General features: G+C 47.3%; 8 protein-coding genes across 32 annotated transcripts; 6 read left to right on the forward strand and 2 right to left on the reverse strand.

Moving 5' to 3' along the window:
* The first annotated feature begins 8890 nt into the window (after window positions 1–8890).
* Window positions 8891–32364, forward strand: LOC311513845 (myosin light chain 4). Its single transcript, XM_084615977.1, has 7 exons — window positions 8891–9100; window positions 18370–18397; window positions 21825–21974; window positions 27407–27580; window positions 27994–28071; window positions 30350–30394; window positions 32085–32364. The coding sequence occupies exons 1-6, from the start codon at window positions 8978–8980 to the stop codon at window positions 30376–30378; spliced, it is 582 nt and encodes a 193-aa protein (XP_084472103.1). The 5' UTR covers window positions 8891–8977; the 3' UTR covers window positions 30379–30394; window positions 32085–32364.
* Window positions 32365–44479: 12115 nt separating this feature from the next.
* On the forward strand, window positions 44480–105572 carry CDC27 (cell division cycle 27). Of its 4 annotated transcripts, none has more exons than XM_084616033.1 (19): window positions 44480–44679; window positions 55604–55679; window positions 59695–59842; window positions 62849–62974; window positions 65985–66082; window positions 67757–67911; window positions 68020–68234; window positions 69406–69520; window positions 74638–74771; window positions 75804–75903; window positions 77702–77909; window positions 79238–79410; window positions 81384–81536; window positions 83120–83328; window positions 91628–91745; window positions 94105–94233; window positions 98086–98160; window positions 99934–100114; window positions 102514–105572. In XM_084616033.1, the coding sequence occupies exons 1-19, from the start codon at window positions 44653–44655 to the stop codon at window positions 102594–102596; spliced, it is 2523 nt and encodes an 840-aa protein (XP_084472159.1). In that variant the 5' UTR covers window positions 44480–44652; the 3' UTR covers window positions 102597–105572. The 4 variants fall into 4 exon arrangements, with proteins under 4 accessions (XP_084472159.1, XP_084472160.1, XP_084472161.1 ...); XM_084616034.1 differs by having other exon boundaries at window positions 79241–79410; XM_084616035.1 differs by having other exon boundaries at window positions 74656–74771; window positions 102514–105571.
* A 15222-nt stretch (window positions 105573–120794) lies between these two features.
* On the forward strand, window positions 120795–293094 carry KANSL1 (KAT8 regulatory NSL complex subunit 1). 3 transcript variants are annotated; one of them, XM_084616028.1, is made up of 16 exons: window positions 120795–121192; window positions 121885–122036; window positions 151899–153291; window positions 244913–245054; window positions 258693–258797; window positions 264745–264860; window positions 268170–268365; window positions 271263–271428; window positions 276061–276246; window positions 276669–276830; window positions 277124–277275; window positions 282929–283047; window positions 287585–287642; window positions 288306–288418; window positions 290252–290486; window positions 291526–293094. In XM_084616028.1, exons 3-16 carry the CDS (start codon window positions 151982–151984, stop codon window positions 291766–291768), a joined length of 3303 nt encoding a protein of 1100 aa, XP_084472154.1. In that variant the 5' UTR covers window positions 120795–121192; window positions 121885–122036; window positions 151899–151981; the 3' UTR covers window positions 291769–293094. The 3 variants fall into 3 exon arrangements, with proteins under 3 accessions (XP_084472154.1, XP_084472156.1, XP_084472155.1); XM_084616030.1 differs by lacking the exon at window positions 276669–276830 and having other exon boundaries at window positions 120800–121192; XM_084616029.1 differs by lacking the exons at window positions 120795–121192; window positions 121885–122036 and adding an exon at window positions 137457–137893.
* A 2678-nt stretch (window positions 293095–295772) lies between these two features.
* MAPT (microtubule associated protein tau) lies at window positions 295773–397724 on the reverse strand. 9 transcript variants are annotated; one of them, XM_084616037.1, is made up of 15 exons: window positions 397650–397724; window positions 345885–345974; window positions 341811–341897; window positions 337178–337264; window positions 333656–333721; window positions 330068–330157; window positions 326229–326284; window positions 323372–323569; window positions 321401–321530; window positions 320256–320309; window positions 318918–319183; window positions 314509–314601; window positions 309803–309884; window positions 309243–309355; window positions 295773–303587 (listed from the first exon to the last, which is right to left on the reverse strand). In XM_084616037.1, the coding sequence occupies exons 2-15, from the start codon at window positions 345955–345957 to the stop codon at window positions 303372–303374; spliced, it is 1611 nt and encodes a 536-aa protein (XP_084472163.1). In that variant the 5' UTR covers window positions 345958–345974; window positions 397650–397724; the 3' UTR covers window positions 295773–303371. The 9 variants fall into 9 exon arrangements, with proteins under 9 accessions (XP_084472163.1, XP_084472164.1, XP_084472165.1 ...); XM_084616038.1 differs by lacking the exon at window positions 333656–333721; XM_084616039.1 differs by lacking the exon at window positions 330068–330157.
* Window positions 397725–417594: 19870 nt separating this feature from the next.
* Window positions 417595–435132, forward strand: SLC25A39 (solute carrier family 25 member 39). 2 transcript variants are annotated; one of them, XM_084616052.1, is made up of 12 exons: window positions 417595–417801; window positions 423578–423686; window positions 424393–424452; window positions 426153–426197; window positions 428149–428258; window positions 429229–429296; window positions 430486–430610; window positions 431549–431722; window positions 432362–432471; window positions 433026–433107; window positions 433465–433545; window positions 433658–435132. In XM_084616052.1, the coding sequence occupies exons 2-12, from the start codon at window positions 423587–423589 to the stop codon at window positions 433774–433776; spliced, it is 1074 nt and encodes a 357-aa protein (XP_084472178.1). In that variant the 5' UTR covers window positions 417595–417801; window positions 423578–423586; the 3' UTR covers window positions 433777–435132. The 2 variants fall into 2 exon arrangements, with proteins under 2 accessions (XP_084472178.1, XP_084472179.1); XM_084616053.1 differs by lacking the exon at window positions 426153–426197.
* Window positions 435133–438028: 2896 nt separating this feature from the next.
* Window positions 438029–460870, reverse strand: RUNDC3A (RUN domain containing 3A). Of its 4 annotated transcripts, none has more exons than XM_084616047.1 (11): window positions 460702–460870; window positions 451834–451949; window positions 451303–451436; window positions 450808–450893; window positions 450041–450127; window positions 444958–445038; window positions 442831–442996; window positions 442141–442298; window positions 441668–441796; window positions 440093–440199; window positions 438029–439292 (listed from the first exon to the last, which is right to left on the reverse strand). In XM_084616047.1, exons 1-11 carry the CDS (start codon window positions 460806–460808, stop codon window positions 439150–439152), a joined length of 1314 nt encoding a protein of 437 aa, XP_084472173.1. In that variant the 5' UTR covers window positions 460809–460870; the 3' UTR covers window positions 438029–439149. The 4 variants fall into 4 exon arrangements, with proteins under 4 accessions (XP_084472173.1, XP_084472172.1, XP_084472174.1 ...); XM_084616046.1 differs by having other exon boundaries at window positions 450041–450130; XM_084616048.1 differs by lacking the exon at window positions 441668–441796 and having other exon boundaries at window positions 450041–450130.
* Window positions 460871–470920: 10050 nt separating this feature from the next.
* SLC4A1 (solute carrier family 4 member 1 (Diego blood group)) lies at window positions 470921–512511 on the forward strand. 3 transcript variants are annotated; one of them, XR_014709792.1, is made up of 21 exons: window positions 470921–471062; window positions 477100–477207; window positions 479013–479109; window positions 487271–487356; window positions 490834–491011; window positions 491866–492001; window positions 492628–492769; window positions 493244–493325; window positions 493828–494012; window positions 494993–495197; window positions 495842–496054; window positions 496225–496373; window positions 497935–498129; window positions 502246–502395; window positions 503838–503930; window positions 504846–505012; window positions 505736–505989; window positions 506530–506699; window positions 507616–507789; window positions 508094–509503; window positions 509910–512511. XR_014709792.1 is itself a non-coding variant. In XM_084616031.1 (20 exons), the coding sequence occupies exons 2-20, from the start codon at window positions 477175–477177 to the stop codon at window positions 508172–508174; spliced, it is 2790 nt and encodes a 929-aa protein (XP_084472157.1). In that variant the 5' UTR covers window positions 470921–471062; window positions 477100–477174; the 3' UTR covers window positions 508175–512511. The 3 variants fall into 3 exon arrangements, 2 of the variants coding, with proteins under 2 accessions (XP_084472157.1, XP_084472158.1); XM_084616031.1 differs by having other exon boundaries at window positions 508094–512511; XM_084616032.1 differs by having other exon boundaries at window positions 470929–471066; window positions 508094–512511.
* Window positions 512512–527445: 14934 nt separating this feature from the next.
* UBTF (upstream binding transcription factor) lies at window positions 527446–555779 on the forward strand. Of its 6 annotated transcripts, XM_084615864.1 has the most exons (22): window positions 527446–527743; window positions 527900–528295; window positions 533147–533289; window positions 539420–539595; window positions 540127–540210; window positions 541216–541371; window positions 542807–542871; window positions 543552–543672; window positions 544140–544250; window positions 544601–544731; window positions 545801–545942; window positions 546477–546518; window positions 548055–548168; window positions 548463–548618; window positions 549923–550078; window positions 550373–550483; window positions 550732–550820; window positions 551729–551918; window positions 552547–552594; window positions 553062–553130; window positions 553673–553816; window positions 554954–555779. In XM_084615864.1, exons 3-22 carry the CDS (start codon window positions 533232–533234, stop codon window positions 555065–555067), a joined length of 2277 nt encoding a protein of 758 aa, XP_084471990.1. In that variant the 5' UTR covers window positions 527446–527743; window positions 527900–528295; window positions 533147–533231; the 3' UTR covers window positions 555068–555779. The 6 variants fall into 6 exon arrangements, with proteins under 6 accessions (XP_084471990.1, XP_084471995.1, XP_084471994.1 ...); XM_084615869.1 differs by lacking the exon at window positions 548463–548618 and having other exon boundaries at window positions 527447–527743; XM_084615868.1 differs by lacking the exon at window positions 544140–544250 and having other exon boundaries at window positions 527447–527743.
* The last annotated feature ends 7860 nt before the right edge of the window (window positions 555780–563639 follow it).

Consider the following 563639-nt stretch of genomic DNA (forward strand, 5'->3'; position numbering starts at 1 on the left):
ACTAGGGGTGCCGGGGGGGCTGCCACACCCGCTCTCTTGAAGTGGTTTCCATCATATACAGGCTTTACAGTTTGGTTCAATGGCTCTCAGCCCCAGTCCCACTATAAAAATTGTCCCAACGCCCCTGGCTCCATTCCTCTCCTCGTGTCGTAACAAAGCTGATGCCCTTGAAATGCCTGAAAGTGGAGTCTCATCAAGCCAAGACCTTGCAGTTCAAGCATCCGTGTCAGTCACTTGCCGGCTCTCCCACTCCTGTCTTTCCCTCCCCCTTCTCCCCTTCCACCCCCTCACTCCAATCGGCTCTCTCCCAGGTGTCCATCTCCTTAGTACCCCAATCTCGCCTCCTCCTGACCCCTCCCAAGCCCGCTTTGGCCTGCTTATTTGGGATGGGAAGTTTGTGGGTCTGATTCTCCATTTCCCAGCCCCTTGTATGATCATTTATCCATGCATAAAGTGAGTGCAGGGTGCAAAGCACTGCCATTCTGAGCCGGTAGCACTTGAGGATGGCTTTGCCGTTTTGGAAGTGACCACCCAAGGTGCAGGGTGGGGTGGGGGAGAAATGAGCACCCTGGACTTTTGCAAAGGCTAGAAGGGAGGGAATCATCCTAAATGCCTTTTTACTTCTGCTCCCATGCTTCCTGCAGTGGCTGAAACTGCCTTTCACCCCCACGAGGCCCCATGCTGCCACCTGACCTTATCTCCCCTTGCATTGCCTTGCCCTGTCCTTTCCCAGGGGAGAAAGTGTATGCTGATCCCCATGCCACTGTAATCTCTCCACTTGAGTCATGTAACTTGGTGTTTAACCCCTTCCCTTCTGAGTCACCGAGCCCGTACCTCACTGACAGTTCCTTTCCACAAAAGGAATTAGCTATTCAAGTGGTCAAAGGGGTCCAGAACCAGAGCTTGTTTCCTTACTCCCCCACGGTCTCCTCCCCAAAAATGAAAAGAGATCAGAACCAGCCAACCCACAGACATTTCCCCACCCCCAGCCTGATCCTCATTCCCTGCATTGTAGCATTATTTACAATGCCAACCGGGTGTCAAACGCTACCCAATGCTGCCTCTATGCAGCAAAAAGCACGCCGGGAGGCAAGGCAGGAGACAAACAGGAGTTCTCCTGATGGGCCATAAGGATGAACTTGTGTCACAATAGAGAAACTTTAAATGTATCTAGGCTTAGGGTTATTTGGGTTTTTGAAGGATTATTTTGTTCATATTGAAACAAGGGCCGGGGTGAGAGAACAGTGTGGAAATCGCTTCGGCCCATTGGTGTCCAGTCTGTGAGCTTCTCCAAGAGAAATGTCTTGCAGAGCCTTTGAACCAAGCAGCATAGCTGGAGCTTTCTGTTTCCAAAGCGCAGCTGGGGAGCCCGGAGATGAGCGTGGCATTCTTGTGTGTGTAAGCCCTTTCTTTCTCCCAAGAAAGAAAGGTCAGGCTCGACAAAGCCCTGGCTGGGATGATTTAGTTGGGGATTGGTCCTGCTTTGAGCAGGGGGTTGGACTAGATGACCTCCTTAGGTCCCTTGCAACCCTGGTCTTCTATGATTCTACGATAAGGCTTAAAAGCCTCACCTAAGGCCTTAATGGAGCTGTGCTACAATTCAGTCTGGGAAGCCGAGCCAGAACATAGTTCCCTTTGGATGCTCTCCACCCAACCTACCTCTTCCCACACCACCCTGCTTGAAAGCTATTTGACTGTGTGTGTTGTTCTGTACCATCCCAGAAGAGAAACCACCCATGTGCCGCCTTCTGGGCCAGAAATGGTCACATTGCCCACCCCTGCCAGCACATCGACCTTTCTTAGGTCAGGTGTATGCGAGCAGTGCTTTGCTGGCCGTGACAGGGTGGGGAGCCTGGGGCCAAGACAACCCTGATTACAGAACGAACCCTATAGGCAATTTCCTATCAAGAGCAGAAGGTGGGTGCAGTCAGGGGGAAACGGCTCAGTAGCTGAGTCTGCTTCACCGAGAAGAGGGAGGGGGAAAAGAGAAGGAAAAAGAAGAGCACTAAGCTATCTAGTGTTGCTAAGGGGAAAGCTTAGGCAGATGTAGTGAGACGGCAGAGAGTGAGAGAGGCTCCTGCAGGGAAGACCCTGAGACCAGAAGAACTGCTCCAGCTCGGAAGGCCCAGGCGTAGCTCGCTGAGCCACAAAGGACTCTGACCAGAGGGGAGTTTGAAACTGAAGGCTGGTGGGCAGATGTTTGTGTTTAGCGTTGAACTTTAAGTTAATAAATCAGACCCCTCACGAGGGCTGTTGTGAATGGACTGGAAAAACCCTGTGTGGAGTTTATTTGGGGATCCACGAAGGGAAACTGAGGTGCGGACTGTGTGCCAGGCTGCCCTGAGGCCACCAGGAGGTGGCCATTTCTCTACACTCTGCCGATAGACACCTGGAGCAGACACCCAGCCTTAGGTACATATGTGTCCCCCCGCTTCGGAGCGCATACGCTCTTTACTGTAGGTATTCCAGGAGGGCAGGGCAGTGCTGTTAGCCCATTGTACGGCTGAGGTACACATGAGCTATACGATTTTCCAAGGTCACACAGGGAGTCTGTGGTAAAGCAGAGAATTGAACCTGGCTGTCCCAAGGCCCAGGCTAGTGCCCGGACCATGAGCCATATCTGACATGAGATTTGCCCCCTGAAAAAGCAGCGTCAAGGCCCCTGTGAAAGGCCCGTCTCGCTCCAGGGGGAGAAGGGCTGTGGGGGTCACCCACCCCCCGCCCCAAGGGCGAGAAAGGTTCTACCTAAATGTCAAAGCAGGTCCCTGCTAAAGGCTGCCTGCCCGCCCCTAGGGGACCACACACTAGCCTTTCTCCCCCTCCCCTCTTCTCCTTTACAGCATCCAACCCCCCACAGCGGGAGAGGGGAGCAAAGCACAAGAGACCCTGCGCATTCTGGCAGAGATCCCCGACGGGCCTGGGAGGGAAGGAACCCGATCCACCCAAGGTCCCAGCACCGAGAGGATGTGTGTGTGTGTGTATAAGGAGAGGGGTGGGTCTCAGTTTAGCCCTTTCCAAAACAAGCGAAGTTTCTCTCCGTGGCTGGGCAGCTCAGGCATTAGGCTGGGATATTTCTGACACATCTGCTCCTCTGAGGAGACTCATCAGATTACTTCAGCATGGCTGCTCAGACAATATCACACACTGACCAAAGGCGGGGAGGGGGAGGTTGCGATGGAACCTGACTGGCAGCTGGGGCTTCTGAGCTCATGAGGATTTTGGTTTGCAAACTACTCCATGTATTTGCATTATTTCATAGAATCATAGAAGATCAGGGTTGGAAGGGACCTCAGGAGGTCACCTAGTCCAACCCCCTGCTCAAAGCAGGACCAACCCCAACTAAATCATGCTTCATTTTGAGGCACTTCAGCCTCCAAACATACTTGTCCCGAGCAGCTCCTGTAGCAAGAAGCTGTATAAAGCAATGTTCCATGGCGGTGGTTCTCAAACTTCTTGTATTGGGGACCCCTTTCACACAGCAAGCCTCTGAGTGCGACCCCCCACCCCTTATAAATTAAAAACAAATTTCACACAATTTTAAAATGATATTTCTATGTTTGTTAATATCACTTTTCATAGCAGACTTAATAGCTAGCTGGGAGGCATGTAACCGCGGCCCCCACGTAATAACCTCGTGACCCCGAGCGGGGTCATGACCACCAGTTTGAGAACCCCTGTTACTAAAAGCGCTCCCTCTAGGGGTGGTTCTGCTTCTTCAGTTGTGTAACAAATGCTGCATCCTAAAGAAATGCTCTTTTGTGGGCCAAATTTCCCTGTTGCCAACACTTGTGACTTTATGACGAAGCTCGTGATATTGGGCGTTTCTCTTGAAGTCCCAGCTCCTGTGAGCTTATGAGACCCTCAGCCTTCATTGAGAAAATAAAGAAGTTTCTAGCTCTCCTGGTTGTGGAGAAAAGTTTGAAAATGTGACCAGAGTGTGAACTAAAGGCTCAGAGCCAGAAAGCACATTTAAATTTAAAAAATCCACATTTATCTGTTTGCTTAAAATCTCTTTATTTGTAAGTCAATCTCGTGATTTTTGGGGGCCTGCCTTGTAGTTTGGGGTTGGTGGTACTGAGATTTTTTTCAAAAGAGCTCAGGGCCAGGTTTTCACAAGCGCCCCACACCCAGTGATGAGTTGCCAAAATCTTAACGGGTTCCCTCCTCACCCAACGAGGGGGTCATTGCCCCCCCCCCCGGCACTCCTGCCTCATCCAACCCCCTGTGTTTCTTGACACCCACCCCCAGGACCCCTGCCCCATCCACCCCCCTCCCCTGTTCCCTGACTGCCCCCAGAACCGGGCAGGAGGGTCTCATGGGCTACCGTAGTGGGTGCCCACCCCACCCCTAAGAGCCAGAGGGACCTGCCGGGGGGCGAGGTGGGGAGTCCCGGAGGTGCTTACCTGGGGCAGCTCCCAGGAAGCATCCGGCAGGTCCCTCTGGCTCCTAGGGGTGGGGGAGTGTAGCTAGGGGGGGAGCAGGGGGAGCAGCCGCTCCCCCCACTGATCACATCAAAAGTGGCACTTTAGACGCCGACTCCCTGGGTGCTCCAGGGCTGGAACCCCCAGGGGGAAAATTTGGTGGGTGCAGAGCCCCCATCGGCAGCTCCGCATACCCAGCCCCAGCTCACCTCCGCTCCACCTCTGCCTCCTCCCCTGAACGCGCCGCCCCACCCTGCTTCTCCCACCCCCCACCCCCTCGGCTTCCCGCAAATCAGCTGTTCGGCGGGAAGCCGGGGAGGGCTGAGAAGCAGGCGGCAGCTTCCTGCTCAGGCCGAGGGGGGCGGAGGTGAGCTGGGGCGGGGAGCGGTTCCCCTGTGCGCCCCCCCCGGGTTACCTGCTGCAGCGCGGGCAGCCCTCTTTGCGCCCCCCTGCCCCAGCTCCCCTCCACCTCCCTGGGCCTGAGCGGGAAGCCTGGAGGGGCGGAGAAGCAGGGTGGGGCGGCGCATTCAGCAGGGGAGGCGGAGCGGAGGTGAGCTGGGGCCGGGGGTGGGGTGGGGAGCTGCCGGTGGGTGCTCTGCACCCACCAAATTTTCCCCTTGGGTGCTCCAGCCCCAGAGCACCCCTGGAGTCGGCCCCTAAGGCGCCACTTTTGCCAGTTAAATTTCGAAGCCCTTTCAGAACCAGTTCTCCCCCGTGGAACAACCAGTTCTAAAAGGGCTTCTAAATTTAACAACCGGTTCTAGCAAACCGGTGCGAACGGGCTCCAGCTCACCACTATTTAACACCATTATAAATGCTGGAGGCAAAGCGGGGTTTAGCATGGAGGCTGACAGTTTGTGATCCCCCCCATGTAATAACCTCCCAACCTCCTGAGGGGTCCCAGCCCCCAGTTTGAGAACCCCTGGTGTATTGTGTGTGCGTGGCACAGAGGCTACTGCAGCCCATGGCTGGAGAAGGGGGTCAGAGCCCATCCCCTTGACTCTGGGCAGGTTGGCCTGGTCTGTGTTGAGTGAGAGTGTGGAGAGCACAGCCGATCCCCATTCGTGGTGCTAGAGAATGCAAGTCCCTTGATTCAGGGCAGAGAATCATAGAGTCATAGAATATCAGGGTTGGAAGGGACCCCAGAAGGTCATCTAGTCCAACCCCCTGCTCAAAAGCAGGACCCATCCCCAATTAAATCATCCCAGCCAGGGCTTTGTCAAGCCTGACCTTAAAAACTTCTAAGGAAGAAGATTCCACCACCTCCCTAGGTAACGCATTCCAGTGTTTCACCACCCTCCTAGTGAAAATGTTTTTCCTAATATCCAACCTAAACCTCCCCCACTGCAACTTGAGACCATTACTCCTTGTCCTGTCCTCTTCCACCACTGAGAATAGTCTAGAACCATCCTCTCTGGAACCACCTCTCAGGTAGTTGAAAGCAGCTATCAACTCCTCCTCATTCTTCTCTTCTGCAGACTAAACAATCCCAGTTCCCTCAGCCTCTCCTCATAAGTCATGTGTTCCAGACCCCTAATCATTTTTGTTGCCCTTCGCTGGACTCTCTCCAATTTATCCACATCCTTCTTGTAGTGTGGGGCCCAAAACTGGACACAGTACTCCAGATGAGGCCTCACCAATGTCGAATAGAGGGGAACGATCATGTCCCTCGATTTGCTCGCTATGCCCCTACTTATACATCCCAAAATGCCATTGGCCTTCTTGGCAACAAGGGCACACTGCTGGCTCATATCCAGCTTCTCGTCCACTGTCACCCCTAGGTCCTTTTCCGCAGAACTGCTGCCTAGCCTAGGACCCTGCACTTATCCTTATTGAACCTCATCAGATTTCTTTTGGCCCAATCCTCCAATTTGTCTAGGGCCCTCTGTATCCTATCCCTGCCCTCCAGCGTATCTACCACTCCTCCCAGTTTAGTATCATCCGCAAATTTGCTGAGAGTGCAATCCACACCATCCTCCAGATCATTTATGAAGATATTGAACAAAACCGGCCCCAGGACCGACCCCTGGGGCACTGAACCAGAGGCAGCCTGGGCCCTGACACACTTCTGCTTAGGGTGAGGCCGCTCTCAAAAGTGTCCTCTCCTGGGTCCCATCGACAGCCTGGATTTGGCTGCAAACGGGAGACTTAGGCTGGAGGAAACTAATTGGAAGGAAGCTCACCTGGGAAGGAACAGGCAGGGCTTATATAAAGACAAGAAACCTGCAGCAGAGTGGGGTGCAGGGAAGTTGGCTGTGTTTGTTCCCTGGGAGAAGGGAGGTGTGTTTGGGGGCTACAGAGACAAGTAGTCCACGGTTACTCCCTGGGAGGAGGGAGTTGAGAGGCTGGCAAACCTGGAGGAGTGGGGAGGGCCAGGCAGTAAGAAAGAGGCTCAGGGAAAGGCAGCAAGGTGTAGAGAACAGACCTTGGCTGCTGTTTAAAGGTAGGGTTACCAGATAGCAACTGTGAAGATTTGGGACAGGGGGTGGGGAGTAATAGGCGCCTATATAAGAAAAAGTCCCAAAAAACGTGGGGACATCTGGTCACCCTATTTAAAGGGTCCCTGAGCCGGAACCCCAGATTCCCCCTATCTGCCACTGCGGGAGCGGCACCTGGGGCAGTGAATGGGAGGACAAGCCGGGACTCTGATACACGCTCCCGGAAGAGGAAAGTGACAGTGACCTGGCTGGAGGGCTGAGTCACAAAGAGGACACTGTGGTTCCTGGAGCGAGAGAGCGACCGAGTGTCCCTGCTGGAAGGCGCATTGGCCTGGAAGGGCTAATCCCCAGAATGGCCAGGAGGAGGCGCTGTCCTGTGGTGAGTAGAGCACCCCGGTCACAGAGACAATTACAGCCAAACACAGTTGTCACCAGTTTTGCATCCATGCCTGACGCAGACAGCACCAGCTTTGTAGGAGAGGGCTGATTTATAGCAGCATGGGGCCAGTCAGCACGAACACTGAAACCAAATCCAGGCCCACAGTCACCGCGTTGTGCTGACCACAACCAGGGCCGGAAAGAGGTGCCCAGCATGGTGGTGCCAGCCCTGAGAAGACAGGGCCTGAAAGACACTGGGCCACATTCTGCATTGACTTAAATCCAGTGAAACTCTATTGACTTTAACAGGGGAGGACGGGGGATGAGCCACATGGGATGCGGAAGGGATGTTAATGGTGCTGTGTGGTGCACTCTGGTCAGTGAGGGCAAGGGACTGTAAAGGAATCTAAACTGGTGCAACGTACATGCCAAGGGACAGGACTAGAGGGAGGATTTTCTCTTAACTACCTTCTCACACTGCCTCGTTAGCTTCCCTGCTGGGCCCCTTTCTTCCAGCCCTGTGCCAGATAACAGTACACCGACTTGGACTCATGGTCGTTAGATTCCCATCTGCCTGCGTAGCTGGTGGGTGTACTCCCACTCATGCATCGCTACTGACCAGGCCCTGTAACTGAGTGCCACCAGGAAAATCCAGTCATGGAACTCTTACACCCTGCCAGACCCTGCTCTATTCGTGGCTTGGGGACAATGCCTGATTACAGCACAGGTCAAGAGCGGCAACGTGGCATCGTAAATAAAGCACTGCACTAGATGTCATACATGGGTTCCATTCCTGGCTCTCCCACTGGCCTGCTGGGGAACCTTGGGCAAGTCACCTCCCAGCTCTGTGCCTCAGTTTCCCCTCCCACCTTTTGTCTGCCTTGTCTATTTGGCGTGTAAGCTGTCTGGGGAAGGGACTGTTCCACGCTATGAATGTACAGCGCCTGATCTCAGTCGGGCTCTCTAGGTGCTACTGTAATAAAACATAGAGGGTCAGGCCAGCACTCTGTTTAAAATTTTGCTTATTGTGGAAAATTTGACTTTGAGTACCCTGCAAAGCGACAGAAATGAGGATACCTTTCTCAGCAAGCCCAGATCCTTCTGCCCCAACCCCGCTCGGGCAAAACCCTCTTGGACCAGCAGACTCTAGAGGCAGAGGAAAAGGACAGGGAAAGGCTGCAGACAACTTTCAGGGCCAAGGGGATATTTAAAAGGCTCAACACCAGAGGACAGAACCGGAGGGGCAGGGATCAAATATTCCAGCGAGCGGCGGCGAGGTGGCAGCTAGCAAATCCTGGGCTTAAAAGGAATCTGCAGTATTTGCACTCACAGGCTTGCCTATAAAAAGACACTTTCCCCCTGGGGCAGGTTTATCAGCCGGCCTGTTACTATTTTCCTGCCATTTGTATTTTTGTTTTTTGATGATCTTTTAGGAGGCAGCCCTGATCCACCCCAGCCAAAGAACCCGGTGCCCCCTTCCAATGGGGGTGTGATGGCTGCTGGCTTCTCCGTGCTCCGGGAGCTGATGACAATGGGCAATTGTTGAGCAGGGCCCCTCTCTTTGGAGTTTCTTCCTTTTATAGTAAGTAGCAGTTGCTCCTGCAGCTGGCCTGCCCCTCTGGTGTGAGCACTGGGCTGGGTATATAAGGGGAAGGAGCAGACTTTGCCTTTTGTCCCTCAGTCTGTTGCCTGGTGGGGTGGGAAGACCCTTCTCAGCTCCTTTGCAAAGAACCCGGCACCATGGCCCCCAAGAAACCTGAACCAAAGAAAGAGGCAGCCAAGCCTGCTCCTGCCCCAGCAGCAGCCCCAGCACCGGCACCAGAACCAGCAAAGGAACCCACCTTCGATCCCAAGAGTGTAACTGTAAGTAAGGAAATTAGCCAGTCTCTTGCCCACCTCCTCTCAGGGACCTGCCAAGTGCTTGGCAATCCAGTGTGCCATGTGAATCATGTCAGCCGCGCTGCCTTCCCTTGTAGCCAGAACTATAGGGGGAAATGTTTGGAGTCCATGCTGGTGCAGGGAGTTGGGGATGGGAATCTCCTGCCACTCCCTAAACCGTCTTGCTGGAGAAGGGATGCACTTTATCCCTGGTTCTTAAGGTTGTTTCTGGGGAGCAAATGCCTTGTACCAATGGAATGGATTCCTCCCCTAAAATCTTCCCATGGGGATAGTATCCCCCCATTCAGCCCTGTAGGGGGGGAATTCCTAAATAACTAGTGGACAAATCCTGAGAGGTGCTTAACACCCGGAACTGCCATCAAAGTTAATGGGCTCCTTTTCTCTTGCTAGCCCCTGGAGCTCACTGTTCTGTTTTGTTGCTGAGTCTGGAGAGGAGGGAGGGAGCAAGCAGGTGTGGGGGGGAAACATTCCTTTCATTCCATCCCTGCTTTACTGCAGCAGTTCTCTTGTGAGTGTCTCTCCCCTCCACCCCAGGCAAACAGGTTGCTTCTTCTGCATCTTCTTATTGACAAGGAGAGGTATAGAAACATAACTGACCCAAAATTCAACCCTAGCCATTCTTTTGGAGTTTTAAAACAGCTTGGGATTTTTAGTCTTAAAACTCCATGTGATCTTCCCAAAGCACTTTGCAGATTACACACACACACAGAGTAAAGATGCAGCCGCCTCTGGGACAGAACATGGCAATCAGACGAGAACCTTGTACACAACAGGCTGGAGAGGCAACGTCAGGCAAGGATATACAGTCAAGCCCCCACTCTCATGCAGGATCTACTTTTTTATCATCTGATCCGAAGGACTCTCACACAACAGGACTCAATCTTGCTATGGAGTAGGGAGGAAGGTCTGAACTGACCCCGGAGGGATTTGAAATTGGGGCAGGAAGGAGTCTAGGAGTTTCAAATCAGTTGTGTTCCTGTCTGTGTGCACAGTGATGTCCTCTCTGTAGTTGCCCCTTTCCAGACTGTCAGAGCACTGGCTTTCCCACTAACTCCTATAAGGCACACACCTGCCATGACTTTCAGGGCGCTGAACTGCAGATAATGCCCAACCTCTGTGTGTTTCCCTTCAGCCACTAAGGGACTTCCCAGCGTCAGCCAGGGCAGGAAACACAGATCCCCTACTCTACTGCCTATTCTCCTAGCACCTACATTATTCCCATTGGCCATTCTCTCCCAGTCCTGCCAGAACCGGGAATTCACATGGGACCTGTACCAGGGTTTCCATCCCTGATTCCCAGACCAAAGGGGTTCTGGTGATTTATGATAAACAACTGCACTATTTGGAGGTGCTGCCCTTTAGAATTCCCAATGGGGCAACTGTTTTCAACTGCAGACACCTAGGGCTGGATCCTGGCCCAGTAGCTGGCTGCTTGAGAGAGGTCACATCGCTCAAAACATCTGGAAAGCCAGTGGATCCTGCTCCCTGAAGAGTCCCCGTGCCTGGGAATCCTCTAGCATTATATGGCCACTCTAGCAACTCCAACTCCCAGTCTCCAAAGTAAGGGGTAAAAGGGGTGTCCCCTGCTGCTAGAAGAGCTCTGTGGGGCAATGGGCAGCCTGACATAAATTAGATCAGCCCTGAAACTAATTTACAGCTGGATCTGAGCCAGTCCCAGGATCAGAGGAATGTGATGGTGCTCTAGATGAGACGTGAACTCATAACCTCAGCATTACTCCACCTAGCACGGCTTTATAGGGCCTGTGTGCTAACCAACTGCACCCCTGGAGTCCACTGTTGCAGATTTGCACTGAGTGTCACTGGAATGCAATGCAGGATCTGGGCTCTAAGCTCCACTTGCAAAATATGCTTGTGGCCAGGCTTATGAGCAAAATGTGCATTGGTATGTGCAAAACGGCTTGCCTGCATACACTGTTCCAATGTACAAGTACCTGTCTGCAAGGGCAAGGACCCCGTTTGCATGCACAAAAGTGCTTTGCACCTGCAGCTACATGTGCACGGGGTATCTATCCGCACACTCAGTTGCCCATGTTGCACACCGAGATGCCTAGTTTTGCACATGCAATGACCCGTTTGCTTTGGGAGTGCAGCAGATCTCTTTATTCCGTGTGCCTCCCTCTGACTGAAGATGAGCCACAAACTGTTGCATAATCGATAAGTTACCCTAATGTAAATGGGCGTAAGAATCTTAGGAGGAAGGGAGGAATGTGCCAAAAATGTTTGGAAAAATTATGGATTGCAGCCGGCCTGTCGCTTTTAAGACATTTTTAGAAAACGTTCAACTAGAATAAGTGCTTCTGGATTTTGTTTTTTAAGAAGCAGCAGGCAGGTTTTTCTGAGTAACAGCGATTAAGCCAGGGAGGCTTCCTCAGGCAGGGCAGAAAACCGGAGCTCACGTTCCTCTGTGAAACACTTTTCTGCCTCCCTGGATGAAAAGGGCTGTGGTCAGCATCTTGCACTCAGGGGGCCAGGCTGAATAAAAAGGCAAAGAATTTAAAATGGATCAAGTGAAGCCCTTTGCATAATTAACCTGTGGAACTCACTACCACAGGATATTTCTTGAGGCAAATAGCTTGGTCAGAGCCAAAACGCATTACATGAACATGACTTGTACCTCCAGTGGGCCCAATCCTGCTCCCATTGAAGTCAATTCCCATTGACTGCAATGGTGCTGGATCAGGCCCTGTGACATAAAACAGAAGAGGCTATAGGAGTTCTCAGTCCTTAAGCTTCAGGGCCATAAACTGATCAGAAAGAAATTTCCCCCCCCTGGGATACCACTGCATAGTTGGGTGCATTGTAGGCTTTTACACCTTCCTTTGAAACATCTGGTACTTGGACACTTCAGGAAAATGGAGCTCAGACTAGGTGGGTGTAGCAACTCCTGCTCCTTGCATCAAACTTCACCTGAAGGTACAGTTCAGTGTGAGCAAGAGGCTTCAGTGATCACAGGCCAGTGTGGAAAAGGCAGCCCGTGACCAGAGCGGGAGTTGTTTTGGGATTTTTCCCTCCTCTGTGTAGATGTACACGTTTTACTCTCAGGTGCAGTTCAAATTATTACGCCCTACACTTCCCTAGTAACCAGCGGGGTCAGGGGCTGATGTGGTGCACAGCCTTGATATGCTGAAGTGTTTGCAATGGGAAATCCTCACCCCGCTCTGTTTGGCCATAGTGGAATCAACCTCAAGCTAAATCTGGAACTACAAAGTTGTCATCTTCTCCTTCCGCTGAGGGTGGCTTTTTGGTCACTTGGAAAGATGTCCCCACAGAGAACTCTTGCAATCTGGCTCTCGGGTGCACAGGAACATATGAGCACTTTATACTGCAAATCTAACAAACAACGGCCCTGATTCAGGAAAGCCTCCCTAGTTAGCACTGCACTTACGCAGGTGCATTACCTCAACGCATGCTTAAATCCCATTGAAGTCAGTGGGACTTAGGCACATGAGTAAAGTTCAGGGTTTTCCTGAATCGGGGCTGAAACAGAGTGAGCCTGGATTGGTACTTGGGTGGGAGGCCTCTGAGCAACAGGAGGTGCTGCAGAGATGCTGGTGATCCAGGAGGTGGCGCTCTTCCCCCTTAGCCCAGAGTGAACCAATACCCCAGTACGGTGCTAGGGGGGACAATTTGGAGGAGGATGAGAGCCGGGTCCTGACACATGTGGCCTGTGATGAACCCATGGCACTTTTTGCAGAAGGACGAGTGTTCCATGCTCACATAAAGCAGGTTGCTGACTCCTGTGTTAGCAGCAAAATCCAGCTGCTCCCCACATCGCCCCTGCTATAAACCCCAGCCTCGTGCAGCACCTGAGTGTAATGCCCAAAGAAGAGGCTGCTCCTCAGAACCTGCCCCTGCTCAGCTCCCCCTTTGGGCAATTCCCCCAAGGGTTCCCAGCCAGCGCTGCGCCAGTGAGAAGAAGCGGAGTGCAGCAATAGAGCCCTGTGGAGGAGCTGTGATGCCCTGTGTCCTCTTTACGCTGGTGCAATGCAAAGCAGCCATAAAGTCCCGTAGCCCTCCTAGAACAGGGTTCCTCCCTGCTAGGCGGTGTGGCCTGAGCACGAGTGGGCATAGCCAGGACAGTCTATCCCAGATGTTCAACAGGGCTGTTGCAGTTGAGGTGATGTTTGGGGCACCCCTCCAGCATGCTGGACACAGCCCTGGTGCAGGAATGAACTGATGGATTCCCCCCTTCTCATGCAACTGGGGCGTGGCCAGTACACTTAATCCAGCTGCTGGCGTGCATCATTACAAGTGGATGGGCTGGCCTTCTGCCTCACGTAGAGTCCTCACTGGGGTGGCATTGGTAGGGTCCCCCAGAGCAGTGAGTGGGTCTTGGAATTACACCCCAATGAGATGCATAAGGCAGCTCCCCCCTTTCTGAACTATAGTTCCAGGCACTCTGCAAACTCAGGCAGATGTCAATGCAGTGGCTACATCCGAGCCACGGTTTCCAGCTTCCCTTTGCAACCATAAAAGCTGGAAACTATTTTTCCCCCTCAAATGAACGCTGAGATTCTGATGTAATTCCAGGAGTGGAGGGGTAGTGCCCAATGACTTAACCTGGTCCTCGCTAGAACATAGGCCGGCATTTGGATTTGGTGAGATGGCCATGGCTGCACAGCCTTGAGGGGGTTCTGTCCAGCTGTCCCGACAGCATGAAACAGATTTTCTGCTGCCAGCTGTCTCAGTCCTAAAGTATTTCGGCGCCTGCAGCGTCTCATCCTAAGTCAATTTCCTGGATGAGAACATCTTCTATTCAGTCTCCTCTCTCCGTTGTTCTCCGAGGGGAGGTCACTTTTTCCGTGGCTCTTCTGGATACAGTTACATTTCTAAGCCAGTGGTGTAGTCAGAGGGTTAATAATAGCATGCTCGGTATGGAGACAATTTAACCAGTTGACCCCCTGACTTTAGGACTGAGCCTTGAAATAACATCCTTTCTCCAAAGAGGGTCAGCACAGCCAGCCCCCCTGCTGCCTGCAAACTCCCAGGCCCCGCTGATCTCGCCCAGAATTTGCTACTGCCTCTGGGTCCTTGTTGACTGAATGAGGCTCATTACTGCGGCTCCACCTCTTCCAAAGGGACAAATGTTCTTGCTCATTGTGGTTAAATAAGTAGCCACCAGTTTCCAACTGGTGCCATCGCCTTGGGAACCTTTGGGTGGGGAGATGAGATGAGTACTCCAACCTGAGTAAAGGAGGTACTTTCCCTTAAACAGCACTCTGCTAACCTGTGGAACTCGTTGCCACATGATATTATTGAGGGCAGGAGTTCAGTAGGATTCAGAAAAGAAATAGGCATTGCTATGGCTCACAAGAGCATCCACAGTTACATCAGATTGTTTTGGGTTTTTTTAAAGCTTCCTGCTTCAGGGCATGAGCCGACCTCTGCCTGCCTGGATTTGGGAAGGAACTTCGCCTATGGGCAGATTATGCCATAACTGTCCAAGGTGGGTTCCTTATGTCTTCCTCTAAAGCAGTTGGTTCTGGCCATTGCTGGACTAGAGGGAGCAGGGGTCTGATCCAGTTTGGCAACCCTACATTCCTGCGCATCGATTCCCCCTTGGTGGCAGGGGTGGTGACTCACTGGCATTTCCAGGGTGATACCAGGCAAAGGTGCTGTCAACTGCTTGCCCGCCAAACATGCAGGTCGAAAAGGTTCTGCATGCCAGCCTCTTCCCACCATCCTCCAGCTTGGGGAAGGAGAGAGAGAATGGTGGGATGAGAGGTAAATGGAAAAGCGAGAAAACACTGAAGGTTAAAACTAGAGAAGGGGAGAAAAGGCAAACCAGGAAAGAGAAATTGGCACCTAGGCCTTAGTGATGGGAACTGGTTGTGCAGAATTGCAGGGCCAGTGCTGTCAGTCAGCCGACATGAAGGAACGCGTCATTAGCGCACTGCTGCTTCCTTGCACTAGTGCCTAGGCAATCCCTTGCACTAACTAGCATGTGTCATCCGCAGATCTCAGCACACTTCACAAAACTGGGTAAACCATCACGATCCCCCTTTTACAGACTGAGACATGGCGGCAGAGAGAGCGGAAATGCCCAAGGTTACACAGAGTCGTGAGAGACCAGGACATAGAATCCCGACTTCCCTCTCACTCAGCCCGGGACTCAGTCCACTAGACCTCAGATAATACTCATGAAAGGACAGCAAGCGTTTGTAAACCACCAGCTTCCCTGGGGAGGCAGCCCTAGGATACATGCTTTGGACTAGGGCTGGTCGGAAACTTTCCATGGAAACTTTTTTTTTTTTTTTATTGGGTGGAAAACTGGATTTTCAACCAAATGGATGGCTGGAATGGAATGGAGCGCCCTCGCTGGCTGACCATTGCTCATGGCTTTAGAAACCCAGCTGTTTGCCTGTTAAGGATGCCAGTGAAAATACTGAGTCCCACTGGGCGCCTCTAGTAAAGATTTAATTGAGATGGACTGAGCCTGCTGGGTTATGAAAATAAAATATTTATTAGAAAGAGCTTAACAGCTCAGCAGCGGGCTATGCCTGAACGCACCGCACTGCCTAGGTTCTTGGGACCCAAGCAGCGACATGTATTCAGTGGACGTGCCCTGGTAAATACTGTTGTACAGGATCAGCCGCTAGACAGGGGCCCTTCCCTTCCAAGGGACAGAGACTCTGCTATCTTGAGCTATGTCATGCTTTCTTTGAACCAATGCGAAGTGGGCGTTAAGTGAGATTGTGGCATTTTACGCCTGCTCTGCACTGGTCTCTGGGACGAGATGAGGTGCAGGGCAACAGCGAATCAGGCCTTAAAAGTTTTAAAGCTTTTTCACTCCCTTTTTGTACCCAAGTTGTGAGCTGGGGAAGGGGTAAAATCACTCCCCTGCAAAATAACCATTGCACATCTGAGCTGGGGGAAAACGCAGTCTGTAGAAAAACAGGAGGACTTGTGGCACCTTAGAGACTAACCAATTTATTTGAGCATAAACTTTCGTGAGCTACAGCTCTCTTCATCTGTGAAAGGTCAGGTCAGTGGCTTACAGCACACCAGCAAGCTAACATCCCCTTTATGAGTTCAATTCCGCAGGCCAAATTCAGCCATGGTGTAATCTGATACAATTCCCATTGAGGTCAGTGGGAGCTGCCCCAGTTTGTGCCAGGGCTGAGTTTGATCCTATACAGACTTCCAAATATTGTTTACATTATTGGGTCCAAATCCCTGGTGTGACTTTAGTGGGAGCTGCTGGACCTTAGCACCTCTGGAAATGAGACCCATAGGGCCAGAGTTTCAAAAGAGCTCAGCACCCAACATCCACCCACTCCGCTGAGCTGTTATGAAAATCACATTTCCTGCTGGTCACCCAGCAACTGAAGAAGTCAAAATATGTGGTCACTTCTGAACTCTGGCTGCAACTGCTTAAGCCTGGGCTGTGGGTATTATTATCCGCATTTTACAGATGGGGGAAGCAGACACACAGAGTGGGGAAGTGCCTTGCCCAAGGTCACCCAGCAAGTCAAGGTCAGAACCAGGAATAGCCCTCAGGAATTTTTAAAGCCTCCCCTTCGCCCATTACCCAACCTTGCTACTGTATTGTAATATACAAAAATCTCTTGGTCAAAAGAATTTGGCAGACAGTACACAGATTCTCTCTGGAGGTCTGCCCTGAGGGACAGGCACAGCATCCTGTTCCTGGATGTTCTGTCTTGTGGCTTTAGTATTGCCATTCCCAACCATTTAAAAATCCTGAGCCAGGCCCCCTCAGAAATAATTAGATTTACATAAAGATCATGAGATTTAAATAAAATAAAAAAGGAGAGTCTTTTTCTTTGTTTTCTGATTTGGGGACCTTAAGGCAACACTGAGGTCACATTTTCTGACTTTTCCCCACAATCACGATGGCTAGAAATGCACCCTTTCTTCATAAAAGCTGAGATTGTCCTATGGCCACGTGTTTCCAGGAGCTGGGGCTTTAAGGAAAACACCAGCTCCCACAAGACTTCTTATAAAATCACAAGCGTTGGCAGCACTGTAGCTACTGATCTTCATACATTTGTTTGAAAAATTCCTTGGCTTACATTTTCAAAAGGGACTGATGATTTTGAGTGGCCTCAATTTCAGGGGCCCAACTCGAGATGCTTTAAAGGGGCTTGATTTTTGGAGGACACGTGCTCTGCACTTTCTGAAAAAGCGGGCCCCTTTCAGGTGTCTCCAGTTGGGCACCCCAAAGATGAAAGCAGCCAAAGGCTCTTACTTGTCACTTTAGAAAATGTAGGTCTCTGACTCCCCACAATTGGCTGCTGTGGTTTCTCACAGAAGAAGCCTGACCCTCTGGTTTGCCAGTTCCTAGGTGCCAGCAGTGCCAGATTTAACGAACACTGGGGAGAGGAATTTGATTGTGTTTTGGACAGATGGTTTCAATGTAGTGAGATTTGTGCCCAGGCTAGGCCCCGTGGTCCCAGTAGCAGATTACACCTGGTTTACCCTGATAAACCAGGTACCTCACATGAGAATTACAGCAGGAGACGGTGTTTTACTTTCCCACATCCCTAAAGGAGCAGAAAAGGCCTCTGGGTTTATCTAGGACATAGCATGATTAAGCCCCACTCTAGCTAGGCAGCAGGTGTCAGTTTCCTGCATACCAGTGATCTCGCTCAGAGCTGAAGCTAGGCATAAGCAGAGTAAGCAATTACTTAGGGCCCTGAGCAACTCCAGGGGCCCCCCTGTTAATTATTAGTATGTGTTCGGGGGGCAAAATATTCCTGCTTTCAGCCCCCAATGGGGTAGCCCTGGCACTGATCTTGCTCTGCCCAGTGAAACATTTCCAGGACATTTTGAAAGAATAACAAGAAGCAGATCCGGCCACCTGCCAACCCTGACTCATACACCTGCATACAGGAGTAATTCAATGGTTTGATTAGATGGGACTATGATGTCCTGCCTCCCAACTCTCACCTGCTGCTATGCCGAAGAGCCCTCGACTTCTGGCCAGGATGGCGCCCCAAGCATGTTACAGGGTGCTTCTCAGGTCCTGTCACCAGGCAGGGAAATGGGGCTCAGAGGATGAGTTCTTCCTGCTGCTGGGGGGCGGGGGGAAGGACTGGTTTGTTTTGCCGAGTTACTGCTCTGCTCCACGGGGCGGGGTGTGTGGCTAGTGCCTGTGGCTGGCCCTGGCTGTGACATTCATGCAGCTGTATCCCAGCACAGAGGGCAGGAATTGGGCTCTAAAGGCTCTGCTCTGTTTTCTTTTCCTTTAGATTGACTTCAGTGCTGACCAGATTGAAGGTAAGTGCCTGGCATTTTTCAAACCAGCTGTTGCTGCCTTTGCCGCATTGCCACTGGTTGGGAGGATAGAGCCCAGTAAGCCTGACTCTTAGCCCTTTGAGTGGCCTCAATTTCAGGGGCCCAACTCAAGTGTCAACTCGCCACTGGACGACACTGCCTTGCAGATTGGAGACTAGAAGAGCAGCCTTGACTCCTAGTCCTTCTCATTAAGCCACTCCCCGACCCCAAAGCTAGAAATGGAACCCAGGAGTCCTGATTCCCAGCTCTCCATGCTGTAACCCAGTGGTCCCCAAACTTTTCACAGTCTCATCCCTATCTGTGCCCCTCTCTCCCCCCCGGGAGACAGCTCCAGGGATGGGGGTGCAGATGGGAGTAAGGGGGCCAAGGCTGGGGCCGCAGCTGGGGGAGGGTCTGGGGCTGGAACAGAGCCATGGCCAGAGGCCAAGGCTGGGGGCAAGACTAGGGCTGGGGCCGGGAACCAGGGCTGGAGCGGAGCTGGGGGCTGAGCAGGGCTGGGTGGTGAGCCCTCCTCACCCCCTGGGGGGGCTGGCCCAGGTGCCGACATGCCACCCCGAACATTCCTTCCACTCCCCAGGTTGGAGACCTCTGCTCTAATCACTAGATTACACTCCATCCAGGCATTGGTTCATGCCATTTTATAGTGGCCAGAAGGTGCATATCAAATCAGAAAGCAAAGTCATTGATTGAATGCACAAGCTGGTACCTCGCAGTAACCCGAACAACACACACGGCGCTACAGGTGGCGAGGCGCATGCCAACGCCTCCTACCAGAGGATGGGACGGGGCGAGCCCTATGGAGCACTTAGAAGAGAGGCTTGAGCAGAGCAAGGGGAGGTGGGCAGGGATGGAGACAGGAGCAGAGATATAAATAGAAGCAAGAGAGAAAGATGATTGGGAGCCAGGCCAGGGATTCAGTAAGGATGCCAACTCCTAAAGCAGCAGAAGGAATATATGGAACCCAGTTCCCTGCTCTGGTCTGTTGATGGGGGTGCCACCAAAAATGGAGGGGAAGCAAGTGGGTACTAGCAAGGGAAAAGCATTTTCGGTTCCTGCTGAAAGATGCAGCCTTGGCTTGAAATCAGGGATTCCCTCTGAACAAGCAGATCCCAGCCACATAGAGAGATGTCCCCATGGTGATAGGGGTGGGCTGTGGTTATTGTTACACTTCTGATGGGCTTTATTAACCCCTCTGGATACAGCCAAGATCTGGGTTCAAATTCAGGCTGGTGGAAATACTGTAAGAAGATCAGGTCTCAGGCTGAGCCCTACAAATGGTCCCTGTGATGCAAAAAAAAAAAAAAAAAAAAAAAGACAGTAAAAAAAGGTAAAAAAATAAGTAAGCAAGTACCAATACCACGGAGAGTGGGTTTCACCAACACTGAGATAGTGGAATGCACAGCCTTACAGTCTTCTAATGTGCTTCTGGTACCAACGCTCTCTTGTTCTCTTCTGGATGGAATCCAACCTGACCAGATGTTTGCCATTATTTTCCCTGTAGAGGCCCACAGAGAGGGTACAAACCACAATGAATCCAAGACACAATTTCTAAATTAATCATACACTCATCTTGGGGAGACAGGACTAGAACTCTTCTCCTTCTGTTCCCAATAGACAAGTGCTGGCGGCAGGAGCTAAAGGAGAACGCCCTTAGCTGACACTAGTAGCGGATCCCTTATATATTCTCTGTGGGCCCAGCCACTAAAGGGTGACATCACTCTCTCACTCATATGCACAAAGCCAGTGCAGCTCAAAACCACTGGCAGAGAATTAGCTATTGTGATGTCACACCCAGAGGCAGCAGCTCCAGGGTTGCCTCCCCCACACCACGTAGGAAAGGAAAGGTGGATGGTATCAAGAAACAGCATCAAGCTCACACGTGTGCAGGATTTGGATTGCCAGGGATTGACACACAGTTTGGCAGGGGCTTCTAGGCTGACAGAACCAAGCCATGGGCATTTATAGTCCAGATCCTAAGCAAGGCAAAGAACTGCAGTTGGTGTGAAGATGCCAAGTAATAAATCAAGCAAACCAAAAATCCTGCCTAAGGATTTTGACCAAACCAAGGACACCACGTCTTGGGCCTCTATGCCTCAGTCACCACTTGGAGACCCTGAGCATCTGATCCCACATGGCAGCAGAAACAGCGGCGATGCCTCCTTGAGAGCGTTATTGCTCGAAATCAAGAAGAAAACAGACAAGAACCGAGAGATCGTGACAGCCTTTGATGGTAAAATCGTGGCTCTCAATACTCGGATGGATGTGCTGGAAGGGCAAGTCACCAGCCTGGCCCAGGCAGCCGCTCAGACTGATTCCTCGGTCAAAAAGCAGAAGGTGAAAACTCAACAGTGCACCCAGGCCTTGGAACACTTGGCCCGAGAAACCAGCCACTTCGGCACCCGCGTGGAGCAACTGGAGAGCCAGGCCCAGGCCTGCACGCTGAGGGTTCTTGGGTTACCAGAGAAAGAGGAGGGGAGAGACTTGATAGCGTTCCTGGAGAAATGGCTGCCCAGCGTTCTGCGGCTAGATGCACCCGGGGACCCCATCGTCGTGAAGAGAGCCTACAGGGAAACAAACCGGAGGCAGAAGCCCGGGCCGGATGCGTGCAGGACTGTTATTGCTCACTTGGCGGACTTACGAGGCAGAGAGAGAATATTACAGCAGGCCAGGAGGCTGAAGAATATTATGTATAGGAGGAAGCAGATCCTGATCTTTCCAGATTTAGGCCCCATCCCCCAAGGTAAAAGGAGGTGCCAGGTTCTAGGCTGATGGGAGTTTGTTATAGAGAACCTGGAAAGGGCAGTCCTGTAGCCCACAATGCCCAGGGCTCAGCCATGGGCAGGATCTGTGAGGACGGGGAGAACGTGGCCCACCCTTCTTTGTATGTGAGGGACGTCAGGCAGCAGCATTCTGCAACCTGTGGGGACAAGGAGAGATGGTGAGGTCATAGAGAAGAGAGTTGTAGTAACCAAGGCGCGAGAAGATGCAGACCAGGAGGAGGGTTTCAGCAGGGGAGGAGTTGGAACCATGGAGTACATGGGGAAAGTTGCTAAAATGGTCTCAGGCAGAGAGGTGGGATGAGACGGGGAGTTCTGAGTGGAGGTTATGGGCCATGGAAGCCCCAGGGAAGGCTGAGTCAAGGAGGAAGATCGTGGAAATGCGGTTGTGCTTGAGGATGCTCTTCTTGCCCAAGGGGAGGAGCTTCTGCCTTGGAGGGGTTTCACTGGAGGAACTGGTTAAACTTTATCCCTGTTGAAAATCCCAAAAGGCAACACTCAAAACCCCACCCTCCCTATCCAGTAGTGCCAGCCTTCTGGACAGGACCAGTTTTAGGGCTCAGCCTCTCACCAGGAGGATGCGAGGGCATTATAGGAAGATGACCGCTGATTCTCTTCCTTCCTTTCTGCAGAGTTTAAGGAGGCCTTCATGCTGTTTGACAGGACCCCAACCGGGGAGATGAAGATCACCTACAATCAGTGTGGTGATGTCCTGAGGGCTCTTGGGCAGAACCCAACCAATGCTGAAGTCCTGAAGGTGCTGGGCAAGCCCAAACCAGAAGGTAAGAGAAACCGGGCCAAGGGGGAGAGACATTGCATTAATTTGTTAATAGCTGCAAGGTAGACTATGTAGGAGATAGACCTTCAGTTTTATTACCATCTTATGGCTGTGCAGTGTTCTATGGAAATGAACTGGCATATCTATATCTACCTACCTATCTGTGTACCTATTTATACCCATACACATCTGTGTATCTATCTATACCCATACACATCTCTTGCTCTTGATTTAGGCATTTATACCCATTCGCCACCATGCCAGAGCTGAGCGAATAATTCATAACTTAGTTATCTAACTTCACTTCTTCCATTACCAAAACATCCGGGAGCAAATTGTAATTTTTCTCTAAGTTATTCTTTATTGGACAACATTTTCTTGCAAATTTTGTTTACTCTGTGACTTGCCATTCATAATTCCAGCTGCAGTTGGTTGTGTAAATCATCTGGTACTGTTCAGTTCATTGATTGTACAAAAGTCACTTTTATCATTAGGTTTCCAGTGCAAACGCTCGTGCAGAGCAAATTTAAAATGAGCTTTATCTATGCGTTTATTCACATGAGCTTAAAATTCACTCTCTGTGAGTATTCTTATCATGATCACTATATTGTTGTAGCACGTATGAGACCTTGTCAAGGACCACAACCCTGTTGAGCATCCATGCCAGTGAAATCTGATTGCACAAATGTTTGCAGAAAGTAAACACAAAAGGGACTGAAACACAGCAGAAGGGTTGTATTGGTGAAATGTATTGGTCAACCTAGAGTGACCAGACAGCAAATGTGAAAAATCGGGACAGGAGGTGGGGGGTAATAGGAGCCTATATAAGAAAAAAGACCCAAAAAATCTGGACTGTTCCTATAAAATTGGGACATCCGGTCACCCTAAATCAACCTGAGTTTGCATATTCTGGCAAAAAATAAAAGGTTTCTCACAAAAATTTTTGCCCAGCTCTACCTTTATATGCAGTTCCTGCAGGCCGGAGGTGGAGGGCAGCAGGGTAGGGAAGCTTGTGCTGAATTGTTTTGTAGACAGATTGGAGACTTTGGTCACTCGGGCCTTCAGTCTAACACCTTTCACCAGCACACAGTTCACTCTATAGATGAAGTGACAAGGAGCAGGGAAGAAAAGAGGATCGGGGCAGGGGAGTGGGGCAGAGAGGAAGTGAGTTTCTATTCACAAGGCGTCTGTACCTCTGAGACAATTGTGTCTGCAACAGAAAGTCCCACCCGAGGTCCCAGTCCTGATCTCTGGCTCACTGTGGTGCGTGGACTCTGCCCATGTAATAATACACTTGAGTGTGTCTGAAGGCCCAGACTTAGGGTTGCCAATTTTGGTTGGACTTATTCCTTGGAGGTTCCATCACATGACATAATCTCTAATTAGAGATTAATCTTGAATTCCTGGAGATTCCAGGAGAATCCTGGAGGATTGGCTACCCTACCCAGACTGCTGAAGGCACCTTAGGGTGCAATTGATTCTGCCGCCCTAGGGCTGTCAAGAGAGCAACAGCGCTATGCTCCTAAACCCCTTGAGCAGGGTGTTCCCTTCCATTGCCATCTCCTCTTTAGGGCAGAATATACTTTGGGGCAGCAGGAGACGGAATGGAGATCCACGCAGCTTCCTACTTGGGACCCCCAGCAACCCATTCTGGAGACGAGACAGGCTGGCCAAGAGGGGCTTTCAGGCAGGTCCCAGGGAGCAGGGAACATGCCGGGCTTTGGCCTCACTGCTGGATTTGGGGGGATGGGTTATAGTCCTTCCTCCCATTTCTACCCTGTGGCATCAGGAGCATGGACAAGCAGGGACGATAGGCGAGGAAGGTCAGAGCCAGTCTCCCCCAGCTGCAAAATCTTTCATTGCTCATTTAGTTGCAGTTCACGAGTCACCAAGAGCTACTGGGTCAGTATGCGCCTGAGGCCCCTCATCTTACTCACCCAGGCTCCATGTCCCTCATGTTTTCAATGCTCTGCTTCTTGACCCTCCTCCCCACCCCCCCTTCCAGAGCCGGTGCTCACGGTCTCTGGGGCCAGAATAAAACTCTCCCATTCTGCAGCTGCTATCTCCCCACCGATGCCCTTAGGAGGGCTTTAGTCGACAGACCATCTCTGATCCCTCCTGGAGGCCTGAAGGGGAAATGTAGCCAGTAACATAATAGGAGAGTCATGGTGGAATTAGCCCCACGGAGAGAAGAACCAATGAGCTCTGGCAGTTTCATAATTTAAAGAAAATGACTCAGAGACTCTTCATGCCTGGATAATTCCTCCCCTCCCCCCATCAAATATCACCCTTGATCTGGCTCAGAGGACACTACCCTCATGGGGCGGCTCATCCTTGATTCCATTGTTCTTGGGCCAGATCCTCAGCAGGTGTAAATCGGTGTAGCTTCATTGACTTCAGGGAGCTATGTGGATTCACACCAGCTGGGGAGGTGGCTCCTTGATTTTACTTTTTGCTTAATAAGAACCTGCTGAATAGGAAACTGTCTGGGTGCCTGAGCAATACCCAAAAACCAATTTAACAAAGGAGTATCAAAATAATTCCCCCAACCCCTGTAGGCAGCCTTTCCCCCGAGGAGAAAGCCGGAGCAAAGTAATGAGCCGTGTATAATGCCCTGATGGCAAAAACAGGGATGCTGACAAACTGACAAGGGAAGTGAATTCCAGAGCTCTCTGCTGGGAACATTCTGCTGCCAGCACCTTAAATTCAAATCTCGGAGCTGTTAGCAAAGGCAGCCCAGCTGATCTCCACTATGACCAACCCTGAGCATTCATAAAACACGAGTCAGGCCCCCAAAATTCATGACATTTCTAATAAAAAATAGGGAGTGCTTTTTTATTTGCCTTCTATTTCTGAGCCCTTACGGTGCACGAGAGTCACCTTTTCAAGCTGCTCTCCATGACGACGAGGACTAGAAATATCCTTTTTTTTTTTCTTTTTTAATGAAAGCTGAGCTTCTCATGCAGTCTCCTGATTCCAGAAGCTGGGGCTTTGATGAAACCCCCACATAAAAATAGCGAGAGTTGGCAGCGCTCGATCGAAGACGCTGAGATGGGTGATTATATCCCAGACTTTCCTCTGTGCCTAGAAACGACTTTTTTTTTAAACCCGGCCATGATCAGAGAAGTAACTGCAAAAAACAGCCCCTTTGGACCTGGCAGACTGACTCACTGTGTTTCCTGAGTCAGTTCTCCAGGCTTGACTGACACAGACAAGCTGTCCTTTCTGTTAGCCCTGCAGAGCCAGAGCAGTGAGCTGGGGCCTGATTCTCCACTGCCTGGATTTAGCAGCGGTTTATACCATATTGCACGGTGTACATGACTCACATGGTGCAGGGCAAAGGGAAACCAGCTGCTGGGTTCTACTCAGCCTCACGAATCTAACCCAACTCCCTCCGAAGTCCCTGGACCCTGGGTTTTGGCAAATAAAAAAGCCTTTGTCAATGGGACTAAAGAGTTTAATCTAAAAGGCTCCAGTCTCTGCATGGAGGTGACCGTCCACCTCAGAGCGGGGTGAGGGAATATGCAGCATATTCTGTTCTTTCACACCTCCTCTTGGCTGGGAAGAGAGAGAGTTACACCAGTAGGGCAGGTTTCCCTCCTTCACTGAGCGCTGCGCAGCTCTCTCAGTGCTGTGAGGGAGGATGTGGGAGAAGGGATGGATTCATAAGGGGACGAGAATGAAGATGCAGGTGAAAGAAACCCCATCATCACCCTGCCTTGGTAACATGCAAAGGGAAGTCGGAGCTCAGAGCCCATGGCCGTAATAGCAGAGGCTATAGGGGATATGCATAGCAGATTCGGATAGATCATTGATGAAGGAATTTAGAATGGCTTCAATGTTGAATAGTTAGGACAGTTTAAATCTGACTTCCGTGCCACCATATCCCCTCATCCGTGCCACTATATCCCCTGACTTCTGTGCCACCATATCCCCTCGCACTTATCAGCCCTCACAAGCTAAGGAAGTGGGGAGGTGTGGTCAGTGCTTGAATGGAGAAACTCCAAGGACAACCCTGGGTGCCGAAGCGGTATCACCCATGTTCATCTGCTGGGTCAGTATGGAACCAACGGGGAACTCAAGGGTGGGCAAACTTTTTGGGCCGAGGGCCACATCTGGGTGGGGAAATTGTATGCAGGGCCAGGGCAGGGGTTGGGGTGCAGGAGGGAGTGTGCGGTGTGGGAGGGGGTGCGGTGTGCAGGAACAGGCTCAGGGCAAGGGATTGGTGCAGAGGAGGGGTACGGGGTGTATGAGAGGGCTCAGGGAAGGGGTTTGGTGCAGGAGGGGTGCAGGGTGCAACGGGGCTCAGGGCAGGGAGTTGGGGTGCAGGAGGGGTGTGGGGTGCAGCAGGGGGCTCAGGGCAGGGGATTGGGGTACAGGAGGGGTGCAGGGTGTGGTAAGGGGCTCAGGGAAGGGGGTTGGCGTGTACGGGGGTGCAGGGTGCAGCAGGGGTTCAGGGCAGGAAGTTGGAGTGCAGGAGGGGTGCCGGGTGCAGCAGGGGGCTCAGGGCAGGGAGTTGGTGTGCGAGGTTCAGGCAGGGGGCTTAGGGCAGGGAGTTGGGGTGCAGGGTGCAAAGGGGTTTGGGCTCCGGCCCGGCGCTGCTTACCTCAAGCTGCTCTGGGGTGGCAGTGGTGCGCACCGAGGCTAGGGCAGGCTCCCTGCCTGCCACCCCTGCCCCCATGCAGCGCCGCTCTGGGAAGCGGTCGGCACCACATCCCTGCGCAGCCCCTTTGTGGGGGAGCACAGGGCTCCGCACACTGCCCTTGCCGTGCCTCCAGGTACCTGCCCCGAAGCTCCCATTGCCCACGGTTCCCCGTTCATGGCCAATGGGAGCTGCGGGAGGCGGTGTCTGGAGGCAAGGGCAACGTATAGAGCCCTCTTCCCCCCCACCCGCCCCAGCCGCAGGGATGTGGTGCCGGCCGCTTCTGAGAGCAGCGCGGGGCCTGCAGTGCCACGGGGGGCAATCCCGCAGGCCAGATCCAAAGCCCTGACAGGCCAGATCCGGCCCACGGGCCGTAGTTTGCCCACCCCTGGGTTTGCGGGTGGTGGGCTTTTTTGAATAAGAGTTAAAGCCCAAGTCCTGCCCATCTGGGGCCATTAAATTGTGCATAGCAATTCCCACAAGAGAAGGTGGCAAGTCTGTTTTCCCAACCAAATTCTAATGTGTTTAATTACCAGTCTACTTCCATCAATTTGCTTCCATAGTTTCAGTTTGGACACCGGATTCTTCTCCACTTCCTTCCCACATATATGGTTAAAGAGCTGCCTGGTTCTACCTCAAAGGTGGCTGCCTTTGAGTGATGGGCAAAGTGATTGCTCTGTGTGTGTGTGTGTGTTTATTTGTATGTGTGTATATATATAGCTGGTAAAGTGCTTTGGTATAAAAGGTGCCACAGATTATTTACTTAATGCCACCTCCATTGTCTTCTCCATCAGAAATGAACACAAAGATGCTCGACTTCGAGACCTTCCTCCCAATGCTGCAGCACATCTCCCGCTCCAAGGACCAGGGAACCTTTGAGGACTTTGTGGAAGGCCTGCGTGTCTTTGACAAGGAGGGGAATGGCACAGTCATGGGTGCAGAACTGCGCCATGTGCTTGCCACGCTGGGTATGGGCTGGAGACAAAGCTAGACATGGTTGAACTGTAATGGTGAAGCTTGGGGTGGCAGGGTCTGTTCCAGGTGGCAGAGATCCAGGCTGTGCAGTTCGGGATGAAGTCCTGAGGGTGGGGCCTAGCTCAGGTATAATGCCCACTTATTCCTTTCTCCTCTTCTCCGGATTCCTCTAGTGGTTCCAAATACGTAGCCCCTTGGCTCATGTCTGCTCTGTTAATCAACCTTTGATACAGCAACTAGCCAAGAGACAAATCCTCTCCCAGATGTTAACCTGACATCTGGGAGGCTTTGGATGTCTCTCAGGGAGTAGCCACGGCACACATAATCCACAGCAGCATGAGCCCCAGGTGGGGGCAGTGCCAGAGTCCTCATCCTAACCAACCTGTCCTTCTGCTTCTACTCCTAGGCGAGAAGCTGAACGAAAGTGAAGTGGAGCAATTGATGACAGGACAGGAAGATGCCAACGGCTGCATCAACTATGAAGGTAGGCAGAGAAGATTCCTTTTGTGGTTACCCCAGCCATTTCAGTCTGCTCTGAGATGCTAAATGTATCTTCTGACCACACGGAAAGAGAAACTGGGGGACAGTGAGTGGGGAAAACCCATCTGACACCCATCCTACTCAACTAATTTGAAATCGGGAGAATGTACCAGAGATTTCCAACAAAATGTTCCCAGGATGCAATGTACCTAGTGGTCACATATGCAAAGGCAGGGGAGTGAGGGCAGTTCTAGCCCCCACTCTGACAGGGTTTGGTGTGGGACAGAGGTGAAGTACCTGTGTGTTCAATAGTTCACTGGTGCTGTGTCATATGACCTCAAAGTGCAGGGCAAGATCTCCCAGGCTTTCCAATCAAAATGCCCCAAGAGCAATTTCTGTAGCAGGGAAAGGGATGCTCCGCAGTGCTCCTCTAGACCGACCCCTTGTCTAGAACCTAGAAAAGGTTTGCCAGTAGAACTAGTACAGGCAAAACTGCAAACCTGCCTAGTGGAGACTAGGTTACACCAGCAAAACAGTGCTCTTTGCTGGTGTAGCTTCTACCAGTTCCCTGAATGGTTCCCCACACTCCTAACTGACGTAATTATATCAGGAAATGTTTCTAGTATCGGCCTGGATTCAAGGGCCCGCAGCTCCAGCCGTGATCGGACCATGCATCTGGCATTTCTGATGAGAACTAAATGGACCTGTTAAGGGATGCTGATGTTGCTGCCAAAGTGCAAGTCAAATCATTTCTCCCGTTTTTCAAATCCCTTTTCTGATCTCTGTGAAAATCCAAACCTGGAAGCTGGGATGAGATTTCAAGCTGCTGTCCAAACTCGGCTCACGATGGCCACTTCACCCTGGGTTAGAGCCTTGTGGACAGGGCTAGTGTGAGTGTGATACAGTTACTGTGGGCCCCTAAATCCCAAGGAGTCCCATACTTCTGGGGGAGCTGGAAAGCCTGGAAGCTTGTGGGAGATTTCTCAGTGTACATAATCCCAAGGAACCACATAGAACATAGGAACATGTTGCATCATGACTCTTAAACACAGATGGGTGCCCCTGCACCGGTACTCTAGCCTTTTGTTTCTGGTAGTCTTGACTTCAGCATGTGTGAAGTTAAACACGTTTGCAGGACTGGGGCCTAATCCTCTTTCCTTTCACGGATCACTTTAATGATGAACCTCTGTACTAGGCTCCGGTGCACCATTACAATGCCTGCCTTCCACCAACATGTGGGTACTCTAACCCACCGTTATAGGGTGGCTGGCCCTTTAAAGGGAGAAGGGTCTCAGCCCTTCCTGTGACACAACCTACTGTCCTCCACAGGTGGGGAAAATGAAGCAAGTCATGTAACTAGGGGGTCATGTGATCCAATCAGGCCTCTCTCTGGGGTAGATAAGGAGGAGGTCTGGGGAGAGAATCCAGGCAGGGAAGGTGTGGAACTGGGAATGAGTGGGCAATAGGGAGTTTGAAGGCTCCTGTAGGAGACCCTGAGACACCAGGGGGGAAAAGACTCTAGCTAGGTAGTGCTGGGAGTGGCAGGGAAGGTTCCAGGTGGCAAATACTGGGAGTGGCTTGATGAAAAGTGGGAAACGATATTTATATAGACCTTAAAATATATGAACTCTTGATTTGGACTTCGAGGACTTTATTCTGGAACTGTTTATGACACTAAACGAGCCCATGTAAAGCGGATAGAAGACAGCCTTTATTAAATTACTCAGGAACCTTGAGGAGAGGGAAACTGAGGCAAGGATGCTGCAGAGCCACCCTGTGCCACAAGGGGCCGCTCTGAAGGTGGCCACCTTGTTACACCCACCAGGGAGCTTGATTGTTCTACAGCAGCCCAAGTCCCTCAGAGGACTGACTTGCACTCCATTAAATGAAAGGTGATTGGTATTAAATGGTGCTGCTGATCTCTGAGAGTGGAATTTGCAAAAGACCTACAATCAGGGCAAGGTTTTCAAGAGTGTTCAGCATGTTGACTGCATGCCGGGTGCTGAAGTCTTTTGAGAATCTGGCTGTAAGTGGCACAGTGGGAACTCCTGAGAGCTGAGTGGTTTTGAGCAGCTCTCCTCAACTGTGGGTGTGGGAGGTGCCTAGCGCTTGGAAATTTCACCCCGAGCTCTATGGGAAATTTGTCCCCAGCTCTGGTTAACTGGTGGAGTTACCCAAAAGGGCTGGGAACTGCTGTGACGTGCTGTTTGCACCAGAGGGCAAGGGCTCGCATTCTGGTTTGGGTGGATTTTTTAATGCCTTTCTTCTTGTTTCCTGCTCAGCTTTTGTCAAGCACATCATGTCTGGTTGAAACAAGACTCTTCAGGGTGAGTTTGTCTTGATCTTTCCTTGTTTACCCTAAAATGTTTGAACTAACCTAGTCTGGTGACCTTGCAATGAAATACCATCGAGATACCAAAAAAAAAGAAAACCTCGACGTGCATACTGATGAGCTACATTCAGAATTGTGTTATTTTAAAAAAGATTTCTAGCAGCATGAGCCCTATGGCTGTCAATTTTGATGTGGAAAAGGCAGAAGTATTCAATAAATGTTTCTGTTCTGTATTTGGAAATAAGCAGGATGATGTGTTCATATTTTATAGTGATAATGAAATACTTTCTATTCCATCAGTAACTGGAGAAGGGGGAGTGTCTTTAAATCTGCAGGACATGATATCCAAAAGTATTAAAAGAATTGGCCAAACAGATCTCTGAACTCTTAATGTTGATTTTTAACATATCTTGAATTATTGGGGCAGTTCTAGAGGACTGGGAAAAAGCTAATGTTGTCCCAGTATTTAAAAGCAGTAAACAGGATAACCCAGGTAACTGTAGGCCAGTTAAGAGCTGATTTGATTATGGTCTCCAAATATGGATATAAGGTTGTTTCTAATAGTAGATAGCTCTTTAATCTAGCACTAAAAGGCAAACTGAAATCCAGTGGTTGGAAACTGAAGCTAGACAAATTCAGACTAGAAATAAGGCATAGATTTCTAACTGTGAAAGGTGATTAATAACTATAGGAACAAACACCTAGGGATGCGGTGAATTCTCCAGCACCTGAAATCTTGAAATCAAGACTGGATCTCTTTCCAAAAATATGTTCTCGCTTGAACAGACATTATGGGCTAGATACAGAGATTACTGGGTGAGGCTCTTTGGCCTGTTATGCAGGAGGCTGAATTAGATTATCATAGTGGTCCCTTTTAGCCTTAAAATCTATGACTGTAGGGACGCTGACATGTTAAAAGTAGTTTGTTTAAAAAAAAATTCCATACCTGTATTACCAAAAACCCCTTGTTAAAACTGAAAATATGCAAAATTCACCATTTATGTGGTTTATTTTGCATTTCACTCAGTTTGCGCAAGGAAAACAGACCAGTAAGAGTCACTTTCCAGAGTGGGATATTATCAACTTGAAATCTAGTCAGTTTAAAAAAAAAAAAAGAATTGAAAGTAATGTTAGAGGCTGCGGCTGCCCCTCAATCCCCCTATTGATTTTTGTGATTTCACTAGCTCAGTGTCTTGCGTTCTTAAATGTGTTTTCCCTGCTGCTTTGCGAAAGACCCCTACAAACAGAGGTCGCACAAAGTGCTGTCGAATACACAAAATAAACAAATTCTAAAGAGATAGAAATACTTCTTTCCGCTCCAGTCATTTCCAGTTTTAAAGGTTACTTGAAACAACAGAAGATCGATTAAAAAAAAAAAAAAAAAAAAAGCAAAACCTTGCCCACAGGAGTCTGATTCCTATGTAAACAATCTCCCCCGCAGTTTCAAATAATTTTCTCTTGCATTCTCATGCACTAGCTCAATGCTGCAATGTTTAGGTGGCAAACCCTGCAGGGGGACATTTAACTCCAAACACAACTAGGTTAATGGAATACAATTTGTCATGTCTTGAAAGCATTGCTATTAATATTTTGGCTCCATCTGAGTGTTGGTTCTATTATTTCACAGACATTATTATCATCATCCATTGTCATTACATTAAAATGCTCTGTGTTTTGCCTTCCAGGTTTTCTGAAATGTTTCCATCCAACTAAGCATTGCCAACAGCAAGAATTCTTGACCCATGTCCCTTCCTTCCTAAAATGTCCTGAGTCCACAGCTGTATCTTACATGAGCCACAACAAAGAGTCCTCATAGCCACAATGTACCAACCCTACACTATTGTGTGCAATCACCTCTGTATATAAAAGGACACGTCTGCCCTTCCATTTTTAATCTTAATTTATTCTTTTGATTTTTTTTCTCCCTGCATCATTTGACCCATTAAATTTCACCCACATCTTGAACGTCATCTGTTTGCTTTGGTCCTTTTAAAAGCGAGATCAAATGTCATCGTTGCTTACTGGGCACGCTCCCTAAAGGTAAACTCGGGGGTGAGGGAAAGGTGGGAGCGGGGGTCTGGTCAGCTTGCAAGATGTCAGCTGTTAGATGTCACCAGGAGGCAGGATGGGAAAGGTGTTTGTACAGGAAGGGAGCAGAGCCAGCTTTGGGGACCCCTGAAAACTACATGGGAAGGAGGAGGTGAGATCTGTAGGGCAAGTAGTGGAGACTGAGCTCCTCTCTCTCTCTCTCTCTCTGTCCCTTAAAAGGGGTGGGCCCCATGGCTGAACGTTGTCATGGGGGGGAACTTGCGCTGCTGCTGTGGATATAAGAGGTCAGCCTTTGGGGCTGTCAAGTCACCACCTTTCATCATGGCCAAAATTAAAAGAACGTTTATTGGGCCAACTCCTGCGCTCAGTTACAGTGGTGTAAATCAGTGTCACTCCACTGAAGGGGTTACTCTGGATTGACAACAGTGTGTGAGAACAAAATTTGGTTCATAGTGTTTGTTTCCAGCACACTCATGGTTCTTGGGACACTAGCTCTTGGTGACTCCCCATGATATTCTGTGAGGGAGTCCCATGGGTCTGTTCAGAGGTAACTTGAATGTCTATTTAACTCTGTGCTTCTGGAGATGCCATCTTGGGTGGTAGGAGGGATGTCCCATCTTGGAGCTAGGCGAGTGCAGGGTGAATGGAGGGGTCTTGTTTCGGAGTAGGGGGAACAGGAGAGGTATCCTGTGAGGAGGGAGTAGAAGGATCCCATCTGCAGCTCCTGCACAATTACTCCTGGAAACAGCTGCTCAAATGGGCTTAGACTCAGAAAATGTCTCTGAAATAGTGACATTGGAGCCCTGTCTTTACTAGGAAAACAGGCATGTTTTTAAATAGGGTAAGTTGTAGTTTTAGTTTGATTTATCTCACCAAGCTAACATGTTAAAACTAAATGTGATCTGCCCACACTAGGATTTGGAAATGTTAGTGACCATGTTTTAAAAACACACCTTTTCTCTTAGTGTAGACAGGGCCACAAGGTCAGTATCCCAGAGCCTTTCCAGACTGATTCATGCATAGTCATTCCAGATTGGATTGGCTCCATTTGCAAGTCAAAGGGCTATTCCACCACTAAATGCCACCTGGGACCTGAAGTTCCAAGCCATGGAGGCAGAGTTCTCCTCACAAGCCTAGAATTGTCCCTCCATAGCAGTGAAGTCTAGTGCAGTGGTTCTCAACCAGGGGCACGCGTACCCCTGGGGGTACGCAGAGGTCTTCTAACGGGTACATCAATTCATCTAGATATTTGTCTAGTTTTACAACAGGCTACATAAAAAGCACTAACAAAATCAGTACAAACTAGAATTTTATACAGACAAAACGAGAAAGTAAACAATATTCCAGTACTAGTGTGCTTTTACACTTTTGTTTTTTATGTCTGAATTTGTAAGCAAGTAGTTTTTAAGTGAGGTGAAACTTTGGGTACGCAAGACAAAGCAGACTCCTGAAAGGGGTACAGTAGTCTGGAAAGGTTGAGAACCACTGGTCTAGGGGTGTGGCAGTGTAAAAGGAAACCTTTCTATCATAGGAAAACAAACAGCATATTGCAAAATATGAAATACAACCGAAGAAATCAAATGTGTTGTATTATTGATCAATAACTGTCTCTGAGTAAGGTCTGACACAACACAAATGGATTGAATATGTTCATTTCAGTTTGGAATATTGAATTCATATACTGTATACAGATTGCATACATTTTTCAGATTTGGAAGGAAAGGGTTTCCGTATAAAAGAACATTTCCCAGCCCAAAGCAAGAAGGAAAATATTTTACAAAATACAAGGGGGAGGTGGGTGTTTGAAAGAAGCAATGACAAATATCCTTCAAACTAAAGAGCATCTAAAGCTAGTAAGTCAAGCCTGTCAGACTGAGAAGCCCTGAAAAAGGAAACTGGTGAAAAATGACTCACTGAAGACTAAATGAGAAAAACTAATGTTCTTTTTCTATAGCTTTGAAAGCTAAAAAAAATAACCTTATTTCAAGTTTTATTTTGCCGGGAACTGAATGCTGATGTTAGCACATGGCTATGGTATTCTAGCTCCAGGCCAACCGTGTCCCAGAAGTGGAGTGATGGATGTGTGATACATATCCATAGCTTGATGCTCCTTTTCCTTCTGCCTCTCCCTTGGATTGTGCCTTGACATTCACTGCAAGGACAGATGGGTCTAGGGGGAAAGAGGTGCAGTGCGTGCTTAGATTTGCTTTTTCTTTCTGTAGTCTCCAGAAGTTCTCCAGCAAATCCTCAAATGTTCTCTCACCCAGCCTTCACCTTTCATTCTCCCACATGCATTTGTGGGCAGGCTGGTTACAACGGTAGAAGCTGTTGGGAAAGAATCTCACTCATGCTCTGTTTAAAGCTAGATGTGGCTCCGCCTCTTGCTTGGGGTGGTACAAATAGGGACCCATCCACATAACTACTGTCAGCTCAGCTGGCAGGGGCCCACTGTAGGCAGGCTAGAGGCTTTCCCTTCCCCAAACCATCATGCCCCATATTCAGGCAGACTGGGGTTCATCCCAGAGAAGGAAGAACTCAGCTTTCACCCACCTGTGTAGAGGATTTGGAGTGAGGGCTGTGATCAGGCATACACACCCTATTTAAATCAAATTTAAATCAGGGCAAAACAGCACTGCAAAGTGAGACTATCATGAGAATGTCAATTGTCCAACTGTTTGTGCAGCTGCCCCCAGGCCCAGGTCCCTGTAACTCCATTCCACCACCTGTCCCCACGACTGCTGATGCTGAGGCTCCCAGAGGGTGGGTGGTCTTAAGGCCAGGAGCATTTATAGAAAGGATCTGTCAACATCAGCCGGCGCCCCTCATGCAGAATTGCACTTCGCAGCTGGAGGAGGCTATAAAAATCATCACTCGATCCTAGCGAGTCCCAGGACAATAGTTGATGCTGTGCCCTTTTATAGCTTGGTTGCTTTGCTCATGTCCTGGAAGCTCTGAGGAGAGGTAAAAATAGGTTTCCATTCTAAGGAGAGCCTGTGGCAGTATCTCTTTCTGTCTGAGATAAGAGAGCATTTCATACCAAAGATGGTTTGGATGTTGGGAGACTCAGAACCATCCCCTATGGAATGGAAGAGGCAGATGGATCTGGCTTTCGTTCTGAGGAGTCACTTGCACTTGGTGGGGGGATAAGACTGTTGAGATGAAGCTGGAGAAATTAACCCACATCCTGCTCCTTAAGACACCTCCCTTCTCTCACACTTAGCAGCAGAGGACAAAGGCTTCTTGGGTCTTCAGATGCTTCTCTGTATCACACAGTTTGAAGCAATGCCCAGTCATTCAGTGACCTGTGTGCAATGAATTGAAGAGTCTCATTCCACCTGCCAGTAGAAAGGTGTCCACCTTATAAACACCACTGTTATATTGGCCATCTTCTTGGCAGGTGCAGCAGAGAGCCCAAGAATTGAAGAGACCATACCATCCCAAAGTCTTTATATGCATACTGGCCAGGATTCTCAAAGCAAGCACCTATTGGTTTAGTCAAATGATTGCAAATTTGCAAAATCACATGTATGTAAATAAGTTTGCATAAATTGCTTCCAGCTGTAGAGAGAGACACAAAAGAAAGAGAGAGACAGAAAGATGAAGGGATGGAAAGTGGGGGAGAGGGAGAGAAGAGGGGGACAAAGGTAGGCCTCAGGATTTAATTCTCTTCCCCCTGCCTTCCCTTGCACTTCCCCCCACCAAGGCACCGCAGAGTAATTCCCCCCTATTACATGGCACAACCACGCACACTCCCCACAGGAATTTCAATAGGACTTGAAGGTCTCAGAACTTTGCAGGATGATTCCCCGGAGAGACAACTTTCGTGAAGTTTATTATGAGTCACATAATATTTGGTGTTTCTCTTAAAGTCCCAGCTTCCAGAATCAGATTAATCCCCGAGAAGCTCAGCTTTCTTTGAAAAGGTAAGTTTCTAGCCTTCATGGTTGCAAAGAAAAGCTTGGAAATAAGAACCCCTATATGCTTCAGCACTAGAAGACAAATAAAAATAACCTTAAAATTATTATTTTTAAAATCTCATTATTTCAAGCCAATGTCATGAGTTTGGGGTTGGCAATCCTGGGACCTTGTAAATGTAAAATCGTCATTTGATGTGGTCAGATTTACAGTGTGGGCTCCCTGGTAAATGAAATGTGTTCTGTTGTATTCATGTATTTAATATTTAATCAATAGTAGGGGTGTCAAGCAATTAAAAAAATTAATCGCAATTAATCGCATAATAAAAAAAGAAAAGGAGTACTTGTGACACCTTAGAGACTAACCAATTTATTTGAGCATGAGCTTTTGTGAGCTACAGCTCACTTCATCGGATGCATACCATGGAAACTGCAGCAGACATTATATACACACAGAGATCATGAAACAATACCTCCTCCCACCCCACTGTCCTGCTGGTAATAGCTTATCTAAAGTGATCATCAAGTTGGGCCATTTCCAGCACAAATCCAGGTTTTCTCACCCTCCACCCCCCCCCACACACAAACTCACTCTCCTGCTGGTAATAGCCCATCCAAAGTGACAACTCTCTTCACAATGTGCATGATAATCAAGGTGGGCCATTTCCTGCACAAATCCAGGTTCTCTCACCCCCTCACCCCTCTCCAAAAACCACATACACAAACTCACTATCCTGCTGGTAATAGCTCATCCAAAGTGACCACTCTCCCTACAATGTGCATGATAATCAAGGTGGGCCATTTCCAGCACAAATCAAGGTTTTCTCACCCCCCCACCCCCATACACACACAAACTCACTCTCCTGCTGGTAATAGCTCATCCAAAGTGACCACTCTCCCTACAATGTGCATGGTAATCAAGGTGGGCCATGTCCAGCACAAATCCAGGCTTTCTCACCCCCCCCTTTTTCCTGGGGACACACACACAAACTCACTCTCCTGCTGGCAATAGCTCATCCAAACTGACCACTCTCCAAGTTTAAATCCAAGTTTAACCAGAACGTCTGGGGGGGGGTAGGAAAAAACAAGGGGAAATAGGCTACCTTGCATAATGACTTAGCCACTCCCAGTCTCTATTTAAGCCTAAATTAATAGTATCCAATTTGCAAATGAATTCCAATACAGCACTTTCTCGCTGGAGTCTGGATTTGAAGTTTTTTTGTTTTAAGATAGCGACCTTCATGTCTGTGATTGCGTGACCAGAGAGATTGAAGTGTTCTCCGACTGGTTTATGAATGTTATAATTCTTGACATCTGATTTGTGTCCATTTATTCTTTTACGTAATGTGCTGGACATGGCCCACCTTGATTACCATGCACATTGTAGGGAGAGTGGTCACTTTGGATGAGCTATTACCAGCAGGAGAGTGAGTTTGTGTGTGTATGGGGGTGGGGGGGTGAGAAAACCTGGATTTGTGCAGGAAATGGCCCACCTTGATTATCATGCACATTGTGAAGAGAGTTGTCACTTTGGATGGGCTATTACCAGCAGGAGAGTGAGTTTGTGTGTGTGGGGGGGTGGAGGGTGAGAAAACCTGGATTTGTGCTGGAAATGGCCCAACTTGATGATCACTTTAGATAAGCTATTACCAGCAGGACAGTGGGGTGGGAGGAGGTATTGTTTCATGATCTCTGTGTGTATATAATGTCTGCTGCAGTTTCCACGGTATGCATCCGATGAAGTGAGCTGTAGCTCACGAAAGCTCATGCTCAAATAAATTGGTTAGTCTCTAAGGTGCCACAAGTACTCCTTTTCTTTTTGCGAATACAGACTAACACGGCTGTTACTCTGAAACATGATAAAAAAATTAATCTCAGTTAATCGTGCAATTAATCGTGCTGTTAACAATAGAATACCATTTACTTAAATATTTGTGGATGTTTTCTATATTTTCAAATATATTGCTTTCAATTACAACACAGAATACAAAGTGTACAGTGCTCATTTTATATTTCTTCTTATTACAAATATTTGCACTGTAAAAAAACAAAAGAAATAGTATTTTTCAATTCACCTAATACAAGTACTGTAGTGCAATCTCTTTATCATGAAAGTTGAACATACAAATTTAGAATTATGTACAAAAAATTGCATTAAAAATAAAACAATGTAAAACTTTAGAGCCTACAAGTCCACACAGTCCTACTTCTTGTTCAGCCAATTGCTCAGACAAACACTTTTGGTTACATTTGCAGGAGATAATGCTGCCCGGTTCTTGTTTACAATGTCACCTGAAAATGAGAATAGGCATTCGCATGGCACGGTTGTAGCGAGCATCGCAAGATATTTACATGCCAGATGCGCTAAAAATGTATATGTCCCTTCATGCTTCAACCACCATTCCAGAGGACACACGTCCATGCTGATGACGGGTTCTGCTCGATAATGATCCAAAGCAGTGCAGACCGAAGCATGTTCATTTTCATCATATAAGTCAAATGCCACCAGCTGAAGGTTGATTTTCTTTTTTGGTGTTTTGGGTTTTGTAGTTTCCGCATCGGAGTGTTGTTCTTTTAAGACTTCTGAAAGCATGCTCCACACCTCGTCCCCTCAGATTTTGGAAGGCACTTCAGATTCTTAAACCTTGGGCCGAGTGCTGTAGCTATCTTTAGAAATCTCACATTGGTACCTGCTTTGCATTTTGCCAAATCTACAGTGAACGTGTTCTTAAAACGAACAACATGTGCTGGGTCATCATACAAGATGGCTATAACATGAAATATGGCAGAATGCATGTAAAACAGAACAGGAGACATAGGAGTTCAGTCACAAATTTAATTAACGCATTATTTTTCTAACAAGCGTCATCAGCATGGAAGCATGTCCTCTGGAATGGTGGTCAAAGCATGAAGGGGCATACGAATGTTTAGCATATCTGGCGTGTAAATACCTTGCAATGCTGGCTACAAAAGTGCCATGCGAATGCCTGTTCTCACTTTCAGGTGACATTGTAAATAAGAAGCGGACAGTAAATGTAAAAAAACTAGTTTCTCTTAGCGATTGTCTGAACAAGAAATAGGACTGAGCAGATTTGTAGGCTCTAAAGTTTTACATCGTTTTGTTTTTGAGTGAAATTATGTAACAAAAAAAATCTACATTTGTAAGTTGTGCTTTCATGACAAAGAGATTGCACTATATACTTGTATGCAGTGAATTGAAAAATACTATGTATTTTGTTTATCATTTTTACAGTGCAAATATTTGTCATTAAAAATAATAAAGTGAGCACTGTACACTTTATATTCTGTGTTGTAATCGAAATCAATATATTTGAAAATGCAGACAAACATCCAGAAATACTTAGTAAATTTCAGTTGATATTCTATTATTTAACAGTGCTATTAAAACTGCAATTAATTGTGATTAATTTTTTTAATCGTGATTAATTTTTTGGAGTTAATTGTGTTCGTTAACTGCAATTAATCAACAGCCCTAAGCAATAGGGTAAGGGAAGAGGTAAAGCTAATTGAGTGCTTCCAGTTGCAACCTTAATAATATTCTTTTAATGCAGTTCTCTTTGTACGTAACAGAAAAAGAATACATCTCTGAAATGCAAACTAAAGAGACATTCCTGCCATGCAAGAACCTAAACTTCTTAGCAGTTCAGCACTCACAGCTTCTCTTCCCCTTCCCAAGCTTGTCTAGATGGGGAAGTTATTCCAGGTTAAGGTAGGTGTGAATCTATTCTGGTCCACACTGGAAATTATTCCAGAACAGCTATAGTAGAATAAAAAGAAAAGGATGACTTGTGGCACCTTAAAGAGACTAACCAATTTATTTGAGCATAAGCTTTCGTGAGCTACAGCTCACGTCATCGGATGCATTCAGTGGAAAATTCAGTGTATTTTCCACTGAATGTATCCGATGAAGTGAGCTTTTACACTGAATGCATCCGATGAAGTGAGCTGTAGCTCACGAAAGCTTATGCTCAAATAAATTGGTTAGTCCCTAAGGTGCCACAAGTACTCCTTTTCTTTTTGCGAATATAGACTAACACGGCTGCTACTCTGAAACCTATAGTAGGATAGTTATTCTGGCATAGCCATGCTTTTCAATTTCCCTGTGTAGACAAGTTTGCAGTAACTGCAGAAGCTCCTCACACTGCTGGGCTGTCCCTATGCTGCTGGAAGAGCGAGTTTTTCAGCTCTGGGGCCTGCCAGCTCGAGGGCAGGACTAGGGGGAATGAGATATTTTCAGACTCGAGAGGATTCAGTAATGGATCAGGTTCCAGTGGCCACCAGAGGCCGCTGCTGCTGCACAGAAAAGGGTCATGCCGCTACCAATATTCCTTAGAAAGCAAAAGAGTGGGGGCAGGAGTGGGGATGAAAACAAGGGGGTGGGAGAGAGAGATCGAGGAGAGGGAGAGCAGGGATAGGAGAGGAAGAGCAGGGGAGGAGGGAGAGAGGGGGAGGAGGAAAAAAAAGAAGGAGGGGGGAAGGGAGAGAGGGAAGGGGCAAAAAGAGGAGGTGAGGCGAGAAAGAAGGGGAAGTGGAGAGGAAAGGGGAATAAGAGGGGAAAGGGAAAGAAGAGAAGAAGGAGAGGAGGAGGAAAGGGAAGGAGAGGAGAAGGGAGGATGGAGAGAAGGGAGAGAGGGAAGGAGGAGGAGAGTGAAAGGGAAAGAGAGGAAGAGGAAGGGAAGGGGAAGCAGAGGAGGAAGGAGAGGGAGGAAGAGGAGGAGAAGGGGAGAGGGAATGGGAAGGAGAGGAGGAGAAGGGGAGAGGGAAGGGGAAGGGGAAAGAGAGGAGGAAGGAGAGAAGGGAGGAGGAAGAGGGGGGAGGGGAAGGACAAGAGAAGAGAGGATGAAGAAGGGGAGGAGAAGGATGAAGCAGAGGAGGAGGGGAAGGAGAGTAGGAAGGGATGAAGCAGAGGAGGAGGAGAGGGAAGGAGAGGAAGAAGAGGGGGAGGGAAAGGAGAGGAGAAGGAGGAGGAGGGGAGAGGGAATGGGAATAAGAGGAGAAAGGGAAAGAAGACAAGAAGGAGAGGAGGAGGAAAGGGAATGGAGGAGGAGGGAGGGGAGAGGGGAAGGAGAGGAGAAGGGAGGAGGAAGAGGGGGAGGGGAAGGTGAGGAGAAGGGAGGAGGAAGAGGAAGGGAAGGGGAAGCAGAGGAGGAGTAGAGGGAAGGAGAAGCAGAGGGGGAAGGAGAGGAGGAGGAGAGGGAAGGGGAAGGAGAAGCAGAGGAGGAGGAGAGGGAAGGAGAGGAGGAGAGTGAAAGGGAAAGAGAAGAAGGGGAAGGGAAGGGGAAGCAGAGGAGGAATAGGAGGGGGAAGGAGAAGCAGAGGAGGAGAGTGAAAGGGAAAGAGAGGAAGGGAAGGGGAAGCAGAGGAGGAAGAGGAAGGGAAGGAGAAGCAGAGGAAGCAGAGGAGGAGGAGAGGGAAGGAGAGGAGGAAGAAGAGGAGGAGAGTGAAAGGGAAAGAGAGGAAGGGAAGGGGAAGCAGAGGAGGAAGAGGAGGAGGAAGGGAAGGGGAAGCAGAGGAGGAAGAGGAAGGGAAGGAGAAGCAGAGGAGCAGGAGAGGGAAGGAGAGGAGGAAGAGGGGGAAGGAAAGGAGAGGAGGAGGAGGAGAAGGAGGGGAGAGGGAAGGGGAATAAGAGGAGAAAGGGAAAGAAGAGAAGAAAGAGAGGAGGAGGAAAGGGAATGGAGGAGGAGAACGAGAGGAGAAGGGAGGAGGAAGAGGTGGAGGGGAAGGAGAGGAGAAGGGAGGAAGAAGAGGAGGAGGAGGAAGAGGACGGGCAGGGGAAGCAGAGGAGGAGGAGAGGGAAGGAGAAGCAGGGGAGGAAGGAGAGGAGGAGAGTGAAAGGGAAAGAGAAGAAGAGGAAGGGAAGGGGAAGCAGAGAAGGAAGAGGAGGAGGAGAGGGAAGAAGAGGAAGAGAGTGAAAGGGAAAGAGAAGAAGAGGAAGGGAAGGGGAAGCAGAGGAGGAAGAGGAGAGGGAAGGGGAAGGGGAAGCAGAGGAGGAGAGTGAAAGGGGAAGCAGAGGAGAGGGAAGGGGAAGCAGAGGAGGAGAGTGAAAGGGAAAGAGAGGAAGGGAAGGGGAAGCAGAGGAGAGAGAGGAGGAGGAGAGGGAAGGGGAAGGGAAGGGGAAGCAGAGGAGGAAGAGGAGGGGGAAGGAGAAGCAGAGGAGGAGAGTGAAAGGGAAAGAGAAGAAGAGGAAGGGAAGGAGAAGCAGAGGAGGAAGCAAAGGAGCAGGAGAGGGAAGGAGAGGAGGAAGAAGAGTAGGAGAGTGAAAGGGAAAGAGAAGAAGAATCATAGAATCATAGAATATCAGGGTTGGAAGGGACCTCAGGAAGTCATCTAGTCCAACCCCCTACTCAAAGCAGGACCAATCCCCAATTAAATCATCCCAGCCAGGGCTTTGTCAAGCCTGACCTTAAAAACTCCTAAGGAAGGAGATTCCACGACCTCCCTAGGCAACGCATTCCAGTGTTTCACCACCCTCCTAGTGAAAAAGTTTTTCCTAATATCCAACCTAAACCTCCCCCACTGCAACTTGAGACCATTACTCCTCGTTCTGTCCTCTTCCACCACTGAGAATAGTCTAGAACCATCCTCTCTGGAACCACCTCTCAGGTAGTTGAAAGCAGCTATCAAATCCTCCTCATTCTTCTCTTCTGCAGACTAAACAATCCCAGTTCCCTCAGCCTCTCCTCATAACTCATGTGTTCCAGACCCCTAATCATTTTTGTTGCCCTTCGCTGGACTCTCTCCAATTTATCCACATCCTTCTTGTAGTGTGGGGCCCAAAACTGGACACGGTACTCCAGATGAGGCCTCACCAATGTCGAATAGAGGGGGACGATCACGTCCCTCGATCTGCTCGCTATGCCCCTACTTATACATCCCAAAATGCCATTGGCCTTCTTGGCAACAAGGGCACAGTGCTGACTCATATCCAGCTTCTCGTCCACTGTCACCCCTAGGTCCTTTTCCGCAGAACTGCTGCCTAGCCATTCGGTCCCTAGTCTGTAGCTGTGCATTGGGTTCTTCCGTCCTAAGTGCAGGACCCTGCACTTATCCTTATTGAACCTCATCAGATTTCTTTTGGCCCAATCCTCCAGTTTGTCTAGGTCCCTCTGTATCCTATCCCTGCCCTCCAGCGTATCTACCACTCCTCCCAGTTTAGTATCTGGAGGAGGAAGGGAAGGGGAAGCAGAGGAGGAGGAGAGGGAAGGAGAAGCAGGGGAGGAGAGGGAAAGGGAAAGAGAAGAAGAGGAAGGGAAGGAGAAGCAGAGGAGGAAGGAGAGGAGGAGAGTGAAAGGGAAAGAGAGGAAGGGAAGGGGAAGCAGAGGAGGAGGAGAGGGAAGGAGAAGCAGGGGAGGAAGGAGAGGAGGAGGAGAGGGAAGCAGAGGAGGAGAGTGAAAGGGAAAGAGAGGAAGGGAAGGGGAAGCAGAGGAGGAGGAGAGGGAAGGAGAAGCAGGGGAGGAGAGGGAAAGGGAAAGAGAAGAAGAGGAAGGGAAGGAGAAGCAGAGGAGGAAGGAGAGGAGGAGAGTGAAAGGGAAAGAGAGGAAGGGAAGGGGAAGCAGAGGAGGAGGAGAGGGAAGGAGAAGCAGGGGAGGAAGGAGAGGAGGAGGAGAGGGAAGCAGAGGAGGAGAGTGAAAGGGAAAGAGAGGAAGGGAAGGGGAAGCAGAGGAGGAGGAGAGGGAAGGAGAAGCAGGGGAGGAAGGAGAGGAGGAGGAGAGGGAAGCAGAGGAGGAGAGTGAAAAGGAAAGAGAGGAAGGGAAGGGGAAGCAGAGGAGAGGGAGGAGGAGGAGGAAAGGGAAGGGGAAGGGGAAGCAGAGGAGGAGGAGAGGGGAGATCAGGGAGAGGCAGACCAGTAGGGCTGGGCAGAGCCGTCGCTGCCCTCCGAGGCCCCGGCTGTCATCACAGCTCTGTCTGTGCGGCGGGCAGCGCTCGGGTCCCGCTCGGCTATCTCCGTCAGCTCGGGCCCCCAGGCGGCTGCTCGGGTGTTTCCGTATCCGCTCGGCGCTCGTCTCAGCTCGGCAGAGGCCCGCTCCGCCCTCGGGTATTTCCGTCCCCATTCGGACATTTCCGTCTGCCCTCGGGTGTTTCCGTCCCCGCTCGGAGGGACTCGGCGCCTGGCCGGCCTCCTTCCTTCCCTCCTTGGTGCCTGCCCCGGTAACGGTCGCTGTGAGTTTAAATGAGCAGGGGCCGGGCCGGGCCCGAGCCGCCGCCGCCACCGGGACACGGACTGAGGCGGAGCCTGGGCCCGCCCCGCTGCGGGCGCTGAGGGGACAGGATGACGGTGCTGCAGGAACCCGTCCAGGTACCGAGCCGCTGGCCGCCGCCGCAGCGAGGCCTCGGCCCGGCCTAGCGGGGCCCGGCCTCTCCCGAGCCGGACCCGGGCCGGGGGCTGAACCCCAGGGCCAGGCGGACCCCCTCCCTCCCCCCCCCCGAGGCTGGGCCGCGGCCGTCTCCGCTCAGAGCGGCCCGCGACCCCCGCCGGAGGTGGGGCCCCTCCTGGAAGGCAGGAGCCCGCCGCAGAGGTGGGGCCCTCGTCCCCCCTGGCCCGACCCCTCCTCTAGAGTGGGACCCTAACCCCCCCCACCCCGGGATGTGAGGCCACCCCTTCCCCTGAGATGGGCCCCTACTGCTCCAGGTAGACCCCCCCAGTGTCCTCACCCCGCTCAGAGACCCCCCCCCAGACACTCCCCACTTCCAGGGCAGGCACCCCTCAGATCTCCTAGAGGCACCCCCTTCTTCTCCCTTCCAGGGAGGACCCACCACTGCCATTTGCTGTTCTCCCTCCCAGGAGACTCACCTTCTCCCCTCGCAGCCCTATGATTAGTACCGTTTGTATTACCATAGCGGCTAGCCCTTGTCAGCCCTAGTGAGGAATCAGGACCCTCCCACTGTGCTAGGTGCTGTACATTCACAGGACAAAAAAAAAATCACTGCCCCATCAGGTCTACAATCTAAGCATAAGATGATAGACAACAGATGGATACAGACAGACGGGTCGGGGGGTGCACAAGGAAACAATGAGTTGATACTGGCCAGCATAATAGTGACGAGTCCACTTCCAAGAGGGACTCTCCCATCTCTACTGCTCCACCCTGACCCCTTATGAGACCCCTTGCTTCCTCCTTTCCTGTTTCAGCCACCCTCCACATCTGCTGTTTTACTATTTAAATGTGCTCAGCTCTATGGATATCACACATATTAAGGACATTTCTTGTCCCAAGGAACTTGCAGTCTAAAAGAGATGGGATGCCTCAGAGACTCAGAGGAGGGAATAACTTAGATTTAAAAAAAAAAAGAACTTTAACTCAGTTTTTCCAGTATATGTTCCCTTCTTATCTTAGTCTGTCTTTCCAGAAGTGATGCCCTGTCAGAAGTTATCCATCCTTCACTCTTTACCATATCTACCTTGCCTTAGCCATCCTTTTTATATTCCCTCCCACTTCAATCTTTCCCATGTTATCTCCTCCCTTTTCCCTTCCACCAGACCTCCAATCTTTCCCAGGTTTCTGTCTTTCTAAATAAATGGGGACATAGGGTTTAAGAAGTCTTGAATAGCTGCACATAGAACATGTTTTTCCTGGTAACTTATAAACCTCTTCCAACTCCCACACTGGAAAGATACTTAGCATACTGTACAGTTATTCATAATAACAATATTGAGCACAACAGAAGTATCAGTAATTTATTTTATTTCCTTTTCTCACAAAAAGATGTAGCTGTTTGTGAGAGACAACACCTACTCCATTGATTTGGTCTACACAAGGGGTAGCAATGGTGGTACTGTCCTTGTAGATAAAGAGTTGGTGTTCTTTACACCAAATTCTGTAGGTCTGCTCTAAACAGCTTTAGACAACGTGGTGCTAAAAACACTTCTAGCCACCTAGACCCCTTTTTCCAGTAATACTCCCCCACTGCTGCCAGCTCTGGAGCTGGACAGGTGGTAGCAACAGTTGGGAATTCTAGCAAAAACTGACGAGTGTAGGTTCCTGTGTGGAAAGGAAGCAAACACCCATTGACATAGTGGATGACAGCAAACAATATCTAACATTTTTACAAATGCGTGTAATCAGCATCTTTTCTGCTGTCCTAATTATGGCTAACCAGGTAGAAAATATTTGCTATCCTGACATTTCCATGACAGAGATGTGGAGAATTTTATCTGAGGTATATTTGGTTTGTAAAATGGGCAGATGCTTTTAATGTTATCTTCTCTAACTTGGAAGTGCTGTTAATGGCAGTCTGCTTTTGTTATCACACAAACCTACTTGGATTCTTGTACTTGATGAAGTACCAAATTTCTCCTTTTTTGCTATCTAAAGAGGCTGATACGTTAGTGCGACATCAATGCACAATCATTATGTCTGCACTTGTACATGTGGGACTCACGATTTGCCACTATCTCAGCCCTACTGGTGGCAGCAATGATGGAGATTGTATTGTAGGCACAGTTTAAGTATTGGATGACAAGGTGGTAAAAACATGAATTCTGATTAAGTTACAGCCTCCACCATTGCTACCATCAGCTGAGTTGCACTGGTGTGAATTGCGGATCCTAACTGCCATTTTCAATGCAGCCTTTGTTTAGGCTCCTAGTTACTCTGTCCTCCATTGGTGATCTCATAGAAGTCTACTTTGGTCATCTGTAGTCACAGTTCTTAAAAGTAAACCGCAATGGTGCAGTGATTCTGACAGTTGTAATAAATGCAGTAAAACCACAGGATTATGATGCATTCTGACACTAATGTAATAAGCCTATGACATTCAGACTCTTTTTTGCAGTACAGATTTAAATGAAGCTGTTGGATTATGTGTTTGTTGCTTGGCTGGACTCCTGGTACTTTTTCTCTCCCCAGTTATCCCATTCTTCTTGCATATGTTCTGAAAGAGTAGGCATCGCTTCTGACTCATCAATATTACAAGTGACTAGTGTGTGTGTAAAAACAGATTTTTTTCATGTATCTTTGTACAGCATATGCTGATGGTCATTCAAGAGATCTTTCATTCCCCCTAATCATCTATCCCCTCCCCACCTTGCAAAAGCAAATTATTTTTTGGAAAACTGTTACTTTTACAATCCTGACAGAGCTTTGTAGTGGTTTCATTTGTATATGTAGCATTTTAAAAGCATGTAAGATGACAAATGCCTGCCTGGAAGAGCTTCCAGTTTGAGGGCCTGATCTTGACACCCCTACTCGCAGTGAGTAAAGGTGGCAGAATCTTGTCCTAAATAGACAACATACCATTTTATACCTCTAAATGAAGACAGCTAAAACTTCCAAATTTCAAATATAAATTATGTATTCCATGTGTTATCATATAACACAGGTGCATTTTAATTTTCATCTCTAAACACCTTTAGTTTCAGCAATACAGCTCTTAACAGTTTTCTTGGATGCTTCAATTCCTTGTAGCACCGTAGAGACTAACAAATTTATTTGAGCATAAGCTTTCGTGAGCTACAGCTCGCTTCATCAGATGTTAGTCTCTAAGGTGCCACAAGTACTCCTTTTCTTTTTGCGGATACAGATTAACATGGCTGCTACTCTGAAACCTGTCAATTCCTTGTGTTTTCATCATATTGAATTGCTGATATTGACTGCCATGACCAGATCTAATGATGGACAATTTCCAAGGCCCTGTTCATATTATACTCCTGGGGGAAATTGTGCATCACTGCGCGTGCGCAAAATTCATGGCCCCTGCAGATTTGTTTACCCACAGAAAAACGACTTCTGACGGGGAAGCAAAGGGAAGCGGCAAGAGCGGTCAGGTGCCCACTCCCTGGCAGTGCAGACAGGTTGGTTTGGGCACCCAGAGCAGCCGGTAGAGACATAAATCACCACCTGGGTGGGGGAGGGAGGCTGGGTAGGGGTGTGTGTGTGTGTGTGTGTGAGAGAGACAGACACTCTGTCCCTCTCACTTGCTATTGCAGCACCCTGTGTGTGGGGGGCTTTGGGGTATTTCTGAAAAGGTAGGCTTGGGGCAGTCTCTGTTCCTTCAGGCAGAGGAGAATGTAGTAGCCTGCCTGCTTAGTGAGTTGTTTGCATTGTTCATAGAGAATTCCTCCATGAGTATAAAACAGGTGTAATAATTTTAAGGCTCCTTTACATTGCCAGAGTGGTGTAAAGGAGCCTTATTGTAAAGGACAGTATGGCCTTATAAGTGCTTATGGTGCTTTAGTGATTAGAACTTGTCTAAATTTTTGGACTGAAAAAATTTCCTATCAAAATGTCCTCCATGAACTGTTTTCTACTGACCTTATTGGAGATGGTCAATAGCCAGTATAAATTGTGGGTTTGAGTTCCCAGCCCTCCCTTGCTCTTCAATTGCCTATGATGTAACATATGGCTGCATATATTTGTTGACTAATACTTAGAAGTAAAGAGTCAATACTAGCTACATTACTATTAGATGGAGGGGGTTTGGTGATTTCCTCCAATCCTCCCCACTCCCATTCTCCATCCATTAAATTGTAGTTTAAATAAATTACCAAAATAATTGAAACTAACTGGATTATATTGCTTTATTTTGACCAAAAATGCAGAATTTTGCAGAATTTTAAAATATTGTGTGCAGAATTTTTAATATTTTGGTGCAGAATTTTTAATTTTTTAATTTTTTTAATTTTTTTCCCCCAAGAGTAATATTATGACTGATAACATGATAGAAATAACCATGTACAAAGAACGAGGAGTACTTGTGGCACCTTAGAGACTAACCAATTTATTTGGGCATAAGCTTTCGTGAGCTAAAACCCTCTTCATCAGGTTCATGGAGTGGAAAATACAGTAGGAAGATTTTATTTATATATATATATAATATATATATATATAAAATACACACACACACACACATACAGAGAACATGAAAAGATGGGGGTTGCCATAACAACTCTAATGAGACAAGTCAATTAAGGTGGGCTATTATCAAGAGGAGGAAAAAAAACTTATGTAGTGATAATCAGAATGGCCCATTTCAAACAGTTTACAAGAAGGTGTGAGTAACAGTAGGGGGGAAAAATTAGCATGGGGAAATAGTTTTTAGTTTGTGAAATGACCCATCCACTCCCAGTCTTTATTCAAGCCTAATTTGATGGTGTTCAGTTTGCAAATTAATTCCAATTCTGCAGTTTCTCGTTGGAGTCCGTTTCTGAAGTTTTTTTCTTGAAGAATTGCCACTTTAAGATCTGTAATCGAGTGTCCAGGGAGGTTGAAGAGTCTAAGATGCCACAAGTACTCCTCATTATTTTTGCTGATACAGGCTAACACGGCTACCGCTCTGAAACCTGTAACCATGTACAGTTATCGTTAGCAAAGGTTCCCTGACCGGTAAGGCTGTTTCCCTTCCCCCAAGAACCATTCTATGAAACCATGGTTTTCATTTCTTTTTAGGCTGATTTTCAGGCATGGGGTAGTCTATAATGGCCTTTCTTAAAAGGAAAAAAATCCTTGTTTATATTGGTCATGGAATCAGTAATGTGGACAGGCCCTTCTTGTTGACAAGAGTACAGTGCTTTTGACATAACCTTTAAGACAGGTGGGGAACCTACAGCCCGCAGGTCGGATCCAGCCCACTGCTTCATTTCATCCGACCTGTGGCAAGTGTCCACACTGTGAGCTGGAAGTCCCAAGCCTCGGCACCCCCCTGCAGGGTTGCAGCCGCAAGCGCCGGCTCACCCTGCTGTGGGGGGAATCTAGGGTTGCCAGGCCATTAAAAGTCCAGTTGGCTCCCGGAAGTGACTGGCATGTCCCTGCGGCCCCTGGGAGCAGGGGCAATCAGGGAAGCTCCGTGTGCTGCCCCAGCTCCCAGTGGCCAGGAACCGCAACCAATGGGAGCCTGCGGATGTGGGTAGCATGGTCCGTGCAGAGCCCCCTGGTCCCTTCGCCTAGATATTTGGTTTAGCTGTTGTGCAACATTCAGACTCTGAATAAGCTTTTCTGGGTGAAAAGGTGGGCTTGGCATGAGAAGGCTTCAAATACTTTCCCCTGGATGAAAAAGCATTTGTCTCCTCTTTGAAGAAGCTCTCTCAGTGCACAGCAGCTGATATAGTTTAGGAGTTCTTCTCTATGAGATTTATAACAACATTTTTGGGTGAGAAGAACGGGAACCAGCTCTTGGGCTCTGTCTACCCCAGGAGTTCTCAAACTCTGGGTCAGGACCCCAAAGTGGGTCACAACCCCGTTTTAATGGGGTCACCAGGGTTGGTGTTAGACTTGCTGGGGCCTGGGGCTGAAGCCAGAGCCCCACCTGAGGGCTTCAGCTGTGGGTGGTGGGGGCTCAGGTTTACAGAACCCCTTGGCCTTCAGCTTTGGACCCCCTACCTGAGGCAGTGGGGCTCAGGCTTTGGCTTTGGCCCTCCCACCCAGGGCAGCAGGGCTCGGACGGGCTCAGGCTTCAGTCCCACCTCTTAGGGTCATGTAGTAATTTGTGTTGTCAGAAAGGGGTCATGGTGCAATGAAGTTTGAGAATTCTTGGTCTACTGTGTGGGAAAGTGTTACAATAAACTATTGGCTGGAACACTTGGAACCTGCAACCCCTGTATCGTGCCCTGTGTCCATGCAGATCAGCTGTCTGAATCATTTAAATGTTGGTTGCAGCCACAGTGGTGAGATCTCTACCTCTGGTCTGGATGAACAGGTGCCACCTAAAAAGGCTTATCCCTATTGTAGATGAGAAACCGCAAACAGTTCAGCTGCACTAGTCCAGCCAGTTCTAAAGCCAATGGAGTAGCTTTTGTTGGGTAAATACCCCAAAGCACCTGCTTGCAGCAGTTTTGTGCCCTGTGGATTGGTGCTTTGTATCTCCCAGTAACCACTGATACAATCACAATTGTCAGGTGTGCTTCGGGGGAAGCACCAAAATGGTTCTGTCGAGGCACTGCTGCAGTTTGGGCATGCTGAATTGTTTCATTATTCTCGGTAACAACTGCCTTAAAGTGTTCAATGACCGTGTTACAGTTTCCTTGCTTTGTTTCTGCAAGGTGAACTATCACCACAACGATTGCTCACACTCGTTGGCAGTCTGAGGCCAAAGACCAGTTAAATTTGTTTTGTAAAACCTACTGTGTTACAGCATGGTGGTTCTTTTCCTCTCTCACGCTAATCCGTAGAGCAACATGTGAGTCACCAATCTGACTAAAAGAAAAGGAGGACTTGTGGCACCTTAGAGACTAACAAATTTATTTGAGCATAAGCTTTCGTGAGCTACAGCTCACTGTCATCCATTCATGGCTTCAGGCCATAAAACTTGCTTCTTTTTGATTACAGAATGACTGTCATTGTACAGTATGAGCTCCACTAACTCACTCTAAAGTCCTGCTGTTCCAATCCTGGGCCTCTAACCAGCAGCAGTGGTTGGCTGAACTGGTGTGTGGTATCAGTTTTATAATGGAGATGTAACATAACTGTAACACAACCAAAAATCACTTGCTTACTACCTATGCCAGACTTGGGCAAGGTTATAACTCTCAGATAAGAGCAGGTTGCCAGAAGTATGCTGACTTAACACTCTTCTATAATCACTTATGTAGCATCAAAGGTAAGCAAGGTCTAAATAGATATGACCTGTTGTCATTCAGATATAAGCATTTGATTGAATAAAGGAGGAGGCACAGCAGGTAACCAGAGGAAAATGGAACTCTGGTGCGGCTCTATCTTACGCAAGGGGCCATGTCTGCCCCGTGCACAGTCCAGAAGGTGCAGCGGTGACTTGAAGGTCTCTGGGTTGTGCCTTCTGTGCTGCACCTCCTGAAAGGTGCAAAACAAAATTTGAACTGGTTCAGGATAAAAGATGATCACGTCAGGCAAACTTTGTGACTAAACTTCTCTTGGATGTAGAGCAATACTATTGTGAATTGGGCTTTTAAACTGAAAAATAAATACTGTACTTGCAGTGTAGCAATCAAACCAAGACTCTCAATCAAACATGGCTTTCACAAGGATTTAAAAATTTTTGAGTTTTAAATGTATTGTAGGAGTCTACAGGTGAAAGATTAGCAATCTCATATAGAAATTTCCTGTATAATAATCTACGTAGTTATTCAAAACTCTACTGCATAGGTTGTAAATAGATTCCCTATGGTTAATAAAATAATAGTTGGTGCCTATTAGAGTTGTAGAGTTTAAAGGCAGACGGGACTACCAGATCATCTAGTCTGGCCATCTATATAGCACAGGTCACCAGCACCACCCAATACCCACATGCTAAACCCAACAACTGAAATTAGACCAAAGTATTACAGCCCAGAGGAGACTCTGTTTATGTGCCACAGGCAAAGAAGGTGCACACGTACCTGAGGCCCCTGCAATGGCAGGGAAATGATTATGTAAGAAATGTTACTTGCCAGGATTATCTAGACCTGCTCCCATACAGTACCGAGGAAGGCAAAAAACCCCACGTCAGATTGGCAGTGACCTTGGGGAGAAAATTACTTCCTGACCCCACACATGATAATCAGTTAGACCCTGAGCTTGTGAGCAAGAACCAGGCAGCGAAGCACCTGAGACAGAAGATGCTTTGTGACACCTTAGCCCTGGCCCTCCCCATCCAGTGTCAGTAATGTGTGACGTAGCTATGCCGACAAAACTCTTTAGTGTAGTCCTGGCTTTCCTGTTGAGAGGACAACTAGAGGAATCCACCGTCTCTGGCACAGTAAATACATCATTTAAGTAGTGGCAGCAACCTGTGTAACACTATTAATATCACATCTAGAATGCCCTTTGTGTGCACATAGGACACTTTGAAATTAGAAGGGAAATCAGTTTTCACTTGTGTAAAACAAAAAATGCTTAGAATTTATTTCCAGGCTGTTCTGGCTTCTACCTATTACTCCTCAGTCTCTCTCAACCAGGTTAGTGGAGGCATGCAGCACAGACAAAACTGACCCTGAAAGTGGCTCAAAACACAAAACTTCAAGAAAATGGCACAGATTTTCCTCCACTAAGTGTTCTAAAATTGCACTAATGTTTCTTACCAGGTTAAATAAAAGGAAAGCTAATATTTCACTTTTAAACAGGAAAAGTACTAATCACTTGAGGTATTCTGATCTCTGCTATTACTTACTTTAAAAAACAAAGAAACAAACAAAAAAACCCGAAGGACTATTGAAAATGATAAGGTCTAGGGATGATAACTGTGTGACTGTTCATCTATTGCTGAACAAACTACTCAGTCTGTGTTCAAATGAATAAGTGCAATCTTTGTGATATACAGCAATTCCCTAGACATCTCACTGCAGTTTGTGCATTCCTATATAAAATCTCAGTGCTCCAACCAATGGAAGTAAGACATTGTTTTTCACACACCAGCTAACAATGGATCATGTTCATCTTAGCTCACTGTTGAATGTGTGCAGCTGTACCTTCACAGAAAATGCCATTCTGCTATCGTGTGCAGCTGACAGTTAGCAATCATACAGTGTTTGATGTTGCCATTGGCATGATCTCTAAGCTGTCTCAGTGTAGTATGTGGTGAACTAATCAGCTGTTGGTAAAAACCCACAGAATTGCACTAGTTTGTTTATAACTTCATTAATATGTACTAGGTTCAGATTAACTTTCTTTGTTCAGTATTTATTAATTTAATATAAGAGCTTCAAACAGAAGAACACATTTAGATTGCTCAGGTTTCAGAGTAGCAGCCGTGTTAGTCTGTATCCGCAAAAAGAAAAGGAGGACTTGTGGCACCTTAGAGACTAACCAATTTATCTGAGCATAAGCTTTCGTGAGCTACAGCTCACTTCATCGGATGCATTCAGTGGAAAATACAGTGGGGAGATTTATATACACAGAGAACGTAAAACAATGGGTGTTACCATACACACTGTAAAGAGAGTGATCAGGTAAGGTGAGCTGTTACCAGCAGGAGAGCGGCGGGGTGGGGTGTGGGGGGGGACCTTTTGTAGTGATAATCAAGGTGGGCCATTTCCAGCAGTTGACAAGAACCTCTGAGGAACAGCAGCGGGGAGGGGGAATAAACATGGGGAAATAGTTTTACTTTGTGTAATGACCCATGCACTCCCAGTCTTTATTCAAGCCTAAGTTAATTGTATCCAGTTTGCAAATTAATTCCAATTCAGCAGTCTCTGGCTGGAGTCTGAAGAATTGCCACTTTTAGGTCTGTAATTGAGTGACCAGATAGATTGAAGTGTTCTCCAACTGGTTTTTGAATGTTATAATTCTTGACGTCTGATTTGTGTCCATTTATTCTTTTACGTAGAAACTGTCTGGTTTGGCCAATGTACATGGCAGAGGGCATTGCTGGCACATGATGGCATATATCACATTGGTAGATGTGCAGGTGAACGAGCCTCTGATAGTGTGGCTGATGTGATTAGGCCCTGTGATGGTGTCCCCTGAATAGATATGTGGACACAGTTGGCAACAGGCTTTGCTGCAAGGATAGGTTCCTGGTTTAGTGGTTCTGTTGTGTGGTGTGTGGTTGCTGGTGAGTATTTGCTTCAGGTTGGGGGGGCTGTCTGTAAGCAAGGACTGGCCTGTCTCCCAAGATCTGTGAGAGTGATGGGTCGTCCTTCAGGATAGGTTGTAGATCCTTGATGATGCGTTGGAGAGGTTTTAGTTGGGGGCTGAGGGTGATGGCTAGTGGCGTTCTGTTATTTTCTTTGTTGGGCCTGTCCTATAGTAGGTAACTTCTGGATTGCTCAGTGTCACTGTAGGGTCCTGAGTATGTTCTTATCCTTTGCTTTAGATATATAATTTTTGGTAGTAACTTCTTACAACAATACTCAATCATATATAGATCACAGTCCCACTTCCACTCATCTGTGGAAAAGACTCCACTTGAGTTTAGTGAGAACTGGATCTGGTTCATAGACAGTTGTACATTACAGCAACAGCCACTGGGGGGTGGGGAGAACATGACAGTTGTATCTCTAATATTAGAGAAATACTTGTGCCAAGTTAGAACATTAGGCCTCTTTACATAGTTTTAAAGTATAGCGAAGTCTGCACTATGGACCCACCCCTTTATATGTATGTATCTCTCTCTGGGAGTCATTTTAAAATTATTCTTAAGGTTTTTAATATTGTGTGGCCTTTCAAGATTGAACATTTACTAGGCGATTTAATTTTGCTGCGTCTTTGGCAATGGAAGCTGGTCCTTGGTATTTCCTGTGTTTAATGTGGATTTAAAAAAAAGTTTTTCCCTGTGAATTTAAAATCACATGTATCCATTTACACACATCAGAAAATGTATTTTTCTCTCTACAGGCTGCTATATGGCAAGCACTTAATCATTATGCTTATCGAGATGCAGTGTTTCTGGCAGAAAGACTATATGCAGAAGGTATGTGCCTCACTAATATTGAATTCATGGTTTAAGTTTGCTTAGGATGTTTAGGACTTCTGTTCTTTTTTACACTTGGATAATAAAAGTTTATTTCTTTCTACTCTAAAACTTCCCCTGCAATTGAAGAGAGACAGTCAAGATAAAAATCAAATGTTACTTGTAACAATATCAGGTATTACCTAAACTTACTATAAGAGTAGAGGAAAAACAATTTTTTTTTAATCATTTCAATTTGCTATATGCCCTGGACTACTCTGGGTTTCACTGTTCTCCCCTGTACTATATTAGTTTACTATGTTTGTGTGGGTCTTTCATATAGCGACAGGGTAGAAACTTTTTTTAAAATGTGACTTTAAAAAAATCTCTGTTTGGCGGGGTAGATATGGTTTTAATGTAACTGAATAGATTTCAGGTAGATGGTGCCCCTTCAGAATGGCTTATTTGACAAATACTTCTATAGTGACACCAACTTGAAACCTTTACTTCTTTTATTTAAAAAAAAAAAAAAAAAAAGAAGGTACCTTCACGACCTTTATTTGCCAAGCTTGCTTCTGGCTGCAACTTTGTATTTACATACCTTTTTTTTTTTTTTTTTTTTTTTTTTATTCTTGGATCACTATGCTATTTTTGTTTAGCCCAGATTCAGTTTCCAGTTGCAGCTCCTCACCTCTTGCTGGACATAGAGGCTTTCATAATCAATGTTGCTACACAAATTGGTCAGCAAAAAACAATGAGTGCTCTGGCTTATGCCCTTTCTCTGAGCTCAAACATATTGCTTTTGCCATGTGTTTAAACTTCTCTGAATCAAGGAGCTGCTGACCAAAAATTTTTCTGAGTCTTGGTCTCCAGCATAGCAGCACAATGCTTTCCTACAAACACATGTGTGGCCTGTATCTTGTTACATAGCAAACTATTAAATAACTGAATTTTGCTGACCGTGGTGTGTGTTTATTTTATTAGTTAATAATTTTTAAATTATTTGGATTTATACACAAAACTTTTTAAAAGTTGCTGAAAGGATTCCAAGGATCATCAGTTTGCCAAGATAGCAAGCCAGTTTAGCAAACTAAACTTACTGAGTTCCGTAAAAAATGGGACTTGTTTGGGCTTCATTTCTTTCCGGCTTCTACTTAAGCGTTCCTTTCCTTTGCTGAGAAATGTGCATATATGTTTACTTTAAATGCACAGCTTACATATATTGTTGAAAGGTCAAGTGAGTTAGGTGCTTTTGAAAACTTTACCTACAGCCTGTATCTCCTCTCTCTCTCTCCCCATTATTCATCTCCTCATATAGTTTATTCAATATACGGCTACATATATTACACACAAATACAATGTTAAAAGAACATTAAGGTTGCAAAGTCAAGAACTCAAAAGGCAGGAAATCCCAGAGTTAAGGTTGCCTGTATAACTTAATTTACTCCCTTGTGTGTATATATTATGAAGCAGTCCTTCGTTACATGACTGCATACTATTTTTTCCACATTATCGCAGCCTCATTCAGTGCATAGGATGTATCTGTCCTAGAATGAATCAGGGCTGTGTTGTGAAGGAGGCTGTTGTTTGTCGGACCACTGCTTCATTTGCTGCAGGATTTGGAAGGTCTGTAGTGAGGGAGGTAGGGGATTGCAAGAAGAGAAAGGATGGCCTCATGGTTAAGGTAGTTGAACGCTGCCCTGGAAAACTGGATTCTATCCCTGCTTCTGCCACAGAGTTCCTGAGAGATGCTGGGCAAGTCACTTAAATCAAACTTTTTATAGGTGATCATTAATTTTGTATTTCTTATTTTCTGGGTGCCCATCTTGATATTCTGGGGTCTGATTTGCAGGAGTCCTGAGCACTCCCAGCTGCAACTGAAGGTAGTAGGAGTTGTGATTTGAACGTATAAAATGCTATGTAATGCAAAGTACTCTGGAAAAATTGTGTCCTAGGCCATTCACATTGGATATACAACATTAATGGAAATATGGGACCTTAATTTCTCAGTGCCTCAGTTTTCCCACATAAATTATAGTACTCTGCAGTGGTGGAAGAAGGAGGATAAGAGTACCTGAGAATCAAGAGGACTTGTGGTATCACTTCATAAGTGTGCCTGACTTAGGCTATAATTCTTTAACCTCTGTTCTGAATTGAATCAATTTTAAATTAAAAAGCAAGGATCCATTGGGTATGAATACTGAGACTTGTAAAATGGAGTATGAGAAGCTTTGTTATAGGCAATAACCTGATCAGTAACTGTTTAAACCTGTGAAATTGAGCAGTGAAACTTCCTAAAGGTTTGAAATGGTGAATGTACTGAATTGGCTTGAAAGCAGGAATGGGAATGACGTTCTTGCTTTGTAACCTGAAAGACCTGTGCCTAAAATTCTACTTCCTAAAACTTGGCCGGAAAAAATATTAGCGCCTAAAATATGTAGGGCAAGGTGCATACCACACTTGTCTGTTCTAGTTTTATAAACTACTTGCTCAGCTTAAATGTGAAATTTAATTTTTGCTGCCTCCCCTCATGGTCCTGAAAAATGTTCTTTCTACTCCTCCTATTCTGATGTGCTGAGCAGACCATGATAGGTGTAAGAGATTATTCTAGGCAGAAGACAGATATTTAGAAGCCAAAATTGAGTGTAGCTTACAGCAGAACATAAAATGCAACAGACACACACTCATCTGGATTTCTGTTCCTTCCGTATAATGCAGTCAGACCTGGTGTGACTCTCCAATGCCATGCAGATAGCACTCAGCTGCACAATGAATCTCCTTATTTAACTTGGTCCATTCTTCTAAGGACAACTCAAATTTCCTGCTCCACTCTTTCATGCTTCTTTCTCCTCCATGACCTCCTATAAGCCCTTCTCCTTCCTCACTTCCTACCATTTCATACCTATTTTCTCTTAAACAAAATAATGACAAGAGGAGATGAATAAATCTTTGTTTTAATCTGTTGCCTAAATTTTCTTTAATATTAAGAACAAAGTTGCATATGCACATCAAATAAATGGCTGTCTGGCTGTTGCTGCTTTCCATACTTCATGGTAACTTTTGGTTCTTCATAGGATACAAAGTTTCCAGATTACTTTTGTCAGTCTGTCCTTTTGTTCAAGTGGTTTACAATGAGGCCAACATCAGCCTCATCATCAGCCAACTTTGGGGGAGGAAACGATTCCTTCTTGCTAAAGATTTTCTTTTAAAGTCCAAATTTTTTGAGTTGATAGCAAGTGAAGTCTTGACATCCTTGAAGTTCTCTCTGTTGTAAACGATCCTTCTAAAAACTGTCAGTCCTAATCCCCTTCTTTATTACAAATGTCTCTTTGGATCCTCTCTTTGTAGCCACAATTCTTGCAACGTGTAAATACTTTGTGACAGAAATGAAAATATAATTTAATTAAGGTCCTTTGAAACTGTACTAAAACAAATTTAAAAGTGGCTGTTGTGAGCTCAGTCTGACTTACTGAAGGATGGATGTGTAATCCTTAACCAAAGAATTGTACTAGACCCAAATAGTACTACAAAGTCACATTTTTCAAAAGCACCCAAGTCCCATTGAATTGCTCACCTTGTTTTAAGATGCATCTAGATATGGATGGCAAAGTATTACTAATAAGTACTTTTGTGATGGAGTTATCTTCCTGGTCCTTGACTTACTATGTTCAAGAAGCTGTTGCAATAATTCTGTTCCAGTAGAAATGACGGTTTCACTTTATTTCTGCAAGTACGTTCGTTAAGAAAGATAGTGAATCATTTGTTAGATGTGGGGGCCAAAATGGTTGGTGTTCATTCACTACAGTAGATAGGGGCAACCATGATTACTACAAGATCTTGGGATCCTGAAATCTCTTATGTTGTGGCTAGTAAAGGAAATACACTTGATTACTTTAATCTGTCCTTTTTTCCCCCCCTCACAGAAGGAATCACATTATTTGTGCATCCTGTTGCCAGCAGTCCTATGGAGCTCAACCACTTGTACTAAAATATTAAATGATCAAAGGATAACAACATTTTTGTTTTGTTTGTTTAGTACACTCAGAGGAAGCACTGTTTTTGCTGGCAACATGTTACTACCGCTCAGGAAAGGCATATAAAGCATACAGGCTCCTAAAGGGACATAGCTGTACCACCCCACAATGTAAATATCTGCTGGCAAAGTGTTGTGTCGACCTCAGCAAGTAAGTCATCAGTTTATATTGTATTGCAGTATTTTGGTAGTTTTTTAGGAAACTGTTACATAAACTGGTAATTCTTTCAGCTCTCAGGATTATCACAAGTGGAATTCATTTTGCTTTCAGATTTGGACCTAAAGAACAATAGCCCATATTGCAGAAACCTCTAAAAGGTATTGAGTTCTTTACAAAGGAGTTGTGAAGCTGTAAAAAGTCACTTATGAAGCCAGTTTGGGACTGTGCTCTTCAGTGCGTCCACCTCAGTTTGTTGTAGCTCGTTTCTTAAACTGCTGCTAAAGTGAATCTAGAATTTAAAAAAATCCCAACCCTTAAAACAGTAAATCTGTCACCGTTCACCAAGTTGGTGCAGATGGAAGAAGATAGAACCTTGAGTTCACCCAAGCCTTATGCACCACTTAAGTCTTCAAAATAGACATTAAGTGGTGTATTGGCCTTGAGCTGGCTCTCTACAGATGAATGTAGCCCATTTAGAGTTAATTTTTATAATAAGATGAGTCTAGAGACTGGTAAGGTACAGACTTTATTGGGGAGAAAGTAAATGCCTTCTATGTCCCCTTACCCATTCACATCTTGGCAGGCCTTTCAAACTACTGGGAGATCCAACATGTATGTGGGATACAACATATGACAAAGACCAAACGTGGGGGTGGCGGAGAAGAGATAATGTTCGTGTAGGGAACTTAAAATGCTGTGGGATTCCTTCCTTTTAGAGTAAGCAACTGTATAACCTCAGACTCACGACTTTGCATTTCTGATTAATTTTCAACAATAAAAATAAGAGGACACCAAATATGTGTGGAACACAGGGAACTTTGACTGACTGAAATAAGGGACCTCCCTCAAAATGAGGGGTAGTCAAAGTATGCTTCTAGTTGTTGATTCAGATCTGGTCCGGATCAATGATGATCCATATTTATCAGTTTGCTGTTCCAGTGGAATGAGTTTTATTGTTGCAATCAAGATCTTTCCTCTCCTCATCACAAAATCAGCATTGCAACTGGCACCCTGAATGGTAGTTTCAGCAGAGTGGCTACCAATCAAGTAGATTCTTGCTTATTGTCTATTCCCCTAGTTATCTTCTGCCTGCTCTGTGAGCAGTGTCTCTTAGACTGAAAGTTTCTTTTCATATTTGAATTGGATTCCTCTTAAGACTAAAAAGTCAACTGTAAAGGGGAATAAGAATCCCTACAATAATGTGAAGAAAGCTGCCATGTCCTGCTAATAGGGTAGCATAGCAATCTGGGTTCGGTAGCAGGCAGCGCTGTTTTTTGAAAAACAACTTGTTGGAGGCTGTGACAGAAAATTAGAGCATGTTACAAGGGTAGAATATTAACATAGATTTTAGAGGGAGCTGTCCTCTGGAAGGTATGCCTCTGTAGGAAACTGGACTTGTGCTTAAACTTCATGTTTTTAACTTTGTTTTTTTTATATGTCCTGTCATGTAATGTGACTCTTAAAATACTGACCAAGCAATATGGCTGTTTAAAAATTAGACCTTCATCCCTTCACAAAAGAAAGCCAGACTTAACAGATGCAGCTCGTACTAGATCCTGCAGACCAAAGGAAAGAGTGACTTCCAGAATTGAGGGCCCTCCGTAAAAATGCTCTGCCTTCTGTGCCCTCCCTGAGGTTGACCGTGGGGACTGGACAGACAGCAAGAGTATTTCAGCTGAACATAGTTACCACAATGGGTCCTAGGAAATACGGCGGTCTTGGACAGAACAAATCCTAGAGGCTGTTTTTATGGGTGCATAGAGAATTCTCTACTTCTGCTAAATAACAGGCTATAAAGCACAAGCTTATCTTCCATTGTAGTGCAATCAGTAGGCTGAACTTGATACATTTGTTTCCTGGGTTCTGTCATGCTGTATGTTTTTCGAGGGACGAAGCTCATCTCTTGGGATCCCACCCACATTGTGTAACCAAGCTGCATGAAAGATGTTTTGTGGAGGGACCTGGGGAAAACTCTTGCCCATCAGCAATGGGCAAGTAAGTATAGGGGGAGGGAAATCAATGATGATTGCATTTTTGTTTTTATTTAAGACTTTGACTTTGTTTGGTATAGTGCCACTTAAACACTTCTTGATGTGATACCTGCGGTAGTAAAGTGGAACATCTGATTGCCAAATGTTCTGTTGAAATAGAAATCAGTTTAATGCTCTTCTTGGAAGGGACCAATGTAAGCTGATTTGCTCTGTTTCTCCCCTGCCGGTCACAGCTGTATAAAGTTATATTCCGGTATAGCTTATTCCCATAAAGGAAGCAGAATAAGTATCTTAATAACGTAACTGCCTTTGCACTATGGTGATTGTATTACTTAAACTGTACTGATTTAGGTAAAGCAGTACAATCTTTGGTGTGCAGACCAGATCAAAGGGATACTGTCAAGTCTGACCAGCCCCCTCTCAACCTGACGTGCAAAAAAAAAAAAAAAGACGTCGTGTCCCTTCCTTCCAATAAAATATTAGAGTTGTAGTGATGTTAAAACCCCTGCTTTTAGACTGCACAAACCAATCCATGGTAGATTGTACTGTTACGTGTATGTGCAGTACGCTGTACCAGGCCTTTGACACCCACCCTCTCCCCTCGTGTCAGTTCTGTCCTTGTAAGTAAGCAAGACACCAAAATTCCAAGTCCACTGGACAGCCCCATGTTAAATCACAAGAATGGAGCTGCCAGAGACCATACAAGGTACATTGTAGCTGGGAGACCAAGCCAAATCCAGTTGTTTTCCTTGACACCCCTTTAAAGGTGCCTGACTTTCAGAGGGTAAGCGTTCTGCACTTAAACTGTTGATGTCTCTATAAGGCAGAGGGTGCAATACTCTACATTTTGAGACTTGTAAGGGAGGAGAGTGCCCAATTTGAAACTCATTAGTATTGACAACGTATCTTGTTTTTGTTTACAGCAGGATAGAAATATTGGACTACCACCAATGTTGTGAGCCTTATAACCGCTTAACGCCTCTTTTTATTTTGTTTTTTTAATAAGGCTGGCAGAAGGGGAGCAGATCTTATCTGGTGGAGTGTTAAATAAACAGAAAAGCCATGATGACGTTGTAACAGAGTTTGGTGACTCAGCATGCTTCACCCTCTCATTACTGGGACATGTATACTGGTAAGGTTTCCTTTTTTTTTGATGATGGTTATTGAGTAATGGATTTTGATTTGGCTGAGGCAGTTCTTAGCCATGAAAATATTTCCCACATGTAACAACTGCTCTCCGGTTAAATATCTCCAACAATCCTGCAATCTGATCCACTTGGGCAGATACCTGTCGAGCCCCTTTGTGACAGCAAGTGTAAGTGTTCGCTCAGATTGCAGGATCCAGGCCCAAGTGATGCTAATCTATGGAGGAAGTCTGATGCCTTCCTCCTGTGTCTTGCCAGTTGCGTGTAAATACACATTAGCATTTCCTGGAAGGTTTGTGGGTTTATTTTATTTTGTTTTGGATTTTTTGTGGGTGGTGAAATTGGCAATCCAGGAACTTGGTTCTAAGTTTTTTGGTGTTCATTCTCCCCAAAATATGTGTCCTATTTGTTGGAGAAATATTAGCCGCCTTTGGAGAGAGGTTTTGGGCAGCCACCTGTTGATCAATATATCACTACTGCCCACCCTCCACAAGTACTTCTGTATTGAATTGCTGTCTTCTCTGGAGGCTCTCTTCCAAATCTTTCATCCAATTAACTTTTTAATGATTTTTTTCAGGAGAACTATCCATATTAAATTTGATTATACAATAATGCTTCGCTCGCCTGTAGTGTGCTTCATCCATAGACACAAAGGAGGATTCCAAAAAATTTATTAAAATAAAAAAAAATAGTAAAAAGAAAAACAAAAAACCCAAACCTTTGTACTTAACAAGTCTTTACACAGTAGAAAGTCATTACAAATGTTAACTGGATACTTGTTTCACAGAGGGCCATAAAACTACTAGCTACCTCACAGGTGCATTGGGAGGGTTAGTATTTGTAAAATGTTTTGAGGGACTCTGATGAAAGGCATTAAAGAAGGGTAAAATATTCTAAATATAGTGTGATGGGTTGCCCTCCTTCAAGATGCCACCTGATGTACTGAGATACCAGTGAGCCCGCCTGGGCCCCCTTTAACCTGTCTTGCTGACCCAGGCTCTTAAGCCTCCTCTAGCACACACTCAAGCAGGGCCACACCCAGCTGCAGAAAGACACAGACACTGAGATTAGCTCTGGGAAGACTCAGTTTAAGGGACTTGCCTCAGCACTCAGGTGCCCACCTCCCTTAGAGTGCAGACCAAAAGATATATTGTCTTGCACTGTGTAGAAAAGTTTGTACAGCGCAAGCTCATAAAAGTTCGCCCTCTCCCTCAATGTGAAGAGAGAGATGCACAACTTCTTCTCCCCCCGCCCAGTTAGAAATTGCACAAACTAGGTTTAATAATAAACAAAACAAATTTATTAACTACAAAAGGCAGATTTTAAGTGATTATAAGGGATAGCAAACAAAACAAAGCAGATTACTAAGCAAATAAAACAAAACATGCAAACTAAGCTTGATTCACTAAAGAAATTGGGTACAAATAGTAATTTCTCACCTTAAATGTTGTTTCAGGCAGATTGCAAAGGTTCTTGAAAGCCAGCTGCACTGGCCTGCAGCTTGAAACTTCAGGTATTATTACTCACAGGCTAGACACCCTTCCAGCCTGGGCTCAACTCTTCTCCCCCCAGTTCAATTCTTCTTTCCAGTGTTTCCCAGTGTCTCTTCGGGTGGGGAGACAGAGGAGAACCACAATGATGTCACTCCCCTGCCTTGTGTAGCCTTTGTGTATGGTGGGAACCCTTTGTCTTCCAGTGGAAAAACACTGGCATTCCAAGGTGGGGTCCAGTGCCAGGTGACTCAGTCACGTGTGTCTGCAGGGTTGTAGCAGTCATTACTCCAGGCTGTTGGGAGCATCCACAGGAAGACTAAGCTCTTTCACAGTCCATTGTCTCTGCTGATGGGCCATCAGCCCTGTCTGACTTTTTCATTGTTGTACCTTAAGAGCTAGTTGTGGGTGTCGCCCAAAGTAGCATATTTGAAATACAGATATATGATCAATATTCCTGGCTTCAGATACAAAAATGATACATGCGTACACATTGGATAAACACATTCTGTAGATCACAATCTTTTCAATGATGCCTCACATGACCCCTCTTGCATAAAACATATCTTAGCTGTGCCATATTCATATCATAACCATATTTCTATGAAGACTGTGGGATGCAATGTCACGCATAGTGCAGATGTTTAAAAACAAAAATATCTCTGTAAAATGCATTAGGCATATTTTGAATGCTCTTTGTTTTGGGGGGTGCAAGATCCTCTGCTACAATAGACTGTTGATTGCCCTACATACCAAACATCTTATAATTTCTTAGCTTAATTATAGTTAATAGCATTGCTGCAGTGTGACTGAGCACGCTTAAATGTTAATTTCAGGCTTCGTTAGTATTGAACTTCTTCTCTTTTTGGTGTTTGCATTATTTGAAACTTAATATAACCTGGATTGTCAGCATGCTGCTTTCCCTAAGAGAACCAAAAAATCCAAATCCAAAACCCATATTCCTTTTAATATTCAAGCACAGCATCAATAGTTACCAAGAAAAGAAAGAAACCTCAAAATAAGTTACTTTTTATAGCCCCCCCCAAAATTAAGAATTCTTATCCAGCACAAAGTTACACTGAACTGGACACCAATATGCTGAATACAAATAATCATTGCGCAGCCTAAAATGGCTCAGAGGCTAGTAAACCGTCTATTTATTTCTGTTTACCAAGAAGTGGAGAACACTCATTACAGCAAGATGCCGGTCTTCTACATGAGATCAAGTTGTACTTTCATCAACTCTTAAAGCCTGTGATGGTTTTTGAGAGTTCATTACGAATTAAAATAACTAAACTGAAAACTTTCTCTAAATATTTCAGATGCAAAAATAATATTGAATTGCTTTTAAACTAACTGATTGTTTCTGTAATCTGCAAAATGAGAATATAGCGGTAGCTCTAAAGAGGTTCTTGTTTCCTTCTCCCCTCACTTCTTTTTGAAAGTTATACTTAACATAAATGCTGTTTTAACTTTCCTTCAACTATTTGTTTTAATTCTCTTACAGCAAGACAGACCGGCTTGCCAAAGGATCCGAATGTTACCAAAAGAGCCTTAGTTTAAATCCTTTCCTCTGGTCCCCTTTTGAATCGCTATGTGAAATAGGTAGGTCTGCAGAACTCTTTCAGTGTGAAGAGATGTGCTTTTAAACAAAAATTGCCCTCTAGAGTTGGTATTTTCTCATGCAAATAATTGACTGGAAAGCTTCTTAAAATTTCTTTGATAGTGCCACAGGAGCAATCCACATGTAAATATGTTGTAGGGCTGTTTAATTTTGGAGCTGCTCTTCTCTACCTGACTGTCTGGCTTTTGTGGGGAGGCGGGGGAAGGGAGGAGAGAGAGAGGCCTATACATGCCACGGGTTGACCTGCTGGCCGGGAAGCAAAGCGGACCAAATATATCGTCCCTTGAAGAGGAAAGATTGTGCTATGGTTCTACCTCTAATAGCCTCTTTCCTGTCATAAGAGCTCCGCAGAACTTAAAGGAGAAACTTGCCCACATCTAAGAGCATACACTTTTTTTTTTTAAACCATTCTTTTTAATTCAGATTATTCCAAGACACATTTTTGGGTTAATCTCCAGGTTTTGTTGTAAGAAGAAAAGGAGTACTTGTGGCACCTTAGAGACTAACCAATTTATTTGAGCATGAGCTTTCGTGAGCTACAGCTCACTTCATCGGATGCATACCGTGGAAACTGCAGCAGACTTTATATATACACAGAGAATATGAAACAATACCTCCTCCCACCCCACTGTCCTGCTGGTAATAGCTTATCTAAAGTGATCATCAGGTGGGCCATTTCCAGCACAAATCCAGGTTTTCTCACCCTCCACCCCCCCACACAAATTCACTCTCCTGCTGGTGATAGCCCATCCAAAGTGACAACTCTTTACACAATGTGCATGATAATAAAGTTGGGCCATTTCCTGCACAAATCCAGGTTCTCTCACCCCCCTCCCAAAAACCACACACATAAACTCACTATCCTGCTGGTAATAGCTCATCCAAAGTGACCATTCTCCCTACAATGTGCATAATTAAGGTGGGCCATTTCCAGCACAAATCCAAGTTTTCTCACATCCCCCCCCACCCCCATACACACACAAACTCACTCTTCTGCTGGTGATAGCTCATCCAGTTGTGGATCTCTGATCAACTCAGATTTTTATCTTCTAAGAGAATTTTGTAGGGACCAGCTGCTAGATGAGTCTCTCCGATTCTCTTTGAGATGAGTGAACAGTGACGTGTCAGTAAGCCTTCCTACATTCTTGTCTGGATCTTTAGGAATTTTGTGCATAGGATAAGAACGGCCAGACTGGGTCAGACCAGTGGTCAGTCTAGCCCAGTGTCCTGTCTTCCGACAGTGGCTATTGCCACATGAGTCAGACAGATTGAACAGAACAGAGCAATTATCAAGTGATCCATCCATCCATCCATCCCCTGTCCTCCAGTCCCAGCTTCTGGCAGTCAGAGACTTCTGGACACCCAGAGCATTTGGTTGTATCCCTGACCATCTTGGCTAATAATCATTGATGGTCCTATCTTCCATGAATTTATCTAATTCTCCAGTGGATTAAATGAAATGGATAGAGGTGTAGAGTTATGTCTGAAATCCAAAATAACTTGAGGTCCCTGGTGTAGTGCTTTAAAAACAAACACACAAAAACTTGCTCCACTTTTCTTAAGATACCTAGTGTCCCTTCTGTTTTGCTTTCACCCAAGCACCAAATATATTTGGTAATGAATAACATTGGTTAAATCTTTCTTCACTCTTACAGGTGAGAAGCCAGACCCTGACCAAACATTTAAATTAACGTCTTTGCAGAACTTCAGCAGTTGCCTGCCCAACACTTGCACAACATTGGTGTCTAATCACAACATATCCCACAGACAGCCTGAGACTGTCCTTATGGAAACTCCACAAGACACAATTGTAAGTTTCACCCAAACCTCTGACCTTCAAAACGGTTGCCCCAGTTTTGAATGAATGACTTAAGAAATACTTGCAAGTGAATGTTATAAAAAATGTCTTCCATTTCAGGAATTGAACAGACTCAACCTGGAATCCTCCAATTCAAAATATTCCTCCTTGAACACAGATTCCTCTATGTCTTACATTGACTCGGCTGTAATTTCACCAGATGCTGTCCCTCTTGGATCAGGAACTGCCATATTGTCTAAACAGGCTCAAAATAAACCAAAAACTGGTCGGAGTTTACTGGGAGGACCAGCTGCTCTGAGCCCATTGACACCAAGGTAAGACTAAGACTTGGAATTTAAAATCCTGCTTTGTGACCATTGCATTGCCACTGTTCCTTGTGTCTTTGGGCAGGAACCATGTCTTTCTCTATATATTGTATGGCACCAAGCATATTGACAGTACTCTGTAAATAATGCTGCTGGGGCAAAAGCCAAACCACTTACAAAAAGTAGCCATTCGTGTTTTAATAGTGGTAGTTTTTCATCCAAAAAAATCAAACTTTTAGAACAAACTTCAGTAACTAAGGGTATGTCTACAATACCCGCCGGATCGACAGGTAGTGATCGATCTATCAGGGATCAATTTATCGCATCTAGTGTAGACACAATAAATCAATCCCCGATCGCTCCGCCGTCAACTACAGTACTCCACTGGGGTGAGAGGTGGAAGTGGAGTCGATGGGGGAGCGGCGGCAGTCGACCCCACGCCGTGAGGGCCCCATGAGGTAAGTCGATCTAAGATACGTCGACTTCAGCTACGCTATTCTCATAGCTGAAGTTTTGTATCTTAGGTCGATCCCCACCCCTAGTGTAGACCAGGCCTAAATAAATAAGCCACCGGTATTTTGTTACTTTAGAAAAATATCGTTTTGATTGTGCGTGTTGCTTAGTACAACTTCTGCGATAGAAAAATCACAGATAAAAGGATTGAGAATTTTTTTCTACTTTGAAACCAACAGTTAATAGGAAAAGCTGCATTAGGGATTTGTAATGCCTTTTGATTTGGAGGACGGTACCCCCCTTATAGCTTCATATGTTCTGTCTCATGATCGTGACTGCCATTTTCTTCCTTTTAAAAAACATTATTAAATAGTATTGCAGCAAAGCCTGTTGGCGCCCGCCGAGATCGGAACCCTCTTGTGCTAGCTACTGTATATGCATAAGAGAACTTCCTTGTCCCCAAAAGCTTGCAGTTTAAATAGACAAGACAGAGAAAGGGTAGTAAAAAGGAAATAAGATTATCCCTAATTTATAGATGGTAATGGAGGCATAGAGAGACTTGCACAAAGGTTTACATAGGAAGTTAGAGGCACAGCTGGAAATGGAATGCAGATCTTCTGACTCCTTGTGCTGCAACAAGATCAAGCTTCCTCTGAAATGTTTTTAATATAATACTGCTTTTCAAGGATGCCCTGGTTCTGACATCTCCATTTCATTCTTTTCTCAGTTTTGGAATTTTGCCACTAGAAACCCCTAGCCCTGGAGATGGATCATATTTACAAAACTACACTAATTCATCTTCTGTAATTGATGTGCCATCTACAGGAGCACCTTCAAAGAAGGTATCTTGCATTCAAGAATGTGTTTGCTGTTCTGTCTGAGCTTAAATACAAAGGAATGTAAAATTAAACTCTAGTGCAAGCATATAACCATTGCAGATTAGCTCAGTTGCTCTGATAAGTTGGGTATTTTTTTCCCCTTGCAGACTCTTTTGCATTTGAAATTACACTTTCTCCCTCAGCCAACCAATTATAACATCCTTCTAATTCGTGGAAATGTTTTCAGTGACTTCAGTGAAAATGAAAAATGTCTATATAAAAATGGGTATATTAAATTTAAAAATTGCTTTTACTAAAATCACTTAAATTGTCAATATTTGAATTTGGTGTGTTACCAAATACCTTTATCAAGGTCTGACGTTTTTCTTTTTCTCAGTTACCAATTTGTGTCTTTCTGTTGATAACTAGAGCTGATCAGGAATTTTCCCACAAAACATTTTTGTCAGAAAATGCCAATTTATCTAAATCAAAACTCTTCACAGAAAAGGGTTGGTTTTGATTAACTTTTTCAGCTAACATAAAAATGGCCATACTGGGTCAGACCAGTGTCCGTCTAGCCCAGTATCCTTTCTCTGACAGTTGCCAGTGCCAGGTTCTTTAGAGGGAATGAACAGAACAGGACATTTATTGAGTGGTTTACTACCTGTTATCGTGTCCCAGCTTCTGGCAATCAGAGATTTAGGGACACCCAGAGCATGGGATTGCATCCCTTACCATCTTGGCTAAAAGCAATTGATGGCCCTATCCTCCATGAGCTTATCTAATTATTTTTTTTTACCCCGTTATAGTTTTGGCCTTCAACATCCCGTGGCAATGAGTTCCACAGTTGACTGTGCCTTGTTTAAAGTACTTCCTTATGTTTGTTTTTAAGCCTGCTGCCTATTAATTTCATTGGGTGACCCCTGATTCTTGTGTTATGTGAAGGGGTAAATAACATTTCCTTATTCACTTTCTCAACACCATTCATGATTTTATAGACCTCTGTTATATTCCCCCTTAGTTCTCTCTTTTTCTAGGATGAACAGTCCCAGTCTTTTTGATCTCTCCTCATATGGAAGCTGTTCCATACTACTAATCGTTTTGTGTTGCCCTCCTCTGTACCTTTTCTAATTCTAATCTATCTTTTTTGAGGCAAGCAGAATTTTGCGCGGTATCCAAGCTGCGGGCATACTGTGGGTTTATATAGAAAAGGTTTCAAAACAAATTCCGGTCTTCCAGTTCAAAATGACTTTTTTCTTCTTTTCTTCAAAATTTAAGCTAATTATAATACCAAATAAATAATGATAAACATCAAAATGAATCATTTTGACCCTAACTGTAATTTTTTTCAGATTTTTGGCTCATGAAAATTTTTGAGATTTTGACTTTCCCATCCTAAATTAGGATGCAAAATTTTTGCAGAATCAGAAAACTGTTTCCTGCCCAGATCTACTGATAATGCTTTTGTTTGGGGTTCCTGTCTTTCTAATGGAGGCGAACCGTCATTAGAACACTCTACAGTGGATTTGGATGAATTACTGGTGAATGTTGAGACCTTTTTGTAATAATACAAAAATATTGTTAATGCTACAAAAAGGAATTTTAATAAACAAGATATAATTGTGTTTGTTAATTAAACAAAACAGGAACACCGCTATCTGTTTTTAAAGCGAATTGAACATGGCCTTATATATTAACCAAATTGTAAAATATCAGCACTTTGCAGAGGACGGTTTGCGGTAACTATAGCTTGAGTGGCTATTTCGTATCAAGGTTAAAGCTATTATTTATTGGTGCAAATGAGGGCTGAGATCCTAAAAGCTTGTCCCACGTGATCTTAATTTTTTACTTTGAGCCTTTTAAAAAATGTCAGTGTTCCTTGTACCACGCTGTAAGGCTGCAGTAGGTAGTAAGGACAAGCATCTTGCTTTAGCTTTACACATCCACACAGCATGGTTGCAGGGTGCCTCATACTTCCTAGCCATCCCCATCCCTTTTGAGAACAAGAGCCTGCAAAGGGGACAGAGCTATAGTTCTGCTCTCTCACATAGGCAATCTAGCAGAGCTGGCCAGGGACAAGGGAGCAGTAATACGTGCCGTAAAATGGATCTTGTAATCACCTACAGCAAGAGAGGAGCATGGGAACAATTCTGACTCTGAGGTGATTGTAGCTTTGCGTTGTCCTATGTGCAGGGCTGAGCTTAAACGCTCAATCAAGTTCTCCATGTGTTCACTTGTATATTGTCTTTTATTATATTACTTTTTAGGGGTTGCTTTAAATAGAATTTTTTAAAAAATTCTAACAGGAAGCATGTGAATTGAAATTACCACACATAAGGAAGCATGAGAATGGCAGTTCTCAGCTTGGTTCATGAATCAGCCCAGAATACTTGCTGGTGGTCCACAGAGAGCTGGCTGGTAGCGTGGTGCTAACTATTGTTTCTATTTTAAACATTTTTCCCTGTAAGCATTTGCTTTAGTTGCCACAGAGATGTTATAGGAATCATGAATGGGAGGCAGGTTGTCCAAGATGATTCTCTAAGATATGGTCTACGATGTAGAAAGTTTAAGACCCCTTGCGTTAGAGACAATCTAATGACTTAACCCACTTGCTAAGGGCACCTTTTCTTTCTTGAGAATATAGAATTTGTATCTGCATCTGATCTGCAAACATGGTCTGCGGATATCTGCAGATTTGCAGGTCTCTAGACATATATTTTTAGTAAATTATACATATTTTATGGCATTCTTGGTGCAATTGTTAATAGCTGCTCTTTTCAAAGACATTTATAAAGGAATGTATTTTAAAGATGCTGAAAGGAGGTCTCAAAGAAGGTATCCAATTCCTCCAGGTAAAACTTGCTTTATCAGTCAGTGGTCTGGGCAAATTCAGTGTTGGTGCTTAGCTTGCTGTGTTTTATTTCCATTAGTCAGTCAAAATTTGAGAGTCCTTGAACTGGAAACCTGACCTACAAGTCCAACTACCAGCTAGATCATCTCCCACTAACTCAGCACTCACTCTGCTGAATCACTTGTTTATGGATTTGTCACTTTTAAATGGTGTAGCTACCAAGTCTCCCTCTAAGGCCTCCTGATGTCTCTTCACTTTGTTCAGAACACTGGACTCACACTTTCACCAATATGTACAAACACAGTTGCATTACCTTTTACCTGAAAAACCTCCACTGGCATTTCATCACTGCTAAATCACACTCTTCTTCAGTGTCCTCCATCGGTTATGCTCTGTTTTGCATTATGCTCTCCCCCAACTAACTCACTTGCTCATTCTGCCCTGAGTTTTACATTCCCATCTCCTCTCTGTTGGAGTGGGACCTTCTGCTGTGTGCTACCGCAGTTCTCTGGAAACCTGCTTGCCTCACTGATTCCCATCCTATGCATCTCAGAATCAATTTCTAGGCTTCTAACCAGCTTTCCACAACAGAATTGAAAGGCAACCATCATTGTATTTGAGTATACCTATGTATGTGTATTCTCCCAAATGCCATTTTCCACTTTGTTGTTGTTGCTGTGTTTAGAGGTTTATGAATGTAACATCTCTTTAAATACTTTTTTTCAATGCTTATTGGCTGTTCAGGTGTGGTTTTAAGTAAAGGGGTTAGTGCTGTAATTTTTAAATACAGGAGTTAAGATTTTTTTCTTTGTAGTAAATGATCTGGGTTCACTATATCTTTCTAGTGAAACAACCTTTATACATCTCAAGCCACGTGGTAGGTTAAAATATTAAGGAGATAAAGCCCTATTAGTTGACTAGTTTCCCCTTGCTTTTGCTATATAATATTTCATCAGTCCATTGGTGTATTTCATTAATCCGTGTGGACACACTGCTTTTGAGTTGCATTTAATATTGCTATTTAAACAAACCATTGATAAGCATAGTTCTAACAAACGGCTTAGCATTCTGGTGCATGTTCTATAAAATCTAAATATTGCTTACTAGTTTCATTTCTGCTCCTCAAATTACCCTTAACTATTTGTGAACTCAGTAGCTGTGACTGCGTGCCTTGTAGCAGGAGTTTCCTAAGGAACATGTAAATAAATAAATGAAACATTAGGATGGATCCAAGTACATCCTGCCTGAAGGGACAAGCACACTTGCTGGGTGCGCAGTGTGTCATCCAGTATTGAACTAGTTAAAGGGGAAGAGTAGGATAGATCCTTTATTAATAAAATCATCAGAAATTAATTTAGCCAACTGTCTCATCCCAGTTTCAGGCAGCAAACAACTTGGAAATATGTGATAATGTGGGAATTATTTTTCCATTTATAATGGCTTCAGTGGATCTGAAAGGCTTATTTTGGGTAGAATTACTGATGTTCCTCTTAAATATGCTTTTGTTTCCCATTTTAACTTTAAAAAAAAAAAGAGTAAATGCTCAGTCCCTTAGATCTAGAAAAAGTATGAACAAAGGCCACTCTGAATGCACAGTTATGCTAAGTTAATGAAACAAGTTTATCATATTGCAGGTACCAATTTCTGGTTAATCGAGGTGAACATCATAACTGCCCCAAATGCATATGCAGTAAATGTGCAAAATCTTATTGGCAAACAGTATGCTATGTGAATTGAAATACTAATTCTGTACTAAACATAGTGATAAACAAGCACTTAAGATTATTGGAAGCTGTTTGCGCAGTGCCTAACGCAATGAGGTTCCGATGCTGATTGGGGCCTTTGAATGCTACTAATAAAGTAATTACTGAAAGATGAAATTTCCCTTTCCCAGTTTGTTTACTTTGTGCGTTTGACAGCACTTCAAGCAGTCTGTCTTAATCCAGTGGGGGAGACTTTATAAATAAATAAAATACATATTTTCACTTTGCATGTCCTGGCCCGATTCCTGGGGCTTCTTCCTGCCAGCAGATGGAGACTGGACATCTTTTTGGTGATATCACCCCTGTATATAAAGGGCTTGCTGCCTTGCTGAGCTCAGTTGTCTCTCTCCAGCAGGTGGGAAGAGCAGTTTCTTTGCTGGCTGAATGTTGAATATTCACTCTTGTTTAATAAAAGAATTCTGCTGGTCCTTCCCCTCCCCTCACTGTAATTATTAAATAGATATAAATTAGTTGTTTTCTGCCATGATGTAGTCAGTGCATTTAGTGACATAATAACAAACCTGTAGAAATTTTGTGTTATGCAGTCTGTCACCAGAATAAGCCAAGCGGGAACAAAGTCTGTCTTCTCACAGAGTGGAAATAGCCGGGAAGTCACTCCAGTCCTTGTTGCACAAACACAGAGTTCTGGCCCACAGACAAGGTATTAAAAAATTACATAGCTCAGTAGCCTCTTTTACACCTGGTTTTGCTTCTTGTGTCCTTATGACATAAGCACAAAGTGAATCTGGCCTATGGTATGAAGCATAATTCGTGTTTGGATGAAGAAAGAGATAATGTGAAGTGGGTCTTATTTAAACAAAATCTTAGGATAGTAACCAGTATTTTTGCTAAACTAGTAGGTTTCTGCAATTGTTCAACTAGTTCCTGGTGGAATGGCCTAATTGCAATTCAGAATGAAGATCCTGACATGGCAATTCTCTCTACAAGGGGGATTTTTAATTGCATTTTGCACTGTACCTCAGAGCTCTCGTGGCAAGAGTACCTCACTTACACAGAGGCCAAACTATGCCTTATGCCATTTGAGAGAATGATTTCAACTTTCTAACTTAGGTGTAGATTTCTCAATATTTATTTCAGTAATAAATGTTGATAAACAACTTGTTTAAAATGCATCACTTTAACAGTTCAGAAAACTGCCCAATGTAAAATGTGTATTCTCTTCCTTGTGTGCATATGCTTAACTTGCATTTGCATTAAGCAGAATGTGCCCCAAAAGTTTATTCAGTCTTGACTCACATGAGCATGAAGTTAAGAAAACAAGCCCTTCATACCAAAATTATGTGGCAGAAGGGTCCCCAGACTGATGTATGGTAAGAGACAGCCAGCTAATTTATTCTTGGCTGCCAGTTTAGGTTTCCCCTTTCTTAGATCCAAAACTTTCAGCTCTCATTGCATCTGTAGGACTTACTTCTATCTAGGAGAGGATAGCTTGATTTTACTTAGCATAGAAACTTACTGGGTAAGGAAATACCACATAAACTGCTGCAGTGATCACAAACGGAGGGGAGGGAGTGATTAAAATCAAAATTTGGGTTATATAGCAGCACATAAATCTGCCCCAGGGAGATGGAGGCACCTTCACCCCAGTGTACAAGGCATCTGCTAATTTAATATATATTTTTTATTTATTTTTTTTTAAGCATTTTACTTCTAATAAGCTGTTTATTTATAGTACAACACCTCAGGTATTGAGCCCAACCATTGCTGCTCCACCTAATGCACTGCCTCGAAGAAGTTCTCGCCTATTTACTAGTGATAGCTCTACAACAAAGGTAACGTAGGATGTATACCCTAAATAATTTATCCATTTTCTTATCTTTCTGCTTATGATAACTAATAACCTGATTATTCAGCCACTCAATACAAAGCTCCCACTGAGTAATGTGTGGAGCAGCTGAAGAATTGGCCTTATAATGTGTAGACTTTGTGAAATACATTTGGCTGCACAACATGAACTTTATAGTACATGATTTGAATTTTTCAGTTAGCATGCATATCTGTGTGATGCTTTCAAAAGTCTTAACACCTAAGTGTTTGTATCAAGTGAACACTCATCCTGGAGTGTTGCTGGGCTCAAATTAGTGACTGACAAACTTTATAAGTCATCTACAGCAGTGGTTCTCAAAGCCGGTCCACCGCTTGTTCAGGGAAAGCCCCTGGTGAGCCGGGCTGGTTTGTTTACCTGCTGCGTCCGAAGGTTTGGCCGATCGCGGCTCCCACTGGCCGTGGTTCACCGCTCCAGGCCAATGGTGGCCGCAGAAAACGGCGCGGGCCGAGGGACGTGTTGGCTTCCCTTCCCACAGCCCCCATTGGTCTGGAGCTGCGAATCGCGGCCAGTGGGAGCCATGATCAGCCGAACCTTTGGACGCAGCAGGTAAAAACAAACCAGCCCGGCCCACCCCGCCAGGGGCTTTCCCTGAATAAGCAGCGGACCGGCTTTGAGAACCACCGCTCTACAGAACATATTTCAGGTGGGTTAAATTTCAGTCTGGGATTGCAAAAATTCAGTTATGATGCTGTGTGTTCCTCCTCAAAGTGAGAGAATTCACCAAAGTAATTACGCAGCTCAACAGCTTCTGCGGTGTGCGGTAATGCTTCTGCAGGAGCAAGAAACTAACCAGAAACCAGTGTTCCTAGCTGGTTTCATACTGCTCCCAGCACCTTTGGGAAAAGTGCTGTTGTGTGAGAACAATCTGGTAGCTTATCTGCAGGGAAAGAGGTAGAGGTTTAGATAGAGGTCCTACTAGTAGTTGATGATATAAAATCACCATAATAGTCAATGGTGCTGAGAGCTTTAGTTGGGAATTGAAATGTATAGGAAAAGTGAAGTGCCAAAATGTTAAGTGAATCAAAGGAAGTATCTTGTGACCTGTCAGTAGTATATCCTTGGGGATGACCTTTCCCTCTTCAGATAATCTCTGAGCCACTAGACTGGGAAGCCGAATCAGGGTGAGGAGACCTTGCAGTGAAACCAAGAAGAAAATAAAGCTAATGCTTTTCTTTTTCTTTTCTTTTCTTTATATTTCTTGCATCCTTATTTTTGCTGAACCTTTGCTTTCAATAGTAAGTTCCAGAGTGAGAGAGAATACTTGAATATCCCTTCTTCCCCTCCCCTGGCCTCCCATGCACAACCTTTGAGAAAATAGGGATGGCCTACTTTCCTGATTGATGAAAATGAAATTAGATCTCTGGATGAGAGGTGCAATATCATCAATACACTTGGTAAAGAGACTCTGTATAGTCCAGATACATATATTTGATAAATGACTTTGTTTGGAAGTCTTTTTGATCAAAGTCAGTTTACTGCTTTCGTTCAAGCTACTTTATAAAGATGCAGTGTAAAACCAAACCAATAACCTTATTGCAACATTATGGCTGAAGTTAATGTATATATTTCATGACTATGTTTAAGACCTTGTATCATTGTTAACTTGGTTATTTTGTGTATGTGTACATCTGTTAGACACCATTACTTTAGTAAAACAGAAAACAAGCATGTCTGTAGTCTTTGATTTGGAATCCATCTGCCTGTAGATAAACCGTGGTTTGAGACTTTCTTTTTCCATATAGGAGAACAGTAAAAAGTTGAAAATGAAGTTCCCACCTAAAATTCCAAATAGAAAGACAAAAAGTAAAACAAATAAGGGAGGAATAACTCAGACAAACATAAACGATAGTCTGGAAATCACCAAACTGGACTCGTCCATCATTTCAGAAGGGAAAATCTCCACTGTCGCACCACAGATCCAGGCTTTCACACTACAGAAAGCAGCAGCAGGTTTGTCTGAAAGCTCTCAGAATGTAATAGAGCCAAATGTTTTCCAATTGTATTTTAAGGTTTAATGGAAACTACTGGTCACTGTAAAGTGTGTTCATTCTCTTCATTGTAGTGCCTTTTAGCCTCTGAGTAACTAAAACTGCCATTTCATAAATATGTAACCATCAAATTTCATTTAAATTAAAAATATTAAATTATACTATTGATAACCAGTGGATAAGCTTAATTGCAAGCAATAGTCCAGAGAAATACAAAGTTACTGTAGTATCAACCTTTTAAAATCTTTTTTTTTTTTTTTTTTAAATCTCTTTAATTTTAACTATTATGAAGCAGATCTACAAGTACATTGTGGCTACTTTATGCCATTCAGGACCAGCACAAAGCAGCCGAGATGTATTGGCTAGTTTCCATCAGTTTCTCACCTCTACATTCCCCTGCCCACCCTGTCAAACAGATCTTGTGCAACAAGTAGCTTTTAAAAAAACAAACATTTAAATGGTCACTTTTGCTGTTCTTGTTTATGACTTCCTGGAAGAGGGTGGGCCCAGCAGGCTGGCTTCACAGAGGGTCACTGGCTTTTCTAAAGGGAGCTCTGCTTCAGTCACATTGAGACCAGGAGGTGACGGCCACTTTGAAAAAAAGCAGTTTTTCATGGAATTCTCTGATCAAAACTTTAAATTTCTCCATTTTCAACAGCATCTGGGTAACAGTTATGAAGAAAATGGCAAAATATGGCTATTAATCCCTTTAAAAATATTCTTCAAAATGTATTCAGTGCATGAGACTCAACAAGCTTTAATGATAAGGGAGACTTAGACACTCAAGTCCATGTTCTAAAAATCATTTAGTACAAAAAAATGATCAGATCTAGGGTGCCAAATTTCTTAAAGGACCCATTTTTAATTCTTAACTTTAAAACTAGTTAACTGATTTCCTTGTATATTATCAGAAAATTCATTTTGTGCTCAGAGTAAGTGCTGTAGTTTTAGGAAGGATATGCCATATTCTTCATACATAAAGCACAGATTCAACCACTTTAAGTGTAAAACTCAGCTCATCCTTAACTATGCAACCACTTTGTAGGTAGGTGTATCCTACCTTTGGCTTGAAAGGAGATGGCAGATGGTGTTACCTAGATTTCACTGCAGGAGCTGGTGCGCAAAACCAGGAGGAGTATATAATTCTGTGCTTGGAGTCCCTGCATGGTTCTCATAAGAACAGGGACTTTAGAAGGGTGTCTGCCATAATGCATAGTTTCAGAGAACAGCAGTTCCAGGCAAGTAATTCTTTAGTTCTTGTCTCTTTTATTTATTGTATTTTTCTCCTAGAAGGATTGATGAGCCTTCTTCGTGACATGGGGAAAGGTTATTTAGCCTTGTGTTCGTACAACTGTAAAGAAGCGATAAACATATTAAGCCATTTACCTTCTCACCACTACAATACTGGCTGGGTACTGTGCCAAATTGGGAGAGCTTACTTTGAGCTTGCAGAATATATGCAGGTAGGCATAGAGCGGATACATGCTTTTATTTTAAATTTTTGTTTTGTATAGCTTTGCACAGATTTTGCTGGCTTCCTGTAAAACCCGAGGAGAGTCTGCAGTTGGGATAGCATAGCTGTGTAAGCATCAGGTTTGAAATACCTACCCTCAAGCAGTTTCAGATTAATCTGGATCACTTCAGCCCTTCCTCTTTGAGGTGGTGAAATTGAGTTTTATGCTATTTATTGTGTTGTGGGTCGGTTTTATGAGATGTGACAAACCAGCATTCTTTCTAGTCAGCATAGACACTGAAGATCCTATGACACTTTTTTTTGGGGTTGCTCCAGTGTCTTTGGCCAAAATCTCCCCATCTCACCACAGTTGTGTCCCTGCCACTGGTTGACCGTTGCCCTCCAACCTGGAGGTGACAGTATTTCAGCTGTGCTGCATCTATAGTTTGTGAAGCCCAAAGGAGTCCTTCCCAATGAAAAGTGCACGTACATATATGTAAAATATGTACAATATAAGTTATTACCATAAGATTCTTTAAGTTATGATGGTAACTGACCTCTTGAAAGTTTGTTTTTCCAAACGTGTGGAAACGGCAAATCTGTTAGAATTCTATTGTGGATGGTCTCCATTCTCTGAAATTGCAGTTGTAATTTTTAAACAGCTACAATAAATCCTGTTGATTCCCTCATGTGATAGACGTTTACATGTAATAGGGATGTAACTTAGCACTTCAGTTAATTGAGTTCTTGTTTCAAAAGCCCAATATCCCTTTTCATTTCCAGTTTCCTAATCCTTACCTGTTAATGGATTTATAAGAGGTGAATGCAGTAGATTTATGAAGTTTAGTTTTTGTTTTATAAACTATGCACTATGTAAGATGTCGTTTTAAAGAAAAACAGGTTTCAGAGTAGCAGCCGTGTTAGTCTGTATTCGCAAAAGAAAAGGAGGACTTGTGGCACCTTAGACTAACAAATATATTTGTGCATAAGCTTTCGTGAGCTACAGCTCACTTCATCGGAGCTGTAGCTCACAAAAGCTTATGCACAAATAAATTTGTTAGTCTCTAAGGTGCTACAAGTACTCCTTTTCTTTTAAAGAAAAACAGTTGCTCCTGGACCTTGTTTGCATCCTGATCATGTCCACACACTTGGAATGTACAGACACTTTTAATATTTCATGAAAGACCGTGCCATGGATCCCAGCAGTTTCGTAAAGCTTTTTCTTTCCTAATTTTTGCCCTTGTTGCTGATCTGAGTACTATTATCTGAAATCTGTGAAAGGAACTTGAGTTGGCCATAGTAACATAAAATCAAGAATGAATTTTTGAGTAAAGAGGCTGTATTTCCTTTGAACACTTTTTATAGAAAAAAGTAGTCCCATATGGTACCTTACTTCCTAGTGAACCAGCCTCACTACTTCTGGCATGGACACGCTCTTATGCATTGTAGGGAACCTTTCTCGGGCTGTTCTCTTTCATTTACTTAGTAAACGAACACCTGCAACAGCAAGGTGGGTTGAGGCTGGAAAGGCCTTCAGCCATTAAGATGCTCCAGTATCCATATAAAGGCAGTCCTTGAAGTGTGCTGTGTTTGGATGGCTAGGTAATGTGGTTAAGACCATCCACCTATGCAATATAAATCTTTGATAATAGAAATTCATAATGTCTTGATCTCATTTTACCAATGTTACTCCTTTATCTTCTCTTCATGCACTAGGATGGAAAGAGTATCGTAATCTGAGTCAGACTGTTACAGGGGGCTATTACAGATTTCTGCTTGTCTCAAGTAAACATACTATGTTTCTCCTTTCATTGGGATAAGAAGCTAGAAATGCCACAAGATTTGAAGCTTTGCATGTTGGTTTTTGTGTTTATAGGTGGTGGTAGACTAAGCATCCCCATTGCTTTTATATATCTCTGGAACTTCCTACTATTCCTCTTAGTGCTCTTCTCGAGGATTTCATTCAAATTCTTTTGTTTTTAGGCTGAGAGGATATTCTCTGAAGTAAGAAGGATTGAAAACTACAGAGTTGAAGGCATGGAGATTTACTCTACAACGCTATGGCATCTTCAGAAGGATGTTGCACTTTCAGTCCTATCAAAAGATTTAACAGACATGGATAAAAATTCACCAGAGGTATAAGATAGTGTGGTGCTGTATGTTGCTGCCTACAGTTACTTTCTTATCAAGGTTAAAGATGATTAATGAGTCAGAACAAACTCAGTAAACTCTAGTTTAGTCTAATTCGGGTATATTTGTGTAACAGAACTGTCTCATATGAAGGCTACTGGATTACCTGGTGGATCGAGGATGGTGCCTGTAACCATTGTAAAAAAGGCATGTCCGCCTGCATGGGACAGGCTGAAATCCGTTAACCCATCAGTTATGACTTTCATTTGCATAGCGCCTTTCATCCAGAAAGATTCCCCTATCATTTATTCACCCTGATGCATGGGAGGGAGTGCTCTCTATTAGGTAGAAAAGAGGTATCCAGGATTGCAGGGATTTTGTTGCTTGCTCTGCTACTATTTTAATGTCTTTCTGTAACACCCTTTTTCCTGCAATAATATTTAATTAACTGACCACCTAAAATTTGCTGGGTATCCTCTAAACATGTAATGCATTACAGTCTTAAATTTGTCGATGAATCAAACAATAGGCTGTCAATAGAGGGGGCAGTTGTGACTGTATGGACACATGGTAGTGCAAGGCTGTTATGTGCAAAATGTCCTGCACATTTTAATGAGACCTGTAACCTATAAACATGCACACTTTATGTATTATTCATGTTCTTTTATTTGAATTTATAATTTTTTGTTCTTTACATTTATTAGAGTTCAGAAAAGGTAAGAACCTTTTCATGTGTTCTTTTAGTGTGTTAGAAGACTGGGGAGAAAGGTGGAAGGTTATGGAGGGTAGCAGGACAGGAGAGGTGCACAGGAGAGGCCTGGGAAGAAGAAAGGAGGAAAACAAGAACAGAAAACATGTTCGTTGCCAGCAAGCAATTCTTCAAGTGGAGAATAGTAAATGTCAAGTAAAATGTCCATTCACGGCAGCTAGAGGAGTCTGGAGATCAGAGAGAAATACAGCCTCCAATAACAGGAGGTGGTGACGTTGCTGCTGGGGAGTCTTAAGCTCTGATCCCTCAAGTCATGATGCAGGCTGCTGTATGGGATGGGGAGTGGGGGTTCCTACTGGAATTTGGTGTCCCTGGGTGGGGTTCCCATTGCTCTGCTGGAGAGAGTGAAGGGGTGCTGAATCTTGACTGTAGCTGCCTCCAGCCCGCTGCTGTTGCTAGTGCTAGAGCTGAATAGCTGACTGCTTATACGCTCCATATCATGTAATCCTTGTAGTATTTAACTGCTGCTGACTTGCTGTGTCTCCTTGGGCTCTTGACCTCTGTATCCCAGTTTTCACTATGTATAAAATGCATCCAATCCTCTCTACCTCCAAGGAATGAGACTTAACTAATATTCTTATAAAAGTGCTTTGAAATCCATGGATGAAAGCTATTATATACATGTATGCATAATGCTGTAGATAAACCATTATGGGTTTCATCCTAGCAGTGGCTGGCATGTCTCATTGCTGGGATGAAGCATGCCAATACTCTAAAAACACAGCTCAGTAGAAGAATACCAGTTGAAATCAATTATTTATCACCCTCATGTTGTAAAAAGGGGATTTGATAGTGACTTTGCAATGTTGCTTTTTACTAGGCATGGTGTGCTGCAGGAAACTGTTTCAGCTTGCAACGGGAGCATGACATTGCAATCAAGTTCTTCCAGAGAGCCATTCAAGTTGATCCAAACTATGCGTATGCCTACACTCTGCTGGGGCATGAATTTGTGTTAACAGAAGAACTAGACAAAGCATTAGCCTGTTTTCGAAATGCAATCCGAGTCAATCCTAGACATTATAATGCATGGTAAGTTTTCAGGATTTTTTTTATTAATGAAAGCACCAAGGGAAGAAGCGTATTTTATTGCTGACTGCCTTTACATGTTGCCAGTGTAGGCACTCTGTTATAACAACTTAGATAATTCTTTATTTCTGCCACTCATCGCATAAAAGAAAAGGAGGACTTGTGGCACCTTAGAGACTAACACCTTTATTTGAGCATAAGCTTTTGTGAGCTACAGCTAACTTCACCGGATGCATTCACGAAAGCCTATGCTCAAATAAATGTGTTCCTTTTCTTGTTGCGAATACAGACTAACACGGCTGCTACTCTGAAACCTGTCACATAAAAGAGTGACTCTATCTGTTACAAGGAGAGATCTGACAACAGGTATTGCCATCATTGTTGCTGGATAGTAATTAGTCTTTTTGTTTAAAAAAATGCATGTACTGCATTGCCTTGTGTTCTCATGGCGTCACATGTGATGCATTGTCCCACTTCCACTTGGTCAAACATTTTTGTTCCCTGGCACTGCTCCATTTCTTCACTGCTGCTGTATGCCAGCCAAGGCAGTGACTATAAATCCTCCTAGTAGCAGATGGGGGACAGGAAAAAACAAAGTTTTTGGTGAGACTACCCTTACAGAAGGAGGTCGCATGACCTACTTACCATATTCCCATTGATTTCTTGTTCCATGGAAGGAGAAGCAACTTTACTGGTTTGGTTTGGTTTGGTTGGCTGGTTGTTTTTTTTGTTGATCTCCTTCCCCTAATTCTTGCCTTTGTCAGGATTATCTGATTTTAAAGCAGAATACATTCTTAGTGAAGAGATTTTTGTTTTTTTGTCATTTTCCATCTCTCTCCTTCTCCTCTCCAGCTGCCTTGTATCCTGCATCATCCAGTTGTCAGTGTGGTTTGTTTTTTTTAAATCGCTGGAAGTCTGATCATAGCTAGCCCCCAATATAGGCAGAATTTTGTCACAAAAGTTTCATGTGTTTCCTGTCTGCAACTTTTTGTAGGAAAAGCATACTATCTGGGCTAGCATAGAGGATCTTGGAGAAGCCAAATTAACAGTCAATGAATTAGCAATTCTTTGAGTGCTTTTCTATATGTATTCCACTCTCGATATACATGCACCAGAGATTGGAATCTTTTGAATAGAGGTGTCCTTTGACCCATGCCTGAATCTGTCCCCTAAATGCCCTGGTACCTCCCCTTTTCGAAGACATAAAAGGGTGAAGGAGACCCAACCCTCCTCTCAATTCCTTCTGACTTCCCATGGCTGAGACAGAACTGCACACAGTGTCCTGTGCTCTTGTACACTTGCATAGTTAACTTCTAGAATAGTTTTGATAGTTCAGTGTATGTTAAGTTTCTTTACAGGTAGTGCTTTTAGATTTTTAGATTTTTTTTTTTTCTTCCCTATTGCCCAGTACTCAGTTTTCATGATAGAACAGAAATCGCCAATTTTTAAGCCTTGGACTTCGTGAGATGTCTGTCCCTTCCTGCTGCAGCAGTTCTTGCTCTCGGGCCTTCATCAGAGAGGGGTAGGGCTCTTTGAAAAAGTGTTAGAATAGGGCACCATCCAAGGGATCTCCTAAGAGAAAGGCATAGGTATTCAGTGCTGAATGAGGTTAAGGGTAGCACAAGGCCTGTGTTTGTCCCTCTGGGCACTCCAACAGACTCCAGCGGTACCAGCTACTAACCAACCCCTTGCAGTTGCCCACACTGGTACAACCTTCAGGTCTCCTGGCACCAACCGTGGTATTGCTGTTGGCTTTGTCGGTACCAATCTCATAGGCACAGCCCTGGCACTGAGGGTATTAAATTTAATGTCAGAGGTACCAACTCACTCTGCACTGAGCTTCATGGTACCAAGAGATTTGACAGTGTCCAAATGTCCTGAGTCTCTTCTGTTTTTCCTTAGCCATTAGAATGCTTACATTGGTATTGAGCTCTGCTAAACTCTCAGCACTGAGTGTGTATATATGGCACTGGCAAGAGATGTCTCTAAAGAAATTCTAAGGACTCCTGCTTGGTCTACTCCACCTCTAGAGAATGAGTATTTCTTCTCCCCATCAACCTTTAGACCAGAATAGGGAGGATTCTCCTAATTACTCTTCAGTCTACCATACCTCTGACAAGGCTTTTAGGGCACATGGACATCAATGTAGGCACAGGTTTAATGGGGGAGACATTCTTCTTGGGGACTCCCCAGGCTGCTTACACAGTTTTGCCCAGGGACCTCACTCCTAGCCTTACTGGGCTCTTTGGAGTCCTCAACACATTAGAAAGCTCACCTCCTCTACCTACTCCAGGGTGAGATCACATTCCCCTGTAGAGTCTACAAGAGTTCAACCCTGTCAGTGTCCTCAGGTCCCTCCTGCTCCATTACTGCAACTGCAGGCCTTTGAGGAGCAACATCACTCTGCCAACCTAACTCCAGCTGCCATTTCTTCACTCTCACCTGATACAGCTATAGGTCTAGCTGTGCCATCACATCCATATAAGACCTTTCAGGATCTCCTTAGAAGAACGGCTAGCTGAAACATTAGGTTATGATGGAGATCATACACAAAAAATCTTACAAATTATTAGACATCTTATGTACTTTTTTACAGGAGAGAGTAACATAACCAGTTAATGAAGATCTGTTAGAACTGGCACAGCTATGGTGACAGACAGCACACCTCCAACATCATAGAAAGTAGATAGGAGGTACCAAGTTCTCTTGTCAGGGTTCAAATATTGTTATAGGTGCCATACTCCTGAGTCACTTGTCACCCCCACCCAGGAACATATAATACAACAATCGGATGTGTTCCTTATTCTATGGTCTACTGGACTGATGTGTGCTTGCTCACCAATCCCTCTGACTTTGAGGGTGTTTAGAGAATTCAGCCAAGAAACTGCATCTGTGATACTAATGGCATCCGCTTGGCCCAGGCAGTTTCAGTACCCAGATGTGATGAAGCTCTCCCTGTATAGCCTCCATTAATATTGCCTCCAAGGCCAGCTTCACTGCACCTCACAGCTTGGAGGATGGCTAGTTAACCAACATGGAGTAAACTTCAGGTGCAAGCCAGTGGATACTGCTGGCCAAAAGATTCCACCCTTGAGTGCATAGTTATTGCTTCTCTCTTGGTAGCGCTGTATACACTTTAGCTTCAGATTAAATTTCCTTGTCTAATCAGTTTGAGTGCTTCAGCTACAGTTATTCATCTTCCAGCTGGGCAGGCTGAACTGGTGCCAAAACCCAATTGTGAATTAGTAGACGTTGTAGCTAGTTTGTGAATGAAGGGGTTACTCTCTGAGCTAACGTAGTCACTAGTGCCTGGGACATTAAAGGTATGACTGGCATAAACTGTCTATTGAAGTCCATGGAGTTGCTCCCACTTACACAAACAGTGAATCTGGCCTATTTTAGGGTATATCTACACTACGAAATTAGGTCAAATTTATAGAAGTTGGTTTTGTAGAAAGTGTTTTTATACAGTCGATTGTGAGTCCCCCCACACAAATGCTCTAAGTGCATGTAGTCGGCGGAGTGTGTCCACAGTATCGAGGCAGCCGTCGACTTCCAGAGCGTTGCACTGTGGGTAGCTATCCCACAGTTCCCGCAGTCTCCACCGCCCATTTGAATTCTGGGTAGAAATCCCAGTGCTTGATGGGGCTAAAACATTGTTGTGGGTGGTTCTGGATACATATCGTCAGGTCCCCCTTCCCTCCCTTCCTCCGTGAAAGCAAGGGGAGACAATAGTTTAGCACCTCCTTTCTTAAGTTACCTGTGCAGACGCCATACCACGGCAAGCATGGAGCCCGCTCAGCTCACCGTATGTCTCCTGGGTGCTGGCAGACATAGTACTGCATTGCTACACAGCAGCAGTTTATTGCCTTTTGGCAGCAGTCAGTGCAGTATGACTGGTAGCCGTAGTCGACATAGTCCTGGGTGCTCTTTTAACCAACCTCGATGAGGTAAGGGGCGCCTGGACAAACATGGGAGTGACTCAGCCAGGTCATTTTCCTTTTAAGTTTCGTCTCATGGCAATTGAGTCCTACCGGCAGTGCACTGTCTTTTAATCTGCAGCTAGCAGAAGACAATGGCCAGTAGTCATACTGCACCGTCTTCTGCCGAGCACCCAGGAGATGACAATGGCTAGCAGTCATACTGCACAGTCTGCTGCCAGCAAGATGTATAAAGATAGATGAAGTGGCTCAAAACAAGAAATAGACCAGATTTGTTTTGTATTCATTTTCTCCTCCCTCCCTCCCTCTGTGAAATCAACGGCCTGCTAAACCCAGTTTTGAGCTCTATCCTTGAGGAGGCCATTCAGTTTCTCACAAAGCCACCCCCTTTGTTGATTTTAATTCCCTGTAAGCCAACCCTGTAAGCCATGTCGTCAGTCGCCCCTCCCTCTGTCAGGGCAACGGCAGACAATCGTTCTGCGCCTTTTTTCTGTGCAGACGCCATACCACGGCAAGCATGGAGCCTGCTCAAATCACTTTGGCAATTTGGAGCACATTAAACACCACATGCATTATCCAGCAGTATATGCAGCACCAGAACCTGGCATAGCGAAACCAGGCGAGTAGGCGACGTCAGCACGGTGACGAGAGTGATGAGGACATGGACACAGACTTCTCTCAAAGCACGGACCCTGGCAATGTGGGCATCATGGTGCTAATGGGGCAGGCTCATGCGGTGGAACGCCGATTCTGGGCCTGGGAAACAAGCACAGACTGGTGAGACGGCATAGTGTCTGCAGTGGCTTCCCAGTGGCTGCAAAACTTTCGCATGCGTAAGGGCACTTTTATGGAACTTTGACTTGCTTTCCCCTGCCCTGAGGCGCAAGAATACCAAGATGAGAGCAGCCCTCACAGTTGAGAAGCGAGTGGCAATAGCCCTGTGGAAGCTTGTAACGCCAGACAGCTACCGGTCAGTCGGGAATCAATTTGCAGTGGGAAAATCTACTATGGGGGCTGCTGTGATACAAGTAGCCAACGCAATCAAAGATCTGCTGATATCAAGGGTAGTGACCCTGAGAAGTGTGCAGGTCATAGTGGATGGCTTTACTGCAATGGGATTCCCTAACTGTGGTGGGGCCATAGACGGAACCCATATCCTTATCTTTGCAGCGGAGCACCAAGCCGGCGAGTACATAAACCGCAAGGGGTACTTTTTCAATAGTGCTGCAAGCACTGGTGGATCACAAGGGACGTTTCACCAACATCAACGTGGGATGGCCGGGAAAGGTACATGATGCTTGCATCTTCAGGAACTCTAGTCTGTTTCAAAAGCTGCAGGAAGGGACTTTATTCCCAGACCAGAAAATACCTGTTGGGGATGTTGAAATGCTTATAGTTATCCTTGGGGACCCAGCCTACCCCTTAATGCCATGGCTCATGAAGCCATACACAGGCACCCTGGACAGAAGTCAGGAGCTGCTCAACTACAGGCTGAGCAAGTGCAGAATGGTTGTAGAATGTGCATTTGGACGTTTAAAAGCACGCTGACGCAGTTTACTGACTCGGTTAGACCTCAGTGAAACCAATATTCCCACTGTTATTGCTGCTTGCTGTGCGCTCCACAATATCTGTGAGAGTAAGGGGGAGACATTTATGGCAGGGTGGGAGGTTGAGGCAAATCGCCTGGCTGCTGGTTACGCACAGCCAGACACCAGGATGGTTAGAAGAGCCCAGGAGGGCGCGGTGCGCATCAGAGAAGCTTTGAAAACCAGTTTCATGACTGGCCAGGCTACAGTGTGAAAGTTCTGTTGGTTTCTCGTAGAGGAAACCCCCTGCTCCTTGGTTCACTCTACTTCCCTGTAAGCTAACCACCCTCTACTGCCTCTGCAAGCGGTGACTGAAGGGAGGAGGGAAGTCATTGCTCTTTATTAATTCATCATTCTTTATTAATTCATCACACAAATAGGGGGATAACTACCAAGGTAGCCCAGGAGGGGTGGTGGAGGAGAGAAGCACCAGGAGGGGTGGTGGAGGAGGGAAGGACAAGGCCACACAGCACTTTAAAAGTTTAAAACTTTAAAACTTACTGAATGCCAGCCTTCTGTTGCTTGGGCAGTCCTCTGGGGTGGAGTGGCTAGGTGGCTGGAGGCCCCCGCACCATGTTCTTGGGCGTCTGGGTGAGGAGGCTATGGAACTTGGGGAGGAGGGCGGTTGGTTACACAGGGGCTGTAGTGGGGGTCTGTGCTCCTGCTGCCTTTCCTGCAGCTCAACCATACGCTGGAGCATATTAGTTTGATCCTCCAGCAGCCTCAGCATTGAATCCTGCCTCCTGTCATCACGCTGCTGCCACCTTTCAGCTTCAGCCCTCTCTTCAGCCCGCCACCTCTCCTCCCGGTCTTTTTGTGCTTTCCTGCACTTTGACATTGTCTGCCTCCACGCATTCGTCTGTGCTCTATCAGTGTGGGAGGACAGCATGAGCTCAGAGAACATTTCATCACGAGTGCGTTTTTTTCGCCTTCTAATCTTCGCTAGCCTCTGGGAAGGAGAAGATCCTGTGATCCTTGAAACACATGCAGCTGGTGGAGGGAAAAAAAAAGTGACAGTGGTATTTAAAAAGACACATTTTATAGAACGATGGGTACGCTCTTTCACGGTAAACCTTGCTGTTAACATTACATACATAGCATGTGCTTTCATTCCAAGGTCGCATTTTGCCTCCCCCCACCACGTTGCTAACCCCTCCCCATGGCTAACAGTGGGGAACATTTCTGTTCAGCCACAGGCAAACCGCCCAGCAGGAATGGGCACCTCTGAATGTCCCCTTAAGAAAAGCACCCTATTTCAACTAGGTGACCATGAATGATATCTCACTCTCCTGAGGATAACACAGAGATAAAGAATGGATGTTGTGTGAACGCCAGCAAACATACACTGCAATGCTTTGTTGTACAATGATTCCCGAGTACATGCTACTGGCCTGGAGTGGTAAAGTGTCCTACCATGGTGGATGGAATAAGGCTGCCCTCCCCAGAAACCTTTTGCAAAGGCTTTGGGAGTATATCCAGGAGAGCCACGAATGCCAGGGCAAATTAATCATTAAACATGCTTGCTTTTAAACCATGTATAGTATTTTAAAAGGTACACTCACCAGAGGTCCCTTCTCCGCCTGGCGCGTCCGGGAGGCAGCCTTGGGTGGGTTCGGGGGGTACTGGCTCCAGGTCCAGGGTGAGAAACCGTTCCTGGCTGTTGGGAAAACTGGTTTCTCCACTTGCTTGCTCTGAGCTATCTACAACCTCATCATCATCATCATCCTCGTCCCCAAAACCTGCTTCCATGTTGCCTCCATCTCCATTGAAGGAGTCAAACAACACCGCTGGGGTAGTGGTGGCTGAACCCCCTAAAATGGCATGCAGTTCATCATAGAAGCGGCATGTTTTGGGCTCTGACCCGGAGCGGCCGTTCGCTTCTCTGGTTTTCTGGTAGGCTTGCCTCAGCTCCTTAAGTTTCACACGGCACTGCTTCAGGTCCCTGTTATGGCCTCTGTCCTTCAGGCCCTGGGAGAATTTGACAAAGTTTTTGGCTTTTCGAAAACTGGGACATAGTTCTGATAGCACGGATTCCTCTCCCCATGCAGCGATCAGATCCCGTACCTCCAGTTCAGTCCATGTTGGAGCTCTTTTGCGATTCTGGTACTCCATCATGGTCACTTCTGCTGATGAGCTTTGCATGGTCATCTGCAGTTTGCCATGCTGGCCAAACAGGAAATTGAAATTCAAAAGTTTGAAGGCCTTTTCCTGTCTACCTGGCCAGTGCATCTGAGTTGAGAGCGCTGTCCAAAGCGGTCACAATGGAGCACTCCGGGATAGCTCCCAGAGGCCAATACCATCTAATTGTGTCCACAGTACCCCAAATTCGACCCAGCAAGGCCGATTTCAGTGCTAATCCCCTTGTCGGTGGTCAAGTAAGGAAATCGATTTTAAGAGCCCTTTAAGTTGAAAAGAAGGGCTTCGTCGTGTGGACGGGTGCAGGGTTAAATCGATTTAACGCTGCTAAATTCGACGTCAACTCCTAGTGTAGACCAGGGCTTATTTAGCAGAAGATTTACATGACTCAGATGCCAAAATTTGAAACAATGTGTTGGATGCTGCTATGGTTACAGTGTACGTTTACCCAAACTGCTGTAGTGGAAAGGCTTATATGGCTATATCTGAATCCCAGGAACTTCATTGTTTGTTTCCATTGATCTAATCTGTCAAATTAATGTGACAAAGACCATTTTCTTCTGCCAGTCTACACTTAAAGTTTGATTTATCACAAACCAACCTTTATTATTATCTGACAAACTTGTTTTGTCCTTGCAGGTATGGGTTGGGAATGATTTATTACAAACAGGAGAAATTCAGCCTAGCAGAAATGCATTTCCAGAAAGCACTCGATATCAATCCTCAGAGCTCAGTCTTACTCTGTCACATTGGAGTAGTAAGTAGATTGCAGTTACTGGTAATTCTATCCTTTGTTCTGTTTAATCGGCTTTTTATTGTGTGTGCTCACAGTAGAAAAAGCATATTATGGACCAGAATTTTAGCAAAGGCCCTGCCCTTCTTCCACTTGTGTGTGTGAATGCAATTTTGCACACGTTTCTGTTTTTTTGCAGCTATAAACACCTGTATTTGTCCTGGAACAATGCTATCATCTGTGCGTCCATAAGTGTTTAAAATTTACACCCTCAAAACTGGATAGTTGGGCTCATGTAGGTGATAGCATTTGGGTTCACACTTGAGCAATTTTTGTACTTTCACAGTGTGGGCACATGCCCAAGTAGAGTAGGGATCTGAAAATCAGTCCTCATATGAGAAAGTTTTAAAGGAACTGAGTATTCACAGAGAAAAAACGTAACTAGCTCAGTGGTCCTCAAGTGGACCCTGGAACTGGCACTTGAGGCTCCCCCACTGTACCTTTAATGAAGTTCTATTTTGGGCCTTGGTGCATCCTTGGTCCCCACCTCCTAATCATCTATATATGTGATGACCCTTAATTCTAAGAGTAGGGATTTCTAAGCAGCTTGTGCCAACTACTAGCACAGTTAAATTGGAAGCAGTCAGCACAGCTGATACGGGTCACTTGCTGGAGGATTCTCTGCACCTTGAAGTCTTTAGACCACGATTTGAGGACTTAAATAGCTCAGACGTGGGTTAGGGGTTTGTTACAGGAGTGGGTGGGTGAGATTCTGTGGCCTGCGTTGTGCAGGAGATCAGACTAGACAATCATAATAAGGTCCCTTCTGACCTTAAAGTCTATGATTCTAAGATCTTACTGTCGTTAAACTGGTATAGAGGCCTGACAAGACTGAGCCATTGTTTTAGGTCTGTCCCTCTGCCTGTGAAGGATTTGTACAACTAGAGCAAATGCTCTGTTCTAATATAGAAAGCTGTTTTTTTATACATTTAATGATTGTTTGAGTGATGTGGGGCAGACCAGTATCATGGCGGTTGGTTATGTGGTCGTCATCTGACCCTTTTCTCACTTGCAGTATGGCAACAAAGTATATTATAGCCCTTGGTTAAGCTTTTCCTGCCCCCGATTCTGCTATGTTGATGGGTGTTCAATGACTTTATGTTCTAGGGCAGGGGCATTGAACTAGTTCGGTGGTGAGGGCCAACTTACCGTTCTGCTAGAGTGTGAGAGCTAGGAGTAAAAAGCTTAATAGTGAGAGGTGAATTGTGCAATCTTATCTGACTCCAGAATGAGCCTCTCTACAGTAACTCCTCACTTAACGTTGTTATGTTCCTGAAAAATGCGACTTTAAGCGAAATGATGTTAAGCGAATCCAATTTCCCCGTAAGAATTAATGTAAATAGGGGGAGGTTAGGTTCCAGGGAATTTTTTTTTTTTTTTTTTGCCAGACAAAAGACACTGTGTGCACGCGCACACATACATACACACACACACACACACACACACACACACAGTATAAGTTTTAAACAATTTAATACTGTACACAGCGATGATGATGATTGTAAAGTTTGGTTGAGGTGGTGGAGTCAGAGGGTGGGATATTTCCCAAGAAATGCCTTACTGCTAAATGATGAACTAGCAATTGGCTGAGCCCTCAAGGGTTAACTCATTGTTAATGTAGCCTCACTCTACAAGTCAGCAGGAATGGAGGGAGGGGAGACAGCATGGGAGACAGAGAGAGAGATGCACATTTCCCCTTTAAATACACTGACGCACTCTTAAGTACACTGCCTTGTTAATCAGCAAGCTGAGACCGCAGCAGCTGCTGCCAGGAAGCTCCCTGAGCCCTGTTGTGTGTCCCCCCTGCTCTATGGAGATGGGGTAAACGGGGTGCAGGGGGAGGGGGACACCCTGACATTAGCCCACCTCTCCTTTTCTCTTCCCCTCCCCTCCTCCAAAGCAAGCAGGAGGCTCTGGAGAGCAGCTCCAAGGCAGAGGGCAGGAGCAGCACATGGCAGTGGGGGGAAGGACAACTGTACAGATAGCCTGCTGGGCAGCTGCTGCACAGGGAACTTAGGGGAGCTGATAGGGAGGCTGCCAGTCCACCCTGGTTCCAAGCCCCCACCAGCTAGCTGCAACGGGATGCTCTTCCTGCAAGCAATGGACAAAGCAGGCAGCTGCCAAACGACTTTAAACAAGCACAGCAACGTAACAATGTTAACTGGGACGACTTTAAGTGAGGAGTTACTGTATTTGAATATTGCATTTTAAAGGCACTGGATTTTGTCAAATGTATTTTTTCATAGTCTGGCAGGTCAGATCCTGCCTTCCCCTCTTTCTTTGAAAAAGGAAATCTATTAACGTCATCTCTGTTCTGTTGTAGGTCCAGCATGCACTGAAAAAATCTGAAAAGGCTTTGGATACTCTAAACAAAGCCATTAACATTGATCCGAAGAACCCACTATGCAAATTTCATCGAGCCTCTGTATTATTTGCAAATGAAAAATATAAGGTAAGACATGGATGCTAGAAACTGAAGTCTCTCTATATTCCGTAGGGTCTGCAGCTGTCTGAATGATGATGAATTAAAAGTTAATCAAATCTTGATTCTTATTACTTCATAATGGAAGTTATGCTTGGCTCCAAGAATATATCTTTCATGCTGGCTATGGCTATTTGAAAGACCTGCCTCTTTTCCCAGTGTAATACTGCAGCAGTTGTAGTCATCCTGGCACTAATGCAAATAGCTCCTTTATTTGAAAGGAAGCCTTCTGGTATCAGGAGGGCTACTTGACTCCAGTTAACCAAATCTGTATTTGGTAACCACTTCAGCACTGTATAAAGGACTGACCTCCTAATAACAGGTGTTTTTTGAGGGATAATCTTTCTGTGGGGTGTGTTCAAATCCTGCAGGGGTTAGGGATGCTGCTTTCAATTTAGGGGTTGAGGTTGGTCTTTTGTAGGTGATCTCTGACTAATTTAGTTTCCCACACATGGTCTTAAAACACCTGTAGACTGATGGGCACAATAACTCTAAATGCGAAATTACAGTTGAACGCCCTCACAAGACCAAACTGTAGAACTGCTTGCATAGTTCTTCTGGAGAATATTACCTCCCCACTCTCTGCCCTGAGCATGAGTCCGAGCATCCAGACACTAATGTTCCCCAAGCTCTTAACCAGCAGAGTACCTGCTTATTGATCTTCTTGACTTGAACTGGAGAGAGAGTGTTGAATATCTTTGTTCCGGGAACCTAGCCAGAAGCACTCACAGCAGTAGACTAGGCAGTACAAAAAAAATAAAAATAATTCACGATGTAACTCATGCTCATGTAAAGAACTGTTGAGGATCAAAAAGTAGCATTGGTAGCATCAGGCCTGGTGATGTGAGCAGAGAATTTGGGACATCCCTTTATCTGGCAAAGGGACTAAAGTTGAGCCAGAGGCATCTCTACTGGGGGGAGCAGGCAGTGCAGTAGATATTTTTGTAATGGTTGGCTTAAAAATTGTCTGCCTCTTGAGGCCCAAGATGTGTAAAATCTGTTGATGATTTGAATTTGCAAATGATATGGAGAGAACCTTATTTACAACCTTTTCTGAAATTTAGTGGTATTGATGAGTTTGTACAAAGGGAGTTACGCAGGAAAAGTGCAATAAAACTGTCCCACAAGCAACCAAAGTAGTAAGCAAACTTATATTTCAAAGGCCTTGTTATCTCTCCAAGGAGAGAAAGCTAGACAGTCTGGGCCTGGTTTTCTACTGTCTTGCACTGTTATATAGGTACTTGCTACACCTGTGAGAATGGGTTTGGTGCTCTCCTTCCCATGCCGCTACTTAGGCCAGGTCTACACTAGCAAACTCACAGCAGCACAGCTGTACCGATGCAGCTGTGCTGCTGTAAGATCGTTTATGTAGCCACTCTATGCCGACGGGAGAGAGCTCTCCCATCGACATAATAAAACCACCTCCATGAGTGGCAGTAGTTATGTTGGCAGGAGAAGCCCTCCCACTGACATAGCACTGTCCACACCAGCACTTCTGTCGGTGTAGCTTATGTTGCTCATGAGGGTGTGTTTTTCACATCCCTGAGTGACATAAATTATACCAACAAAAGTGGTAGTGTAGACATGGCCTACGTCTAGCTGGTGGGTCCTTATGCCCCCTTCCTGTCTTGCTTAGCTGAGGAAACAGGACCACAGTCTGGTTCATAATGAGACCTTATTGTAATATGTACACAAGAGGAAATTACATTGATAGTGAGAACCTCCATTTTGAAGTTCCTAAATATAGGATAATTTAAAACACTCTCTAAAATTAAGGATTTTAACACAAAGTCCTGGTGTAAATTCTTAAATAAGATGAAGGGGAGAAATGCAACCAGAATTGGAGGAAGATGTCCCATGGGGATAAAATAGCAAATGTAGTCTGATGCAGAAAAGATAAAGAAGTGTTCCAAAAACACTTCTTTCCTATGGAAGTACATATACAATTGCTGACAGTGCCCAGCCTTGTTCAGCCTTAGATTTTACAAGAAGGAAATTTAGCTGCACAAGCAGCAACATGCATTTAAATAATCTCTGGATTTAAAAAGATCAGACCCTTAACTTCTTTAATGTTTAATGTTTTTAACCGAAATGCCATGACATTTAGCACATTGCACTGGTCTGAGCTCACCAACTGCACTTTCATGCGGTCGCAGTCTGACAGTAGCATCAGTTAACCCATATTCTTCAATAGAACACCAAGACTCTCCGCACTTATCCCAGTAGAGACCATATCAGTGATCTGCTATTCAGGTGTCAGGGATTTTGCACTTCCTTGAATTGCCTGATCTTTATTTATTTATTATCTTTTTATCTTTGCTGTCACTTTACCATTACAAGGTATCATTTGCCCAGTGTGTAGCAATTTTTAAAAGATTATGATATAAATCCCTTGACTTCAAAAAAAAAAAAATCATTGATTTAAATCAGACTGAGTGTTTGTAAAAGTTTCAGAGTAACAGCCGTGTTAGTCTGTATTCGCAAAAAGAAAAGGAGTACTTGTGGCACCTTAGAGACTAACCAATTTATTAGAGCATAAGCTTTCGTGAGCTACAGCTTGGTTCATATTCTCTGTGTATATATAAAGTCTGCTGCAGTTTCCACGATATGCATCTGAGGAAGTGAGCTGTAGCTCACGAAAGCTTATGCTCTAATAAATTGGTTAGTCTCTAAGGTGCCACAAGTACTCCTTTTCTTTTTGTAAAAGTTAGTTATACCTTGCAATGTTAAAATTTATAAGGAACTAAATTATAAATTCTACTTGATTTTAAATTCTACTGGTAGGGTGTCTTCTCAGTTTTTTGATTACATTTGAATTTTAATAAACAAAATACTGAGGGTTAAGGCATAATCCTGCAAACACTTAACTCAATATATAACTGTAAGCACATGAGTAGTCCCTTTGAAGTTAATAGATTATTCATGTGAGTAAAGTTAAATGTGTGCATAAGTGTTTGCAGAAGAGAAGCTAAAACTGTATTTTTATTTAAGCTTTTTTCTTGGTAACATGAAAACTTTGTCACTTCAAAACAAAGCTGCTTCAATGTTAACAGTGAAAAGTTACTGAACTTTGAATACATTAACAACGTTATTGTGAACTCTCATATATAAGCAGGTCATAATTTAAAAAGCGAGCCTAAAAGCCAATATTTAGACATCTAAGGGGGGAATTTCCATCAAGCACCCAAAGTGATGAGGAGCACAAATCTCATTGACTCCAAACTGTAAAACCTAATGGCAGAGAGTAGCCAGTCAAAGCATTTATCTTTCTTGATTTGTGGAAGCTCAGTATATTGGAGGCGGGTGTTGGTTGCAAATATAGTCTGGGCTATTTGCCTATTAATTTGGTGTTTGCATTTGTGTTCTCATGGTAAGGATGTAAATGAAGCCCTGGAGTTACCTTTTTTTCAGCACAGATTTAACATTTTAAGTGTGCAACTTCTTAGTTTAAAAATGGAAAATCTGAAATTTGTCTACCAAGTAGGAAACTAACTAAAGACACCCAAAACAATCTCTCCAGAGATTTAAAACCATATTAAATTGGAAGAAAAAAACATTATTTACATTTTAAAACATTACTCTTATTCAGCCTGCATTTGCTAGAATATTACATTTACATTTGATTGTGCAATGGTTATTCACAGAGGAAAGTAGCCATCTGAGGTTTCTATATGGTTTACAAGATGGATTCCAAAAAAGCCATGAACTAACTGTTTGTTTTTTAATTAACCTGTTTATTATGATGTAATAAAAGTGGAGTGATGCTCAAACTGGCTCAAACTTACTGGGAAAACCATTTAACATTTTTTCCCCCTCTTTTAGTCTGCTTTACAAGAACTTGAAGAACTGAAACAGATTGTTCCCAAAGAGTCTCTTGTTTACTTCTTAATAGGAAAGGTAAAAACTGAACATAGTTCTATGAAATATAGCTGTGATCATAAGTACCTGTGATTTTTGTTGTTGCAGAGAAACAAGCCTAGGTGCTAGTTTTCTATCTATCATGAAGCTGCTTCCATTTTGCACAGTGTTCTGAAAATTCCCACAGTGCCATGTATGCCTCACCACATATAAACTGGCAACTGCATTTGAGATTAGTTTTTGATCAAAATGGGTGCTCTCCTGGTAGAGCTCTATTTCTGAAAGAATTACTTCTGTTGTGGAAGCCTGAAGCCTGATTTCACCATGCCACTAGCATCCTTTATCCCCACCATAACTGCATCACTGAAGGACAGTGTGTTCTAAGGACTATGGAACAGGTTCATACAAAAATGCCTGTATGAAAACAGATACATGATTTTCTGTGCATACTTGCTGCACCTTCCCCCAAAAATGTGACTCAAAAGTACAAAGACTTTGGCCAATACAATAATGGTGCAGAAATGGTGTGATGGATAGAATCCTACCTCATCTGGGGATAGAACCCATGATGCTGTCATCTTAGACATGCATTTCTACAGACGTCTTGTAATCACATTCTGCTAGTCTGTTATATCAGAAATGCTGAACAAGAAACATCTGCAAAATAGTATAGGGTGTAAAACACCTACACAGGGCAGGCAGGACTTCTGTTTCATCTAAAGATCCCTACACAACAACTACATGGAACCAGGTTATTTTGGAAGAATGAAGAGCTGAATCAGCCTTATTGAGATTTGAACCTCTGGATATTGGGAGTCTAGGGGTTTTCAAATCTAATGCTTAAACCACTGAGCCACACAGTAACACTACTAACAAAATCCACCCCATGCAACTTCCCACCCAGTGCATTTGTGTTGCTCATTTTGGACCTTCTGCAGTGTTCCCTAACTGGGCCTCGGATGTTTGAGAGAAGTCCGTTTCCATCTCCTTTTTAGTACATTTCTAATTAAATGAAAACTCGTGTCGTCACATTTCACAGCGTATTAATATTCAGAATGTTGAACTGAGCTAAATGGCTGCAGCTTTCTTTTACACTTGCTGTTAGTTTTGTCCTGCAGAGATTTCCAGTTCCTGTGGTTCAGAGCTAGATCGTGCACTCCGTGCCATATGATCTAACTGCAGATAGACTAAAGCATGAAACCTTCCTTCTGAAAGGTGTAATGATGGCAATAGCATAAAGGGATTGCTACCTAAAGGCCTTGGGGCAAGGGGATTCACTTTTTTGTGTTCCTAGGACAAACCTGTTTTAAATTAAAAGAAAGTGATGCTTGTGAAAGATGACTGGCTGATAGCTCTGGTAACAGAAGTCGTCCCTTGATGAAGAATATACAGCATGGGCAGCAGCAAGGCCACCCACCAATGTGCCTCAGCCCTGTTCTGCAGACCCTTAAGAGGACCACTTCTGGTGTGAGAACTAGGAAGTGGACTGAGACAAATTCATTTCATGTAGAGCACCAAATAGCCATTAAATGACGGTGTCTTTTGGTCATTACCAATCTGGAATGGATTCTGTCCAGTCACCAAGAGGCATGACAGGCTCTGTATCAGAGGAGTTCTTTGAGACATTCAGTTCCTTCCCGGATGACTGCTTACAATGCATGCTAACGTCCCATTCATCCAGCAGTCTTTCACATTACAGTAGGAATTATGAATACCACTTAAAAATAACTATTGGCTACAAGCCACTGTTGGATAAAATGATATCGAGTAGCAACTTAATGGAAAATGTAGTGTTAATATTTTTATTTTTAGGTTTATAAAAAATTGGGTCAAACTCATCTGGCCCTTATGAATTTCTCGTGGGCAATGGATTTAGATCCTAAAGGAGCCAACAACCAGATCAAAGAGGCCATTGATAAACGTTACCTTCCAGATGATGAGGAACCGATAACTCAAGAAGAGCAGATCAGCGAATGTTATCCATATGAGTCAGGTTTGTATTTCCAGCTCAAAATCCAAATTAACTGGTTTCCTAGTAGAAAGATTTTTTGTTCCTCAGTAAAACAGAAGCCCAGACTATAACTGCTTACCTATTTGCCCAGCAAGTGGCGACTCCCAACAATTCTCTTACTGCTGATCTAGCTGGGTCTACTTGTAATAAACTCGTAGTGAAAGATTGTTAGATTTCTTCAGAGAGTTTAGGTATTTGATCCTAGTACAAGGACTAATCTTTGCAGGACCTAATAAACTATTGTTATATAATTTATATAAATACTGTTAATACTTTTTACAAGATAATTATACACCCTGCAATCTGAACCTTCCAGTAAAGGGGCATCTAATCCTTCAAGTATCTGAAGGGTGTAATGAGCAAGGAAATAATGAAATTGTTTGTTCAAGGACTCAGAGCAGCATAAGTGTAATGAGATAACTTAAGCAAAGGAAAACTTGGGTTCAATATCAAGGGAAAATACCCCTAACAGTGAGATCTGTTAGACCTTGGAATTCTCTCTCAAGGAAAGTTGTGGAAGCCCTGTTGTTTGAAACTTGGCAGAATAAAGCACTGAAAAAATACACCAGAGGGAATGGCCTAAATCTTTCTCATCTAATTTTTTATCCAGAAATATGATGGTCATAAATATTGATGAGCTTGACATGAACTAGAAAATGGATGGATAGACTGTTGCAAAAGAACCATTTTGTTTTCTTCATTAGGCAAAAATGTTACTACAGAACTTAAAATTGTTCTAGTCCATTGTAAAATTGTGCTGAAAACTTTATCAGATGTATTGCTGGTGTGTATCCCATTGATATCAGTGACACCTTCCAGTAAAACCATAGCATCTTGTTTTTTAACATGCTTTTTATTTCCTGAAATGGTAAATGTTTGTTAGTTCTTCTGTCCAAACTAGTCTAAACACTGTAGTATATAGTTCGTCTACGCCCAGCAGATGGAGACAGAGCACTTAATCTTTTGAGAGGTGACTGCAGTTTCTGGAAAAAAGCACCACAGAAATTTTGTACTAGGATCCTTTTTAAATTTTTGGTATTTTTAAAACAAAAAAAATAGAAGCTTGAATTCACCAGACATTACTTAGTCTTCCAAATGTAAACCAATGCAATCCTCCTGACTCTGCAGACAGACTGGAAAAAATACCTCAAAGGTCTAAATTGCCAAGTGACCATTTTAGCATGTGTTAAGCCAGTTGTAGATGAGGCAGTGTTGACCTTTTAAAACATGTTGGCTAACACATTCTAACACACCTTTAAGTCCCAGTCTTGGCAAGGTCCTTAAAGTAAGCTTTCAAAAAGAGACCATGTGTTACTTCTGGGTATTCTGAAGGACTACTATTTTCCTCGGCATCAAAAAATTTGGAAATTCAGATAAAGGTGAAGGTACTTTTTATAGTCTAAACTGTGCTATCTAAAATTTACCTTTAAGCAATACAGGTAGGCACAATCAACCTGCTTAGAAAGTGACCATCTCCTTGAGCTATTTATCTTGCTTTACTGCAAGTTTTAACAAGGACAGAACTTGCTGAGAGCTGCTTCTCACCAGATGAACGTTCATTTTGCTTTGCTGATCACCGTGAATATGGGGGGCGGGTTAGATGCATTTCCTTACCGTGCTTTGGACTGTGCCTGTGTACAAGCTGAATGAGGTCAGAGTAGGTATCTGCAAATAGACTGATTTACACTTTTTTAAATGTCTGTATAAACTGGCATTTCTGAATCTTTTACTAGCCTTCATTCTTTTGCTGTAAACTTCACTCTGTCACTTGCAGCATGGGGGGGTCAGAGTATGGCAGTAAAACCTGTTTCCATCCTGTTTTAATTTCACTACCTCTGAACACTTTACCACTGTAAATACTAAATAGTCCTTAAACATTACGGTTTTGGGATAACAAGATTGATCCAAGCTATCAATTTCTGTGGGGCAGGGCAGGTGACTGGTAGGTATATCAGTCTGGCCTTCTGTGTTCACTTTATAATGGGAGGAGATCTTACTCAGTCTCCCTCCTAGGTCACTGACAGGAGGTGGTTAAGGAGGCTTTAAAATAATGCAGGTGCTTGTTTTTGCAAGATGCACGTCATGTTGATTCCCTTCTCAGCTCTTTTATTTAGATCTCGTTAGGCGGGCATGGGTCACTGGAGGAGAGAGTGAAAAGAACTGGGTTTTGAAGAGCAGAGAGGTTGCATGGCATACGGGATTAGAAAAGACAATCCAGGGATGGGGGGCAGTGTGGGAAAAGGTTACTGTGGAGGGGGGAACCCTCTATATTTATAGGCTATGATAGAGCCTTGTTGCCACTGTTTTCTGTGGTGGACTTGCTTGTGTAAAATGTGCATGTCTTCTACCAAAGAGCCTAATCCCTTGTTTGTGTTTTAAAGTTGGCACAGATGAATCCCAAGAGAGCAGCATGACAGATGCAGATGACACGCAACTCCATGCAGTTGAAAGTGATGAATTTTAACCTCCAAAAGCCAGTATCTGAGCTTGGATGTGTGATTGGTACTGTTGTGTTCTCCCCTTCCTTCATGTACTGGGTCTTCACATCACTGAGCCAGCATTGTCATTATTCTCCCGACACCATGAGTGCACCACTCATCAGATTTTAAACATACACCGAATTAATGGCAGTGCGATGTTCAGCTGCTTCTGAGACTGACTAGTGGCTCTTACACCTTTATGAAATGACTCTTAGAGGAGGAAAACAATATTTTTTTTCCAACTCCTCCTTTGTTGGAAAGCTATCATGGAAGAAAGACTTGTGGTTTGCTATAAGTGAGCCGAGAGATGTGGGAATAGAACAAGAAACTGCTTCCTTAGTACTTTCTCCAGAAATGTGTCTTAGTTTGATTCTTTCTTGGTAAGCAGAGTGCTGAACTTCCATTTCCAAGTTCTTCAAAGACAGCGTTAAGTGCAGGATGGGACAGGTTAAAAACTTTTGCATATTATAGTGTAACTTAAATGCCAGGGAATGTAAATGAACTTAAAGCTACAGTGTCTCCAGTGAACAAAATACAATGCACATGCTCAGGATTCAGGGTGTGTGTCAAAATATAGACTATATCCGGGGTCCCTACTTAGTGTAAACTTGTTCTTAGCCAGAGGAGCACATTGCAGCATAGCCACTATTACAGAACGCTTTAATATTCTAGCCAAGAGTTAATTTATTCATCTAATTTCCAAAATGTCAATTATTGTCTACTTAGTACTTCAGCAAAACAAGTCATTAACGTGTTGACTCTTCTTCAGGTGCCCCTTGGATTCGGTTCTAATGTTCAGAGAATAAAAAGTTTATTATAAGAGCAAAATAAAGAGACATGTAGATAAAATTGTAATGTTGAAAGGATAAAAGTAATATAAGCCACAGTGACAACTTGTTTCTAAGTAGATAAAGAAGCCAGGAAGACAGTGTAAGCCTTAACCCAATCAGAACCTTACAGTAAGATGTATCAAATATTTGTCTAAGACAGTATCCTTTTAAAACTATTTTGTAAAGTGTTGTCTGAGCAGGATGCAAAAATGTGCAATTATCTTATTTTTTTTTAAGCCATTCTTTAAGATTCTTGGAGAAAATTCTCACTCTATATCTGTAGGAATTGAGCGCCCTGGAGGCTGTTTCTGTGAGAAGAAAGTGAGGCTATATTAAAGAATCCAAAATTATCTTTCTCTGTAGTGCTCTGCAACAAAGATTGGTGCCCTTTATGCAGTGACCGTAAAGAAAGTGTATGATATCATAACAGTTTTTTAAAGAGCAAATTATGCACAATAAATTGGGAATGATTCAAATTTCACAGCAACATATTTGTTGTGATCAGTCTTAAAATTTGTTCTGTTCCTTTCATTTTAATGTATATTGTTTTTAGAAGACCTTTAGTTACCATTAGTAGAACTTTAATTTTTTTTTAATATATATATTTTTTTTAGTGTCCTTGTCCTAGATTAGGTACAAACATGTCCTATCACGCCTACTGTTTGGTTGCGAGAAGCATTTTTTACCGTAAGGAAAAAAAATTCACAACAGCTGCACAAAAAATATCATTTTCCATTATTCTGAAGTGGGTAGACAAGCAGGGAAAATTAGGCTGAATTCCAGTCATAGTGAAAATCTCTAAACCATGGGAGGTGATATTGGATGAAGCTTTGTGCTTTTGTCAATACTGTAAATCTGTTTGTTTCTGAAAGTAGACTAAATCTCATTCTAAATCATGCAAGTATTTCAGCTGAGTAAAGAGTGCACTAGATGCAAGATTTCTTTGGTGCTAGAGAAGTATTTCAGATAGGCTCTTGCATGATAAACCATCCCTTAAAAGGAAAACACCAAGGTTGAAATTCCCCAATGGAATTGTACTATAGTAAAGTATCCTCACCTGCTGTTCACATGTAATATCCATTAAGTTACCTGTATCTGCATGGTTTCTTTCTTTTCCCTCCCAGTCTTAAAGCAGCTGCAGCACTCCAAGATTCGCACCTCCATAATAGGGTTTCCACAAGAGTGAGTTACAAAGAAACAACACATTGTAGAGTCTGGAGCTACAGTCTGTGTGAATATTGGCTAGACAGTATAATTGGCTACCTTTGGGTACTTGACGTTTACATTCTCTAAACAAAAAGCAGGAATCTCTCTCTTCCCAGGCCCCATCTGCTTGAGAGCTGGAAAATTCTGTTTTAGACCGACCTTAGGTTTTAGACCTTAGGTCTTGCTGACAAGGTTTTAGGCCCCAAATTTGGTTTAGTTTTATTCCTTGTCTGTTTTCAAAGAGCATGTGCTAATTTGGGGATTTTCCCAAAACAAACGCTGCTTGTTTATTTGGGGGCCAGAGATGGCAAATAGCCAATCCCCCCATATGGGAAAAAAATATCTTGAGTTTCCTTTATAGCAGTTTAATTTTTTTAACAATTTTGCTCTTTAAAAGTTGTAAACTGTTATATTGGAATTCATTTTTTAAATACCCGGCAAAGGGCTCTTATCTCAGATAAGATTTTAAAAGGATGCAAATTCTAAACTGAACATTAGTGCTCAAAATACTAAATTGTCCCTTGCTTTAGATGTACGTCATCACCTACATTTTATTTTTCTCAAGATTTGCAAGTTACATTTAAACCATGCTGCTATTTTACCTTCTTTAAAAAAACAAACACATGAGAACCAGTATTTTAATCAATCTACTTATCTGCTCTTTGAGGGGCGAGGGAGGTGAAATGTGAAGGCGCTCTGACACCCAAACTAGAGCAAATGTGTTGAATTAGGGGACTGTCATTTATTAATACAAAAATAAGAAAAAATGCAAAGCGTGGGTGTGGTGTGTACTATTTGCATTGAAACAATGTAATTTTTGTCTTTTTTCCTTTTTTGCTTTTCCTGACTTTTATTTCAGAAATTGTACAGTCTTAGAAAAAAGTCTTTTCTGTTAATATATTTGCAATTCATTAAAGGATGTGGAAATCCAAATAAACTACTTTTAAAAGCAGTTTTATAATCAGGTGCTTGATGTATGGATCCCTCCGCTCCTCCAGAAGTGGATGAGTTGTTCACTGAGGACCCAGTCCTATAAGCACACTCTCCTTATTGAGTTCAGTGGGATTTCTCACAAGTGAAGTTTTTTCAGGGTTGGGGCCTAACTGTGGCTGCTTTTGTGTGCTGCTGGTTGACCTACTAGGCTGGAATAAAGGAAACTTAGTTGTTTTTCTTCTTGATGGATTTGGCACTCTGTGACAGCCTCTTTAAGCACAAAACCAGTACGACACAGCCAGCAGCATTGTGAGTTCTGCACAAATGAATGCACGTTCCTCAGCTCTGTCCCAGAAGGATCAACTGGGGGATGTTGATCATCTTGTCCATTCAGTCCTTGACCTGTCTGAAGAGTTAGGTGGTGGTGGTGTCTTTGTGTTTTTGTTTGTTTGGCAGTGGAACTTCCATAAGGGTGAATGTACTTGTTTACTGAGATTTATACAATCTATACTTATCAGATCCATCGGGTAATGGACACTACCAAGTGCCTTCATGACAGGAGAGAAGATCAAGAGAGACCTTTGGCTCTTGACACACCAGGGTGTGCTGCTTACAGTGCTTGTATATTCTCTGGTGACTAGTTAAAGGGTAGCAATAGTGGGGTGAAGCCTTGACAATGGCTTCTTCTCCAGCCACAATATTAATGTAGCAATCATTTGGTGTGAGGAAAGAGGAGAAATATAGCTATATAGGAGAAAAGGTGGCCCAGACCAAAATACCAAATAATCCCCTGAAACCATCCATTCACTGATGCCGAGCTTTGAAACCGTGCGAAAGATCCACACGGAGAAGGGGGAAGTGACTACCCTAAGAGCTGTCAAATGCACAAAGTAAATCCTGAAATATTTCTCATCTTTCCATTTTGGTAACCTGAGGTGTGTTATAACAGAATGTGTAACACTTTCAGACAAGTCCTCTTTTTTTTTTTAATTGGTTGTGTTCCTTTAATTTGAGGCAACTTTAAATTATATAGGAGGTTTTATTTTACCTCCGTTCTGATGCAAAATACAGCCAGAAATGAAAAGCCTTCCTCTCCTTTGTTTTCCCACCTGATACGCTACACCTGTCTGTGGTTGACATGGAACAAATTCTGTACTCTGCTCCCACGGACACTATTACATATTGACTTTGGCACACGACTATGCAAACCTGTAAAAGTATTTGTTTGCAGACAAAATATGTTTAAATACTGCATTGTAGATACCAACCCTATAATACAAGCAAGGATTTTGTTTCCAAAGGAGTATTTGGATCTGAAGCAGACTACATATTGGGCAGCACTGGGAAAAAGTCCTAGATGAAATGAACACCAGTATTGAACTTTTTTAGCAAAAAAAGCAAGATTTTGCTTTCCATATTCACTTGTAATAACCTAAGAATTTGCATACTGGATCTAACCGGTATGTACACCAAAAGTGGCCAGTAACAAATGCTGCAAAGGAAGGTGCAAAAATATACCATTATGAACAATTATGTTCCTATCCGAGAAGTTTTGTTTCTAACCCCAGGTAGATAATGGCGGATATATTTGCCTAATTTTTTATGTCCTATCTAATGTAATAGGATGTTCTCTTTATCCATGTCAATGTCTAATCCTTTTTTAAAATCCCACTGAGCTCTTGGACTCTCTCCTCTGGCAGAGAATTCCACAGGTGCACTGATTTTTTTAATTTCAGTGTGATAGTATTTTTCCCCTTCTAATTTCCTTTAGTGTGATTTTAATTTGCAACTTTGTCAAATTTCAGAATTTAAAGGAACACTGGAAACACTTTTTCCTTACTTCTGTTGATAATGACTGTCTAGTAAAAGACTAACTTGAATAGGGTTTTTAGCTTACATAAATGGTTATCTTACTTGTATCTCATCTTGAACAACAAAACTAGAGTGATTAACTTCACTTCCTTTTTTTTCAAATATTTTGGTGTTTGCTGCCTGGAATAATATTTCAATGGTTTTCATGGATACCTACGAAACTTTAAAAATACTATTTATATTAAAATATCCTTTTCAGCAAAAACATAACAAACTTGGGAACCTAACATGCGTTGCTCACGACCTTTTTAAAAAAACAAAAATCCTTTATGAAACGCACAATATCAACCTTCCCCACTACTCTGTGGATTTTCTCTTCACATCAGCCACCGCTCAAATGTGGCTGAGGACTATTGTACCCTTTGTGTGCCTCAAACACAAATTCAGTAGAAAAGAATCAAGCCCCTTATTTTAACATAGCTTTACTGGAAAGGCAGTTGAGACATCTTAATTGGAGGATTTTATATTGAAACAAAGGAGCTTTATCTATCACTGCTGCTACCTTGGCTGTTGGCTCCATTTTCTGCTCGTTCTGTTAGCAAGTCTGAACTAAAATGGAGCTTAAAATTAGACATCATGGTATAAGAAAAATCAGCTGTAAAACAAAACTAACACTTTCCTTGGGACAAGGTGGGTGAGGTAATAGTCCAATAAAAGATAACTTCTGTTGATGTGTGAGAGAGAGAGAGAGACGCTTTTGAGTGGCACAGAGAGCTCTTGACTATCCTGGGACTGACCTGACTGCAGCTATACTGCATAAAATGTTTCTTTGTATACCAAGCGAAGTTCCCAGCTGATATTACTGACCACAGCCAGGCTCTATTCACTATCCCACTTACTAGGGTCTTGCCACAACGTCACTTCTGCCTTTCAGTAGCTGCATCCAGCTACTTCACAGAGACCTTGCATTTCTCTGCTCACTCTGCCAAACCATTCCTCGTGAGCCTTTAAAAGAAAGAGCCTATAAGTATTTTGGGGCAGGGACTATCTCTTTGTTCTGTGTATGTACATCACCCAGCACAGTAGGATCCTGGTCCATGGCTGGGGCTGTTAGGTACTACCCTACACCAATAACGATAGTTGCCATAGTTTACAGTCAGAGGTAAAGATGCTCCCCTGCTGGTAATAGCTCACCTTACCTGATTACTCTTGTTACAGTGTTTATGGTAACGCCCATTGTTTCATGTTCTCTGTGTATATAAATCTCCCCACTGTATTTTCCACTGCATGCATCCGATGAAGTGGGCTGTAGCTCACGAAAGCTTATGCTCAAATAAATTGGTTAGTCTCTAAGGTGCCACAAGTCCTCCTGTTCTATTTGTGAATACAGACTAACACGGCTGCTACTCTGAAACCACTACAGGTATGTAATGTAAGTCATGGGATTCGCTTCAAGACACAGCCATGCAATGAAAGGATTACAAAATAAAAACAGAAGGGGCTTGTTTTAGTGTTTGTATTGGTCTACGTTTCGAAGCCATGATCCTGTACCATATCTGCAATGAAAGTAGGATTGGACCCTCAGAATTATAACTGCACACACTTGTCCTCCCCCTGAATAAATAAATACCCTCCTTTAATTTCAGGTTTCAGAGTAGCAGCCGTGTTAGTCTGTATTCGCAAAAAGAAAAGGAGGACTTGTGGCACCTTAGAGACTAACCAATTTATTAGAGCATAAGCTTTCGTGAGCTACAGCTCACTTCCTCAGATGCATATCGTGGAAACTGCAGCAGGCTTTATTTAATTAATTAATTTAATTAATTTGTTTCTCTTGTCTCTAATCTCTCTATTTCTTTCCTAACATATACTTGAACCTCAAGGCTCATGCATGTGAATGCCTTCCGCCATCTCAATTTATCATTCCTGACTGTGCTATAGTAGGGAAAAGAAGTGTGTGGGGAGCTGTTCATTCTAGCCCTGGGTTACTTGCTGTGTAACCTTGGGCAAGTCACAATTTGTGTGCCTTAGTTTCCTCAGCTCTAACATGGGGGATGACAGCTATTTGCATGTTCCCTAAGGCTGATTATCAAGATTTTATTCATTGTGTGTAAAGTGAGTTAAGAGTTTCCACTGGAAACTTATGAAGAAAGTAAAAGATTCATAAAATTGGATTATTAAAACAGAATAATTAACATTCTAACTCTTCAACCAACCACAGAAATACTGTGCAATTTGGGACTTTGGTGTATGTGTTGTTTGATATCCATGAGATTACAAATATCATCAAATGACCAGTAATCTGTACAGCCTTTTACAAAGAGATTGTACCTGGTTCTACCTCTTGATTTCTTGCTCCTGAGCATAATTTCTGATACTGCATTGTTGTCTCATCTTCAGTAATTTTGCTGAAGTGAATCCACTCCAAGTGAGAGTTGCTTTAAGCCTTAAGGGATAATGTTACACAGGGTGTCTGAGTCTTTCCTCTGTGCTGTTCAAACTATTTGTTTGTATTATGGTAGCTCCTAGATGTTCTAAATTAGATTGAGACCCCTTTGTGATCAGTACTATGCAAACCGCTAGTGAGAGACCATCTCTCCCCTGAAGAGCTCACAGGCAAAGTAGACCAGACAAAGAGGGGGAGAGAAAACAGGCACAAGAGAGGTGAAGGGACTTGGCTGTGGTCATCCAGCAGGTCAGTGACAGGTCTGGGAATAGACCCCACGTCTCCTGGTCTGGTGCCCTGAACCAGGCTGCCTTACCAAAGCACTAGACAGGATGGGAAGTTGGAACTGGAATGTCAGGTGCCAGTTGAGACCAGATGATTCTGGAACGTCCCCTGGCAGTTAGGCTGGGTGGTGGGAGAGGGACTGAGGCTTGTGCGGCAGAACATGAGGAGAGAGTGAGGCAGAGAGGGAAGGCTAATGGAAGTGATGTGAAATGTGTCAGAAGAACTCCAGTTAAGGATGGGAGTATGAGATGAAGACAGGAACCAAATGAGCCAACGAAAAAGTGAGAGAGAAGAATTCACCCAGAAAGTTGCAAGCTCTGGGTCACTCTCTTACCTACCCCTCTCCATGATTTATTTGTATCACTCTAGCGCCTAGGAGCCTTACTCATGGATCAGCACCCCACTGTGGTAGGTGCTGTACAAACACAAAACAAAAAGACAGTCCCTGCCCGAAAGAGTTTACAATGTAAGTAGTTCTAAATATATCCTTCTTGTATATTTTCCTCCCCATTGAGTTAATTCTTGTCTGAGACAGTGCTGTTGAGAGGTGCGGTATGTGGCTTCTGCCAGGGCTGGCTTTGTGGGGGGTGATCAGGTGGTCACCCTGGCAGCCAGCTTCTGGGGGAGTGGGAGTGTGTGGGTGTCGCATTGCTTCGCCACTCTGAGCAGGAAAACACCTAGGGGGCCCGGGCTTTAGAGGGTAACAGTCATAGTCTATGTAACTGGGGGGTGAGAGTCAGTTTGTTGGCTGTGAATATCCAAATAGGTTACCTCAAGTCTCCTGTCATGTAGCTGGCAGGAACAGGTCCCTGTAGACACTTGGTGGATAATGAACAATATGCACAATGACAGGAGGCAGGTGGCTATGTTGGGGCTGTGCTTTCTAACCTGGGCAGGCAGCTGAGACCATCTTCCTTGTGAGTATACTGCAGTTCCTATACTTCAGGATCTGAGTGAGACCAGGGATACAAAGGTAAAACCACACCATTAGGTACAATGACAAGAAGGCTCCTACAGCCTCTGAGCATGCAGACCCCATGAATGTCTGCTGCACCAGCAGACTCTTACATTGGGAGGCCTTGTGATTACACATGACTAATCTTAAAGAGACAGGTTTCAGAGTAGCAGCCGTGTTAGTCTGTATCCGCAAAAAGAAGAGGACGACTTGTAGCACCTTGGAGACTAACCAATTTATTTGAGCATAAGCTTTCGTGAGCTACAGAAATACGGAATGCATCCAATGAAGTGAGCTGTTGTCACGGAGCGTGGGGGAGTCCAGGCCCTGCACCCCTCTTCCAGGGATTCACTGAGACTCTCAGCCAGCCAGTAAAACAGAAGGTTTATTGGACAGCAGGAACACAGTCCAAAACAGAGCTTGTGGGTACAAGCAGGACCCTTCAGTCAAGTCCTTCTAGGGGAGCAGGGAGCTTAGACCCCAGCCCTGGGGTTCCCTGTGTTCCTCCACCCAGCCCCAAACTGAAACTAAAACTCCCCCAACAGGTTCCCTTCTGCAGCCTGTCTTCACATTCCTGGGCAGAGGTGTTACCTCCCCCGCCCCCTCCTGGCTCAGGTGACAGGCTCTCAGGTCTCCCATCCCCAGGGCACATTCCCAGGTCAACACTCCCCCCTCCCTGCTGTGTCACATCGTCACAGCTGTAGCTCACGAAAGCTTATGCTCAGATAAATTGGTTAGTCTCTAAGTCGTCCTTTTCTCAAAGAGACAGTACACAATAGTACTGTGTACACTGCAGCACCTTCATTCTATTCCCATTGAGAACTGGCATCCCTTTGACAGTCCATAGCCCTTTAGGACTGGAGGGAGGGGGGAATGTCACTGGATTACAAAAATCATAATATATACTCAGTGATGGAGACAATCCAAGTAGAGATAACACTTGGTAAACTGCAGGAACTCTGGAGAATAATCTTCCTGACATCTGAGGCTACAGCTACACTGTCATAGGTGCCCAAAAATTGTATGGGGCTTCTCCAGCCTGCAGAGCTGGCTTCTTCACTTGAGCATGCATGTGTGTATCAAATAACGTAGAAAGGAAAGGTTTCAGAGTAACAGCCGGGTTAGTCTGTATTCGCAAAAAGAAAAGGAGGACTTGTGGCACCTTAGAGACTCACCAATTTATTTGAGCATGAGCTTTCGTGAGCTACAGCTCACTTCATCGAAAGTGATCACATCCGATGAAGTGAGCTGTAGCTCATGGAAGCTCATGCTTAAATAAATTGGTTAGTCTCTAAGGTGCCACAAGTCCTCCTTTTCTTTTTGTAGAAAGGAAAGCGATACAAATATAATAGCGGGATGGCAAAGTTTAGATGCTAGCTGTGAGAGTCCACAGTTATGTTCCATGAGGGAGAACGGGACGAGTTACATAGGGACTGAGAACCTGTTCCTTTCTCTGGCTCTCCAAGCAGCCAGGAGGCGTTGGAAGGGATGGAATGTTGGAGTCAGAAGATTCCGTGGCAGTTGGGACCAGCAGGTTCCGTGGCCGTTCGGAGCAGACGGGCGGAGAAGGTGCCGTGGCCATTGGGAGCAAATGGGTGGAGAAGGTTCTGTGGCCGTTGGGACCAGCAGGTTCCGTGGCCGTTGGGAGCAGACGGGCGGAGGAGGTGCCGTGGCCGTTGGGACCAGCAGGTTCTGTGGCCGTTGGGACCAGCAGGTTCCGTGGCCATTGGGAGCAGACGGGCGGAGAAGGTTCCATGGCCATTGGGAGCAGAAGGACTAAGATGGCTCCAACCCGTGCTGGCCAGGAACAGAAGGCCCAAGATGGTTCAAGCTTTCAGAATGTCCCACAGCTGCTGGTAAGCAGATGGGGGCAGTGACAGCAGCAGGATGCTCTCCTGCCCTTGCAAAGGAGGAGATAGAAGGTGAGCAGCCAGGGAGGCGAATGGGCCATTGGGTAAAGTCTGTGAGAAGAACCCTGTGGCAGACAAGAGCATGAGGCGAAGAGAGGGAAAGGGAGGGAGCAAGGAGAGAGACAGAGAAATGGACTGAGGATCGCCACCCCCCTGAAAGCTAAGGGGGCTCTGAGTTATCTCATTGCCCTGGCTGGGGGAGGGCTGAAGTGCTGCCTCAACTGTCTTTTTTTACATATAAAAATAACTCCATTTCCCCACCCCTATAAATTCTGTTTCTAGCTGCTGTGAACAGAAGTTGCACTCGCAGGGCCCAGATCCTGGCTGTTGTTGCTTTGCAAAGTTGGCAGAGCTGGGTGGCTGAGGATTCCCCTCGCCTGGGGCAATGCCTGTGTTAAAGAAAATGCCCGCTAAACTGAGGTGCGCATATTTGAAACAATGGGTCTGAAAATGAAACCTGTGAGTCGCTGGTCTGGGCTGGGCTCTGCAGATGGTCGGCCTGTTTTGTTCTGCCTCCAGCACGGCTTACATGGACAAAGCCTCCTCCTCTGCCTTGTGACCCTTCCTCTAAAGACGCTTTACCTCCGAAATGTGCTTTTAAAGGCTGTTTGAGGTTTTGCAGCCTCATTAATATTTTGAAGCCCACTCTCCCTATCAAAAAGATCATTCTTAAGGAGGCCACCTAGGAGTGTGCCTTTTCATCTTGTTCTCTTTTTTTTTTTTTTTAATTACCTCAGGAGATCCCTTTTAAGGGCTATTGGAGGCTCCAACTTGAATCTGATACCAAAGAGTTTGTGGGTTTAGAGGAGTTTGTGCTTTTTAATCCTTAATCTGCAAAAATACACCTTGGAAAATTCCTGTCAAAGCCTGACTTTTATTTATCTATTTATTTATGGTGGGTAGGGGGAGGCCCTCCAAAATCCATCAGGCATTGACAAGAATTTTGAGGTAATTTTTTTCAGAAAAGGAATTTAAAAGCATCAAGTCCCCAATATAAAATGAATAATGTTTTGGTACCAAATTCGATTCATACATTTTCTGTAGTATTTTTTAAACCAATAAGGATGAAAAGTACCCCAAATTATTCAGTAGCCAATAATTTTTTTTATTTTGGAGTCCATCACCGCCCAAAAAATTAACTGGGGATTTGAAGCTTTTTAATCCCTTTTCTGAAAAAAATGACCTCTGAAAATTCTTCTATATCCTGTTTGATGCTTCTTATTCAATTTGGCATCAAAAAGCTCGGGCCCAAGTGCCTGTTGTTACAACCCAGTACACAGGGCCATAAAGGCAGGGCATCCAGAGTAGAGGGAGTCCCTGGGTGGTATAATGGTACCTCTGGGCTTCGCCACTTGGTTTGCACTCAGGATAAGGAACTAGGAAATCAACAGCACCCAGTAAAAAGTCACCGCCAATGCCTCCAAGCCTCTTCCTGGAGCCTAGAAATCTGTGCCCACACCACTCCTAATGGACATTTTAGTCATTAACTGTGGTCACCTCAGACATTATTAACAATCCGAACGGTTTAGAGAATCTGCCTAGGAGGAATGGGCATGCTTAGTCCTGAGAAAAGAAGACTGAGGGGGACCAGATAACAGTTTGCAAATATGTTATGGGATGCTATAAAGAGAACGGTGATAAATTGTTCTCCATGTTTACTGAAGATAGGTCAAAAACAGATGGGCTTAATCAGGGCCATCCTTAGGATTTATGGGGCCCTATGCAGTATTATTAAACTGGTGCCCCTATGACCGACAGCTCGCATGTGTATTTTAGATAAGGGTGGTCTTTTGAAGGATTTATTTAAAAAATTATACGTCTGAAAATCCAAGCATTTAAGGCTAAAGATGAATACTCAGATTGTGCATCTAAAAATCTATGCAAGGATTTTTTAGAGATGTGATTTTATAATCTTCAGCAACACACTAATGAAATATTTTTAAAGTAGATTTTAAACTAAGGTCCTGTAGTAAATGTAACATGTAACTGTTAACATGTTCTGAGTAAATATTACAGTAATGCACAACTATTTTTGCCGGTAAGTTCAGAAACTGACAGTATATACCTGAGGGTTGGTAAATGCCTATTAAATGGCTTCATTACCATTGAATGGCTCTTTAACAGTTTCAATGGTGTGCTAATGTCTGGCAAGCTGGAAGGCTTTTTCACTTTTAAGTACTAGATCCCCTCTGGAGGAAGACTTACCAGGCTGCAGCAGTCAGCTGTGGTGGGAGCCTGCAGGAAAGGTGAGAACAAGGATAGGAAGAAGCGGGTGGGTGGACACTAAGACCCAGGTGTGCCCCAAATTTTCGGGTGCCCTACACAGCTGCATATGCTGCGTATGCCTAAAGACAGCGCTGGGCTTAATCTGCAGCCAGAGAGATTTAGGTAAAATATTAGGAAAAGCTTTCTAACTATAAGGGTAGTTAAGCTCTGGAATAGGAAACTATCCCAGGGAAGTTGTAGAGTCCCCATCATTGGAGGTTTTTAAGAACAGGTTGGACAAACACCTGCCAGAGATGGTCTAGGATCTACTTGGTCCTACCTCAGCACAGAGGGCTGGACTTTATTACTTCTCAAGGTCCCTTCAAGCCCTTCATTTCTATTATTCCATACTGATGCTAACTGCAACCAAGCTACTTCCTAGGGCTGCCTCAGCTTCCACAGCTGCTGAATGCATCCCGGGCACTGTCCTCTTCCTGCTCCTCAGTGGGAGCAGAGCAGACTCCCACAATCTGGCCTGGTCTGGCCCAATTCAGTGCTTCCTCCAGCCTCCCCAAGAAAACACCAGGAGTACAGTACCTCAGCACTACCAGCTGCAGGCCACTTCAGCCACTTCAGCCCTCACTCTCCGCTAGAAATGGGATTGGAGACTTTCAGAGTAGCCCTGATACAGATAGCAAGTGTAATGTCACTCTTGCTCCAGCCTCTGACTCCTTTCAAGCAGCCAGACATTTTGAGGTATGGTTCCCATTCTGTTCAGTTTCCTAATCCATCAATCAGGCAATAGGGTTTTCAGGATCCCTTGGGATGGATACTATTTTGTTTGGGAGAAAAGAACTTCCACTATGGTGCTGCCTAGGCTGTCTCATTTCCCAGCTGCCTTCTCTTTTGATGTTACAGACTGTTCTCATTTGGGGCTAGCTTTTATGGCCCAGACATCTTTACCCATGTTCACTAGCTCCTTACAAGGTTCAAAATCCCCTCCTCATACTTCTAATATCACAAAAGAGGGGAAGCCACAGAAATCCATGTAACACCAGGACAAAGGAAAAAGAAGGCTAAAGCCAGGTCAATTTTCCTCAAAAATATACACAGACAGGTGCCATACATAATGAGGAGTTCCACATTTCCCTTTCAGATTAAAATATTTCCTCAGATTAAAATTTCTCATGTTTTAAGACCCTGGTAGTCAAGAACAAAACTAGGAGAAAGTGTAGAAACTCTTTATTGAACTTACAGGAAGAAAGTAATAATAAAAACCAAAACAAAAGGGCAGGCTTAATTCATTATCATCCTGCTTCTCCTTCCATACCTTCTTCCTCTCAGAACAGGGTCAGGAGGATAATTGTATGGATTCTAGCCTTTAGTCTGTTTCTCCATGGGGCTTGCCTAGGTGGGTGAGATTCAGATCTTCTGCATTAAGGGCCTCAAGGATTTTGCCAAATCCATGCTAGCATGGATGGACACCTTGTCAGACGTCCTTTCCTACAGTACTAAAAATCAACACACTTGGAGCACTTCTTAAAAAATGTTGTTTCTTAACAAACATCTTCTTTTAGGCTGCTTTCATAGATGCAATCTGCTTCTTTGCTAGACTATAGTGTGCAATGTGATGTTCTGATGATATGTGACTCCCACCCTGGAAGGCTGATGACCAGGAAAAACAGCAATCACAGAGTTCCATGGGTGAATTCGATAGGTTGCAGGTGTCCATGCTATGGGTGAAATCCATCTCACTGAGGTCAGTGGGAGTTTTGCCATTGATTTAAGTGGGTCCAGGATTTCACCCTACACCTCAAATGGTCCAGGGATTTTGATCTCCTTAGAGAGGCAGAACAGCACCAATCTAACAGAATTCAGAGCAATCTGCAAAGCCCTGGTACTGTGGATTAAAATCAGCACTTCCTTATTATGACTCACAATAGAACAGTCCTGGCCTACCTCAACAAGGTGGGGGGCATCCGATCCTCATGTCTCCACAAGAAAACAACTTTTACTCACTGTGGCAAACAATAATCTCTACTCAAGGAAGAATCTCTACTCTGCACAGGATCCAATTCTACATACAAATCCATACAGCCTGAATTTAGTCACGCTTTTTAAAGATGATATCCAGAAGGTAAAAGCTACTTTGTTACATGATTGCTACACTTCTATAATAATCCATTAAGAAGTTTAATAACACAGCTTCTTTGACTAATTAAACAAACCCACTGTTCTTAAAACATATAAACACTTCTCAGATCTGTTACCATTCTAGCATCATTCTATCCTAGAATTCCTCCAGAATGGTTTATGGAGAGGACGGAACATAAATTCCCTGTAGTCCGGGTGTCTGCTTTACCAAGTAACCTACAAAATTAAAGACATATTTTAAAAAATTAGGATCCAATTCTAAGTAAGAACAGAACGGGAATTCCACATCAGTGATGTTTGATGCACAAGTATCCTTTCTCTAGTTTCCCTATTAAGTTTAGGAATATCATCCTGTACAGCATGATTGCCATCTTGGACTTTACACAAAAGAAAAATCTCAGGCTTTTTGCACATCAGTTGCATTTTGGTTTGTTCAGCTAGTCACTTTTCAAAGCCTCTGGCTATATTAGACTCTGTCAGACTCAGCTGGTGGGTGGCACTATCTTGATTTTTGGAGTTCCATCATTGCAAGGGGATCAGTGGATGCCCAAACCTTCTCTGTTGCTGTCCCAAGGACTTGGAACTTGTTTCCTGTGGAGCTTATGGCATAGCTCACCTTTCCTCAATTTTAAAGATTACAAACATTACTCTTCTAGATGTGATTGAGTGGATAGAGAATGGGGCTAGAAACCAGGAACTGAGCTCTAATACTGGCTCTAGCATTGACCGACCTTGGATAAATTACGTATCCTCTCTTTGCTTCAGTTTTCCCAAATGGGGATATTTATACCTATCTCACGGCAGGGTTGTGAGGCTTAACTACCTAATGCTTGAACAGTGCCTTGAAAATGTAGAGTAGCAAGTAATATTATTTAATCACTCTTAGGCCCTGGGTAGGATTCTCCCTACTGCAATGCATTTTATAATAATCTGGCCATTTATGTACAAAGAATATTAAACATAAACAGAACAAAAGATTGCACTGTGAAGTGACTAAAATAAATCGGATTACTTAACAATTTAGCATTTTTAGTCTTACATTTCAGAAAGGGTCTCATACTTAAAAATGGTTGGCCGCCTTTGTCTTCTGATCCTGGGAGGATGGGGGGGCGAGGGGTGGGGGAGCAACTGGAGATGTAAAGACCTCTTGAAAACTACAAGTTTATCAGCTGTATGCTACTTATGCCCCAGCTGAAAAATCTCTGGATAGAAAATGTGAGAGAGACACTTTACATGCACTAAAAAAAACAGCTTTTCCTATCCTGGGTCTCCTGGACATGGATTCTTGCCCTTTATCTGAAATGTTGTTATTGAATAAACTGCTGCAGCAGCAGTAACCACAGTTCCTCCATTGAGAATGAAGAAATTTACAGTATAACAGGAAAAACAACATAAAAGGCTTGCCTTTGCTAGGAAACAATATGTGTGTTCTAATATGTGTTAGCATCCTAGTGTTGATAAGGCAACTTGTAGTTTTAACAGGTCAGCAGATCAAGGTAATACCTAGGGAAGAGCCTATCAGGCTCATGAGTTAAAAGTGCAAGTTGCCTTGTCTGCACTAGGATTTTAACGTTAAAAACCAGGGGCAGATGGTGCCTCCAATTAAATGGGTGCACTATACTAAACTGCTGAGGAGGGACTGACCACCCGCAGCTACACCTTGTGCCCTGGCAGTGGAGGCTGTTTGAGGAAGGGAGGTCCGGGTGGTGGTGGTTGGGGGAGGGGGTTCCTGGAAAGCAAGCAAGCCCACCCCACACCCATCCTACAGCAGCAGCTCTTCTCTGGGCATTGCAACCTGGTGCATAGTGTCACATCACCACCCAGGTTTCGCTTACTCTTGGTTTGTGTGGATGTGGGGGATCATTGGAAAGTATTGTGTCAGGGCTTCCAATGTGTGACAGATATGGTAGTGGACAATCCTTGTGGGGCTTTTGCATTTAGCCTAATAACAATTGCCCTGGCTCAGCTAGTAGTTTCTTCAGGGGGACAGTCTTCGGGGGAATTGCTAATAGGTTATGTGCCAACAACAGGAAAAAACACTTTTGTTTTTCTTGTAAAACCAACAGGGACAGATGCCGAAAAATATTCAGGGACACATGGTCACCCTAACTGCAGGAATCCTCCTGCTTTTCCATCTCCCTCTTCTCTGTGTTCCCCAGCTCAGAGCTGTGCGCTATACCATTACAGGCGCTCCCCAGATTTTCCTTTCCCCTTCGGGCCCTGAAGTGGTGTGATGGCATATACTTGTGTTTATCAAACCCAATCTCAGCTCCAAAATATCAGAGGCATTTTGTCTTCAGAGATCTCTGACTCTGAGGCAAATGTGGTTCCTGTACCCTCAGAAGCCGACCATGCTGAGAACAACAGGATCCCCCCTTTCTTGCCCTCCTTCTGCATGACAGGGGCATTTACTCCCCCCTCCCCATTTCACACAGTATCTTTGTTCACAGGACTGTGGGGTGATGGTCAGCTGTGCAGTTTGCCCCTTATCTCATTCAAGCATGAGGGTGAGTGAGCTGGGGGAGGGGGGGGCCTGATCCAGGTGATGGGCCCTGCCTGGCTGCCCCATGCAGCCCTCCCCCTCCTTCCAACATCTCCGGGAAACACAAGCAGAGGCAGGGACAAGCCGAGACACCAGCATCAATCACGCCTGCCGCCCCTCCCTCTGCTTCTGACTGACACCCCCTCGTCCAACCACACCGGCACATGCCCTCCCCGCGGCCAATGAGAAGGGAGGAGGGCGGAAGATCCCCACTTCAAGGCTGGTTGAGCTGTGCAGGTAGGTGCTGGGATGTGGGAGCCGAAGCTGGAGCTGGTGCAATCGGGGAAGGGGGAAACAGGGAGCCGTGAAGCGATGGGCCGGGGGTCAGTGGCAGGGCCGGCAGCGAGGCTGCGGTGCAAGGCGGGGGGGGGGGGGGGGGGTCTGTGGCATTGCAAGTGCACGTTGCCCGGAGAGAGGGAGCGTGTGGCTGGCAGAGGGACCGATCACCCCCTCTGGTGCTGCCATAGACAACAGGCCAAGTAGTGCTGGGAGCCCCAGTCCCGCAACTTCGTGCGAGGAGCCCGTTGGGCTGGGGGGGCTGGGGGGGGAGGGCCAGAACTTTCTCTGATCGAGTCTGATTGCTGCCGCTCCGCAGAGAGGAGTGATCGCGGAGAGCTAATTCACCAGGCCGAGGCGGGGGGAGGGGGAAGGAGGAGGAGTGATGACTGCACAGCCAGAAAGTGAGTTTTGGGGGTGGGGGACACAGGGTGGGAGAGAGCCCTCACGTCGACGCTAGGCATTAGACGCCGGTGTCAGGGGCGAGAGCTGCGGCGGCTCCGTCCCGCACGAAACGAAGGGATATTTTGTTGCATTGGCAACAATGGTGCTGGCTAAACGAGCAGGCCAAATGCTGGGAGGCGCTAGAGCAGGGATGGGGTGTCGGGCGGGGGGCATCCCTAGGTGGGCCGGGAATGAGCTCTACCCTGGGCCAGCCGCCAGCGCAGGTCCCAGCGGGTCGCCACCTTGCAGGTCGGCTACACAGGAGGGGGCTGGGGGGGTTAGACAGGCTCTGGGGTAGCGTCGTGTTTGAAGAGGGTTTCAAGTGCCTGGCGCAAGGACGGTTTATAACTCCCGAGCTGCAGCGAGGTTGAACCGTGCATTTGAGTTTCCAGGCGGTTCATCCGTTGGGGCTTCTCATCGGGCGTTTAGGTTTTGTTTGTTTACTTGTGTTAAGGACACAAAATGACCACAGACGTGCAAAATCCCAGCGATCCCTAAGGAATTTACAGGAGCAAAAGAAGGCGAGAAGGAGGCTCTGGCATGAACATGGCAAAGCATCACAGCAGGAAACATGGCATAGAGGCTGTAAAGACTTTAGATAGTTTCTACCCCATTTCCTAAAATTGACTATTTTTAGAAAACCTCCCCCCCCATTTTTCCAATCCTCCATTTTACCCAAACATTTTTAAAAATGGCAAATTCCAGACTCTGGAGGTGGGTTTCTAGAACGATTTAAAACAAACAAACAAAACCACATCAGAAATAACCAAATGACTTTTTTTGTTGTAAACTATTCCCCTCCCTCACCGCAAAAGTCCTTATCCTGAAAAATAAATTAGGGTGGCAGACGTTACTAAATGTAATATGAAATTAAGTGATTAAGGTGTAAATTAACATGGAGGGAATTTCCTAAAATGGGATTTTCATAAGAGCCTAAGGGAGTTAGGTGCCTACATACCAATCCATTTTTACATTACTTTGATCTCTTTACCTGAATCATTAATCTATATAGTGTGCAGATTTTTGTTTGTGCTTTCCAACTGTTTTGTCCTCCAGAAGTTTACGGAGTTGTGTCCAGTTTTCCCAGAATAATTCTTTACACAGTTTGCTTTGTGTGTTTGCTCTGTATTCTGTCTTTCTGGGGTAAGGTGGTGGTGATAAATCTATTTCTCCCTAAATCCTGATTTTTTTTTTTCTTTTCTCTTTTTTCCCCTTAAGGCAAGTTGTTTGTGGGCTATATTTCTTTCCCCTAATTAATTTTTTTTTTTTTGTTACAGATACCAGATTTCCACTTCTTCAAATAAGAAAGATTTGCAGAACCACTAGAACTTGGTTGGATCTGGAAAGATTAAGAGTCCCTCACAACTCAAACCTGAGTCTTTTCTGAACTGTTCCAGACACTATGGATTCTATCAAGATGTCCTGCAAGGTAGGACCTGCCATCTCTTCATTTTTATATTGGTACATTGTCTTAAGAGTTCTGCTCAATACAGAAATGCCTGAACTGTGAAAAGCACCATGGTATCTGAAGTCTTTGTTTAGAATTCTGATGGTGCCGTTTATTCTCAGGAAAGGTTTAAAAACCAGGACCCCTCTGTCACTTCCATGAGACATATCTAACCAGAAAATGGAGATCCAGGAATATAGCTCAAACAAAAGTTCACTTTCCATATCTAGATTTGATCTCTTTTTGAGGAAGAAAATCATTTGTCTAAAATTGGAAAAATGCAATAACTTCTGGTGTTTTATTTTATTTTAGCTTCTTGTGAGTGTGTGTATGTATTTTTTTTTAAGTGTGAATTTAATCTTTGACAATTTTTTTATTAATAACTATAATTTTAGTTAAGTATTTCAGGATCACTGAGCATGGTACCAGAAATGCTATATCAGCTTTTGATACTATGAACTAAGGCCTTCTGACATAGCATATTTGGGAGGTCACTGTATGTTGTAAATTAGTAGTTGGTTAGTCCCTGCTGAAAATGTGGGACCTAAATATCCTTGCAATAACTTCCTTAATATTTTTAATAATTTTACAGAGTTAGTAGAAATTATTTTCCAGAGTGTAAATCAGCTCAGTCTGAAAACCTGATAAGCAGGACAGAAAATCTATCTGGAGATTTCCAAATGCATTAGAATTGACAGTGTCTCCATATTGTCAACGCCTCTCCGACCATATGAAGTTATAACCTGCTACTACGAAGTCTTTGGGGTTTTGTCTTTTGTAAACACTTGATAGGGCTTGATGAAGTGAACACTTTATACATAAGGCAGAATATTGCTGGGACATTCGAAACATTTTAGAAATAATAAAGACTGAAGGGGAATGGAGCACATCTGCTGAGTCCCATCTAGTTTATTCTAATGCAGCCTTCATTACTCCACTTAGTGAAGGATTGATCCTTAAGGTATTCTGTCTAATGCTTTGTTCATCCTAGTTTTAATTGACTCATTAAATTGAGCTTCCACTGCTTCAGTCTGACTGATTTCACTGTTAGGAAATGTTTCCTGATATTTGGCCTTTTTTCCCCCCTCTTTAGATTTATCCCACTGGTCCTAGGTTCCTAGTTGATTCTCCCGAAAATAATGTCTTTCCTTGTTGTGTACGCCCCTCAAAAGCTTGTATGTGGCTGTCACATTCTCTTTGCTGACACGAATCCTGGTATTGTTATACGTGCTTGTAATTCCCACAGGGTTTTGCATATGCCTGTCAGCATGATCTAATGTACTCAGCATTGACCCAGGAAATCTAAAATTCTAATCTTTAGTCTTCTGCTGAGTCACTGTTTGGCATGGATAAGTCACTTCACCTCTCTGTGCCTTGTTTTCTCCATCTGTAAAATGAGGATAATACTGATGTGCCTGAAAAGGGGGTTGTGAGGATTAGTTTATATTCGTACACCGCTTTGAAGAAGTAAAGCATTCTAGTAGTAGTAGTAGTGATTATTATAATGTCAGGATTACAGCTGTCTTTGGCCAAGCTGTATGCATTTAATAAAAATCAAAAAGGACAACAGTCATAAAAGGAGAAAGGGTCACAATCCTTCTCCATACTAGGCATTTTTCTTATTTGTCATGAAAGCCAACTTTCCTCCCCCCCCCCGCCCCCCCCCCGAAACTATACAGGGCAAATGAATGACCCTGCCTTCAGTGGGATTGCATAGGGTGGAATTTACAACATGTTACAGTAAAATGTCTAAATATCCATATGAATGGATATATTAGCTAAGTCTACACTAGTGATTGATCAGCAGCTGGTCAGCATAAAAGTATAGACCCTAACCTATGCTGTGTATGTATTTACAACATCAACAACATAAAACCCTAATACTATTTAATATACTTCTCTGCTACAAGTTTTGGAGGTTGCCGCTACATTTTAGCAGTGTGATTTTCCCCCCCAAAGGTGCTCTGTTCCTGTAACTTCTGTGGATGGGAGCTATAGGTGACCAGCACCTATGAAAAGCAGGCCTAGATGTGTTTGAAAAATATATTGGAAAAAGACTACCCAATTTTAAAATTGCCAATTATTAATTAATGGATTAACTAGGTAAGAGTTTGCCATAGGTATATAATGCACTTTGATGCCTATATACAGATATCCTGGGACACCTTATAAAATTAAATGTAGTCAGCCTCATGTCTTGAGTGTGATGTAATATGAGAAGATTCTGGTCAGTTTAATTGCTGATATTCAGGGCCCAGTAGGCCTCAGTGAAAGGGACAAACCATGTCGGTTTCATGCTGCAGCTTGGAAAAGTTGTTAGATAGCGCCAGAGTAAAGTAACCTGAGCTGTTCTTGGTGGCTGAGAGAGAACCAAAAAATGGAGGCTATGGAAAGGGTAGAGTAATGAAAGCAACCTCCCTTCACTAGAATCAGGAGGGTCTGGGGTAGGTGTAAGAAGGAGAGAATTAATTTCTTCTGCCTTCCAGTAGTCCGAAAGGTCTGGGTGAGAGGATGTGTTTGAAGCAAGCGGTTCACATCCTCTGGCTAGTAAGCATCTGATAATGAGAGAAATATAGCTCTTCAAGAAGGATAGAGGCACAGCATCTTGTTAGGACTTTCAGCACATTCCCAGCATTTTTTTTGGAGTGGGGCTGGGCTTCACCGAGGGGATATCCCTGCACTTTACTGGGGGTAGCGGTGTCCCTGCACCCACTCATCTTTTGTGCTGGTGCTGGCTAATAGTTCTAGTTTTCAGCTAGTTGGTGTCTGATAAAGCTTTCATGTCTTGTCATTATTGCTTTATTCCCTCAATAAATGATAGGTTTCCCTAAACTTGTATTGGGATATCACAGACTAATGCGAAATCATTGCATATAATGCAAATGTGAGTGCAGAAGATGAGGTCATCCTTAAGCACAGCCGCCAAGTTTAGTGTAGCTCCTTATATGAGATTTCTTATAGCTCATGCACGCACATGCCAGCAGGAGGGAGGTTTAGTCACACAGAACTTGAATGTCGTGTGTGTGTGTGTGTGTGAGAGTGTGAGAAACACAGGTTAATAGTGTTCTTCTAGGGCAGAAGACTAAGAAGTGGAAACTGATAAAAAACAGTGAAATTGGCCAGTCTAGTTTTATTGTCTAATCCGAGCGACCTGCAAAAAGTAAACCAAGAGCGTCAATTGTGAAAAGTAACAGACTTTTACAACTATTGTTGTTAATCTAAGAGGTTGCTAGTAAAACAGAGAAGACTTTTAACCTATGAATCTTTATTATCAACCACTGAAAGCTGTCAGTGTCTTGAAATTCCCAGATTTTCTGTTGCCTCAGAAGATGAGAAAAAGCAAAAGACCATATTTGTAGAAAGTCCAATCAATTAAAAAAAATGTTGCCGTGAGCCTGAGGCAGGGGCTGTGGTCTCCTTTTGGTCAGGATAAAGAAGTATTGGAAGACTTTCAGCTACTCTTTTTTTCCTTTAGGACTGGCTATTCCAGGTACTGTTTTTTAACAGATGAAATATACCCCCATTCCTGTTAACAACTAGCTAATGCTTCTAAACCTTTATACTGTTTTCTAGCACATGTGCAGCTCCACTGTTGCTACCAGGAGTGGAAGCACTTGTGTAGAATGGATGCAGATACGTTTACCACGGTATCACTTTACTCTGCAGAACAGGATTAGGGAACATCATGGTTAAAATGCCTGCCTGATGTCTACGCTTATACTTCCACCATTGTCAACATCAGTGGAGCTGCACTGGTTCTAAAGTAACAGCCGTGTTAGTCTGTATTCGCAAAAAGAAAAGGAGGACTTGTGGCACCTTAGAGACTAACCAATTTATTTGAGCATAAGCTTTCGTGAGCTACAGCTCACTTCATTGGTTAGTCTCTAAGGTGCCACGAGTTCTCCTTTTCTTTTTACTGGTCCTAAAGAAAGGATACAAAAGTTCCTAGTGTAGATCCACCCTTAAGAACTGAAAGCATCACTCCCATAACACTGCTAGCCTTCACCTTTCTGGTGTTCCAGGTGGCAATAGGTTTACATTTGGTGCAGAATCACATTTCCCTGCATGTGTTTTCCCCTTCATCACACAAAAGTGAAATAACTCCTCATAATTAGCAATTAAAGCAATAAAGTTACAGCTTGAGCTATGCCAGTTTTGCTAAGATGAAACATGTTAGTTTTATTTATAAATTTTATTTTATTCCTTTAAGACTTGTATCAATCTTGGGGACCAAGTATAGCCCTCAATATAAAATCAACCTGTTGACCAGCATCAGTTTAAGCTTTTTAAGAAACATTCCTGTAACTCATTCCATCATCATGCTGCTTAGGCAAATGCTTGAGTAAATTGATGGGGACTGAGTCTATACCAGTGGTTTTCAAACATTTTTTTCTGGTGATCCAGTTGAAGAAAATTGTTGTTTTGTGAAACAACGGAGCTGGGGCAGAGGGGTTTGGGAGGGACTCAGGTCTGGGGCAGAGGGTTGGGGTGTGGAGGGTGAGGGCTGCAGGGTGGGGCTGGGAATGAGGGGTTCAGGGTGTGGGAGGGGGCTGTGGCAGGGGATTGGGGTGTTGGAGGGCATTAGGGCTCTGGGCTGGGAGTGCAGGCTCTGGGATGGGGCTGGGAATGAGGGGTTTGGGGTATAGGAACGGGCTCTGGGTTGGGGGGAGGGGCTCAGGACTGGGGCAGGGGATTGTGGCGTGGGCTTACCTTGGGCAGTTCCTGGTCAGCGGCGCAGCGGGGGTGCTAAGGCAGGCTTCTTGCCTGTCCTGGGACTGCGCTGCGCCCCGGAAGCTGCCAGCAGCAGGTCTCGCTCCTAGGTGGAGGCATGCAAGCAGCTCCGCATGGTTCTCACCCACAGGCACCGTCATCCTGCGCAGCTCCCATTGGCCAGCCCGCTGGCAGGAAGCCAGTGGGAGTGCGGAGCTGGTGCTCGGGGCGGGGGCAGCAGGCAGAGCCCCGTGGCCCCCTCACCTAGGAGCCTGACCTGCTGCTGGCCGCTTCCGCATGCAGCTCAGTGTCAGAACTGGTAGGGACTAGTCTGCCTTAGCCGGGCAGCACCGCCAGTGTGACTTTTAACGGCCTGGTCGGCAGTGCTGACCAGAGCCACTGCGACCGAATGCCTTACATTCCGCAACCCAGTACTGGGCCGCAACCCGCAGTTTGATAACCACTGGTCTATATTGTCCTTCACCTTGTGTGCAGTCGCATCTGTGCAAAACTAATGTAAAATCCTACCATTTGATTTGGTAGCATTGTACAGCCATTTAGCATCAATGTATATTATGACACAAGGTGCAAGGCCAAGACAGTGGTGAACTGTGTCCATTAGCCTTACACTATGCCATAAAAGTCAACGCTGTGTGTTCCAGTTGGTCTGATAATTTCAGCATTGTCAATAGTTTGTGGAGTATGAATAGATAGTACTTCCTGTATCTACCTGTACCTTCCCCTGTAGGAAGATGTACTTATCCATATTCCACAGATGGGTGCAGTATTGGAAAGAGGCTTATGCAAAAACATGCAAAATTTCCCACTATCAGACAGACTTTTAGACAAGATAGACCATTGACCTGCTTACTATAATCAAGAACCCGTGTACTTCATGGCACAATGGGACCATATTCTGCGGATAGAATGCTTAAATTCGGTGGCAAAGTTAATTTATTCTATCATGGTGAAATATCCTTCATTATCATTTTCCCGCCCCCCCCCCCCTTAGAAAAAGACACATTACTATGGCTCATAGTTGATTATTTTCAATTTTAGGTACTTTATACCACAGAGTTTCTAGGGACGGAAGTTAAAATCATTCCCCTCATGTTTTGATAATAAAAAACAAAAGTTAAGTTCCCAAATTTTTTAAATTGTAGACTTTCCTTGAATATAGGAACAAGCAATGGATTTTTTTTTAATTATAAACTTGAGCATCAAATTAAGCAACTTAGTAACTAAAAGTGTTTGCTTTTTTTAACTAAAAGTATTACTTTTCAATTGGACTATGTAGCTTTTTGCATGAGGAATTTACTCTTCCTCCTTGACTCTATTAAGCAACTCAAAACTTATCCAATAATCTGAGCGGCCCAAGGAGAGCCTGTTGTAATGTTATAGAAAAATATTTGAAATCAATGATCTTGCCATTATGTGATGGATCTGTTTTAGCTCCAGTTTCTTTATTTATAGTTGTGGAACCAGACAAAAGTCTCACAGTTCTGTGTTTAGGGCTCAGAGAGTAGAGTGTGCCCTTTTATTTTGAACATGTCTTTTTGTTGTTGTTGTTGGAATATTTAATAAACCTGGAAGCCAGTATGCAAAAAATAAAGTTGGATTAGAAAGTGGAGTGTTTCCAGGGAGGTCTGTAATTCCGTTTTCTTCTGTGACCCCTGTTCTTACTAACTTCTGCTTGTTTCTCAAACTTCTAGTTTTCTTTGCAAGGTTAGGAGTCTCTCCATATACCTGAGTTTCCTATAGTAGCATAACTTGCATTGCAAAAGCACCTAGAGGCCCCAGGCAGAATTGGGGACTCTATTACTTTATGTACTGTACATGCATATAACAAGACTATCTTTGTCCCTATGAATTTACAATCTAAGTACAATGAGAATAGGTGAAGGCAACAATCTAATGTGGGGAACATAAGGTAATTGTCAATTATAATTAGTGTAATAAGCAGCAGTCAGCATACCAGTTGCCTAACCATTGTTGAGTGTTTTGTAAGCATCAGAGCAGGGGAGGGTTTTAAGAGATTCAAAGGAGGATAATATAGTGGCTCTGCAGATTTTTACAGGGAGCTCTTCCTGTACTTAAGGGAAGGCATTGGAGAAAACATGAAGATGTTTGAGCTAAAAGTGGACTCATGAGCTATGTAGGCTGGTATTGTTGGTTGAATGAGGGCAGGGGTCAACTGTCCAATAGCATATATGAGATGATGGGGAAGGTGAAGCTAAGCTGTGAAGTGCTTTAAAAGAAAAGACAAGTAGCTTGTGTGGTGGAGGGTGCAAAGGGGATCAAGGTCTGAATTCAAATGGTTTTTGCAGCAGCATTTTGGATGGATATAATGGAGAGGTGATGGTGTGGTAAAATATTTGTCAAGACCAAAGTTACAGTACTTTATGGGAGAAGAGGGCCTGAGCAAGTGTTTTAGCTGTGTGGACAGAGGAAAGATGGTGAGATGTGCAGCAAGAAGGGGCACGATTTAGACATGGGCTGTCTGGAGGCATGGAACTAGAAATCTTGATTCTCAGTTAGGTCTTTCAGTTTAGCAAAAAACTCTTCCAAGACAGAATGTAGAAAGGATTGGAAACCGTCATGGTTTTTCTCCTCATTGCTATGAGAAATTTTCCCTGTTTATTCAATGATTCTGTCTGTCAAGATGTCTTTCTGTTTCCGTGGTGCTTATGTCTGAACACATACTGCTACTGGAACCATTATCATTGGTAGGAGACTTCTGCCTTCTCTGCTTTTGTGCTGATCTAATTCCCAGATATTGTGTGTATGTGTGGTGGTTTTTTGTTTTTTTTAATATATAAAGTGGCCAGGGATGCTTCTGCCATTGTAAAATCCTATCTTGGTTCAGTACCCTGCCGTTCTAAAGGGCAGTTTTTTTTGGACCAGTGGGAAATAGATCCAGAGCTCAGTGCGAACACTGCTACTACCTAGGTCTTCATCATCTGACCCTATCCCACAAACAATTTTTTCATATTACCCTTAGGAAGCCAGTATAGCTCTTGCATAGTCCAGGTATGTGCCTGATCCAACACTGCTGAGGACACACCACCCTGATACCTGTTCTTTGTACTGGCTTCCCATTGTTTAAATACAGAGTACAGTTCAAGGACACTGGACTGCTTTTCAAGGTCATGCATGGATCTGGTCCTAGCTACCTGAGAGGCTGTCTCTTTCTCCATAACCTCTAATGATAGATATGTTCCACTGGAACAATGAAACTGTCAAACAAAAGGGGGGGACTTACGACCACAGGAGACAGTACCTTCACAGGAGCAGGACCAAGACTATGGAGCTCTCAGCCAGATAAGGTAAGTAAGATCACTGACTTTCCCACTTTGCTGACTCGGGGCCTTACCTTGGCCACTAGAAGAAGCAGTGGATCTTCAGTCCCTGCACTGGGGCTGGCAATTGGATCAGATAGCAAAATGTTGTCCTGAAAAAATTAGGAAAATATGTAATCTATGACTTCCATAACTAACAGCATTGATGGGCAGACCCAGGGTGGGACTCATTTAAAAAAGAAAATCACCAGCCTCTTGCCCTTGCTACCTGGAAGCAGTACATTCAGGCCTTGTCAAAACATGAAGGTTGTACTGCTTTACCGCAACCAGTGTGTTAGCAGAGTATTAGTACTGTCGTGTCGTTAAAGTGGTACAATCCCTTAGTGTGGGTGCAGTTAACCAGTATAAAAAGTGCTTATATTGGTATCATTTATTCCTGTACAGCAGGGGTGAGGAACCTCTGGCCCACAGGCTGGATCTGGCCGCTGCTTCTTTTAATCTGGCCCGTGGCAAGTCTCTACGCTGCAGGCTGGACGCCCCGAGCCTCGGCGCCCTCCCGCGGGGCTGGAGCTGTGAGTGCTGGCTCGCCACCATGTCCCTGCAGCCCCTAGGTGGAGGGATGATGAGGGAACTGCCTCCCTGACCCCGCACCCCCACATGCACCCCAACCCTCTGTCCCAGCCCTGAGCCCCCTTCCACACCCAATCTCCCACCCAGAGCCCACACCCTGAACCTCCTTCCGCACCCCTAGTCAGAGCCGCACCCCAGCCCTGAGCCCACTCCTGCACCTCAAGCCCCTCCCACACCCTGAACCCATTTCTGGCCCCACCCCAGAGCCTAGGGAAGCCCCAAGCCCCCCCGCAGGGCTGGAGCCGCGAGCACCAGCTCACGCTTCTGCAAGGGGAAGCTCCAAGCCTCTGCACCCCACTCCCCGTGGGGCTGTGTGTGGCCCCTGACTGATTTTTTTTTGATGTGGGTCAATGGCCCCTGCTAGAAAAAAGGTTCCTCACCCCTGCTGTACAGGAATAAGCTATAATGTTATAAGGAACCTTTTATACTGGTTATAAAATCACATAAATGTAGGGCTGGAAGGGACCTTGAGAAGTAATGGAGTCCAGCACTGTGTAAGGTCAGGTAAACCTAGACCAACCCATTACAGATGTTTGTCCTACTCATTTTTTAAAACCTCCAATGATGGGAATTCTATAACCTCCCTTGGAAGCCTATTCCAAGCTTAACTTATAGTTAAAAGTTTTTCCTAATATCTAAACTAAATCTCCATTGCTGGAGATTAAGCCTGTTACTACTTCATCTACCATCAATGGACCTGGAGAACAATTGATCCACTTTCCTCTAACAGCCCTTAACGTATTTGCAGACTGTTATCAGGTCCCATTTTAGTCGTCTTTTCTCAAGACTAAAAATTCCCCTTCCCCAGTATTTTGGGACTTCACCTGTCCTCCAGGAGTTGTCAAAGATAATTGCTAATGGTTCTGAGGTTGTTTTTTGCTCGTTCGTTAAGTACTGTAGGGTGACTTTCAGCAGGCCCTGCAGACTTGAATACATCTAACTTGTCTAAATATTCTTTAACCTGTTCTTTCCCTATTTTGGTTTACATTCCTTCCCCCTTGTTAGTATTAATTATGTCAAGCATCTGGTCATAATTATGTTAAGCATCTGGTCATTAATTATGTCAAGCACCCTTTAATCCTTTTAGTGAAGACTGAAGCAAAATAGACATGAAACACCTCCACTTTATGGATATCACCAGTTATTAGCTCTTCTTCCCAGCTAAGTAGAGGACCTATACTTTCCTTTGTCCTGCTCCTAATGTATTTGAAGAACTTCTTATTGCCTTTTGTGTCCCTTGCTAGTTATAACTCATATTGTGCCATAGCTTTTCTGATTTTTGTCCCTGAATGTTTGTGCTATTTTTTGTACTCTTCCTTAACAATATGTCCATGTTTCCACTTTTGCTATGATTCACTTTTGATTTTCAAGTCCTAAAGAGCCCCTGATGGAGCCGTATTGGCTTCTTACTATTATTCTTTGTATCTTTCCTTTGCATCGAGGTAGTTTGCAGTTGTGCCTTTAATATTATCTCCTTAGATTTTTCTTCCCATGGGACCTTACCGACCTGCTCCCTGATTGTATTAAAGTCTGCTTTTTTTGAAATCTATTATCCTTGTTCTGCTGTTCTCACTCCTTCCTTTCCTTAGAATCATGAAATATATCATTTCATGATCACTTTCACCCAAATTGCCTTCCATCTTCCAATTCCTCCCCATTGGTCACATTCAAGTCTCAAATGGCTGTCTCCCTGGTTCCTTTCTCCACTTCCTGGAACAAAAAGCTGTCCCCAGTCCATTCCAAGAACTTACTGGAAATTTTGTGTTTTGACATATTACTTTTCCAACAGATGTCTGGGTGGTTAAAGTCCCCCCCCCCCCATTACTACCCTGTTGTGTGTTTTTAGATATTTCTGTAGTTTGTTCTACAAATGCCTCATCCACCTCCTTTTCCTGATTTTAGTGGCCTTTAGTAGTCCCCTCCCATGACATCACCCCTATTTTTTTACTCCATTTCTCTTTACTCAGATTCTCAATTGATCTCCCTCTGACCTTCTTTTGGACCTCAGAACAAGTATATATATTCTTGATATATAATGCAACACCTCCTCCCTCTTACCCTGCCTTTTCTTCCTGAAGAGGCTGAGTGCCTCTATACCAATATTCCAGTCATGAGACACATCAAGCTTCTGTGATGCCAATTAAGTCATAATTTATCTTATGTACTAATACTTCCAGGTTTTCCTGTTTGTTCCTCATTCTCCTTGCATTTGTGTATAGACAGCTAAAGTGTTGAGTAGATTCTCCCACTGATTTCTCTCTCGTAATTTTCTGTGTCCTCAACAACTAACCCCATGTTAAGGTTCCTTTTTTTTTTTATACTGCATCTATGGTAGGGGTTACACTAGTATAACTATTTGATATTAAAAAAAAAAAATCACACCTATAACTGAAATAGTTTTACCAGTACAAAATCTGTGTGTAGACCAGGCCTCAGAAAAAGGGTGCTTCTGATTGCTCACCAGTGACCCATCTGCTCATTTAAGACTCCTCATTGATAATTAGCACTTGTACAGTGCTTTGAACATGTCGAGCACTATATAGTCATTCGCTCCCAAATGTCCTTGTGAGGTAGCTAAGTATAATCAACTTACAGATGGGGAAACTGAGATGCAGAGAGGTAAAGTAGGATAGTGCAGTGAATCAGTGGTAGAGTCCAGAGTATAACTTAAGAGTGTGATTCTACAGCTAATTCTGTATAATCTGCCGTCTCTTGACGGGTTCTGGAGTTCCACCTGCTACTCAGCTAATGGTATGGTAATTATGATACAGGGTTCACGGCAAATGTAAATATGCACGAGGGTCCCGATCCTCTGATTACTTAATGTTGAAAGTTAAGCATGTGAGAAGTCCCATTGAAGTCAGGGGCTGTAGATCCACATTAAAGTTAAGCATGTATATAAATGTTTTCAGTATCAGGGTTTAGTTGCATACTAGCAGGGTACCTTATCTGTGCAGTGCAAGAGGCTGCTGTAGTGACGCATATGGTAGTGGATTTTGCAGTATAGGTATACAACACATAGGACCTGGCTCTCATTTTGCATTAAGGCCCCTCTATACTGCTCTAGCAGCGTGTATTTCATTTGCAGCAGGAGCAGAAGAGGGTTTCCCCACAGAAGACCAAATAATCTAGGAGGGTAATTGAGAATGGGACCCCTAAGAGTCTGATCCTTCTAGATTAGCTCATCATAAAAGTGTGAAAGATGTAAATACAGGAGTTGGCCCTTAGAATCCTTATCTGGAACAGATTCATTCTGAAAGTTCTAAGCAGAGTTAAACTTAGCCTCTGACTCACCCCCCCTTCCATGTCTCTTATGTGAACCCTAGTCTCACTTTTTAAATACTGAAAGAAGTACTCCACAAAGGGTAGATACCTGCTTCTCACTTAACTCCGCTGATAGCCTTCGCTTCAAAGGTTGATCCCACCCCTCGCTTCAGATGCTGATATATGCCACTTCTTGGCCTGAAGCACAATATGGGACCCAACAAAGAATAGTGGCAGGATGCTTCAGGCTCATGGATGGAATGGGGGCTCCAGCGACAGCAGAGATGGGTTGAAATTGGCTCATCCCAAGAATCACGGTCCTGTTTCCTAGCAACCTGAGGCTTTTTACACAGCCAACCCCTTCCCCTCTCCAGCAGTTCATCTGAAACAGAGGAAACTAGCCATTCTTTAAAAGTTACCTATTCTTCCCCCATTCCTGCTTCCCCCCAAAAAGAGATTATTGTATTTTATGTTTTTATTATTGTAGTGTTTAAGAAATGAAAAGAACACCAGATAGTGATTTCAGGAATATCAAGTCTTTGTTTTTCCTGTTTCTGCTGGAGATCTCTTGGCAATTCAAAGACCCGAGGAGCTTTTCCTTTCCTTAATTGAAAGGTCGAGGTACTGAATCTTTAAAAGAACTTAATTCCGACTGTTTGGCATGCATTTAAACTAAATAAGTGGTATCAAAACCAAACAAGCTCAGCTCCTCCTACCCCTCCCTCCTCCCCCAAGTTTTAAACAGTGACTAAAAATAATTTCCTCTGACACTCGGCTTTCATTTCCTTAATAATTGTGATAGTACAACTAGCTTATCAGTTGTCTACCTATTTTTTCCTGGAAGACACTATAGGGACAAGACCTGAATATCATGTAAAAACAAGCAGGGATTTAAAAATAAAAAAGGCTTTCCTTGGACATAACCTGTAAAAGGATGGGGATGGGAGGGAAAATCCATTTCCCCCCCCCTTGGATCATATTTAAGGAGTTAAACACAAAGGCCTCATTCCTTCAATCAGAGCCACATGGGCCCTTGCACCTACGTGGAGCCTCAATGAAGTCATTGGGACTCCATGCGGGCAGAAGTGTGCACCTGTGTGGATCTGATTAAAGTAATAAGGCCCAAAGGATTAGCCAGTTTCTGAACCTAATATTTTATTAAAATATCAGACGTGGTAGATGCTGTACAAAAATATAGGAAGCCAGAGTCTCTGCCCTGAAGCATATAGACTTTTTATAAAGACAGAGCAGACAAAAGGTGTGTGTGGGGGAGGAAACAACGCATAAAGAAAATATTCTGGGTGATAAATATGGTATTTAAGAAACATGTCATTTAAACTATATAACACTCTCCCCAGCTGACCCTCTAGTGAGGTTGTTTTTAAAATAAACTTCTTTAATATTTACTAATTTTAGCTTTTGTTCCCTTTTCTATTTTTTAACCATGCCTTTTGAAAATGTTGTTTTCCTGTTTTTGTTAACTATTGCCTTTCTTCTAAGTTTAATATTATGCCCTTTTCTATTTTTTTAAATGTATCACCCTCACCCCCACTAATATATACACACACACACACTGATGTGACAAAGTGATATTGTACAAATTCTGTTCTATAGAAATCTCCCTCCCTTCCCTTAAATAGGAAACTGTTTAAATAAGCTTTGAATAATATCTCACCAAAAAAAATAAATCTCTAATATGCCTTTCAGGACTGCTGCACTTATTTTTGCAGAACGAAGTAAGAAGGGTTTTATTGCAGTAGCTGCATTTTTGCCTGCTGTGCAATTTTTAAGGTAGTTGTATAGTGTTGTTTCCTATTGTATGTGTTTACTTTCAATCAAGATAAAAACTGATCATTTAGTAGCTATATTTTGATGTGATTAAGGTTCAACTGATGTGTATTTGAATTAGCATCTGTACAGCACACCAGCCTTTGCTTGAAATTGCTTAGCTCACTTTTATACCAACAGAAAACACAGTATTGAACTAAGACACCTCAGCAACATTTATAAGATGCACTATTTTTGAGCTTCTGTATTACTATAGGAAACAATTGTTACACACTGCAGGTCTTCTGTGGTGGCTTTTTTTTTTAATGACTTCTGTTCTACAATGCTTAATGATTTAGTCACAGGGCACATGTTGCCATGTCCGAATATTTTGATAAGGTTATGTCATTACATGCTGATGCACCAGCATAGCAGCATGATGTTGTGATACCTGGAGTTCATCCCTGCAGAGACAGGTGGTCATATTAGTAGATTCGTTTAGGGTGTTTTAAAACATTAAGACAGGTTTCAGAGTAGCAGCCGTGTTAGTCTGTATCCGCAAAAAGAAAAGGAGAACTTGGGGCACCTTAGAGACTAATAAATTTATTTGAGCATAAGCTTTGGTGAGCTACAGCTCACTTTGCTCATGAAAGCTTATGCTCTAATAAATTTGTTAGTCTCTAAGGTGCCCCAAGTCCTCCTTTTCTTAAAACATTAAGGCTGTGACCCCGAACTTAGCTGAAAACTGCAAGTTCAATTTCTTGTTCCAAGCAGTATCTCAACACTGTATGTACAGTAGTACCACATTGGCCTTGCCATAGTCCTCCTTTGGAGGAAGAATTTCTTTTGGGCTGGATTAAGAGTCTTTAAAAATCTCACTCTTGTTGGTGCATATTTTTGGTGAATGCTTGACTGAGTCGTTAGAGTCCCTGGTGCCAAGAGTGCATGCTGTGTGTCTCTGGGACTGTGTGTGTGTACCTACAGGGTGGGCTACCCTGGGACTGTTCTAGCTGAGCTTGCAAAGAACGGATGCCTTAAGAGAGCATGGGGTTACGAGAGGACTACACTTCCCAGCACGCTCTGCGTCACCTGCAGACCCGCCCCTGCTTAGGGCTGCTGTTCTGAACAGGGCGGGCATGCGGCGCATGCGGAGTAAAATAACAAAACCCTGTTGGAGGCCCGCCCTCTGGCGGCCAGCGGGTGCGCTACAGGGGAGCAGCTGCTGGCGCTGCGGCGTCAGTGGCGCCTGACTGCACCAGCAGGACAATAGGCAGCTGGGCTCTGCGGGCCCAGGGCCAGGCCGGGCCCGGGCCGTACAGGGCCTGGCTCCCCGGGCCGGGGCCGGCGAGAGGGGCCACCCAGGGCCCGGGCCCAGTACTGTGATCCGCAAACACTCCCCGGGTTCGTTCCTCGGTGCACGGGCCGGGGAGCCGCCTGAGCCCCGCCAGTACCGCCCCACGGGCCGGAGCCGCTGCTCCCCGCCCGGCCTGGCTGATGCGTGGCCGGCGCCGCAGTGCTGCGCGCGGCGGCCGCCGGCCGCTTCGCTCGGGAGCGCGCTGCCCGCGCCCTCCGGCCGGCGGCTCTGCGGGGCCCCCTGGCTGCGGGCGGGCGGGCGGGCGCAGTGCGCTGGGCGGCCGGCGGGGGCGCTGCGCCTCCCCTCCCTTCCCCCGCCCGGTGCATTCTCCGATTAAAGGGAGGGGGAGGGCAGAGAAGGAGCCTGGCCGCCATTTTCCGAGCAGCGCCGCCGCCGCTCTCACCCGGAGCGGGGGGGAAGCACCGCCGCGCTCGCTCCGCCGCCGCCCCGCGGGCGGAGAGCGACGCCGAGCGCCCGGCCCAGCGCCCGCGGACCGGCGGGGACCCGCAGCCGGCGGCTCTAGGGCGCTCCCCGAGCCGGGGGTGGGGGGGCAGCTTCTCCCCCCGCCCCAGCCCGGGCTGCAGCCGCCGCCGCTCTGCACCCGGGAAGGGAGAAAGAGAAGAGCCCCGTCCCCCGCCGCCGGGGAAGACCGAGCGGGCCCGAGCCGGGGGGGGAGCCGGGGCTGGCGCCGGGGCTGGCGGTGCCTGTGCCGGCTGCGGCTCCGCTTCTCCCCTCGGTCGGCGCTTGTTTGCAAACTGCGCCCATTTTGTGCGGGGCTGAATCCGCCCGGACTGTGCTCTCGGCTCCATCACGTGGTAGGTGCCGCTGCCGCCCCGCTCCCTCGCCCCTCCGCCCGCTGCCCTTCTCCCTCCCTCCCGCGCTCCCTCCCTCCCTCCCGCTGCCCCTTTGTTACTGCAACTACCGCCGGCCCCGCGGAGCCAGGCAACTTTAAATGGCTCCTGCTCCCTCTGCGCGGCTCCCGCCGCGTGCATGGGCGGGGAGGGGGAGAAAGGGGGGCTCGCTTCCACCTTCACCGTCTGCGACCGCGGCTGCCTCGGTGCCCGGCGCCGCCGCCTCCGAACGTGTCTGATGTGGGTTTCTGCCAGCCCCGGCCTCAGCCCGAACTTCTCTGCCCGGCTGCTGGCGGCCCGCCCGCCCGGCGCCAGGCACGGCCGGGCCCGGGGCTCCTGGGAGCGTGTGTCGGGTAAAGCGCTCGGGGTCACGGTGGCGGAGCATGTGGGGGAGAGCAGGGGCCTGACTTTGTTTTCGCTGCGGGGCTTGGTGCCTTCCTGGGGGAAGCGGCTGTATTTTGGTCTGCTCGGGCTGAGCCCCGCCTGTTAAATCTCCCCCTGTAGGTAGCTCTCCTTGTGCTAATGTCTCTGTGTGTTTCGACTCCCTCCCCGAGTGCGTGTGGCCAGCAAAGTACTGCGGATCCATTGCGTGGAGGTGGTGGGGGCGCTGGGGAGGAGGTTGGGTTGATGGCGCCACTTTAAATTGAAATCTTGCGCCAGGGCTGGAGCTTTTTGTGGCTTGTTTATAAACTTGAACGATCGCGTATGGAAGGTTTCTAGGCCGGTTTTTGGAATGCGGCGGACCCAAAAGTTCCAGTGTCGAGTCCTGCATTGCCGCCCCCAGTGCCATTCACACTCCCCGCCCGTGTGTGTTGCCATCTCGGTCACGTGGCTGGCAGTCATTGTGGTGTGTTGCTGCTTGTATGGTATGTAATGCTCGATCCTAGCCTTAGTCTGCAGTCTGTTTTCTCAAAAACAAAGAAGCCAATCCAAAGCTATCCCTTTTGGAAGAGACCAAAGGGTGATATGGGTGTTTACTTTAAAATTCCGGTTTTGGTTTTGTTTTGTTTCCCCCTTTTGATCTTAAACAGAAGAAAGTTGCATAATCTTCACCTTGCATAATTTTGCGTGAGGAGCTTGCCCCTTCACAATAACATTTAGGGCTAAGTGCAACGTTAAGTATGAAAAGTAGTAGTGGGGCATGTGTGTAAATGTCTGTCACCTTCTCATGGTTTTAAATGCAGTAATTGATTTATTTGTAAAAGCTTTGTGTACAGGCCTTCCCTTCTGCCCATTTGGGATCTGCAGCAGTCTATGTTCTGACATGGGTTTGATCAGCCAAACCAGTTGAAAGTTTGGTGTGTGTGTGGTTATTTTAATTTTGGATTGGTGAAAATTTTTTTTCCCCTCTAAGTAGTAGCATATAAGTGTGTTCACATTTTTAAAGACTATTCTGTTCTTGCATGTCTGTTATGATAAGAGGGTTAGAGCATTTCTGGTGCTCGGTTACAAAGAATTTGACTACCGTTAGATTTGCTTAGGATCTTTTTAAAGGCACATCTTTGTATCTTCCGTAACAAATTTTCCCATTCATGTTTGTACAAAAAATTAGGAAATTTTTTTTTTTTTTTTTTGTAGAGCACAGTCTCTCCTGCTAATAAAGTTTGTTGTTTTAAAATTTGGCCTGTATGTTTATATAGGATCCTATAAACGCCACCAGTCTGAGTGGCAAACAGAATTGTAATTTTCCGTAAAACTGACCATGGTACGTGAGGAATTGCTGTGTGTTAGTTTGGATTTTTTTGTTTGACCACTTTATTTTGAACAGTTCGGGCCATTTTCTTGCTAGCAGTTACATCATGTCATGTGATGTGTGCTATGATGTGTATTTCTAAAAATAAGACAAGGTAAAAAGCCCATCCTCAGGGAAGTTAAAATGTGTTGTGAAATTGGGAAAGTACTTTAGTCATAACACTCTTTGACTAGTAATAAACTATTTTTTTTTTCTGGAGAATCCAGTTGATGTACTAGTATAAATTAAACACACCCACTTACCCTTTAATTTCTTGAATTCAGATTATGAAGGGAATCTGATTTTTTTCTCTTCTGAATAACTACCTTTTTAAAAGTTTTTAAAATACAACCCACCATTGTTTTCAGAAGGGAATGTATAATGCCAGTTACCCTTTGTGTATATTCTCCCCTTAAGCTCTCCCATACAGCATGGGAAAGGTATTATGGGTAGTGAGATGCCTTTTAGATTTTTAACCACAAATTTCATAACTTAAATATGAAATGATGTTGACCTCTTTGACTTAGAATAGTTGCCTGACTTGATTGTGGGACTTCTTAAGGTAAACTACTGGCAAAGCCTAATTTGGGAGAAGGGGCTGGGGGAATTTTTTTCCTTAACTGTACCATCTCAGTGGGATCACTGTACATCCATATTAGGCCCTGTCTACGCTGCAAACTAAGTCCATATTGTGGACTTAATCACAACGCGGTTAAAGGTGACCTGGAAAAGGGGGAAGGATGGCAGTCTTATGTACTCTCATGCTTCTTTTATTATGTATAAAGAATGCCAAAAAGGTGAGAGCTTTGTTATTGTTGTGGTTTCTGTAATGCTTTTTCAACACTAAATGCAAGCGAAGTCCACCCTGGAAGATTACGGTGACTGGAGAATATCACAAAAGTTGAGTAAAAGCTGAACAATTTTTGTGAAGGAGAAGTGACTTTAATCACCGTTTTAAAACTGGTTTTCTTAACACACATAATTCCAACACCCAATGAACACTTTGTTCAAAGCATGTCTCTGGAGTTTCAACACCTTATTCTTTTAGTTAAGAGAACTGACAAAACATATGCTTTGTGTCCCCAAGTAGTTCACCAGCGAAGCCCGGGAGGATCAGGCTTGATGTTTTAATAAGGTAAATAAGGAATAAAAATATATTTAGGCATTTTTCATGCATGCATCCTAAAGGCAGGTGGATAATGGAAGTCACATCAATTTTGCAGGGATTATGCCTTGCACTCTTTTCTCTTTTATTAGAAAGTTTTCAGAAGAGATTTAGAACTAACTTCTATTGAAGGTGTGCAAATTAAGTGTTTTCTTATCCTGTATTTCAGTGCTGTCTTATCTTCCACGCTTCTTTTTTTTTTTTTTTTTTTTTTTTTAAAAATCAAACCCCGTGTGGCTAAGCGATTGGGACAGTCTGTTGCATCAGCTGGACCTTAGATGACAAACTATCGTTAATTTAACTTTTTTTCTGGATATCAGGTAATGTGCTGGCTCGAACAAATAATACGTAAGAGTTTCTGTGTATGGTTCTTTATGTTCAGAGTGTTTGTAGTCTCTCTCTCAACACTTGGATGATCAGAATGGCAGGTGATCTGTGAAGTACAATTTCCTTTGTTGTGTTTTATAAATAACATTTCCCCAGTCATAAAGTCTTCAAATGCTCTCTGTGTATCTGGAATGCATGTCCAAAAACTTTTATTAGAGTTCTTCTCCTCCCCGAAAAGAAAATCCTCTCCAGACTCCTGTACTATTTTTCGGCTGTATGGTTAAGGATGTAATTTTGAACTGCTTTGTTATACAAAGGCTTCCTGTCTCTTCTCAGTTGGACAAAGAGTTGCCACACAACAGGGTCCTGGTGATGCAGTTGCTTAGTGTCTTATGCCATGAGTATATTCTCTTCAAGGTACATTCAAACTGAGACTTTAGGGTGGGGGACAGTGCAAGTAGCTTAGTGCAAAACTGTTCAGACTCCAAGAAGAGATGGAAAATATAACTTCTTGTACCTTGCTTCTCGGCAAGCTATAATTTAAGTTAAAGAATGAAAGCAGAAAATAAAATAGAAGTTCTGATGGTCAAGGAGATCTAAGTCTAAAGAGTGGAGCTTGGGCACTGCTCTGTGTGAATCCAGGATGAAAACATCTTTCTTTTTTACATGAACAAGAAAAAGCACAGATTGGAAAAAGAATAGCTGAAACAAATCTAGAGAGAGGAAAGGGTACTTTTACAGGTCTGTTCAGACCTGTTTGACCATATCTTTGTCAGCTCCTCAGTTTAGACTTGTTGCTGCAGAATTACTTTTCTCTCTCCACCAGCTCTGTGAAGTGTTGAGGGTGGTGAAAAGTGTTTTGTTTAAAATAGCTTTATTGAAATCAGTTTCTTTACTGAAAGCTGATCCAGACTTTAGTCAAGCTAGTAGCATGAAGTCTGTTATGAACACTATGCTAAGTTGTACCAAACTTCATTGAGTTCCCTTCATGATTTTTATGCCCTCTTATTGAGCCCTGCAGTGACATAATGAAGCAATGAATATGAATGGAAAAGTTCTGTTCAACTGTCTTTTTATTTCTCTGCCTTAGGAATGAAAAGTGACAAACCAGTTACCACATGGTAACTCTGGCTTAAGTTCCTTTTATTAGAAGAAAGTGCTCAGCATCCTAGCCCTGGAATTTACTTCATGGTGGTGTTGGATGCTGTGATGATGACCCCCTGAATTGCTCTCTTTGGTGTGAGATCCTGAGCAGTTATTAAAGCTGAGACCTATTGTCTGGCAGCAGTTTGCTAAATTAAAGCTTTTGGCTCATGGTTAGGATAATGGGTGTACTGGATTATTGATTCATTATAGAATAAGACACTTAAATGATCAAAGAGAGGTTGTATAGTTCAGTGGATTGAGCATGGGGCTAGGAGCCTGTGTGTTCTAGTCTCTCTGCCACTAATTTTCCATGTGACCTAAGGTAAGTGCCTTAAACTGTTTCCTCACTGGTAAAATGATGAAAATATGGAACCCCCTCCCAGGGGTGTCAAGGTTTAGTTAGTTAATGTTTGTATAGTGCTTTGAAATGTAAAGTGTTCTATGACAGTGACACATTTTGGCAAAATATTGAAAGTTAATGTTAACATTGTGTGTGACCCTAGCACTTCCTCAAAAGAGCATGAATTAAAGGGGGTGTTTCTTTAGCTGCAGCAATAGAATGTGTACAACAAATCTGAATATATTTTAAACATTAATAGACTTTTTGTTCCTTGTTTCAGAGTAGCAACCATGTTAGTCTGTATTCGCAAAAAGAAAAGGAGTACTTGTGGCACCTTAGAGACTAACACCTAGTTACCTTATCTAAGTCCTGAGTTCAAGACTGTATTTCTTTGGCAGGTTGCACAGGATGTACCTAAAATACAGGAAAGCTCTGTGCATTGTGGGTTTGTGGTGGAGTCTTCTATGGTAGGGGGAATGCCAGTCTTTCCAGTCTTGTAAATATAAGAAGAGCTGAGTTTTCAGATATTTTGTTTATACTTAAAGCATTTTTTATGAACATTCCGTTTGCTTACATTTCACATTTTGCTTTTCCATTTGACATTTGAATGCATCTTTGCTCTGAAGAGTGATTCCCTCATCCCTTTTGTTTAAAAAGGATAATGTTGGGGATTCCATATCCGAGACTTCATATTAAACTAGGTCATTTTGCAAGTAAAAGTTAATTCTTGTACATAGCTGCCAGACTGCAAACTTCCTCTGGGAAGTGGTAGTCAAGCTTGCTTTTTCCTTTTTGTACGTCTTTTTGTCTGTGTAATTAACTTTGTGTAGACCAAATTATGGCATCAGTGACTCCTGTGCAAGCCCTGTTGAGTACAGAGGGGGTTAGACCGATATAACAGATGATGCCATTTGAAGACCGGAGCGGTCATAGGTGCCATTAAGAACATAATCTGTTTTTTAATATCAGTATTACTAGTTATGCTTGAATAGGAAAGAGGCTAGGTTGACTTTCAGATTCAAGAGTTCATTTGCAGGCTTGATTCCTTTTATGTGTAAACTGAGTGTACACTGTCTTGAATCATTGAGGCTCCACAATCCAATTATTAGTCACTCTTTAATATTAAATTCTTTCATGGAAGGTTATAAAACACTCAATCTCAACAGTCATTCGAAGACACTGGTCCTTTAAATGTGGATAAGGGATGTTGTATGCATATTAAGTGTCTTGGTTCATGCATAGATATCTACGTCCTTTAATATCTTGACTGTCATAAATCTTTGGGAGATCTGAGACTTTTAAAACTGTATCATTTTATTATAGGCAAACTGCTTGCCATGCTGTGTGTGATGGTACAACTAGTCCATCATCCTATGTTTTGTCACATTGTTTTCTTAATTAAAGCTTTTTGAGAGTTATACTTGTAGGAAAAAGGCTTCTAAATTGGTAATCATCTTCTTTTCCAATTAAAGAATGTTGAAAGATGACAAGATATTCTTTCCTTCTTTTTAGAAAAGAACCCTCCCCCCAGAGAAAAAAAGGGGGGGGGAAGTATATCTAGAGTTCAGGACTGAGGGCTTCTTTTAGGAAAGAAGTCCTAGCATACACGTTTTTTAAAGGCCTACTTCTAGGCCAGGGTGGCCAACTTGAGCCTGAGAAGGAGCCAGAATTTACTAGTGTACATTTCCAAAGAGCCACAGTAATATGTCAGCAGCACTCCCAGAGCCTCCCACCCGCTGATCAGTGCCTCCCCCTTCCTCCCCATCAGCTATTTCGTGGCATGCAGGAGGCTGGGGGGGAAGACGTGAGGGCATGGCAGGCTCAGGGGAGGGGTGGGAAGGGGAGGAGTGGAGACCAGGCCTGTGGCAGAGCCAGGTATTGAGCAGTGAGCACCCCACCCCCCATACATTGGAAAGTTGGCACCTGTAGCTCTAGCCCCGGAGTTGGTGCCTAGACAAGGAGCCGCATGCGGCTCCACAGCCACAGGTCGGCCACCCCTGTTCTAGACCTTTGAGTTTGAGGCTTAGGTTGTATGCTCGCAGTCACTGGTTTGAATAGCTCTTCTATTCGCATATTTTACAAAATATTACAGTCTTTAATCACATAGTGCAATCAACCTTATGTGTGCCTATAATCTAACCTATGTGTTTTTTTTCCTGGCTACATTTAATATCACTTCTCAAAATGGGTTTTTTTTTCCCCCTTTCAGAATTACTTTCTTCAGTATTAATATTTAAACATTGCCATAAATATGGACTGCTGTAGACAAATAGGACTGGTTCCTGCTCTGAGAAGCCTACAGTTAGCTTGTGCATAACATGGGCCCCCAAGAAGTTGTGAGGTACGGGGGGAAGCAAGAGAGTTTATGTAGCTAATGAATGTGAGGTTATTTGATTATAATGTATGTGTTGTGCTCCTGTGCATGTAAACTTCTTAGTCAACAGATATTGCTAGGCTTAAGCTTTTGTTTGGGCATACTGGGAAATCTTGGCTTTCCAACACTGACTCCCATTCCCAAGTAAAGTAAGTGGATTTTGAAGGGTAGAGGAAGATTTCCTGGTGAAGAAGTTAAGGAGTAATATGGGAAAAAATGGAGGCACCTTGTGGAAGGAGGCATCAGACTGAGCCTGAAGGCTAGTGGCGTTTGCATGTGGTTGGACAGAAGATGAGGCCAGGCAGGAAGAGGTGCAAGTGAAGACCCTGAGTTTAAAATTTTGATACAGGAGCTGCAAATCCATCTGAGGGCTTCTAGTGTGATGATGGATATGGCAGGGAAGGAAGATGACTTTGGCAGCAGAGTACTGAATACACGAGAGAGGGATTGTAAAGTAAAAATCAAGTAAACCAAGTAGGAAGAGGTCGCAGTAGTCTAGATACCAGGTTACCAAGGTGTGGATCAGGGTCTTGATGAATTGAAAGGTGCAGATTTTAGAAATGTATAGAGGAAGGACTTGAGGCTTGTCTACACTTAAAACACACTTTTTAGTGAAGACACCTACCTATGCCAACGGGAGGGGTTCTGTTGGTATAGATCAGTGATTCTCAAACTTTGGTATTGGTGATCCCTTTCACACAGCAAGTCTGAGTGCAATCGCCCCCCCCCCCCTAAATTTAAAACACCTTTTTTTTTGGTTAAATATTTAACACTATGTATTATAAATGCTGGAGGGTGAAGCATGGTTTGGTAGTGGAGGCTGACAGCTTGCGACGACCCCCCCCCCCCATGTAATAACCTCGTGACCCCTGAGGGGTAATGACCCCCAGTTTGAGAACTCCTGGCATAGATGCTCCTCCATCATCCTAGCACTGTCTACCTGGGGGGTTAGGTCAGTTTAACTTTATCACTTTGGGTGTGGATTTGTCACATCCCTAAGTGATGTAGTTACACCAATTTAATGTCCTGGTGTAGACCAGGCCTTAGTGGGATCCTGGATATATGGGAGGGGGGAGAGCAAAGGGAGGAGTCAAAGACTTTACCAAGGTTATGAGTCTTGGTAGAAAATACCACTCACGTCTACATGATGAAGGGTGGGGAGAGAGGAATTTGTTTCAGCTATGTAGGATTTGAGGCTGGGGTGGATCATATAGGAAGAGTTGTTTGTAAGATAGTTGCAGGATTGGAGAGAGGTGGTGATTCAAGTCATTAGAGAAGATCAGTAACCAAAAAAACCCAACTTCATTAACAGAGTTAAAGTTGCCCCGTGGTATCTTATGCCCTTCCAGAACATTGAGCTCCGCTGAGCACAAACCTCTGAAAACCAGGAAACAAAGGACATAATTTGAAGGGGGAACAAAAATGGGGTGGGGGAGGTATATGGAAGTTTGGGGAAGCAGAGCTTGAAGTCCCCCTATATTCCCCATTTTACAGCTGTGGCTCCCTCCTTTGCTCCTCCACTCTCCTGCACTGCTCTAATCTCCTCTTCTTCCCCCCAAGTTCTGCTGCTTTGAGAGAAAAGGTGAGGCTGGAGACCCTTTGCCACTGCTGGTAGCAGCATGGATAAGGTGGGGTATTCTGGGTTCCTTTTCCTTGTTTGGGGAGCAGTGGAGACATGGGGCAAAACTTACGAAAAGAGCCTCTGCAGAATGCAGGCAGAGAGCAAGGTATGTACGCAAGGACAGATTATCTCTCTGAAAATTGCCAAAGGGTAAGGCTCAGATTCACAGAGTTTGAGTGCAACTCAGGTTCAGTGACCCCAGCATATTGCTTTGAGCCTCCCAATTTCTGTGACAACAGATACCCACTGGGGCCTCAACAGTAGTCTTGCTGCATGTGCACATATTGCTCTTTTAGTCCAAGTTGTGCCAACCTGGAGTTACAAACTTTTTCAATATTGCTTCCCCAAAAGGTCAGTGGCTGCAGTGCACTAACTTAGAAAAACGTCAAGGGGGATAGCAGTTTGGGGAGGATTAGAGCCATACATTGGAGCCCAGGTGTATGCAAAACCTCCCCGTGTCTTGTGAACAGCTGACTTTTTAGGGGAACTCAGGAACCCCTGCTCGAACCTGGACTACTTACTTATGCCACACCACCATGAGTCACAGCAAACTTCAAGATATTGAGTCACCATGTGAATTTTAGAGTACTTGGTGTAGAATCGTAGGACTGGAAGGGACTTTGAAAGGTCATCTAGTCCAGTCCCCTGCACTCATGGCAGGACTAAGTATTATCTAGACCATTCCTGATGGGTGTTTGTCTAACCTGCTCTTAAAAATCTCTAATGATGGAGATTCTATGACCTCCCTAGGCAGTTTATTCCAGTGCTTAACCACCCTGATGGGAAGTTTTTCCTAACGTCCAACCTAAACCTCCCTTGCTGCAATTTAAGCCCATTGCTTCTTGTCCTATCCTCAGAAGTTAAGGAGAACAATTTCCCCCCCTCCTCCTTGTAACAATGTTTTACGTACTTGAAAACTTTTATCATGTCCTCCCCCTCAGTCTTCTCTTCTCCAGACTAAACAAACCCAGTTTTTTCAATCTTCCCTCGTAGGTCATGTTTTCTAGACCTTTAATCATTTTTTTTTGTTGTTCTCTGGACTGACTCCAATTTGTTCACATTGTTCCTGAAATGTGGCACCCAGAACTGGACACAATACTCCAGTTGAGGCCTAATCAGCACGGAGTAGAGAGGAATAATTACTTCTCATGTCTTGCTTACAACACTCCTGCTAATACATAATAGTCCACTTTTAAACTGAAAGTGACGTTCAACCTTAACTATAGCAGAGCTGCTGCTATAATGTCCAGGGAGAAAGTGTGGAGGGAATACTTGAGAGCTCTGAGATAATACATACTGCTGCTCTGTGTTGGGAGAAGTAGTTCACTAACTCGGTTGTATCTTAACAATTACTGCTTTGATATATTGCAAAATCTAAGCCGTATATTCTGCTGACAACAAAGTGGATGAAGATTGTTTTTAAAAATGAATTTGTTCCTTAATGGTTCTTTCAGTTGTCTATATAATACTAGTAATGTGACTCGGTGGCAGAGAAACCGTGATATCTGCAACCTGGACTACTAAGAATTGTACCCTCTGCAGGCCAAAAAATTGGCCTTCTGAAGGAGACAAGAAGATTGCAATGTATAAAGGTCTTGGTTGTTTTTTTTTGTTTTTGTTTTGTTTTTTAAAATGTGGCTAATTTGGGCCATATCTAGTCTTCCCTGGAATACACGGGAGGGCTTGAGAACTATTAGGATTTGACATTGCAAATACTGCAAGAGTATAACTTGAACATTTTGAGGAGAGGGACTTCGAGTCACTGTGTGTGTTTTTTTTTTTTTGGGCACAGGAGGAGGGAGTGTGAACATCTGAGAAAGTTAGGGGCAAAGATCTCTGTATGTAAGTGCTTTCACCCCTTTAGTTGAGGACTGAAAGCACTCACCTCTGTTTTCTCATGAGCCAGCAAGAACAAGGAAGAAGAGGTTTGATATTCCAGAACTCAGAGGTAGGAGCTCCGCCCCTCTCAAGGCAGAACTACCCTTTTTTTCCCTTGAAGGTCATCTTTAAGGAGAGAAATGTTGCCTGAAATTTTTGTTTCAGAGATATCACGAATAACTCCTATTAGCTATTGCTTTTGCTCGTTGGAAATTTTGCAAAAGAATAATTGGATTAAAATAAAACTTTTGCAGATTACCTTTAAGAGAAATTGGAGGCCTCTTAAATCAGTGGAACAAAAAATGGAAAGAGTATTTAATGAACAAGGAGAATTTGGAAACATTTTGTAAATTTTAAAGTTCCATCCCTCTTCTTTCCATTCCTCCTGTAAAGCTAAAGTAAACCTAGGGCTTATCTAAACAGATATGCATTGGTTTAATTTGTGATTTCTCTCTCCACCCCCCCCCATTGGATTTAGTTAAATGTGTGAACACTCATATTTCTGTGTTAACTAGGTTTATTTTGGTTTCAATTAAATTGATTAGGAACAGGTTTAAAATGTACAAAGTCAGATTACTCTTAATACAAAGTAAGCATCCATGCAGGCATTTACCTTTATTGAACTTAAACTAGTGCAAGTTTGTGTGTACACAGAGCCTTGGATTCCCAGGTTAGGACCCAGTCGTCTTCTCTCCCCCCCCCCCCCCCCTATAAACTAAACATCAGAGGTAACATCTTTCAGAGATCTTTATCTCTGAAAGATGTTATAGGTTGATACCAAGATCAGGCTTTCAGATGCTACAGTAATGGGCCCAATTAGATTAGTGTACCTAATTTTGTACCTAATTTTTAGGGAAACTGAAAAGCAGAAGTGTGAGTGAATGCTTTTGACAGCAGTGCTTATGAATAAACAGCTGATCTAAAATATTCAAGTCTCATCAGTGAAAGCCTTGGTAGGGAATTTAATAGAAAGAAGCCTTCTGTAATGAAGCTGCTTTTTCTATCCATAGCCATCCTTACTACAAGTGGAGTATTTGCTACAACTGGAATTGTAATCTCTACATTGAATGCATTGAAAGCATTTGGCCCTGTATGTAGGGAGTGAAATTATGTTTATTGAAATCTGTTTTTCAGCATGGTTTAGTATGGGTTTAAGAACACAGCTAGGCATTGCCAACACATACTGTATTGCACATTTATAAAAAAAGGTGAAGTAGGCTCCGTTCATACTAGGTAAGCAAACTACACAGGAAACAAATACTAAGCCCTGTATACACAAATCCTAAAGGACTTTTTTATTCTAGGTGGATAGAGCAGTGGACTGGAACTCAGGAAGCCTGGATTCTGGTCCCAGCTCTGCCACTGGTCAGTTGTGTGTCCTTGGGCAACTTCCCAGCAGTTTGTATAATGTAAACACTGCAGCATACTTCTTCTATATAGCAGAACTAGAAAGCAAATCAGAAACAGGCTATTAACAAAACTAATTTTAGCTCTAAATGAGTAAATCTAAAAAAGCATAAATGGGGGCAGAGGGAAAGCAAATGCCAAAAAACTTTAATATTAATCTAAAATGAAATCAGTAACAGGTACAGACATGGGGATTTTAAAATACTTTTAACATCATTATTCCTTGTTCATTATGGGTGGCTTCCATTGTAATTATAGCATTAATTATTTAATGTAAACTGATGTACAACTGAGGGATTGGTTTATCAGATACAAATATTTTGATTTAGGATTGCTCTGAACATTTCACTTTTGCTCTTAATGTTAATAAGTATAAAATACAATAGAAAAGCAGTGACATGTTTATCTGCAACATAAAAACAAATGGAAGGTAAAAGTTGATCTTTTATTGCTCTTTCAAGTTGTTAGAATAGTCTTGCACTTTCAAAAATGTGTAATAGTCCTGACAAATCTTAATGATTAAGTAAATGGCTAGTTGATCTGAAACTTGTCTCAGTCTTAGGAAAAACTGCAAGATCATTAACAAAAGAGTGACTGACATTTTACTTAACTCATTTTCTATTGTGAGTTGAATGTTTCAGTGATAGTGATTTTTATTGTTAAGTGGGGAAATACTCTATCAAGGTGGGTAGAGATGAAACTGTCATACACCAAGAATTTAGGAAAGGGAGAGACCAAGTAAACAACTGGTTTCAGTATGCATCCTGTAGTAGCGGGGGAAAACGTTGGACAGCCTAAACTATTGTTAGTATTTCGTTTAAATCTTTGAGTTTGGAACACAGCTAGTTCCCAAGTGGATGAAACCTGAAAGGATCTAACTTTACAAGGTTTCCAAGAAAGCCACTGGCGTTGTTTTGCTAGATAGGAATGTGTGTCTTTTTTTTTTTTTCTTCTTTTTTCTAACCACTGGGAGTCAGTGTGGGTGGAGACTTATTCCACCCAAAGCCATGTTCACCTTTGCTAGCCAACTTAAGCAGCAATTTACCACTGATGCAGCCTCATCAGTAGAAGTCATGGTGGAAGCTGTAGTGTAGACATAGCACAAACAACCTGTTGGGGGTTTGTGATACTGATGTATGGTGAGAGGGGTATATAAGGCAGCTAAGTTGTTTGGGGTGAGAGGAGGATGTTTCAGTACTCTTTGGGTGTGATTTTCTCCATGCAGACCTCTTAGGAATTTAGAAGTAGTACGGCCTTGTGGTTAAGGCACTGGACTGGGACGTGGGGAGATGTGGATTCAATTCTCAGCTCTGCCACAGACTACCTGTGTGAACTTGGGGGCAAGCTACTTAACCTTTGTGCCTTAGTTAAAGTGTAAAATTGAGATACTAGTCTGTTTACACTGGAAACTCTTTGGGCCCGGATTATCTGTGTGCGTGTGTGTGTAATGCCTAGCGTTGTGGGGAATCTCTAGGTGCTAGGATGATGACTTGGAATTTCTGAAGTATACTGACCACTACTGGAATTATTTTTAAAAAGTGCTCAATGTTGGCCTGATTTTGCTCTCACTGAAATCAATAGTTGTATTATTGATTTGAATAGGAACAAAGTTAGGCAAACATGGAGAGCTGCTGAATGCTCAAAGGGAAAGAGATGAAAGTTCTAGAAAACAAAAGCATGGCCTTGTAACTTCTCCTGAAGTCTGGTCTTGTCTCATTTTTGCAGATGTGGAAACTGAGGCACTGGACGAAAGTGACTTGCCAAAAAGTTCTTATTGCAAATTGGTGTTTCAGAACCAGCACTGGGACGTTGGTTTTTCTGACCGCTAGTTTTGTGTTCAGTCCACTAGTTCATGCTTGCTTCTGTTATATTGCAGTATTACAGACCGTGGGCCTAGGCCTGTGTCTCAGATGACTTATCAGCATTTTTGTTTGTTTATTTTTATTTATCTGATTTAGTGACTTTGCTTTCTTTTTTAGGCTGTCCTCAGGCGAGGCAGTAAGAGGCAGTGGAGCTGGCCTCGGCACTGGGAGAGGCTGGATTTCCCGTCTCTCTGTGCTGAATGGCTGCGATGGCGCCCGCTCTCACTGACGCAGCAGCTGAAGCTCACCACATCCGGTTCAAACTGGCTCCCCCGTCCTCCACCTTGTCACCTGGCAGTGCCGAGAACAACGGCAACGCCAACAACATTCTTCTCACTGCCAACGGCACCAAAAGGAAAGCCATTGCTGCAGAGGATCCCAGTGTAGATTTCCGTAATAACCCTACCAAGGAGGAGCTGGGCAAGCTGCAGCCACTGGTGGCCTCTTATCTCTGCTCGGATGTAACATCTGTTTCTTCAAAAGACCCTTTGAAGTTGCAAGGAGTCTTCAACAAGCAGACAGTTCTTAAACCTCATTCTCTCTTATCTCAGTCCTTCTTGAAAACAAACGATCTGTTGGGGAGACAACCAGTGTTGGAGTTTTCTTTGGAAAATCTAAAAAACATGAGTACTAGTGGTCAGCCACCTCTTCCACAAGCACCTGTGAATGGCTTGGCCAAGAAATTGGCTAAAAGTACCAATTCAGACCATGAAAACTCCAGTTCACTTAATGGTGGGAAGCGTGCTCCCCTCTCAGCCACCATCCAGGGTGTTGATTCTAACACTGCAGGGGGTTCTGAATCAGGGGACTTGAAGACGGGTTTGACCAATTGCACTCTTCCACACAGAAGCCTTGATGCTGAGCACACAACTCCATTTAGCAATAATAGCACTGCAAACAAATTGTCCCTTAATTCTGCAGAGCAGCAGCGGGTGATTGAAGAAGGCAGTGGGGAGAATAGATTGTCGTCTGGTGTAGATGCACATTCTGATTTTGGGAGCGGAAAGACAGAGGAGCAGAAGTCTCCTCTGTCGGCTGGTCTCTTCAGTGCCATGGACTCTGATTTGAGGACAAAGGCACTGCTGCGGCGGCAGGCAGACATTGAGAACCGTGCTCGCAGGCTGCAGAAACGCCTGCAGGTGGTGCAGGCCAAGCAGGTAGAGAGACACATCCAGCAACAGCTGGGAGGCTTCTTGGAGGAGACTCTGAGCAAACTGCCAAACTTGGACTCTCTGAGGCATCGGAGCCAGCTGATGCTCACCCGCAAGGCAGAAGCGGCCTTGAGGAAAGCTGCAAGTGAAACATGTACGTCAGAAGGACTAAGCAGCTTCCTGAAGAGTGACTCTATTTCAGAGGAACTGGAGAGGTTTACAGCCAGTGGGATGGCCAATTTGAGATCCAGTGAGCAAGCATTTGATTCGGATGTGACTGACAGCAGCTCAGGAGGGGAATCTGACATTGAGGAGGAGGAACTGACCAAAGCAGAACCAGAACAGCATCATGTACCACTGTGAGTAATGCTGAAACTTTGCCTAATTCTTTTGGGTCGAGGAGGGGTAAGACGGAAGGGGATAGAAAGGTGCACCATCTGTATTTTGAAGGATCGTCTTTGATTAAGACCATTTCATAGAAGGAAGAGGCAGTATTAGTGTGCGTGAAGTTTGGCTTGCTTGAACTGCATAATCCTGTCTTAATTATTACAGGGATTGTAGCTTATAATTTCTATAATGTGCAACTCTATGTACAGTATTACATGACATATGACAGTGGTTCTCAACCAGGGGTACACGTACCAGTGGAAGTATGCAGAGATCTTGCAGGGGGTACATCAGCTCATCTAAATATTAGCCTAATTTTACAAAAGGCTACATGAAAAGCACTAGCAAAGTCAGTATCAACTAAAACTTCATACAGACAATGATTGATTTATGTTGCTCTATATATTATATCAGTGTTTCTCAACCTGGGGGTTATGATTTATTTTACAAGTATATGGTAAAAATGAGACAGTAAGCAATTTTTCAGTAAAAGTGACACTTCTTTGTATTTTTATGCCTGATTTTGTAAGCAAGTTGTTAAGTAAAGTGAAACTTGCAGTATGCAAGACAAATCAGCATTCTGAAAGGGGTACAGTAGTCTGGGAAGGTTGAGAACTACTGACATTTGGGATCTACTTGAAGGGCCCTTCATGAAGTTAGGGAACTATGACTAGTTAGGGCATCTAGATACTTCAAATCCAGTACTGCAGTTGGTGTGTAACTTTTTTGTCTAAAATTGCTCTTGGGTTGGATCTGCCCCTTCAAACTGAAGTGTTCTATTGTAGCAATGGAGATCTCGCTGTTCACGTTCTTAGCCAGGATGATGTATTTATGTATCTGACATAGTGTATTCAGGTTCTGCAGAATCTGGGTTTTGGTTTTTTGGCTTTCCTTTTTTTAAAGGAAAGCATTTAGCCCGAAAATATATGAAAAGTATAAACTGATGCATTGTTGTAGACAGCCTGAAACAATAGCTCTTGAGAGCTCTGAACTCCACCTGTTCAATGTTAATCTCATTGGCTGTCAACATGTTGTAAGGCTGTATAGTTAATGTGGACATTAACTGTAGTCATTGCTGGCAATTTAAGCAGATGGGAGGGATTGGGAACTGTTGAAGGAAAAAATGGGGTGGGACAGGGAAGGAGTACAGAAGGAAGAGACAGTGGGGGCAAAGTAGTGGTTTTCCTAAAGGTTAACATTTTCCCATTCAAGTGATTTGCTGATTGTAACAATAAGGTACTAACCAGATAAAGGCTATATTGACGGGTTTCAGAGTAGTAGCCGTCTTAGTCTGTGTCTGCAAAAAGAAAAGGAGGACTTGTGGCACCTTAGAGACTAACACATTTATTTGAGCATAAGCTTTCGTGAGCTACAGCTCACTTCATCATTTGTTAGTCTCTAAGATAACACAAGTACTCCTTTTCTTTTTCCCAAAGGCTATATTGTAACCTGGTCTCTGCATACTTTCTGCTGACATCTATAAGAACGGCCATACTGGGTCAGAGCAAAGGTCCATCTAGCCCAGTGTCCTGTCTTCTGACAGTGGCCAATGCCAGGTGCCCCAGAAGGAATGAACAGACCAGGTAATCATCAAGTGATCCATCCCCTGTTGCCCATTCCCAGCTTCTGGCAAAACCAAGGCTAGGGACACCATCCCTGCCCATCCTGGCTAATAGCCATTGATGGACCTATCCTCCATGAATTTATCTAGTTCTTTTTTGAACCCTGCTATAGTCTTGGCCTTCACAACATCCTCTGGCAAAGAGTTCCACAGATTGACTGTGTGTAGCGTGAAGCAATACTTCCTTTTGTTTTGTTTTAAACCTGCTGCCTATTATTTTTCACTTGGTGACCTTTGGCTCTTGTGTTATCATAGAATATCAGGGTTGGAAGGGACCCCAGAAGGTCATCTAGTCCAACCCCCTGCTCGAAGCAGGACCAATTCCCAGTTAAATCATCCCAGCCAGGGCTTTGTCAAGCCTGACCTTAAAAACCTCTAAGGAAGGAGATTCTGCCACCTCCGTAGGTAACGCATTCCAGTGTTTCACCACCCTCTTAGTGAAAATTTTTTTCCTAATATCCAATCTAAACCTTCCCCACTGCAACTTGAGACCATTACTCCTCGTTCTGTCATCTGCTACCATTGAGAACAGTCTAGAGCCATCCTCTTTGGAACCCCCTTTCAGGTAGTTGAAAGCAGCTATCAAATCCCCCCTCATTCTTCTCTTCTGCAGGCTAAACAATCCCAGCTCCCTCAGCCTCTCCTCATAACTCATGTGTTCCAGACCCCTAATCATTTTTGTTGCCCTTCGCTGGACTCTCTCCAATTTATCCACATCCTTCTTGAAGTGTGGGGCCCAAAACTGGACACAGTACTCCAGATGAGGCCTCACCAATGTTGAATAGAGGGGAACGATCACGTCCCTTGATCTGCTCGCTATGCCCCTAATGAGATATATGAGAGAGAGTTATATGAGAGCGTAAATAACACTTTATTTTTTTTTCTCCACACCAGTTATGGTTTTATAGACTTCTATCATATCCCCCCCTTAGTTGTCTCTTTGCCAAGCTGAAAAGTCCCAGTCTTATTAATATCTCCTCCTACAGAAGCCATTCCAGACCCCTAATAATTTTTGTTGCCCTTTTCTGAATCTCTTTTCCAAGTCCAATATATCTTTTTTGAGATGGGGCAACCACATCTTCATGGAGTATTCAAGATGTGGGTGTACCATAGATTTATATAGAGGCAGTATGATATTTTCTGTTTTGCTATCTATCCCTTTCTTAAAGATTCCCAACGTTCTCCTTGCTTTTTTGACTGCGGCTGCACATTGAGTGGATGTTTGTTTTTTTTTGTGTGTTTTTCCCCAGAGAACTATCCAGAATGATTCCAAGATCTTTCTTGAGTGGTAACAGCTGATTTAGACCCCATCATTTTATATGTATAGGTGGGATTGTTTCCAGTATGCATTACTTCGCATTTATCAACATTTAATTTCAGCTGCCATTTTGTTGCCCAGTCTCACCCAGTTTTGAGAGAGCTTTTTGTAGCTCTTCGTGGTCTGCTTGGGACTTAACTATCTTGAGTAGTTTTGTATCATCTGCAAATTTTACCTCCTCACTGTTTACCCCCTTTTCCAGATCATTTATGAATATGTTGGTTAGGACTAGTCCCAGTACAGACCCGTGGAGGACCCCACTATTTCTACCTCTCTCCATTCTAAAAACTGACCATTTATTCCTACCCTTTGTTTCCTAACTTTTAACCAGTTACCAGTCCACGAGAGGACCTTCCCTCTTCTCCCGTGACAGCTTACTTTGCTTAACCTTTGGTGAGGCACCTAGTCAAAGGCTTTCTGAAAATTAAAGTATGTTATATCTACTGGATCCCCCTTGTCCGCATGCTTGTTGATTCCCCTCAGAGAATTCTAGTAGATTGGTGAGGCATGATTTCCTTTTACAGAAACCATGTTAACTCTTCCCCAACAAATTACGTTCATCTATGTGTCTGACTATTTTTTTCTTTACTATAGTTTCAACCAGTTTGCCTGGTACTGAAGTCAGACTTACTGGCCTGTAATTGCCAATTTTTATAAAGAAGCGATCCTGGCATCACATTAGCTATCCTCCAGTCATTTGGTACACAAGATACAGTTAGTAGTTCTGCAGTTTCACACTTGAATTTCTGCAGAACTTTTGGGTGAATACCATCTGGTCCTGATATCTTATTACTGTTTAGTTTATCAGTTTGTTCCGAAACCTCCTCTAATGACACCTCAATCTGGGACAGTTCCTCAGATTTGTCATGTAAAAAGAATGGTTCAGGTTTGGGAATTTCCCTCACGTCCTCAGCTGTGAAGACCAATGCAAAGAATGAATTTAGTTTCTCCGCAATGGCCTTATCGTCCTTTGAGTGCTCCTTTAACATCTCGATAGTTCAGTGGCCCGCAGGCTTCCTGTTTCTGATGTACTTTAAACGTTTTTGTTTTTTGAGTTTTTGGCTAGCTGGTCTTCAGATTCATTTTTGGCCTTCCTAATTATATTTTTACACTTCATTTGGCAGAGTTTATGCTTCTTTCTCTTTTCCTCACTAGGATTTAACTTCTACTTTTTAAAGGATGCCTCTTTTCCTCTTGCTGCTGCTTCTTTTTTTTTTTCTACTTACTCTATTACTATTGGTTTCAGAGTAGCAGCCGTGTTGGTCTGTATCCGCAAAAAGAAAAGGAGTACTTGTGGCACCTTAGAGACTAATACATTTATTTGAGCATAAGCTTTCGTGAGATACAGCTGTCCTTGTGCCACAAGTCCTCCTTTTCTTTCTATTATTATTATTATTATTATTTTTTATTTGAGTTGAACCTCTATTATGGTATCTTTTTAAAAAGTTTCCATGCAGCTTGCAGGGATTTCAGTTTTAGCACTGTACCTCATTTTTGTGTAGTCCCCCTTCTGAAATTAAATGCTACAGTGTTGGACTGCTGTAGTGTTTTTCCCACCACAGGGGTGTTAATAGTGATCATAATATAGTTAAAATTTACCAAGCATTCTAGCTATATTCACCTTTTGGACTAGATCCTGTGCTGCATTTAGAACTAAATCAAGAATTGCCTCTGGTGGGTTCCAGGACTAGCTGCTCCGAGAAGCCGTCATTTAAGGTGTTAAGAAACTTTCTCTCTTCATCCCGTCCTGAGGTGACAGGAACCCAGCCAATATGGGGATAGCTGGAAACTCCCTAGTATTATTATTGAGTCTTTTATTTTTATAGCCTCTGTAATCTCTGTGAGCATTTCACGGTTGCTAAAGCCCTCCTGGTCAGGTGGTCGCTAATCTATCGCCTACTGCTATATTCTTATTGTTCGAGCATGGAATTACTGTCCATTGAAATTCTGTGGTACAGTTTGGTTCACTTAAGATTTTTACTTCATTTGATTTTACGCTTTCTTTCACATATAGTGCCACTCACCCACCAGCACGACCTGTTCCGTTGTCCTGATATATTTTGTACCCTGGTACTACTGTGGCCCATTGATTATCTTCATTCCACCAAGTTTATGTGATGCCTATTATATCAATATCCTCATTTAAGAAGAGGCACTCTAGTTCACCCATCTTATTATTTAGATTTCTGGCATTGGTATATAAGCACTTTAAAAACTTGTCACTTTTTAGCTGTCTGCCATTATATGATGTAATTGGATGGGATGCTTTCTTTCATTTGGCTGTTTCTCATCAGATCTTATCATTATTTTATCATCTTCCATTCTTTCCTCTTTACTAGGACATAGAGAATCTCCATCAGTAGATCCTCCCCTAAGGGATGCCTCTGTCCGTACCATGTGCTCCTCTGCACCTGTCGGCTTTCCCTAGCCCTTAGTTTAAAAACTGCCACATATTTTCATTCTGTTTTTGCAAAGTTTTTAGTTTCTTCCTACCTATTCTGTTTTGGTTCTGGCCTCATATATCATCACTATGTGGAAATGTTTGCAGTTACTTTACTAGGAACTTCCCTGAAGCTTATCTATCCCTTTTCTGTAGTGGGGGGGAATCCTGCACAGATGGTGATTTTGCTGGAGAATTGCTGACCTTATAATACTGCTTCTGACAATATTCTCAAATAGGATTCTCACTTGCCTATTCTCTACCCTTCAGAGTTTGAGGGGGTTTGTTCTGGGTTTGCTTTCAGGGTGCTTGCGTAGCCATTCCTGATCTGGAATAATGGACTCCTCTATCTTTTTTTTTTTTAAATGAAAATAGTGTAAATGTAGTGAAATGTTTAGCAAAACTCTTGCTTCCTTCTCTTGAAAGGAACTGGTGGAATGTTTGGGGTCATTGAGGTACTAGTGACTGACTGCATATCAGTAGGGCACAGCTCTTGAGCCTTGTTTGTGTTGGAGACTCGAGTCCTAGGTGTGAGAATCCTGCAGGAAGGTAAGTGAATTTTTTTTTCTTTTCAGTCTCTGCAGAAACTGGGATGTCTAAAAGAACTCTTAAAATATTCTTCAAAAGAAGCTTATTATAATTATACAAGCAAGCAGAGCTTTGCACAGATCCTTGAATAAAGATTGTTTGGTGCAAACATACTGAAATGTCCCCTTTTTGTCTTGTACAAATTACCAGTCTGTAATTACTGCTTAACTTTTCCTAAGGGTTCTAGTTTTCAAGGTGAGAATTGGTTTCTTGATTGCCATTTTCATAAATATGTTGCTTACTAGAAGAAGTTAAGGTTATGGCTCATCTCCTATGCATATCTGGATTTTCTTTAAGCTATGCAAGTCTTCATTTGTCCTGTCAAAAGCTGTAAATATGGAGTGGGAGACCCAGTGCAGAGTTGCTTTTAATTTAAACTCTGAAGTTGTGCTGCTTTTCTGCTCTGCTGAAGCCCACCTGTCTGAACCAGTGGGCTGCAATTTCTCTTGCTTCCAGAGTTCAAAATAAAATTAGTCATTCAGAGATTTTGGGGAGTCACTGTCCAGTCTGTGCAGCTTCTAAAGGAGGATCTCTAACAAGCACTACTATCTACCAAGGCTGTGCACAGCCTGGAATCCCGTGCTCTGGCATTGTGAGGATCTCTTAAGCCATGTCTACACTACAAACTCTGGTTGATTCAAGTTATGTCCACCTATTACTGCTGAATTTTCTGCATTGCTCAGTCACATGCATACTTGGCTGCTTGCATTGGTGCTGCATGTAATTACCAGCAGTGCTTATTGATGCAAAGTACAGTGTACTGAAGGTAGGTATCCCAGTGTGCCATATGCTGCTGTCCAGTACCATGCCTTTTGGGAAACTTTCATTATGTGTTTTGGGATAGAAATTAGTGCCCAGGAATTGCCGGGAGTTAAGGAATCAGGTTCCCAGTATGCAACGTTCTTCATTCCATACAGCCATCCATTTTCCATAATTTTTGCACCTTTTTTTAGGAATTCCCAAAAACAAGCGCAGCACTTTTCAGTGTCTGCTATCCCTGATGGAAGCATGGAGTCTGCAGAACTCTGTGCTGTTCTCATGAGCTTTGCAAATACAGGAGGTGATATTCTCCTTGTGCCTGTAACAATGGGGGACATGATTTCTTCAAGGACAGTTTGAAGGACCCGGTGAAGAAGATTTCAAGGTTGTTGTTGGTCACTGAGCAGCTGCAGACCGTGCAGCACTGCTTCTGGGTCTGAGAAATGAGCACTGACTGTAATGCAGGTCTGGGGCAATGAGTAGTGGCTGCCGAACTTTGGATCCTGGATCTGTGTGCTGAGCTTACTCCAGTCCTCCGTGCAGAGACACCAGAATGAGACCTGCATTGACTGTGATCACCACTTACTTCTCCACTATCTGGAAGCTTGCAGTGCTGGATTGTTATCTGTCGGTTGGAAATCATTTTGGAGGCAGAAAATCCACAGTAGGGGATGTTGTCATGCAAGCATGTAGGGCCATTAATAGAATCCTAGAAGATTAGAGTTGGAAGAGACCTCAGGAGGTCATCTAGTCCAACCCCCTACTCAAAGCCGGACCAGCCACGGCTTTGTCAGGCTGGGCCTTAGAGGTTTTTAAGGATGGAGATTCCACCACCTCCCTAAGTAATCCATTTCAGTGCTTCACTACCTTCCTAGTGAAAGAGTGTTTCCTAATATCCAACCTAGACCTCCCCTGCTGCAACTTGAGACCATTGCTTCTTGGTCTGTCATCTGCCACCACTCAGAACAGCTGAGCTCTATCCTCTTTGGAACCCCCCTTCAGGTAATTGAAGGCCGCTATCAAATCCCCCCTTGCTCTTCTCTTCTGCAGACTAAATAACCCCAGTTCCTGCAGCCTCTCCTCATAAGTCATGTGCCCCAGCCCCCTAATAATTTTCGTTGCCCTCCGCTGGACTCTCTCCAATTTGTCCACATCCCTTCTGTAGTGGGGGGACCAAAACTTGACGCAATACTCCAGGTGTGGCCTCACCAATGCCGAGTAGAGGGGAATAATCACTTCTCTCAATCTGCTGGCAATGCTCTTACTAATACAGCCCAGTATGCCTTTGGCATTCTTGGCAACTAGGGCACACTGCTGACTCCTATCCAGTGGACGAGAAGCTGTAATCCCCAGGTCCTTTTCTGCAGAACTACTGCTTAGGCAGTCGATCCCCAGCCTGAAGCAGTGCATGGGATTCTTCCTTCCTAAGTACAGGACTCTGCACTTATCTGATGAGGTTCAACAAAGACTTCTTTTGGCCCAGTCCGCCAATTTGTCTAGGTCACTCTGGACCATTTCCCTACCCTCCAGCGTATCTACCTCTCCGCCCCCCCCCAGCTTCGTGTCATCTGCGAACTAATTAATCCGATCATCCAGATCATTGATAAAGATGTTGAACAAAACCGGGCCCAGGACTGACCCTTGGGGCACTCTGCTTGATACCGGTTGCCAACTAGACATCGAGCCGTTGATCACTACCCATTGAGCCCAACAATCTAGGCAGCTTTCTATCCACCGTATAGTCCATTCATCCAGTCCACACTTCTTTAACTTGCTGGCAAGAATACTGTGGGAGACTGTGTCAAAAGCTTTGCTAAAGTCAAGCTATATTACATCCACTGAGCCAGTTATCTCATCATAGAAGGCAAGCAGGTTGGTCAGGCATGACTTGCCCTTGGTGAATCCATGTTGACTGTTCCTGATCACCTTCTCCTTCAGGTGCTTCAAAATGGACCCCTTGAGGACCTGCTCCATGATTTTGCCGGGGACTTGAAGTGAGACTGATGGGTCTGTAGTTCCCTGGGTTCTCTTTCTTCCCTTTCTAAAATATGGGCACTATATTTGCCTTTTTCTAATAGCCATGAATTTTTAAAGATAATGGCCAGTGGCTCTGCAATCACATCAGCCAACTCCCTCAGCATGATTGGATGCATTAGATCTGTACCTCCTGGACTTGTGCACGTCCAGCTTTTGTAAATAGTCCTTAACCTGTTCTTTCACCACTGAGGGCTGTTCACTTCCTCCCCGTACTGTGTTGCCTAGTGCAACAGTCTGGAAGCTGACCTCGTCTGTGAAGACCGAGGCAAAAAAAGGCATTGAGTACTTCAGCTTTTTCCACATCATCTGTCACTAAATTGCCTCCCCCATTCAGTAAGGGTCCCACACTTGCCCTGACCACCACCTTGTTGCTAACATACCTGTAGAAACACTTCTTGTTTCCCTTCACATCCCTTGCTAGCTGCAACTCCAATTGTGCCTTGGCCTTCCTGATTACACCCCTGCATGCTCTAGCAATATTTTTATACTCCTACCTAGTCATCTGTCCAAATTTTCCACTTCTTGCAAGCTTCCTTTTTGAGTTTAAGCTCACTGGAGATTTCACTGTTAGCAAATATGGCAGGCGACCAGCTTGGCGTATTCTTTCTGCACTTTGGGATGGTTTGTTCATCCGCCCTCAGTAAGGCTTCTTTAAAATACAGCCAGCTCTCCTGGACTCCTTGTCCCTCATATTAGCTCCCCAGGGGATCATGCCCATCAGTTCCCTAAGGGAGTCTGAGTCTGATTTTCTGAAGTCCCAGGGTCCTTATTTTGCTTTTCTCCTTTCTTCCTTTTGTGAGGATCCTGAACTCAACCATCTCATGGTCACTGCTGCCTAGGTTGCCACCCACTTCTACTTCCCTTACCAGTTCTTCCCTGTTTGTGAGCAGCAGGTCAAGAGGTGCATGGCCCCAAGTTGATTTGATCCAGCACTTGTACCAGGAAGTTGTCCCCAACACAATCTTTGAACCCTTGGTTTGGTTAGAGCTATTTGTGATGTTAGCACCTGAGCTAAAGTATCAATATCTGGGTTGGGGGCTAGATCCAGCTTTTTGGAGAATTGGAGGGTCCTTCAAGCTGCATAATAACTACATTGTGTTTAAAAAAAAAAAAAAATTGTAGACTGCATGGTTGCAAACCTAGCATTTGACCTAGTTGTAATTGATTCAGTGGCATCTGCTGCATCTTGTAGGGAGCATGAAACAACTCCAGTGAACTCTCTTCTCCCCTCCCCCCACCACTCTCCCAGTTCATCATTGGAATTTTTAAAGCCTAATGACACAACTATTTCATTCCTGATCACTTTAACAAATATGATTGGGAAGAGGGTGGGAGTGACTGACCTGTTTGGACCAACTTGGAAACGAATGAAATAGCTGTAAACTGAATATGCTGTTGCATAGTGACCTGTAATGCTGCAGAATAAAGAACTTAGTATGTCTTCAAAGAACCTTGCAAATATTTACCCATCTCCTAGGAGCAGTGTAAAGATTAATATCAGCCACGTGTTATCAAGACTGAGGTAAGAAAGGTGGAGTTCAGAATGAGGCTCAGAACACGAGTTCCTGTTTCAAATCCTGTGCTCAGACCACTAGTCTGCTTTCCTCTGCTGCAGAGCGGCCAGCATGAATCTTGTCTTTAAACCACGATTTGAGGACTTCAATAGCTCAGACATAGGTGAGAGGTTTTTCGCAAGAGTGACTGGGTGAGATTCTGTGGCCTGCGTTGTGTAGGAGGTCGGACTTGATGATCATAATGGTCCCTTCTGACCTTAGTATCTATGAATGGGATTTGAGTTGCTGCAGGAGTGTGATGAGAGATTCAAGATATTTAAAAGAAATAAAGAACTGCTATATCTGCCCTTTGTTCAGCCTGATTGCATAGTGACCCCCTTCTGATAACAAAAATTACTACACAACCCCAGGAGGGGTCTGAGCTGAGCCCCATTGCCCCGGGGTGGGGGTGGTGTATGTGTGAGAGAGCTGAAGTCCAAGGGCTTTTGTTCTGGGCCGGGGGGGCGTGGGCTTCAGACTTGCTGGGGCCCAGGGCCAACACCAGCCTTAGCGACCCCATTAAAATGGGGCCATGACCCACTTTGGGGTCCCAACCCATAGTTAGAGAATGCCTGATTTAAAGTCCATGAAAGTGAGCCTACTTTATCACTGAACAATGAATGATATGATTAAAGTGTGTGTGTGTGTGTGTGTGTGTACATTATAGGCTGTATTCTACCCTTTTTCAGTATACAAAAGTCACTCTAATATCCGTGGAAGTCTGATTTGTGTGGTGTATATAGTCATGACTGTATACCCTAACACAGATTCTAATTAAGTATGATGTTGGCTCTCTCAATAGAGTGAGTTTGACACATGAGTTAAATTCCATTTATCTGGGAGCCATGTGCAGCTTTGTTTTGGGTGCGGGGGTAGCTTGCAAGAAGGTGAGCACTGGAGATGTAATGTTGGGTAACACTGCTGCTTATTGCTGGGCATGGAACTAGGTTAGTGGAGCAGGTAGCTATAAAAATGCCACAATGGTAGGTCACCCACCTCTGGTGAGAGGAGAGGTTAATGGTAGAATCAGGACTCTCCTATTGCATGGAAGCACTTTGTCTCTTTTTCTCCTGCTAAAAACCTTTTCCTGCTAGTACTGTTGGCAGGAGGTGAAAACTGGCAGTTTATGGGCTTAATGTTTAAAATATATAGCTTGTATTTGCTGTTTCTCTAAAAATGCAGAGGTATATTCTAGAGATTCCATTTCCATACTAAAATACTTTGGCTTTTGCCACACTCTAATATTTGGTTTCAGAGTAGCAGCCGTGTTAGGCTGTCTTCGCAAAAAGAAAAGGAGGACTTGTGGCACCTTAGAGACGAACCAATTTCTTTGAGCATGAGCTTTGGTGAGCTACAGCTCCCTTCATCGGACGCATTCCGTGGAAAATATTTGCCTCTTTCCTTTGTTCTCCCTTTCTGCAGCAGATGTTTTGGCTGTACTAGCTCAGCTGCAGTACTGCACTCCACTTCCAGCTGGGGGAAAATGTTTTTCTTGCTAAACTGGCACTCCCCCAGCAGATTTCTCCACAAAGTATGTTTTGGGCCCACTCTGAGTATGGTGAGTCTGATTTCAAAAGCTTGGCAGGCAGTACCGCTTTCCTGGGCCATCTTTGGCTAAAATGCCATAGCAGTGCAGAATGGGGCTTCTTAAAACAAAACCAAAAAGACCCCCACATGTTACTTAGGTCTCACTTGCTACATCTTTGAATGAAATGGAGAAATTTTTTTGTAAGTGAAAGCGTGTACATTCAAACCAGCATTTTGGCTCGGATGTAGAAGCAGAAACTGGCACTGTATTTGAGTTTATACTGAGGTTGATTTAAGTGGCTGTAGAGTTGTTCACTTTTTCAGCATTACATTGACATCACTTCTGATGATGGTAAATTTGAGAAGAAATAAATGGGCTTTTTCTTCCAGCTGTATGTAAACTGGAAAGGCCAGCTACTCCTGATATACTGGTCATTCTTTAATGAGATTCTGCAAAAACAGCAGACTGTCTGTTTTTTCCTCTAACCTTTCTCATCATAGAGAATATTAGTTTCAGAACGTTGCCTAAGTATTTAATAACTGGTAAATAGTTTGTGCTATGGTCACCCTATGGTGGTGGTGGTTGCTGTACAAAAGCCTACTATAGATAATCAGGTGTATTTTTGTCAAAATTAGCAGATACCCCAAGCAGAGCCTCCGAAGAACTGAACATAATGGAATCCCAGCCTCTGTTATGGGATTAGTGATGTGGGTGGGGACAGCAGTGTATGGTGGTCTATTAATGGGGTGGGGTAAGAATGCAGTTTGTTTTGAATAGGTGGAAAGGAGAAGGACAGATGCCCCAACTCTATTTCCTATGTCACCAAGGTAGTTTTGTCACCAACATTCTGTCACAAGCAGACCATGTAAGAGTTGGAATTGGGCATCTGAGGCTTTTTCCAGGTGATAGCTCTGAAAGTAGGTTAGTGGAATTACTGTGGTAGTATGTAGTCTGTTTTTGCAATTAGCTACTTGCGATTAAGCAGGGAGAGAATCATGATAGCGGTTTCTCTTGGCTCTTCTGCTGGTCACAGAGCAACGTTTTGTGGCTGAAGCATTTGGCCAGATGGCTCTTCAGTCTGTGGTGCTCAAATATAACAGGGAGAACTCAGTATTAGTATGACACTTGTTAGGAGACTCCCTTGTAATGGAGTAGTTCATGGGGAGGTCCCCACTATCCGATTCCTTCTCTTCTGCTTAAGTAGATGAATTTATGCAGCTTCACCTTGTGAATATATCCGATGGAAATGACATGAGAACAAAATTCCTACTCTGAACCGTTTATTTTCCCACCACTAAACTTCAGAATGTTCATATATGTAACTGGAACTCTTAAGAGACATGTCACTTGGTGCTATGTGCAAAAGTGTCCTTTCTCACACAGTTTTTGTCATTCCGTTTATGTAGTAGTTGGAGACTTTGCTCTAGGTAACTGTTGGAGTTGTGAGTCTCAAATGCAGTGGATTATTCTGTGCCGGATTCAGTGTGTGGATGGAATCTGTCTAGTTGACATAGAGTTGGTTAGCACTTATATTTATACAGAACATACATTTAAATTGCCAGTTAACAGTCAATTCAACTTCTTCAAATGTCTCTGATGTCTTCAAATGGTCAGAAGTACAACACTTGAATTTTGAGGCTAGCCTGGATATGACTTTAAAAAAGTGTCCCAAAGCTGGACAGAGACTCAGCATGAATTGGATATAGAAACTTAAAAAGAAATCTGACTTGTATTTGTTTCTTCATACACTTCTTTATGGGTGTAATATGCTGATTTTGACATAATACACTCACATACAGTGGTGGGCTTTGTTTTTTTTTATATATTCTTAAGACATCTGACCACCAAATTCTTAGGTCTTTCTGCTCTTGATTTTTTTTCTTTGTCTTGCACTTGTGACATTTCAGTAGTTTGCATAGCAACAGATAAGGATGTAAGTAACAAGTTACAGTTTAAATATTTCATTTGTATAAAGGAGAGCTTTTCAGAAATATAAATTGAAGGAAATGTGAATTGGAGGTACGTGTAAAAATTAAGAAACTAGATGGATGAAAGTGGCAAGCTTTTTAGTGCTATAGATTCACCTCTTCACTTTGCATTTCAAATCTCCTCCAAATGTTTAATTTCACTGCCTAAGGGAGCCTAATGGCAAAGTTTTATAGAGGAGCCAATATCTGTATATTTTTAATCTTCTGCAATTGGTTTCACAGGTTGGTTTTTGTACTGTGGACCTTTGCTGCTTCTTGCATTCAGTCTCTAGTATTGGGTGAAAACCATTAAAATCTTACCAATGTGATCAAGGTGCACTTTTCAGTGTAGCCCATTCACACTTCAAATTTAATTATTTAGTGCACTTTTTCTGACCAAACCCCATAACAGATACGCAGCCTGTGCAGTTTTTGTTAATCATGTCTAACCAAGAATCCCGTTTGGGTTTAAAAATGGACAGTTCTATTCTAAACGACTTGTACTGGAGCAGCAGCCCCTACAGCATTCAAAGCCATCTAGGTTTAGTGAGCGCTCTGGTGGTTGTGACGTAATGACCGATATTGAGCTTTGCTGCCACAGTGCTGGCAATACTACATTGCACTATCAAATCAAATCCTGATCTGGGTAAGAGCTCAGATTTTTGTCTAGAAGCTTTTTGTCCTACAAATGTCACAAAGATAGTTTCCTACAGAAATGGGAATTGGAGAGCAGTATGTGGATGCACATAATTGTAAAATGACTTTATTAACTGCATCAGTTTGGCTGACTAACTTTTGAGCTGTGGGATTGAGATTGGAATTGTTATAATTGGGCAAAGCCAATGGCCCATTTGGTTCAGTATCTTGGCTGACAGTAGTGACTACCCAAATAATTTGGGGGAGGGGAGGTGGGAGTACAAGAAACCCTATACTAGACAGCTTTTGGAATTAATGGCCTATAGCAGTTTCTTCCCAACCTCCTCCTTTAGAGGTTGGCTGATGCTGTGAAGCATGAGTTTGAATCCTCACATAAGTGTGGCTTGTTTGACTATCCATTTAAACATTTAATTCCCTGAACTCTGCTGAGCTCTTGGCCTCACTGGTAACTTGTGACAAAAATGTCACTACAAGTGAGTTCCCTAGTTAATTATGCTTTGTGACCCAGTTCTCCACATGGATGTGGTGGCCACAAAGAGCTGGTTACGGCTTCTTGATCCCTAGTTTCCTGGTCCTGCTAAAGCGCATTGGGGGTGTACTGTAGCTTAATTGTGGAGGATGAGGTGTAGTGATGCTCTTCTCCACTATTTTCCCTCCTCATGCTTGTGATTCTGCATAAGCTAGCATAGGAGGTGACTGTGCTGCTTTTGCCAATTTTACTTTGGTGGCAGTTCCTTCTGTGCAGGGATAATCTCTCTGCCTGGTTCAAGTTCATTTTACATTCTGTGGCACAAGGAAAATTTAACATCCAGTGTTCTAAATTTGGTGTCATTCAATGAATGTCCTCTTGGTTCCTCTGTTATGATTGAGAGTAAAAAGGAGCACCCAGTTATTCTCTCCATTTTTTTTTTTTATTCCGTCTGCACTGTCAGTCTGCTCTTCCACATGTGGTGGTCGGTGGTTTTTTAATACCATTGCTGAGGGCAGGCTGCTGGACTTGGTTCCTCCTGGGTCTGGTGGTTTAATTATTTTTCAATTTTTAAAAATTATTTCTACACTACATGATACTGGCTCTAACTGGTGTGGCTACTTTGGAGAAGGAGCACTGAAGAGACACTGGGTCTTCTGTAGGTTTTGTAATCATATATGTGAAGCTAGAGCTGTGGCATAACACAGCATTTTGTGATATTGGTTCTTTTTCGCATCACCGATGAATGACAGAAAATAGTTCACATGCTATTGGGATTAGAACGGACACAATAGAAAATAACTTAAACTACAGTGAAATTAGATAAACTTTCAATGCACTGGTTTCAGAGTAACAGCCGTGTTAGTCTGTATTCGCAAAAAGAAAAGGAGTACTTGTGGCACCTTAGAGACTAACCAATTTATTTGAGCATGAGCTTTCGTGAGCTACAGCTCACTTCATCGGATGCATACCGTGGAAACTGCAGCAGACTTTATATATACACAGAGAATATGAAACAATACCTCCTCCCACCCCACTGTCCTGCTGGTAATAGCTTATCTAAAGTGATCATCAGGTGGGCCATTTCCAGCAGAAATCCAGGTTTTCTCACCCCCCCCCCCCCCCACAAATTCACTCTCCTGCTGGTGATAGCCCATCCAAAGTGACAACTCTTTACACAATGTGCATGATAATCAAGTCTGGCTATTTCCTGCACAAATCCAGGTTTTCTCACATCCCCCCCCACCCCCATACACACACAAACTTACTCTCCTGCTGGTAATAGCTAATCCAAACTGACCACTCTCCAAGTTTAAATCCAAGTTAAACCAGAACATCTGGGGGGGGGGGGTAGGAAAAAACAAGAGGAAACAGGCTACCTTGCATAATGACTTAGCCACTCCCAGTCTCTGTTTAAGCCTAAATTAATAGTATCCAATTTGCAAATGAATTCCAATTCAGCAGTTTCTCGCTGGAGTCTGGATTTGAAGTTTTTTTGTTTTAAGATAGCAACCTTCATGTCTGTGATTGCGTGACCAGAGAGATTGAAGTGTTCTCCGACTGGTTTATGAATGTTATAATTCTTGACATCTGATTTGTGTCCATTTATTCTTTTACGTAGAGACTGTCCAGTTTGACCAATGTACATGGCAGAGGGGCATTGCTGGCACATGATGGCATATATCACATTGGTGGATGTGCAGGTGAACGAGCCTCTGATAGTGTGGCTGATGTTATTAGGCCCTGTGATGGTGTCCCCTGAATAGATATGTGGGCACAATTGGCAACGGGCTTTGTTGCAAGGATAAGTTCCTGGGTTAGTGGTTCTGTTGTGTGGTATGGGGTTGTTGGTGAGTATTTGCTTCAGGTTGCGGGGCTGTCTGTAGGCAAGGACTGGCCTGTCTCCCAAGATTTGTGAGAGTGTTGGGTCATCCTTTAGGATAGGTTGTAGATCCTTAATAATGCGTTGGAGGGGTTTTAGTTGGGGGCTGAAGGTGACGGCTAGTGGCGTTCTGTTATTTTCTTTGTTAGGCCTGTCCTGTAGTAGGTAACTTCTGGGAACTCTTCTGGCTCTCTGTCTGTTTCTTTACTTCTGCAGGTGGGTATTGTAGTTGTAAGAAAGCTTGACAGAGATCTTGTAGGTGTTTGTCTCTGTCTGAGGGGTTGGAGCAAATGCGGTTGTATCGCAGAGCTTGGCTGTAGACGATGGATACTCTGCGATACAACCGCAGTGGGGTGGGAGGAGGTATTGTTTCATATTCTCTGTGTATATATAAAGTCTGCTGCAGTTTCCACGGTATGCATCCGATGAAGTGAGCTGTAGCTCACGAAAGCTCATGCTCAAATAAATTGGTTAGTCTCTAAGGTGCCACAAGTACTCCTTTTATTTTTTTCAATGCACTGGTCATCTTTCCGATTTCAAGACTGATTAAACTGAAGGGTATTTGAATATAATCTGTATCCGTATTAAATATTAAAAACAAGTGAAGACCTGATGGCCCTAGACAACTCTCTATTTGTGCACTTCACTTATGATTTCGCAGAAGTTTATTGTTCCTGTGCTGGTCAAAACCTGTAGCATTCTAAATACAGCAACTCAACTGGGTTGAGTTCTGTCCAGCCACTTAAAGAAAATGCTATAGGATGACAACTCATTGTGCCTAAAGAAGGTTTTCCATACCCAGCCCTTTTTGTTCTTTGCAGCTGGAAATAGTCAGTGACCCCAAAACTAGTTAACTCTTAGATTATTTATTTAAACTATATTTAATGATATTTTTACCTGTGTGGTTTGAGATCCTGAGATGGAACTTTACAACACTTTTATGTCCTCTTTATACTTCTGGTGTATTAGGTTTTAAAAGTTGTCTTATTAATTGGCTTATTTTATAGGATCATTTTAAAAACTTTTCCTGGATGCAGTTTGAATCCCCTTCCCCCAGTGGCCTGTTCCATTATCAGCTGTCTGAATTTTTATTAACCTGAAATAGCATCTCTCTCTAGCTGTGGTTATGTATCTGTGCACACTCTCCTCCCCCCCCCCCCCCACTTCCCCCCTTCTCTTTTTTTGTTTGGGCAGTTGGTTTGTCAGACACCCTTAGTGTCTCATAAATCTGTGTGTTGGCTGGCTTGCTGTGTTCATGTCTGGGGCTCTGTGGTATAAGATGTCATAGTTATTCATATAATTTTTTCTTCTGGGTACATGTGCATGTGGGTAATGAATCCATTTTCACAATGGTATCCTTAGTAAATAAGGAGTTTACATAACCTGGCCTAGTTGTCATGATACAATCTTATTGTTTCTCTGGTATAAGCAAAACATGCATATTATCAAACACAAACAAACTTGTGAAACCAAATGGGTTTTTGGTCTGTTTTAGGGGTAACTTGCAGTGTGCTTAGCTTCTGTTTCAGAAGTATTTTGTAGTTTTTGGATTAAAATACTTTGATCTATATTTGAATTTGCCTGTAGTTAGTTTCCATTGTGCCTGTCAGCCCTGCTTGGCTTCTCTCTTTTGCCAAATAAGACGATGTACTCTCTTTGTGCCTGAGTAAGTGAATCCTAAGTCATCTATGATAAATAAAATCAGATTTGCTTGTGCCTTTTATGATGTTTACATTGAGGTTTAGTGGGAAAACTGCCCTTTCAGCTAAATGGTGATCTGCTCTGTCTGTCCATGCGTGATTTTTAATGGATTCAGAAACTAATCACGCTTTGCCATGTACTGTTTGCCTTCTCCATACCACCCCCCCCACCTCACTTCTCATTTCCTCCCCTTTCTGTTTTTGGAGGAGGTGGGGGAGGTCATATTTTAATAAACTTAGTAACTATTCCTTCTTTAAGTGATTGCTTATGTCTGTTCCACAGTAGGTGTGCGTGCTCGCCACGTGCACTGGTGCCGGAAGTTTTTCCCTGAGCAGTACCCGTAGGGGGGAGCCCCCCCCCCCACGTGAACCCTGGAGTGGCGCCTGCCTGGTGCGGTATGAGGAGGCCTGCGCTCCCCCCACCCTCGGTTCCTTCTTGCCGCCGGTGAAGGTGCGTCGGAACTGCTCTGCTCCAGCTTTGCTGCAGCGTCTCCCCTGAACTCTGTCTGTTCAGTAGTACCTGAAGTCAGTTAGCTAATTCAGTTAGTTTAGTTAGTCATGGGGCGCGGGCTGGGGCATGCCCCGCACCCCGGGCTTTAAATTGTGCTGCTCTTGTAGGCGCTCTATGCCAAGGAGCGACCCGCATGCGGATTGTCCGTGCTGCTTGGGAGAAACCCATATCAGCAAAAGGTGCAAGATCTGCAAGTCTTTCAAGCCCCGGACTAAAAAAGAAAGGGACGTTAGGCTCCAGGCCATCCTGATGGAGGCGGAACTGGACCGGACCCTGGCACGCCTCTCCGAACCGCTACCCAGCACCGCAGTGTCAGTACGTGGAGACCCTCCGGTACCATTGTCCAGTTGGCACCATGCCCCATGGACGGGGCATGCCAAGAGGACCAAAAGACTCCCTCTTCGCAATGGCACTGAGGGAAGTCTGGGACAGAGGCTAGGCCCATGTCGGGTAGTCCTGGATCTCCATTGGGCCCTAGGCCTCCCACTCACGTTGAGCGGAGTAGCCCGGCCCCTTCAGAGCAGGCCTCTCCAGATGTCTGGATGCCATCTATGCCTGAAGACCTCCCAGGTAGCCAGGGATGTCATGTCCATGCTGGTGCCCGGAGCTCCGCCGATTTTGGCCTTGCGCTCCAGAGGCAAGCCGCCTCTGGGATCACTGCAGTTGACACCGGCCCGGTACTGGTCTCAGTCGAGGGAACATTCCCCTCACTGCCCAGTGACCGTTCAGGGCTCAGTCCATGTGGATCGCCCTCGACGCCGGCCAGACAGTCCGGATGGGTGCTGTCCGACCAGGACTCCTGGCATCGCTTGTCTTCGCAAAGCGAATATCCATGGGACCGTGGTGGACGTCGCCAACAGTCCTTGTCTCGCAGGAGGTATCGCAGTCAGTTGCAGCACAATCTTCGCCGCCGTTCCTGCTTGGACTCTCGTTCCAAGTCTCTGCCAAGGCACCGTAGCTCCAGGCGTCGATTCCCGGTGTCTCGCCAGCGCTGGTCCACCCATCAAGGCCATTCACGGAGCAGCTGCTACAGTCGGTTCCGCTCCTCTGCGTTGAGATTGCGGTCCCGTGGCCGATGTAGATCCCAGCACCGCCAATACTCCCAGTCCAGAGGCAGTAGCGGATCATGCACCAGCCTGGTCTCCCTTCATAGCTGCCTGTTTATAGGCCAGGCTAGCCAGCCTGAACAGCCAGCCCTGCCAGTGCCTTAGCAAGCACAATGGCACCAAGTGTCGTGGCTGGCCCAGTGGTACCAGTGGGCACCGTGGCCTCCGGCACAGCCCCCGATGGGGGCTTGCTTCCGAGGCCCCAGCCACTGAGCACCATCGGAGTCCATCTTTAGACCACCAGAAAAAAGGTCGGTGGGACCTGTGTCCTCGGTACCATGCCCGGAGTCTGACCAGGTGATGGATCCTCCGGTGCCGGACGACACCCAAAGCATCACACCGGCCTCGCCCCGTCCGGAGGAGCTGATTTGCGGCCCTGCCCCCCCTACGTCCCGCAGGAGGACTGCCAGGCCCACCAAGACCCCCCTAAAAAGGGTGGCAGTGAGCCTCCACCTCCAGGCTGAGGAGATGGAAGAGCCCTCAGACTCCTTGTTCAATGTGCTGTCCCCTTCAGCACCGGGCAGGGTGGCCTTTCTTGCCACCACTTCATGGAGCAGCAAGAATGTCAAACGCCCTGTGGCAAACACCAGCCTCATTGGCTCCCATCTCTAAAAAGGCGGAGCGCAAGTACTTTGTACCCACGAAGGGACATGAGTATCTGTATACCCACCCGGTGCCCAATTCCTTGGTGGTCGAGTCGTTCAACCACAGGGAGTGGCAGGGGCATCCAACCCTGACCCCCCAAGAACGAAGACTCTCGGAGGCTGGATACTTTCGGGAGAAAAGTTTTAGTCGTCAAGCTTTCAGCTACGAGTAGCAAACCATCAGGTTCTCCCGGGTCGCTACGAGTTTAACCTCTGGGAATCTCTCCCCAAGTTTGAGGATTCCTTCCGGGAGCGCGATAAGCAGGAGTTTAAGGTGCTCATGGAGGAAGGGGCAACGGCCGCAAGGGCATCCCTGCGGTCAGTGTCAGATGCAGCGGACATGGCCTCATGGTGCATGGCCTCAGCGGTGTCCATGAGAGATGGGCGACATGGCTTCTGCTCTCTGGGCTCTCCAGTGAAGCGCAGTCGTCAATGTAGGATCTCCCTTTTGACGGGAAGGCTCTGTTTGCTGAGGAAAGAGACACAAGGCTGCATGGCATGAAAGACTCCCACACGACCCTCCAGACCTTGGGCCTCTGTCTCTCCTCCAGCAAAACCCAAGTTTGAGCCACAGCAGGCTCCTGCCCTTGCTGCCCTCCCGAAGTATGAGTCCGCCCACAAAAAGCAGCGGGACTATAGAAAGCGCCTGCAGCGGCAATCCTGGTCTGCCCCCCAGCCTGGATCATCTAAGGTCAAGCAGGCGGGCAAAAGGTTTTTTGACGGGATGCTCGGGGGTACCCTGCCAGTTCTCAGCAGGGACCTACCCCCAATAAATCTCCCTTTCTTCATTCAGTTGTGTGATTTACTCCTGGAACGGTCGCAGCTCACCTTGGACCGATGGGTCCTCAGCACCCTTCAGTTTACCTCCTCCACCCCCGTCCTTCCTGGGGGACCCCTCTCACTAGGCTCTGCTCAAGCAGGAGGTGGGGCGGCTCCTGGACCTACATGAATAGAAGCTCAGACTAAATGTATACCCCAAAACAAAAAAAGAGAAGGTGAGTGAGATCTTTTATTGGACCAACTTCTGTTGGTGAAAGACAAGCTTTTGAGCCACGCAGAGCTCTTCTTCACGTCTGGGAAAGGTACTCCCCGTGTCATAGCTTTTATTGGACCAACTTCTGTCTGGGTACTATCTCCCCCACCTTGTCTCTCTCTCATATCTTGGGACCATCATGGCTACAATTACACTGTAGCCAAAACAAAAAAGATAGGCGGAGGACCAAAAAGAGTGTTGATTTAGCCATGGTGACAGAGTAATGGAGGCTGTTAAAGGCAAAAAGGCATTATTTAAAATTTGGAAGTCTAATCCTGATGAGGAAAATAAGGAGGAGCATGTATTTGGCCTGCCGCTTTATATTTTTACACTTTTCTTGCTACAGTTTATCAGTAAGTACATTAGAAGCAGGAAACCTGCCAAATAAGCCTGCGGCCATTAGATGACCAAGGTGTTAAAGGAACACTGAAGGAAGGACAAGGCCATGGCAGAGAAGCAAAGGATTCATTTAACATCAGTCTGCTCTGCAGAGGATGTGGGAGAGGGAGCCACATCAAAGCCGTTATTTTGGGGCGACAAACGTGAAGTACTGTCCCAAATTGCTTCAATAGAAGAGGTCTTAGAACAAACTGATAAACTAAACAGTAACAAGTCAGTAGGACCAGATGGTCTTCAGTCAAGAGTTGTGAAGGAACTCATATATGAAATAGGTTACATTCTTCAATTAGTACTTCTTCTAGCACTGAAATCCTCTTTGCCAGATGACTGGAAGTTAGCTAATGTAACCCTAATTTTTAAAAAGGGATCCAGAGAAGATTCCAGCCTGTAATTGCCAGTAAACTTTAATATACTGGGCAAATTGAAGGTGCGTCGGTAAAGAGCAGAATTAGCTCACTTTGGTGCTCTTTACTATGGTAAAGAGCAGAATTAGCAGACTCCCAAACAGGATGTTGGGGAAAGAGCCAACTCTGCTTTTTGTAAAAGGAATTCTGCCTCGCTAATCTACAAGAATTCTTTGAGGCACTCAAGCATGTGGGTAAGAGCGTTCCAGCTAATATATTATACTTGGGTTTTCAGAGAGCCTTTGTCAAGGTCCCTCACCAAAGGTTCTTAAGGAAACTAAGTAGCCATGGGATAAGAGGGAAGGTCCTCTCATGTATCAGTAATTGGTTAAAAGATGGCAAACAAAGGGAAGGAATAAATGGCCAGTTTTCACCATGGAGAGAGGTGAATAGTTGGGATGTCTCATGGATCTGTACTGGGACCAGAGCTGTTCAACATTTTTATTAATGATCTGGAAAAGGGGGTGAACAATGAAGTGGCAAAGTTTGCAGCAGATATTAAAATTACTCAAGATAATTAAGCCCAAAGTAGACTGCAAGGAGTTAATGGGATCTTACAAAACTAGGTGACTGCGCAATAAAATGGCAGATTAATTTCAGTATTGATAAGTGCAAAGTAATGCATGTTGGAAGAAATAATCCCATCTATACGTACAATGATGGGTTCTGAGATAGCTGTTATCACCCAGTTATCAAGAGATCTTGGAGTCACTGTGAAAAGTTTTCAAATGTCTGCTCAATGCGCAGCAGCAGTCAAAAAGGCTAACGTACTGTTAGTCTTTTTTAGGAAAGAGAAAATATTACAATGCTACTATATAAATCCATGGTGAGCCGATAGCTGGAGTACTATGTCCACTTCTGGTTGCCCCACCTCACAAAGGATATAGTGGAACTGGAAAAGGTTCAGAGAAGGTTAACAGCTGATCAAAGGTGTGGAATGACTTCCATATGAGAGATTAGGGCTGCTCATCTTAAAAAGACCACTAAAGAGGGATATGATGCAGATCTGTAAAAGCATGAGTGGTGTGGAAAAAGTGAATAGAGAAATATTATTTACTCTTTCACACAATGAAATTAATAGGCAGCAGGCTTAATACAAACAAGAGGAAGTACTTCTTCACACAATTTACAATTAACCTGTGGAACTCATTGCCTTAGAATGTTGTGATAGCAAAAAGTATAACTGGGTTAAAAAAAACAAACAAACTGGATAAGTTCATAGGTCCATCAGTGGCTACTAGCCAAGATGGTCGGGGGACAGCCCCATTCTTGGGACAACCCTAAACCTCTGATTACCAGAAACTGGGAGTAGAAGATGGTGTGGATCACTCTAGAATTGCCCTGTTCTGCATACTACTCCTGAAGCTCTGATATGGATGCTGTTGGAGACAAGATACAAGGCAAGATGGATCCTGGTCTGACCATCAGGTCAGTTAAGTTCTTGTGAAGGGTCAGACTTCCCTGTTTTGGGTCTTGAAATCACTTTCTACTAGGGTTTCAGCTTCTTTGGCTGAAACTAGGCAGGACTGAATGCAAGAACTACTCTGTATAGTCTTTCTTACAGGTTAAGAGAAGGAGGGCAAAATGTGTAGGGATGTATAATGGGCTCTTTGAAGTTGCTTCTCTGTCTGTATTGCTTATGTGATGTATTCAAATCAGCTTCCCAAAAGAACAGAAATAGGAATTCTTATCTGTTCACAGGACTTCTGGATCTCAATATGTCTTCGAGTATCTCATTCATTTCCACAAATCTATTTCACCAGTTTTAATCATGATTTAAATCCGCAATCAGGAAACCTAAGTTTAAATAATTCACCTTAATCTCATTTTGCATTTGTACTTGTTAGTTATTTTCCTAAAGAAAGGTTGGTTGTCATTTGTTGACAACCATTAAAACATGGATTGGCCTATCTATATCTATAGCCTTTACACTAAATCTGGTGCTTTATTTGCTAGTCAGCAGGACACAATTGTATCTTAACTCACTCATTCTTAATTTTTATATTTTTGTTAGAAAATGGTGAATGCTGCATTTCTGTCCTAGATTAATTTTTTTTACTTGTGATTTGTCAAGCTCTATTTGGATAGTAATTCAGATTCAATTAAGTGCACAAAACCAGCATTTTACATTTTTTAATTAAATAAAACTACCTTTATGCTGATACATAAACTTTTTTCCTTTACCAAAATATTGCATTTAGAACTAACTGAATTATTAAACAAGGGAAGCATTATCTGTAGTTAGTGAATTGAGCTGATTGTTTCTTGTCACCATTCCTTCAAGGTTTTAGAAGTAGTAGATCTCATCCTATCACACCTGTTTTTTTTATTCTGAGATTGAAAGAGGGAAAACAAGCTTTCCTGCTCTTTCAATTCCCATTGATTACTTAACATTGAATAAACTATTCAACTCATTCAGTCCAGTGACTAAACTGAAATGAAGAAAATATTCTCTTTATCTGCAGAAGAGGCTACTGATATCAAGAGCTGGTTTAGCACTTCAAAAAACCTTGGTTCCTCAGATGCTTAGGGTGACTTCCACCAATTAAGTAGTTTGGCTTTCTTTAAAGCTTGGCAGCAAACATGCACTTCTTAATATTATTCTTTAAATTATTTTAATAGATGGTAGTAAGTTTAGGCTGTAACAGATTGACACTCAAATTTATTTACAAATAGGTTTGTTTTAAAAAACAAACAAACCCCTTTTGTAAAAAAAAATCTGTTTTAGTGTTGGCTACATTAGGTTAGATACATTCTAGAAAACCAAAGCAGGAGTTGGAGTTACAGTTCATTGTTTGTTTTTTTTGCACGTATAGCTTATAGTTATTTTCCTATAGAGATATTGGGTGGAGAAGAAAGCATTTGACAGTTGAGTCTAATACTGGATGGTGCTAGCATTCAGTGGCAGTGAGAGGAACTACAGCTTCTCCACAGTGAAACAATGCACTGTGATATGCAGCAGTGCAATAAGTAGGTAAGGATCTTTTTCTCTTCTGCTTTTGGTGCATTGAGCTTGGGCCGGTCATAAGAACAGGAAAGAACATCAGATGCCTGTTGTCCTCAGTGAAATCCTCATCAGTGATTAGTGCTGACAAACAAGGAGTGGACCAGTCCTTGTTCTACCCTTGTTTTGCTTTACAGTATGCCTAGAGCTATGAAATGTAAGAATACATATAGCAACTTCACTTAGACTTAGATTTTTCTCTTGTTTTAGTGTGGTGTTTTTTTTTTTTTTTTGGGATGTTCGCTTAACGCTGACCAGCTGACGTGTGACTTCTGTTATTTTTGTATCATTTGCAACAGATTTTAAGTTGAGAAAGAAAATTCTGCACCCTGCCCAGCTTCTCATTATAATCTAGCTTTTGAATGTGCCACTTTCTCTATTTCAGTTAGTTATTGGGCAGATTTTTAACCATTTCAGTGGAAAAATAGCAGCCTTGGAGGCAACGGGGGGGCAGCGCCTGCATCTTGGTTATAGTTGTTACCGACTGTGCCAGGATGCACTAAGTGAAAAAAGTTATGGAATTTAGAAAAGCCTGAGAATCCTACAGCTTTATGGAGTTGAAAATGGATGAATATCTTTGATAGCCCTGTAGTTGATTGTTAAAAATTGATCTGGGAAGACATGGATCCTACATGCTAATAAGAGGTTTTTTTTTATTTTTGACCTCTGGATGCTGCTTGAACACACACACTTCTTAGAAGATGCTGTTTTTTAAATAAAGAAATCTGTTTCAGTCACTGATGCTATAATAGATGTAGGACCCTACCAAATTCACAGTCCATTTTGGTCAATTTCAGTCATAGGATTTTAAAAATAGTAAATTTCATGATTTCAGCTATTTAAATTTGAAATTTCACGGTGTTGTAATTGTAGGGTCCTGACCCAAAAAGGAGTTTTGTGGGGGGGGGGGAGGGGGGGGTTGTGGTACTGTACCCTTACTTCTGCACTGCTGTTGACGGCGGTACTGGGCACTTGAAGAGCAGTGGCTGCTGGCTAGGAGCCCAGCTCTGGAGGCAGAGCTGCTGCTGGTGAGGCACCACCTTCAGAACTGGGCACCCAGCCAACGGCTACTGTTGTCTAGTCACCCAGCTCTGAAGGCAGTGCAGAAGTGTAAAGGTGGCAATACCCCGTAAAATAATCTTGCGACCCCCTGCAGCTCCCTTTTGGGTCAGGACCCCCAATTTGAGAAATGCTGGTCTCCCCCATGAAATCTGTATAGTATAGGATGTAAACACACACGAGACCTGATTTCATTTTGGGGGGGGAAGATCAGATATCTTGGTCTGCACTATGTTTTTCATGGCGGTGAATTTGATAAGTCGCAAAGTCTATGGAATTTATTTTCAAAGTTAAAGCTTTAAGAGATCTGAATAAACTTGCTGCATTTGTAAGAAAATATGAAAATCAATTCTTGAATAAAGAACTATTTTCCTTTGCATGTATCTGTTGTTTGGACAACCCAGATACGTGTATCTGGTTAATGATATGCTCGGTTAGTTGCTGGAATGGATAGTATATAGAAATGCATGTTAAGAATGTTAATATTGAATGCAAGTGCACAGTGAATAATGCCTGGATTTCCTGACATGCAGAAATATTCTAGAGCAATCTGATCATCCTATACCAAGATGCCCAGGATTCTTAATTAAAACAGCTAATGCGTGAACATGTTTAGAAATAGAAATTCAGCAACACTAATACTTAAAACTTTGAGGTGTAGTATTAATGATAGGAGCTAGAATGACCGCTCTGGCAATTGATAACTTCCATTTATTCCAAAGGCAATGCTGCTATTCCCACGCCGTGTCTTCTCCTTCAACTCTGAGCTGTACTGACTGCTGTTTGTTGTACTCTGTCCTCGGTCTCTTTAAAGCTATCAATAGGGAACGAGTTACAGCTAGTTGGGTGTGTTGTTTTTTTTTTTTTTCCCTGAGGTGGACATCTGTCTGCTGGGAACTGGACTGAGATTAATTTCGTTTAGGCAATCAAACAGCATTCTAGGCACCATCTTTTCATCCATGCCCCTTTTGAGCTTTTTTTCTCTTTATTTTTTCAGTCTAGGTTCTTCTCTTTGGTCTGTTCTTCTCTCTGTATTTTGCCTAATGATACTGATATCAGAACTCAAACTTTATAGTCTGTTTAAATTGGCTGCTGAATGGAAGAGTACTTGGTGTCGTCACTAGCCTTTAAAAGGGCACTGTGGTGATTAAGGGCATTAGATCAGTGAACGTTACTTCAGTAGCAGGTGAATTACTTTAACTAACAATTAGTTTCCTAAAACACCTAGATGAACATGGTGTGATGGGAACAAGCCAGCAGAGTTCTTGTAAAGGAAAGTAGATTGGAAACAAGGTTAGAATTCTTGGAGTAGGGAGTCCAAGTAGAAGATAAAGGAGAACTGGCTTATTATAAATCAAAGGCTTTTTGAACGTTCAAATGAAGTCCCTCACAGGAGGCTCTTAAGGAAAGGATATAGTCCACAGGATGAGACAAAACAAAGGTGTAAGTGATTAGTTTATCAAAATGATAGGAGGCTAATAAATAAAAGGATATTTAGTATGATCAGTGTTGTTTAAAGGGGCACTTTAGAATCACACCTGTTTGAATTTTTACCTACTGTTATCACAAGTAACAATATAACTGAAAGAGAGTAACTTTTCCCCTCTTTCTGTTCCCTTTTGCCTCTTGATAGAGAAGAGCCGTGAAACTATTTAAAAAACAAAACCAAGAATTGTAATTGTAGAACCATGCATTCGTGGGGGGGAATTAAGATGCTACATTTTTTAAACTTAAACTTTTCCAGGTTGCCAAGATTTCAGGTTATCTTTTTGTAGTATTTCAGAATGATCTAGGAAAGGTCCTGAAAGTGTCAGTTTGTAGATGACACAGTTACTGAGGGTAGAGACTGAGTAACTTCAGCAGGACCTAACAAAGTTAAGAGACTGGTCTAAGTGACGTCTGATGACCTTCAGTAATGTAAAGTAATACATGTTGGTATGAACGATTTGAACTACACACTTGTGCACCTTGATTTAAATTTTACTATATCCAGTCAGTAGAGCCCAGATTATCCAACCAGTTCTTGGAATGTATTTGAGACAATTTTCTATTTCAGAAGGTGGAGAAAGCTACTAGGGGAGAGGCTGTTCTAGATTTGATTTTGACAAATAGGCAGAAACTGATTGAGAATTTGAAAATGGAAGGTAGCTTGGGTGAAAGTGATAATGAAATAAGAGTTCATGATTTTAAGGAATGGTAGGAGGGAAAATGGCACAATAAAGATAATGGACTTCAAGAAGGCAAACTTGGAGTTGGTAGGTAAGATCCATGGGAAGCAAATCTAAGGGGAAAAACAATTAGAGTTGTCTGCTTTTCAAAGACATTATTTAGGGCACAAGAGCAACTTATCCCATTGCCTAGGAAAGATAGGAAGTGTGGCAAGAGATGATGCTGGTTTAATCAGGAGATCTTTAAAGATGTGAAACTCAAAAAAGAATCCTACAAAAAGTGGAAACTAGGTTAAATTACAAAGGATGAATATAAAGCAGTGGTCACCAACTGGTAGATTGCGATTGACTGGACCATCATGGAGCCTCTGACAGTTGATCTCAGACACTGAGATTGAGACTGACTGTCAGAGGCTCCACAATTGGCCAGTTGATCACAATCTAGGGGTGCCAACCCTCGTGCAGCCGGACGCTAACAGTCAGGCAGTGCACTGGAGCTAAGGCAGGCTCCCTACTTGCTCTGGCCCCGTGCCGCTCCCAGAAGTGGCTGGCATGTTCAGCAGCGGCTCCTGGGGGGAGGCAGGGGGTCTCCATGTGCTGCCCTCGCCTGCAGGCATCACCCCTGCACTTTCCATTGGTGAGGAACGGGGAACCGTGGGGCTGGTGCTTGTGGATGGGCGCAGCGCATGGAGCCACCTGCCCCTCGCTCCCCAGGAGCTGCTGCCGGACATGTCGGCTGGTTGCCGACATGGGCCAGGGCAGGCAGGGAACCTGCCTTAGCCCCGCTGTGCTGCTGCTGCTTGGAAGCTGCCTGAGATAAGCGCTGCCTGGTCCGGGGCTGAACCCCAAACTCCTCCCCCATCCCATAATCCCCTCCTGCACCCTCAGCCCTGAGCCCTCCTGCACCAGACTCCCTCCCAGAGCCTGCACTCTGTCCTGCAACCCAAACTCCTTCCAAGAGCCCGTGCCCCCGCCTGCACCCTGAACCCCCTCCTGCACCCCATCCTCTGCCCCAGGCTCAGCTTGGAGCCCCCCACTCAGACACACTCCAAACCCCCCAGCCCATGGCAGCACCACCTCCTGCACCCCAACCACCTCTCCCAGCCCTGTGAAAGTGAGGGAGGGTGGGGGAGAGCAAGCAACTGAGGGAGGGGGATGGAGTGAGTGGGGGCGGGGCTTCAGAACAGGCAGGGTGTGGCTTCTGGGAAGGGGCTGGGGATGGGACAAGGATGTTTGGGTTTGTGTAATTACTGTTTCTGCGTTTTCTGTGAGGTAGATCCTGGGTTGCACTTAAATTCAGAAAGTGATCTTGTGCTTAAAATGGTTGGAGACTATTGATATAAATAAATACAAGCATGTCGAGACAAAATTAGAAAGGCCAAGGCACAAAATGAGATTAAACTAGCTAGAGAAATAAAGGGTAACAAGAAAATACTCTAGAAATACATTAGAAGCATGAGGAAGACCAAGGACAGGGTAGGCCCATTACTCAGTGGTGTGGGGGACAGAAAATGTGGAAATAGCAGAAGTGCTAAATGACTTCGTTTGAATTCAGCAATAATTTTGTTAGCAATTGGATGTCTAACATAGCGAATGCCAGTGAAAATGAGGTGTAGGATTTGAGGCTCAGAGAAAGAACAAGTTAAAAATTACTTAAACAAATTAGATGTTATGAGTGCCTGATGAAATACATCCTAGAATTCTCAAGGAGCTGCTTGAGGAGATATCTGAGCCATTTGTGATTGTCTTTGAACAAAGTCATAGAAGATGGGTGAGATTCCAGAGGACTGGAGAATACCACTAATTTGCCCATTATAAAAAGGGGAATAAGGACAACCTGGGAATTAGACTAGTCAGCTTAACGTCAGTACCTGGAAAGATAATGGAGCAAATAATCCATCAGATTGCAAACACTTAGAAGATAATAAGGTGAAAAGTAAGGTTAAGATTTTGTCAGTTATTTATTTTAGTAAAGGTCCGTGAACAGGTCCCAGGAATAAACAAAAATTCATGGAAGCCCGCAGTGTGTCTTGGGGGGAGGGAGGAGGGGAAAGGACCAAGTGGCTGCAAGTTGGAGCCCTGTCATTGCTGTTAGCAGGGGCTGAAGGCAAAGAAGTCATGGAGGACTGTTAAGTCTCAAAATCTGTGATGAAACTGTATCCTTAGTGATAAGTGACACGATGTCAAGAACAAATGGTGTCAAACCAACCTAATGGCTTTCTTTGACAGAGTAAAAAGCCTTGTGGGTGGAGGGAAGCAGTAGAAGTGGTATATCTTTACTTTAGTAAGGCTTTTGGTACTGTCTTGCAAGACCTTCTCATAAACAATTTAGGGAAATACAACCTAGATGGAGCTATTATAAGTTGGGTGCATAACTGGTTGGAAAACTGTTCCCAGAATTATCAGTGATTCACAGTTAAGCTGGAAGGGCATATTGAGTGGGGTCTGTCAGGCATCAGTTCTGGGTCCAGTTCTATTCAATGTCTTCATAAATGATTTAGATAATGACATAGAGTACACTTTTACGAAGTTTGAGGAAGATACAGAGCTTGGGAGGGGTTTGCAAATGCTTTGGAGAGGATAGGGTTAAAATTCAAAATGATCTGGACAAACTGGAAAAATGGTTTGACGTAAATAGGATGAAATGCAGTAAGGACAAATCCAAAGTACTTCACTTTGGAAGAAACAATCAATTGCACGCATACAAAATGAGAAATGACTACCTAGGAAGGAGTACTGTGGTAAGGGATCTGGGGGTTATACTGGATCATGAGCTAAATGTGAGCCAACAGTGTAAAACAGTTGTCCCCTTCGCCCCCACCCTCTCCAAAGTGCAAACATTCTGGGATGTATTCGGAGGAGTGTTAGTAAGACAGGAGAAGTAAAGAGAAGACCGGGGGGGAGAGGGGGATAACTGTTTTCAAGTACTGTACATAAAAGGTTGTTACAAGGAGGCAGGAGGAAAAATTATTCTCATTAACCTCCGAGGATTGCACAAGAGGCAATGGACTTAAATTGCAGCAATGGAGGTTTAGGTTGGACATTAAGAGAAACTTTCTAACTGTCAGGGAGGTTAAGCACTGGAATAAATTGCCTAGGGAGGTTGTGGAATCTCTATCACTAGAGATTAAGAGCAGGTTAGACAAATCTATCAGGGATGGTCTAGATAATACTTTAATTTTGCCATGAGTGCAGTCGACTGGACTAGATGACTTCTTGAGGTCCCTTCCAGTCCTAGACTTCTATGATTAACCATGTATAAGCAACACAATGGAGACTTCAAGCAGATGTTTACACTGGTGTGCAGCTGTTCTTAAAAAAGCAAGCTATCTTACACTGCTTTTTTTGCAGGGCTGTCAGTGGAGGATGTTTGGTGTCAGTCTGGAGTAATAGTCCTGATCTCGCTCACCTCATGAGTAAACATTTTGTCTGGATAATTAGAACAGACTGGATTTTTCAAAGTGGGGACGTGAACCCTCCTGCTTCAGTACACGAGAGAGCCACTTTCTGACATGCGTTAAGAAGAAACCATCCCCCTAGCGACAGGTTATTCCATAGGGTTTCTGGCACCTTCATTTGAATCTAGTATTGGACCGTCACCTCAATCTTGACAGTCTACTAGTCTGATCAGTTGCGGCTCTTTTTGTGTTCTGGGCCTGTATGCTGTAGTCATCCTTAATGTGTAGGCCTGTACCTTTTCAGTGACTGCCTATCACCCTGTGTTCATGCCCACCATTTGTAAATGAGTGGGTTGGGATCGGGGTGCTACCCTGTCGCAAGATTCACCTAAGAGAAGGCAAGATTTAGGGAAAGAACTTGCTCAGTCCAGGGCCCTCAGTTTTTCCGAGAGGAGCCTCAGAAGAGACTTTTGCTGTTTTGTCATTTATATCTTTCTGTAAATCAAGCTTTATTTCAGCAGCTTTATTTTTGGGTAAGGTTGGGAAGCCTTGTTCTTTCCTATTTTTTGTGTCTGCGGGAGTTTGCCGACAGCGAACAGTGGTTTGCCTGAATTCGTACATTAGAACCAAAGGATCTGAAGAGCCATGTGGCTGTCTATTTGGACTGGTTGATCTTTGTTTCTGATTTTAATATCTTTGTATCCATTTTATTGTGCAATGCTTATATCTTTCAGCCGTATAAATATATTTTTAAATATTCCATGCTCTTGGTATTTCTGTATGTTGCAGGGAACACTTTGACAGTATCAGCATCAGTCTGAACCAGTTATTTGGGTATCTGTCACAATGCCTTTTAGGCCCAAGCTCACTAATGTGTATGGCAATCAATCACCTTATTCATTGCATAACAAGGCTATCAGACTTTGGATTGCAGCTGCCTTGAGTTTCACAGTCTTTGAATTTTCAGCAGTCCCTCTGGAAGTATGGATACAGAATATTTTTGGATTTTTTTTTTTCATGACCTAAAACAAAGCCTGATGTATAAAGTCAGCACTGTAGAATTTACTTTCCATCCATCTGCTGTGTTTATTAAGTCTTGCAAATAAATCATTGACAACTGTCAGGATTTTATTGTGAATCTTGTGGTGATAGGGCTTTAAGGACAATACCAAGCTTCTGCAGTCATGTGAATGTGAGAGAATCTCAACTTTCATTTAAATAAAAGTATATTTCTAGCCCTTATTTTTGCAGAGGAGCATAAAAATGTGACCCTACTGTACCCTCACAGCTCAGAAACCAGAAGGCAAATTAAACCCAAAATGTAGTATTTTTGAAAATCTTTTTTTTCTTTTTAAGCCAATATCATGCCTTTTGGGTGGGGGGGCTCTGACTTATGATTTATGAATATATAGGGTAGGCAGTGTCCTAAATATATCCCAAACATATTTTTGGAAAAGTGTCTTCCCTCACCCTCCCAATCCTGACACTTATTTTAAAATGGGACCCTCATTTGCCAACAGTGCATGTTGTGCTTATTTTGTACTGTTCAGTAGCCCCCAGGTCATTTTGGTCCTCTTGGACTTCCCTCCAGTTAGTTTCCTGCCTCCATGGGGACCTGTTAAATGGTGAATAACAGCAGAGGCAGAGCAGCCTCCATTCACCTTAACATTTTCTCCGTTACCAGCTCTCCCCTCTTTCTCCCTCCCTTCACTGTTGGAGAAATCTTTCAGAATTCTCACCCTTTTGCTAAACGTCAATTTGTTAGATGCAAAGGATCCATGTTAAAGAAATAGATTAGTCTTTAAAAGAATAAAGCTATGTAAAATGACACATCACTTTAATTAAAACGGCGTATAATTCACAACATAACGGACTGATAAGGTTGCTTTCTTTCGACAGACTCTCATGTCTTCACGGTCTATTGCTGAGAATAGAAGCTAGAAGGTTTTTTTGAAATGGCATGAAAACTAGTTCCATTTTGTTACCAGAAGTTTCTTCTTGTGATGTGCTCTCTTTACTCAGTCAAGTAATTCTCTAGTTTAAGGTCCAAAAGCTTGGTCTAAGGTTCCCTAAATTAATCTGATAGATTGGAATAAATATTTGTCAAAGATGAACCCAAGCAGTAACACACACAGTAGGATACTACCCTCTTGGAAGGGCTAGCAGGTAAACGGAATATTTTGATTGGTAGCACGGAAAGGGGGAAATTTTATTTGAGTTTATTTTTGACTGCTGAAAATAGAAATATAACTTTTTTTTTTTTTTTTTAAAAAGAGAATGTCAGCTGTTTAAATTTCTCATTTCCTCTGGGGTCTCTGTTTCCACCATTCAGTCCTCGAGGTTGTACAATTCTTTTCCTAAATTTCCTTATAATATGTCTGATATGTGTTTGTTTTCTCTGATCAGAGTCTAGGAGGACTGTTTAGTTTGTGCTATATTTGTTGAGACTGTCTGGAAGGATAGCAATTGTTCAGGCACTTTGTGTAATGTTGATACCCGTCCACTAGGAACGGACATGAGAGAATTGATTAATTTCAGAGGTTACTCGCATAGCCAGCCTTTGGTGTCTATGACCTGGAAAACAGTGATTGCTAGGGTAGTAAGAGACAAGCTTCCATTTTCCATTTCTATAGTCAGGGTGGATTGAGGAAAAGAAATTAAACGTTACCCTACCATCATGCACACACTGTAGATTAAATGAGTTAGTCTGGGGTGCATTCCAAACAGTCCTCTTGCTGATCGGAACTTGTTATGCTCTGTAGGGAGAGCAAAGACAAAACTCTTGCAGGCCTGCCCAGAGAGCCTGAAGTCAGTTGTGGCCATGAAACAGCCACTTCTGGCCAGGTCATTTGATTGCCATTCTGGACTGGATTTGAACTATTATTCTAGAGTGAAAAAAGCTTTGTAGGCTATTTAACAATCCTGTAAACCATCTATCTAGTCTTTTTCTCTTCCCCTCGCACTTTTCTCCGCCTCAACCCCCCATGTTTTATCATTTAGGGAATCCTCATTACTATTCCATTAGTAAAAGCAGAAGGGAGAGGAGTTGCTCAACAATGTCAGCTCAGCCATATCTGCTGGACACAACTCCGCATTGTCCTTGACAAGGAAAGATTCTTGCTGTAATTCACCTTGCCAGCTGGAAAGAGGAATTTTTAAAAGTGAGTTACTTTTGAGAGTGCTTGAGTTGTTTGAAACCTCTAAAACAGTTCAGTTGTCTCCGAGGAGAATCTGCTTCTGTTTAAGGGGCAGGGAACACTTGTTCTTGAATTGCTATGGCATCTTACTTTTCCATTTTGTGGAATTTCATTCCATGTGAAACCCAGAAATGTGGTTCAAATACCCATTATTTTGTTCGGATGTCAGTCTGGCTCCCCAGATGCGGAAGTTGTCTTGCTGTTGAATCTGTAAGCAATTACACAAGACTAATATAAATGCAGAATATTCTTTTTTCCTCCTTTTCATACAAGTTCTGAAAGCAGTATTCAAACAATGAACACAACCTCCCAACAGGTTACTTTGCAAGGTAGATAAGTATTTATTAAACAGATATATGTAAACAGAGCCACAGAGAGGTGATGAGACTTCCTGAACGTTAGTACAGCATTACAGTACAGCCAGTGTTAAAGCCAGAAATAGAACCCAACCCAGGAGTCCTGAGTCCCAAAGCCGCCCACTGTTATAGCTAATGGATGACTTTGTCTAGAAGTGACCTAAAATGGTAGCCTCATTTCTGATCGTTTTTATTTTCTCTGTTGAAAATATGTAATCCTTTGTTTTTTCCAATCTTTCTTTAATCACTTGTTTATAAATAAGGGGCATTCAGAGTCTTCATAAACTTACAGTCTTGGAAAGGTTGATAGCTAGCCTGACATTATAGCTGGTGTATGCATCAAGTAACTATTTAAAAAAATAAAGCACCATACTTATTGCTCATATTACTTAGTAGCGGCCCAGCAATATGTCTTTGCAATAGATGCTTCATCAGTCTCTCTAGGCGGTAGAAATAGTTTAACTAGTTGCCAGTGAGAGAGAACTTTGAAGAATCCCAGTATGCAATTAGAATTGTGGTTTTGTTTTTGGCAATAATAAAGGAAAGTCATGGGGTACTGGGCAAAAGCAGTGGCATGTGTTTTGTGAAAGGCAGAAGTCATGGGCATTGTTTTGCACCTGAAATTACCTTTTATTTTTCTATTGCACATGAAAGTGTGTGATGTGGGTAAGTGGTTTTGAACAAACAAATGATTAAACAAGATTAACTTTTTGTAAATCCACTGCAACCGTATCCCCCCTAAAGAAACAAACCAAACATAACAGCAACAACTTTAGGGGCATTTAGGGAGCATAGCTCTGATGCAGTATGGTAATTCCTGAGGTCAGTATACTGTAGCTATCAGTAGCCAGTACCGTATGCTTCAGAGGATGGTATAAAAACCCTGCATGTGGGATAATTTTCCCTCCACTTAGGTTTCATCCAATCTAATAGAGATTGGTTTAAGCCCTGAAGCAAGAGGTTTAATACCCTTTCTAAAACATGGCTATCGCTCTGGATGTTCATGTAACCTATGTAGATGTCCAATCCCTTCTTGAGTATTGCTGAATTCTTGGCCTCTGTGGCAGTGAGCTCCACAGTGTGCACTGTGTGGAAAAAGTACTTAAACTTTCACTGAGTTCATTATTTGTACTTATTTTTGGGTGGTCACCGAGTACCTGTTAGTTTCCTTTACAATCCAGGATTTAAATCTGCAATTTTCAAAAGCTGAAGTGAAGTTTGTTCAACTGTTAACTTTCTAATCTGCTGTGTGAAGACACAAGCCCTTATGAACATTCCTTAAAACTTGTGGAACCCGAAATTCCTGCCCACTGTGATAGAAATCCAGCATTTTATATACCTAAATGTATATGTTGCTAATTTTATTCTTCATTAAGACAGCCCAGTGGCAGATTTATTTCTTGTCTTTTGTATTGTAAACGCTCACTGCTTCCAGAGTGAACAGTCAGAGGCTTCCAGACTTTCTTTAAATTAGTTTTTCACCTTTCAGATCTGGGATGGTCAGGTTGCATGCCAGTCATCCCATGTGACAGGTAGCTACATCAAATTACAAAATTCTGGCTTCTCCAGGCTGCATCCTCCACTTTGAACTGCAGACAGGGAAGCAATAGCATAACACGTTCTCATGTCTGTCACAGTCACCTTGCAAATCTAGACTGGAAAGAAAAAATAGGCATGAGGTTTAGGGGAGAGAGTTAGGAGATGTTGCCACTGTGTTTTTGTAAGACAGTCAAAACCAGGAATGTCTAAAACACTTACATGTTGCTGCTCCTTCCCCAGTCGCACCTGAACCAGGGTCTTCTGTAGTGCAGAACCTTGCTAAAGAGAGATTAGGAAGACACGGAAGAACAAGACGTACAGTTTAATTTAAAAAAAAAAAAATTCACTGGTGAAGAGTTTGCAACTCCAGAGCTTGAAGTATAGGTGGGAGACTTTCACCTCCTAAAGTGCTCTCAACCTTCTTCCAGAAGTCATATGTCTGGTGTCCGATCTTGCATGAAGTTAAGTATTAAGTAGTATTCTGCAGCTGCACTAGTCTTACAAAAAGAAAAGGAGGACTTGTGGCACCTTAGAGACTAACCAATTTATTAGAGCATAAGCTTTCGTGAGCTACAGCTCACTTCCTCAGATGCATATCGTGGAAACTGCAGCAGGCTTTATATATACACAGAGAATATGAAACAATACCTATTCCCACCCCACTGTCCTGCTGGTAATAGCTTATCTATTAAGCTATTACCAGCAGGACAGTGGGGTGGGAATAGGTATTGTTTCATATTCTCTGTGTATATATAAAGCCTGCTGCAGTTTCCACGATATGCATCTGAGGAAGTGAGCTGTAGCTCACGAAAGCTTATGCTCTAATAAATTGGTTAGTCTCTAAGGTGCCACAAATCCTCCTTTTCTTTTTGCGAATACAGACTAACACGGCTGCTACTCTGAAACTAGTCTTACAAGCAGTCTGTCTCCCTCATCCTGATTCTTGGGGCTCAGCATTTGCCAAAAGCTGCTGATGACTGGCACTCTTCAATCTACAGGCGCTAGAGACAGTTGTGGAAGAGCTCTCAAAGAATGTTTCTTGGAGGGGCTCCATTCTCTTAGTTAACTTTGGGCTCAAAAGATTTTGAGGAAGGAATAATTTCATTGGTATAACCAATTTTAATTTCACAGTTTCAGACTTGAGGACACCTGAAGGTAGAATCTGCTAGGACTGTGTTATTGTCAGTTGGCTTTTTCATTCCTTTACTCTCTGGATATCTCTTTGAGCATGTAGCCCCAAATATCAGAAGTCCTGCTGGCTTGTTTTTTGGGACAGTTCTATGCAGTATGCTCTTAAATTTAGCCTCTGCTCCATGAGTATATTTGTTTCAAACTTGTTACTGCTGTGGCAATCCTTATGGAAAAGGCATGGTAGTGTAGTCCTACTTGGACACATGGCTTCCCCTATTTTTAAAAAGCAGAATTTCTGAGCCAGCACCAGCAGCAAACAAATTAGGGTTTCCTTAACAAACCTTCACGTGAAATTGGGGTTGTGAGTGATCTCTTCTAAAACATGTTGAGCCCACACAGTTACAATCTTACTTAGGAGTTCAGTTCCAGGACTGTTCATGTCTAGACTTTGTGGGATAACTTCCCAAAACCTATTCCAGTTCTGAGTCCATAACATGTTGTAGTTTGTAGAAGCTCTGGAAGGCAAAGTGAGCATGTGATGTCAAAATTCTTTGACCTCTTTTTGAAAGACAGGTTAGAGTACAACTCTTTAGTCCTGGATTGGTGGATAAAAGCGAAGGGAACACTTTGGTGTCTACCTTCATATATAAAAGTCATTGTATAGAATGGTCCATCTTGTTTGGAGTCGGCAACTGTTTAGAGCAAAATGGAACATTGCACACAGGGATCTGTAGTCTCTATAGCTGGGAGGAGGTTCTTAGGGGTGTTCCATACTAAAGATAAAGATGTATGTTGACTTTCTCTTAAAATTGAGGTTCATTTGGCACTTAAACTAACAAGTAAGCTGTCTCTTGAAGTGTATGCCAGCATGGTCTCTCTGCTGGTCAGGAGCAATGCTGCTTCATTAATCTTGGCTGGCTTTCCTTCTTCCAGTACCAGAGTGTTGCTTTGAGAGAGCATAGCCTCCTCCCTTATTGGTCCAAAGCTGGGTATTTTTGAATGTGTAGCTCAACTCAGTAATTGTTGAAATACTTCCCTTTGGTTCCAGAATATTGGTGTTCTCTAGCAAATGACAGGTTTCAGAGTAACAGCCGTGTTAGTCTGTATTCGCAAAAAGAAAAGGAGGACTTGTGGCACCTTGGAAACTAACCAATTTATTTAAGCATAAGCTTTCGTGAGCTACAGCTCACTTCACTTCTTGTTCTAAGCCTACTTCCCTCCTTTGAGCCTCTGTTTTATTGGTAAGTGTCATCCTCCAGAAACTGACTTCTCAGAGAAACAGATCTGTTGCAGAAAGATTTTATGAAGGCTAACCATTTCTATTTTAAAACAAAACCAAAAGCTGACTACAGTCTTAGCTGTTCTCAGCCATGAATGCCTTCTTTGCCACATACCTGTTCTCTAATTTGTGTAGAGAAGTTTTAATGGGCTTTTTTATTTATATAATGGCTGGAAGACTGAAGCTAGGATCTTTTTAATGCAGAGAGATACTTGCTTATCAGAATCAAAGGATTAGTACCACAATTGCGTAAATATTCTCTTTTGGAGATGTAGTCAGCTGAGGCAGATGGACTTTGTCGCAGCCACAAGTTATGGCAGGAGTGAGAAGAGGAAAAACTGAAACGCCTATTTATGTTGGATATTGCTGTTGGCTCATGAGACCTCTTCAGTGGTGCTTGTCAGCTAAATGAATGAATGGGGTTGAAATTGGTAATGGAAAGCTCTCACGTAATATCTTAGCCGGGCTTTGTGTATGGGAGATCCTGGTGGAAAGGTGGAAATAGCAGTGCAGTAGAGTGTGGTGTGTGGTGGGTTTTTTTATTTTTGTTGGTGGGAAGCCCTTCATTCAGGGGGTCTTGGAAATTGAAATCTGTGATAAAGTTGGAAGACAGCTTGGGTATATTGCTATCCTTCATAGTACTTGGGTATGCATATTAGAGCATGCTCTCTCTGTAATTGGGGGGCTTCCAGCTCTGACTCTTTCTTGTCACCTTTCAGACACCAGTCCTTTTGCAAACGCCATGCCTCTAAAGAAGACTTGGACTGAGTATATCCTTCTTCTTACCCCGCCAAGCTCTTGCTTTTCACACTTCATCCCACTTTACTTCTCCCCCTCTAAAGAAGGTGAAGCAGCTTTAGACTAAAAAAATCAACTCCAATTTAGGGAGGTGGTTTGACCTAGTCTTTCTTTCTGGGCTCCCTTTTGCCCCAAAGTAAGCAGGTCACTCATGACTCTCCTCATCTGACTACTTGTGGAGGTGCTCTGAAGCAGGATGCTTGTATGACAAGCAGTGGTACACCCTCTTCTACAAGGATATGAAGGCCCCACCTCCTTCACTGCAAACCTTCATGATGACAAAATTATCAGAAACCATAATTTTTTTGTTCAAAAAAATGCAAGAAAATAAAACAATACTGGTTCTTTTCTTCATCTTCACTCTGTCTAAATTCCTTATTTTATTAGGGTATAGTCACAATATTTTTGCATATTTACCCAGTGCTTGTCGCTCAGTTTTTAAGCTGTTGTTCCCATGTATCGGTCACTTCCTTTTTGACACTGATGGAGTTGTCTGTTTCTTGCAGAATAGCACCCTTGGATGTGCCTACAGAGGACCTTTTGAACAGGAGGCATTTCTCAGAACATTTTATTTTAAATAAAATCCTTTTTTTTTTTGGGGGGTGGGGGGAAACAAACCTTGTCTGATCAAGAGTTCACTTCTTTCCCCTGGGGTCTTGAGGCTCTTTTGGAATCAGATTACATGAGAACAGCAAAGTAGGGTTTTTAAATAGCAACTAGCCAGTGCCACCCCTGGTACTGTGTTCAGTACTCTGACATGGTCCATCATCAAAGAGTGGAACTTAGTAAAAGCAGACATGTCTTTCAGAATATCTGGTGTTCTGTAGAGTTTGACTGCCACCAGTGCAGCAGTTTGTGCTGGGTCAGGACAACTTCTTTCAAAGCAATTCTTGCCTATGCCCATGACACTTACTTAAAACTCTTGTCAAGCCTCTGGACAGCTTGTTTTATTCTTTGCAGAAAAAGTATGTAAAAACACACAGTGCCAGACATAAAGTTGCTTGAATAGAGGAACTGATGCACGTGGCTTGAACTTGTAGTTTAGGAAGAGACTCTCTTGTGAATTATGAAGCACTTGTGACCAGTCTTGAGGTTCTGTCCACTTCCTGTTTGTTCTCTCTCTCCTTCCCCCACCTCTCATTGAGCCACACATCACAATGCATAAAGCTTTCAAGCTGTGACACCCCCAGTGAAATTGGTGTTAATAGTAACAGTATCTCAGCAACTTCTGCTTCTATGGTTTATGCTCTGTGTGGTGGGCCCAAACAACTTATTGCTTATTTTTGTCATAGTATATTTAAAGTGTTTTACTCCTCCTTTTGTCATTAAGTTGAAAGATCAGTTTATTGGTCATTATTTTTGTCGATAGGACAGATGCTGCAATATTAACTTGAACCTCTCTCCTCCTGGGCCAAACGTGAGCTTGGGATTTGTGGGTGTTAGAATTTGAGATTGGAAATTGCCATAAGGACATGCACATATTGCCGTTTTCCAGTGCTAAATCTAACCCTGCTGAAAGGCTTAAATAAAAAAAAAAAATTGGGCATTACACACAAGCCGTTTCTTGCCTTTTTGACCGACAGAGGTCTAATGTAATTCTCTGCCTCTTCTTGAGATAAGAGGGTGTGGTCTTTTAAATGCAGGTGCAAACATGTGCTTCACCCTTTGTTCACATGGCTTTCCAGCAGAGGTGAACTAATTCAGAAGAACTTCTTCAGATGCTATTTGGAGGTAGATACTCATTCCCAAAGAATTGCAGTGATCCATTGATGAATGAAACACTTGTCACCTGAAAAGTTATTTTAAAAAAACAACCCATCATTATGCAGTATTTGTGACTGTCTAAGTTATTAGGCCTAGCTTAAGTGTGAGAAGGAAAACCTGTCTATAGTGTTGCTACAGAGACTTTCTTTTAACATACTTTCAAGTACTGTGGGATGCAGGGTTTTCTCTCCTTTCACACTTTCTCAGGCCCTAATCTCCTGTCCTTGTGCTTCCTGGAAATTTTATTTAAAATCAGAATTGTCTACACCTCTACCCTGATATAGTGCGGTCCTCGGGAGCCAAAAAATCTTACCGCGTTATAGGTGAAACCGTGTTATATCGAATTTGCTTTGGCCTCGAGCATTTCTGTTAATAGTCACTTCCCACCCCCTGGGACTCCCACACCCTATCCAACGCCCCCGTCCCCTGACCGCCCTCCCAAGACCCTGTGCCCTGGCCCAGCACCCTTAACATGTCACTCAGAGCAGTGTGTCATTTGCCCTGTGGAGAGCGCAGCCCTGCCCCGCGGAGTGCTGCTTTACCGCTTTATATCCAAATTCATGTTATATTGGGTCGCATTATATCGGGGTAGAGGTGTATCTCTGACCCTTGTAACCTCCTTTTGAAATAGTTATTGCTTGCTTACATTTCATACCGTGGTCCAGCAGTTAGTCCATGAAATGAGCCGGGAGAAGGAATGGGTAACTGAGTACAGACCTGTGAAAAGACTTTTTAAGACAGTGGAACAATAGGTGGTCACATGGCAAAAGATGGAAAATGGATATCCTGCACATTGGAATGGAGACGTTATTGACTAACCATTCACATCCCTCTCGGTAAGAAAAGTTAAATAGTTACCATGACAGTGGAAAGGAGGATCCGAGAGGCCTCAGATAAGGGGTTGGAAGAGATACTTCAGACCTCACTTCACTTACCAGCAGCATTGGGACTATGCACCATTTCATTTAAACTTTTTTCCCAAGTCACATAAAATAACCACATGAAGGCTCCCATTAAATCTGGGCAGAGGAGTGGTGAAGAAGGATGATGAATTTTCAGAGGCAGAAGCCAAAGAATTGCTGTCTGTCAAGGACCTTATACATTTGTAGATTTGTCACCTTATGTGGTGTGGATCACTTACCCTCTGTTTAAAGAAATTTATCTTTCTTGAAGAGAACTGACTTTCAGAGGAAGAACAAAATTCATTTAAATTTAGTCAATGGAATTGTTACATTGGAAGTAATGCCTGTATGAATGTTACAAGAGTATGGTGAAAGCAATGCTGGATTGACCCTTGTTGAGGAAATGTCAATGTGCTTTATTCCGTCTCAAAGAACATAGAACTGTTAAATGTCTGTCTGGTTTTGTGCAGTGAACTATTGTTAGTATAACTTCAGCACTCCAGATAATGTTAGCTAAGCTTGGGCTTGTTTGTGTTCAGCGTCCACTCAAATTCCAGTGCCCTGGCTATAATATGGAACAGATATCCGTTATAGGTGCAGAACTACCAAATACATGTCATTTGCTCTGGGAGGAGAGAGAATTTGGAGAGAGAATTTGCGGATAGGTCATTAAAGGTGAAAAGTTAGTGTAGTAGTAACCTACTGTGACTTAACTTTTGGTTGGTTCCTTTCCTTAAAACCCAAAGAAGGGAGGGGGGGAGTAGCAGTAAGTGTTTTTTTAAATGAGCAAATATTTTAAAATCAAAATTAAACAAACCCTCCAGTCTACTTAATCAGGCTTCTGTCTTTCAAATTATTGTTACACTTGAGTCTGCTTCCAGCAGAAGAAAGAGGATACCAATTTGTTTTGACTGGTTTGTTTAGAAACTTCAGAAGCAAGGGGATGCATTTAATGGTGAATGGAAAATTACCCCATGTAAAGTTTCTGGCCTTCGGACATGTTATCTTGTGGGTTGATTTGACAGATCTTGCTATATCCAAATGTTTTTCTACTCATTCATCTTAAATTGTTTAAAAACTTCTCCCTATTTTTATATAGTTGAAAATATCCCCACAACCACCTCTTCAAAACAATGAAGACTTGCAGTTTGGGGATTCTGAAGTCACATAAACCAGAACATTTAGAGAAGAGACAGTTACTGCCCATTGTGCAGTAGTGGTCAAGAAAAAGGTGGTGGTCATGAGAACATGCTTAGGGAGCATAGGGAATGAGATTTTTTCAAATCCTCAGTGATGTGGTGTGTTCAGTTCTAGTCCCCCCTCAAAAAAGATATAGGAGGAATAGAAAGCTTACCTTGGATATTGTCCATATAAGTGGGTAATCCTTTTTTAATCCTGCTAAATTCTTCTCAACATTCTTGTGGCAGAGAGTTCCAAAAACTAATGGTGCATTCTGTGAAAAAGTATTTGCTTTTATCAATTTGAAATGGCTGCATTTCAATTTCATTGGCTGGCCCCTTGCTCTTGTAGTATGAGAGAGGCTGAACAAGATATCCCAATCTTCCTTTTCTTTGCTGTTTGTTATTTTGCATGCCTTTTATCACCTCCCTTTCTTTATCTCTGAAGCAGAAAAGTGCCAATCTTTTAACTTGTTGTAAAAAATTTTCAGTGCTCCTAATTATTTTAAATTTGGAAAAGAGAGCACCCCCTTCATTTTTGTGGCATAAACCCGCTTCTAAGTAGTGGGGGCTGGGGTAGTTGGGAAAAGGTTTTTGCCTTGCGGGGCAAGCTCTTGTAATTGTCTGTTGCAGAATTTCTTCTGGCCTCTCTTTTGAGATGGGATACTGGGCTACTTGAATACTTGGTCCGATGCAGTGTGATGTTTCCTGGGTTCTTTCTTTGTCCATCCAACCCTGTTGTGCCTGGATACTGCAGTGCATTTGATCATCTCATTATTTGTAGACCTCTGCAATTCCTAGTCAAGTTGAGGGTTTGTGTTTAGTTTTATTCTCTACTCTCCAGACCATCAATCTTTTAGCCTTGCTGCCATTACTCCATATATGCCCACATATAGGCTTTAATAGAAGCTGGAGAGCCCCCAGGAATTGAGCCTTGGAAGCTCCTGTCCTCCAGGAACTCTAGTTTTTCCTACTAGGTACAGTCTACCTCGAAAGACTTCTTTAGAGGTGGAATATAATCTGTGATTGTAGTACACAGAAAAATGAAATCAAACTGTTCTATAGAAGGTTTCAGAGTAGCAGCCATGTTAGTCTGTATTCGCAAAAAGAAAAGGAGGACTTGTGGCACCTTAGAGACTAACCAATTTATTTGAGCATAAGCTTTCGTGAGCTACAGCTCACTTCATCGGATGCATTCAGTGGAAAATACAGTGGGGAGATTTATATACACCTATGTTCTATAGAATTTAGTCGGACAGTATGTCCATTCTGTTGTGTAGACAATTGTTTTTAGGGCTGGATTTGTTCTGGATTAACACATTCTGCAAATCTGAAGACCCGTTTTTTGATTTTGTGAAAGTGTTCGAAATCTGGTTATCCATCAGCCAAGAACAATTTGGCCAGTTTGTCAGAATTTATTAATATACTTTACGGGAATAACTACATTTTTCTCAGTTGCGCTCTAGAAGCCTCTTGCACTGAAAGCCACACTGAAGCTGATTTTGTCTTGCATGCAAAAGTTTTAAGTACCCACTTCCCCCTGAAGGTTCAGTTTTTGGTCTCCAGTATTGTGCTGTTTTGAGCACTTTTCCATTTTAGTCACCTTGATTTTGGGATTGCTTTTTAGAGTCCATCTATCTGAACTTGTATATTGAGTGTGCACAAACATTTTACCTGAGACAAGTTATGACTGTCTTCATGTCAATACACAGATTCAGAATGATCTGCTTGGAAAGGATCCAGTCATTTTTAATTTGTGCTACAGTGTGTAATTTTAAGACATCTACAACAGACCTAAGTTTAGTCTCCTTAGACCTGATGATGATGCTTAGCACATGTAGAGCTTTCATCTTGAAACAATTCTTCAAACATTAACTAACTTAGTGTTAAGCTTTAAACTTTAATTTGGTTAAAGTTTACTTAAGTTTGGAAGCAAGCTGCTAACTGTACATATCAGCATAGACTCTAGATGAATATTTGGATGTATTGGCTAGAAACAGAAGGAGGGACCAGTAGAAGGCACTAGAAAATACTTAGGCAGTGTGGGAAACTTCAGTCTCTAAATCTTGAATTTATGTACTAATTGCAGAAAAACCAGTAGCCAGGTAAAATTTCTGTAGTTTTTCTCCTCAGGCTTCAACTGAGCCAACGATATGGAAATGTAAAAGATTCTCACCAGTTAGAAATTAACATGCTTCTAACCAATGTGGTCTTTCTAGTAAAGTAGATGGGAGAGCAATGGGATTTCTTTCCTTTGCCCTCAAGTACCATGATGGTTTATTTTTTCTGGCATATTTGTCTTTTAATCTTTGAGAGTGTTTTGGGGATGGTGTGGGAGAGGGCTGAGACTTTTTGGTGACAATGATTGTCCTATTTTGTGCTGGATTATTTTTTCACTAGTCCTTAATCCATCTTTTGGGTTTTGGGATTAAAACTGTGAAAAAACTGGAAGTACATATCCATTTGTTTTTCAGCTTTTCTGCCTCTGTCAGGATCTATGTAGACTGCCTCCAATATGGTAGTATCTGGAGTGGCTGATCTCTCTGTGGAAGGGGTGATGATTTGTCCTTGAGTATTAAGTGTTGGAGAAGTGAATGCATGTAACTCAGTTATGGGCTTTTTCAGTTTTCTCCTGTTCTCTTCCTTTTTCCTTCCTTCCTTTCCTCCTTCCTTCTTTTAGTGGGCTGTTGTCATGTCCCTTATTCCTCCACTGAGCAGGACTGGCAATCCTGTTTGTTTGGGTTTTTTTTTTTTTTTTTGGTCAATTCCAGCAGGCTACCTCTGAATAAACCTTCTTGTATGGAATTGAAATAGGAGTTACAGGGCTGTTGTAATTGTTCCTCTTCTACTCATACTCCTGAGGAAAAAAATTGAGCATATTCTTAGCTGTATGAGTGTGAACATTGCTGCCCTCCTGTATCACCTCTCCATCGTTGCATTTGCACTTCCAATACCTATAAGACATTTGAGTTCATGAGTTTCACCCATGGATTGGAGCTGGGGTGTTGAGTCACTTTTCACTGCTGTATTAGTGTGGATCATCTGGTTTTCAGTGAGACTTTTAAAAAAGATTTAGTGCTGATGAAGTGTTGGCTTGAGTGCTCTGGAGATATTTTTTTTTTCTTTATCGGCCAAAGAGATACAGCACTGGTATCAACACTTGCTGCAGTTTTCCCCACTCTGCCCTCTTGCCTGACAATCTCTGTTAAACCCTGACTGGCAGAGACCACTTCTAGAGGGGTGAAGGCATTCATTCTTTGGTTCTTCTGTGGAGACTTCCAAGCAGACTCATGAGTGTTGTTTTCATTGTTCTCTTTTGTGATGTGTGCTTGTCTAGCAAAGTAAGGCCCCAGGTGTGCTCAAATCTAACCTTATCTTGACTAGAATCTAAGTATGCCAATAAACATTGACTGGCGAGGTTAGGGATATCGGTGTTCTAGCATGGGGGGCTGTAATGTGGACAAGACAACAAATCCAAGCAGCTCAGGTATGTTTAGAGATGCTGTAATACCATGCTCATCAGCATGCTACAGATATCCAGGCCAGCGGCTACTAAACTTTACTGGTTTACCACCTTTATTAAAAATAAATTAAATAAATAAATTATGAAGTACCCAATTTGGGAACCTCTTATCTAGGCAGATAGTTGGAGAACACACATCCCAAGCTGTGCCAGACAATCATGCACTGGTACTGTTAGACTTTGTAATACCATCCCCAATTGAGAACAAATTGTTTCAAACTGGGCGCCAAACAGGTGTCAAGTGGCAACTCTGGTCGCTACTGATGTGGACTGGATTCTATCAGAAACTTGGAGATGAAAAATCTTGTTTCATTGTCAGACTGAGCCATCCACCTCTCTCAATTTTTTTAAAATTAAACTAAGTACCTAGCTAGACAGTAGGATCTAGAGCAGGGTAGTCAATTATTTTGTTGGCAAAATTTCTTGGTCAAGGTCCAGACTCCAGAGAAGAAGAAAATGAAAAGATAAGTAAAACAAAAAAATTTCTGGTTCTGGTCAAATGTGTCTGGCGATTTGACCCGCAGTCTGCCTATTGACTACCCCTGATCTAGAGAATAGCGCTTAACAAATGCACGTACCAGGGGCAAGTAGGAAACTCTTTTAGTAATGGAGGGGTTTACCAATCTATTTCTGCAGAGTGTAAGTTTTCTTAAAACAAAAAACTTCTAACATTTGAGGTGACCTTCATCTGATTTGACTTTAGAACTGCCTTCTTGGGTTAGCAGCCAGCCTGAAAGAGGAGATTGAATCGCTTTCATTTGTCTTAATATTTTTAGCCTGTTTATCTTTTAATTCTGAAAATAATTATAGGTTTGGGAAGTCCAGCAACTTTTGATCTTCCCCCCAACCCCAGTTGTCCCTTAGACTCTGCTCATTGAAAGTAGAGGTAGTGAGTATGATACATCTTGTGGCTAATGTAGATTGGATTTGTTGTGAGTTGATACCATAGCTGCTTGATAGGGAGAATTTTAGGGATGCAAAATGTAGCTCTCTAGACCAGAATTTGGCCAGGACACCTAGTCTTGCACCCCTTAATAAAAGCTAGGCCATTATTTTGCAGGGGATCTTAGAGCACAGGTTCTTAACCTTTCTGCATTTGTGACCTTCAGACTGGAAGGTTGGGAGGAATAGAGGACAGAGGAGAAAGGGTGCCTGCAGGGAGCTAACATTCTGTTGTGAGTAGAGCACACATTATTGTGTGTGTATGTATGGAGTTCAGAAACAGAGATGCATATGTGGTTGGCTGGTTTGTTTTCTGGATTGGAAAGTGCTAATATTAATGTAAATCCACCCTATACTTAAAATTTGATACGGGGCTAGAAATGTTGGGGGGCAGGTTGAGAAAGGAATAGTGCTTAGGGGAGCTCTGGAAAGGGGGAAGAGTTTGGGGACTCTAAAGTATGAGCTGGAAAACTAATTAAAGGGCATATAGAGAAAGGTGGGAGGGGAAGATACAGGGTACTAGGAGCAAAAGGAAGTAAGAGAGAACCTCCATGGGAGCACTGATAGGGAGGCCTGACTAAAGAATGCAGCGGAAACAAAAAAAGGAAGAGGAAGAAAAAAGTAAGGGGGAATATGAGAACAGGATAAAATTGGTACAGACAGAGCAGGGTGCACTACAAAGTAAAGAAAATAGAGCACAAGGGCAACATGGAGAGACACCATCATGTGGAAAGAGCTGGCAATAAGACAGGAATAAGAAATTGTTGGACAGAAGACACAGTTGTAGGGCTGACCAACTCTATTTATTCTGGGTTTTAGATTAATAGATTATAAAGCCAGAAGGGACTGATGTGGTGGTCTGGTCTGACCACCTGCATAAAGCAGGCCATAGAACTTTTCTGAATTAATTCCTGTTTGAACTAGAGGGTCTCTTGCAGAAAATATAAATATATATATACACAGTTTTGATTTAAAAAACTGCCAGTGATGGAGGAATACACTACAACCTCCTGGGTTCCAATGGTTGATTACCTTCACTGTTTTTTAAAAACAAACAAAACAAAAAAAAAAACCCACACACCTTATTTCTATTCTGAATTTGTCTAGTTTCAGCTTCCAGGTATGGATCATGTTTGTCCCGCTACCAAATTTCTGTTCCCAATGTAGGTACTTACTGACTTATCAAGTCACCCCTTAACGTTCTCTTTGATCAGTTAAACATTTGGTCTTGTGAGAACCTCATATACTCCATGTTTTTCAGTTCTTTAATTATTCTTGTGCCTCTTCTCTGAACCCTCCCCAGCTTTTCAACCTCCTTCCTGAATTGTGAACACTATAACTGGACACCGTATTCCAGCAGTGGCAAATACAGAGATAACATAATATCTCTACTCCTACTCTAGATTGCTGTTTATGTATCCAATGATCGCAGTAGTCTTTTTGGTCACTGTTCCACAGTGGGAGCTTATGTGGAACTGATTATCCACTGTGACCCCTAAGTTTTTCAGAGTCACTGTTTCCCAAGGTAGTGTAACCCCCACCCCCATAAATATGGTGCATGTTCTTTGTTCCTAGATGTCTGGCTTCACATTTGGCTATATTAAAGTGCATATTGTTTGCTTTCATCCAGTTTGCCAAGCAGTCCAGATTGCTCTGTCAGTGACATAGACTCTTCAGTATTTAACACTTCCCTGATCTTTGTGTTATCAGTAATTATTTTGTTTTCTTCCAGGTGACTGATTAAAAATGTTAAATAGCATAGGGCAAAGAGCCAATCTCTGTGGGACCCCATTAGAAACACCTACTCAGTGTTTTCCCATTTACAGTTACTTTGAGACCAATCAGCTGGTAATTTTAAAATCCATTTAATTTATACTGTGTTGACTTTGTATTCTAGTTTGAGTCAAAATGTTGTGTAGTACCAGTCCAATGCCTTATAGAAGTCCTAAGTATATTACAGCAACACTATTTTCTTTATCAGCCAATCTTGTAATCTCATCTAAAAATTGTAATTGTATTTTGTATGTAGTTTATTAGTGTTGCTAGGTACTTTAAAGGCATGTAAGAAGAAAGCTAGCAATCAAAATGTTTTTTGAGGAAGGATGCAACACAAAAGCAAAGTGATCATGCAGTTAAATTAGGCATATCATAATTCCCAAGCTATTGTTATGTTACCTTGAACTAAAGTAAGAGTAGGGGAATGTGGCTTTTGGTGGAAATGCTAGCAGGAAAATAAGTGAATTTGAAAGAGAGGAGTGGAAGTTGTATGGCATAATGATGGGGAGACTCTTCCAGACATAGGGGAAGCATCATGGAAAAGTGCAGAGACTAAAGTAGGGCTGTCAGGCTCCCTGACCCACTTGATCTGTTCATGTGGCCTGGATGTTGTAGTCAGATTCTTTAGAACCTGTTTTCACTTTATTAAAAACAAAAATCTAGTTCTCATGGTTACAAAAAGAATCACCTCAATATGAGTAAGTCTAAATTGTTGCACTGTTGCCTTCCTCAGGCTGCAGGCAGTCTGAAACAATGACCAGAGAGGAAATGTTTGGTGCTAAAGCCTAATGATGACACTAAGGTCAATGCAACTGTTTTGTTGTTGTTGATCGTTTTGGGGGATGCAGTAGGGAAAGGGGTGGGAGCAAAGCAAACAGCAGTGGGGGATGGGAATTATCCATTTCTACAAAGAAGGAAATGGAGGTGCGTTAAACTAAGAATTGAAGGGCAGAAATAATGATCCAAAAGGTGGCGGCTGTACTTTTACATCCGAGTGCCAGGTATATGGGCCACTCTGGTACAGGGGAAAAAAATTGTTTGCTTCATACATAAAGGCCATCTCCTACCCTTGATCTTTGTGCAAACTTCCTGTATTCATCAGTGGGAGTTCCACTGTGGGTTGAGGGTAGTATGTCCTAAATTTATATCCTGCAGACCATAATTAAATGTGCAGTATCTCCCTCTCCATAGAATTCTTTTAACACTTCTGAACTGAAGATTTTTTGAAGCAAGCAGTGTAATGGATGCTGAGCTGTGGGAATATTTTAATTCAAAATAAATTGACAAATGAGGATAGGAAAGGAAGGTGAAGATCCATTTTATCAGAGGGTGGGGGGGGGTCCTCCCTAATGATGATAAAGCTGAATGAGGGATTCCATGTCAGAATTCTTTGGACATGTCTTCCTAGATGTTGTTTCCCTCTTCCTCTTGCTGCTCCTTTTTTAATGTCTGTTTTTCATTTGCTTGCACATTTCAGTGACCTATTTATTAAATCCGTTTGCACAACCCCTTTTTATATAATCATTGCAGAAAAGTGTCTGAACTCTGAACAGACTCCACTTCCTCTTTTCCTTTCATTCTGCTTGTCAGAGCCATCAGCTGTGGAGCCAGAATCATTTGGGGCTTTCATGCTCTGTGACATTCTAAATTCAAGGAGTGTCAGTTTAAACCTTGGGCTTTGCCCTGCATATGAATCAGCATTTTCTAGGAGGGGGTGGAGAGGGGATGTGATGTCAGTCTGTCTGGAGGTTGGGCTTTGTATGTTCCTGTTTTGGGGGAAGGGATTACTTGTAGTAGCAGTGCTTGTGGGTCTTAGCTTTCACAAAGGCATTTTATTTTTGAAGCTTTGGACAGTGATTTCATTGTCCCAGAAATGTGTGGTGTGAGGGAGAGTTTGAGGTTCTGTCACCAGTCCAGGTTCAGAGTCCACACCTGTTAGCGGAAGCCAATCACCTCAGTCTTTCAACAGGTCTACTGGCTCTGTCTTTTCACACTTGGATCCAGAATTTCAGCTAGCTGCAGCAGCAGTGGTCCCTCCCAAAGGTCCACCAGCAGGGGTTGGACCCTTCCCCCCCCCCCCCCCCCCCCCGCACTTGGAGACACAAATGCTGGAGGAGGAGGCAGCTAGTGAGTTTCCCCACTTTCCTGGGGATGTAGGGTTGAGCTCCAGCCCTGGAGTGGTGGGCAGCAGGCTCTGGCCATGGGGCTTCAACTCCCAGTTGCGGGGCTCACACTCCATTGCCCCTGGCCCTCGTTGCCTGGCATGCATTCCCCTGCTTCCCTGCTACCGACCTCCCCATCCAAGGCTTAATTTGTCCCTGGGCTTGCCAAGACTGAGTAAGTCTGCTGCTTTACAAAGTGATATTTATATGTTTTGTTAATGTCACTTTTCACAGCAGCAGACTTTTAAAAAAGCAACCAAAAAAAGGAAAAGCAACAACAAAAAAAGACAAGAACCTGCAGAGCACCTTATTCACGTTTCTATTCCGTTTTAGGTCCTGTAAAGAAGAGAGACAACTGTATATTATTTTTATTATTGAGTCTGCAAAAAGATTCAATAAATTACAGTGATTAAAAAAGTATTTGTTTTTCCTAAAGTCAATTAAATATTTTAGGAAAAACGGTCAGCGCGGCATTTCGAGACCACCAAAAATTTTGTTGTAAGAACCCCTGCCCTATGGTCTGCAGCAGCAGACTAGCCAGTAAGACCAAGGACGTTCCCAATATTCATTCTTATTTATAAATTTTCTAACTGCAGCTTTGAGGAACCTGATGTAGCTATAAAGGAGATGTAATGAGAGATCATGGTTTTGGGTTGACCTTGGTAGAAGAAGTGAAGTTGAATCATATACAAGGAGCTCTTCTACATTACTGCTCCAGAAGACTTCTTAGCATGATGCAGTTTGAGTAGGAAGAGAGGAATTTGGTTAGTCAAGACATGCTTGCATTTCTCACAGTTTTAATGTGGGAATTTATACATATATAATTTTAGTTTTAAAAACTAGAATAATTAAGGCCCAATTGTACCATGCTGCAGAACCAACGCAGTAAGATTTAGGACTGGCTCTGAAACGTTAAATTTTTCAGTTCTGCTTAGTCACTTTTTCTCTCTCACCCCTTTCTAGCTGCTTCACCACAATTACACCTTGGTTACACTGTGTTTAAGAATGGGTGAGAATTCAGTCCTGTTTCAAGCTTCCGACCTTGCAGTGGGGAACAGGGCTTTTTAGTTCAAGTTGGATTTGAGTTTTGGGCCATTTTTCTTAGTGTGTGTGTATTCTGTCAACCTGGATATTTAATACAGCTTCCCATAATTAAAGTGTTTCAATGCAGCTGGTTCTGAAAGGATTGCAGGCTTTAGGAAGCTTATCTGAGTTCCTACACCGGGGCTGTCTCCATAAGGAGATCTAGGGAATTTTGTAGTTTCCTTTTTTATGACTGCTGGTTGTTCAATCTCTGAAGCACAAGCAGGCAAGGTTGCTGTCTGAAATTAGAGATGTTGTGTTTGTAGGGAGGGAGGGTTTGTTTGTTTTTTTGGGGGGAGGGGGAGATGGAATTGTTGGATCGAGGCCATCGTAGCTCAGATCATAAATTTTCCTGTAACACATCAGACATGCTAACAAATATATATGCAAGCTTACTAAGGGGGAGGGCTAGTTATAGATTTTTCTTACGACATGGAAGGAAGAAATGGATCACAAGGGGACAATGAAGAGCACTGAACAAAGTGTCCTTCCCTTGTTTTGCAGACTAATGAAGGCTGGAGTGTCTCTGGAAGAACCTGAGCAGGGGGCGGGGTGGGGATTATAAAGCAACTGGGACCATATAGCCAATCACAATGTAAGAATGCCTGAACACTCCTAGCCCTTTAAATTTTGGAGAGGGCGCCTCTTGTTGCTGAGCTAATAAAAGCTCAAATAATAGCTTTTGCTTACCAATTACTACTAGCTGTGGACTGTTCAACTTTGCTAGATGAGAAAAGAGTGATAGGAGTAACAAGATGAAATAAAATTAATTTTCTGGACCTTATTTCAGTTCCTGTTAATATTTTATGCTTCATAAGAAGTGTAATTACCTGAAGCTTTGACCTTTGTGGTTTGAGAGTGCAGCCTTATGAGCAGTTCTGACATGATGTGAAAACCCTCTCTGCTGTGTGTTTTCAGTCCCATAGCCTGACGTCAGCTCTAGTGGTGAGGATACCCTCCAACTCGGAGGGAGCCTTTCAGTAACGTACAATACTTAGATTAATAGTAATGATGGAAATACTTTGGATCTAAATTCATGAACATTTAAGCAGCCCTTAGAGTGCTAGATGAAAGATAGTAGAGAACAGTTACCTCTGCAAAGTAAGTAATTGTTACTATCCCCTTATTACTGATGAGGAACCTAAGATTCAGAGGTGAAGTGACATGTTCAGGATCATGCAATGAGCAGTGTCAGAACAGAGCATTAGAATTCTCTTCTCATCTTGTGCCACCTTAACCACAGAGCCATCCTGGAATTGGTTTGGATTCATTTTCTTAATGCTTCAAAGGACTGTAGAATTCTAGTTTTAATTAAGCTTTTGGGATGTCCATCTTTAACATCATACTCATTAGCTGGAGCTTTTCCCTTTTGAAAAGCAAAAGTGAAAGATTTTACCTTTTTTTTAAAAAAAAAAAATGTTAAACTGTGTGTGTAAGTCTCGGGAGTATATTAGGATCCCCCACCAAAGAGGACGAGGAGATGGTATATACCAGTGCTGTATAGCACCTGGTCATCTTGATGTTTTTATGTCACGTGAGAATAACACGATATGGCTGCCAGCTTGTTCACCCCTGTAGCCTGCATGGCTTGGGTTTTAAGAAAGGTTTCCTGTGTCGGCCGGGCTGCCAAAGGCTTATTTCTCGCAAAGTATAGTAGTTACGGGTGCTCCAAATTTCACCCCATCTCAATGATTTTTACTATTCTGTAAGAAAAAGATGTTATAGAAGTGCAGAATATTACTACTGTTTTTAATCTTTTAGGTTTAATCTTAATAATACTACTGTTTTTAATCTTTTAGGTTTACCTATTTGGCTCTCCCATAGAGAAGCTTCTGGCCATCAACATGTTAAGACTTGAAATTAGATTAAGTTTTCTTCTCCATCAGTTCTGGAGCAGTCTTCCAACGGGAGCAGTAGGGGCAAAAATCCTAACTGACTTCAAGACTGACCTTGTTAAATTTATTGAGAGGATGGTATGATAGGCCACGTGCTGCTGTAAGCAGTCTTGTCTGCAACAGCTATTAGCAAATACCACCGGTGGCCAGAGTGTGACATTAGATGGGGTGTGGGGAGCATTCTGAGTTATTACAGAGAATTGAGGGGTTGCCAAGACAATCCTTCAGTTTATGGCAAGTTTTAAGTGCAGAAACTCCCAGCTGGATGTGATACAGATGCCTTGATATATGCTGCCTTCACTTAATGTTCTTATACCTTAAATTGAATATTTTCCTGTTAATTTTTAGATCTTCTGTTGAGAGGGATTGATAGGTCTCTAGTGTTAGGCATACTTTTGGGTAGGGGAGACTGAGACTTTGTGCTACAGACTGGGTGAGGGAGACCCCATATAGAGAATCTGCTTTGAACAGCAAGAGCTGTGGAGAGACTCTAGCATCAAATGTCTTGAAATGTGCGATGGGATACAGAAGAGGCTGATGCTCGATCAATGGAGAAATAAAGGTTGAAAACTAACCTGTAGGCAGTCCATTGAGTAGTGGTGTGTGTGTGTGTATGTATTTTTAAACTGGATTCTGAAGTGGACAAAGCCACAAGTGATTATTCTGGTGAGGTGATTATTCTGGTGAGGTTATGTATGCTCCAGGTTCACACTAACTTGAATTTCTTGAAGTACATTTTTTTGGAGGGTGCTGCACATGCTTTGTTCCCAACATCTCTTCAAATGGCCACGCTTTTGCTCGGTTGCCGGCAGGCCTGTTTTTGGCTTGAGAGTAAAGAATGATCACTATTGATGAATTTCAACCAGATTGGGGGAGATGTAACCATTGTCTTGTACTTCTATATAGAATTTGGTGCAGAGGTGGCCCTGATTCTCAACTCTATATATGGGCAAATGGAAAGGTGGAGTGAAATTACGTATACATATCTTATTGTGATTGCTAATTGAACTCCCCGTTGCTGCATTTTGAGATTTTTGTTGTGTTTGTGTAATCTACAGACTGGATCTGAATTAATTTTTACTAATTGTGGTTTTAGATTTACTTCTAGATCAGCACTCAGGCTACATTTTACACTATAAAACAGGACTAAATGGAACCTGACACTTAAACTCAAACCAGTGTCTTGAAATTCTCATAGGAGGTGCCCTTTCTGCATTGGAGGTTGAGAAACTTACTCGTGTGTGTGGAAAATTAGAGGGGAAAGAGGTAGCCGCTGTGAGTCAGTAGAATAATGCAAAAATTGTTGATGCTGCAAACCTGGGATCAAAGGCTGCAAGTGAAATTAGTTTGGTCTGATTAATTCCCCGTGGACCATTTGTTCCCTTTCTGAAAATGTCTACCCAATCTAATGTCACTGGGGGCCTCTGCTGGAGTGGACCTTGTGGGTGAGGGGGTGTCTCAGTAAGAATTGAGGCGCATTAGCAGAGCTGAGTGAAAGATTAACTATCCAACTTAGTGTGTAGTCTAGCCAAGTGCGAAGTGTCCCCTAAGATTTTGGGAAAACTATCAAGTATAGTTTTAAAATAAATTCATTAAACAAAATTGCATTTTTTAGTGCATTATAGGAACCTGTTCTAAACGGAAGCTAAGTGTGAAAGAGACTTGTAAGAGCAGACTATTCAGAAGAGCTGGTTGAAATGTTCTTTTGGAAATTTGAAATTTCCAAATACTTTATATAAACATTAAGCAGAGCTGATTTAAAAAAAAAACACTGCTAAAATGTTCAGAGTGTAGAAGATGTAAAGTACTATAAATATATTTGTTCAAAGTATCGCTGTTCAGAACTTACAGTATCACACAAGTAAGTATCTCTGTGCTTTACAAGAATTCAAGTTTTAACCTTCATAATATCTATTATGAGGTTGAGGCTTGCTAGGCATTTTGCTGTTAAAATCTAAATCTTTATTTAAAGTTTTTGATGTTTCTTTATGGCTGTAGCTTTGGCTGAAGAAACCTTTCTGTCCTGAATCTGCAGCCAAACTGAAATGGAAAACTCAGATGTGTGAACTGCCACACTCATGTTTCTTGGTTGGTGTTATCTTTGAAGCCTACTTTACAGCCACCTAAATGCCAACATGTTATCCACATCACTGCAGGACTTCCTTACAACATACACCTGAATGGTACAGTGTTGTGGCTGCATGTATTTGGCATGCAGGGACTCTTCCATTTATTGGTATTGATGCTGCATTTGAAATTGCTGCCAGAACACATGCAGCAGCATAGGCAGGTAGCCAACAAACTGCCACTGCTGGGACATGACTTGGCAGACACTGTATGGGTGGGGACACAGGATAGGTGACAAGTTCCCAATATTTAGGCTCTGATGGTAGTTGGCAAAGCATTGCCCCACTCGGCAGATAGCAGTTTGCAATGTAGACAGTTTGCGTTTAGCTAGTGATGTTATCACACAGTGGAATAGCTTTTAGCCCTGAAGAAGCGAGGGAGCTCTGAAGATTTCTTCAAACTGGGCCGTATCCCCCTCTCCCAAAGCATGGACATTCTCTATGGATTTGAATTACCCCATACTCTACTTACTTGGCTGAAGAGAGTATCTTTAAGTTCAGACATTTAAGTCTCTGTCAGCTCACAGTGAATAGCTATGATCTCCTTTGAACCAAAATACTTGGGGGTTCCTTCTTGCTTGTTTTACAGTGTATTTAGTGCTATTGAAAGATGTCCGGAGACTGATGTTCTCTGCCCAAAGGGTAGATATAGTACAGGCAATGGCAGAGCAAGATTTCTCTCCTCAGCCATGCCCAGACACACACTATCCCCTCTCACGATCAGTGTGTCTTATTCTTGTACCAAAGTGCAGCTTTGCTTGTGGTGGTGTGGGAAACAATTCAGTCTGATTCAGTTCTTTACCTCTGCTGAGCCTTACCTTCAAGAAGGCTGGTTTGTAATGGTGACCTCTGTTCCATTTTATTTCCATTAATGTTCACTCTGGCAGACACCCATACCCCATTTCTCACCTGAAATGTTTGCCTTTTCTTTTAGGATATGTGTACACTGCAGCAGGGAGTTTGCCTCCCAGCCCAGGTAGAAGAGTAGCTGTGTGGACACTGGCTCAGGCTAGCCACTCAGGCGTAGACCCAGGGGATCAGGGTGACTTGGGTGTATTTGGGTGACTCGTCCATGCAGCAGTATCCATGCTTCCATTCTTATTTAACATGCTAACACAAGCTCAGCCTTGCACTGAATGGGAAGCAAGGTCCCAGCTGCAGTGTAGACATACCATAAAGGCTGGATCATGTACATCTTACACTCATTGGTGAACACCTACTCGAATGAGCAGTCCCATTAAGGAAAACACTCAGTGGGAGCAAGGGGTGCAGTTTGAACCTAACATTCCAGTCACTTGGAGGGGCACTCTCATAGATTAATAAATTCCAAGGCCAGAAGGGACCTTTGTGATCCTCTTGTCTGACTTCCTGCATAACACTGGCTATAGAACTCCTGCAAAGTAATTCCTAAAGTGTGTCTTTTAGAACATCATCCAGTTTTGATTTAAAAATAGTAAGTGATGGAGAATCCACCATGACCCTTGGTAAATTGTTACAGTAGTTTTTTTACCTCTACTGTTAAAAATGTACATCTTATTTCTAGACTGAATTTGTTGAGCTTCAACTTCCGGTCATTGGAGCACATGAAACGTTTCTCTGCTAGATTGAAGAACCCATTAGGAAATATTTGTTCCCCGTGTAGATACTTAAATTTTAGTCAAGTCACTCCATAACCTTCTTTTTAAAAAGCTTACATAGATTGAGCTCTTTGGCTGGAAAACATGCCTTATAGTGATAGACTGCTTTACTCATTCTCATGGATCTTCTATGAACCCTGTTCAGTGTATCAACATCCTTCTTTAATTGTGGGCACCAGAACTAGACATAGTATTTCAGCAACAGTAGCTGCTGCATCAGTATCAAATATACAGGGTAAAATAACCTCTCTACTTCTACTTGAGATTCCACTGTTTATGCATCCAAGGATTGCATTCGCCCTCTAGGCCACAGCCTCACCTTGTGGGCTCGTGAAACTGATTATCCAGGAGTTTTGAATCTTTTTCAGAGTTGCTGCTTCCCAGAATTGGGTTCCCCATCATGTAAGTATGATCTACATTCTTTGTTCTTAGATGTATACATTTATATTTAGCCATATTAGAAAGCATATTGGTTACTTGCACCCACCAGGATGGCTGAGCAAGAGCACTGTGTGCAGCTTTTAATCTAGGGCTAGATTTTAATCTAGAACTTTCAAAAGTGGGTACCTAAAGTTAGATGCCCTAAATTAATATATAAGCATCTAAAGAAGTGGTTTGGTTTTAAGAAACTTTGATGACCCAGAAGCTCCCATTGACTTCAGTGACTTTTCTTAATCATAGAAATTTAGAAATGGGAAAAGACCTGTTAGTACCTAGTGTTCATTCTCCCCATCCTACTCTTGGATAAAAATGCATTATAGGGAGTCAGTGGAGATAGATAAATAATACACCTCTACCCCGATATAATGTGGTCCTCAGGAGGCAAAAAACTCACTGTTACAGGTGAGACCACATTATATCGATCTTGCTTTGGCCCCCCTGTTCCTTGTTCCCTGACAGACCCCTGTCCACACACCCCCGCCCCCTGACAGGCACTCACCAGCAGTGGCAGGAAGCGGAGCAAAGTGACCCCAGCCCACTCCACTCTGCCACCTCCCAGCCACGGTGCTACGCTTCCCACCGCCGGTGAGTGCAGGGAGGTTGGGGAAAGGATGCTCCGTGTACTCCCCTTTGGCGGGAAGTGGAGCGCTGCGGCTGGGAGCTGGCGGAGTGGAGTGGGCTGGGGCCAGGCTGCTCCGCTTCCTGCCTCCAGTGGGTGTGGGGAGGTCAGGGAAAGGACGCCCTCTGCACTCACCGGTGGCAGGAAGTGGAATGACGTGGCCCCACCCTGCTCCACTTTCCTTGCCCCGGCCCCAGCCTTGTCGCTTGGGGGTGGGGGGTTGGGGAAAGGTTCTGCACTCACCGGTGGCGGGAAGCGGAGTGCCACGGCTGGAGCTGGCGGAGTGGAGTGGGCTGGGGCTGGGCTGCTCCACTGCTGGTAAGTGTGTGGGGGGGTCCCTCCCCAGAGCAACACGGCTGGGGCGAGGAAAGCAGAGCAGGCTGCTCCTGGCCCCCCGCGAGTCTCCCAGGCTACTCTGGGACTGCAGGGCTTTTCCCCACCCACACACAGCTCCTGTCTCCCAGACCCTGGGGGGAGCCACTGAGACCCTCTGCCCCTTATCCAAACCCTGGCCCGGCACCCTTAACATGCTGCTCAGAGCAGTGTGTCGGAGCTTTACTGCGTTGTATGCGAACCTGCGTTATATCGGGTCGTGTTATATCGGGGTAGAGGTGTATACAGGGTTGGCAAATAGACACACCTCAAATCTGCCCCATGTTTCCCACATCAAAGGGGAGATGCATATGAAAAACAAGGTTCAGTAGTTAAAAAAACAGGCACATATCATTGGTAGAAATGGTGTCTTTTTCTGAAGATTGTGCAACCTAGTTGTGAGGGTTACTCCTTTCTTGGACAGTGATGGCATCACAGTGTCTGTCTTTCGATCTTGTATGTTTGAGTCCCACATTCTAACTAACAGACTTGCACTTCAAAAGTTATGCCTCTATTTGTTGGAAAACTCTTTTTACTAGGTTTAGTGCTCTTAGCTCTCCCTCACCCTCCTTTCTACTGACACATTCATGTTTGTAGATTTTTGGTCCTGTGCTCCTCCTATACTGGGCATTGGCATATTATGCCAGTCCACCATGTCTGTTCCAGGACAGCAAACTCTGACGAAAATTCATCTCTGGTTTTGTGTCCCAGGTTACCAGCCTGGCAAATATTCCAGTTACCCTAATGTAGCTTCTCCGATCCAGTTCTCGTAATTGATCTAGTGCCAGGAAGCCTTTCTGCTTCCCTCACTATGGAGTGTAATTGCTAATTTCATAATTTGTCTTCTGATCTTCTGTTTCTAACATCATTTGTCCCCAATTAGGTGACAGAAACAGGCTCCCTCCACTAGCACCTCCTAAATGTTCTGTTTCTTTCTGCCATGTGTTCTTTTTTATTTTTTTTCCCCCAGCCTCAGGCAAAACTGAATACAGCACTATTCACACAGAAGCTTCTGTTTTTTTTATGTAATCCCATCCCCATCTCCTCCCATCTCCTCCCTCCTCCTCCTGCCCTTACCACCATTCTCTCTGGACTTCTTTACACTGCTGCATTGACTAGCAGGTTTAGTAAGAATGCTGTTACACCTTTCTGTCATGACTTACACCCCATTTTCTGGAGAGTCAGAAGCATTTACTATATTTGCAATGTGTTAGCTTTAACAATGCTTTGGGCTGGGAAATGAAAGCTTCTTTGGAACAGTGCCAGAAAAGCATGCCTCCCCCTTTTCCTAGACTAAATGACCTTCACTGTTAACATGATGTAGTTTTAGCCTTTGTCTAGGGCTTTTTAGAGGAAGGAGGCGATCAGAGGCTGCTGGGTGACTTACAGCGGTGGCGTGGGATTTCTTTTGTGTGTTTGTACAGTATCTTAAACTCTCATTCTTCCTACAGTTCTGGGTACAAAGGTGGGTGGAGTGAAAAGGACCCTCATGGGACTGAGATGCATGTCAAAAGTTAAACAATTATATAATACACAGGTTAAGAAAAGAGTCTGTACATCTGGGTATAGTTCTTAGGAAAGCCCTTCCTGTGTCTCTTTATCCTAAAGAATCTGGTGCTCCCATTGTTTTGAACAAAGTTTACAGGTAGAGGGAGAAGGAATATAATCTTAAAGCCAGACTCTGACACCAAGCTGAGATGGAAAGCTCTTGCTAACTGTTAAAGGGAACCTTTGCAAAATAATAGCCTTCACTAACCCTAATCTTTAATAACATAACCCATCCTTTCCTCCACCGCCACCATCATATCCCTTTGCGAGGCAGATTTCTTGCTGCTTCTTCCATGTTAACTTGTGCGGTAATTTTTGTTTTTCTTGGGCTTTGTACTAGACAGATTAGTATTGGAATATTTCATTGAGCCTTACTGAAAATGACCTCCCTGTGCTTCAAGCTAAAACTCTGTTCTCATTTTTGCTTCAGTGTTGAAGTGACACAAGAAGATCGAAGGCATTTTCATGGCAGATCAGGGCAGTTTCATGACTGAGTGGGCATAAGATGTAAGCCCGCACATGTGTGCGGCTTTCTACCTCCCTCTCCTTCTCCAGTGAAACACCCTTGAACATGTGTACTTGGTACTAAACAATTTGAATGTTCATCTCTTCCCTTGGGGGCAGAAGGTTTGGAGGCATTGGTGCCATTGAAGAATTCACATCAGCAACCATGTGTTTACAAAAAGGAAAGGAGGACTTGTGGCACCTTAGAGACTAACCAATTTATTTGAGCAGTTAACATGTCGTCATAAAATTGGTCTATAAATCCCCCACCCCAACCATGTACTTCCATAGGGTTGCAACTTGAAGTAATTAATACTTCTCATTCATCAGAAAATCCTTCCAGGTTTCTGCCTGCACTTTCACGGTGTTTTTCTAGTAGCTCATTTTCTCCTCCTAGGCTTCTAAATTGGAGTGCTTTAACCAGAAAGCTGCATATAGTAAGGAGCAGCAAGCAGGGACAGTAGCACCTTTTAGACTTGCTCTGTAGTTCAAAGGCTTTCCATAAACTCCTTCTCACAGAATCTAAACACATTCATGACACTGACAATTCAGAGTTGCCTTTGTGGATTTACATTTAAATGCCATATTCCTGAATATTCAAATACTTGGTTGAAACGTCTTCGGCTTCCCTCCAGAGTCTGTAGTTAATATATTTTTGGGTGGGAGAAAGAGGCGGCGAGGTCAGTTCAGTATTTCAGAATGAAACTCTCACAGTCCTGCAGGAAACCTGCTGTAGTGCATCTATTTTATTTTAAGACTGATAATACCCTGTTTGTAAATACCCGCAGAGTTCACAGTTTTTGAACTCTGACCTCTATCTTATGTGTGCTTAATGAAAAATGAGGAGGAAGCTGGGATGTTCGTCCTCTTTAGCATTTGTTCCTTAAAAAGATGGTGGAGTTTTAAAATTTTCTTGCCTGGTACAGTGGAGTGACTGATCGTATTTATCACTTAAGTAACTTAGTTACTTTAAAATATTTTTAATGTAAAAAAGAAAGACATTCCTCCGGTTATCACCACTGTAGCATTAAGCAATTCCTCTCACCCTCTTAAAAGGTGCCTTAGTGCCGGATTAAAACCTCTGCTTTCTGGATCCTTCTTGCTCTAGCTGTTTTGGACAGGTCAGGGGTGTAGAGCTGTACTGTTTTTCTATTGTGACAAGTTTCAACAGCTGCTGCTTTTCTGGGGAAAGTCTTTATATTAGTGATCGCAAATCCTAATGGCAGACTTGGCCATATTTAATTCTGTCTTTCTTTCATGGGATTATCTGCACATTGGGACCTAGTACTTCCAGTGGAAAGGGGAAGGAGATGGGGGAAAAATACAGTAAAAGCTTTGGTATTTGACATGGGGGGGGGGGCATAAGTTTAAAAAAAAAAATCCGGCTCAGTAAGAGGGAGGGAGTTTGGGTGTGGGAAAGGGGCTCAGGGCTGGGGCATAGGAGGGGGTGTGGGGTGCTGGCTCTGGGCAGTGCTCACCTCGGGTGGCTCCTTGTGAGCAGCGACATGTCCCTGCTGCTCCTGGGTGGAGGCAGTCCGCAGAGCCGCCTAGGAGCAGCTATCCGCCTGACAGCGATCACTGAAGACTGCTTGACCCCCTTATTGGGGAAACTGGGCAAAAAGGGCCAGGGAAACTGAATCTTCCTTCAGGGTTGAGGCACATTAGTTTTGTTTGCATCAATATTCTGTAGTGTAGTCATGCACATGTATGAAGGTTATTGTTGAACTTGCTCAGGACAAATTAAGGGCTGCATAGGGGAAGCTGGTTCTGTACCTATTACAGGGGTAGACAGAGGGCTTCAGCATCCTGGGAGCTCAGTTTTGTATCTTCTGCCATCCGCAAACTAACTTCTGTTTTAAAAGATATAGTCCAGGGAAGTACCATTCCACAGCAGCACCACATTAATACCCTTGTGTGTTTTAATGGTGTTCTGAGCTGCCATCCTGGCACTGGCAATATTTAACATGGTGTCTTTATCAAGGAATATTGATTTATTGTGGAGTATTAAAATGTGCATGCCTCAGCAGAAGGGCCTCACAAATTCTTATGCTCCAGGAATGCTGCTGCTCAGGAATGTGAATAAATTCACCCCTTTAACAATAGCCCTGATTTGCATATTCTCCATTCACTGATCTCCAGGGACCGTCAGTGAAGTTCTACAGTATCAAAGTGGGAGCACATGCACCAAACAGTTTTGTTTGCACAAATACAAAAGACTCTGCTATTGAACAAGGATAACAACTTTTCACAACTGTTTACTTTGTGCTGCAGTTGTCTCTTTTCTCTGGTGTGCAGTTATTGGTAATTTAAAGGATTTATTTATCTTCTTCTTGCATCTCCTCTCCCTGTCCTATTTGTTGCTTCAACTACATGGCTGTAGGAAAGTCAGGTTTATAGCAGTCTCTATACAGTCTCAAATTCTTTCCAGGCTGTCAAGTGTGAGGGGGTGACTTTATTGCTGGCGCCTGGAGGAGACTAAGGCAGCTAGGGAGCTGCTTGCTGACATATGTACCTCCTTGAAACTCTTGGGTTGGTTAGTCAATCAGTTATTAGCCATGGATGTCAAAAACTACTTAATCTGTCAGTGGTTAAGTGTGTCAAAGCAGCTTTTGTTTCTAGTGAGCTTCTGAGTGGGGAAACTGGTCTTGTACAAGCGTGTTTGAGGTTTGGCCTGTCTCCTTGCCAAAAATCTTTGCACATGCACACATACACATTTGGTGTGTAATGCCAGTTGGTAGCAACCAGGCACAGAGATGTGCATGCTGTCTTGCAGCTTGTAAAGCACTTTGGGGTTCTTCAGAATGAATTGCACTAGAGTTAAGACTATCCTAGCTGGTGCTGGTTGCAGTTGCTATGCAGGTAGTTAATTAAGGTTGCAAAAACAATTTCCAGTATAATTCCCATATTCATACACCCAAGCGCATTATTTGCTATTTTTGACAATACCAAAAAAAGAATGTGTGTTTCACTGTGATGTTTGAAACTTGGACTGGGCACACTGCTACCAAGGACTACCAGCTTTGCTTGAGCTGGGGTAGAAATAGAAAAAGTGTGATAGATTAAAGACTGTTTGTGCTCAATGGATTTTTCTAAGACTTCTAGCATTTCAGTGAAGTTCTACTATCTTCTACTCACTATTTTTCCTACCTAGCATCAGCAGAGACATAGGTTGTTACTTTGTGGCTGCTGCAAGTAGTTTGCCTGAGAGAGGCTGTAAAATTCTCATTGAGAGAGACTCAGCAAAATCCTCCATTTTAAAATCCTGCGTTAATGTCAGGACAAGGAAAAAATTAGGGACAAAAAAATGTTCCATAATTTTAGTCTTTGAAAAAATATTTTTGAAAATGTCACGGTAAGCTTTCATTAAAATTTTTTTTTCCATTGCAAATATATGGGCGTGACAATGTTAATGGACATGCTACTGCCTTGTTTAGACCAATCCTGAAGAAATCTGTCCCCAGCGAAACTATAATAGTAACAAAGACCTGAATCTTGCAAGCTCCTGTGCACAGGAGGATCTTGCTTTTCAGTGGAATGCTGTTTTCAGTGGGGTTCTGCAGAGGTCTGCCCTTGTGTGTTTGTAGGTTCGTGGTTGAAGAGGTGAAGCTGATGATCCCATCCTTCAGTGAGATGAGAATTCCAGAGCTTAATTGAGATCATTGAAATGTTGGCATTGAGTACAGGACACTTGAAATTTTTTAAGGTTTTGTTTCATGTTCATGTATTGTAAAGAACTGCAGTTACATTCACAAGGTCAGGAAATGCATGTCTTAAGGCTTCCACAGCAGTATTAATTTAATTAATTTCACACACATAGTGTATTCCATTTCCATTCCTGGATTTGATCTGTAGTATCATGCAGCATATTACTGTTTATGTTGTAATGTTTTGGTCAGTAAAACACACATGCTTGGAGTTTGGTGCCTGAAATCACATGGGGTACAAACCCAAACCTGGCAACCAGTGTGAGGAACCTGAGATAAGGTCTAAAGCTGCCAACAGGTAGCAAGAGAGAGAGGAGAGCAGTCAACATAAGCTCAGGATATGCTGCCAGACAAATGCTCTGGATCTGGTGGTTGTTGCATTCCTTCTGACCAATTTATTGTCAAGTGAATGTGGATGAGTCATGACCCAACAAAGGGGTGAACGAACCAGTGTAGTAAGACTATAAAGATTGTTAGATTGGAACCAGTTATAGTGTAACAGGCATGCTGCAGTACCAAGAATTGTTACAAATCAGACCCCCGGTGAAGTTTACTTCTCACCTGACCTGATGCAAGGGCAGGATTTTTACGGCCAAGGGTCTCCTGAACAGCTTGAAAATGTCAATAACCCTGACTGCCAGTAATATGGCAGTAGAGCAGAATTAGAGCTGAGTGAGGCTAGGTTGTAAGCATATGGGGTCGGGTCTAGAGCTGTGTTTGTGCGCATGTGTTCAGATACAGAGAAATCAAGTTGAGGCAGAATACAAATACTTACAGAAGACAAGGACCCAAAATGTGTGTAAGTGAATGAAGAGAAAAGGTCAGTAGAAATGCAGCAAATGAAGGAGGCAAAGATAAGTCAGCAGTACAAATGATCAAACCCTCTCCAACCCATATTCACATTGTATATTAATGTCCTGCTTAAAGTGTGGTATGTAAATGGGAAAAACTAGTTTTGTCCAGTAGCTTGGGCATATGGCTAGAAGCCTGTTGCTCCATATGTTTGTGTTCGTGTTCTCTCTCTTTCCCTCCCCCTTTGTCACCATAGAGTCTCCCATTAATGGAGGAAACTGAGCTGTGGCAGACACTGAAGAGGGTATATACATACTTATGGGCTAATTGTACCAAAGATCTACACTGATGTATTGATTTGGTTCTGATTTGGCCCATGTTGGGCTCTTGCTCTTTCTCTATCTGAAGAATGAGGAGTATGCTGTCACCAAGTTTTCCACCAGACCAATTCAGACAGGACGTCATGTTCTGAGAAGGGAGAGGACAGTGTCTAACAGTTGTTGGAAGAAATTGCTATGCCATGGCATGGCCCAAACAGCTCAGTCTGAGAGCTGGTGCTGCAGAGTTGATTCTGTGCCCTGATAGGCAGGGTAGGCACACAGCAGGAGGGGAGACGGGACCTGCCTAATTGCCTACATTAGGAAGTTAATTTGGATTAAAGTAGGGTGTAAATTTTTAAAGCAGAATAGCCATTTCTGATGCTCCTATCCTAGAATAGGAGTGCCTTAATCCTTTTTGGAAGTGGATTAAGCTAGTTTAAAATAAGCAGTCTGACTTCCTCTGGATGACTTTATTTTGGAATAAATTAGGAATAGTTAATCAGGAATAACTCCCAATATAGATAGGTTTCAGAGTAGCAGTAGTTAGTCTGTATTCGCAAAAAGGTGCCACAAGTACTCCTTTTCTTTTTCCCAATATAGACAGGCTTTGATCATTTCCACACTGCTCTCCCTCTGCCACCTTGTTGCTTGTATCCTGTTTTCAGACTGTGCCCTATTTGTATGTGTGAATGGGAGATGTGTGTTTGTTACAGAAGTCATTCTGTGGCTTTGCTGTAGATGGAGGAAGAAACTTATACATTCCTCATATACAAAAAGGTAGGGAGTTAGCCAGAGCCTTCCCTGTAAGACTGTATTTGGGATCCAGAATTTGAACGTTGCAGTTAGGCACAAGAGTTGAGTCATGCCCAAATAGTGTCTGCTTTCATTGGGTAGCTTCTGGACATGCTATAATCATTTGTACATGTTCCCTCCCAGCTTTCCCTGCCTGTAGACACAGGAGTGGCTTGACAAGAAGTAAGTTACTTATGAACAAGTTAAGGAACAGTGTGGTGGTAAACCACCTGCAAATGCTCTGACCTTCCTTAGTTGCCACAATGGTGTATTGAAAAGAGAGGAGGGGCTTTGTGGTAGGCCTGAGTTAGGCCTGCTCTACACTTAGAAATTAGATCGACCTAACTGTGTTGTCAGGTCTTTGGAAAAAAGTTTGCTGTAGCTAGATCAACCTAACCCCCTGTAGACATGGCTAGGTCGAGAGAAGCATTCTTCCGTTGCCCTAGCTACTGCCTCTTGGAGAGGTGAATTAACTGCATAAATGGAAAAAACTCCTTCTATCACTGCTGCTGCAGTGTAAACATACCCTAAGACTGTAAGACTTGTAAGCTCCTGTGAGCAGGGAGTGTCTTCGGTTTGTGTGATGATGAATACTGGCAGTGTGCTCAAAAATAAGTATATTAATCATGGTTCTTTGCATTTTGAATACAGGCAGTTCTCCCACTTCCTAGCTTTCATGAAAGCTGATCTCTCTGTTAATCTACAGATGCCCCTTTTTTCCCCCCTACATGCAATCGCCATAGAAAACTGATGCAAGTAAAGACGAGCAGTAGAATGACTCAGCATCCTCTCAGACACAGAGGAATGAGTTGTACAGCTGCCTACCCTTGAGTGGCATTTTTTGTTTTTGAATCTTGCAGTATTTAAGGTTGAAGGTTTGTTAAATTATGGAACATGAGTTTGAAATGTTATTGCTTTAGTACAGGAGCTAATGTATGTTATGTTGTAGTCTTGAAGAGAAGAGTGGCAGTTAGCGTGCTTTATTCTTGGACTTTACCCGTTGGCTACCTTTTATGTAGCACCTGCAGATCTTAAGCCTGTTTTAGATTGTATATGTAAGAATTGCTTGCCCACCAATTAAACATCACCTCTAGGGTAAAGCATGACTGCTGTTCTATTGATATACAGCATGACTGCTAGCAAAGGACAGGAAGTGAAAAAGGGTCCCATATTCAGTTGTAACTTCAGGAAACCTGAGGGTGGGTGGTATTTCCCTATATGTATGTATGTATTAAAACTGTGTGGAAGTCAACAACAAGGTTGGCTTGTTCTGTGCTCACTTGCTGAGGATTTTAGGGTTTGGTAGAGGTTTAAAGGCAGAACCTTCCTCCTCTAACTTAGTATATGTTTAAAAACTGAAAATGTTTTTTTCTGCCCATAACAGTCTAGTGTGATTTGTTTTGGTTCTTCTTCTGAGGGTACCTTATCAAATGGGCTTTACAAAAGTGGTAATTTTTACCTAGATAAACCCAGTGTCCAGATGTGGAGATACGAGGATTGCACACACTAAAAATTCCCGTGATAAATTCAAGGTCTGAGCCTCCCCGCATTTCTATCCTACTGTTCTGTCCTTCCCCATGATCCAATAGAGTTCGTGGACACTAGTTTTCAATATATTTTGGCACACAACTAATAAGATAGCAAAAAAAAAAATTGTTCTGTGACCCACCAAAATCCTATGTAGTTGTAATTGCAAAGGATTGTGAGATTTAAATCACAGAACGATGGACTTTGAGTCATATTATTGGTTGCAGATTCAAAAAGATGATGTATATGGATATGTGTACGGAGTTCAGGAGTCCTCCCTTTCCTTTGCTGCCTTTGCACTGCTATCACTTTTGAGGATTGGGAAGAGTTGCTCCAAGGAGCTATGGAGTTCTTGAAGCCCCACTTACCCGTCCTTGGAGCCAGCTCCTGTGGGAATGAGGAGCAAGTAGCTGCCCTACGATTCGGTAGTAAGGCATAGAGCAAGGGCAAGGGCATTGGCTGCAGCAGCAAAAGGATAGGGGCAGGAAGCAAGCTGTTCCAAGTAGGTCTTAGAGACCCAGGGATTTTGTTGCTCTCAGCTGGGGTGGCATGACTCATCCCACAGGTGATCCGGTGTGAATTCAGTGGTATGGATTACCAAATTTATTGGCTTGCACCAGCTTACCCCTTAACCCTGAATGTATGTAGTCATTGGTGCAAGTGCATTGTTGACTGGAGATCACTTCCTTTCTAGTTCAAGTGTCTCTGGATTTTTTTTTATTCTACTCTGCTTTATTTGCTGCAGGCCAGGTGGATGCAACCTGCCAGAATTCCCTAACTGGGAGTTAAATGTCTCTGTGGTGGCTGACCTGGCCTAGGTCAAACCTCCTCTTTAACACAAAGGAGGTTTTAGGAGACGACAGGTGGCCAGAGTGCAGTGGTCCAATTTGATCTGAGAAGAAGCTCCTCTCCAAGACTGACTATTGCATGCTGGAGCCAGTAGTTCCTGTTGGAGGGTTTCTCGCTATTAAAAATGAGGATGTTCGTGAATGGCTTCATTTTAATGCCAGTTACGCATGGCTTTTGGGGTCTTGGCAGGCTGCCAGTGCTGCCTGCCATTGGGTAAAGTTTGGGTGCCCTTTCTTAGCAGTGCTAACCAGCTGAAATGCATTAGGCTCTGTGTGCATTAACTTCCTTTCAGCACTGGGCTATTCAGTGGGGAACAGTGGAAATAGCTCTTAACTTTCAGCCTGAAGACTTCTTTTGCAATGTATGAACTGAGCTTCAGGTTTGAACTAAATTTAAGTTTTCAGAAAAACATCCTTTGTTGGTGCAGATCAATATTGAGCACAGACTATGAATAGAAGAGTTCTTCAGAGCCTGATGTTTCCATCCAGAGGGGGTGTGCGGTGGGTGTTCAGCTGAACAAATTGTTCGTTTCTGCCTGTGAAGGAGCTGATCTCATTAGCAAATCATAATATCTGAGTACTTGTGGGGTCTTCTCCCTAGAGTTGTTATGCCAGCTTGTTTCTCAACGCTCACTCTTTCCACCTATGGGACTCAGTTTTGAGCTGATGCTTCAAAACCCACTGAAAGAGAGGGTAAAAGGCTCAATGGACTATTTGTGTTAGAGAGTAGGTAGAAGAGGCAGCCTTTAGGAATACGGAAGGACAGGAGCAAGCTGGAAAATATCAGTTGAGCTGGATTCAGATCCTTTTCTCTATATTATCGCATCTAAAGGTCATTAGAAGTCTTTAAAAACTAACATTTGCACAGTGCTTTGAGGCTGTAAAGGGACATGGAGAAGTGATTATATTTCAGACACTTGAACAGAGCTCTTTCTGTGGTGTCTGAGAGTGAACTATAACTGGCTTTAGAAGAAACAGCCACCCTACCCATAAATCAGTGGACCCCTCTAATAATCCAGTTAATCTCCTAGGCGCTAAAGCCCTGAAAAAGCATAATGCATGCTTCTGTTCCGAGTAACCTGCTGTAGGTAGTGTTACTACAGAATATATTCCTGGAAGTACTGAAGTTTTCTAAAATCTTTACCTCTGACCCAGGAAAATCTTTACCTCTGTCCCTCCTTGTCCTCTTGAATTCAGCAGCCTCATTAACAGGAGTGCTTCTTGATGGGGCACAGACTACACTTCAAGGGGACACAGTAACCATGCCACTTTACTCATGCTTTCTCAGTGTATTGTGCAAAATTTTTCTTTCCTTTCTGGAGATCCTGGGCAGAAATGAAACAAACCCAGTAACTTAAGTAAACTAATTCCATCTTGGCCCATTCCAGACTTCTGTCTGCTACCTTCTTTCTAACTGGTGGCAAGGCATGGATCCAGCTTGGACCAGTGACTTGTATCAAACGTTGGCACTAATGTGACTCTCATTTTTGCAAGAGGAGGGTGAAACAGAACTTGAGAAAGTAGTGGTGGACATGTTGGCAGTGGCTTGGTGCCATGAGAAAACAGTGGCATGCTTGCTTAGGGAGAATGTGCAAGCTTCATGTGAAGCTGGAGGAATGGAGACAGCTGATGCAATTTTTAATGGTTGATGACTCTCCTTATGCTAACTGGTTCTGGAACAGGACTAAAAATGGAGTAGTAGGACTCTGTTGTTATCCAGGCAATTGTTGCTTTGGTTCTTCCATGGGTAGTGAAGGAGGGCAATGTCTCTGAAATATTTGCAGGCTTTTTTGCATGAGCTTCCTGACTTTGGTAGGGTCATCCATGGCACACGTACCAGGCATCTGGCAGAAAAACCTCTATGCCATGGAAATCTTTTAGTTGTCTGGTAGCTGAGCATCCTAATGATTTGACAGGGACTAGTGATCTCTTGTGTGTGAGGGAGAGGTGGAGCATGGGGAGTTTGCTTTGTCTAGAAACCTTCTTGACTTGACTGTTTGGCATTTCTGTTGAATTAAAAATTCTTCTGCATCGTTTTATGCAAGGGTGGTCCAAAATTCAAACCTACAGAAACGGGATGCTAAGGTAGCGTTTCCATGCAGCAACACAGAATCACCACAGATATATCTTTACAAACCCCCATCCTGCAACCAAACTCTGGAGCTTTAAAACAGAGACATTTTAGTAGAATTCTGCACTTGATACTTACACGAGGTCTTTTTTTACAAATTTACCTGCCTTGATCACTCTGTCATGCTAGTACCAGTGTCTGAAATGCAGATATCTATGCATGTTGCAACTGTGCTTGTGGTACCCTTACGCATACCTTGCAAATGCAAGAATAGTCTTGTAGTAATCTGCTTTTTATGCATGCGATACTGTTTGCAGCAATAAATCACTGCTTGTATGATTGAAATCCCGTCCGGTTGGAATCCACCTTGAACTGAACATCATGTCTGGGAGGAGGTGGGGGTGTGGAAGGGGTGTCGGGAAAATGGAGAAACTTCTTTCTGCCCTCTACTGAAGCTAAAACTGCCATTACAGCAGAACCACCAGCCCCCTCAATTTCATAATATCCCTCATAACCTCAGTAGACATTGGGTATTAGCAGGTTGACTTATGCCCCCTGTATAATGTGTAATATCCATAACAAACACATTACAATTCTCTGTGAATCTTAGCAGGCTGAGGTGCTGGTTCAGGTGCTTCTGTCTCATCTGTGGGAGGACTCCAGGTGGAGGTCAGGTTGGCTGGATGCAGAAGCATTGTACTCAGTTCCTCTTGCTCCAGATCTGTATCTTCTGGCTGTGTGCGCTCCCCACAGTCCATTTTACCCACAACCCTGCCCAGAGCCCTTGAACTGTCTAGTATGAAATCTGGGTTTGTGCTTGGAACGCTGCTAATCTCTCTCTCTCTAGTACAGACACATGCTCAGGGAATCACCATACTGGAAGTAATGGTCCTTGGCCTTGAGCATATATTGTATTTATCTTCTCCCAGCAGAAAAGCCCCACTTGTCCGATTCCTTGCTTGACCGTCTTATTTTAAAGCTTGGCATTTGGGATCTTGATGATGAAGTTGTGGCCCCTGCAAGCTTCTAAACAGAGATCCAGCAATATGATAGCGTCAGCCTCTAGTAAGCTGGCAGCACACTGAGACTCGATCTTTTTGGGTGCCATTATCAAACTCCAAACTCTGTACTGGAGGTTGTGTGACTGCAGTTGCTGGTACTGGAAGTTGCTTGCGAACGTGGGGAATGAATATCAAGCAGACCAGGCCATGTAGTGGTAGGTGACTGACTTCTGATTAGGAAGCATGGAATAGTTAGATGACAAGAAAAGACCCCTGGATGTTGGGCCTAGGAGAATGCTGGGAAAACAATGGAGGATCATCAGTTATGTTTTGGCACTAACTTTCATCCACACTACATAGAGGTTGTGCTAGCAGCTGACGAGGTAAGCTCATTCTGGGTGTGCCCTGTACCTCTGGTCATATTACTGCACTCCTCCCTCTCTCCATATAAATGGATACAGGGACAGGTGTTAAGTTAAAAGGAATGCTTGACTTTAGCTCATATTAACTTTCTAGTAAAGACAAGTGCATTGTGGATTCTCTTTTCTTCATTGCAGCATAGCATCTTCTCTTCTTGATTGGTGTGAGAGAGCGGGTACACATACAGGCTGCTTGCCACGTGTTCATATATCTGCATGTAGCAGGCTTCTCTTTGGTGTATGCCTTTTATTCCGCTGACGACATGCCCCAGACCCCTCTCTCTTTTTGAAGTGCGTGGACTACTACCTGTAATAGCTGATGCAGAGTCTTACTCAAGTGTGCCAGAGTCAGACAGAAAGTTCAGGCTTAGGCTTCTTCTAGAGCCTAAATGTTCCTTCTCACTTACTAACATCACTGTTTTACATTTTTCTCAAGCATTGTAGCTCACTGCCAGGATGTGAATTGTAAGTTTGACTCCAAGAATTGTGAAATTAACTTCTCTAGTTTTCAGGACAATGTTTTTAAAAAATAACAGCTGGGGAGTCTGTCCTGTTTTGCAGCTGCACAATATATGCCTGTAGGGGGGCTAAGGGTAGGTCCTGAGGCCTCCAGGTTCAGCAAAAATTTGTTTTGACAAGAATCTGATAGGGAGGTTACTTCCTTAGAAGCTCATTGACACAGGCTCAGGGAGGCATGTGCGCCATACTCGCACTCAGTGGAAAGCCATAGGATGGCTGCTGTTTAGTGAAGCTTTGGTTTTTGACCTTGTGGATTTGCCCCAGTCTTGTTGAGGGAGCAATGGTACAAGGTTGTAATTAAAAAATGGTGTGTGTTCCTGTGATCTAAGTTTACCAGTCTAGTCCAGACTCTTCACACACAAGAATGCTTATGCCTGTTCAATGTAAGCAACTGTCTACAGTTCACAGTCTGAGAAATATGAGTCTCTGGCTCCTCGGGCCAAACTTAGTCTTCCTTACAATCTCTATATTGGACTTTTAAATTTCAAAACCCTTTGGAATATGAAGTGAGAGTTCCAAGCTTAAGATATATGAAAGAATAACATGATGGTTCCCAAAGGACTCTCTCTGCACCAGTCAATGGTCTGGGGAGGCCAGGGTGATTCCATTCTTTATATGCTTAGGAAAGAAAAGATGGGAATTCTTCCCCTCCCTCTATTCTAGTGTCAGAAGAAACCAAATGGATGTATCTTTCTGAATATATTTCTAGTCAAGCTCTCCAGTATTGTTTGGTGTAATTGTGCAGGGAAGAGGAAGCCATTCTGGTAATGGAGCTCTGGTTTCCTTCACAGCTGCATGTATAAACTCTTATTTTTGTGGGAAGAGGGAGGTGGTGCACAGTCAGAAATGGAGGGATCCTTTTGAGACTCCAGGGAATCTCTTCCTTACTAGTACTTCACGTATCAAATTTCTTTGTCCTGTCTTGGAAATTGGAGAACAGTTCTGTTTATCCATGAAGTCTCTTTGAAATTTTTTAGGGTAAAACTGGGTTTTTGACTTCATACATCTCTGCCTTGGGTAATCTGAGCTAAGTATGTGTTAAGGTTCTGTTCTCTTGTTCCTTCTCTCCACTTGAACAAATTCTTTAGAGGAGCCTGGAGGGGCTTTCAATAGATAATTTTCTCACCAGGTAAGTTTAGGGGGTACTCTGTGCACATATCCTAAATGAAGCATGGACAAGGTATCGTGAGGGACCCGTAACACATGCTTGTGATTGGGGTGTCTTGATATGAGACAAAGTTGTGCTTTGGGTGGTGTAGGCTGTTTCGGTTGCTTGTCCAAAAGAGGGTTTTGCCCTGGGCTGGATTCTGTCATTGTTACTCCAAAATATCACAGAAGTAAAAGCTGCTCTGTGAGGAACAGTTTTAATAAAGTGAAAATGCCATTGTTTGGAGAGGGAAGGAATGAATTTGCTTTGAAGAATCTGCTTCCAGTGTGTTGTCACACAGGTAATGCTTGATTTTCACATAAGAAATATGGGTAATATTTAACTATTAACTAGTCTTAAAATATCACTTTTCTCCTCCCTCCCCAATGGTTTATTATTCATGAAAGACTAACACCATTTATACAAGCCAGACGTAGCACAAGTTGCTGTTATGTAATTCCCTGCTCCTCCTATCCTCTGAGAGTGCCCCTGAATCCTGATCAGAAACGGCCGCTGTGTTCCAACCCTCGTGACTAAGGGGCCAAAAGTGATGAATGTAGCAAGAAAAGCATCTAGCAAGGTGTATCTTTAAAATAAGAAAACCCACCCCTGCCCCAAAACTAAGCTTGCACTTTCTTCCAGCTCCTGTGTGTGTAAATTATACCATAAGAGACTCCTTTTATACTTATTGATTAGTGGGTCTTATTGGCTCTAGGGAAATCTTGCTTGCCCCATCTTACATATCCCCTCTGAGTGTGGCCCTTAGCATATAAATGGTTACTATCTGCTTCTTGCTTGGACTGTATGTAGCCTTCAGCTTCTCATCTAAGGAAAGCACATGGTACATAATAAGTTAGCTGGCTCTTCCCTCCCTTCCCCCAATAACATTACCTATTGGTGGTTCTCTCATTTTTCCCACATGTGTGCGGAATGAATTTTCTTATGTGCACCAATATGGAGGTGATGTGTGAGACATTACCTCCATATTCATGTACATAACAAAATTCATACGGCGGGGGTGGGGCTGAGGGCTTTGGAGTGTGGGAGGGGTCTCAGGGCTGGGGCAGAGGGTTGGGGTGAGGGACGGGGTGGGGGAGTTGGGGTACAGGCTGCCCCGGGGCTATGGTGGGGAGAGGTGCCAGTTCTCTCTCCTCATAGCAGCACCTAGGCTGGGGGTCAGAGGTGCCTCTCCCTGCTGCGGCAGGGCTGGGCTGCGGCTGCCGGGGAGAGGTGTCTCTCCCTACCAGAGCCTGAGTGGTGCTTCATAGGCTGCTGCGCAGCTTAGAAGGAACTATTTTTAGTCAAAGGGATCCCAGCTGGCTCTTTGAGATCAGAACATGAGTGACTTCCAAACGTTATTTCTAGGCTCTTCTCTGTGCTTCCAAATCAAATGGATTTGATTGGCTATACCATTTTTGGCGTGATGAATTCTGAAGGGGGCACCACAGCCACTGCTGCTCCTAAAGATACTTCTATTGGAAGTAACAATATACCAGCAATTTTTAAAAAAGCAAAAGAAAAATGAAATGCAGAGCGTGTACAGTAGTTTGAGTGGAAACATGCCAAGATGCAGTGCTCCAGGTTTTCAGGGGCATGAAGTGATCTTCGCTTCAGACCTGAAGATCTTTAGCATTGCGCACACGGTTCAGTGGCTTACCTGATAGGTTTATAGACTTTCTAGAGGCTGCAGCATTTACAGCTCTGCTCCTTAGTCAGTTTCATAAAAGAATAGCTAAATTTTTTCTTTGTCCAGTGGCTTATATTTAAAGCTAATGGTATAACTCAGAAAACAAAGCCTCACTTTCATCTGGGTTTAAAAGCTCTGAAGAATTGGAGCTGGTTGGTGCATGAGGGAGACCTCCGCAAAAAAACAAAACCAGACAAACCTATGCATGTGTCTTCTCTGCCCTGGTCCCTGCAATGGTTTATAGACTCCAGGCAGAATGCTAGAGGCCTAATCTTGTTCTGAGCCCTCTGACCTCTACTGAGAGTAGAGTTTTCTTTTAGTTTAATCAGTTAACCATACAGCTCTCAAATACTGAGGTTTCTGGATAATTTTCTTCTTGGAATTAATTTCTTGCAGAAGATAATTTTTCATTTGTTTACTAACTTGGGTTATTGTCCTATATTTTGGTCTCCACTGTTTCCATTCTGAACTTCCTGTTTTATATGGCCCACATCATCCTTTGCAGTTGGTCCTAATTTTTGCTAGAGTACTGTTTCGTTCTGCATTAGCTGTTTTAGCACATTTGTAGTTTGAGGCTTGTTCTTGCTGGTTTTACATACAAGGCTTCATTATTTAGAGATTTATAATGAAGACGTGACTGTGGCAAGTTGAACTTAAATCCTACAGCAGGCTGTGTAGCACTGGTTGATGCAGAGAACTGGAAGTTTGTGGGGTGGCCTTTAACTTTAGTTCATATTTTCAAAGTTGACTTCTGTGAAATTGTGTGTGGGTGCTCAGCACCTCTGAAAACCAGGATGCTTACCCAAGTGCCGAAGTTTTCAATATTTAGAATGGAATGAAACAGTTTGTATATCTCTGCTGTTTCATGTTGCCTTCAAATTCAGGAAAACATGAATGAACTCTTAGGTAAAAAAAAGTGTTTTTTTAAATTTAAATGTTTTTCTGAAATAGATGTAGAGCAAATCAGCTTAATATGAATTTAGTAAAACCAGTGCAAAAATCCTGTGTGGGTGCTCTTAATTTGATTTAAGCTGGGTTTGATAAGGAATTAAGATAAAGCACTAGATGAACTGAGGCCATGTGTACATCCAGTTGTACCCCCCTCAGTAAAGCGGTAAAACACTCCTAGTGTAGATTCAGTTATACTGGAATAACTATTTTTATAGAAGAAGGGGAAGAAGCTCTACTGGTGTATCTGTGCCTACTCTAGGGTGACTTGTACTATGGCTATAACTACTGATTTTAAGGAGAGATCACATCCCTAAACAAAATTGTTATGCCACACACAAACTGCATAGCCGCAGCCTGAATTTGTTTTCAAAACAATGCCATCTGTTAAACGAACACAACTTGCACTTTATTCATCTTTGAGTGGTGTCCCTTTTGGTGCTCCGCTGTAGGTGTGTCTGCATCCCTGCATTTCTAATCGGGGATCTTTGGTAGCAGTGTCCTTTCGGCCCATGCATGCGCTCTCCCTCATGTTGTGCCTCAAGTCAAATTAGCGCTGAATGGGGGAACCACCCCTCCGTTCCTTCTCAACCCTTAGAATTTTCTCTTAGCTCCTCTTAGTACCTTTATTCGTTTTTCTTCCTAGTGTTACAGGGTTTCCATTTAGTTTCTTTCCCTGTCCAAAAAAAAATTTTTTTTTTTTTAATTTTATCCCTCTCTCAGCCCCCCTTCCTTGATTGCCCCTAGTCAGGGGCATGCCCACTGTCTGCTCTGAAGCACTTTCGGTGCGCAAACAGCTAGTAAGCCTAAGGACCCTATGGGCACAGGCTCCAAAATAGTGGCACTGCCTGTGAAAGGCAAGAGCACAGACCATACCATCTCTGCGTAGGTGACATAAGCGCAGAAGCCCCCTGTACCAACAACTTCTAAATAACCCTGGTCAGAGCATCCATCTCGAGCAAGATTGCAGTTTCCTCAATACCGACAAGTCAACATCCACAAGCCCTGATGGTACCAATTACCAATGCACTGCAGGAGTTTTTGATGTATTCATGAAGTGGGGTGTCTACAAACCAACATCCAAAAATCAACCTTAACTCCAGTACAGTGCTTGGAGTTTATAGGGACTGGTCTTGACTCACTACAAGCGAGAGCACTCCTCCCGCAACACAGATTTCACAGCCTGACCACTCTGTCAGTTCAGCCCAGCCACAGTCATTGACCAGACATTGCCTCCAGCTTCTTGGGCACATGGCGGCAGGCACGTTTATAATATCTCATGCCAGACTACACATAAGATGCTTACAGGCATGGCTCAGATCTGTCTACAGACCAAATAAAGACAGATTAGACCAGTGGTTCTCAAACTTTTTTGTACTGGTGACCCTTTTCAAATAGCAAGCCTCTGAGTGCGACCCCCCCCCATAAATTAAAAACACTTTTTTATATATTTAACACCATTATAAATGCTGGATGCAAAGCGGGGCTTGGGGTGGTGGCTAACAGCTCACGACCCCCCCCCCCCCCCGGTGTAATAACCTCACTACCCCCTGAGGGGTCCTGGATTAGACAAACCTCTATTGATGCCTTTCAGGGTCATACAGTCCCTGGAGTGGTGGAAAGATCCAACGAATGTCTGTAGAGAGGTCTCGTTCACGCAACCCCCCCCTTCCCCCTCCCGCCCCTGGCAGACATTGCTTCTAACTACAGACACATCCCTAATAGTCTGGGAGCACATCTGAACAACCTCAAGACTCAGGGCAAGTGATCTCTCCTGGAGGCGAGACTCCACATCAACCTCCTCCAACTCCGAGCGGTCAGGAATGCTTGTGCTCACTTTCTCCCACTGAATAGGGACATGCACCTGAAAATCGTGACAGACAACATAGCATGCATATACTACATAAATCACCAAGGGAGTGCCAAGTCATCCTCACTGTGCATGGAAGTGCTAAAGCTATGGAATTGGTGCATTCACCACAATGTTTTGATATCAGTGGCTTATCTACCCAGGAGTACAGAATATTGCAGCAGACAGTCTCAGTCGCAGTTCACACAGCCACACGTGGGAAATTAACTCAGTAGTACTCCATAACGTATTCTATCAATGGGAGACCCCAATGATAGACTTGTTCACTACTTACCTGAATAGGAAATGCCCACTACATTGTTCCAGAGCTGGAGTGGGAAAACACTAATTAGATTACACTCTCTCCTTCTCCCACGGGACAGGGGCCTCCTATGCACCTTTCCACCATTTCCTCTGCTGCTGAAGGTCCTGATAAAAATAAAAAGGAAAAAGTAAATATTATACTGATCGATCCCATCAGGCCGAGACAAAGGTGGTTACTGCAAAAGTGGGCCAGGTTTGGTGCAATTCCAAACAAGTCATCCTAGCTCCCTCCCTGTAGTGTTTGCACTATGTACTAGTCTCAAGAGGACAGGGCTATCCCTCAGTTCGCTCACAATGGGCCTTGTGGCCATAACTGCTTTCCATCAACAGATAGAGGGATACTAGTTTTTTGCCCACTCAACTACAAAGAGCTTCCTCAAGGGCATAGTGATCCTCTTTTTCCCAACCCTAACGTGGGACCTAAATCTAGTTTTTGAAGAGCTTAACTAAACCACCCTTTGAACTTATGGCCACTTGTTTGCTTACATACCTGTTGATGAAGACCGCATTCCTAGTGGCTATTGCCTCGGTAAGGAGAATAGGGGAGATTGTGGCACCAATGGCACACTCCCCTTCACACTATTCTTGAAAGATAAGGTCACTCTTAGGCCACAAAGTTCATCCACAAGGTGTCTTCATCTTTTCACGTAAACCCACTCAGTCATCTCCCCACCTTTTACCCAAAGCCTCACCGTGACACTAGGGAGGCTATACTACATACACTAGACATTAAGAGGTCCTTGGCGTTTTATTTGGACAGGATGAAGGCCTTTAGGAAATCTCCTAAGCTCTTTCTATCCATTGTGGAAAGGTCTAAAGGCGCAGCAGTATTGGCCCAGAGACACTCCACATGGGTCTCAGACTGTATTAACCATTATCATCATGCTTGCAATGTGTTACCTCCATCCGGAATCTGAACACATTCCACGAGATCAGTTTCCACCCCATCACCTTCCTCAAGAAAGTTCCTATCTTGAAAATATGCGCGGCAGTGATGTAGGCATCTGCTCGTACCTTCGTAGAACACTGCGCCATTACTGGAGACTCTCCTTCTAACACTATCTTTGGCTCTACAGTGTTGTCATCCATAACACACTCGACTCTGAAGCCCCAGCCTCCCACTGGGGATACAGCTCAGGGGTCGCCTGTGGTGGAGCACTCATGGGGCACTACTCGAAGAGGAAGTTACCTTGTGCAGTAACGATAGTTCTTCGCGATGTCTCTGTATGGGTGCTCCACAATCTACCCTCTACAGTGGAGCTCTCAATGGAGGCTTTATGGTAGAGAAGGAACTGAGGGTGGTTTGCCTGAGCAGCACTAATTCGCCTCGAGGCACAACGTGAGAGGAAGAGCCCATGATCAGGCTGAACAGACACTGCTACTGCAAGGAGATCTAAGGCTGCTAATTCTGCACACATGCACACTGTTTACAATGAGTACCATAGACTTAAGTTTCTAGGACTGTGACCTTGTCAGTCGAGCTGAGTGTACTGCCAGCTGTGTGCATGCACAGGTGCATGAGGATGCCAGGTAGCTACGTTTCTTGGCCCACTCCTGTCCTGTATTCTGGACTCTTGGTGTTGTGCAACCACGCTTGCTCTGTCTGGTGCTTGTTAAAGGGAAAAGCACATCCTGGAAAGAATCTCTATCCAGATAAGTGTTGTCACTCTGCTTTTAAGGGAACAGGCCCCAAATCTGTACCTACATTTTTAAAATGTTTCAAAACTTCTTCTGGAGTCATAGAATCAAGGTTTCTTTCAAAGCTAACTCTGCAAAACAGTGAGACCCAGCTCCTGTTTCAACTAGGGTGCCTGGTTTTTTGCAGTCACATGACACACATTGCTGTCTCTTGGGTCTGCCCGCTCTCTCTGTTCTAGTGAACAAGGGCGGATTGACGTACACAGGAATCCTGATCTTAGAGGACCTCATCAGTCTTGACAGAGTTCCATGTGTTCCAATTCCTCTGCATCATTTATCATCTCCACCTTCTGCTCTTTTTTAAAATTTAAGCTTAATGGAAAGCTATTGAACAGTCTTGTAAACTGACTTCCTGCTTTGATACTAAAATATGTTCCTGTAGAATGCGATTGCCATTCAATTCTGTATTTAAATGTTTGATATTACACTTGTAGAAGCAGTAATACATGCAGTCTTACAATTAAATGTACAAAACACACGCATACATGAGCATAATAGATGATTAGCAGTTTGCTGTGTTTCAGAGTAGCAGCCATGTTAGTCTGTGTCTGCAGAAAGAAAGGGAGTACTTGTGGCACTTTAGAGACTAACAAATTTATTTGCTGTGGAGGAAGCTGGAATTGCCCACCACAGTGGTCCTTATTGCCTCTGCTCTTCCTAGTGTGCACTGTCTGGTCCACCTTGGCTTTGGTAGAGTTGCTTCTGTAAACACTTCAGAAAGAGATCAGGTAGCCCATCTGTAGTGACACTGATCCTGCCCAGCCATCTGGCTGTCTCGTTTATTGTGGTGTTCTGCTTAATCTGAAACTGCATCAGCAGCTAAAGTAGACAGGACACTTAAAATAATTAGGAGTATTACTTCCTCATATTTAGGAAGCGAGGAAGTTTGATTTAAAAAAAAAAAAAACCTAGCCTTTTTGGAGAACTTTGTCACACTGACTCCACATAACGTTTCCCCTCCCCCTCACAATATTAACTTCCTCAGCTACTCCATAAATTGTGTTGTACAAAGTTTGCTCTTTAGTGCCAGTCAGAGAAATGGAATTGACCATTGAGGAAGACCAGAGAAACTGGGACTTGAAGTTACATAGGTTACTGTTTTTCAAAAAGTTGTTGTACACTAGGAAAGTTACCAGTGTCGGCGACAGGTGTAGTTGAACCAGTGCTGATAAAAGTTTTGCTGTAAATAGCAAGAGGACCAGACTGTTTTCAGTGCCATTTTAGAAAGTGTGATTGAGCCTTCACCTGTGGTGCAAGGTGTCTGGGTGAGATGGCTGTGTGATGTGTACTTTGTGTTCAGCACAGGGATGTGAAAACCTCTTTGTTTTTCCTCTTGATGGAGCAGTGAGATGGAACATGGGTCAGGTTATTTAACTTCTATGTCACAGAAGTATTTACACAAATATAACTTATTTGAAATCCCTTTTTAATACTAGAAACTTTAGGCTCTAGTGAATGAGAACTTTTTCTAAAAGCAGAAAAACAACATAAAGATTCCTAAGCATATTAAGATTAATCATAAATCTAAAAGCTTTCTAGAAACCTCATGGGGAAGGGAATAGATAGTGTCAATAGTGGAGAGAAGTTATGGGGTGTAATCCACTTTTGGATGTTGAGGGCAACGGATTGAACTGTGAAGAAGGCTTGCCTTACTAGCATCTAGAAACTTCTGGAAGGTGGACAGAGCAGAATATTGTGTCCCTACGTGCTGAAGGTGCTATCCAAGAATGCAGAGAGAGGTATGACAAGGAGGTCTTTGCCATTTGCTCAAACAAAAATACAAAAAATTACCCCAGCCCACAGCATCCCAAACTTCTGATGTGTAAATATACAGCAAGCCATTTAAACCTAGATGGGAAAGAAGTAACATACATACTTTAGGACTTACCTTGTGGAAAATTAAAATACTCTGCAATGACCATTGCCCTTATGTATAATTGATTGGAAAACTTTGATTGGCCAGTCTTTTCTCAAGTACACCAGACCGTCGCTAGAACGTGGGATTTGTGATCCATGCGTGGTACCGCGTTAACGCGGGGACCACGTTAACGCGGGGACCACATTAAAATTAATTCCAATTAAAGTAATTAAATTCGGGATCCATGACCGCATTATATGCGAATTCACGCTATATAAACGCACGCTCTAGCGAGGGTCCGGTGTACTTGGAAGATAGTGGACCAGATTCTCTGCCCGCATTAACTTCCCCTTTGCTCCACTTCAGTAGTACAAAGGAAATTTAATGCTGCCATTAGGAGGTAGATAGGAAATCCCTTATTGTAAAGGAGTTCCCTGGTGGCTTACAGCTATGTTACCCTACCAGCCTCTCCTACTGGGGCAAGATAGAGCATAACAGAGCTTGAGAGCAGAGCCAGTGCTCATTGTGATCTTATGGTGCTGGGATGGCAGAATAGTCTCTAGGGGACTGTTCCAGCCAGTGTAGTCAGAATAGTCCTATGACTGCTCTGATGTACGTCATAGACTCGTTAGACCTTTGGCCAGCCTTATCATTGGGCCACCTTTGCATCCTTCTCTGACTCCAGGGCTATGGGGTGTGTGTGTTTTGAGTGCAGCTGAGGATCAAGTTCTTTCTGTTTGTGTTGGATCTAGCTACCATTAGTGTCGAATTTGCACAGAGTATGAGGCCAACTTTGACCAAACATAGCATGCATTTTACACAATGAGGGACACCAGGGAGAATGACTAAATTTACAAAAGCAATTTAATGTGGTTTCCAAGGAACGTGACAGATTACAAGCCGCTGACACTGTTAGTCTGTGGAAATCTGTCTTGATTTTCTTTAACGAAGAAGAGCTGGAACCACATAAAGACACAATCAAAAAAATGATTTGGAGAAACTATGTAGTTCTTTGATGGCTTACCAGCTTAATTTTGTTCCAAGTCAATCGTGGGTCAAGCTCAGAACAAGAAGACAGTAGGAGGCTGAACTGTGGCTGCTGGAAGGTTATCCTAAATTTCTCTTTCTGTTCTAGTATTTAAAATTGGAGGTTCAGGTCTCCTCACACAAACCTCTGCAGGAGGTGGTCATAGCTTGTTATAGCAAAATAGTGTAAAACTGCAGAAGTAAAATCATAGAAAACACAGGACATTTGAATTCAGAATTTTATCAGTTTCTCAAGACCAGCACTGCTGCCCAACAGGTTCAACATTAGATCTGTATTTTCATGATATGTTTCATTGGTTTATTTGAAACTTGTAATAGGCTTGGTGCTGAAAAGGTAAGTATGTTGGTAGCTTGCAGTCAATTGTGATCTGTTCATTCTTGACAGAATGTGCCTTTTATATTTGAATAACTACTACACTTGCATAGTATATATATCTTCTTCTATTTCACAATCTTTTTGGGGTTTTCACTTTTTTTTTTTTTTTTGCAGAGGGTTTTTCATGAGGTTTAGCATAGGTTGGGATAGGCAAAAAGCTCATCTGTGCTGCAGCTCTCCCCTCCCACCTTACCCATCAGCATCATAGCTCAAATCTGAACTGTTATTTGTGAACATTTGGAAAATTATCTGGACAGCAGTCTAGTCTCCAACCATAGAGGGGTGGATAGGAAGGGGTCCTGAATCCATAACCTTGCTCGAGGTGAGTAAAGGGAAAGAGAAATATGGATATGTCTATCCAACTCCCCCTCGTCAAAAAGCTGGCTTTTATAATTTTTCTCATCGTTTGACTGTTACTCTGTGTAGGGGAAACACTGTAATAAGAGGAAAGAAGTGCCTTGCAATTGTGCTACAATTGGGAGGTCCACATGTGGCAAGGACTGTGCTATGGAACATGCAGAGACTACTTGTCTCTGTCACCATTTCTGCTGCATTTACTTTAATGTTCTTGCCGTGGAGAGGTGGATTTGGTGTTTACCCACCAGAATCAATGTGCTTATGTATTACTGTGGTTTCTGTTGTGCAAGGTTTGGCATATTGGGTATTAAAGCATAGCTTTCCTTCCTTGATTCTTTATTTTCTTCAAGTGATGGTCCCTGTTATATTCCTCAGGGTATGCATGCGCACCATGCACCCAGAGTCTGAGAACTTGAAAAGTTGTCTGTTGGTATGCGCATGTACCGTGACTCACCTCATACATCTGTCCGGAGCGATAAGGGTCTGGGCAGACCGACTGAGTCTCCTGTTCCGTCTCATTGGTGCATGGTTCAGATCAGAACTTTGTCCTCATCTCTGATGCACTTTTGAAAGTAAGGATAGTTGTACATAGTTTACCAGTTTTATAGTAGTTTTATTGTAGCTTTTATTAGTCACACTTTTTAATACTTAGTTTAGATAGACTTTGGAGGTTTTTGACCACACGCACGAATACTCTGGGCTTCAAGCTCTGTGACTTCTGCCTGCCTGCCTTTTTGGTCAGCAACCACCACCAGTGCTGCCTCTACTGGGGGAAGCTCACATCGTGTCCAGGTGCACCCAAGAAAGTTGGGCTCTTTGCCTCCAGAAGCACCTCCATGGAGCTCGCCATGAGATCCCACTCAGACCCAGGCTGAGGGAATACTTGCCCTTACCCAGTACGTTGGTCTGACTCAGCAAGGAGCATGCCTACTGCTACCATGTACAAATCCAGTGCCAGTGGTACCACCTCTGTGGACCCCAGGGAAGTAAGGAAGCACACCCATAAGCATGGAACTGAGTCTTTCTCCAAATCAAAAAAGGTGGATGCTCCTTCCTTGAGTTCGAGCCATGGGGATGGAGCACATGCTAAGTTCCACCAACCTCCAACCCCCCCCCCCCCCCCAAAAAAAAAAGAAGACCTGTAAGCAATAGAATCCTGCGGTTTCAAGCTCCAATAAATCGATGCTGCCATTACCGGCACCCCACAAGACGTGGGATCTTCCTGTTCTGGGAAATATCACAGCGCCGTCACTGATACCTGGAAAAGAGTATGTGCCTCCTACACTGGGGAGATTGGGGAAAAGAGAGCATGCCCCCTACACCGGGGAGATCTGGAACAGTGGCTGTTCCTCAGAATGTGTTTGCCTTGCTGGACCCGGAGTTACTCCCTCCGGCAGGTCCCTTGACTTCTAGAGAGATCATCTCTCCACCATGGGATATGCCTTTTGGTACGGGACCCCTTGCTCTCCCCACAGATACTCTGCACTCTTCTACAGGCTCCAATGGGGCAGCCACTGGAACCAGAGTCCATCTTCTCTCCCGATGAATTGGAACTGTCTAGGTCGTACCATTTCTCTGCTCTTTCATGGAGACAGTCCCATCCATGGCAGCATCTACCACCTCAACCACTACTTGGAGCCATTGGTACCCCTATGGTATGCCTCCCCCCCCCCCCCCCACAATCTCCCTTGGACCTGGCCTGTTGGCCATAGTGGGGACCCTGGTCACCCCACACCCCCCTTCCCCAGAACCTACATGGTCTGTGAGGGAACCTTCGCCTATATTCCCTCTTCCAGGATCCTTCTGGCAGGCATTCGGCTCTGCAGGGCATTCATCTCTGGAAGAAGCGGTGACTACAGCATCCCCTTGCCCATTGGATGATTTTAGACAATTTCAGAAATTATTGTGCAGAGTCGCAGAGGAACTCTAAATTCCCCTGGAAAAAAATTCAAGACCCTCAACACAAGCTGCTAGATATCCTCCACACCTCAGAACCAGTGAGAATTGTGTTATGTGCATGACTACCTTTAAAGGAACTGAAAAGTGCTACTACATCCCTGCCAAAGGTTCCAAATTCCTTTTTTCTCACTGTCCCCCAAATTCTCTAGAAGTCCAGGCTGCAACTGAACGGGGAAAGAGGGCAAGTGTCTGGAACTTTTGGGATGCAAGGTATTTCTACGTCTAGCCTACAACTCACAAGCATTACTAGCCAAAAATGATTTTCTGAATTACAGTAAATTCGAGGAACTTACTGATAGCCTGCCACAACTTGAATGAGCTCGTTTTGAGGCACTTATTGAGAAAAGGAAGCTGGTGGCCAGAATGCCCCTCCAGTTGGCAGTGGATGCAGCAGATACCTCCTCCAGGGCGATGGCTAAAGCCATAGTCGTGTGTAGGGAGTCTTGGCTCCATTCTTTGGCTTTCCTAGGGGGGTACAGAATGCTATTGATGACATCCCTTTTGACAAATCCTGTCTTTTAACCTGAAGACTGATGAATTGCTGCATACGCTCAAGGATTCCCGGGACAATATTCACTCTCTGGGTACCTACACTCCTGCCCCAAAGCAAAAATTCCACCACCAACCACCCACTCACTCAGTGGTATAGGTCTTCTCAAGTTAATTGACACCTTACAAACCTCTTAGGAAACATCAAAAAACACAGATGTCTCACCTCCCAGGGTCCCACTTGCAGGCTGTGACATCACAGCTGCAATCTCCAGCAGTGAGATATTTCTGATGTGAGCCTGAGAGCCACCATCTACTATGCCTACCACCTTGTGATCCCCCCGACTCTCTTCAGAGATTGTTTAGCTCTCTGTTCCTGAGGTTGGAGTGCAATAACAACGGTCAGGTGAATGTTGAATGTCATCCACCATGGCTGTATGATCCAGTTTATCACACTACTTCCTCCAAGACCCCTGTCCCTCTTCAGGGAGCACATTCATGACCACATTCTCACCTAAGAGGTGAACTCCTTGTTAGAATGGGGAGTGATAGAACGCATTCTCCGCAGAATATCAGGGATCAGGGTTCTATCCACTTCCTGATATCTAGGAAGAAAGGCAGGTAGAAACCAGTCCTCAGTCTCCTGCATTTCAGTTGCTTCATCCACAAGTTCAAGATTGATATGGTCATGCTGGCAGCAATAATCCCATCCTTGGAGAAAGGCATGCAGTTTACTGCTCTAGATATGAAGGACGTTTACTTTTACATCAATATCCATCCGGCCAACAGACGTTTCCTGAGCACCCACCATTTCCAGTGCAGAGTGCTCCCCTTCGGGATAGTCACTGCTCCCCATAGTCTTCACCAAAGTTAATTCCATCACAGTGGCCTATTTCAGACTTTATGGTGTCCTTGTGTTTCTGTATATTGACCGTTGGTTCCTAGCCGTGAGGTCCAGGCAAGAAGCCCACAAGTCAACCTCCATGCTACTCAATCTTCTTTCTTCCTTTGGAGTCAGCGTCAACCTCGAAAAATCGATCCTAGACCCTATGTACTCTCTGGATTTCATAGGGGCTACCATAAGTTTGGTCATAGCACGAGCTTACTTAACCTGCGAACAGTTCTGGAGATTAATGGCGACATAACTCGCTTCATGAACAATTCCCTCTGTACTAGCCAGGACTTGCCTGTCCCTCCTCGGCCACATGGCTTTGTGTACCTACGGGACCCCCTTCGCATGACTCCAACTTTGTTGCTTCCAGATGTGGCTCCAGTCTGTTTACTTACCATACTGTCATTCCAAGGCTTCCATGCTGATGATCCCCATCAAGATGCTATTATCTCTTCAATGGTGGACAGACCCACATCGCGTTTGTGTGAGAGTTCCCTTTCTTTCCTCTTCCCAGACAAGATAATTATCACTGACGCATCCTTGGGGAGCTCACCTCCATGACCATGTGGCTCAAGGAGCAAGGACTCCTGGAGAATCCAGTATGCACTTAAACATCCTGGAGCAGTGAGACCAGCATGCCAAGCCTTCCTTCCCTTCATCTGTTCCCATCATGTCAGACACCCCACCGCTGTTTTTATATCAACACAGGGAGGGACAAGATCATCCATGCTATGCGCAGAGGCAGTCAATATCTGGAATTGGTGCGTCAACCACCGGATCCTCTTGTCCGCAGCCAATCTTCCAGGGACGCAGAATGTACTCACGGACTTACTCAGCAGACATTTTGCGATGGATCACTGGTGGGAACGTCACAATTTGGTAGTACGCAACAACTTCACTAAGTTGGGGGACTCTGGTCAGAGTCCTGTTTGCTTCACAGGTAAACAGCAAATAGGGACCATCTCTGGGAGGAGGAGGCTACTTATCTCGAAGAACCTCCTGTTCTTAGGTGTGTGGTCCCTATCTGGTTCCACTTCCCTCTGCTACAGATCTGCCAGATTCGCAGTGGAGAAGGAACTGGAGACGTGGTCAGTCTGCCCTACCCTTTATTGCCTCTGATGGAAGCACAAGGCAAGCCAGAGCGCATGTGTGGACCAATGGATACTACTTCAGAAATTCTCAAACTCCAGGCACATAGTGCGCATGCATAGCCCCTCCGTGGAATACAAATAGGGAACACACAAATCAAAGAACCTTCAGTTACAGGTAAGTAGCTTCCTCTTCTGTCTTGTGTATATAGTGGTGACAGAGTAATAGTTTTGTTTTGTGAATTAATTAATTAATTATAAAATACTGTGGTGGATTACACAGTCTAGTAGAAAGAAGTGCATGCCCTTCCAGTACTGTATTATGTTCATTTCAGGGATAGTGGAGTTAGGGAAAGGGCAAACGGGTTTGGTGTGCTTTGACTCGCTGTATGGCACCTCTAAATCAGCTTGTGTTGGATGTAACCAAAAGGTGTTGCCATCTAATTGTTCTGTGGTTTAAGTGAAATACGATTAGCTTCACTTCAGTATGTAACGGTTAGATATCCATATCATGCTTGAAGGTTTGAATGAGTGGTGTGGAATTATAAGAACACAGAGCATCACCTCTAATCTGGATTTTTTTTTGTACTCGTTAAAGTACGAAACTTAACAGTATAGTCCCCTTTTTTCCTTACAGGTCAGGAAGCCCTGAAGCATATTTTAGAAACATCAGACATGAACAATGTAATCTATCATAGTAGGAGGTCTCTGCAATTCTGCAGTAGATTAACATTGTGTTTGAGAGAAGGGTATTCATGCCATTTTAGTATTAAGCTTTTGATGCGTCTGCTCTGAGTCACCCAACAAAGCTTTGTCAATGTGTGTTTGGAGTTGTGTTCAAAAGTATTTGTTTCCCTCTTTCAGGAGGAGACGGTCAGAATGGAGATGGGCAGCAGACAGAGCAGCTATAGTCAGTCGCTGGAACTGGCTCCAAGCTCACGTCTCAGACCTGGAATACCGAATCCGACAACAAACAGATATTTACAAGCAGATTCGTGCTAATAAGGTAAAGAATGGAGGGATTTGGGGATGCTTGTGTTTTTGTCAATGGCTGTTTGCTTTCAGAGAGAGCGGGGTGTGCATGCATATTACGTATTGTTCTGGATGTTGAGGCTTAATATGTCTGCTGCCACTAGGCATATTGCACAAATGTGGTTAGTTCTAAAATTAATTTGAACATGTGTCAGGAACAATTCTTTCATCTGGGGGTGACAAAGAGCATAAAGATGGCTGCATCATTAAAGCCAGTGATTATAACGGTTTAACAGGGCTGGTGCTGAGAGTTGTTACCTTCCCAGCCAGTGTGTGAAAGCTGTTATAGTGAGTTCTTGTGGGAGTAGTTGAGGGTGAGTGTAAAGACCAGCAGAGCAAGAGAAGTCTGGGGAAGAAGAAACTGATCTGTACTTAATGCCCAAAAGGATGTGACTTTTTTAGACTCTTATCGGATGACACAAACTTTTAAAGTACCATAGCATCAATATATGGGGCTTTGGAAATTGGGGAAGATTCCACCGGGGGAAGCCAGCAGAAATGTGTAGCATTTCAAGGGGTTGAAGAGGCAAAAAAGAAGAGAGAGATTCTTACATAATTGTTGAAAGAGGAGATAACAGGGAAGAAGAGACTCTAATAAGAAAATACTACAATTGGGATATTTCAGGTCTAAGTGCAGCTGCTTTTATTTGGAAACAGACTGACATAAGTTTGCTTCCTGTGGGTTATAGTGTCATACTTGACTTTTATACAAAACTTCCACTGTGCTTTTACATAGGCTCTAGTGGTCTGTGTGAAATGTAACTTTAGAGGCAAACTAGGAGCCATGTTCATGGAAAATTTAAACTTGAAAGCAGGAAGTAAATGGGAGAGATGGAGGATTTGTCATCCCATTCCAGACATCTGCCCTAGAGAAGAGCAGGCTGTGTGTTTTGCATGATCGGAGTGGAGCTAATATTCTTTACACTGTGCAGACCAGCATAAGTGTCTGTGGCAGTGCAGCTTTTCCTATTTTCCTTGAGATAGCATTTCCATAGGGCTTCCACTTCCTCAATTTCATCTCCCCCCCCCCCCCAAAAAAAATTGGGAGCTAATTTTAGTACTCCTGGAAAATAAATGAGACTCTAGGTTCGGACTTCAAGTGCTGAGTGAATTTTCCACCTTCCAGTTCTGCCCAAAACCTATGCAGTTCTGTCCAGTAGTCCGGTCCAGGGCCTCTTGTCAGTTCTACTATTACTTCTGATCTGTAGCATTTCCTCTTCTTCCAACCCAAAACCCACATCCACCTCTGCTGGTGCACCTCAGACCCTAATGTACGATGTACCCATAGATATTCCAGCCCTGGGCTTTTCCTGAATGTTGATCAGTAGTTCCAAGTGAGTTGAAGTCTCTTTTTTTTCCCTGTGTGTGTGGACATTCATACCCATTCACATGCAAACCCAGGTCTCTAGATTGGGAAACCCCAGTATGAGCGTCAGTGTGTTACTTGCTGCGTTGGAGTTATTCTTTCAGTCATCATAATGTGGGTTGCTGCTTGTGTGGGCATCCATTTATACATTTGACAAACAGCAGGTTAAATGGAGGCAGCCAGTCAGGCCTGGTGGTCTGATGATGACTTGTTCTGTTCAGGCCCTAGGTTCTCTGTGCATCAAGGGCAAGGGTTACTGGAGTGGCAACATACTTTGCCCCTGGCCAAGGGAGCCACCTAATGTTATTACTAGTTAGAGTGCCATTTAGTGGGTCTGACACAAACTACATCCATCTCTTATCCTTCTGGTTGCAATCACATGGTGTTCCAAGGACTAGCGGGTGAGGGGGACATATATATGGGAGGTGCATTTAAACAGCTGCTATAATTGTGTAGACTAGAATCAAGTGCCTTTCCTGCTCCAAGTATTGCAGTGTTTAACAGAAGTGAGCTGTAGCTCACGAAAGCTTATGCTCAAATAAATTTAGTGCAGAGACTCTAGATGTGGTAACCATTCTGTACTAAGTGACAGCTTACCCACAGCCTGGCATGTCTAGGGTGATGTAAATCAAAAGGATTTGTCACCAATTTTAATCATGATTTTTAGATCAACAAGCAGGAAATCTTCCTCATCGATTTTAATCGTATTATGCTAAGCATAAGTATTTAGTTATTTTCCAAAAGAAGATTTGATTCTGATTGGTTGGTAACCATTCAGACAGGTTAATTTGCAGCTAAATATAGCGTTCACACTAAATGTGGTATTTCTTTTGTGCTAACCAGGATGGGGGGAGAGAAATGGCGGTGGAGTGGAAGGATATGTATTTACAAATATTTATTAGCAATTCTAGAACTTAACTTTTATTTAGATTCTTAATTTTTACATTTTTTATGTTAGACGGTTACATTTCTTATTGTGTCAAACTGTATTTGGATGGATATTCAAATTCAATTAAATATGCAAAAGCAGCATTTTAGAATGTTTTATTAAGTAAAGCACACTCAAATGTTCAGGATACACAAGGAAAAAAGTTGATCTGAAAGTTTGTCAAAAGATGTTTTACATATAAAATTGATTCCTTAAACAAGGGGTTGTATATCTGTGGTTAGTGAATTGAACTGGTTCTTGTTTTCTCTCATCTCTCTTATTCAGAGATTGGAAGGGGAAAATAAGCTTTCCTTCCTTTTCAGCTTTGTGGTTAGTTTATTCAAAGTTAAGAAGTCACTGGACCGAACTAGTTGAATAAACTGAAACGAAGAACATGTTCTCTCTCTACCTGCAGAAGAGGCTACTGCTGTCAAAAACTAGTTTAGTACTTCAGTATGCTATGGTTCCAAGTGCTTAGCCAGTGACTTCCATCAATTCAGTGATTTGAGTTTCTTAAAATCTTGGCAGCAAACGTACTGCTTTATATTATTTTAAATTATTTTACTAGATTATAGTAAGCGTAGGCCTTAACATAGGTTGTCATAACGTCAAATGTAATTTTAAATAGTTGTGTTAAAAATTAAACCTATAATTTATAAAAATACAAACTATATTTAATTTTAATCAAAAAGTATTTAAAAATGGATTTATTTTTAAATGCATTTTTATCTATACTTGCCAGAACTTGTCCCGTCCCTGTCATCCCCCATTCTTCTCCCCTCTCCTCTCACTTGCAGGAGCTACTGGGATGGAAATTTTGATTAGTCATACAGTGCTACTTGGAAGTTGATAAAGAGGAGAGCTGGGGAAGACCCTTCAGGCAGGGCCCAGAGTCAGCTCTGTGGCAGAAATGCCAACACTTCCCCCTTCTCAATAGCTGGCAGTAGCAAGGAGGCTGGGTTTTCTTGTTAGGACATTTGCTCCTGGACTATGTCAGTATGCCCCTGCCCTGTGTCTTTAAAAAAAAAAAAAAAAAATTTGCCTCTAGGTGGTAGGGGTTTAGTTCTCTAGCATATGTTTGGTAAATTTTTCAAGCCCATGGAATTAGGGAAAAGTGCTTAGTAAGAGTGTGCTTAGTAAGAGTATGCCTCTAAATGATCTCATTCAAATGTCAAATGAGGAAAATGAGTAGTAATCATATCAAAATGCTCTACAAAGTAGGGTAATTATCATTTCCATTTTATGCATGGGGAAACTGAGGCACAGAGATGCAGTGACTCTTCCCCCTAAAGGGACACAATGAATCAGCGTAGAGCTGGCAGTAGATCTCCTGACCCTGTGTCCTGTTCCCTTTATCATGCTGATTTGGGACTGTGAAAGATACTGAGCCTTTCACCGCTAGGACAGTGGCTCTAATTTAAATCTGAACTGAATTGTGAAGTTGTCACAATTACTTCTGTTCATTCTGTGCAACTTTGCGGTTTCAGTCCGTTTTCCAGTGGATGAACATGTGTCATGTCACAGACCATCACAACTGGGAACCTTGATGGCAGTCCCAGCAAAGATGCATCGGAAGCTAAACTCCCTTCTCAACCATGGAGATGAACTCTCCAGGTCACAGCTATAATATATCGGTGGGTGGGAGGAGGAGGTAGCTTCTGCATGCACTGCTACTTTCTATACTCATACTCCTGAGGGAATTCTGTGTCGTCCTCCCCCCCACACACACCCCCAAAAATTCCGTGGGGTGGTCTGGATGCGGGGGTGTGTGTGGGTGCAAGATACTTCCAGATGCAGGGAGTGTGAGACTCATCAGGAGGGGTGGGCATTCAGCTCAGTGGGGCGGCGGGGGTGCAGATGCATAGGAGTTGGGTGGATGGGGAGCAGCTCCCCATAGTGACCATTCCCTACATGTCTGAGGAGTGATGGGGGCAAAAAGCAGGGAGGGGGGAGGTTGCGGGGCTTCCTGCAGACAGGGGAGGCTTCTGGGGGTGGGTCTGACCTGGTCCTGGCCGCTTCTTCAGAGAGAGAGCAAGGCCTGTCCCACCCAGCCAAGAGTAGTAGCTGAGCCCAGGGCAGGGTAGAAGCCACCAGCCAGGGTGTCCCCAGCCCCCTCCCCTTCCCCCGGTGATTTACTTCTCCGCCGGCTGCTCCGGGGACCCAAAATGACACACCCGTGCTGCTGGGGAGGGCACATCACCATCTTGCAGCTTAGTCTTGCTTCCGCCTCAGTCATTTTTCTGCAGGGAAGTAAAGAAATCTGCGGGGGACATGAATTCTGCATGTGTGCAGTGGTACAGAATTCCCCCAGGAATAACTTGTTCTCTGGGTAAATGGAGGATGTGAAATGAGAAGGAAATGGGATGTGCCTATGAAGTAATTTACTGAAGAGGTGCTCTGTCGTCAGGTCCTCTTCTCTCTCCTCTTGTACTAAGTGCTGCAGGTGCAGTAATTCAGTAGGATCCCTGGTGAGCCAACATTGAGCAATTTGTCAGTTTTTGTTCTAGAGGCTCCCAGTGCTTAGGACTAGCACAGACTGTGCCTGGTCTCTTGTCCACAGAGAACATGAGTTGGAGCTACTTACGCTTGTGATACAGGAAACTTTTCATTAGGAATAGCTGCAATCTCTGTATCAGAGAGAGATTTTCTGGCCAGCAGTGGCTAATATACCCTCTTGAATTTGACCAATTTTAGTATCTTTTTCTGCTCTAAAGGGAAGGAAACCATAGCCCAGGCCCTGTTGAATACCATCCACCTGTTGGCATGTTAATAGTCTGTTCTGCAGAAACTTAAGTTTTGCCCATGACTCAAACTTGGCTTATTTCAAAAATGGCGATTTCTAATGTTTTTGTAACACCCCTGTTGTGTGTTCAGAACCACAATACGTATTGTTTTTAACGAGAATGATTGGTTAGAGCATGGGACTAGGGCACCAGATTGAGTACTCACTGTCTCATCAGTGACTTGCTGTGTGATCTTGAGCAAGTAACTTCAGCTCCAGTCTCACCCTAGTGCAAAAGCCCTAGCCTCTGTGCTTTGTTCTGGGGAGCTACTCAGGGCTTGGAGAAGGAATATCTTTCCAGGATGCTCCCAGATTTCTGTAGCCACCACTCTTGTGTCTGTTGTCTCCAGTAATATTCAGAGAGCTCCCACAGACAAAACTGTGGAAAAAAAAGCAACCCAATGAGTTTTTGGATTTTATTGGGTTTCCCTGTCTTTTTTTTTTTTTTTTCCCTTCCCCCCCTCACCTCCCTTAGCTGTCTGTCTTTTGGAAGTATTTACATGAAAATGTCATGTATGGAGGTTTTTAGAGCCTGGTGTTTCTAGTATAAGCTTGAACCTGTGAATGAAAAACTTAATTCTTCTGAAAGTCCAAAGGAAACACTGATTCTTGTCCCTTTTGAGGGAATGGGTGCTTGTCTACACTAGGCTTTTGGTCCTGATGTACATCAGTAGTGCAAATCCCTAGTGTAGATATGCTGTATTGGTGGAAATCCTTTTAAAACACTGCTTGAGTATGTAGGAATTTGCTGCATAGCGCTATCTCCATATTTAAAACAGCCCAAATCTTTATGGAACTGTCTCTAGAAATCTAGATGGATCTAGTGCAGTGGTTCTCAGCCCAGTCAGCATACAGCTGCAACCCATATGACTTCCTTAGGCCCATACGGGGGTGGGTGGGGGTGTGTGTGTGTGTTGTTTATAATATAGTGTGTGGATTGCGACCCACAATGGTAAATAGCTTGAGAACTGCTGATCTACTGGATGCAGTCCTAAGTGATTAAAGCGAAGAGCATGGCTAGTGGGTGGAATCAACTATCATTGGCTGTTACCCACTCCCCCCTGTAAGTTAAATTTCTGCAAGATGGGCAGCTAATCTAATATGGTTCTATATATAAAGCTGGCTAGCTTATCTCTTCGACTTAAAGAATGTTGAGCTCTTAAGATTTTCTTTTCAGTGAAAAGAAAAGGAGTACTTGTGGCACCTTAGAGACTAACCAATTTATTAGAGCATAAGCTTTCGTGAGCTACAGTGAGAAATCATCTCCCAGTATTGTGTCCAAGTTGAAGATTCCATCTGAGAATGCAAACTGTGACTAAATCTTTTGTCATTTGTTCACACAACAAAAGAACTTCTTAGGTGAAACCATCCTAAATTTGTGTGGGTGTAAAAGGTACCAGTCAAAATAATACAATTCAGTCAAAAATTCTGCAACTGCCATCAGGCTCTACATAGCTGATTGCAGGGGTGTGGGGGGAAGAGGAGAACATAGCAAGCATTTTACACGCTGAGAGACTTCAGAAAAAGAGAGCCCAAGATTACAAAAACAATTGAAGACTATTTCAGATGGACTTGATAGATTACAAGCAGCTCACACTATCGTCATGGTATCTGGGGATCTGGAACCACACAAGGACAAAATTGAACAATGGTTCCGAGCAGCAGTAGAATCTTTTGGTTACTTAGCCAACATAATTTGATTCCATATTGATCATAAGTTGAGCCTAGAACAAGAATGAGGCTTAAAATATGGTTGCTGCAGAAGGAGTCCTGAATTCCTTTTTTTACTCTTGCATTTAAAATTGTACTTCCAGATTTCTATTCCAAATCTAAATTTTTAAAGAAAACTGCAGAATTTTGTTGTCTCAAAATAGGGCAGAATTGTGAAGTAAATAGTGGAAGACGGAGCAGTTAAATTCAGAATATCAATTTTTACAAGATTTGTAGTGCTGTCAAGCCAGCCCAGCATCAGTCTGGTCTGTTTTCACCATATTTGGATGGTTGAATTGAAACTTCGTAGTAAGCTGTATGCTGGGGGCAAAAAAAAACAACATTAAGTCTATATGTATTTATGGGGAAGTTTAAAGGCTTGTAGGCCTAGCTAGTAGCAAACTTGTGTTAACCAAGTTGAGATTTTCTCCAGACACTTCACTTAAAGGCACACTGGTTTAGATAAAACAAAAAACAAGTTTATTAACTACAAAAGAGAGATTTTAAGTGATTACATAAGTGATAGTAAACAGATCAAAGCAGATTACCTAGTAAATAAACAAAACCACAAACTAAGCCTAAAACACTAGAAAGATCGGATATGAATTAGCAGTTCCTCACCCTGGCTGATGGTACAAGCAGTCCACCAGGTTTCCATACACAGGCTAGAAATCGCTTTAGCCCAGGACCAGCACTTCCCTCAGTTCAGTCTTTGTTGTTCCTCAGGTGTTTTCAGTAGTTCTCTGTGTGGGCAGTGAGGCCCCTCAGTGATGTCACACCCTGCCTTATATAGCTTTACCATATACCGGGAACCCTTTGTTCCAGCCCAGTTTGTGGAAAAATACAGGTAGCCAAAATGGAGTTCAGTATCATGTGGTCTGGGCACATGGCTTTGCTGAGTCATAGCAGCCATTACAGGCTGGCTGAATTGTTTACAGGAAGGCTGTTGATTAATCACAGTTAACTCTCACAATCAACTCAAATTAATTGCGATTAATCACACTGTTAAACAATAGAATACCAAGTGAAATTTATTAAATATTTTTGGATGTTTTCCTACATTTTCAAATACACTGATTTCTATTACAACACAGAATATTAAGTGTACAGTGCTCACTTTATATTTTTATTTTTGATTACTAATATTTGCACTGTAGAAATGATAAAATAGTATTTTTCAATTCACCTCATACAAGTACTGTAGTGCAGTCTCTTTATCACAAAAGTGTAATTTACAATTGTAGATTTTTTTTGTTACATAATTGCACTCAAAAACAAAACAATGTAAAACTTCTAAAGCCTACAAGTCCACTTAGTCCTACTTCTCATTCAGCCAATCACTAAGACAGACAAATTTGTTCACAGTTATGGGAGATACTGCTGCCTGCTTCTTATTTACAATGTCACCTGAAAGTGAGAACAGGCTTTCGCATGGCACTTTTGTAGCTAGCATTGCAAGGTATTTACGTGCCAGATATGCTAAACATTTGTATGCCCCTTCATACTTTGGCCACCGTTCCAGAGGACAGGCTTCCATGCTGATGATGCTCATTTTTTAAAAAAAAAAAAGTGTTAATTAAATTTGTGACTGAACTCCTTGGGGGAGAATTGTGTGTCTCCTCTTCTCTTTTACCCGCATTCTGCCTTATATTTCATGTTATAGCCGTCTCGGATGATGACCCAGCACATGTTCATTTTAAGAACACTTTTTCACAGCAGATTTGACAAAACACACAGGAAGTACCAATGTGAGATTTCTAAAAATAGCTACAGCACTCAACCCAAGGTTTAAGAATCTGAAGTGCTGTCCAAAATCTGAGAGTGACAAGGTGTGGAGCATGCTTTCAGAAGTCTTAAAAGAGCAATATTCAGATGCGGAAACTATAGAAAAAGAAAATTAACCATCTGCTGGTGGCATCTGACTCAGGTGATGAAAATGAACATGTGTCGGTCCACTCTGCTTTGGATCGTTATTGAGCAGAACCTGTCATCAGCATGGATGCATGTCCTCTGGAATTGTGGTTGAAGCATGAAGGGACATAAGAATCTTTAGCGCATCTGGCATGTAAATATCTTACAACGTTGGCTACAACTGTGCCAGGCTAAAGCCTGTTCTCACTTTCAGGTGACTTTCAGGTGTAAACAAGAAGTGGGCAGCATTATCACCTGTAAATTGTAACCAAACTTTTGTCTGAGCAATTGGCTGAACAAGAGGTAGGACTGTGTGGACTTGTAGGCTCTAAAATTTTACATTGTTTTATTTTTGAATGCAGTTACTTTTTTGTACATAATTCTATGTTTCTAAGTTCAACTTTCATGATGAAGAGATTGCACTACAGTTCTTGTATTAGGTGAATTGAAAAATACAATTTCTTTTGTTTTTTACACTGCAAATATTTGTAATCAAAAATAAATATTAAGTGAGATGTACACTTTGCATTCTGTGTTGTAATTGAAATCAATATATTTGAAAATGTAGAAAATATCCAAAATATTTAAAAATGGTATCCTATCGTTTAATAGTGTGATTAATTGCACAATTAATTTTTTTTAATCGCTTGACAGCCCTAGTTTACAGTCAGGAGTTCTCAAACTTCATTGCACTGCGACCCCCTTCTAACAACAAAAATTACTACACGACCCCAAGATGGGAGACTGAACCCTGAGCCCAAGGGCTTCAGCCCCAGGCAGTGGGCTTTGGTCTGGGCAGTGGGGCTTGGTCTTCAACTCGGCTTTAGCCCTGAGCCCCAGAAAGTCTGTCAGTCCTGGTGACCCCATTAAAATGGGGTCACAACCTGTGTTCCTTGTAAGCTGTGTGCTTGGGTGGCCATCCAGGAGCGAGTCAAGTGCCACGCAGTGAAGAATATGGGCTGCAGTGTCACATCTTCATTTTGGACATATTGTGTCTGCGTATTATGTTTGGGGGTGTGTGTGTGTGAATGTGCTTAGAAGTAAACTGCATAATGTGTGTGTCTTAATTTCCTAAAGCCTTCTTGGGCATCCCTCCCACTGCTAGGTTTTCCCAGTTGGAGAAAGTGATAACGCTACCCGTGAACATAACTGTTGGCACACAGGCAAATTCTTTTTCAGAAATATTTGCCCCTCCTTGCAACAGTAGTGTACTGGCTCTACTGATAACAGAGTACTCTGCTGGGGTGTGGGGGGGGGGACAGTGAATTTTCTCTCTCTCAAGTTTTCTTATTGTAAGAGATCTCACATGGGGGTAGTAAGGCATAATTTAAGTTTTTTAAGATCTCTGCATGAAAGTATCTGCTTTTACGGGCTTGACTCAAGTGTAAAGAGGTTGAGTAAAACTGCCTCTTGGAAAGCAGGTAGGGGCTGGAGTAATTTTTACCTCTGCGCTCTGTGTTCAAATGGTTTCTCAGTTCAGACACATGGGTTTATTATACTATGTCTATTCTTAGTCTAGTTACTTGGTGCTCATGGTGGTACTGTAACCCCCCACCCCACACACACAGTTATGTGGCCCATTTGGAGTTGCTAATCTGGAAGAAACCTAGGGATTTTGTTATGAATGATGGTTGGAAGGGCGTCATTCTGAAACAGTTATTGGGAGGAGCTTGTTGCTAGAAAAAGTGATTGCCGCAGTTTCCACATCCGCATCTCCTATTAAAGCTTGGCCTAGCTCAGTGGATCAGATTTATATTAGGGTGTGAAGATGGTGACTTCAGTCTCCGTGTGAGGAGCTCAGTCTAAGACTGTGGCTCTTCTGATACAACTCTGCATTCTAGTGCCCCTTTCCCACCCAATATCATCTTGTCCGAGGCTGGCTGATAACTGCAGGCGTAGGAGCACCATGCTTCTGGGAGGTGTCATGTTCTCAGATTGGGTGTACGGATGGGTGCCAGTTAATCCCATAGTTATTAATAAAACCTGCACAGGGAAGAAGTAATCCAACTAACTAGTAAATGTGATGGGGAGCCATCAAATTTCTTGTTTGTAAAGTGCCTGGCATGTTTCTGGGTGCTATTAAAAAAAAAAAAAGTAATTCTAAGTCCCTGTTAGAGCTCACGTGGTTCCCTCTACTTTTCCTGCTTTAAAGAGGAGTTGAACTGTAATGTCAATTAATGATCTAATCCTTACCTATTATTACAAAGAAGAGTAAATCATTGAGGTTTGAAAAAGTAAAATAAAATACCCAACCATCTAAAGGAAGGGTGCCCTTCTGATAGTGTGATAAATTAGATAGGTTTGTGATGAAAGAAATCTAGCCAGTTCCCACAGCCCAATTCAGGATATAGTGCCTGAGAGTGAATGTAAGGTCGGAGTTGGCAATAAATATCCTGTATGGAAGCATAAAAAAACAGGATATACTTTAAAAGTGTTAAATGAAGGTTTTTAAAACATCAAATTTTATTTTAAAATAGTAGGCTTTCTCTCCCCTACATTCCACATGATGAGCTGCATTCTTAAAGCTCTTTTGTATAATAAGATAGAGAAGCTCAGTCTGATGATAACAGTACAATGGCAGGTTCAACTGAGAGGCTATTCAGGTATTGAGAATGAAATGATTGATATTAAAAAAAAAAATTTCAAATCGGTTACTATTAATAAATATCCAAGGTGCTAAAGCACTGCAGTTTTCCTGGAATGCACAGAACAGTTTTGCTCATCCTCCTGTGGTGGTCTTCAGGATGAACTGAAGATTAGTAAAGCCCTTCATAACTCTGACTTTCCCTGACTCCTCACTTTTGCTTTCCCTGAGCAAAACAAAGGGCACACAAATCCATGAGTGCTAGGAGAAGAAAAAGACTTCCTTTGGATTTCCAACACACCATTCACCATTGCCAGTTTTCCTCTACCTGACCTACCTCCCTGCTGCTGGTTCCCAACCTTGGGTGGGTTTGGAACGGGTTACAGAAGGTGATGGGTCACTCTGGGTAGATCAGCGTTTAGGGAGGCTGGAAGAAGCACAGCAGTATTTAATGATTTCTAGAATTCCAGAAGCCAGCATCTCCCCATCCCTTCTCAGCTCAGCACCCTCCTGTGACTCCCAGAAAACCATAGAAATTAATAAATTAACATCCACCCTGGACATTGGATAGTTTTTCTTAGAGGTAATAAGGAAGGAGGGAGATGGAAGAATGGAGCAGACAGAACTGCTAGTGAGAAACCATCTACCCCTATTACTTAAACATACTTATCTCGTTACATGTTTTTTACATACATTAATTACTGGATTATGGGTGGCCACCATGATTTTCTGGAAACTCAGTGGACTGCTGTTCTAGATCTGATTCCCGCAAGCCATGATATTAGCCTCCCAGAAAGGCTCAAATATAGGATCAGTGCCACCAATACAGCTAAGATGCAGTTGTTGCTAGGGCTTGTGGAGGGGTCTGAGAGGATCCAAGTGTTGGCACAGGATCCAGGAGTGCAGGGAGGGAGGAATGATGGCAGTGAAGTTTGGGCCTGAGTTTTGATGTGGAAAAGTGCAGCCAGTATAAGTGTGTGGTTAAAAAAATAAATAAATAACATAGCAATAATAAGGGACCATACTCTTGGCCACACAGTTATTCTTTGGACTTAGGTTCGGGAAAAACAAAAATGCCCCCTACTGGCCTTGACTTGTCCCTGGAAAACGAGCTCAGATTGCTTGTGTGGCAACACGTAGTGCAGCCTCTGGGGCCTTCAAGTGGCTGATCTGTGTCCAATGTTTTCATTCCAAGTAGCTCTGCCTGCATCCTAAGGAAGGACCAGTCACCTCCATGACCAAAGATGACCATTGTCCGAGTTTGCCTTTACCTCAGTATATTTATGCTTTTAAGGCTCTCCACGAGCTCCCACCATCGTCCCCAGCTTTATCATCCTTCTGTTCATTATTACTGCCCCTTCACTACTGTTATCCTTTTGTTTCCAGTTTCTTTTTCTTGTTGTCACCTTTAAGTTATGTTTACCTGGGGTATGTGTGGCACATATAGGAGCCAGTGTCCTTGTACCTCACCTCACTTCCCCCTCTTGTTTCCCAGTTAGATCTTACCAAAAGGTCATTCTCCCCCCCCCCCCCCCCTCGGTGAATGTTAAATAGGTCATCCTTGTCAACTCCTAATGCACGTATAGCCATGATGAATGATTAGCATCTGCTAAGCATAGAGGTAGAATAGTTCTGGCCTTTGATTAAACCCCAAGTGTTACGGGGTAAAAGGGGGAAAAAAACAGGAGAGAATAGATATCATTAGAACCCTGATAAAACAACCCTCTCCACCCTGCCATGCCCTACTGGATTTGTAGTGCTGCTGATTATTTAAATATCCGTGTGTTTCTTTCCTGCATTGATCTCTGAGAATGCAGCATCCATGGTGAAAATCTGCTCTGAGCTTCTAGTTGGTTGTGGGGTTTTTAGCCAGGGTTTCTTGCCTTTGCATTGGCACAGTTGTGACTTTGCCCTCCCCTTTGTCTTGCTGTGATGGAGGTTCCACTTTGTTTTCTCTATTACAAGAAACAATTCCCTTTTCACTCCGTTGAAATGTTCTTTTTGTATTTGCTCACATACAGCTAGCTGACTCCTCCTCTCTGATGCACTGCATATATGAGGGGGCAGCATTTCAGCAGCCTTGCCTGAGAAGGAGCTAACTGTATGCTATGGATGGGTCAAAGCCATGGGATCTGCACCAGTTTAGCTTAGATGACATGAAAATCTAGGCAGCAGGGATTCTGTTTGGCATCCTGTTTGAATGATGCTGTGGACACGCAAGCCTGGTGTGGTGCTTTAGGTTTTTGGAGTGTGAAGAAGGGGAAGAGACATGAGACCGAAGAAATCCATCCACCATGCTACAGTAATTCTTATATTTTTTCTTTCCTCTAGGGGCTGATAGTCCTTGGTGAAGCGTTGTCCCCAGATACTGCAGTAGATGATGCATCCCATCCCCTTAGTGCTGAAGTTAAGCTGGAGCCTGGGACTGAAAGACTGGTACGTGCCAAAGATCGAGAGAAACACAACTAGATACTACAGATACATGTCTGCAAATAATGGTAGTGCATGTTGTTTTGGGGGTGTGTCCTGGAAGACACATCCTTAGACCATGGTGTCTGGAAGCTCTTTAAGGCATGGTGCACAGTTTGGTTAGCTCCCACTTCATAGGCCTCCTGAAATGAGACCTCTTAGTGGGGCTTTACTGGAGAATTGATGCCTGTGAGGAGGGTTTTTTCAGGGGGTCTGGGTTTAACAGATATGGTGACTTGGACATGTTTTTTGAACAGGGTTCCCCTGAGAGACCCTTGTAATAAGTGTTAACATTTATATAGTGATTTATAAGTGAAAAGCCCTCTAAAGACATGAAATTTATTCTCTCAGACCTTCTTCCATCTAGCAAAAATGTCTTGATTGCACACCCAGAGATGGAGGGGCACAAAACTAGTGAATGCTTCTGGACAAAGTAGCTATTAATCTGTGCTTCAGTTTCACTACCCACAAAATGGGAATAAATGTTACTATGAGATCTATGGATGGGAACAATATGAAGAGCTTAATATTTATTATTTAATACAGAAATGTAGGCCATAGAGACTGTGGGTTTCATCATGCAGTGTAAGTTGGTCTAGCTTGATCCTCTAGTCATTTATGGAAATACCTACACATTAAAGATGAGGTTTTGCAAACTGCTTTACAGTACTGTGAGCTACACTTGGACTGACCTCCTCTAGCTCCTCATACTGGTGGTTACCCTAGAGCACCTGCTGATAGGAGCTGGTAAGTTTAAAACTGGAGCAAAATTTAGGGGCACCCAAGGAATACATGAATTTTGCCACTTGTTCCAGTTGGTGAGAGTTTCTATCTATGTGGCTCCAAAATAGTTGTTAATTTATTTTAACTTATAAATTCACAGAAGAGATTAATATTTCTGCCTGCATGAGGCAGTGGGTTTTAAGCAACCATAGTTTAGCGAGCTCCTTCTGGGGGTGAATATTAAATAAAACCAATGTTTTCTTGTTGCCACAGTTTTGGAATATGGCTCCCAAAACAGACAACTTCCAATTATTTTGGAATATTTTTGAAAGCTTCTAGTGTTAATAAATAGGTGAAATAAGAAAAATCCAGCTTGAGAATTTATTAGTTTGATTAAAGTTATTTCCTTTATATATTTCAGCATATTATGTTGACAGTTTGCGTTTTAATGGCTACAAAGATTTATCATTTTGATTCTGTCTCTGCTGTCATTTAAATAATTGTTTGACATGGGGGCATAATTTCCCACAAAGTGAAATTTTAAATTGCTAAAAATCTAAAAACTTAAATAAACATTGATGTCATCTGTTAAAAATATTCCTTAAAAAATCTAATATTGCAAAGCCTACGGATAATGGACAACAATACTAAATTACCAATACCAATCCTTAATGTTCCGGGTACCAAATTACTGACCGTCTGATCTATGAAGCACACATGGTGCTACAGGTAACTTGTACTAGATTTTCACCTCTTGAGACTGAGATTCAAATACATTTGTTTGGGGTCTCTTGTTAGTCCTTGAATGACAGTTCACCTCATCATAAAACTTAACTACATAATTTGCTACAGTTAACAGGAGTTGCGAAGGACCAGAATAGCAGGGTATTGAGGTACGCTAGCAGAGCAGTGTAAGGATATGGGACTTGAATAACTGAAGGTACTTTAGATCATACAGTGGCTGGCTCTGACCAGTGATTATTTACCGCCTTTCGTGACTGCCAAGTAATAGGTGGGGAACAACAGACATACAATAGAATAGAATTCTGTGATCCCTTCCGAGCAGGCAAGTCCATGCAGTGATGAGTTTCCTGTTACTTCAGAGAATCAGTCAATGCCAGATTGAAGACTAAGATAAATAGTAAAGTTTAACAGTGGTAGGAAGACTTCATTTTGTTCTAGGTTGTCTGTTTAAATCAGGAATTATTGCTGAGAATACGCCAATGCCAGTTTGGCTTTCCAAAAGGAAAAAGAAAACTTAGGTGCCCGTGCTGACCCTATTGAGGAGCTCTCCATAAACATCCGCAAGCTGACAAGGCCATCTCATTATCGTCCTTCAGATCCTTTCTTAAAACTCACCTCTGCTGTGAGGCCTCTTCAGTCCGGTGGTGTGCTGGTACCATTGAAACAGACGGGTTGTAAAATCCTCTCACTTTTACCTTGTTTCGCTGTTTCTCAGTTTTGTGTCCACTTGTCTCTTCTTTTGCTTGGAATGTAAGCTCTTCAGGATGGTGATCAATTTGTGTTTGTCTGTACAGTGTTAGCACAATGGAACCCTGGTCCTTGGTTGGACCTCTGTGTGCTGCAGCACGAAAAATAGCTGCTAAGAAATAATGAAGCATGTTCTGAGATTGCTGTTTGCATAAAACAGGCGTGTGGTCACTGTTGGAGCCTACACCTCAAAGTCTGCTGTCCTGGAGGGCTCTTACCTGGCAGTAAAAATACTCACCCTTATCACTTCCGTGTAGGGGCCCCATTTGAAGTTGTCTTATCACCCCCACTCTGCTCTTTTGTGCAACTCTCTACCAGCCTCCTACCTGTTGTTTAGTTCTGACTGCCTGGCTGTTGGAGATAATGCTGAGGGCGTCAGCCACAGGAAATGTGGCCTTTAGGCACCAAGCAGTTATGCTCCCCCTGCAGGATTATTCGTGTGCTTAACTACACTTGTTCACAGAGAGGGTGGGGTGGTGAGTCAGGAAGAGGCTTGGCTTGCACAGAACTAGAGAACAAGTCTAGAGCACGTTCCTGTGGCGCTGGAACTCCTATCAGAAGAGCAACGTTATCTGGTGCCCCTCCTCAGGCTCCTCTTTCACGGTACACTGTAGCTGTTCTGTTCAGGCCAGGTCCCAGAGATCTGCATTACGATCTCTGCACCCTGAGGGCTGCATGGAATACCATCCTCTTTGGCTACATCTGTTTCCTTGCTTCAGAGCAAGCTGCAGGAGGAGGAGATGGTGTATAAAAGTGGGCGGGAGAGTGGATCCATCACCAATCATTCCGAAGTGTCTGGGTCTCTTCTTTCATTCAAAGTCGTCCTCTCTGGCCAATGTGTGGGGCCCCAGGATGTTCCGGCTGGTGTTGACCAATGGAAAGAGTGTGGTGTGTGATCACGTGTCCTCTGGCACTGAGCAGGATGTGTGGAATGTTGCCTGATAATCCCTAGGAGGAATTCATTATACTCGCAGTGGAGGGGGAGGCTTATACGCAAGACCTAGAAATTCCTTCTGTTAGCTTCCACTTCAGGATTGGAAATGTGCTGTCTGAAAATATGAATGATGTGAAATCCTGAATCAGTGACAGTTAAGCCCCTAATGGATCTGCAGGATAGTGTTAGGATCTAAAGACAATTGTAGGGAGGAAATGGTTCTGCCCCATGTCTCTCCTGCCCTTCTAGCTAGTTCAGACACTTGGGAGTATGTCTACACTGCATCTGGAAGTAAGCCTCCCAGCCTGGGTCCACAGACTTGTTTTAGCGGGGCTTGGGCACTAAAAGTAGCTGTGTAGACATCGCTTGGACATGGGCGCTCAGGCTCTCAAGCCTGAGGGAGTGAGGAATGGGCTTTGGTGCCTGAGCTGCAATATCTGCACCCGATGAAGTGAGCTGTGGCCCACGAAAGCTTATGCTCAAATACATTGGTTAGTCTCTAAGGTGCCACAGGTCCTCCTGTTCTTTGGGCAAATATCTACACAGCTACTTTTAGTGCATTAGTTGCAACCCCACTAACAGGAGTCTGTCTACCTGGGCTGGGAGGCTCACTCTCAGATGCAGTGTAGACAGGCTCTTAATGTGATCCCTCCTTGCCAGCAAAGGAGATGGTACATTAAGACTTCGGTGATGCATTTGCTGCAGTGAAGGGCTTTGTCCCCAGCAGAGGGGAAGCATCAGAACCTTGGTCGGCTGAGAGGAGTGATCTAAACAAAGAGATTAGAGTAGGTCTGCGATCTACAAGGATATATAGGAATGAGATGTTTTGTAGCCTCTGCAGCACCCTGTGAAGCCCCAGTGGCTTGCAAACTCCCAGTGCTGAATGCAAAGAGGTGGCCTTTGCAGGGGTTACAGGATGGCTGACTCTTGGAGTGGTGCCAGCACTGGCAAGTGTCCATGGTTCCAGACTTTCACACCCAAAGAGGGCCATTACTAGTGGTGGTAGAGCAGCAAGAGATTAAAAAACAGACTAGGAAAGGATACAAACCAGTTGCATGGTGTTAGAAGACAGCCAGCACCCTTAGATACCCACAGCTGCAGTGAATGTCCATCATCCGTAGCCCTAACAGAGCTATTCCACCACCCCCACCCCCGCAAGTACACAAATATGTGATTAATGCAGCCTTAAGGACTGACTGCTAGAGAATTGTTCCTGCTTTTTAGGCACTTCTCCTCCTCCTCCTCCTGGGTTCCCAGCTGCTCCAGGGTTTCCAGTCCACTTTTTTTCTGAGCTGTAATCAGGACAACTTGATTAGCTCTGCTTCCTCCCAATCTAGGCCCCTTGGAACAACACTGCCTCTGTGCCTAGAGTGCAGAGCAGGCTGCTGTTGCTACCTCCACTCCACTCCCTTTATGTGCCATACATGGAGAGAACCCATAGCATAGTCTGAATTACCTTTATCCTGGCCTAAGCAAATCAACAAAGAACAAAAATAGTCTCCATTCAAGGGCTCAGTGTGTGAGACTTTATGCCAGGCTAGCAGCAGGTCTGAGTGAAATGGCAGCCTGTTGCTGTGCTCTCAGAGAGAGCCAGAAATGTCAAGGTGCAGCACACCGAAAATAAAATACGTTGGTAACAACTCTTTTTCCTCCCCTTGCTTAGTATAAAGGAGCAATTCTGGCTCATGGAACATTCCCTCCTGGACCCCCCCCCCCCAACTCCCCACCTTCTCACCCGCCCCCATATGTTCAGTTCATCCCTTCCCTTACTGGGAATGAATGGACAAGTTGCACAGAAGTTCAGAGAGAGAGAGAGAGAGAGAGAGCTGCTGTGAGTTTCCAGGGGAATTTCAGTGGAGATTCTGCCTCAGAGTTCATGGGCTTACAAAAACAGACTTTAGGACATTCAAGATGAGGGGCCAGATGAGCATGGGGAAAATGGGTCATCCCCTCCCAAGAGGAATTCCTTCTGATACCTTCAGATGGATTCCTCAGCCCTATTACTAGGGATCTTCAGGGTATCATGGGCTGATGGCTTTTTATCCTGTTTGGACTGCACTTAGAAAAATGGTGTGTGCGAACACGTTTAAAATGATAGTACACACACGGCATTTGTAATAGCTGTAGTGGGACAACCTTCCAGCATGTGCAAAACCCAACTGCCTTATGTACACTAAGATTTTAAAGTGTTTAAAAACATGTTTAGGGCTAGATTTACAAAGGGGTTTAGGAGCCTCACAATGCAGATACATTTTGTATGTTTGGTACTTTTTTCCTTAATGTAGAAGGGACCTCACAGTGATTCTGGCAGCTCACATGATCTAAAGCCTCTGAACTTCAAAGGTTTGCAGATCACTGGAGTGTGAGGGTAGTTTGCACAAGTGGTTATTGCACTACAGTGAGGCATAATGTTAAAATCTTCCTAATAGGACCTTATTTCTTGCTTTGCTTCACTCCTGGCCACTAAGGCAGTCTTTGCATGCCTATAGCTGTCTGAGAAGACCAGAAATCCTTTCGGCTTTGCACACTGGGAACTGCAGATGAGCAACTCTGGCGGAGGAGGAAAACCTTGCAAAATCCTCCTCCTCCTCAGGCTCAATTCTGTGTTGTGGAATGTGCTGGTTTGTGAAGCCTCCTGGAATTGAAGTTCTGTGTGGAAGCCCATTGTTGTGGTCTCTGCTGGTGGTGCAGAGGTAGGGATGAGGGAAATTTACATGGCTACGTGGGAAACCTTTATCCATTGTGTCCTTTCTTTTCCCTCTGTAGGGTGCTTCCATTTCCCAGCCAGTAGTGAATCTTGGTACATCTGCTGGAAATACTCCAGAATCCCTTCCCTCCAAACCCTGTGGAGCGCTGAGACCTGTCAATGGAGTTATTAACACGTAAGATGCTTGCATGGGCTGCCTGGGGAGGGTTTATGCCTCCGGTGAGGTTGGCGGTATCCTATTATGAACTAGGCCTGGCCCACTCTAAAGTTTGTGACTGAGTTAAACCTTTTTTAGACATGGTTATAGCCTCTCATGGTTCTGATATTGCTTAAGTCCCACACCTAATCTAATTACAGATGCACTCAGAAACAATGCGTTAGACTAACTACCTAGATTAGAGGTAGGCAAACTACAGCCCACGGGCTACATCCGGCCCTCAGGACCGTCCTGCCTGGCCCCTGAGCTCCTGGCCTAGGAGGCTTGCCCTCGGCCCCTCCCCCGCTATTCCCCGTCCTCCATAGTGATGCCACCGCGCAGGCAGCAGGGCTGCGAGCTCCTGCCACTCTGAGTGGCATGGTAAGGGGGCGGTGGCACACAGGGCGGGGGGGTTGGATGGGGATCTTGGGGGGCAGTCGGGGCGGTTAGGGACAGGGGGGGTCCCAGGAGGGGGCAGTCAGGGGACAAGGAGAAGGGGAGGTTGAATGGGTTGGAGGTTCTGAGGGGGACAGTCGGGGGGTGGGAAGTGGGAGGGGGCAGATGAGGGTGGAGGCCAGGCTGTTTGGGGAGGCACAGCCTTCCCTACCCAGCCCTCCATACAGTTTCACACCCCGCTGTGGTCCTTGGGCCAAAAAGTTTGCCCACCCCTGACCTAGATGGAATTGGTCCGTAGTGTAGTTAGGCATAACACTATTCTCAGAAAAATAATCTTTCCCTCCCTTGATCTATACAACAAGTATGATGTAAAACACAATCCTGGCAAAACTGTTTAACAGGTTTTTTTGAATACCATTGCGACTTATGTGGTTTGAGCAATCGCATACCAAGGTCTTAATTAAACTTCAAATACATCCTACATTAGAGCTGCAGTACTCACAAGTGCTTGCAGTTGTTCATAGGTGTTTCCAGCACTATTGCCTTTGTTCTTATATCGGTACTCTGTGGATAGAAGGAGCTTAGTGCAATTGATTATCCTTGTACAGTAACAAAATGCCTTGATATGCCTGCAGTTAGCTCGGTCATCAAAGCTCTACATTTGAGAGCAGTGTATTTCACTTATAAAACTTAAGCATTATATTCTAATGAGGAGAAAACTGTTCTGGCCAGTGGATGGGGTGTTGTGTTGGAATGAAGATAAGTGCACACAGTGTACTGCAGGGGTGCTATGTGTGAACATGGTATTCTGTATGCCTCTAAAACAGGAAGGCTAATGTCAACATTGCACCATTTCAGTCACGCTGGTGAAGATTGCAGTGGTACAATTCTGTAATGGAGACCAGATTTGGGATTCATGTCTAGATTCTCAGCATCAGTTCCAATGAATTTGTTTCTCAACCTGGTGCCCAGTGGCATTTAGGCCCATTACAGATAATCTGCCAGTATTTCAAGAGATTCAGGACTAGAATTTCAGGGGATCCTGCATGCCAGGATTGAGGAACACATTGCTACAGCAGTAGGGTTGGATAGAAAAGGACTTTTTGAGGATTGAAATATCATGGTGGAATTGTGTGTAATTCTCACCATTGATTTTAGTTAGTACTCTTTGCTCTGCACTTTCCTAACACTTTTTTTTTTTTTTCAGTTTGGAAGGTGATAGGAAGAAAAGAAAAGGGAACAATGTCAAACAATTAAAATATAGGGCTGTCGATTAATCACAGTTTACTCACGCAATTAACTCAAAAGAATTAACTGTGATTAATCGCAGTTTTGAAATTTTATTAAATATTTTGGATGTTTTTCTACATTTTCATATATATTCTGTGTTGTAATTGAAATCAAAGAGTATATTATTTTTGATGACAAATATTTACACTGTAAAAATGATAAACAAAAAAGTGTTATTCAGTTCACCTTACAAATGTAGATTTTTGCTTGTTACATAACTGCACTCAAAAACTAAACAATGTAAAACTTCAGAGCCTGGAAGTCCACTCAGTCCTCCTACTTGTTCAGCCCTCTTCTTATTTACAAAGTGAGAACAGGCATTTGCATGGCACTTTTGTAGCCAGCATTGCAAGGTATTGACGTGCCAGATATGCTAGACATTTGTATGCCTGTTCATGCTTCAGCCACCATTCCAGAAGACAGGTTTCCATGCTGATGACGTTCATTAAAAAAAGTATGCGTTAATTAAACGTGTGACTGAACTCCTTGGGGGAGAATTCTATGTCCCCTGCTATGTTTTACCTGCATTCTGCCATATATTTCATGTTATAGTAGTCTCAGATGATGACCCAGCACGTTCTTCATTTTGAGAGCACTTTCACTGCAAATTTCACAAAACGCAAAGAAGGTACCAATGTGAGATTTCTAAAGATAGCTACAGCACTCGACCCAAGCTTTAAGAATCTGAAGTGCCTTCCAAAATCTGAGAGGGAGGAGGTGTGGAGCATGCTTTCAGAAGTCTTAAAAGAGCAACACTCCAGTGCGGAAATTACAGAACCCAAACCACCAAAAAAGAAAATCAACCTTCTGCTGGTGGCATCTGATTCGGATAATGAAAATGAACATGCATCCGTTCGCACTGCTTTGGATTGTTACCGAGCAGAACCCGTCATCAGCATGGATGCATGTCCCCCGGAATGGTGGTTGAAGTATGAAGAGACACATGAATCTTTAGCACATCTGGCATGTAAATATCTTGTGGCACCCACTACAACAGTGCCAGGCTAAAGCCAGTTCTCACTTTCAGGTGACATTGTAAACAAGAAATGAGCAGCATTATCTCCGGTAAAAAATTGTAACCAAACTCGTTTGTCTGAGCGATTGGCTGAACAAAAAGTAGGACTGAGTGGACTTGCAGGCTCTAAAATTTTACATTGTTTGTTTTTATTTTGTTTTTTTATACATAATTCTACATTTGTACATTCAACTTCCACGATAGAGATTGCACTACAGTACTTGTATTAGGTGAATTGAAATATACTATTTATTTTTTGTGTTTTTACGGTGCAAATACTTGTAATCAAAAATAAATATAAAGTGAGCACTGTACACTTTGTATTCTGTGTTGTAATTGAAATCAATATATTTGAAAATGTAGAAAACATCTGAAAACATTTAAATAAATGGTATTCTATTATTATTTAAAAGTGTGATTAATTTTTTTAATTGCTTGAGAGCACTCTTAAAATACTTCAGTTTTGCCACTTGAAGTGGAGGTCAGAATTGTAGGACTCGTTAGGATCTTTGAGTGGCATCTATTCACTGCACAGTTCAAATGAATAAAAATGTGTAATATTCTAAATCTCTTCCGCTCTTGGACAGTCTTCAGTCTGGCTTGGCAGAACATGCTCAGGGAGATGGCACAGATGTTGAAGAGCTGTTGCATAAAAAGCAGCGACTGAACATGGTCTCTTCTCCTTCTGATGGAACCTGTGTAGCAGCTCGCACCCGCCCAGTACTAAGCTGCAAGAAGCGACGGCTCGTTCGACCTAGCAACATCATACCCCTCTCCAAAAAGGTCAGTGTGTACTGGTGTTGTCTTGCTCATCTTTATTTGATGTGTGTGTGACCCGAGAGAGAACTGAAGTCTTGACGCAGTAGTTAGTGGTGTACTTCCACCGCTGTGAAAGCAAAGGTGAAATAGTCCCTTATCCCCCGATGTATGAGTATTTGCTGCTTTTATGGGGGTTGATCTAAGACATTTAAAAAAACAAAATATTTTAACAGAAGACATTGAGGCTGTAGGCTGTTGTAGATGCTATAGGGAAACCACGTAACCTTTCCGTTAATTTATTGTGATGATTGCAACTCTTGTGTCAGGGAAGAGGAGATAATAACTACTTGGGCAGGAATCTTATCATGAGCACCTTTTATTAAACGTTAGCTGAAACTTTAAAAAGCCAGAGGCAGATACCCAACATGGAAAATTTCAATCCAAACTATTAGAAGTTTGGTAAAATTATAAGCAATTTAAAATGTAATGAGTCAGGCAATCTTAACTATAAGCATTGTTACCTGCTTTCTTAAAAGTTGTGCCATGTGTCCAACACTCTGTCTTCCATATATATAATATTTCACATGGGCTGCTGGGCTGACTGTTGACTACTGTTACCTTCAGCCCTGAAACATATGAATGTCTTATATTCCTGTATTGTTTCTTTTTTCATACTCTCTTCCATATGGTCTTGCCTTCCCTCGCCCTGTTCCTCCTCCAGTGTTCCTGTTTCTACTGCTGACCACAGCAGTGAAAGGAGCTGTTGCTCCCTGATGAGCTGATGTGGGGAAAGCAAGGCTTCAGTCTCTTTTGTAGCTGACCCAAACTCTGGAGAGAGCTATGTCTAGCCCTCCCCTGGAGGGAAGATGGCTAAGATGTAGGACTGGAGAAGAATGGGAAGTGAAGTCCATTTCTGTATGGAGAGGATATCATAGCTAACTTTTTTTAAATGATGTAATCTTCTGGGTAAGCAAAATGGAAAGGCATCTTGTAAAGCAGTATCACCATCTACGTGTTCCTGTGGTCATAGCAAACCATTCCGACTGGAGTATAAAGGGTTGTATTAACAGTGAAGGTATGGGAATCTCTCTCTGGGGGTTCAGTCTTGCCAGAAGTTTAGTTGGACTCTGTGCTGCTCTCCTGATTAAAGACAGGACAAACCATTCTCACTGCTGCTAAGTAAAAAGGATTTCAAGCCAAACTGCATTGTCATACGGTTACAAGTCTAGTGAGCTACAGGGAAGCGGAAGTCTCAGGGTGCTAGAATTTAGAGAACTAGCTCATTTAGGTGCTATTTCCATGAGCAAAAAGGGCATGTTTCAGTTGTTAGCGTAATCAGATTAGCTTAACACAAGTGTAAATGGAGATTAGTCATCCAGTTGTGAGTATTTCTAGAGGGTTCTGCAAAGATCTGTTCTTGGCCCCGTGCTATTCAATACCTTTATCAATGGTTTGGAAGAAAATAATAAAATCATTGCTGGTAAAACTTGCAGATGGCTGAAATTGAAGTGGTAAATGCTGATAGGGACACATGAGGTATACAGAGTAATCTGGTTCACTTGGGGAGGTGGGTTCATTTTAATGACATGTTTTAATACAGCCATATGCAAGGACACACCTTTCAGAACAAAGAATGTAGGTCATGCTTACAGGATGGGAGACTGTGACCTGATATGCAGTGACATTGAAAGGAACTTAAGGGTCATGGTGGGTAACCAGTTGAACGGGAGCTGCTAGTGCAGTGCTGTAGCGAAGAGTGTTAGTTCGCCCCTTGAACACATGTATGTGTTGAATATCAAGTAGAAGTGAGCAAGGGGTGTTACATCTGGGTACAGCATTAGTGAGATCGCTGTATGAGTACTGTTTGGTGCTGGGGTCCATATTTGAAAAGTAATGCTGAAAAATTGGAAAGGGTTTAGGAATGAGCTACAAGAATGATTCAAAGTTGGGAAAACATGCTTTTATAGTAAGAGATTTAAAAAACGGAATCTCTTTAGCCTATTGAAGAGAAGGTTCAGAGATGACTTGATCACTGCCCATAGGTATCTGTGGGAAGGAGATTTCTGATTAGTATATGTGGCTCCTTAATCTAGCAGAAAAAAGCATAACAAGGTCATGATTGTCTAGCTTCAGCTTCCGATCTGAGATCAGAAACAAAGTGCATATTCTTAAGAGGGGTTAACCAACAATTGGAACAATACCTAGGGAGATGGTGGATTCTCCATTACTTGAACTCTGAGTCAAGACAGCATATCTTTCTAAAATGTCTGATGTAACTCACAGAAGTTAAAGGCTTGATTTAGACCTTTCAGGGTGAGAGGTTCTGTGGCCTGTGTCATGCAGGAGGTCAAACTAGGTGATCATAGTGGTTCCTTCTGGCATTATAATCTGTACATCTGTGAATTGAAATGCCCAGCTTAATTGAGCTAACATGATTGAAAACATCCCTTATTGAAAACATCCCTTTTCTTTGTCAAGACTTACCTGTAAGTGTCAACTTGGCACAGCCATTTCTCATGCTGGCCTTGTCTAGGCTAAAAAGAGAGGTGTTTTTCCCCCTATAGAGTTAGCTGAATTGAGCTATCTTAAGTTGACTGAAAACCTCCTTAAACTGTCTAGTGATGTCAAATATGTTTAGCCAATTTTAGCTGATTGAGCTATTGCTAAAAGTGTTAAACTGTATTTTATATTGGTGTTCAGTAGGATTTTTGGTTGTTAAAGCTTGATTTAGGGTTGGGGGATGTGCCTTTTTTCCTAGTCTAGGCAAGGCCAGTGGCTCTTATTTGATGTAAAAAGGATGTAGCCTCCAGGATTTTTCAGCAAATTGCCTAAGAGTTGCATATGGAATGAGTGGGTGTAGACAGATCAGCCTCTTTGAGTTAAGTATTGAATTTCTTTTTCTTTTTCCCCTTGGGGTCTAGGTTCATCGTAACAGCATGGTGCGATGTAGCTGTGATGTGAACCCGTTGTGTGCCATCTGTGGCACTCGAAGCTCCATATCTCCGGAAATCCAGTATGAAGCCCCTTTGCTGGAGCGCCTCTCCCAGCTGGACTCATGTATTCACCCTGTTCTATCATTCCCAGATGGTAAGCACAGCCACTTAATGAAACGCACAGTGAAGTTGAGAGGTATAGGGAGAGAAATACCAAAGGATGTAAAACGAATAATACTTTGGGTAACTTTGGTGCTACCATAATCCAGCCACTTGTGAACGTGCCCACTCTGCTCTGCTGCAGAACTTTAGATATTCATCACTTTCCATAGGAAGTGGGAATGTGCTAGGTATGTCCACGTGCTTGGAACGAAGTATGTGCAGCTGTTAGTGGCTTATGGGGGATGGCACTCCCCAGAGTGGAAAGGTGAAAGGAAAGCAGTATACCTTGAATCCACACTGTGGTGAGCATGCACGTGTATACTCAGTCCTTGTGAGAACATTGCCCTGAAGCCTGGCTTTGTGAGAATAGAGAGCAAAGCAAGTAAAGTTTTGATAATTGGGAGCCTTGCGTCAGAGTTTGAGGGTTATACTGACAATATTTTATAAACCAGTTGGAGGATGTAGTTGAGTTCGACCATTTATATCAAAAGAAGAGACTGTCTTAGTTAGAAGAAGAGTCTCTTCTGTCTATGCCAGCAGCAAATCATCTGTGATACGATTTGAATTTGAGGTTAGTGTACAGCTGGGTAATAAGAGCTTGCGACCGAAGCCTTTTTATGTATTTATGGGTGTTGAGAGAAGAGTAACTTAAGTTTCATGCTTCAGGGTGTAAACATGAAGGAATTTCTTTCCTCCATCTACTCTATTGCACAGTAGGCCAGATACTTCAGAAGAAGGTGAAAAAACTATTATGCATCAGTCATCTGCCGCAGGTAGACACCAACAGTCTGATGCAGTACAGTAAATCCCGTATTTATAGGGTTGACCTAAACCAGTTAACATTTTTAAACATAACTTGTCCTGTCTAAACTAGGTGCAAAGTCTTGTTTAAAACTATGTTTACTAACACATTTAAAACATGAGCATTTGTCTTAATTTAGATTGCTCTCAGTGCTCAGATACATGTGACCTCCTTTGATTATCCCAGAGGCTGGCTTTTTAATCCTCTCAAAACCTGAAAGAAGGTGGGCTGCTGGGGGCAGAGAAATCTGGCTAAATATTCTTTGTGTCTGCATCACAGTTTCCCAGCTGAGAAAGAGGTTTCAAGGTCACAGAATTAAGACGAGTGCCATCAACCAGGGTAGTTGTTTGTTTGTTCTCTCTCTCTCTGTCAAATTTTCACTGTGTTCACCATCAAAAATATGATATAGCCCTCCTGAATTGGCTGTATAGATATGGTACATTTGTATACATGAGAGAACTTTTTGTCAACATCTTGACTTGAACTGGCTGTCTCTTTCAAGCTCTCATTTTGAGTCCAACTCCCTTTGGCATCTTTAACATCTTGGCACCTGGAGCTGGGCTTCTCTGGCATAGTGTGCTGAGGCCTGCACTGCCAGGTACCTCCGGAGGAGGATCGCGTTACACTTTTGGTAAGCAGGCATATATGTGGTGGGTTTTAACCCATTGAAGTGCTGCTTCATAGGTGCTTTGTCCTTTCAGTTTCTCTGGTTCGTTGGATTTCAGTCTGGGGATTTTCAGATGATGTAATAACCTTGGTAACAAGGATGTTAACTTGGGTTTAAAAATGCACAGTGTGATCGCCATCTGCTGGTCCCCAAGAGACCTGCAGCACTGAGTTCAGTGAAAGAGAAAATGCGTAGAATAGAGTTGCAATACGATTGCAGTGCAGCCAGTGTGAAGCCCTGTTAAATCAAATACTCGCTGTAGGAGCAGACCAATTTTTAAAAATTGAAGTAAATTTCCAAGCCTTGGAATAAATTGTGGAATCATCTGGAGGAGAGAGAGACAAGTGAAGAGAGTACATGTTGTGTCCATGAAGGCAAATCCGTTTAGTAAATCCACAATACAGCTTCTTGGCTACCTGTTTAAGACTACTTTTATTCCTTGTGGTTTTGCATGGGGCATGCCTGTGCTAACACATTTATGCCCCGGTGTCAGTTATGGCAGGACAGCTGCCATCACGTCATCATTTCCCTGGCTTCTTAGCAAATAGGCTAAACCAGAAGCCTTAACTGTCAGGTTATTTGAACACCACTCTAGCAGCTTTTCCCTGGAACCCAAGCTCCTGCTATTAATAGCAAACTCCAGCCCACACCCTGCTGCCAGTTGGCTCTGTCCTGCTGTCCAGCCAACCCATGCATCGTGTGTTTGCCCCCGCCCTCGGGTCAGATTGGCAGCCTCTGCTTGGGCTACCATGCCAACTCATTGGGGATGATGGGAATCCTAATGGGGGTTCAAGCAGAGGCCTCCAAGATTCAGGCCCTGCATGAAATCTCCTCTCTCCCAATTAGACACTGAAATAATTAATCTATGGAATATAGAGATTTCAAATAGCTGGTCAATCCTGTGGGGGCTAGGAAGGGGGCTCAGCTCTGATCTTAGCTGCTTCATCAAAGGCATTATGAAAATGCTGTGTCCCCTTGAGATCTGAGGAAGGGATGTTGGCCCTTCCTGCTCTCCTGTCAGTATTGCAGTGGCGCCTCTCTGGGCCTCAGTATTTGAACAGTCACTTGTGGTGATGGGGTTAGTCCCTGAGGCAATGAGGTACCTAGCAGTTGTTGTTTCCCTTTCGGTTGAAGCAAGGTGCAGGTGTTCTGCCACTGATACAGGAAGATCCCAGGTGGATGGGACACCGACAGTGTGTGTCAGGGAGTACCTAGTGGCCTGGGATGTACGCTTCTTTCCTCGCGGATAACACCGAGTTGCTGCCTCCTAGACATCTCTCTTTTGTTCAGGCTGAGGCTTTTCCTGCTGCGCTGTGAGAGATGAAAGAAACCCTGATAACTGGTGTCCCAGAGGCACAAAACAGACATGTCATGCAGGATGTTCTGCAACCATGTGTCATAGTTTTTGGCAACCAAATCAAAGTTTGAGGCCGTAAGCAACCATTGATAAGGGGGAAGTTGGGTCACCTGGGATCCCAAAGCCAGAGCCTGGTGGTGACTTTCTGCTAGCTGGGGAGGGGCAGCTGTGATCTCCTAATAAGCCTAACTTATCTGTGCAAGTAAAATGCTGTATAACTTCATCAGTGTTTCCCTCAGTGGTGGCTTCTGTTAATTCAGGCAGTGTCTCCTGAGACGCTACGGTGGTGACTTCCATGGGAGGAGAAGGTTGTGAGAAGAGCAGCTTGGAGTATGTGTTGGGTTGGGCCAATGGACTTATGCCAGGACTGTGTGTGTGCATAGTTGTGAGGCAGGTGTTTTATGTTGAGACTGCATGTGTATAGGCATGGATGCATGGGTGTGTGTGTGTCCACATCCAGGGGTGGAGCGGAAGGAATATGCTGGAAATGGGGTGAGAGTACCTGCACGTTTGTGTCCCCATGGGCTTATGGAACCACAATAGATGGATAAGTAATTATTGCCTCCATTCAGAGATGGGGAAGGGGCTAATATCGGTGGTTTACCAGAATATAATCTGGATGAGAGACACACCTGTGCCACAAGCCACGTAAGAAATTGCTGCTTGTCATTGGGGCAGCATTTAGGGATGGATACCATGTGTTGATGGCTTATGCCCACCTTTTGCCAGACTGATGTGCCTGGGCTATGTCCTGCTGGATCCTCACAGCTGCTCTGGGCTTCTTGGGTTGCAGCAGCGGCCTGCAGTACCTTCCCTCAATTAGGACTGACCAGGAGCAGGTGACTTTTCCTCAAATGCAGAGGTCATGGTGGTCATCCAGGACTTTGCACCTCCAACATAGATGAGTGCAAAGAGTTTTGCTTTGCGCGGTCCTTGAAATCCAGCTGCTGCACAGTGTAGCACCTGCTGCCTGAATTAGGCAGCTGCTCCACGCAACTCATGCCTATGCTGAAGGCGTTGCTGTGTATAGTGTCTTGGCAGATGAGCTATCCCATTGTAAAGCTCTCCCTGGAGAACAGCATCGGGGTACTTTTAACCTCAGAGCCCATCTCTTTAGAAGGTGTTCTCTCTGGTAACTTACAACCGTGATAGACCATCTGGATAGCACATAACACGGATCCATTTTATTTAGCATTTAGCCAGTTGACTTGTTTTGGGTCTGCTTTTTTTCCTGTGTTCAACTGTTAGGGTTAGGAGAGCCATGGTAGCCCTCATTGTTGGTGGCTTATAGAATTAAAGCGGCTGGCTACTCTGGTGACAATCAATAAACTAAATGACTTTCCCAAGTGGGTTCCTTTTTAGGCCTTTGTCCTTGAAAAGGATGCGTCCCTTCTTATGTCTTGACCCTGAACTGAGGATGTAAGTCACATCTTCCCCTTCCTGCCCTTCCCAGTGTACATTTTGGTCTGCTGCTGCTGCTGTGTTGCAACTTCTTGGCTGGAAGAGGGCAATGGGCAGGTGAGAGTGAATGCGGAAAGGCACTGGACCCCTGTCCCGGTGGGATAGGCAGGTGCCTGGTCCTCTCCTTGTCTTGGACAGAAGAATGTGCTTCACTCTCAAAGAGATTGAGACTGAAGACACTGGCTCCAAAAATCACAACCTCCCCTTGAGCATGAGGATGGAGTCAACAGCCTGGAATCATAATTCAGAATAGATGTATTGTGGTCTCTCCTGGGTAGTAGCACACTGCATTTTGAATTCTAGCATGACTTGGTTGTTGCGTTGTACCTATCTGCAGATGTGCCGACGAGCCTGCACTTCCAGAATATGCTGAAATCCCAGTGGCAGAGCAAGCCCTATGAGAAAATCAAACCTCCCAAAAAGCTCTCACTCAAGCATAGAGCCTCCATGTCTGCCAGTAGCCTGTCTGACCCTGCTCGCAAGGACCGCCACAAACTGGTCAACTCCTTCTTCACTGCAGCCAGTAAGTATCCACTTTTTTCCTCAAACTAGTACAGGAGTGTCTGTAAACTCCCAACTAATCCTGCTAATGTCCTAAATGAGTGCAGTGAAGAAGAAATGTGTGTATGATCGCTCTCTTCAGGGCGCGCTGTAGACTGGGCTTGTGGCGATAATATTGCAAAACCTAAAATGGAGCTGAGGTGTGTGCAGGTGTGAACCAAATTGGGTCAGAGTGTCATAGGTGCTGTTCCCTGCGCAGGTCAGTGTTTTCCTGGCATAGGCAGTAATAAAGGGATTCGCTGCTTTACCTGCATCTGCCCCAGTCCCTGCTGGTGCTGGAGCCCTGACCCATCCGGATCTCCAGTGTTGGCTGTATCTCCTGTGCTAACAGAAAGAGAGGGGAAAGCCGACATTTCACAGCTCTTTTTCTGTTCCCCTCCTCAGAGTGCTCACATCACAAAATCCAACCAAACAAGGCACACAGGCAGCCCTTAGACGATCTAATGGCTGTGCCCAAGGCCAAGAGAGTGCCAGAGCGCTCACTTATCCTGCCTCCTGCACATGACAAAAAGCAGTTGTGGGACTACTCACCTGAGAGAAGCGAAGGTAGGCTCCCACAGCCAGGTCTCACGGGGGGAGCTTGGGCTTTGCTGCATTCCCATCCTCTTTCCCCTTGGTGAAGGGGAGTGTGCTGCTTCTGGGAATAAAGGAGCTGCTGTCACTACTGCAGCTATCCCCCGTGTGCTCTAACAGCTTATTCCCCCAGGGCCTGTAAAGCTGGCAGCTGCAGTCGGAGGAAGCTTCTACTTCATGCACAGTGGTCCTCGATGGTTACTTTTAAGCATGTGGTGTAACCTTTTTTCCTAATGTCATTGTCCATTTGTCGTCTTCTCCTGTAGTGTTAAAGCATCACGCAGATGTCGGAGGCCCAAGTTACCTATCAGCAACTGCGGCCTCTATGCCCCACAGCCCCATAGTGCGGCAGCTGTCCACATCTTCTGACAGTTCTGCTCCTGCCAGCACAAGTTCACAGGGCGCCTCCAGCATGTCTGTAAGTATCTGATCAGGGCATGGTCATGCATCTGGAGGGGTTGCTGAGCTGCTATCCTGCTCTGGAGATTGCTTGGCTCTCAGCAATCCAGGTTTCCCTCTACTCTGGATAGAAACAACGGTTCAAGTATTAGTGTCTGAATTTACTCAGTGGTTTCCCAGTGCTGGGGCTGAGAGTCAGCCATAGATTAATAGTATTGCTGACCACTAGTGAATTCTGGGATTCTAAAAGCAAACTGTAATCTTAATAAGATTCTCAGATTGACCCGGGTTGGTTGACCCTTCTCCACTGGTGGAGTAATTAGATTTTTTCAATATTCTCAATGCTACCTTCTGCCAAATAATTTTAATTGTCTTCCATAGGTTGAGCTTCAGCTTTAGTGCAAGTCCCAGTCTTTGCCAATCTTTGAGAGAGCCTAGGGAGGGCCATGATTAAATCTGATGGGAAGGAGGCACATAGTTGGGTGTCAGTATGCTGATGCCAGCAAAATACTTCCACTTATGATCCTCTTTCATCGGTAGATCTCAAACTGATTTACAAAGGTGGGCCACCATTATTTCCATTTTTTACAGGTAGGGAGACTTAAGTGGAGAGATGAAGAGACTTGAACTGCTTCACACAGTGAATCACTAGCAGAGTCAGGAATCATGGGTTTCATAGAATCATAGAATATCAGGGTTGGAAGGGACCTCAGGAGATCATCTAGTCCAACCCCTGCTCAAAGCAGGACCAATCCCCAATTAAATCATCCCAGCCAGGGCTTTGTCAAGCCTGACCTTAAAAACTTCTAAGGAAGGAGATTCTACCACCTCCCTAGGTAACGCATTCCAGTATTTCACCACCCTCCTAGTGAAAAAGTTTTTCCTAATATCCAACCTAAACCTCCCCCACTGCAACTTGAGACCATTACTCCTTGTCCTGTCCTCTTCTACCACTGAGAATAGTCTAGAACCATCCTCTCTGGAACCACCTCTCAGGTAGTTGAAAGCAGCTATCAAATCCCCCCTCATTCTTCTCTTCTGCAGACTAAACAATCCCAGTTCCCTCAGCCTCTCCTCATAAGTCATTTGTTCCAGACCCTAATCATTTTTGTTGCCCTTCGCTGGACTCTCTCCAATTTATCCACATCCTTCTTGTAGTGTGGGGCCCAACACTGGACACAGTACTCCAGATGAGGCCTCACCAATGTCGAATAGAGGGGGACGATCACGTCCCTCGATCTGCTCGCTGTGCCCCTACTTATACATCCCAAAATGCCATTGGCCTTCTTGGCAACAAGGGCACACTGCTGACTCATATCCAGCTTCTCGTCCACTGTCACCCCTAGGTCCTTTTCCGCAGAACTGCTGCCTAGCCATTCGGTCCCTAGTCTGTAGCTGTGCATTGGGTTCTTCTGTCCTAAGTGCAGGACCCTACACTTATCCTTATTGAACCTCATCAGATTTCTTTTGGCCCAATCCTCCAATTTGTCTAGGTCCCTCTGTATCCTATCCCTGCCCTTCAGCGTATCTACCACTCCTCCCAGTTTAGTATCATCCGCAAATTTGCTGAGAGTGCAATCCACACCATCCTCCAGATCATTTATGAAGACATTGAACAAAACCGGCCCCAGGACCGACCCCTGGGGCACTCCACTTGACACCAGCTGCCAACTAGACATGGAGCCATTGATCACTACCTGTTGAGCCCGACAATCTAGCCAATTTTCTACCCACCTTATAGTGCATTCATCCAGCCCATACTTCTTTAACTTGCTGACAAGAATACTGTGGGAGACAGTGTCAAAAGCTTTGCTAAAGTCAAGAAACAATATATCCACTGCTTTCCCTTCATCCACAGAACCAATAATCTCATCATAGAAGGCGATTAGATTAGTCAGGCATGACCTTCCTTTGGTGAATCCATGCTGACTGTTCCTGATCACTTTCCTCTCATGTAAGTGCTTCAGGATTGATTCTTTGAGGACCTGCTCCATGATTTTTCCGGGGACTGAGGTGAGGCTGACTGGCCTGTAGTTCCCAGGATCCTCCTTCTTCCCTTTTTTAAAGATTGGCACTACATTAGCCTTTTTCCAGTCATCCGGGACTTCCCCCGTTCGCCACGAGTTTTCAAAGATAATGGCCCATGGCTCTGCAATCACAGCCGCCAATTCCTTTAGCACTCTCGGATGCAACTCGTCCGGCCCCATGGACTTGTGCACGTCCAGCTTTTCTAAATAGTCCCTAACCACCTCTTTCTCCACAGAGGGCTGGCCATCTATTCTCCATGTTGTGATGCCCAGTGCAGCAGTCTGGGAGCTGACCTTGTTAGTGAAGACAGAGGCAAAAAAAGCATTTCCTCTTTCCTTGTGCCCAGTCAGATAGACCACAACAGCCCCTGTAGCCCATATCTCCTTGTGATCTTCAGTTTTGCAAAAATATTGAAGAGGAAGCAGGATATGGTCCTTTGGGGATTTCACATCAGAGAGGAACCTTCACCCAGCACTAACTGCTGGAATAGCTTGACTGGAAAGATTAGAACCATGTGATTCCAGCCATTCCCAGATCCTGACATCCTATTGACCTCATGATGAACAGTATTGAATTCTGCTGAACTGTTAAGCAACATCAGCAAGGACAGCTGGCCTCTGTCCATTTCTGTAATTAGCATCTTTGGTGCCATGATCCAATCTGAAGCATGACTGGAAATGGGCCACGGAACTTGAGAATGAGGTGTTGGAATTGGCCTTTCCTTCACTGCTTCAGTTTATTGTGCCCAGACAGGGAATGTTCTAGAACAGATGATAGTTAGCAAAACATTTAGCATCTATGGTTATCCTTATAATCAGAGACCTGAACAGAGTTTGTTTGACCCAGCTTGTATGATTGGTGCCAGCAGCTTGCCTCTCCAAGTGAGGCAGTAAAAATCCCCTCTAAATAAAGGTTCCAAGCATTTGTCACAAACTTGCACTAGCTAGGACATGTAGAGGTCTCAGATTGAATGGACCGCTTGTAGCACTGCTGGGACAGAACTAGTTGCTATGGGTTTATAAAGCATCCTACCAGCCAGAATAGTGTGGGTGGTTAGAATGTTGTAGATGCTTTGGAGTTGGAGAAGAGAGATTTTTTTTTTAATTTTTTTTTTTTTTTTTACAACTGTGTCCTAGTGGCGTAGAAACTCCTTGCGTTACCTGTGATTGGATTCCTTGCTCACCTCAGCCATTGACATTGCCAGTCTCTTCTCTCCATTTGTCACAGATTGTTGATTAAAGCCAAGTTGACCTGTGGGGAGTTTGTAGAGAAGGCATGCTTTGGGAATTACTATGAGGAGGATACCTGTCTACTAGGAAGTGGACAAAGGCCCAGCCATTTATTTCACTGTGAACTAACTCAAGTCTTTCTCATTGATAGTCAAAGTGGAATAGTAAGTTTTATGATACCTCCTGCAATAAAAAGGTATTCTACAAATAAATTCCAGGGCAAGGAATCCATAGACAATCAAGCAGTCTGTCTGAAGCATTATGTTCAATTTAGCTGCCTTTCCCTTTTGCACATCAAACCATTGCCATCTGCCCTTGGGTTTACCCCCTGCCATCTCTGGCAGCTGGGATAAAGTCACGGCCAAAGAAACATCTATGCCTCCAAAAATAATTTAGGGGTGTGCTAGAAGCAGGGAGCACCCATTAACTTCTGTGATACGATTCTGTGAAGGCTACTTATTTTTCACTGAGGCCATCCCTTGCCCTCGTCAGATCCTGGGCTGCACTTGAGGAATGGGAAAGCTTTTTGAGGGGTAGCTTGCCTAATCTGAACGTTCCTAATGCTGGCTGCTGCTGGCTTTTGGTCTCTTTTAGAGTTGCACTTAATTCTTTATTTGTTCCCTGGGACTATGTCAGTGCTTGATGAGCTGACATGTCTGAAAATTCTGGGCGTTTTCTTTTAATTGTACCATGAACTAAACTAACAAAGTGTGGGAAAGACCTGCAAGTTTCAGAACAAGTGGTGAATTTATGTCCGTTTAGACCGCTGATCCTCCCCCCAGTCCTTAGAATTACTAGGAATCTTACAAATAATCCTTAGACTTGCTAGGAATCTTGTCCTCAAAAGCTGTAGGGTTCAGATGTACTACTTAGAGTCTGCCTGTTAGTTCGAGTATATTCTGAATGTTTCCATCAGAAATAGAAATCTCTCCACTTTGTCTACAAATATCCAAAGTGTAAAACTTTTTACCTTTTAAACTTAAAATTCCAAAGGGGCAGGAGAGATCCAGGGGATAAATGTGACTTTTAGTCCGGTCAGTTAACCTAAATTTGCATATGCTCTCTGATTGGTCAGCATTGCTTCACACCTCAGTACTGATCTCTGAGGAGGTAAACAATAGAAACCTCCAGATGTTTGTCACATGACTGTTTTAAACAAATCGGGAGACAATTTTTTCATGTAGGTAGCAGTACTGTTGAGCTGCCCTCTATGATTCTGTGAGGCTCATTAATCCCTAATGCTTGTGCTTTTGCAGCACATTTTATCTAAGCACCTCAAAACATATTACCCAACTTTTCTTATTTTCTTGTGTTGTTTATGCAGTGTAATTACAGTTGCCTGCATGACTTAATTTTCACAGTAAAAGCCACATGTTCCATGCAATGGGGAATGGAGGAGACAGATAAAAGGGTAAATTGCAAATCCTCTTTGTAAAGGGGATATGAAGTTGAGTTGAACAGTTTGAGAATCAAGTGTTTTACCTGTTTGTGAAAGACCTGCTCAGTGGTATAGCAAGTACCTGAATGTTGGGAGAGATTTTCATAGGCACAAAGGGCATTAAGCACCCAGCTGCCATTGACTTTCAGTGGGAGTTGGGCACTTAACTGTTGTTTGTGCCTTAGTCACCTCCTCTTAAAACCAGGATGGATACGGGTTTAAATAGCACTAGAATTTCTTGAAGCACATGTTGAAAAGTGTAGTAAAGAGCTATAGTTCAAAAATCATTTTGTAAAAAGAGTAAATTTTCCCCTTCAAAATACATGAACTCAATGATGAGTGGAATTCTCTCTGCAGGGAAGGTGCAATCTTAAAGGAACAGTAACATAGATGGGAGCTGTGGCTTTTCCCATTTAGAATTTCCGTTCTGGCTCCTCTTGTTAAATGCAGGAGCATTGTCTGTCTTTTTAATATTAATAATAAAAAAAACCTGCTGGTGAAAGGTGTTGGAATTGACAGCTCTGCTGAATGAACCCCCTTTATTCGTAGGCCAGGCCTCCTGCTAACTGCTCTCCTCCCTGATTGGGAGGGGGCACTAAAGCAGATAGGTATCCGCATTGTACAAACCTTCTCCACATTTTAGCCCTTGCTGAGCTTCTTGTCAGCACACTCTGCAGAAAGGTTGAATGGACCAAGGAGACTCAATTCCCCTCTAACACCAAAGGCAGCCTTTGGTGAGGCATTCTGGGGAAGTATTGACACTTAAATTTCTGCAGTGTGCATTGTTCTTGGTCCATGGACATGCCCCAGCATTGCTCCAAGGCCATCAATCTGGCATCCCTCGCTAGTGCACGATTCACGTTAGAAACTTTTCAGTTATGAGACTGATCGATGCTCCTTAGAGAAGCAGTCCCACCAGGTTGAAACCTGAGGTTCCCCCCTCGCTTTCCTCACTGTTTTTTGTCTTTGTTTTGCAGCAGCCGAGGAGGAGGAGAGGCGAAAGCTCCTTTGATATTAATAACATTGTCATCCCAATGTCTGTTGCTGCAACAACTCGTGTGGAGAAACTACAATACAAAGAAATCCTCACACCGAGGTATGGCTTCGGTCTGTCCCCAGCCTCCATGTATAGTGCTGCCCGTTCCCGTTTCCTCTGTCGAAAGTGTAGCATAGTCAGAAACGGAATACTCCTGAAACTTTGCCCCCACTGGAGCTCTCCGTATGGCTGCTAGTGCTGTTCAGGACAATGATTTTCCACCTGCTCAAGTCAGTTCCATTCTAGGTGGTGAGAGCACGCCCACATGCGCGATAAGAGATTTTTGCCTTAGCGGTATCCGTAGGGTCGGCTGCGCCGCCCCCTTGAGTGCCACGCTCATGCGCTGGTATATTAGGCGCCCCGGCCCTATGCCCTCTTGGTTCCTTTTTACCGCCCCGGTTGGTCAGAAAGTTAGCGGTTCTTTACAGCCTATTGTTTACTCTCTTTGTATATCATTTGTAGATACTTAGTTAGCCATAAGTTAAGTGTTAGGTTAGTTTGGTAGTTAGTCCCTGCTCTGGACATGCTTCAAACCATGCTCCTCATGCAACAGGCGGATGCCTATTAGTGACCCCCATGACAGCTGTTTTCAGTGCGTGGGGGAATCCCATAGAAAAGACAAGTGTGGGATCTGTAAGAACTTTCGCCCAGAGATCCATTTGAGGGCTCTCCTCATGGAGACTGCACTTCGTCCTGTGTTGGAGCCCTTCCGCCCAGACCCCACTCCTAGCACCTCAACATGAGTGCAGAGCTCACCACCGGCACTGGGCTCCACCGCCTGGCACCATTCCCCTCACTGGTGCCTAAGAAGCAGCAAAAGAAGAGGGGCTCCCTGGCACCAGAGAGGAAGGGGGCTTGGAGCAAAGGACTATGTCAGGCCACATGCCCACCCCACGGGGTGATCAGGGGGACCGCTGTGATCAGACCCCCTAGCCCAGCCAGGGATCTGCCTCCAGCTCCCAGGGCCCTTGTTGCCCAAGGCAGCCCCGGCAGCCAAAGAACAAGTAGCAACCCTGCAGATGCCATGCCAGGCACCAGACGCAGCTAAGACCTCAATGTCCAAGGGCAAGCCGGTCATGGGACCACCCGATAGGGCAGTGGAGCAACCTTGGTCCCTGGACTGCAGGCGTAGATTCCCATCACCACGGCCTAGGACCCAGCACCACAACCTCTGTCTTCGGTCAGAAGGCCCAGGTCGCTGATGATGTACTCTCCCCCTATGAGGCATGGGACACTGGAGTCAAGGCATCAGTCCCTGTACCCTCGTTACTGGCAAGCCTCCCACCAGACATCACCACGGCGCAGGTCACCATTGCCTAAACGATCTCCCAGGCGTCAATCCCCACTGGTGCAGGATCACGCCCAGTCACGGCACCTGTCTCCACCTCTCCAGTACCGCTCGTCAGGCACGCACTGATCCTCGCCCTCTTCTTACCGGTTGCCAACAAGGGTCAGTTGGCAGACTCGGGCATCCATGGCTGCGCTCTGGTCACCAGAGGGGCAGTAATCCAAGTTGGAGCAGGAGTTCAGCCCCTCTCAAGGAAGGGTGAATCAACACCAACCCACAAGGCCAGCACGGTGTCCACAGCAGCGGCATGGCAGCGGGTTAGTGGCTTGCTCAGTTGCTATACTGGAACCCATGGGGCGTGCCTGTCATGCCGGTCCTGTGCTCCCACCATGCCTCCCTGACCACTTCGGAAAAACCGCCGCAAGCACCAGAGTCGGAACACGGTGCCGAGTCCAACCCGAGGGCAGCACGGCAGGCTCTGACACTGAAGGAGCTGACCCCAGAGAGGGAAGGGGAAGCTGCCCCTCCCTCTGCCATGCAGTTGTCGTTTCCAAACGAAGTGGTGGCGGGCCCCTCCCAAATGGGCAGACTCCCCCCCCCCCCCCCAACAACTTCAAAGAGCACCAGGCCCTCCTTAAGAGTGGCTGCCAATTTAAACTTGAAGATTGAAGTGTTGGCGGAGGAGTCCGAAACGGTGGTCCAGGTCCTGATGGACAGTACAGCGGCAATGTTATATATCAGCAAGCAAGGCGGAGCCAGATCGTCTGCCCTTTGCCAGAAGCCCTCAGGCTCTGGGACTTTGTGTACATCATGACATCCATCTTGTAGCTGCACACCTCCCTGGGGCCAAGAGCGCTTTGGCAGATTGCCTCAGCAGGACCTTCTTGTCTCACCACAAGTGGTCCCTCCATCCGGAGGTGGTCAGTGTCATCTTCCAGAGATGAGACTACCCGGGTGGACCCATTCGCATCCAGACAGAACAGGAAATGCCACATTTTCTGCTCCATTTAGGGGATTGACAGAGGCTCCCTGTTGGACACTTCTGCTCCTGTGGTTGGGGGCTCCGTCGTATGCCTTCCCCACAGTGCCGTTGATCCACAGAGTCCTGATGAAGGTCAAGCAGGGCAGGGCAAAGGTGATCCTCACAGTGCCAACTTGGCCATGCCAGCTCTGGTTCAGCTGCTGGCCGTCTCGGTGGCTGTTCCGTTACAGCTACCGCTGTGGCCAGACCTGCTCTCCCAAAGCCAGGCTTCTGTAGCCGAGTCTGGCGGCGCTGCACCTGACGGCTTGGCTGCCGCATTGTTAAATGCGCAAGAGCAGGAGTGCTCGGCCAGCGTCCAGCAGGTCCTGTTGGGCAGCAGAAAGCCCCACACCAGAGCAACCTACCTGGCCGCATGGAAGTGGTTCACATATGGGACCTTGGATAAAAGGCATTCGGCCGGAGTGAACCTTGCTGCAGTTGATCCTGGACTGCCTTCTGCGTCTCCAGCTCCAAGGCCTGTCCCTTTCATCTGTTAAGGTCCACTTGGCCACTATCTCGGCCTTCCATCCGCTGCTCGAGGGCAGGTTGGTTTTCCCCTAGGACATGACTGCCAGGTTCCTCAAGGGCCTCGAGCACCTCTACCCACATGTCAGAGACCCCGTCCCCCTGTGGGATCTGAATCTTCTGTTGTCACAGCTCACTGGACACCCCCCACCCCCGAGCATTTAGCTTCCTGCTCTCTACTTCTCCTTTCCTGGAAGGCTGTGTTCATGGTTGCAATTCAGCAGCAATTGGAATTTAATTTGCAAACTGGACACCATTAAGTTAGGCTTGAATAAAGACTGAGAGTGGATGTGTCATTACACAAAGTAAAACTATTTCCCCATGTTTGTTCCCCCCCCCCCCCGTTCCTCACACATTCTTGTCAACTGCTGGAAATGGCCCATCTTGATTATCACTACAAAAGGTTTTTTTTTCTCTCCCGCTGGTAATAGCTCACCTTAACTGATCACTTTTGTTATAGTGTGCATGGTAATACCCATTGTTTCTTGTTCTCTGTGTATATAAAATGGTCCTGTATTTTCCACTGCATGCAGCCGATGAAGTGAGCTGTAGCCCACAAAAGCTTATGCTCAAATAAATTTATTAGCATCTAAGGTGCCACAAGTACTCCTGTTCTTTTTTCTGATTTTAAAAGGATGCTGTCTCGTCATTACCCAATATTACGTTTTGTAAAATAAAACTTTTATGGAACACACAACCAATAGAAACGTTATCAAATTCTAAAAATTCCAGTGTAAACCATTTTTAAACAAGTGAAGTGTTCCCTTGCAGTATTTGTAACCTAAACACTGCAGCACTGTGCAATAGTGTGTGACAACTGAAGTGATTCGAAACAAAAGTGAAATTGAGACTGTTTAAAAATCCATGCTGAGTGAAGTGCAGAAAGTGAACAAACAGCAAAAATGGTGATCAGTAAATTAGTTTAGAATGTGTTATGTCAGCACCGCAGGAGAGATCATTTGGCTTTTTAAAAATATTATATCAGTGTGTCAGAGACAGTCTGTTTTCACCCCTGGCGTTCCCTCGTCTTCCCAGTGCTGGCTCGGTGTGGGGAAGCTCTGCAGAATCTAAACTACAATGCTTCCTCCTCCTGCTGCAGGCTCTGCCAGCTGCAGCACAGTAAGAGCTGACCAGCACTTACTGGGGAGTAAGTTGGGCTGGGGAGATGGAATGGTTTGGTCCAGGGGAGCATTTAATGGAGAGGAACAGCAGCGGGGGGCATGTCTTAAGAGAAGGGCTAGAAAAAGCCACCTTATTTTATTTTATTCCCCTCCCCCCCACCCACCCCCCAAAAACCCACAGGGAGGGCAGAGTTGGAAGGACAAAACCTGGAAGGAGAGTTGGAAGGACAACATCTGGGAGGAGCAAAGTTGGGGGAGGGGATCCTGTCTCCTTCATTGCTTTACCCATGGTTGTACCTCTGCTGCCTACTGAGCATGTTCAGAAACCGGTTGTCACTTGCATGGAATGACGTTCAGTCATCACGGAGCAGTGTAGTACCGGACGTGGAAAATTTCACATGCATTTGAAACTGTAGGGGGAGCTTAGGTTACAGACTATAACTGCTTGAATTGGAATTTGTCACTAATAGTAGTAGGTTTTTATCCTTTCTGTAGGCCACCACTCACTAAGGGGACAAAATTTAACACATGTACGAGGTGTGTTTACCACTCCTCTCCTCTCTGGTCCCCCCAAGACTACATGGATGTGTTGCATGCTTTGCTACGGCAGTGGTTGATCTTGATTTCAATGGTGTATTGCAGCTGGCGTGAAGTGGATATCAGTGCTCTGAAAGTGAACCCTGATGAAGACAATGAGGAGGTAATGATGATCGCTTTATATCTGTAACTAATTTGGGAGCTTTCTTTCAAGTAGGATGTGCTGCACAAGAGAGAGTGAAGTGCCTGGAAAGCAGATGCTGAAGGATCAAGAAGAACCTCAGAAGAGAGGTGTGGGGTCTCCTTTTTGTGTTTATGGAGGATGGCATCTTGGTTAGGCAGTAAGAGACCAGTAGGAAGTGTTTGATCAGTTCATCCTCCTTTTCAGCAAAATGTGGGGAAGGAAGAGGCTGCTGAGGTAGAAGAAGCTAGTTTATTTCACTGCGTGTGTATCAGTTGCAGCCAGGAGTCTGGCTTCTTTCATGAGGTACCTCAGGGTAGCAGGCTCTTAGCCTTTTAGGGAGACTTGAGGTCTTGTCTACACAGAAAAGCTTTACCACTTTCATTGGTATAATTCTATCAATATTAGTTAAACCAATATAGCTATACCAGTATGAGCCCCTGTGTGGACACTCTTATTTCTGGAATTCTGTTTAGCTCATGTCCCTTCCTAAGCAAAATAAGCTAAACTGAAAAAAAATATCCTCTTACAGTCCTCCAGGTAGATCAGTTTAAATTCACACCTTGGCTTATGCCAGTATAACTTGGCTGTGTAGGCAAGCCCCTAGTGTAAAAGATTTCACACTAACGTGACATCCCTTTCCAGATTGAGGACCTGTCTGATTCAGCCTTTGCTGCTCTTCATGCCAAGTGTGAAGAGATGGAGCGGGCAAGGTGGCTCTGGAGCACCAGTCTGCCCCCTCAGCGGCGAGGCAGCAGGTAAGCCTAGCAGCATGTTCTCTGCAGCTGTTGTGTCCCAGCACTCCGATGCCATTGTAACATATGTTAAGTGCGTGCCAACTACTGCTCCTCAGTTCTGCCATATGAGCCTTGTGTGGGAAGGCTGTCCTTCACTCCAGCTCCTCTTGCAGTTGTGCCATCTTTCTACAGAGAGGGGCGTGCGTATCTGGGAGTAGGGTGCGAAAGACTGATCTACAGAGGTTCATATCCTGAAAGGCAGTAGTATTGGAGAATCTGAGATGGCCCTTTGTACAGTAGGGTTAGTGTTGTTGGACTTGTGGGAAGGAATGGTGTTTCTGTAGAGAAACACAGACCATGGAACTGATAAGCTATCAGTTGGGGCAGACCATTTGTGGTGATGATGGTGAGTAAAATTATGCCTTCAACTTTGGGGCTGAGCTTTCCCAATGAGATGTCCTCATACAAATTGTCTGTCCCCATCTGATGTCAGAAATGCATGAGGAAATCATGTGGAACTTTGCAGAAACCATGGTAGTTAGATCCTGTTATGTTATGATCATCTAGATGGTTAATAATTCTATTTTAACCATCATTTCAACCTATTTACCAGATACAAAAATAAGGCTTACTGGTCTGTAATTCTCCAGACATAACCCAGTACCTTTTAAAAGGTACTGGGTATAACATTCATTCCCCAGCTAAGCCACTTCCTTCTTAAGTAACTTCAGAACACTTAAGTGTACCCTCTGGATTTGATAACTAATTCTGTCTAGTTTATCAGTTTGTTCCAGTACCTCTTTTTCTGATACCTCCAACTAACTCTGAGTACCGCATCTGTACTACCAGAAGAGTAAGTCTGGGGTAGATAATATCCCAGCATTCTCTGTTGTGAAGAGTGATGCAGATAAATTGTCTAGCTTCTTTGTAATGTTGTTCTCATCCTTAATTGTTCGAGCAGACCTCCTATTGATGATCTCATGGTCTTCCTGGCTCTGATATACTTGAAGAATTTCTTGGCTGTTTTTGTTTGGCTTTTTAGTCTTCAAATTCTCTCTTAGCTCTTCTGATTTTCTTCCTGCTATAGCTTATGCTCCTTTTTTACTAGGGTTGGATTTCAATATTCTGAAGGACGTGTTTACCTCAGACAGCCCTTTTGAAGCTTGCCATTGAGCCAAACACTGGTTTACTTGCTTCCTGATTCCCTTTTTGTTTAGATGTACGCATGCCTTTAATGAAGGGTTTTAAATCCCTCAATTTTGACTTTTAAGTCTTTGACAAGCTTCCTTATTTTTATGTTCCCTTTCCAAAGTTTAGGTTTTGGCTCCTATCCTCCCCCAAAGAATGTCAAGCTTAATTATATTTTGATCACTATTTAGCTGTTTGAACAAATGTCTTTGTTACTTAGTGTACAGATGTTATCAGGAGAATACTTGGGAAAACTTACCTAAGTGTCTGACTCTGTGGGGTGGCTTATCATTACTACTATAATTGTACAGCACTCAGAAGTGTAGCAGACATGTGTGCCACAGAAACAGCCCCTCCCCCCAAAAAACCCACAGTTGTCCCAAAGAGATTATTCGGAGTTTGACATGATGCAGCGAAACAATGATCGTTGGATGGAGGGGTCAGGTTGCAGTACTAAGTCCAAACAGTGACTCCTCATTGGCACGTGCACATCTTGATGATTGCCTTGCAAGTAGTGACATAGATCATGTGGTAACAGTGTTATAGGGGGTGAGCTGGCAATGAATGAGGTTTTTGCAGAATGACAGCGGACTTTCAGACTGCAGTAGTGAAACGTAAAATGGGAACTCAAAAAAATACGTTTTTTTCCCTTTTTTTTAATTCCAGGTCTTACAGATCAGCAGACGGTCGGACAACCCCTCAGCTGGGGAACCCCTCCACTCCCCAGCCACCATCACCCGATGTGGGCAACTGCCACTCCCATTCTGAATTCTCACCACGCAGTCCCGTCAGCCCTGAACTGCACTCTGCCCCTCTCACACCTGTTTCCCGTGACTCCATGCGGCTCTTGTCCAGTGAGGACACCCGTTGTTCCACACCCGAGGCTGGCCTTGACGAACAGGTGGGTGACTGTTTTGACTTCTTGTCCCCTCTGGCTGGTGGAAGGGTCCAGATGCATACACGTTACTGAGAAGCTGTGTTATTTTTGAGGCTAAATGTGAAATTCAAATTTTTGGTTTGTTTTTCACTGTGGAATTTATTTACTGTGGTGAATTGCTGAGAATCTGTGTATGGGAAATTCAGTTTGCTGAACTGAATGGAAAAATCCATTCTCATTCAGCTTTGGCAGGCAAGATCTGACCTCTCTGGCAGTTTTTCCTTTAGGCATTCATCCTCCATGTGCGTACCCTAAGAACCCTGTCATGTTACAGTAGTAACATGGGAACAAATCAACACAATGCTAGACTTTACACGACAAAATGAACCCTAATGAGGCTTTCTGCAGGAAGTACATTCATCTTATTGATCTTTGATGGGTGTTTTAGTTTTTCTAACACCTACGTTGTGATTCTTCACTCTTTAAAACTCTCCAGCAAGCTGAACGGCCAGGAGAAGGGAATTCTTGTTGGGAGGTCTGAATTGAGACCTTCCTTGGTCCATGTGACCCATTTAATGTGTAAGGGGGGCTAATATCCAATGATACTTCCCATTTGCATCAATAAAAGGTCACTTTTTTTTTTTTTTTCATGGTGTGTGTGGGAATTAATCTAGTTGTGATCCTGGCTGGCTGTGGGTTGCTTGACCCTGCTAGAAAAACAGGCGTACAGGTGCTTCACTGGTCACAGGGGGCCTCTGAGAGCTGGGTGCTGGCTCTGCTGGGGTCTCTCTGCCCCAGCATGAGGGGGGGGAGTTGACTTTGCCCTGGTCCCTTGAGGAACCTCCCCGTGCTAATGGCTGAACCTGCACAATATGTGAAGCATCTTTAAACAGAGCATTGGCTAGGGCTGCCATATGTCAAGGATGAATGGGAAACAGGAAGATGACTCGGGGGGGGGGGGGGGAGGGAATCCTAAACCACATAGAGTTTACCCAGACAGAGCCTCTGAGCATGTGTCTGTATGCGCTCCCTGTGAACAGCTCCGCTTCTCGTTCCCCTTCAGGCTGTGCAGCCCTGGGAGCGACGCTACTTCCCGCTCTCCTACAACCCCAAGACAGAGTGCGAGGACCAATCTGATCCCCAGGACCGGTTGTCGCGCTGCACCCGTCGCACATCAGGCAGCAAGTCATCCCGGGAGATGGACGGCGCCCTCCCCTTGCCCGCCCTCCCCAGCCCCAAGAGCCGGCACCCAGCAGTGGCCTCCTCAGCAGCAGCGACAGCAGTTCAGCGGCCAGCACACAGATAGAGACGGACAGGAAGGAATGAACAAAACCAACACACAGAACTAACTCTTGGCATTAAAGCTTCCGAAATCTGCGTTTGATATTCAAACATCCTGCCGGGAATTTTCACAGTTTTTAGTGAATTTAAGGAGTTTAGAAACTGTTTTTTTTTTGTTTGTTTTGGGTTTTTTTGTTTTTTTTTTTTTTTCCATGTTTCCTTGTCACACAATAAGAGCACCCCAGCTTCCTCCCAGCAGAGTGAAGCCTCGGGAGGAGAGCAGCCTGCCAGACACCCTTCCGCCCCTCCCCCTTAGGTGTATGATTCTAGAGCACAGGATTTAGCTGACTAGCAGACTTCGGGGATTTTTTTCTCAAGCGAAAGGGTATTTTTCTCTTACACTCTGTTGCCTGCTGCCTCCTCCCTGAAAAGTTTTAGTGGAGTGAAATTAGTGGTGAAAAGTGATGTCTTTGGAATGCAACCTCCCGCACTAGCTGTCTCTCCCCATGTGCAGAGCTGAGATCTGCAGTCCCTGCACACGCACTCCCTGTCATTTTGTTCCCTAGGTTGTAGTTCGAAGTATTCTCTCCATGATTCCCCCAGGCTACATTGCCCTTCATTTCTTCCTTTCTCCACTCCTGCTTTTAGAGCAGCTGTTCGCTTCATGGAGGACAAGCCTTCCTGTCACTTGGGGAAAGGAGGTCCCCTCATTAGCTGCTTAATGCACAGCTCCCTGTGGGAGAGTGGGATTTGGGAAGCAGTCTTGTTCAGTTCACACCCTGTGGTTTTTATACTGGGTGGGGGGCAGAGAAGTGGGAGTCCAGCCCAGCATGTTCTGGTGCTTCAGCAGGAGCAGAGTTTATCCAGCACCCTTCAGGACTCCTCCTGCTGAGATCTGACTTGCTGCTGGCACCAGTACACGCTTTGATACAGGAAATGTGATTCTGTCACCAACACTTTAATTTGCCTTTGTGGTTTTTTACCCACCACAATTAGAAAATTTCAGGCGAGGTTAGCAGCTGGCCATCAGAATGTCACTTCTGTTGTTACTGTTACTGCTTAGAGAGCATGATGAGCTGCAGATGCCAGGAGTGTTCAGCTGGCAGGAGTAGGACTCAGCAATTCACCATGTGAAGTCTGTAGGCTGCAGTGCATAGGCCGCTAATGTTTGTTTCGCTTAAATTGGTTTGATCTATTTAAAAAAAAAAAAAAAAAAGTCCTAAGAAAAAGCAAGTGTTGTGTGCTGCTCGAAGTCCAGCTCAGTAGAGCCTTGGCTGCTTGCTTAGGAAAAGATCAGGACTTGTTTTTCACCACTGCTTAACTCCACTTCCACATAAATTTTGAAAACAAATGTTTAGTCAGTTTCATTTTTGAGGACTTTTTGGTCTGATGATCATAAAGTTTGACAGGTATTTTACTTTAAAATGGCACCACCGCTGGCCCCTCCTCCTCTAGAGACTCCTGGATCCCACACACCGTTCCCATCTGTAATGTTTTCTGACCCTGACGGTGTGGCTGTTGGTCCCTGTCCTGTTGTTAGCATTGTGCCTGTCTTATGTATAATCACATCACCAAAAAAGGAAAAAAAAGACAAAGGACATAATTTTTTTTTCCATTTTGTAATCGTAAAGAAATAGTAGCTAAACTGCTTAATGGTTGGGGTTTTTTCACAATTTTCAACATTATCTAGTGTTCTTTGGTTCTGTTCTAGTTTAAAGGATTTGTCATCGTTTCTTTAAAAAAAAAAAAACAAAAAAAAACCAATGCTACCATATCCCTTTGCATAAGTGCTTTTCTATTTATAAGGTTGAAAATTCTGAATAACCCTTTTAGCATTATAAAAAAACCACAAAAAAACCACCTTGTATTTTGTAAATATTTTTCTTTTCCTGCTTTGAGCTGTGTAATGTCCTTGTTCTATAGAAACGCTTTTCTTCTGAGAAGCTGATCTTTGTTAATGTCCTGATTCTGTTTGCAAAGCACAAATGTGCTTATAAAAAAAAAAAAGAAAAGATTAAAAAAAATTTAAAAAATGGAGTGTGCGATGCCAAGCCCCTTTTGTGACCTGCCCGGTGGCGTGGGCTCAGCAGCATGACAACCAGGAATAGAATTTAGGGTTCCTGACCCCAGGGCCCTTGCTCTAGCTGTCTTGCTGATGCTCTGAAGTTCTCTGTTTACTTACAGAAGTGGGTGAGCAAGTCCCACCTTCCCTTTCTGCACTGGAGGGTGCCCAGGTGCCTTCACTGCACAGTAACATTGCTGCCTTTCACCTCTACCCCACAGAAATAACTAAAGGCAGCTACTCTAGCAGCTCGGGTTTCATAGTGATGGTGTCACTCTCCTCTCCAATCCTGCACCAGAGGCAGGGACATCCAGCTTGGTTGGAGGCCCTTATTTCTAAGGTAAAATAACATGCAGCAAATGCAAGTGGGGGGTGGGGAGGGATCGCAGCTGTTATGGTAAAGGAGCAATCAGCATAGGGCATGGTTTGCTTCTGCAGTTCACCTTTTAAACATTTGTTTCCAAGTGTTTCTCACTTTTGGATCAACCCTGTCACACCCCATATCTGTGTCCTTTGTGGAAGAACTTTCCCTCAGGAGGGCCCCATTTATTGGCAGTGGAGAGCTCCAGCAGCTGCAGAAAGCCATGGCAGATTAGGTCACATTGCTGTTACAATGTTCTCTCCAGCCATGTCCAGAAGCTGTTTGAGCCCCATGCGTTCCTCTTTCTCTCCCCAGTAAAACCTCCTTGGCTGCTTCGTTCTTCCCTGTGCTCTCCAGCAGGTGTGTTCAAGCTAAGCCTTACCTGACTGAGGTATACATGGCATGATCTGTCCATCCTTATGACTAAAACCCAGGCGTTTGAGGCCAAACCTTGACTGGGCTGGAGAGGGCGTGAGCAGCAGACAAGAGGGGAGCATTCTGCGATGCCTATGAGTGACTAGAGCCTCAAGTCCTATGTAGCCACAGACCCTTTCAAAAAAGGAACATTACCCTGGTGATGGTGCTCCTGGGGTAGGAGGAGGATGGGTTTTATTTTAAGAAGCCCTGCACAATTCTTGGGGGGGCTCCCACAGCAAGAGCCAATGATGAGGGGGAGGGTTGCTGGGCACCTCCACTTACCCATGGGGGAGAGGGGGGAGATGAGGTTAGAGGACACCTTGACCCCCAGTCAGCCCTTCATGGGGCTGGGGTGGTTCCCCAGGCCCTGGTTCTTGTATGCCCCCATCTTGCCCCACAAGATGTCCTTGGTATGCCTCCTGTAGATCTGGAGCCTGAATCAGCGAGTTTCTACAGTAGGCACTTGCCAAAAGTTGACACCACTCAAGGACTCTCACAGGCCCAAGCTGACCTCTGGGAGTTGAAGAATTCCGGCTGGCACCTAGCCAAGAATCCAACCCCAGGTTTCTCTCTGAGGAAGGCTAAAAAAACCCCAAAACCCCAACCACCTGTGGGCAGTCCCATGGCGTGGGGGGGGGGGAGGGGGAGGGGATTCCTTCCAAACCCCAAAGCTGTGACTAGCACAGCCCACAGCCGCCTAGCTAAGGGAAGGTGGCAAAGTGTCTGTGAGCCCAGGACTCCAAATCCCATGAGACCTCAAGCCTGCGGTGGCTGGAAATCTCACAGGCCCTGGCCTGTTGTTTTTTGCTCTCTCCCATCCTAAAACCTTTCCTGTGCTCAGAGCCCTGAAAGGTTAAATGAAGTCTTGTTCTTAAGAGACTGAACATACACCATTGGCAAGTGCTTGTTTTTCACCTAGGCAGCACTGGATTAACATGGCCTACAGTTTAAGGCTTATCTTCGGGTAGGTGCAGGTGAACGATACTTGCTGCAGTGCCAATTATAGGGGGTGGTGGAAGATTTCGCACAGTACGTTCTGCGTGGCCCTGTTTGGAGGGAATGTTTGATTCCACTGCAGCTCTGCCCACAGGGTATGTAATAGCTGTCCAGAGGACCAGCAGTGTTCCCACAGGGGTGAACAGGCCCACCCTTTCCGTCCCCTCCCACAAGCAGGGGCACCAAGGCAGCATTTTGTTGTAGTAATGACTTTATTTCCAAATTCACGTTTACAGCAACGATCCGTGTAAACCAGTTGTTAAAACACACACTACACTAGGGACAGTCACAAACAGGAAGCTAAGCTAGGATGATCATACAGAGATTAAGCCCTCCTACCCCATCCCCCCCGCAAAATTCAAAAGGGAATCACAGGATTGCAAATACCAGAATGGTCCTTTTGCCACTTCAAATGCCTGCAGGGAGCATTTTTTGGAGTTCATAGAATACTAGGGTTGGAAGGGACCTCAGGAGGTCATCTAGACCAACCCCCTGCTCAAAGCAGGACCAATCCCCAATTTTTGCCCCAGATCCCTAAATGGCCTCCTCAAGGATTGAACTCACAACCCTGGGTTTAGCAGGCCAATGCTCAAACCACTGAGCTATCCCTTCCCCCAATTCAGAAATACGGTTCTATAGTACCAGTTTTAACCCTTTTCAGACCAAGATGGGTGTTGTAGCAAAGGAACAGAACATCAATGTACCATCCTTTAGCAGTAAATCTCAGGCCTTGGCTTAAGGCCCAGGTAGGTGATGTCTATAAAATGACCGTGTTCTATGGGCTGGGAGGTCAGGCTTGGGCTCTTGGAGAATAGAGGGTTAGGGTGGGAACTGGGCCTAGCTACTTTGCTAGAAGATAAGTGTCTGGGTGCTGCAATGAAGGGCTGGGACCCATCTGGAGAGGGTAAAGCATAGCAGGGGGCTGGAAAGGGCAGGGAGAGAAGCTCTAGACACAGCAATGACTGCAGCTTCGAGGACTGACTGTGGGAAGTTGGAACAGCGGGGAAGGGGGTTGAGGCCGCAGATCTCTGTAAGCTTCCAACAACTGACATTCAGGCCAGGGTTCTAAGGGTTAATAAAACTAAAACCCCCCATTCCTGAACTCCAGCTATCTACATTATAAAATAACTGGGTGCTGACTCTGCCAAAGCCAAGCACCTCTGCCCAGGCCAGGCTGCAACCGTGTTGGGAAGTGGCAGAGGCCTGCAGCAAGCCCTGACTTAGCCAACTTCCACTGCGTACAGTGTGGCCTAAGGAGAGTTTTAGATTAACAGCACTGCAGGTGCCCAGGCTGAAGCAGAAGAGGGTTAAAATGGGTGAACTGATTTGTTCACTGGGTCTCCCAGTTGCTCATTTACATAGGACAGAAATATCCTAGGGTTCCTATCATCCCACAAAGATCATCACAGACTTGACAGGCTCTGACAATCATAGAGTCCGTTGAAGGGGTACTATTGACAGTGAATGCAGGCTGGCGTGTGACCCTTGCCATCCTCAGTGAGCATTCAGCTGGCATTAGAGCCACAGCATTGGTTGCCTACCGAGTGCACATAGCGAATGGGGAGATCCCAGTGGAAATAAGTGCTGGCCAACAGGCTGACTTGCTTGCCCTCAACACCCCAGCTAGCATCTCCCTTTCCCCTTTCCAAGCTGAGCCAGTCCTTCAGGCAACCTCCCCAGACTCCTCTTGGTTCCTGAAGGACTGATCAGAATGAGCAACAGAGACCGCTGGCTGTACTGGCAGCCTAGAGAAATCATCCCATTGCTCAGGGCTAGAAACTCCAGGCTCGAATCTATGCCACCCACCACACCAGCTGAACTGATTCACAGCTCATAGAACATCGGGGCCGGAAGGGACCTCGGGAGGCATCTAGTCCCACCCCTGCTCAGAGCAGGACCAAGCCCCAGTTTTTGCCCCAGATCCCTAAATGGCCCCCTCAAGGATTGAACTCACAACCCTGGGTTTAGCAGGCCAATGCTCAAACCACTGAGCGATCCCTCCCCCCTTAAACATCTAAAACTGAAATTTAGCTCAGTCAATGTAATTATAAGAAGGAAAACACTGTGGCAACATCCTTTACCCAGCCAGCTGGAATGCAGTTTACCCATCCTGGTACCTGCCACTGAGCTGCTTTAGGAGTAGCTCATTTCCTCAGGGGGTTAGGCCATACACCAGAGCCAACAGCTGCACCAGGGCTCAGACTCCTGCTTGCTCAGTTGTTTTGGTACTCCATATCCTGCCCTTACCTCTGGTGAGATTGATGCTAGTAGAGGGCAGGATGATCTCTGTTTGATACTAAACTCAGGGCTGCCTCTGCTCATCATACAGGAGATAAGGTTGCAACAAACCAGGCAAACAAGCACCGCCACTGGACGACGAGCTAGGAAGCAATAGCCCTGTGCCTCTAAAACAGAGCAGCCTATTGCAAACGTGGCCCCCGAGCAAAGCCAGACTTGCTGGCACCCTGCCATTCCTGCTGGGCTGACTCGCACTGGCAAAGGGCTGCTGGACACAGGTCTACACAGTAAAACAGCAGGCCCGTGAAAGGGTCGGGCTGTTTGAAGTCCTGCCACCGAGCACGGCGGGGGCCCAAGCCAGGTACCTTGCTGGGTACGCCCAGCCTGTGGCAGTGGGGGAACGGGGCAGGGGTATCCCCTGCCGGTTTCCCAAACACTGACATCTCCTCCTCAGAAGGCCCCACCCTTGGGGAAGGAAAGCTAGCTCAGAAGCAGATCGAAGCCTCTTCGGTGTGGCAAAAGGTGCCAGGCGGAACTGCATGTGCAGCAGGGCAAGGGATGGCAAGCATCAGCCAAGGCCAGTGACCTCCTTCTTGGTCCGAATAGGTTGCCATAGCAACTAAAGCAGCAAGAGAGGGATAGTTTCTTGTTTTAACCTTAATTTGCACTCAGGGTTGCGTAAACGAGCGGCTAAAACAAAGGGCTCAAATGGTGCAAACCCGAAGCAACTCTGGATTTCCGGGCTCCCCTGGAGCTCAGCTCTTTTTATTTTGAAGGGCAGCTTTCCTTTAAGGCTCTTCCCCGCAGCTCGGCCACATGCAACGGTGGCGGCAGGGCCTGGAGTAGCTCACCTACTTTCCCATGATTTACACTTGAAAGCCCCCCCGAAGCCACCCAACTTCCGGGAGTTTTCTTTTCCCCTTACAATTCCGAAATCAGCCTCTCTCCAGGGAAGACGCTGCCCCCAGACTAACGCGCTAGTTCCTGGTAGCCATTTAATCCTGCACTCACCTTCAGGCAGCCCCATCCTGCCAGCTGTGCGTGTGGCCCTCTCACCCCACAGCCCCCAAGCCCGGTGCCTGGACATGGTACAGCAACTCCTCCCTTAAAGGCATCCTGCTTAACCCGATCGATGGGGGAGCGTGCTCATTTACAGTTGAGCAGCCTGGTGGGGGCCTGCAACCGGGGTGGACCCTCAGCTCCCCACTTCCCTGTGCAGCAGCCCTGGGCTATCACTTGCCAGCAGTTCAGCTCTCCCTCCCCCAACGCCCCTGTGCTGCACCTGCCCTTTGCCTGGGACCTGCTCTCCAGAGCCTCCTGCTTGCTGGGGGCGGGAGGGGCTAATGGCAGGGTGTCCCCCTGCTCCGGCAACCCCCTCACCCCATCTCCGTAGAGTAGAGGAGACACAACAGGGCTCAGGACAGAGGGAGCTTCCTGGCAGCAGCAGCTGCCCTCTCAGCTTGCTGATTAACTTAACAAGGCAGTGTACTTAAGAGTGGGTCAGTTACTTAAAGGGGCAATGCGCATCTCTCACACACACAGGGTGTGTCTCTCCCCTCCCTCCATTCCTGCTGCCTTGTAGAGCATGAGGCTCCATTAACGAGTTAACCCTTGAGGGCTCAGCCAATTGCTAGTTCATCATTTAGCAGTAAGGCATTCCCTGGGAAACATCCCACCACCTCAACCAAGCTTCACACTCATCATCATAAATTGTTTAAAACTTACACAGTCTTTTGTCCCCCTATTTACATTAGTTCTTATGGGAAAACTGGATTCGCTTAACATCATTTTGCTTTAAGTTGCATTTTTCAGGAACATAACTACAAGGTTAAGTGAGGAGTTACTGTATCACAGACACCCCACCCCCACGTCTAGCAGCAAGTGTCTCACTCCCTGGCCTCTGACCTCCCGAATAGCTGCACTCACACCAGGGGGGGCATGAGGGGTCTGGTAAGCTCACAAAGACCCCAGAGAAGCTGAGGTTGTTAATGGTGGAGCCACAGGATGTGACTAACACACCACTTCCAAACATTAAAGTGTCTTCTGCCTTACGCAGCCAATGGGCTGCCCTGGGGAGTCAGCTTTAATGGTCTTTGATCACAGTCCCCATAGTCACTGGCACAGAAGTGAGCCTTGCCCCCAGCCTCAAGCTGGACATTACACAGGGTGGGAATTAGCAGCTGGAGCTTCAGAAGACAGAACAGAGCTGCCCTCTGCTTCTCCCACCAGCGGGTCACTGGGTAACGGAGGAAAGGGTGCTCCTGTGAAATCAAAGGCTTTACTGGTTTGAGCCCTGGGCTCCCGAAATTCTAATCCCAGCTCAATGACTGACGCTTTGGGCAAATCACTCCTCCGGCCTGCCTCCTTTTTCTCATCTGCAAAGGAGGGCAGTACACAGGTGTCAGGGACTGGAAGTGCTTACGAGAGAGATCACTGTGAGGCTGAGCAACAAAATACCAAGTGCTCAGTGGGTGTAACAGGAGGGGATCCGCTTTGCTCCTTTTTGAAGTTTGAAGTCCATTAAAATGCTGCTGGGATCTATAGCACTCAAGGGTTCAAATGTGATCCAGAGAAAAGTGATCACCAGGCCTGCAGAACTCCCATCGCCACGACAGCACTTGGCTTTGGGAAAGCTTTTCCTGGGCAGTGGCTATGAAGCCAAGGCAGCCTCATCACCTGGGGGCATCTAATGAAGACTGGAAAAAGTCTCAGAGGACATGTACAGCCTAGTCCTGCACAGGATGAAGGGTTCGGCTCAGTGACCCAATTATCTAGCAGGACAATTTCACCAGCTAAGCAGTGCAATCACCTTCTGCGATGAACTTCCAGAGTCTTCTCTGTCCTTTGCAGGCCAAATTCCCAGAAAACATACACAGCTCATAGGGCCAGAACCCTCCAGCTTCTGGAAATACATTTCCCATCATGAGCTGCTACCAGGTTAGTGCTGACTGCATTTGTCTCTGGACTTAGCCAGATTTGCTCTCACTCTTTTCTGATTAAACGAACAGCAGCGAGAGTCGCTTTGGCTGAATTCTAGCTCAGTACTGAGCGCACGGGGCAGTTCAAAACCTACCTACTGAATTTTACAACACATGCTTTTTACAGAACAATCATCACCCTGGTGATTTCCAAGCATATACAGACAAATCCCACTATACAACACTAGGGTATGCCAAAGAAAAAATCCTAGACTCATCTACTCAACAGCTCCAGCATAAATGCACCACTCCGACAAAACTAGGGCGGGAGGGATACACATCGAGAGCATCCCTTTGCTAAATGAAATGATAATCCCTAGTGTCATCATTACCACCGCATGGAGCCAGCTTTTGGAGCTTAAAAGAGGCAGGGGCCACCTGGGGGTGTAAGGGAGGGATTTATGGGCAGGCAGTTGGATTTAAGAAGAGGGAAGCCCAATTTCTATCTTCAGGCACATCTTATCTCCTGGACATAAAGATTTCCTTCCAAAATTGCGAGATGAAATAATGATGCTCTTTCCATCTGTCTGCTGCTTTGTCACCCTCTATCCACTGCTCTGACCACAGAAACGTGCCTTCACTCTAGTAATTGTTATGCTAACAAGATGGAGAATTCAAATCCCGCAGCTCTTAGCTGTCCCAGATGTGTCTAACTCAAGAGACTCCCTTTTCTACTGGAAGACAGCACAGAACATGAAAGTCCTCTATTAATTCAGCTCAGGGCAAGAGAACTTTCACTCTGCAACGGCCTCACGGCTAGGGCAGCTTCTCAGAAACTGACACACAAGTTGAGAAATCTGTGCGGCCAGCCTCACAGAATTCAAGCCCACATCAATCAGTCAGACAGACACAGACAAGCATGGCTGTAGCCTCGTACCATGGGAGGAACAGAAAGCCTACAGGTATGCAGGGAGGGAAACAAATTCCAGCCATCCCCCCGTCCTCACAATATTCCTTAGGAATTCAGATGGGTCAGCATAGCCCCAGCACTCTGCTCTTTCTTGCAACAGGTCCCCCAACCCACTCACCCAGTGTTTACAGCATGTTGTTGCCTTGCAGAGGGACCGTGCTCTGGGGTTACCTGCACTCCAGACCACACAGTACACAGGACACACGCTGGCAGGAGTGGGAGCGGGACAGGAGGAAGAGGGCGGTGAACTGGATAGATGCCCAAGGCCATAAAATTGAGCAGGGTAAGAACCCTCAGCCCAGGAGAAGAGTAGTGGTGGGAGCAGGCCTTGCCCCTAGAGGCCCGGGTTGAAGGCTGAAATCCTTTTGTAAGAGGAACAGCCTGGGAGAAGAGTCACCAGTTGTTGTCATTAATATGAGTTAAAAGGAGGAGCCCTAAAACCACACGTTAGTGAAACCAGAGAGCAGGCGAGATCCTTGCCTAGACAAAGGAACCAGCTCTGAGAACAGCGAGTTTGCCGTGGCTACTAGACCTACACCCTTCAGGGCGTGGCATTCGCACCACGTGTAGGGAAGCTGTGGGCTCCCAGGACCTGAAAGTCAGTTTTGCTGGGTGTAAGGAATAAGGCTGGTGCCCTTTAATTAGAGGAGAGACAGTCGGAGCCTGGGTCCCAGCCTGTGACCAGGAATCCAAGTAGCTTCGGGGCCAAATTCCAGGGGAGAAAAAAGGGTGTTTCTGTCACATCCCTCCCCAAGAAGTCCCTGGGGAAGGTGGGTGGCCTCCCATACTGTCTCTGGGTTTCTACATAGTATTAACTAGTCTGAGATTTTCATCAGAGAGGCAAGTGGGTGAGGTAACAGCTTTTACTAGACCAGCTTCTGGCAGTGGGAGAGACACATTTTCCAGCTATACCGAGCTCTTCCTCAGGTCCGGGAAAGGCGCTCGCAGTTACTCAGCTGTAACACCAAGTAGCTTTCCCAGACCGGAGAGAAGAGTTCTGTGTAGCTCGAAAGCTTGTCTCTTTCACCAACCAGAGCTGGTCCAGTAAAAGCTTTTACCTCACCCATCTTGGTCTCTCTCATATCCTGGGACCAACACTGCTACAACACTGCAAACATGAGATTTCCATTGTCATGACTCCATTTCCATGGTGAGGGCTGTGCCTCATGCTCCCCAGCAGGGGGCGGTTGCCCCCAGGAAATTGCTGGGACAATGAAACATGTTTTAAGCAAACCAGTGGCCTGGGGGTGGGTGGGGGTGCTGGAAAGCAACCAGGGATGTTGTTAGAGGTGGGGAGGTGCCGGGCTCACTGTATCTTGGGGGGCTGGGGATCAGTCTGGCTGAAATGGCGCTGGGGGAAACAGCCTTGTACCTTGAAGTTAAGTTAAATTTAAGCAGCACCACCCTCTCCAGAAACCAAACTCCCTTTGTGTGGGTGTGATCACGTTCCTCTATACTGGGCTAAGATCGCCTGGGGAAGGCGAGGGTTTATATCTAATGCTGTTACTGATTTTGAAGTCCTGGAGCCAGAGCTGAATGGGCAGTGAAAGTAGGTTAAATCATTACCCATTTGGGGGGCAGGGGGAGGGGGCAGTAGTTGTAAAAGGAACAGAGGAAGAAGGCCAGATTGATTTCTCTTCTCTTCTCTCCGCCCGCAGCCAGGCGATCACAAGCCCTGCTTGGCCAGGGAAGCAGACACTTCGTCAGCTAGCGTGGCCAGCTGGGGGGAGTCCACCATGTTGATACTGCCGGTGGAGGAGACGTTGCTAAGGCGACGGGGGGAGGCATCTCCGGAGACGGTGGGTGACTTGTAGACTATTTCGGCTCCGTGGTCAGTCTTGGCTTTGGCATTCTCGCGGAAGGTCAGCTTGTGAGACTCGATCTGCACAAAGAAGAGGCACAGGGTGAGCCCCGACATGGGGGGGGAGCGGTTCAGTCAAGCCCACGTGAGAGGCTCTGGCTGGCTTTTAAAAACGGTGAACGGGGAGTTAGTGCTCCGTCCCCACGGGCCATCCCAGGGGGTGCAGCGGGTGACTGGAGGACCGCGCAAACCTTCTGTTCCATTTTCAGCCCTGTGACAAGGAGCAGGGTGAAGCCTGGAGGAACCACTTGCCAGTAACAGACCAAGGCCCTCAGGCAGATGGGCCGCTAGAGGCAAAGGGAGGTGCCTGCAGGAAAACCAGGGCAGAACCTGGGCCTCAGTGCGCATGCTATGGCCTCACTTCAATGGAGCAGTGACTTTCTCAAACCCTGGTCTAGCAGGGCAAGGAGCAGAGTCCCCTATGCCCAATGCTGAGGAGGGAGACAAGAGACAACTGATCGGCAGTACAAGGGCTAATGCTTTTGGCTTTTCATCACTGCAGACCTGCTCTCATTCACTGCGTTCAGCTGACAGCAAAGTGAGCTGGGGTGGGGAGGGGGCCCACCTGACCCCAACTGCCCCTTTGGGAGCTTTGTCTGGGGGCTAGCAGCAGGGGCTGCTGCAGGTTAAGGCAAATAGGCAAAACTCAAAGGGGGAGGAAGGACCAGAACATCACGGGGTGCTGCCCGTCAGCCCTATGGCACATTGGCTGCAGTTTGGCGGGTGGACCCGGGGCAGGGATAGCTCAGTGATTTGAGTATTGGCCTGCTAAACCCAGGGTTGTGAGTTCAAATCCTTGAGGAGGCCATTTAGGGATCTGGGTCACCCTCTAACTACTTTGAGCAGGGGGTTGGACTAGATGACCTCCTGAGGTCCCTTCCAACCCTGATCTTCTAGGGATCTAGGACTAGCAGGGGGCCGCGACACAGTGGCAGAGGTGTGCAGGGGAGGCTGTAAAAAGAACCTCCCCCGCAGTGTTCAGTTACTTTCACTGGTTATTACATTACCATCACCATCCCTCACACACGATCCAGCTGAGCATGCCGATACTGAGCCTTTACAGGGCTCCTGCACCACGCCCAAGGCTTGCGCAATAGCCAAACCCCCCTCTCTTGTGGATGCATAAGCTCTAAGGTGGAAGCTGATGAGTGGCTACTTACTGGCATCACCATCTGGCTGCAAGTCTGGGAGCGGGCTCTCCTCGGGGATGGGGGGCTCAGCGAGCAATGACTGAGGCCCTGCACTTTGGGGGACACCATTTTGTGCACCGCGCTCATCATCCTTGCCCTTCTCTCTCTATAGGTGGAGAAATCAGTGGGGCGCAAAAGGGCGTCAGCAACAAAATTAACTGAATTAAAACCTACATCAAAGAAATGGGAAGAGGGGGGCGAGGAAAGGAACAGGTCTGCAAAATGCATCGAAGGAGAGGGGGAAATTTCACTGAGCCCATAGAGAGAGAAAGAGGACGACAGGGCCAGGAGGTTTGGAGCTAGGTAGGAAAAGGAAATCCCATTTGCTATGAGAAAGGAGATGCCCAGAGACACGATCCAAAGCAGATTCATAGGGAGAAATGCAATCGGAGCCACAGCTGTAACAGCAGCACTGAGGCCTGGTCTGCGCTGCAAAGTTTTGCCACACCTGAACGTAGCTGTCAAGAATCAGCATCCCGAACCCATCCTGTGGCCCTAAAACATCCTGCAGTCTCTAAGGGGAGGTCTACTCTGCTACCAGAGAAGTGATTGCTCGCACACCAGGCTAGCTTGATTCTAGCTAGCTCAGCTAAAGGTAACAGTGAAGATGGGCCCACAAGCTGAGGACGTACCCAGGAGTCGAGCTCGCATTTGGGTATTCCTCCCCGTGCTGCAATCATATTGTGTACCATCCAGTGTAGAGACACCCACGCTCACCAAACAAATGTAGACTATTTGGGGGAGCATGTCAGCTGTCTGGATATGTTTCACCCCGTAACTTCAGCAAGTCACTCCTGTGGGGAGGACTTCAGGGACGGAAGCAGCTGCATTGTCCAAATACCCATTTTCCCACCTCTGTTGGCCAAGTACATATTAAAACACAGTTGACGTTCCCACCCTCTCCTAGCCTAACAGCCCCTAAGGCGAGAAACCGTCACATGAAGCAGTGGGCTCCCAAACTGCTCCAGCCAAGGCCCATACCAGCAGTTGGCCAGGGCCATGCCCAATTTGTCTAAAATGGAACCAACTGCAGCTGTCCCTTGAATGGAGATACAGCCTAAAAAGCTACAGGTCCTGCTCAATCCTAGCCCAAGCAGCTCCTCCCTGGATTAAGAGGGCATATTGGGATTTGGCAGACAGCAGCTCTGTGTTAAAGGGCGAGAATGGCCCCTGGCCATGAGAGGGACTCTCTAGGCTACACCGGGCCTGTACAGCACGTTACCCTCTTTGGTCTTTTGGGGGTGCATCTAACTCTTCAAACAAAGAAAAATTCCTGCAGCATTGAGTCTCCGAGCTCAGCTCAAACTAACTCAGGCTTGTGCTACGGGGCTAAAAACAGCAGTGTCGACATTCCCACTCGGGCTGGAGCCCGGGCTCTGGAACCCAGCAAGGGGGAAGGGTCTCAGAGCCCGGACTCCAGCCCGAGCGGGAATATCTCCATTGCGATTTTGAGCCCTGCAGTGTGAGCCCAAGTCAGCTGACCCGAGCTCGGAGACTCACTGCCGTGGCTTGTTTTTTGCAGTGTAGATGTACCCAAAGTTATATTTATGCATCCAGAAGGTGTGAATTTCAGTATCATGATCACATGACTGAATGAGACCTGTGGCTAAATTACAATACCGCGATACACAACGACATGGGATTAGAGAAGCTGTGTTATTGTGTTGTTAATCTGCAGCTTCTGAATATCACATGTCCAAGTAAAGCCCCACTCCAAAGGGCAAAAGCTTCTAACTATGGCTCAGTGACTGTACCAGGAGATAAAAAGAAATGAAAAGATGCTCAAGCTGAACAAGGAAGAGAGCAGCACAGGACAGCTCAATGTGTAATGGCAGTGAGAGAAGGATAAGGAAGCCAAGTAATTCCTCAGTCAGAGAAGCTAGTGCTTGCTGGAAGAGGCTGGCAGCTAGAAAGCTTTTCAAGACATTTACAAAATGCATCCAAAAACCAAGTGCTGGAACACAGAGCTGAACAGAACCTTTCCATCTCGTTAAGTTTTTGATAAAAAAGTTGAACAATCAGCAAGGCAACAATAACCTTCACTCCTACTGCAGAGAAATTGAATACTTTGCCCCACTGTCCCCAAATTTGATTAATGAATCCACGTATCACCCCCCCACCCCAGCATCCTTGCATGATTCCTGCCTAATTCATCCACCCAGTGGTGCTGTATTCAGTGTCTCATTTCAGACGCTGGTACCATTCACTTTGCTGTGAGAATGTTTCAAGCACTATCATCCAAGTCTTGTGTTTAAAAATAGGACTTTAATTTTTACGTAATAAACAAACAGCAAATTATGAAGTATCTTCAATGTATATTTGTTTTAATGAACAATTTACTGCAGGGCTAAATAAAAAATGCCATTTGTTATTATTGGCTATTCATGAGGTTTGATCATTATTCGACTGATTAAATCTCACTGCTTGATATGCAGCCACATGGGAGTGTGCGCACACCAACTCATCACCCCTCGTGGGGACCCGGTTAATGCACAGCGGGGCATTCAGCACTAAGAAAATCAACACAGACAGTCCAAGCAACTTCTCAATTCATGTCTAAACCATGAAGATACCGGCTATACAAATACCATATTTGCAGTAGTCACGCAATGTGCTAACAGCAAAAGTATTTTTTTACACTTCACACGTTTTACAGAGTTTGTTGGCCGATTCAGCAGAGCACTATGCACATGCTTAACTTTAAGCAGGAGTCGTCGTCTCAATACCTTTGACAGAACTAGTGCGTGCTTAAAGAGAAGACTGTACATAAGCACACTGCCTAGTCAAGGGTTTAACTGTTCAAATCACATCAACATCCCCCAAACGAATGACTAAGCCCACCCCAAGTGTTAAATATTTATTCTTACCAGAGTTCCCTGGTTTTAGTTTAGTTTAGTTTTAAATATTTAGTTTTAAATTATTAAATATGCACGTGCGCACACCACACCCCCCCACACCTCCCCGACTTTCAGATGTCAAATACTGCGGCAGACTTACAACCCAGCTGTTCAGCCTGTGCTGGGAGACTGAAGTTTGAGGCCAGAAGAGAATATCTTCTCTCTGAAATGTCAACCAACTTGCTCTTTTCTAATTAAAGTCAAGTCTTTAATAGAGTGCTTTCCTGAAATGCCAGCTTCAAAATCCAACAGTCTGCTTCATACTTTGCAGCTGAGGCTGAAAATACCAAGTAAGATGCAAACCCAACTAACTATAAGCTGTAACATCTTACAATAGGAAAGCCCAGGGTGTATGCCCATTTGATTACACTGACATTTAGGGAACAACAGAAAAACTAGGAAATCAAATAAAAAGAAATCACTTGGTCATATTGTTTTGTTCTGACAAACACCCGTCAGGGATGGTCTAGAATGATAATACTTAGTCCTGCCATGAGTGCAGGGGACCGGACTAGATGATCGCTCGAGGTCCCTTCCAGTCCTACGATTCTATATTCATGTAATATATAATTAAAATAACTTGTTCATATTAAAATGCCTATTGGCTAAAGAACTGTAAATACACACACAACCCACTCCACCCCACCCTGGTAGGAAAGGCCTCTAACAGCTCAAAATGGCCCAAATACTTAGATGTGTATTAGTCTACAAACATGGACCGAGCACAGAGTGTGCGTGTAATCACAGACACCAATAGTATGGGTAGGCATGGGATTTTTAAAAACACACAGGAGAATAACGTCTATTGAGAGGAAATCTCAGCCACACAAGTTGGGCCGAGTCGGACTGTAGCTTGCAAGTTAACACTCACACTTGCATTAAAGCCACACACCTCTCATGGTTTTCTCCCGATCGCCCCCAAAAGCAAGTGATTGGTCAATTTCTGCTAGGCTGTGAACATCTCGCTGGGGCCCTGGTATTTAGCTGCACAGCGCTAGAGTGATCAGCTGTGTCCCACTTTCCTCTGCAAGGCTGCGTTGCCCTGAGCGCGGCAGGCAGCTCTGCCGACACGCGCCGTTGCCAGGTCACCGGCATGAAAGCAAACCCGTTACTCAGCAGCACGAATGAGTCAGACGGACGGATCAGGCCCCGACACAGAGCAGCATTTAAGCACATGCTTCAGCCCTGCTGACTTTCAAGTTACGCCTGTGCTCGTAACTTGTATCGGAGCCTGAAACTTCCCAGGGGTGACAATTTACACCTTGGACAAGCTGCCTCCAAGCGGATAGCAGCACAGGGTCGCTCAGATGTGACTGATTTCAGCTGCACTGCAGCCCTCTCCCCCCCAGATCTGTAGTGGCTTCTAGAACGGGGAAGGCTGGATAATCAGGGGAGCTGTGGCAGAGAACACACCCGGCATTCAGAGAAGAGGACGCTTGTATGAAACAGGAATTGGATAAACCCGGTTGTAGCTGCTGTGTCCAGACATTGATCTGTGCTTGCCCCCATACTCTCTCCGACACGTACACAGAGCGCATGCCCACCTGAGAGAGGGCAGCAGGGACACTCGGTACAGTACAGCTTTTTACCTTTTTATTCCCTCCTCCAGGGACATGGCTGATGTTATCTAACGACCCAATTTTCGATTGCACCTTCTCTTTGAAGTCCAGTTTCTCCGATTTCACCTCCACCTGGCCACCACCTGGAAGAGAAAGCAAAGTGGGGCTAAGTGCTGCCAGAGAATGAAACCCAGGTTTCTGGAGTCAAGCATCTATTGTGCACGCTGTCTAACAGCTGTCACATCTGGGCACCAAGATATGCTGATGGATGGGGAATGATCAGAATAACGATTGTTAGCGGTGCCCCTTAAGTGTTCCGAGCCCCACCAGCCATTCTAAGTCTCTCTTCCTCAGCTAGGGTGACCAGAAGTCCTGATTTTATAGGGACAGTCCAGATATTTGGGGCTTTGTCTTAGGGCACCTATTGCCCACATCCCGTATCAATTTTTCACACTTGCTGTCTGGTCCCTGTATTGTCAGCCCAGCCCCACCTCTCTGCTCTTTATCGCTCTCACTTGGCACGGTATGTCTAAAATGTAGGTTACAAAGAAAGCACTGGAAATCTCAGGCACTACGAAGTCAGACAATACCTGGTTTATGATGAATGTTGCCCAAGGAACCACATTTGGATGTCACATGGCTCAGGTCTACAGGCTTGTAAACAATTTGCACCTGTTCATATCAAAAAGAAAAAGGGAAAGGTCACCCCATTTTTAGCATCACAAAGGATAAAGATGGCACTGAATACACTGGGACCTGATTTGGATTTGAGACAAAATGTAGTTAACCCCCGAAAGATTAATACACTAGCAATTACAGAAGAACTTGCCACCAGAAACTGTGAAATCATTAAAGCGTATGTGTCACGGCCAATCTAAAAATCAACATGTCAGCATGCACAAGGTTATCATCTGTTCTCCAAGGGGGGGGGAAGCAAAGGCAGTTTAAAGTGCTTAAGTGAGAGAAAAAAGTGGAATGTTTAATTAAGTTTCATATTCAGATCATCCAAAAAAAGATATACTAAAGAGAAATGTAAAAAAAATAAATACCTTTTCTGAAGTAAAACTTAAAGTTTATGTCCACAAAAACTGAAAGAACAGAAATGATCAATGTGTGTAGAATAAGTGACTGAAACATGTGTTTCTGAAAAATGTTGTAATGGAATTACACGAGTCGCAAAGCGATAATACACAAAACCACATTATACAGTATTACTTACAATGCATTTAAATTTTTTAGCATGTCTGAATGTGTACATCTCATCATTTCATTTAAATGGTGCCATTTAAACCAGCAAGTTCAAAGATTTCTCATCACATGACACTGATCGCCTGGAATTTTTTTTGTGGGTAACAGCCTTTGGAAACATTTAAACTGGTTAAACAAGACAGAAGTTTTGCAACACACACAACAGGGACAGTTAAAGTAAATCTGGGTTCATAGTTGTAAGAAAGAACATACTGAACAATCTGATGACGGATCATATTCTAGAAAGACCTGGGAGACCCAGGCATGCCAGGGATACATACATATGAACAAACAACACACACACACCCTAGTGACATCATGAGCAGAAAACAGAAGGGAAAACGTCCCCATATCCCTCAGAGTTACTTCAAAAGCCAAATATCTGACGGTAATACCATAGTGATAACAAGCCTTCCTTTATTTTAATGCGGTTCTTGCATGTAGATACCAGAGCGCACATTCTACATGCAAGGGAGAGTAAAACTGGAGAAAGAGAATCCTAGGGTTTGGCGTCACAGAGGAGAGAGCTGGGAATGGAGAAAGACACAGGAAAATGGCTCTTGTAATCGACACAAGAGGTCAGAAAAGGATGACTCAAAGAACCTCAGCAGCTGCTCTCTGTATCCGCAACTCCCTCACACATCCCAAGAAGTCTTCAGCACCTTTCATTTAAATTAAGTAGGCACCAATAAAAGAATACAAGCTTGAATCAAGCATAGCTGAGCTCTCGAGCCTACAGCGCCTTCCATCTTCAAAGCCATTTACAAATAATAAATAGAAATTCTCTGCCCTTCTCCCAACCCTTTTACAGACATCAATCACCTAACCCTCACAATCCTCCTGGAGGCAGAGAAAAGGCAACCCTATTTCAAAGAGGAGGATACAGAGGCACAAAGCAAGCTGCCAGAGGGGATCCATGCCAGAGCCCAGATTAGACCTCAGGAATTCCTGAGTCCCACTGCAATGCTCAGACCATCCCTCACCTAATGCACCTCTCTGGGGGAGAAGAAAAAGAAGATCACACTGGATTACCAGATGAGACCCTAGAGTGGCTGTGCCCAACGCTTACAAAAAGATGAACATTGCTATACCAACAGCTTATTTCCCATTAACTAACGGAGTTCTGAGTGGCAAGAAAGATGAATTCACTTGCCCATATTAGAGTGAATCAGTGTCAAGAGCACAGACTGCTGCCCTCTCACAAAGTACACACAGCAGCACCATGGGCCCTATGCGGAGAAAGCACAACCCCCATCCCTTTTTCTCCAAAGTTGGCAGGAAATTTGCTTCAAGGAAGCCGACGACTTCTGATGAGCCAGTTCTTCCGGTCGCTAAATAAACGTGTAACATTAATATCTGACATTGTGGTTGCACTGTCTGCTTATTTTCAAACACTGAAAGGACAGGCCCTTCTGCCAGCCCAGCCCCTGGGGGAGGGAGGGGAACCACAGAGAGGAGAAAACAAAAGGAAGTCAAATGGTGTGAAAAGGTCTGAGGCTGCTGATAAGTATAAGTAGGGTCCTACCAAATTCACAGCCATGAAAAACATGTCACGAACTGTGAAATCTGGTCTCCCCCCGTGAAATCTAGTTATTTGTGTGCTTTTAACCCTGTACTATACAGATTTCATAATATTTACAGACAATAGTGCCCAAAGCATGGCTCACAGAGCCATATAACTCATCACACAGGCAGCCTGACTCCAACTGCTGTGTGGGGACACAGCTGATCACCTACAGATTTAACGGCTAGTGAACTCGCTCAACACGCAGTTTTTGTTCCTCTTTCCTGTACGAGTACAGGTAAAATTTTTGGGCTGGGCGTGTATTTGCAAACTGTATATACAGTGGAGTGGCATCTTACGCGGGGGTTAGGTTCTAAAGTCAGAGTGTAAGGCGGAAATCGCGAGTAGTCAAAAAGAGAGAGAGAGGGAAGAACAAAAGACAACCAAAAAAGGGAGAAAGACAACATCAACGTCGTTCTGTGCAAACCAGAGTGCCGCAGGGTGGCGAGGAGCATTGTCTACGATCAGCAACACTTTAAAGTCAAGTCCTTTCTCTTGGAGGTACTGTTTGACCTCCGGAATGAAACACTTGTGGAAACAATCCAGAAAGAAAGCTGCTGTCACTGAAGCCTTTTTATTTGATTGCCAGAACACAGGCAGGAGACTTTTGTTCTTGCCTTTTAGGGCACGGGGATTTGCAGCCCTGCAGAGCAAGCCCGGCTTTATTGAATGCCCAGCCGCATTGCCACAAAACAACACAGTCACACGGACTTTAGCTGCTTTGGAGCCAGGGCCTGTCTTTCTGATTTCGAAGTGTAAGTGCAGTTAGGCGTTTTTTTCCAGAAGAGCCCAGTCTCGTCAGCATTAAAAACTGGTTCCGGAAGATAGCCCTTTGCTTCTAGGATTTTCTTTAATTGTTCAGGGTAGGCTTTTGCTGCCTCTTCATTGGCGGATGCAGCTTCACCAGTAGTCTGCACGTTTTTGAGGTTGAAGTGGTTCCTAAAACTGTTAAGCCAACCTTGGGTGGCTTTGAATTCCTTCTCATCAGAAGGCTGTCCCTCTTCGGCGGGAGGTTTGAACAGCGCGTAGAGGCTAAGAGCCTTTCCTCGCAATGTGGTGCCATCGACAGGCACACGTTTATGGTTCATGTCTTCCAGCCATAAGTTTAATGCCTTTTCAGTCTTCACTAAAAAGACTTATCACGCACCTGGCTCGTCACCTTAGCAGTTATTGGAGCACTTGATGCCACAGCTTGACGAATTTCTCTCTCTCGAATCTTGATAGCACGGATGCTTGATTCGTTGCGGCCATATTTACATGCCGCACTGGAGACATACCATCTCTCAGTAAGTCCAACACAGCCAGTTTTTCCTCCAGCGTTGGAACAGATCGCTGTTTCTTCGGTTGAGCACCAGATGAAGAAGTTGGCTGGCATTTAGGGGCCATGTTGTACAAAAAAATATGTATCTTTAAACACTAAAAACCACACTCAGTGTGGCGAGATGCTCACCCAATCAGCGGGCAGCGATCGATCCAGCAGGGGGTCAATTGATCGCTTCTAGTCTAGACGTGATAAATCGACCCCCGAGTGCTCTCCCGTCAACTCCTGTACAGTACTCCACCGCCGTGAATTATTGTTATGGTTCCTCATTTTTTGCAGAGCGCGTATAGTTGAATTCGCATAAGTTAAATGCGCGTACGATGCGAATCCACTGTAACTCTTCGTGGGCCCCTACCAAGCTGCAGTGTCACTATATGGGGTTTAAGCTAACAGTTTAAATTGGAGAATCCCCACGTCCATCTCAGCAAGTCCAGCAATACTCTGATCAGTCCTCTCAGGCCACTGCCTAAAGCACGCTGGAGACACTGTCATTAACAAAAAGAAAAGGAGGACTTGTGGCACCTTAGAGACTTGCTGGTCTCTAAGGTGCCACAAGTCGTCCTTTTCTTTTTGCGGATACAGACTAACACGGCTGCTACTCTGAAACCTGTCACTAACAAATAGATGCATGATCTTTAAAAGGACCATGGCACCCATATATCATCCTCTGCCTGAGTTTGAACGTAGCTCTCAGGCAGTGACTGGGTCTTTCACATTTTATATGGTGTTGCAATTGTAGATGGCACTTTACAGAACTAGGGGACCTCAGTTTGCCTGCACTTCCTAAACTACCCGTCCATAGCAAAGACGGGCACACAGAGAGCATTAGTATCTGCCTCTTACACTCAGTGATTCCATTCTGCAGACAATAAGGCACTTATGCTTCCAGATAGCTAGAAACCTCTGGATTAACAGGAGATTTTCTTATGGAACACTGTTTCTTCTTGAAGGATTTCCAATTAAATCTGTTCATGCGATGCATGTACCAGACTCGGCGGAGTTTATCTAACCAGGCCTTCCATGTTAATGGGTTAATTTATTGGGCATCACCAATAGCTATCCGAACGCGCGGTCGCTGAAGATAGCATTGGAGGTTTAGTGTACAAAATCACGCCACTATTAATAAGTTCTCTTATCGTGCATGAAAGTGTGAAAGTACTCACACTGCCTCCTCCAGGGCTGTGTTTGATATTATCCTTTGAGCCACACTTGGATTGAACGTTGCTAAGATCCAGCTTCTTATTCATTATCTGCACCTTCGACAGCCAGAAAAGAGCATGAGTAACACCACCATCATCCAGAGATCAACTCTGTGTTAAACAATGCAAACGGCAGAGCACCACCCAGTATAGAGAGCAGTGCCAAGGGGCTGGTTCGATGCTGCTTTGTCTGCTCAAGGTACTGGATCTACAGAGGCCAGCAGAGGTGAGCAGCGCTTGGTTAGAGCTCAGATACAATTGCTTGTCTCCAGCATAGGTAGCCCCAGTTTACAAGCTAGAAAAACATGCAAAAACCCCAGCTGTCCACGTTTCCTCCAGCACATTCAGAGGGAAACACGCCAAGCAATGAGGGGGTCGGAAAGTGCTCTGGAATTCCAAGTGAGGAAAATGAAACCTCTGCTGGCTCTGCATAAATTCCCCAGCTCTAATCTGGTGGGGTGAGAGGAGAGATGGGCCTGAAGCAACCCCCGGGCCGCCCCGCTCCAAACCCTGCCAGATTGGGGTAGATGGAGCATAGTAGACTCGCTTTCCCTCAGAGCCGCGTGACTGAGACCGGAAGGGGCAGACGCAGCCAGCTAAGAGCACAAACCAGAAATATGGAACACGGTCAGACCCCACACATGGGTTCAGAGGGATTCAAACATCTGAGACGGAAAGAGCTATAAAGGAATGGAGACCAAAGTCTTTGCACTTTATAAAGTCTTAAATTCTAGACAGAATGGCCAGAATAGCTCCGTTACAAACGAGGCTAAAGGATTTGCCTCTTTGACTCTCTATTTCAGATCTACAGCTATACACTGTTTCTAAATACACACATACACAAACTATAAATCTACAGGTGACTTACATGTGGTTATGCTCAGAGGGCCTGGCCTGCCACTAGCTGAGGCCTATCTACAGACAGACAGATTTCATGCCAGTATAACCATTTTAATTTGGAATGTGAGTTCTTACAGCTACGGTTATACTAGTGCAGCCCCCAATGTAGACACAGTTCTACTGGGATAAAGGCACCTTATACCACCACGGTTTATTCCCCTCCCCATAAGACCGTCAAACTAGGTGATCTAATGGTATTTTCTGGCTTTGAAATCTAGGAATCGAAAAGCACCTTTATACCAGTGTAACTGCATCCACACTAGAGGAGGAGTTCTGCTTTAACCATGCCAGTACGACTTTGCGTGCAGACAAGCCCAAAGTTTACTTTATGAGAAAGCTATTGTTTAGCAACGTAACCATGCGAAGAGCAGAAGAAATCCCCACTTCACTAACTCCACTACCTGGGCAAGAGTTACAAATCAACACAAATGCAGGTGGACTGCGTTATCTGTTCCTTGGTCACACGGCAGATGCACACTTCAGCAAAGCTTCTGGCCTACTGTAGCCAGTTATTGCTGCTACCATTAAGGCTGTGTCCCAGAGCTCCTTTCTCCATTTCATTTTTAAAGGGCTGATGATGGGTATGTAGAAAGTGGGGGCTGATGAAGTCTCCTATGGGAATTTTTTTTTAGCCTTAGTATGATTAGTCATTCTGGAAACAAATCAGTTTGGATGGGTTTTTAAAACAACAGCATGTCATTAAGTGCACATGCACAGACAGTCCAACGAACACACAACACGTCAGACACAGCCAATTCAATTAGGTGTTGCTGTCTCTCCCTTTACATTCATTTCTCCTTAACCTTCTGCTGTCTACCTTTTCTCCAAGTGCACTGGGCTGTTATCCATTAACATTCCATTGAAATCAAGGGATGAAGGAAAATACCTGGAACATTTAGCAGTCATTCAATACCTTTTCCACTTCTGACTCCCAGCCCTGGGCTCCATCCACTAGATTACACTGCCTTTCAAAAGCTCAAACTTCTTCAATTTGTTCCTAACACTGTAGCTACGTTTATCCTACTAAGGAGATCATAAAAGCCAAGTATACTTAATAGCAGTAAGATCCCAAAAGGACCACCACTCATTTCCCCCATACATAGCAGAAACTATCTTGAAGTTCAGCTGTTCTTATTCTTACTGTAAAAAAAGGAAACAGAAGTTTACTCATTAGGATGAGGGTGGAGGGTTAGATAACTGACTTCAAAGAGGAAATGGCTTATTAAAACAAGCATAGAGTTTAATCAATTTACTATAAATTGACTTTTCACTTTTGAAACCACTGGACTATTGCAATTTTGAAGTCCGCCAGTTCCAGTTTATTGCGTGTCCTAATGCAGATGGTTGGAAAGCAGCTTGTACAATTGGAAGAACGGGGAAATGCCTACAGAATGGCGCTTCAGCTCTGCTCTGAGTACTCTGCATGAACAGTTGGTATCAATGGTATTGTCAAGGAGGACTGCAATTCTAGCTGGCATGACAAACCAGCACTGACTCCAAAAGCCACTTAATACATTGTAATAAAAAAGTAGAACTTAACTATTTAATTGATAATCACCAGCTACAACAAAGAATGCTTCCTTTAAAAAAATACTACCTAAAATACTGCCAAAAGCCACTCAGGTGACATACCAATGTCATATCTAAATGCTGATGTCACACATTTACCCAGTCACTCAGCAAATCTCCTATACAGTCACACAAAATGGTTCCCAAGCAGCTGCTGAGGACAGTACGCGAAGTACATAGTGCTCCATCCTTCAGAGAAATGCAAACTCTTGCCATTGGACCTACCATCGGTTAGACACAGAGCAAGTCTGGTTTTGGCCAGCAGCGCCCTCCAGTGTGCATTCACCCCTCGGAAGTGGGGAAAAGGGATTCTTACTACCCTACGTTGATGAGATGTACAGTGGTGTCTAGTCCCTCAATCATCTGCCCAGGATGGGTCAGGACCCCAATCCAACAGCCTGAGAGCAATGCGAAGAAATCTAAGTAGACGGAAGGTAGGCGGCCTGGAATTCTAGTGAAACCAAGACCCCTCAGAAGATGACAAACTCCTTTGCTGACTGGTTCCTAAAGATGATTCTATCTCCAGGTCAACGATTGTTTTTTGTTTTCAAAAGGTTATTTAAAAGAACCGTTTTTAGTTTGACTGGCAGCTCAGTCTTAATATAGCCCTTCCCCCAACACACCTACACAACACCCATCATTGTGGGGTTCCCCTTCTAAACTGGAGACAGTTCGGTCTATAAGAGGGGCCATGCAGCCGGGAAGGCTCATCATCTTTGTTTTAATTACTTGTATTTCCATCAACTCCTTAGCTCGGACATTTATCTTCACACCCCCTCCCACTGCTCCCCTTCAGTGTTCCATCGTCAGTCGGTTTACCCCTCCAGACACAAGTCTAAGCTCCGCCCTCTGATGCACACCCTGCCACCACTGAGGTTGGTGGAAGCAAGGTGCAAAGGCTGAAGGCAGAATTTGGCCATGGCGTTGGAGGCTCGTGTGTCACGCGGGAGGCTGGCATGATGGTGGAAGGGGATACTGAGAATACAGTCTGGAGAGATCTCAAGGGAACCTCTAGCTCGGGGTGGCCAACCTGTGACTTCGGAGCCACGTGCGGCTCTCCAGAAGTTAATACGCGGCTCCCTGTCTAGGCACCGACTCGGGGGCTGGAGCTACAGGGGCCAACTTTCCCATGTGCCCGGGGGTGCTCACCGCTCACCGCCTGGCTCTGCCCCAGGCCCTGCCCCCACTGCAGCCCTTCCCGCCCCCTCCCCTGAGGCTGCCGTGCCCTCACTCCTTTCCCCCGCGAGCCTTCTGCACACCACAAAACAGCTGATCGGGATGTGTTTTAAAATCAGCTATTGCCCATTACTCGATAGCATCTTAGCTTCCCCTGGTCCCTAAAAGAAAGTACAGCAGAGCCTTCAGACAAGATAGTAGGAAACTATTTTCATGCACACTACTGGAGGGAAAGTCACGTAAGACTTGATTCCGAGCTTGTGAGCAGGTCCCCTTCCCAGATCAGATGATAACGTGGGTGCTCCAGGGACAAATTGCTTAAATCGATATATTGAGTGCAAAAAGTGTCTAAAGGTACAGCTACCCAGCCCGCAGGAGGGAGCCTCCAAGCCTGGCTACTAGGGCTCACGCTAGTGCTCTAAGGTGCGTAGACAGCGCTTTGAGGCTGCAGCTTGGACCGGAGCCCAGGCTCTGCAGCCCACGCCCCTCCCTTGACTCATTAAGCCAGACAAGCAATTTCAGCATAACCACCCAATTCCCTTTATGAGATTCTAAACCAGATACTGGCTGGAACTTAGGCAAGCTACTGTCATCCACAGCTGCTGCTTCAACGTGAGAGGCTGCAAGCTGCTCTTCTATTATAAATCGAGAGAGAGCTCTCCACTGTAAGCCAAAACTCCATGCAATATCTGCCCGATATCCACTTGGAAAGCAGATTTAGGATTTACCTTTCCACCTCCTGGCTGGTGCTTCAGGTTTTCAGTGGAACCAATCTTGGACCTGACATTTTTCAGATCAGGCATGGGGGCAGTAGAAGTCTGCAGGCGGCTCTTGGCAGAAGCAGGGGATTTCGGTGGTGTGCGAACCACTGCCACCTTCTTGGGCTCCCGGTTCGGGGGAGTTGGCAGGGAGGGCGTGCGGGAACGGCTGCCGGGGGTCCCGGGTGAGCCAGGGCTGCTGTAACCACTTCTGTCTCCAGACTTCGCTGGTTCACCTGCAATTCGCAGACACACATTTAACTGCAGGGTGGAAGCACGAATTGATCAATCGGCTCCAAGAATGCCCACCTGCTATTCGACATGCGGAATGCCCACGGAGTCAACATTCACAAGTTGCTCCAATTGGTACTGACCATCCCCCTACTGTGGATGGGAAGTATCTAGATTGGGGGGGCAGCGCTAGCTAGAAAAAAACACCAGTGAATCGAGGCAAGGGAGTAACGATTCTGTAGAGGAGAGTCCTGGAGCAGGGGACAGGCACAGCGCAGGGGATCAGACAGGTTGGGAAAGAAGATAAATAAAACTGCATTTGTATCTAAGGATTTCAGGGCACTTTACAAACATTTAGTTACTAATAATGCCTTCCTCTTATGTACACCTTTCCATCAGCAGATCTCAAAGCATTTTACAAAGGAGGTTGACAGCACTGTCCCCATTTTACAGATGGGGAAACTGAGGCACAGAGCGGGGAGCAGCTTGCCTAAGGCCACCCAGCATGAACAGCAGAGGCAGGAATTATAGAATGGTTGTTTGGAGCTTTACGTGCGAGCTGACCCACACTCAAAACCCAACCAGCGTTCTTAGGCAATATTCACGATGGTTCTACCAATATCTATATGGAATGAAACCCAGGTAACCTGACTCCTAATTTGCCTCTTGAACTAATCAGGACACAGACTCTCTTTCTCTCAATCTCACTCACTCAGGAACAGTGTGGAAGTAGGGGGGAGAACAAAACTTTTTGTTGACTTGCTCCATGCAACAGGAGTGGAACAGTGCTGGTACCTGCATTTCTTCAATTTCAATTGAACAGTGAATAAGAGCACGTTCCCAACCCACAACATTACGCTCGTTTTCTGAACACAGATCATGAAAAACTAGCTTCTCACAGGGCTGTGAAATTAACCTCTCAGTGCCTGACAAGTTACAAACAAAAACATTCAGATGCAAATATTTTTAATTAAAAAATATGGAAAAAGAAAACGCTGATATTGCAAAATATTTTTTAAAACAGCTCGAATGGTTTCCAAAATCGAACAGGGGGGGGGGAAAGCCTTACATTTTTACCTTTCTCAGATTTTGCTGCTGTGGTAGGCGGCTTTCTCTGCTCCTTCCTGCCAGCTGAAAGAAAGTTAAAGAAACTTAAGTAAAATCAATTATGCTTCAAACTTTAACAAAGGTTTTATCCATGCCTGGATAAACAGAAGAAATATTCAGCAGGACACACCACTTTTCAGGTAATTTGTGACCTCTGGAGCAGAATGCCCAGAAAGCATCAAGAGCACTGGCTTAATCACCCATATGGTTAGGAGAATGTATCCTGAATAAAAATGACGTACAAAGATGCCTCTATCCCCAAATACAGCCCCTGTGGAGGAACGAATGACTGGCCTTTTGAAAGCTCTATCAATCAATAAAAAAGAAAAACTAGATGGTAGTAAAAAAAAACGGAGCAGCTTAAATCTTCCAAATCCGAGCAGAGAGCATCCAATGAATTATACGCCCAGAGGGACTAACCAGAGGATAAAGGAGGTGCAGTTGTCATCCTAAACCAAGACGATTATATGAAGAAAGCAGACAGACCAGTATCCGACCAGGCTTATTACACAAAAACTATTCACAGCTCAGTTCCATTCACAGCTCAACACACACAAACCGGTGGTAGATGTTATACAGATCACTGCTACCACACCCACGCTCCTTAATCTGTCCAACCCTAGTGAATGAACCCTAGGGGCTAGTCTACAGGATTACCCGAAGCACAGGAAGACCCACCCTACCTAACTGTACCCGTATAAAAGGAACCTCTTCTCACTGAACGGGACACCACACTGTTCAAGAGCTAGATGAAATACAAGATTTATTCGTCCCCACTTTGCTACTGCTCAATGTCCCAGAAAGCACAGTATGTTACATCTAACACTCATCTTTCTGCATCTCACAGCTCCCCATGTGTCTGGGCTCCTGACATGGCAGAGTAGCTCAGGAAGGAGAATATTTCTCCTGCAGTAGGGGAACGGGGGCTGAGTACAGACAGGCTGCTTCGTGACACACTACGCACAAAAATAGATGTGCACACCAAGTCTGACCCTGTCAGTGATTTTAGGGAGGGGCAATCCCAGAGTTTTCTGGGAAGAGAAGATTCCTGCCTCCCTGGAAACGTGCTGAACGCCCACTGGGGATTTCTGCATGCAGCACACACTCCATCCTACCAGCATTGGGAGGCGTCTTGGGGGTCGTGGGCGTTTTTGCCGGGATCCGGGTAGCGTTGGCTGGGCTTTTTTGAGTCTGTGCTGCAGACCTGGGAGCAGCCATCTTCATTCCGCTTTTCATCTCTGGACCCTGATGGCGGAATCGGGACAAAACGTTTACCATGTGGTTTGCAGACCCACGAGAAAAAAAAAACCAACCAACCGCCCAGTGAAGGGACATTCTCAAGATTTTTACTCTCTCTTCACTCAGATAGCAGAGAGCCTGCAAAGAGCTCCTCGGCTCCTGCCCCCACCATCCCAGGACTCTGCCGCAAGGTGAGGAGGGTAGGATGAGCAACTTCCAGGATGACCTCCACATGTACAGCCATTTTAGTTGTAAATGAGTCACCGCCCCTTAGCATGCTGCCCCATGATGATGTGCCGGCTGCACCAGCCCCAGTGACTGGAAGCCCTGAGGTAGCACCTACACTGAAAGGGAAGCACATGGCTGCCATGCCACCTTCCCATGCAAGTTGTTCAGTTCAGTTATGCAGTGCCATGAAATGCTTTGCTACCCTTCCCAATTAGCAGGTCTGGGCGAAAAGTAAGTCCATGTCCTTCATCTGTTCCTCAAACTCTTGCCTCACCAGTAACAAAAGCTTCCTTTCCCCATTTCTGATCAACTGTCATTTATGTTCATTCAACAGCCCTTTTAGGGGGCTAAAAGGTTTATGAAAAATTAACCCTGCTGGCCAATTCAGACATAAAGGCTTGCTCAGGCTGGTCACTGGTGTTTAAAAATTCAAAAGCAGAATAAAATCTCCTCCTTCCCCATTTCCTTTATTGTTGATTAACCCCTTTCATCCTGCAAGGCAGCTTCCTACATTGGGTTCAAAACCATCTACTCCCTGTCTGAGCAGGACTGGGCATGAAAACTTCCACTGAAAGTGTGAAAAAGAAAGGTGAAGTGCTATTGGTCAGAGTTCAACAATTTCAAACCACTGCTCTTGCTTTTAATGAAGAAAGCTGGAGTATGTTATTGTTTGTTTCTCTCTCTATCAGGGAGAGAGTGCGCTGAGCATTATTTCCAACTGTGAATGTGACATTTTCATTTTTAAAAAATGTACACCAGCCCTGAAGCAATGCATGCCTGCATGCTGGAGATCAGAACTGGTCAGCTCCAAATTCTTTAGCACTGAAGCTCATCCTATTATTCAAGACATACCATTTCTATTCTCCCCCTTCCTTCAGGTTCTAACAAGTTATATGAATGGAAACTCTTAAGAGTCATTTTTTTATATATACACAGAATGATCCAGAGCCCTGTTAGAGGGCTGTGTATTGTGTGTTCTGCATAATTTTGTAGCATGGAAGATCTGACTCCAATATATATGAGATATATCCAAGACTATGTCAACGCACCCATAAATGCTAACACAACGTTGTTGCAATGTGAAAGAATTCAATGCCTAATTGAAATACAAGACAAAACCCTTCTGCACAAGGAGGAGAGGTTTTAAAAAACAGCATTAAAATGAATGCAAACCAAGGGAGCCTCCGAGCAGATGAGAAAGATGTGACTGCTCTGAATACCACCGAATTATAAAATTTCCACAAGAGCTACTCTTAAAGCCACTCCCTAACCAAGGACAGTAAAGGATTTCATGGTAACATCGCTACTTAGTTTGGGTTTTTTTAATAAACACTGTAAACACCAGGTGCTCCAGCCACCCCATAAATGAGCAGAATGGTTGACTGGCCATTCCTGACTGAAGCTATTCACAGTCTTGGTTGGGAGAATTTTCAGTCCAATTTACCTCCTCCGTTAAGTAACTTGAAGTAGGCAGGAGACATTACACACACACAGAACATACTGCAGCGTGGAGAGACAGGCTGATATAACTCAGCACGGGCAGGAATTAATCAGTCAGGAATGGGCAACTAATAGTGTTTTAAAGGTAACTTTGGTTTCTTTTTCACCGATTTCCTTACCTTTGGCTTGGTTTCTTTTGTTCCTGTACTGGCAGGTCGGGATGTGATAGAAGAGACTCGTTTAGGAGTGGAAGCTGGTACTGAGGACTCAGCAGGACTGGAGGGGTTTTTCAAAGGGGTTGTACTAACAGAGGAGGGTCGTTGGGGGGTAATGGAGGATCTACCTTTCAGGGGTTTGGCAGAGGAAGGTGTGGATGTCTTCACACAAGTAAACAAAATAAAAATAAAATTAAAAACAGATCAGCATGCGAACAAACAAACTGAAAAGGGATGATGGTTAAAGTCAAATATGAATGGCTAGGAGTTAGAGGTGCAATACACCAAGGCACAAGAGACAGACTTGCGCCTGCGATCAGGAGTTCTCCATCACACGACGACGTCTGGCTTGTCAGACTGAAGTCTCACTTAAAGCTTATTAGTCACCCTGTCACATTTTTTGATACATTTGAAAAAAATAAGCTGATTTGGCAGAAGCTAGTAGATCTATGACCAGAATTTCCAAAAGGGCCCAGTGCCCACAACAGGGTCAGATTTTCTAACGCGCTCAACACCCAGCAGGTCCCACTGAGAACAAGTCGTCCTGGGAACCTGGCTCCCTAGTTCTTAAGATTCAGAGAACACAGAAGAGTTTGGAGCAGGCAGCAGACTGTTCCCTGTTCCTTGATCTGAAGACACGACCTACTCTGGGGAGTTTGTTCCAATGCTTAATCACCCCCAACTGTTAAAAATTTATTCCCTATTTCCAATTTAGTTTGCCTGGCTTCAGCTTCCAGCCATTCGTTCTTGTTGTGCCTTTCTTTGCTAGATTGAAGAGTGCTTTAGTAGCCTGTATTTTCTCCCCATGGTGGTACTTGTATGCTGTAACCAAGCCATCGCTCAATCTCCTTTGTGATAAGCTCAAACAAGGTATCAGATTGAGCTCTTTAAGTCTCTCCCTGTAAGGCATTTCCCCCAGTCCTCAAATAATTTGTCCTCAAATAAATAAATGCTTTGCATCTTCTCCAATTTTCCAACATCCCTTTTTTAAAATATGGACACCAAATAGAGTAATATTCTAGTCTCATCGTCTGCATCATGATGGCAAATCTCAAAGGGACGTCGGTCTCACCACTACAGTATAACTGGCAAAATCATCTCCCTGCTCCTCCTCATCTCTCCCCCATTTAGCCATCCAAGGATCACATTTGCGGTTTTTTTTTGCTACTGCATCGTACTGAGCACTGGCGTTGAGTTCATTGTCCACTATGACTTCTAAAATCCTTTTCAAACGGTATGTCTACACTGCGAAGTTGTCGACAAAACTTTTGTCTTTCACAGGTACTTTAAAAAGCCCCCCCGCACGAAAGACAAAAGTTTTGCCAACGCAAGTGGCAGCCTGAACGCGGTTTTGTTGGCAGGAGTGCTCTCTTGCCGACAAAAGCTAAGGCCGCTCGTGGGGCTGCAAGTATTTTGTTGGCAAAAGTGCCGACCAGGTACCGACAAAGAGCATTTACACACGCTGACATTTACCAACAAGGCTGTGTCGCTAAAAGCTGCGTTGTGTAGACAAGCCCTAAGCCATGGTTTCCAGGATACAGTCCTCAATTTGGTAGACACTGCCCGCATTCCTTGCTCCTAGATGTATAACTTTGTACTTGGCTGTATTAAAACACTTTTTGTTTAAATAGGCCCAGCTTCCCAAGCGATCAGATCACACTGTATGACTGCCGTGTCATCATGACTTACCAATTCTGCCAATCTCTGACCTACCAATTTTATTCCACAGTGATGTTATATTTACTTACAGATCATTTGATGAACATGCCGAATAGCATCAGGCCTAGTACCAATCCCTGGGGAAAGAGCACCTCCGTTTGATGATGATTCCCCGCTGATCACTACTTTTTGAGATCTGCCAGTTTCGCTAGTAATCTGTTTAAACTGTGCTTTATTGATATTCTAGAGTGCTAATTTTTTAATCAGAATGTCATGTGGTATTAAGTCAAATACCTTACAAATGTCTAAGTATATTACATCTGTGCAATTACCTTTATCAGCCAAATTTGTTATCTCCTCGAAGAGTGAAGTCAGGTTTGTTTGACAAGACCTACTTTCCATAAAACCACATTGAATGGCATTAGCTATATTCCTATCCTTTAATTCTTCATTAATTTAATCCTGGATCAGCTTCTCCATTATTTAGTCTGGGACTGGTGTCAGGCTAACTGGCCTCCTACCCAGGTCATCTATTTTGCACTTTCTGAATACCGGCACATTAGCACTCTTCCAGTCTTATGGAATTTCCCAGTATTAAACTGCGTGTATAATTCAGAACACAACACTCTGTTGGATATGGACAATTTTTTAACTGTTGCTAAGACCAAATTCCCAGCCTTGCTCTTTCTTTGTTCCCAAAACGGGCAGTTATGTAAGTTCAGAACTGCTGGCTCGCCAACCGAAGCCCCAAATCTGCAACTGTATTTCACAAAGGCTTACCCTCGCAGCTGCATGGATCTGATTCCAGGACTGGGACCCAATTATTTAGAGTAATAGTTTTTGGAAAGTTACACACTTTGGACTCCTGCCATGCACCTTGGGGTTTCCTTTGAATTAGTAAAAAACCCAACAGGTTAATTTTTTTAAAAAGTCACAATTTTGTTATGAGTCGATTCTTCCAAGGTTCATGATTTAAAATGGCTGCACGTTCCAAAGAGGAGGAGGGGGAAAAACAAACACACACTAAAAGAAAAGAAAACTGGTAATTAATGGCAAGGTTTCTTAACGAATGTGTGATTTAGGTCAAAAGCAGCTGGGTCTAGATGGAGTCAAGCACACACACAGAAGGCTTACATCATATTTCATACATTTGTCATCTTACCTTAGGCTTTTTCTCTTCAGTATCAGTTCCATCTTTGTCTTTACTGTCAATACGAGCTGATAAAATGCAAATAAAAGACAGTTATGTTCCTCTTCTTGGGGATACTAAATAAATACCAAATAGCTTATAATGCCTGCATTATCATAACATGCATTAACGTTCTCTTTTCTTCTCATTTCAGTTAAGTCTATTAAAAGACAGCCCTTATCAAATTACTTCCTCTTTTTAAAGCGTGTTCTTGCTGTGTTACAGATTAGCCTTAATATAGGAGATGATGCGTTAGAGATGCATGGGAGCATCAAAAACATGCCGCAAGTTTTATACCAGACCATCCTTGAAAAGAAGATTGACATACTGTTCTGGTGGTGACTTTCTGAACAGCTCCATTCTCAGGCCTAAGCCTGTCCCTTTGCTCTTAAAAACAAATGCAGATAAGGTTTTAAGCATCACGTCTGAAGGCTAAAACTCATGAATACCTCACACCTACGGAGGATAAGTGCTGAAGACCTTAAGTCACAGAACTGCTGCTTCTTGTTTTTCGAAATCACTTTTCAATGTATTACTTCAAAAAGCAATTTTACTGAAATCCATTTGTATTCTTCATCTCTCTCAAGGTACTACTTTCTGTCTTACTGGCAGATATTACTCCTTAGGATTCCGTTTCAGAACCTGTAATATCCCTTGAGGCTTTATCAGCCAAATGAAAGCCATTTAAATTAGATTCATAATGAACACGCAGGGTTTCTTGGGCCATTACACTATTATTTTCCCCCATTAACCTACAAACTACAAGACATTGCAGTATTGCAAATAAAGAGATTAGATATATAGAAAGAGTAACGTGTGAACTACACTCTAGGATGCTAACTACTAAACCCACTTTTTTCCATCAGCAGCTAAATTTCTTCTTAATTTAAAAGGGAAAACAGCTCTTATATCTTCTCTAAACTTTGGGAATTTATTCTGACTGGTTATGAAATGTACAAGGTCATTTATAAACAGCTCCAGCAGTCGCCTTGAACCTCCCCCACTATCCACTTCCATAACTTGCCTCATGCCTTTCCCTTTCCTAAAACAGCAAAGGTGCCTTGTGCAATGAAGGCTGTGCTGTGCGTTAGAGATAAGAACTCCAGGTATTTCTGGCTGAAAAGGGAAATACCCAGCCCCTTTTCTGTTCCTGCTACTAAATCAGAAGCTGGCGACCTTAAGCATACTGAAAAGGAGGACTTGGGGCACCTTAGAGACTAGCAAATTTATTTGAGCATAAGCTTTCGTGAGCTACAGCTCACTTCATCGGATGCATTCTGTATTTCTGTAGCTCACGAAAGCTTATGCTCAAATAAATTGGTTAGTCTCTCAGGTGCCACAAGTCCTCCTTGTCTTTTTGCAAATACAGACTAACACGGCTGCTACTCTGAAACCTGTCTTTAAGCATATTGTAACCCGAACTCTCTGAAAACGCAGTCAACGTCCTTTCAAAGAGAGGAAGGACGTGTGCTTCCACCCATTAAACTATTGGCACTAGTGATGGCAACCTCTGCTAATGTCATGAGGTGTGAATGAAGCTTTTCTGATTGCATATTAAGTTTAACAGCATTAACAGCAGCTGCTGATCCCCATGGTACAGTCGGTAGGGTGGGAGCCTCCATCCTCCATTTCCTGCCTCGTGTGAGGGAGAGACTGTAGGCTGAATATTCACGCTGACTGGGCTCGTTGTGCCAAGACAGTGTGTAGGCATCAAAAGTGGCACGGGACCTGTACAGACAAGCAAACCTGTGTACCAATGGCAAATGATTCCTGCAGAAGAGTGTCAGAACTCTATGGAGGTCTACGGCTGGCATGGCCCCAAAGAATTCACCTGGTGTTTTAACACCTGTGCACTAAAACATGGATGCTAAGGAGGCTTGTAAATTAGCGAACTGATTTTCATACAGATCCCATTCTGATTGCTTATTAAAACCATTAAGTGAAAAACCCGCATTTCACCATTGGACAGACAGGTGTCCTTAGGATTGCGGGTCTTAGTGAGAGGAGAATATAGACAAAATGTGCCTGGCGTACTAGCAAAGGCATTTGTGCCGGAACAGGATGACTTTAGGCCCCTACTCAGGCCAGTTAAGCTAACACCGTTGCACGAACTTGAACATCTAAAGTTAAAGCTACCTGACCACAGTGCTATCAGATGAGCAGTTAAATGACTCAAGGTTTCTCAGCGAACATTCTTAGGTATCTAACAGCCAGGCTTCCCCTCACATAGGTCTCTCTTATAATACATAAAAATTCAGCCATCTCTTTGGAATTGTCTGGGGTGCACACCGTACTGGGCTTGGAAACTGAGGACAAAGTTTAGCCCACTGTGCTCCTCCTCCCTCGCCTTTAGAAAAGCCGACACGAAAGACTGGCTCTCGGGGAACACACAAAGCAATACGAGTGGGAGACCCTGCACGCTTTATTAGCGACAGCTCTGAAACCATAGCCTGCTCTGTGCTAACGCTACTTCAGTAATGACCAGAAAAAGTTTCAGTCAAACGCCTCTTCTCTTTTATAAATATTTAGAGTGATGGATGAAATTGAAGAGTCTACATAGCAGCTTTGATAAATCCAAGGACACTGAAATGAAAAGGGAGAAAAGCACAACTGGGAGCATGTCAGCGTCCATGCAAGGGAACGAGCAACTGAAGCGTGAGTGTGATGCGAATGAATCAAAGGCCAGGAGTAAACTAAGAGTGAAAAGCAGCATCAGCACTCTCGATTTGTTCAGAGGGAACATCCATGGACAACTGTCAAGCAGCAAGATTCAAGGGGTGCCAGTTCTGGTTTTAGAAGCCTTGCCCCGAGCAAGTCACTGGAGAAACAAGCGTGGGGCAGGAAAATGACACACACACCTTTTAAATGAGGAACCCGACTGACTTTTTTCTCTGACATACGAGTTGCAGGTTTCTTTTTGGGTGCCTCTTGTGTTTCCATGGCCTGCACCATTCCCCCCGTCTCCTGTTGCAAGGAAACACTTCTATCTGCCACGTCCTTTTTTAACCTATCGGGAAACTTGGTTGCGTCGAGTGGAGAACCTGAGATTTCTCCCTCCCTAATTACATTAGCTTCAACTTCCACTTGGTACATAGTTTCAGAGGGCTCCATCTTGGCGACATCATCAGACCCTTTCCCTGACAACCACTGTCGTCTCTCATCTAGGATCTGTCCCGCTTTATGAGCTTTGCTTTCAGTAACAGGAGTCTCTCTAGACATTTCTGCCAGATTATCTTTGGGTCTGTCTTCTGCTGGAAAGGCATACACCTCCACAGCTTCAAGCATTGTAGAGTCCTGCTGTCCTAATGAGGAAGGTGAATCCTGCTGAATAGTTTCATCAATGTCACGGTCTTCATCTTTTTCATGCCCAGCGGCCTCTTCTTTCAATTTACCTTTGCTGTATAAAGGAGATGGCCCGTCTTTAATAAGGGAGTTGTCAACTGGCTCATACCCCGCATCCTCAACCCCCGGGGGCCACTTTTCAAACTGAGCAGCAAGTTTCTCACGACAGAACATTTCAGCTCTTGGAGCACTCTGAGAGGATTTGGAAACTGCTGATGCGGCAAATTCTTCCGTGCACACACTGTGACCTGCTTCATCTGCCAACGCCTTACCCACTCCAACGTCCTCTTTTCCACCACGGTCCCATGGGTCAGTTCTGGAGACAGCCTCCTGGCTTTCTTCAAAGGCTCTGAAGCCTTCATACATGCCTGGGGGGACTGGTATCGTGGCCTCAGCTCTGGCAGGCATTGCTGCTACCTGTTCTCCAGTCTGCATTTCACACAGAGGGACGAGAGTCTCCGAAATCTCACCTGCTTGTTTTTCTGGCTGAATCTCACTTGCCACAGGCTCCTGAACTCCAGGTTCCACACTCTCCCACAGCCTTGGGGAGCTCAGCTCCTCTGGGGGGCGAAGAGGGAGGGTAGGATGTCAAGCGTGGCAAAGAGTTAGCACAGGTATTTCAATAAAAAGTCATTCTTGCAACACAAAAGAGACTTAAAAGACTTTTTATAACCATTCTACACCGATAAAAGCAATCGAGTCCTACACTGCCACTTGCAGTGGAAAATTCAATTCTGCAGTTTCTCTTTGCTTTAAAGGAATCTTGTCCCTGTAGATAGGCTTAAAATCAGAGCTACTCCACTTTGATTTGATGATACACATTGAATCATCCATCATCTCTGCCTGCTTGCTCCATTGCTGGGAAGAGGTAGAGTACCAAAACAAACACAGGATTTGCCATACCAGATCTATCCAATTTATCCTGTCTCCCATACTGAAAGTCTCAGAGGAAGGAGCCTCCCTCCTGCACCCCAGTAATATGCTGGTGTGTGATCAGTTATGCTCTGTGTACATGGTGGATGGATTCCATCCCAGCCTCCGTCCACAGAGGTGGTCCAAAGTATGCCATGAAGGCTAACATTTGATGATCGTTCTCTTCGCTGGAATAACTGCACAATTTTATAGGCCACAACTTCCAGCCTCTATTTAGTTACAGTGTTGGACAATTCATTAGCTCTTGTGCCAGTGAATGCCACGGGTTGACCACGTGTCAAATGAAGCGTTGCTTTCATTTGTTCTAAATAAATCTGCCAATAATTGTGTTGTGTAACCACAACACAGTGTGGGCCAGAATGAAAAGGGATAGATATACTCCCCAATCTAAGATTACATACAAAACTTAAAACCCCTCCAACTGTCCAAACTAAATAAGGCTAGTTTTAGCGGACACATCTCAGCCACCCAGAATTCTAACCATCTTCACTTCTCTAGACCATTTCTTCTTCTGCTACATCTTTACCACAAACTTGACAGAGCAGTACAAGTATTCTAATTCTTTTTTATTTCAGTAGCCTGTCTACGCCATCACAGCACAGGGTGTAGGGGGAGAGGATGGATCACACAACAGGAACACCTGCCTGCAACTGCAAACCTCTGATTTTGTATGTTCCGCCCACTCTGCAGAGTAATTAGTACCATAACATTGCACACCCGTTCTGGAGCAGCTGACAGTATAACCGTTACAAAACAGAACTCTCAGTCACAGATGCAAAGATTTTAAGGCCAGAAGGGAACATTTATGATCATCTACCCCGAGTCTGACCACCTGCACAACACAGGCCAGAGAATTTCACGCATCAAGCCCATACATTCTGGTTGAGGTAGAGCATCTCTTTTAGAAAGACATCTGATCGGGAGGAAAAGACCTTGGAGTGATGGAAAACCCACCATACCCTGAGGTAAATTGTTCCAGTGGTTAATTAAAAGTGCGTGACTTATTTCTATTCTGAATTTGTCTAGCTTCAGCCTTCCAGCCACTAGCTCTTTTCATGACTTTGCCTGCTAAATCAAAAAGCCTAGGTTAGGGAAACTTTTGTACTAAAATCAAAAGCATCCTTTCAATAAAAAACAAATTCTAAAGAGAAATTTTAAAAAAATGGGATAAGTAAAAATCACAACCAAATTAGCCTTTTATCAACACAGTTCTAAGAGAACTCAATGCTTAAGTGAAATCATTGCAGAGTCCTCAAATTCATGATCCAAGACAGACCAAAATTGGATACCAATTGGCAGCTGGCTCTAAAACTTGTGTCAGGCCATGGCGAGTGCCTTTGATAACCAAAGGGCATTCCACACATGCTAGTATGCTAACCAGCAGCGCTCATGCACTCAGAGTCGCACTGCAGGTGAACGGAACATACCGAAAGGACAACAAAAGTAGAGACGTGCCCACTACATTAGTTAGCGACATTTCCAAAATGCCTTTGTTGTTCTAACGACAGCGTGCAACACGTGATCAAAGGAGTTTGTAACATTTAAAATGTTCCGGTTAAAAAACTGAAGATTTAAAAGGCTGCCCCTCCCACAGAAACTTGAGACTCACTTCACTACTCTTCCCTCTTCATGCTGAAGAGCCAGTTTTCAAAGTCCGCAGCAAAACAAAACCAAGGTCACTAATTATGATTTATACCTGGCCACAGGCGTGCAGCACTCACCACAATTATATCTGACCCAGAGGAAAATGGATCATAAAATGGAAGTGCCCCTTTTAAAGCATCATTCCCCATTTTTAGAAAAGTAACAATTTACTGCGCCGAAACCTGGTACTCAGTACAGGGGGGGGAAAAGTTTAAACATCTGGTGAGAAGAGAGAAGTGGCCAGAGCTGGACAGAATGGGCAGATATGCAACGCTTCCATCACATCTCTGCTAATGACCTCAAGCTACACCTACAGAACCCTCTGCTATTCTAAGCCTTGTCCACTTGCACATAAGAACTGCCAATCACAAAGACTTGCATGATGATCCTGTGATACAATTATGGGCAAACTTCTGCTAGGGAGTAGGATAAGAATAACCAAACTCTCATTTACATGGAAGCTGAAGATGTGAACTCTGTCCTGAGTTGAAGAGATACAGAAAAAAAAACATGTACTTTTTAAACATCACTAACTTTGAAAGTACTTCTCTCAGCCAGACAAGTTGTGTGCAATTTTGACAGTAGCAGCAGGCAGGCAGCAGGAAGGATATACACCAAACAGATGAAGAAATTCATTTCATGTATATGCCACCAAGAAAAATATCTTGCAAAATGGAATTTACTCAGCTTGAAAAACCAAGCATCATGTAAATGGCACAAGATGGAGAGTGTGAGCATGAAAACCATCTTCAGCATATTCAGCTTTCTGCACTCGCCATTTCATTAGACTGGGGAGGAATCTTCAAAAACATTCTGAGCACTAGCCTCACTCTGGATGCTTTTGAAAATCCCACCCTGAAGTTTTCAGTTATGTCTGAAGTCAGCATAGTCAAAATCACCCTTTCCAGCCTGACTCCTGTGAGCTAGCAGCTCCCCCTATTAAAGGAGTAATTTTTCAACTCGGTTAAGCAGATGCCCAGTTATGCGGTACGTACACACACAGCACAGTAGCTAGTTTTGTTGTGTTCTGTGTAAAGGAGGCTGGAGGAGACTACTCTGAATCGGTCAAAGTACATAATGAGACTAGCTTGAGGATAATGAGCATCTCCCGTTGGCTGACCCATATTGTCCTCTCTGTGTGTATTTTGCAAGTTGATTCCTCCTTCTATATCTTGGAGGATACTCAACCGTCCACTATTCCAGACAGAGGACAAGGACTCAGGTTGTGACCTTCCAGGGAAGAAGGGCAATGGATGAAAAGTGGTGGTGTCCCCCTAAAATGAAAAAGTAGGGGGGATACTTAAAGCACCTTGACCATTCCTGGCTAGAGAGAGGCAGCGGCAGGGAGAACTAGATAGTTGGGTGTATAGCAAAGAAGGGAAGCCTTGCAGAAGAAAAATCCCAAACAACTGGCAACTGCTCTCTCTGTTTTGGGTCCCAATTGGATTTTACTATTTCCCAGCAGCAAATATTCCACTGACCTTGAGCACCATCTCCTGCAGCTTGATCCTCAAGGTTAGGAGTAGCTCCCACACCTGCTTCCTCAGCTGATTCACAGTTAAATAAAGGGGGGGGGAAAATTACAAAAGTTAAATTTAAATGTCTGCCATGAGAAACAAATTTGCTTCCTTACTGATCCTGTCCACCAGTGTGAATGCATTACAAACAGTACCATAATGTACCTGAAGGCAGCTACCTTTTAACTGCAGCTGAGGGACTGCCCTACTACATCAGAGGTATCTTGGATGACACAGACCGGTACCAGATACTTCAGAGACAAGTGCAGGAAACTGCTGTGGGCAATTATGGAATGGCCTTACCAAGGTTAGCATGAGAATTTATATCCCTTTTTCAGTCCCAAGGGTGGATGTTATCATCCACAAAAATATCTAATTCTTTATTATTGTCAATGGGCTAACTATAACGAAGCTCAGACTAATTCTAACACTAACCCAATGCTCATCCCAAATCTAAAAGCTGAGAGCAATGGGGTAAACGGGCAGACACTGTTAAGTGTCCTCTCACTACCCCAGGCAATAGAAAGAAACAGAGAGGTGGTTGGGGACCCTTGAGGGAGGCAGGGTACAGCATCAGAAATGCTCTGAAGTAAACTGGATGAAATTCAGTAAGTACAAATGCAAAGTACTCCACTTAGGAAGGAACAATCAGATGCACATACACAAAATGGGAAATGAATGTCTAGGAAGGAGTATTGCAGAAAGGGCTCTGGGGTCACAGTGGATCACAAGCTAAGTATGAGTCAACAGCGTAACACTGTTGCAAAAAAAGCAAACATTCTGGGATGTATTAGGAAGAATGTTGTAAGCAAGACACGAGAAGTAATTTTTCTACTCTACTCCGCACTGATTAGGCCTCAACTGGAGCACTGCGTCCAGTTCTGAGCACCACATTTCAGGAAAGATGTGAACAAACTGGAAAAAGTCCAGAGAAGAGCAACAAAAACTATTAAAGTTCTAGAAAACATGACCTATGAGGGAAGATTGAAAAAATTGGGCTTGTTTAGCCTGGAGAAGAAGACAGGGGACAGGATAACCGTTTTCAAGTACATAAAACGTTGTTACAAGGAGGAGGGAGGAAAAACTGATCTCCTTCTTCTCTGAGGATAGGACAAGAAGCAATGGGCTTAAATTGCAGTAAGCCGCAGTTTAGGTTGGACATTAGGAAAAGTTTCCTGTCAGGGTGGTCAAGCACTGGAATAAATTGCCTAGGGAGGTTGTGGAATCTCCATCATTGGAGATTTTTAAGAGCAGGTTAGACAAACACCTGTCAGGAATGGTGTAGATAATACTTAGTCCTGCCATGAGTGCATGGGACTGGACTAGATGACCTCTCAAGGTCCCTTCTAGTCCTGTGATTCTATCATGCAGGGCACATCCGTGGCCCCAAAGGACACGGCTGACCAAAAGAATCCAATCTCTCATTCATGGAGTGTATGAGCACCTAGAGTGGGATCCATGTGGACAAATACTAAAAAAACAACATCTTGTCTACCTTTTGCCCGGCTGCTGCATGCTGCGCAGAGGTTTATGATGCCCAGAATGATGCCTAGGTCTGTTTCCTGAAGAGCTACCGTTAGCTTAGAACCCAGCAACATCAATGGACAGTTTGAACTATGCTTTCGGATGTGCACTGCCTTGCATTTATCAGTGCTGAATTCCATTTGTCATTCCATGATGCCCAGTCACTAAACTTGACTAGCTCAGTCTTCTTTCAGTCTTGACTGACCTACTTAATTTTGCCCCTTTTAAAATTTTGCCTGCTCACTACTCACCCCTTTCCCCGATGGTTAATATATTACACAATCGGTCCTAACGTACAACTGGGGCACACCACCACCCCCGTTAAGCTTCTACAATGTTGAAAACTAACCACTTATTGCTTTTTCTTTTTTTGGCCTCTTCACCAATTTCGGACGCATGACAGTACTTTAACCTCATATCCCATGTCAAGCCTGCAGACAGGACCTTAGACAAAGGCATTTCGATAGTCCAAGTAAACCAGGGGTTCTCAAACTGGGGGTTGCAAGTTGTCAGCCTCCACCCCAAACCCTGCTTTGCATCCAGCATTTATAATGGTATTAACTATATTAAAAAATGTTTTTAATTTATAAGGGGGGGGTGGTCGCACTCAGAGGCTTGCTATGTGAAAGGAGTCACCAGTACAAAAGTTTGAGAACCACTGAAGTAAACTATATCCATCTATTATTTTGTCGACATCCAGAGAATTCTAGTAGACTAGAGTGGCATGCTTTTCTGCTACAGCAGCCATGCTGGGTTGCTTCTCTCCTGTGTTTTTTATAAATTTTATTTCTATTTTTAATCACCTTTCAAACCAGTTTACCTGGTACCAAAGTAAAGCTCACTAGTCTGCAATTCCCAGGATCAAACCTAGTGCCTTCAGGGGCTACTCTCAGGTATAGTCACCGATTAAATGAGAAACTGCATCCTTTTGTTACCAGCTCAGCCACTTCATCCATTAGTTCCCTCAGAACTCATGGGTGTGCCACCCAAAAGAGGATGATGCTGTTGAGCCAGCAGAGGAGAAAAGATCCTGCTGCTCTGCAGGATGGGAACAAGAGACAGACCTGATCAGTTCAGATTTTCCAGTAGGAGAAGATAAAGCAGCAAACCTGCGTGTGCTTACTGGAACCTACCCAAGCCTATAAGATGTTTGTACTTTTACTACTAAGCTGTAACTCCAGTGCCCGTTCCTGCTCTATAAGCATCCAGAAAGACTGTCCAGCCATCAGGGATGGCATGGTATTTAACAGTTTTTTTACCAGGTAAAACCCTGGTTTTTAGTGCCCTGTGAAAAACTAGTTAGTCTCAGTTTAAAGCATTTTCTATTTTAAAAACACTTTCATCAATGCACACCACATTATGCTGAGTTTTAGTTACATATTCAAATTGTGATCACATACAGTGGTAGATGGGAGATGAATTTAGGGCTGTACAAATAAAAAGAAAAACTGCACTGGTCGTAATATCAATATATGTCATCATAAATACTGAACATCAGAATGTCTATACATTTTGGTTGGCTATTTTCTCAACGGAGTTATACATGTTAGGACTCATTTCAGTTTTCAATGTTGTATAAACAAACGTCTAAAACATTTGATTACATGAGAGTGATAATAATGCAGAGTTGTAGGCTTGAAGCATTAAGTAATCAGAACCATGCAGTTGCCACCTACCAGTCCAGGTCCATTTGACCAGGCAGCATTCTGTAGCAGAAGACCAACTTTGAAACAGTGGATAGATTATTCAGTTTGGAACAGCTGTATCCAGTATTTGAAAAGATTTGTTCTACGCTTGCTGAACTTGCTGGACACCGATGCAATCGTTTTCCCAGTTTCCTGGTTTAAACCGGTATTTACCAGTCCCCGGCCCTAACCTAGTTTTTCCCGGGAAATTGCCAACCCTGCCAGTCACACTTCGAAACTCCTTCCTCGTTCACCAGAAGGCGTGCAGAGGCCTCACCTGTGGTTCCCTCGGGTATCTCCTCGTGCTGCCGAGCTGCAATCCGATCCTCATGTGCTCTCTCCTCCACTAACGGGGCCGTGGCATCTGAAAAACAAAGCAGCTTTCACACAGCCGGACTGAAACAAAACCCCTTCAGATGTCAGTGCTTTAAAAATAAAAAAGCACTGAAGGATGCATCACAGAAGGGAAACCATCCTCCGTGCTCACCAGGTTTCCTTCCTATTGGCTGAGCAGAACGGAAGTCGATACTTGTCATGGGAAACAAAAGGGCATGCACACACTGTACATCACCTCCTTTGTCACACAAGCTGCATGCCTCCATGTATTACTTACCCATCCAAAAAACAAAACAGTCTGCCTATCAGCACTGTCTTTTTCAAATATGCTCAGAGCAGGATGGCGAGAATGCCTGGTTGGCACATTCAGCAATGCTGCCTGCAGAAGTGATGCTCAGAGCTCAGCTGGTGACAACAGCCCACAGTCAGGATGTTTATTATAACATACGTGCATCTTTCATTAACCACCTCAGCTGCACGGTGCCCACTAACTCATCCCTGCTGGGACTTTCCTCACACGGCAAACCTCTGGCGACTCTTTCTCCCCAACCAAATGAGGTTTGCCTCCTTATGACAACACTGTCCTGATGCACAGGACAGCAATATCCAGTCCCGGACCAGCTCGAATTTTACGGGCCAGTCTCTTGAACCACGTAGGCTGGGAATGAGAGTTTTATCGCAATGGAGTGCTGGCAGTTCTCCTTTCCAATGGAGTACAGCTCTGGCAGGTCACTAGACATCAGCATTTAAAAGTACAACAGCCCAGTTCAGAATAAAGCTGCTGTTAGTTAAAGCTTAGAAACTAAAGAAAATTAGTATTTTCCTCTCCTTCCAAGGCTTGTGACAGATGCATGCATGGTAGCCAGGCATTACAAGCAGAGGAACAGAAATACCACCAACTACAAATATTAGTACATCTCTAGAACATTTCTAGATTAGGTTCTCTGTAAAAAATGTGGCAACATCATACACTCAGGAGTCACACTATCCACCCGACTCGGGCATCCTGCCACAGCAGCCTATTAGGCTTTATTTCACATGTATCTATTTTATTTTACATTTCACCATTGGCGGTCATTCTGACAGACACCAAATTGTATTGCCTGGAATGTGTACAAAGGAGCAAACACACCAGTGAACTGCAGCTACTTCTGGGATGGAGGGCACCACATAGGAGGATAAGGGGAATATTCTGGCCAAGTACTTTAGTGCAAACTCTTGCCCTTCACGAGTATGCATGATGGGATTGCTAATGTCCAGGTTAAACAACAGGGGCGCCATTTACGGGGACAGGGGAGGGCTCTAACGCCCCTCCCGCCCCGAGTTTCCTAGGGGAGGTCTACTCACCCTAGCCCCAGACAGAGCTCTTAACTGCAGCAGCCCGAGTGTGATATGTGATGAGTTCGGAAGCTGGGAGCAGCACAGCCTTTCAGGCAGGGAGCTTGTTTATAAACAGAGGCAGGGTGATTAAGGTAACAAAAGGCGTGTCATTAAAGTAAATTAGGGATCATTAGATGATCCTGAAAGTACTGCCACGCACTTCAGCTAAAAGATCTCGGAAACAAAGGGTTAGAATAAAAGGTGAGAATGGAGAAAGGTAAAGCGTGGGGTCCCTCAAGGGTCTGTACTGAGGCCAGTGCTGTTCAACATATTCATAAATGATCTGGAAAAAGGGGTACAGAGTGGGGTGGCAAAATTTACAGATGATACAAAATTACTCAAGATAGTTCAGTCAAAAGAAAAGGATGACTTGTGGCACCTTAGAAACTAACAAATTTATTAGAGCATAAACTTTCGTAAGCTACATCTCACTTCATCGGTATGCATCCGATGAAGTGAGCTGTAGCTCCCGAAAGCTTATGCTCAAATAAATTTATTAGTCCCTAAGGTGCCACAAGTCCTCCTTTTCTTTTTATGGATACAGACTAACACGGCTGCTACTCTGAAATTTGTCATTAAGTCAAAAGCAGACTGTGAAGAGTTACAAAGGGACCTCACAAAACTGGATAACACAGTGGCAGATGAAGTGAGCTGTAGCTCACGAAAGCTTATGCTCAAATAAATTGGTTAGTCTCTAAGGTGCCACAAGTCCTCCTTTTCTTTTTACAATGGCAGAAGAAATTCAATGCTGATAAATGCAAAGTAACGCACTTGGCAAAATATCCTCCCAACTATACGTACAAAATGATGGGATCTAAATTAGCTGAACCCATCAAGAAAGATCGTGGAGTCATTGTGGCTAGTTCTCTGAAAACATCTGCTCCATGTGCAGTGGCAATTAAAAAAGCTAACAGAATATTGGGAATCATTAGGAAAGGGATAGAAAATAAGAGAAAAATATCATATTGCCTCTATACAAATCCACGGTACGCCAACATATTGAATAGTTTGTGCAGATGTGGTCACCCCATCTCAGAAAAGATATATTGGATTTGGAAAAGGTACAGAGAAGGGGAACAGAAATGATTAGGGGTATGGAACACCTTCTGTATAAGGAGAGATTAAAAAGACAGACTTTTCAGCTTGGAAAAGAGACTAAGGGGGGATATGATAGAGGTCTATAAAATCAGGAATGGTGCGTAAAAATTGAATAAGGAAATGTTATTTACTCTCTCTCTCATAATACAAGAACTCGAGGTCACTGAATGAAATTAACAGGCAGCAGATTTAAAACAAAAAAAATTATTTCTTCAGTCACCATATGGAACTTTTTGCCAGGGAATGTCGTGAAGGCCAAAACTATAACAGGGTTCCAATAAGAACTAGGTAAATTCATGGCGGATAGGTCCAGCAATGGCTATTAGCCAGGGTGGGCAGGGATCCAACACCATGTTCTGCATGTCCCTTGCCTCTCTTTGTCAGAAGCTGGGAGTGGGCAACAGGGCAACTTGATGATTCCCTGGTCTGTTCATTCCTTCTGAAGCACCTGGCATTGGCCACTGTCGGAAGACAGGACACTGGGCTAGATGGACCTTTGGTCTGACCCAGTGTGGCCATTCTGATATTCTTATATAGAACCCAGGTGTAAATGCTCCCCGCTGTAACCCACTAGACCCTGCTCTCCTCCCAGAGCTGGGATAGAACCCAGAAGTCCTGACGGAGTCTCTCTCTCTCCACAGAGTTAGTAATAAAGTAAGAATACACATTACCATTTTAAACCTAACCAGTGTCCCTTAAGTAACTTGCCACAAAATGTCAGAACATGTTATTAGAGCTGAATAGGTCTATTTATTTCATTTTCTTTCTTTCATAAAGGAATTAGGTACAGGGCTCCTGTCAGCTAATTGTTAACTTATCTGCCAAAAAACTAGAGTTTTCAAGTGCCTACGTAGGCACAGAAATCACGGTTAAAGTTGCTCCCCCCATACAAAAATCTGAAATGGCACTCTCTGCAGTCAAGGTCTAGTAAAAAAATAAGTAGTAATAATCTCTATAAACTGCAGGGAACTTACGTAATGAATAATACTTTGCACTTTTGTATAGCACCTCCCATCCAAGGACCTCAAAGATCTATGCCCACCTTTTAAAGTATATTATCCCATTTTACAGATAGGAAACTAAGGCAGAGGTAGGTTAAGTAATTTGCTAAAGTCACTGGTAGAGTCAGGATTAGAAGCCAGGTCCCATGCTAATAACTCGACCAAGCAGCCTCCCATAAATAGAATTTCAAGTTGAAAGATCTCTGCAGACTTCTCCACCACCATTGATACTGCAATCTTTAAATGTCTGTAGGATACTAAAGACTGTGGGCCAAATTTTTAAACGTATTTTGGCACCAAACTCCCACTAGGAGTAGTGGAGACACATCTTGCAACCAAAAGTTCTAATATGAACACCCCCGAAATAACCCAGGTTTTGTTAGCCTGAGAGGTGATTTGGACTGAATGCCTAGACACCCAGCTGATGTGTGACAGCTTGGAATACTGCTTGGTTTCTTGTCCGATTCTTGACATTTCTGTGTAAATATCTATTGGAAACGGAGAACACTCATTGGTTTGATGTAAATCTAACTCTTCCTGGCAGGCTACAGGGTTGTTTATCAGGGAAAGGCAACCAGGAGGCTCAGACATTTTTCCTAATGATTTTTTTGGAGTCTGCATGTCTCCTTTAGAATCTGTGTTGCCTTGTGAGCGGTTTAATAATGGCTTCTGAAGGCTGGCTAGTGCCCATTAACATTAATGGGGAGTTACAGACACAAGTCGGTGGAGGAAATTACCCTTTCAGGATGGGCTACACTCAGCAGTCATCAATAGGCACACTGGTATGAGAGTGCAATCCTTGAAGGAGGAAATGGAACTGGAATTGATCCTCCAGGGGTGTCTGTGTGGGCAATTCTCCTTCGTGAATACCAAACTAAGAAAGAGCATTTATCTGGCAGCTCTAAGCATTGTTTAGAGATGCACCAGACCGTTTTTTGAAGGGCGTTCCTGAAGAGGCGTGGCAGCACAGAGACACAAGACAGCCACGCCTCTTCAGGAACGCCCTTCAAAAAACGGTCTGGTGCATCTCTAAACAATGCTTAGAAACAGCACCAGCCATTATGGTTTAAAAGCAGTATGACAAAGAGCTCCCACCTTCCATAGTTGGAGTGCTCTTAGCATCAGAGGTCTCGGAAATGGGTTCATCTGATCCATCATCAACCGGTATCTGCAGGGGATAGCCTGGAAAAAACATACATTGAGCACTCAGAACAGGTCCTTGGTTACGTCTAGCGGGCTCTTACGTTAACCTCACCCATCCTTATCTGAAAAGCTGGATGGCTGTAGCTGGCAATTACAATAAGATGTTCACAAAGTGTTAAAGCACCAGTTACGGATTCAGTGATAGCACCAAAAAAAGCCAAAAGCAAAATCTGCTGAGCAACCAATCCAATGCAGAGCACATCTAGAAACAGCAAAGCACAGTAAGAAAAAAAGTACAATCAGTAAATAAATAAAATAAAATAAAATAAAAACAAAAACTTTCCTTGGAGACCACAAATGTCGGATTACATCAATCTGAGTGAGTCACTGTAAAGTTCACTTTGATGTTTCTAGTGCAGTATAGGCTCTCTCTTAGAGCAGACTGTTGAATTGATAGTTTATTTTCTTCTGTTATTCATGTTTTTTAAACCAATGCAAAAAGGGAAAGCACTTGCATGGAACTCCTCAGTGCTCCACATGGATTATTATGTTGGGCCTTGGTTCCAAGAAGTCAGCTATCAGACTGTTAGAGCAAAAAGTACAAGGATGCTCTTTGCAAGGAATTCCAGCAAAATAAAATAACGAGAACTGGAGAAATTGATTTACGAAGAATGATTCAAGCTAACACAAGCAAAGTCTCTTGGACTCTTTGGTGCATGAGAATTTAAACTATGGCACTGACAGAAGGTTGCTGATTTGACTGGATAAGAGGGACAACCTTGAGGGGCCTGGAAGGGAGAACAGTCCTTGGAACATGCCAAAGGCTCTGTCCATAACAGAGGGAACCCATTTGCCTGATGCAAACTGCACCGGAGGCAGATACAAGACAGAAATATGTTGCTCCACTTTAATGGAGTACTATCAGTCCTTATGACTACACAGGTTTCTGAGCTGGATTGTTAAATATGTGGGGAAAGACATCTTGAAAATGTAGACCTAAAACACAGGGTGAGAGGAGCTCTTTTGTAGAAAACTTTCCCACTTCTCCACATTCCCAGCTTTTCCCTCAGTTGTCCTGGCTCGCTACCCAAGAGAAGGAAGCTGTCTGCTGGCAGAACCTTTGGGGAGCATTGTGCGGCGCTATGTTATCATCATCAATTGAGCTGACTCGTGAATACAGAATGCACATGCATGCTGCTGCATCATTACAACTGCAGTCACTAGGAAAGCAACAAACACTTCCAGGGGAATTAGGGAGAATCTGTGTATTAGAGACATGACGGGGGGCAGGGAAAAGGAGACACAGGCCAGGCAGTAGGTTGGAGGGGGTAGGACAAGGGAAAGAGATGAGCCCATCTACTTCAAGGATCAGGCAGTAGGGGAGAAGCAGGAGGGTTGGGGTGGGCAAAGCGAAGGAACAGAGACAGCAAATTAGGCTGTGAGAAAAGAAGAAAAACCCACTGGTTGTTATTGGGTATGTGCATGCCTAGAGGGCAGGGGAAATCCTCTCTGGATCTGATTTTTGGTGAGGTCAGACATCCACTGTATCTGACACGTTCTGTAGTCCATCCTTCCCTTGGTGAACGTTCATAAAAACACACAGGGAGGCACAAGTGGCTAGAGCAGAGAGGCGGAAGCCTGACAGTCGAGGGCTATTCCTAGGTCGAGATGGGAGAGTAGGGATTAGTGGTTAGAGCAGGGGGGCTGGTATTCAGGATTGAGGATTCTCCTCCTATCATGACACACCGTGTGACCTCCGAGGTGTGTGCCTGCCATTTATCCTCCCTGTACGTCAGTCTCCCCACATATGAAAGAGAATACTCATTTCACAGTAGGGGGTGAGGATTCATCACCTAATGTCTGTAAAGCCCTCCGAGATACACTGATAAAGGACGCCATACACACGCATGCTACTAACATCAGAAATACGTGCCAATTTCCAACACATGAACAGAGGCCCCTGGGAACAGCACCCTACAACATCCAGACCAGCCACTAGCACTTGCTTAGGTGACGTCCCAGAACCCTGGACTTCAACGCAAGCCAAGTGCTTTATTTGTAAAATACGTCTCTCGGCTTTGCAATGTTTTCCTCTTAACATCCTCCTCCCCAGAGAGATGAAGTAGAGCATTCAGGGAATGCCCCGCTCACTACGCAATGGGGAAACTGCTCTTCACAAGACGACAACAAGAGTTACTAGTTTAAACGGCTCTGATAAAAGCTCTATCTGATCCCTTGCACACACATGGGGATTATGCCCTTTAGCCCAATGAAAGCCACTGTAAAATGGTTCTCTCGCCACAGCAGCTCAAATCAAAAGGGCAGAAAGTCATAAGTTCCACTCTCTAAATGAGGGGCCAGCTTCAGCCTAGAGACTGGAGGGGCAGGAGAGTGCAGTTTTGTCAATGAGGCGCATTAAAATATCCAAAGCTTCTACCAGGGCCAGTCTTGCCCCGAAAGGGGACCCCAGTCACTCGCTCACACACACACACACACACGAGAAACAGAGGCTCGGTGTGACCAGGCCTTCCCTTCCCACCCCAACCTCCACCTTCTCACATGTTTACATGCCAGCAGAAGCCCCCTCCCTCTTCCCCTCTGGTAAGCAGAGTAGTTTCTTTGGAGAGCGGAGGGAATAGAGGCAGAGACAGAACAAGTCTAAAACCTTCCTCCCCTTCTGTAAGGGCAAAAGTGGGGCCTGGCATCTCAGGCACCCCCTTTACTAGGCCCCAGTGACCATTCAATTATAATGGCAACGATCACCACCAAGCTGCGGTTGGTGTGGGGTCTCTTGAAGGTAAAGGTGGGGCCCACTTGATGATGGGCCATGGGTTGAGGACATCATCTGGGAAGGAAAGCCAGTGAACTCATTTCACACCTGCAGAATGGGTCAGAGTTCACTTTCAGGGGCAAGGAGATTCTTGTTTTTAAACTTAAACCAGCTCGTCCACCTCTATCTGCAACAGACCAACCCAAATGCTCAGAGTGCACCGTCGGCATTCCTGCCAGCTCACTTAGAATGATCAACGTTCCATTCCTCATTGTCCCCCACCGCCCCAAATGCCACTGTCCCAATATCTAAGTTATTATCCAGAGATTCTTGAACCCTTCCAGCAACCAACAGATGAAAAGATGGCTGCCATAATGCATAAACGGGGTAGATGCGGGTTTGAGAGATTTGCCCTAGTGACTTTTTAATTTTCTGAATCCTGTAAAGGGGGAAAGGTTTTATAACCATGTTCAGAGGCGGTAAAAGGAAGCCAGTGACATACAGGAGGTAGCTCATCTACACATCCATGGACATGAGTCTTAAGTATGAACAAAAAGAACTAGTACACTAGGGAGGATTTGAGGTGATACATGGAGGGATGGGAAATCTCAGTCCTGTATCTCAGTCTATTAAAGAAACCATTAATCTACCTTTAAAAAACTAAATCAATCACCCGGTCCCTTCTATAGCGGATGTGGGAAAAGCCTGTTTCACCTCCTTTTAATTCCTAAGCAGCTTTTATCTTTTTCTATGCGCAGCTAGATTCTACAGCCTTTACAGATTTCACACGCTCTGCAGACTCAAGTGTTTTTTCTTCTATTAAAACTTACCTCTGAATGGGAAAGAGAACTCAAGGCAAATGGGGATGATGATGATCAAGTCTGGCCTCTGGCGTAACAGGTGATAGGATCTCACGCAGTGATTCCGTCACCAACCCCAAACTTCGGTTTTAGCTATAAAGTATCTGAATGTATCTTATGTTTATCTCCCAGAAGACAAAGAAGCTCATTTACTGCACGATGATGTCTCGGCACCTAAGTAATTCACAAAACAGTCCCCTTTTCCTAGACTTTGGACTAACCTTTCATTGAACCACATACATTCCCAGGCGTAAACACTATGGGCAACCTCACCCCAGTCTCCTTGTACTGAGCTCTCCCACTTGTGTCATCCTCATTCTCCTGGAGAGGAAATAGCTACCTGTGGGGGAAGGTCCTCCCTTTCTCCCATGACTACCCCCATCTGGTAAGGCTCACCTGACGGGATCTGCTTAGCTTGGCTCATCGAATGGTCTTCCATCATATTGAAATCCTGACGTGGCTCAGCCATCCTGTTGCAAAAGTTATCTAAAGAGGAAAAAATTTAACATTATTACACAAAACCTCATGCAATGCACCTTCCCCTGCACTCAAATTACTGTACTATCTCCTATTGCTCTATGGTGCTCATCAGTCTAATTCCAGGAACACAATCTTTTCTTTTTTGGGGAGGGAAGGAAATCAGATGGCCATTATTAACTAGGTGCCTTTTAAGCTATGGCAACAAGCTATTTAATTCTTTCAAGGGAGACTTGAAAAAGCACACTATCATGATCATAGACAGGTTACAGCTCAAGGTATGTGCTGAAGAAAGTGGTCCCCCTGACCGATTGATATAAATTATGTCTGATAAAGATTTGACTACTAGACCCTCCTTCCAATGCAGATCCCTATCGAGCTCTTCTAAACCTACTATCAGAAGCAAATTTTGTCCATAGCCTTTACCTTTACCAGAACAGCAAGAAAAAAAGCAAAAAGCATTAAGATGGTGCCTAGATTCTGAAATGGCCGACATCAACTGGGGAATGCTCTTTAAAAAAAATCCCACAGTTGTATCAAGTTATAGGCACAGAGATCAAAGCAACTGCAATCCCAATGGAGAGCAATAACTGCATTCGTGGAAAGCAGCTGAAAAGGAAAAGATTTTGTGAAAACACTCAATAGACAAGTATATGATTTTTGTGACCAATGTTTAGAGCTAATCATTCTTGCACAAGATGTAGGAGACAAAATACCAAGCCTGTGTCATCAACTTCATGCAGAGGACACAGGCAACTTCATACCCAATGCACCACTGAAGTTACAAAAGCAATTTAATAACTTCCAAGGGAAAGGACCCATCATGGCGCATTATTTGGTCTAGCAGTTTGCACAAGTCTATGTCTGGTACACTGGGACTCTGTGGTGTAACACAGACTAATTCTGCAGCAAACTGCTTGATGGATTGGAAGTCTGTGGCAGAACTGAGCTCAAATGACTTAGCCGCAAGATCATTCTGGCTCTTCTTCCAGTCTCCGGCCTCTGATATTACACACCTTCTAATTTCTACAGTGAATGAGACAAGAGGACTACAGACCACCGCCTCATTCGATACACAACCCGGATTCATTCACGGAGCACAGTTCACCCTGTATGCCGAAGGAGGCAGGGATTCTGTGGAAAAACAGTATGTATGTATATAAATTAAAGACTGTATCATAATGCATACACAGAAGGGGGCCACATCAAAGTTTTACAGGCATGCTTGATTCTGGCATTTCCTAACTTTTGAGTGCTTGAATTTGCAGCCTTAATGTTATTTCCTAGGGTTTTGTTTGTTTTTTAAAGAAAGGAAAACACATTCTACTATGTGTAACTGAGGAAACAGCGACCTTTGCAGACAGTTCAGAGACACAGTTCACAAATGGAAAGGAGTACTTGTGGCACCTTAGAGACTAACCAATTTATTTGAGCATGAGCTTTCATGAGCTACAGCTCACTTCATCGGATGCATACCGTGGAAACTGCAGCAGACTTTATATATACACAGAGAATATGAAACAATACCTCCTCCCACCCCACTGTCCTGCTGGTAATAGCTTATCTAAAGTGATCATCAGGTTGGGCCATTTCCAGCACAAATCCAGGTTTTCTCACCCTCCACCCCCCCACACAAATTCACTCTCCTGCTTAGATCTACAAAAAGAACAGGAGGACTTGTGGCATCTTAGAGACTAACAAATTTATTTGAGCATAAGCTTTCGTGAGCTACAGCTCACTTCATCGGATGCATTGAGTGGAAAATACAGTGGGGAGATTTATATACACAGAGAACATGCAACAATGGGTATTACCATACACACTGTAATGAGAATGGTCAGGTAAGGTAAGCTATTACCAGCAGGAGAGCGGGGGTATACATTGTCCCCAAATGTGAAGTAGTTATGGCTGAGGACAAAGTCACAAAGTTCAGCCACTCAGAAACAACTCTGACATCATAATCAAAAAGGCTGACAAAGGAGGTGCTGTCGTCATCATGAATAGGTCAGAATATGAACAAGAGGCTGCTCGGCAGCTCTCCAACACCACTTTCTACAAGCCATTACCCTCTGATCCCACTGAGGGTTACCAAAAGAAACTACAGCATTTGCTCAAGAAACTCCCTGAAAAAGCATAAGAACAAATCCGCACAGACACACCCCTGGAACTCTGACCAGGGGTATTCTATCTGCTACCCAAGATCCATAAACCTGGAAATCCTGGGCGCCCCATCATCTCAGGCATTGGCACCCTGACAGCAGGACTGCCTGGCTATGTAGACTCCCTCCTCAGGCCCTACGCTACCAGCACTCCCAGCTATCTTCAAGACACCATTGACTTCCTGAGGAAACTACAATCCATCGGTGATCTTCCTGATAACACCATCCTGGTCACTATGGATGTAGAAGCCCTCTACACCAAGATTCCACACAAAGATGGATTACAAGCCGTCAAGAACACTATCCCCGATAATGCCACAGCTAACCTGAAGTTGTTTCTGAGTGGCTGAACTTTGACTTTGTCCTCACCCATAACAATTTCACATTTGGGGACAATGTATACCTTCAAATCAGCGGCACTGCTATGGGTACCCGTATGGCCCCACAATATGCTAACATTTTCATGGCTGACTTAGAACAACGCTTCCTCAGCTCTCGTCCCCTAACGCCCCTACTCTACTTCCGCTACACTGATGACATCTTCATCATCTGGACCCATGGAAAAGAAGCCCTTGAGGAATTCCACCATGATTTCAACAATTTCCATCCCACCATCAACCTCAGCCTGGTCCAGTCCACACAAGAGATCCACTTCCTGGACATTACAGTGCTAATAAACGATGGTCACATAAACACCACCCTATACCGGAAACCTACTGACCGCTATTCCTACCTACATGCCTCCAGCTTTCACCCTGACCACACCACACGATCCATCGTCTACAGCCAAGCTCTGCGATACAACCGCATTTGCTCCAACCCCTCAGACAGAGACAAACACCTACAGGATCTCTGTCAAGCATTCTTACAACTATAATACCCACCTGCTGAAGTGAAGAAACAGACTGACAGAGCCAGAAGGTGCCAACGCATTATTAAGGATCTACAACCTATCCTGAAGGATGACCCAACACTCTCATAAATCTTGGGAGACAGGCCAGTCCTTGCCTACAGACAGCCCCCCAACCTGAAGCAAATACTCACCAGCAACCACATACCACACAACAGAACCACTAACCCAGGAACCTATCCTTGCAACAAAGCCCGTTGTATTTATTCAGGGGACACCATCACAGGGCCTAATAACATCAGCCACACTATCAGAGGCTCGTTCACTTGCACATCTACCAATGTGATATATGCCATCATATGCCAGCAATGCCCTCTGCCATGTACATTGGCCAAACTGGACAGTCTCTACGTAAAAGAACAAATGGACACAAATTAGACGACAAGAATTATAACATTCAAAAACCAGTCGGAGAACACTTCAATCTCTTTGGTCACTCGATTACAGACCTAAAAGTGGCAATTCTTCAACAAAAAAACTTCAGAAACAGACTCCAGTGAGAGACTGCTGAACTGGAATTAATTTGCAAACTGGATACAGTTAACTTAGGCTTGAATAAAGACTGGGAGTGGATGGGTCATTACACAAAGTAAAACTATTTCCCCATGTTTATTGCTCCCCCCCCGCACCCGCTGTTCCTCAGATATTCTTGTCAACTGCTGAAATGGCCCACCTTGATTATCACTACAAAAGCCCTGCCCCCGCTGGTAATAGCTCACCTTACCTGATCACTCTCATCACAGTGTGTACGATAACACCCATTGTTTCATGTTCTCTGTGTACATAAATCTCCCCACTGTATTTTCCACTGAATGCATCCGATGAAGTGAGCTGTAGCTCACAAAAGCTTATGCTCAAATAAATTTGTTAGTCTCTAAGGTGCCACAAGTACTCCTTTTCTTTTTGCAGATACAGACTAACACGGCTGCTATTCTGAAACCTGTCCTTAGATATAGAGCATTATAGAATGCACAGTAGTTCTTTTTCATTTGATTTTCACACATTTTGCATAGTTAATAAAAAGCTTCCTTGACCCTCCTGTATTTTTGCTGTTTGACGTAATTTGAAGAATTCTGGCCTATGGCACAAATTAAAAAATAAAATAACCTCTCTACAAGTCCTGAACTCTTCTCAGAGCTGGATGACCTGAATCGGTGCTGAAGTGTCTGCCAACAATCAAAAAAGGAAGGGGTGCTTTACCTGGCTTACTACCAAGTTATTTCTGCGCCAGTGATCTGAACAATACATTTGCCAATTAAGCTAATTTGTGTCCCTAAATGACCCAGAAAAGGGAAGACTCAGTAGAGCAAATCCAGGTGTGAAAGAATTAAAATGATTTTAACACACAAAAAGAGCAGAAAAGCTTTTTCCACCCAGACACAACATTGTTGCAAGGACCACTGTCTTCACGAATGTGTGCTGCACAGGATAAATGGCCTGCCATTCTGTGAGTAATCAGCTGGAACAAGGTACAAGTGATTTAAAAAAAAAAAAAAAAGATTTAAGGTGGTAACAAAGCACTTGTATGAATGTAGGTTAGACTGGAATCTTTCTGCTCTGCGTTTGCTGAGCACCTAAGCGCCATGAAGCCCCAGTCTATGGCTCCCAAATGCTCCCACAATACAAATAAATATTAACAACAAACATTCCTAGTTGTGTAGCTGTTTTGTAGGTAGGAATGGTCTACTGGTCTTTGCATAGGATTGGGAAGCAGGAATTCCCAAGTATTTGTTGTGGGCCTTCCTGTGAGAAGAAAGGAAATCTTCAGGCAAAGTAAAATCTTCTTTTTCTTCTCAAGAAAAGTCCAGATTCCTTACAGTCCCAGATTGCTCCCTCTCCAAAGTACTTAGGGGTAAGGAAGCAGGAGGGAAACTAAGCGTACCTCCTCAAGAAGCAGTTTGTGAGATACTACAGCCATGAATAAGGTGCAAAGGAAAACAAGTATCCCGTTTAATTTATGGTATACGGGTGCTGACATAATTTTCCAGTTCTGCTAAGCAGAGACCATGAGTCTGCTAACAACTCTCCACTAAAAGTGATGTTGATGTCATGATAGCTCAGAGGTGGGCAAACTATGGCCCGCGGGACCCTCCTGCCCAGCCCCTGAGCTCCTGGCCCGGGAGGCTGGTCCCCAGCCCCTCCCCCGCAGCCTCAGCTCACTGCGCTGCCAGCACAATGCTCCGGGTGTGGGGCGGTGAGCTCCTGGGGCAGCTGCAGAGCCTGGCCGGATCCGGTGCTCCGTGCCGCACGGTGTGTGGCTGGCTCCAGCCAGGCGGCAGGGCTGCCTGACCTTGTACAAAGTCAGTATAAAGTGCAAGCTGGTCTCCATATTGGAAGAGAAGGTTCAAGGTCTGGAGAAACAAGTATTGACCCTGCGTTGCAAAAGAGAAACTGAACATTTCCTGGACAGTCGTCAGGATATGCTTCTACGGACACAATGTTCTGAAGATTCAGAGCAGGTCACGCAGCGGGGACAGGAGGACGGTGAAGAAATTTGGCAGCATGTGACCTCCAGAAGAAGAAAGGGGAGCGTCCATGTACCAGTAGCGCAGATACAGGTAAGCAACCGCTTTCATGTTCTCTCCACAGGCACTAACGAGGAGAGTGGACCAGATGATACATCTGAGGGAAGGGAGCAGAAGGAGACTGTGCTGATTGGAAGGCATGAGATGCACTTTCCTAGGGTTGGCGGTTCCACGACCACCGATCCCAAGAGAAGGAGGCGGGGCGTGGTGGTCGGGGACTCTCTCCTCAGGGGGAATGAGTCATCTATCTGCCGCCCCGACCGGGAAAACCGAGAAGTCTGCTGCTTGCCAGGAGCTAGGATTCACGATGTGACAGAGAGACTGCCGAGACTCATCAAGCCCTTGAATCGCTACCCCTTCCTGCTTATCCATGTGGGCACCGATGATACTGCCAAGAATGACCTTGGGCGGATCACTGTGGACTACGTGGCTCTGGGAAGAAGGATAAAGGAGTTTGAGGCGCAAGTGGTGTTCTCTTCCATCCTCCCCGTGGAAGGAAAAGGCCGGGGTAGGGACCGTCGAATCGTGGAAGTCAACAAATGGCTTCGCAGGTGGTGTCAGAGAGAAGGCTTTGGATTCTTTGACCATGGGATGGTGTTCCAAGAAGGAGGAGTGCTAGGCAGAGACGGGCTCCACCTAACAAAGAGAGGGAAGAGCATCTTCGCAAGCAGGCTGGCTAACCTAGTGAGGAGGGCTTTAAACTAGGTTCACTGGGGGAAGGAGACCAAAGCCCTGAGGTAAGTGGGGAAGTGGGATACTGGGAGGAAGCACGAGCAGGAGAGCGTGAAAGGGGAGGGCTCCTGCCTCATACTAAGAAAGCAGGACGAACAGCAAGTTATCTGAAGTGCCTATACACAAATGCAAGAAGCCTGGGAAACAAGCAGGGAGAACTGGAAGTCCTGGCACAGTCAAGGAATTATGATGTGACTGGAATAACAGAGACTTGGTGGGATAACTCAGATGACTGGAGTACTGTCATGGATGGATATAAACTGTTCAGGAAGGACAGGCAAGGCAGAAAAGGTGGGGGAGTTGCATTGTATGTAAGAGCAGTATGACTGCTCAGAGCTCTGGTTTGAAACTGCAGAAAAACCTGAGTGTCTCTGGATTAAGTTTAGAAGTGTGAGCAACAAGGGTGATGTCGTGATGGGAGTCTGCTATAGACCACCGGACCAGGGGGATGAGGTGGGCAAGGCTTTCTTCTGGGGGGAGGGATAGCTCAGTGGTTTGAGCATTGGCCTGCTAAGCCCAGGGTTGTGAGTTCAATCCTTGAGGGGATCATTTAGGGACCTGGGGCAAAAATTAGGAATTGGTCCTGCTTTGAGCAGGGGGTTGGACTAGATGACCTCCAGAGGTCCCTTCCAACCCTGATATTCTATGATTCTAACTAACGGAAGTTACTAGATCGCAGGCCCTGGTTCTTATGGGAGACTTCAATCAGCCTGATATCTGCTGGGAGAGCAATACAGCGGTGCACAGACAATCCAGGAAGTTTTTGGGAAGTGTAGGGGACAATTTCCTGGTACTAGTGCTGGAGGAACCAACTCGAGGCAGAGCTCTTCTTGACCTGCTGCTCACAAACTGGGAAGAATTAGTAGGGGAAGCAAAAGTGGATGGGAACCTGGGAGGCAGTGACCATGAGATGGTCGAGTTCAGGATCCTGACACAGGGAAGAAAGGAGAGCAGCAGAATACGGACCCTGGACTTCAGAAAAGCAGACTTTGACAACCTCAAGGAACTGATCGGAAGGATCCCCTGGGAGAATAACATGTAGGGGAAAAGAGTCTAGGAGAGCTGGCTGCATTGTAAAGAATCCTTATTGAGGTTACAGGGACAAACCATCCCGATGTGTAGAAAGAATAGCAAATATGGCAGGCGACCAGCTTGGCTCAACAGTGAAATCCTTGCTGATCTTGAACACAAAAAAGAAGCTTACAAGAAGTGGAAGATTGGACAAATGACCAGGGAAGAATATAAAAATATTGCTCGGGGATGCAGGAGTGAAATCAGGAAGGCCAAATCACACCTGGAGTTGCAGCTTGCAAGAGATGTTAAGAGTAACAAGAAGGGTTTCTTCAGGTATGTTAGCAAAGAAGAAAGTCAAGGAAAGTGTGGGCCCCTTACTGAACGAGGGAGGCAACCTAGTGACAGAGGATGTGGAAAAAGCTAATGTACTCAATGCTTTTTTGGCCTCTGTCTTCACAAATAAGGTCAGCTCCCAGACTACTGCACTGGGCAGCACAGCATGGGGAGGAGGTGACCAGCCCTCTGTGAAGAAAGAAGTGGTTCGGGACTATTTAGAAAAGCTGGACGAGCACAAGTCCATGGGGCCGGATGCGCTGCATCCGAGAGTGCTAAAGGAGTTGGCGGATGTGATTGCATAGCCATTGGCCATTACCTTTGAAAACTCATGGCGATCCGGGGAAGTCCCGGACAACTGGAAAAAGGCTAATTTAGTGCCCATCTTTAAAAAAGGGAAGGAGGAGGATCCTGGGAACTATAAGCCAGTCAGCCTCACCTCAGTCCCTGGAAAAATCATGGAGCAGGTATTCAAGGAATCAATTCTGAAGCGCTTGGAGGAGAGGAAAGTGATCAGGAACAGTCAGCATGGATTCACCAAGGGCAAGTCATGCCTGACTAATCCAATTGTGTTCTATGACAAGATAACTGGCTCTGTGGATGAGGGGAAAGCAGTGGACGTGTTATTCCTTGACTTTAGCAAAGCTTTGGACACAGTCTCCCACAGTATGCTTGCCAGTAAGTTAAAGAAGTATGGGCTGGATGAATGGACTATAAGGTGGCTAGAAAGCTAGCTAGATTGTCGGGCTCAACGGGTAGTGATCAATGGCTCCAAGTCTAGTTGCCAGCCGGTATCAAGCTGAGTGCCCTAAGAGTCGGGCCTCGGGATGGTTTTGTTCAATATCTTCATTAATGATCTGGAGGATGGTGTGGATTGCACCCTCAGCAAGTTTGCAGATGACACTAAACTGGGAGGAGAGGTAGATATGCTGGAGGGTAGGGATAGGATACAGAGGGACCTAGACAAATTAGAGGATTGGGCCAAAAGAAATTTGATGAGGTTCAACAAGGACAAGTGCAGAGGTCCTGCACTTAGAACGGAAGAATCCCATGCACCACTGCAGACTAGGGACCAAATGGCTAGGCAGCAGTTCTGCAGAAAAGGACCTAGGGGTTACAGTGGACGAGAAGCTGGATATGAGTCAACAGTGTGCCCTTGTTGCCAAGAAGGCCAATGGCATTTTGGGAAGCATAAGTAGGGGCATTGCCAGCAGATTGAGGGATGTGATCGTTCCCCTCTATTCGACATTGGTGAGGCCTCATCTGGAGTTCTGTGTGCAGTTTTGGGCCCCATACTACAAGAAGGATGTGGAAAAATTGGAAAGAGTCCAGCAGAGGGAAACAAAAATTATTAGGGGTCTGGAACACATGAGTTATGAGGAGAGGCTGAGGGAACTGGGATTGTTTAGTCTGCGGAAGAGAAAAACAAGGGGGGATTTGATAGCTGCTTTCAACTACCTGAAAGGGGGTTCCAAAGAGGATGGATCTAGACTGTTCTCAGTGGTACCAGATGACAGAACAAGGAGTAATGGTCTCAAGTTGCAGTGGGGGAAGTTTAGGTTGAATATTAGGAAAAACTTTTTCACTAGGAGGGTGGTGAAACACTGGAATGCGTTACTTAGGGAGGTGGTGGAATCTCCTTCCCTAGAAGTTTTTAAGGTCAGGCTTGACAAAGCCCTGGCTGGGATGATTTAATTGGGGATGGGTCCTGCTTTTGAGCAGGGGGTTGGACTAGATGACCTCCTGAGGTCCCTTCCAACCCTGATATTCTATGATTCTCTGACCGGTGCTCTGTGCCACACAGCACATGGCTGGCTCCGGTGCTCCAGACAGTGTGGTAAGGGGGCAGGGAGCGGGGGGGTTGGATAGAGGACAGGGGAGTTCGGGGGGGGGGCTGTCAGAGGGCAGGGAACGGGGCGGGGGGGGCAGTCAGGGAGAAGGGGTGGTTGGATGGGGCAGGAGTCCTGGGGAGAAGTCAGGAAGGAGGGGGGGGTTGGATGGGGTGGCGGGGGGGCCGGTGGATGGGGCAAGGGTCCTGGGGGGAAGTCAGGAAGGAGCGGGGGTTGAATGGGGTGGCGGGGGGGCCGGTGGATGGGGCAGGGGTCATCAGGAACAGGGGGTGCCGTCAGGGGACAAGAAGCAGGGGGCGGGGGCTGGGCCACGCTACGGCTAACTGTCCCTCCATACAATTTCCAAAACCTGATGCGGCCCTCAGGCCAAAAAGTTTGCCCACCCCTGTGATAGCTGCTCTAATTACAGCCAAGGGTAGTGATTAATAACCAGCTACTATTATAATCCCAGGTTTACCACAACTGGATGGGCGGGAGCTGAAAGCAGCAATGCTGCTCAGATTACCGCAGTAAGGAAGTGAGCTCACATGGTTTTGTTGGCTGGCAATAAATTAACTGGAACTGAGTGAGGGATCTCAACTCTCCCAACTTTTCTTTCCTCCTAGGAAGATGTCTATGCAATTTAATTTCTGCTTTAAACAACTACAAAATCATCTTACTGAACTGCATGGAAAACCTTCAAGAGCTTGCCCTGCAAAAACTCACAAAGTGATAAGCCACAAGAATTGGTGTTTGAAGTGGACAGAAACGTCAGAATTCGTTCTCTGTCCTTGATTTTAAAAGCATTAATGGAGTTTTGCCCACCTAAAGTGAACAAAAACAGTTCTAATTATCTGGCCATACGGCCAGCCTCTTCCTGGAGCTCCGGGAATCATATTGATTAGATCCTGCCCACAGTGGGCTGCATTTTGATGCTTTTTATAGGACTGGCAAGCATGTAAGCGATAAAATGTAACTACTAAGCTGCCATGCAGTTCACAAAACCAAACTGGAGTTTGCCATAGGTGAAAATGAGGTTTGCAATTCAATACTTGAATTGGGTATTTTTTATTTATTTATTTTTAAATTGTGCCAATTTTCTGGTGTGGACGATGCCAGATGGAAGCTTCTGTCCAAACAGGCCCAACAAAGATATGGCAGGCACCTTCCTACATGCTGTCCTGCTATCGTGCCCCCTGGAAGGAGCACCTCTACAGGGTGAGGACAGAGCTCTGCCTGACTTCCAGGCCTTGGTCTCTATGTCAACTAGAGGATCAATTGATAGCAACCATGACAGACATTTCTGATGAGGAAACATGTCTACAAGCATTTGACCTGAGACCCATCAATTCATTTCACTGAACAGCCACAGGTGTTATCACCTTTCCATCATTTCGTAACTGTTGACCCAGAAGTGAAAAGCTCATGAATTAGCTGTACTGTATCTAAACACTAACTGTACATTTCTTTTTAATTCTCCTTTTGTTCTCCCTAGCTAACCTTAGTGACATTTCCCCCAGACTGTCCCTCTTCCCCAAACGCTGAGTGAGGTCTTCACAGCATCCAGGCAAGAGTCTCTCAAAGTTTGCCTTTATGGGAACACTCAGCAAAATTAATCCAAATTAACTAATGGTGTTAATTCAAAGGGGCTCAATTAAACTGCATTAAACCCCATGTGAACACTCATTCAAAATTAGTGGCCTCAGCTCAGCCTTCCAAAGGGAATTAAGTTAAACTGAATTAATGTCATTTTAATTCTGAATGAGCATGTCTTCACAGGGATACACAAAGCTAATCTGCTTTGAATTCACACCTTTTGGTCTGGTGTGCACTTTAAATTTATGCCAGCTCAGCTATGCCGACAGAAGGCTGCTTGAGTTCATGGAGTTAAATTTGTTCAGGGAGTTTGTGTTCCCACACCAGCAGAAAAATTCCTTCTGTCAGCATACGGCATGTCTACACCAACATAGGCTCTGTAGTGTAGATGTAGCCTTAGTTTGTTTGGATTAATTTTCCTGAGTGTCCCTGTATAAACAAGCCTTTGGGATTTCCAGATTAGGGTGCCTACAGGATGGTAAAGCTTCATGGCTGGGGTCAGACAGACAGGAGTGAGGGCTAGTATACTTTTTCTGTGGAAAGTATTGCTATGAGTGAAGATCTTCTACCCATAATACAGCATTTAATATCAAAGATGCAAAGGCAAAACAACAATTGCAAGCTAGGAATCAGTATCAGCAGAGAAAGTCTATAGATGTCATCCATGGGTGGCCAATAGAGCATTTGCTCTGCAGAGAGATGACTGATCACGTAGTGCTGGCTCCTCCACCTGGCTTCCAGCAGCTTCTACAGGTGTCCAGGCTCCCCATTACTTAAAAGAGCCTGGGAGTCTATCAAAGACGCTAGAAAGAAGGAGAAGCATCCAGCCTAACTGCCTGCTAGGTAAGGAGGAAAGGGATGTATGCAGTCCCAAATGGGAGAGGAAGTGTTCATAAGCAGTCGCCTCAAATGACAAGGTTCACACCATGGAACAGCTTGAGAACTTCTGAGTTCGGGGGGCTGAAAAGAGTGTTACAAAAATTTAAAGACGAACAGATTTTCCTTTGTTGTCCATTTCAGGGAGAAGAGAAGAGATACTTTTCAGAGTAGCAGCCGTGTTAGTCTGTATTCGCAAAAAGAAAAGGAGTACTTGTGGCACCTTAGAGACTAACAAATTTATTTGAGCATACAGCTCACTTCACTGGATGCTGTCTTTTTGGTTGTGGAGAAAGCAGAGTTACTTTTATTATTAGGAGTTTTATCTTAAAGCTCCAGCTGCTGGAATCATGTGATTACTTGTGAATCTTAGGGTTTTATTTAAAAAAAAAGCCTCTAGACCTAATGGATGCAGAGAAAAACTTAATTTGAACTCCTTGGCTCCAACACCAGAAAGCAAGAAAAAGAGCCCCAAATCATTTTTTAAAACCTTGTAATTTTAGGGGTCTGGCTCATGATTTTTTAAATTCTGGGGGAGTGACAATACTGAGAGTAGAACTGGCCTCCCACCTAGTGAGAAGGAAGGAGCATCTCCCACATAGTCAAGCAGGGAGAAGAATACTGGGCATGGTCATGAAGACTGGAGGAAAAGTGTGACCTTCCCTCTGTTTCCAACATCCAGATGGTAGGGAATGAAAGGACAGCCTAGTCCCATTGTCCACAGGCCAACAAAAAGTGGGGGGGAGGGGAGGAAGTGCTCCAGAGCAAATGTGGCTGTTATGTTTAGTGGGTTTAGCCCTGTTCCCACTGGACAGGTGTTCTGGTCACAAAAGCCAGCCTGCCCTGCAGAGAACTGTTCAGTGGAAACAAAGTACAGGGAAACCTGCACTTCCACAAGGCCCTAGGATACTGCACCTATTCTATGCATAACAGGGGAAATCAACCCCCAGGACTTTCAATCTGGAACTTCATCAGCACTGTGATCTAACAGAGAAAAATAAATCCACATGGCCACCACACGGAACAACAGAGAAACATGGCAATTCGGTGAACAAACAGGGAAGAGCCCCTACTATGGATGATTTTTAAGTGCTGAAGTTCTCCCAGCAAAATTTAAAATATGAAGGTCAGACTAGTACAATTATATACATGAGGATGGAAAGCAATAACCTGCAGTATAGGTATATTTTACACACCTCTGCTGGATTATTTCACCCACCCCTCTCACTATTGTGTTTGTTCTACTTAATTAACTATAAGCACTGCGGACTCTGGCGTGCGTGCGTACACACACACACACACAGAGTCACTCACACACTTCTGATGCCTACAAATTTCTGCAACGTAACCATGATCTTCCATTCCTTCAGTTCAAAACAAGAATCAAACACACCAAACTCATCTGTGTTCAAGATGCATCTCATTCTAACCGGGAAATTCCAGCATCGTTCTCAAATTTAGTAACCGTCCCAATGACTAAATGGAATTTACTGGGGAAAAAATTACTTGACTCTGCAAACGACCCATTTCAGTACTGATTCCTTATGCAAACGTGGTGCTGAAGTCACTCACGTATCACAAGCCATGCAGATTTTGACAGAGAATAGCATAAAAATAAGGCCTCCCAATACCATCTCCGTCTCAGCTAACGTAATCATAAATAAAAGTTGTAGAGAGTCAAGTTTCTTTAAAAGTAAGTGAAAGCAGCCCTACCTTGACCCAAAGGCTTCTGCAATGAATAATCAGGGTAGTGATGTCTCTGAGTGTTTAAACTTTGGCAGCACCCTCTATGCAACAGATAAGACCCTGAAGAGCATGCTTATCTGTTTCCAGCAGATCCACTCCTGCCAAGCAGACACTTTATCTAAACAAACAGCCTATCCCATCCTTGACAGCACTTCAGGGTTCTTCAGAACTTTGCATACTTCACAATTAGGATCCTCTCAGGGGAAGAGGCATCTGGCGGGTTATAGCTAATGTGGAAAACAGTGCAGGTGCTGCGGTGCCAAGGGTTTATTGCTCTGAGTTAGGGATGGCTGGGCATTACCCACAAGGGCTGAAGCATTATTTGGAGTGATTTGCACAAGTGCCAATAAATTCTCTACTGCACCCCACCCCGCCATGTATTCCGTATATGCCACTTTTACAAACTGTTATTTTTGAAATGTGAGGGAGAGGTTTTTGTTCAGTTTTTTGGTTTGTTTTTTTTTTAAAAACACATCTGATTATTTTCAGTATTTCTCTGCTGATAAAAGCTGGTTCTTTGAGTGGCAGGAATACAAACTTCTGAGGGAGAAGTGAGTTATAACATTTTAGAAACTTCTAGAAGTCACGTTAAATAGCTTAGCCATTCACATCATGGCGCTAAGACCTGGTACATAAACAACTTCCCAGCCAAGAGCCTTCGGATACTCCCCCCCTTCCCAACAATAAAAAGAGGTTTACAAGAGAACCAGACTTGAAATCTGTCACTGGCCTAAGACAGGTGACTGCCCCACTCTGCCCATCAGACCAGAGTGATTTTGGAAGGGACAGAAACAAACCTTCCTCTGTTTGCTTTGTTTAAATGGCAGCCGTTTGTAGCAACCGAAGCATGATCTATGTAAAGGCAACGAAGATGAATCAGCAGTCAAAGTGTAGGGGAGTGCTGAGAGATGCTTACTAAAAGGATTCTGCAGACATTGCCGAGGGAGTGATGACGTTCTCGTCCACTGCGCTATGGGTTAAATTCAGTCCTGTTGTAACTAGGAGCAACTCTTTTCAAAGTGTTTGAATAGCATCCCTATGGCTGGACCTGGCCCAGTCTCACCAAACAATTCACTGAAGACTTGTCACATACAAAGCGCTAGCATCACTGAGTGCTGAAAGCCAAAGTAACAGGAGCAGCAACAACATATATTTATACAGTGCCCTTCACCCCAGAAAAGCCCAAACCATGATGTCCATTCTGCACACAGGGATGAAATGTCCACCACTGAAAGGCCTCTTGACTGCAGCAATTCTTTAATAGCACCCAGCATCACTGATGTTCCGGACAGGAAGCGAAGGCTACCACAGCCAATTCAAGCTGCAGAGGAAATTTAAGGAGGCAGAACACAATTAGCCAAGGTGGAATTTGGCTAGGATTCTAAGATCAACATCCCCGCTCTTGGGAAAAGTGGCAGGAAATCATGGCTAGAAGTCACCAGGTACTTGATTTTGTGTGTCATCGGACAGATGGCACCATATCTTCATGCTGGGGCATTCTTTTGAGTGCCATCTATAGAATAAGCACTACTAATATTTCCAGTACACTTTGGGGTCTTCTATCCAACTATGAACCTGGCCTGACCTTCCTTAATTTGCGAGATCTCATGGGATTACAGTTCAAGATGCCATGTCTGCAAACCAAAAGGGACTGCAGAGTTTCTGTTGTGTTTTATGTCATTAACTTATCATCAAGATAACTAGGGGAAATTACAAAAGAAAATTAATGCACCGTGGAGAACCCAATAGGTAGTGATAGTTTAGTTGTCTGTCAGAATGTTCTCAACATCGTGGAAAAATTTCTCTACTAACAAGTCTCAGAGGGGGAAGATGGCCCAGTGGGTAGGGCACGAGCCTGGGACTGGAGAGAGGTGGGTTCAATTCCCTGCTCTGCTACAGACTGCCTGTGTGACCTTGGGCACATCACTTAGCCTCTCTGTGCCTCAGTTTCCCCATCTGTGTAATAGGAACAACAGCACTGCCCAGGCTCAAAGGGGTGCAGTGAGGATAAATACGTTAAAGATTATGAGACACTCATTCACAACCACCAGCTCTAATCGTTTTGCTGAAACTTGTCCAAAAAATTACCCTTCGGCACAGATCCAGCCTGGAATATGTCAGCCCAATAGGCTATATTTTCGGAATGTTATGAGTAACTGAAAAGAGAGAGTTATAATGGAAACACTTCAGCATTTGGGAAGTTATAGCTGTAAAAATGGCAATAAACTGCAAATGATGGAATCAAGCTTTTGGAAAAATAACTGGTGTGATTACAAAACTAAACACCAAATGAGTCCACAACAACTGTCAGGTCCAGTGTATCACGCTGGGCATGAGCCCAACTGCGGGTCTTGTGTCAGATCGTGCAAATCATAAAACGGACTCCATAGCCCTGAACTCACTCATGAGCTGTAAACCCACATTTCTGTGTTACGTAGAGACAAAGCATCAGCACAGGTAGGACTGGGCTATAATGTTTTATCCTAAGGCTGCACTAAATTATGTTTCTCTTAACTCAATGAGAACTAATGTGTGTTTAATACCAGAGCAAGCTACGGGAAGTGAAAGCACGTTCTTTTATCACCACACACCCAGTTATCCACTTCTGGAAAATGCAGGTTTATTAACAACTGGTACACTCTGTTGGCAAGATCATCCTGCGCGGGACAAAATGGCCTGTCATCTTCTCTATCAGTAATGACTGACTCTATGAATAGGAAAATAGGGGTTACAACAAACACCGAGACTTCACTACTGCAGCACTGATTGATGCCACTATAGCAATCCTCTCTCTCTTCCTTCTCCCTGCAATCAACCCTAACCCTTGAGAAGCATTACCAAGTAAGAACAGTCATAATCCAACATATGGGAATGTTTATCTCCATGGGTGTCAGGCTGGGGGAATTACTGCAAGGAGTTGGATTTTTTTAAAAACTTAAAATCTTCTTGTTCACGATCATCCTAGTTTTCACCTGACAGGCAATTTGGCCCCTACTCATCTATGATTATATTTTACCTACCACAGAGTACCACAATAGTCTCAACTGAGCAATCATTTTAAACGCAGACACATGGTAATAATATGCAAATATGGCATTAAAAAGCCATGCATGAAAACCCGATTTCAGAATGCTGTGCCGACAGCAGTGCTAAGTGACGGCCCCAGAGACTAACATCAGTTCTTTCCACGTACAGTACAGGCACAGACTGGGAAGCGGCAGGTCAAGTTTTCCCGCCCTGCTCAGGACCTCAGTCGCGTGACTAGATAAAAACAGAACACTCCACCGCACCTAGTTTTCCCCTGGGGAGGGGATGAGAGAACAAATGTGACAGATGTTAGTTATGTTGCTTAATGCACTACTGGAAGGCAATCAGATACTACGGTGATGAGTGCAGGATATAAACCTATATAGCATTAATAAATTCATAGATTCCAAAGCCAGAAGGGACCACTGTGATCATCAAGTCTGACCTCTATAACACAGGCCACAGAACTTCCCCAAAGTAATTCCTAGAGCAGAGCTTTTAGAACATCTAATCTTGATTTTAAAAATGGCCAGTGATGTAGAATCCACTACCTGCCTTGGTAAGTTGTTCCAATGGGTAATTACTCTCACTATTAAAAAATTATGCCTTATTTCCAGTCTGAGTTTGTCTAGTTTCAACTTCCAACCATTGGATCATATTATACCTTTCTCTGCTAGACTGAAGAGACCATCATTAAATATTTGTTCCACATGTCAGTACTCACACACTGTAATCAAATCATTCCTTAACTTTGAGTTCCCTGAGTCTATCGCTATGAGGCATTTTTCTAATCCTTTAATCATTCTCATGGCTTTTTCCCTGAACCCTCTCCCATTTATCAACATCCCTCTTGAACTGTGCACAACAGAACTAAACGCAATATTCCAGCAGCAGTCGCACCAGTGCCAAATACAGAAGACAAATAACCTCTCTACTTCTACTCGAGATGCCCTTGTTTACGGAGCCCACGTTCAGACGATTATCCACGACCCGCACATCTTTTTCAGAGTCACGGCTTCCCAGGATAAAGTCTCCCATAACGTAAATATGGCCTATATTCTCTGTTCCTAGATGTGTACATTTACAGTAGACATATTAAAACGCATATTGCTTGCTTGCACCCATCTTACCAAGAGGTCCAGAACGCTCTGAATCAGTGACCTGCCCTCTTCATTATTTACCATTCCCCCAATTTGTGTGTCATCTCCAAACTTTACACCAGTGATGATTTTATGTTTTCTTCTAGGTCATTAATGAATACCGTAGGACCAAGAATTGATCCCTGCAGGACCCCACTAGGAACACACCCACTTGATGATGATTCCCCATTTACAATAAGGGAACAAGGAGTTCAGTCTCCATGGTCCATTTAACCCTCCACCTCTGTATTCTGAGTCTGCCCACAAACGATGTGGACAGTTGTCCACTAGTCATTGGATGGAAACCACCAGTTAAAATTTTCACAAGCCTAAGATTTTAAGTTAAAACTAAAACAAAGACAACGAAATATAGACTTTTCTCTGCTACGTTCACTCCGGAGAGAAGGAAATTATTTGTAATAAAGGCTATCACAATTAGACTGCAGAAGACAGGTGAATTAGTAACCACATATGTTTCAAGAGTCCATTGAGACAGGTAATAATTGCCATATCAAATTTAATCAACCAGATTCACTATACATGTATGTGTTATTGCCATACTCACATCCATGAGCCTCAGACACAGAAACTACAATATCCTTTTTCTGGACAATACATCATGTCCATTTGGTAAGATATAATGAACTACATGAAAGATTGGTTTCCCATTTCAAACTTAATTTGGACCATTGATCTACAGGAGATTAATGATCCCTACATTATAACAACATTAAAGCCACCTCTAATCTCTGACAAAATATATTTCACTCCCAACAGGCTGAATAAAAACTTGACCCTTGGTGCTGCACAATGTAGGCTAACGTTTAGTAATAATGTTATACTCCCATTGATGATTTTTTAAACGTCTTTTGCCAATGCCAATATTTGATGTGAGCTGGCATTGTGGTTATTCACCTGGATGCCTTTACTGAGGCAGTGTTACTTGCATAGCGTTAAATCATGCATAAGTCATGGCCAGTTGTAAGAAGTCACAGAATCGTCACTGTGCTCTGGAGCGCAGCCTCCTTGATTCAGCAAGGCGGGCCGACTTTTCTTTGCTGCACTTTACAGAAGTGAACTGAGAAGGCAGCCTACAGAAGTGGGCTGGACAACGAATCAGCCGACCTTTCTTTACTAGGCTACCACAACCCGGAGTGCGCGTCTCAACAAGCTAGCCAATGGTGAAGAAAAAAAAACAAAAAAAAAACAAGAAAACCTACACACCCACACCCCTCAGACCCTGACCTTTTAGGGCAGATGGTGAAAAATTTTAGAAGCCAGGGGTTGCATCACCAAAATCATAGATGGGACAAAAAGCCAAGGAAGGAGCTCCAAACTCCACTGCAGTGAAGAACTCAGCAGTTCAGTACATGCCCACCCACTTCCACTTGAACAGATTATCTACAGGATCCTGACTCAGCACTCAGTTTGAATTTTTAAAACTCAAGGCAGAAAAACCTTTTTCTTCTGATGAATTCCCCTAGAACTGGGATACAGAAACTTATCCTCAGAGGTTTACACGCCAGGGTAATTTTTCTTGGGTAACTAGGCCAATTACTGAACAATGGAAACAACCAAAAAGTATCATCTGTCTATGGTAAAATCTATCAGGGGACCACAACAACGCTGGCCTCGACCACTGTTACCTGCTCTGTGGTACAGTGCTAAATTAACAGCAGGAAAATTAAAGCTTTTTCTTGCCTTCACTGTACATTAAAATGCAGTCGGTGATATTTTATTTTTGGGGGGGAGAGGGGTGGAATGAAGGAGTTTATTTTACTCCAGAATTTTTCCTTTGGAAATGTTTTTTCCCCACACCCACGAGTGACAAAAATTTTGCCAACATAAGTGTTAGTGTAGATATGGCCATAGTAGCCACAGGCATGAATGTGGCTGTGCAGGGGAAGAGCACTTACCCTGTCCTCAGGAGAGAGCACAGACTTCATTATGAGCGTTCAAACCCACCCTTTCATTTGTAACCCACTAATCACCACCCGTTTTATTAATTCAAATACAACGAAGCATAAACCTGTGCCTAAGATTGGCTGTTTCTAGGGTTCCCCTCCAGGATCTTATCTATCCCAGCTCCTTCTGACCAAAAGAGAAGCTCTCATCAGCCCCTTTCCATCCCAAATTGATATATTTGGAGCCACCACCCAGCATAACTCAGCAGTTGTAGTGTTGAATCTGAACACCGTCACCGGGCTTTCATACCCGAGCCTGGGCAACTCAGCTAAAGAGCTCTATGCTCCCATAAAGGGTCTGAGAGTCTGACACCTTGTTTCAGTGTTTGAAAGTCCACTCCCCAAAGGCCCCTCTGGGTATGGGAAAGGAAGGATCACTCTCTGTCTCCTCAAGCCCATAGCCTCCAGACTAGAGAGACAGGGTGCGTCTCTCCCCTATTCTGCCCTGTGTCCAGGCTCAGATTCACAGGTCTGAGCCCCAACTCAACCAAAGAAGCTACTTGGAGATTATTAATGCTCTGTTTTTAATCAGTGAATGCTACATGTGTCCTATTTTGTTATGCAAAAGGGAAAATTAAACCAGCATGGGCTGGACAGGAGTAGTTTCAGAAAACCAATCAAACAGAAATAGGATTTCCGAGGGAATAGGTTCTATCTGAATTATTAAATTAAACTGAAATGGTAGTGTCATGAATTAAAGTCAGCTTGAAAAGCTGTTCATAATTCACAAGCAACTTCCTTTTCATCTCCTTTGTATACTTTTCAGAAAAGTGTTTCCGAGGAACTGTCAAATAAGTGAATATGAATGACTGCCTAATTAATTGTAGGCACTGTCTAAAATGCAGTGAGCAGATATCTTGATCCTCCTTGTCATCTATCTTGTCAAGGGACTAGAACAGCTATGAAGATTCAGAGAAAGATCAATTCATTTCAAAGGAGTAGGTAGAGATGTTGAAAAGGGAAATGAAAACCCATAGTGCTTTAAAGAGATATTGTCATGGTGGTGTTCTTTATTTTTTTAAATAATTTTCCTCATTATTGTTTAATAACCCCTCAGAAGTTTGAAACTTAGTTTTCCTTGGCAATGAACTTCAAAACTTTCATGGATGAATGCACACAGGTTTGGTCACTGAGGAGAGCTGTACGCGTTGCAATACCCACAGTTTAGTTTTGCTGGCTTGCGAGAGCTGGGTTGCACTAACCAGCTTTAGTGCCACACTGCTTGTGTAGTGTGCACCTATTTCTTATCTTAGGGTCACCCATGAGCAAGACAGTTGGGACTTCCCAAAGCAGTTGCCCATTTTAACGCTGGGGGGATGAGGCAAGGATGGACCCATCATTCAATTACTGCATATCGCACTCTTCTGCCAAGGGCACGACCACAAGCCTAGAACACATTTCACAGCAGCGTGGGCAGAAATTCAGAGGTAGCCTTGCAAACCACTAAAGAGATTTCCCTTCTTTCTGCACCTGCTAAACAGATATAGCAAGCTTTAAAAAAAACAATCTCCTGCTGCAACATAAGCCCTTCTGATCAGCTCCCCTACGAGTGTTGGCCACATCGGAAACTTTAGGTCTTTGGCACCCAGGAGGTGAGAGGCCACTCCAGGTAGGGGTGTGGGGTGAAAAGAGGCACAAAGGGTAACATTTTCAAAAGCACCTAAGTGACTTGAGTCAACAGGACTCGGTGCCTAAGTGATATAGGTGCTTTTGAAAATTTTACCCATAGCTAAGAGTGGAAGGAAGAGAGAGAAGGAATGAAGTGGAAGGAGGAAGAGAGTAGAGATCTAGATGGCAATGAAGTGCAAAGTAGTCAGTGTTTTCGAGAATTATCTAAATAGAATTTGTCATTTCCAGTCAGCTTAGACCTGGTTCAGCAGCTGCCTCCAAGCAGGATGGCGATTATTTCAGGACCAGATGTGCTCAGTCGCGACTGCCAATCCATGGGTCAAGACAGCAAACGTAGGCGGACTCAGAAGACATCAAACTGACTGCAAAACTGGAAAATGTAACATTACACCCCTGAAAGTTCTTCCCTCTCCACATAAGAGAAGACCACAGATATGGCGCTCTCTAGATAATGAGAAATTGTTGTAAATTACTTAAGGCAAATAGTTCAGATACTTTGCACTAGGACAATAATAATAATACCACCACCTAGGTCTTATATGGCACTTTATCAGTAGATCCCCATCATCCTAGATTAAATGATTAGGGGTCTGGAACACATGACTTATGAGGAGAGGCTGAGGGAGCTGGGATTGTTTAGCCTGCAGAAGAGAAGAATGAGGGGGGATTTGATAGCTGCTTTCAACTACCTGAAAGGGGGTTCCAAAGAGGATGGCTCTAGACTGTTCTCAATGGTAGCAGATGACAGAACAAGGAGTAATGGTCTCAAGTTGCAGTGGGGGAGGTTTAGATTGGATATTAGGAAAAACTTTTTCACTAAGAGGGTGGTGAAACACTGGAATGCGTTACCTAGGGAGGTGGTAGAATCTCCTTCGTTAGAGGTTTTTAAGGTCAGGCTTGACAAAACCCTGGCTGGGATGATTTAACTGGGAATTGGTCCTGCTTCGAGCAGGGGGTTGGACTAGATGACCTTCTGGGGTCCCTTCCAACCCTGATATTCTATGATTCTATGATCCTCATTTTACAGGTTGGGAAACTGAGGCACAGGGCAGTGAAGTCATTCAGCAAGCCAGGGGCAGAGCCAGAAAAAGAACCCAGGTCTCCTGAGTTCCAATCCAGTGCTCCATCCACTAGACCATGCTTCCTTAACAGGGTGAGCAATTAAATATGCTGTTATTTCAGGTCTTTGTAATGTTACTAAATTAGTTAATTAAATATCTACCAATGCCCAGTTACAAACCTGAACCATAATTTACCGTCCATTCTTCTCCTATGGATTGAACATTGATCTGGTGGTATTCAGTAAACATATACACTGATGATCAAGTAACAGCTTTGCGTATTTCTTCACAGAAGGCATATGATCACTCAGCCTACAAAATGCACTTAGCAAGTATGTGTTTAACAGGGATAATGTGATTCAGCTTTGTATCTTGCAGGTTTCTGAAATACACTGTCTAGAAATGGATAATTTTGATCCTCTTCCCTGTACCGATACTATCGGAAGACAAAGAACTAACATAAGGAGGAGGATCCTCTAAAGGCTGTGGTGCATCTGATGTGTATCTGAAATGCTCTGTGCATATCTAGCACACGCCAAATTTTCCTCTTTGGATATTTGGGATTTGCAAATAATGATATGTGAACGGTGGAATTGATATGGAGCATGAAAGCCGGGTCTATCCTCAGGACAACACTGCTGGAGTGAAACGCTGGGGTTTGACTGAAAGCGCTCTGTGTTCTGACACCCTTCTTGCCAACGTGACGACTGTAAGGAACAACACTTTAAATCTTTGTAAAAAGTCTCCCTATTCTTTCCGTCTATTAAAGGGAGGTTTGTGTTAGTGCAGTCAGAAGTGAATTTCTGGGTGCAGGCCCTGTAGACCTGTCACACTCAGATTCCTCAAGACTAAGCTACTCAAATGGGGTTTCAAAACTACTTTCAGTTTTGACTAGTACTCATGACGCCTGTTATAGCAAAGGCATATAATTCCCAGGGAACTCACTTTGAGGCCATTTTGGAAGAAGTCTAGTACCAATGGGATCTTTGGTGATACACAGCGTTCCGGGTACCAGTGCTTGAATTGCAGCCAGAGAATGGAGTAGGATTTATTTGCAGATATTTTCCTTGAGGCCAAAAGACTGGAGAGATTAATAAATGTTACTTGACTTGAGCATTTATGTTCAAGAACCATGCAGCTAAGCTCAGTGTGTTTGGCTCTGAATACAGGATGAGCCCTTGAGAAAAGGAGTATTTTCTGACTAGAAGAGTTAGTGATGTGGCTGTCACCAAGTCTACAAGTTCTAAAAAGCCAAAGGGACCTTTGTGCTCCATCACAGGTCTGACCTAAATTTTGCAATAAGGGGCTGGAGTGCAACAGACAAATTCTGAGGGAGTTTCACATACATTTTTGAAAAAGAGAGGCTTTTATTGAATTAAATATGAAAATGAGTAAACAGCTCAGCCTTCCTTAATCTCCTTCAGAATTGTGTAGTATCTTGCCTCTACTACAAGACTGAGAGTATGAGATGTGCCAGGTAATTGTAAAGTACTGGGCCGTGCATCAGCAGAGCCAGAATTAATGGGCGTCAGGTTCTGGGAAGGAGGAATTCCATGCAAAGATTTGTATTCTACAGCGTAAAAAGCATCTGAAAGGTCACGGAGTCCAGCATGGTCTACAAAATAAAACGGTTTATTAACAAAGGCAAAAGCTGGAGATAGAAAGAATGGTCTGCTCGCTGTATTTAAGCTAAAAGAACGGATTAGGGATCTTCCAGCTTTCCGGTAATGTAAAAAAAAAAAAATTTGCTACAGCAACAAATCGAGATAATGTTAGAAACAGAAGGAAGTGTCTATAACTTAAGTCACTGGATAACTGCTCAGTGTGGTTAGTTTTAAAGGGGCTAGGTCATCACCGGCTTTTCAGGGGCTCAGTTGGAAATGTGCTTAATAAACTCAGCTAAGCTTCACACTCATGGCTGCCATGACCTGTTGAGTCTTTATTGTCCTGATCAGATCAGGCTGGAGAGGGAACTGGACAAAATCATCACCGTATCAAGCTCAACTGGACCCTGAACATCCTGCAGTGTGAACCTCAGGTCCCTTTTGCTGCCTAAATAGGGTGTCATTTTCCTTCTCTGACTTTATTTCACCCCATACCAATCTCCCTCTTTTTCCCTGCTGTATGAGTCTAGGTTAACCAGCCAAGACAAAACCACCTTTTGTAACACTGCTGAAATTTAAAAAAAAGGCAAACAACAAACAATGCTTGTAGCCAAAGGCTGGGAAAGTTTGCCAGGTCTCAGAGTAGCTAATAAGACCATGTATTATGCCTGTACTTTCCCAGCAGTTAGTTGTAATTAACGAAGGCAGAAAAAAAAATGTCTACCTCTGCCATTTCAGTCCCCCTTTGTGTGGGTTTTATAAGTTCTGCCTTGTTTTAAAAGGGAACAAGATTACACTTCAACAACAATCCAATACCATCTAAAACTGACTCCACCACCCAAAAAAAAAGGGGGGACGGACCGTTAATACCATCTAGGAGAATGACGAGCAGGAATAAAGGGAATACGAATATGGAAAATTGTTAAAATGAAAGCTTTGCCTTATGTATCAAATGCTTTAACTATTTTCTTCGTTTCCTTTGTGTTTAATAGGAGAGTTCGAATGGTAATTGTTACAATGGGAATGAAACAAACAACTGGATAAAACCTCCAAACCATACTTTTCAAGTGCCTCCGGATTAAGGAACTGATCAGCAGGGCTTATTTGGCAGCAGAAAAGGAAGAACTGGAATCTTTTAAAGCTCACTGTTTGTTCAGTTGGCTTTTCATGAGCAGAACGAAGGGATGCCCCTTTTGAGGAGATGTGCTACTTCTGTCCACATTTTTACAGAACAGGTTTGCAGTTGTGGCCTTTGCACAGGTGCGTTGCAGGCAACTTTGGAGTGAGTGAGTGAGTCCCCACACACGCACACTAAAATCATCAATTACTTTGGGAGGTCCCAAAGCAATTGGACTAGCAGAGAAGGTCAAAAGGAGAGGCAGTTTTCCTTACCTGTTGTCTTCAAGCTCTATCGCAGTCTAAATCCCCTTCTCTATAAGATGTGGGTATCTATTTTACTGTTGCGAATTTCAGCGCAGAGTCGCTGTATGCTCAGGTTGCTATCATCACTAATGTTATTCAGTGACAGTCACTGATGCACAGTGTCAGTTTAATATTTCTTTGATACTGCTTTTGAAATATTCAGCTGATGGCTGAGAGACAGCTGTGAGAGTATGACAAAGTCTTAGTATTCTGGCTCCACCTGTTGCCTGGAAGAATTTTTCACTCAAGCTTCTGGCCTGCTATAGAAAGTCAGAGAAAGAATATTAACAGGTAAGGAAAAATCTCCCCTTTGTACACAAACAAAGGGAGTAGGATTTTCACTAGTTCTGAAAATATTTGAAGTGGAAGGACAAGATCTTAGAATTCACCCACATTTTGCATATTCAGTTAAAAACAGACAACCCCCCCAAGCTGTTTTAAATTTAGCTACACAGAAGTACATGGCAAGTTCTTTGTGTTAGCCACAACATGTAGTATTTACATCTGAGTATTATAGTATATACATATGGCATTTCTTCAACTTTCTAAACCTGGGTATAAAAACCAAGCTCTCACTCGCATTCATTTCACTTCCAACCTTAATGTCTACCTTATCCTGCTGCGTAATAAACAACATGAAGTAGGTCTATAATTTCCCCCAGTGCAATCCTGAACACCTGAATTCATAACTGGCAGTGGAACACAACAGAGTTTCGTTATTCAGCACTGCCCAATACTGCCTCCACTCAACTACTTACACATTCTCAGTAACATATTTTGTTATCAGAAAACAAATCACTCCCACCAGGTAACCTGCAATTGACACTAGATGTGGGAACATTTTGGCTCCCCATGACTTAGCTATCCAAATGTCGTAGCAACTCTATAACGTCAACGTGCAGTGATATCTTTCAGCTATAATCTGTAGGTGTCCTTGAAAGATTTGAATGAAGGACAGCACTACGAGATTTTAAATTGGAAGCAATACTCATTGGGAGTATACTTAAATTTGTAATGTGTACATAAATACGCACACACAGCAACCTGTTGCTTCCAACATCCCTGGCCAGGTTACGCTCATAACCCAATCTCTACCTCAGGCAAAAGCCATTAGCATATAAGACAGAATCACTATTATAACAGATGCAATTAAATAGAGGGCCAAATTTATCCTAGATGTAATTCTATTGGAGTTACACCAGGATGAATCTAGCACACAGAGATCTAGCAAGATGGCAATCAAAGGCTTTGCCAGATGTCACAAGAAATCTTCTCCCAAAATACAAAGATGTAGACCACAGTGTACATTTGTGCCCTCCTGAATGTAAACCTGAAAGTGCTGCTTTACACACGGATATCCTGATATCCTGTAAGGAACAATCCAACACGGACCAGGGAAGAGAAACAGACCAAATTGCTCAGACCCCTGTTGTGATGAGATGCCATATAAGTAACCTAGATAGACAGACAGGTCGAGACAGACTCACTCCGCTCCTGCAAACTCTTATGCAGGTGTTTAAACAGGTGAGTAGAACTATTGTTTTCAAAGGGAGCTAATGTGTCTTCACCTCCGACATCTGATTCTATGAATGCCAGAGTATGCAAATCACTGTTTAGGATTAGTACGCGTAGCTCCCCAGCTCTGAACATCTCTATCATTAGGACAGCTCATGAACATCATAAAAAAATGAATGTTATTGTGGGGGGAAGGGAATCCTTCCAACCTGCCTCCGGGATGTTCAGGACTTAAGACATTCAGAACGACACGACAGTGTTCTGCTTCAGCAAAAGCCCATTTTACCTTAGCTTGCAAATTACACAGGCAGGAGGAAGAAATTGCTTTTCTAAGGGATTATTTTGCCTAAAGAAACAAAAACAGACATCCATCCAGGCAAACTGATAGCTGCTGTTTTCTTCCCTATTCGTCATGCAGAGTCATTATCAAGGATGTCCCTCTTATGACTTTCTAAGATAAGTAGCCGAGCAACATTCACCAATAAAAGCAGTCCCATCAGGTCTCATCTGGTCTAACAATATTTGCAATCTGGCAAGACCAGAGGTTTTCTTGTTTGTGCTTATTGCCATTTCCTTGTTAACCTACGTTCAGAAACGAACTGCGAGTGCTCATTTCACACTTGAGGGGGTAGCACGATGTAAAACCCACCACACCAGGAGAACTGGATTGGCACTAAAAAAAAAAAAAAAAAGGAGGACTTGTGGCACCTTAGAGTCTAAAAAATGTATTTGAGCATAAGCTTTCGTGATCTACAGCTCCCTTCATTGGACTATTCTTGAGTGCTAGCCCGAGCCCAGCCAGCCCAAGTCTGTCAAGCCAGGCTCGGAGGCTCACTCCTGCTCAGTCCAAAATGCCATGTAGACATATCCGTAGAGACTTAGTCAAGCACAACCTGGCTCTCCAATGCCCTTCCCTGGTTTTGGTAGCCATACAAAAATCAGTCATGCACCTTTTTCCTGAAGGGCAGGCCAGCATATGACAGGCTGAAAAATGCCTCCAAACACATTGTTTAGAGACATCATGAGATGCCAACAAGCCAACCCACGGATGACTCCAAGCAAGTAAGTGTTAAAACGTAGGAGCTAGCTGACAAGGGAGAGTTTGCAGCGGGTTTGAGACGCAGCCCAAATGCCCCAATTATCAGGAGTGTAGCTTTGATAAAGAGCAGGAATAAGCTAAAGCCCAGAGCACTGAATATGCAACTTGTGACTTTTTAGTGAGCATTAGCCCCTTAAAAGCAGCCCTGCAATTAGTCTTCACTTTACACTACCGATATGCAGCATTGCTGTGTGCTATTGGCCACATCAGACACCAGAGAAGGCTGCATCTGTGACAGGCAAAGCTACTCCGTGTAAAATTTGTAAAGAGTTTTGAGACGTTCTGGGACACAGGGAAGAATCTTCTCTTTCTTCAAAGTCTTCTATACCAGCAGTTCTCAACCAGGGGTACGGAACCCCCAAGGGGGCCTCGAGCAGGTTTCGGGGGAGGGGGGGCGCCTCCAAGCAGGGCCAGAATTAGACTTGCTGGGACACGGCAGAAAGCCAAAGCCCCACCGCATGGGGCTGAAGCCAAGGTCCCTGAGCCCCGCCACCTGGGACGGAAGCCCCAGCAATGTAGCTTCATGGGGGCCCCTGTCTGCATGGGGCCCCAGGCAATTGCCCTGCTTGCTGCCCCCGAGTGCCGGCCCTGGCTTTTATACGCAGAAACCCAACTACTGTGGCACAGGCGGCCACAACAGCATGGGGAGGCGGGGAGAGAAGAAGGCTGACAACCCCTGTTCTAGACCAGCCCAGATGCAGGCAGCTCCGCCGGCTGGAGATGAACAACAGAAGGCGGAGGGAGGTCAACGTTTATTCGAGACTAGGACATCCGAAGTCCTAGTGTTGATCTCCATCTGCTGGTTGGGAGGAGCTGTAGCCCAACACATCTGAAATGCTACAGAACGAGCTACTGAAATGAAAGTTGCTTGCTAGAGTGGGCCAGGAATGTTTTGATTGATGTTTTCTTTTGATGGAAAATGCTGATTCATGAAAGCCAAAGAATCTTGGCGGGCACGAATTGGTTTCCACTGAACTTTAAGCAAGAAGGGTTCTCGGGTCCAGAATAGAATTCCTGCTCAAAATCAGAGAGAGCCCCAGAACAGACAATAGCCTGGGACTAGCGCACTCATCTGGGAGCCCCGACTCCGCTCCCCGTTCTGAATCAGGCACAGCAGGGACCAGAACCTGGGGCTCCCACATCACACACGAGTGCCCTACCCACAAGGCTACCGGCGGTGGATTGGGCTCCTCTCCCCTCATCTTTTTGAAAGGTCTCAGTTTTGTCCTGATGCGCAAAGGGGGGGGGGGGGATGCAATTCTCAAATTTTTCACAGGATGGGAAAATTGTTTCCCACCTAGCTCTAGTGCAGTGGTCCCCAAACTGTGGGGCGCGCCCAAACATCTGGGCGACACGGCCAGTCCCCATGGGGGGCAGGGAGAGAGGGCACCCAGCCCTGCCCCCAGCTCCACAACAGAAGCCTCAGCTCTACTCTCAGCCCCGCTCCCAGCCGCGGCTCCAGCCCTGGCTCAGCCCAGATGTAACTCTGCTCCCGGCCTGGCAGGGCCTGGACACATTTCATTACCGGTAAAGAGGAAAAGTCTGGGCACCATAGTGCTAGTACTTGCTTATTATTTACTTTGATTTTAACGCTCTTTCATTTCATTGTGCTGACAAACGATCCGTCTGTTTTATGAAGCAGGCAGGGTAGCTGAAGAGTCTATGTAAAATTTCTTTAATATTTAATGCAGCTGCAATAACGTTTGAAGATATTAAATATTAAAGATTCCCTAGCCTGACAGCCACAATGTAAGAAAAACTGCAATTATGCATGTTTTCAGATGCCATCTGGAGTGGAAAGTGTAAGGTGGGCAGGGGGATGTCAAAGTTTAACTACGTGAGTGAATTCTTGGAGCAAGGATTATAGCATTTCAGCCACCTTCCCAGGGTTGGCTTTTTATATATTATATATTAATTACAATACTTTGAGCTGTTTTAACACGGCTAGGAATCCGCACAATATATCTGCTTAGATTACGGTCACACCATCCTGGCACCAAATTCTAATGGGCAGTTGCACATACCTGAAGAGCTACAGCCCAAGGGGCATGAAAACTCTACTCAACCACTCACCCAGAGCTAGCAGGAATCTGAATCTCTGAAACCATAAGTGGTAAAGACTAAGACAACCTGTCAAGTCTAACCAGGGCAGCAGCGGTTTCCTAAATCTACAGGAACAGCTGCGCTGCCAACGCTGTTGTGGGTGATGGAGCAAATACGAGTAAGTGGGCTGGCTAGTGCTGTTAATAGTGGGGGCTGCACCCCGCCTCCCCCCACAATTCCTTATTTAGCAGGGAGCACAGAGGCAACTACCTCAAAGAGTATTAGAGGGACCACTGAACTGAGTGGCTACGGCCACACAGTCGGATGTTGTCCACGTGTATCAAAGAGGTGGTAGGGGAGGAATTCTGTGGTTCTATACATTCCCTCCCCGCCATATACGGAGGTACTATGGGGCAGTTCTGCCAAAGGCAACTTTTGCAAGTGACTGGATGCTCTAGGTGCAGAATTGGGTGGCCTGGGTACCACTGATCACATGGCTACCGTGCAAGTCTCCTCAGAGGAAACGTATCGCTTTTCCAACCAGAATGCCACTAATGCACTGAAAGACTTGACAGGCCTTGAAAAACAGAGGAGCAATAGTAAGGCTCTTAGGCAATTTCTCACCTTGGAGCAGACATTTAGAAGCTTTCTTGCCTCACACTGCTCCAATATAAACCAGGCCTTGGACTTACAAAAATTTCATATGCTCAAATTGACCTTAAGGGCCCTGAATGTGTCAGGTGTACGCTAAAGTTCCTCCTTGGAGTGTGATAGCTCATGGAAGGAAGATGGAAGGACTATTTCTCAAGAGCAGTGACATACGGTATTAAGTTTGGAATGAACACCGGACCAGGTTCAAGTCGGAATTGAATGTACAATATTGAGGCACCCACTCAACAGACTTTCGGACTCCAAAACCCAGCTGGCAGACAGAAACACCAGAAAAGTCCCTGTAGTGGCAAGTACCAAGACACCTCTCCCATCAGACACCTGATTTAGCACTGGCTGCTCATGCAACAATATCCCTAATGGTTAGTAAATGATAAAGGGAAGTGCTACCAAAGGTTGGAAATGTGGCTGTACTTTCATTCTAAGGGCTTGTCTACACTTAAGCCGGGTCTACACGGGGGGGGGGGGAGAATCAATCTAAGATACGCAACTTCAGCTACGAGAATAGCATAGCTGAAGTCGATGTTAGATTGACTTAGAATCACTTACTTCGCATCCTCGCGGCGCAGGATCAACTGCCGCCTCTCACCGTGGTGGAGTTCCGGAGTCGACGACTGCAGAGCTATCGGGGATCCATCTATCACGTCTACACTAGATGCCATACATCGATCCCCAACAGATCGATCGCTACCCGCCAATCCGGGTAGTGATGCCTTCTCCCATCAGTGCAGGTACTCTACCTCCCCGAGAGGCGGCAGCTTTGACGACAGGAGAAGCCCTCCCGCTGACATAGCGCTGTCTACACCAGTGGTTAGGTCAGTAAAATTATATCACTCAGGGGCGTGAATTTTCCATACCCCTGAGCAACTTAGTTATATCAACATAAGTTCCTACCGAAGACCAAGCCTAAGTTTCTAACTGGCCCACCACATCAGAGGTTGCAATTGACTTCCTCTTGGAGTCTATTCAGAGGACAGACGATCAAGTGATTCTAAAATCAAGTCTGCAGGCTGCCTTAATGGAAGGAAACCAAAACAGCAAATGGCTGCACATATATTTTAGTAGGCAGGCTCAGCTGGCTCTCCTAAGAGAAAGAGTAGCACTTAGAGCTAAGCTTTCACTGTAAGTCCATCATTTCTATCCAGCATAAGCCCAGCCCCCACAGAGAAGTGAATGACAGACTCATAAATAGGACATACACTCTAATCAAATGCAGTAATGGGGCAGGGGGAGAACCAGAACAATTGATAACATATTTTATACTAGGAATAGCCCAGGAAGAAATACAATCAGTAACACCCCTTGTGTGCTCTAATGGAATATTATCCCTACATCCACCACTCACTTCACAAAGACTTAATTTGGATAAGATGCTATCTGCTTCTTTTCTGCGGCATTTAATTGTCTAGTATGGGTCTGTGATGTGAGTGAACTAAAACCATACTATGCAACCTGGATATCCCGCCTTATATCTACATTCTAAAGGAGTGCAAACACTAACAGGTCATTCTCAACATTTTAACACACACTCGCTCACTACAATCTTATTGCATAGAAAAATGCTCTGAAGCATCTTGGGTGATTAACAGTTCAATATGAATAGTAAAAACACAGGCGGTAGAAGGTAAAGAAAAAAAATAAGGTTTTCAACTGATGCTTAATTACATGGGGTATCAGTGAGTTGGAGAAATGCAGGCTGCAGGCGCTGCACAGAAGCTGTGAGACCAGCAGCGGGACTGGGTGGAGGGGTAGAGAAGAGATCAGTGCTAGTTGACAGGTTTCAGAGTAACAGCCGTGTTAGTCTGTATTCGCAAAAAGAAAAGGAGTACTTGGGGCACCTTAGAGACTAACCAATTTATATGAGCATAAGCTTTCGTGAGCTACAGCTCACTTCATCCGATGCATCTGATGAAGTGAGCTGTAGCTCACGAAAGCTTATGCTCAAATAAGTTGGTTAGTCTCTAAGGTGCCACGAGGACTCCTTTTCTTTAGTGCTAGTTGAGAGGTGGAAGCTGAGGTAGGATAACAGTGGCAAAGTCACTGAGCTAGACTGGAACTGGGTCAAATTATCAATGGAATAAATGAGTAAGGAGGGGCATCAAAGAACGGAGACAATGGGATTACACTTTAGGGTATGCATGCATAACTAATAATTTAGTTCAATAAGAATCAGAAACTGTATTTCCTCCTTTATTATTTTTAGTAACGAGAAGGCCTTCACACACTTAAGGTTGAAGGGCAGAGCCAATAAGAATGTTATGTTTACAATATGTCCATACTGATCTAACATTAAGCGTGCCCTATCTTCACAACTGGTTCTTCCTTTGAGACTCAGCTATTTAGGTGATCAGGCAATTGAAGATAGTATCCTTGGCTTGCATGGTGTCTATTTTATAGATCCTGACTAGCAGAATTACTACAAAGCAGGACCACAGAGTAATTCACGTGGAAAGGTAACGCACCAGAAGCTCAGCCAATAAAACTGCCATTCACTAAATAAAGGAACCGCTGCTTTACTCTTTGATTGCAGGACCCATGCTCCCAGGTGCAGATTACCCTCACCTTTCCCTGCAATCAATGCAAGACGAGAACACAGCACCTTACAGGATCAGACCCTTAAGAGTTAGATTAAAAGGTCTGATTAACTGAAGTTTGACAAGACAGACACAAGGAGCAATTCAGGTTAAGGCAGCATACCCCAAACACCCATGAAATAGTTATTTAACTACAATTGATAAATATCATAATAGGAGATCCCGAGACCTGTTGTGCAGGTGTGTGGGAGGATGGTAAATGTCTTAGGAGAAAGAAGCATTCCGTAACTACACACCCATATTAAACAAAAGGCACACCCATATTAATCAACAACTTTAAAATGTCCTAAAACTTTTTAGGATTTTTTTTTGTACACACTAATTTCTACTCGGCAACCTGCTGGTTCCTTAAGGCAAGTTTCACTGTATACTGTCCCCTCAGACATAAAACTTCACCTTTGTTAAGATGGTGTTAACGTTGTAACTAGAGATACCAAAGGGAAGACATCTTAAAATAATGCAATTTTTAAAAATGAAACTCCAGAAAACATGCAATTCAAAGTTAAGTGTCCCTAAACACTGGACAATCTAGAAATGTGGTCAGTTCAATAACCTCAACCCTCTTAGCCCCACCTCCCAGGGCACCTTCCTTCGTAATACAGACATGTGTGTGAAGTCTAGCTGACGTATTAAATATTTCAGTGATTCAGCCACTAATCCTGTTACCTGGAGACACCTTAGGCTATGCACATTTTGAGGCTCCCACCTGAAGATGTCTGAAGTCACATGTGCTGTTCACACAGAAGGTATTAGGGGGCTTCTTAACTTTGAAAAGAAACTTGACAAATGAGGTTTTAGACCAAACTGCTTTCCTTTTTTATTATTTATTATTATTATTATTAAATAAAAACTGGCCATTTTAATGTTGACCTTACCAAAAAAAACCCCCACAAACAAAACAAAAAAACCACTGACAATGGGTTTGTATTTACAAGAACAAAAATTTTCAGCTAAAATTTTGTGCATGCAATTCATTCAGCACGTGAATTAGCTGCAGTTGGTACAATGAAAATTATATCCCCCAGAGCTTCTGTCTCTTCTTTTGAATGCAAGTGTTTACTAAAGCAATAGCGAATATGGTCAGAGTGAATTTAGAACTTCCCTGTGCTTGTATATTCAAGCCAGACCCTCAATATTACTTAGATGCACATATTTTAAATGTGAGACAAGGTGGGTGAGGAAATTTATTTGATCAACTTCTGTTGGTGAAAGACAAGATTTTTAATTCCACAGAGTTCTTCTTCGGGTAGCTATTTAAAATAGCTATATATAAACACTGCAATCAGGCTCTTTGAGGATTTTTAGCCCTGTAAGCACTAAATTCAGCTCTGCTGTCATGCATTTTATATGTATGAAAGAGCAGCCTGCTTTAGAGTCTTATTTCCAGCTTTAAAATCCTGTTTTCCCCACCTCTCAGGTTACAAAGGATCCATTCATGCTGTGTGTATAGGATCACAGATTCTTCCTAGTATCAGTAAGCAATGGCTGAAATAAACTGGTTCTTTGAGGCTTCAGAAAGGGTTCCTCTATTGGTTATACCACAGCAGCATAGATGCAGACTGTTTAATTCTCAGTGTCAGAAAGTGCTTGGACCATAGCCATGGAGTTTTGTTTCCTGACATAAGAAACAAGGGGTAAATTTAGTGCTGGTGAAAGATGCCAGGTTCTATCCTCAGAACAGACATGGGATGAGCAGCAGTCCCCAGACTCTGCTCTGAAAGCATGCTTTACACAGGTTATGGAAGGACCAATTCTACGGGATGAAGAGAGTGAGTTCTTGGCCTCTCTGCAGTTCTTGGCCTCTCTACTGAGACGGCCGATAACGGGATCTTTCAGAACCAACTGTGACAGCAGTTTTTATGATGAAGATGCCTGCAAACTAGGAATGGAGTGAGATACACCAAATGGCACTGAACATCCATCAGACAATATGGCTACAGTTTCATCTAGGCAGGGTACACATATGGCTTTTACCTGCTAATGAGGATTGCCCAATACTAATCTACTTCAAACCACTCTGCCACCATCATCAGGGAAGCCCTTTTGTTCAGAACTGCAAGTGATCATGTCACTAGATCATCATGCAGGATTCTCTTGCGTAGCTGAGTGTGAAAAAAGTGGAAGAGGGTACGCAGGGAAAAGTGTGCAAGATCCGTGTAATTTAATACACGTTTTGAGATGCTTATTATTGAAGCTACTTCTATACAATCTAAAGTAGCTAAGGAGCACAATAAATCACCAGGATATTCAGACAGTGGGTGAAATCATGTTCCAAAAAAAACTTTAGAAGAGGACAAAAAACTACAGTACTTGGAGCTAAATTCTGCCCTTGGAAGCAATGAAATCAGTTGGAACGGTAAATGCACATCCAAAGGTGGAATTTGGCCATGAGTGAATCCCAGCCCTGAGCTCACTTGCATCAAAAACGACCACCACCTTCAGCATGCGATTTACAGTTCTCTCATTATAAAACCACAAAACCTGTGTTTTAAGAGTCAGGGTCAGACTCTTAAATCCACAAAAGAAATTCAGAGCAAGAGCACAAAAGTCTAGACCAGCACGAATACTCTTAACTCATCCGGTCATGCCCACAATCCAGAGCCTGAAGGTAACAAAATACTTAGCACGGATATGGTGCTTTTTATCTACAGATCTCAGTGTTTTACAAAGATTGATCAACATTATTGAAGGAACATTCTCCACCTAATTTTTATGCATTTTTAAAAATTTATGTTCCCAATAGAGCATCAGTTAAAGAATATACTCTGAAATATTTAAATAATTCCTTTTTAAAAGATAAAAAAAAAGGTTTTTTTTGTTGCTCTACTGATGTACACAAGGTCTTTTCAGCAAAGGGATAACTTTATAAAGGGGGGGGAAGAAGTGATATGGACTATTCACAGAGGGCTATCATGCACAATATAAATGGAGATACATAGAAATATTAGTTTTGCTCTAATCTGAGCTGTATTAATCTCTGGCTACTTGTGACACTTAAAGACAGACAGAAGTATGATTTTTAAATTGAGGGTGCTCTTTTAACTGTAATGTCCAGATGCACGATCATGAGGGTTCATGATACAGAAACCACAGCAGGAACCTGTGTCCTTTTAAACCCATCTCACATTATATTTCACCTGTCACCATTTAGCTTCCAAAACATACACGTACAAAGGACACACTCACTTTGCGATATGCAACTCAGGCCAGGAACATCCTGTTGTCAAGAAACCCAAGCCAAGCAAATTCACAGCCTAGACAAGCATAATTTTGCTACTCACCGCCTTGCAGGCAAGTTGCTGATCTGCACTCCAAAAACTCCTGGCTGCATTTGTACTTAAGCCAGATTCCCTTATTCTGGTAGCTGTAGACCCCTACACAAAACACCTCAGTGCTAGGAACGTCACACCCTGCCGCCCCAGAACAGACTGAGCCCTTCCACAGAAGTTCCTACTGTCTGTTGGACAAGAATTGATTCAAATGGGGATGGCAGGAGAAGGGATGTATTTTTACATATTCTTTAGGACAGCAAGACAGATAAAGCTAAGTGAGCTTTAAATTCTCTTCCCTTTCCTCCTCTGCACCAGAGGCTCCCATCCCTGACGCACCTTCTCTCAGACTTTACCCAGCGCCCTGTTTAACCCTTTCTCCCCACCCATCTCCTCCTGGGAAGGCAGCTGCCCATGGCTGCTGCAGTTCAATCCCACGCCTCTCTCCAGCCCCCTGCTTCCCGGTAGCCACAGAACATTCCAGAACCTTCAGAGCCCATCTGCCCCAGAACCTTCCTGTCCCCAACATCTCGCCCCGCCTGTCAGAGGGTCGCCCAAAGCATCTTTCCTCACTCTCTGAATAGGAAAGAGGGAGAGACTCACTTCTGTCACGGTTCCTCCCCCACTCTGAACTCTAGGGTACAGATGTGGGGACCTGCATGAAAAACCTCCTAAGCTTATCTTTACCAGCTTAGGTCAAAACTTCCCCAAGGTACAAAATTATTACACCTTGGACTGGCCGCTACCACCACCAAACTAATACTGGTTACTGGGGAAGAGCTGTTTGGACGCGTCCTTCCCCCCAAAATACTTCCCAAAACCTTGCACCCCACTTCCTGGACAAGGTTTGGTAAAAAGCCTCACCAATTTGCCTAGGTGACTACAGATCCAGACCCTTGGATCTTAAGAACAATGAACAATCCTCCCAACACTTGCACCCCCCCTTTCCTGGGAAATGTTGGATAAAAAGCCTCACCAAATTGCATAGGTGACCACAGACCCAAACCCTTGGATCTGAGAACAATGAAAAAGCATTCAGTGTTTTACAAGAAGACTTTTAATAAAAAATAGAAGTAAATAGAAATAAAGAAATCCCCCTTGTAAAATCAGGATGGTAGATATCTTACAGGGTAATTAGATTCAAAAACATAGAGAACCCCTCTAGGCAAAACCTTAAGTTACAAAAAAGATACACAGACAGAAATAGTTATCCTATTCAGCACAATTCTTTTCTCAGCCATTTAAAGAAATCATAATCTAACACATACCTAGCTAGATTACTTACTAAAAGTTCTAAGACTCCATTCCTGTTCTGTCCCTGGCCAAGACGACTACAGACAGACACAGACCCTTTTTTTCTCTCCCTCCTCCCAGCTTTTGAAAGTATCTTGTCTCCTCATTGGTCATTTTGGTCAGGTGCCAGCGAGGTTACCTTTAGCTTCTTAACCCTTTACAGGTGAGAGGAGCTTTCCCCTGGCCAGGAGGGATTTCAAAGGGGTTTACCCTTCCCTTTATATTTATGACAACTTCACATGTAATTAGTTGGCTGGAGGACAAAAGTGAGAGCTGGCCTCCTGCCTGAGTGTACAGAGAAGTGACAGCGACTAGAGAAGGCCATAGGTTTGCTTGCCCTGTCCATTACTTTGCTGGCTTCTTCTACTTTGACTTTACCAGCTGCACTCCACATTGCACTTCAGGAGCAGTGTGCATGGCTAATTATGTGTGCCCCACAGAAGACAGGACTGTTACACAGTGATATTTCGAAAGAAATCTGTAATAGAAAAACCTCCCCACTACCTCAGGCCAAATGTGTCAGTGAACCAGCGTGCTCAGGATCTTTTAAGTCTGGATTGACTAAAATCAGAGACACAGCTTTTCTTCCATACAACTACTTCAGTGTTTAACAAGCCCAACTCATTCTAGCTGACAAACACATCCTTTTCAAATACAGAAGACCAAGATTCAATTAACCTTAAAAAGAGAAAAGGAGAACTTGTGGCACCTTAGAGACTAACCAATTTATTTGAGCATAAGCTTTCGTGAGCTACAGCTCACTTCATCGGATGCATTCAGTGGAAAATACAGTGGGGAGACTGAATGCATCCGATGAAGTGAGCTGTAGCTCACGAAAGCTTATGCTCAAATAAATGGGTTAGTCTGTAAGGTGCCGCAAGTCCTCCTTTTCTTTTTGCGAATACAGACTAACACAGCTGCTACTCTGAAACCTTAAAAAGAGAGTTTCCCAGACTGATATCAAAGAGCGTATGTAGTTGAACTACACTGCATGAAAGACCCAACAATTTACATTTTATGGAACCTTCACCCCAACAAATCTCAGAGTAATTTACAAATAGATACCGTGTACGAACCACATTTTCCAGAGGGTCACATTAGCTACCACTGACATGCACAGGAAACAGCATCAGCTGTTTAACAGGACATAACACTACACAACTATTTGGGACAGGAAGTGAAGAAGAATCCCAGTGAGAAATGAGGGCAGGTGGAATATTGTTTTGGAACAAAGCCAGGGCTCTTCTCTTACAAAAAGAGAGATGGGATCTTTTAACAATTCCAAGTAGTCAGGACCTCTACTTTTAAATCTCATCCAAACGATATAGAGCACGCAGGGCAGATACACACTTTACACTTGTTAAAGACAACTCAACTTTGGCGGGAGAAGGGATGCCATTTAAAAGGAACCCTGTCCGACAAAGTTTTAAAAATATATATATTTTATTTCTCTACCTGGCGTGACAGCTGCCACCATCAAATTTTCAAGCAGAAATCATTTTAAAAAGCCTAAAATTTACTTTTCCCTATTTATGCTATTGATTTGCTCTTTGCATTTCACTCACATTGGATAATGAAAACTGAAGTCAGTTTCTCTGCTGCATATTGCCAGTTTCATTCTCATGAAGGAGTACAGCACATTTGTCTGAGTTTCAAACACACTAGGAAAATGTGCAATGATCGGAGAACAGCTATCACCTCACGGATATTTAAGAAAGGGGCAAACAAAGTGATCCGGGCAATTACAGACCTATTAGTCTGAGCTCAGTAGTACACAAGGTTTTAGAGCAAATTGTGAAGGAAAGAAAAGTTAAAAGTTTCAGAGAAGTTAATCCTAAAGGGGATGTAGTCCAACATGGACTTACCAAAGGTAGATCATGCCAGACTAACCTTCTTTCTTCTTTGAGAAAATAACTGATATTTTTAGGTAAGGGAAGTGCAGCAAATCTAATATATTCATACTTCAACAAATTGGTCACAATACCATATGGGGAATTATTTGTTAAATTAGGGAAGATGGGAATCAGTATGCGAATACAGACTAACACGGCTGCTACTCTGAAAAGTAACAGCATTGTGAGTGGATAAGGAATTGGCTAAAGGGGAGAAGGCAACAGGTTGTGCTGAAAGGTGAATTCTCACCCTGGAGAGAGGTTACTGGCAGAGTTCCTCAACAACTGGTCTTGAGACCAATCTTCGTCTTATTCAATATTTTTATTAATGACCATGGCACAAAAAGTAGGAGTGCGCTAATAATCTGCTGATGATTCACGGTGGGAGGCATCATCAGTACAGAGGAAGATCAGATTGTTACACAGGAAGATCTGAGTGACTGATGACTGGAATGACAGAAATGGAATGAAATTCAATAGTAGAGAGTGTAAGGTCAGACACTTAGGATCTAAAGAACTTCTGTTACAAGCTGGGGGCTCACCAGCTGGAAGCAACAGAGAAGGGGAGAGACCTGGGCATGTGGGTTGAACACACAATGACTGTGAGCCACCAATGTGATATGGCTGTCAAAAAGGTCAATGTGATCCTGGGATGTGTCAGGCAAGGCATTTCCAGTGGAGATAGGGAAGTATTAATGCCACTGAACAAGGCATTGGTAAGACCTCACTTGGAACACTGTACAATTCTGGTCACCCATGTTCAAGAAAGATTAATTTAAACCAGCGCAGGTGCTGAGAAGAGCTATAGGATGATCAGGGGAATGGAGGGCCTGTTGTACGAGAGGAGAAGGGAAGAGCTTGGCTTGTTTAGTCTTGCAAAAGGGCAGCAATAGAGGATGTGATCGCTCTCATTAAGGAAGTAAATACCAGGAATGGTGAAGAGCTATTGAAGCTAAAGGATAAGGGTGGCACAAGAACAAATGGACATAAATTGGCCATGAACAATCTCAGACTGGAAGTTAGAAGAAGGTTCTAACCATCCGAGGGGTGAGGTTCTGGAACAGGTTCCCACTCCGAGCGGTGGGGGGCAAACAACTTAATTAGTTTTGGAGAGAGAGAGAGAACGAACTTGATGAGTTTATGAGCGCAACTGTATGACAGGGTTACTTGTGACGGTGGGAGGCACGGCTCAACAGCAGGGGCTCACTTCTGGTATAGATCTTGTGTACGTAAAGCTCATGTGTCAGGGTTTCAGTCAGCCACCAGCAAGGCTCACAAAGGGATTTACACACACACACACCCCACACGTATTCTGGGAGGGATTTTTTTTTTTTTTAAATCTCTTCTGATGCATCAGGGATGGCCACAACTGGACTGGAGATGGGACACTGGGCAGGGTGGGCCAAGGCTCTGAGGTGGCACCAGGCATCAGGCTGATTCTTGCTTACATGCTCAAGGTCTGGCTGATTGACATATTTGATGTCAAGAAGGAATTTTTCCCCAGGTCCAGATTGGTAACGACCTTGGGGTTTTTTCACCTTCCTTTGCAGCATTCACGTGCAGGTCACTTGCCAAGATTATCTGGGTATATCTCACTTAATTATGTCCCTGTCACTATAGGGCCCTAGGGCACTGGTGCACCTTGGTCCCTCCTACTCTCTGCCTGTGGCACATTGTGATGGGATCCCTGGGTTGCAACCTGGGACTGTGGGACCACTGTGCCTGCTTAACTCACTAATCTGGGTAGTCTCTCACAATGGCTTACTGGTGACAAGCAGCAACCGCCCCCAGGTGCCAGTTTCCACTCAGTACAACTGCATGTTGAGGCCCACACCCAGCTAGATTGCATGAATGCTCCCAGAGCCATTAACGAATCACACAGAGAAAGGCACTGGTTTATCCTCACAGCCTTGTGCCTCAGGAATATCTCGTCTTGCACTGCTCAAGACCCTTTCTTGAGCAATGCAAGTTTATTAATTGGTTCACCACTTCATCAATGGAAAGTGTAACCAGAGCAGATTTACCAAGCACTTCAGTCAAACTCGCTGGTAAGGATAAACATTAGAATAAAAGTTTATTGATTACAAAAGATGGATTTTAAGTGATTGTAAGTGCTAGGCAAAAGTTAGGGTAGTTACCAAAATAAAATAAAAGATAAGCATGCAGTCTAAATTCTCAACCTTATTACACTAAGCAATATCTAGACTAAGCAGTTTCTCTCACCCCACTGGTTACTTCAGGTTGGGTACAGTCTTTCATGAGGCTCTCCCTATTAGCCTGAAGACCAGTCTCTTCAGCTCCAGCATTCTTGTTGTCTTCAGCGTAGGTGGGGGAAGAGACAGGATCAAGCATGGGGCCATTGTGTGCTCCAAGCACATGGAATAAGGGTGTAAAACAGAACATAAATCCAGGCATGTCTGGTGAGCATTGCTGAGTCCCCAGGCAAGGGTGAGCAATTCCCCTGGTGTGGCCTCATGCCGGTGAGTCATTGAATTGCAACTCGCTGGCTGGACAATGGCTGTTGATGGTTGTTTGACACCTGCCTGGGCATTGGTTGTTTGTTGTTGACTCTGGGGATCTAATATCTGGGCGATTCCCCAACTCACAGCATATTTTAGGGACAACCATACAACACAATCTCATAACTTTATATGCACTAATGATGTACATATTTAGATAGAACAATGGCTTTCAGAAGATCATAACCTTTCCCATGATACCTTACATGGCATGCTTTAGATGAACTATAACAATTATATATAAATGATGAATATGGGGGTTACAGAGTGCTCCCCCAAGGTATAGACTGTCACGTACATACTAGCCTAGTCTCCTGTGGGTCTCATTTCCATTGCTGGGTTTACTGTATGGCTGCTGGGTGGGGTGTGGCCTGTGATACACAGGTGGTCAGATTAGAAGGTCTGGTGGTCCCTTCCAGCCTTAAACTCGACATCTTTTTTAAAAATTAAATGAAAAAAGACAAACATTTCTGTTTATCATTTTTTGTAAGCTACTTTTAGCCTAAACACTTGCAACTGTGGGCACTGGGGGAGGAAGTCAGCCTCCATGGCCACTGAAGTTACCATTGAAGAGATCATTTAGCACCAACTACACGGGGGGGGGGGGGGGGGGCTCCTTTAGCTTTGCTGTAAGTCCCACAGCCACCACATCTACTTATGCTTCCTCCGCATTCTTTAAATACTCTGCATCAGAAACTGGAAGCAAGACAGCATCACGGATACTAGTCTTCATTCTTAACGGTCATGTCAGACTGTTGGGAAAAAGATCGGTGGATTGAGTGCCGATGCACATGCAGGTCTCGTTTTAGAGAGTGCACTGCAGAGAAAATACATTAAAGTTGTAAATGTAGTTTTAAATATTTTAAAATGTAAGGGACGTCTTTGGAATTGGACAGGGGACGTTGTGGAAACCGAGTCCCACCCTCCCAATCAGATTATTTCGGGGGTAGAACTGTGGCAGGGAGCAATCTTGGATGAGCAGAGAGGAGAAAGAAAAGCAGCTCTCTGACTAGGAATTCAACTATGGAGCAGAGAAAGACACCTGGGAAGAATCTTACACTTTGAGGATGGGAAGAGATGGGGACGGGAGTGGGGAGACCAATAAAATACGGCTCAGGAAAAGCAGACAGCACCACAAGGAAGTCCCTGGGGGACATGGTTAAGGGGCCAGAGGAAGCCAGAGAGGACTATTGGTAGGACTCAGGAAGGCTTAATTAAGCCCAAGCGAGGAAGTTTCTACCCAGCAATGACAGCAGGCTCTGCTCTGAAGTTCCAATCTACAGAAGAGAGCTCATATCACTGGGAGACCCAGCCTAGGATCAAGCTGGGGTGGAGGGAGAAAGAGAGAAGAGGTCATTTAACAAGCTTAAAAAGAAACATTTTCATGGGTTTGGGGGTTGGTGGTTTTGTTTTATGTTTTAATGACAACGGGTTGTTGAGATTTAAAACATTCCCCTGCAGGGTTTCAGCCTGAATGTTAGAACACTGCACAAAGTGAAATTGACTGTACATGATTAAATTGACCAGTGCGTTTCCATTGAGCTAAATGAAATGCAAATAGTTAAACAGAGGGGAATAAATTGGAGAGTTTTAAAATTATTCTTGTGTTAACAATCTTGGGTTTCATTAGTAACGCAGGTAAGGAAGTTTGTTTTGTGGGATTAGCCCAATAATCTCCCTTTTTAGGATTCCGAAGGACCTCAAGATCTTTGAATGAAAAACATTTTTATATACCTGCAGACTTTTAACACATTCACTAGCCCATGTTTCAACACAGTAGTTCTGTGTTGAACCATGGGCTCGTGAATGTACTAAAACAGGTGACAAAAAATAAAATCTGTCAAAATACAAGAGCCATGGGAACCGAGATGGCACCTAGGTTTGTATTTTTATATTACAGTAGCAATTAGAGGTCCCATCCAAGATCAGGGCCCCGCTATGTACATACATAGACATACTGTAGCAAATTGACAGTGTCTGCCTCAACAACATTCATGAAAGTAAGCAGCACTTGCCCAAGGACTCTCTACCTTTACAAAAAGAAAAGGAGGACTTGTGGCACCTTAGAGACTAACAAATTTATTTGAGCATAAGCTTTCGTGGGCTACAGCTCGCTTCATCACGAAAGCTTTTGCTCAAATAAATTTGTTAGTCTCTAAGGTGCCACAAGTCCTCCTTTTCTTTTTGCGAATACAGACTAACACGGCTGCTACTATGAAATCTACCTTTACAGTACATTAGATAAAGATAAATCCAGCACAGAAGTCATGCAAAACCCTCAACAGTTATCTAATGGAAAAAACAGTGCCAGGTTTTGTCACAGCTACGACTAACAGCTCTTCAAAAAAATCTCTGAGGGTGGGCAGCCAAGCCCATTCAACGAACTAGTTTGTGAAAAGTATCAGGGGGTAGCCATGTTAGTCTGTATCCACAAAAACAACAAGGAGTCCGGTGGCACCTTAAAGACTAACCGGTTTTTACCCACAAAAGCTGATGCTCAAATAAATTTGTTCATCTTTAAGGTGCCACTGGACTCTTTGTTGTTTGTGAAACTAACCTTCAAATACATACATATATTCTGATCAAAGAGGTACAGAGTAATAATCTACAATGTTTCCAACCTGTGTTTAAATGGGAGCAGGGAGCGAAGAGAACAAGGAAATGCCCATTTGAAGAATACGGTTAGCACTCCCATCCACCCTCCCAAGACATTATTGTACCTCTTAGCCTCATGATCTAATTTTCAGCCATTAGTAAATGAAAGGAGATTTTGTTCTAAGATTTGGCCCTGGATGTTTCTTAGCAGCATTTCACCAGAGTAACGAAGAGGGGTGACCAACGCATACATACAGACGGGCGCACACAGACACAATCCTCCGTCAGACAACTCAGTAATACTTGCATGTCGCCGAAAAAGCCCAGCGGATCTGTTACGCTAGCGTTACCGTCAAGGAATACAGGCTTTCAGAAGAAAAGTGCAAAACAGGCCCATGATGATAGCAACCCACAACCCAGCTCAACAATATTGTAAATAGCAGCCCCTCCCCCACTCCTTTAATGGCACTTCTATCAGCACGCAGCAGACCACAATCCTGAAGGAAGCCCAGACTTCTAAGGGTAGATTTAATTACCACAGTTTAGCAATTTGCTCTCCTCTCGGATATGACAAAGTACCAAATGCATCTGAAGTAAGGGAAAGCCACCAAGTTAAACCAGAACATAAAAACAGGGCTGCCAGTGGCCACAGGAGGACAGAGTCTTCCAAGACAGGTAGGAAGTATTCAAACATTTCCAAAAGCAGGACTGATGAGACCTGGATGAATGATAATATAAGGATCTGCCATTTGGTTTTGTAAACATGAAGCAAAGACTTGGGGAGGAGAGTGTCAAAGCAGGCAGGCAGGCGAGACAGAGAGCGACAACCACAAGCAGCTGGCCTGAGTCTGCTCCAAATTCACCTTAATGGGAACAAGGCTGGGCCTCTTGACCAGCTTCAGAAGAGCCTTCACTGCAGCTATTTATTTTATTCATTTCTAACCTGACAGCAATCCACATGATGAGATGAGCAAATCCGTGCCCACTCCCCTTCCCAAAAGCCACAGCTGAAGAGGAAGCCAGAGTATCACTTGTTCAAAAATAGTTTAAGAGTAAGAACTGCTGAACTTGCATTTTACACATTCAAACAGGGCACAGTATGGTTTGGTCAATACACCTCTGCCAGAAGGAGGGACGGAATACTGGGAGCAGAAGGTACCTTAGGAGATGGAGAATAGAGGTGGAAAACGAAGCCAACCTTTGTCACAGAGGTAGTGTACTGGGGTTGAATAGTGAGGTTGGTTATTTCTCTCTCTTCAGGGGATAATGAGAAGTGTGGGTTTAGTGCCAGAAGCATATGGGTAGACAGAAGAGAGGCTGAGAACAACCTCTTTTAAAATCTGCAAAGCCCAGTCCCAGGAAAAATACATCCACCCAACACAGTGCCATGCATGGACACCATTAATTCCCACCTCCCAGCAGCCAGTTCATAGAATCATAGAAGATCAGGGATGGAAGGGACCTCAAGAGGTCATCTAGTCCAACCCCCTGCTCAAAGCAGGACCAATCCCCAGCCAAATCATCCCAGCCAGGGCTTTGTCAAGCCTGACCTTAAAAACTTCTAAGGAAGGAGATTCCACCACCTCCCTAAGCTGCCCAGAGCTCCTGCACTGAGCTGTCAAGTCAGCCTTCAGCCACAGGAAGGTCACGGCAATTCACAGGTATAGCACCACAGCACAATTGCAGGCAACACCAAATTTCCCCTCCACTCCCACCTCATGCCCCATGTCAGCCTGGAAGGGGCATGGACCACACACATTTGCAGGAGACACAGGGTTCCGGCAGCCTTCAAAGGCCTCTTCTTTCCTTCTCTCCTCCAAGAGACAACTGGGGAGAGATGGAAAGACCCGGGGGGGTGGGGGGAGAGGGCACAGTGGAAGGGGAATGACAGAACTGAGAGGGCCCTTTCAGGAGAAGGGCTGGCAGGAGGCATTGAACACACCTTCCCAGCAGCTCCAACGCAAAATTCCACACCATTACTACATATTTTCAACACGAGAATTTGAGGTTCGTGTTGGTAATTAGTCAAAAAGTTCAGGAAGTTTCATCGGCACCAATGGCTTTTCACATGGCTGTATTCATGCTTCGCTGTGCCACTAGAGTTCTCCCTGCATTACATGTTTAAATTCCCCAATGCAAAAGGATTTCTAAAAAAAAAAAAGTAAAATGATGAAGTGAAAAAACCTACTCTGGTCATTACTCCCCCATCTCCATTTCATGCTTTCATTTTTTAAACTATTCTTTGCTAACTCACAAACTTGGTCTATGACACTTGGGTTTTTTTTAAAAATAATCCTAATAAGGACCAAGAGAGCTGATGCTACCAGAACTATTACTTTGACTGTAAGCTCTTTGGGGCAGGGATCCTTTTTTTATTGTGTGTTGGTTTAGCACCTAACACAACGCAGAGCCTGGTCCATAACTGGGGCTCCTAGGAGCTACGACAACACAAGTGACAACGACTACTGCACATTTAGGCAGCACCCACACTAACAAAACTGGGAACTTTAATTTCCCGGGGTGCTGCTCCAAGCCAGTAACAGTGGCAGTAGGACAGAAAGGATTCTAGCATTTTTACCACTCTCTCATCTAAACCACTTCTGATTGAGGTTAGAGGACCTAGTGGTATAAATGCTTGAGTCCTGCCTACACTACAGTCTCCACCTTTGCTACCAAGAGTGGTGTTGCCCCCATTGAGAAGTAGTACGGGTCCTGATTTTTCTAGTGTAACTAAGGTCTTGGACTGTCAACTCTCTGTGAGCAACCACCATGCCTTCTTATGCATTATGGGTTTTAACTTCAGATAGGACCTTATAATCCTTTTGTCTGACTTCCTGCATAATAAAGGCCATAGGTCAACACTCAGAAATTCCTGCATAGAGCCTAGTAACCTGTGGTTGAACTAGATCACCTCTTTTATGAAGACATCCAGTCCTGATTTAAAGACCACAAGTGATGAAAAAAATACACCATATTCCATAGCAAACTATTCCAAGGATTAATTACCCTCACTGTTTCTAACCTGAATTTTCTAAGCCTCAGTTTCCAGCCACTGGATTTTGCTATGCCTTTGTCTGAAAGATTAAGGAGTCCTGTAGTATCGTATATCTTGCTCCTTATGTAGGTATTATGTCCAGTGATCAAGTCACTCCTTAACCTTCACTTCAGTAAAAGGAATAGACTGAACTCTCTAAGCCTGTTTGGGATCGACGGGCCCTGATATACTACAAATAATACCTTACAAAAAGATGGAACCTTTATCAACCATGCTCACTGTATATCTGGACAGAGCAGCGTGTTGTGGGATCAGCACTCACAATGAATGACTAACATTGCGTCCCATCGAAATTTAAACCCTGAAGGCTAAACTAATTTAAGAGCGACGAGACAAAGGGAGTTCAATAAGGGTGAAAACCACCTATGCTGCAGCTAGGTAACAAAAATCCCTTGGCCCCTGCATGGGAGGAAATGCAAAAGCCACCTTCACATGCATCTTTCTTTCCAAACACCAGCTTTCATGCATCACTAACCCACCAAGGACAAGTAAGTGAAAGAAAACCCAATCCAACATTTATATTTGTAAATGGCATGGATTTCCTTCCCAGCTACCAATAGCTCATCTAGAAAAACTCCATGTAACGTACAGACAATTGAACAGCCAACTCAAATTTGTCCTTACATACAGATTTGGGGAGGGGAGAGGGAGAGAAGGATTTTACAAAGTGTTTCCATGGATTTTTATTTTTAAATTCCAGTGGAAAAGGTTTTTAAACAAACATTCCTCCTGTGATTATTGCAACACTTAGAACTCGAAAATGAAGCTGGCCATAAATAGGAGTTAAAATTGACAAGTTCATTTTCATTTTTCAGAGTAGCATCCGTGTTAGTCCGTATTCGCAAAGAGAAAAGGAGTACTTGTGGCACCTTAGAGGTTAACAAATTTATTTAAGTATAAGCTTTCGTGAGCTACAGCTCACTTCATCGGATGCATTCAGTGGAAAATACAGTGTCCACCAGGAGGAAAAAATGCAAAGAGTACAGCTGCATAGTGAAAAATAAATTAGACATAAGATTCTGAGCTTTTACCATCTAAATTATTAGTAACAAAGGTAAAAAAAAATTCTTTGTGTGTTTTTCAAATGGATAGAGTGCTTTTAAATGGAACAAAGTGAATCTCTTTAGTGAATTTCTTTTCATTCCATTTGAAGAGTCTTTAAACATTGAATTTGTATATTGCACAAGTAGATAAATTAGAGCTGCTATGAAGCATGCTCCATACAGACTGCTAGAGTAAAGACTGCGTAGCTCAGTCTTACGGCACATTCTTCTAGTCAGTTCATAAAGAAGGATCAGTCTTGGTTGCAAATGGAGTTGTGCCCCACACAGGGTAAGCAAATGGAAGGAGAAACCCCCTTTGGAATGATGGCAGCTGCCCTCCCAGAGAGGAAAGGCTGGACCGCTGTATTTTTATAATGCAACTAATGTATCTAGAAACACTCCTCTTCCCTACCTCAACCCTCCCATGCACACACCCACTCTCTCTTAGGGAGCAGAATACAATTAGAATTTGTCATTCCTTGATCAAATAAACTCATTGAAAGGAGAGCCATCTTAATGGTTCAAATCTAGGAGACTAGGTGTAACACATCATATTTACTACAGCAAAGTCTGTGCCAATCTCTGTCAAGGGTTTTCCTGTTTGTGAGCTGAAAATTCAAAACAGGGGGATGCACAGTGCATGATGGAAAACAACCTTGTATGGCACAATGTCCAGAAATGGGGCAGAATCATGTCCCTGTCGAGGGTAATTCTGTGCACTCTGAATGATCAGAAGGAATTTGCAGTATAAAAATAAAATAAGTAATAAAGGAGATGGCATGTCAATTTCAGCATGCTACAGAAATTAAAGGCTAAGAATGCAAATACTGGTAGACAAAAGGTTTTTTCCCCACCTTAACTATAGGGATATACCACAGTCTTCACCCAATCAACAAGAATTGTATTATGCATCCATATATGCTGCCATAGCAGGGGCGTGACCATATGCCATATAATACACTAAAATTTTTACAAGACCCATTTCAGACAGCTCCTAAGAAAAAGCCCATAAACATACAAAATAATTATGCAGAAAATCCTAGTGAGGCTAATGTCTCTTTATCTCCAGGAGAAAGCAGACAGAACTGCAATACCAAGGAGGGATTTGTCTGTCTATTGTGTCCCTGCTCATGGCTGTTACTATGGTTATCAATTACATCAAACAAGGTGACTCAGACACTTAAAATACAGGGGGGAAGATAAAGTGCATTTTCCCCCATGCTCCAGTAATACCAAGATTTTAGAATAATGAAACGTAAAAATCACATAATAGTGACCTGTGCTGCGTAACAAAGCAGCGTAACTCTTAGACTACATGACCCAAATAGCTCTCCTTCTATCCCCAATTTTATGATTAAAGGAGATAGTGACCATGCACAGAATACCTTTTACTTCTTAAAATGACAATTTTTTTTAAAAGTGCCCCCACATTAAACAGGATCCTCTCTGTAATGTTGAAGATATGATGAACTGCAAAATATGGCACCTCAGATGTGAAAAGGAAAAAAAGCCCACCCTTTCTCTCTCCAGATCCACACCTACTGCAGTACCCACAGACAACCTATGATTTGCCATCACCCCCACAATCAAAAGCAGTCTCCCAAACAGGAAACCAAACCTGGCAGCAGGAATGAGATGGGGGGGGAGGGGTAATGTAGAGAAAAGTGGGAAGGAGGGGAAAAAATAAAAATTCCCCTGTAAAATGCACCTGCAACCCTAGAGCCGCAACAGTGGTTGCAACTTGCAGCAGGATGGGAATAAAGCATCCATGTGAATTACATGAAATAGAAGACTGCTTTTAAGAAAAATCCCTTTGCAATTTAAAAAGCCAAGCTGGACCGGTACACACATTTATCCCCAGATAACGGTTGCAGCTGAGTTTTAACACACAAGCAAAGGAAACAGTGACAGAAACCTCCATTCCCTGAACAGCTCACGCCACCAAACCCACCCTTTAGGTTCCAGCAGAGACACACCCCTACCCCATTTTATAATGCAAAAAGTCTCCTCTGAATGCTGGGGGGTGGGAAGCAGATACAGCAACAGAAAAACACCCTCCCTGGAAATCGAAACAAATAGATTTTTTTTTTGGTTATTAGATAGGTGCGCGTGTTGGGATTTTTCGGAGGCGGGGGGGGGGGGCCCGCAAATCTCATTATTCTGCAAGCTGGATTCTGCAAATTTAAAAAAAAAAAACAACCCACCACCCTGCACAGGTTCCCTCCCTCCCTCTTTTTTTTTTTTTTATTATTATAAACACTGAGGTGAATGCAAAGTGAATACTGCAGAGAGCGCATGGTAGCCCCACATAGCCCTGGCACTGCACGCCCTCCAAGACCTTTGCAGTGCGCACACACACAGCCCCCTGCACTGCACTGCACTGCACTGCATGCAACTCCCCCCCCCCGCTGCAAACCCGTGCAGACACCTCACACCCCATTGCATGCACCTGTGCCCTGCCCCCAGGGTCTGCCGGTGCCCCCGCTCCCCCCGGGCGGGGTTTGCACTGGGTGGGGAGTCCCGGGCGCCTACCTGCCGCCGCGGCTGCTGCAGGGGGAGCTCGCTGGAGACGCGCAGCGAAGCCGGCTGGAAGGGGGGGGGGGGGAGCGGGGGAGGGACAGGAGAGAGCGCGGGCGCCGCGCGCGGGCGGGGGCGCGCGCAGGCTCCGGAACCTTCGCCGAGCGAGTGCCCGGCTCCTGGGGCGCCGCCAGAGGGAGCAGCGGCGCGCGCGCAAGCGGACAACGACCGCAGCCTCCTCTCGCAGGGGGAGGCGCATGCGCCGAGTCGCCGCCCGCGGGAGCACCAGGGCGCAAGCGTACAACGGCCCGAGCGCCACTCACTGACCGCTCCCCGCCCCCCCCGCCCTTCAGAAGCGCATGCGCGAGGCCGCCTTCGTCGTCGTCCGGCTCCTTTGAGGGAAGAGAATGTTTCTCCTGAGGGAACACGCGCCCCGAGGGGGGAGGGGCTGAGAGTCCTGGGGGACGGGCCTGGCCTGAGGGGGCGGGGCCTAGTCAGCAACCCCGCCCCCTTGTTACCCAACAGAGGGGGACCTGCCAGTCATCCGCCTGCCGCTTTCCCTCAGACACCCCCCACTGCCGGCGCCTCCCCCCTCAAGTGCCCCCTCACCGCAATTATCTGCCCCTCCCCCCTCCGAGGCGCCCCCGCAACCGCAATTATCTGCCCCTCCCCCCTCCGAGGCGCCCCCGCAACCGCAACTATCTGCCCCTCCCCCCTCCGAGGCGCCCCCGCAACCGCAACTATCTGCCCCCTCCCAGGCACCCCCGCAACCGCAATTATCTGCCCCTCCCCCCTCCGAGGCACCCCCACAACTATCTGCCCCCTCCCCCCTCCGAGGCCCCCCGCAACCGCAACTATCTGCCCCCTCCCCTCTCCGAGGTGCCCCAAGGGGCACCCCCGACCATAATTATCTGCCCGCTTCCCTCCTCTAAGTGTCCCAAAACACCCCTCCTCACTGTACTAGATGCCCCTCAATTCCTCCGATCACCAGACCTAAGAAACTTCTTGCCCTTTTAAAACTAGGCACAGCCATAGAGTAGACTGGGTTTTAGGTAACTACCCATTTTTACCAATTTGGCAAAACAATCTCACATTCCCCCACTGAAATGAAGGCAAAGTGGGGAACAGAACCCAGGGTGCAGGGTCTCAGCCTTTTGTTAGCCACTAGAGTATTCCTCCTCAATTAACTATCTATAATAAAATGGGCTATGGTTAAGAAAATAATCTGATCATGATGTGACAACTTATGGGGCATTTTCCACTGCTATTTCTCATTATACCTTCTCTTTTCTCCCTTTAGTACCTCTATCAGAAATCTGCTCCTAGATCACATACTCTCTCTTGATTTGCACCTAACTTTATTTATTATTTTTGATAATCAGTCAACACCTTGGGCCATTCTCACAAAAGAATCCCCCTACAGCTTCTCCACTAAATCCAATGACAAAGGATAAGTAACCATATAATAAAAGGCAATAATTCTACTGTGGGATCTCTGTTAAATTCAAGAGCAAGAACCTGAGTGAATTGTCTCTAGACCATACAGTGGAATTTGCTTGATACCTATTTGTAAAAAAATAAAAAATAAAAATTGAATAATCATCATCATAAAGAGCCTTTCCTGAACACAACCATGCAAAACACTAAAGCTTTGTAAAGCGTGAGAGTTAGAGTTTTCCTTACCCCACAAGTCCATGAACTACTGGGGAGCGTGGAGAAAGCAAAGGATGGGGCCAACAAAAGCAGCAGAGGCCAGTGTGTTTGTGTGATGTACGTAGCTAGCTACGTAACTTATCACTTTTGTTTTCTCAATACTGCACCTTTATGTTTCTCAGGAGCCTTCCTGTCTGCAGGGGCAGGTACCATGGGCTCAAGCCTGCAAAGTGATGAGTCTCAATCTAGACCACAGTTATAGCTCTAGTTAAGCACACCCCCTCCCTGTTGGCTGCTTACCAGATTGTTGTGGAGGAAATCCCAGACTCTGGATCCTCAAGTGTTTTACGTTTCCCAGGGTCTCCACAGGCCCACATAGTTTCCCTGTTGCATCTCTGGCACATGTCCTAGTCACTGACTCTCAATCTGTTAACCCTTTGCAGAAATGGAGCCCCTCTATCTTAAACCCTGTCAAAGTCAGATTCAGGACTCACATAATTTGTCAGACCACTCTGTTTATTAGCAAAGCGCCTTGCTAATGCACCCAGATGTGAGCCCCTCTCTGAGGCCCAAGATAACTTATTTATACAGTTAAGCCAAAGCCAATTTAACATAAGAGACAAAAGAAAGCAGAAACTGACAAATATACATACATATCTTATTTGCATACTAACATTTACCAATCTCCTAGCTCAGTAGGAGCTCTAAGTTAATTAGTTTGAGGACCCATTGTCTCACACTCCTTAATGTTTCTCTTCCTGACAACTATATTTCAACAAACCCTTCAAGCAGCATTTCTTTAATGAATTATAATTTCAATATAATTCATTCTACTTTCACAACCCCCAGGTCCAGTGTAAGACACCCCCCGGGGCTTAAATACACCCTCTCACAGAACTCGACCCAAAGGCACAAGCCTTCTGGTTTACCCCTTCCAGTGGCCATGTGGTAGTGTAGCATTACACATAGAGACACTGTACTCAGAAGTCTAATACATTATTGATTCTGTATTTAATCACATGAGAGTTATACAGATCCATTAGAAAGAAAAAAATACACCCTGCACACAAATTTCCCCTCACTCTAGTTCACCGTTCCTTTGGGGGTCCTTGAAGGACCATCTGTGTTCAGGGTCCCCCTTCCCCAGTTCATCTAGCTCCTGCAAGACTTCCTTCATCTTAAGCTGGTGAAAAAAGGACAAAGGAGAGAGACCAAATAGAACAGTTTCTGTCATTTATAATCTTCCAGTTTCCTGTGTCAGATGCTTCCTAAAAAGAAAAGGAGTACTTGTGGCACCTTAGAGACTAACCAATTTATTTGAGCATGAGCTTTCGTGCTCAAATAAATTGGTTAGTCTCTAAGGTGCCACAAGTACTCCTTTTCTTTTTGCGAATCCAGACTAACACGGCTGTTACTCTGAAACCTGTCAGATGCTTCCTAGTCATCCTCAACAGGTGACCATAGAGTCCTACTAGGTGCCTTCATTGCTAGGCAACCACCTCTGAGCAGGAGCCAGTCTTTTGTCAAGAGCCGTTACATTTCAAGGGAAGACCATCCAGATATAATGACCCTGGATTGCCAGTACTTTGCCACTACCCCCCTTGGAATTTTGGTCCCACATGGAAGTCAAAGGACAACAGAAGATGAAAGGGTGCACCTTCAAAATAGCTTACTAAATTGAAAGCTTACTAAAGACACATACAAGAAGTTCATAATCTCGCAGAGAATTCATAAATTATACAGACAGATTCCCCAAGTGTTTGTAACAATTAAAGTACGTACTTAACTTTTTGCATGAGTTGTCCCATTGAGTTCATTTCTTACCAATGTGAGCAGGGTTTAAATTCAGTTCCCTGTGAACAAGCATCCCTACCCCCCAGCCCCACAACTAGCCCTTTTGCTGGCAATCGCTGAGGGATGAGCTCATACTAGTCTTTCAGTAATTATAAGGTAGTCCCTCCCAGTACACAAACATTGGGAATCATTGGTGCCTCATTGGTGAGACTCCCAACACAGGAGTCTCAAATTCAATTCCCAACCAACAGACTGCATAATTTCAAAGAGGAAGGAAAGCCCAGTAGTTAGGGTGATAGTATGGGATTTAGGTGAGCCAGGTTCATAGAGTTTAAGGCCAAAGGGACCACAAGATCATCTGGCCTGACCTCCTGTATGTCATAGGCCCATAAAAACCACCTAGCCACCACCATACCAAGCCCAACAAACAAAATTAGACCAAAGTATTACGGCTCTCTGGAGACAGACCCATTACATGCCATAGGCATAGAACAGGAGGAACCAAGATGCACTAATGCTCAAGGCCACTGCAGTGGCAGAGAACTGATTAGTTGAGATGTACCCAGATGATTCTAGGAAGTGACCTGTGCCCCACACTGCCAAGGAAGGAGACCCTCCACACTCCCCACAGTGTTCAATTCACTGCTCTGCCATAGATTCCCCATGTGACTTGGGCAAGTCACTTAGGCCCAGATCCTTAAGGGTATTTAGGTTCCTAACTTTGTCTCTTTGTGCCTCAGTTTCCCTTCTGTAACATGCAGATACTAGCATTGCCCTATGAGTACCTAAGATAGCTATAGGGTAAGGCCAACGTGGAAAACTTTTCCTGCCACTGCCCTGACAACTCTGTTGTGTGTCTAGGGAAACTTCAGTCCCCAGAGCTACTAAACCAGTGCTGTTCCTTAGCATGAACATTTAAGAACAAGACATTTCAGCGACATTGATCTATAATATTGGGGGAGGGGGGAAGCAATCTTGCTCTGAATCAAGGACATTAACTTGAAGATAGTGATCTTGCTTTGCATATTGTAGAAGATCCACAATAAAGACTTCTGATTTTCTTCCTCAGTGTACAACTATGATGCACATCTTAAACTTACACATCATTGAAATAAGTGCACTGCTCAAAGCCAAAATTCAGCCCTTGTATACTTACACAAGGTTTTCATGAGAACTACATATTTGCATCAGAGAGCACCTTGGCTTTTTGAAGTGCAGTTGCACAAAAATGTATTCCCCAGCAAAGAGGTTTCTTTCCTACGGACACTGGGCTTAATTCTGACCTTTGGACTCTTGTATTGGGAGATGGACTGGTGGATTTAATAGGTCTTTCCCATTTATAAAGTCTATGATTCCTCATAGTAGGGGCAAGACTGAGCCTATGAAGTACAGATCATCATTGCTGTGAGCTTAGCATTCCATCTGCTACGCAGAGCTGCTACCAAGAGCATTTTACAGTGGAAGAGTGCTTAGAAAAATGAAGTAATCATATCACTGTTGTCAACAGGCAATTTCCTAGATATGTAGCAGTTGGGAGATGACTGAACTACCTGTCCTGTCTACCCACAGTGTCACACATATGTCAATAATGCTCTGCAAAACACATGGCTCTAAACAGTCCCCTTAATTTTTATTTGGAAAATTCATTGTGTGATAATAGTGAGGCTATCCAGGCAATATGTTTGCACCACTTCTCTAGCTGGTACACCATAAACCTTCATCACTAGTCCAGACATCTCTGGAACTGGAAGCATGCTACGAGAGCACCACAGATCAAACACTAGGGCAAGTTAGGGAATGTATCAAAGACCTGGCAACACTCAAGGACCCTGCTGCAGCACTAAAGCAGCGGGAGGGAGTTCTGGTGATGTTTGGAGAACCGCAGGAGCAGTGCAAGTCCCAGAGTGCTTCTGATCTCCCAGTGGAATGAACTCATGTTAATCAGCACATCTCCTGGCACTGCCCAATAGGTACAACATATAAACACTCTCAAAACAAAAAGAAAAGGAGTACTTGTGGCATCTTAGAGACTAACAAATTTATTTGAGCATAAGCTTTCGTGAGCTACAGCTCACTTCATCGGATGCATTCAGTGGAAACAGATTTCTTAAAGGCACAAAACCGCATGTTCTTAGTTAAAGGTATATTTTAATTACTTCAGTGGAGACTATTCTAGTGAAGGGTCTTTTTACACTAAAAAAGTGGGTTGGTTAAAGATACCTATCTCTTCATCCCCAAAAGGAGTGGCAGAGTCTCGCTTTATACCCCAGCACTTGAACAGGGTACTGCCAGCCTTCGGGGCAGAAGGGGGACCTGGAAGGCCTTCTATTTCCTCCCGTCAGGAAATACAAGACCCAGGCCCAAGGATCCCTCTTTCCGCTTCCCCTAAAGCAGGGATATGACAATGTCTTTCCTTTTCTGGATCGTGGGTGATTCACACAGTACAAAAACAATGAGGAGTCCTTGTGGCACCTTAGAGACTAACACATTTATTTGGGCATAAGCTTCGTGGGCTAGAATCCACTTCATCAGGTGGGTTCTAGCCCATGAAAGCTTATGCCCAAATAAATGTGTTAGTCTCTAAGCATAGGTGCCAACTTCACCTCTTTTCCGTGGGTGCTTGACCCCCCCTCTGCTCCCTCCCCTGCCCACCTATTCCCATCCCTTCCCCACCCCCATTCCAACTCCTTCCCCAAATCCCCGCCCCGCCTCTTCCTCACCTCCTCCTCTGAGCACCTGACATTCCCACTTCTCCTCCCCCTGCCCCCGGAGTATGCAAACAGCTGTTTGGCAGCAGCCAGGTGGGAAACGCTGGGAGGTAGGCGGAGGAGCAGGGATGCGGCGCGCTTAGGAGGGGGAAGAGGAGGAGGAGGAGGAGGGGGGCAAGCTTGGCTGCCGGTGGGTGCAGAGCACCCACTAATTTTTTCCCCATGGGCGCTCCAGTCCTGGAGCACCCACAGAGTCAGCACCTATGTCTCTAAGGTGCCACAAGGACTTCTCATTATTTTTGCTGATACAGACTAACACAGCTACCCCTCTGAAACCTGTTGCACAATACAGTTAATCATGCTCTAAACTTTGCGTGAAAAGGATAAGCATGTACTTCTGAACCCCTCTAGAAGTCCTATTGGGTTCCACTCAAGAAAGCCTAGCTCTGCATCCACTGACAGGAAAGTGGAAATACAACTGGGCAACTCTAAGAGGCAAGAGTGTCCAGACAAATACTGGAATGTCAAAGATAGATAAAATTCCTCTTTAAAAAAAAAGGGTGGCGGGGGGTGGAGGAGGAGGTAAGTTGCCACTAGAACAGCTACAAATATTTCCTTGCCTCAGTCTCCCCCTGTTCTGAGCAGCCCCAATCATCTTTTCACTCAGATAGAGAAATGAGATAGTGAAGTAAACTGTAGTTTGGCAATTCACTTTGATAGAAGCAGGTCAAATGACAAACGGTTATTCCTTCCCCTTACGGATATCTGGGCACCAAGAGGGAAGTCATTTTTACTGCGATGGTCAGACCTCAAAAGCTAAGCAGAGCTGAGTTAGTACCTGTAAGGAAGACCTCTAGGAAACGCCCACATTCTGGGAACAGTTTCCTCGGCCTCAGTACCGAGCCACTGACTCTACATGGCAGTAGGGGATACTGTGCTGCTCAGAGTGCCATCTTTCACGTGAGACACAAAAATAAGTTCCTAACGACTTGTCATTAAAGGGCCTAGGACATGTATTGTAACTATATGGCAGTTAACTCTGGTGCGCTGACCAAATTCCAACTTGGGTAATTCCACTCTGCCTCTCTAAATTGCCCCTACATTTCGAACTGAAAATGGGATTTTTAGGTTTTTATTGTTGTTGTTTTTGCTGGAACTGTGACGAGCATAGCTGTGTGCTGTTAAAAAGCCATGAAGTTTCACCCTAGAAGTCAAGCGTTAGAGAAAACCATTCACCAGGATCTTTGCTTCTGTATCTCAGGTTCCCCATCCACGAAGTGGGGACGATCATGCTGACCTATCTCATGGAGAAGTTGTGCAGCTTAATGTTTTGAAACTGCTTTGAGATCTTGCTATAGGTACTACAGAAAGGCAAAGATTGACTTATTAGAATGACAGGTTTCAGAGTAACAGCCGTGTTAGTCTGTATTCGCAAAAAGAAAAGGAGGACTTGTGGCACCTTAGAGACTAACCAATTTATTAGAGCATAAGCTGTAGCTCACGAAAACTTATGCTCAGATAAATTGGTTAGTCTCTAAGGTGCCACAAGTCCTCCTTTTCTTTTTATTAGAATGACTTATTTACTTTGAATAGTAGGAAAAATTACCATTGATTTCTACATAATTCTCTTTATTTTTAGCCTAGTTCAGCAGGATCTCAAAGTTGTCCTCTGATAGCCAGTCAATAGCCTTTGTTAAATTAATTTGGTGAGTCTCAGTCCTCTGCCTAGAGGACAAATGATGTTTTTTGTGATGTGGCCATTTCAGTGCGGGGGAATGGGTATGCGAAGTGATCCCTCTATACAAAGTAGTATGTAAAATGGTTTGGGAGCCTTCAGGATAAAAGGCTGTTTAAATGCAACTATGATACAAACATTTTTGTAATAATTTCTCAGTTTTTTTTTTAAATGTAAGCTTCATATCCTGACACTGCACTGTATGTTGGACCTTGTCCACATACAAACTTGTACTAGTTTAGTATAATCTGTGTGGACACTCTTATTTCAGTCGAAGGGTGGGTTTTAGGTTTAGTTAAGGCCTGTTGCTAACCAATCTAAGCTAAATCAAAATAAACCCAGCTGAAACCAAAGCAAGGCCTGGTCTACCTTTAAAAGTTTTGCCAGCATAGCCATTTGGCGAGGACTCTTTAGGCGAAAAACAAAACAAACCACGACCAAACACACACACAGCCTGAAAATCAAAATATCCTCAACTGAGAGCTGTGCTGACAGAAACCCTAACATAGGCAAGGTTATACTGGCAACAGTTGTTTTGTTAGTACAGCTTATTTTGTTCAGGGAACTGGTATAAGCTACACCAGCAAAAGAGTTCTTTAGCCAGTATAAAAAGCTGCATCTACACTAGGAGGGTTTGCTGGTATAGCTACACTGGCAAACCCTTTCTAGCGCAGATCAGGTCTAAGAGCATCCCATCCACCCGACATTTTTCAACAGTTTAAACTAAGTTAAACCACTGCAATGCTGCTAGAAGTCACTCGCAGCTTGTCTAAAGAGGCCTCGTGTTAGCCACAATGCGAATAACCTGTTTCAAGAGTTTTTAGCAAGGGGAAGCAGGATAGAGGTTTCTGAAACACTTCCATCTTCTGTGACTGCCCCTTGACACTCCCTGCCAGAATCCTTTCCTTAACAGGGGATAGCAGACGATCTCCATGTAACTTATTTAAAAAGAATGCACCCGAGTAATGTGCATATGCTGTCAAAGACAACGAACAGGCCAGATTTTCATAAGAGTTCAGCACGTGGTGCTTTGAAATCCGGTCACAAGTGTCACAGTGGGAGCTGCACTCTTTCAGAAGTCTAGCCCCAGGACCACATTGACAATTTGCACCAAGTCTCCCACTGTTCTGCTACCACTAGTGATGGTTGGAATGCTAGCGTTCACCCCAGGTTGCCTAGACCTGCTCTGAGCAGGGCAAAACCAGGCTGGGGATTTCACACTGTGCCGAGTACCATAGAATCATAGAATATCAGGGTTGGAAGGGACCTCAGGAGGTCATCTAGTCCAACCCCCTGCTTAAAGCAGGACCAATTCCCAACTAAATCATCCCAGCCAGGGCTTTGTCAAAGCCTGGCCTTAAAAACTTCTAGGGAAGGAGATTCCACCACCTCCCTAGGTAACGCATTCCAGTGTTTCACCACCCTCCTAGTGAGAAAGTTTTTCCTAATATCCAACCTAAACCTCCCCCACTGCAACTTGAGACCATTACTCCTTGTTCTGTCATCGGGTACCACGGAGAACAGTCTAGATCCATCCTCTTTGGAACCCCCTTTCAGGTAGTTGAAAGCAGCTATCAAATCCCCCCTTGTTCTTCTCTTCCGCAGACTAAACAATCCCAGTTCCCTCAGCCTCTCCTCATAAGTCATGTGTTCCAGACCCCTAATCATTTTTGTTGCCCTCCGCTGGACTCTTTCCAATTTATCCACATCCTTCTTGTAGTGTGGGGCCCAAAACTGGACACAGTACTCCAGATGAGGTCTCACCAATGTCGAATAGAGGGGAACGATCACGTCCCTCGATCTGCTGGCAATGCCCCTACTTATACATCCCAAAATGCCATTGGCCTTCTTGGCAACAATGGCACACTGTTGATTTATATCCAGCTTCTCGTCCACTGTAACCCCTAGGTCCTTTTCTGCAGAACTGCTGCCTAGCCATTCGGTCCCTAGTCTGTAGCGGTGCATGGGATTCTTCCGTTCTAAGTGCAGGACCTCTGCACTTGTCCTTGTTGAACCTCATCAGATTTCTTTTGGCCCAATCCTCTAATTTGTCTAGGGCCTCTGTATCCTATCCCTACCCTCCAGCGTATCTACCTCTCCTCCCAGTTTAGTGTCATCTGCAAACTTGCTGAGGGTGCAATCCAGACCAGCCTCCAGATCATTTATGAAGATATTGAACAAAACCGGCCCGAGGACCGACCCCTGGGGCACTCCACTTGATACTGGCTGCCAACTAGACATGGAGCCATTGATCACTACCCGTTGAGCCCAACAATCTAGCCAACTTTCTATGCACCTTATAGTCCATTCATCTAGCCCATACTTCTTTAACTTGCTGGCAAGAATACTGTGGGAGACCTTGTCAAAAGCTTTGCTAAAGTCAAGGAACAACACATCCACTGCTTTCCCCTCATCCACAGAGCCAGTTATCTCGTCGTAGAAGGCAATTAGATTAGTCAGGCATGACTTGCCCTTGGTGAATCCATGCTGACTGTTCCTGATCACTTTCCTCTCCTCTAAGAGTTTCAGAATTGATTCCTTGAAGACCTGCTCCATGATTTTTCCAGGGACTGAGGTGAGGCTGACTGGACTGTAGTTCCCAGGATCCTCCTTCTTCCCTTTTTTAAAGATGGGCACTAAATTAGCCTTTTTCCAGTTGTCCGGGACTTCCCCGGATCGCCATGAGTTTTCAAAGATAATGGCTCTGCAATCATATCCGCCAACTCCTTTAGCACTCTCGGATGCAGCGCTGGACTTGTGCTCGTCCAGCTTTTCTAAATAGTCCCGAACCACTTCTTTCTCCGCAGAGGGCTGGTCACCTCCTCCCCATGCTGTGCTGCCCAGTGCAGTAGTCTGGGAGCTGACCTTGTTTGTGAAGACGGAGGCAAAAAAAAGCATTGAGTACATTAGTTTTTTCCACATCCTCTGTCACTAGGTTGCCTCCCTCATTCAGTAAGGGGCCCACACTTTCCTTGACTTTCTTCTTTTCGCTAACATACCTGAAGAAACCCTTCTTGTTACTCTTAACATCTCTTGCTAGCTGCAACTCCAGGTGTGATTTGGCCTTCCTGATTTCACTCCTGCATCCCCGAGCAATATTTTTATACTCTTCCCTGGTCATTTGTCCAATCTTCCACTTCTTGTAAGCTTCTTTTTTGTGTTCAAGATCAGCAAGGATTTCACTGTTAAGTCAAGCTGGTCGCCTGCCATATTTGCTATGCTTTCTACACATCGGGATGGTTTGTCCCTGTAACCTTAATAAGGATTCTTTAAAATACAGCCAGCTCTCCTGGACTCCTTTCCCCCTCGTGTTATTCTCCCAGGGGATCCTGCCCATCAGTTCCCTGAGGGAGTCAAAAGTCTGCTTTTCTGAAGTCCAGGGTCTGTATTCTGCTGCTCTCCTTTCTTCCCTGTGTCAGGATCCTGAACTTGACCATCTCATGGTCACTGCCTCCCAGGTTCCCATCCACTTTAGCTTCCCCTACTAATTCTGAAGCTTTCCAATTCTAAAGCTTCAGTTCTGAAGCTTAATCCACAATACCTCCACAGAGGGATTTCAAATTTAGCAGGCTTCATTTCCATCAGCTAGGAACTGGGCATACCATATTTGCAGCCCAGACACTGCTTTCTTGAACTCACAGAATCAATTTGCACAGCATTTTCAGAGAAAGGCAAATGGAACAAAGAGGCAAATCTGCATTATACCTCTAGAAACCGCACTGAAGCTAAAGGGATTACCCTGCTGGAAGTCAAGGGGTAAAACCTGGTTCCCTTTCAACACACAGGCTGAGCAGGCAGGATGACTCAGCAGAAAACAAGAGCCTCACAAGGTCTTTTCCTCAAGGGATAAGGATAACAAGAAGTGCCAATTGATTGCTCTTTTTTCTGAGCACCTGTATAAGGAAAAGACAGCAGTTGAGTTAGAGTTAACCTGTTGTTCACCAAAAGCCAGGTCATTCCTTTGCATTCTGTTTTATATGCTGAGACAAGACCTTTTAGCGAAATATTACCTTTAAAAAAAAAAAGGGCAAGGGGCACTGTAGAGACAATATTAAGCCTGCCAGTTGAAAACAGAAGCTAGAAGGGCCCGTGTGGCTCTTTTTAAAATAAACACTGCACTTCTAAGTCTTTTGTTGCATAGTGCTCTTCAATGCATCTAGCACTTGCATATCTAGAGGAAGCAGTATCTAGTGGTTACACTACAGGGTTGGGGTTTACAAGTTCCCAGGCTTGGCCATCACTGGGAGAGCCTGGGCAAGTCCTTTAGCCTCTTTGCCTCAGTTTCCCCATGTATGTAATGTGGATAATATCTTCCTGCCACACAGAGGTGTTGTGAGAGTTATGTAATTGAAGAATGCAACAAAAAAACAAACAAACCACAACCAAAAAACACCAAAATGAGACCCTCTTAGGGAAGATACTACAGAAGGGTAAAGTAAACGTATCATGAGTTTAGATAGTTTGCAAAATCCCATTAATTTTCATTTACCCAACTTGGTAGCATCGGACAGTTTTTCTCACTGCTGTTCAGTGGCCTATAGGAAGCAAGTTTGCGGCCTCTCAGTCTAATTCCTGGTGGTGGTTTTTGGGTTTGTAAACCTGTCCATCACAGGTGGCATGAGTTATTCCCTTTGCTGACAGCCTCCACAGGGAGGCCAGTGACCGACAGGGCCCACTTATCCCTAGAGATAAGAGGGCACTATGGAGAAAGCCTGCATGGAGTTACCTGTTTTGTGGTTAGACACAGGACTTCATTCTCCAGGATTCAAATAGGCGAGCACCTCTTACCAAAATGAGATTCATTACAAAGACACAAAGCCCCACACTGGTAATGCTTACCTTGTAACAGGTTCTTCCACTACCAACCTGATGAATCCTCTGGCTTCATATTGTTGCCCCTTGGCCAAGTGGTAGCAGATTTCTGGTGTCTTGGAGGTCGGTTTCCTGCTTGCAGTAGAAACTAATGATAGGAAAACAGGTATTTTCTTAGTGTATTTTCTACATTTATCAAGTGTGCACAAGTCCTAGGGAGAGGAGTTAAATCTGGCTCTTAAATAAACCAAGCAAGCTCATAACCTAGTACTACCAAGGGGTAGGTTTTGCAGTGAAGAAGCTGTTAGAAGCGTCTGTACATCAAGCCTTGAAATGGTTTTGAGCACCATCTGCTGTCATCCCTAAATAATGCAACTCTGAATGGGCTATCAAACCAGCCCTTCGCTTTCTACAGAGACACACGCACCACCTGCCACTTCAGAGTTACACGATGCCAAAGGTACCCCCGACTCCACCGAAACTATACCAATGGAGCGACGCTGGAGATTAGTTTGTCTCACTACTTCTAGAGCACTTGCTGTGTGTACTCTCAGAGCTACAATGTCCACACCTGGTGAATGGCGATAGCACGATGCCTTGTTACATTACATACAAATAGTGCCCTAATGTGTGTTGTAAAAAGTATGAAGTGGCAAGACAGCAGGTAATAATAGATGGTGTCCATTATAGAGAACGGTGGGGTGCAGATAGCGTGTGCTGGAAAAATTAGCATCTAACAGGAAGAGAAACATGGAGGCGAGACCTTTACCAGTTATCAAGGCTTAAGGTAGGCTGGGCAGCCTGGAGTCACAGACCCCTCTCAAGGAGCCCTGGGGGGTTTAGTTGTTGGCAAGGAGGCACATGGCCAAGCATCATGCTACACTTTCTGACTAAGGAACACAGAGTGCAGAATAAGCCATCTCCAACTTGGGGTGTTTTCCTGCTCTCGCTAGGCTGTGCGTCATGCAAAGTAGGAATGTTTTTGGGGTGGGGGTGACCTGAGACATGCACTTTAAGATTTCAGATTCAGAACTAATCTTAGGGGTTCATTCTGTTTGTTTTTCCTTCTGAGATTGGAGTGGAAACAGCCCTGACAGTTTGTTCAACCCCTTCTCTAGGAGGGGACGCACACAGCGGAGTCCCAGATTGGGCTGCAATACCAAGACTCCAGGGGCCCGGCTCGGTCAGGGAATAGGACACAGGACCTTTCACCTCTAAATGCCAGCGCCAAATGTGACCCTGGGGAGAGTCACATTCCCATCTGATGCCATCTCACTCCACGTCCCAGAGGAAGTGATCCCACAGCTGCAGACTGACAATTGGCATTAGCTACCCCTCACTTGCAGCCTCAGCTGACACACCAAGGGCTGAATGGCTCACAAAGAGCGGCCTTCCCTCTCCACCCCCCCTTAGAAAGGGCTCCTCCAAGGCAGGGGAAGGTGCATTGGCTGGACACAGCAACCACGAACCCCTAGCAGGAGATAGGCGCACGTAGTCCTCCATTCCTCACCCATGTGTGACCAAGCCACTTGCTACACCACCCCACCCAGACCCCCATGATCCTAACTAAATTTGAGAAACAGGAGATGAGGGACTTGGTTCACAGAGGACTCTGGCCAGCTCAGGCAGCTGGGAAGAGCATCTCAGGAGGACACACCACAAAGACATCCTGCTCCATAGACAGAGGGGGGTCCTGAGATCACCTGGGCACCACTCAGAGGATAGAGTGAGTGTTACTGCATCGCTTATTCACCAGCTGTTCAACAGGACTGCCCGGAGCACATTGGGTCCCAGGCCTAGACCCAAGGCCAAAAAAAGCAGCATGAGGCTGAAGAATCAGTGACCATTTCCACTTCCCACTCCATATGAGCCCTCCAGCCTAACTGCGTGCCTGACTCCACTGGGAAGCTAGGAGTTGGGGCTTTTGCAGAGCTCACCCCCAGCCAGTCACAACACATCAGACCTCTAGGGCACATAAGCTTTCCCCTTCCCAGGCCCTCCAGCTCAAAGATAGCTCCAAACCTCTGGAGCTTGCTGATCCTCTCCAACTTACCAATGGCAGCTACAATCTGCAGATCCAATCAGAGCAGCAGTCTCAGCAAAGCACTTTCTATAAGTCAGAGATACACACAAGCACCAGGACAATTCAGGCAGATGCTGCAGGCAGTTTCCCCACAGTTACATACACACATGTGGGAGGTACTACAGAGAGAAGGGACTAGGCCTCTGGTCCACATCTCTCTAGACCAGGTCATTGACCAGAATGAGTCAGTTTCTACGAGCCTAGCTCTTTGAGCCCCATACCCTGAATTCTCTGACTGGAGTAGGAAATGCTGAACCCTTGGAAAGCAGGTTGCAGAGTAGGAACCATGTTTGTTTGTATCCGCAAAAAGAAAAGGAGGACTTGTTATTATTTATTTATTTGAGCATAAGCTTTCGTGAGCTACAGCTCACTTCATCGGATGCATTCATGTCTCTGCAGAAAGAATGGCTCTAAAGCACCTGTGCTTAAAGGAGGATGTAGCTCCCTACTGAGGCACACAAAGGTGAGCCTATAGGTAGATTGAGAAGGTTCTTACAGGAGCACCATGCCCGAGTAGGAAGGGGTTCCAAGGAAATCCCCTTGGATTGGGTTTATACTCACAGTCAATATCAACAAGACCAAATAGTTGCTTACGCTGTATGGGCAATATTTCTCAGGGCTTCAGTTTCCCCCCAGTCCAATCAGCAGATCACACTCTGCTCCCAGAACCAGGAAAGGAACCCAGGAGTCCTGACTTCCACTCCCCTACTGCTTTTGCTTGTAGGCCATACTGGGCCATGATCTGAGCAGCACATCTATGGAAGCACTAGATCCTAGGAGAAGAAAGGCTAAAGGGATTTTCCTTCAAACCAAAGAACATGTCAGCCTGTGAGACATAAGCATAACTAACATAGAATCATAGAATCATAGAATATCAGGGTTGGAAGGGACCCCAGAAGGTCATCTAGTCCAACCCCCTGCTCAAAGCAGGACCAATTCCCAGTTAAATCATCTCAGCCAGGGCTTTGTCAAGCCTGACCTTAAAAACCTCTAAGGAAGGAGATTCTACCACCTCCCTAGGTAACGCATTCCAGTGTTTCACCACCCTCTTAGTGAAAAAGTTTTTCCTAATATCCAATCTAAACCTCCCCCACTGCAACTTGAGACCATTACTCCTCGTTCTGTCATCTGCTACCATTGAGAACAGTCTAGAGCCATCCTCTTTGGAACCCCCTTTCAGGTAGTTGAAAGCAGCTATCAAATCCCCCCTCATTCTTCTCTTCTGCAGGCTAAACAATCCCAGCTCCCTCAGCCTCTCCTCATAACTCATGTGTTCCAGACCCCTAATCATTTTTGTTGCCCTTCGCTGGACTCTCTCCAATTTATCCACATCCTTCTTGTAGTGTGGGGCCCAAAACTGGACACAGTACTCCAGATGAGGCCTCACCAATGTCGAATAGAGGGGAACGATCACGTCCCTCGATCTGCTCGCTATGCCCCTACTTATACATCCCAAAATGCCATTGGCCTTCTTGGCAACAAGGGCACACTGCTGACTCATATCCAGCTTCTCGTCCACTGTCACCCCTAGGTCCTTTTCTGCAGAAATGCTGCCTAGCCATTCGGTCCCTAGTCTGTAGCTGTGCATTGGGTTCTTCCGTCCTAAGTGCAGGACCCTGCACTTATCCTTATTGAACCTCATCAGATTCCTTTTGGCCCAATCCTCCAATTTGTCTAGGTCCTTCTGTATCCTATCCCTCCCCTCCAGCGTATCTACCACTCCTCCCACTCCAGAACTCCAAATGAAAAGCAACATACATCCTAAGGACCATCCCCAATGCAGCAACTAACAGAAATCAAAACAGCAAACATCTTCTAGCTTTAATTTCCTTATTTCCTTATTCACCCCACTATTCTATCTATCTCTCCCAATTTCATATTCAGCTACCCTACCCATGCAGTCTGTATTTTAAGGGCACCAGAGGCTTCTGCTTTCCCAGCATGCTCTGCTGTTTGTTTTTAAAAAGCCTCAGCTGGCTACTAATGCCTGCTTTTCAGCTATGAGAAACATACTTGTTAGGAGCAGATTCCTAATCTTCTGTCTGCTAGCCTCCAGGAAAAGGGGAGGGTCCATTCCAGAGCCTTAGCATAACAAAAGTCTAGCTTATTATGCCCTGATTTATCCCCCAACAATAACTTGCCCAGTCAGGCAAACTACAATCCAGAGCTGAGACCAGCACCTCAAGGAAGGGCTTCCATTCCCACTCAGCTTCTCTAACCATTAGGCACAGCTCTCCCAGGGCTTTAACAATTAGATGACCCTCTCTTTAAGGGGGGAAGAGAGCTAAGGTGGGAGGCTATCGTGGAAAGTGTCAGACACCTGGGTCTAATGGACATCGTCAGCTTCAACTATGAGAAAAAGAAAAAATATGCTCTGTAGCTCATTAGCAATGCCCTGAGACATGCGGGCCTGCTGTAAGTGCTATTGTTACTCCTTCAGGAATGAGTCTTACCTTCTCAGTGTTCAGTTTATTCAATCAAGTTCTGAGCACTTGGGAGCTCACACAAGCAGGGTCTTTCAGAGGCTCGTTCACCTGCACATCCACCAATGTGATATATGCCATCATGTGCCAGCAATGCCTCTCTGCCATGTACATTGGCCAAACTGGACAGTCTCTATGTAAAAGAATAAATGGACACAAATCAGATGTCAAGAATTATAACATTCATAAACCAGTCGGAGAACACTTCAATCTCTCTGGTCACGCAATTGCAGACATGAAAGTTGCGATATCACAACAAAAAAACTTCAAATCCAGACTCCAGCCAGAGACTGTTGAATTGGAATTCATTTGCAAATTGGATACAATTAACTTAGGCTTGAATAGAGACTGGGATTGGCTAAGTCATTATGCAAGGTAACCTATTTCCCCCTGTTTTTTCCTACCCCCCTCCCAGACGTTCTTGTTAAACCCTGGATTTGTGCTGGAAATGGCCCACCTTGATTATCACACACATTGTAAGGAGAGTGGTCACTTTAGATAAGCTATTACCAACAGGAGAGTGGGGTGGGGGGAGGTATTTTTTCATGCTTTGTGTGTATAAAAAGATCTTCTACACTTTCCACAGTATGCATCCGATGAAGTGAGCTGTAGCTCACGAAAGCTTATGCTCAAATAAATTGGTTAGTCTCTAAGGTGCCACAAGTCCTCCTTTTCTTTTTGTGAATACAGACTAACACGGCTGTTACTCTGAAACTTCCCCTCTCTGGACACACTGGCAATCTCCTCCATGTGTTGTTTTCAAGTATCCTTCAGACAATCAAGTGCTGCACCCTGCTCTGAAGGGACAATTCCCATTAATCAAAATATAAACAATAAAACAAGTATACACACAACATCCAAATTCATTCATTGCAGAGGAGGGATAGCTCAATGGTTTGAGCATTGGCCTGCTAAACCCAGGATTGTGAGTTCAATCCTTGAGTGGGGCCATTTAGGGATCTGGGGCAAAAATTGGGGATTGGTTCTGCTTTGAGCAGGGGGTTGGACTAGATGACCTCCTAAGTCCCTTCCAACCATGATATTCTATGTCTTAATACGGTGTTTTCCAATACAAATCATTTAAACAATTACAATCATTCCAAGGGCCTCACAGTCACTTAAGAGAGGCCAAAAGTATGGTCTACTTCAGCAGTTCTCAAACGGTGGGTCAGGACCCCAGAGGGTCAGGGGTCGCCAGTGCAGGCATTAGACTTGCTGGGGCCTGGGGCCGAAGCCAGAGCCCCATTGCCTCGGACCAAAGCCCAAGAGCTTCAGCCCTGGGCGGCAGAGCTCAAGCTTCAGTTTCAGCCCTGAGCAGTGGGGCTGAAGCCCATGGGCGGCGGGACTCGGGTAGGCTCAAGCTTTGGTCCCCCTTCCTGGGGTCATACAGTCATTTTTGTTGTCAGAAGGGGGTCGCGCTGCAATGAAGTTTGAGAACCCCCGGATTAGTGGTTAGGACAGTGACTAACAGGAGTGTCAAGATTTGGCACATTCATTCTGAAAGGCAGTATAAGTCAGTGGATGAGACTTGGTGCCGGCATATTAGGAAGCTGCCTGAAGTGACCTTATGCAGCCTCTCAGTTACTTTATTTGTAAAATGGGGAAATGATACTTGTCTCCCTCCTGGAGCTGGGATGCCAGGCCTTACCAGTAAGAAGGGTTGTGGCCTCCACAGAAATGTTAACCGGAGTCAGTCAGTAGAGATGAGACTAGAACCTCTCTCTTCTTGCAGCCCCTTCAGCCCAGCACTCCACCGTGGAGGAACACCAGCTCCCTGACACTCTACCTCCCCCCTTCCCAGGAGGCGGAAGCTCCCTGTGAATGGGGTTGGTGTGGAGGGGCAGGAAGGGGAGCGAGGACCGGGCACAGAGACTCGGTGGGGTTGGTTTACTTGGCTGCCTGTGGTGCATGTGTACACAGGGTGTGTGGAAGTCGCTCTGCTTCTGCCTTGCCCTGGGGGATGCGGCCTGGGTTTGCATAGGCCACAACTCCCTCGTCGGCTGGCACGCTGTGGTGTACGTGTCTGGAGTTTGTGCATAAATCCTGCTGGCTCGGGCAGACCCTGTGGCCTGTTGTGTGTTCAGGAGGAGTGAATTCCTCTCCTCCGTGGCGTGGTGTGTGGTAAGCCTGTCTGCATCACACTCTGTGATACACATGTGGACGAGGGGGCGTTATGTGTGTAAACCCCTTTCTCTACAGCATGGGTGCGAGCAGGGACATAAAGATCTCTGTGTAAACCCCCTCTATCTCGGGCACACTCAGCAGGGTGGGTGTGTAAATCGCTCTGTCTCGGGCACACTCAGCAGGGTGTGTCATAGCTGCAGGAAGGAGGGGTGCTGCGGCACCCCCTGGCTTAAAATGGTTTCCATTAGATACAGGGTTTGCACTTTGGTTCAATGGCTCTCAGCCCCCCCACTATAAAAACTGTCCCAGTGCCCCTGGAGTGTGTGCAAGCCGTGCTGTGTCTGCACACTCAGCAGCATTGGGGTGTGTAGGTGTGTAAGCACGGCTCTATTTGCAAGCCTTGGGGGGAGTGTGCAAGCCTCACGATCTCTGGCCCTGCACGCGTGTGTAAGGCCCACCGTCTCTGGAACACTCAGCCGTGTGTGCAAGTCCCGCCCCGCTGTCTGCACACGCGGGCGGGGGGGGCCAGGAAGGCGTGTGTAAGCCCCGCCCCCGGCCGCGCAGGGCCTCGCCCCGCCCCTTCCCGCAGGCCGGAGCGGAAGCGCCGCTCGCTGCGGCCCAGCGGGTCCGGCCCAATCCAGCCACCCCGCGGGGCGGCGATCCCGGCCCGGGCCCCCTCCCGCCGGGCGGCCGATGGGGCTCCTTAAAGGCGCAGGCAGCGGCCTCTCTGTATTCGTCGGCGGATGAAAAAATCACGTGCGGCTGAAATGGGCCGGTCAGTGGTCAGGGGCCCGGGGGGGGGGGAGGGAGACCCACAGGAGAGGAGGGGGGGACCCCCGGGGGTGGGGAGGGGGAGACCCACAGCAGAGGAGAGGAAGGGGGGACCCCCGGGGGGGTGGGGAGGGGGAGACCCACAGCAGAGGAGAGGAGGGGGGGGACCCCCGGGGGGAGGGGGAGACCCACAACAGAGGAGAGGAAGTGGGACCCCGGGGGGGGTGGGGAGGGGGAGACCCACAGCAGAGGAGAGGAGGGGGGGACCCCCGGGGGAGACCCAGAGGAGAGGAGGGGGGGACCCCTGTGGGGTGGGGAGGGGGAGACACACGGCAGAGGAGAGGAGGGGGGGACCCCGGGGGGTGGGGAGGGGGAGACACACGGCAGAGGAGAGGAGGGGGGGACCCCGGGGGGGTGGGGAGGGGGGGAGACACGGCAGAGGAGAGGAGGGGGGAACCCTGGGGGGTGGGGAGGGGGAGACACACGGCAGAGGAGAGGAGGGGGGAACCCTGGGGGGTGGGGAGGGGGAGACACACAGGCAGGAGCAGGGGGGTAACTCCTGGGGACGCGGACGGACACACACAGGAGCCGGGAGAGGGTAACCCCTGAGGGCAGCGTGCAATGCGCACAGAAGCGAGGCGGGGGGAGTGGCTGCAATGTTAGATTAGGGGGGTGCTGGGGGCCAGGATGCCTGGGTTCTACTCCTGGCTCCCTGCGTAAGCTGGGCTGAGTCACTTCCCTGCTCTGTGCCTCAGTTTCCCCATCTGTTGGTTAAGGGTGACATTGCCCGGAGGGGGGAAAGTGTTAATTCATTTCTGTCTGCAAAGGCTGCTGAGCCCCAAGCGTGCCAGCCAGGCTGGGGCACTGACCCCGGTGGGCACGGGAGGCTGCCAGTGCCACTTGTGGGAGCGCTGGGTTGGCTGTCCCTGTGCGGGCTCAGCTCCGCCCTGCCCTCTGCTTGGCCCAGCTCCTGCTGCTGATTGGTGTGTTTGTGTGCCCAGAAGAGCTGAATAGTCGGAGCTGGGACTGCAGTAGCTCCATGCCCAGCTCCACAGCGCGGGGGCGGGGGGGGGGCTGGAGGGGATGCTTTGGCTCCTAGACCCCAGGTGAGGAGCCTGTTCTGTGGGGTGGGGTGTATGTTAGCCTGGGGAACTGGGGGCTAGAAGAGGGGAGACTGTCTCCTAGGCCCCAGGAGAGGAGGACGGCACAGAATGGGGGCTCTGAGCCTGGGACAATGTAGGGGGAGGGGGCCTAGACCCTAGGACCGGACCCAAGGACAGTGGAAAGGGGGTGGGAGAGTTACAGCAGCTCAGCTGCTGGGGGCTGGGAGTGGAAAGGCTGCAGTAGCCCAGGGACCCTGGAGCAGGAGCCAGGAGTATCCCTTTCCAGACTCCAGGTGGTGTCGTGGGATGGGAGGAGACAGCAGTGAGGAGGTGGTGCGGTGGGATGGGGAGACAGCAAGGACCAGCCCTGGAGCAAGGAGCGAGGTGGATTTTCTCTTAGCCCCCTAAGAGAAGAGTCCAGTGCGGTAGTGCGAGGAGCTGGGATCCAGGAAGAGACCTGTTGATGCTAGACCACAGGAGAGAAGCCAGTTCAGAGGGGGGAAGGGAGGGGGTGGCATGTGGTGTCCAGCTGGAGATAAGGGGGCAGATTTGCTCTGTGATCTGAGCTATGCTGACTGTGGAGTAAGCATTTAATGTTCTCTGGTTACTTCTTCTTATGCTCTTAGTTCAGACCAGCTGGATTTCAAAGTTCAATCTATTAATTAATTATTATTTATTATTAGAGTAGTTGCCTCCAGGCTCCCTTATAAGCCTTTGCGGCAGGGACTATAATTTACGGTCGGTTCGTTCGGTGCCTATTGCAATGGGGCTCTGACCTGGTTGGTCTGTAATAGAAACGCCTATAACCACAGCCCTAATCATTGTGCACACACTTAGCAATGCCTGTGTCTGCCCCCGAGAACTCAGAGTCCAAAAGATGATTGTTCCCTGTATGTTGCTCTCACGGGGGAGCTGCTTTGCCAGGATAGCGAAATGTAGCCCCAGTTACACATGGGTGTCCGCAGGTCATGTACGTGGGCGCTCCAAAGCCCTGCAGTTCAAGCAGAAGCAAATAAAGCCTTGCCACGAATCTTTCTGACCCCTCTAGAGCTGGGGCTAGGCCAGGGGGAATACTGGGACTTCTCTGTGAGCCAGGGATTGGTGGGAAGCATCACTGCCTCCACACTGCCACCTTTTTTTCCCCCTCCCCTCACTTAAAAAAAGAAAAGAAACCTTTATTTTAAAAAAAACCCACTTCACTGCCATCACAGGGGCTGAGATTTTAAGTTCCTGATCCCAAACTCATGGAAGTCAGTGGGAGACCTTGCAATGGTTTAGCTGGCTTTGCATCAGGCCCGAAATGCACAAAAGGCAGAAAATCCCACAGTTAAGATCTCCACAGCATCCTCTTTAGTTATATGTAGTGCTGCTTTATCCCATGCCTGGGCTGTCACGTTGTGAGCCCTGTGTCATGTTTGGGAAACACCTAGCGCCTTGCGGGCACTACCAGAGACAAATAACATGCGTGGCTGGGGGGAGCTCTGATTGGACACAGAGGTGCAGGTGAAGCTACATAGGGTGGTGGCGCTGCCTGATTTCACTTATTGCCACAGAAGAGCCTTGCTGGGCAGGCTGGCAGTAATCTGTGGAGCTCCACTGGAGAGCCACTCGATGACGGCTGTTAGTCTGAGTTTCCCTGTTTTGTTCTCTCCGGAGATGCCTGGGATATGAGAATCCAGCTGATTTCTTCCTGCCTCTGACTTCCATGTGGGTGATCCTGATCCTGCAGTGACACTTGGCTGCTGTAGCTGGACTGGCTCCTACAGGACCAATGGGAGCGAGACCTTGTTTGTTTGTCAGTAACATCAGCTGGTTGTTACTGTGACACGCAGGGAACGGCAATGAGGAAGAAGGAACAATCTGCACGGAAACTGTCCACGTCCTGTCGGTGGAATCTCCTACATTTAAAATCTTAGCCCTGCTGTGCCCGGCCATGTCACTGTTTGCACTGACTGCTGCACCAGCTTTTACAGACACATCAGCGCCTTTCTAAGAGTAAACAGCTGGCCGCGGTCATGCTCGCTCGAGGCACTTTTTCCTGAGTTAAGGCCACTGTAAAAGGTAGCACGTCAGACCCTAGCGGGAGGGAAGCAGGAGGCTATGTGTGAGTAAGGACTGATTATATAGGCCCAAGGCAGGGGGCATAAAATCTGGATTTTATCAGGATGACAGGTGGGGAAGCCTCCCTCTGTCCTGGAGAAGCCCTGTATCCCGGTCTGCTCCCTTGCTATGTGGATGGAGGGTGCTGGGTTGTGGCATATATGAATAGCAGGTGATTAAGCAGTTTAGGTGTTGCACGCTCCACACGGCCCCTCATTCCAAGTACTGTGATGAGATTCTAGGGTATTCTCCCATCTAAGTGGCGGTCCTAGGACATTACTCCCTTTAATCCTACAAATCCAGGGGGTGAGGAGCTATGTGCGACTCTCACAGTCTGTGTGGTACTTGTAATAGGATGGCAGATGCTAGGACCTTACTTAGGGATCGAGGGCTCCTCTGTGGAATTCTCTCATTTTCAGGTGCTTGAGCCCTGTGCAAAAGTGCAGTGTAATTATCACTGAGTCACTGTGAGGTTGCATCAGCTGTGCCCTGTTAGTGCAGATGGGGCTCAAGACAGAAGCTTAGAAACTCCCCACTGGCACCACCATCGGTTCATCTGGTTTAAATTACATGAGGGTAAAAATGCTGGAAGCTGCTGACACCTTGTTTGCACCAAGGCTCCCCCCAGTGGGAATTTCCTTCTACAGTTCCCTAATGTATACACAGTCCAGGAGCATAAGAGAGGTGGTAGCATGCCCTTGTCTCCGGCAGAGGGAACTAGGGCCCAGGATTGGGGAGCTCCCCTGTAGGGAAGCCCTAAGAACAGCCCAGCAGAGGTTTATGATCTGGAATCGTGATTTGAGTTACCAGTAAAACCAACCCCCAGGAAAGGGGCATGTTTGGGTTATAGGCAGCATGTGGCTGTGCTGAGCAGGGTGGGGATAGCATTCAAAAGGAACACACACAGACCTGGAACTAAATAGCCCTAGGAAAAGGTATGGAGAGTACAGGAAATGAAATGAGAACGAACGTTCAGGTTAAATAACACACCAAGGTATATTTCCCTTGGAGTGTGGTGGAATTTGGAATCTGAAAGCACGGGCTGACTCCATGTTGCTGTGTTTCAGAGCTAGTAGCTGGAGCTCATGGTGGCTAAATGGGGTTAGATCCTGAAGAGCAGTGAGAGATCAATGTAGTCTGAGCGGAGGACTGGGCGTTAGGACTCCAGGCTTCCATTGCTGGCTCTGACACTAGCTTCCTCTAAGGTGTTAGGCAAGTCATTTCCCCAATCCGTGCTTCGTCTTCTTGATCACAGAAGCAGCAGGCTAGTGTCTTGCCGGGTGTGGGGCCGGTGGGAGGGTTAATTAGGGGCTTTAGAGCAGTGGCTCTGAACCTTCCCAGACGACTGTACCCCTTTCAGGAGTCTGATTTGTCTTGCGTACCCCAACTTTCACCTCACCTAAAAATGACTTGCTTACAAAAATCAGACTTAAAAATACAAAAAAGCCTGTCAGCACACTGTTACTGAAATTGCTGACTCTCATTCTGACATATCATTATAAAATAAACCAATTGGAATATAACTAGTGTTCTTCCATTTCAGTGTCTAGTATATAGAGCAGTATAAACAAGTCATTGTCTGTATGAAATTTTAGTTTGTACCGGCCTCACTAGAGCTTTCCTTGTAGCCTGTTGTAAAATCAAGCAAATATCGAGAGGAGTTGATGTACCCGCAGGGATACACGTACCCCTGGTTGAAAACTGCTGCTGTAGAGGGCTTTGCTGTTCCAAAGTACTAAGTGCTGCGATTCCTGCTAACATACACAAGGTTGAACTGGTCCCCGTGTCTGAAGAAAGACTCCTGCCCCCTCTCCTTAGCACATCTGGACTGGGCTAGGAGGGAATCGGCTGTTTGGATTAGGTGGATGTACCCCTGTGATCGGTTCCCTGGGACTGCAGGAGGGTTCCTGGTTACTGCACCTTGCTTCTCCCCTTCGGCTGACTTTGCACCACCCCGCCCCTCCTTCCTGCGTTTGGGGGGGGGGGCAAGGCTCCTCCTCACAGGGCGGCAGGACTGCTAGGGGAATGGGAGAGCTTGGAGCATTTGACTCTGCTCCCCTCCCAGCCCTTTCTGGGTTTCCCCTGCAGTAGCTCCCGATACTGGCTTAGGTTCATTGCCTCAGGTCTGGACCCAGCTATGCTGCTGGCAGGATTTTATCGGCGCTGCACCTGGTGCTCTCTCTCCCCATTGCACGGACGATTGTATAAGCAGCATACATGAGAAGGAGCCCCACCCCTTCTGCCGTGCATGGATAATGCTGCCAGCGAGGGGTGGGGATTCAGCCAGCATGCCGAGGCAGCTGCACAGTGGCAAGAGGGCTCTCGGGAATGCAGGGATGTTGGGACCTCTCAGACCAGGAAACGGGCAGAACCTGGTCTCTAGTGCCCCTTGAGCAAGTATCTCCCTCTCAGGGGCAGGTGGTAGTCAGTCTGCTCTGAAATGCCGTCTCCTTGGGGCTCACCCAGCCAGCGTACCAAGGGAGCCGATGGCTCTAGCTGGAGGCTTCTGGGATGAAGCTCGGCGCCTGGAGACAGCATTGCCTGTAACCGCACCGCTGCCCCCTTTGTGTTTTGCAGGTGGGCAGCATGATGGGTGAGAACACATCAGTGAGCCCCGCAGGGGGCATTACCCCCCTGCAGCAGATGCTGGCATCTGGGACCGGGGCCCTCTTCACATCTCTCTTCGGTAAGGGGTCAGCATGGGGATGGTTGAGCGAGGAGTGGGGCTGGAGAGACAGGGTGGGTGGGTGCAAGGATTTCCACGTGAGTTCAGGGTATGCACAGATGAGCGTAGGGAGGTCGGGGTGTGTGCACGTGTGTAAGGGGACAGGGGCATGTGTGCAAAGAGCAGGTGAGCTCACTGTTCTGAACTTGGGACTGTGGCCTCTTCCACCTCTTAACTTCCCCTTCCTAGCAACCCTCTTCCTGGAATCCCAGCTCGACTCCTTGTGGCTCATCCTCTGATTAAAGTTTCTCCCAGCAAATCTGGCCTGGTCATTAAGAGCCTTAAAACTCCTTGGAGTGCTGGACTGGCTGTTTGCTGTGCACCATGGGCTCTGGTGACCCCAAGCTCCAGAAGGAGGTGTGAGGAAGAGCAGGTTCTGTTCCCAGCTCTGGGAAGAAGGGTGGGTTCTGGTGGTTCGAGCAAGAGGGAGAGGAGCTTGGACTTCTGGCTTCTAGTCTCAGCCCTGCTCATGCTGGGAGCTTGGCCATGTCCCTTCCCTTCTTTGAGCCGCTGTTTCCCTGTCCATATTAAATCCATTTTCCGGATCTACCTTTCAGGGGGAGGCACTGAGGTGTATTTGCCCACTCATTGATAAAGCACTCTACGCCACCCTTTTGCCAACTGCCCTACACTGGCCCCAGGTCTAAGTAGGCTCCTTCTCTTTCAGTGACTCCCCTGGATGTGGTGAAGATCCGACTGCAGGCACAGAGGACGCCTTTCTCTAAAGGTAACTAAGTGCTCAGGGCAGAAATCTTGCCTTCTCTCCGCAGCTGGAGGCCAGGTGGGTCATCTCCGAGCCTGCTACCTCTGCAGCAGTGAGCCTGGAATGCGGTAGCTCAGATCCTGGGTGGTTTCTCTCCCCGGCTTTGCCTGGCAGGTGTCTGTGAACCACAGCAATCCCTGTCCCCTATACAGGCCCCAAGGGCAGTTGTGAGGAGGAGCCTCTGCCTGGTTAGCGAAGAGCTTATCAGGTTCTGTGATATTTGGCTACTCAGTCTGGGCAGGGACTGCCTGCAGGCAGCAGAGCAGTGAAGATGGTCACCTGGGGTTTGTGCCCCTCTGATGGGGACACAGGTTCAGCAGAGGGGGTCTGGCATGGCACCATCAGGCTGCATCCCCGCTTAGGTCCTCACCCCTTCCCCCATACACGGAACCTGTACATCTGGCTTGAGTGGGATTACCATTCCCACAAGCAGCACCCCAGTAGTGTACCACCCACGGGGGGCTAAGAGCACCCTGCCTCTGGGGTGGGAGCTGGGCTTACATCTGTGTGGCCTTAGGGGAGAGGGAATATGGGCTTAGGTGTCCTATAGGGCCTCGGAGCCAGTGTGTCAGGGGGAGCTGGGCTTAGATGTCCTGTATGGCCCTGAAGTGGGTGGGTTGGTGGGATGCCTGGCACACGTAAAGGGCTCCACAGAGCCAGGGCCTGGTCATCATCTGTAGGCCTCTAGTGAAAGCAGGAAATCGAGCTCCCTTCTCCTGGCTCTGCCCTCCCTTCCAGGATCTGGTGCTGCCTGACAGGAAGGAGCATGTCCCAGGCTTTGGCTTGTGCTGGCCGCTGCCCTGCAGGGCTGTTCTGCAATAATCCCAACCAGCCTGAACTAACCCTGTTTGACGTTCCAGGAGCAGCCAAGCCCTTTCAAGCCTCAGCAGGAGTTTAAGTAGCTCACAGACTGCGTGAGAATCCCTAGCCCAGCCTCTTGCCTCCCGGTTCTCTTTTCAGTAGTGAGCCAGGCCCGGGACACCTGCGCTGACTGGGCCCTAGGGCTAATCTGATCATCAGAGGGATTTCTGTAAGGGTTAGAGCAGGGGCCTGAGGGTCAGGACTCCTGGGTTCTGTTCCCACTGCCTCCCTCTGGGAGTCACTTCCCCTTCCTGTGCCTCAGTCCCTCCCCCGCAATCTATAAAACTTGGGAGCAGAACGTCTGTTGGTTTGTGAAGCACTTTGGAAGTCTCATGCGGAAGGGACTAGAGAGACAGTGGGCTAGCCTGGTGGAACGGGGTCCCTTGGAAGCTGTATGGGGCTGGATTCAGGTGACTTGACTGCCAGAGTCATGCTGCTAAATAGATCCTGATGTTTCTGCCACTGCTCAGCTGTTGGGGGCTATGGAACAGATGTTGAGACACCTCCCTGTTGCCGGCAGGCGGAAGTGACTTGTTATTGGGGGGGAGAGAGGGGGGCATCCTCGGATCTTGTCCCAGCTCAAGCCAGCAGCCTCCACCTTTCCAAATCCGAGTGGCTTGCCCCCGAACAGCCCCCACATCCCAGCTCTCTGCTGACAGCAGGGCACGGGGGTCCCTGCCTTCCCAGACCATGCACTCCTAGCACCCGCCTGGCCCCTGAGAGCTTTGCTGCTACCAGCAGGGAGGGTGTCTCCTCAGCACCCCTCCGCCTGTCGCTAAATGTGTCCCTGTTGTGTGTTTCAGTGTTGTCAGTAGAGTGTACGCCCTGGAGCGTTCACCAGTCCAAATGTGAGTATCTCTGGGTATTATCCTTTCACCCTTTTCCTGCTAACAGCCTCCCGTGGCTGCTGACCCTTGACAGCGCCATTCCCCCCAGGGAGAACCTATTCCCCATAGCTGCAGTCTCCAGAGTGGGGCAGTACAGGGCTCCATGCACCCTTGCTCACCACACACCGTCTTCCTTCCATCCCTACTGCAATGGAGTCTAGTTCAGAGTCCTCTGGGGGTCAGATGCTGTCTGGTGGTTAGAGGAGGGGGCACTGGGAGCTGCAACCTTGGGTTCAGTTCTCAGCCCTGCCACTGACTCACTGCATGGCCTTGGGTAAGTCCCCTCGCTTCTGTGCCTCCCTTTTTGAGCATGGAGGCAGTTGTGAGACTGACCCCGCAGGCTGTTTGTCATCAGGCAGGTGGGGCCTGGGAGTTGTTGGCTTGCCGAGTCGTGGCTGTGTTAGGGGCCTCTGGATGTTACTCTTTCCCTCTCCTACCCCACGACCCATTCTGTAACCACCTCCCTCCTGGCACAGCTATGCAGGACATATCCAGCCTCTGCTGATTCGAGGGGAGCCTCCTCTGCCCGAGGATGCCTCGCAGAAGTCCCTCACATGCCCTTCCCCAAATGTCCTGGATAGAATGCAGGAGGCAGTCTGTCCCCCGTTTTCCCCCCACACTGCAGGGTTACTAGTGCTCTGTCAGAAACACGTGCTGGAAGCTGGCTGTTCCAGGCTATTTGGGGGTTCAACACTAGCCGATTCCCCCGCAGGAGCACACGCGGGCCTCTCTGTCCTTGTTCTGTCCGTCTCTTGTGTGTCCTCCCCTCTGGCTGCCCTGCCGCCTGCTTGGATCCCTGCTAAGCCTAACCTGCCGCCCGCAGTCATGCCCTGGGCATGGGAAGAAGACTGGCCCGTAGAGGTGGCTGATGCTGGTTGTGCTGCCATCTGGGGATGCTGATTTGGTGGGGGGGGGTGGCTCTAGCGGGGTTGGCTACCTTGTCCCCACCCTGCCTTTCGTCTGCCCATCTGTCAGCTTCCCACACCAGGCTCTTGTGCCCACTGCTGCCTCTCTCCCCGCTAGGCTCCCATCTCTGCTGGGCTTGCTCTGAGGCCCATCCCTGTGGCGTCTGTCTCCGGTGTTTGGCAGAGAGCTGCTTTATGTGTACGTCTGGCTCTCCAACGGCCACTAGGCAGGGAAAGGGATTTGAATGGGATCCTGGGGAAGGGAGCCAGGCAAACCCCGGGCAGCCTCATCCAATCCGTCAGGGTGACAGGGCTGATGCTGACTCGCGTAGGCAGGTGGCCTCCTGCCAGCACAGGCGGTTAGTCCAGGCTGACAGGACGGCTTTAGGGCGAGCGCATCTTGGGGATGAGGGGAGTGTGATGGATTCGGACAGTTTCCCAGGACTCTCCCTTTCTGTCTCGCCGCACTTCTGCTCTTATGCCTTTATTCTGCATGACAGGACTGGAGCAAGTCCCTGCCTGCCCCCCACCCCCAGTAAACATGCCTGTGTCCCAGGCCTGTGGGAAGCCTGGCCACCCCAGGGTGCTCTGGCTGAGATGACCTTGGCCTGGCTGCTCCAGTGGTCTACACCCCCGCTGACCTGTCTAGCTCCCCACAAGCTCTCCCTCCCCATGGCTGCTGGCTCCTCTCTCCACGGCTGCCCTGTCTGCCCAGCAGCTCTCCCACTCCTTGCCGGCTGCCCTTTGGGAGAGCAGGGGCAGCGCCCCATAGGGCTCAGGAAAATTGAAAGAGGAGCAGAGTTCTGGGGGTGGCAGGGAATGGGGCAGAGAGGAGCTGGCAGGGTCCTGAGGGGTACAGCCCTGCCCCCCTGCTGAGGGTCCTTACAGAAGGAAAGGGCAGAGCCTGGAGCAGGGAGGGCTTTGGGGGTGAGGAAGGGAAGAGCCTGAAGCGGGCTGGGCTGGGCACGAGTTTAACCCCACTCTGTCTCCCCTGCCCCTTCCCACAGGGAAGTGCTTCGTGTACTGCAATGGGCTCATGGACCACTTGTACGTGTGCCAGAACGGGAGCAGCTGCACCGCCTGGTACAAGGCCCCCACCCGCTTCACCGGCACCCTGGTGAGGCTTTTCTCCTGCCGGGTACCTGGCTGCCTTGGCGGGGCAGAGGGAAGGCCACCACGCTCTGGCAGCCAAAGTCAGTGCAGGGTCAGGCCTTTGGCTTGATGGCCAGGCTGCGTGCGGCAGTTCGGGCACCCTGGTCTGGGACCAGCTGGGCTGCCTGGCAGGGTGATTGGAGGTGTGGGGGAGGAGAGAGGGCCAGGTGCACCAGCGTTTGGAGCAGCTTCACCAACCCCACTCCTAGGTGGCTATAGCTCTGTGGACGGGAAAGGGTTCGTTTGCAAGGGGGACATGTAAGAGGGCGTGCCATCCTGTAGCGCCCTTGCAGGCCAAGCATAGCTCTGCAGAGGCCTGACTCAGTTTCCCCTTGTCTCAGTGCTCCTTAATAAATGCCGCACTGGCTTTCTCGTGGCTACGCCTGGTGTAATCACAGACAGTTCAAAACAGTCCTCAAAGCCCCAAAACAAAGTCCGTCACCATGACACCAGTTCACACTTGGCTCGGACATCCCCAACCAGTCCTGGAGCTAGTCTCCTGTCCCAGCCCTTCCTAGCCAGAGCTCAGCCTTGTGCCCCCTGCTCTCCTGGCCCACCCCTGGTTACCCAGGGTCTCCTGCTCTCTGCAGCCCCTGCCACGGCTTCCTCTAGAAGCACCTGTACTTGCCTGGGGTTGAGAGAGCTCACTGGGTAGCCTTCCGGCCCCTGCTGCTGTCTCCCCCTTTATAAGGCCCAGTTGGGGAGCAGGTAACCAGTCAGCTGTACTGCCCTCCTCCCTTAAGGGGCCAGTCACCCTGTGATGAGGGTTAGGCTGGAGAAGCGGCAGAGCTCGGCATGGGAGGGAAAGACGCAGCCCCTGGCTAGCTTTGGAGTGGGCATCTGGTCTCCCTTTCGGGCCACGGGGCTGCCCCTAGCATTGGGGAAGCCTCCTCCCCCTCCTCTCTAACCCCCTTGTGCTCTCCTCTTCCTTTCAGGATGCCTTCGTGAAGATCACGCGTTACGAGGGCATTCGGTCTCTGTGGAGCGGCCTGCCACCCACCTTGTGAGTCTGGGCGCCGAGCGTTACAGCCCTTCCCCGCTGCACGCCTGCTAAGGGAGGTCAAATGCAAACACCTAGGCCCCCCTGCCTGTGGGGCTAGCCAGGCGTGCACTCCCAGGCTTCCTGCAGGGCCCACACATCCCGGGCCCTGGTGCTACTGGTAGCTCCTGGCCTGGGCCCAGGGGTCTCTGCCTTTGCCCTGGGGCCTCTGACTGCGGGGGGAGGAGGTGGTGGTGTCTCTCCTGCACTGACCCAGAACCCTTGGTTATCCATGGGAGATCCTAGGACTGCAGAGACGGTCTGCTTCCCCAGGCCCCCTTCCCACCTTTTCCACTCCCTCTCTGCAAGAGGGTGTGCCTGCCCTGTGTCACCCCCGGCTGGCCAAGCGTGGCTCTGCAGAACCCTGCCTCAGTTTCCTCTCGGGCTCCTTCATAAACCCCACAAAGGCTGTGTCATGGCGAACGCCACCGCTGTCTGGGGCTGGTTCGACAACAGAAACAGTGCAAAACGATCCTCAAACAAAGCCCGTCACCACAACACAAAAATTCATACCCAGCTCTGGCATACTCAGCCGGTCCTGGAGCTCATCACCTGTCCAGGCCCTTCCTAGCCAGAGCTCAGCTGTTTTCAGCCCTCCCTGGCTCAGAGAGGTTAGCAGGGAAACCCTCTCTGCTGCTCTCCTTGCCTTCTCCTGGCTACTCAGGGCCACTAGCGGGGTCTTCCTGCTCCCTGTAGCAGCGCTCTGATCTTAGCTGGGTTGAGAGCTGGCTGGGGATCAACCTTCCTCTGCTGCTGTCTCCCCTTTATAAGATCCAGGTGCCTTCCCTTCAGCCCAGCCAGGCAGCAGGTAAGTAGTCCCAGGTGCACTGGCCTCCCCTCCCCTGCTCCCCCTTAAGCCTCCCCCAGACACCACCCTTCGCCCTCTGACTTTTCGGGCGGAGCTGTGTGCACGTGGCATTTTGGTAGGCTCCTCTGTGTGTGTGGAGCCTGTGCAGACGAATGGGAACCCCCCCCCCCATTGCTCTCTGGGAGATGGGTCCCACTGCTTAGCTGGAGAATGGGAGGCGCAGTGTCAAGGCCCAGCTGGGATATGGGGGGTGGAGATTATGCCTGGAGCAATCTGACCCCCCTCTTTGGCAGGGAGCGTGATGTGAGTTGGCAGGTGATGCTAATGAGCCCCTCTCCTTGGCAGGGTGATGGCGGTGCCTGCCACGGTGATCTATTTCACCAGCTACGACCAGCTGCGAGATTATCTGCGCTGCCGGATGGGCAGCCAAGGGGCCCATGTTCCCCTGGTGGCTGGTGCCCTCGCCAGGCGTGAGTAGCGCTCTCCTCTGCGTTCAGGGTCCATATACCTTGCATCCTCTTCCCCCCCCCCCCCATCCCCCGACCTGCTCCTGTGGCCCAGGGGTAAAGAATCATTCCAAATGAACAACGACCTGCCTTGGTTTTTAGCAGCAAGGGTCATTAACCTTTGGCACAGCTGGCCCGAGGTGGTGGTGAGGCTGGATTCTCTGTCCCTGGCTGTTTGTAAATCAAGATCGGATGCTTTTCTAAAAGCTCTGCTCTAGCAATTGTGGCCTGTGTTATGCAGGGGGTCCAACGAGATGATTGCATAAGTCCTTTCTGGCCTGGAAATCTATGAATCCCTGTGGCCATGGTTCGAGCACTCCTGGATCAATTCTCTGCTCAGTCACAGACTCCCTGGGTGACCTCACACACAGCCCTGCCCCTCCCTGGGCTTTCATTTCCCCATCTCCCCACTGTGGGAAGGCTGAACCGACCCCCTGCTGCACAGAGGGTCTCCCTCTGAAGCACAGTGAGATCCTTATGCTGGGATGAGCCTTAAGCTGCAGTTCCAGGTGTAATTTGCTGTAAACAAGCGGCAATCCTAGCAGACAGCTCCTTGCCAAACCCGATGGGCCGGTGCCAGGGCTGGCCCCTCTGGACTCCTGCACCATGTGCTCTCACCATTCTAGGAATTGCAGATGACTGCCCTGTTTGCACATGGGAGTGAGAGGGGCCTGGCCTTGCCCTGTCGCTGGGCTTTGGTATCTCACTTGCTGCTGGCTTGTCGGTAGCTGATGTTCTGGAATCTCCTTCCTTAGATATTTTTAAGGTCAGGCTTGACAAAGCCCTGGCTGGGATGATTTAGTTGGGGATTGGTCCTGCTTTGAGCAGGGGGTTGGACTAGATGACCTCCTGAGGTCCCTTCCAACCCTGATCTTCTATGATTCTATGACTCCCTCCCTCAGTGGGCGCGGTGACGGTGATCAGCCCCTTGGAACTCATCCGAACCAAGATGCAGTCCCGGCCGTTGAGCTACCGTGAGCTGCGTGTCTGCATCCAGTCCTCGGTGGCCCAGGACGGCTGGCTGTCCCTCTGGAGGGGCTGGGGACCCACTGTGCTGCGGGATGTTCCCTTCTCAGGTATACCACACAGAAAAGGGGTGCTGGGGACAGGTGAGGGGGCTGTGGGCCACACTGGGGCTGGTCTCCCCCACTTGGGGCTGGGGCCATAGGGAAAGGTTTGGCCCAGGACAAGAATTCTCTTCTTGCCATCTGCAGAGAGCCCTCGGTGCCACGCTGATAGCTTGGGGCTGCCTACAGAAGGCGCTGACGGGCCATGCTCCAGTCCCTATCCCTTCTGTGCATCTCTTGTTTGGTGCAAAGGTTTTTACCTGACAGTGATGACTCCAGAGTGAAGGATTTTCAGACCCAGTCCCCACCTGAGCTGGGATACCAGTTTGGTGGGTCTCAGCCCAATTCCAGGGCCCTTCATGCCAGGAAAAGCAGCCTCTCGATGGGTACTAATAGGCCTGCCAATTCTTGGTGTCAGCCCAATGGCCAAGGCCCTCCCATCTCTCCCCTGTGCTCACTCCCAGTCAGGGCTGGGCTGGGCAGGGCAGGGGGCTGTTTGCCTTTTGCCCTATCTACTCTGGGGCTGATAGATTGAAGAGGGCAGTCCCCAGGGCTGGGGCTCAGTGCCAAAGGGCAATGCCCCAGGAGCAGAGCAGTGGAGGTGGCTGCTGATGCTTCTAACCCATGGCCCTGGTCTGTCTGTCTCAGCTCTCTACTGGTTTAACTACGAGCTGGTGAAGGAATGGCTCTGCCGTCAGTCCCGGCTCGACGAAGCCACGTTCATGGTCAGCTTCGCAGCTGGGGCCATCTCGGGGACTGTGAGTATGCGAGCTTCTGTTCCGTCCCCGGGGAGCTGAGTTTCTGCCTGGGTCTGAAGGGAGCCCGTCAGGTTACCTCCACCCCCAGAACGTTGGGATTCTAACCAGGGGAAAGAGCCCTGCTGGGAATCAGAAGGGTTTCGTGGCGTTTTATTTGGGTGAAAGGCTGGGACCTCGAATCCAGCAGCCTTGACCAGCTTGGGTGCTGGATAGACTATGCCTGGTTTTCAGATGCCTTTGCCTGCCCCTGCGTGAGACACAGGCCGTACCTGCCCCAGAGCAATGTCTGCGCAGGGAGCAGCCTGGAGCAGGGGGCTGCAGTGGGAGCCGGGGGTTTGTTGTTACACTAGAGGCCAGGAGACTCGGCCCCTCCTGGGCGGAGGTTCTAACCTGCCTAGGACAATGGGCGGAGGAGGGCTGAGCGCTCGGGGGGCAGATGGTAGGGGCTGAAGTTCACCGCCTCTCTTGGCCTGAGGGAGAAGTGCTGTACGGGGAGGCACTGGGGTCCCCAGCTGTGGCTTGGGAGTGACGGGCAGTTTCTCCCCTTCCCCCAGGTGGCTGCTGTGCTGACCCTGCCCTTCGATGTGGTGAAGACCCAGCGACAGATTGAGCTGGGGGACCTGGAGACGCTCCGAGGTGAGGGGCTCACGGGGAACGTGGGACCCTGAGCAGAGCGAGGGGTCGGCTTCCGCCTGTGGCTCCAATGGCGAATCCATCTGTCTGGAACGGCCCGGCGGGGGGGCTGGCTCCTTTCGCTGCCCAGAGGGGGAGCTGCGGTTCCGCGCACACGGGACAGGGGCGGGAGGGAGCGGTGGCTCCTCTGGAGCAGACACCGAGCGTCCTGCTGCCGCCCGCGCCCTGGGGGGGAAGCCCTGGAAGGCGGGACGGACCCCTCGCTAGGGTGCGGGGCGGCTCCCAGCGCAGCCGGCGGGCGGTGGCGGCACCAGCATCCCCTGCCCCTCATGCCCCTCATGCTTTGCCTTCGCCCCGCAGTGGCTGCCTCCAAGTCCTCATCCACCTGGCTGCTGCTGAGGAGGATTCGAGCGGAGTCTGGCACCCGTGGGCTCTTCGCAGGTAACTAGAACGGCAGCCTGGGCCGGCTGTAGGACGAGGGGTGGGTGCCGGGGTGCCTGAGCAGGGCCAGCTAGCAGGAGCAGGTAACGCTGCCCTCTCTGCCTCCCCGCAGGCTTCCTGCCCCGCGTCATCAAGGTGGCCCCGGCCTGCGCCATCATGATTAGCACCTACGAGTTCGGCAAGACCTTCTTCCAGAAGCTGAACCAGGAGCGACAGCTCAGCGGCCTGTGAGCGCCAGGGCGGGCAGAGCCCCCCCAGCACAGCCTCCAAACTCGCCACGCTGTGGGCCAGGGCCTGGCTGGTGGGGGAGTTCTCCGGAGGTAGCAAGCGGGAGGTGACTGCAGAGATCAGTGCTGGGATTCAGCTGCCAAAGCCAGGGCCTTGCATTTCATCCAGCCTCCTCGCCGGGGGGCGGCAGCGGCGATTCTGCCCCTGTGCTGCTCCGCTCCTGCCGAGATCCACTGGGAACAGACCTCCCTGCTAGCAACAGCTTCTTCCCCGATGTGCCCTGGGCCAGGATATGCAACGTCCAAGTGCCTTCTAGTCTCGCTCTCTCCTTGTGTTTCTGTGGGTTTCCCTTCTGCCTCCCCGCGGGGCGAGCTAGAGAGGCTGTCAGAGCAGCGTGGGCACCGTGGTGCTTCCCAGGGGGAAGGGTCAGGCCCCCGTTTGCCTTTGATGACATCTCACCTCCGCCCTCCCTTCCCGGCTGGCACATTCCTGGTTTGCACTGCTTGGAGGCTGCCTGCTGGGGCCTCGGGGCTGGTGGGGGGCGCTCTCCAGCCTGTGAAGAGCCCCCCAGCGGTGGGTGCCCTGCTCCTGGCATCTGGCTGTGCCGCTGTAGTGGGAGTGACTGAGTTGTCCTCTGGCGAACGCAGAGGGCCCCCTCCCTGCCCAGCCAGGGGGGGAGCAGGACAGCCCTGGCATTCCATGCGCGGGGATCCCCTGCATGAATTGACTACCTCCCCGGGCCGCGTCCTGCCGTGGACCAAGAGCCTTTCTCTTCCGAAGACTTAGAGCGACTGGAGCACAAAGAGCAACTGACCCTCCTGCTCGGAGTCTCTCCGCATCTCTCCCTGCTGGTGGCTGGGTTTAGCCCTGGGATTGGGTCTTAACCCACCCCATGCCCTCTCCGCACACCCCGTTCCCCTAGCCCTCCTCCTGCGAGGCAGCGATACAAAGGACCTTGTACCCCGGACTCCAGGCCAGTCCTCCCTAGGTAGCACCATCGTTTCTTCCACTCAGGACTTCCCCATTCCTATCTGCCCCCTGGAAGGCAGAGCTCCAGGGCTCAGCCTCCCAGGTGGCCCATGCTCACAGAAGACACCTTGCTGCTGGTAATGGACACCACCCACTGGGCCCCTCTCGGGTGCCATCTCCTCCCTGCTCTTGACAAAGGTGTGAAATCTCCGGGGCAGAGATTCCATGCCAAAGCGCCCCCATCCTTGAGTAGCTCTCTTAGGGTCAGTAGCCGGACAAGTAGCCATCCTCCTGCATGTGTGTTACCGACAGGCCTGCGGGCTGGTTGCAGGAGTGGGGATTCGCTCCGACTTCCTTCAATAAAAGACATGTGAAATTTGCACCTGAAAACACTCACCCCACCCCTCCCTTCGCCACCTGCCTGTTCTCCCTCCATCCCCTCAGCTGCTGTGGAGGGGGGGCTAAGTGCTGCTCTGGCAGCTGCTGGCAAGGGGCTAGGATTTGGCCTCCTGCAATGAGCAGCCATGGATCTCTGCTGGGGAGGGCTTGTGTGCATCATGGTGTGAGGGTGGGGGCGGGTGGTACTTCCTCTCACGGTGTCTTTGCAGGGTGGGAATTGATTGGTTAATCTCTTGGCCCTTCATTAGCCAAGGGGATCCCTGCTAGGGTCTCTGTGCCCTGCCTGTGCCCTATGCCCCAAAGAGGGGAACTCCAAAGCCCCCCTGCCCCTCTCTCTTCCCCCCCCATCTGGACTTGGGGCCCAGAACACCCTTCTGCAAAGGCTGCGCTGTGGTACTTGGGGACGATCCCATCCTCCAGCCAGCTCAGCTGGTGGGGGCTGAGAAAGCATTTTTGTAAGAAACCCCAAAGGTGGGGGAGAGACATGAGGCATGTTTGTGTCTGAGCTGGTGGGGGGGAAGGGCACAACCCAGCCCACCTGCTGCCATGATGTATGAGAGGGGTGTGTGTGTCCTGCAAGATAGCCCCACTTGTGGGGGTGGCAATGCCATGCCCTTCCCTGCCTATGAGCTATGGGGAAATCCGGGAGGGCTGAATAAACCAACACCCCACCCCTTGGCTCTCCATGGGGCAGGGCTTTCTACCTTCAGCAGATCAAGCCCCTCCCCTTTTCCAGGGCTTGCTTCACCCGGCCTTGCCCTATCCTGGCTCCAGCCAAATGAGGTTCAGCGGCAAAGCTGTGATGCTGTCAGCCCCCACTCCTGTGATGGTGGGGTTCAGGCTTGGAGGGGCCACAGAATCCTGCTGGTGCTGGGGGCTGGCTGCTTTCTAAGGCAAACGCACACCAGGCCCTTTACATACGGACATCCATAGGAGAAGGTGGCCCAGCTTGTGGTTAAGGCACTGGGATGGGATTCAGGGGATCTTGCTTGTAATCTCTGCTCTGCCCCAGCCTCCCTGTGTGCCTCAGTTTCCCTGCTGTAGTGAGTGGGGGTGCTACTGTCTTGTCTCACATGAGCGACTGTGCCGATCACCAGCTCGCTGGGAAGGGCCTTGCAACCCTGGAGGGGAAGGGGCTAGGATGTGGGAGCGCTTGGCCGAAAAGCAGGATTCCCAAGCCCAGAGTTGGGCTGCTCTCTGCCCGTGGTGTTTTCCAGTTGTGTGTCCCCAGTGCCGCCTGCTCGGTTGCAGCTGGCATGGGGGAATGTGGAGCCGTGAAGCCCCTACCTTGCCCATGGCTATTATCCCTGCGATGCCTGGTCATTGGCATCCTGACCTGCAGCTCTGCTGTATCTACATGGACCCCATCTCCATTACTTCCTGCCTGAGCTTGGAGAGCAATGCGAGGGGCTCGCACCCCCAGCCTGCAAGAAGATGAGCACCCTGCACAAAGCACGAGGAATCCTGGCTCTCTGCAAATGTCTTCCTCTCAGCAGCTCCCTGCCGGGCCCTGGCTAATGAAGGGGGTTGAAGGCTGCTGCCCCAGGGTTATCCCTCGCAGCTTGTTGCCCCCTTACAGGAATGCTGCTCCAGTGCTGAGCTATAGCATCATCGGTTGCACCTGCGGGCAGCCAGCTGGCAGTGGCCACGGCTAACGGTCCTGGAGCCTCCGGGGGTCATTCCCGCACCCCGTCTGACTCCCAGAAGCATCCTCCACTGCAGAGCCTCCATTGCGCCCCCAGCCGCTCAGCTCCTTCATTTCCTTCCACCTGCGCTAGGAGGCAGATGAGCCAAAACACCCCTTACCTGTATGCCATGGGCACCAGAGGGGGCAGGCAGGAGCGTCCCCCCCTCCCCCCCGTAAGGCTGGGGTGGATCCGAGAAAACCCCAGAGAGAGAGGTTGGTGAAGCCCTGCACCTCATGCAGGGAGAGCGCCTCAGCTCCTTGCCTTCACACGCTAACAGGGACAGCGCCTGGGCCCGCCCGACTTCCCCTTTGCTCCAACGGCACCAGGCTCGGACATGCCCGTAGCTGGCGCGTCCTGCAGGTTCCGTTTGCGGCAGGCTGCGGTGCAGAGCCGGGCTCGCCGGGCTGGCCGCTGTCAGCTGAACCCCAGGAGGGTGGCACCCAGAGGCGTAGCTCTAGGCAGGAGGGCAGCTGCACCTGGACCTCCGCAGGCTGCGGCAACGTGGCCCCCAAATGGCTGCTGCCTGCAGGTGCCCACCGTGCGAGCTCGTTAGGAGCCCGACTTGCATTGGTGCTCAGCACCGCTAGCTCCCATTGACCGTACAGGCCTTTGCGAGCCGTGGCACGGGGGCTCAGCACCCTCTGAAAATCAGGCCACAAGGCACCTTGTGTGGGGGGGGGCTCCCAAAAATCAGGAGCTGTATCTGAATGGCCTGGCTGTGCTGGAGAGGGGCGCGGTGGCTAGGGGCTGAGGCGCTGGGCTCCCTTGCGCCAGGCTCGAAGGGTGGGTGAATGCACCCACCTCCGTGACCCCTGGAGCACCCCGCCTGAGCGGTCACGACTCAAATTCTCACTGTAACATTCCCCCCGCAACTCTCTCGTTATGGAGCCACTTTCCAGCAGCTACAGGAGCCTCGGCGGGCCCATGGTGCCAGGGCACTGGGTGTGGGCGTCGAGCTCTATCTGTGATGACCGCCAGCTGGCCAACCGCCCAGCGATTGAACCAGCCCTGCTGCGCTCCACGCCCATGCTCTGAGCTTGAGCTAAAGAACGCGTCTCTCTGGGGCTGTAAGAGACGCCCAGGCACCGGGGGGCGCTGACCAGTGGGTCACATCGGCATTGAAAACAACGGGAGACTGACTGTGGAACCTGTGATCAGCCCCCCCACCCCCGTCCTAGCCCCCCTCACTCCAGATCAGACCCAGCTCATATCTGCATTTAATTGTCTGTTTGCTTCGACAGGGCCTCCCCACAGCCGGGGCTAGAAAATGTCAGGGGTGCGGTGGGGGTATTCTCCCCGGCCAAGGGTGCACAACACGCCCCGGATGGGGGCGCTCAGGAGCGAGACACGCAGGGCAGCAGCAGGACGTGGGTGACGGAGGAGGCAGAATCCCACCCACCGAGGCGGGGATAATAGCTGGGCATGACGGGGCCCGCAAAACTGGAGGAGGGAGCGGTTGTGGGGGGTCTCTCCTCCGCAGGGCAGACAGCCCCTCGGGCTGCAAAGCCACTTTGTCAAAGCATCCGGCCCGTGGCAGAAGGGCGCTAGAGTCCAAGGCTGCGGTGCAGGGGCTGAGGAAGCAGGTGAGAGCTGACAGCCCTTCCGCTGCCCCACAGTCCCCCTCCCCAGCCCCCAAGCTACCCGCCCTGAGCTTCTCATGCGCTTAGGGGGCCATACAGTGTCCTGATGGGAGGAGGCATCTCGGTCCCAATCAGCTGGTTCCGCAGCAGCAATAAAGTCCCCAGGGTGGGATACTGTCAAGGGCGTGCCCCAGGGGGAGGCCATGGCCCTGTAACAGTGCCCCACCCTGCCTCCACTCCTCACCCTTTCCAGCCAAGCAAAAGCTCCAGATGCAGGATTTATGTCCTGGTCCCCCCTCAACTCCTCCCCGCTCTTTGCAGTTTCAGTCAGGTGCAGGATCCTTCTTCACTCCCTGTCCGTCAGCTGCTGTGCAGCACGGTGGTTAAACAGCTGCCTTGGTCCATCCCAGAGGTGGCTGCCTTTCTGCAGTCAGGTGCAGTGACCCGCTCTATGTGGCACATTTCACAAAGTGCGTTGGGATCCTTCCAGCTCCGTGCGAGCTTAGGATATCATGTACTCGGTTAAGCGTCCCTCGGTAGGAATGGGGCCCACATCTGTAAGGATGCAGCGAATCAGCCAGGGGTGGGGCTGGCTGCCCCAGCCCCTCAAGAGGTTCAGTAAGGTCCATGCGCCTGAAGCATTGGTCCCGTTGGTTCGAGATGGTGGCGGCTCCTTGGTTTGCCTCTTGGCTCCCCGGTGGGACACGCCGATCCCAGGACGAGCGGCGCCCCACCGCATCTCAACTGGGGCTGTGGGCGGGGCTGGCTTCGTTGCTGTCACTCACCAGGAACTCGTTAGATTTCAGGCTGGCCAGGGACCTGCAGCTTGGGAGGGAGGCCAGGGAGCCACAGAGCCCCAGCATGGATGGGGTGGGGTCCTTCCCTGCAGGGTGGAGGGGAATGGAAAGAGGGCAGGTCAGAGCAGGGGCCCTGCCCAACCCAGGCCATTCAAAAATCCCTGTGCACTTTTCTTGGGGGAGATTGGACAAGGTGCTAAGTGACTTGTCCAAAATCCTACTGGAAGTCAGTAGCAAAGCCAGGACTAGAACCCAGGAGCCCCGATTCCCAGTCTCCTGCTCTCACCACTAGACTCCACTCCCTCTGAAAGCCAGGGAGTGCTCCCCCAAGGCCTGACTCCTAGTTCCCCTGGCTCTAACCTCTACATCCTACAGGAACTGCCCCAAGCCAGCCTCCTAAAGTAACACAAATTCATAGAGTCCAAGGCCAGAAGGGACCATCGTGATCATCTTTTCTGAGCTGCGTGACGCAGGCCAGAGAACTCCTCCCAAGGAATTCCAAGAGCAGATGGTTTAGAACCACATCCAGTCTGGATTTAAGTATTGCCAGGGATGGAGAATCCGCCACCACCCTCAATAAGTTGTTCCAATTACCCTAAATGTACACCTTGTTTCCCATCTAAATTTGTCTAGCTCCATGGTGGCTGATCACCGCAGAATGTAGCCTGGGGGTTAGATCAAGGAGCCTGGGTTCCATTTCCAGGTTCACCTCTAAATTCCCAGGCCTCTCTTACTTGCCCCTCCCCAACTGTACACTATTGCACAGGTGCTAGGGTCTTCCTCCTACCCCAGGCATCTACTAATAGATAACTTCTGCCTCCCAGCCCTCCCAAAGGTGGCTGGCCTTTCCAACCACCCAACCCACTCCCCGGGCCCGTGGGCTTACCCAATGGCCCCCAGGGCTCTCCTTCTTGCTTGCCCTCCCCCAGCTTCTGGGAATCTGAGCTCAGGCTGATCTCCGCCGACAGCTGATCCGTGCTCATGAAGCTGTGCCTGTGAGAAGACAGCGCCCTGTTACTCCCGGCCTGGCGGAGCCCGAGCAGCATTCAAAACCCTGCCACCGGCACATCCCCCCGCAGGAGTTCCTGCTGCTGCTGGTGACCGCGTCAGAGGGCCTTTCGGTTCCCACCGTGCGCTGCAAATTCTCCCAGAGCCCTGTGCGCTGGGAGCCGTGTGGGCTAGATGCCTCTGGAGTCCCTCCGGCCACTGGCTGGTGGGTCCCCACTGCTCCTGGCGGGGTTGCATTGGTCTGGGAACCTGATCCAGAAAAGCACACGCTCTAACTTTACGCATGGCTGTAATCCCATAGGCTGCAGTGGGGCGGCTCTCAGGCAGTAAGTCACCATAGCGCAGCTGGGCCCTGTTGCCCAATCCCTGTTAACTCGCAGAAGCGGAAGCACTTATGTCCAGAGGGTGAGATTATCAATCTCCCAACCCCACCACCCCCAGCAAACAGTCACAGCTTCCCAGAGAGGCAAGGGCCATGTGCAAGACACAGCTGGGGTGGGGAGGATGGCCCCAGTTCTGGAAGAGAGACATCCCGAGCTGAGTATCTTATCCTATTCACCCCACATCTGTCCATCCAACCACACCTCTGTTTAGGCTCCTCTCCCCCTCCCTATCTGACCATCCATCCTTCCATCCGTCTAGGCTCCTCCCTCCCGCCGTCTGACCATCCATCCTTTCATCCGTCTAGGCTTCTCATTGTCTAACCATCTAGATCCTCTCTCTCGCACACACATTTTTAACGGGTTAATTAACCACTGGAACAACTTATCAGGGGACATGGTGGATTCTCCATTGCTTGAAGTCATTCAATCAAACCTGGAAATCTTTCTAAGAGCTCGGCTCCAGCTCAGCCACCAGATATGGGCTTGAAGACCACTCACAGGGCGAGGGTCCTGCAGGAGGTCAGGCTAAATGGTCATAATGGTTCCATCTGGCCTAACAGACTTGGAGGTTCTCTCTGGTGTTTGTCAGGCCCCAAGCCCCTCGGCCTCCATCTGTGGATGACTAAACCAGCCCCTGAGTTACCCCCAGGCTAGGAAGGATTTTGGAACAAACCAGCCAGGCCTCTGGTTTGGGATGCCACTTTTCCCCTCTGCTGGCAGGAGATGGGGTTGCTGGCTCTGGGCCCCACTCCCCACCCAACTCCCCTATTCCTCCCCGGGGGAGCAGGGTTTTACACAAGCTTCAGGGCCAAGGAGTCGGATCTTACACACACACACCCACACACACCATGCACTTTGGCCCCACAGGGCTGGAAAGAGAAGCCCCAACTACCCCATCTCCTCGAGAACCCTGCACACCCATGCAGCCTTGGCAGAAGGCTCAGAGCAGCAGCTGAAGGTGGGAGGTTCGTACGGACCAGCCCCTGCCTCCGCGAGCTTCTCCTCTAGCTGCACTGCCCGCTACCCCCACCCGGACCCGGCTCCGCTGTGTCTCCTCCCTGGGGATTCACCTCCTGAACAGCTTGGCGTCCGACCCACTCTTGTTCCCATTGAGGGTCCCCAGCGACGGCCACTGGTTCACCAGCGGCGTGGCCATCTCCTTGGAGAGCTGGGTGTTCTCACAGGGGATCAGGCCCGTCCTGGAGGCAGAGTAGGAGGAGGGGAGGCTGTGATGCGCAGCGGGCCAGGGCCTGCCCCGAGAGACGGCGCCAGGAACACAACAGAACCCTACATGCCTCCCAGCAGGGCTAGCAGCCACATACAACGTGGCATGCAGGGCGTGGTGGGAACTCTGGGGCAGAGGGAACTGATGCAGGGGGAGAGGAGGAGAGAGCCCCTCCCGGTGTGGGGCAGAGGGAGCTGATTGGGGGGGGAGAAGGGGAGGAGAGAGCCCTTCCCAGTGTGGGGTAGAGGGAGCTTGGGGGGAGAAAGGGGAGGAGAGAGCTCCTCCCTGCATGGGGCAGGGTTTTTTTGATGGACTCACAGCTGCTCCTGCAGTTCCAGGATGACGCCCTCCAGCTCCCTCTTCTCCAGCTGGTTCTGCACCTTCACCTCCTCCAGCCTCATCTGTAGACGTTTGTTCTCCGCCTCCAGGTCCTTCAGCTGGGATTCCCGGAGCCGCACCAGCTCCTCCAGGTACCCCTGGGGCACAGACAGGGGTCAGGCCCGGCGGAGCAGGAGTGAGCTCGCAGGTGGGGGCAGGGCCTGGGGATGCACACCCATGGGTGTGGCACACTGTGCCCAGCCCAGCTCTGCCAGGAGAGGGATCTGGCAGCAGGGACAGATAGAGGATGCATGCCAGGACCACCCCAGTGGAGGCTGCAGCATTCCTGGGGCAGCAGCCCCCACCCCAGGCAGCAGGGCTGGAGCCGTACCCCCCCAGCACCATGCACGGAAGGGAAGGGTGAGCACCATTTGGATGGGGAGGGAGCAGGTGGGTGCGGGGGGTGGTCAAGGTCACCGGTGCTGCTGGGCCTAGGATCTGCCATGCAGGAAGCAGCAGGGCTCCCCCAGGGGTACTTGACCCTGCCTCAGCGCAGGGGGCTGGACGAGACGACCTCTCGAGGTCCCTGCCAGCCCCACATACCTAGGAGGGAGGCTCAAAACCAACCCCCCCCCAATCCTCACCGCCAGGGAGCAGCGGGGGCCCCGCCCCAGCCTGATGCCCGGGTACCTTCTGCGCATACACGATGCGGAACTTCTGCTCCGTCTTGCGCCACTTATTGTACCAACTGTCCTCGCCAGTGACCAGCAGCTGGTAGGGGCGCTCAGGGGAGCTCTCCTCGCTCGTGCTGCTCTCCACGCTCCTCCGGTCCTCCTCGTCGCTCAGGTAATCATAGCTGCCCAGAGAACCAGGGGCTCAGAGGGAGAAGGCAGCTCCCTGCCCGCCCCAATTTGGGGTGGGAGGGTCAGGGGTGTCTTGGGAGCAGGAGCGAGGCTCAGCGAGTGGAGGGGGCATGAAACCCAGAGAACAGCATGGCTCCGACGCATCGTTGTCTGGGCTGATTTCCTCCCCTGGGCAGCAGGAGAATTGACAGCTTGGCAAGGACTGGAGAGGGAGTGAGAGTGTTGAGGGGCCCAAAGAGACACTAAAGAACAGAGCACTGTTGCCAGCTAATAAGAGGTCTCCTCTGTGGCAAGCAGATCAGAGCTGGGTTTTGGAGCCAAACCTCCGGACCCCTGGGTTCTAGCCCCGATGTGCCTCTTCTGGGCAGGTTGGCGCAGTAAATGGAATCACAGCAACAGGGTCAGAGCCTGGCACTTTGCCATCCTGCAGGGGCTGCGCGGGGAGCTGTCCAGCGCATCCATACGGCTCGGCACGCATGGGAAAGATCTTGTGGCACTTTTTCCAAATGGTTTGCCTCATTGTCCCTGGTGGCATTTTTGCTTCCTTCCTCCCCTTGGCCTGTGCTGAGTGGTGGGCAGGTTCCCTCACCCCAGAGGTGCTGCTCTGGGAGCTCTCGAGAGATAGAAATGTAAATCCTGTAGGTCAGCCTTGCCCCTAAGTCACTCCCTCTGGCCCGTCATCCCTGCCGTGGCTCTAGTTTATGGAGTGCTCAGAGCTATGTGCCCAGCGACATCACCCCAGCACACTCCAGCAAGGGACTATCACCTTCCTGCCTCCAGACACCCCAAAATAGCATTGGCCTGATTATTAATCACATCGTGCCTAAGGACCAGCTGTGACGGGGCCCCTTGTGTTATGCGCTGTACAAACACAGTGTAAGTCCCTGTCCCAACGAGAGTATTTAGGGTGACCAGATGTCCCGATTTTATAGGAACAATCCTGATATTTGGGGTTTTTTCTTAAATAGGCTCCTATTACCCCCCTCCCCGTCCCGTTTTTTTCACACTTGCTGTCTGGTCACCCTAAGCGCATTGGCTGTCACAGTGCTTTGAATCTCCTAATTTGCCCTTTGCTCTCTGTCGCCCCCTAGTGCTCTCTCTGCATCACTCTTTCCCATGGTTCTCCTGGCCGCTGAATGTCAGTCTCGGATCATTTCCCCCTGGAACATGCCAGCTCTCATTTTTCCAAGCTGAAATCCAACTGTTCTCTCTCGACCCCTTGGGACTATTTCTCTGCACCCTCTCTCAGTTTGCAATTCTCACCAACCTGCTCTTCAGCGCCTCTCCTAGGTGCTGGGTAGATGTATGTGACAGCGCTGTAGCAATGAGCACCGTGTCTTCTCACGGCCCCCTAGCGAGAGCGTTTGTGCTGCTTGGTACAGGAAACTGGACTACGTTACCCAGAATCCTTAGTGAGAGGGTAGGTCTCAGGTTGTAAATACAAGTCTGGGGGTTCTTAGTTGCATGATGCAGTTACGCAATTGCAGACCCCCCCTCCCCGACGGGGGTTTTCGGCTTTGATAACTACAGGCGTCAGGAAGCAGCATCCCCTCTGTGTGCAATGATGCACAGTGGGAGGGCAAAGGGCTGTACAGATCCATCTACATAACAACAAAGCCACCTGGAGTCAACAGGAGAGGGAGGCTGGTCTTAGCATGGTCCAGTGCCTACCACCATCGTCCGAGACTCGGGAGACCTGGGTGCCGTTACCAGCTCTGCTGTGGGCAAGTCAATTCCACTCACTGGGCCTCCACTTTCCCCTCCCACCATTTGTCTGTTTGATTGTGAGCTCCTTGGGGCAGGGACTGTCTCTTAGCAGGCATCTGTCAGCACCCAGCATCATGGGGCCCTGACCCCGGTTGGGGTCTGTCGGTGCCACGAATGGGAGCTGAGTGCTGTGCCCCCGACACTGACAGTGGATGGCTCATTGGGTGGATGATACAGTAGCTGTTACCTCTGTGTAAACTTCAGGTACGGGGTGTAGTCAATGACCACAGGGGTTTTCCCATCCATCACTTCCCCTTTCAAACAGAAACTGAAAGACACAATGAGAAAGAGGAGTTCAGGCAAAACCAATTGATCAACACTGCCCCACAGCTCCTGGGGTCAGAGCTGGAAACATTTTCCTGTGGCTCTAACTCTATCCTGACACGGTTCTTGGGGTACCCATGAGTGAGAGTCACCCTCTTTTTCTCTGATGCCTGGACATCAGCTGCCTAATATCACCAGCCAGTCAGCCACTCAAGCCCTCTCCTCTGGTGTATCCCAGCCCTGTCACAAGAAGTGCACCCAAGTCTCTGAGCCCTCTTGATGCGTTCCTGGGACACCCAGCCCCTGGTTACTCACAGAAATCCCAGTTCTGCCCCCAAGGGAACAGTGTACCCCAGTTTAACCTTAGATCGCTGCTCCTGAGCGTCATGGAGCACTTATAATAAAACAAAAGAAGGTTTATTTAAGAAAGAATAGAGGTTCCACCAGGGAACGAGAGAGAGAGAGAGAAACAAATGGTTACAATACATAAAACAAAATATCACAGAACACGCACTAGGGCCTACACTTACGAATAGCTCCCTTTCCTAGTTAATACAGTAGGTTCCTCCCCCTCGTCCCGCAGAGCTGACTGGCTTCCCAGGGCCCACGATCCAATCTTCTGTGAAGCACTCCGCTCAAGAAGAGGTCTCCTCAGTGAATGGATGCAGAGGGTGCTTGTCCACCCTGTGATCCACCAAGCCAGCCTTTTGTCTTTCCTGACAGGCAGTGTGATCCCATCTGCTCTAATATTTCTTTTTACCTCCATGGGGGTCTGGATTGTTTGCATTTGGCTTTGGTGGTTTTCCATTGATTGCTCTAGGCAAGGGTAGACAACCGAACCTTGCATTAGGTCTCTGGCTGACCAGGGATGAGGGACAACCCCCTCCTGCTTGAATAGGCCGTCACTGGATGCCCCGCTGACTAACTTCTACTCCAAGCCCATAAGGCATAGTTTTCAATGAAGTTACATCATTCCTGGAGGGTGGCACCCGTACACACAACTCACAAGGATTAGGAGTCTTGGCAAATCACAGGCTTTCAGGGGAGACCTCACACACTACCCTTTGATACCATGAAAGTGGTGTATTAGGTGTAGTGAGTGTGTCAGGTCTGAGACAGGAACTGTTTGTAGAGAACAGTGGAGAGCTTTTGCTCACTGACACCAACAGGCCCCTGTGCAACACACCCAAACCTCTCCCCGTGTAGGGGACGGTGCAAGAACACTGAATGAGGGGGGAGCTCCCAGCTACTGCAGTACCAGCCTCTCCCAGCAGGGGGGTGCTGTAGGGGTGGGGCAGGAGCGCTGGCAGTGGGGGGAGATCCCTGCTGCTCCAGTCTCAGTCTCTCCCTGCAGGGGGCGCTATGGGGGTGGTGGTGCAGGAGTGCCGGCTGCGGGGCAAGATTACGGCTGCTTCAGTCCCAACATTCGCTAGCAGGCTATGCAATAGGAGACAGCGTAGGTCTGAGGACACGCATACTCTTTTCTCCGTCCGGAGCAGGAAGCCAGGCAGGAGTGGGGCTGGAAGGTTCTCGGCAGACCAGTTCAGCCAGTTCCAAGGATGAGGCCAGGGGAAAATATGTTGGTTTTGCCCCGTTAAAAAATTCTGGTGACCTCTTTGAAAAGCTCTTGCAACCCTGTACTTTGGAGCAGGGACATGAAATGTGGCCGGGCCATGGCCCCGGTGGCAGGGAAGGACCTTTTGCTGCTTCGGTGAAAATCCATCCAGATTTGGCCCAGTGATAAGCCTTTGACAAAGTGCCATTTGCACATGTGGCGTACAGATTGATTAGATCCGAGCAGCTAAATTCCATAGAGATTCCATCCGCGCTGGCCAGGCTCCAGCCCCGGGCCAGGCTCCAGCCCCGGGCCAGGCTCCAGCCCCGGGCCAGGCAGGGCTGCAAGACTTTCCTCACAATTGCAGCTGTGGTTCCAGGCCATTGCTATGCTCTAGGGATTATCTGGGGGAATCTCCCTGGCTTGTGTTATGCAGGGGGTCAGACGAAATGGTCCCTTCTGGCCTTGGAATCTCTGAACTGAGACATGGAGCCAGGCTCTCTTATGCTCTCAGAGACCCTCCTGCTTGGCCTAAAGCATAAAGGAGCATGTTAGGGGACAAGAGCCAGACCTGCAGGGAGGGGATGGGCGGGGAGGATTGGGATGGGGACTGTGAGGGGGAGATGAGGAACCTGGCTGGGACGGCAGTCTGGGTGTGGGGGGGAAAGAGAGAAGCCGGGAGTGGAAGTTGGAGTCAGGGACAGAGACTGGGAGCAAGAAGAGGGAGACTGGGACTGCTTGGGAAAGAGGCTAGAAACCAGTGGGGCAGTGGGAAGGAGGTGAGGTGCGGGGGGGATTGATCTGTCAAGGCTCTGAGGTGAAGGGGGAGAACTAGGACTGGCTGGGCAAAGAGACTGGGCCAAGGAGACGTGTGGGGAAGGGCAGGACACTGAGATTAGACAAGAGCTCAGAGAGGAAGGTTGGGAGCCAGTGAGGACTGGGAATATGGGGGAGGGTGGCAGTGATTGGAGGCCAGGGTGGGGTGGGGTGGGTGGGTGGAAAGAGAGAGGTATTATACAGGATGAGGTGCTGGGAGAGAGGAAATTAGGACTGGCTAGGCAAAACACACTGCACAGAAGGAACTGGGGGAGGAAACTGGGAATGGCTGGGCAGGGAGACAGGTACTGGGAGTTGGGGGGAGACTGGGATGAAGAACCTGGAGGGGTGAGACTAGGACGTGCTAGGCAGGAAGATTGGGACTGGGATGGAAAGCCTGAGGAGTGGAGGCAGATTGGCTAGGTCAGGAGAATGGGACAGAGAGAAGGAGCCTGGGTGGGGAACAGGCAGGACAGGGACATGTCAGGGCAGATGGGGTCATGCTGGGGGGTAATTGGGGGGAGGAGAGGCAGAAGAGTCTGTGCCCATTAGAGCACACTGCCCTGCAGGTCCTGGAATGGAACCCAAGATCCCGGAGTCCCACCATTCCTCCATTGTCAGCAAATATCTGTGAACCCCACTGGGAAATTCTCCCATCTCACTACAGTGTGGATCCACAGAGACGATAACAATCTACTACTGCTGTCAGCTACTCTGTTAGCTCAAGTTGCAGAGATCTGTGTGGTGCATCTAACGGTCCCCACTTGCTGATGACCCATGGGGGTGTCAGATCTGTCTCCTCCCCATCAATTCCTTCCATCTGCACCACTGGTTCCCAATCCCTTTCCCAAGCAGTCCCCATCTCCCTCCTTTGGCTCCCAGTCCCGGTCTCTGTCCCCCATGCCAACTTCCACTCCCGATTTCTCTCTTTCCACCAGGAGGACCATTATTAAAGTTACACAGTCAAGCTCTCAAATATTAGGCAATGCCAGAATTAAGGTTGTCTGTGCAACCTCCCTTCAGCCCACTTAGGAGCACGAATGATGATACAGTCTTTAAATTACATGATCATGTTATTTTTTCCAGTACACTGGACCTGCTCTGGGGTTGAACCAGGGTTTTGCAGTTGTGGTGTACAGAGGCCCTGCCTCATTGGTTGCAGAAGTCGGAAGGTGTGTAGTGAAGGAGACAAGGGATTGCAGGAAGGGAAAAGATGGTCTGGTTAAAGGCAGTTGAATGTTGCTCTGGAGAATTAGATTCTGTCCCTCCCTCTGCCCTGTTCCTGGTGTGATGCTGAGCGAGTTACTTAAGCCCAGCTTTTCACTGATTATGAGACTGTGTTTTTGCAGGGGCCTGACTTGGAACTCTGGGGCTCGATTTGCAGAAGTGCTGAACGTTATCAGCTGCGATGGAAGGCAGTGGGAGCTGCGCTTTGAACATGTAACGTGCTATCTAATGCCAAATACTCCAAAAAGAATCACAACGTGGGCCTCTCAAAGTAGGCACCCAAAACGATTGGAAGACGTGCGAGACTCAGTTCCCCATCTGTAAAACGGGGATAACAACACCCTTCATCCCACCTGGGTGTTGGGAGCATAACACTAGTGAAGCACTCGGATGCGTTAGTGGAAAACACCCAGGAGGAAATGAATAATGCGGTCTTCAGAGCGGGGTTTGAATAGGATGCAGTACATGGATGTCACCCACTGAGTGAGCCTGTGCACTGAATGAGCCAGGGGTCCTGTGTGAAAAATAGCTTGAAATCACATCATTAAAGACTATCCTAATACGTACACACAAAGGGGCTGAACTAAGGTTGAACTGGCAATCTTAATTCTGGCATTTCCTAACTTTTTTGCCTCCTTAATAGTGTTCTTTTAATGTAGGTTTTGGGCTGAGTGGTTTTTGTAATTCTAATGAAGTCCCTTGTTCGGTGTTTGTAGAAAGTGGGTCTGTGTGTGATTCTTTAGCCCTGACAGAGGAGCCCCGGTTGGCTCCGAGCACAGAGTGCTTGGATCTCAATATGAGAAATATGCATTGTCCTTGTCGGTCGGTCTGTCTCCCTCTGGGTTTTCTAAGGTGGTCATTCAGCACTGCTCTAGGTATTGCACAATGGGTGCTTTAAAAATACCTCTGAGATTTTGATTGAATGTGAGAATGGCTATGCTGAGTCAGATCAATGGTCCATCTAGCCCAGTATCTTGTCTTCTGACAGTGGCCGGTGCCAGATGCTTTAGAGGGAATGAACAGAGCAGCCAACTGAGTGATCCGTCCCCTGTTGTCCAATCCCAGCTTCCAATAGTTGAGGTTAAGGGACACCCAGAGCATGGGGTTGTGTCCCTGACCATCTTGGCTAATAAGCTCATGGAGGATAGGTCCTTTGATGGCAAATTCTTTTTTGAACCCAGTTATACTTTTGGCCTTCACAACATCCCCTGGCAAGGAGTTCCATAGGTTGGCTGTGCGTTGTGTGAAGAAGTACTTCCCTATGTTTGTTTTAAACCTGCTGCCCATTCATTTCACTTGTTCTTGTGTTGCATGGCACTTCCTTATTCACTGTCTCCACACCAGTCATGATTTTAGGGCCTGCCATCATACCCCCCTTCAAGAGGAACTGTTCTCAGGCGCCTCCTACCTGAAGTCAATGGCGCTGAGGCCGATCAGCATCCCGGTGAGCACGGTGGACTCCTCTCGCAGCATGATAGCCCCGTCATCGTAAAACCTTCTGTGGAGAAGGACAGCCACCTTTACCCCTGGGGAGGGGGCCGCAGCACACCCAGCAACACCGCACATGCCCCCACACAGCCTTACCACACAGACGGGCCTGCCCACAGCTACCAGCTCCACAGGGTCTCGCTGGCATCGGTCCACTCACACGTGGCCTTGCCCTGGAGACCCAGCCAAGCGCTGCGACACGACCCCCAGAGATCTCACTCATGCCCGTGCCCTTGCGCTGGCCCGTGAAATCCATCGTAAATGCAAAAGGTGCTGTTCTTACTACGCCGTGGCCCCAGGCAGCCCTGTGCTGCATGCCACAGGGCGAGGTGCTTGCCTCTCACCTGAGCATTTTCATGAGCTCCCGTGCTCCCCTTCAGGAAGCGAGTGGACTGAGCCAGTGAGGGGCAAGGAGGAGCGGGGATGGGGTCCTCCTTTACCCCAAGGCTGGGAAACGTGAGTCACACAGCAACCCTACTGCTCAGACCAAGGGCCAGCAACGTGTGATGGGGATTTGTAGCCTCCACAGGAAGCCCATCCTGCTACAGTCTTCTGTGGATGGGGCCCGTAGGCTCTTCCTACCAATGCAGCCCCAAGACGGGCAAACACTGGGCTCCCTCGGGCGCGCCCTGGCTGTGGGAGAAACGGCTTCTCTGCACCCCGCCAGCGGGGCATCGCGCTGCTCACCGGGTGGTTCTGGTGTCCCTCAGGGCAGTGGTGATGTATTCCGACATGCGTTTCTCCATCAGCGCCACGCGGATCCAGGCCCGGCCCTGTGACAGATGAGCCCAAGGCACTGGGTGGTCAGGAGGACCTGCCTCTAGTGTCAACATCCACCCACCCACCCACTCGATCTATTCCCACTGACACCCAGCCAGCACAGGGTACCCATCACTGTAGTCTCTGGGCACAAGCTAGTGTCTTGCGGCCGTCCCCTTCAAATGCAGCAGACAGAGACCCTGCCGGGAAGGATGGACACAGGGCTTGCCCCATTAGCTGGCGTCCGTTTCCAGGTTGCCTAGGAGTGGCAGGGGCCCGTTGGCCCAGCGACCCTGCTAGACCCACTGAGATGGGCTCTCTGCCCTTCCTAGGTGTCTGCTGCTTTCCCCACTCCCCTGATGGGACCCGCCCAGCTTGTTGGCTTAGACAGCGGGGGAGCAGCCGCCTGGGGCCCTGCCTGACCTTCGCCCTAGAGGTGCTGATGTTCTCCATGTTCTCAATGCTGCTGACGCAGTTGTTGGGGACCTTGCTGCAGGCCAGGCGGATGTAATCCCAGAAGCCGCGCTGCCCATCGGAGCTGAACCAACTGACGGGACCTGGGGCAGAGAGGAGGAGAAGGCTGGGCTGTGACCAGGAGAGGTCCCTGCAGTCCAGGGGGCCAGCCGGCCTTAAACGGTGGCCAATGCTGGAGGCCCCAGACGTCCTCGGTAGCAGATGCGTGCATATAACAGTTGCACACACACACACACAGTCAATAGGAGTAAACTTCTGCACACCTGGATGCCGACAATTGCACAGAAATATGCATCCAACAGTTACACACACGTGCATGCAACCGATGTGCACAAACACTCACAGAAGCGGACATGTACAAACTTGTGCTTACGGTCGGTGCGTCCATAGGCAGGTCTCAAGTGCATTAACGTGTATGCAGGCACAGAACACACACATCCGGGGAGCCCAGCCAGGCCACCCGAGCACACGCACCCTTACCTTTGAAGCGGTGACTCAGGATCTGCTCTAGAATGGCAGCAAAGTTGATGAACTCCTCTGACGAATCGTCAATGGGCTCCGTGGTGTATTTCTCCAGCAGGGTCTTCACGGAAAATCTACCGGAGAGAAAAAAAATCACAGACAGGTGTGCAGGGGAGGCAGACAGGAGTTTCCTGTTGAGGACCCTCAGGGAGAATCTCTGAAAGGTAGTAAGGAGAAGCAGCTCTGCAGCATGATCTGGTGGCTCCAGCACCGCACTGGGACTCAGGAGAGTTGGGCGCTATTCCTAGTTTTGCCACTGAACTGGCTGTATGGCCTTGGGTGAGGCAGTGTGGCCTAGTGGATAAAACACCCCACTGGGGGTCGTGGGAGCTGGGTTCAATCCCAGGGCTATTGGGTGAGCTTGGGCAAGTTGCTCTCTGTGCCTCAGTGTCCCCATCTGTGAAATGGGGGTAATGATACTGACCTCCTCTGTAAAGCACTTGGAGCTTATATCACACTTTTCATCAATAGAGAACTAGGGACTACTATTGCTTCCCTCTAGAATATCACAGAAGATCAGGGTTGGAAGGGACCTCAGGAGGTCATCTAGTCCAACCCCCTGCTCCAAGCAGGACCAACCCCCAACTAAATCATCCCAGCCTGGGCTTTGTCAAGCCTGACCTTAAAAATATCTAAGGATGGAGACTCCACCACGTCCCTAGGTAACCCATTCCAGTGCTTCACCACCCTCCTACTGAAAAAGTTTTTCCTAATATCCAATCTAAACCTCCCCCACTGCAACTTGAGACCATTACTCCTCGTTCTGTCATCCACTACCACTGAGAACAGCCTAGATCCATCTTCTTTGGAACCCCCTTTCAGGTAGTTGAAAGCAGCTATCAAATCCCCCCTCATTCTTCCCTTCTGCAGACTAAACAATCCCAGTTCCCTCAGCCTCTCCTCATAAATCAGGTGCTCCAGCCCCCAAATAATTTTTCTTGCCCTCTACTGGATTCTTTCCAGTTTTTCCACATCCTTCTTGTAGTGTGGGGCCCAAAACTGGACACAGTACTCCAGATGAGGAGGTGGAACTCCTCCCCTTTACCTTGTCTATTTAGCCTGAAAGCCCTTTGAGGGTGGGTCTCTCTCACTATGTGCACGTACAGCTCCTGGCACAATGGAGCCCTGCAGAACACTGATTCACCGTCTCCATCGGGGAGCATCCGCCCTGGGACACCAACCCCACACACCCTCCTCCTTGCGTATCCATTGTTGCCATGATGCGATTTCATGATCTGTGGTGCAATTCCCTGGTGAGGAAGCCGTTAAACAGCATCTGCACATGGACAGAGGCAGCATGCTCTCCCGTGGACAGATACGGTAAGCCCATGCCCGTCTCCAGCTCAGGATCACGCAGGAAAGTGCTTTACAGTCACTAATGAATTAGGCCTCCGAATAAAGAGGCCTATTTAACAGATAGGGAAACTGAGGCACAGAATGGGGGAGGAGAGTCAGTGAGGGTGAAGAAGGTAACTCAGGAATGCTGCACCCCTCTCTCCCCCATCACTATGTCATGCTCCCCTTCAGGGCCCAGACTAGAACCCAGGAGTCCTGCATCCAAGATGTTTGCTTTCGAAGTGGGTTTTAGCCCACGAAAGCTTATGCCCAAATACACGTGTTAGTCTCTAAGGTGCCACAAGGACTCCTTGTTGTTTTCACTCACATCTATGATTATTGTGAGTCACACCATTAGCCCACTCTTGATGGGCACCTGCAAATGGAACCAGTGGCTGCAAACGCAGCTCTGCCAGCAGAAGCGCTCTCTCCTTCCCCACCACGCTGTTTGCCTCTTCTCGCCACACTGAGACATCTGCCAGGTGCAAGGGGCTCTTCAGACACCTACGCACCCAGCAGACCTCAGGCCTTCTCAGGGCCTTGTTTTTCAGCACAGAGCAAGTGGAATCAGGCCTGAGGCCCCTGGTGGGAGCGGAGGAGCAAGACTGGGAGTTGTTATTCCTGGTTTCAGATGGCATCATTGACATTTCAAACCCCGCAAAGGGTTTTTGCTAGACAGGTGTCAATTAGGCACTGAATCAAAGGGATATTGTAAGGGGGAGACTGACTGGTTTGGGGGCACAGACAGTGTGTGTGTGTGTGAGGTTGAAATAGAGCAGGGGACTGGAACTTGGGGCTCCGAGGGTCTAGTCCTAGCTTTGGAAGGGAGCATGGTCTAGTGATCAGAGACTGACTGAAAGTCAAGCGATTTAGGTTTGGTTTCCAGCTCTGGGAAAAATATGCTTTGGTGGGGAGAATAGGGGACTGGGATCAGGACTCCTGGGTTCTATTCTCTGTTCTGCCCCTGTATGAACCTAGGCAAGTCACTTCCTCGCTCTGTGCCTCAGTTTCCCCATTTGCAGATGGGGACAGTAAAAGTGACCCACCTGCTGAGGAGCTTGAGGCTTATTTCATGCTTTAGGCTCTCTCTTGTGCTCTCTAAGGGCTGTACAGGGTGCCCTTACTGCCATTTTTACTTTAGCTACTGTCCTGCTGCTGCAACTCTCACACATTTAAAAGCCCATCTTACTAAGTCACTGACCTAGCTGACATCCTGTAGCAGTGAGTTCCAAAGGCTAATCATGCAACATGTTAAACTTGGCCATTTTACCTACTGGAAATCTGTAGTTTGTAAAATGCAAATAAGTAACCTACCACCCAGCCCAGCCCCTCCCCTTCAGACACAGTTTCCTATGGAAAATGATTATTTATATTATGGTAGCACCTGGCAGCTCCAGGGGAGATCAGAGCTGTGTTGTACTAGGTGTTGCAGAGACCTAAAGTGAAAGACAGGCCCTGCCCTAACGAGCTCACAGCCTAACTAGTCCGACAGAAGGCAGAAGAGGGGAGTATTTTTAATCCCCATTTTACAGATGGAGAAACTGAGGCACAGAGCTGGAGTGACTCCCCCAAGGAGGCTGTGGCAGAGCTGGGACCTGAACCTAGCTCTCTTTAGCCCAGCGCACTTGACCCACCCTTTTCTGAGTCTCATGGCCCTGTGCTTTTCCTCAGGGTGCTGCTTAGTGTCATCCTGATCTCACGTGGGGGCTGGGCTTTCCCACCCCATGAGATCCCCCTCCTGTCTCTCTCCCACCCCCACTCCAGCCTGAGGATGTCAGGCAACCTTTCACCAGAGCTAGAATACATCGGGGGGGAATAAAGACGCTAACAGGATTGGACAATGGAGCTTTTCATCTCGGTCTGCTTGGCCACGCTGCCGGAGGCAGCCGCTTGTGTTGCTGAATCAGGGCATCCTTTGTGACACTAGCCCCCCAAGGAGCCCATGCCTGAGCTGATCAAACCAATTTCTCTAGTGCTCATGGTGAGGGAGGAAGGGGGGGAGGGAGAAATGGTACTCAGAGAGAAACTGACATTCGTAAAAGCAGCAAAATAAGGTGCCACTTCTCCAAGAAGCTGGGTGCAACGTTAAGTGACTGGTAGCGATATCCTGTAATTACACGTCAGCGCCGTGGGAGCGCACAGCCCTGCAGAGAACAGCCTGCCATTCCTGTAATTTAGACACCTGCGCCCGCATGGGCTCCGTTGGTGCCAGTGGGGTGCCACTGAGCCATCTGCAGAGATCTAGTTGCAGGATGAGTGATTTAGGCCCTGACCCAGCAAAGCACTTAAGTAGGCACTTAATGTCTAGCATGCGAGTAGCCCCCTTGATGCCAATGGGACAGTCTGCACGAGTAGAGGGAAGTGCTTTGCCGGATCTCACCAGCTCCGTTTCTGCAAAAGAAAAGTGGGTCTGACATCTTAGAATCCTTTGACTTTGTGAATCATAGAAGATCAGGGTTGGAAGGGACCTCAGGAGGTCATCTAGTCCGACCCCCTGCTCAAAACAGGACCAATTCCCAACTAAGTCAAAAGCAGGACCAATCCCCAACTTAATAAAAGCAGTGGAGAGAGGAGAACTGGTTGCCCCTAACTGATGTAGGCTTTCAAAAGGTCTTGGACAAGGACCATCAATGGGGTGTCGTGGAGTGAGAGGCAAGGTATTATCATTGTTCCCACACTGCCACAGAGGCAGAAAGCAGAACAGGAATAAGGGGCTAATTTTCATCCTGGGCAAAGGTTAACAGTGGCAACCTGGAGATTCTGGCCTGGGTCCTGTGCTGTTGAACTCAAACATTCAACAGCAGTACGTATTGTGACAAAATTCCTCCTCTACCGTGGTGGGTCTTGCGCTTATTGGCAGATTTGCTTGCCTCCGAGATTCATGGCAGCCCTCAGTTTGGCCGTTTTCATGAACCCACAGACACAGGAGGAGTTGACCTGGACTGACCAGGAGTTAGGAGGATTTGGGGGGAACCCAGGCCTGCCCTCTACTCCGGGTTCCAGCCCAGGGCCCTGTGGAATGCAGCTGTCTAGAGCGCCTCCTGGAACAGCTGTGTGACAGCTACAACTCCCTGGGCTACTTCCCCATGGCCTCTTCCCAACACCTTCTTTATCCTCACCACAGGACCTTCCTCCTGGTGTCTGATAATGCTTGTACACCTCAGTCCTCCAACAGTGCGTGTTCTCACTCTCAGCTCCTAGTGCCTCTTGCTCCTAGCTCCTCACATATGCACCACAAACTGAAGTGAGCGCCTTTTTAAACCAAGGTGCCCTGATTAGCCTGCCTTAATTGATTCTAGCAGCTTCTTGATTGGCTGCAGGTGTTCTCATCAGCCTGTCTGTCTTGATTGGTTCCAGAAAGTTCCTGATTGTTCTGGAACCTTCCCTGTTACCTTACCCACAGAAAAGGGACCTACTTAACCTGGGGCTAATATATCTGCCTTCTATCACTCTCCTGTATTTCTGATCCTCTGTCCGTTCACTTATCCGGGCAGAGTTCCTCTGGGCGGCATCCACTTACTCCCTTGACGCCTTCGAGGAGCGGTGGGCGCTGTCTGGGGTTTTCTGCTCGGTGACCCCGTCTGGTTCCCTCCGTCTGACCCTTTGATTGAGGGGAAGAGCAAGAGACGCCAGCCCCAGCCGTTGCCGCTGTGGATACCATCATTCCTGTCATCTAGGAGGGGTCCTATAATACATGGGTGTCTACCCCCCCCCTAAACTGCCCACCCCGCAGCCATGCCCATCTTACCGGGCACTCTCAGGAGAGGGAGGATTGGTGACACTGGGCACGGCACTGGGTAACTCGAGGGGGTGGAAGACCACGAGGGTCGAGGAAGCCCCCCCGCTCCAGGCCACCAGGTAACTCAGGAGGGTGGAAGACCACGAGTGTCGAGGAAGCCCCCCCCGCTCCAGGCAACTCAGGAGGGTGGAAGACCACGAGTGTCGAGGAAGCCCCCCGCTCTGGGCCCAGGCTAGCCTGAACACTTCTCCCTCCTGAAAGCTGCTGTGTTATACCTTCTGATTGTGTTGTTTTGTTGCATAGTTGTTTTGTTTCCTTTGGTAATTCTGTAAGCGTTACCAATAAACTTTTTTTCTGTTTAAAAACAAACAAACAAACAAAAAAAAAAACCTTCCCTGTTACCTTACCCACAGAAAAGGGACCTACTTAACCTGGGACTAATATATCTGCCTTCTATCACTCTCCTGTATTTCTGATCCTCTGTCCGTTCACTTATCCGGGCAGAGTTCCTCTGGGCGGAGTCCACTGACTCCCTTGATGCCTTTGAGGAGCAGTGGGCGCTGTCCGGGGTTCTCTGCTCAGTATCCCCATCTGGTTCCCTTCGTTTGACCCTTTGCCACACTCCTGGCCCTGTTATTCCATTAGTTGTCCCCCATACTCATATGGTGTCCAGGTCCTGTGGATCCCCCTCTTAAGCTGGGGGGGGGTGAGATCCTTTAGCAGTGGGCGGGCTTTGCCCACCCACTTCCTGGATCCCCATAGGATCCCTCTCCTGTAGCCATCTGGCCCGACCTTGTCACAGTATGTGTACGCACACACACACACAGCATTGGGAGACCTTAACTGGAATCCCAGTGCACGGGGTTGTTGAGAGAGGCCATTCCCTGGCCCCAGGGAGTTTACAGACACAGGGCGGGAGTGACTTGCCCAAGGTCACACAGACAGTAGTGGAGCTGGGATTAGACGCCAGTCCTTCTGGCTCCCAGCAGGCCAGCATCCCATTCACTGGACCACATTGATGTTGCTATCATGTCCATTATAAGGGCTCCTAGTCTCTTCTTCAATGAGCTACACTATTTTTTACAGATCCTATCTAGGTTTGCTTGGTAGCCTCTCCACGCTGTTCACCATGAGTAGCACACTCAGTACTGATCCAAGCAGATCTCAAACACAGCCTTTCTAGCATCCCAGAGCAAGAACCTACTCCTGAGCCACATGGCTTGTGGGAGCCAGATGGCTTCTCTCTCCTTTCTCATATGCCATCAGTTAATTCAGTGCCCTCCTCTATTGAGCCCAGTAGGGTACACCACAGGCCACTTGCCCATGTGACCACAAGGAACCCCAGTAAGAAAGCATGGCTCAGCCTGGTGACCAATTCAACCCATGGCCCCCATGAGGATCCATTAAAAGCCAACGCAGTGGCTGTGTCTTGGCCATGGTGCCTTGCTCAGTAGGAACTAGACGGATATTCCCCTCTTCAGCAGCCATCAGATGATCATTTCAGACAAATTCTACCACCAGATGTACACGTTTTGCAAAGAGGGAACTACCTGGGAAATCCATCAAACCGCAAGGATCACACCCTGCTGGACTCTAACCCTGATGCCTCCTATTGCACTTGGACCCAAGCGTTGTGATCTGTAGCCCTCAGAGACAGGTTTTATTATCCCAATTTTACAGATGAGTAAACAAAGGCAAGGAAAAGTCAAGGTCCCCCAGCACAGCAGAGCCAGAGGCTGGACTGGAATTCAGGAGCATCCACCTCGGTGCTTCATTCATTAGTGACCGCAGCATTCCCCAGGCAAGACGTTTCTCAGTCCAGCAGTTGTGCCATTCACGGTATTAACAATGAGCAACTGCCCCTGTCAAAAGCAGCTGCCAGTTAGGTGTGAGGCCCAGCTTGAAAATCTGGGGGGGTTCGCAGGGAGGGAGCAAGGAAGATTGTCCTGTTTGAGGGGACTAACCTGGGACTTGGGAGAGCTGGGTTCATTTCTTGGCTCTTGCTGCAGCCTGCCTGTGCCTTGGGCATGTCACTTAACTGCTCACTGCCTCAGTGCCCCCATCTTTACTAGGAGGAGAACAGCACTGTCCAGCCTCACAGGGACCAGTAAAGCTTGTGAGGGGCTCAGCTACCGCAGTGCTGAGCTCTGCTGAGACAGGCAGAACCGCTCCCCAGTGACAGAGAAACTGCCCACGCAGACTCCCAGAGAAGGGTTGGGTGGTTCTGCTCCTGGAAAAAGACAAGGCCAGATACCAGCAGCACTGCTGGGGGGGGGGAGAAAAAGCGCCCCCCTTGCTGCTCACAAAGCCATCCCTTCTTCAGGGGGCTCCCCCCACCAAATAAGTGCTTGAATCAGTGGGGCCTGGACTGCTTCAAAGCTTTTCCTGTCCCCTTTACCAAGCCTGGGGGAAGGGGTCCAGTGTGAAACGGTGCGGTTGGACCCCACATCTTCCGGGCCCCATCTCTCCCCCAGGGACTGGCCCCCACAGCATTGAGTCAAGCCCCTCACTATGTTGGGGAATAACTGCGGGCCCAGAGCTCCTGATGAAGACAAGGGGAGCCTGGCCTCGGGAATGGCCTCTGAGGGGCTAGCCATTTCCAGTGCAGCAGCCGGAGCAGGGCAGGGGCCTGTGGTAAGACCAGCAGGGACCATCCTGCTCTCCAGGGCTGACCGGCTGCTGACCCGGAGCGCCAGCTGCGACCTCCCGCAGCGGGGTGTGGGGGGGGTACTGGAGATGGAGGCCAATGAAGGTCTTTAGGGTCACCCAGCACCATGCATAGGGCAGGAGGCACTTCCAGGAGGCTCTGAGTGGAGAAAATTGTCCCCCCTCCTCCTTCTGGCATAGAGGCGGGTCACTTCACCCTGAAACCCCACTGGGACCCGGTACAGACCCGATCATAGCCCAGGGCCCAGCTGGGGGGGGCCGAAGGGGGGAGAAAGAGGCCAGCCCAGGGTGCGGCCCATTAGCAGGCCCCATCCCTCCCTCTTTCCCACGCTATTTCCTTCATGCTCAGGGAATAGCCGGCAGAGCCAGGGCTGCAGGGCAGTAACACATGGGGCCAAGGGGGGCACTGCCCCACAGCGGGCAGGGCTCAGCCCAGAGTCCTTGCTCCAGAAAGGGTGTTGCTATGACAACCCCCTCCCCTCCCCCACATGCTTGAGCCAGGCCTGCCATGACGTCACTTCCTGGAGCCCACACCTGGCCAACCCGGGTCCCGGCTTCACCCAACCCGGCCCTTGGGGTGTGGGGTACAAAACAGCAAGTGCCCCCCCCATTCCGCCTACAAGCTGCTTTTCTCCCTTGTTCATCCTGGATCATCCCCTCCCCCCATAATTAGTCATCAATCATCATCACACCCCCCCAGGGCCCAAGAGTCAACAGCTTAATACACAGCACTGCACCCTATCACCTCCCCCCAGCTGCAGCCCCCCCATTGCAACAGCCCCCCCTCCCCCAGTAATACTGCTCAGTAACACACCGATGCCAGCCTCACCCCCCCCTTCCAGCCAGTCGTCTGCATCCTCCTCAGACCCTCCCTTCTCTCCAGTTCTCTTTTCAGCCCCCCCATAGCCCCTCTCCCCCCCAAATCAGTTATCCAGGGAGCATATTTCTGCTTCCAAGCTGCACCTAGGATGATCCCACCCCCCCCCCAGCTGCATCTCATTCCCTCCTCCCCTTCCCCCCCACCCCTGAAGCTGCCCGGGGGGGGGGTCCCACGTCCCTCCCCTCCCGCAGCTCCCCCCCCTCACCTGCAGACCGTGATGAGATTCTTCCTCTCCACGACGATGTTCCTGGAAGAGGCTTTCTTGGAGGAGAGCCCGAGAGCCATGGCAGACTGGATACAGCTCGATTCCATCCAGAGCCGGGGGCGACGGGATCCGCCAGCCGAGCCCCCTCCTCTGCCCCCCAGATCACAAGCCCGGTGCGCCCCCCTGGCCACGGAATATTCTCCTCCCCCCCCCCCCACCTCCTCCTCCCGAAAATCCGCTCCACCCCCTGCTGATGGCGTGGCTCAGCAAACCCACGGCAAGGGAGCTCTCCCTGGTGCTGATGCTCGAAGCAGCCCTCCCCCCTGTAGGGAGGCCAGCCCCCTTCCCATGACGCGCTTGCAGGAAGGGACAGCCCACAGGCAGGGCTGGGGAGAGGATGGGGTGCTGGGGGAAGAGGAGAGAAGGTCTCTGGACCATAAGGTGGATAGAAAGCTGGCTAGATTGTCGGGCTCAACGGGTAGTGAGCCATGGCTCCATGTCTAGTTGGCAGCCGGTGTCAAGTGGAGTGCCCCAGGGGTCGGTCCTGGGGCCGGTTTTGTTCAATATCTTCATAAATGATCTGGAGGCTGGTGTGGATTGCACCCTCAGCAAGTTTGCAGATGACACTAAACTGGGAGGAGAGGTAGATATGCTGGAGGGTAGGGATAGGATACAGAGGGACCTAGACAAATTAGAGGACTGGGCCAAAAGAAATCTGATGAGGTTCAACAAGGACAAGGGCAGAGTCCTGCACTTAGGACAGAAGAATCCCATGCACCACTGCAGACTCGGGACCGAATGGCTCGGCAGCAGTTCTGCAGAGAAGGACCTAGGGGTGACAGTGGATGAGAAGCTGGATATGAGTCAACAGTATGCCCTTGTGGCCAAGAAGGCCAATGGCATTTTGGGATGTATAAGTAGGGGCATAGCCAGCAGATCAAGGGACGTGATCATTCCCTTCTATTCAACATTGGTGAGGCCTCATCTGGAGTACTGTGTCCAGTTTTGGGCCCCACACTACAAGAAGGATGTGGAAAAATTGGAAAGAGTCCAGCGGAGGGCAACAAAAATGATTAGGGGACTGGAACACATGACTTATGAGGAGAGGCTGAGGGAACTGGGATTGTTTAGTCTGAGGAAGAGAAGAATGAGGCGGGATTTGGTAGCTGCTTTCAACTACCTGAAAGGGAGTTCCAAAGAGGATGGGTCTAGACTGTTCTCAGTCACAGCAGATGACAGAACGTGGAGTAATGGTCTCAAGTTGCAGTGGGGGAGGTTTAGGTTGGAGATTAGGAAAAACTTTTTCACTAGGAGGGTGGTGAAACACTGGAATGAGTTACCGAGGGAGGTGGTGGAATCTCCTTCCTTAGAAGTTTTTAAGGTCAGGCTTGACAAAGCCCCGGCTGGGATGATTTAGTTGGGGATTGGTCCTGCTTTGAGTAGGGGGTTGGACTAGACGACCTCCTGAGGTACCTTCCAACCCTGATATTCTATGATTCTATGATTCCAGGGTCCATCATGCCCTTTTCCCAGGATGGAAGGGATCAGCGCCCTCCGGAGCCCAGCCTTTCCGGAGAGCAGAATCCTCTCTCCAGAAGGCTGGGGATGTTGGGGTCAAAGGAATGGGAATGTGGCACTTTTGTTGCTCAAGGAGAGTTTATTCATGAATGGGGCTTGGGAGGTGGGTAAACAAAGCCCATCCGTCTGTTCTCCAGACCAATGGCCTGAGCCATTCATTTCGGAGCCAGGACCCGGCAGGCCCAGTTCTCGACTCCTAGGGGAGTTGAATAAGGAGTCCAGAGTCTGGAGCCTTGTCCCACTTTCAACCATGGAGGGGATGACTAAAGAATCCAAATTCCGCAAGGGGAAAATCCCAGGTTTTGACATGCACGTGGCTGAATAAGGATTCCAGGCATAATTTAAGTCAGACAACATGAACGAGAGAGCTCTGGCGGTCTGCGTGATGTGGAGAACAGGGGCTACTCCACACAGGGACGGCTGAGCTGGAAATTAAGCTGTAGCAGCCGGAAATGGCCTCTCCACTCACCCTCCACTTCCCTCGCCCTTCACACAGAGGATGTGTGGATTACACCCAAGGGTTACTCACTCACACACAGTATGGATAGGACACAGACTCCAGTTCCCAAGCTTTGATTAAGTCACCCAAAGCTTTTCAGGCCAAGAGAAAATGAACTGCCATTCAGCACTAGCCTGGCACCCACAGGGCCTGGGTTCAATGCCAAGCTCCTTGGGACGGTCTCTTCCCAGTCTGTGAAATAGAGACAGTTATGAAATATTCTAGCCCCTAGGAGCCCCAGTCCTGGACCAGGTCCCATTATGCTAGGTGTAGAAATGGAACAAAAAAAGACAGTCCCTGCTCTTAATACTCCTTCTCCAGGTCTTTCTGTGGAAACTCTTCAGAGCAGGGTCTTTCACTGTGTACGTACTGCACCCAGCACACTGGAGCCCCGATCTCAGTCAGGGCCTGTGAATATAACAGCAACCTAGAAGCTTCTGCCCCCTGCTGCTCCGAGTGGGTACAGCACATTGTGTGTGATGGGCCGGATTCTGGTACCACTTGACTCCCAGGGAGGTTTGCCTAGTGGGAGCGAGGGCGTGCCAGGCAGAGGGCTCGTGGCTGCCGTTCGCCGAAGAGAAATCAAATGGGTGCATCTCTTTATGGGTTTTTTCGGGGAGACGCTTGGACGGGGTGTTCTGCTACTGATTCTGCCTGCAACCCCTTGGGCAAGTCTTTGTCTATTTGTGCCTCAGTTTCCCATCTGGAACATGGGGATAGCAGCGCTGCTTTCCCTACGTCACGGGGATGTCGGGAGGATCGGCGCATTAGAACTTGGGTGGGGCTCAGCTTTCGGAGCAGCCAGTAGCACCCTAGGGTGGGGATCAACGCTCCAAAGCCCCTTGGAGCTAGACAGGGTGCAGCAATCACTTTGCCGAGAGAAATGGGGGGCACAGAGGGTTCTTCATCCCCCCACCCCTATCCAAATTCAAATCTAGTTGCTGGGCTCCTCTTGTGGTGCCTGTTTCTAGTGGGATGCTGAACAAGGGCCTAGTTAATAGGATGTAGGCAGGTGCTTAAGGGTTTTGCTGGCTCAAGTTTTTGAAGGGATGTTCCTGGCTGGGTGTGGGAGGGCAGCACGGCACAGCAAGGGTTAACGGAGCGTCACCATCCCTAGAAGCACTTGCCAGGTCTCCCCGGCCTTTTTAAAGACCTGGCAGAGAGTCTCTGGTGACTGGAGGGTGTGGTGAAGTTGGTCACACTGAGATAACATAGGATCCCTAGGCTCTCCCCATAGATAAGGCTAATCACACAGCTTTGTCTGTCTGTATCTGCAGCAGAAGGCAATCAGCCCTCCCCCCAGGCACCCCACCATCCTCACAGCCTGGCCTGGCCACCTGCCCCAGCACCCCATGGGCAGGGTTTTGTCTCCTTCCCCCCAGGAAAGTTCCAATTTCCTGCAGCCAGGCTCAGCCAATGAAGCTATCCAGTGGCAGCCCTTGGTTTAGCCTGGAGATCAGGGACTGGATCCAGATGCCAGTCATTTGAAACCCAGGGCTCCAGAAGGGCCTGGCAGCGGTTTCTTACACCTGCCATGTAATGGGGTCTGGAGAGACTACAGAGAGTGGGGTCTAGTGGTTAGAAGCAGGGTCAGGCCTCCTGGGTTCTATATCTGTCTCTGGGAAGGAAGTTTCAGAGTAACAGCCATGTTAGTCTGTATCCGCAAAAAGAACAGGAGGACTTGTGGCACCTTAGAGACTAACCAATTTATCTGAGCATAAGCTTTCGTGAGCTACAGCTCACTTCATCGGAGCTTCCTTTTCAAGGAAGTGTGGTCTAGTGGTTAAAGACACAGAAGCATTCCCCCCCCCCCCAGAACTGCATTTTTAGAAAGCCCAGAAACAACCTTGATTTGCTAGAGCACTTTCCTCTGTGGTAACATGGGCCCCCTTTCCCTAGTGCCACCTGCCCCCTCCCTCACCTCCCCAGTCATTCCCCTGACCCTGCAAGCACAGGGCTCCCCTCCCATGGCACAAGTAGGGGAACAGGCCTTAGAATGCACATGTCCCATGTGACCAGATCGGTCTCTTCCTCTGCATCCATTTCATGTGTCACACACACACACACACACACATCCCCCTCTCCACCTCCCTTGAGCTCAGTGACTGCTTCTCCCACACTGCAGGCTGGTTTCTCTTCCCCCCTCGATTTCCTGATGCATCCTCCAAGCCCAGCAGTGAAATAGTCAGATGGGCACTGAGTGCGTGTACACCCCCCACCTTCCCCGGTGTCCATCTGAGCTGCCAAACTGAGAGGGCTGGGGCTCAGAGATCCTCTCTCCTGCCCCCTCCCTCTATCTTTCTTTCCAGCCTAGATCAAGTAGCTGCAGGCTTGTGACATGGATGCAAGTCTCTGCTGCAGACATCCAGCATCCTCAACCCAAGCATTAAAAAAAAAAGTCTGGAGTCAGCCCTCCAAAAAGCACAAGATTGGCTTAAAAGTCATGACATTTTAAGTGATGAGCAAGGTCAGATTTTTTGCATCAGGGTGTTGGAACCTTTTGGGGTCTCATTTTTCAAGCTTTTCGCCGTAGCCGGGGTGGGGGGGCCAACAATATTATTTTGTAAAGAAAAAAAAGGGATGGCTGAGATTCTCACGTAAACAACATGACTCAGGGGTTGGGGGCTTTAAGAAACCCCCAAAAAACACAACTCATGGAAGTTCAGAGGTTACAAAGCCAAAAGGGACCACTGTGACCCTGCACAACACAGGCCATAGGACTTCCCGGAATTAAATTGGCAGCCATCACAGAGCCATCTGATCATTAAGCTCACCACAGTAGGTTACATCAGCACAAACATCCATATCTGTGAAAGGGCTGCTCGCTCCAGAGTATTCCTTTGGGGCCAAGTGGGAACGCCATACAAGCTCTGCCTCAGTTTCCACTTTTCAGCCAGCTTTATAGATTGCAAAGCCAGACAGGACCATTTGTAATCATCCAGTCTCACCTCCTACATAACCCAGGCTAAAGCCAAGGGATCGACCCAGGGTCACACTGTGAGTCTGTGGCAGAACAGGGAGTTGAACCTAGGTTTCTGAGATCCTAGACTAATGCCCTAATCACCAGCCCAGCCTTCCTCACCAGCCCTGTCTTTACTCCACCACCCTTCCTCAGCTAGAGACTTGCAGCAGCTTGGCCCATCACCAGAGTCATTACTGAGAAGGTCCCACCTTCTAGAGTAACCAAGTCCAAAAGGGAACACAAAATAACAGCTTTTCTACCCATTCCTTCTTACAGTCTGTCCTCTGGCCTGCCTGGAATCTTGCCTTGCCCCAGGGCCCCCTTCTCTCTGGCTCAGAGCGGTCAACAGGCAAACCCAATCTGCTGCGGTCCTAATGTTGCAGGGTGTGTTTACACGGCATCCAGGAGCAAACCTCCCAGCCCACTTCAACAGACTCAGGCTCTCAGGGCTTATGCTAGCTGTGACATAGACAATCCTACAGGAACCTTCCTTTTTTCAGCAAGCTTCTCCCAGGCCCCCAGCCCTGCCCTCTCTCTCTTATTTATCCCAGAGGCCTGATTGAGTCACATGGCCTATCTGCTCTACCTGGGGAGGCCAGGGAAGTATCTACTACAGGTGAGGTTGAGTCATCTCCCCTTAAAGGGCCAGCCAGCCTGTGGCAGTTGCCACAGTACCACAGAGATGGTATTTACACTGGGGCAAACCTCCCTAGGCAGGGGTGGATCCTGCAGACAGAGCACCCCTCCCTCTGTGTGTCTGGTGCCTTGTCTCTGTGGGGTATTTCCTGCGACTATCCCGGACATCGCATGCCCACTCGAGCACACCCGTGGTATCCGTGCTGAGAGCAGACAAGCCTCTGATAACCTTTGACCAGCCAGCTGGTCACCCTGACACACTTTGGTGTGACCCTGTGTATTGATAACCTCTGGGGCCAAATGGGCCAGGGCGACATTGGCGTGCCTGATTGGGTGTCTGCACTGTCTTAACCCTTTGTGGGCATGTCGTCTCTCCCATCCTTTGCACACCAATCGAATGGAAAGAAAGCAAGTGGGTGCCAAAGACCCATGTGTGTGAGCCAGACCCTATTCCTATGCACTGTGGTGCGGGTTGTAACACGCAGGGCTCGGAGCTGCGTGTAATGCGTGTAATGCAGGGCTCGTGGTGCGGGTTGTAACACTCAGGGCTTTAAAATGGCTCGGAGCTGTTTCCTGTACGATTTTGTGGCCAGGTCAGCACAGGGGTTCTCCTGCTGCTGTCCCTCTGTGTCCGATCTCTGCTCCTCTCTGTTTCCTGAGCGCTGCCCATTGAGTTGGGAGCCATCCACCCTGTGCTCTCCTCCTCAGACTAAAGCCGGGGCAAAGAGGCACAGGGCACCGGACCAAGGTGACAGCCAGTCGCTGACGCAGAGGTGATGCTAGCCCATTGGGGGCCCTAAGCAGGAATATTTGGGGGGTCCCCCGCACATACAACAAAAGCAAATGCGGGCCCCCTGGAGCTGCCTGAGGCCCTGAGCAGTTGCTTAGTCTGCTTATGCCTAGCCCCGGCTTTTGCTGATGTGCAATAAAACCCGCTTTGAGGGGGTGCCAGAGAACTGCAGTGGCAGGGGGCTGGGCTGCGGCTGGCGATAAGCTCAGTGACATCGGGGTGCAATGGGGCTCCCTTGATTTCAGGGGGTTACTCTGGGTTCACACCAAGGGGGCTGAGAGCAGGAGCCAGCCTGCTGGCTCGGCGTCTCTGCTGTAACTGGCAAACGTGGGTGGGCTGGGGGGAAATGCTGATCTGAAATGAGGGACGGGCGAGAGGTGGGGAGGGGAGGGGAGTTGGTGGAGGGCAAAGGGAAGAAAGGCAGGTGGGGGGAGGGGAAGCAGGTGGAAAGAGGCAGGTGGGTGGGCTGGACTCCCCCATCTCTAGTTGCATATTTTCCTTTGAAAGCATCTGTACCCGGTGAGGACTGAGCATGTGCAATGGGGAACCTGGCACTGGGAGGCCCTGAGTCAGAGAGGGGCGGGCCTCGGTTACTTTCCGAGCTCCAGGGAGGTCTGTTCATTCACCCCCATTCGTTTACCCCTGGCACCCACCCACCCACAGCCACGCACACACCCACATGTGGACGCCCCCGACACACACACTCACACCAGGCCACTCACACTCACGAGTCACGGGTCCCCGTAGCCTGAAGCGTGGGCCAGTCCCCAGAGGTGTGCCCACAGGCTAGCTCACAATTTCGCACATCGCAGACACAGGTCATCCATGTGGCTTAAAATAAGTGGATGGTGCAAAACCAATCTGTGCAGAGCAGCATCACGCTGGCCAGGTTTTGTTCGATTTGGTGCCAGCTGCCGATCGGCCAGGTGGCTGAAATGCGTTTTTCCTGCTGTCTCTTGTGCCTCCGAGGTGCGTCCAGGGCAGCCTGTGAAATCTAGAACAATTTGCACTGACATGCTCCCGTGCTTTTCAACCACTGACCTCAAAGGGCTGTGCAGAGGTGGGGAGGGGCTGATACTGTTTTACAGGTGGGGAAACTGAGGCACGGAAAAGAGGGGAATGTGATTTTCCCAAGGTTACGCAGGGCACAGCTGGGAATGGAATCCTAGGCCAGCGCCCTGTCCAGGCCATCAGGTTGCCTCTCTCACCCTAGGCATGATCCATAGTCGGATGACCAAGCATGGACCACACACCAGCCCCAGACATCAGGAAATGACACACAGGGAGGCTAATAGCCTGGAATCAACAGAAAAGGCACATACTTGATCCCTCTGGGAAGCAGTCCAAGGTTCCCGAGTCAGTCAGTGCCAGAATTGGAGAAGCCTCTTCCTCTGCCTATAATGCCATGTCCCCTGGGCATGGTGGCATGGAGAGAACCTAGTGGTTGGGTTGGCTTTACCGGGGAGTGGGGCTGGTTAGGTGAGCAGGGCTGGGTGGGGTTTGTATCACTCTGCTATTGATGCGAGAAGGGTCAAAAAGGCAGGCGCTGGGAATGAGCAGTAAGGAGCATTGATGGCCATTTGGGGTCCACAAGGTCTCTGCTGAGATGCCAGTTGGAGGGCTGCTGCTGAGCATGCTGGGTACGTCCGGGCAGCCCACACCGGCTGTGCAGCTGAGCATGCTGGGTACCTCCGGGCAGCCCACACCAGCTGCACAGCTGAGCATGCTGGGTACCTCTGGGCAGCCCACACCAGCTGTGCAGCTGAGCATGCTGGGTATGGCCGGGCAGCCCACACCGGCTGTGCAGCTGAGCATGCTGGGTACCTCTGGGCAGCCCACACCAGCTGTGCAGCTGAGCATGCTGGGTATGGCCGGGCAGCCCACACCGGCTGCGCAGCTGAGCATGCTGGGTATCTCTGGGCAGCCCACACCGGCTGCGCAGCTGAGCATGCTGGGTACCTCCGGGCAGCCCACACCGGCTGCGCAGCTGAGCATGCTGGGTACCTCTGGGCAGCCCACACCGGCTGTGCAGCTGAGCATGCTGGGTATCTCTGGGCAGCCCACATCGGCTGCGCAACTGAGCATGCTGGGTACCTCCAGGCAGCCCACACTGGATGCGCAGCTGAGCATGCTGGGTACCTCTAGGCAGCCCACACCGGCTGTGCAGCTGAGCACGCTGGGTACGTCCGGGCAGCCCACACCGGCTGTGCAGCTGAGCATTCTGGGTACCTCCGGGCAGCCCACACCGGCTGTGCAGCTGAGCATTCTGGCTACATCAAAATGTAACGCCCCTGCCATGCTACCTAATGGTCTCAGCAGTGCCCAGAGCTCTCTGCAGCAACAAGGCCCTGCTGACTGTGGTGAGGGACCTGGATTTTGCAGCGGGCTGGACGTTCTGCTCTCACTGCGCAGGTTTCTGCTGAACTGAATGTGCAAATAAAGAATGTGATCAGCAGCCTGATCTCTTGTTATTTATCTTCAGATTCAATACAGTTCCCATTGGTCTTCCCCGACATTGTGAGCATGCCACCGATTTTGTAGTTAACCACCCATGACTGCACTGTGGGGAGAGCTGGCAGCTTGGCCATCTCTACACGGGTTGCTCTCGAGTTTTTTACAACCACGAGGGCTAGAAAGGTAATTCAGAAAGAAGAAATGAAAGCTCCCAGCCTATACCTGCAGTGTAGGGTGGCTCCCATGGCAGATTCCAGGCTGCAAAAATCAGAGATGACAAAAGGCTCTGGTTCTAGATCCACCCGGGTAGAACACGCCGGCCAGGATGTTGGACAGTCCAGGCACATCCTGGAAGATCAGGCGTGCTGTGCATACATGGAGGTAAAACACATCTAGAATGCTTGGCAGCATGGCAAGTGGGTCCTACCTGCATGCGGCTGGGCCATTCAGCAGCATGACAGGTGAGCTCTACCAGGAGCTGCTATTTGGCAATACACTGGGTACGTTCTGCCTTGACATACCTAGAACCTGTGGCTGCACCGCCGGTACATCTAGGTAGAACAACCCTGTTGAGCCGGTGAAAGTTTCAAATGCATCCATGCAGAATGTGCCTGGAACCTGCCCCCAAAGCCCAGTGAAGTCAATGGGAGCGTTTCCTTCAACGTTAGCGGGCCAGGCATCAGGCCCTCGGTGGACTACTGAGCACAGCAGGTCCAAACACCTGGTGTGATGCCCAGCGCACTGGGCGCGTGCTATGCCCCTGGGCTATTCACGGATAACCGTGGTATGGACATGTTAGTAAATACAGGCACGCTTGCAGTGAGATCGGCAGGAGTTGAGCCCTTGCTTCAAATGCCTCACGTAATGTCCGCCAGGGAGATGCCTCACCAGAAGCACTTTTTAAAAAAATCAACAAAATTCGAGAAGAGTTCCCCGCCTCACGTCCGCCCAGGGCTTTCCCCAAAGGGAATCCCCAGAAATTGGTAAACAAGATATTGCAAGGACAGGAGCTGGGCCATCCACACAACCCACCAACAAAAAAAAAAAAAAAAAAGTGCATTAAACCTAATTTGCAAAAGTCAATGAAGTTAGTAGCGGGCGAGAGAGATGGAGGCAAGAGAGATGGGGGCTGGGCAAGGTGGCGGCCATGGCCATGGGCAGGGAGGGGAAGGCTAGGTTCTGCAAGATGGTCTCTCCAGATAGCGCTGTTTACGGGGCTGCAGTAAGGGTGAATCTCTAAGCGGCAGGGGAGCGCGCCGGGCTGGTGGGCCAGAGAGATTAGGAAGGTGAGCATGACTCAGGAGTTTGAAGCGCCTCCGGCTCGATCGCAGGTCTCTTTACCATCTCCCCGGGTGGCAGGCTACCACAGCTGAGCCAGGGGCTCCAGGAGGAGAACCCAGCTGGCAGGCTTGGGAGGCTTCTCGGGATCCCACCGGGCACTGGTAGGTCAGTTCGCTCATTCGCTCGCCCTTGGGATGGAGCTGCACGGGGAGTGTGGCTGAGTGGGTGGAGTCTGGGGGGGGAGGGGGCGGAGAGGGGTGTTGGTGTCTTCACCTGGGGGAGCTTAGGGGGGAGAAGGGCCATGAGGGCAGCTCACTGGTATCTCTGGAGGGAGTTGGACTGGCAGACACTCTAATGCAATGGGGTTCGAGATCGGCTAAGGAGATGATCTGCTCGGAGGTCGGAAAGCTGTGTGGCTCCTTCCCCCCCCGCCCCGGGAATGCTGCGGGGTTTGGAGGCTGCTCGGAAGTCTGGCGAGTGTTAGCCCCCAATCCTAGCCGGAGGCCAAGCAGAACCATTCCCCCCTCTCAGATCCCTCCCCATATTTCCTGTTGGATACGGGGCTCCCTGCCATTTCCTGTGCTCAGCTGGTGTGTCGTTTGGGCAGCTGCCTTGCGGTGATGGTGCTGGCTGCGACTTGGGTGACCAGATGTCCCGATTTTATAGGGACTGTCCCGATAGTCGGAGCTTTTTTTTATATAGAGGACTATTACTCCCCACCCCGGTCCCAATTTTTCACACGTGCTGACTGCTCACCCTCGCTGTGACTTTATGGACATGGGCACTGTGCCCGGGTCACTGAGACCAGAGTCTGCCCCTTGGCGTGTAAAGAAATTGGGGGGCTGGTCACAGAGGTTGGCGTGAAAGGGGCTGTGAAGAGCTCAGGCCAGCAGAGGAGGGAGGGTAGCCACAGAAGTGGAGTTGGCTGTTCACGGAGGCCCCGAGGACCTTCCTGGGGCTGACGGAGGGTCCTGCTGGAGTTGCAGGGCCGGGAGTGGGGTTCTGCAGGAGAAAGGGGAAGCTGAGCACGCCCAGTGGCTTGCTGTTGCCTCCATCCAAACCCAACCGACTGCTGAGCTCCTGTGGCCTGGCATTCCCCCGTAGGCCTGGGGATCGGAGCGGCTGGTTGTCTCTCCAGGGCTGGCTGACACAGCTCGTGGCCCTGCCTTTGAAGCCCAGAGCTGGGGGGAAGCTGCGAATCACCCCAGCTCGGCTTAGCTTGCATGGAGACCTGGTTCTCTGGCAGGCACCCCAGTCCCGTGCCAGGGCTTGGGGGTAGGGGGAACTGGTCACCTTGGTGAGTTTTCTCCATGGGGATGTTGATTGTTTAACGGCTGTTGCTTGTGAGGTGCCCAGAAGGGCACAGGCTGAGAGGCAGGAGCCATCTCAGGGCTCTATACTGTGGCACTGGGGGGTATAGATTCTATACTGTGGGTCTCAGGGCTCTATACTGTGACACTGGGGGTATAGATTCTATACTGTGGGTCACAGGGCTCTATACTGTGACACTGGGGGTATAGATTCTATACTGTGGGTCTCAGGGCTCTATACTGTGGCACTGGGGGGTATAGATTCTATACTGTGGGTCACAGGGCTCTATACTGTGACACTGGGGGTATAGATTCTATACTGTGGGTCACAGGGCTCTATACTGTGACACTGGGGGTATAGATTCTATACCGTGGGTCTCAGGGCTCTATACTGTGGCACTGGGGGTATAGATTCTATACCGTGGGTCTCAGGGCTCTATACTGTGACACTGGGGGTATAGATTCTATACCGTGGGTCACAGGGCTCTATACTGTGACACTGGGGGTATAGATTCTATACTGTGGGTCACAGGGCTCTATACTGTGGCACTGGGGGTATAGATTCTATACTGTGGGTCACAGGGCTCTATACTGTGGCACTGGGGGTATAGATTCTATACTGTGGGTCACAGGGCTCTATACTGTGGCACTGGGGGTATAGATTCTATACTGTGGGTCTCAGGGCTCTATACTGTGGCACTGGAGGTATAGATTCTATACCGTGGGTCTCAGGGCTCTATACTGTGACACTGGGGGTATAGATTCTATACCGTGGGTCTCAGGGCTCTATACTGTGACACTGGGGGTATAGATTCTATACCGTGGGTCTCAGGGCTCTATACTGTGACACTGGGGGTATAGATTCTATACCGTGGGTCTCAGGGCTCTATACTGTGACACTGGGGGTATAGATTCTATACCGTGGGTCTCAGGGCCATATTTGGGGCAGGGGGGTACAGATTCTGTACTGCGGATCACTGCTATACACAGTGGCCTCAGTGTCATTTGCTGGGTCAAGGGATGTCAATCGTTCCAGCACCTGAGCCCTGCTGAGGGGGAGAGATAGCCCCTCCCCCATCTCCCCCCTTCCCTACTCCCCCAGCCCTTTCCCACTGTCGGTTCTTTTTGTGCCATTTCACCCCTGACCCCCTCTGGGCTCTGGCTGGGCCCGGCTCATGCTGCAGTTTAACTGGTGTGTCTCCCAGGGGAGGCACGGAGCTGCCCCTCTTTTGGGGATTCCTGGAGCTGGGCTACTAAGAGGGATGTTCTCTACTGACCCCCCAGCTCAGAATCAAGGAGGGGAAGGGAGGGGGTGGGGGTTGGCTGCACAGAGGGGCTCAGCCCATGGACTATCAGCATGGTGCAGAACACAGCAGCCAGGTGCTGATGCAATATCCGCCCCCTCCTCCCTCCTCCTCTAAGTGCCGGGAACGCCCTTTACTCCAAAGCATTTTGCAAACAGAGCTCGCTTTGCCCACTGCTGAAATGCAGCCAGCTCTGGGGAGGGGCGTGGAGCTGTTCTATTGTGCACAGCCAGGCCACGCGAGAGCTTCTGGGCAAAGACAGAAGGCTCTGTGGGAGTCTGGAGCGGCACAGCCAGAAGTGGGGCAGTGGGCTAAAACCGCCCGCTCTCGCGAAAAGAAAACGCGTCGTGACATCGTCAACGATCACGCAAGGCCAGATGGGGCGTTGGCTCAGTGCTGGCCAAGTGCCGTGGGCTGTGTGACTCCCTGCAGCCCCTGGGGATTTCCAAGCTTAGCCACAAAGTGCGCCCCAAGAGGGATGCTGCCTCGCCCTGCCGGCCCTGCAGCGCTTATGAGCTGACGGGCTCTCCGGGTGCAGACCGTGTGTCCCCGTGTGAGCTCACGTCTCATGGCCACGCACTGTGACCCAGGTCCTGGCTGCACACACATGACAGATCCCCAGCAGCACACGGAGCTGCTGAGCTTATGGTTCTCCCGGTATCAGTCATGCCACCAGGCAGGCAATACAGGGCTGGACCCCGAATGCTTCGCTACCCCATTCCCCCTCTAGCCCATCACCCACCTACCAGGCTGGCCACGTCTTCAGTGAATTCCCCGGGATATTCATCCTACGTTTTCTCTGCGTGTGCCCCATCCCCTACGAGGCTGCAGCGAGCTTGCTAGTTCTCTGCAGTATCCTGTGACAGGGACCCTCCAGCTCTCCCCCCCGCCCCCCCTGCTCTCATGGGCAACTCCTTCCTGGGGGGAGGGATAGCTCAGTGGTTTGAGCATTGGCCTGCTAAGCCCAGGGTTGTGAGTTCAGTCCTTGAGGGGGGCCATTTAAGGATCTGGGGCAAAAACTGGGGATTGGTCCTGCTTTGAGCAGAGGGTTGGACTAGATGACCTCCTGAGGTCTCTTCCAACCCCGATAGTCTATGATTCGTGGCCAGGGCAGGGAAGCCCAGTTATCTGACCCAGAACCTCCTACTGGCCATATGCTCGGGGTTTCCCAGAGCCAGGCACTGCCATACAGGGAATCGATGGGCCCTTGCAGTGCCGGGGAGGGGCAGGGGGCTCTGAAAATTCATCCCGGAGACCTCTCTGAGGCAGGCAGGAGCAACTAACGATCCTAATGGGCTAACGCCAGGCTAGCTGGAGTCCAGACCCTTAGCGCCCCAGAGGCCGCTCACAGGGCTGCAGGACCGGGCCCAGCCAGCTCTGAAAATGGCCTAAGTACATCTGGCAAAGGATGCCCCAAGTCCGAGGTCAAAAGGCGAGGCAAGATTCTGCCTTCAGGCAAGTGTGAGACAGTGGGTTAGCATGTGATTGTGTCGCCTTCTAGTGGCTGACCCTGCTACTGCACTAGCCTGCCACTTCTGGAAAATCTGCTTTTTGCTCAGGCGTCAGAGGGCTGTCCTGTACGCCTGGTGCTGGATGGTCCCAGGTTTGATTCTCACTGATGAGCAGGGTGTCTGTACAGTGCGTGCCTGGCTGCAGCTTGTTTGCTAAACCAGGTGCGGCTGTGTTGAAACGGGGCTCCCAAGAAACTGGCTTCAAAGACAGGTCAGGCGGCCAGTTTGCACGGAGTCAAAGCTGCGTTCGAACCTAAATTCACAAAATGCATTGATCAGCAAGGAAACAGACACACCCTATGTAGTGCATAGAAAGAGACCCTCACTGTTTGCTTTAGCCTTGGTGCTTGCTGGCTGGCTAAAACCTGCTGCAAACCAGTTTAGCTGGGATTATGATGTGCTGAGGACCCCAGGTTAGATCAGGATTTGGGATATGAACTCTCCCAGTTTGCTTGGTTTTTTTTGGGGGGGGGAGGCCTGTGGGTGGGCTGCATCTGGGGTTCCAGTATGATCTGTTAGAAAAATGAGCTGGAGTCCTGATATTTGCGGCTGAATCTGGGTCTGAACTGGCCCCAGGCTGTGGCTCTCCTCCCCCTTCTATTACGGGGGTTCTTGTGGGGAATGAAAGAGTTGGCTTTGAATCCAGACTCCCCTGCAGTTCAGGGTTTGTGGGTCCACAGGCTGGTCTGGGTGGGTCTCGAAGGCTTCCTCAACACACAGAAGTTGCACCAGTTGAATTTAAACACTTTTAAAAACTGGCACACTCCTGTATTGGTTTACGTGTGGCTTATTTTGGTTTAGCTTGAACCTGTTCCTGATCAGCTTAAATAAAATCAAATAAGCCTGGTTTAAACCAAAGCTGGAGTGTCCACACAGCCTTTGGGTTTCGAACTTGGTTTCCCACCCCATCTTAAGTTAAACCAGAGCCACTCTGCATCTAACCAAGCCCTCGTTTGACCCTGGTTCGGAGGTCAATGCAGACACGGCCTAAACCTGTTGCCTGGGTGCACTCAGTGAAGGTGGGTTACACGCTGGGGAGCTGTGGGTTGGTACGCCGCTCTCACCCCCACTGGGGACTCGCTGAGTGACCCTGAGCAACCCTCTACACCTCATTTCCCCTGTTACTACCTTAAACGTCAGCGTAGCAAACTCCCGGCATTTGGGAGCGGGGCTGTGTCGCAGGAGTGAATGACTCCTGCGTGTGGCTCTGTGCTGAGGGGGAGGGGGGCATAGGGACATGACACCCCCAAATGCGCTCATCGCAAACCTCAAAATAAACAGTTTCCAGAAGCCCAGAAAGCTCAGATGGAAACGCAAACACCATCTGCACGTGGGTGGCAGTCAGCAGGGATGGACAGCTGGCACCAGGGATTGATACGTTTCCTACGGCACTCACCGCCAGCCCTGACAAAGGATTCAGAGCTTTATTACATGAGTCCCTTGAGGCTCCAGCTGAGACCAGGGCCCGACGTGCCAGGCGCTGCACAGGCCGACTGAGAGACAGAGCTTAGGCTCAGATCCTCAAAAGTATTGAGGTGCCGAACTCCCTTAGACATCACTGGGAATTAGGCACCTCAATAGCTTTGAAGATCTGGGCCTGACAGTCTAACGAGGCCAAGCAGATAATGGGTTATCACTGTACAGATGGGGAATGGAGGCCCAGGGAGATGAAGGGCCGGATTTCCGCTGGGTCGGGGGACACAGCACTTTTGGAAAACCTGGCCCTTGGAGTTTGGCCCGGTGTCACACTGGAAGCCATGGTAGTGCTGGGAACTGACCCCCACTCTCCTGAGTCCCAGCTCAGTGCCTGATCCCTCCTCCCAAAGCCAGCCGTGCACCTGCAGAATAGGCATGGATCCACTTCTGTGCCTATGCTCTGGGATGCTGCAGAGAGGGCCAGGAGCTCCTGGGGTAAGCCAGGTCTAAGGAGGAGCAGGGGCTGCCATAAATGATGCCTGCAATCCGGTATTCTGCAGGGGGGGCGTGGGGATCCCGGCATGAGCTACCACGCCAGGCCTACCTCACGCTATCCCTGCCTTTCCTGACATACATTTCTTCCCTTTGCCTTTTCAGCGATTTGGGCCCATCGGGTGATGCTGCCTCCGGGCTGATTGCTGGGACAGAGCAAGAGACGTGGGGAGAGGAGCAATGAGCAAAAAACCCATGGAGGATCCAGGCCAGGTAGTGGAAACTCAGAGCCAGACTAAATCACTGCCCCACTCAGTCCATCCGGCCCCTGCTGCTCCCTGCTTTCCTCAGGGCAATCCCTGCAGAGCTTCGCTACCATCCCCCACAGGGAATCCCTTCACGGACACCTGGCTTCACACTGGGTTACCATCCCCCACGGGGAATCCCTGTGCGGACACCCTGCTTTACACTGGGTTACCATCCCCCACAGGGAATCCCTGCACAGACACCCTGCTTCACACTGGGCTACCATCCCCCATGGGGAATCCCTGCACGGACACCCTGCTTTACACTGGGTTACCATCCCCCATGGGGAAACCCTGCACGGACACCCTGCTTCACACTGCGTTACCATCCCTGACGGGGAATCCCTGCACGGACACCCTGCTTCACACTGGGTTACCATCCCCCACAGGGAATCCCTGCACAGACACCCTGCTTCACACTGGGCTACCATCCCCCATGGGGAATCCCTGCACGGACACCCTGCTTTACACTGGGCTACCATCCCCCACGGGGAATCCCTGCACGGACACCCTGCTTCACACTGGGCTACCATCCCCCACGGGGAATCCCTGCACGGACACCCTGCTTCACACTGCGCTACCATCCCCCACGGGGAATCCCTGCACGGACACCCTGCTTTACACTGGGTTACCATCCCCCATGGGGAATCCTTGTGCGGACACCCTGCTTCACACTGCGCTACCATCCCGCACGGGGAATCCCTGCACGGACACCCTGCTTTACACTGGGTTACCATCCCCCATGGGGAATCCCTGCACGGACACCCTGCTTTACACTGGGCTACCATCCCCCACGGGGAATCCCTGTGCGGACACCCTGCTTCACACTGGGTTACCATCCCCCACGGGGAATCCCTGCACGGACACCCTGCTTCACACTGGGCTACCATCCCCCATGGGGAATCCCTGCACGGACACCCTGCTTCACACTGGGCTACCATCCCCCACGGGGAATCCCTGCACGGACACCCTGCTTCACACTGGGTTACCATCCCCCACGGGGAATCCCTGCACGGACACCCTGCTTCACACTGGGTTACCATCCCCCACGGGGAATCCCTGCACGGACACCCTGCTTTACACTGGGCTACCATCCCCCACGGGGAGTCCCTGCACGGACACCCTGCTTCACACTGCGCTACCACCCCCCACGGGGAATCCCTGCACGGACACCCTGCTTTACACTGGGTTACCATCCCCCATGGGGAATCCCTGTGCGGACACCCTGCTTCACACTGGGTTACCATCCCCCACGGGGAATCCCTGCACAGACACCCTGCTTCACACTGCTCTACCATCCCACACGGGGAATCCCTGCACGGACACCCTGCTTCACACTGGGTTACCATCCCCCATGGGGAATCCCTGCACGGACACCCTGCTTCACACTGGGTTACCATCCCCCACGGGGAATCCCTGCATGGACACCCTGCTTCACACTGGGTTACCATCCCCCACAGGGAATCCCTGCACGGACCCCCTGCTTCACACTGGGTTACCATCCCCCACAGGGAATCCCTGCACAGAGACCCTGCTTCACACTGCGCTACCATCCCCCACGGGGAATGCCTGCATGGACATCCTGCTTCACACTGGGCTACAGTCCCTATGGGGAATCACATCAGAGCATCCCTCTGTATCCCAGAGTAGAGATGGTACTGGGCCCCACACTGTGTCTCAGAGCTGGTGCCCTGGGATACAGCTGCCCAGGCTGTGCTGCCCAACACAGGCAGGGTTAATGACCATGAAGGGTGTTCTCCTTCCCCCCGTTAGGAGGATTATGAAGCTGAAATGAGGAGCAGGCTGGATGAAGAGGGCTACAGGGACCCCAAACTGAAACAATCAGAGATGTCACTCGATGAACAAGGCAGTGAGTAACCCGAACGCTCATAGTTCATTAAGGGTTAACAGGGGGGTTAGGGTTCCCTTGCAATGGGACATTCTCTTCACCATTGACACCTGTTTGTAGCAATGCAGCTTGAGGTCGTGATGTAAGGTAGGGTTGTCAGAGCACATGCTTCAGGGCACCCCCTGCCTGCCTGGGGGTGAGATCAGGAAGGAATTCCCAGCCCTCCCATGTCACCCCATTAGCTCGGTGCACTATGAAGGGTTCTGATGTCCTCATGGCCACTGCTGGACCCGGGGTGCCTGGCTATGCAGGGCTGGTGGTCCTCTCTCTCCTCCCTTTGCCTGCCCTCCAACCAGCCTCCCTGCCTTGCGGTTTGCTACCCCTGCAGTCTCAAGTGGTCCCCCCATTGCAGTTTGCTGCTCCCCCTGTCTGACATAGTCCCTGATATAGATATATTGCAGAAAAAAGTGTTGCATTCACAAGGAATGTTGCACAAATCCACAAAGAAGAATTTGGCCAGCTCTAGCTGTGCGATAGATTTATTAAAGTCCTGTGGATAATAACTCCCTTGTACGAATATCTAGGAACCATATAGATGGGTGTAAAGAGAGGGGGGTTAGAAATAGCCAAGGCAGAGCGGAATGGGTGGGCAGAGTGCAGGGGAAGCGATCATAGGGGCGTGATCAATGCAGTTGATCAGGAGATGGTTACTACATCTGGGTGTGTGTGTACAAACAGAGAGGGAGAGGAAGGCAGGATAGCCTACTCTAGTGGACAGAGCCTAGATTAGGGCTCAGGAGACTTTCCCAGGCCCGTCACAGACTTCCTGTGCACCCTTGGCAAGCAACTTAACCTACACTGTTCCCCAGCTGAAAAGTGGGGATAATATTCCCCAATTTCACAGGAGAACTGGGAAGGTGGAATCCATCAGGATGCTCAGATCCTGGGTTGAGGCGGGTCCTACGCATCCCTAGAGAAAGTTATATATTTGGACTAGTTGCATGACATGGGAAAGCTGTAATTCCCATATTCTGTTTGCAGCTCTGACGCTCTTCCCAGGGTCAGTGGCTTTTACTCTGCAGAGCTGCCAGGCTCCTTCCTTTCAGCCTATGAACTTGGTAGCTGAATTGCTCCTGGAGCAGCAACAAGCTCTGTGCTAGGCAGGTCCTGGGATGTACCCTCTGGGCAGAAGTGATGCTGCCAGCAACTCCAGCTGCTTGCTCTGCCTCTTCGCTGTGTCGCTATTCCTCCCTTTGCTGTCATCGAGTCCAGTCTCCCAGGATAAGTCGAGCCAGGCTGGCTTAGTCCTTGGATGGGAGATCTGCAGGAAGTGGCTTGATGAGTCAGTGGGCAGGGCTGGAGCCAACGAGCGTGAGGTCAGCGTGTATAGTGCTGCTGGAGGGGCCATCTTTTATATGAGACGTAAAACTGGACCCCTGCCCCTTTGTGGTTCCCTGGCACCTTCCTTAAGGCATATTCTGCACTGATGCCCGCACTAAATGCTAGCCTGGGTGATTACATTGACTCACCAACATTTCCTGCAGCTGCTTGCTGTTGGGTACGGGGTTTGTCATCACTTCTGGTCCTCAACCGTTGTGCAGAGCTCATCAGTGGCTGTGTTCCACCCCAGAGGCGGTTGCACTCTTGTGGCAGGGGGAAAGATGCCTAGGAATGTCAGAAGGTTTATAATTAATTAACATCTGTAAAGCAGATTGTGGTCCTTCAATGAAAGGAGAAGGGCACAGTGTTACAGACAAGTGGCCATACTAATGGCCCACTAGCCCAGTATCCTGGATCTGACTGGCCAGTGCCAGATGCTTCAGAAGGAATGAACAGAACAGGGCAATTTTGAGTGATCCATCCCCTGTCGTCCAGCCCCAGCTTCTGACAGTTGGAGGCTTAGGGACACTTGGAGCATGGGTTGGGTCCCTGACTGTCTTGGCTAAGAGCCATTGATGGGCCTAGCCACTGTGAATTTATCTAGTTCATTTTTGAAACCCGTTATACTTTTGGCTTTCACAACATCCCCTGGCGAGGAGTTCCACAGGTTGACTGTGCGTTGTGTGAAGTACTTGCTTAATGTTTGTTTTAATCCTGCTGCCTGTGAATGTCATCAGGTGACCCCTTGTTCTTGTGGTAGGTGAAGGGGTAAATAACACTTCCCTATTCACTATTTCCACACCAGTCACAATTTTATAGCCCTCTATCACATCCCCCTCCCTTCACAGGCACCGACTTTCTTCTCTCCGGCTGGGTGCTCCACCCCCTTCTGTCCCGCCCCCACTTTAACCCTTCCCCCAAAGCCCCACCTTTGCTCCACCTCTTCCTGCCCCTGCCCCGCCCCTGCCTCACCTCTTCCTGCCCCCACCCCAGCATCTCCCACCCGCCACCAAACAGCGGATCGGCGGGCAGCTGCTGGGTGCTGAGCACCCACTTTTTTTTTTTGGAGCACCCCCGGAGCTGGTGCCTATGCCCCCCCCTTAGTCCTCTCTTTTCTGATCTGAACAGTCCCACGTTTTTTACTCTCTGCCCTTTTTCCAATTCTAATTCTAATTCGAGAATGATTAAATCCCCAGCACAACGCTTCTTAGGGTTGTAATGAGGCTGCAATGAAAGAAACCGTGGGTGCATGCAGTCCTTTTGAACAGATGATACAATTCCATTGCTCCGTCCAGGCCATTTCCAAAGGATTAATGCCCTGAGCCTTCTTCAGGTCAGCCAGCTCGAATCATCTCTCAGCAGCCCCTTTGGCCGATAAATATCTGTTATGACGTGCTGGGTGCAGGCCTCGTTTACTCACTCGGACAGGATTTACGAGCTTCAGAGGGCACTCCCGTCTTGGGAGGACAGTAATTCAGCTAGCCACAAGAAGGAAGGCGATCTAGTGGGCCGGGGCTGCAGTCTGAGCTCTGCTGGCCCTGTGATAACGTGGGCAGTTCAGAGCCTGAATGATTGCCACCTCTCCCGCTACTCTCTCCTGGGTGCCAGACAACGCTGGGGGTGTCACGGAGGAAGCCTAGCTGCCACTAGGTTTTGCATCTTCACCGCCAAGCACTCCTCCTCCCCACATACACTCAAAGGCAGGGCCCAGCAAGCTTTGCCTAGACAGGGCTTTGTGGCTGAACCAGCCCCACCGGTTAAGTCTCCACAGTGCCATCTGTTGGGGGCTCGCTGCAGCAGCTCTGGGCCCCATTGTGCTAGGCACTGTACATACGTGGAGTAAGAGTCAGCATTTATTGTCTATCAACAAGAGAAAGGGTGGGAAGGGACACAGGCACAGCAAGAGGAAGTGAACTGCCCAGGGTCTTGCATAATGACAGGTTTCAGAGTAACAGCCGTGTTAGTCTGTATTCGCAAAAAGAAAAGGAGTACAGCTTCATCGGCATGCATCCGATGAAGTGAGCTGTAGCTCACGAAAGCTCATGCTCAAATAAATTGGTTAGTCTCTAAGGTGCCACAAGTACTCCTTTTCTTTTTGCCCAGGGTCAGGTATAATTAACCCTCAAAGCTCTTCTGACAGAGGCCAGTTGTCATTCTGCAGGCTGCGGCAGAGAGGTGAAGTGATTTGCCCAAGGGCACCAAGCAAGTCAGTGGCAGAGACAAGCTTAGACCAGAGAGGAGCTTTTGGTTGCAGCTCCGAGCTCAGATCACTAGACCACGTTCGCAGGTGCTTGCCACTGTCCCTGATGATAAAGTTGCCCATCTGGAAGCAGTCACTCAGCCATGGGCAAAGGGATCCAGAGAACAGGGCCAGGGCCTGACCGTTTATAAGTAGGATATCTGCCATCAGTGCAGACACACCAGGGCTCTCCAGAGCTAAAAGCATGAGCTGCTACAGCTGTAACCAACTCACGCCCTGTGCGGACGAGACAGAGCGGGACCTGCAACCCAACCTCACCAGTGGGTCACACAAGCAGGGCCACTGTCTGAATCCCAGACCGTGAAACAAAAGGGAGCCAGATATCAAAGCCGTTGGTAAAAGTCTGGGCTGGGCCTGGAACATTTTCAGATCCTGCACTGATGGGAGGTGTCTCCTCCGACTCCCTCCACAGCAGCTGGGGGTGCACCAAGACGGCCTCGAAAGCTCCCTTGCGTGTGTGGGTGTGTGAGCAAGATGCCTGAATGGGTGTAGAATTGTGTATGGGACCGGTGTGTGGGGCACAGGCATGGTGGGCACCAACCAGTGTGTCCCGGGGACGCCGGGGTGTGTTTTTCAGCCACTCCTGGCTGGGTCAGCAGCGGTCTATGCCCTGAGTAGGGAAGGAGAATGGAGACGGTGCCCCTGGGCAAGGCAGGGTGATGTCAGAGACATGACGGCAGTCCTAGCAGAGGATCATGCCATCTAGGAGAGGGTTTGCCGGCAGATCCAGGTACTGATTAAGACTAGAGATGGCCTGGATTTGATCGACCCAGACCTGTGGGGAAGCCACTGATCTTGAGCCACATCCAGACTTTGCGACAGACCCGCTATCACCAACTCTAATGGAGCGAAAACCTCCCACTTGCTCTGCGGAAGTTCGGATCTGGAGCCGAACTCTGCGCTCTGGATTAAATAAAGCTCACACGGGCTGGTATCTTCCCAGAGCGGCAGAGGCTCATGGGCCTGAAAATGGTGCGGAACCCGTATGGGAGGAAAGAGGGAGATTAGCTAATGCAGTCGCTTATTCTGCATTTGTTAGGTCTTGAAAGGGCCATGCACAGTACCAACAGAATGCCCGCCCTGGCACCGTCCCCTTCCATTGCCACTCTGCACCTGGCTGCTGGCATCCTAGTGCCAGCCCCATCCCTCGCCGTTTTGCACCAGGGTGGCACTGTTCTAACACCATCCCCATCCATCGCCACTCGGTACCTTCGTGACCTCCTCGCCCATCCCCACTCTGCACCCTGGCCTGCAGGAGTTTGTGTCTCCTTTAGCACCCAGTTTTCCAAGTGCAACAGCTCGATCTCCCCTCCCAGCCCCTGAGCTGATCTCGCAAAGCATGAAAACGTCCCGAGGGACCTTTCGGTGGCTCCTGGAACCGCCTGGTGTGAGTTTGTCCCTGCCAGGCAATGACCCACGGAGGTATTGCTGCCAGTTTCCCTCTAATTGCCTGGTTATTGATGATAAATAAAGGGTTTGTTTTGACTAAAGACAGAAGCCACTTGTGGCTGACCTGTTACTGTCACCAGCCAGCGAGAGGCAGCTTCCAGGTTGATCGGTGTGTTAGATTTTGCAAGTGTGCGCCTCTTTAGGAGTGTATCTGTGTGTCCTCTGTGTGTTAGGAGCCGTGTGTTTCGGGTGGCGAACTACGTGTCTCCCTTTGTAGGAAGGATGTGAGAATGCCGGTACGCGTCCGTGGGAGCTGTGTGGGTGCGTGTCTCCGCGTTGAGAATATTTGTGCGGCTGCCAGCTGTGTGTCTCTGTTGGAGTTGTGTGATTGTGCGTGTGCCCATGTGGATGCCCATCCCAGTCTCTCGGTCTCAGTGAGGCGTGTGTGAGCTGTGTGTAAGGTGTGGGGATGTAAGCTGTGTGTGAGCTGTGTGTCTTGGCATGTGTGTCCCTGTGTGGGAGGTGTGTGTGGTTGTGAACTGTGTGTCCCTGTGTGGGTGTGAACTGTGTGTGGGCGTGAGCTGTGTTTGTCTCTCTGTGTGACGTGTGCGTGAGTGTGAACTGCACGTCTCTGTGTGGGTGTGAGGTGTGTGTCTGGTTGTGAACTGTGTATCTCTGTGTGGGTATGAGTTGGGTGTGGCTGTGAGCTGTGTGGGTGTGAGCTGTGTGAAGGTGTGAGCTGTGTGTGTGAGCTGTGTGTCTCTGTGTGGATGTGAGCTGTGTGAGGTGTGTGTGGGTGTGAGCTGTGTGAGGTGTGTGTGGGTGTGAGCTGTGTGAGGTGTGTGAACTGTGTGAGCTGTGTGTCTCTGTGGGTGTGAGCTGTGTGAGGGTGTGAGCTGTGTGTCTCTCTCTGTGTGGATGTGAGCTGTGTGCGTGTGTGAGCTGTGTGTCTCTGTGTGGATGTGAGCTGTGTGAGGTGTGTGTTGGTGTGAGCCGTGTGTCTCTGTGTGGATGTGACCTGTGTGTGTGGGTGTGAGCTGTGTGAGGTGTGTGTTGGTGTGAGCCGTGTGTGACTGCAGTGTATTTATAGGGAGCCTGCTAGCCCTGCCGAGCAATTGCATTATTGCCCAAGGGGGTCCTGAAGAGAGGGTGGGGGTGGCTGGTCAGGGCTCTGTCTCCCTAACCCCTTCCTTCCACCCACACAGCTGGTACAGTGGGCAGCCCCAGGCTGGAGTCTGTGACGTGCCAGCCACTGGCTGTGGCTCGTGGCATCCCGACGGGCAGCCAGCGGTGCCAGTGGAATCCCAGCCAGCCCCACTGGGCGAGTGCCGTGAATCCCCTCGCACGGGGGAGAGAGGGCTCCTCGCACGGAGGGTTTGTCCTGGGGGTTCATGTCGCACCCCCTGCTCTGGACTCGCCGCAGGAGGGGAGCAGGGTGGACTTGCAGCTGTCAGCAGCTTCCCTCTCGGTTCCCAGCCTGTACAGTCACCCCGCCGTGCGAGAACCTCTACCAACTCGGGGGCAGGGATATAAATGGGAGCGGGGGGGGGAGTGAGGGCAGGGTGTACAGCCATCTAGCAGGCCTCAGCAGCTCTCCTGCGGGGCTGACCTAGTGCGTGCGACCTGTGGGATCCGGGCCGAGACTCGAACTCAGGGCTTCCCACGGGGCGGGGGCCGACGGCAGCTTGGCTGAGGCGTGACCAGGATAGCCCGGGTGTCATTCCACAGAGCCCCCTATTGTCTGCTGGGGGAAGGGCTCCAAAGCCGGCCAGAGCAGGACCAGGGAGGGTAAACGGGAGATGTACGTCGACCTCGGTCCCGGCCCCACAGGTCCCTCGGGCACGAAGAGCTCCCATTGAGGGTTAAACTGCTCCAGGCCTGGGGGCCGGTCCCCTGCCCCAGGAGGGCGCCACGGGCCCCGTGTTTACTGTCAGCACAGCCCGAGTGCTTTTCAATTTACTCTGAACACAAGAGTCACTTGGGACAGGAATTCGGGGGTGGGGCCAGAGGGAGTCCCTGGGGCCAGAGGTTTATAGAACGGAAGCGCTGGGAACCTGTCCCTTCTCTCCGCCTGGATGGTGGCCGGGGGGGCGCTGAGATCTCAGGTAGGTGGGATCTACCGGACTCGCTGCCAGGCCTCCTCTCACCCGTACACACCTGGGGCGGCGACTCAGGGGGACGCGGGAACTGGCCCGGCACATCTCAGGGACGGGGAGAAGGTGTGGAAGGAGCGCCCAGGGTGCCCATGGGGTCTGGTCTAAGGGAGGGAACCAAGCCAGGGGAGATGTAGTTTGAGGAGATCTGTGCGGCTCTGGCATTGTCTCCCCCAAAAAGAACGGAGGGAGAGTCCCCTGGCTTGGAGCTCACCGGGGCGCTGGAGAACACGCTGTGGTCCTGCTGGGGCACCTCCAACCTTCCCTCTCCCCAGCTTGCTGCGATGTTGGATCTCCCCAGCCGCAAGCTAGGGGCATCCCCCTCGGGGTGCAGGCGTGGGCTGGGGGAGCGCGTGTCCTGGGCGCTCCTCGGACGCGCCTCCGCACCAAAGCCCTCTCCCCTCAGCCCGCTCCCCAGCGCCCAGTCGCTGCCAGGACCGGGAGAGCACAGGGCGGCGTTCACACCTGCTCTGGTTCTGTCTGCCCGGCACGAGTGGGAAACCGGAGGCACCAGAGACAGGAGAACAGGCCCCCTGTGGTGGGGCGGGGGGACCAACGTGGGGTGACACCACCTCCCGCCTGACCCTCTGCTAGAAGAGCCCCAGAAAGCCCAGGTGTCTAAACACCCCTCCTCATGGAATGGGGGGCCCGTCTGCAAAGCCAGGAGCAGGCATGTGCCCTATATGTATGGCTGGGACCTGGGTCTGGGCAGCCCCTGGGCTCTATCTGTATGTTGAATAGAGTCCCTCTGGTGGGTTGTCTCTGCCCTTCCCCCCCAAGCCCGCCCTGCCCCACACGGGGAGGGTGCTATCTCCACCCCTCCCCAGCATCTGGGCTGTGTCTCTGGGGCTGGGAGCAGGAGCTGTGGGAAGGTGGCTGTGGCTGGGATGGAGCCCTCCCCATGGCTCCAGTGCCGGACTAGCCCCCCCACGGGGGTCAAGGGGCTGGCTGGGTGAGTGGCTCCGGGGCCTGGCTAACAGTGAGGTTGTTCCATACTCAGGTTCCTCCTCATTGGATCAGACCCAGGAGGCATCAGGGAGCGCGGGGTTCGCCCACCCATCCACCTCCAGCCGGGGTACACATGAGGTGAGTGGCCTGCCATGCTGGGACCCTGTGCAGCGCTGCTCCTTCGGGGTGCAAGGCCATGGCCCAGTCTGGCCCCATGGGGAGAGGTTAGACCCTGCTCTGATCTGAACCCAATGGGAAGGATGCTCCGGGAGCCAGGGAGAAGGAGGGAGAGGAGAGGGTTAGATTGGTGTGGGAAGAGAGAGACCTTCCCAGAGAACCATCAGAGCAGGAGGAAGACTCTCCCTGGGGAACCGTCAGAGCAGGAGGGAGACTCTCCCTGGGGGAACAGGCGGAGCAGGGAGGAGACTCTCCCAAGGGAACAGGTGGAGCACGGGGAGACCCTTCCCAGGAACAGTCAGAGCAGGAGGGAGACCCTCCCAAGGGAACAGGCGGAGCAGGGAGGAGACCCTCCCTGGGGGAACAGGCGGAGCAGGGAGGAGACCCTCCCCAGGAACAGTCAGAGCAGGAGGGAGACCCTCCCCAGGAACAGTCAGAGCAGGAGGGAGACCCTCCCCGGGGAACAGGCGGAGCAGGAGGGAGACTCTCCCAAGGGAACTGGCGGAGCCGGGAGGAGACCCTCCCCGGGGAGCAGGGGAGAGACCCTCCGCAAGGAATTGTCCCAGCAGGAGGGAGACCCTCCCCGGGGAGCAGACGGAGCAGGAAGGCGTCCAAGGCAGTAAGTCTTGTTTGCTTTATAAACACACGGGGTGCAGTTTGGGGACAGCTGCTTTCCCAGCCATCACTCAGCCGCTTAATGACAGTTCAAAGCCCTTTTTTCCTGGGCAGCTGGGACAGTTCATTTCCAGTTACTGAGGCAATTTCAGACTGGTCTGAACTGCCCCTGTGTGCACGAAGCTGGAGGCAGCCGGTCTGGGGAGGGGACAGGCAGCACCCAGTTCCCCCAGTTTGACTGACTGCCCACGCTGGTTTTGCTCGGCGGGTGCCGGCGATGGGGGCTCATGCCCTGCCTGGAACGGGCACCGCTTTGCTTATGCGACGGCCAGCAGGGTAGAGCTCTTCCAGCACTTGGCGGGCAGGGGAGGGCAGGTGAACCGGGTTGGTGATGGGGAGATTTCACCCCTTTCTCTCCCCTTTTTCTCCTTCCATTTCTGGGCCTGTTCTGCCGAACCAAGAGGTTCTGATCAGACTTGGGAGGCTCATCACGGGGGTTTAGTGCACTGAGCCACCCCTTCCAGAAGTGCGGACACCAGGCCAGGCCAGGCCAGGTCGTCCAGCAGCTGCATAAAAAAATCCCCTTTATATTCAGCACAGCCCAGCTTGAAATCACATCTAACCCCCTCCCCAGGGGGGAAAAAAGGGGAAAGAAACAGGAAGGCCTTAGGGAGAGTAAGACGTAGAACAACGAAGATTCGGTGACGCCAGCCGGCTGCTGGGAAGCAGGGAGCATGCTAGGAATAGACCGGTAATACCACTCTGCGGCGACTCGCCTCTTGCTTTCCGAGGCGTCCGGTGGGGGGCCACGTACTCTGGGTCCCACCCGACAGCAGAGGGGTCGGAGCGCCTCCGAGTGGCTGCAGGAGTTCGCAGCCTGATTCTGTGCTGGCGCCGCTCCTCTGAAGTCAAAAGGGTGCCGCTCATTTAGCCAAGCTGAGGATCAGGTCCAGAGAATTTGCATCAGGCCTGGGGAGAAGGGGAAGATGGGGCAGAAAGGAGAGATGATACCACTGGGGTGGGGGAACACCCCCGCCCTGCTGCTGAGCCTTCCTCCTGCTTCAGTCATGTCTGTTCCTGTTGCTCTTGCCGAAATAAGCAGCAGATCTTTCTCCCCACCATGTGTCCAGGGCGGTGTTTCCCCACCTAGCTCCATCTCTGCCTTCCAACGAAGCTGGAAGGCAACACATTTTAAATTGATACAAGGCCATACTTGTTTACCCAAAGCCTAACTCTCCTGTGGAACTCACTGCCACCAGATGTCACTGAGGCCAAGAACTCCCCAGCAGTTCCAAAGGGATCAGCCATTTCTGTGGATAATATGAGCACGCACCCTTATGTTACACATGGACAGAGGGTGCTAACACTCCTGCTTCAGGCCAGAGCCAGCCGCTAAGGCCAGATTTTCCACAGAGCTCAGGGCCGGACTTCCCTAAGAGCTCCATTCCCGTATAGGCACCTAAATAAGAGCCAAAGTTTACAAAGTTCTCACCACCCAGCATGCACCTGTGCTCAGATGATTTGAAAATCTGGCCCAAACCACCTGGGGATTGGGAAGAACCCTGGGCAGGTTATCCCATGACAGTCAACTAGGGAGTTTCCTGCACCTTTGCCTGAAGCCACTAACATTGGCCACTGGCTCCTAGACAGATCCACCCTGGCTATCCCGCCGGATCTGTCAAAGCCACCAAAGCCTACGTAACATAATCATTAGCCAAACTTGTCTTGTCTCCCCATGGGCTCTTCATGGGTCCATCTCATTCAGAATTTCCACCCCAGCCTTATTGCATTGCTAGTTCCCGCCCTCCGGAGCCATCAATTAAATCACCCACTGTCACTTGCCTAAACCCAGCTGAGGGAAAGCTGGACCCTGGGTTATTTTTAATACCTGGTGAGTTGCTCTCTCCAAGTTTTGATCTTCTGAGGGCTCAAATCAGCCAGGGATTGAATTCTAAGGAGGGCTCTGTGCCTTCCACCTTTCTGGCTTGATACTGGGAGCAAAGGGGGCATAGGTAAGTCCAGGCTGGCACGTCCCGCAGCCTCCCGTGGCAAGTGAATCCATACACCGGAATAATGCGATGAGCCCAGAAGGCATCGGGTTCCTGGGGCTGATTTGCTGTGGACTCCGAGGCGAGGGGTGCCCTGGAGTTTAGGGAAGTTGATCACCTCCCAAGGCCTAGGTGGGCTCAGCTTGGGGTGGATGTGTAGCCCTGGGCACTTCCCAGCACTGCGGGGGGTGGGGGCAGGATTAGGGTCTTTGGAAACTTGTCCCCTCGTTTAGAGGACGTTTTACTGTCTGGTCCATTTCCATGCGGTGCTAACCCCTACACCCCTACAGCTAGACCTCGCTGCAGCTTAGAGGTTCATGGGGCCTCAAGTTCCTAGGGCAGGGGGAAGGGAGTTGGATCATTGCATCCCCTTGATGCACCTGCCTGAAGGCACCCAACTCCCCTTGGCCATCCATGGGAATTGGGCATCTGACTCTCCTTTGGAACAATCCCCTTTGTTCTGCTCCTGTTGCGGAGCGGGGCAGGGGTGGAGTGGCAGCCCGTGTGTGGGACCCCAAATCTGGCCTCTCATTTTGGCAGCTTTAGTGGGTGGAGATTGGGTTGTGGGCGGAGCCTGGAGGAAGTTTGCAATCCTCCCTCTCAGAGCTATTGTTTCAGGCTCTCTGCATACTCAGGCAGGCATCAATCACCACACTCACATGCATCGCCACTGGATTATTGGGGATGCTGTGGCCACCTCTTTGGCTGCCCACCCCAGGAGAGAATCCCAGCCTGCTCTCCAAGGGCTCTGTCCCATCCGCTCTTCCCTTCCCAGGCATATGTGGAGTTACAAGAACTGGTCATGGATAGAAACAACGAGCTGCGCTGGATGGAGGCCGGCCACTGGATCAAGCTGGAGGAGGACTTTGAGGAGGCAGGGCACTGGGGGAGGCCGCACCTCTCATACCTGACATTCCGCAGCCTGCTGGAGGTGCGCAGGGCCTTCACGAAAGGTGAGGAGGGGGCAGCGGTGATCAGAAACAATGCTACAGAGGGTCAGGGGGGAAGGGGAGAAATGGACAGTGAGCCAGTCAGAGAAAGATAATAAAGAGCCAGGAACAAGGGAAGAAGAGAGTGAATGGAGCAGGGGTGACCTAGGAAGAGTGAGCCAGATCTTGGCCCTTCAGTTTAATATTATGGATAGCATCCGGATGATATTTGTCAGTGGCGTAAGTGAGGAGCGCGACACCTATTGCACTGGAGAGGCACATGCTTACACCAGCAGCCAGTTTGGCCCTATTGATAGGAAATGCTGCACCCAATTGGCCATTGAGCCCAATATCCTGCCTCCACCAGGGGCTAGCGCCAACTGCTTCCAAGGGAAGTGCAAAGGCTCCAGTCACGGAATCTGGAATAAGCTGGGAAATTCCTTCCTGACCCTCGTTGGCCAGTAATTGGCTTGTGCCCTGAAGCAGGCGGGTGGACGGGGAGAATAGATACAACGGTTTGGTAGGTCGGAGAGGGGTGGGAACTGGAAGAGAAAGACAGACTATGGAGTGAAAGAAGAGAACAGAGCCAAGACCCAGAGGGCTTGATGCTGTCGCTCCCGGCACCTCTGCCCTCGCCTACTCCCAGGCAAAGCGCTGCTGGAGGCACCCCGGCCTCGCACCTCCTTTGCTCCCAGGGCAGAATCGGAGCCAGAGGGAACAGAGAGCTCGTGAGACGCGGAACAAAGCGGGAAGGGAAGGAGGAGTTCAGGGTGGATGGACAGAGAAGGGGGATCCCATGCCCTGGGTGAGCCAATGACTAATGGCTTGAGCAGGGAGGGAGGACTTCAGCCCTAGTGACCTCCGCCCGTCTCCCCCAGGCACTGTCCTTCTGGACCTGCCTGAGAAGTTCCTGGCAGGCATCACCAATCAGCTGATCGACCAAATGATCTATGAAGGGCAGCTCAAACCACAGGACAGAGAGACGATCCTGAGAACCCTGCTGCTACAGCACAGGTACCGGTCCTCTGCCACCCGCCCAGAGGGCAGCGAGGGGATGTGCTGTGGCCTTGACTTCTTTCTGGGGGAGCTGGGAAAGGGGGAGTCCGAGGAGAGGAGGGGCGCTAGGGGAATCCCAGCATCCTGGCTATTCCGATTGGGAGTGTTTCATCCTGCAGGCCCCTTTGCACAAGTGCCAGTCCCATTTACGCAGGTGCAAATGACGATGCAATGTGCAAGATTGTGGGAAGGTGGCGGGGGGAGGGAGGGAGTAGAGGAATTGGGAGAGCTTTGCCTGCTCACACACCCCCCCCCCAGATACAACAGTCTTCTGCTTCCTTTGCTAAACCGCGCAGCATTACTGGGTGCAGTTAATCAGCCACCATGTCCCATCCCAGAGGTGGCCGCATTGCAGTAGCTGGTGAAGTGATTCCAAATCCCAAGAGGTGTTTGTAATATTGGAGGTTCCTTTGCAATGAAATGCTCAATCAATATTAATTTATTAATTAGGGATAATTAACAATTATTTGGTCAATGGGATGTGGGGTGTGGGGGGGGGCGGGTAGAACAAACCCGTCCATCTGCTTGGGCAGTGTCTCCCGCAGAGTGATATGGTCTGGGTTTTTTCCTCCCCCTTTCTGCAGCCACCCAGATGAGTCTGAATCCATGGGGACCCTTTTCCCAGGCCAACTGGAACGAGAGGGCACCAAGGACGAGGTCACCTCCCAGCCGCTCATGCAGGAATATCACCAGATCGAGATGCAGACGCTCACGAGCACAGAACAGGCAAGGAGATGGTGGGAACAGGCCCCCAGCTTGAGAACCTCAGGACAGCCATTTATGGGGGGGTGGGGAGCAGCAGGTGGCAGAGGGACCCACCAAGAGCTCGCATCTGCGGGGCCTCCTGCATCATGCCAGGTGGCAGCCGGTGGAGTCCCACCAGGCGGGACCTGGGTCTGTCGAGTGAATGAGCAGCAAGGGACACCAAGAACCTGAGGCTGAAATCCAAGCACAGTAGAAGCCCAGCATGTGCACACAGAGGCTGCAGCTTCTGGAGTGAGGGCATCTCAAGGGGGGTTGCTCTCAGCGCTGGGGCTGGTCCAGCTGGGGATGTGAGCCGTGGGCATGGCCACAGGTGGGCTTAGCAGCGCAATGGAGAGAAACGCGGCTGATGACACACCTGTGCCCTGGCCGGGGGGGGGGGAGGAGGGGAGGGTGGCCCCCCGCACAATGAGAATCTCTGAATTTGCGTCTCTGCAGGAAGGGCCCCGGGGGCATGCCCCCAGGAAGCAGCTCCTCGAGAAGATCCCGGAGGATGCCGAGGCCACGCTGGTCCTCGTAGGTGAGCGTGACCCTCTCCTGCGTCCCCTGGGGCTCCTGAGCCATGCCACATGCCTCCACCACGGGGAAGGGGCTGGGCAGGAGGCCAGATCCAGGTGGCTGCTCTGGAACCAGCTTTGCTTGGAGCTGGGCACCAGGATCCAGCTGAGCAAGACCAGTTGTGGGAGGGGAGATGCCACTCGGCGCACGGCAGAGGCTGGCCTGGGTGGGAGGGGAGGCCCCACGTTCTGGCTTTTGTTGTCTCGTGCACTTGGGCAGCTTTCTCTGTGCCCAGCTGAAACACTGTTTTGCTTGCGTGTCTGGCTTGATGTAACCTCGCTCACTTTGCTCCGTCTCTCTCTCCCTCTCTTTCCCCTCCTGCTCTCTTTCATCCTTTCCGTTTTGTTCCCTTTCCCTGCCCCCACCCTCCAGCCCTTTGCCGGTGCTTGGAACCCATCCCCCTCCGCCTGCCCTCTGTGCCGAGCCCCGCCAGTGACCCCCCTGCCATCCCGTCCTCTCTCTAGGCCGTGCCGCTTTCCTGGATCACCCCACCTTGGCCTTCGTGCGCCTGAGGGAAGCGGTGGAGCTGGACTTGGTCCTGCAGGTGTCCGTCCCCGTGAGGTTCCTCTTCATGGTGCTGGGACCCGACTCCCCGCACATCAGTTACCATGAGATCGGACGGGCCGTCTCCACCATGATGGCAGAAAGGGTACGGCGGCCTCCCGAAGACTGGGGATCTGTGCCCATGACACCCCCAGGCAGCGGCTCCTTCCCCGCCTACATACAGAATAGGATATCAGGGCCCTACATCCCACTCCCTGACAGCCACCTCTGGCCCTGTCTCAAACATGCATGTTAAAGGCCTCTGGCCTTCCCGCTAAGGATAATACCTCCATCGTAGCCAGGGGGAGGCATTGCAGAGCTGGAGGGAAAAGACTTTGCCTCCTGCCCTTTCGGGGTTGGAGTGAGGAGCCCACGTTCTAAGGGCCTGATCCCAAGCTCATGGAAGTCAACGGGGGTCTTTCCATCTGCTCCAATAGACTCTGGGACAGCGCCACCGGGCGGTGCTGGGTGCCGTGACCCAGTTTGCTCACCGCGAGGCACTCCCTCGTGGCCGGCCGTGGGGTAGCAGCTCTCTCACTGGGCTAGCGCCCCCGGACGATGGGCACGCTGGCATTGTGGTCATCTCTCTGTCTGTAACTCAGCCCTCCGGCTGGGTCACTAGCTTCAGACTTGCCCTTCCGGGGGGGGGGGCCAGCCAGCAAAACGAAAAGCCTCAGAAATGTCTTTAAACACAACCAAAAACCTTTCCCCCCTCTCTGGGCCTCTTCTCCAGCCTGTCCCCTGGTGTAGACAGTGCTCTGTCGTGGGCGGGCTCCTCCTGCGGATTCAGCTGCTGCCCCTCGCAGGGGCGGGTTAACCGACTGGAAAAGCTCTCCCGTTGGTGTAGCAGAGTTTTCCCTGAAGTGTTAGCTGCACCGGCCCAGCGTTTTCAGTGTAGACCTGCCCTGAGCTGCTGGAACAGGATATAGAGCAACAGGGAGCCCAGCTGGCCGGATGGTTTAGAAGGGCCTTAGCTCACTAGTGCCCCACTGTGATGGAGCGGTCCCAGGGGTCCCAGGGGTAAGCCATGGCAGTGCCCGTGCGGGGAGTCTCGCTGCCCTCCTGAGCCTCCCTCTCCCCTGGCAGGGGTTCCGTAGGGACGCCTACCTGGCGGAGGAGCGCCAGGACCTGATAAAGGGTGTGGAGGAGTTTCTGGATTGCAGCATTGTCCTCCCGCCCTGCGAGATCCAGAACGAGCAGCTCCTCAGGAGCCTGGTGCCCATGCAGAAGGAGCTGCTGCGGAAGAGGTACCTGCCAGACGAGAAGAAGCCGGAAATGAAGATCTTAAAGGGTATGTAGGGCCCAGTCTGGGGGCAGCATGTAGGTTCTGGAGAAGCTTCTTGTCCTAGCCCTAGAGGCCCCCAGCTTGGTAGACGGCCGGTAGATGGCTGGTGGACAGCCTTGAAAATCAAAGCAGCGGGACCCCTGAGTAGGACAATGGAGGTTCTTCTACCTCCTGCAGACCAAAGCCACCACCCCTGGTCCCTGCCCACAATGGTCCCTGCCCACCATGGGAAGGATCCTTTGGGAGGGCGATGCATGAATGGGGCAGCGCTGGGGGCGGGTAGAGGTTTATTGGGGAGCAGTGTGGAAGAAACCCAGGGCAGAGGGAGCATGGAATTCCAATGCCCCCCGGGGCAGGGGTCAGGGTCAGGTTTGGTGGCTCATTGCGCGGGTTGGGGGAGAGCCTGACACTGAGTACATTGCGGGGAGCCCCACTCTCCACCGAGGGGAGGACAGCACCTGGAGGTCAGGGTTTGCAGGCTGGTGCTGCGTGGACATGGAGCTGAGCCCCGATTGCTCTGGAGACGGTGGCCCCTTGGGGCCAGGTGTGGGGAGAAAGCCCAGGAGAGAGTGAAGACAGAGGCTGAATTTCCCCCTCACTCCTGGCATTACCTCCCCAGCCTGGCCACGGGTGCCTTTGTCTCCCTGCAGATCTAGGCCTGGCAGACAAGGCCCTCGAGGAGGAGGATGACCCCCTGCGGCGGACTGGCCGGCCCTTTGGGGGCCTGGTGCGGGACATCAAGCGCCGCTACCCCAAATACCTCAGCGACATCAAGGACGCCCTCAGTGCCCAGTGCCTGGCTGCCGTCATCTTCATTTATTTCGCAGCCCTCTCCCCGGCCATCACCTTCGGGGGCCTGCTGGGTAAGTGGGACCCAGCTGCTGGCCCCCAGGGAACCAGGGTGACTCCCTGGGGCCCCTGCCCCTTAAGGCAGCCCCAGACCCGCTCTGGAGAGTGCCCTGGTGGGATCAGGAGGGTCCCTGGCCCACGGGGGTCCCCGCCCCTCTCTGCTGACTTGCACTGTTGTTTCTAGGGGAAAAGACAAGCAACATGATTGGGGTCTCGGAGCTGCTGGTCTCCACAGCCGCACAGGGCATCATCTTCTGCCTCCTCGGCGCTCAGCCCCTGCTGGTGGTCGGCTTTTCGGGTCCCCTGCTGGTCTTTGAAGAAGCCTTTTTTAAGGTAGGTGCCCTGGTTCCCTCCTCTAGCCCTGCATATGCCCATTGTTCCCCCCACCTGCCCCGCAGCTTGATCCCCCGTGTGGCTTTGCAGGGAAAGGTGTGGCAGGTCCAGCTCTCCCTCCCATAAGGCCCCCCCGGCTGCCTTACACAGCCCATCCCCTGGGGCAGAAACCTTCCCGGAGCCCAGGCCCCCAGCACCTGGGGAGCGGGAGACCCATGACTCCACCTCCCAGCTTCATACCCGCTCCCCCTGCCTGAGGATCACTCCAGCCTGATGGAGCACAAACCCATCCTTCCCAGTAGGAGGCGCTGCCCCCTCCTTCTCTGGGGCAGCCCCCACCCCCTGGGACCACCGGAGCCATGAGCCCATGGACAGAGCAAAGCCCAGCAGTGCCCAGGGCCATGCTGCCGGGCCACAGCATCCCCAGCCATTGGGAAGGAGGCCAAGCCGGGGTCGATGGAGCTGCGGGGTCCCAGGCTGGATGGCAGGAGGGCGTGGGGTAGTGGTGGGGAGAATGTTGTCACGGAGTCCCTGGGCGATGCTCTGGAACTGCTCCCCATGAAGCCAGTCAGGACTCTGGGGAAGTCTCCTTTCTGGGAGCAGACTGTCTTCAGGACACACAGCTCACACAACTTCCACCTTCCTGGGTCTGACCTCCGAGCATTCAGCATCCTCTGCCCCTCCGTGCGCTTCCCCCAGCGAGTCCGCCCAGGCAGGATCCTGGGGAAGCCAGAGGGTCCTGCCCCCCCAACTCCGCAGTCAGACGTGACTCTCAGCCAGCCAGTAAAACAGAACAGGTTTTTATTAGACGACAGGAACATGGTCTAAAACAGAGCTTGTAGGTGCAGAGAACAGGACCCCTCAGCCGGGTCCATTTTGGGGGGCAGTGAGCCAGACAACCACGTCTGCACTTCACTCCTTGTCCGCAGCCAGCCCCAAACTGAAACTCTCTCCAGCCCCTCCTCCTCTGGGCTTTTTCCCTTTCCTGGGCCAGGAGGTCACCTGATTCCTTTGTTCTCCAACCCTTTAGCTCTCACCTTGCAGGGGTGAAGGGCCCAGGCCATCAGTTGCCAGGAAACAGGGTGTCAGCCATTCTCTGTGTCCAGACCCCTGCACACACCTGTCCTCTAGGGCTCTGCAACGATCATACACCCTTACCCCACCACCTAGATACTTAAGAACTGCAGAGGGGAAACTGAGGCACCCCCACACTATTCCGAGGAAACATTAAGAACAGTCCCGCTTTGTCACAGATGTGCAGGAAGGACTGGTCTGTCCAGGCTGAGCTGGGCTGCTAGGAGCAGGAGCTGGGGGAGCTGGGGTGAAGAGGTGGCGGGGGGAGGCAGGGGTTGGTTAGGAGGGGAGGCAGGATAGAGTCTCTTGGGGGGCAGGGTTGGGGTTGGGAAGAAGAGTGTGAAGGGTTTTAGGGGGAGCTTGGTGGGTCTGGGCCCTGTCTGGTCCAAGGTAGAAGTGGAGATGAGGCCAGCTGAGAGGCCACCGGAGGAGAAGGAAAAGGACCACAGGAGACTCAAGCCCTGCTTTGCTTCCCCCTCGCCCCCAGTTCTGTGAGAGCTACGGCATGGAGTACATCGTGGGCCGGGTCTGGATCGGCTTCTGGCTTATCATCCTGGTGCTGCTGGTGGTGGCCTTCGAGGGCAGCTTCCTGGTGCGCTACATCTCGCGCTACACCCAGGAGATCTTCTCCTTCCTCATCTCCCTCATCTTCATCTACGAGACCTTCGCCAAGCTCATTGCGGTAATGCCGGGGCGGGGAGGGCCACCCCGCGGCTCGGTTCAAAGAGGCTTTATTGCTGTCACAGCGCAGGTTGCCCAAGAGACAGACCCAGCTGGTATCTGACCTGCCCAGGGTGGGTCCCCTGAGCGGGTTGGGTCCCTTTATCCACTGTGTCCATCCCCGGCCTGGTGGCAGGTTGCTCCGTAGTGCTATTCTTGTAATGTTCTGCGCATGTGCATAGGTGAGTGGGTGATTGTGCACATATGAAGTATGGGGTGGGGGTGCATGGTTGTGTGATTTGGGGTGGAGTTTCACACATGTGTGGATATAATTCATAGCATCATAGGACTGGAAGGGACCCCAGGAGGTCATCTAGTCCACTCCCCTGCACTCAAGGCAGGACTAAGTATTATCTAGATCATCCCTGACAGGGGTTTGTCCAACCTGCTCTTAAATATCCCCAATGACGGAGATTCCACAACCTCCCTGGGCAATTTAACTACTCTGACAGTTAGGAATTTTTTCCTACTGTCCAACCTAAACCTCCCTTGCTGCAATTTAAGCCCATTGCTTCTTGTCCTATCCTGAGAGGTTAAGGAGAACAATTCTTCTCCCTCCTCCTTGTAACAATTGCGTTGGTGGACGGGATTACTTGTGATTGTTGGGTCTGTCAATGGGTGGGTAGGTGGAGTGCAGCAGAGTGATGACTCACCGGCACAGCACCTCCTGCTGGTTGTCTGGGAATTAGCTCTTTCCAGCCTCGGAGCGCCCTCTAATGGCCGGTGTCTCATCTGCCTCAGGTCCCCGTGTCCCTCCCGGAGCCATTGCCCCTTTCCTTGGGGTTGTGCCCCCAGCAGTACCCCCACACTCTGGGTCTCCTCTCCATAGGGCCCTCTATGCCCACCTTGCCTCAGTGGCTACTGCCAGTCGTCATCCAGCCCCCTCTCACTGGGGCAAACTGCAGTGTAACGGCCACTCATCACTGGCAAGGGGGTTGGACCATCTGCCTATGCCCGGGCTGCACCTCTGCAGCCCCAGTACCTGCCTTGGGCCTTTAACCAGGCCTCAGCCTGGGGGTTTACCAGGCTGGAGCGCCCCAGCTCCTCTTGCCCTTCCCCAGCCCTGCTCCGCTTCCGGTACCCTGTCCTCCCAGGCAGCCAGATCCTTCTCCCTCCAGGGCTGGAGAGAGACTGACTCAGATCCTGGCTCTCAGCCCTTTTAAAGGGCCCGCTGTGGCCGGCTTGGGCGTGGCCCCAGCTGTGGCTGCTTCCGCAATCAGACTAGGCTTTTCCCACCGGAGTGGGGAAACTGCCCCACTACACGGCAGGATGCCCATGTTTCTAGGGATGTGTAACGGACCCGGATGTGATCGTGTGGATACACATGGCTGCGGGTCCCTATGGCTGTGCGGGTACGTGTGTAGCGTGTTTGCAGATTGCATGCGTGAGTACGTAATGCGTTCACTTATAAGGCGTGGGCGTATGGGTGTGTAACAGAGCATCACGTGGACGGTGTCTGTGCGGCATATATGCATATGTTTGCCTGTCATTTCATGCAGCACGCGTGGGGGGGGATGTCTAAATCAGGAAAGTAAGGGGCTTTTTTACACATGCCAGCTAGCATGGTAGCACCAAAACAGGTTACTGCCTTGTGTAGACGGTGCTAGTCGTGTTTAACCACGTCCGCTGGCCGCGATCAACCCTAGCCTCTCGGGCACGTCGTTAACCGGGACGGTCCTTGCCGGCTGCACGCGCGAAGTGACCGCTCGTGTTCCTGCTCTAGACAAGCCCCTTTGGAAATCCTGCACCTGAAGCTTTGCTGGCATCTTTGCCACATTTCACTGACCCGTTAAAAAAAATAATTTGGTCGCAGGAAGTGAGGTCACAGAGACACGGTTTCCATAGAAACTGAGAGCGAGCGAGTGAGTGCAAGAGTGAGCGAATGGGGGAGAGAGAAAGATACAGGAGGGAGAACAGGGAGAGAGATGGAGATGGAGCCCATCTGATAAGCTGCTTTTCCTCCTCCGCCGCCATTCTGTGCCTCAGTTTCACCCAGGGATGCTAATTCTAGGCTGCAACATGCAAATCCCAGCTCCAGTTTATGCACTGGGAGACCCCCCACACGTGTCTCCGAAGCCCCCAGCCCACAGCAGCATGGCGCAGGCTTTGCTGGTTCTGCACTGCCGTCAGGCCTGAGATCGGGCTTCTCGGTCTGTTTGGGCAGAGCCGGGGATGGCTGGAAACCACAGCGGGCCGGGGAAGAGAGGAATCCAGCTGTGGCAGCTTGTCATTGTTGGGTGCCCCTGGCTGATTCCCAGAGAGGAGGCTCTTTTCAGATGTACGCGCACACATATCACACAGGGAAATCGCACAACTCACAGACAGATGGACACAGAGAGACACACACATCACCTGGACACACACAGACAAGTCACCCAGATACTCACCACGCTCAGACACTCAGACAGGCACAGTCACAGTCACGCAACACATGGACACACACGCACACGGAGCACATGGACACACAATGACACACACAAACCCACACACAGACTCACTCACGGCAGTCAGCTGCCCCATTGGTTTCCCACTCACTGGAGCTTTGTTTCAAATGAAACAAGGAGGATATTGATGCTAAAAATAACGCCCCTTTCCCATCCTTCCACGCTGCCAGCTGCTGCCGTTCCCTCGGCGTTCCCATGGCCCACACCCTGACAGGCCGGTCCCTCCTGCCAGAGCAGGGATAGTGCACCAGACACGCAGAGAGGTGTGCTCCTAAAACACAAGCTGCAGCACAATGCAGCTGTGCGTCAGAGTGCCCTACGGACGGGCGAGGGGGAAGATACAGAGGGACGCAGCTAGGCCACCCTCCTTACTGGGACAGGATTATCTCTGGCCCTGCATTCTCCAGGGCTGGCTTTAATCAGCCCATACAATGGGGCTCCCCCCCTTCCCAGAGGGGGGCAATGCCACAGACTTAGGGTGTTCACTGTCAGGGTTTCCTGGGTACATTGCTGGGTTTCACCTCATCCTTCGTAGTTACCCCACCTCCTCACCAGAGCCTCCCCTCCGTGCGGTCTGGCCCTGCAGGTGCATGGGGACAGTTATTCAGCCCCCTCTCTTGGTCACCACTTAGCTATGCCAGGTGTATGTAACAGTGGGCCCAGGGGAGTTAGGTGCCCAGCTCCAATTGAATTTCAATAGCATTTGGAGGAGGGGGGTTGTTTGAAAACCCCAGCCGGGCATTTGGTTTTTCCATTTGGTTGGTCCTGTCTGCGGCTGCCCGTGCTGCATTTGGGCGCGGACACGGATCGGATCACGAACACAGACAGCGGGCAGGTGGCCAGCCCACGAGGGGTATCAGGGGATGCCAGCAGCGGCACTGAACCCAGTACAGTGCAACTGGGCCCTGATCCACGCTCTGCTTCGTTGATCTCCTTTAACGCTGCGGGAGAAATGGGCTCCTGGAATAAAACCCCGTAAAGGGCTGGGGCAGGGGAGAGGTAGCCAGGGGTGGCAGGTGCGTGGGAGGCATGGGAATGGGACCCGAGTCTAAACCCTCTCTCTTCTCGCAGTCCCCTCCCCACCCCCATGCCATAGCAGCCTCCTGTCTACTTGGAGGCTGCGGGGTCTCACCCCTGCCATGGGGGGCAGTGAAGACAGGTCAAGTGGGGAGAGTCCAATCTGTCTCTTGCCTTTCCTGTGGGATTTCACTTCCCCTTCTTTCCCCAGTCAAGCCCTTCCCACGCCCCCTGTCTGGGACAGCTCCCCTCCACTGAATCTCAATCCCATGGGGATCAATAGAAATTGTAGCCTGTGAGCCATCCCCCAGGGATGCCCAGAAACTGTGTGTGTGTGGGGGGTGCTGACAGTGTCTGCTCTAGGCAGGAAAGAGGGGCTGGGGTTTTTGTCCCAAAGGGATCATGCTCTAAGATTAACCCAACCCCGCCACTGGGTGGCCCTGTGAGGAGGGTGGCACAAAGCCCCGGAAGGGGAGGGTACCGCTGCCCCTATGAATGGGCTGAAGCAGGAGCAGGGCTCGGGGTGGGTGGGGCTCTAGAGAAATGGACTCAGGACCATCCTGCGATTGCCACCTGCCCTCTGTACTGCCTCCCTGACCTGCTGGCTTCCTCCCCAGATCTTCCAGAAGCACCCCCTGCAGAAGAGTTACGGGTCCAGAGACCCGCAACCCAACACAGCCCTGCTCTCCCTGGTCCTCATGGCCGGCACCTTCTTCATCGCCTTCTTCCTGCGCAAGTTCAAGAACAGTGCTTTCCTGCCCGGCAAGGTGGGTCTCAGCGCCAGGCCCGGCCTCCTGCTGTGGCTCCTTCGTACAGCCCCTGGGGGACCCACATTGCTGGGGCCCCACTCGCCCCGTTGTCCGACCGTGGGGCTGGAACCTGGGACTCCCAGCACTAAAAGTCACTGTGACTTGGGCTGAAGGCCAAGGCCTCAGCTGGGACTTTTTAACCTGAGCAGCGGGTTACCTCCTCTGCACTTCTAGGGTAGGGTTTGCGGAGCGGCTCCATCACCAGAGCGGGAGGATCCCCCCTCACCCCAGGGTCCGTGCAGTGCCCAGCCCAGCTGCTTGGGAGGGGGCAGGATTTGGGACTAAACTTGTTGGTTTGGGTTTAAAGTGGCTGGGGGATGGGCGTTGGCGAAGTCAGGTCTCTCCCTAGGGCAGCCATGCCAGCTTGCCACCTGCGGGCCTCCCCAGCCGTGCGTTTCCTCCACCCGCGAGTCGCAGCCCAGGCCCCGTTCGGTCCTCAGCCTCTCTGCTCAGCCTGCCAGCCAGGGGTATGTCCTGGGATCGGGGCCCGGCCCTGAGACCCGCCAAACCCCTTTCACCCAGGCCTCCAGAGAGGCAAAGATGCTTAAAAGGTCACAGAGGCCCTGGGTCAGGTCTGCAGATGGAGGCGTCCACTGCCCTTGGGGGCGAATGGCTCCTCCTCCGCCCACGGGGTCTGCTCCTCGCCTCCTGTCGCAGTACAGCATGGGCTGGTTCTTCACCTCGATGGACAAAGGAGCTGGGTGGGAGCCTTGTACCCGAGAGCAGCCAGCCTCTGCCTCTCCCTCCCAGAGCAGCCAGTTCCCCTCTCTCTTCTGGGGCTTCTGCACTCATTTGTAGTTGGCCAGCATCCTCCACCCCAGACATCTCCACGGTCCTCACGCTCCTGGATGCTACGCAGACAAGCCACTTCCTCCTGTAGCTCTCTGACCTCCTTTCTGAGGGACTCCACCCACAGACCCCTCTCACACCCAGTACTTCCCTCCTGCCTGGCTTTCACCAGCAGGGACATGCAGGCCGCTTTCCCAGCAAGTCATGGCCAAGGCTTGGGGGGAGCTGCCAGGGTCCCCCACCAGACAGGTGCAGGCAAAGGAAGAGTTATTAGATCTGAACTGCTGACCTCGAGGTGAAAGGCTCATTATTCCATTCCCTCTTGCTGCCAGTTCACCAACTTGGGCTGAACCTACAGGCAAAAGCCCCTCGAGTCCCCTTCCTAAACCCACTGTGAGCCAGCCAGTCTGCTTGACCTGCTCCCAGATTAGACGCAAGGAGGTGAGAAGCCCTGTGTACCATCTCCTAGGCCCCACCGGGTGAGCCAGTCCCCCCACACCTGGGGCCAGATTGGAACCAGTGCCCCCTCCAGGTGAAATGGCCTGTATCCCAGACCCTGCCCCCAGCATTAACACAGTGGCTGTTTGATTCACACAGCTGTTTTTCCCTAGCTCCGGCGCGTGATTGGTGACTTTGGGGTCCCCATTTCCATCTTCATCATGGCGCTGGCTGACTTCTTCATGAAGGACAACACATACACCCAGGTGAGTGAGTGGAGAAGGGGAAGAGTGCATTGATGCATGTGGCCCCAGCTTTTTGCAGGGGCCAGACTCGGCATGAGCGGTCGGTATTGGCCTGAGAATGCTCACGATCTCATGTCTGTGTGTGTCGCTCCTTCCATCCACTTTGCAGACTTCACTGACGGTGGACAGGGTGCGGGCTAGTGGTTTGACTAGGAGACTGGCCCTCAGGACTCCTGGTTTCTAAGCCTGTATCTGAGAAAGGAACGTGATTAAGGTGGGGCTATGCTGGGATACTCCCGTTGTGTAGACCCAGCCTACAGGAACAAAAGGTTTTTCTCCAGTGCTGAAGGAACAAGACCTCCCTGAACAATGATAGGTAGATCAACAGAAGCGGTTTTCTGTCAACCTTGCTGTGTCCACATAGGTCAACATAGCTACGGTGCCCAGGGGGGTAGATTTTTCAAACCCCTGACTGACAGATCTATGTTGACCTACATGTTTAGTGTAGACCAGGCCCTCACGGCTACAGCAGGGGATGGGGCATCAGGACTCCTGGGTTCTATTCCTTGCTCTGGGCATGGAGTGTTGTCGAATGATTAGAGCTGGAGACGGGGCATCAGGACTCCTGGGTTCTATTCCTATGTCTGCAGCCAACTGGCCATGTGATCATCCGTGAGTCATTTCACCTCTTGGTACCAACCTCCAAGGGCAGAGATAATGAGGTTGCATTAATTAACTGCTCTGCAGAGTGCTCAGATGAAAGGCTTAGAGAAGGGCCAGTCTCCATTTTGGAGCGCTCCATGCTGGTGACCTCTCAGGGCCCCACGCCCATGCTCACCCTCTGCTGCAGACTCCCGGGTGCTCTGTCCCTTCTGCCACTGCCTGGCTCTGGATTCGGGCATTTGGATCATTCATCTCTCTCGGTCTCTCTTCCAGAAACTTAGCGTTCCTAAAGGCCTCCAGGTCTCCAATACAACTGCCCGGGGATGGTTCATCCATCCGCTGGGGAAAAACAAAGACTTCCCAATCTGGATGATGTTTGGTGCTGCCCTTCCTGCCATCTTGGTCTTTATCCTCATTTTCCTGGAGTCGCAGATCACAACGTAAGGCCGTGGTTCTCAACCAGGGCTCTGGGGCCCCCGGGGGGCTGCGAGCAGGTTTCAGGGGGTCCGCCGGGCAGAGCCAGCATTAGACTTCTTGGGGCCAAAGGCAGAAAGGCAAAGCCCAACCACATGGGGCTGAAGCCCGGTGCCCCAAGACCCGCCACCCAGGGCTGAAGCCGAAACCTGAGCAACTTAGCTTTGCGGGGTCTCCTGCGGTGTGGGGCCCTGGGCAACTGCCCTGCTTGCAGCTGACCTAATGCTGGCTCTGGCTTTTATATGCAGAAAGCCAGTTGTTGTGGCATAGGTGGGCCATGGAGTTTTTATAGCATGTTGGGGGGGCCTCTGAAAGAAAAAGGGTGAGAACCCCTGACTTAAGGGACTGGAGGGTGGGGGAGAGGGAGAGGGAGACCTGGAGATTGGGGCTGCGAAAAGGAGTGGTGGAGAGATGGAGACACAGCAGAGCAAGCGAGAAGAAGAGGAGGAAGGGATAGAAAAGAGGAAGAAAAGGAGGGATGGAGAGGCAGAAGAAGAAAGAGAAGAGCTCCGACCTTACTGCTGAAGAGATCCTGGGGGCTCCATCCCTCTGCAGATCTGAGGATTGGAAGGGCTGTCCTCTCTTCTGCTGCTTCAGGGGGGTGAGAGCAGGGAGGCTGATGGGGTGAGGAGGGATGGATGGGAACAATTCTTGGATTACAGCGGATGCTATTTCACCCTCTCCCCCAGGCTGATTGTGAGCAAGCCCGAGAGGAAGCTGGTGAAGGGTTCAGGTTTCCATCTGGACCTGCTGCTGATTGTCGGCATGGGAGGCATAGCTGCGCTCTTTGGCATGCCCTGGCTCAGTGCCACCACGGTGAGGACCATCACTCACGCCAACGCCCTGACAGTGATGGCCAAGGCCACCACCCCTGGGGAGAAGGTCCACGTCCAGGAGGTCAAGGAGCAGAGGATCAGTGGGCTCCTGGTGTCCATCCTTGTAGGTGAGTCTTTCTAAACAGGCTTTCAGGAGGGCACCATCCCAGCAGCCTGGATGGCTCAAGTGGGCTGGGAATAGGATGATGGAGCACGGCCCCTCTAGGTGGCTAGTTCAGATTCAGTCCCTGTGGGCAGTGAGCATGGCTGTGTTTGCATAGATGGTCGTGGCCCAGTTCCTAGCAGGACCAGCATCTGTGGTGCAAAAACTACAGCCATGGATGGCTTCCCTCTCAAGCAAGCAGCCAAGGACAGATTGGCTGCGGTGAGAACTTGCCAGGGCGGGGATGAAAATGGTGCTGAGGGGACAAAGGAGACTTGCTTTCCTGCAGCCTCTTCTGTGGCTAACAAGGCGTCTCTTGGGACCTTTCCCTGCGCACGTGAGAAATGGGACAATGCAGAGGAACGCTGGCCCGGTGCTGGCACGGAGGTCCGGGCTGGGCTCTTGGCAGCTCTCCAGCTGGCCCGTGAAGGGAAGGCTCACCCTCCAGCCAAGCTGGCGTTTCTAGGCCACTCCATTCTCACAGGGACGCCTCTCTCCCCGGCAGGTCTCTCGATCCTCATGGAGCCCATCCTGAAGCTGATCCCGCTGGCTGTGCTCTTCGGGATCTTTCTCTACATGGGGGTCACCTCCTTGAATGGGATCCAGCTTTATGACCGCATCCTCCTCCTGCTGAAGCCACCCAAGTACCACCCCGACGAGCCCTACGTCAAACGGGTGAGGGCGCTGCTCCTCTCTGCTTCGTTGTGGGGGGTTTTCCTTGGCCGGGTGGGGTGGCAACAGGCTCTCCCAGCTGAGGAAGGGCAAAGGGGACAGGTCCTCCCACGCTCTCCGCTATCGGGTGTGTTGCAGACAAGACGGGTGTCGGTACCGCACAGCTCTGGCCTGGTTGGTCCAGAGCTCACATTTGGTTGCAGCTCCTCAGACTTACGTGGTTACAGGGGAAATTTCCCAGGAGGCCCCAGGACTTGGGGGACCCTAATGGCCCCTCTGAGCCACAGCAAACTGTGTACAGATCCTGTCTGAGTCCTGAACTGGCAGGGGCCACAGGGCCCGACGGAACCTAGCTCCCCACACAGGGTCTGGCGGCTGGAGAAGTCTTGCAGGGGGCATGATCTAAGCCAGCCCCTCATGTGCTACTCACAGTGCTGGGGGAGCAGGGGCAGTGCATTGGCCAGCCCAGCCCCGAGGCCGCTGGGATCACAGCACTCAGCACCAGTCTTATCAGAAAGGAGGAAAGATCATCCCGCTCCCACTTGGGGCCTGGAGGGGCAGGGCCAGGGCAGACTCAGCATGGACCACCCACTGCCCAGATCACCTGCACGGAAACCCTTCCTCTCTCCTGTCCCCAGAGACCCTCACCTCCCCAGTCCCAGGCTGCAGATGCCCCCTGCTTCCCCAGCTCTGGGGAGCAGCGGGGAGACACCCCATTCCTCTCCCTGGCACGGATCTGAAGTGTGGGGCATGCAGAGAGGGGAGGTGCTTGCTCTTGGTGCTAGACTCTCCTGCTGGTTCGTGGGATCCTGTGCATCAAGTGGGTTGCAGCTCTGCCCAAGCGGGGTACGGGGGGGTGCTGTCTCAGGGGTGGGGGCCACCGGGGCAGCTCTGAATCTCCCCGGCTTTTGCCTTAAAGGTGAAGACCTGGCGGATGCACATCTTCACGTTCACCCAGATCATGTGCCTGGCCACCCTGTGGGTGGTGAAGTCCACCCCGGCCTCCTTGGCGTTGCCGTTCCTCCTCATCCTGACGGTGCCCCTGCGCCGCTTCCTGCTCCCCAAGATCTTCAAGGACATCGAACTCAAGTGTGTAGGTATCCATTGCCCCGCACCCCAAGCCTTTGCTCCAAGAGGTGGGAGGGGAGGACATGGAGGAGGTGGGGAGCAGCTCCCTGATAGAGAATCATCAGAGAGGAGGGCGCTTCCCAATTCCTTTCTGGACAGCATTTGATCTTCCATCCCCATCCTCCAGCACCCAAGATGTGAGTCCCATTGCCGTGCCCTGAGAAGAGAGCCACACGACTGGGCAGGGCAGGCCCTCAGGGCTTCCTGGTTCTCTCTGCTCCTACCCCCCATCCCACGAGAGCCCTAATGGTATCCCCGCTTCCTTCCAGCTGGACGCAGACGATGCCGACGTGACCTTTGATGAGACAGAAGGCCGTGATGTGTACCATGAAGTGCAGATGCCGATCTGAGCCCCTGCTTTCTTGTGTCCTCCATATAAGGAACAGAGGGTTCCTTTCCCAGGCTTTTCAGAGAGCCCAGAGTCTGGGTTCAAAGAAATGTGTGTGTGTGTGTGTGTGTGTGTGACACACAGACACACACACGCCAAGGAATCTATGTAGCTACACACCACACACTCACACACACGCATTACATGCGCTTCCGATTCTGTAGCACCACAAAGCAACTTTTCAAGACTTCAAAACCTGACCTGGAGGACAAATAGTGCTTCCAAGCTGCATCCAGACTGCTAGAGATGGGCACCCAAGATGTGGACTCCGTTCAGCGCTGGTTCAGCAGCTAAGTGACCCGGGAATATATTTCTCTTTTTTTGTTTTCTTTTTATGGCTTGATCTGTTGTACCCACCCACTGGGATAAAGGGCCAGCTCTCCGGGGAAGAGGGAATCTTGGCTCTCATCTGCTTGCCCGGCCGTGTATGTATCGCTACACAGACGGGCATGTGGTCTGGTGCTCCCTTTTGCCTCAGCCCCTGGGTAGTAATGATTCCTGCCAGATTTCATTTTTCTACAGACCGTTAAAGAGTTAATCCCACTGGCAGGTCTCTTTGCAGACCCTGGCCCTGGTGTATGTAGCCCAGGGCATACAAAGCAAAACAGTAAGCACTCAGCCAGAGTCCGAGGAGATGGCTTGGAAGGGCTGCTTCTCCTCCCAGATGAAGAAGGCGGCTCCAAAAGAGAGCAAGGAAGAAGGCAAGTGAGGAAAAGCCAAGGTGGAGAGGCAGCCTTTAGAATCACCTTGTGGCCACGGAACCAAGGGAGCACCAAGTGCCCGTCAATCCGGGGTGGCCTCGGGCTAACAGAATCCAGGTTGCCACGGTGGAGGGATGGGGCTAGCCGAGGGATCCATCCTGCAGCCTTCTGCACAGGGAGGGCAGGGTGAGAGGGGAAGTCAGGCAGGTTTTGCCCAGGAGCCTGAGGCTGGGGTGAATTCTCCCCGACCTCCCCTCCCACCAGCTTCCGAGCCCTTTCCCGGACAAACTTTGGTGCTAACCAGTCTGAGGACTCTGCTCAGACAGGACCCTAAGCTGTACATGTTGCTCCTTTATACTTATTTCCAGGGCCTCTGGGGCACTTGCTTGGGAACTGAACCGGGCTCCCCTGGTTCGGGGCTCACGTTGCAGCCAGGCCTGAAAAAAAATGTTACCGGAGGGGGACAAAGCGTTCGCTGATGGCCCTGGGATCTCCTGTGTGCAGGCAAAGTGTGGCTGTGGCTGGCACCGTGTCCAGCTCAGGACGAGAGGATGGGGGTTAGAATTCTGCGCTCTCATCACGGATGACATGTAATTAGCGCCTATAACAAGTTACTTTAACAAACCCCTTTGCAGTCAATAAAGGGCTGGGTAGAAACCAGGTGGCCAACCCCAGATGCTCCAACATCCTCACCCCCAGTCCCCAAAGATCTCCCAGGGAAGGGAAGGGAAGGGAGCACTAGCTCCAGGCAGATGCTGTATCCTCAGCCTGGCCATGTTACTAAGCTGTGTTCGAATCCCGCTCGGGCAGGATTTCCCCCAGAATGTGGCTCCCTCTGACTAACACAATACAGCATCGCTGACCTTGGGCCAAGTGCTGAGTGGTGTAAGCAGGTGCAGCTGCCGCTGAGCCCCGCTAGGGTCGTGTTCGCTTACACCAGCGCTGGATTGGATCCCTTATATAACCTGACACGGGTGCTGCTTTTCCTTACTGCAGCAATTTCATCTGGACAGTGGCGTGGGTGGGACGTCCCAAGAAGGGCTCAGAGTCTCCAACAAGCACAATGAGAGTGGAGGGTGCTCAGCACCTTACGGGATCCAGCCCGTGTTCAGATCCTTTTCCAGCTGTGCAGAGGATTGCACCTGCTCTGCCCTTTCTCAGCATCCCTCCTCGAGTCAAGCCTTCCAACGATCTAAGAGCCCATGCAATTCTGCATCTATGTAACTCTGCCAATCAGACCAGATTAAGGCAGATCTGAATCAGGCCCTCAGTCTGTGAAACATCATGAGCTTCACAACCTTTGTTTGTATGATTTAGTTAGTGTAGAATAAAGACTTCAGGCCAAATCTTCAGCAGATCTAAATAATCAGCGCTTCACTGACTTCAAGGAACCCAGCTGGTTTTCTTTTGTTTGTATTAACTTATCATCTGTCCCGGGGAATTCAATATGTAAATAGGAAGAGGATAAATTTATATATTTGGCATTAAGAAAATAATGATAAAACGGATCTTAAAAAAAAAGTTTTATAATGCTTTTGTAGTTAGAGTCTATGTAAAAAGCAAAAAAAAAAAAAAAAAGAGCGGGTGAAATTACTTGTATATTTTACACTAGTGATAAAGGATGTTTGTAATTTATTTTTTAAAAAATGTATTTAAAAATATTCTGATTGTGCTTCTGCCTTGTAAAAGAGTGCTAGGGGATGAGGAAGGGTATATGTGCATGCAGAAAGTTGGGGGGACCATTTGATAGTCTAGGAAGGCTTTTTTAAAGGATATTTGTAGAGACAGATTTAGGGACCACCATGTCCACTTTAGTGTTTTTAAACTAATATTAATATACTTTTTTTTTTTTAAATCCATTTTGTTTTCATTGAAACATTCCCCTGCTGTGGCTGCCACCCAGCCAGATTCTGATCTGTTAGACCAATACAAATCTGGAGCAACTCCTTTGACATCAGTAGAGATGATCTGGATTCTTACCAGGGCAAGTGAGATTAGAAGCTGACCCCCCAGCCCAGCTGCTAGGGCATGAGAACCAGGAAGTGAAATTGACTAGAAGAAATAAGGTTAAACGAACTAGTTGGTTGTTTCCCTCGCCGCATTGTCTCTAAAATGAGTGAAATGCGAAAACAAACAAACAAAGAGCATAAATAGAGATAAGTGGTAGAAATTCTTTCAGGTAGAATCATCTCAGGGGTTATTGGGAACGTAAAGAAGAAATTTGTGCTTTAGAAATTATGAGCCTGCCTCAAAGCCCACTGAAGCCAATAGGAGTCTCTCCATTGACTCTGATGGGTGTTGGATCGCATCCTCTATGATTTGTTGGGTTTTTTTTAAACCAGATGGTGCCTCCTTTATAGGGCCGGACCATGCAAAGTGCTGAGCAGCTCCTGATAGCACCTTGCAGACTCCAGCTGATAGTTCTCAGTCCTGACACTCCTCTCCCTTACTCTGGTTTAAAGCAGGAGTAACTCCCCCTGAAGTCAGCAGAGCTGCGTAAGCATAAAACTGGGTAAGGAGATGGAGACTCAGGCTCCTTGTGTTTAGGTGGCCTCTGGGGGGACTGTCTTCTTTGGAGGAGAAGCCTCTCCATGCACTGGAAGAATGAATGGGGGCAAGTAAGGGTGTGAGGTGAATGAGGCAGCACCACCTACCTCGTTTATTAAATGCTGGATTCACTAAGGATTCTGGATCTTTGGCAAGTTTTTTAAAAGATAGACTTGAACATGAATTGAATTGTGTTTAAAAAAAAAGAAAGAAAGAAAGAGAGAATGGACTGATTCTGCTCTGTGTAACTCCAGCTTTACCCCGTGTAATGCCACTGAAATCAAGAGTCACACTGGCTTGGAACCGGAGTCAGGCCCAAAGATCCCAGAGCTGAGCAATAAATGATGTGAATGGAACTCACTAAAGGGCTTAGAGTGTGTACATGTTACAGTCTTTTCCACATGGGGAAGGGGGTTTTGCAGGATTTGTTGCTGCCTGGGGCTGGTAGCAAGAGATACTAAACGTAAGTCCAATTTTCAAACTGGATACGCTCAGCTAAGGCACTCAGTTCTACATTTGGCCTCTTGAACAGGCAGTTAGTTGCCTAAACACCCCTGTAAGGTGCCAAGTGAGCCCAGTTGGCTCAGATGTCTAAGTGACAGTGTGCAAGCCAGATCTGGAACTGAGCACTGTGTGTGTGAGAGAGAGAGAGGAAACGGTGATCATGTGTGGGAATGTATTTGTGTGTGCGAAAGGGATTGTGTGTCTGTGCACATGACAGAATTCTGTCTACTTAACTATTGATTAGACCATGAGCAGAGGCTTTTCCCCTTGTGAGAAAAAAAGATAGAAAGGGACCGTAGGACAAAGCTGACTTTAGTGTGAGAATCCGGCCTGCACTGTACCTCACTCGGACCATTGTTGTCTGGCCCGTGTGGCCCAAACCAAACCTACCTTGAGATATATTGTGTTAGGATTATTCTGTAGCCTTGTCACCTGTATGTCAGAACTAAACAGAATGTTGTGTGCTTTGGTTTTTCATGAAATTAAAAATAATGCACCTCTGTATGATGCTTTGAAAAAAATAAAAAATACATTTGAATGAAAAAAACCACCTGGAGAAATTATTTTTTTGCATTTACCAGCAGATTCTCTTATTTATAATAAGAATTAAGAGAATTGCAATAGCTCCGAGAAACCCCAGCCATGGATCAGGCCCCTGTAATGCCAGGTGTTGTACAAAACACAGAACAAAAACAGTTCATTCTCAAGGAGCTTATTCTGTGCAAATAAAACAGTTTAATACATGCAAAAAGATCATCACCTGCTTTAATTCCTAACTTCCAGGGGCCCTGGCAGCTCTCTGTCTCTAGGGCTGCAGACCCTCCATCGTAGGATTTTCTCCACCACAATGTTATTTACGTGATAGTAGCACGTGCAGCCTCCAAATGAGATCAAGGCCCTGGTGTGCTGGGCACTGTTCACAGACTTAGGTTACGTCTACATTACAGACTTCTGCCAGTGTACCTCAGTGCAGAGGGATGATCCCTAACCAACAGAGCAGTGTTGGCTAGACCCTCTAGTGTAGACGCAGCAGTACCGGCAAAGCTGGTATTTTATTAGTTTAGCTTGTTTTGCTTATGGGGGTGGGCTTAACTAGACCTGTACAGATTGGGTGACCAGATATCAAGTGTGAAAAATCAGGATGGGTGGGGGGGGGGATAGTAGGCATCTATATAAGAAAAAACCCCAAATATTGGGACTGTCCCTATAAAATCGGGACATCTGGTCACCCTATGTACAGAGCACAGTTCTACTGATATAGCTGTCGTGACATTAGGAGTCATTGGTCAGTACGGTATGCTGGTATTCCTGTCATGGTAAAGGGCTCCTAGTATAAAGGTGGTGTTAGTGAGAGATAGTCCCTGTCCTGAAATGCTTAGCTCAGATCCTCAAAGGTATTTAGATGCCTAACTTCCATGGGACTTTGAGCCCATGGGCTTGTATAACAGGGTGTCTTGCCCCTAGAGGCTGAAAGGCCTGGGGCCAGCCAACCCTGATTACTAAGGAGTCATACCTTCGAGCGTGACACATACCAGGGCACAATCCAGACTAACGAGTAGCTGGGTCACCCCTGCCCTGTAACCCCTTTACAGTACCTTCCTGCAGAACCTCTAACTGGGACTGCTCACACACAGCCTCCAGCATGCAAGAGCCACACGTTGGCTCTTACCAGCCTGGGTTATGCTACAGAGTAACGCCAGCATGCCCCCAGTCCCAGAACTTCCCCCAGCAATGTACATCTGTGCTGCCCAGCCCTCTCCTGGACAGTACAAAGATATTACGTCCATTATTCCTTTAAGGGAATAATATGCCAGTTTATTATTTTAAATACAGTACCCAGACACTCCAATTTAGACACACTGGATTAGATAAAACAGTCAAACAAATTTATTAACTGCAAAGAGATCTGAAGTGAGTATAAGGAATGAGGCATAAAAGTCAGAACAATAAAGATAAAACATTTACTAGTATCTACTTAAGAAACTATCTTAGTTGCAAAGAAAATTCTCTCCCACATGCTCCAGCAGATTACTGACCGAATTTTCAAGATCAGGACCCTGCCCCCAGCGTTCAACAGCTGTTTTCTTTGTCTTCTCAGGGGCAGAGAATGTGATAGGCAGGAAGAGAGGGAAGGGCATTGTGGGGTGTTTGTCCCTCCTTTTTCAGTTTCAGGCCCCCTCTTGAAAAACATTTCCAGCTGAGACCCATAAGACAACGTCTACATGGAAGGATGTTCCCTGCTGGGTTTTTTTCACTGGTTTGAATTTCCTGTGTTTTCCCTCCCTGTTTAAGGACTCTGTTTACTGCTTAAATGCAAATTAAGGCAAGCACACATTCCTTCCTTTGTCTAGCACAGACCCCCACTTCTGCCTGGGCAGGACAGTGGGGTGTGTTAATATCCTACAGTGGGACTTTATATCTTCCCACACAGGTGCTGACTTTACAATGTGCTGGACGGTGCTCGTCTTCTGGCTCTGCCCCAGACCCTGCCCCCCCACCCTTCCCCAAAGGCCCTACACCCACCCCGCCTCTTCCTGCCCCTGCTCCACCCGCACCCCACCTCTTCCTGCCCCTCTCCCAAGCATGGTGCATCCTTGATCCCCCACGCCCTGCAGCCTCCTGCACACCGTGAAGCAGCTGATTGTGGCAGGCAGGAGGCACAGGGAGAGGGGGGAGGCGCTGATCGGCGGGGCTCACCGGCGGGCAGGAGGTGCTGGGGTGAGGGAAAAGGTTCTGATAGGGGGACCATTTTTTCCCTGTGGGTGCTCCAGCCCCGGAGCACTCACGGAGTTGGCGCCTATGTCTTCCCATACACTGTTGCCACACATTTCACTGACTAGGACAATACAGACCAGTCAGTTATGAGTTTTCAAATGATAGCTTACAAGGCTTATTCTGTACAAAGATTATTAAAATAGCTTGTCAAGTGTGAACACAGGGGTATGTTCTGTCATACAGTGATCTGGAAGCAGCTGGACGCTGCAAGGGAAGGGAAAATGCTGATCTACTCCCAGGCCATGAGAGACGGAGCAAAGTGGGTTTATTTAAAATTGCAACCAGCCATTGTGGCTCAAATAATCATTTGTTTCTAATAAACAAACATTAAGATTATGTGGGTCCAAGAAACAGTTGGTCGTCTCCTGAGGGAATGCAGAGTGTACCCATTCAAAGGGGCTGTTTATATGTAAAATGTAGAGGCCTTCACCTTGTAAAACGTTTGCTGTAAGGCCTAGTAAGAGCGGCCGGAAATGGAGCAACACTGCAAGTCTTTAAGAATAATGGGAAAGGTGAAAGATTGTAATTCTTGAATTATGGGGGCCTGTGCTTGGCGGTCAGAGCCGCATAAAGGGAGCCTGCTTCGCCGTGAAACACAAGAAGAGGGGAGGGATGCTCAGGGCTCAGATTGCTAGGGGTGAGCATGCTGTAGCAGAGAGTCCTGGGAGTTCGGATAGAGACTCCAGCCGAGCAGGACCGAGGCCTGCCAAAGCAGGAAAGGCCTCAGGCAGGAAGGAGGGAGAGAAACCTTTGCTTCATGTGGCCTTTTGGCTGGGGTTTGTTCTGGGATTGTGAGCTTTGTCTGGAGTTTATTTTATTTTTATTAGACCCAGTTCCCAAGGAAGGGTATTTCTGACTACCCAAAAAAAAAAAAATGCTGGATGAAGTTTATTTGAACAGTCCAAGAGGGGAAACTGAGGCAGGCTGCCTGTAGTGACTCCAGGCCGTGAGGGGAGCACAGATGGCGGCCGACCCGGTTACAGCTTGTCAACACACCAAACATGAACAGCTTTAACTATTCCAGTTTCGTTTAAGCCACACAACACTCCTCGTGTGGCCGAAGTTATCGTGGTATAAAGGTGCTTACATCGGGATCGCTATTCCCCTTCCCATACAGGAATGGGAATGAGCTACACTGGTATAGGACTCCTTTATACCAAATTAGCTCCATCCACACCAGGGGTTACACCAGTTTAACTACAGTGGTTAAAAAAAAGCCATCATGTGCCTCACAGAGATAGTTATACCAGGACAAACTCTGTGTGTGACCAGACAAAGAGCAGGAGAGGCGGAGTTTGTTACCCCAAATCTTTCAAACAAGGAGCTTAGGCACAGACAAATTAAGGATAAAATGGTCAAAAATGCCTAAGGCCCCATCTACACTCCAGTGTGCAACCCCCCCACAGCCAACCCAGCAGAAACCCGGGGGCAGACACAGTTATGCTGCAGAAGAATGCTTCTGGCAACATAGCTTAACATCGCGGGGGTGTTACTCTGCCAGCAGAAAAACTCCTTCTGTCCGCATACAAGTGTGTCTGCATCAGGCGGCTCTGCCAAGACAGCTAAACCGGCAAAGCATCTGTAGCGTAGACAAGGGCTAAGTGATTTTCCCATTGCCATAAGTGACTTAGGAGACTAAATCAAGCCCTAAATGCCAAGGTCGTTTTGGGAACACGTGACCTTTGGTGACTTGTCCAAAGTCAGACAGGACTGGGTTGCCAAACTCAGGTCTGCCTTTATCCCAGCCCAGCCGCTTAACGCTCCTCACCTCCTGTGGGGCTCCCCCTGGCTAGAGGGAAGGACGCCCACCCATGGCTATTTACACATCCAGCAGTGCCCCCGGGCCGAGGTGGCCTGAGGCCTAGAGCCCGGGGGGGGGGCGCGGGGAGGGGATACAGCAGAGAGATGCGGAGAGTCGGGGGAAGTCGGGTCCACTGTTGGTGCAAGGGAGGGAAGGAGTCTAGCTACATGAGGGGGGACCTGAGAAGATCAAAGGCTCCACTGGTGCAGGGGTGGGGGGAGTCTAAGGAAGGGAGGTTTCAGAGCAGGAAAAAAAAACAAAACAAATCAAGGAGTTGAGGGACGGTTGCATGTTTTAGAGGGGGGAGGGAAGAGGGGAGAGACCCTGGAGTTTTAATAGGCCTGGCTTCATCCTGAAAAGTGCTGAGCTCCCCTAACTTCAACAGGAGACACAGCAGCTCAGCACCTCTCCGGATCGGACCCTTTTGTGCTGCTCTGTGTTTCCTACTGCACCCCTCACCGTGGCCTCTAAGTCATTGTGGCAGGCGTCAAGGGCCGGCGGGAGGGTGGCGGGTCCTGGCTGGGGTTTGGCAACTCCCCGTGGGTGGCGGAGGCAGAGGCCGGCTTGCATACAGCCGACAGATGCGCTCGGAGCTGTCCCCCACCCTCTCCACAGCTCCAACTATTTCCTTCAACCTTGACCTAGAAAGAGCGAGCGAGCGTGTGCCTCTCTCCCCTGCACTGGGAGCTCGTGCAGCCCCCGTGCACGGCCCTGGGCCTCTCTACTGCACAGGCTTTGCTTAATTATGTCCAGCGCCCAGGGGCTCAACGCTGGACTCCCGCCAAAGCCCAAGGAGGTCAGCCTGCATCTGGGGCTGCCTCCAGCTCCGGCTGCTGCGTTCCATCCCCTTTGGGGCCAGGGGCTCTGCCTGCGGGATCCCCCATGCCTCAGCCTCTCTGCCAAACCCCTGCACCGGCCTGCAGGCCCCGCCACCTGGGCTATGCAGGGGCGGCCCTCTGGAGTCCGGATTAATCAGCAGAGAAGAGCAGATGCAGAGTCAAGCGGGCAGCTGGTCAGCACAGACCCTGCCTTTGTTACCATGAAGTCACCCTCAGTGCTTGGGGTCCAGCCGCACGAGCCTCTTGGCAGGAGCAGGATCTTGCGGTCTCTGTGCCTCAGTTCCCCCTGTGTCGAACAGGGATAATGCTACTGCCTTTGTCTGTCTTGACTATTTAGACTGTAAGATCTTCAAGGCAGGGGCGACTGCTAGGTGCCCGTACAGCGCCGAGCACCACGGAGCTCCTGATTTTGACTGGGACCTCTAGACGCTATTGTAATGATCATCATGAAGTAGAACTTTTCCATCTCTACACCCTGCAACTGTCCAATTGTCTTTTCAGAGAGGGTTTTGGGTTTTTTTTTAAATTATCTCCTTTCTTGTCCCGGAGCTGACATGGCCCTACACCCTTCACTTTAACGATAACAATTCTGGAAGGGGTATTGAACCTTGGGCATCAGGGCTAAAGCCGATCTCTAACTAGTAGAGATCAGGATGAAATCTAAGGTGGGGGGGCGGACTCTCCCACACGCTGGGTTCTGGCACCTTCCTCTGAAGCAGCCGCTGCTGGCCACTCTCAGAGCCTGGATATTGCAAGGCTAAATGGACCTCGGGTCGGACCCGGTCTGTGACCAGAGAGCCAGGCTGCCCAGTGTGCTGTTCCCCATCGAGACCACTCTGTATCAATTCAGACACTTGTCAGTGTCTCCCTCCCCCCTTCCTCCCACCCAGAAATCCCTGCTTCTCTCTCTCCTCCTAAGAGTCAGACTCGCCAGCTGCCTTTCCCAGGAAGTGATGTCTCTAAGATCCTTGCCAGCAGCAGAAGCCAATCCACCCTTCAGAGGCCAGCTCATGCCAAGCTGTAGGTCACCGAGGTTCCTGGGGGTTTCCTGATCCTCCAGAGGGCACCTTGACAGAGAAGATCTGGGACATGAGGCTGCGGGGGGAGGTTTGCCTGCAGCAAGCATCAGATATGGGGCTAGCCCACTGGGGACCCTAACAGGAATATTCCCCCACCCCACCACAACACAACACATACTAATAATTAATAGGGGGCCCCCTTGAGCTGCTCGGAGCCCTAAGCAATTGCTTAATCTGCTCATGCCTAGTGCTGGCTCTGCCAGCCAGACCAGAATGCCCCTGCCTCCTGGCTCTGTGCTCCACCTCCTGTCTGCTGCCAGGTCCCGCCCCAGCCCTCCCATTGGGGCCCAGTGGGAGGGTGGGTGGCACGCATGTGCGGCAGAGGCCAGGGAGAAGTTGGCATAGAGCCCTGCAGGCCAGCTGACGGAGAAGAGCAGCCAGGCAGGGAGTAGGAGGATCTCTCTAGTGCTGTCAGTAAGGGAACCAGAGTAGGGAGGGAAGCAACTGGGGCAAGAAAGGGGGAGGCGGACGCTGCTTCTCTGTGCAGAACAGGGAGGAGTACAGCGGTCAACAGTGCCAGAAGAGCGAAGTCATGCAACTGCCACTGCCATGAGCAAGACAGGAAACTTCCAGCCCTTTGATGGGGGGCGTCTGAAACCGCCTGCTGGTTCTTTACCTTCACCCATTAACATTTCATATCTTTGCTCAGTGCCATCGATGCCCGGGGCGCCTGAAAAGACTTTAGATCAAGCCCTGGCCCCAGCGCTGATCCCGTTATCCAATCCACTACCATGGACCCTAGCCCCTAGTCCAGGCTAGCAGGAGCAGATCAGGTTGCAGGGATGGGGCTGTGAGTGGGACAAGAGGCAATGCCTACGAGAGGCGAGTTGGGACAATCCTCTAGAGAAAGGGAGGGGGGTGGTGGAGAGATGACTGGCAAGGAGGGGAAGGTAGGAAGGAGCCCAGCAAGAGGAGTGGGGAGAATGGTTGCTTGGCAGATAAATAATTAATCATAACAGCCAGAACTCCTTTACCCTGGGCCAGGAAAAGTCTCCTCCCCGTGTCGCAGATCCCACAGCGAGCACCATGTCTTGCCTCACCACTTTGTCACTCGAGCAGGGTGAATTATTAGCAGGAAATCATTTATTCTCTTCAACCCCTTCTACGCAATTCACATTTTTAGATTGTAAGCTTTTCAGGCGGGGACTTCATTTAGACAGAGCCTTGCACAATAGGGTTTGGATCTGCCTGGTGCTACTTGGCATTCCCCTGAGATTAAATCTTCCTGTTAATCCATTAGGTGTATTTAGCTTTTTTCTTGTTACCAGACTATCCACAAACAGGGCAGGATTTTTACTACTTTGTTATTCAACACTGTTGGACAAATCACTTGGCATCATGACTGGTGTTTTTCAGCCAATGATCTGCTGGTCTCTTTAGTTTATCATTGATCCAACTTCTCTTATAGAAAAGAGCTTTACTAATGATGCAACCAAAAGGGCTCTACGAAATTTGCATCACAATCGTATAGGGCCCAATTCTTCATTGCCCAGCACCGTGGGCAGTTATTAGTTCTGGTGTCAAGTAGGTGTAAAAAAGGACAGTGAGGTTTTTAGACTAGTGAAACTGACCACATCTGATGCAGGGGAGCAGAGAATCCGGCCCTGTATGCATTTTTGTTCTGTATTTGTACAGCGACTAGCACAGTGGGGTTCTGGTCCGTGACTAGGGCTTCTAGAGCCTACAGTAATACAAATAAATAATGTCCTCGCTTCTTTTTAACCTCTGGCAGAAGGGATATTATTCTCTGTTAAATTCAGGAATTTAGAAAGCTTACAATCAAATTCCAGAAGAGATGAGATAAAGGCTTGGTTTACACTTAAGTTTTACCAGTATAACTATTATAGTTCTGGCATTTTTAAAAAAAAAAACAGAACAGTTATTTCAGCCCCCCGCCTGGAAGCCGTGATACTGATATAAAAGGTGACTTGTACTGGTGAAGTTATTCCCTGTGGGAAAGGGCAATACCAGTATAAAGCACCTTTAAGCTTTACAACTGCTTAAACAATACAACTGCTGTGTCAACTATTGCAATCCCATGGCATATCTTTGGGGATCGCTGTATGACATTTAGGAATGGTTTCGGTCTGACTAAAACAACAAGGAGTCCTTGTAGCACCTTAGAGACTAACAAATTTATTTGGGCATAAGCTTTCGTGGGCTAAAACCCACTTCATCAGATGCATGGAGTGAAAAATACAGTGACTGTGTTCTACTCCACAGGGGAGGGCTTTCACAGCTCTTCCAGGAACTAAATACAAGGGGCGGGGTGATTACGATCAGGATCCCAACAAGGGCAGTCAGGACCAAGGGTCAGAGGAGGGTCAAACCCAAGGCTAGCAGTAGCAGAGAAGTTCATAGTCAGGTTCCAGGCTGGGGTTGGTACCAACGGCCAGAGTCCAAGTCAGATTTCAGGGTCCGGGTCAGGATGCAAAGTCCAGAACAAGCTGAGGTCCAAGCCAGGAGTTCAGGAGCAGTCATGGCCACTACAAGAGATCCACACTATTGCCTGGACACTTCCTGGCATGCCCCTTGGGTTTATATAGGTCAGGGAGCCAATCAGGAACCATGTGGCTGCTGCCTGTCAGACCCTTTGGGGCAGGACTTCCCATGGTCAGTATCCACAGCAGGCCACAGGCTCTAGATCTGTGGGGCCTTACAGTTAGCTTGGGGAGTGTAAACAGCTCTGGAGAAGCACCACTCCTAAACTGGCCTACACTAGGTTTTCCAGAGACTCCAACAAAGAAAGGGCTTTGAGTCTAAAAAGCTGGCTTGAGCAGGGGGCTTCCCTTTTGATGCAGCAGACGGGCAGGACTCTCTGTCCCAGGATGGGCCCCAACCCCTGCAGAAGAGTTTGAAAGCCTTTGGCTTGCTAGACTGATGCCAACCTGGCTAAGGCTGCAGCATGCCTCTAGGAACTTGTTTTGTGCATGTTTTCTCTGTGTGCTTTTTTGTCCTTCCAATAAATGTACTCGGCTGTAGAAGAGCCGTGGGGTTCCTGGTGAAAGCACGGGCATTGTCCTCAAAAGGTACAACTTTCTAGTACAGACAAGCCCGCGGACTTTTCTCTTTTTTACACTCAAATTGTTCCCCCCCCGCCTCGCCTTTAGTCTATTTGTAATGGGCTCTGTCTGCCATACTCCCCCTTGTAATTTCCAGCAGGACAAAGCGAGTGCGAAATGTTACCAGATCAGACCCTATGACCCAGGAGGTCCCTTCCAGTCCTACGTTCCATTTGACACTTACTTTGCCCTGCTGGACGTGACCACACAACGGTGCTGAGCAACGATGAATCGGGCCCCTAGTATCTCGCCATAAAAAGAAAAAAAAATAATTAGCCAATGAATGATTTGCAAATGAGCAGCTCCGAGGTCTTCTGAGGTGTGATTGGCCTGCTAGGTCACATGTTTTATGAATGATCATTTAGTAGCGCAGCGGGAGGCCCCAACCAAATTCAGAGCCCACTGTGCTAGATGCCGCACATCCCTGTGGTAAGAGACAGCCCGTTGCCCCGAAGGGCTTACAATCGAATTAGACGGAGACAGCCAGTGGAAGTATTAGCCTCTCCATTTTATAGAACTGAGTCCCAGAAAGATGATGTGCTGCAAATTCTGAGTCACAGTCCAGTGTCCTAACCACAAGCCCCTCCTTCTTTAGAAGCAGGAAGTCTTGCAGGAATTAGCCGTGAGGGGTTGTAATTACCCGACAAAGCAATTGTGTGAACAGAGAGAGCGTTTTGAAGTAGCCGCCGGTGTTCATCATCGTCATTTACACTCGGATTTACAGTGCCTTTGCCAGCTTCCTGGCATCCCTAACACCAGAGCAGTGAGTTCAGCTGCCATCCTGCCCCTTGCCATGCGTTTCCAAAAGCCATTTCACACGCCCGCCCCCGTGACAATGTTCTCTTTTCCAGCATTTGCTCTCCCTTGTACCAAGCAATTCATGATGCAGGCCCTGTCCTTTCGTCTGATGCCCACTGGTTCCGTAGTGAGCCAGAGTGCTTGCTTCATTTGTTGTAGAATCAAGCCGCTCTCTGAATGGCTTGGAAAATCAGTTCATTCCCCTGCTTCACTCAGTCAGAAAGCAGCTTGTTCACAAACGGGCAGCGGATTTGAGACATGTGGTATGTTTTTATAAATCCACTCGCTTCAGATTTTTTTAAATTTCATCTGTAAATTGGGGCCTCGCCACCCAGCAATCTGTCCAGCTTTAGGGGTTCCCTCGAGTATAAAGGGAAGCGGTAAAGTCACTGCGATGTAATGTCACAGGATAAACCGCTGTGTGACCTTTGCTGCTGTGACTATAGGCCTCCATTCCAAGCATATGCTGCTCCATCTTGCACCAAACGCTCTCATATTAAATAGCAGGGTGACTGCAGCCTGCCCTGGTTTATGCTTTGGATTTGAGGAGCTACTGATGTACCCACAGCTGGGCAAACTGTAGGCATCTCTCTGCTCTAGCAGTGTTATGGCATCGAACCAAACGGAAAGCAAACAATGCAAAATGTAACAACTACACAGGGCCCAGATTTGTGGTGCTCGCAGCTGAATTTAAAGGACAAAGGGAAATCAGGCCATAAAACATATACAGTATTGATTTTGTACTCACTGGCATGACCTCTGCTGATACTTAATCACTATGGATCACTTGGTGATGACCTGTTCTGTTCATTCCCTCTGAAGCCCCCGGCATCGGCCACTGTTGGAAGACAGGACACTGGGCTAGATGGACCTTTGGGCTGACTCAGTGTGGCTGGTCTAATGTTCAATGAAAAACAGAGCTGAAATCCAAGGAGTTGGGGGTTGCCATAAAACAATGCTGAAGTTGGCCCCGATGTGACGTTTAACGAGCTGTTTCCCCAAAGACTGAAATAGGGCGACGTTAGGTGAGTAGTGTTTTGAACCCAGAGGCCTCCAACATGCAAACACATACTCATAGGAGTAAATTTACACACATGAACAGTGCCAGTGAACCCCGTGGAACAGCTCACATAAATAAAGTTAGCCATGTGCATACATGGTTGCAGAACTGGTGCCTTGGATGGTAGTTCTGGCCAAATTTTGGCCCTGATCCTACAAATGGACCCAAATGGGCGGTGCCTGGGGCCTACAGGCAGCCCCCGAGAAGTCAACAGAACGCCACATGGGTGCTGGGGTCCAATAGCATGGATCTGATTGCAGGAGCAGTCCTTTGTTTACAATGTGGGGGAACAGTACAATACATGGGTAATATAATATATGAGTAATGTAAGAACCCTACATTACTTTATCATCCGATGAAGTAAGCTGTAGCTCACGAAAGCTTATGTTCAAATAAATTTGTTAGTCTCTAAGGTGCCACAAGTCCTCCTGTTCTTTTTATAGGAACCCTTAGAATTGGATATATTAGAATTGGGAAAGGTGCGGTGAAGGGTAACAAAAATGATTGGGGTATGAAAATGGCTTCCGTGTGAGGAGAGATTAATAAGACTGGGACTTTTCAGCTTGGAAAAGAGATGGCTAAGGAGGGATATGATAGAGGTCTATAAAATATTGACTGGTGTGGCGAAAGTGAATAGGGAAGTGTTATTTACTCCTTCACATAGCACAAGAACTTAGGTGTCACCCCATAAAATGAATAGGCAGGAGGTTTAAAACAAGCAAAAGGAAGTATTTCTTCACACAACACAAAGTGAACCTGTGGAACTCATTGCCTGGGGATGTTGTGAAGGGCAAAACTGTAACAGGGTTCAAAAAAGAACTGGATAAGGTCATGGAGGATAGGTCCGTCATGGCTATTAGCCAGGGTGGGCTGGCATGCAACCCCATGGTCTGAGTGTCCCTAACCTCTGATTGCCAGCAGCTGGGAGTGGACCACAGGGGTGGATCACTCAATGTTTGTCTGTTCTTTCCCTCTTAAGCACCTGGCATTGGCCACTGTCAGAAGACAGGACACTGGGCTAGCGGGATCATTGGTCTGACCCAGCGTGGCAGTTCTCATGTTCTAATATTGAGTGTATACAAACGGAAAAGGAGTACTTGTGGCCCCTTAGAGACTAACCAATTTATTTGAGCATAAAATTTCGTGAGCTACAGCTCACTTCATCGGATGCATACTGTGGAAAGTGTAGAAGATCTTTTTATACACACAAAGCATGAAAAAATACCTCCCCCCACCCCACTCTCCTGCTGGTAATAGCTTATCTAAAGTGATCACTCTCCTTACAATGTGTATGATAACCAAGTTGGGCCATTTCCAGCACAAATCCAGGTTTTCTCTCCGGGAGGCTGTGCACCAAATAAACACATAGTCAGAGACAACACCTGCTTCGAAGAGCTCCCGTCTCAATAGACAAGACAGGCTTGGAGCGGAAGGGGAAAGAGAGGCAAAAGGACATAACATGCCCAAGGCCGCATAGTAGGGAAAGTGGCAGTTCTAAATAGAAGCCAGGTAGCCTCCTAGTTCACTGCACTACCCACTAGGCCATGCTGCCCTCACATTTAATTAAGAAAAGCAGTCGCGTTTCACAGAGAACAGTTACCCTAATACCCACACTAATCAAGTGGGCTAGGAACACTAGGCCTATATCATCAAAAGAGACCCATGGCGATGAGCTTCCGAAACTTTCTTACCATGTTACAGATTTTAAGCAAACACATAAGTGTTTGCATGATTTTCTCTTGGTGCATCTTTTTGTTCTATGTTTGTACAGTGCCTAGCACAGTGGGGTCCTGGGCCACAATACACAATCTCTGCTCATGTAATTTCAGCTCTTTGTTTCCCCGGTAACTGCAGTACTTATATAGGACTTTGCATTCTCAAAGCACTGTACAAATATTAAATAATTCCCCAATCTATACTCTGAGGTCCTTTTCTCCCTGTAGTAAGAATCGCTTTCCCACTACGCAAAGACTAAGTTTTGGTAGTTTAGTTCCCTGCTGTCCACAGGCAACAACAAAGAAGATAATAGCACTGTGGAGTTTCTTGGTTCTGAGTTGGATTCCCTCACCCTGGCCCATTCTGTTGCAGTAGAGTTATGGACACCAAAAGTAAAAATCCTGATCCTGTAGTGAGCTCTGCATGGTGGAGCCCTATGATGCTTAAAGTTCTGTACAGGATCAAGGCCCTGGATCTGGCTGATTTAACTACAGGCCTGGTAGTCTACGATGGAAAATGGTGCTGTTTTTGCCTTACCTTTAATCAGACTCGACATTTATCACCTGCCAGTATAATGGCTGAAATGAGTGTGAAAATGCTTTTAAAACTGGTAGTTTTTTTAAAATACTCAAGAAATAAAATGAATCTTACATTCATGTAGCACCTTTCTTTGCACATCTAGCTCTATATCGGTAGAGAGAGCACTACTAAAATGCAGCCACCTCTGGGGTGGAGTGCACCTAGTCAACTTCATTGCAACATGCAGCAAAATTGTGGAAGGGGAAATTTTGGCCAAAGGATATTGTGGGGAATCCTCTGTTTTAACTAAAGTTTCACAGCATTTTTAGGGCCAAATTTTCAGTGGTCTGCCATCCCTTTGCTAGCACACATCACGCACTCACATTTTCACGCCTACAATGAACTGTGGTGTCAGATATCAGAAATTTTCCAGTGAAATGTCAGTTTGTGGGAACCGAAGCTGTCTCTGGGCCAGGGTTGATTTTGATGAATTTCACAATTCCAAACATTTTTGAATAAAGTTTAGACACTGACAAAACGTTCTGTTTCGACAGCGTCTAAATGTAAAGGCTCCATTTTGTTTCAAAATGATTTTTCAGTTAGAAATGTTAGTAATCCTAAAAAAGTTTTAAAAGACTAAAAAAGGTTTAAAGTGATTTTTTTTAGATTATTGGTTTATGAAAATTGAGATTTAGACTCTTCTTCCCAATTTGTGAATGGAATTTTTTTTAAAGCTTCTAAACCAATCATGAATGGGAAGATCATCTCCAGCCCAGCTCTAGCCTCAATTAAGATGTGCGTCTGCCATTCTTCATCTAACGGCACACACACACACACAAGCAGGTTCATATGTGTGTGTACACAAGTTGCATCCACCAAGAAAGGGGCCTTCACCTCATTTAAAATTTTGGCCCATCCTATGCAGAACAGACAAGACCGACGGTTTTAAGGTTTCACCCAAAATGATCACTTTAAAAGGCAGCTAGCCTCTGGGTGAAACACAGCAGCTGTTTCACACACCTCGGTGACAAAACATGACAGTTTTAGAGCAGGAAGTGAACCATGCCGAAAACCAATGGCAGTATTTTACACCAAGGAATTGTAGAATTTTGGTTTTTCCCCACCAGTTAACAAGGATAAGATTTTTATTCTAAATTCCTTAGTGTAGACAAGGCCTAAATATACTATTATATTTTGGTTCCTTTCCCAGACCTGAAGAGATCTGTGTAGCTCAAAAGCTTGTATCTTCCGCCAACAGAAGTTGATCTAATAAAAGATATGACCTCACCTACCTTCTCTCTGGTTTACACCAATGTACTTTAACTCTTCCCTAGCTACCACCTCACCACCACCATGTTAAAACTAATGGACATTAATCTGTGATAACCCCTTTAGATTTTCCAATACTGTGTAAGGTATCTAATGCAAAAGGGCAGAAAAACAATTGCAAATTCTGTTGTGGGAATCCCTGCATTGGTAGCCAAAGCAAAACCATGTAGAACCCTCCTCCTTGTCTAACGTTTATGGGCCTAAGAGCAGGTCCACCCACCCCAAGAGAGCTCATAACACTTAATTGCAATTTTTTTTTTTTGGTCTGTAGGAGCCGCTTGCTTATTGGGATTGCCATTAATTTGACAGGCAGATCCCAGACAGGGGATTGGCTAGCAGCAGATGACGCCCATAACAACAAAGGTGGAGTTGGAAAAATTAGATTAAAAAAAATTGAGGACGGGGGGGGGGGGGAATGAAAAACTCTCCCTTCACCCGCCCCCCTTCGGCTCTGAAATATACAAGTGTCAATTTCACGGTATCGTTAACAAATCCAGCGGTTCACCCAGTCCGGGAGGAAAGTGTGAATTTCACTCTAGACCTGTTTGTGCATTTCCTGGTGCAAGAGACACACCACAAAACTCCCCATTTTCTTCCTCCGTCTCCTTCTTCCCCGTGAGCCTGTTTACAACGCAGCCACTTGCCGTTTAGTTCAGCTTCCTTCTTTTGCGTTGGTGCAAATGTCTGTCCCAGCCCCCGGAACCGTACAGAGAAAAGCTGAATTTTATTTCTGGGCAGAGCTGGAACTTTAAAAAAAACCCAAACCAACAACCCAGGCCCTCTTTCTGCGTGCTAGTCGAGGTGGGTTGTAGAGGAAATCGACCATTTGAATTGTTGGGGCTCTTGTTGCAAACGCCTGAAGAGGATTGTTGCAAATGTAAGCTGTTTTTTTTTTTTCCCTCCCTTCTCTTTCCCTGTCTCTCCCTTTTCCCTCCTCCTCTGTTCTTTTGGCTACAGTGTTGCAAAAGCAAAGAGCAATAAACACGCACACACAGAGAGAGTGAGAGAGACAGACAGACAGGCAGCCCCGTAAGAGCCAGAAGAGAGAGTTAAAAGAGGAGAGGAGAACGGTCTCTCTGACAATCCCGTTTAGGGAGCAGATGGAAAAGTGGAGACTTGTGAAGGGCTGTGAGGTTGGCTAAGGATCCAGGAGCGAAAAGAGCCCGGCTGATTGGAAGAAAAAAGCAGAGAGATGGAGGCGGGGGAAGTGCAATCTCTCTGCGGGGACTGGAGCGAGTCCACGCCCGGGGCCAGCGCTGCAGAGCTGGCTAGCATTCAACCAGCGCTCCCCAGCTAAAAGCACCCAAAAAAAAGCAGCCCCCAAGTTCCTTCTTCAGCCTGGCTGATTTGCAGGTAGGTGCATTTTGGAAGGGGGGAAAAAAAACCCCCCAACCCCACGACCTCCAGCAGTAAACGCGCCCGATGCAGCCCCCTGTTGCAAGGGAGGGCGGGTGGGAGAGACGGATCAGGGGGAGGGGGGAGAAGGCACGATCCGAGGCAGCGCTTGCTGCACCGGGCTGCTTTGCTGCAGCAGGAGCGCATGTCGAGCTCGCCATTAGCCGACGCTCTGGTTCGCCATCTGGGGCTGGAGGAGGCGCTTTGTTTCCTCCACAGGCTCCGGTGGCGCGGTTGGCTGCAGCTGCTGCTTCTCCCCCCCGGTTGCAGACTCGGCTGGTGCCCGGCTGACTCGGTAAGGAGAAGGCGATCGGGGCAGGAGGCAGCGGGCCTCGGGGATTTTTTTTTTTGTTTTTTTTCCCCCCCCGCGTGTGGTAAAGCGGGGAGATTTTTGTGCTGGCCGCCTGGGCAGATCGAGGCGGATTTTCCACGCGCTCCGCGAGCAGAGGGGGAGGCCCGGGGATCTCGCCATATGCAGGAAGCGGCGGCTGCATGAGCCTCGGCGTGCCCGGGCCTCGGGGCTTACAAAGCGGGGTGGGTGGAAAGCGGGCTGCTGCGGGACCGGGCCCCCCTGGAGCACCCGCGGCGGCGGCAGGGGAGGGGGAGCCCGCCAGCCCGCCGCCTCGTGGGCGCTGCCGCCCGGCGCTGCCGCTCCGCGGGCAAGGGGGGGGGACCGCACGAGGGGCTGGAGCGGGACGCGGGCGGCTCCCGGGGCGGCTGGCTGCCGGGGGCAGGTTTCCAGGGCTGGGCGGTTGGTTTGTTCGTTCGTTTGTTTGTCTCCCCGGGGCGGTGAGTTCCGCGCCGGGGCCGCTGAGGTCGCCGTCTCCGCCCGGCCGCCGCCAGCCCGCCCGGCCGGCCGCCATCCGGTGCGTGCCCCGGCTGGTTCCCCGGCCGGGCGGAGGAGCGGGGCTCCGGCGGGCCGGGCCGGGCGGAGGAGCGGGGCTCCCCGGGGGTCGGTGCGGGGAGGACGCGCTGCCCGGACGCCCCCAGCCGGGCATCCAGCGCCGCGGCGGCGCCCCCCGCCTCCGCCCCTAGCGGCTCCGGCGCGGCGAGTCCTGCCCCCGCCCGCCCCCTCCTGCCCTGGAGCCTCGGGAGGCGGCTCCGCGTCGGCGGCCGCCGAGCGCCCGGGGCCGGAGCGGGGCGAGCCGCGGAGCCGGCGGGCGGAGCCAGCCATTGTCCGCCCGAGCCCGCCGCGCGGGGAGCCGAGCCGGCCTGGCCCGGTAACCGGGCGGGGAGAGCGCCGCGGGGGCCCGAGCCTCCGGGGCGGAGGGCCCGAGTCTCCGCGGGGGGGACCGGAGCGGGGCGCCGCGCAGGCCGAACGGCCCCGGCTCTCCCCGGCGGGCGGGGAGCGGGCGGCGGCGGAGCGATCCGGCCGCGGGGGCCGAGCCGAGCCGGGCCGAGCCCCGGGGGTGGCGGCGGCGGCGGCTCGGAGGCGGCCGCGGTACCGGGGGGGGGGGGTCGGGGCAGGCCCCGCTCCGGGCGGCGGGGTGAGGCCGCGGCGCCCGGCGGAGGAGGCCGCCTGCTCTCCCCGGAGGGGGTGGGGGAGGGAGGCGCAGCTGCTGGCGCGTCGGTCCCGCCCGGCTGCCGCTGCCTGGAGGAGGAGGAGACTGGCGCTGGCCGGAGCTGCGTTTGGGCAGGGGCTGCGCAGGGCACGTGGGGATCCTCCCCCCCCACCCCCCCGCATCCCGGCCTGCTCCTCCCCCCCGCCACCCCGGGATCTGCCCCCCCCATCGCGGCCTGCTCCTCCCCCCCGCCACCCCGGGGATCTGCCCCCCCCATCGCGGCCTGCTCCTCCCCCCCCCGCCACCCCGGGGATCTGCCCCCCCCATCGCGGCCTGCTCCTCCCCCCCCGCCACCCCGGGGATCTGCCCCCCCCATCGCGGCCTGCTCCTCCCCCCCCCGCCACCCCGGGGATCTGCCCCCCCCATCGCGGCCTGCTCCTCCCCCCCCCCGCCACCCCGGGGAACTCCCCCCCCCCATCGCGGCCTGCTCCTCCCCCCCCCATCGCGGCCTGCTCCTCCCCCCCCCATCGCGGCCTGCTCCTCCCCCCCCGCCACCCCGGGGATCTGCCCCCCCCATCCCGGCCTGCTCCTCCTCCCCCCCCCGCCACCCCGGGGATCTGCCCCCCCCATCGCGGCCTGCTCCTCCTCCCCCCCCCGCCACCCCGGGGATCTGCCCCCCCCCCATCGTGGCCTGCTCCCCCCCCCCGCCACCCCGGGATCTGCCCCCCCCATCCCGGCCTGCTCCTCCCCCGCCATCCCGGGGATCTGCCCCCCCATCCTGGCCTGCTCTGCCCCTCCCCCCGCCATCTTGGGGATCTGCTCCCCTCCCCTCCCGGCCTGCCCCTCCCCCCCGCCACCCCGGGGATCTGCCCCCCCCCCCGCCATCCCGAGGATCTGCCCTCCTCCATCCTGGCCTGCTCCTCCCCCCGCCATCCCGGGGATCTGCCCCCCCCATCCTGGCCTGCTCCGCCCTCCCCCCGCCATCTCGGGGATCTCCTCCCCCCGCCATCTCAGGGATCTGCTCCCCTCCCCTCCCGGCCTGCCCCTCCCCCCCGCCATCCCGGGGATCTGCCCCCCCCATCCTGGCCTGCTCCTCCTCCCCCCGCCACCCCGGGCATCTCCTCCCCACCGCCATCTCGGGGATCTGCTCCCCTCCCCTCCCAGCCAGCTCCTCCCCCCCACCACCCCGGGGATCTGCCCCCCCCCATCGCAGCCTGCTCCTCCCCCCCGCCACCCCGGGGATCTGCCCCCCCCCATCCCGGCCTGCTCCTCCCCCCCCGCCACCCCGGGGATCTGCCCCCCCCATCGCAGCCTGCTCCTCCCCCCCGCCACCCCGGGGATCTGCCCCCCCCATCCCGGCCTGCTCCTCCCCCCCGCCACCCCGGGGATCTGCCCCCCCCATCCCGGCCTGCTCCTCCTCCCCCCTGCCACCCCGGGGATCTCCTCCCCCCCGCCATCTCGGGGATCTGCTCCCCTCCCCTCCCGGCCTGCTCCTCCCCCCCCCCCGCCACCCCGGGGATCTGCCCCTCCCCATCCCGGCCTGCTCCTCCCCCCCCTGCCAGCCCGGGGATCTGCCCCCCCCATCTCGGCCTGCTCCTCCCCCCCCCCCCCACCTTCCCGGGGATCTGCCCTCCTCCATCCCGGCCTGCTCCTCCCCCCCACCATCCCGGGGATCTGCCCCCACCATCCCGGCCTACTCCTCCCCCCGCCATCCCGGGGATCTGCCCCCCCCATCCCGGCCTGCTCCTCCCCCCCACCACCCTGAGGATCTGCCCCCCGCCCCAATCCAGCCTGCTCCTCCACCACAATCCGGCCTGTTCCCCCCTCTCCCCATCCCAGGGATCTGCCCCTCCAATCTCGGGCTGCTCCTCTCCCTGCCCGGGGATCTACGCCCCCACCCCCGCCAACCCCGGGCTGCTCCTCCCCCCACCCGGGGATTTGCCCCTCCCTGTGCCTGGGGATCTGCCCCCCATCCCAGCCTGCCCCTCCCCCTTTCTAGGGATCTGCCCCTCCTTCTGTCCCAGGATGAGCCTCCCCCCCACGATCCCAGCCTCCGGGCCATCTGGACCTGCTCCTCCCTCTGCCCCGGAGGTCTTCCCCCCACATCCTGGCCTGCTCCTCCTCCCACCTGGGGATCTCTCCCCCCATCCTGGTCCGCCCTTCCCTCCATGCACCTCCCTCTGCCCCTGAGGATTTCCCTCTCCTCTTGGCCTGCCCCTCTCCTGCCTGAGGAGCCCTCTGGTTCCTCCACCATGATCCTGACCCAGCCCCAACTCTCCTGTTTGAGATTCCCTTTACCCTCCCCCATCCTGCTCTTCTCCTCCTCCTCTGTCTGGGGATCCCTCCTTCCTCCCCCCCCCCCCATCCCTCCCTCCCCATGATCCCAGTCCAGCTCCTCCTCTCCAGTCTGGGGATCCCTGTCTCTCCCTCTGCCATCCTAGCTTGCTCCTCCTTCTGCCTGGGGATCCCTTTGCCTCCCCCCCCCATACCAGCCTGCTGCTCCTCCCCTTCCTCCTGGGGATCCCTCTGCCCCCCCACGTGATCCTGGTTTCCCCCTCCCCCTGCCTGTCTGTGTTTATGTTTCCCTCTCCCTCAGCTCAGCCCTCTCCCCCTCCATTCTGGCCCCGGGAGGTCTTTCTGCTCCCGCCCCCCCCCAATACCAGCTGTCTTCCTCCCCTTGCCTGGGGGTCCTTCTGCTGCCTCATCACAGCCCAGCCCCCTCCCTCGATCTCAGATCCCCCCTCCTTCTGACCCCCATACCTGAGGATGTCTCCCATGCCCCTGCCCAGCACCCCCTCCCCATTTGACGGGAGGAGTTTCCGGGCTCTCTGACTTATGGGTCTATGAAAAGGGGCCGGCCGCCCATTATTTCCCCCTGTCTCTGGGGTTGGCCTTCCTCTGGGTCCCCCTTCCCACAGGGGAGAGGAGGAAGAGGACAGGAGTTCAGGGTGGGGTCCTCTGCATTGTGCATAGAGACAAGGATGGGAGGAGTCTACTGGAGGGTGGGGGCATGGCTAGACCTTCAGAGTCCCACTCCTCTATGCTCTAGCGCTTCCCTCAGCTGGAGGAAAGCAGGGCCCTTGGACGCCTTGCCCCATCCCTAACCTACCCAGGCTTTTGGCAACACGATGCAATTTTTCCGGGGTGCAGATAGCTGAGTTCTCCTGGCTCTTGTTGTGATTGGGGAAAGGGTCCCTTTTTAATTCGGAGAAGAGGTTTCAGCTCCACCGTTGGGATGGTCCGGAGACCAGGGAGGAGAAGTTTTCTGCAAGCGGAGTTTATAGCTCTGGTTTCCATTTGATTTTAGAGTGAAGCTTGGTTGATTTAAGGTAGATTGAGAGGCAGCAGGAGAGACCCAAAAAGGGATCGCCCTAGGGTCAGACAGGTGGAGAATGAACGGAGAAGCCGATTGCCCTACGGACTTGGAAATGACAGCTCCCAAGAATCAAGGTGAGAGCAGCCCTGTTGCCCAGGCTTTCCCCCTCTGGATGGGATCTGTGCTTTGAGATCTTCTGTGTGTACCCACCCCCCAAAATCCTGCAAAGATCTAAGCCTATGAGTAATCCCAATGAGACTACTTACGTGTGTGTGTGTAGTTAAGTACTTGTATGAGTCTTTCTAACAGCGTTTAAAAATTAGAAAGGTGCCTTCATTGTGATGTAATAAAATGTACCTAGCAGTTAGAGCAAATCCAGAATCCGTACATGGAGTTGACCTTCAGACCATGCTTTCTGCTAGTCCTTTCCTGGGGCCGCTCAATACAATTATTTAACCTTTAAAGGGGCCACTAAAACCGACAGAGTTAAGGCTGATGCTCCAGCCCCACTCTGTGCAGTTGTGGATGTAGAAAGGGGCCTGGCTGACTAGTTTATGGATGCCAGTCAGGAAATTCAAAATCGAGGCCAACTTTGATTGGTTGGGTGTCATGATTGTAACGTTCGAACAAAACATACGGGATCCGATCCATACCTGACGTGATCGAGTGCAGCTTCATTGACTTTGCTGGAGTTGCAGCTGTTCACATTGGGGCTGGATTGACTCAAGTCTCCACGTAGAGGCCCCCAGCTCCTAGGTAATCCAATTTTCAGTTTGGGGTGTTGTTTTTTTTTTTTAAAAAGTGGTTTTAGCCCCACACACGTACAAATCCGAGTAGAAAAAGGTGTGTTTGGATAGCCCTTAGCACAGTGTGAGCCTGGGCCAGGACTAGCTCTCCTGGGCGCTACGATACCGCAAATAAATAATAATAATTCTCACTGATACGGTCAGAATCAAGCTCCCTGTGTTAATTTTGCCCTGAAAATGGCTGCCTTGAAGCGCTTTAAAAAGCCCTTGGAAAAACATAAAGACCAATACTGGACCCACCCCCACCACAAATGATGAAAGAGCCGACTCCCATCCATTCCTTGCACAAATACCCAAGGCTCCCTGTGAATCCTGGGGACTAGAAGGCTGCCAAATCAGAGCCCAGAAGATAGAGTCATGGAAGATCAGATCCCATGCTTGAGGGTGTGGATCATCACATGTAGAGAGCTGCAGAAATTCTCCCTGCAAAGCACACACGCCCACCCATCCACGACAGCCCATGTACATCATTGCTTAGTTGGCCACTGCATTCCATCGAAGCATCTGATATAAGGTCCAGTTTGCTCTGGGGTGGTGGATCTGATGACATAACAACACAAAATGCATATTAATGAGCCATGCGGGTCTGTCGGGTAGCTCGTTTGATTAACTATAACAGGTGTAGTGCAGCTGTGAAAGGGAAATTGTCAAGGTTGGACAGACACAGAATTTAGCCGACCTTAAAATCACATACACACACGCAGCCCTTCTCCCCGTCGGTCTGCCACCAAAATGGAGGTGAATGGAGGCTAACTGGGGAGTGCTTTGAGGGGAGATTCTGCAGCAACAAATCTAAGGGGCGTGCAGGGACTTGGGGACGTACAAAGATCCTGCTTTCTGAACCAAATATGCCCTGGTATAATCAGGTAAGTTTATTTCAATGCCCTAGTAGAATCAGGTGCATTGATTTCAGTGGAATTGCGTGCATTTACACAAAGACTGGTGTTGGGTGGTTGAGAGGAGCGCAGGATTTCTGTAGTTTCCATCAACTGGCCGTTCCCAAGAATGGAGCAGGGAAATCCATTACGGTGCACCCCGGAAGCCAGATGCAAGAGGTACACGTGAGGTCGGCTTAGGCCTCACTATTGTCCTGTTAACGTCTGCTGTGTGATATAAAGGACCGTGGTTGGCTCTTTGCGTAAAACTCTTGACGCTGATGGGTGCAGATTGAAAGCAGTACATGAATGTAAATGTTACCTTGATCTGGAATATGGAGTCTAACCAATATATTTTAACATGTAATGATTAAAATGGTAGGCAAAGTTCACAGCTGTTAATTTTTCAAATGCTGACGAGATCAGATTGTTAACAGCCAATGTTTAGGATGGCCAGCTCTGAAAATCTCAGGAGATCTGAACTTTTAATTCCCTTTAATGTTCATGGGAATTAGGTGTCCTTATCCCATACAGGGCTTTGCAAACCTCAGTTTTATCCCATGTTGAGGGTAAAAATTCTGCAACCCTTCACTTAAAATCAAAAGCCTTCGAAAGGTGAGCTGCATAGTGGAAGGTGGTTTTGAATTGAGGGTCTGATCAAGCTTTCACTGAAATCAGTAGGCAGCTTCCCCACAGGCTTTGAGTCAGACCTGAAGTACAAATCTTAGAATATAGAAACAACATAGAAGACTTGGCAGAGAAATACCAAAAACCCGTGTGCTTGTTTTCATATCTTTACTTGCACCCTTTGTGAAAATCCAGACTCCTCCAGGATTTGCTGGGCATGCCCAGGAATGCAACTTTGTGGACAAAGTGGGACTTCCATAAGATTTCCAGTAGCTATGATGTCCCAGAAACTTCCGTTTACTTGTTGCATTTAGTCTGTTTAACTTTACTGTAGATATTTAATTAACGTTTTCTTCCCTATAAAAACTCCACAGCCCCCCTAGGCCACAGCAACTGGTTTTCTGCCTATAAAAGCCAGGGCCGGCGTTAGGGGGTAGCAAGCAGGGAAATTGGCTGGGGCCCCCACACCACAGAGGACCCCACAAAGCTAAGTTGCTCAGGCTTCAGCTTCAGCCCCAGGTGGTGGGGCTTGGGACAAGCAGGGCCTTGGCTTTCTGCCCTGGGCCCCAATGAGTCTAATGCTGGCCCTCCTGGGTGGCCCCCCCTAAAACCTGCTCACAGCCCCCCAGGGGGCCTCGGACCCCTAGTTGAGAACGGCTGATCTGGACCATCCCTGGCAGGGGCTTGTCTAATTTGTTCTTAAAAACCTCCAATGACAGAGATTCTGCAACCTCCCTAGGTAATTTGTTCCAATGCTTAACCACCCTGACAATTAGACCTTAGGAAAAACTTCCTAACTTATAAATCTCCCTTGCTGCAATTTAAGCCCATTGCTGCTTGTCCTGTCCTCAGTGGTTAAGAAGAACAATTTATCACCCTCCTCTTTATAGCAACCTTTTGCGCACTTAGAGAGGGGGCACAATAAAAATCTTTGTCTTCCCTTTTCCAGAGTAAACAAACCCTGTTTTTTCAGCCTTTCCTCATAGGTCCTGTTTTCTAGACCTTCTGTCATTTTTCTTGCCTCTGGATTTTCTCCAATTTGTCCACATCTTTCCCAAAGTACAATGCCCAGAAGTGGACACAATATCCCAGCTGAGGCCTTAACAGAGTGGAAGAATTATCTTGTGTCTTGCTTACAACACTCCTGCTAATACATCTGAGAATGATGTTTGCTTTTTTTACCACAGTATAACACTGTTGACTCTCATTTAGTTTGTGATCCGCTATAACCCCCCTCCCCCCCAGATCCTGTCCTGCAGTACTCCTTCCTAGGAAGTCATTTCCCATTTTGTATCTGTGCCAGTGATTATTCCTTCCTACTTGAAGTACTTTGCATTTGTCCTTATTGAATTTCTTCCTGTTTATTTCAGATCATTTCTCCAGCTTGTCAAGATAATTTTGAATTCTAATCCTGTCCTCCGAAGTGCTTGTAACTCCTCCTAACTTAGTATTGTCCATTAAGTTTATAAGTGTGCTCTCTATGCCATTATCCACATGATTTATGAAGATATTGAATAGTACGGACCCAGGACAGATCCTTGTGGGACCCTACTTGATATTCCCTTCCAGTTTGACTGTGAATCATTGATGATTACTCTCTGAGTACAGTTTTCCCAACCCATTGTGCACCCCCTTAGAGATGGTTCGTACAGGCTGTATTTCCTTAGTTTGCTCATGAGAAGGTTGTGTGAGACAGTATCAGAAGCCTTACTAAAGTTAAGTTGTATCAGGTTTACCGCTTCCCCCCCCCCCCACCTCAAGGACTGTTACCCTGTCAAAGAAGGGTATTAGGTTGGTTTGACATGATTTGTTTTTGACAAATCCATGTTGACTCTTACTTACCGCCTTGTTATCTTCTAGATGTTTACAAACTGATTGTTTGATTATTTGCTCCATTATCTTTTGGGTACCAAAATTAAGCTGACTGGTCTGTAATTCCCTGGGTAGTCCTTATTCCCCTTTTTATAGCTAGGTGCTATATTTGCCCTCTAGGATCTCTCCTGTCCTTCATGAGGTCTCAAAGACAATTGCTAATGGCTCAGAGCCAGCTTCAGAGATCTCTCCATAGATTCAAGGGGACCATTTCTGATCAGGTGGTCAGATCTCCCGCATAACCCAGTAGTTCTGTGCGTGTGTTGATTGCTGAGAGAAACAACCAAGGAAGAGAATGACGTTTAACTGTCTGCTTCTCCAGGGTGCACTCTCTCCCAGTTTTCATTCATGTACGTCCTCACTTTGAGCTCTGAATCCAAGCCTGCCTTCTTGTGAATCGCATGTGGGTTATGCAGTCCATTTACCCGCGTCAAGGGCCAGCGCTCACGAAAGCGGGAGTTAGAATGGAAACGGCCACTCTTAAAGCAGTGGCTTCAGAGTGCACGGGTTAGCCTGCAACACACTGCTCTCTGCAGATGTGGATAAGCGAGGCCCCTGTTATATTGTGTGGGGGGGTGTTGGAGGTCTGCTCCCCACCGCACGCAGAGCAGCTCTTCATCTGCTGAGGCTGTGCATTGTAGCCCCTGAGCGTTGATGTCTCCCTCACCCCCTGCTCTCTGGGGCGCTCAGCTGGGATCACTCTATAATGCTTAGATTTTTCAAGTCAGTATTTGCAGGCCTCTTTTCAGGGCCTGGGGAGGGGATGGGGGAATTGCTTGGGTTGGTTCAAGGGCGGGGGGATGGGATAAAACTGAGCAAAGGAAAACGTGGGCTGAATGTCAGGAAGAAAACCCATAAGTAGTGGGATCTCGGTGCCCCAGAGCCATTCCCCAGGGACCTGCATTACATGGGTCCTTTTCCCCTTTGGCTCTGACTTCTGTCAGCCGAGGTGCTGTGGGAGCATTAGAAACAAACCTTCCAAGCTCCTAGCTGTGCATTCTGCCCGGCCTCTCAGCTGCCCCCTTCGCCTCCCTCCCTGGGAGCTTCCTGCTTCTTCCAGCGGGCAGCATGCAGGTTTGGTGATTGCCCCCCTACGCCAGCCGGCTGCTGCTGAGCATCTGCCTGGCAGTGCAGTAACACAGAGCAACGGGGCTGGCCCTTAGACAGTCTTAGCGGGGGAGTGGAATTTATCTCTGTCCAAGGGGCAGAGGGGAGCCAGTTTGTGCCTCCCCTATTCAGAAGGCTGCAAGGGCAGGTTCCGGTTGCTCTAACTGGTGTCCCTTGGAGCTTTGCCAGGGTGCAGAGTAGCCGGGTTGTGAGAGTGCCATGGTCGCGATGCTCCTCTAGAACTGCCCCTGCACCCCATCCTCCTGTGCAGCTGGCTCTGCTCCAGCCATAGGGGCTCCCTGCACTGGGGGACCACAACTGTGGACCTCCGCTAAGCTCTGGTATGGCATAAACTGAGCTCTTCCGAGCCTCTGGAAGCGCTGTAGCCATGGCTTTCCAGTGCCCCTAGGCCTCCCTTTTTAATATGGGGGAGGCTTCCCAGGTTTGCCAGCCTGCTGTGCAGAGAGAGCTAAAAACATCCCTTAGAAAGAGAACATTCTTGCAAGAGGCCATCAGGTAAAGTCTTGCCTTATTGCGTCAAAGAAACAGCCCTCAGCCCTTGCATAGCAATAGCTACCAGCTTGTCTGCTGTGGCTTTAAAACCAAAAAAAACCCCTCTGGCTCATGCCGAGTGAAATTTTGGCCTGAGCTGGGAAGTTTTGGCCTTTAGAAGAGGATGGAAATGTCACTGGTGATCACCCTAATCACCCAGTCCAGTCTGTCTGCATTACAGTGGAGAATTGCCTGCTGAGATCTGTAGTCTCTGCATGCTGGGCTGCTGTTCTAAAGGGGAGGCTGGTTGCAAGCAGCAGCTGGTCAAGTCTGGGTGCTGGGGTGCTATCCTGCTTGTGGCTGTGTTGGGTTAAAGGGCTGGAGCTCAGTAAAAGGCTTCCATGCAGAGCTGTGTGTCCTCCAGCCTCAGGGAGGGCCAGCTGGCTGCGATACAGTTTCGATCATTTGTTTTCTTCCTTGCTCAGACTGTTGGTCCCAGGAGGACATGCTGACCCTGCTGGAGAGCATGAAAGGCAACCTGCCCTCCAACGACGGCAGCAAATTCAAAACCACCGAGTCCCATCTGGATTGGGACAAAGTGGCCTTCAAGGACTTCTCTGGCGAGATGTGCAAGATGAAGTGGATGGAGATCTCCACCGAGGTAACCTCCACGCGTTTGACGTGACGACCGTGGACTCTCTCCTGAAGCTCATGCTATAGGGTCAGGGCTTTGTGTAACACAGGGGAGTGAGTGGGCTGAACAGGGGCGTGGGAGCCAGGAATCCCGAGTCCCCTTCCTCACCCACCTAAACAACCAAAGTCTGATTACCCGGCCTCAAGACTTGGGTTTTTCAATCATTTGTGTTAACTTTCTCCCCCAGCTCTAGCTCAGCCAGTGGCTCGCTGTGGGCAAGTCCCTTCCCCCACTCTTTGCCCTATGCCCCTCTGCAGAGGGGGGATGACACTGACCTGTCTCCCAGGGATGCTTGCGGGAGGGCTCAAACCATGAGCCACAGCATTATTATTGAAGTGTCGAGGGTTGTAGGGTTTAGCATCAAAGCATTCGGCGCTGTACAAATCGCAACGTTGCGACCCCCCCCCCCCGCCCCTCACGGCTTGTGATCTGTTGATCTATTATCACCGTGGCGCTGTTTGATCTGTCGTCGGAACTGATCCCTGCTTATTCTTGTAGGTGAGGAAATTCCGAACGCTGACAGAACTGATCATGGATGCTGAGGAACATGTAAAGAATCCTTACAAGGGCAAAAAGCTCAAGGTAGGTAATCAGGACGGGGCCAACAAATGGGGTCTCGTCTTCCACCCTGTCCAGGCTGGGGGATCTCAGCAGGGGGCAGCAGAATTGCCTTAACCATCGTTTGGAGGAGCGGGAGTTGTCTTCTGTACTGGAGTCCAGTAAAATGCATCACATATCAAGTCTCCCGTATGAGATATTCTCTGGCAGGGAAATAGACTAGCTGATCTACTGGGCCATTCCAGGGCTAACTCTGTGGGGAAAATTTTGCTTCATTCTGACAGATAACACTGACGTGCTTCCCAGGGCGTGGAGGATTAGTTAGCTAAAGTTTATAAAGCCCGTTGGAGGTGGAAAGCTCTGGGCAATAGCCACATATGGTGACCATGTGAACTACATACAACAGGCATGGGTGTGTTGTTGATAACCTGTGTCTAAGTTTAGAGCAGAGGGCTGCGAATTGGCTCTGGGAGGCAATGTGGTCTAGTGGCTACAACACAAAATGGGAGTCAAGACTCCCGGGTTCTAATTGACTCTCAGCGTGCGTCAAATCACTTCCCCATTTTGTGCCTTAGTTTCCTTTTCCCCATCTTAAAATGACAATAGTACCCACCTCACGAGAGGGGCCGTGAGGCCTAATTAGTGTGTGTAAATGGTTTTGGAGAGCCTAGGGGAGCCCCTTGTGGCCTTGATGAATCTGAAGGATTGTTATTTATCTGTCTTAGGTACTCGTATGGGTCCCATTACCATAGCACGGAGCACCTCACAGCCTGCTGTGTGTGCATCCTCACAACCCCCGTGAGGCAGGGCAGTGCTATTCTCCCCTCTCCCTCGTCACAGATGGGGAACCGAAGCACAGACAGACTAAGTGACTTGCCCAAGGTCTCATAAGGGGTTTGTGGCAGAGCCGGGAACTGAACCGGGTCTCCCAAGTCCCAAGCTGGTGCCCGAACCATTGGGCCATCCGTCCCCTTACAGGCACATGGTGTGCATAGGGATGTATTTTTTTAATTGTCCTCTCTCCCTCAGAAACACCCCGATTTCCCCAAGAAGCCCCTGACACCCTACTTCCGCTTCTTCATGGAGAAGCGAGCCAAATATGCCAAGCTGCACCCTGAAATGAGCAACCTGGATCTGACCAAAATCCTGTCCAAGAAATACAAGGAGCTCCCCGAAAAGAAAAAGGTACGTGAAGCTACAGAATGTGGGATTTGGGAGCTTCTCTCTCTTGCACGCATGCACTCGACTTAGGAGCTGATCCTGTGCTCCATGCAGCCAGATCCCCCTATAGTCAGTTTTGGGGCAGGGAGGGGGCCTGGACAGGCTCTGGAGTCTGCCCACGCAGGATTAGGGTTCAGGTGGGCCACAAGTCCTTAGGACAGGGCATGTTCAGGGAGGTAGTGTGACCTGCTGGATCGAATACTGGGTTGAGACACGGGAGCCGTGGGTTCTATTCCTGGCTCAGCTGCTGGCCTGCTGGATCACGTTGGGCAAGTCACGTCACTGCTCTGTGCCTCGGTTTCCCCCGTCTGTACAATGGGGATAATGACACTGACCTCCTTTGTAAAGCGCTTTGAGATCGTTGAACGAACAGTACTATAAAAAGAGCTAGGTGGTATTATGTGTTTAAACCTTTTGTGCTCTTAAGATTCCCTTCCTTTCCCCCCAAGCACTCAGTATTTCCTAGAATTTGGGATCTGTGCAGTGCCGGGGGGAGGGTGTATGGTGAGGAGATGGGTGGTATCCAAGCTCCACCCCCTAATTTTTCCACTGAAATGGTCGGCAGTAGAACGGTTACAACGTTAATTGATCCTCATTAGGCTTCAGGGATAAATGTGCGTCCGGCACTCCTCGGCCAGAGCTCTGGGTCCAGGCTGCCCCTCTGGGGACTCAGTGACACTGCCCTGCCCTAGGTCCCCCGGGGAAGGTTTGCCCTGCAGTCGGAAGAGGTTAGGAACTGACCCGTTGCTGTGACAGTTTAAGATCTTCACGTGAAATGTTGGCTCCACCCAAGAGGTCAGCCCTGGCTCAATCCATCCCGTGCCATGACCCAGCGGTCACCCACCCGGCTGGGTCAGACGTTCCATTGGGGTGGCAGCTGCATGCGCCATTCGCTTTATGTTCAAGCCCTAACCTGTCCCCGCAGACGCCTTGGCGCTAACCTGCGTATCGATGTGACGTGGGACAGCTATAAATGTCCCCTCCGACTACCTGGTGCCAGGGCCTTGTGGCCTGAAACCAGGCCGCGGTCTGCTTTGTTGTAGACAATGGCCAGGTTGGGATCTTTCTGTCGCTTCCCAGGGCATTCGGTGCCCCATAGGATGAATGGGATTTGTGCATCTAACCCCCCTTAGGCAGCTTGGAAAATCTCAGCCCCTAGCTACCGTTTCTGGATCCAATCCTGCAGGTCCTGCGAGCCCTGAACTCCTATGGACCCCTGTAGAAGCCATGGTGCTCAGCACTTTGCAGGGGTCAAACACTTCATTTGCAGGGCTGGCCGAGATGACTGGGCACCAGCCTCCCAGCACACGGGACTCCCCTTCCTTTGCTGGGCAGCTGTACAGAGGACTCCGCTGGCTCCCCGCCCCTGTTAACGCCCTGTCTCCTTTGTCCCTCCCAGATGAAATACATCCAGGACTTCCAGCGGGAGAAGCAGGAGTTTGAGCGGAACCTGGCAAGATTCAGGTAAGACACCGACCGGCCCCGAGGCGATCTCTAGCTGTGTTCGTCCAACTAATCGGGGATGATGAGCATTTCCGGGTAACACCCACAGAGGGAGGAGCCCTTTGTGGGGGGGGACGACAACGAGGAGGAACAGCACAAAACAGGGGGTTAACAAAAGGAAAGGAAGGCTGAATCGGAATGGTTTCCTTGGCGCTCAAGCTGGGAGTCCTGGGGACCCGGGCTGGGGCAGGCGGGTCAGTAGAAGGCTCTTTCTCTGACAAAGCAGCCCTAGAGTGCAGACATTGGGGAACCGCCTGTGGGTCTATCTCCCATCAAGAGAATGATGGGGGCCCAGTTGATGAGGTCCTTAAATACATTAAAGGGATCCTGCTTTGGCCCCCCACTTCAGCGTGGACTCGATCTCTTCTAGCTCCAATTCCTGTGATCCCCTGACTCTCTTCTTGAGCCTTTTCCTAAGCCACTAGGGTCATGATCCTCAAAGGCATTTAGGCTGCTGACTTTCATTAAAATCAATGAACGTTAGGAGCCTAAATACCTTTTTGAGGTTCTAGGCCTCGGTGTGGCCCTCTTAGGTTCGGGGCCGAGATGTTCCAGGGTGGGACCCGGTTGATCAGAGTCTGTCTCTTCCTTTCGCTGCCTCTGACGCTCCCCCCCCCCCCTCTTGTCCCCGCTGCGTGCAGGGAAGACCACCCAGATCTTATTCAGAACGCTAAGAAGTCGGACGTCCCTGAGAAACCCAAGACCCCCCAGCAGCTGTGGTACAATCACGAGAAGAAAATCTACCTGAAAGTGCGCCCAGATGTGAGTTCCTCGTAGAGATGTGGTGTCTCTGTGTGTGTGTGTGTGTGTCTTTACACCATGGGAGGAGGGGGAGAGAAGCCAGGGATGGGAGGGGGCCTGAAGGAAGAGGCACCAAGCAGAAGTCCTGTGCTGTCCGGACAGAGGTAAGGAAGGGGTGCCGTGTGTCTGGGAGCAGACCCGGTGCCTGAGAGAGAGGGGCAGAGCACTGATTTCACTCCGGCTAGGGAAGGGACGCAGCACATAGGGGCAGGATGGTGCAGTGAGCAAGCCCAGGATCGCTGTGTTTCCCAGAGAGGTGCCAAGCCCCGTTGCACAACCCAGAGCAGTGAGATCCCCAGCGCAAAGGCGACTCCCCTCCCACGTCCCCGCGAGCTCGGCTCGCTGCCCTGCCATCCCAGGCGGGAGAGAGGGCAGGCGGGGCCCGCATTTCCCCCCCTGTGCCCTCACCTCTGGCTTTGGGTTTTCAGGCCACCACGAAGGAGGTGAAGGACGCGCTGGGCAAGCAGTGGTCTCAACTCTCCGACAAAAAGAGGCTGAAATGGATTCATAAGGCCCTGGAACAGCGAAAGGAGTACGAGGTAGGGAACAGTCACCAGTTCCCCTCCATCTTCTCTCCGGCCCGACGGGCGCTACCTCCCGGCCACCAGCCGAGGGGCGTTCCGGGAGCTGGCCAGCCCCTCTCTGTAATCAGCCTGAGGGGTTGTTGTTGAAGGATGCAGGCCCCCCTCCTTCCACTCATTGTGGGGCTAGCCCACAGCCCAGGTAGCTCAGAGCCTTCCACTGTAGAGCTTGGGATCCATCGCCTCTCGAAAGGGAGGATAGGTGGGCGAGGCATAGGGAGGTGACTGGCTTCTCTCCTCCTCCCCTCCCCGTGCTGGCGGGCGTCGGCTCGGCCCCCTTAACCCGCCGGCTGCTTTGCCGTCCGCAGGAGATCATGCGGGATTACATCCAGAAGCACCCAGAGATGAACCTCGAGGAGGGCGTCACGCGCTCCACCCTCACCAAGGCAGAACGCCAGCTCAAGGACAAGTTCGACGGGCGACCCACCAAGCCGCCTCCGTAAGTCCCTTGCAATTCGAGGGTGGGGCTGACGCTGCTTTTTCTTGGGGAAGGGGGAGATCTGAGGCTTTCTATTCCTTCCCCCTTGTGGGTCCAGGGAAAGCAGAACCGGCAAAAGACAATCTGGGCCGTAGGCACAACCCTCCTAGCTTCGTACTCATGGCCCCACCCTCCATGGCTTGGCCCCACTGGGCCCTTCCTCACTCCAGCAGCTGGGCATATCTGCTTGAGGGGGACGATCAGGCTACCTGCAGAGTCCTCTGCTGGTTGGGCACTGGCAGGGTGCTCCAGGGCGGTGAGTCGTGGAGTTAACACCCCATTGAGCTCCTCTGAGCTATCGTTCCAGGCTCTCTGCAGATTCAGGCTGTTTTACTTTCTATTTTATTTTTTTAAACGAGAGCTCAGCCTTGCTCTGTACTTAACATTTAGATAGCCCTCACTGTCCCTCGGGGGTGTGGAAAAAATCTCACCCCTGGGCGCCCTAGTTAGGTCGACCTGACCCCCGGCGTAGATGCAGCTAGGTGTACAAAAGAATTCTTCCGTCAACCTAGCTGCCGCTGGTCGGGGAGGTGGATTAACTGCGGTGGGCGGAAAATCAAGTAGGACGCGTCTGCGCTATAATGGCACAGCTGGGTGTAGGGCCTGTAGTGTAGACGTAGCCTCGGGTTCTGGGCAATCATGCGACTCCTGGGCATGGGCCCGTAATTTGGCCTTCAGTGACACTTCGCAGCATCCAAGCAGTCCCAAATAGGTTGACAAGCTCCAGTTTTTGGAGGCCAGATTATACCCAGAAATTGCTTCCCTTCTCTTTTGCTGCATCACTGAACTACGGCCTGCTCTGGAGTTGAGCACGGCAGCTGTTGACCAGCGCACAGCAATGTTGCCGGGGAGGCTGGGACAGGAGGTGACCCTGAGGAAGCAGGCTGGAATCCCCCCAAGTTGTTCCCCAGAGGGAACACCACTGGGGAATTGTCAATGGCCGTGTGTGGGCAGGACCCTCATCTGAAAAAGGGGGGGGCGGGGAAGGAGTGGCGACTCCTAGCGCCCCACGGCAACTGTCGCTTCGCAGGAACAGCTACTCTCTGTACTGTGCGGAGCTGATGGCCAACATGAAGGACGTCCCCAGCACGGAGCGGATGGTGCTGTGCAGCCAGCAGTGGAAGCTGCTTTCCCAGAAGGAGAAGGACGCGTACCACAAAAAGTGTGATCAGGTGAACAGGCCGGGGGCCCGCACCTCGGTGGAGCTGAGTTTGGAGGAGGGGGGGAGAACAGGTAGAAACAGCTGGTTTCTACGGCTGTATTGGCAGTTTGAGTGGCCGCGTTAAATCATCGATCTGGGTTTGAGCCCCGCCCGCTGTGGGCGCTGCCCTCTTGAATGGAGTGTGGCTGGAGAAACAAGCACCAGGAGAGAAGCCGGACGCCTGGGTTCTTCCCACGACGCCGGGCGAGTCGCGTGCCTTCTCTGAGCCTCCGATTAAGCAAGGGGTGATTAGAGGCTGTGACGTGCTTAGAGATCCTCCAGCGGGGAGATGGGATTAGAAACCCCGAGCGCGGACTGTGGGCAAGCTCGGGGCCAGAGACTCGGGCCCAGGGAATCGTCTCTCTCGCCAGCAGTCGAGCTGCGCTGTCTCCGACACTAGGGCACAGATCCCCTGTGATTTTGCTGGGTGTTCGATTGGCGCGTGGGGATGGAGGTGACGTCTCTTAGTAACCGTCTCTCTCTCTCCTGCTCCTTTTTCCACCAGAGAAAGAAAGATTACGAAATCGAACTCCTTCGCTTCCTGGAGGTGGGTGCGCCCGGTGGCCCAGCTCATTCTGTGAGGGGGGGGGGGGGGCCAGCCAGCCTTCCCTTGGCATTTCATTACATGGCTCGTCGGTTTTGTTTTGCGTGGGCAACTGATTGTGTTGCACCGGTGGGGTGGGGTGGGGGGAGCGCTTTGTGTGCGCCAGGTCCTGTCTTTCTCTGCCGCGCGGGCTAAAGAGGCAGGCATGGTGGTATCCCTGCATTTCCCAGGTCTAGCTCCGGCTGTCTCCGTTCGCTGGGGCGGATGTAAACCAGAAGTCTGTTCCTTTTTATATTGGGTCTTATCCCAGCCCCTTCTAGTCATGCATTAAGCAGCTTGATTAATGGTTCATTCTCTCTCCCGTCTTCTCCCCGGGGGGAGGATGGTGTGGGCAGCATGGTGTGGGCAGCAGGGGGTTTGTTTTGGTAGGGTTTTGTTCCGGTGAATTTACCCAGGCTGCTAGAGATGGCCGTTCATTCCCCCGTCTCTGATCAGCTCCGGAGAAAGCTCCGTCGGCGGGGGGTGTGTGTGATCCCCTCCCCCTTCCTCACCCCCCGCCATACTTCCACCATCTTCACAGCATGTGGGGACTTGGCCTTCATTCACCTGGTGGCGGGGGGACGGGCAGGGCAGGGCCTTGTTTTGACCCAGGAGCTACTTTTTCCAAAACATCTGGGAGCTGCTAGCCCCCATGTTGTGTCTGGGTGGGCGCGATGATTTTGTTTGCAAAAACCAAGGGTGGAAAACCCGACAAGTCTGTTTCCCCACCCGCTTCCCCCAGAATAAAGTTTCTTCTCTCCAGGGAAGGAGGAGGGAGGAGAGAAGGTCCCTCTTCGTCTGAGTAGGTGGGACAGGGACTGGCTCCGGTTGGAGCTGGTATCTGTCCATGCTGTGGGAGAGCCCAGCACCCCGAAGCACTGTGCTTAGCTGTCTCAGGATGGGTCCATTTTGTCTTCTGGTGTTTTAACCAATCTCTGGGCACACGCGCTAGTTTAAAACCTGGTGCCAATGCATTTGGAAAGTAGTACCTATAGCACCAAACATTTCAGGTGGGGGTGGTCCTTTTCCCCTCTATCCCTGGAGTCATAAAAGGGAAGCATTGTCTAGTGGCTAAATCACAGGCCCGGGAGTCAGGACTCCTGGGATCTGTTCGTGTCTGTGCCACAGATTCGCCGGGTGTCCTTGGACAAGTCACTTCCTCTCTGTACCTCTGTTTCCCCAGCTCTAAAATGGGCATATACATTTTACTGTGAGGAATTGGTTAGTGCCTATGTGCACCACTGCCCTCTAGTGGATATGACTGGAAATTCCTCACTGTGTCATAGGCCCAATACAGCTAATGGAGATTCTCTAGCAGGCAGATTCTGGAGCAGGAGAATCCGAGGCCCATGTGGTTTGAGATCTTCAAAGGCGTTAGTGAGATGAAAGTAGCAGCGTTGTTGTTACTCCAGTCCCTTTTCGTTGGATTGTTCCTCCTTTTAAAACTCACTCACCCCTCTGTGGCGCTCTCTGACCCACCCGCCTTTGCTTGCAATGCAGAGCCTGCCCGAGGAGGAACAGCAGAGGGTGCTGGGGGAAGAGAAGATGCTGGGAGCGAACAAGAAAGGCGCCACCAGCCCAGCTTCCAAAAAGTCATCGCCAGACACTGGCAAGGTGAGGGGCTGGCTTCGGCGCAGGGGGTGCGTGTGTGTGTCGTGAGAGTAGAGGGACAGAGCCAGTTACTTCTAAACCAGCTTCAAGACTTCTGGATGGTAGCTGCTGAGCCAGTAGGGAAAAATTAAACCCATAAAATAAAGAACATAAAGAAATTCCGGGTTTTTTTTTTACTATTGGAAGCTGCTGTGGGATTTTTTGTGCCCTTTTTTTTTTTTTTTTTTTTTTCCATATTATATATTTATATATTTTTTAACTCAACCCCACACCAAGACCCTTTGTGCTCTTCAACAGGCAGGTTCTGAGAAACCCAAACGGCCCATTTCTGCTATGTTTATCTTCTCGGAGGAGAAGCGAAAGCAGCTGCAGGAAGAGCGACCCGAGCTTTCCGAGAGCGAACTGACCCGGCTGCTGGCGCGGATGTGGAATGACCTTTCAGAGAAGAAAAAGGTTGTTAAATCAATGACACGCTCGTTAGACCCCTCGTTTTACAAAACGGCTCCTCCAGCTGATTTGCCTCTCTGGAGAGCCCCAGAGGATGCCGGTAGTGTCCATCCCCTCTAGGGGGCGCCAGCAGTTCAGTCCCTGGTCACTCCCTGCCTGGCCGTATGCTGTCGTGATTTTCTCCATCGGGACAATCAAAGCTCCGGTGGCTGGTGCTGGAGCGTGGCACAAACGAATGGGTCCTGGCGGCTGCCCCCCTCCTCGGCAGTGGGGTCCTCGCATCTCTTGGGAGCGCCTTTGAGTCCATGCAGCCCAGGACCCGCTGTATGGAATGAGACCCCAGAACTAAACGAGCAGCTCAAAGAGATTAGAACTTGCCGGGATTAAACCCGGAGAGGTCTTGAGCCTGGATTTAAAAGCCTGGCGGGGGGAGGGGGAGAGTCGTGGTCCATCCGGCCCCAGGGGGTTTAGCTCATGGCTGAGGGTGAGTGTGTCGGAAGTTATGCTTTGGCTGGAAGGTTTTTGTGTGTGGGTCGGGGAGTTATTGAGGGTGGGCTTGATTTTCTCTATGCCAGAGGTCCCCAAACTGTGCGGTGCGCCCCCTAGGTGGGCGTTGAGGAACATTCTGGCGGGAGGGGGAGGCAGAGCTGGGGGGAGGGATAACATCCACCTCTGCTGCTTACCCCAGCTTCCAGGCCACACCCGGGGCCCCAGCTGCCAGCCCCATGCCCATCCCCAGCTGCGGCCCCATCCTCGGCCCCCTTACCCATGTCTGTCCCCCGCTCCTGGGGCCGTGGCTCCGCTCTCGGCCCCACCTCCGGGGGGTGGTAAAAAGTTCAGGGACCACTGCTCTATGCAGACTGTCTGGGGAGGGTGTGTGGACATGTGCCTTGGGGGCATGAGTTCTGGCACCTGGCACAGCGATGGGGCGAGGAGAAAAGGGGCAGTGACCTATTGATCTGTGTGACGCCCTTTCTCCCCGGCCCCCATGCTTAAAACACCCTCCACTGCCAGTTCCAAGTAGGCTGCTGCAGGTGCCCTCTCTCTGCTGCCCAAACAGCGCTGGGAACTGATGGAGCTGGAGTGCAACCCCCCCCACGGGGAGCCCCACACAGATCTAATAGCCCAGACACTGCTCCCCCTCTCATCTCGGTGGGGTGAGGATGGGAGTACATGAGGGGGGCCCAGCTCACACGTACCCAGGTTATTTCATAGCTAGGACGGCAGGCATTTGCCGAGTGGAGCCGGGCCGGGGGACTGCATTGGAGAGACCTGGGCCTTAAACTCCACCCTTCTGTGTGTCTGCTCAGGCCAAGTACAAGGCCCGGGAGGCAGCCATGAAGGCGCAGTCGGAGAAGAAACACGGCTCGGACAAGGAGGAGCGTGCCAAGCTGCCCGAGTCGCCCAAGACGGCCGAGGAGATCTGGCAGCAGAGCGTCATCGGAGACTACCTGGCTCGCTTCAAGGTGAGGAGCTGGGGTGGGGGGGGTTAGAGAGAGGAGGCAAGGACCACCCACCCTCCACACTCCCTGCTGGAGACGGAACGGGGACAGTCCCTGATTGCTGGCTCTGTCTCGGGGCATATCCGTTGCCTGAGTCGCCTGCCCTCGCCGGGGGAGGGAGGGGTAAATATCACCAGGTCGGCGGGGGAGGACATGACTTGCCCACGCTCGGTGGCACAGTCGAGGGTAGAAGCCCGGAGTCGGGTGCGTTCGCCGCAACGCGTAACCTGAGCATTGCCGGGTCTCCCTGTGCCGCAGAACGACCGGGGTAAGGCGCTGAAGGCCATGGAGGCCACTTGGAACAACATGGAGAAGAAGGAGAAGCTGATGTGGATAAAGAAGGCGGCAGAGGATCAGAAGCGATTCGAGGTGGGTCCCCGCGCTCTCTGGGGTCAGAGACTCTGTTCTGCGGGCAGGGCTGTGGGGTTCCTCTGGGGCTGTCACGCCACCTCTGATAGCCTGCGTCCCTGTATCTCGGGCAGGGGATCGCCCCAGTGGCTGGATCCACCCACCACTTTGTTGCCTGAAAGTTTTCACCTCTGAGGTTGGGGGTGGGGGAGAGGCGTATGCTGAGCCGGTGATTGGCCTCACCTCGTCCGTCTCTGTCCCCCCTCCAGAGAGAGCTGAGTGAGATGCGGGCCCCCCCGTGCTCTGCAAACTCCTCAAAGAAGATGAAATTCCAGGGAGAGCCGAAGAAACCCCCCATGTGAGTATTGGTCCCTCTGGGGGGGGGGGGGGGCATCTTCCAGACAACAGGCCAGTCGTCCAGCCACTGCATGAGAGACCAGCCCAGGGGGGCAAAGCTGGGGCTTGGGCAGCTAGAAGGGGACTGAGCTCGACCCTGCCAGGGGCTCATAGCTCACTGTGGGGCAAAGTCAAGTGCCTGGTAACTGATTGGGAAGTATTGTCTAATAGTTAGAGCAGGGTAGGGCAGGGAGTCCTGAGCTCTATTCCTGGATCTCGGGGGAGAGTGTGGGCTCATGGCTAGGGCAGAGGAAGAGGAGTTGGGACACCTGGGTCCTATTCCCACCTTTGGGAGTGGGTAGATTCTGGTGATTAGAGCAGAAGGACTCCTGGGTTCCATTCCTGGTGGTCGGAGAAGAGGGACAAGGGTTCAGGATCTTTGGGTTCTGTTCCTGGCTCTAGGAGAGGATTTTGGGGTCCAGTGATCAGAGAGGAGCGATTGGGGGATCAGGACTCTTGGGTTCTGTTCCTGGGTCTGAGAGGGGAATGTGGGGTCCAGTGGTCAGGATCCCTGGGTTCTGTTTCTGGCTTGGATGGGGAGTGGGGTCTGGTGGTCGGAGGAGAGGGACGGGGTCAGGATCCCTGGGTTCTGTTTCTGGCTTGGGTGGGGAGTGGGGTCTGGTGGTCGGAGGAGAGGGACAGGGGGTCAGGATCCCTGGGTTCTGTTTCTGGCTCTGGGAGACGAGTGTGGGGTACAGTGATCAGAATAAAAGGATCAGGGGCAGGACTTCTGGGTTCCATTCCTAACTCTGGGCGTGGTCCTGTTCCTGACTCTGGCTTTCCTGCCTGGCTGCTCCTGGCTGTGCTGGGGACCGGCCCCCGCCGGGTGGGGGGCTGGCCGCTCTCTGACCCTGCTCTCCCGCTCCCCAGGAACGGTTACCAGAAGTTCTCCCAGGAGCTGCTGTCGAACGGTGAGCTCAACCACCTGCCGCTGAAGGAGCGGATGGTGGAGATCGGCAGCCGCTGGCAGCGCATCTCCCAGGGCCAGAAGGACTATTACAAGAAGATGGCCGAAGAGCAGCAGAAGCAGTACAAGATGCACCTGGAAATCTGGCTCAAGGTGAGCGGCTGGGGGCGGCGGAACTGCTCTGACTCTACACGCGGTTTCCCGTCTCCACCCCCCTTCCCTGGGTTGTCCAGTCCTCCTGCTTTCGGGGTACCCCATCCCTGTTGTCCCCCACTGACCCTTCCCCCTCTCCGTTCCCAAGTGCCTTGGGGCTTTCTTCACCCCTCGCTGCTGGGAAATGAGGGTTCAAGTGTCCCTGATTTAGTGTCTCTCTGTACATGGAGCACCCAGACCACCCCCGTTCCCCCCCCCCAACTTTCATGCCACAGGGCGTGTGTCTGTGGCTATGACAGATGCTGTCCCTGGGGTCAAGGTCGTTTCCCCTCTCCCAGCACGGGAGCCCGAGAGAGGTTTCAGAGTGGCCACGGCTCCAGATCCAGCTGTGACTCTGTTCCCCCAACTCCCTGTTGTGCTTTCCAAGCACAGGAGGCTAAGGAAATTGCCCCTCTGGACAGAGGGGCGGTGTTGTTGCACTCCCGACGGCACAGCGGGCTCCGCTTTCCACCCACACCCCCTCTCCGGCACAACTCCCCTTCCTGGAGCTGGGAACGCCCCTGCAGTCGTGTAGCTCTGTCCCCCTCGCCTTCCTCTGGGTGGTTACTTTAGTCTCATTTCTCGGCAGAGCCTGTCGCCGCAGGAGCGAGCTGCCTACAAAGAGCACACCTCAAATGTGAGTATCCCTTGCGACGGGGGAGAGGGGGTGTGTGAGCCGTCCTCGATGACGGTTTAAAAAGCCTTCGTTTGAAGGAACAAAGTCCTAATTGGTTATGTTCCAGTAGTGCCATGAGGCCTGAACCCAGCTTGGAGCCTCGTTGTGCTAGGTGCTGTCTATATGCCTTGTAAGAGAGACTCCCGGCCCACAGATCTTCCAGGCTAAATAGACACGGGGGAACCAAGGGAGGGAGAGGAAATGGAGTTCACAGAAGGGGAAGCAACTTGTCAAGGTCAACCAGGAGGACAGTGGCAGAGCTGGGAATAGAAATAACCAGGTGGCTTTGAGCATCTGTCCCCCACTCAAGGCCTTTCTTTGGATGGTGGTGATGGTCATGGGCTCTTTAACCTCTGACCTCCTGGAAGGGACTGAGGAGCCTCCAGAGTTGCCCCGTTGACTCTTCCTCTTCCCCCCCTCCTCCGCAGAAGCGCAAGAGCATGGGGAAGGTCCGGGGGCCGAACCCGAAAATGAAGCCCGCCATGCAGATCAAGTCGGTAAGTGCCCTCGTCCTCCGTCCGCCCCATATTGGGCCAGTAGCATGACTCCGCCCTGGGCCCCGCAACTCCCTGGTGTGTTCCTGCCACCTGGAGGGGCAGCTCTCTGGTGGAACAGGCCATGAGGAGGGGTCAGTGCAAGGGTTGCTTGGAGAACAAGAGCAAAAAACCAAAACATTTTTAGAAATGCCACCATGGTGCTGTCTGGGAAATGGTGTCCAGGTGCCGCCTACTCGCTGGTAGGACTACATCTCCCATGATGCACCATTGTACTCTCGGCACAGGGGGGCCATCCATCATGGGAGATGTAGTCCAGCTGGGGAGCTGAGCCTGGCCCAGAGTGGAGAATGGTAACACGTGGCATCTGAACTACAGATCCCATGAGGCACTGGGTAATCCCTGGGTCTATTGCACTGAGGGCCCTAACCCATTAGCTGAAGGCCCTGCTTTTCCTTGGCCTGGGACTTGGCCATCGTGGGGATTCTGGGGGGGGGGCACAAGGCCCAGCCAGATCCACCCACCATGCCCCGTCTGACCCCCAGGAGTCTGAGGAGGAGGATGACGACGATGATGACGAGGAGGAAGAGGATGACGATGATGACGACGACGACAACGGGGACTCGTCCGAGGAAGGCGGGGACTCATCGGAGTCGAGCAGCGAGGAGGAGAGCGAGGATGGGGATGAGGTGAGGCGCGCGGTGGGATGCTGTGTCTGTGCCATGCCTCTCGCTGACCCCCCACCCCTCGCTGCCACCCCAGTTTGCCCTTCTGATTCTGTTAACCCAGCCAGCCCTGGGGGCAGTAATCTCAGTCGGTCCAAGGATCCCAGAGCCCAGTAATCCACGAGTCTTCAAGAGACGGTGTCACCCATAAACGTGGGACCTAAACGCTGCGGGCTCACTCCCCGGCCAGTGCCTTGACGTAGCTGCCCTGGGGTCAGAAGAGGTGCGCCAGTTCACAGCGGCTGGGGATCTGGCCTCGGGGTTTGACCTGATTGTGTAACACAGCTGGCATCTGCAGCGCCGGGGGCTACACCCCAAGGACACAGAGTTTGGGGCAAGCCTAGGGCCAGGGCTATGGCTGTTGCTTCCACCACCCCGACCCACACTTGCCCCTGGGCACGGCTGCGGTGTTCTCTCCCCAGATACCATTTACAATGTCTTAACTGTGTCTTCTGCTGAAGAGAGCTGGTCTGATTCTGATTTCTGTCCCACCGGTGTAAACACGGAGTAAGTCAATGGAGTTACTCTAGATTTACACCAGCGGCCGTGAAGTCAGAATCTGGTCAATGGTGCCAGGGCTGGGTTTGGACCCCAGGGGCCCGTGCTCCCTGTCCACGATTCTTAACCACGCTCCCTCCCACCCTTTGACAGCTCAGAGACCTAAACTGACTCTTGCAGCTTGGGTTTTCCAGTCCCCACTTCCAAATAACAGGCAGCCTGCTTGCCATGAAATCTTATTTATCCTTTCGACTTCGTGGGCCAGGTGTCTGTGTGGATCTGGCTTCAGTCAGCGGCTTCAAAGCAGCTTCTAATGGGTGACCCACGGCAGGACAGCAGACCAGTGCCGCAAACGGCCATCCCTCCTCCTGCTTTGCCACCAGTTCCCGCAGGCTGAGCGGAGCAAGGCTGCTGGCATGCAAGCCCTGGCTCGATGGACCAAGGCTGCTGTACTGTTAGGGTTGCCTTCTTTTGGGTGGGACTTCATGAGCAAAGGTACCAGACGGAACCATCCCAGCACCTGCGTCCCCAGCACAGGCAGACCCTGCAATTCCCCAGCCCCCCACCCCAGGCTCTTAACCCTTTCCTTGCCTTTGGCCCCAGAATGAGGACGACGACGAAGAGGACGACGACGAAGAGGAAGATGACAATGACTCCGAGGGCAGCAGCAGCTCCTCCTCTTCCTCAGGCGATTCCTCCGACTCGGACTCCAACTGAAATGCCCACAGCGCCACCTTCTTGCCGGACTTTCAGTAATCCCTCCCCCCATCCCCCCCATCCCCCCCACCCCGACCAGTAATATCCCGGCTGGAGATCTGGGTTGATGGTTGCAGGGAGGGGGATGGGAAAATCACTGTGGCTAATTTTTTTTCCCCCTCCCTCTTAAAGAATTTCACACTAATGGAGTGGGGGGGGCAGCTGATAAAAGGCTTTGTTTTGTGGGGGGGAAGAAGGGGATATTCTGTGTTGTTTTTCCCCATAGAGTTTGCGTTCAAGCCTTTATTTTATTTTTGTTTTTTGGAGAGGGAGGGGGATTTTTACACCTCAGAGCCCCTGCAGCTGCCCCCGCCTTCCCCTTCAACTTCCAGCTACCCCCTCCAGACCTTATACAAAACCCCCACAAAAATCCTTTTTAGAACAGCAACAAAACAGCGACAAAAATGTGGCAAGAGGCGCAGAGTGTTGTTCCGGCGGCATGCGAGTCGAGTGGCTCAGGACTCAGCCGTCGGGACGATCTCCCCCTTTGCCTCTCCAGCTGGAGGAGGGGACGGTCTTGTACAGTCTGAAGCTGCACCCAGAGCTCCTGGAGAGCAAAATCCCACTGCACTTAAGAGCTCCTGGAATGAACTTACCACGCGGCATTTCCCTCTGGGGACAGGGGGAGAATTTTTTGTGTGTGTGTGTTTGGGGCAGGGTGGGGTGGGGGGAGTTTAAAAAGACATTGCCCAGTTTTGGGGGCGGGAAGGGCTGGCACTGGGTGGGGGAGTTAGGGGGCTGATACGGAGCATACCACTGGTTGCTGATCCTTGCATCACCCGAAGGAAACGTGGTTGATCCGTCGTATTCAACCAGCATTTGGGCAAAGGCGGTGGCAGGCGGATCCCAGATTTGAATTTTTTTTTTTTTTTACAATGAAGTGACCAATTGTTGTACTGGAACGGGGCATTTGTCGACTGGGATGGGGCCGGGGATGGGAGCAGGGTTCGGCTGCGAGGAGAGATCATCTGTGTCATCGGTGGTTGTCGTGCTCTTGTATTATTATTTTTGTTTTCTTTTATAAAGCGAGAAAGATCCATCTTTTTATAATCAAAATCTCTGTCTCTGGCTAGCCGCCCGGCTTGGCATCACACCACCCCCCCCCCGCTCCGTCATCGTGTCACGTCGATGTGCAGATTGTTGGGGGGGCCCGTCTGGAATAGGGGCAGGATGGTGCTTGCCAAAGGAACCCAGCTGTGCCATCCCATGCTGGATGCCTGCTGCTTGGGATAGAGGTGGGGCCACGCCCGCCAGTCTCACAACTCCGGGGCCCACCTGCGCAATCTGTTCAGCTGCAGGGTGGCTACCAGCTCCGATGAGATTGCTCAGACTTTTTTATTTTTATTTTGTTTAAAGGAACATTGGGGAAACTTGATCCAAAAAACCCATCCGTACACCCAAGTGGCTGAGATCTGAGCTCCCAGGCAGCTGCTCCTTCTAGGAGAGGACCCTCAGCTACGCATATATCTGTATTCGTATATAACGGGCTATATATTAATATATAGACTGGTATCAGTACTCCTTTTCCGGTGGAGAGCTGTGACTAGCATTTCATTCCCGTCCTTTTCTTAGGAGGGTTTTGGACGGGTGTGTAAGTGGTTCTGTAAATAACCCGTCCGTTCATGTGTCAGCGAAAAGGCCTTGCTGCCTTCCGCCTCCGTTCTCTGGGTCACTGGCTGTTGCAGAGCAGAGAGTGACCTTGCCCCCCCACGTCAGTGGGTCTCAGTTCCTTGCACCTTTCCTTTGGGCTGGGCTAGGCTGGGGCATTTTCACCCAGAGAGCATGGGAGTAGAAAGTGACTGAGACTGGGAAAGAAAAATCCAGTGTTTAAATAATGTTGGGGTCTTTTTTTTTTTTTTTTTTAAACCCTTTCCCCTCACCACGAGGGTGGATAAAGTTGGGCAGCAGGCGTCCTGGCCATCTGCTGCCCACCCACACGTGCAAAATCCACCACTGATTGGAAGAGGTGGCTCAGTGTCTGGGATTTTGTTCCTGCCAGGGTTTTGTTAACGGCCAATGGGAGCCACAGGGGTGAACGCAAGGACAGTGTTTCTGGGACTAGACTCCCCCCTCCGTCTCCCCTTCCCCCTTTAAGCATTCACAGCACCAGCAGTTCATCTCTCATCTCGCTCAATTCTGTGCCCCCCCCCCACCCGATGTAGACTGGGGAGCCTAACTTACTAAGAAACACTTGAGAACAAAACTGGGTCCCCATTACTCCCCCCCCCACACACACACACCTTAAAAGCCTGGCCACCCTCTCTTCCCTCCTCTCCTCACCGAACAACTCTCTTTACCACTTCCTCTCCCCAGCCCCGGGTGGGGCAACAGTGACAGTATTGAGCAGTAATGGATCCAAGCAGCGGGTCAGCATGTTGCTGGAGTTTTTTTTTCCCTCGCCAAGGGCACGCTCTCCCCCATCCCAGAGCTGACGCACCACCTGTTCCCGAAGCTCCGGTGAGCTCGGAAAGCAGGGAGGCTTGGAACAGGAATTCTGGGCTTTTTCGCTTCCTTTCCTGTTCGTATGTTTCAAGGATTTGGGCAGCCCCCCCCCCCCCCCCCGTGTTTTGTATTTGGCACAGCCAAGTCCCGTCAGAGTATTAGGTAGTCCCTTCTCCTCTGGTCATAGTCTGAATCGGGGAGGGGGCGAGAACAAATGTGATTTTGTTTGTTTGTTTTTTGTAGAGAAAATTAAGGGCAGCCTCAGGGGGTGAAGCTTCCAGCTGGGGGGGGGGGAGGGGGGGATCGTGGCAGGCAGGGGGTACGGATTTTAGCAGCGCGTGTTGGGAGGGGTGTCTAGTCGCTGGGGGGAGAGTTGGAGCAGATTTGGGGGGGCTGGTTGGGGTTGCTGCTCCTTGGGTTGTACTCACATGACTCATTCCCCCCACTTTCCATTGCAGCCCCCTGCCTCTCCCAGGTGAGCTTGGGGGTGGGCTGAGCCCCCTCTTGGTTGACTTTAGGCCTGTCTGTCCCCCTCTTGTCCCCCAAGAGGCTCTCAAATATCCTGGGCTCTAGGATTTGGACTCCACAACGGGTCAGGGTGGAGACGCTGTGCTGGGGACGCCAGACCTAACCGCCCCCCACGTCCTTCCAAGAGAGGGCAGCTGCCGTGGGTTGTTTGTGTCGAATCAGATCTCTCCTGTGGGGGGCTTTATATGGAAATGGGGACAAAACACCCAGCATGGGTATGATCAACTGAGTCATGGCATAGGAAGGGGGTACGTGGCCACCCTAGGTGGGTCTGCGCCCAAAAGAAGCCCCCCCCCCCCTTCCTGCTAGGCATTCAACACAGACTATGCTCACAGCAAGATCGTGCCCAGGTATGGACTGCAGGATCGGGCCCAGTATGTTTAACGCTTCCTTTTTACAATGCTAGGGTGTGTTTGAACTGAGTAGTTCTCCAGTCCCTGCCCAGGTTCCTTGTTTGAATTTTCTCATCGGCCCTAATTCAGGAAAGCACAGGTTTAATTTCAATGGGATTTAAGCAGATGCTTTTCTGAATTGGAGCCAGAGGGTTGCTGGGATTTAAAGATCCCCATTTCTAGCTGGTTGCGACTCCACAAATTGCAGTGGACTTCCCCATCTGAGCTGAAACTGTCCTGGGGCTTCCAAGTCCCAAGGGGAAGCCATGCGATTGACTTGAGTAGGGTAAGGGAGATATCTTGGAGGGGCGTCCTTGCTGGGGTGTGTCATTCAGCCCGCTCACAGGATGCCCTCCCCAAAGAGTAACAGACAATCCTTGTAGATCTAGCAAAGGGACTCAAGTGCTGATGAAAATGTATGGTTCTTCACCCCCTCTTCCTGCCCCCTCCTCCCCTCTCCCTGGGCGTGTTCTGATGTAACCAGCCCATGATGTCTCTTCCCCCACACCTCCTGCCTGCTGTTTTGTATCCGTCTGTCTGTCCTTGTCCCTGTTTCCCGACCCTCCTCCCCCACTTGATCCTTTTTGTTTGTTTTTGTTTTCTTTTTCCCCCAGCGGGGAAACCGATTTCATTTTGCTGATTGTACCCAGCGCTGTTGTATTTTAGTGGATGTGTTTTTTAGTACAAAAAAAAAAAATTACAAAAAAAATTTTTTTCTGTTTAAAAAAAAAAAAGAATTCTTACAGTACTGACAGGTTTTTTTTTGTTTTTTTTTTTAAAGTTACAGGGGAGGAAAAAGTGGTTTGTACTGTAAGAGAATTGAAGCTGAGTGCATTTTTGCACTGCCACAGAAACCAGTGATACTTTAGACGGTCGTTCTTGTGAATTACAAAAACAAAAAACACACAAAAAAAAAACAAAACCATTTTTTTTCTAATATTTAAAGAGTGTTTTTGTAGGTTTCAAAAAATGAAAACAAACAAAACCCAGTTTCAATTTGTATTGCTCAGTGGACTTAGAAATCAAGCCTGGACAGAACTTAAAACTGTGGAGGGTTTTTTGGGGTTGTTTTTTGGGGAGGGGTTGGGTTCGTATAATGAAGTAAAAAATAATGTTTCTGTTCTCATGTCATTACTATTAAAAAAAAATAAAACTTTAGGGAAAAACCCCTGTGTCAGAGGTTGTTTTTCCCCTGTTGCGACTTTGTTCAACTTAATAATTAGCTGTTACTGTTTGTTTTACAATAGCATTCAGAGTGGGTTCTGGACAGACAATGAGGGGGAGGGATAGCTCAGTGGCTTGAGCATTGGCCTGCTAAACCCAGGGTTGTGAGTTCAATCCTTAAGGGGGCTATTTAGGGATCTGGGGCAAAAATTGGGGATTGGTCCTGCTTTGAGCAGGGGGTTGGACTAGATGACCTCCTGAGGTCCCTTCCAATCCTGATATTCTATGAGTCTATGAAATGATTTGGATATACTTAGAATCATAGAAGTTTAGGGTTGGAAGGGACCTCAGGAGGTCATCTAGTCCAACCCCAACTAAATCATCCCAGCCAGGGCCTTGTAAAGCTGGGCCTTAAAAACCTCTCAGGGTGGAGATTCCACCACCTCCCTAGGTAATGTATTCCAGTGCTTCACCACCCTCCGAGTGACATAGTGTTTCCTAATATCCAACCTAAACCTTCCCCACTGCAACTTGAGACTATTTCTCCTTGTTCTGTCACCTGCCACCACTGAGAACAGCCGAGCTTCATCTTCTTTGGAACCCCCCTTCAGGTAGTTGAAGGCTGCTATCCATTCTCCCCCTCTTCTGCAGACTAAATAACCCCAGTTCCCTCAGCCTCTCCCCGTAAGCCACGTGCCCCAGCCCCCTGGTCATTTTCGTTGCCCTCTGCTGGACTCTCTCCAATTTGTACTTAATGGGTTTAAATGTGTGGAAATTCTGTGTCTTTTCTGCAGATCAGATTAGATCACTGTTTCTCAACCTTTTCAGATTAATGACCCCTTATTTGAAAAATGAAATGAAAGACCTTTGTGATTGAACATTTACTATAAAAGTAAGAGTAAAAAGTATATCCGTGGTAAGCCTATGTACTATATGAGTGTGTTTCAAGAGGCGGCTGGAGAACACTTGACCTTGAAGGGGGAAAAAGTGTGGGAAAGCGAGATTTTCTTTGCTCTAGACTGTAATTCAATGTTCAATACCTTGTACCCCACCCCGCCCCCATTTGCCTTTGACCACTTGGGGGTTGTGGCCTTAAAACAAAGGACATGCATCTTTGCAGGATTAAGACCTTCATAAGACAGTCCCTGTCCCAAAGAATTTACAATACAAGGCCCTCGTCCTACAAACACACATATGGTGAAGCGTGTAAGCAGCCCCACTGAAGTCAAACGACTCTCTTCTGTGTGTGTCTATGGCAGCTAGCACAAAGGGGCCCCAATCCTCCGTTTCTTCCAAGGGGTACATCAACGCCTCTAGATATTTGCCTAATTTTACAACAGGCTACGTAAAAAGCCTTAGTGAAGTCGGTATCAACGAAAATTTCATACCGAGAAAATGAGAACGTCGGCAGTTTTTCAGTGCTAGTGGGTCTGTGGGACTTTTGTATGTTTATGTCTGATTGCGTAAGCAAGTCGTTTTTAAGTGAGGTCAAACTTGGGGTACACAAGACCAATCAGACTCCTGAAAGGGGTCCAGCCGTCTGGGAAGGTTGAAAACCACTGGTCTAGGCAAATGATTTTCAAACTGGGCATCCCTGGAATACTGATACCCAGCGGAGCCTCAGCTACAGACTTAAATACGCCAACTAGTTTATAGAGGTTCCAAAACCCATACGGGATGCTTTGTGCCGTCCTTCCGTAAGGTGTAAGGCGCTCTGCTACTCCAGAAGCTGGGGTTGGTTCTCCATTATCCTGTGTTGTTTAAGCAAAGAGCGTGTGTAAAAATCCCCCTCTGACCTGGCCCTGTCTTACATCGATTCCGCACAGGTGTGAGTAGTTACACATGGTGCAGGGCAACAGATAAGTCAGCCCATTGGCTTTTTGGAGGCGATTTAAACAAATTTCTGGCCATTTATGACAACTGAAGTTGCCGTGGGACTTCCTAGGAGGGTCAGGGTGTTAAAGCAGAAGCCTGCCCAAATTCTAGAACAGATAAATGCATTGTACTTGCCGAATTCTCCCTGCATTAGCAATTTAATACTAGAATGGTCATTTCCTACCCTAAACCGTTACACAGAATGGGTTGTGTGCTGTTAAGCAGTGGCCAAGCTCCAACCCAGAGGTGGTTGCATTTCCACAGCAAATGAAATGATTCCTCTGTGTTTATACCCAGGGTCTGGGGGCTGCACAGGTGTTACTAAGGCCAGGATTTCTGCTCTTGGTGATGATGAGCGTGGAGGAAAGAACCCAGCCTGACTCTCAGCTCCCAGGGGGAGTTTGCAGGGGTGGCAGTTAGCGAAAGAATCTTTCCAGGACAGCTGTGCACCGTGGATCTGGAGGGACTGAGACCCAAACCTGGAACTCGACTTTCAGAATCACTTTTCAGAGCAGAATCACACTTTCTGCTATGGGCTGCCTAGCAACCATTGCTAGGGTAGGACCAGCTTCCACTAGTACAGAATTGGCCTGCTGCGTGGGTGAAACCATGCTGGCTGCCCCCAGAGTCTGTGCTCAGGAGAGGCCCAAGGCTGGAAGAACAAAGGCACCTGGAGCTGGGTGGGAAGCAGCACTGGAATTGCGGGGTGCTGTAGGGTCAGGAGGAAAGGGCCTCTGCAGGTTGAAGCTTGTCCCCTACCTCGCAGGTTACAGCTACCAAAGAGTTTCTACCAGTTCCTCACTTTCCTGAGCACTAAATTTCTCCTCCCCAATGGTGGACAGCTCCAGGGAGAGATCTCGCTTGGACGAAGTGCAGCTGACCTGTCTCTGGGCACTAAGGTGAGGTGGCTCATGTGCGAAAGGTGGAATTAGCCCTGCTAAGTAGTGGAAGAGGTAAACCTTCAGAGGAGGGTCCAATCCCTGCGGGAAAGTGTACCTCACCCTGCCTGTCTGTTGTCAGCATACACCAGGGCCCAGCTTCCCCCAGGCCCTACCTCTTACCCGGTCCTCTGCAGCAGGGCAAAGGGAGTGTCAAACACTGGAGTAGGATGGTTGCATTTCCCACCAGTACTCCATTGAGGTAAATGACTGCAGATGGTGCAGGGCACTACAGAATCGGGCCCCAGGCATTTAGTACAAGTTACTTGTCCCAGCCCACTGTAACTTACAACCATCAGTGGAGTTCTCCTGGCCACCTTGTTAGAGCCACAGAGAACTGTTACCTGGCAAGGTGAATGAAACCATGTGTCTGTTATACAAGATGTTTGGGGCTTGCTTTTTGCAGGGGTGCTGGGAGGGGAGGACCCAGCAAAGAGATCTGCAAATCAGAGCCTGGAAGACGCACCCACAGGAGAGTTGGTTAGAAGGGTGTGTGCCTTTTCTAAGGGGAGACCGAAGTGGGGGGAGATCCCTTGGAGAGGGGGGCAGGCAAATTGGTTTTAGGAGGATCCCCTAGGAGGTGACAAGAGGCTGGCATGGGGAAGAAGGATACCCTGAGGTGGGGGAGTTGGCACTCTGTTAGGAGATGGAGGACACAGAAAAATGGGGAGGGGCAGCAGACATGTTGAGGGGATGGGACGGGGCAAGAAGGCAGCATGCAGATGTATATGGAGGGAGATCCCTGGGGAGTGGGGGGAATCAGGCAGTCAGGTGCGGGGAGGAAGCTCCTCGGGGGAGGGGGGGAGCAGGCAGTCAGGTGTGGGGAGGGGGATCCCCTGGGAGTGGGGGGAGCAGGCAGTCAGGTGCGGGGAGGGGGATCCCCTGGGAGGGGGGGAGCAGTCAGGTAGGTGCGGGGAGGGGGATCCCCTGGGAGGGGGGGAGCAGGCAGTCAGGTGCGGGGAGGGAGATCCCCTGGGAGGGGGGGGAGCAGGCAGTCAGGTGCGGGGAGGGGGATCCCCTGGGAGGGGGGGAGCAGTCAGGTAGGTGCGGGGAGGGGGATCCCCTGGGAGGGGGGGAGCAGGCAGTCAGGTGCGGGGAGGGAGATCCCCTGGGAGGGGGGGAGCAGGCAGTCAGGTGCGGGGAGGGGGATCCCCTGGGAGGGGGGGAGCAGGCAGGTAGGTGCGGGGAGGGAGA

Source organism: Lepidochelys olivacea (assembly GCF_965140295.1).
Source record: "Lepidochelys olivacea isolate rLepOli2 genome assembly, chromosome: 27".
NCBI lineage: Eukaryota > Metazoa > Chordata > Testudines > Cheloniidae > Lepidochelys > Lepidochelys olivacea.

What these genes read in the sequence shown, in the direction of transcription:
- LOC311513845 (XM_084615977.1), top strand. Translation starts at nt 8,978, where the DNA reads ATGGCCCCCAAGAAACCTGAACCAAAGAAAGAGGCAGCCAAGCCTGCT. An exon ending in CAGTGCTGACCAGATTGAAG is followed by an intron (nt 18,398 to 21,824) that starts GTAAGTGCCTGG and finishes TCCTTTCTGCAG; the next exon opens with AGTTTAAGGAGGCCTTCATG. An exon ending in CGGCTGCATCAACTATGAAG is followed by an intron (nt 28,072 to 30,349) that starts GTAGGCAGAGAA and finishes TTTCCTGCTCAG; the next exon opens with CTTTTGTCAAGCACATCATG.
- CDC27 (XM_084616033.1), top strand. Translation starts at nt 44,653, where the DNA reads ATGACGGTGCTGCAGGAACCCGTCCAG. An exon ending in TGTTGTGTCGACCTCAGCAA is followed by an intron (nt 59,843 to 62,848) that starts GTAAGTCATCAG and finishes TTTTTTAATAAG; the next exon opens with GCTGGCAGAAGGGGAGCAGA. An exon ending in TTACTGGGACATGTATACTG is followed by an intron (nt 62,975 to 65,984) that starts GTAAGGTTTCCT and finishes ATTCTCTTACAG; the next exon opens with CAAGACAGACCGGCTTGCCA.
- KANSL1 (XM_084616028.1), top strand. Translation starts at nt 151,982, where the DNA reads ATGGCTGCGATGGCGCCCGCTCTCACTGACGCAGCAGCTGAAGCTCAC. An exon ending in GTCAATGGAGTTATTAACAC is followed by an intron (nt 264,861 to 268,169) that starts GTAAGATGCTTG and finishes GCTCTTGGACAG; the next exon opens with TCTTCAGTCTGGCTTGGCAG. An exon ending in AAAGAAATCCTCACACCGAG is followed by an intron (nt 283,048 to 287,584) that starts GTATGGCTTCGG and finishes GGTGTATTGCAG; the next exon opens with CTGGCGTGAAGTGGATATCA.
- MAPT (XM_084616037.1), bottom strand. Translation starts at nt 345,957, where the DNA reads ATGGCTGAGCCACGTCAGGATTTCAATATGATGGAAGACCATTCGATG. An exon ending in AGCAGCAAAATCTGAGAAAG is followed by an intron (nt 319,184 to 320,255) that starts GTAAAAATGTAA and finishes TGCGAATTGCAG; the next exon opens with GTGAACCAGCGAAGTCTGGA. An exon ending in ACAGCCCTGGAGGAGGCAGT is followed by an intron (nt 309,885 to 314,508) that starts GTGAGTACTTTC and finishes TGATATGAACAG; the next exon opens with GTGCAAATTGTTTACAAGCC.
- SLC25A39 (XM_084616052.1), top strand. Translation starts at nt 423,587, where the DNA reads ATGATGGGTGAGAACACATCAGTGAGCCCCGCAGGGGGCATTACCCCC. An exon ending in GGCTGGTGCCCTCGCCAGGC is followed by an intron (nt 430,611 to 431,548) that starts GTGAGTAGCGCT and finishes TCCCTCCCTCAG; the next exon opens with TGGGCGCGGTGACGGTGATC. An exon ending in CACCCGTGGGCTCTTCGCAG is followed by an intron (nt 433,546 to 433,657) that starts GTAACTAGAACG and finishes GCCTCCCCGCAG; the next exon opens with GCTTCCTGCCCCGCGTCATC.
- RUNDC3A (XM_084616046.1), bottom strand. Translation starts at nt 460,808, where the DNA reads ATGGAATCGAGCTGTATCCAGTCTGCCATGGCTCTCGGGCTCTCCTCC. An exon ending in CTCAGCGCCATTGACTTCAG is followed by an intron (nt 445,039 to 450,040) that starts GTAGGAGGCGCC and finishes TGTGTCTTTCAG; the next exon opens with TTTCTGTTTGAAAGGGGAAG. An exon ending in AGAGCCCTGGGGGCCATTGG is followed by an intron (nt 439,293 to 440,092) that starts GTAAGCCCACGG and finishes TCCACCCTGCAG; the next exon opens with GGAAGGACCCCACCCCATCC.
- SLC4A1 (XM_084616031.1), top strand. Translation starts at nt 477,175, where the DNA reads ATGAGCAAAAAACCCATGGAGGATCCAGGCCAG. An exon ending in CCTTCGCCAAGCTCATTGCG is followed by an intron (nt 498,130 to 502,245) that starts GTAATGCCGGGG and finishes CTTCCTCCCCAG; the next exon opens with ATCTTCCAGAAGCACCCCCT. An exon ending in AGGACAACACATACACCCAG is followed by an intron (nt 503,931 to 504,845) that starts GTGAGTGAGTGG and finishes TCTCTCTTCCAG; the next exon opens with AAACTTAGCGTTCCTAAAGG.
- UBTF (XM_084615864.1), top strand. Translation starts at nt 533,232, where the DNA reads ATGAACGGAGAAGCCGATTGCCCTACGGACTTGGAAATGACAGCTCCC. An exon ending in CGGAACCTGGCAAGATTCAG is followed by an intron (nt 542,872 to 543,551) that starts GTAAGACACCGA and finishes CGCTGCGTGCAG; the next exon opens with GGAAGACCACCCAGATCTTA. An exon ending in ACTACCTGGCTCGCTTCAAG is followed by an intron (nt 550,079 to 550,372) that starts GTGAGGAGCTGG and finishes CCTGTGCCGCAG; the next exon opens with AACGACCGGGGTAAGGCGCT.